This window comes from Bufo bufo, chromosome 4 (genome assembly GCF_905171765.1).
Source record: "Bufo bufo chromosome 4, aBufBuf1.1, whole genome shotgun sequence".
Taxonomy (NCBI): domain Eukaryota; kingdom Metazoa; phylum Chordata; class Amphibia; order Anura; family Bufonidae; genus Bufo; species Bufo bufo.
Genome location: NC_053392.1, coordinates 266,339,926 through 266,916,641, shown reverse-complemented (window position 1 = coordinate 266,916,641; position 576,716 = coordinate 266,339,926). Strand labels below are relative to the sequence as shown.

General features: G+C 43.9%; 1 protein-coding gene across 4 annotated transcripts; it reads right to left on the bottom strand.

Annotated features, from left to right (window-relative positions):
• Positions 1-148,276: 148,276 nt before the first annotated feature.
• LOC120998086 (muscular LMNA interacting protein) lies at positions 148,277-549,288 on the bottom strand. Of its 4 annotated transcripts, XM_040428571.1 has the most exons (12): positions 549,270-549,288; positions 475,857-476,000; positions 466,813-467,175; positions 462,982-464,406; positions 448,103-448,174; positions 419,920-419,988; positions 419,759-419,842; positions 413,976-414,032; positions 353,869-353,913; positions 244,685-244,729; positions 220,261-220,382; positions 148,277-148,766 (listed from the first exon to the last, which is right to left on the bottom strand). In XM_040428571.1, the coding sequence occupies exons 1-11, from the start codon at positions 549,279-549,281 to the stop codon at positions 220,281-220,283; spliced, it is 2,418 nt and encodes an 805-aa protein (XP_040284505.1). In that variant the 5' UTR covers positions 549,282-549,288; the 3' UTR covers positions 148,277-148,766; positions 220,261-220,280. The 4 variants fall into 4 exon arrangements, with proteins under 4 accessions (XP_040284505.1, XP_040284506.1, XP_040284508.1 ...); XM_040428572.1 differs by lacking the exon at positions 244,685-244,729; XM_040428574.1 differs by lacking the exon at positions 462,982-464,406.
• Positions 549,289-576,716: the final 27,428 nt, after the last annotated feature.

Below are 576,716 nucleotides of genomic sequence, written 5' to 3'. Positions count from 1 at the left end.
CTTCTTCTTTGTCTTCTATTTGGCGGAAAATCCAAAATAACCTGAAAAAGATGGGCAACAGGTATAAGCGTGGGGCTGACAGGAGACGTATGAGTGGTCCGGACCTCAGAGTGAGTGATTCTGTGTGGTTGTCTACAAGAAACATTAAACTTAAAGTACCTTCTTGGAAGTTGGGCCCAAGATTTATTGGTCCATATAAGATCACTGCCATTGTTAACCCTGTAGCCTTCCGTCTTGAACTTCCTCAGGCATTGAAAATCCATAACGTATTTCATAAATCGTTGCTAAAGAAATGTGTCGAACTTGTTGAGCTGTCCTCTTTGCCTCCTGCTCCTGTCATGGGGGACGGCAATTTAGAATTTCAGATCAGCAGGATTGTGGATTCCCAAGTTCTCCAGAGATCCCTCCAGTATCTCGTTCATTGGAGAGGGAACGGACCAGAGGAGAGGATGTGGGTTCCAGCGACCAATGTTAATGCTAGTCATCTGGTGAGAGCATTCCACAGAGCTCATCCTGATAAGGTCGGTCCTGGGTGCCCAGAAGTCACCCGTAGAAGGGGGGGTACTGTCACATCTGTGACAGGTCCCAGAAGGTCTGAAAGATTATCTATGCATTAGTGATCTGACAGCCTCTTTTGGTTTCACTTTGTCTGTGTGTTGCTGGTATGTCCACACCTCCTGTTCAGGTGTGGATCATGTGACCTCTACCACGCCCTATTTAGTCTGAATTTTCCTATTACTCCTTGCTTGGGATTGCATCATTTAGTCTTGGAAGAGTGTGGTTCGTGTTGAAGTCCTGTTTATCCTTCATCCTCTGAAGTTAAGTGTTCCGCTTGTCGTGTTTTGTATTCCCCCCCTTCCCCGGTTGTTTACTAGGCCTCAGTAAAACGCTAGTTCCTTCACCAGGGAAGGAACAGGTGGTCTCTGCCCTGTCATTATCTTTAGGGCATCTGAGGGTCACCAGGGTGTTCTAGGTTCCCGTGTATGGGTATCTCTACCATCGAGAGGTGCCCATACGGATAGGAGTTAGGGCCAGGAGCAGGGTTTTATAGGTGGTGACCCTTTTCCTTCCCTAGCGGTGAGGCCTAGTGTCTTTCCTCTTCCTACTTGATTGTCTTTTGGTGTTCTCCCCTACTACATCCGTGACAGTAATCCTGGCGTCTGTGAAAGAATCTGTCATTGCCGCCCTTCTTGAGAGAGAAAATCCCTTACATCCTGTATACAAGCAGTGTATAGTGTGATGGAAAATTAATCAAGCCAGCAAAGGAGGCAACATGGACAATTATATACATTAGGCTACTTTCACACTAGCGTTCATCAGACGGATCCGCTCCTATAATGCAGACGTTTGTATCCGTTCAGAACGGATCCGTCTGCATTATAACTTAGAAAAATTTCTGAGTGTGAAAGTAGCCTGAACGGATCCGTCCAGACTTTACATTGAAAGTCAATGGGGGACGGATCCGTTTGAAGATTGAGCCATAAAGTGTCATCTTCAAACGGATCCGTCCACATTGACTTACATTGTAAGTCTGGACGGATCCGCTTGCCTCCACACGGCCAGGCGGACACCCGAACGCTGCAAGCAGCGTTCAGGTGTCCGCCTGCTGAGCGGAGGCTGAACGCCGCCAGACTGATGCATTCTGAGCGGATCCGCCTCCACTCAGAATGCATTAGGGCTGGACGGATGCGTTCGGGGCCGCTTGTGAGCCCCTTCAAACGGAGCTCACAAGCGGAGTCCCGAACGCTAGTGTGAAAGTAGCCTTAGTCAGTGCCTTGTTTTAACTTTGTTTACATGAAAAATGCCATTTGCTGAGGTGAGACAACCCCTTTAAGTAAATAATGTTTATAAACTTTATAGTTAAAGAAAAGTTTATGTCATGTATTTACGTTCAATTCCTCACCATCCTCAAGCTTGTTTCTTGATATCAGTGAATAGATGACTGCTGATAATTGTTGGTACTACTTTCAGTAATTACAAAATATGGAGATAAGCAAATTTCTTGAAATTTGCTTTGGGTCCGATTCACCAAATAAAAAAATAAAAAATGATTTTACACAAATAAGAGGGGGAAAAAAGAATACCCCAGACAATATGTAACATTTTCCTTGGAAAAGTCATCTCATCTGCACATAGCTCTTTCCATATAATTACTCTTCATTAGAGCAGAGCTGAGAAAGTTGACTTAGCTAACATAGAGGCCTTTATCAGGAGTCTGAGGGGTGCTCTTTTTCATTATGGAGAGTCTCTAGTTGTCACGAGGCTGTCACGACCTATCCCTGACCCAGTTGTGGATGGCTACGCGCTTAGATTCTCGAGAGATCGCTCCATGACCTAATGGTGAGAATAGATTCCGATCCAGGTTTTCCTGCTTAGGTTTGCGATCCTTTTTGTCCCATTTAGGAACCTGTAGCTTTTCCTTTCAGATGTTCTCTGTCAGTCACTCCCAGCTACTATATATTCTCCCTTTCTGCTTCCCTTGTTTCCAGATATAGACCTTCCTTCCAGATCTTCTATTCTGACCTCAGGTGTATAACTGCTGCTGTGGAGCCATTGGAGCTGGAGCTGTTGGATCTCCAGTTTACTCCTGTTGTTGTCTCCCTTTGGGGATTGTTTGAGGTGTTTGTGTTGTTTGTCCTTTCACTGTTGTTACTCTAGATGTCAGTGGTGAGGACTAGTGCTCCCACCGCCCTACTCACTACCACGGGCTTATTTCAGGGTAAGCCAGGGACGAGGCACATTATCAGCGTATTGGTTAGCAGCCCATGTTGGGACTTCAAAGCAGCCAGATGCAAGTGTCAGGTGAGCTAGGGGTCACCACTCCTCCCTCTCCCTAGTGGAAGGGTACTCCTCTTCCCTCCTTTCTGTGCTGCACATCTGTTACCTGACATCTCAGATGTGATATTAGTATGCGCCCCTCTGGGTTCTTGGGGAATATATATAATTAGCATATCTTACTTTTTCTGGCATCAGAGAGGCAATGTTTCCTTTTGTAAGGAAATCTAATTTGCTTATCTAGATATTCAAATTAGCTTTCCTTCCTATTTGCTGGTTTAGCTATTATCTTTTCTCTTACAGAATGTCTAATCTTAATATCTGTAGCAGCAATGTGAGCAGCATCAAGGATAGGTATATACTGCAAACTATGCTAACTTTTTTGCCTTCACTGGGTTCTGATATTTAAATGATATAGACATGAGCTTTGCCTTCTTTCAAGTTCTACAACAATCCCAATAGGAAGTGGTCTCATTGCCCTTCCTACTAGTGTGCTGGGATCGCTATCCCTATAAGGTAGAGTGCCTTCACACTTGATTCCGTCCAAGAGCTTGTCTGTGGCAGACTGCTGGTTGCAGATGGCTCCTGGGCTGGAATGCCTCCCTGGTGAGGAGACAGCACTTGGAGCTTTTCTGGCTCCTGTGTATGCAGCTTGTCACTACTAGGATCATAGTGTTGGGCAAAGACTTTAATTGACCCATCGGAAAAAGATGAATGCACCTCAGGAAGAAATGACAATGATGCTACCTGAAAAGTGTTTGAGATGGTGATGCAAGCATCCATGCGAGATGGTGTGAGCTCCATGGGGCTGGCTCTTTTTACTATAGTTGGAGATGCCCCACAGCTGTATTGCATCGATGGTGGTGGAACACCATAGGTATTTCATAGTCTGCTGCTTCTTCTCTGACCACAGGTATTTCCCCTGGCCCGGGCTCCTGAAAGCTTAACTGTGCCCTCCTACAAAGGTAGGAGGTGATAGAGGAATGCCTACATTATGTGGAGGAATGATAAATGCCATTTTAATGGCACTGCTGAATGGTGAGATTATGTTAAAGTCAAGTTTCTTAGTTTCTTTCAGGCAAAAAGTCATCAACAAGCATGTGAGCAGAAGAGATACCTCAAGAATCTGCAGAGACAGATGTGTTCCTTGCAGGATTTTCACCAATGCAGCTGCAATGTCAGGAATGACCTGGAGGAGACCAAGACTGAGCCTGAAAAGACACTTGAAGAAGAGTCCAAGCTCATAATCTTCCGTTCCAAAGGCAAGCATCTGGAGAAGGTTGAGAAATGCAACATTTGCTTCTTCATAAAGAGCCTCACCAGCCACACTGCCCTGACTGGAAAAATCACAATGGGGAAGGAGGCAGTGATAGGAGTCATCATAGACTACTGAGTAGACTATTACTGCAACCTCTACTCGTCGAAGACCACCGACCTGAATGCTGTCGATAAGCTTCTGTCAGTTATCACGTTGATTATGTAGGTGCGGCAGCAATGGACGCTCCTTTAATGGTGGAGGATCTGTGCTCTTCTGTGTCGTTGTCACGTGGGTATCGAGAACCACGCCTGACTCCGTTATACCCGGGGTCAGGAAGTCGCAGCGGTTGGCTGCACGCTCTATTTAAGATAGGGCTGTTTTCCTTATGGTAGCTTTCTGGGTTTGCTTTGCAAACCCTTTTGGCTCACTCAGGGATCCGTAGCTCCTTCTCCTCAGCTGTTCCTTGTCCAGCACTCCCAAACCTCCTTATATTCCTCTCTCACACTTCTCTGGTTGCCAGAGATAGAACTTCCTGCCTGGACATCGATTCTGACCTTCTGGAGCTGTGTTGCTGCGTTCTCTGGTAGTTGGTCCACAACGCTACCCTCCGGATCCCTGTTGGACCTTTGTGGTCTATTGTGATCGCCCACCTTGGTGTATGTGTTTGTCTGTTTTGTCTGTCCTCTCCCTGGTGTTTCCCTCTTAGTGATAGTGGTGCGGACTAGCGATCCCACTGGCCCGTTCACTATCTAGGGCTCATTTTAGGGAAAGCCAGGGTTTAGGCACGTGATCGCCGCACGGGTGAGGAACCCATCTAGGGACGTCAGGGCAGTCAGGTGCCAGCCGCAAGGTGAGTTAGGGGTCACCACCTTTCCCTCTCCCTTGGGCAGGGCTTTCCCTTTTATCCTCCCTGTGCGTGACGTCGGTCATTACAGTCGTGCATTTTCATAAGTGTACAGTCTTATCTGAAAATATTATAGTTTAAATGTCAATGCTCATTGCCTTTAAGTATAGAGACAGACTGAACCAAAGTCTGAAATCTCTGTAGGATTGAAATAGGCCAAGATGAGGTTATGCTGAGTTAAGTTTGGGTAAAATTTTTGTAGGGACATAGAGTGTATTGTCTCTTAAAATTATTATGAGCAGATGCGGTATATCTGTTAATGCTATAATGGCTCCTACAGACATGTGTCTGTGAGAGAGAACCATTTGAATAGCAATGTATTATTTTACTTCATTACAAAGTCATAAGGGAAGTTGGCCTTATAGAAACATTGGGTGTGTGAATGTCCCATTCATGTCTTCATAATTATGTTCTATATATTCCTGTGTGGTATATTTAAATTTGCAACATATCTTAACCAATGACTTATATAATATGTCATCTATGTATAACAGTGTGTCGCTATATATATATATATATATATATATATATATATATATATTTAGAATGCCATGTGTAACCCACTGACCATATAGACTTTTTAAGGTTTAGAAAGTATTGAAGTTGTCTTCCTACTAATTGGGTTTCATGAGGAGAGCTGAATGTTATTAGTAGCCATGTGGGCAAGTTAATGAACGCGGATGTCAAGTAAAAGAAACCATTGTCCATTGTCCCTAAGAAGACAGTAGAAGATGGTGACTCCAACATGTCTAGATTAGGGGTAATTAAAATGTCAGGAAGAAACCCTTAATACTGATGCATATTGGAGAGGTTAATAAAGTCATGTTAATGTATTATTAGGTATTTAGAATTAATGTTGAAATTGTTATGTGTTACAACAGTGCCATCTAGAGGTAGATGGGCGATATTATATTATTTAATAACTTGCTTTCTCCAGCATATCAAGGGTTAAGATTACATCATAGTACAAATCGGATTCCAAAAAAGTTGGGACACTAAACAAATTGTGAATAAAAACTGAATGCAATGATGTGGAGATGGCAAATGTCAATATTTTATTTGTAATAGAACGTAGATGACAGATCAAACGTTTAATCCGAGTAAATGTATCATTTTAAAGGAAAAATACGTTGATTCCAATTTTCACGGTGTCAACAAATCCCCAAAAAGTTGGGACAAGTAGCAATACGAGGCTGGAAAAAGTAAATTTGAACATAACGAAGAGCTGGAAGACCAATTAACACTAATTAGGTCAATTGGCAACATGATTGGGTATAAAAAGAGCTTCTCAGAGTGGCAGCGTCTCTCAGAAGCCAAGATGGGTAGAGGATCACCAATTCCCACAATGTTGCGCAGAAAGATAGTGGAGCAATATCATAAAGGTGTTACCCAGCGAAAAATTGCAAAGACTTTGCATCTATCATCATCAACTGTGCATAACATCATCCGAAGATTCAGAGAATCTAGAACAATCTCTGTGCGTAAGGGTCAAGACCGTAAAACCTTACTGGATGCCCCTGATCTCCGGGCCCTTAAACGACACTGCACCACAAACAGGAATGCTACTGTAAAGGAAATCACAGAATGGGCTCAGAAATACTTCCAGAAACCATTGTCAGTGAACACAATCCACCGTGCCATCTACAGTGCAAAGAAGAAGCCATTTCTAAGCAAGATCCACAAGCTCAGGCGTTTTCACTGGGCCAGGGATCATTTAAAATGGAGTGTGGCAAAATGGAAGACTGTTCTGTGGTCAGACGAGTCACGATTCAAAGTTCTTTTTGGAAATCTGGGACGCCATGTCATCCGGACTAAAGAGGACAAGGACAACCCAAGTTGTTATCAACGTTCAGTTCAGAAGCCTGCATCTCTGATGGTATAGGGTTGCATGAGTGCGTGTGGCATGGGCAGCTTGCATGTCTGGAAAGGCACCATCAATGCAGAAAAATATATTCAGGTTCTAGAACAACATATGCTCCCATCCAGACGTCATCTCTTTCAGGGAAGACCCTGCATTCTTCAACAAGATAATGCCAGACCACATTCTGCATCAATCACAACATCATGGCTGCGTAGGAGAAGGATCCGGGTACTGAAATGGCCAGTCTGCAGTCCAGATCTTTCACCTATAGAGAACATTTGGCGCATCATAAAGAGGAAGGTGCAACAAAGAAGGCCCAAGACGATTGAACAGTTAGAGGCCTGTATTAGACAAGAATGGGAGAGCATTCCTATTTCTAAACTTGAGAAACTGGTCTCCTCGGTCCCCAGACGTCTGTTAAGTGTTGTAAGAAGAAGGGGAGATGCCACACAGTGGTGAAAATGGCCTTGTCCCAACTTTTTGTTGACACCATGAAATTCTGATACAACATATTTTTCCCTTTTAAAATGGTACATTTTCTCAGTTTAAACTTTTGTTCCGTGATTTATGTTCTATTCTGAATAAAATATTAGAAGTTGGCACCTCCACATCATTGCATTCAGTTTTTATTCACGATTTGTATAGTGTCCCAACTTTTTTGGAATCCGGTTTGTAGTATTAACATACGTTACACCCTCCTCAGTTGATTGGGAGATCATAATCCAGGAGGTGGTAACGTAAGATATCAGGGAGGATAAGTATTACTGGAGAGGAACATAGAGAGAGATCAAAACCATCAGATCATAAGAAAGGATATCAAAAGAAAATTGAATTATATTTTGACTACTAAAGAACTCCTGAGAACTAGTCCCATCTGAAACTCTGTCCATCCTTGACTTGGTAACGTATGTTATACTTTTTGCTTGTGATATTAATAGGATATTCCTCTCAGCATATAGTCAAGAGTTCCCATACTGTGGGAACGTATAATGTTAAACACTTCCCTAATGCTAGTTGTCCTCTTAGCAAAGATGCATATTGCTAATGAGAGATTAGACATTGTCTGAGTAGAGGAAAAACTCTGGGAAATGATATTTCCATAGTCTGATTGCTGAGTGGGATATAATATCATATTAATGCCATTTATATTTTTGATTGTCATAGGCTGAGACAGAGTCAAGGGACAACATTTATTGTTCTTGTATTAATCTGTATTTTGCCATGTTATAACCTGTTGGTAAACAGAAAATCCTGAGCTTCTCTTGATGTATTAATTATTGGTCTGTTTGATAAAGATATATAGCATTTATATCTTATCATATGTAACTTTTAATAATTCTGTGCTGGTGAGAAAGTGATAGTGAGTTACACCATCATGTAGTGGTGGTTTGTTGGTACTGCGTCGATTTGTCTATCCATTGATCTTATGTCTGTTTTATATTGGATTTTTACTCATTTATAAATAAATTATTATATATATTTTGCATAATTGATTGCCCCTTTGTTTTCATTAATTGCATGAATTAAATTTTGAGTATCAAGATAAAAGAAAAGGCGTTTTATGTCCGCTAAGTGGATTTCCTGACTGATTTCCATATTTTATTGACATTTTATTTTTTTATATAAAATATTTATATTTTATATAAAAGATATACCTTGACATCTGTTATATCCAAAACAGATGGCAGAACTCCTGGCATAGCTCTATATAGCGTTGTGGGTAGAGTTTCGCGGACACCTGGATGTTCGGGTTTAACAGATTCGGCCGAACTTCAAAAAAAAGTTCGAGTTCGGGACCCGAATTTGACCCGAACCCCATTGAAGTCAATGGGGACCCAAGCTTTTGAGCACTAAAATGACTCTAAAAATGTTATGGAAAGGGCTAGAGGGCTGCAAATGCCAGCAAAATGTGGTTAAGAGCATGGCAAGTGCTCTGCAAACAAATGTGGATAGGGAAATGATTTAAAATAACATAAAATACATTAAAAAAAATAATAATAATCTTGATCTAGGAGGACGAGGTCCATATGGAGTAGGAGGTTCAGGAGGCAGTGGATGTGCCGGTGTAGGTGGAGGCGGCGGTGGAGGAGGAGGAGGTAGCCTACACTGCTTTTTGGTTTTAAATTTATTTTACATTTTTTAAATTAAGGTACACCCCAAATAATTGGGAAATATAACCTGTGATAACCCCCTCCAGTCGTGCTAAACACACGTTCAGACAATACACTGGCTGCAGGGCAGGCCAGCACCTCCAAGGCGTAAAGGGCAAGCTCAGGCAATGTGCCCAATTTGGAAACCCAGAAGTTGCAGGGGGCAGACGCATCAGTCAAATTGTGTAGGCACACATACTGCCCCACCATGTCGCATGTCCCCGTGATGTTCACGATCCAATTGGAAATCTGCTCTATCAACTTTCAATGTTTTTTTCAGCGCCTACCATGTTGATCACGGTTAGCGGCGAATTAGGGTTCCACACTGGGGAGGGAGCGTGAGAAAGGAATAGCACATCCAAGGTAGATCAATGGATGAAATTTAATTTAAATTTAAAAGCTATTAAAACAGAAGAATTGAAGGAAAGGAGGGGGCGCGCGGCAATTACCCACTCCCAACTCGGGGAGGTAGTGACGATAAATAACAATACAGGACTCTTAAGATGCCCTGTTATTGGAATGATTAATAAAGAATTATAGGGAATGTCACTGGGGTATTTAGGATTAGGAAACGTTAGACAGGAGAGGCCCTGCTGCCGCTTTGTTGACTCTAGATAACTTCTGCCTGATCGCATTTCCCCCTGACGTCCATGATCCATTTGGATGTCTTCTCTATCAACTTTTGATGTTCTTTTCTGAGCCTACCATGTTGATCATGGTTATCGGCAATCAGGGTTCCACGCTGGAGAGAGAGTGTAAGAAAGGGATACGACATCCAAGGGAGGTCAATGGCTGCAATGTGATCGAGCTAAAATGTGGGACAAGTTATTAAAGTGAAAGGATCGAATGAAAGGGACAATTAAAGAAGAATTTTACAAATTTAATTCCCTGTCACCTATGCAGAGCAGGGGTTTTTCATCGCCAGAAATGGGTTAATGTCAACCACCAATGGAACAGATAATTTTTTTAAATTTAGGTCCCTGTCACCTATGCAGAGCAGGGGTTTATTCACGGCAAAAATTGTAAAATGTCACCCAAGAATGAAACAGAAAAATTACTGAAATTTATTAACCTGTCTACTGGGTAGAGCAGGGGTATATCACAGCCAAAAATTAGTGAATGTCACCCAACAATGTAACAGAATTTTTTTATTTATTTTATTAACCTGTCTATTAGGTAGAGCAGGGGTATATCAAAGCCCAAAAATTGGTGAATGTCACCCGACAATGTAACAGAATTTTTTTTTAAATGTATTAACCTGTCTACTAGGTAGAGCAGGGGTATATCACAGCCAAAAATTGAAGAATGTCACCCAACTATGTAACAGAAAAATTAGTGAAATGTATTAACCTGTCTACTAGTTAGAGCAGGGGTTTATCACAGCCAAAAATTGGTGAATTTCACCCGAAAATGTAACAGACAAATTAGGTAATGACATAAAATAAAATACGTACAAATAAAAAAAATAATAATCTTGATGTATGAGGAGGAGGTTCATATGGAGTTGGAGGTTGAGGAGGCGGTGGACGTAGCAGTGTAGGTGGAAGCGGCGGTGGAGGAGGACGAGGTAGCCAACACTGGTTTTTGGTTTTAATATTTTTTATTTTTTATTAGAGTACACTCCAAAAGAGTGTGAAATATCCAAAATACAACAATGAGCAATTGCGCTGTAGTATAACAATGGCTGGTTAAGCCCAGTATACATGTCTATTCTGCACAAGGTACGGACAAGTCCAGTGGGATCCATGCCTGGTTCATTTTAATGAACGTGAGCTTGTCCACATTGGCTGTGGACAGGCGGCTGCGCTTGTCTATGATAACGCCCCCTGCCATGCTAAACACACGTTCAGACAATACACTGGCTGCAGGGCAGGCCAGCACCTCCAAGGCATAAAGGGCAAGCTCAGGCCATGTGCCCAATTTGGAGACCCAGAAATTGAAGGGGGCAGACCCGTCATTCAGTACGTGTAGGCGTGTGCACACATACTGCTTCACCATGTTGCTGAAATGCTGTCTCCTGCTAAGACGTTCCATATCAGCTGGTGGTGCTGGTTGTTGTGGCGTGCTGACAAAGCTTTTCCACATTTCGGCCAATGCAACCCTGCCTACTGAGGTGCTGGTGGTGCCCCAGCTGCGACCTCTTCCTCCTCCTCTGCCTTCACGTTGTGCTTTCACTGTGCCCACGCTGTCAGGTTGGAATGCCACCAGCAGCGCGTCTAACAGCATGCGCTTGTACGTTGTCCTTGTAACAGGGTATCAAGCAGCGTGGCACACAGTAATCAGCACAAGTTAGAATGTGGGAAACTCGGCAGTCGTTGCGGAGACACTGCAGCATGTAATCGCTCATGTGTGCCAGGCTGCCCAGAGGCAGCAAAAAGCTGTCCTCTGTGGGATGTGTATTGTCTGTGTCCTCTGTATTCCCCCAGCCACACACCAGTGATGGCCATGAGCTGGTTTTGGTGCCACCCTGCTGTGAACACAGTTGCTTCTCCTCCATCTCCTCATCCTCCACCTCCTCATCCACCAGAACTGTGCCTTGGCTGGACAATTGTGTACCTGGTGTTTGTGGGTGCAGGAAACCACCCTCAGAGCCACTTGTGAGTGACTGTCCGGAAACCCTATGAAATGATCCCTCCTCCTCCTCCTGTGCCACATCCTCTTCCATCATTGCCAGGAGCGTTTTTTCAAGGAGGCATAGAAGTTGGATAGTAACGCTGAGAAAGGCGTTATCGGCACTGGCCATGTTGGTGGAGTACTCGAAACAGCGCAACAAGGAACACAGGTCTTGCATGGAGGCCCAGTCATTGGTGGTGAAGTGTTGCTGTTCCGCAGAGCGACTCACCCGTGTGTGCTGCAGCTTAAACTCCTCTAACGCCTGCTGCTGCTCGCACAGTCTGGCCAGCATGTGCAAGGTGGCGTTCCACCTTGTGGGCACGTCGCATATGAGGCGGTGAGGGGGAAGGCTGAAGTTACGCTGCAGCACTGTCAGGCGAGCAGGAGCAGGGTGAAAACGTCGAAAGCGCGCACAGACGGCCAGCACTTTATGCAGCAGCTCTGACATATCTGGGTGATTTTTAAGGAACCTCTGCACCACCAAATTCAGCACATGCGCCAGGCAAGGGATGTGTGTCAATCGGCTAGTCCCAGAGCTGCTACGAGATTTCCATTATCGCACACCACCAGGCCGGGCTTGAGGCTCACTGGCACCAACCACTCATCGGTCTGTTGTTCAAGGCCCGTCCACAGCAACTGCGCGGTGTGGGGTTTGTCCCCCAAAAACGGCCTGCTGTTGTTTATTCCTGTCTGTGCTGAAGTGGGTGGTGAAGGTGTTACGCTGACCAGATGAGAAGACGGTAGAGGATGAGGAAGCAGAGTAGGAGGAGGTAGCAACAGGAGGCAAACTGAAGCGCCCTGCAATCCTCTGTGGTGGAAGGACATGCGCCAAACTGCTATCCACCTCAGGCCCAGCCGCCACTGCATTTACCCACTGTGCTGTTATGGAGATATAACATCCCTGACCGTGCTTACTGGTCCACATATACGTAGTTAGGTGGACCTTGCCACAGATTGCGTTGCGCAGTGCACACCTGATTTTGCCCCCACTTGGTTGTGCAGGGAAGGGATGGCACTCCTGGAAAAGAAGCGCCGACTGGGCACGACGTACTGTGGGACAGCCACCACCATAAGGCTACTAAAACTCTCCATCTCCACCAGACAGACTGACAGCATTTCAAAGGACAGTAATTTTGAAATGCTGGCATTCAGGGCCAGGGATTGCGGGTGGGTAGGGGGGTACTTTCTCTTCCGCTCCAGTGTTTTGGAGATGGAGAGCTAAACGCTTCTGTGGGACATTGTGGAGATGCTTTGTGACCCAGGTAGTAGTGTTGCTGGCAGATCCTCTGCTTGCGGGGTGGCAGGTGCCACTGTCACTCCAGAGGTGGATGAAGAGGCCAAGACTGCAGCAGAAGAGGAAGCAGGAGGAGCCAGAGACCTTTCTTGGTTTTTGAGGTGTCTACTCCACTGCAGCTCGTGCTTTGCACTTAGATGCCTGATCATGCAGGTTGTGCTCAGGTTGAGAACGTTTATGCCTCGCTTCAGGCTCTGATTGCACAGCATGCAAACCACTTGTGTCTTGTCGTCAGCACATTGTCTAAAAAACTGCCAGGCCAGGGAACTCCTTGGAGCTGGCTTTGGTGTGCTCGGTCCCTTGCTGCGATGGGCAGTAGGAGGTGTACTGTCTAGGGGACGGCCACTCCGCTTTTGCACCCTGCTCCCTCTTCTGCTGTGCTGGTGGCTCTGTGCGACCGCCGCCTCTTCCTCCGAACTACACAGGTCACTCGCATGACCTTGATTCCATGTGGGGTCGAGGACCTCATCATCCTCCACATCATCTTCCACCTAGTCTTTACCCTTGCCCTCCTTGTCGGTCTGCACACTTTCAAAAGCCACAGCATTTGGCACCTGTGTTTCGTCATCATCCGAGACATGCTGCTGTGGTCCTCCCATGTACTCATCTTGAAACATAAGTGGTTGGGCATCGGTGCACTCAATCTCTTCCACTTCTGGGGCAGGGCTAGGTGGATGGCCATGGGAAACTCTGCTAGCAGAGTCATCAAAAAGCAGAAGAGACTGCTGCATGACTTGGGGCTCAGACTGTTTGGCTAATTTGCAAGGGGGTGAGGTGAAAGACTGATGGACATCGGCTGCAGATGCCAACTCTGATCTTTCAGCAGATGACTGGGTGGGAGACAATGTAAAGGAACTGTAGGCACTGTCAGCAACCCAATCTACTATCACCTGTACTTGTTCTGGCCTCACCATTCGTAGAGCCGCATTAGGCCCGACCAAATACCGCTGAAGGTTCTGTCGCCTACTCGCACCGGAGGAAGGGGTTTCACTTGTGCGTGTAGCTGGCACAGATCGACCACGTCCTCTCCCTGCAACAGGAGCTCCACCAGCAGCACCACGAATAGGGCCACGTCCCTTTATTTGACGCTCTCCTCATTCTCCGCAAATTTAGGATCATTTTTGTAACTACCAGAATATAAGAGTGGTACGTAAAGCTTCTATTTCACCCTATAAAAGTCTTAAAAAAGCCCAAATTGATTGTTTTGGCAAAAAAAGCTTTAGTTTTACTAAGAAAATAGAACTGAAGTATCTACGGCCTTTCTGTCACACTGTAATATGCTGAAAAAAGCCAAAATTTTGTATTTTGGCAAAAAAAGCTTTAATTTTACAAAGAAAATTGAACTGGAGTATCTACGGCCTTTCTGTCACACTGTAATATGCTGATAAATGCCAAATTTGAGTGTTTTGGCAAAAAAAGCTGTAATTTTACTCAGACAATGTAACTGGAGTATCTACGGCCTTTCTGACACACTGTAATATGCTGAAAAAAGCCAAAATTTTGTATTTTGGCAAAAAAAGCTTTAATGTTACAAAGAAAATTGAACTGGAGTATTTACGGCCTTTCTGTCACACTGTAATATGCTGATAAATGCCAAATTTGAGTGTTTTGGCAAAAAAGGCTGTAATTCTACTCAGACAATGTAACTGGACAATCTACAGCCTTTCTGTCACACTGTAATATGCTGAAAAATGCAAAATGTTATTGTTTGAGCAAATAAAGCTGTAATTTTACTCAGACAATGTAACTGGAGTATCTAATGTATTTCTGTCACACAGTAATATGCTGATAAATGCCAAAATTGAGTGTTTTGGCAACAAAAAGCTGTACTTTTACTAAGAAAATGTAACTGGAGTATCTACGGCCTTTCTGTTACACTGTAATATGCTGATAAATGCCAAATTTGAGTGTTTTGGCAAAACAAAATCTGTAATTTTACTCAGACAATGTAACTGGAGTATCTAACACCTTTCTGTCACACTGTAATATGCTGATAAATGCCAAATTTGAGTGTTTTGGCAAACAAAGCTGTAATTATACTAAGAAAATGTAACTGGAGTATCTACGGCCTTTCTGTCACACTGTAATATGCTGAAAAATGCCAAATTTGAGTGTTTTTGGCAAAAAAATCTGTAATTTTACTAAGAAAATGTAACTGGAGCATCTACGGCCTTTCTGACACACTGTAATATGCTGAAAAATGAAAAAAAAATTGTGTTTTGCCCAAAAAAAAGCTGTAATTTTACTCAGACAATGTAACTGGATTATCTACAGCCTTTCTGTCACACTGTAATATGCAGAAAAAGGCCAGAATTTAGTGTTTTGGCAAAAAAAAAAAGCACAAATGTTACTCAGACAATATAACTAGTATCTACGGCATTTCTGTCGCACTGTAATATGCTGAAAAAGGACAATATTTAGTGGATTGGTAAAAATAAAATGCCCGCCAACGTCAGTGAATGGATTTTTCTTTGTCACTGGGCTCACTCAGGGCAGGGTAAAAAAAAATGGTGCACTGCACCCACAAAATAAAATCGCTGGAGATCGCTGAGTTCAACAAGCACTGTTCTGAATTCGGAATAGAGAATCTTTCCTACTTTGTCCCTAACAGCACCAGCAGCATCCTTTCCCTGCGCTAATAAGAGCTGATGTGACGTGCTGCGCTACGTGACTCAGCCATATATAGAGGCTCGGTCGCATGCTGCACTGGCCAATCAAAGCCATGCCATTATTAGGCATGGCTGTGATGGCTTCTAAGGGCACAGAGTCAAATGCTTGTTGATTGGCTGCTCTGCAGCCTTTCAAAAAGTGCCATTAACTCGCCGAACACCGAACCCAAACTTTTACTGAAATGTTCGGGTTTGGGTCCGGGGTCCAAAAACCGTAATGTTCGGTACGAACCCGAACTTTACCTTTCGGGTTCGCTCAACTCTAGTTGTGGGACCTCATTGGCATGGACCTGTTGGAGTTGTATTAAGTGGTGGTGGTGGAGGGCAGAATGCCTCTGTTGTTGAAGGAGGGAATGTTCATGATCTTGTATAAGCAAAAGGGGGAGAGATGGGATTTTAAAAAATTGGCAATTTATCTCTCCTCTGAACATGGACTACAAGATCCTAGGTACTAGCCAACCGGCTGAAGGCTGTCATTGGACGAATGATCCACCTGTATCAGACCTGCAGCATTTCTTGCTGTAGGATCACGGACAGTCTTGCCCTCATTAAGCATACCATGCAATACACGTCACGTCCATGCCCTTGACCAGAAAAAAGGCATTAGATTGTGTTTCACACATCTTTATGTGCAAGGTGTTGTGAAGGTTTGAGCTGGAGGAAACTGTTCTGCTCCTATATTAACCTCATGTACCTTGATATTTTCGGCACAGTGCTCGTGAATAGCTGGAAGACTGACCCCTTCACAATCCTTCCTGGGGTCAGGCAAGGCTGCCTGTGCAGCAGAATCCAAAGATCTAAGGGATCCCTGCACCAGGACCAGGACTAGGACTGACAAGAGGTCCAGTGCTCCCTGTACATAGCTGCATGGATGACATGACCATCTTCTGCGCAGACCACTGTTTGGTGACAGTGCTCATCCAGACCTGTGAGAAATTTGTCTGGGCTTCGGTAGCTAAGGTCAACTGTGAGACGTTGGAAGCCATGCTGTTTGCAGATTGAGCCCTGACTACATCTGCCCCTGTTACCCTTCTCCTTCCAGCCAGACTTCATCAAGATCCTGAGAGTCTGGTTTGGGAATCAAGGAGCAGCCCTAAAGTCCTGGCAAGATCATTTGACCAAGGTCAAATAAAAGAATGGATTGTGGAACCACAGACTGCTCACCATCGAAAGAAAGACTCCTGCGCTGTGCAACAAGATTCTCCCTGTTCTTCACTACATGGCACAAGCCTGACCCCCTAATGTCACCAAACACTAGGCAGGGGCGTAGCTATAGGAGTCTCAAAGGTCTTAATTGAGACCTGGCCTCCAAGCTTTCCAGTGGCGCACCATTAATTATGTATCGCTATCCTCAGGACTAATGTCTCCCTGCCCCGCCCTGAGCTCTGATAGGCTTTAGGCCTAGAGCCTTTAGAGTATCAGAGCCCGGGATACACCACATGAGCCGAGCAGCTCAGAAAACATGGCGGAAGAGACCTGCACCACATGGCTGAAAGCCGGATGGAGGTAAGCATTTGAGTTTGTTTTTAATTTTGCACCATGCTGTTGGGCCACCATGGAGGAACACTTTGGGGGCATCTACTGGGGCACTAAATAGGGGCATTTTTTACTGGCACACACAAAGGGCATGTTCTTGTACTTGCTCACATTATGGGGTACTATGGGGACATGGGCTTTACTGGGGACATTAAGAGAGATAATTTTTGTACTGGCACACAGAAGGGGACATTTTGTGTACTGGCACACATTATAAGGGGGTATTTTTTCCCCTGGCATGCATTATAAAGGGGCAGTTTTTTGCACTGGAAAACATTATAAGGGGTAATGTTTTTGTGTTTGTGCACATTATAACAGGATATTTTTTGTACTAGCGCACACTATAAAGTGGTACTTTTTGTACTGGTGCACATTATAAGAGGGTATTTATTTATACTGGCACACATTGCAAGTGGGTATGTTTGTACTGGCACACATTAGGGGGCATTTTTTGACTGGCATGCATTATAAGGAGAAATTATTACTACTGGTGGGCTATGAGGAACATGATTACTAGTATGGGCAGATTGGATGCATTATTACTATTGTGGGCACTGTTAACACTACACACTCTGGCAGATTATTTATATTGCTGGGACTTTGGGTAGCACTATTACTGTGGTGTGGCACCCTGGCATAGTATCAGCTTAGCACAATTATTTTGGGGAGACATTATGTTTACACTATTAGTGTGAAGTAAGGTTATTTTTTAGGGCACTGTGTGCCAATAATAATTTAAGGGGGCACTATCTGAGTGATACTAGTATTTTCAGGGGTCTGTTTCTGCCGTACAGTGTTGGGGACACAGTGGGCACAGTATTGGGGGTGGCAGGATGGGGTGTTTAGAAGGTGGGGATAATTATGGAATAGGAAACTAAGATACTGTGTATGTTTGTCAAACTCTGCAGAGACAAGTGATAGCTGAAATAAATCATCATGGTGATCTGGTCCGAATTGAGAAGATGAGGCAAGACAATGTCTACATCAGAGATGTCACTGGATGTAAGAGGTATGTGGTGCTGTATTACCCTGTTATGTTTTGTAGCACTGTATGTAATGTTTTCTAAGTATGACTTTAATAGTATGACTGGAGGGTAGCGGTTAGGTTGAGAATTTGTAATGGAGGGGTGCCATTTTAATTTTTGCCTCAGGCAGCAAAAGGCTAGGTGCTCCCCTGCCCCTTGCTACAAAGGGAAAGGGGGGCCCAAGCTGAACTCTTGCACCAGGGACCATGAGGGTTAACTACTCCCCTGATGCCAGGCCATTACCAAGACTGTCTTTTGCTTCATCTGGGACTCCAAAATGGAGTAAAATGGATGGTCATGTACAAGGAACCCTGAAAGGTGGAAAAGGAGCTTCTGTGGGCAGCTTTTGTGTGTCACTGTGTCCCCAGGACTCGGATATCAAAGGAAGGTGGCTTGGCAGACCGGTTCATGTCCAGTTTCTTTCCTCTGCCTTTCTACAGGAGGCTGGGTTAGGACAAATGGGATATCTCCTACCCCTACAACTGAGACATCCCCTGGTGCTACTAGGACCTTCTCAAATTTGTAAGGGAACACTGGAGGGACTCAAGCATGACTTGTGGAAACCAAGCTCATCCAAGCAAAGGACTTAACAGAGTATATTTCCTGCTGGCACTGATAAAACTGTTTGGAATAATGTGGCTTCTAGAAGGTTAACCAATGGGCACAACGACCTGTCATGGATGGCCATTCAGTAGGAGAGAACTTTTATGCATGCCTGTTGACTATGAAACACCAGATACTGCCCCATGTGTCCATTAACTGAGGAAACACCCTTACCCCTCTTTTCCCATTTGCGTAGGCCCTGTTGGCCAACCTGGAAAATGAACTCACAGGGCCAGATTTATCATTAGCTCAAGTCAGAATAATGGAGTGAAAAAGTCGCAAAATTTGCAACTTTTCATGGCTCTGCACTATGCTCGGCAGTTTTCTGAAAGTGGGCGTGTTTTCTTATGTAAATGAATCTCTAGACAGATTTACTATTGCGACAATTTAAAAAAAGTCGCAAAAAAGTCACACAAAAAAAGCGCAAAATCACTCCAGTGAGGACCATGCTTATCTTATGAGACTTTTTAAAAGAACATGCGACTTTTTCGTAAAGACATGCGACTTTTGTAAAGCCGCTTAATGACAGATAAACTGCTACCGTCAAACCACATTTATTACAGTCTTAAAGGGCCGATCATAAATCTGACTTGGCTAAAAGTGACTTTAGCCATATGTGAAAGTGGAGTGAGCTGTCAGAGTAACTATAAATCTGGCCCATAGACTCTATTTCTAGGAACAGTCTGAGGTACACCATAGTGCTTTATGGAATTTTCCATGGGACCCGTTTTTATGGCTATGAACTGTGGCTGGCCAAGAAATGCCTGGTTATGTAGTGTGAGAGGACTTCCATGGCTTGGTTTGCAACCAGCTCAGAGACTATTTCATGATGGACTGTCTGAATGTCGATGAATAGAAGGATTGAAGCCCCTCTCTTTCTCCCTCTCCCCTTTGTGTATTTGTCAATAAAGCTTTAGGCCTATGACTTCCCACCTTTTTGCTCTCTTTTCTCCCCCTTTCCCTATCACTTATGTATTAGAATGTCAGTGTGGTGCAGGGTATAATGTATAGTATAGGATGTGTGTAGTATTTATTCTATTGTGTTCAAGCCTGCTCTGCAACACAGTATACTGTACATTTTGGGGGTCATTTATTATGCTGAAATACACCTAAATTAGGTTAGTTGGCCGCAATCTGCGACCTTTCCCTGCTCACGCCAGGTCTAAAAAAGAGGGATGGGACCGGAAGCTCGTCTCATTTACCATTTTATAATCCCGTTTCATGCATAGAAAAAGGTCTAAATGTAAGACAGCTCGGAAGCTGTCTTACATTTAGAAGTGGCGGAGGATCCGCTGAAGTTATAAAGAAGCCGGCGCCAGTTTAGGGGTTTATTAAGACCAGCATCTAAAACGCCGGTCTTAATAAATGTGCCCCTTTTATATTCTTATGACTGATTGAGAATTAATCTATATTCAGTCACAAAAGAGTTGTTTGTGCAATTAAGATACTGGCTTAGCTATTATACAAATTATTAGTGATGAATGAAGTTATGGAAGACTTGATTCGGCTGCTTCACCGAATTTCACAAAGAAATTTGTTTTGTGACGAATTACTTCATCAGGAAGTGCATTTCTTTGTATGTAGCAGGCGTGATTACGGGGAATGGCAATTGCACCGCCCTCCGTCATTGAACCCTTCAGAAGCCGTGTTCATCGATGATCGCTGCTTCTGAGGCTACCATTTAGGCCTTTCAGGGGTTAATTAGAGTAAAAAAAATAATTAATTAATACTGACCTAATCCCTTTGAGCGCATAGAGACAGTCGTCGCCATCTTGATTAAAGACACTGTGCAAATTCTTACATGGTGATGTGTAGACGTCATCATACTTTGCACAATATCTTCAATGGCCTCTTCAAGCACAAATGTATAAGGTGTTTTTACCGCCTTTTCTTTTCTGGTGGCAGATTTTTCTTTATTCTATTTTCTAAACATGATTATGAGGGGGTGCCATCTCTCATAAGCTGTTGTTAACAGCATTTAGAGATATGTTTTACAGCAGACACAATATAGACACAATAGACAGGAGCTGACCTCATTGACTTCTATAGGACAGTTTTCTAGGTATGCTCTGTGACCTGTGCAGAGGTCAGGAGGGAGTAGATAAAGTTTAACAATAAACTATTGTGAATGGTGGTTCCTATGTTATCTATATATGGGTGATATCTGTCATTGTAATCCTGCCTGTAATAATAATCAGATGACAGATCAGTACAGACCAAGCAGTAGCGCCAATTATGAGGCTTAGTGGCAGATATATATATATATATATATATATACACAGTACAGACCAAAAGTTTGAACACACCTTCTCATTCAAAGAGTTTTCTTTATTTTTATGACTATGAAAATTGTAGATTCACACTGAAGGCATCAAAACTATGAATTAACACATGTGGAATTATATACATAACAAACAAGTGTGAAACAACTGAAAATATGTCATATTCTAGGTTCTTCAAAGTAGCCACCATTTGCTTTGATTACTGCTTTGCACACTCTTGGCATTCTCTTGATGAGCTTCAAGAGGTAGTCCCCTGAAATGGTTTTCACTTCACAGGTGTGCCCTGTCAGGTTTAATAAGTGGGATTTCTTGCCTTATAAATGGGGTTGGGACCATCAGTTGCGTTGAGGAGAAGTCAGGTGGATACACAGCTGATAGTCCTACTGAATAGACTGTTAGAATTTGTATTATGGCAAGAAAAAAGCACCTAACTAAAGAAAAACGAGTGGCCATCATTACTTTAAGAAATAAAGGCCAGTCAGTCAGCCGAAAAATTGGGAAAACTTTGAAAGTAAGGGCTATTTGACCATGAAGGAGAGTGATGGGGTGCTGAGCCATATGACCTGGCCTCCACGGTCACCGGACCTGAACCCAATCGAGATGGTTTGGGGTGAGCTGGACTGCAGAGTGAAGGCAAAAGGGCCAACAAGTGCTAAGCATCTCTGGGAACTCCTTCAAGACTGTTGGAAGACCATTTTAGGGGACTACCTCTTGAAGCTCATCAAGAGAATGCCAAGAGTGTGCAAAGCAGTAATCAAAGCAAAAGGTGGCTACTTTGAAGAACCTAGAATATGACATATTTTCAGTTGTTTCACACTTGTTTGTTATGTATATAATTCCACATGTGTTAATTCATAGTTTTGATGCCTTCATAGTCATGAAAATAAAGAAAACTCTTTGAATGAGAAGGTGTGTCCAAACCTTTGGTCTGTACTGTATATATATATACACATATTGATAGGTCCCCACCTGATGAGAAGCTACCTTGCCGTCTGGTAGGTGGGCCCGACATATTTTTGATCAATAATATGCGCTAAGAACTTCTCCACTGCCTTTGCAGTGACTATATACTACTATACTTTGTGGCGTCATGTATTTGACCCTGTTCACATATTCACCTGTTTACTCAATCTTAGTGCATATAGTGGTGTGCTGCTACTATTTCCTGTTTGCTACACATATTGATAGAGAGAGAAAATTGCAAATAACCACCAAAAATTCTTAAAATATGTTTAACATAAAAATGTGGTTTAAACAATTGTTCATTTTCTGATAACATATTCTCTTAAAATGTGCCAGATTTATCACAATGGCACTGGTTGTATCCTTTAAATCTGGTGCACCAATATACTGCCCATTTAAGCTAGCTTTTCGTTTGTTTTAGGCTTTATGCCAGAATGCTTGCCACATTTAACTGCCAAAGTGACATTTTAGGTCACGCCTCCTTTCCAGAATTGTAGACAAAGTCAAGGCACAAAGTCATAAGTAAATGTGGAAATTTCTATTCAACTCTCACCTCTGAGCAGGTCATGGTCAGTGCCAGTTTTTATTTTATGACTCTAAATACGAGTGTTTCTGTTCACTGACAGCAACAGGAATTTTGAAAGTGGAATTGAATTTCTAAAAAATTTTGACATTTGCATAGTAACTAAATTTGTAGGGACATTTTATTTGTGTTACCGTATGTTATACAACACCTTTATTAAAGAGGAAATATGTTTAAAGGTTATTCCTTTTTCCGATCATCTGTGGAGAGGTGCATCAATATTTTATTAGGATAAAATTGTAATTAATAGGTTTGTTATATAAAGACAAGGCACTTAATTTCACAAATTATGACTTATACAGTAGAGTATATCTGTGACCTGAAACATGAAAAATAGCCTCCTCAAATACTTGCACATTATTCAGAATTTACAGATCTACTTTTCACTAATATTGAGAAAACTTACTGTCATTTCATTCATACTGAGGAGTGAAGGAGATGGAGGTTTAGTACCTAATCGGTATTCAAATCCTTCCCTTAAAGTCATTCCCCAAAATTGGCTGTAGTTGTCTGCTTTCCATCTGCAAAAGACATCATTGATTTACAAAATAATTTCACATCTGTCCCTAAACCACTCTGTGTCTCATAATACATTTTCTCTACTGTATTTCTGAGATACACTACGGCTAACTTCATGAAAACCAATTAACCAATCAGTTTGTTCCTGGATTGTAGGAGGATATTGGAATACTCAAAAGGAATCCACACAATCACAGAAAGAACAGCAAATAATTGAATCTAAACAAAGCAACCAAAATATGCAAAAAGATTTGGCAGTATAAACTATTTCCCCTATACCATAAAGCTGGAATAATTGACAGAAAATGTGTTTGTCTACTTTTACTCTTCTATTATATGTATATTCAATTGTAATTAAGGTTGGTTTTTTAATTATGATTTAAATGTCAGTTATAGATTAAAATTATGTCATAGCAGAGACATATTTTATGTTATTAATTGTACTGAGCAAGTGTTACTATGAGAAAGTAAGGTCAAAGATAGGCTACAAGGATAGTACAGTCATAAGACTCATCATAGGCAATTACATATCACTAAAATGTACCATTAGGGCTCTGCCACACACAGTTTTGTGAATTGGTCAGACTCTTTGTACCTTTTTTTGGTGTTTTTACCCATAGTGTTTCTTACTAGTGTTAAGTGCGAATATTCGAATAGCAAATTTCGAGAATTCGCGAAAATTTTGAATATAGTGCTATGTATTCGTTATATTGAATATTCAGCATTTTTTTCCATCTGAACACATGATTCCTCTGTGCTTCTTGCTTGTGGGCCAGAGAGAAGGAAGCAATGTCAAGTTCACAACAATACTTGGTGCACCAATCAGTAATCTGTAGTCAGACCTGCTAAAATATTCTAATCGCTGCCGCCGATTAGCGCAATCGCAAATATATTGGAGCACTTGACTCTATCTGCTTATAAAGCTATTGTAATGTTCTGCCGTACCAACCATTTTCTCCAGTCTCAGGAGAAACTCATTAAACTTCTAGCAGCTTGAAAAATGTAGCCAAAGTGACCCACACCTGTATTTCGCGTTTACGAATTTGCCTTACGCGATTTTTACATTGCCGATTGTTCATATTCAATAAAATTATCTCAAATTCGCGAATATATGACGAATATTCTACAAAATATTCATGAACTATCGCGAATTCGAATATAGCCCCTGCCGCTCATCACTATGTTTTACCACCTAGCGTTTTTTTAATGGCATTTTTGTATGTCTTCCATTTTATATAGCAAAGTATGTGCCCCCTTTATTGTCACTTAGGCCTCATGCACACGACAGTTGTTTTTCTCGACCTCTGTTCCGTTTTTTTTGTGGATAGGATGGGGACCCATTCATTTCAATGGGTCAGCAAAAAAATGCTGATAGTTCATCCGTTTGTGTTCTGCGTCCGTTGTCTGTGTTTCCCTTCAGCAAAAAAAATAGTACATGTCCTACTTTTTTCACATTTGCGGACAAGGATAGGCATTTATTACAAGGGATCTGTGAAAAAAAACGGATCCTTCAAAAAAACCGTTTTTTTTAGCGGACGCACAATTTGCCGACGCAAAAAACAACTGTCGTGTGCATGAGGCCTTACTATGTAGAGCTGTATGGGGAAAAAATTACTGAAAAAAAAAAAAGTCATACAAAACCAAGAGACAAAAACGCCAGACACAGAGCATGCTGCGATTTCAGAAAGTGTCATTAAGCCCTCCCAACACACACAAATTTTTTTGAAAAAATGTCACTGCAAAAAAATGCATTTGTGTTTTCCCATGAACTTCCATGGAACTTCTGGAGCTGACTTTTTTTTGGCTAAAAACATGTACAGTCAGGTCCAAAAATATTGGGACATCGACACAATTCTAACATTTTTGGCTCTATTCACCACCACAATGGATTTAAAATGAAACAAACAAGATTTGCTTTAACTGCAGACTGTCAGGTTTAATTTGAGGGTATTTACATCCAAATCAGGTGAACGGTGTAGGAATTACAACAGTTTGCATATGTGCCTCTCACTTGTTAAGTGACCAAAAGTAATGGGACAATTGGCTTCTCCGCTGTTCCATGGCCAGGTGTGTGTTATTCCCTCATTATCCCAATTACAATGAGCAGAAAAAAGGCCCAGAGTTAATTTCAAGTGTGCTATTTGCATTTGGAATCTGTTGCTGTCTACTCTCAAGATGAGATCCAAAGAGCTGTCACTATCAGTGAAGCAAGCCATCATTAGGCTGAAAAAACAAAACAAACCCATCAGAGAGATGGCAAAAACATTAGGCGTGGCCAAAACAACTGTTTGGAACATTCTTAAAAAGAAGGAACGCATCGGTGAGCTCAGAAACACAAAAAGACCCGGAAGACCACGGAAAATATCTGTGGTGGATGACCGAAGAATTCTTTCCCTGGTGAAGAAAACACCCTTCACAACAGTTGGCCAGATCAAGAACACTCTCCAGGAGGTAGGTGCATGTGTGTCAAAGTCAACAATCAAGAGAAGACTTCACCAGAGTGAATACAGATGGTTCACCACAAGATGTAAACCATTGGTGAGCCTCAAAAACAGGAAGGTCAGATTAGAGTTTGCCAAACGACATCTAAAAAAGCCTTCACAGTTCTGGAACAACATCCTATGGACAGATGAGACCAAGATCAACTTGTACCAAAGTGATGGGAAGAGAAGAGTATGGAAAAGGAAAGGAACTGCTCATGATCCTAAGCATACCATCTCATCAGTGAAGCATGGTGGTGGTAGTGTCATGCGTGGGCATGTATGGCTGCCAATGGAACTGGTTCTCTTGTATTTATTGATGATGTGACTGCTGACAAAAGCAGCAGGATGAATTCTGAAGTGTTTCGGGCAATATTATCTGCTCATATTCAGCCAAATGCTTCAGAACTCATTGGACGGCGCTTCACAGTGCAAATGGACAATGACCGAAAGCATACTGCAAAAGCAACCAAAGAGTTTTTTAAGGGAAAGAAGTGGAATGTTATGCAATGGCCAAGTCAATCACCTGACCTGAATCCGATTGGGCATGCATTTCACTTGCTGAAGACAAAACTGAAGGGAAAATGCCCCAAGAACAAGCAGGAACTGAAGACAGTTGCAGTAGAGGCCTGGCAGAGCATCACCAGGGATGAAACCCAGCGTCTGGTGATGTCTATGCGTTCCATACTTCAGACTGTAATTGACTGCAAAGGATTTGCAACCAAGTATTAAAAAGTGAAAGTTGATTTATGATTATTATTAGTATGTCCCATTACTTTTGGTCCCTCAAAAAATGGGAAGCACATATGCAAACTGTTGTAATTCCTACACCGTTCACCTGATTTGGATGTAAATACCCTCAAATTAAAGCTGACAGTCTGCAGTTAAAGCACATCTTGTTCATTTCATTTCAAATCCATTGTGGTGGTGTATAGAGCCAAAAATGTTAGAATTTTGTCGATGTCCCAATATTTATGGACCTGACTGTATATAGGTCTTTTAATACAATCAAAAGTCAAAATCATTCTATTTTAATCGTATTTAAAGGGCATTCCTGACAATTTTGACAGACATTGTTTTTTTTATTTGTCAGACTCCTGATTTGAAAAAATCTGAATAAAATACCTATAATCAATCTTTAGCTGACCATTTAAGTGATTGTACTGTTAATGTCATTTGATATAACATTGAACTCCACTGTAGCATGCCCCCTTAACAGTGATTTCTACAATGTCACGCACCGTAACAGTGACCTCCACAACACCCCACACCCCTTAACATTGCCCTTCACTTCAGCCCGCTTTCTTAACAGTGACCCCCCTCAGCACCCCACCCCCTTAACAGTGACCTCCACAGCATCCCACCCACATAACACTGACCTCCACAGTGTTCTACCCCCTTAACACTGACCTCCACAGTGCCCCACCCACTTAAAATGTGACCTCGATAGCACAGTGGCCTCCACAGCGGCCATCCACCTTAAAATTGACTCCGCCACAGACCCTGCCCCCTTAACAGTGACCTCCACAGAGGCTCACCCCTTTAACATTGACCCTTACAGCTTCCCACCCCCTTAAAAGTGACCTCCCCTGCAGCCAAACCCCTTACCAGTTACCCCCCACAGTACCCCACCTCTTTAACAGTAACCTCCACAGCACCCTTTCCCCTTAACAGTGACCTCCACAGAACCCTGCTCCTTAACAGTGACCTCCACAGTGCCCCGCCCCTTAAAGGTGAGCTATAGCAGAAAAGAAAAATGGCTGGGTTGTTATTGAAACCTGGTCTAAAATTGTGTGTATGTAAAAAAAAAAACAATCAAAGGGAACCCACGCTGCCTTATTTGTTGGAACAGAATGTAGTATAAGGCACACTGAATGACACTCCTGGGAGTGTGCCGCTGCAGGTCTATAATAGGGAAAAAATTGCCTAAACCCTTGAGAAAGTGAGTCAGGTCAAAAAACAATGTAATGAATAGACCGCGCTGACTATCCAGTGTAAGATCGTAACTAGTGATCGATGTCTCAATACGTAAAGCACAAAGTGGTTGCTTTGTCCACCTTAGCTTACAAGATAGCGTTCAGAGTTACTCTCAGTAAAATATCCCAGTATATCTTCAGATTTATATAGATGAAGAGAAGTATGTGTGTATATAATAACTTGCCTATATTACGCTGGCTTTAAGAACTCCTTCCTGATCTTCCTGGTGCTTGTATTGGAGGGTGGTTGTGACGGCTGTATCTTCAGGTTTCCTCTTACAAACGCGCGCGGTCCCGGCCGGTGACTCGTGCACGTGAGGGAAACCCAGCCTGATGATCCACGAGGACGCTGCTTCCGTGTGACGTCACACTGAGTATGGATGCTCTCTCGGACCAAAACACTGTGTTTTGGTCCGAGAGAGCATCCATACTCAGTGTGACGTCACACGGAAGCAGCGTCCTCGTGGATCATCAGGCTGGGTTTCCCTCACGTGCACGAGTCACCGGCCGGGACCGCGCGCGTTTGTAAGAGGAAACCTGAAGATACAGCCGTCACAACCACCCTCCAATACAAGCACCAGGAAGATCAGGAAGGAGTTCTTAAAGCCAGCGTAATATAGGCAAGTTATTATATACACACATACTTCTCTTCATCTATATAAATCTGAAGATATACTGGGATATTTTACTGAGAGTAACTCTGATCGCTATCTTGTAAGCTAAGGTGGACAAAGCAACCACTTTGTGCTTTACGTATTGAGACATCGATCACTAGTTACGATCTTACACTGGATAGTCAGCGCGGTCTATTCATTACATTGTGTGTATGTCAAGACTGAAGGACTTTCCAGCCTTTATTGGCCAATAAGGGTCATGTGACTGTGTGTATGGCAGTTAGGATATGAGTGAAAAATCTGTGAGCTTCTAGTAATAAAACGGGTTCTGTGATGGTGCCATATTTGCATTTTTTTGGAAAATCTTAGGAACGGTGCGACCTAGAGAGCCGAGAACTAATCTAAAACCTTCCTATACATTGATTTACCTATGTGCCAAATGTGGTGCAGATCGGTCTAGTCACTTGGCCGTGAAACAGAACAGACAGAAAAAAGATAGCTAGAAATTAGTGATGAGCGGCATAGGCAATATTCTGCATAATATCCGCAATAAATTTGCGAATTCTAGAATTCGTGATCTCCAGTCATTATTTTTGCGATTGCGCAAATCGGCAGTAATGATGCACATATTTTTGCGCAATACATGCAACTTCACATTTTATCAGGTGTGAGTAGATATTACTGATTAGTGCACTAAGTATTGTTGTGACATCACAGCATCTGTATTATATATATGAGCTAACTAACTATTTAATGTAATTGGATAAGGAATAGGATCCAGATGAAAGCACAGAGCACAGCAATGTCACTTCTCTCTCTCAGAACTGCAAAAAAAACTGCAGAAAATGGCTGCTGGGGAGTTTCTTATATAGTAAAGGGGTAGGCAACTTTCCTATTGGTTGCTAGGGATGTTGCTAAGCTCTGACAAATATATTGCATCCTTCTTGTTGGCCCACAAGTAAGAAGCATGGAGGTTACTGATGAAAAAAAAAATCTAGAATATTCGCAATTACGAATATATAGCGCTATATTCTACATCTTCGCAAATTCTACAAGTGCCGATATTCGCGATAAAAATCTGTGATTAGAATATTTGCGATCAACACTACTAGAAATTCACTATATATATATATATATATATATATATATATATATGATAATGCTTTTGTTACTCACCCAAAGTCTCCTTTATTAATGAAGTTAATCAATTCTGGCTCAACAAGACAGGTATGGTCTGTACATCTCCAATGTTTCTCATAGCAATAACTGCAAAATAAAATAATTACCTGTATTCTACTAAACTAAAGAGGAGAAAAACAGCATAAAAATAAAGAAAATATATATGGTATATCAGCAAAGTAGTGACTCACAAACTTGCCAATTTATACTTTAAATATCACTCTGTGCCAGAAGTACAGTGTCAACCCTTTTATCACATCATTACTATTAAAGGGGTTTTCCTGTAATAATTATATTTTTGTAATTAATTTTTTTGTAAAGAACATTCATACTTCTGCTCCAAGCTCTGGTCCTGCACTGTCTCCTCCTCCTCCATCTTCCGGTCACCATACTGTTTACATCCAACTGGTCAGATGCCTTCACAGTACATCCAGTACAGTATAACAGCATAGTACAGTTCCAAAGTATATTAGAGAGTAGGCTTTTCTCAATCTTCCACGGGCATGCAATTCCATTCTTATTAACTCTTTCTGCAATTCCCCAGCTGCGGGGTGCAGATCTTACATCTGGATGGCCGGTCCGTCTCAAAGTGTAATGGGTACCAGAGCAATATACCCTTTCCACAAGCATTAAAGTCTTTTGCCATAAATGAGAAAATACTTTACTGTTTGTATTCAGCATGGCCTTAAAGTGATTCTCAACCATCAAAAAAATGGCTATTATCTTTCACTCAGGGTTAGGCTCTCAGTTAGGCTGCATTCAGACAACCATATTTCTGGGTCCGTTCTGCAACACACAGACAACAGACAACACACTGTCCGCATCCGTAGTTCTGTTCTGTGGCCCTGCAAAAAATATAGAACATGTCCTATTCTTGTGCGCAATCGAGCTTTCAGCCTCAGCGATGAAGGTTCCCTAGACCAGACTTCTCTCCAGACCTACTTCTCAGAAGCAAACATATACATAAAATTCCACCATGCCCTACGGCAGATAGTCAAGAGAGTCTCTTTGTTGATGACCTGTGTGAGAGCAGTAGGCGTTTATACTTCCCTTAGAAGGAGGTGGAGGCTGGAAACCTCAGGCATAGCCATGTTGGTGGTGGTAGTAGTCAGGGGCGGACATACCGCCTGTGCAGCTGGTTCAGCAGCACAGGGGCCCAGTAAGGCAGGGGGACCTTTCCAGTGGCAGCAGAGGTGTTTTTTTATTTATTTATTTTATTTTATGTACTCCCTTTCTCTTGCTACAGGGTAAACTGGTCTTCTGAGAGGGGTCGATAGGGCCTTGATTAGGACTTACTGTGAATCTGCTGCTGTTCTGCTTAAACTCCATAGATGAAGGACCTGCGATGACATCATAGTCATGTGATCTCTTCAACGCTGGAAGTGGTGGTAGGACCTGTGATGAGGTCACCATCATGTGACCAGTGCAGTAAGAGGCAGTGCTCATCAGTGGAGACCTGTGATGCCATTAAATGAATGTAAGTGCCAGAAAAATGCTGGGAGATGTGGTTCTCCCCTATTAAACATCCTCCCTGCTTAGTGGGAGAGAAATATATTGTTTAATTGGGACTGTATGTTAGAAGGGCTGAAGGGAGGGGAGGGGTGTTAGTTACATGGGACTGTATGTTACAGAAGATTGGGGGAGATGACTGGTGTTATTTACATGGGACTGTATGTTACAGAAGATTGGGGGGAGATTACTGGTGTTATTTACATGGGACTTGGTATTATAGAGGACTAGAGGGTAAGGAGTATTGTTATTTACATGGGACTATGTGTTGGATGGGCTAAAGGAGGGGATTTGAGTTATTTACATGGGATTGTATGTTATAGAAGACTGTAAGGAAGAGAGGTTATTTACATGGGACTGTAAGACATAGAAGACTGGAGGGAGAGGACTGGTGTTATTTAGATGGGACTGCATGATATAGAAGACTGGAGGGAGGGGACTGGTGCTATTTACATGAAACTGCATGGTATAGAAGATTGGAGGGAGAGGGCAGGCATTATAATTTATGGGGGCACTACAGAGAAGATTATAACTGCAGGGGGTACGGCAGGAAGTATTATAATTACAGGGGGCACTGCAGGGAGCATTATAAATACTGTGGGCAGTGGTGGGGCATTACCACTAGCTGGAAAACCATGTTGGGGCACCAGGAAGGGGGGTGATGGAAAGGGAGGAATCTCAGATGTCTGTGCTGCAAACTCTGCTGAGACAAGACGTGGCTCAAAGATGTTGTCATGGTGGTCTTGGCTGAATGGAGAAGATGAGGAAAGTGAATGTCTGCATTAGAGGAGACATCACTGGATGTAAGAGGTATGTGGCGCTAAGTATTAAGCTGAATGGTCGAGCAGCAGTGAGCGGAGGAAGCGGGGAGGTGGTGTGTGAGCTGAGTTAGAAAGAAGTTTTAATTCTGCAGTGACACAGGTGCTAATAGAGTGTATGTAGTCTTATGACTAATTGTGAAATGCTCATGTTAGAGGGACTGAGTGGGGGAAGAAGGGGTTATGTCCGAATTCAGCTCTGAACCCGGACAACCCCTTTAATGGGCATCTGTCAGCAGTTTTGTACCTATGAGATTGGCTGACCTGTTACATGTGCGCTTGGCAGCTTAGGCATCTATATTGGTCCCGTGTTCAAATGTGTCTGCATTGCTGAGCAAAATATTTTTTTATTATTTGTAAATGAGCCTCTAGGAGCAAGGGGGCCCTCCCAGTGAAAATTTCATCACACCTGTCCATGTCAAAGTGCAAAGGGCACAGCAGTTATAAAGAGAACGTAGCCTCTAGTTGTAATGTTAATGCCCCAATTTGCTTATAATAAAATATAATTTTTAACAAGATGTTTTTTATTTGCACGTATATATTTATATCTGAATTTGTGGTTTGTTTTTTTGTTTTTGTTTTGTTTTTGTTTTTTTGGGGGGCAGGTACATTCTTTGCACAGGGCCCCTTTGCTGTCTGTGTCCGCCCCTGATAGTACTTATTATCCATATTGCTTCCTTTGCTGGCTGGATTCATTTTTCCATCACATTATACACTGTTTGTTTCCATGGTTACAACCACCCTGTAATTCATCAGAGGAGGTCATACTTGCACACTATAGGAAAAACTCTGGCCTATGTGCACATGCACTCCCATTGTCCCAGCCACCAAAGAGAATGGCACTTTTTCCTATAAGTACAGCCACCACTGATGGATTGCAGGGTGGTCATAACCATGGAAATGAGTAGTGTATAATGTGATGGAAAAATGAATCCAGTCAGCAAAGGAAGCAATACTGTATGGATAATAACAATATATTACTGCGTGGCTTGTATTAACTTCTTCTACATAATAAATGCTATTTTCTGAAGTGACACAACCCCTGGCGAAGTTGCTGGCAATGTAGTTGCTACCGGACCATTTAGTCAAGTCTGCTGCCTTTAGGGAGCTAATGGCGTGCACTCAGCCTTGCTGGAAGATTCCTAGCTGGCATTAATTCTCTCAAAAAGCCATCCTTGCCTTGTACTCTCACATGATGGACAATGTATCAGTTGCGATTCTTGCAGTGCCACGCCATGGTGGACACCTGGAACAGCTCTTATGGGCAGGGACAGTACATGTCTTTCACGGCCCACTAGGTGAATGTCTTTTCCCGGCAGCGATTATACAGCACCCGGGCAACAAGACAAGGCCCTTTTCACCCCCCCACAATTTTGTCGGGCTGACTCCAACACTAGGTACTTATCCACCAACTCCTCCATGGACACATTCCGGTCCCCAATAGCAGCTGGACACAGGGTCACTTGCTCTACCCCTCCTTCCTATCCCATGTGCAAGTTCAAGTGTTGCCACGCCATGTTGGAGCTGATCGGCCTGGGAGAAAGTAGCCACACCGGCATGCAGTTGATCAAGTACATCAAGGAGCAAACATCCCATTGGCTGTCACCCTGCTGACTCCAACTGGGTAAGGTGGTCAGCGACAATAGGAGCAACATCATGGCCACCCTGAACCTGAGCGAAATAAGACATGTTCCCTGCATAGCACATGTCATCAATCTAGTGGTGCAGCACTTTCTAATTAAGTACACTGGCTTGCGCAAGGTCCTGGCAAAGTCCAGGAGACTGTCCAAGCACTTAAGCCACTCTTACGTTGCGAGGAACGCTCTCCTGGACCTTCAGAGACAGTACAGCCTGCCACTACACTGCTTAATCCGTGAAATGCCAACTAGCTGGAATTCGTCATTGCACATGTTCAAGCATCTGTACAAGCAGCGATAAGTTGTGAATGATTTTTTCATGCACCAGACCACCTCAGCAGCAGGGAACACGTGTTGCTTTGGGGTCAGGCAGTGGCAGCTCATCCGAGATGCCTGTCGGGTGCTGAAGCCACAAAGTTTGTCAGAAGGGACAACTGTGGCATGAACAACATCATCCCTTTCATATTTACCTTAGAACAAATGCTGACACTCATGCAGTTGTAGACCACAGCGGAAGAAGAGCGGCTGACACATCTTGCTGTCCGCCCTATAGCTGTTGGGGACACACAAGGGGAATCTGCCATGGAGGAGGATGACAAAGATTAGAATGAGAAAGATGAGGATGGGGAGATCTCACTGGAAGATGAGGAGGAGTCAGAGGGGGTGGAGAAAGAGGACGATGAAGAGGGTGGCTCCGGCTTAGACCCAATCATCTCAGTAGGGGGCGGAGCTGGAAAGAAGTGGCTCCTCTGGCACGCTGGCCAGAATGGCCACCTGTATGCTGGCTTGCTTATGCAGTGACAGGCGCATCATTGACATCAAGCATTCTGATGATTACTGGATAGCCATGCTGACCCTCGCTGCCAAGGCAAAATGGGGGAATGTTTTTCTCTTGCATTAGAGAGGACAAATTATGTTACTAAGGAAACACTGTGTACGCAGCTTGGTGCAGCTTGCAGCAATCAGATGCCTGCTGCCAGCTTGTCTGAAAGGGAGGCCCCCCTCAGCTCCCTGCAGAGTCCTCTGCCTCCCGTTAATACAAGCAGCAGAAGCCACAGCAGCAGTAGCAGCAGCATCCATTTCAGTCACAATTCTTTGAGGGCGGGGGGTTGACACGGTTGAAAATGTTTTATTTTTTTGCCCCCTCCCTTATTTTTTTATTTTTTTTAAGGAGCTGCATAATTTTTGTGGATTACTACATCAATACCACCATTTTCTCACAGTCCAGGCAAAGCCGTAGCCTGCAATGCATCATGCCACTGCCACTAATAGCTGAGGGTCAGTTCCATGTACTCGTGTCACGGCTGAGGATGGGGGAAACCCTCAGCTGTGCGATGCCAGGAGATGGTAGGTCGCTACTTGGCCAGGACCACAGAATTAGGGAGCAGGTCACCTCCTATCGCATCCCTAATCTGACCCTGACTCCTAGCTGCATGAGCCGACCTTGATGGTAGGAGGGCTCAAGCTCCGGAACCTCGAATCCCTACTAACCCTCCGCAGATCCCTGAGCTAGGAGCTGGGTAGACAGCCCGTTCCTCCTGGATGCAGAGAAACAGGAATCTAAAGTGGCCAAGCTGCAAGGGGATAGGAACAAGAACAGCCTATGGATATGGCAGGAGAACTACACTAGTTCACACCTACCTGCCACAGCCTTGCTGACTGGATCCCGTGCTCACAGCTGATGTCCACACTATAAATAAATGGACACAGCAAACACACATACAGACAGGAACCCAAATCCATAGCTGCATAAAACATGAAAGGAAAACAACATCAACTTAACACCATGTAACATAACTTATGGCCACAAGGGTGGCCCACACTGACAGATGGAATATAAACCAGGAGGAAGACTCCAGCAGACCATGGCTGAAGTACCCCTCAGACATCTGCTCTCAACTGAGGCTAAATAGCCCATGTAGCCACACCCACACAGACACACCTAGTGCACACACTAGGAAGGGAATTAACCCTTCCCACACCAGGAAAGGGAAGACAGCCACTTAAAGGGGACGTGCACACATACAAAAACCTTGTGCACAACAAACAAACACAAGGCACAACTAATAGACAGGTTGCCAGGTGCAACCGCATGCAATGACAGCGAGCAGCCTAGCAACCAGCTCCAACTGCTCTACTGCCACATACCTAATGTTGCCAGTGGCAACCACAGGTGAGGCAACATACTTCAGCCCTCACCTGTGATTGACAACAACCCCAGACCACAGGCAACTGCATGCGGTTCAGGAGTCACGGCCATTACCATGGTCGTGACAACTCGCTTTCCACACGGTTGACATTTTAAAATGAATGTTTACACCTGTTGCATGCTGCGGCCTGCGTCATGCCACTAATGGAAGCTTTGGAATATGAAAAAGCATGAGACTTGTGCTGGTGCCGTGTTTTTTTTTTTAAACATGCTATATATTTACGCCGTCAAATGTGTGTTTACCCACAGCTATGTATGTTAGTGTCATTTACTTTTGCAGTCACTGTGTGCCAGAGCTTGGGGAGGAAAAAATAAATAAATGAAAAGAAATAACAACATGTTTTCCTAAAATTTATGAGTCCTAGGAGGCTAGAGGGGACTATATACCAACTTTCAGGGCAATTAGAGCAACTTCGGTTTTGACCAAAACAATTCGGGGTCCGGACCAAACGTTTTCAAAAATCATTTGCATAATTACTTAACATACATCTGCATGGGTGTGTGTATATATACTTTCCAAAGAACGAGGCAGCACTTCCAGATTTCGGTGACAGGGTGAAGACCCCAAACTTTATTCCCCAGCAACGTTTCGGCCTGCTCAATGAGGCCTTTGTCAATAGCTTGACAAAGGCCTCATTGAGCAGGCCGAAACGTTGCTGGGGAATAAAGTTTGGGGTCTTCACCCTGTCACCGAAATCTGGAAGTGCTGCCTCGTTCCTTGGAAAGTATATGTCGCGGAGGAGAATTGCACCCAGTGCACGTTGTCTGACTGTGCTGCTGCGGTATTTGGTATTATATATATATATATATATATATATATACACACACACACACACACACACACAATAGAAGTACCATATCATGTTAAAATAAGAGTGCATTTAAAACAGTGCCTGTGAAATAAATGGCAATGTAATAGTGCCATGAATTTCTCAATAATACCATCCATTGTGCATGTAACAGTACAAGGAATAGCATAGTAATAGTATTGTCATCTATAGTGTATATATAATAGTATCATTTGCAGTGCATTTATAATAATGCCAGACACGGAGCACACAGGATGAGCTGTACTGATATGTCTGTAATGTGTCTGTAACTATCTCAATCAGCATTCTTAGAACAGCATGCTGTGTTACCGTCTGTACTGATGATCCTGTTTTAATAGCCATCTTGTGTTTATATAGTAAAATACAAGCATTGATACTGGTATGTTACTCTCACATAAAACATATTGCTAAACACATTTTTGGTCAGCTGGATTTCATTTACAAGTTCCCTCTATTGCACAATGGATGGATCTGTGTAGGCTCGATGGAAGTTACCAGAGCTATTCTGCAACAGCTGGTGGTGCTATTTGCCAAACCACGGACAATCAGATATTAGTGGCCAATCCTGAGGATAGGACATCAATAGTAAAGGAGTGAACTACCCCTTTAAAGGGAGTCTGCCACCAGGACGTGCACTGTCAGATCGGTGAGGGTCCAACACCCGGCACCCCCGCCGATCAGCTGTTTGAGGAGAGGTGTCTCTCCCTGCTGGCTGCTGCTACTGTATATCAATGACAAGCAGGAAGAGAGACAGCACTTGCGCATGGCGAGTGCCTTCTCCTCATACAGCTGATCGGCAGGGGTGCCGGGTTTTGGACCCCCACTGATCTGATATTGATGACATATCCTGAAGATAGGTCATCAATATTAAAAGCCTGGAAAACCCCTTTAAGGCAATGAAGCAGCCTGTATTACATAAGAAGCATAATTATATTTATTCATATTTACAAAGTCATTACCAGTAATTACAGTTGTCTTTCCATATTGAGTTATCTTCATAATAGGATCCACCTTTAAAGCATCCTGTAAATGAAATAAATCATATTTATAACTGGAAACAGTTCATGTATATAATCTATGGATGACAATACATCAACATTAGCTTAAAATCTAGAGCACATTTACAAAATACGCCGTATCAATTGTAGCAAAGGCCTATTAACACGACCGTATTTTTCTGTCCGCATCTGTTCCACAAATTTTGTGAATCGGATGCAGATCCATTCATTTCAATGGGGCTGCAAAAGATGCGGACAGCACACCAGCGTGCTGTCCGCATCCGCACTTCCATTCTGCGGCCCCGCAAAAATGATAGAACATGCCCTATTCTTGTCAGTTTTTGTGGACAAGAATAGGCATTTCTAATATAGGGAAGGATGTTCCGATCCACAAAATATGAAACGCACGCGGCCGGTATCCATGTTTTGTGGTCTGCAAAAATGGATACGGTTGTGTGAATGGACCGTAACAGATTTCACTCAGTCAATCTGAATCTTAAAGGGGTTTTGCGGTTCTTTTAAACTGATAGCTGTTTGAGAAGGCAGCGCCCTTCTCTCTGTTTCCCTTAGGCCCAGTGACATCGCAACTAGTATCACTGGCCTGGGCAGGGCTGCAGTAGGATGTGTTTAAATTATGACGAGACCTGCTCCTCATCATACTGTAAATGAAATGCATTCTCTTGTGGTACTGAGAATATCAAGACCTACATACAGTAGACTTCATAAATCTGCCCTGTTTTTACAAGAGTATACTTCCCTACGCCTGGAATCAATTAGTGTATGTCCATTTTGCCATGTCATACACAGAGGGTTGTTTTATCCCTCCTTGATTACAGCAGCAGGCCTCACCTGTGATCACCTCTGGCAAAAAACAATACATGTAGTGGAAGGGTGTGGACTGGAAGATCCCACTACCAAACCTATCCCCCAGGCCACATGAAATCCAGCCCAGAACAACATCTAGACAAAACTGTCTCAGCAAACTACACTTTGCTGAAACCACTGCAGCTTTCTGGATTTTAGTTATCTCACCCAGCTGAGGTATCTGGGTGGGATGTACAGTACATGACTCCCAGCACTTATACTGTACAAATCACCACAATACATATTGTACTGGCTGTGCTTGGCACAGCAGATCCCTGTAGTTCAGTCCCATTTAATAGAATGGGGCTGAACTTTAATACCAGGCACCATCACTACAAAATGTATGGATCTGGTAAGTAATAAATGAATTCGATGCTCGCTAGAGACAGTTGATCAGTGAGGGTGCCGGCAATGGAACCACCAGTGACCTGAAATTTATGGTCTATACTAAGGATAGGCTATTAATAGGGATGAGCGAATAGACTTTGGATGAAACATCCAAAGTCAATTTGCATAAAACTTTGTTCTAATACTGTACGGACCAGGAGCTCCGTACAGTATTAGAATGTATTGGCTCCGATGAGCTGTGGTTATTGCTTCTAAAGGTATGACTTTTAACCAAAAGCGAGTTCATAAAATGGTTTTTTACAGTACAAATTAATTTATGAAGTTATTATGCGAAGTCTCGCGAGACTTCGCGAAGGAATAACTTCGGCTCATTGGAGCTCCTGCTCCATACAGTATTAGAATGAAGTTTTATGCGAATCGACTTGTTTCATCAAAAGTCAATTCTCTCATCCCTAGCTATTTATATGAAAGTCCTGGAAAACCCCTTTAAGTCAATATATTAGGAAGAAACTGCACAATCCCTGTCCGTTTTAAGTTATGTGAGGTATAATTTAATAGGTCACTTCCAATCCTTTGCTTCATAGCAATGTGGTGTTCATTCATTATTCTGGTTACTGGTGGTGCCCTTACTGAAGTGTTTACATAAATAGGAGGGTACGCTGACATTTCTTATACGGATTTATGAAAATCTCATCATATTGTTTCTTACATATCTGTACAAAATCACACACACTTGACTAGGCCGCTATGACACTACTTCTTTTATCCATAATCTAGGGTGGCTGTAAAGAGGACAAGTTGTGTTCATGCTTAATAAGATAAAACATTAATTTGAATAGATGCCATTGGATACTACAAATCTACCCAAGTGGCCACCCAAGTATTTCTGTTGGAAGACAGAAAGGAATCTATTTGCTAGGATTGCTATGGTGCTTTTGATTTAGAAAGAAGTTCAGATTAGAAAATCCCTTCAGTATCTTTAGGAAACTCATATGGCAGGGAGGCTTGGCACGTTTGAGACTGGGGATACTTTAGAGGAGTAAGACAGAAGGGGGACTAGCCCTTCTGATCTCCTGGGTGTACTTCTTGTCTGCTCAGCTTCAACACGTTCGTGGCTGGGAGGGCGAGGTGAGGGATCCCCAAGTTCTTTATGAAGCATTAGAGGCAGATACGTTAAAAGTGTTGGGTCGGGTGTTCCCTACCATACTTCTCCTGCATAAGGCGTGGTGGAAAGTGGGGGACCTGCGAGGTGTAAAAGGCATCACAAAGTATACATCAATATGTGACACTCCGTGGGCTACCGCATCTGTATTCTCTGCAGGGTATGGGGGGATGTCGACGAAGGGGTATTACTAGAGTTCATCAGCTTCTTGATAACAGTGTACATAAAATTTATGAGCAGCTTCAGACAGATTCTGGTCTGCTGATTTCTGGTTTCTACAGGTATCTGCAGCTGCTTGTCACGTCTGCAGTTTTTTCAATAGAGGATCGCAACTGCGGATTTATATGATCAATCAGATATGAATCTCAGGCGTCACTCACAGTCTTAAAGGTGAGTTAGAGATTCTACCATCACGTGATCAAGGAACACAACCACAATTCAACACAGAACTATTGCTTCATAGACGGTGGTTAGTAGATGAAACACTATTTATGCAGTGGCTGCAGCAGGGATAATGTTAGGGTACGCCACAGTACTATTGCTTCATAGACGGTGGTTAGTAGATGGAACACATTTATGTAGTGGCTGCAGCAGGGATAATGTTAGGGTACGCCACAGTACTATTGCTTCATAGACGGTGGTTAGTAGATGGAACACATTTATGTAGTGGCTGCAGCAGGGATATAGCCTGCAAGCAGGCAGAGGAGTAGCGCTCTCTCTCCTGAAGGGTACTTGCGATTGGCAGCAGCTGTGTGATGGGGGAGACTCCCGGATGGCTGTAGTCTGAGGACTGAGCGGGTCCGTCTTCCAGATGGTAGGTGTGGAGAGAGCAGGGTCCGTCTTCCAGATGACAGGTGTGGAAGGAGCAGGTTCCGGTTTGGTGTAATGTCCAATACAGGTTCGTGAGGCAGCAGGCGTTCTGGCAATAATCACAGCACGCCATGCCGCCTCACGAGTGCCCTTAAGTAAAACCAGGAAGTGCGCAGCGCTCGCCGATTGGTCGGGATGACTTCCGCGTTCCACCCCGGAACGCATCCGTCACGCCACTCCCTGGAGTTCGCACGACTTCCGCGTTCCACAGTGGAACGCAGGGGATCGCGGCAGACAAGCAAGAGGCCGCCCCGTCGGTGATATTACAGTATCCCCCCCTCAAAGGAACACCTCCGGAGTTCCCCGTGGGAGTAGGGCGATCCGGATACCTACGATGGAACAAACGGGTCAACCTAGGAGCATGTACATCCCGTGAGTCCTCCCAAGAGTCATCCGCAGGAGCATAACCCTTCCATCGAATGAGATACTGTATAGATGATCCCCTTCTTCGGGAGTCGAGTATTTTGTCGACTTCGTACTCAACCTCACCCTGGACCTCAATTGGAGGGGCAGGAGGAGAGGCCCTAAGAGGGAGCCGGTTAGATTTGTATGGTTTGAGTAAGGACACATGGAATGAGGGATGGATTCTCCAATTGGAAGGAAGAGTTAGGCGTACCGCATTTTGATTCAGGATTTTCTCGATGGGGAAAGGGCCTATGTACTGGTGACTGAGTTTTTTTGTGGGCACGTTAAGGCGGAGATTTCTCGTGGACAACCACACCTTGTCTCCCACACAGTATGTGGGGGGACTAGAGTGTCGAGTGTCATAATATCTTTTTTGACGTTCTTTTGCGGTCTTTAGGTTGTCCTGTATTATGAGGGAAGTTTCTTTTAGACATTCGAGGTAGTCCTGAACTGCAGGAACATTACCAGGTAAGTAATCAGGTGGTAGGTTGGTCGGGTGGAACCCGTAGTTGGCATAGAAAGGAGAATATTGAGTGGAGGAATTCATGGAATTGTTATATGCAAACTCGGCTAGAGGCAGTAGATCAAACCAGTCATCTTGGAGATGGCTGCAATAGCATCGAATGTACTGTTCTAAACACTGATTTACTCGCTCTGTCTGACCATTAGTCTGCGGATGATATGCGGTCGACATCCTGTGGTCAATTTGGAGGGCTGTGCAGAGTGCCTTCCAAAATCTTGATATAAATTGACTGCCCCGGTCGGAGATAATCCCGGCGGGTAAACCGTGTAAGCGGAGGACTTGGCTGAGGAAGGTCTGGACGGTTTCTTTTGATGATGGTAATTTTTTAAGTGGAGAGAAGTGGGCCATTTTGGTTAGTAGGTCGACGGTAACCATGATGGTGTTGCAACCCTCTGAGCGAGGGAGGTCGACTATGAAATCGATAGAGACAATCTCCCAAGGTCTGGTGGGTGTGTCTAATGACATCAGTAACCCATAGGGAGGCTTTCTATCGGTTTTGGTGGAGGCACAGATATCACAGGTGGAGACATATTCGTGGATTGATTTGGACATGCTTGGCCACCAGAATTTTCTACGTACAAGCTCCAGCGTTTTGGTGATGCCCGGGTGGCCCGCTAGGGGTGTGTCATGCATGAGTCGAATGGCAGAAGGTTGCATTCTAGGAGGGATGTAAAGTTTGTCGTTTTTGAAAAAGAACCCATCGGTTGATGTCAATTTAGGGGGAATAGGGGGATCCCCTTGAGAGGGAGCGTGTTTTAAGAGTTCCTTAAAACCCGTGGCGAGTCCGACGAACCGGTTTGCCGGGAGCAATAAGGCAGGAGGCTCTGCGACAGTGCTCTCTTCGTATAACCGGGAGAGGGAGTCAGCTTTTGTGTTTTTGGAACCTGGTCTGTAGGCTATGTGAAAATCAAAACGATCAAAGAAAAGACTCCACCGAACTTGTCTTGCCGACATGGTTTTGCAAGTCCTGAGGAACTGTAAATTTCGGTGGTCAGTGAAAATCATAATGGGATGTTTGGCACCTTCCAGGAGATGTCTCCAGTTGCCCAGAGCATCCCTAATAGCCAACAGCTCTTTTTCCCCAATGGGATAGTTCTTTTCAGCCGTATTAAGAGTTCGGGAGTAGTATGCAACTGGGTGCAGAGGTTCAGAAGAGGATGGTTGTTGGGATAACACTGCCCCTATGGCAAGGTGGGAAGCATCAACCTCTAGAACAAAATGGAATTCGGGGTTGGGCAATTGGAGTATGGGAGCTGAGGTATATTTTTGTTTGAGTATTTCGAAAGCCTCTTGGGCCTCGGAGGACCATGTAAATGGTATTTTGTTACTGGTTAGTCTTGTCAAGGGTTTTACTATTGCCGAGAAATTTTTTATGAATTTCCGGTAATAGTTGGAAAAGCCCAAGAATCTTTGGAGTGCTTTGCGTGTGTGTGGCACAGGCCAAAGCTGGATGCAATCCACTTTGGAGTGATCCATCTGAATCCCTTGGGGGGAGATGTTATATCCCAGGAAGGAAATGGAAGGCTGTTCGAAAATGCATTTCTCTAATTTTGCGTAAAGGGAGTGAACTCGAAGACGGGACAACACCCATCTCAGGTGCCTCCGGTGGTCGGTAGGACTGTCCGAGTACACCAGAATGTCGTCCAAATAGATCACGACACAGACGTCCAGCAGATCACGGAAAATATCGTTAACGAAATGCTGGAACGTCGCGGGGGCATTGCACAATCCGAAAGGCATTACCATGTACTCGAACAGCCCGTACCTGGTTCTAAAAGCAGTCTTCCACTCATCCCCCTCCCGGATCCTGATCAAGTTATATGCGCTTCTGAGATCAAGTTTGGTGAAAATGCGGGATGTTTGTAATCTCTCGATCAGTTCGGGGATAAGTGGAAGTGGATAGCGTTTTTTTACAGTAATTTTGTTGAGCCCCCTATAGTCAATTATTGGTCTTAATCCTCCATCTTTGTTTTTTACAAAGAACATCCCTGCGCTAGCAGGTGAGGTTGACGGTCTTATGAACCCCTTTTTGAGGTTCTCGTCTAAGTAAGCCTTAAGGTGGGCTAATTCAGGCTGGGAGAGTGGATAGATACGCCCCGTAGGAACAGGGCTGCCTGGAATGAGATCAATAGGGCAGTCGTAGGGTCTATGTGGGGGGAGTGTGGCAGCTCCACATTGGCTAAAAACGTCTTCGAATTCAACCAGATGGGGAGGTAGCCCTGTGGATGCAATCTGCATGATTGCAGTGTTTGGATAACAAGTGGTGATGCAGTAGTGGGAATCCAACTGCACCTCCCCTTTAGGCCAGAGGAGAGAAGGTTGGTGCAGTCTGATCCAAGGAAGCCCGAGCACTACTGGGAACATGGGAGAGGAGATGACATCAAACATAAGGTATTCGATGTGACCCTCTCCACAGGCCACCAGCAGCGGTTGGGTGTGGTGAGAGATTGGGCCTGAAGGGGATGTGGACCCATCTAAAAAAGTAATTGTGACCGGTTTTTGCTTCAATGTGTGGGGTATTTTATTGGACTTAACCAGTTGTGAATCTATAAAGTTGCCACAGGCTCCGGTGTCTATCATGGCCTTAGTGATGATCCTCTCGGTATCCCACTGTAGATTGAGAGAAATATATATGTAAGAATTGCGGTGGCAAGGACTACGTGTCAATTTGCAGATTTGCATATTCCTACCTCCTGTCTTCTTTTTAACCGCCGGGCATTCGTTCACTATGTGGTCAGGGGAGGCACAGTAGAGGCATAGGTCCAATGTGCGTCTCCAGGCTTTTTCAGTCGGCGTGAGAGGTCCCCGCATGGTTCCTAGCTCCATTGGCTCCTCCTTAGGGGGAGGTCTAGCTCCTCTTGGGGCTGGTGTGGGGGTGAAGACCCTTTCCGCTCTCCGTTCACGGAGGCGGCGGTCAATAGTGATAGAGCGTTGAATTAGCTTATCTAAGGTAGAAGGTAATTCGTCACGGGCAATCTCATCTTTTAAGGGCTCTGAAAGGCCGAGGCGGAACTGGTTACGAAGACTGAGATCATTCCACTCCGTCTCCCTAGCCCAGCGTTTAAATTCAGCAATATAATCTTCAACTGGTCGTCGGCCTTGTTTGAGTCCTCTGATGGCCGTCTCAGCGGTCAATTGTTTACTAGAGTCATCATAGAGGAGTGCCATGGCCTCCATGAATCTGGGGAAAGAATCTAGGACCTCATCCTCTTCATCAAAGTAGGTCTCGGCCCAGGCTCGGGGTTCCCCTTTAAGGTAGGAGATGAGTGTGAGTACCTTTATACGGTCATTGTAGTAAGTGCGGGGGCGTAGGTCAAACATGAGTCTACACGAACTTATAAATTGACGAAAAGTCTTCCTATCCCCTGAAAAAGGTTCGGGGGCGCAGACCTTGGGTTCCGGGGCCTCTCTGGGAGTTGCAGCTCCTATGTTCTGATTAACCAAAGAGCGCAATCTTTGGTTCTCAACCTGTAGGTCCTGCATAGAGGTGGATAGGGTCTCAACTCTCTGAGATAAAGTAACCATATGTCTAGTGAGTTCCGCTGGATCCATCTTTTAAAAAGGTGCTGTGATACTGTCACGTCTGCAGTTTTTTCAATAGAGGATCGCAACTGCGGATTTATATGATCAATCAGATATGAATCTCAGGCGTCACTCACAGTCTTAAAGGTGAGTTAGAGATTCTACCATCACGTGATCAAGGAACACAACCACAATTCAACACAGAACTATTGCTTCATAGACGGTGGTTAGTAGATGAAACACTATTTATGCAGTGGCTGCAGCAGGGATAATGTTAGGGTACGCCACAGTACTATTGCTTCATAGACGGTGGTTAGTAGATGGAACACATTTATGTAGTGGCAGCAGCAGGGATAATGTTAGGGTACGCCACAGTACTATTGCTTCATAGACGGTGGTTAGTAGATGGAACACATTTATGTAGTGGCTGCAGCAGGGATATAGCCTGCAAGCAGGCAGAGGAGTAGCGCTCTCTCTCCTGAAGGGTACTTGCGATTGGCAGCAGCTGTGTGATGGGGGAGACTCCCGGATGGCTGTAGTCTGAGGACTGAGCGGGTCCGTCTTCCAGATGGTAGGTGTGGAGAGAGCAGGGTCCGTCTTCCAGATGACAGGTGTGGAAGGAGCAGGTTCCGGTTTGGTGTAATGTCCAATACAGGTTCGTGAGGCAGCAGGCGTTCTGGCAATAATCACAGCACGCCATGCCGCCTCACGAGTGCCCTTAAGTAAAACCAGGAAGTGCGCAGCGCTCGCCGATTGGTCGGGATGACTTCCGCGTTCCACCCCGGAACGCATCCGTCACGCCACTCCCTGGAGTTCGCACGACTTCCGCGTTCCACAGTGGAACGCAGGGGATCGCGGCAGACAAGCAAGAGGCCGCCCCGTCGGTGATATTACACTGCTCCATGCCCTCCGAGCTGACCATAACAATGGTATCATAAGCACTCCTCATCAAAATAAAGTTATGGCCCTTATAGATCGGAGAGATTACTCATTAGGAGTCATTTCCCTATTTCATCATGCCATATTGGACCGGTACGCAGCAGGGAAAGGTGGGAAGCAGAGGTGGGGCCCCTAGAGGAGAACCAATGGTAGGAGATATTAGAAAGAATCCCGCAGCTTTCAGTCAGTGAAGCCCATAGGTTGTCACATTTGTATCTGATTCACAGGGTTTATAAAACCCCTACATTTTTATTTGATATTGAACTCGGATTCCTAGTACCCCCGGTGTGGGGAGGAGGGGGCCGGTATGCTACATATGCTGTGGTCATGCTCGGCTCTGGAGGGCTTTTGGCGTTCTGTGATACAACTCATTAATTCCTTATATGCTGTTACACGGGATGTGACCCCATTTGTGAGTGTATTAGGATGCGTGGAGGACCTGCCAATTACTGAGCCCGGTAGGGTGGTGGTGGCCATAATGTTATATATGGCTCACAAATTGATTTCTCAACAATTGACTGGACAAGTGCAGCTCCAGTAGAACCGAATGCATAGCCAAGATTAACTGGCTACTTAACCTGGAGCGTTTATAGAAAGAGGGGGTCCTAGCTACATTTAGGGAACTTTGAGTCCTTTGGTCGATGCCTCTGTGTTAGCATCCGGGGAACTTTAGAGATATTGTCTGGGCCTGGTGTAATGGGTACCACTGCTGTCAATTTGTATTTGTGATTGGCGGTCTTCTACGTGGCTCGGTGTATGCCTTCCTCTATTTAGTGGAGGCGAGCTGTGCCTGGTAACAATCAAAATTATTGCTGAGCAATTCTACTGTTAACTTCCTGTGCACTGAAGGGAGTTGTGGATGGGTGAGGCATATGTATTTTATATTGCTGTGAAGGCGACATCACAAGTTGGGACTGTGGCGGATGGAAAGCACCGTCTGGACATTTTGTGTGTGGGCGGGGATGGGGTTTGTTTTTGTTAATTTATTAAAACGTTAATGAAAAGGACTTAATAAAAAAAAAAAAAAAGAAAACCCTTTCAGAGACTAGATGAAATGCTTGCACCTTGCTAGACACATTTCAAAAGTTTCTAGACATAGGGGCATGGTTTTACTCTGTCGTAATATGCACCACATTTAATATTGGCATGTGATAGCTTTATGCCTAAAGCAGGGGTGTACAACTTTTTCAGAGAGCCACATTGTCAGACTGAACCATTCCCAAGGGTTGCAAAAAATGTACAGTAAGGCTCCATGCACACGACCGTTAAAAACATGTACACTGCCAGTTTTTCATGGTGATTTTTCAACCATTTGTACCTTTATTTTATGGCCGTCTGTTTTTAATAGCAGTTAAAAATAGATGAATTTCATGGGCTTCTTTAATAATATCCCAACACCTGCAGAATGCCTAATGTCCCCCATAATGGCCCCAGCAGTAATAATGTCCCCCACCAGTAATAATGTCTCCCATAGTGGCTCCCAGCAGTAATAATGCCCCCCTCTGTGGCCCATAATGTCCATCAAATTGGGCCCAATGCCCCCATAGTAGTCAAGAGATAAGTAACTGCCTCTGGGCGTGCAAGTGGATGAGGTGAGTGATTTTTTTAAACCCTAAAAGGCCATATTGTGCTAGTGTATCTGTTTTTAATGGACTTTAGATGGGTGCACTCCTGTCTAAGCGGCCATTAAAAACAGTCCCACTAATTTCAATGGGGTACTTCAGGCCATGTAAAAATAGGACAACTCCTATTGTTGACGCCCGCTATTCACAGCCTGTTAAAAAACGGTCATGTGAATAGCCGCATAGACCGCATTGGTTGTGAAAATGGCCGTTTGATGGCCATCAAAAAATTACTGTCTCGAGTTTTTCATGTATTTCCAACTAAGACATTTAAGGCATATTAAAAGTCTGCCTGTCAGTTCCAAGTTATTGAGAGAATGGTTTTTTTTCATCCCTATTCACTCTTCAGAAAGCATATCTCTATCCATTGTAATTTACGTGAGATGCTTAAACAGTCCATGTGTTTCACTACAACCATAAACTACAATAAAGATAACTAAATTCACACATGGTCACCTCTTTCGTTCATATATTCCTTCCTGGAGTGACCTATAGAGATCAGATCATGCTGCCTATATACGTGAGTCCCAGAGATGGATATACAATGCACCACACCACTTAGCCCACATGTTATGCACCACTCCATTTCTTGTTGACATACAGTACATGTGAGCACCCACCAGACACAAACAAGCATGTCTATGATCAGATGGTTGGGGGCCATACAGAGTGGCATCATGAGGCCCCCATGCTGCAGGGTATGCACCCCGGGTCTAAAGTAAGTCAACTAAGAGTTGGCTTAAAAAGGAAAGTGCCTAATTTCTAGTGAGATGTACCAAACCTATAATGCAGTCTCAAAGTTTACACATAGTTACATAGTTACATAGTTAATATGGTTGAAAAAAGACATAAGTCTATCAAGTTCAACCATGGGATAGGTGGGGCCGCGAATCCCAGAAGGAAATGAGACTCAGATTTCTACACGTTTTCATAAGCATTAAAGTTGTTTACTTTTAAGAATTCATCTAAACTCTTTTTAACCACTTCAGCCCCCAGTGCTTAAACACCCTGAAAGACCAGGCCACTTTTTACACTTCTGACCTACACTACTTTCACCGTTTATTGCTCGGTCATGCAACTTACCACCCAAATGAATTTTACCTCCTTTTCTTCTCACTAATAGAGCTTTCATTTGGTGGTATTTCATTGCTGCTGACATTTTTACTTTTTTTGTTATTAATCGAAATTTAACGATTTTTTTTGCAAAAAAATGACATTTTTCACTTTCAGTTGTAAAATTTTCCAAAAAAAAACGAGATCCATATAGAAATTTTGCTCAAAATTTATAGTTCTACATGTCTTTGATAAAAAAAAAATGTTTGGGTAAAAAAAAAATTGGTTTGGGTAAAAGTTATAGCGTTTACAAACTATGGTACAAAAATGTGAATTTCCGCTTTTTGAAGCAGCTCTGACTTTCTGAGCACCTGTCATGTTTCCTGAGGTTCTACAATGGCCAGACAGTACAAACACCCCACAAATGACCCCATTTCGGAAAGTACACACCCTAAGGTATTCGCTGATGGGCATAGTGAGTTCATTGAACTTTTTATTTTTTGTCACAAGTTAGCGGAAAATGATGATTTTTTTTTTTTTTTTCTTACAAAGTCTCATATTCCACTAACTTGTGACAAAAAATAAAAACTTCTATGAACTCACTATGCCCATCACGAAATACCTTGGGGTCTCTTCTTTCCAAAATGGGGTCACTTGTGGGGTAGTTATACTGCCCTGGCATTCTAGGGGCCCAAATGTGTGGTAAGGAGTTTGAAATCAAATTCTGAAAAAAATGACCTGTCAAATCCGAAAGGTGCTCTTTGGAATATGGGCCCCTTTGCCCACCTAGGCTGCAAAAAAGTGTCACACATGTGGTATCTCCGTACTCAGGAGAAGGTGGGGAATGTGTTTTGGGGTGTCATTTTATATATACCCATGCTGGGTGAGAGAAATATCTTGGCAAAAGACAACTTTTCCGATTTTTTTATACAAAGTTGGCATTTGACCAAGATATTTATCTCACCCAGCATGGGTATATATAAAATGACACCCCAAAACACATTCCCCACCTTCTCCTGAGTACGGAGATACCAGATGTGTGACACTTTTTTGCAGCCTAGGTGGGCAAAGGGGCCCATATTCCAAAGAGCACCTTTCGGATTTGACAGGTCATTTTTTTCAGAATTTGATTTCAAACTCCTTACCACACATTTGGGCCCCTAGAATGCCAGGGCAGTATAACTACCCCACAAGTGACCCCATTTTGGAAAGAAGACACCCCAAGGTATTCCGTGAGGGGCATGGCGAGTTCCTAGAATTTTTTATTTTTTGTCACAAGTTAGTGGAAAATGATGATTTATTTTTATTTATTTTTTTCATACAAAGTCTCATATTCCACTAACTTGTGACAAAAAATAAAAACTTCCATGAACTCACTATGCCCATCAGCGAATACCTTGGGGTCTCTTCTTTCCAAAATGGGGTCACTTGTGGGGTAGTTATACTGCCCTGGCATTCTAGGGGCCCAAATGTGTGGTAAGGAGTTTGAAATCAAATTCAGTAAAAAATGACCTATGAAATCCAAAAGGTGCTCTTTGGAATGTGGGCCCCTTTGCCCACCTAGGCTGCAAAAAAGTGTCACACATCTGGTATCCCCGTACTCAGGAGAAGTTGAGGAATGTGTTTTGGGGTGTCTTTTTACATATACCCATGCTGGGTGAGATAAATATCTTGGTCAAATGCCAACTTTGTATAAAAAAATGGGAAAAGTTGTCTTTTGCCAAGATATTTCTCTCACCCAGCATGGGTATATGTAAAATGACACCCCAAAACACATTCCCCACCTTCTCCTGAGTACGGAGATACCAGATGTGTGACACTTTTTTGCAGCCTAGGTGGGCAAAGGGGCCCATATTCCAAAGAGCACCTTTCGGATTTGACAGGTCATTTTTTTCAGAATTTGATTTCAAACTCCTTACCACACATTTGGGCCCCTAGAATGCCAGGGCAGTATAACTACCCCACAAGTGACCCCATTTAGGAAAGAAGACACCCCAAGGTATTCCGTGAGGGGCATGGCGAGTTCCTAGAATTTTTTATTTTTTGTCACAAGTTAGTGGAAAATGATGATTTTTTTTTTTTTTTTTTTTTCATACAAAGTCTCATATTCCACTAACTTGTGACAAAAAATAAAAACTTCCATGAACTCACTATGCCCATCAGCGAATACCTTGGGGTCTCTTCTTTCCAAAATGGGGTCACTTGTGGGGTAGTTATACTGCCCTGGCATTCTAGGGGCCCAAATGTGTGGTAAGGAGTTTGAAATCAAATTCAGTAAAAAATGACCTATGAAATCCAAAAGGTGCTCTTTGGAATGTGGGCCCCTTTGCCCACCTAGGCTGCAAAAAAGTGTCACACATCTGGTATCCCCGTACTCAGGAGAAGTTGAGGAATGTGTTTTGGGGTGTCTTTTTACATATACCCATGCTGGGTGAGATAAATATCTTGGTCAAATGCCAACTTTGTATAAAAAAATGGGAAAAGTTGTCTTTTGCCAAGATATTTCTCTCACCCAGCATGGGTATATGTAAAATGACACCCCAAAACACATTCCCCACCTTCTCCTGAGTACGGAGATACCAGATGTGTGACACTTTTTTGCAGCCTAGGTGGGCAAAGGGGCCCATATTCCAAAGAGCACCTTTCGGATTTGACAGGTCATTTTTTTCAGAATTTGATTTCAAACTCCTTACCACACATTTGGGCCCCTAGAATGCCAGGGCAGTATAACTACCCCACAAGTGACCCCATTTTGGAAATAAGAGACCCCAAGGTATTCGCTGATGGGCATAGTGAGTTCATGGAAATTTTTATTTTTTGTCACAAGTTAGTGGAATATGAGACTTTGTATGAAAAAAAAAAAAAAAAAAAAATCATCATTTTCCACTAACTTGTGACAAAAAATAAAAAATTCTAGGAACTTGCCATGCCCCTCACGGAATACCTTGGGGTCTCTTCTTTCCAAAATGGGGTCACTTGTGGGGTAGTTATACTGCCCTGGCATTTTCCAGGGGCCCTAATGTCTGGTAAGTAGGTAAATGACCTGTGAAATCCGAAAGGTGCTCTTTGGAATGTGGGCCCCTTTGCCCACCTAGGCTGCAAAAAAGTGTCACACATCTGGTATCTCCGTACTCAGGAGAAGGTGGGGAATGTGTTTTGGGGTGTCATTTTACATATACCCATGCTGGGTGAGAGAAATATCTTGGCAAAAGACAACTTTTCCCATTTTTTTTATACAAAGTTGGCATTTGACCAAGATATTTATCTCACCCAGCATGGGTATATGTAAAATGACACCCCAAAACATATTCCCCAACTTCTGCTGAATACGGAGATACCACATGTGTGACACTTTTTTGCAGCCTAGGTGGGCAAAGGTGCCCAAATTCCTTTTAGGAGGGCATTTTTAGACATTTGGATACCAGACTTCTTCTCACGTTTTGGGGCCCCTAAAATGCCAGGGCAGTATAAATACCCCACATGTGACCCCATTTTGGAAAGAAGACACCCCAAGGTATTCAATGAGGGGCATGGCGAGTTCATTGAAAAAAAAAATTTTGGCACAAGTTAGCGGAAATAGATTTTTTTGATTTTGTTCTCACAAAGTCTCCCTTTCCGCTAACTTGGGACAAAAATTTCAATCTTTCATGGACTCAATATGCCCCTCAGCGAATACCTTGGGGTGTCTTCTTTCCAAAATGGTGTTATTTGTGGGGTGTTTGTACTGCCCTGGCATTTGAGGGTCTCCGCAATCATTACATGTATGCCCAGCATTAGGAGTTTCTGCTATTCTCCTTATATTGAGCATACGGGTAATGAGATTTTTTTTTTCCGTTCAGCCTCTGGGCTGAAAGAAAAAAATGAACGGCACAGATTTCTTCATTCGCATCGATCAATGTGGATGAAAAAATCTCTGCCAAAAAAAGAAAAAGGAGGGGAAAGGCGTCTGCCAGGACATAGGAGCTCCGCCCAACATCCATACCCACTTCAGCTCGTATGCCCTGGCAAACCAGATTTCTCCATTCACATCAATCGATGTGGATGAATAAATCATTGCCGGGATTTTTTTTTTTATATATACAAAGTGTTTGCCAAAGTATATGAACACCGCCACCTCCTCAGCTCATATGCCTCGGCAAACGTATCTTTTACTGCAGAGGAGAAATCTCGTCTTGCAGCGCCGCATACACCGACTTGCGTGTAATCTGACAGCAGCGCAATGCTTCTGTCCGAATGCACATCAGTGCTGCAGCTAGTCGATCGGTTGGTCCACCTGAAAGGTAAAAAAAACAAAACAAAAAAGAAAAAAACAGGCCGCAAAGCAATAACTTTATTAACTGTTGAACAGAACATAGAAACTTTTTTTAAACTTTTTTAACTGAACATTTAACTTTTTTACTTACCGGTATTTTTTTTTTTGTTTAGTTTTTTTTACCTTTTATAGAACAAACCTCTCCTTCCCCATGGGACAATGTGCAAAGCGCAAATCGCCCAAAGATGTGGCGAAGTACGTTATGCACTTTATCCCAGGTGAAAGGAGAGGTTTGCAGCAGCTGTGAGTGAATGGGCCCTAATAGCTCTGTGTGCCTGTCCTGGTGAGATGTGATCCCTATGCTAGGTGTACCTGTGTGTGGTACTTCCGGAAACACTCTCCATAGCATAGGGCAGGGTGGTCAGCACAGTCAGGACAGAAATAGCGGGTGTCACGCCTTATTCCACTCCTGCTACAGACACGACATCTTTTTCGGGGTGACGGTTGGGTTGAGGTACCAGGAACGACACTGGGGAAATGTCGCTCGTGTAGACGGCTAACTACACTGGTGGATGGGGCCACGGAACCTCCTGGGTAAAGGAGGTTCTCGATGATCTCTTCCTGGAATTTGAGGAAGGATCCTGTTCTCCCAGCCTTACTGTAGAGAACAAAACTATTGTAGAGCGCCAATTGAATTAAATATACAGACACCTTCTTATACCAGCGTCTGGTTCTGCGGGAAACTAAATACGGAGACAACATCTGGTCATTGAAGTCCACCCCTCCCATGAGCGCATTATAGTCGTGGACACAGAGGGGCTTTTCAATGACACGGGTTGCTCGCTCAATTTGGATTGTCGTGTCTGCGTGAATGGAGGAGAGCATGTAAACGTCACGCTTGTCTCTCCATTTCACCGCGAGCAGTTCTTCGTTACACAAGGCAGCCCTCTGCCCCCTTGCAAGACGGGTGGTTACAAGCCGTTGGGGGAAGCCCACGCGACTAGTTCGCGCGGTGCCACAGGCGCAAATCCGTTCTATAAACAAATGCCTAAAGAGGGCCACACTTGTGTAGAAATTGTCCACATAAAGATGGTACCCCTTGCCGAATAAGGGTGACACCAAGTCCCAGACTGTCTTCCCACTGCTCCCCAGGTAGTCAGGGCAACCGACCGGCTCCAGGGTCTGATCTTTTCCCTCATAGATCCGAAATTTGTGGGTATAGCCTGTGGCCCTTTCACAGAGCTTATACAATTTGACCCCATACCGGGCACGCTTGCTTGGGATGTATTGTTTGAAGCCAAGGCGCCCGGTAAAATGTATTAGGGACTCGTCTACGCAGATGTTTTGCTCAGGGGTATACAAATCTGCAAATTTCAGGTTGAAATGGTCTATGAGGGGCCGAATTTTGTGGAGCCGGTCAAAAGCAGGGTGGCCTCTGGGACGGGAGGTGGTATTGTCGCTAAAATGCAGAAAACGTAGGATGGTCTCAAATCGTGTCCTGGACATAGCAGCAGAGAACATGGGCATGTGATGAATTGGGTGCGTTGACCAATATGACCGCAATTCATGCTTTTTTGTCAGGCCCATGTTGAGGAGAAGGCCCAAAAAAATTTTAAGTTCGGAAACTTGGACTGGTTTCCACCGGAAAGGCTGGGCATAATAGCTTCCCGGGTTAGCGGTTATAAATTGTGTGGCATACTGGTTGGTCTCTGCCACGACTAAGTCCAAGAGCTCCGCAGTCAAGAACAGCTCAAAAAATCCCAGGGCCGAACCGATTTGAGCCGTCTCAACCCGAACTCCAGACTGGGCGGTGAAAGGGGGAACTACTGGTGCGGCTGAAGTTGGTGACTGCCAATCAGGATTTGCCAGCACCTCAGGGACTCTAGGGGCTCTACGGGCCTGTCTTTGCGGTGGCTGCGACGGGGTAACTATTGCACGTGCCACCGTACCAGCTTCAACTGCCCTTCTGGTGCTCGCTACTTCACCATGTTGTACGGCAGTGCTGGTACTAGGTCCAGGAAGGGCTGCGCTGCTGGTGTATGCCTCACCACGTGATCCGGCAGCGACAGCCCCACTCTGCTGCTCTTGAAGCGGATCCTGCGTAACCTGTGGTCTAGCGACATGGGGCCGGGTACGCCTGGTGCTGCCAGGGACCTCCACCTCCTCGTCCGAACTTTGGGTCAGAGAGCCACTGCTTTCCACAGGTTCATATTCTGACCCGCTAGATTCGTCAGATGAGGGTTCCCACTCCTCATCCGACTGGGTCAGAATCCTGTAGAGCTCTTCAGAAGAATACCCCCTGTTTGACATTTTGGACTACTAAATTTAGGGGTATTCCCTGAGACTACCCAAGAAAAAAAGCAAACCTGTCTTACAAAGGGGAGGCTAGCGAAGTACCGGAGGCTGCTGCGGTTGATAAAAAATATCAAAACTGATTTTTTTATCGCCGCAGTGCGTGTAAAATGAATGTGCAGTGATCAAAAAATATATATTTTTTGTCACTGCGGTGGGGCGGGCGTGGGTGAACGCACGTGTGGGCGACCGATCAGGCCTGATCGGGCAAACACTGCGTTTTGGGTGGAGGGCAAACTAAAGTGACACTAATACTATTATAGATCTGACCGTGATCAGTTTTGATCACTTACAGATACTATAAAAGTACAAATGCTGATTAGCGATACGCTAAACAGCGAATAAAAGTGACTGCGGTGCGGTGGGGTGGGCGCTAACTGACGCTAACTACCTAACCAAGGGGCCTAAACTATCCCTAAAACCTAACAGCCAATACCAGTGAAAAAAAAAAAGTGACAGTTTACACTGATCACTTTTTTTCCTTTCACTAGTGATTGACAGGGGCGATCAAAGGGGTGATCAAAGGGTTAATTGGGGTGCAGGTGGGTGATCTGGGGCTAAGGTGTAGTGTTGGTGCTACTCACAGTTCAGTCTGCTCCTGTGCTGGATCCAACCGACGAAAAGGACCAGCACAGGAGCAGACAAGCCATATAACAGATCATATTTACTAATATGATCTGTTATATGACTTTGGATTGGATTTTTTGAAAATCGCCAGCCTGCCAGCCAATGATCGTTGCTGGCAGGCTGGTGACGAAATACTTCTTTTAATTTTGCCGGCCCGCGATGCGCATGCGCGGGCCGGCTTTGAGCGAAATCTCGCGTCTCGCGAGATGACGCGTATATGCGTGACTCTGCGCAGCGCTGCCACCTCCGGAACGCAATCCTGCGTTAGGCGGTCCGGAGGTGGTTAAAACTGACCACTGTTCCTGCTGTGACCACGTCCTGAGGAAGCCTATTCCACAGATTCACAGTTTTTACTGTAAAGAAATTTTGACGCTTCTGGAGACTGAACTTTTTCTTCTCCAGTCGGAGGCAGTACCCCTTGTCTTTTGAGGGCATTTGACATGAAACAGTTTTTCACCGTATTTTTTGTATGGCCCATTTTTATATTTTTTTATAGGTTAATCATGTCATCCCTTAGATGTCTCTTCTCAAGACTAAATAAATTTAATTATTTTAATCTTTCTTCATAACTAAGACCCTCCATGCCCCTTATCAGTATAGTTGCTCTCCTCTGTAGTTTTTCCTGCAGAACATCCTTTCTATGTACTGGTGCGCAGAACTGAACTGCGTATTCCAGATGAGGTCCCACCAACACTTTGTAAAGTGATAGTATTACATCCCTGCCCCGCGAGTCCATGCCTCGTTTAAATGCATGACAATATCCTGGTCGCCTTAGAAGCAGCTGATTTCAGTATATTGGGCAGACTAGATGGGCCAAATGGTTCTTATCTGCAGACACATTCTATGTTTCTATGTTTCTATGATTGACATTGTATGCTGTTATTTAATCTACAGGGTGGGCCATTTATATGGATACACCTTAATAAAATGGGAATGGTTGGTGATATTAACTTCCTGTTTGTGGCACATTAGTATATGTGAGGGGGGAAACTTTTCAAGATGGGTGGTGACCATGGCGGCCATTTTGAAGTCGGTCATTTTGAATCCAACTTGTTTTTTCAATAGGAAGAGGGTCATGTGACACATCAAACTTATTGGGAATTTCACAAGAAAAACAATGGTGTGCTTGGTTTTAACGTAACTTTATTCTTTCATGAGTTATTTACAAGTTTCTCTTTGTTTACAGCCATTGACATGTCGCCAAGGTTAACACGTGAGGAGCGGATAGAAATTGTGTTGCTGTCTGGTGAACGCAGTAACCGGGTCATTGCAGCAGATTTCAATGCAAAACACCCTACAAGACCACCCATCTCCCATGCTACAGTTAGCAAACTGCTTGCTAAGTTTCGTGAAACTGGTTCAGTGTTGGATTTGCCAAAATGTGGACGCATGAAATCTGTCTCTAATGAAGAAACATCAGTGGCTGTCCTAGCTTCATTCAGCAAGAGCCCACAGCGTAGCACTCGCCGCATGTCACTGGAGAGTGGCATTAGTCGAACATCCCTTCGGCGGATATTAGCTACTCACAAATGGCACCCTTACAAACTCTAGCTACTGCAGCATCTCAACGAGGATGACCCAGATCGGCACACTGAATTTGCAGAATGGGCAAAACAAAAATTGGAACAGGATCCTCAGTTTACGCAGAAGATTTTGTTCAGTGATGAGGCAAACTTTTATGTGAATGGTGAAGTTAACAAACAAAACCACCGCTATTGGTCTGACACTAACCCACATTGGATAGATCCCTCCAAGACTGTTGGAACAAAAAAATTGATGGTATGGTGTGGTATATGGGGTACAAAGATAGTGGGGCCATTCTTCATCAATGGAAACCTCAAGGCCACTGGATATGTGAAATTGCTACATGATGATGTGTTTCCCTCTTTATGCACTGAAGCTGGCACGTTCCCTGAGTTTTTCCAGCAAGATGGTGCACCACCACATTATGGGTGTCAGGTCCGAGCATTCCTAGATGAACAGTTTCCTGGAAAGTGGATTGGTCGTCGTGGGCCAGTTGAATGGCCCCCAAGGTCTCCCGATCTGACCCCCTTAGACTTTTATCTTTGGGGTCATCTGAAGGCAATTGTCTATGCTGTGAAGATACGAGAGGTGCAGCATCTGAAACTACGGATACTGGAAGCCTGTGCTAGCATTTCTCCTGCGGTGTTGCTATCAGTGTGTGAAGAGTGGGAGAAGAGGGTTGCATTGACAATCCAACACAATGGGCAGCACATTGAACACATTTTATAAGTGGTCAGAAGCTTGTAAATAATTCATGAAAGAATAAAGTTACGTTAAAAGCAAGCCCACCATTGTTTTTCTTGTGAAATTCCCAATAAGTTTGATGTGTCACATGACCCTCTTCCTATTGAAAAACAAAAGTTGGATTCAAAATGGCCGACTTCAAAATGGCCGCCATGGTCACCACCCATCTTGAAAAGTTTCCCCCCTCACATATACTAATGTGCCACAAACAGGAAGTTAATATCACCAACCATTCCCATTTTATTAAGGTGTATCCATATAAATGGTACATCTACAAGGACACCCAAATCATTCTCTACAAGTGACTCCCTCAGTGTTACATCGCCTATGATCGTGTTACATCGACATATGAAGTGTTACATCGACATATGAAGCACAGAGATTATTACTACCAAGATGCATAACTTTACATGTATCCACATTGAACCTCATTTGCCAAGTTGATGCCCAATCACTCAGAGTGTTTAAGTCAGCTTGTAGTTTATGGACATCTTCCATAGACTGTACAGTTCTACACAGCTTAGTGTCATCTGCAAAAATAGATATGGTGCTATTAATCTCGTCCTCAATGTCATTAATAAATACATTAAATAATAAAGGGCCCAGCACTGAACATTTGGGTACACCACTGATAATCTGGGACCATTCTGAATAGGAATCATTGACCACAACTCTCTGGACACGGTCCTTCAGCCAGTTTCCAATCCAATTACAGACTATACTTTCCAAGCCTATAGACCTTACTTTACCTATTAAACATCTATGAGGGACAGTATCAAAAGCCTTTGCAAAATCCAGAAACACTACATCCACAGCCACCCCTCTGTCCAGGCTACTACTCACCTCCTCATAAAAACAAATCAGGTTAGTCTGGCAACTTCTGTCCTTGGTAAACCCATGTTGGTTATCACTTATAATATTATTTACAGTCACATACTCCTGTATAATTAGCTGCCTCTTATTTAACTAATGAAGACCACACTGTATAGCGGGTCTACATTGTTAATGGCCGCGCGGTATTGAAGGTTTCAATACCTGATTCCATTGAGACCATTGACAATATTGTTATACAGAGATCTTTGTAATGATAGTTTCATTTTATATCTAGCTCTAGCAAGATTAGAGAGCCTATGAAACTTTTTCACATAATGTTGTAATGGTTGATTTATTGAACAAGTTGAAAAATGGACTGGATGCCTTTCTTAAAATTATGATATGACAAGAATTTACTCTGATGGTCATAGTTGGAGTCTGGAAACAATTGTGACCTCTAAAAATAGGCAATTGCCATCCACTTCACAGGGGTTTTGTCTTTTCTCAGACTTAGCGGTGTAGGATTGTACATTTTTACAATGGACCTACAGTACGTCCTTAGTCTTCCTACTTAACTACGTTACTATCAAATGAAAATGTATTAAAGCATGTTTACCAATATTGTTAATGACCATGGATACTGGTCGGAAATTGTGGCATAGTGTAATATGACACTTGAGTACATTGCAGCTTTTATTAAATATAAAGTCATTTCATTTAAATTGCTTCTGTAATTTTATATCTTGACCAATCTTAATTGAGCAAGATAGATAATTGAATAGATTTTGAGACCGTTATGGCAGTTAACAAGAAGAATTGCTGAGTAGAAATGATAGCACACATACCGTAATAGCATAGGACTGTTTCAAATTCATCACCAATACTGAGCCACTATTCTTTCTACTAGTCCATTCATTTTAATTGGGTTTGCAGAAGTCTATGCACAACTTCATTGAGATGTAAACATCACAGTCAATTTGGCATTACTTTGCTGAATGCTTGAAATCAATTAGCTTAATAACTCTGCTAATTGATCAATTGTACTGTGTGTATTCATCTTGGTGTATTATACAAAATATGGGCAATTCATTACTATGTACACACTTACAAAACCACCTAGTCTATGTATGCTCCATGCTCTTCCCTTGTATGTGATTTAATGCAGGTTCTATATAAGACACATAATAAACCACGATGGCTTTACTCTGTGTTTATCCAGACAATGCAGATGTTTCTTTGTGTAAGCTCAGTGACTGTAAAGTACACTTCACTGACAAAGGCTCTAGGCATACAATTCACCTTACCCTGTATATCAGAGGTTCCAGGGAATAAAGTGGAGGGGGCATTCGTTGTAGAAGGCTCTTCTAAATTCTGTCCAATGCAAGTGATCCAGAAGTCTGGACAGCAGTCTACATGTCCCAACGGTTCCTGGTCACAAAAGGTGTCACAGTAACATGTTGCATTTTTCCCAATGTAGAATAGATTGCAGTCATCATTTCTACTGTCACAACAGCCATTTGTGGTACAGTAACTTTCTATATCCAGGGATCTTTTTGCTCTGGCATATTTTAACAGCTTATTTTCTTTTGCAGAATAGAGGTTTACCATCAGATGTCTTTCTGAAAAAACTTCTCTAAAATAAAAGATAATTATGAAAAATATATAATACACACGATCCATCCTCACTTAGGAAGCAGCTGCTCACCACCTGAACTGGAATTTATATGGAATTTACCATACTGTCTTATAGAACGTGAACTTTGTTAGGTAATTTAGATTAAAAATTAACTAGTGTTATCAAGTGATGAGCTAAGAAATGTGAAAAATCTATTACTATGTGCACACACAATTATATGGCATAATAGCTGCAGTCCAACAATCTTTGAACCTCTAATTGATACTATAAAATAACTTGTTTAAGGGTACAACTAGGCGGCGACATGTGTCGCACTGCAAAAGTCAATGGTGTAAGGGCTCTCTCACATGAGCGTATGCCGTACGTGGAATCCGCTGCATGAAAGTGAGCCAAGCCCCGTTCCGGACAGCAGAGACACGGAGCATTAACATTCTGCTCGTCAGTATGATTACAGAGATACCAAGTTTATACACTGCTCAAAGAAATAAAGGGAACACCTAAACAACACAATGTAACTCCAAGTCAATCACACTTCTGTGAAATCAAACTGTCCACTTAGGAAGCAACACTGAGTGACAATCAATTTCACATGCTGTTGTGAAAATGGGATAGACAACAGGTGGAAATTATAGGCAATTAGCAAGACACCCCCAATAAAGAAGTGGTTCTGCAGGTGGTGATCACAGACCACTACTCAGTTCCTATGCTTCCTGGCTGATGTTTTGGTCACTTTAGAATGCTGGCGGTGCTTTCACTCTAGTGGTAGCATGAGACGGAGTTTACAACCCACACAAGTGGCTCAGGTAGTGCAGCTTATCCAGGATGGCACATCAATGCGAGCTGTGGCAAGAAGGTTTGCTGTGTCTGTCAGCGTAGTGTCCAGAGCATGGAGGCGCTACCAGGAGACAGGCCAGTACATTAGGAGACGTGGAGGAGGCCGTAGGAGGGCAACAACCCAGCAGTAGGACCGCTACCTCTGCCTTTGTGCAAGGAGGAACAGGAGGAGCACTGCCAGAGCCCTGCAAAATGACCTCCAGCAGGCCACAAATGTGCATGTGTCTGCTCAAACGGTCAGAAACAGACTCCATGAGGGTGCTATGAGGGCCCGACGTCTACAGGTGGGGGTTGTGCTTACAGCCCAACACCGTGCAGGACGTTTGGCATTTGCCAGAGAACACCAAGATTGGCAAATTCGCCACTGGGTCCCTGTGGTCTTCACAGATGAAAGCAGGTTCACACTGAGCACATGTGACAGACGTGACAGAGTCTGGAGACGCCGTGGAGAACGTTCTGCTGCCTGCAACATCCTCCAGCATGACCGCATTGGCATTGGGTCAGTAATGGTGTGGGGTGGCATTTCTTTGGAGGGCCGCACAGCCCTCCATGTGCTCGCCAGAGGTAGCCTGACTGCCATTAGGTAACGAGATGAGATCCTCAGACCCCTTGTGAGACCATATGCTGGTGCGGTTGGCCCTGGGTTCCTCCTAATGCAAGACAATGCTAGACCTCATGTGGCTGAAGTGTGTCAGCAGTTCCTGCAAGACGAAGGCATTGATGCTATGGACTGGCACGCCCGTTCCCCAGACCTGAATCCAATTGAGCACATCTGGGACATCATGTCTCGCTCTATCCACCAACGTCACGTTGCACCACAGACTGTCCAGGAGTTGGCAGATGCTTTAGTCCAGGTCTGGGAGGAGATCCCTCAGGAGACCGTCCGCCACCTCATCAGGAGCATGCACAGGCGTTGTAGGGAGGTCATACAGGCACGTGGAGGCCACACACACTACTGAGCCTCATTTTGACTTGTTTTAAGGACATTACATCAAAGTTGGATCAGCCTGTAGTGTGTTTTTCCACTTTAATTTTGAGTGTGACTCCAAATTCAGACCTCCATGGGTTGAAAAATGTGATTTCCATTTTTTAATTTTTGTGTGATTTTGTTTTCAGCACATTCAACTATGTAAAGAACAAAGTATTTCAGAAGAATATTTAATTAATTCAGATCTAGGATGTGTTATTTTTGTGTTCCCTTTATTTTTTTGAGCAGTGTATATATATTTTTTTTTACATTTTACCATTTTTTTCATAATGCATTTTTATAAGGAAAAATCATGTTTTTTTAATCACCATCTTCTGAAAAAAACATACTTTTTTTTATTTTTTTGGGCAATTGTCTTATGTGGGTGCTCATTTTTTGCGACATGAGGTGATGTTTTCATTGGTACCATTTTGGGGTAAAACAAAATAATAACAAAGACAGGTGCACTCTGCAGTCTTACTAAACCCTCAAACTGATTTTAAAATTGAGAGATTAGCCAACATATCCTACGGTGTAGGACATGTCTGAGCCCGAGCACCGCACCAAGGTTTCTCAAGTAGCTCGGGGAACTAACACTCACCTACCTGGGCCATATGGGCACTACCAGGAGCCAGTGGGCAAATTACAGGAGCATGAGGCCGACTCACAAACAACTCACCAGTTACCTCCAGCATGTAACCATGCTAGCAATGGGAGGAGGGAGGAGTCTGCGAGTCCCACTCAAGACTGGCTGGTATGGCCCAGGCCTCACAGGTGCACCTAAATGTAGCCTGTAGATGGAAAACAGGCACATTTAAATTGGAGTTTATACACCTCCAGGAATCTCTATATATACAAACTGAAAGGAATGGCGTGGTATTAAACAAGCAGGATGTGCTCAAACCCCATGTGCTCCTCCCATTGCTAGCATGGTTACATGCTGGAGGTAACTGATGAATTGTTTGTGAGTTGGCCTCATGCTCCTGTAATTTGCCCACTGGCTCCTGCTAGTGCCCATATGGCCCAGGTAGGTGAATGTTAGGTCCCCGAGCTACTTGAGAAACCTTGGCGCGGTGCTCGGGCTCAGACATGTCCTACACCGTAGGATATGTTGGCTAATCTCTCAATTTTAAAATCAGTTTGAGGGTTTAGTAAGACCGCAGAGTGCACCTGTCTTTGTTATTATTTTGTTATATTGTTATATTGATTATCACATCCACATAATTGCTATCTTGTGTAGGATGTCTATTGTGGTACTTGTGGTTCTCTGCGGTCATCCTCCACTGTATGCATTTTTGCTGGGGATCGTCATTAGCAACGGGCCACAAGTGCAGGATCTGCTCCCCTATATATATGCACAACTGCATGTGGGTTTGAGCACATCCTGCTTGTTTAATACCACGCCATTCCTTTCAGTTTGTATATATAGAGATGCCTGGAGGTGTATAAACTCCAATTTAAATGTGCCTGTTCTCCATCTACAGGCTACATTTAGGAGCACCTGTGAGGCCTGGGCCTTATCAGCCAGTCTTGAGTGGGACTCGCAGACTCCTCCCTCCTCCCATTGCAAGCATGGCTACATGCTGGAGGTAACTGGTGAGTTGTCTGTGAGTCGGCCTCATGCTCCTGTAATTTGCCCACTGGCTCCTGGTAGTGCCCATATTGCCCAGGTAGGTGGATGTTAGGTCCCCGAGCTACTTGAGAAACCTTGGCGTGGTGCTCGGGCTCAGACATGTCCTACACCATAGGATATGTTGGCTAATCTCTCAATTTTAAAATCAGTTTGAGGGTTTAGTAAGACCGCAGATTGCACCTGTCTTTGCTATTATTTTGTTATATTGTTATATTGATTATCACATCCACATAATTGCTATCTTGTGTAGGATGTCTATTGTGGTACTTGTGGTTCGCTGTGGGCATCCTCCACTGTATGCATTTTTGCTGGGGATCGTCATTAGCAATGGGTCTCAAGTGCAGGATTTGCTCCCCTGTATATATGCACAACTGCATGTGGGTTTGAGCACATCCTGCTTGTTTAATACCACGCCATTCCTTTCAGTTTGTACCATTTTGGGGTACATATGACTTTTTGATCCCTCGATATAATGCATTTTGCAAGGTGAGGTGAAAACAAATTACTGTTTTGGCACTATTTTTATTTATTTATTGTTACAGCATTTACCTGATGGGGTAGATATGTTTTTTTTTTTTTTTTACACAGTAAAATATTTTTGAAAAGAAAAAAATCTTGTTTTTGTGTTGCCATTTTCTGAGCGCCATATTTTGTTTTATTTTTTTGGGCAATTGTCTTAGCTAGGGGCTTATTTTTTGCAGGATGAAATTATAGTTTGATTGGTACATATGACTTTTTGATCGCTTAGTATTACACATTTTGTGAGGCAAGGTAACCAATAATTTTTGTTTTGGCATGATTTTAATTTATTTATGTTTATGATGTTCATCTGATGGTAAGGATCATGTGATATTTTTATAGAGGAAGTTGATATGGATGCGGCAATACCAAATGCATCTATTTATCTTTTTTTCCCTATTTTTTACAATTTAATTTTTTTACTATGTAAAACACTGGGGTTCTTTTATTTTTTACTTTTTTTTTATTTTGTCCCACTTTTTGGCATATGATTTCCCCTGCAATACATTAAAATACATGTGTATTATAATGCATTGACAGTTACTGTATTTCCAGTGTAATAAACTGACAGCCTGCCTGTGAGACCAAGCCAGGGAGCTGGGTCTCATAGGCTTCTGTAGAAGGCTACCCCCAAAGCCTATGGAGGGCATGGGTCCCCATTGGGTCCCTGCGGTGTGGTGACGGGGACCCGATGAGGACCCGTACCCTGCACAAAAACCTTCTATGCCACAGCCAGTGGTCAGTCACAGCTGGGCCCCTGCATTTATAGGACGCGCACAGCTCCTGTGCCCGACCGATCATCATTGATGTACTATTATGTCAAATTGTGGGAAGTCACTTCCTGCTATGACGTAATAGTGCGTCATGTGTTGGGATAAAAGCAAAAGGGAGGGCGAGGACTCTGATGACAATTGTGTGCCGGATAGAATCTGGGAGCTGGATTAGGATGCTGAGGGGGAGGCAACATCAGAGGAAGAGGGTGATAGCAGCAGCAATAAAGTGCAGAGGCCATGTACCTCCCAAAGAACAGCCAGGGCCACGTCTGCTTTGAGATCTGGTGATGCTGCTGACGGTGTAGGTGGATTAGGCCCAAAACGAGCCAGAGCTAAGCACAGCTTTGGCTGCCTCTACCCCTGCATGAGTATTTCCTGTCTGGCAGTTTTTCTCCACACTGCCAGAAGACAAAAGCATTGCCCTGTGCAAGCTGTACAAGAGCAAGATAAAACATGGGCAGGTAAACACAAATGTAAACACCACAGCTCTATTGAACCACAGGAAGCGGCATCACCCCATCCCGTTGGCAAACAGAGGTGGCAGCCTACCACAGCGGCAGGAGTTCCCTTCTTCTGCCCGTCCAGCTTACGGTAGCCAGACCGCATCCACGAGCAGTATGGTGTCTTTTACATCATCATCAAACCTTTCCATTTCTCCCCCTCAGACTCCTCCTCCGCTCCATCGTCAGCTATCGATAACGGCAAGCATAGCCTGGAAACAACTCTATGCGCCCAACAATCCAATGGTATGCAAACTTAATTCCCACCTGGCCAAATTGCTGGCAATTATGTAGTTGCTTCCCTACCATTTAGTCGAGTCTACTGCCTTTAGGGAGCTAGTGGCGTCCACTCAGCCTCACTGGAAGATTCCTAGCTGGCATTATTTCTCCCAAAAAGATATCCCTGCCTTGTACTTTTATATGGCGGACAATGTGGGATGCTAACTGCGATTCTCGCTGTGTGGCAAGGTTAACGCCATGGTCGACACCTGGAGCTGCTCTTACGGGCAGGAACATTACATGTCTTTCACAGCCCTCTGTGTCAATGTTTTTTACAGCAGTAGTAAGCCAGCACCCAGGTAAAGAGGCCAGGTCCTTTTCACCCTCCCACAATTGTGTAGGGCTGACTCTCACACCAGGCACTTATCCGCATCTCCCTCCTACATGGACACATTCCCATTCCCAACAGCAGCTGGGCACAGAGTCGCTCGCACTACCCTTCCTTCCTATCATATGTGTGTGGTCAAGCGTTGCCACGTCATAGTAACATAGTATATAAGGCCGAAAAAAGACATTTGTCCATCCAGTTTGGCCTGTTATCCTGCAAGTTGATCCAGAGGAAGGCAAAAAAAAACTTGTGAGGTAGAAGCCAATTTTCCCCACTTAAGGGGAAAAAAAATTCCTTCCCGACTCCAATCAGGCAATCAGAATAACTCCCTGGATCAACGACCCCTCTCTAGTAGCTATAGCCTGTAATATTATTACACTCCAGAAATACATCCAGGCCCCTCTTGAATTCCTTTATTGTACTCACCATCACCACCTCTTCAGGCAGAGAATTCCATAGTCTCACTGCTCTTACCGTAAAGAATCCTCTTCTATGTTTGTGTACAAACCTTCTTTTCTCCAGGCGCAGAGGATGTCCTCTATGTCTGCCAAGTTGGAGCTTATCATCCTAGGAAAGTAGGATGGGCAAGGATTCAAACTGGGCAAGGTGGTCATTGACAATGGGCGCAACATCGTGGCCACAAGGTGCTGGTAAACTCCCGGAGACTGTCCAAGCACTTCAGTCACTCTTACTTGGAAAGGGACGCTCTCGTGGACCTGCAACAACAGAACAGCCTGCTGCTACACTGCTTAATCTGTGACATGCCAACTAGCTGTAATTCGGCATTGCACATGCTCAAGCATTTGTACGAGCAGAGGAAAGCCATGAATGATTTTGTCATGCACCAGATAACCTCAGCAGCAGAGAACATGTGTTGCTTTGAGGTCAGGCAGTGGCCGCTCATCCGAGACACCTGTTGGGTGCTGAAGCCCTTTGAAGAGGCCACAAAGTTTGTCAGCAGGGACAATTGCAACATAAACTACGTCATCCCTCTCATATTTATCTTAAAACAGACACTGATGCTCATGCAGCAGGGGACCACGGCAGAAGAAGAGCATCAGCCCTATAGCTGTTGGGGACACACAAAGGGAATCTGCCATGGAGGAGGAGGATGACAAAGATGAGAATGAGGAAGATGAGGATGAGGAGCTGCCACTGCAAGAGGAGGAGGAATCAGAGGTAAAGGAGCAAGAGGACGATGATGAGGATGGTGCTGGCCAAGATACACAATTGTCTCAGTGGGGGGCGGAGCCAGAAAGAAGTGGCACCTCAGGCATGCTGGCAAGAATGGTCACCTGTATGCTGGCTTGTTTACGTAGTGACAGGCGTATCATTGACATCAAGCAGTCTGATGATTATTGTATAGCCATGCTTTTAGACCCTTGCTACTAAGGCAAAATGTGGGAATGTTTTCCTCTTACAAAAAGAGAGGAGAAATGATGTTATAACTAGGAAACACTGTGTACGCAGCTTGCCTGAAAGGGAACTCTCCCTCTGCCCTCGCAGATTCACCCCCCCTTCCCCCTCATTTGCCACCACGAGCAGCAGAAGCAGCAGAAGCAGCAGCCATTTCAGTCTCCTTAACATGATGGAGCACTTTTTCCACGTGCCCCACCTGGCTGAGGCCAGGCAGCAAGCTGATATCTCCCAGCTCAACGCCCAGTTTCAGGGCTACCTAAATTATGACCAGTCTAATACCCATTTCCATGATCCCATGGACTTATTCTAGGCAGGCAGACTGGAACAGTGGCTAGCACCAGTGGCGTCACCGGGGGGGGGGGGGGGCAGAGGGGGCCACGGCCCCCCCTACATCATGCTGTGCCCCCCCATGTGCCCCCCCAACTAAAATGTCCCCCAAGTGAGCCGCCGCAGGGCACAGGGAGATGAGCGCTTCCATTGCGCTCATCTCCATAGTCATCTGCCGGCCTGTGCTGCGGCGGTGCAGGGAAGGGAGAGGCGTGTCCCTTCCCCTGCCTCTGATAGGCTGCAGGCACTAGGCACTGTGCACTGGCACATTTGGGGGGGAGGCTTATTACTGGCACATTTGGGGGGGCTTATTACTGGCACATTTGGGGGGCTTATTCCTGGCACATTGGGGGGGGCTTATTACTGGCACATTGGGGGGCTTATTACTGGCACATGGGGGGGGCTTATTACTTGCACATTGGGGGGAGGGCTTATTACTGGCACATTGGGGGGGCTTATTACTGGCACATTGGGGGGGCTTATTACTGGCACATTGGGGGGGCTTATTACTGGTACATGATGGGGTGCTTATTACTGGCACATAATGGGGGGCTTATTAGTGGCACATGATGGGGGGCTTATTACTGGCACATGATGGGGGGCTTATTACTGGCACGTGATGGGGGCTTATTACTGGCACGTGATGGGGGGGCTTATTAGTGGCACGTGATAGGGGCTTATTAGTGGCACATGATGGGGGCTTATTACTGCCACGTGATGGGGGCTTATTACTGGCATGTGATGGGGGCTTATTACTGGCACGTGATGGGGGGCTTATTACTGGCACGTGATGGGGGCTTATTACTGGCACATTAGGGGGCTCTTGTTACTGGCACGTGATGGGGGGCTCTTGTTACTGGCACGTGATGGGGGGCTCTTTTTACTGGCACGTGATGGGGGGCTCTTGTTACTGGCACGTGATGGGGGGCTCTTGTTACTGGCACGTGATGGGGGGCTCTTGTTACTGGCACGTGATGGGGGTCTCTTGTTACTGGCACGTGATGGGGGGCTCTTGTTACTGGCACGTGATGGGGGCACTTGTTACTGGCAAGTTATTGGTGGGCACTATAGGGGCATCTACTGAGGCCATAAAGAAGGGGTATTTTATATGGGGGGCTCTGTACAGTAGCATTTTATACTGGGACACATTATGGTGGGTACTATTGGGAAGGGGGAGAGGAGTACTATGGGGTCATCTACGGGGGCACTAAGAAGGGGTATTTTATACTTGCAAATTATGGGAGACACTGAGGGCATCTACTGGGGCACGATATATGGGGCATTTTATATTGGTACATTATGGGGGGCACTAGGAGGAAGGGGGGAGAGGAGCACTATGGGGGCATTTACTGGGGGCACTATATAGGGGTATTTTATACTGGCACATTATGGGGGACATTAGCTCAACTAGGGGCATTACAAGGGGGTATTTTTTGCACTGTCACATTATAAGGAGAATTATTTCTACTGGGGGGGCATTATGGTGGGCTTTATTACTCCCCCATGGTATGGCCCCCTAGTAGCAGCACCAGCCTCTCTGCTATTCCTCTGCCCCATCTCCAAATCCTTATTATGAAATCTTTCTCATTAGGATGAAACACAACATCAGGTCCGCTGAGCCCCCGGCCAAAGTGGTGAAGTGGCGTCGGAGATCCCCAAGGGCCAAGCCAAGTAACTGTAAGTTTTCATGTGAAATATGTTTATGTTCTACACATATGCCACACAATGTACAGTATACCGCTACACTGTGCCACACAATATACAGTATACCTCTACACTGTGCCACACAATGTACAGTATACCTCTACACTGTGCCACACAATGTACAGTATACCTCTACACTGTGGAGTCTGTTCTATAAGCACCCTTGTTCTGTGGTGGCGGACAGAAAATAATCTGGACGTGCCCCTCGCGAGACTAGGCTCTGGATCCGCCACTGGACCGCTCACAGGAGTGTATATTTCTTCTAAACTGTAATCCGTATGCTCTGACCTGCAGAAATCAGCACTCGCTCGGTAACAACTAACAGGCAGTGCCTGAAGGCTGTAGCCTGGCCCTGTTACCGAAGCTAGCCGAGTGGTGTAAGGTTAAGGTACTTGTAGAGATGAGCGGCAGCTGAATCCGGACTTAAAGTTACTGCAGGATATGGATTACAGTTTAGAAATGTCAAATGTACACTCCTGTGAGAGGCGGGGAGGGGGATCTGTGGAGGACACTGTTATAGGGAGGGGGATCTGTGGATGACACTGTTATAGGGAGGGGGATCTGTGGATGACACTGTTATAGAGGGGGAAATGGGGATGACACTGTCATGGGGTGGATCTGTGGATGACACATATAGCATAAGATGCTATATACGGTATGTGTCATCCACAGATCCCCCCCCATAGCAGTGTCATCCACAGATCCCCCCCCATAGCAGTGTCATCCACAGATCCCCCTCCCTATAAAAGTGTCATCCACAGGCAGCTAGGACATGTTGAAATCTGAGTGATTTTTTTAATTTATTTTTTAAACCACAGACAGCAGGACATTTCTTCCCTGTTGCGGTTTTAGGTATTGGGTAAAGTATCACAGCATTTGTGTGCCCCCCCAAAATTTGAAAGCTAGAGACGCCACTGGCTAGCACTGGCACAGTACACTGTTTATCTCTTTCTTCTCAGACCTCCAGTGTCATCTCAGAGATGGTTTTCAGCACCGCAGGGGTTTGGTGACACCAAAACAGACCAAGTTATCCTCCGCCAGTGTCCAAAATATTACTTTTGTCAAAATGAATAAAATCTGGGAGGGAGGATTTTCACACTCATCCAGCTGTTTCTGATGTATAGACCTCACCCACCTTCCTTGCTGGTGGTCCCCCATCTTGCCTCTGTTGTTGTCTTGCCTAGTATCTCGTTCTGTATGGCTGCTGTGGCCTGCAGTCATGCTGCTAATGTCTCTCAATTGTCAGTTTACTTGTATTCATTTTCCACATGGTTGAAATTTGAAACATTTTTGGGGGGCTTAACACAATTAAAATTTTAAAATGTTTGTGTGTGTGTGGGGGTAAATTTCTGTAAGATGCTGCATAAATGTATCTGATCACTGTATCAAGAGCAGGCAAAGCTGGAGCCTGCAATGTGTAATGCCACTGCCACTAATGCCTCAGGGTCAGTTCCATGTATTACTTTCCACACGATTGAGATTTTACAATTATTTGGGGGAGGGGGTTATCACAATTGACATTTTTACTTTTTTTCATTCCCTCTGTTAGATATTTTTAAAGGAGCAGCATAATTGTATGGGATTACTGCATCAATACGGCCATTTTCTCACAGTCCAGACAAAGTTGGAGCCGGCAATGCATCATGTCACTGTCACTAATGTCGAAGGGTCAGTTCCATGTACTCACTTAACACTATAGATGTCGCGAACATAAAATTTTCCGTTTGTGAACGGCGAACGCAAATTTTCGCAAATGTTCGCGAACGGGCAAACCGGGCGAACCGCCATAGACTTCAATAGGCAGGCGAATTTTAAAACCCACAGGGACTCTTTCTGGCCACAATAGTGATGGAAAAGTTGTTTCAAGGGCACTAACACCTGGACTGTGGCATGCCGGAGGAGGATCCATGGCAAAACTCCCATGGAAAATTACATAGTTGACACAGAGTCTGATTTTAATTCATAAAGGGCATAAATCACCTAACATTCCTAAATTGTTTGGAATAACGTGCTTTAAAACATCAGGTATGATGTTGTATCGATCAGGTAGTGTAAGGGTTACACCCGCTTCACAGTGACAGACCGTTTAACGCACCGCAAACAACCGCAAACAGTCCATTTGCACAACCGCAAACTCCCCATTTGCACAAGGTTGGATACCAAGCTAGCCATATCCCGTTCCTTGTCCTCACTGATGTCATTGAAGGTCTCTTCCTCCACCCAGCCACGTACAACACCAAGGGTCGCCGAAAGGTGACCACAAGCCCCCTGGGACGCCTGCTGTGGTTGGTCTTCCACCTCCTCAAAGTCACCTTCCTCCTCTGACTCCTCTTCTTCAGACTCCTCTCTCTGCGTTGCCTCTCTCTGCATTATTATAAGGTGTGTTAAGTAGTAGTATTCTTATCAGTTTAATCCCTGTTACGTCCCCTATCAGGGGACGTGTATATGGCACTGATTTTAGGAACCGGGAGATGGAAAAAGATGCTTGGTCGGTCCTCCTACTTCAAATTTGGGGCACTGCGCGTGCAATCTAATGTGCCACCAGATAGGAGTGGTGTGTTATGTAGTTCTATTCTTATCGGTTTAATCCCTGATACGTCCCCTATCAGGGGACGTGTATATGGCATTGATTTTAGGAACCGGGAGATGGAAAAAGATGCTTGGTCGGTCCTCCTACTTCAAATTTGGGGCACTGTGCGTGCAATCTAATGTGCCACCAGATAGGAGTGGTGTGTTAAGTAGTTCTATTCTTATCAGTTTAATCCCTGTTACGTCCCCTATCAGGGGACGTGTATATGGCATCGATTTTAGGAACCGGGAGATGGAAAAAGATGCTTGGTCGGTCCTCCTACTTCAAATTTGGGGCACTGCGCATGTAATCTAATGTGCCATCAGATAGAAGTGTGGTGTTATATAGTTCTATTCTTATCAGTTTAATCTGTGTTACGTCCCCCATCATGGGACGTGTATATGGCATCGATTTTAGGAACCGGGAGATGGAAAAAGATGCTTGGTCGGTCCTCCTACTTCAAATTTGGGGCACTGCGCGTGCAATCTAATGTGCCACCAGATAGGAGTGGTGTGGTAAGTAGTTCTATTCTTATCAGTTTAACCCCTGTTACGTCCCCTATCAGGGAACGTGTATGGTATAGATTTTAGACAACCGCAAAGAGTTGTCAATAGTTGACACACTCATGACATAAATTTTATACCTCTATGCGTCAATCTTGGTGTAGTTATGACTGTGCTCGTGCGCACGTTTGGGAGATTGCAGGCGATGGGGGTTTTACAAAGCCTATGGTCGTGCTGAGGTAGTTCAGTGACAGTTAAGTGACCCAGAAAACAATGATTCTGCAGTGTGGGCCCATTGTTGGCCTAGTAGGCTTTAATGATCACCTTAGATGATCACAAAGAAAATTAATGTTTTTTCTATGCAAAATTATCCAGCCGATCGCTTTTGGTCTGTTCACAATGAAGCAACGACCTTATCATCTGGGGTGTGCCATTGCCATTGCCAACACACTCATAGAGGTGGTCGCTTCATTGTGATACGCAAGCCCCTTCACCATGACAAGGTAACGATCACGAAGGGGAATTGACACATGTATGTGCCTTTTTTTGGGGGGGTTTTGAAGCCACAGTGCAGCACCAGAGGCCAGAAAAATTAAACATGTACACATGCCTGAAAAATTAGGTATTGTTGCAGCCGCTGTTTCCCAGGCAGAAAGTGCCCTAAAACATTGCGGCTTGAACCCTAGTTGGTGGTGGATAAGTCACGCAAGTCATCCGGCATTCAGAGATAAAATTCAGCAGCGTGTGGACCATTTTTAGCCCAAGGCAGCTCATCTCATCAGGCCTTTTTTAGTCGAATGTATCTCCCACTGTCAGTCCCTTCGGGATCCATCCGTCATTTATCTTAATAAAGGTGAGGTAATCTAGACTTTTTTGACCTAGGCGACTTCTCTTCTCAGTGACCCCCTGCTGCACTGAAGGTCCTTTCTGACAGGACACTTGAAGAGGGGCAGGCCAGAAGTTCTATCGCAAATTGGGATAGCTCAGGCCACAGGTCAAGCCTGCACACCCAGTAGTCAAGGGGTTCATCGCTCCTCAGAGTGTCGATATCTGCAGTTAAAGGGATTCTGTCACCAGGTTTCACCCCTGTCAGCTAAACATATGCTGATGTTCAGGGCCTCATCAGGATTCCTAATGTGGGCTTCTAAATGTGATCCATAGCCTTATTTTGATAAAAAACTGGTTTTACCAACCTGTCACTCAAAGAAATAAGGTGCCCAAGGGGATGTCAAGGGATGCAAGGTGCCGGCCGCACCCACCGCCGTTCGTGCCCAGCACCGCCTTTTCAAACTTCTGCACCGCCTCCTAATCCTCTGTGCCGCCTCTCACTCTCCCTCCCTCCCCCCTCCTCCTGCTGTAAGATATCGCGCGTGCGCACAGGGCTCTGAGAGGCTGGGGCCAGAGTGCAGGTCATACCTGGGTTGAGCGAAGTGCCGGCGCATGCGCACTTCGCTTTAAGAAGCCAAATCGAGAAGTCCGCACGGGCGCATCAGGGAGGAGGCGGGATGGAGGGAGAGCGAGAGGCGGGACAGAGGATTAGGAAGCGGTGCAGAAGTCTGGAAAGGCGGCGCTGGGCACGAACGGCGGTGGGTGCGGCCGGCACCTTGCATCCCTTGACATCCCCTTGGGCACCTTATTTCTTTGAGTGACAGGTTAGTAAAACCTGTTTTTTAGCAAAATAAGGCTATGGATCACATTTAGAAGCCCACATTAGGAATCCTGATGAGGCCCTGAACATCAGCATATGTTTAGCTGACAGGGGTGAAACCTGGTGACAGAATCCCTTTAAGGCGAGGTAGTTTGCTACCTGTCGGTCGAGTCGGTCTCTGAGGGTGGACCCCGAAGGGCTGTGGCGATGCATAGGACTTGAAAAGCTCTGCATGTCTTCCATCAACAACACGTCTGTAAAGCGTCCTGTCCTTGCCAGCGTGGTCGTGGGAGGAGGATTTCTTTCACCTCTTCCCCTGTTAGATTCCCGTTGTGCTGTGACATCACCCTTATACGCTGTGTAAAGCATACTTTTTTATTTATTTTGGAACTGCTGCATCCTTTCCGACTTGCGGTAATTCGGTAACATTTCAGGCACTTTCTGCTTATACCGGGGGTCTAGTAGCGTGGCACCCAGTACAGGTCGTTCTCCTTCAGCCTTTTTATTCGAGGGTCCCTCAACAGGCACGACAGCATGAAAGACCCCATTTGCACAAGGTTGGATGCCGAGCTACTCATGTTCCGTTCCGCGTCCTCAGTGATCTCACTGAAGGTATGTTCTTCCCCCCAGCCACGTACAACACCACGGGTACCAGATAGGTGACAATGAGCACCCTGGGATGCCTGTTGTGGTTGGTCTTCCTACTCCTCCTCAAAGCCACATTCCTCCTCTGACTCCTCTTCCTCACAATCCTCTTTCATCGTTGCTGCAGGTCCAGCAAGCAATGCTGATAAGGCTGTTTCTGGTGGTGATGGTGACCACAACTCTTCCTCTTCACGCTCATCTACGGCCTGATCCAGCACTCTTCGCAGGGCACACTCCAGGAAGAAAACAAATGGTATGATGTCGCTGATGGTGCCTTCGGTGCGACTGACTAGGTTTGTCACCTCCTCAAAAGGGCGCATGAGCCTACAGGCATTGCGCATGAGCGTCCAGTAACGTGGCAAAAAAAAATTCCAGCTCCGCAGAGGCTGTCCTAGCACCCCGGTCATACAAATACTCGTTAACTGCTTTTTCTTGTTGGAGCAGGCGGTCGAACATTAGGAGTGTTGAATTCCAACGTGTCAGGCTGTCGCAAATCAAGCGCCTCACTGGCATGTTGTTTCGCCACTGGATATCTGAAAAGTGCGCCATGGCCGTGTAGGAACGCCTGAAATGGCCACACACCTTCCTGGCCTGCTTCAGGACGTCCTGTAAGCCTCGGTACTTATGCACAAAGCGTTGTACGATCAGATTACACACATGTGCCATGCACTGCACATGTGTCAACTTGCCCAAATTCAATGCCGCCAACAAATTGCTTCCGTTGTCACACACCACTTTGCCGATCTCCAGTTGGTGCGGAGTCAGCCACTGATCCACCTGTGCGTTCAGGGCGGACAGGAGTGCTGGTCCGGTGTGACTCTCTGCTTTCAGGCAAGTCAACCCCAAGACGGCGTGACACTGCCGTATCCGGGATGTGGAATAGCCCCTGGGGAGCTGGGGGGTGCAGTTGATGTGGAGCAAGACGCAGCAGCAGAAGAGGACTCAGCCAAGGAGGTTATGGAAGAGGATGGAGTAGGAGGAGTAGAGGAGGTGGCAGCAGGCCTGCCTGCAAGTCGTGGCGGTGTCACCAACTCCTCTGCAGAGCCACGCATTCCATGCTTGGCAGCCGTCAGCAGGTTTACCCAATGTGCAGTGTAGGTGATATACCTGCCCTGACCGTGCTTTGCAGACCAGGTATCAGTGGTCAGATGGACCCTTGCCCCAACACTGTGTGCCAGACATGCCATTACTTCCTTTTGCACAATCGAGTACAGGTTGGGGATTGCCTTTTGTGCAAAGAAATTTCGGCCAGGTACCTTCCACTGCGGTGTCCCAATAGCTACAAATTTTTGGAACGCCTCTGACTCCACCAGCTTGTATGGTAAAAGCTGGCGGGCTAAGAGTTCAGACAAGCCAGCTGTCAGACGCCAGGCAAGGGGGTGACTTTGTGACATTGGCTTCTTACGCTCAAACATGTCCTTGACAGACACCTGACTGTGGGCAGATGATTAGGAACTGCTCAAGGCGAGAGACGGAGTGGCGGATGGTTGAGAGGGGGCAAGGAGGACAGCAGTGGTTGACGTGGCTGAAGATGCTGGACCAGGAGGAGGATGGCGGCTTTGAGTTTGTGTGCTGCTTGTACTCATGTGTTGATCCCATAGGCGTTTGTGATGTGAGATCATGTGCCTTCGCAAAGCAGTTGTACCTAGGTGGGTGTTGGACTTCCCATGACTTAGTTTCTTTTGGCACAGGTTGCAAATGGCATCGCTGTTGTCAGAGGCAGACACACAAAAAAAATGCCACACTGCTGAGCTCTGCAATGATGGCACTCTGGTGGTGGCAACAGCATGCGTTGATTGGCGTGCTGTCTGTCTGACCCCGGGTGCCGATGCATGCTGTCTGACTGTGCCACTAAATCCTTGCGACGACCTCCCCCTGCTTCCAACTCGTCTCCTCCTCCTCTCTGTCTCCCCATCTGAACTTTCCCCCTGTTCTTCTTCTCTTCGAGCGGGCACCCACCTGACATCCACGGACACATCGTCATCATCAACCGCTTCACTTGTATCTGACAACTCAGCAAAGGAAGCAGCAGCGGGTACAACATCATCATCATCACATCGTACGTCCATGTGTGTAATGCTGCCTGACTGAGACATATCCCTGTTATCTACATCCTCTGGCAATAATGGTTGCGCATCACTCATTTCTTCCAACTGATGTGTAAATAACTCCTCTGACAGATCAAGTGATGCGGCTGTGGTGCTAGTGTTGGTGGTGGCGGCAGGTGGGCGAGTGGTAACTTGAGAGGTGCCCGAAGCTAAGCTGGAGGAGGATGGTGCGTCAAGGTTCCGAGCTTGGGGTTGGTTTGGGGGAATAGGCATAAGGGGAAAATATAGTGAATATGTGGAGTGTTTATTCAATTCTTATGTTTATTATGACTGGTTTTGATATATTAATAAAGATAATTAATAAAAAAAAAAAAGGTTCCGAAGCTGTAGAAGAATGGGTGTCCTGTGTTAGCCAGTCAACTATGTCCTCAGAACTGTTCGAGTTCAGGGTACGTGGCCTCTGAACACTGGGCATTATTCTAGGGCCAAAAGGAATCACAGCACCACGACCACGACGGCCCCTGCGGGGTGGCCTGCCTCTGCCTGTCATTTTTTTTTAGATTAGTTAAGTTGTACTATGCGTGCAAGCTACTGTGACACCAGATATGAGTGTCACTGTGCACTGGCAGAAGTTGGCAGAGTAGACGCTGTAGGCCTGACACACACGCTTGCAGACAACTAACTGCTATTCAATGTATTACAGTCAAAATTGTATTTTTTTTTTAAATGTACACTACTGTTACACCAGATATGAGTTGCACTGGTGTGACACTGTGCCCTGGCAGGCCCTGAAACGCACACGTGTGAAGGAAACTGACTGCTATTATTTCACAGTCCAAAAAGTGTTGTTTTTTTAAAATGTGCACTACTGTTGCACCAGATATGAGTTGCACTAGTGTGACACTGTGCCCTGGCAGGCCCTGAAACGCACACACGTGCAGGCAACTGACTGCTATTATATTACAGTCAAAAAAGTTTTTTGTTTTTTTTTAAATACAAGCTACTGTGACACCAGATATGAGTGGTGGCACTGGGCAAGTGGGAACAGTATACGCTGTGAGCCTGACACACACGCTGGCAGGCAGGCAGGCAACTGCAATTAGATTACACAGGGGAAAAAAAAGCAGACTGATGTTCTAGCCCTAAAAAGGGCTTTTTGGGGTGCTGTCCTTACAGCAGAGATCAGATGAGTCCTTCAGGACTGTAGTGGACACTGAATACACTGGCCTAGCTATCGATTTCCCTATTAAATCAGCAGCAGCTACACTGTCCCTCCTCTCACTAAGAATGCAGCTTCCGAATGAATCTAAAATGGATGCTGTCCAGGAGGTGGGAGGGTCTGGGAGGGAGGGTCTGCTTCTGATTGGCTGGAATGTGTCTGCTGACTGTGAGGTACAGGGTCAAAGTTTACTCAATGATGACGAATAGGGGGCGGACCGAACATCGCATATGTTCGCCAGCCGCGGCGAACGCGAACAAGCTATGTTCGCCGGGAACTATTCGCCGGCGAACTATTCGGGACATCTCTACTTTCCACACGATTGAAATTTTTTAATTCTTTGGGGGCGGCGGGTTAGCACAGTTGAAAGTTTTAATTGCTTTTTGCATTATTGCAGTATTGCTTGTAATCTTGCAGTAATGTACAACACGTTTAATGACACAGATATAATAATGGTATTATTTCAGTATTGCTTTTCCTATAACAACCCGTTAGCCTGCAGTAATATGGTCCACGTTTAATAACATGGTATAAAAAAAATGCTATTTCAGTATTGCTTTTGTTGTAACTACACATTTTCTTGCAGTAATATGCAATGGATTTAATAACACAGGTAAAAAATTGTGTAATTGCAGCATTGCTTTTGCTGCAACTACTCTTTATCTTGCTATAATCTAAAACACATGCGCAGACCTTTAAAAATGCAAAAAAAATTTATACCGGATCCATTTTTCCAGAGAGACGAATCCGGTATTGCAATGCATTTGTGAGATGGATCCGTCTGACAAATGCATCCGTTTGCGTCCAGATTGCCGGATCTGGTAGTCAGTTCCGGCAATCGAACTGCCTGCCGAAATCCTCTGCCGCAAGTGTGAAAGTACCCTTACACGGGTATATTGCACTGGACACAAGCTGAAGCCAGAATGGTGATTCTTCTGTCTCAGCATAAGGACCTGCCTGCCCACTGCCCCCTGATTGGCTGAACCAATCAGGGCAAGCCGTCCAGCTTCATCCCCTTGTCATGTGATCTTTCATCTTCTTACTCTCTCATGGTTTTCCCCTCCAATTATCACAGTAAAATGGCACTGGGTACCGTTTTTAAGCACTTTGTCTAATGCAAATTGCAAAAACTTAGGATTTTTTTGGCAGATGAATTTTTGTGAAATTTTTAACAATTTAGATTTATTCTGAATTAATTTGCACATCTCTAAAATGTGCCTCTATGTTTAGTGAGAATTACAGAATTTTTAGATGTTTTAATTGCCTAGAAAATGGAGTGTTTGCTACTTGTATGTATCAAAATCCCACTGCATTCAGTGTGTTTCTTCATTACACTAGTTACCATCCCAACCATACATGAAGGCAATTTCTTATGGTCAATTCCTCCACCTTTAAAGTATTAATAGAAATGAAGACAGCTTTTTTTATTAAAGTCCTGGAGTTGAAGTAATGTCTTTTACTTAGGGGATATACCGCAGAGTTATTGGGTGCAGTTATAGTTAGAGTCAATAGGTTATGTTTTGTCAATTGTTATCTTTTCTACAATTCATAAAAGTTAGCATATGATTGAGAAAGATCCGATTTTAAGAGAAATTGCTTTACATAAACCTAGGGTCACCTTCCAATGTAGTAGCAGTCCGAAAGATATATTGATGAGAAATAGATTGTCTAATTCCTTTGGCTAGAAAAGAGCGTCCTAAGAGGGTGATATACTGTAAATGTTGCCAATGTTCATACTGGAAATATATTTCCCAAACCAAAACCTTGACTTTAGAGGGCATATGACATGCAGCTTAATAGCTGCAAAACCACCTATGCAGTATATGTAATTATGTGGAGTTCTGTAGTTATTTCTCTATAGGGAATATTAAATGTTGCAGCTAACACTAAAAATCTATTGAAATTTTAGTAGAATCCCTATAGGTAATTGAACATGTTCATGAGATCTATATGGGAAAATCAAGTGTGTTATGATGTGTAGGCTGTGTTACTAAGAAGTGAGACAAGATTGGCAATAAAGACACATCTTCCAAATGCTCCAGGACATAAAGTGATTATGCAATGATTGATGTAAAAAATGAAAATCAGACATCATATAGTACATGACAATACATTTCTAACAAAGCTAAAACCAGCCCTGTACCTCTCATGGGTCCTGAGATCTCCCCATTCACTGCTCCAATTGCTCTGATAGATTATCTTCAGCCTGGCAGCTCCTTTTTACTGCAGTTATCTCACTGTAACTGTCACAGCTTCTTACAGAACATAAGTCTAGTAGCAGTTGAAGATCTAAACCAAGCACGTTCAGCCAGCTCAGTGAGACAGACAAAACATAAGGAAAAGAACACACGGCAGGAGGCACTATACAGATGGTTAAATAACTCAGTGACTATACTACAATCACTAAAGTATTGAGATCCAGGTGCTGGTTTGAAAAATGTACAATATATTTTGTGACACAACCCCTTTAACCACTTCAGCCCCCCTAGCTTAAACACCCTTAATGACCAGGCCACTTTTTACACTTCTGACCTACACTACTTTAACCGTTTATTGCTCGGTCACGCAACTTACCACCCAAATGAATTTTACCTCCTTTTCTTCTCACTAATAGAGCTTTCATTTGGTGGTATTTTATTGCTGCTGACATTTTTACTTTTTTTGTTATTAATCGAAATTTAACGATTTTTTTGCAAAAAAATTACATTTTTCACTTTCAGTTGTAAAATTTTGCAAAAAAAACGACATCCATATATAAATTTTTCTCTAAATTTATTGTTCTACATGTCTTTGATAAAAGAAAATGTTTGGGTAAAAAAAAAAATGGTTTGGGTAAAAGTTATAGCATTTACAAACTATGGTACAAAAATGTGAATTTCCGCTTTTTGAAGTAGCTCTGACTTTCTGAGCATCTGTCATGTTTCCTGAGGTTCTACAATGGCCAGACAGTACAAACACCCCACAAATGACCCCATTTCGGAAAGTAGACACCCTAAGGTATTCGCTGATGGGCATAGTGAGTTCATAGAACTTTTTATTTTTTGTCACAAGTTAGCGGAAAATGATGATTTTTTTTTCTTACAAAGTCTCATATTCCACTAACTTGTGACAAAAAATAAAAACTTCCATGAACTCACTATGCCCATCACGAAATACCTGGGGGTGTCTTCTTTCCAAAATGGGGTCACTTGTGGGGTAGTTATACTGCCCTGGCATTTTAGGGGCCCGAATGCGTGAGAAGTAGTTTGAAATCAAAATCTGTAAAAATGGCCGGTGAAATCCGAAAGGTGCTCTTTGGAATGTGGGCCCCTTTGCCCACCTAGGCTGCAAAAAAGTGTCACACATGTGGTATCGCCGTATTCAGGAGAAGTTGGGAAATGTGTTTTGGGGTGTCTTTTTACATATACTCATGCTGGGTGAGAGAAATATCTCGGCAAAAGACAACTTTTCCCATTTTTTATACAAAGTTGGCATTTGACCAAGATATTTCTCTCACCCAGCATGAATATATGTAAAATGACACCCCAAAACACATTGCCCAACTTCTCCTGAGTACGGCGATACCAGCTGTGCGACACTTTCTTGCAGCCTATATGCGCAAAGGGGCCCACATTCCTTTTAGGAGGGCATTTTTAGACATTTGGATCCCAGACTTCTTCTTACGCTTTAGCCCCTAAAAAGCCAGGGCAGTATAAATACCCCATATGTGACCGCATTTTGGAAAGAAGACACCCCAAGGTATTCAATGAGGGGCATGGAGAGTTCATAGAATTTTTTTTTTTTGGCACAAGTTAGCGGAAATTGATTTTTTATTTTTTTTTCTCACAAAGTCTCCCTTTCCGCTAACTTGGGACAAAAATTTCAATCTTTCATGGACTCAATATGCCCCTCACGGAATACCTTGGGGTGTCTTCTTTCCGAAATGGGGTCACATGTGGGGTATTTATACTGCCCTGGCATTCTAGGGGCCCTAAAGCGTGAGAAGAAGTCTGGAATATAAATGTCTAAAAAATTTTACGCATTTGGATTCCGTGAGGGGTATGGTGAGTTCATGTGAGATTTTTTTTTTTGATACAAGTTAGTGGAATATGAGACTTTGTAAGAAAAAAAAAAAAAATTCCGCTAACTTGGGTCAAAAAAATGTCTGAATGGAGCCTTACAGGGGGGTGATCAATGACAGGGGGGTGATCAATGACAGGGGGGTGATCAGGGAGTCTATATGGGGTGATCACCCCCTTGTCATTGACACCCCCCTATAAGGCTCCATTCAGATGTCCGTATGTGGTTTGCGGATCCGATCCATGTATCCGTGAATCCGTAAAAAACATACGGACGTCTGAATGGAGCCTTACAGGGGGGTGATCAATGACAGGGGGTTGATCAGGGAGTCTATATGGGTTGATCACCCCCTGTCATTGATCACCCCCCTGTAAGGCTCCATTCAGACGTCCGTATGTGTTTTGCGGATCCGATCCATGTATCCGTGGATACGTAAAAATCATACGGACGTCTGAATGGAGCCTTACAAGGGGGTGATCAATGACAGGGGAGTGATCAATGACAGGGTGGTGATCAGGGAGTCTATATGGGGTGATCAAGGGTGATCAGGGGTTAATAAGGGGTTAATAAGTGACAGGGGAGGGTGTAGTGTAGTGGTGTTTGGTGCTACATATTACTGAGCTGCCTGTGTCCTCTGGTGGTCGATCCAAACAAAAGGGACCACCAGAGGACCAGGTAGCAGGTATATTAGACGCTGTTATCAAAACAGCGTCTAATATACCTGTTAGGGGTTAAAAAAAATCGCATCTCCAGCCTGCCAGTGAACGATCGCCGCTGGCAGGCTGGAGATCCACTCGCTTACCTTCCGATCCTGTGAACGCGCGCGCCTGTGTGCGCGCGTTCACAGGAAATCTCGCGTCTAGCGAGATGACGCATATATGCGTGACTCTGCGCAGGGCTGCTGCCTCCGGAACGCGATCCTGCGTTAGACGGTCCGGAGGCGGTTAAAGGGGTCTGTGGGAACATAAAAAATTGTAAAACATCATCTACAGATCATACAATCTGCTATGGATTATAACCTTGTAACTGGCAAGCAATTTTGCTTCCACAATTCATACTTCATGCTCCCAGCAAATCCTGTTGTTTACAGCCCTGAAGTTCCTGCTGGTAGTGGGAGTGGATTAGCTTAGACCAAAACAATTCCCATAGTTCTGTGCACCTCCAGTTCAAGCCAGTTTATAAACGCCCACTACACCTTTCCTGTTAGTGAAGCCTCAGCCACTACACCCTCTGTTCATCAGCCCGGGCTGTTTCTTCCTGTTTCCTCCCACACAGCTTCAGAGAAAGTAGACTCCGCCCACCCCTGCTTCTGAAACCAGACTAGGGGAAAAAAAAAGCAAGCGCAGAAGTGTCCTATGCGCTCTTGCGCTATTCATGCTGAAGACGGCCCTCCCACCGCTTGTCACGTCACGACTTTTATCTACTGCCTCGGAGAGAGGCATGCCGGGATAACTATTCGTAACGTCAGCACAAGAAATGCTTCCTGGATGAGGACGGTCGCGTGAACTATCTGAATCGGCGGCAAGAGATAAGATCGGCACAGCAAGTAAATTGATAAGTAGCAGGGCATGGCTGGGGAGAGTGAATGGAACGTAAAATAGTGAAAGTGTAGAACCCCATTAACATTTAATTGGGTTTTAGGGCATTTATTTAATATATCTTTTACCAATATGGAATATTTATACTTTTAACCTCTTCCGGACACAGGGCGTACAGGTACGCCCTGATGTCCTGGTACTTAAGGACACAGGGCGTACCTGTATGCCTTGTGTATTTCCGATCACCGCCACGTGGCAGGCGGTGATCGGAACCCGGTGCCTGCTCAAATCATTGAGCAGGGACCCGGGGACAATGCGCCGGGGGGTCCTGTGACCCCCCCTTGTAGGTGATCGCAGCAAACTGCAGGTCAATTGAGACCTGCGGTTTGCTGCATTTTCGGGTTATTTCGGTCTCTGGGGACCTGATAACCTGGAACAGGATGGTGATTGGTGGTGTGATAATACACCACCAATCACCATCCTGCGATACTGAGAGGTGATGACATCACCTCTCAGAATCGTCTCTGATTGGTCGGCTGCAGGGGGGGGAGGTTTTCAGTCCGGGGAGCAGAGAAGAGAGGAGCGCAGCACCCCCCATCTGTGGAATCAGGTATTTAGGGAAAGGTTAGGGACAGCTTAGGTTAGGCAGGGATATAAAGGGAAAGTTAGTGAAAAAAAACAAAAACTGTTTCTGATTGCATCACCCTAAATCAGGTGTCTGGCGTCCACGACACAGCTGTGTGACCCTAGACCCCCCAGTGGTGCTGCAACTTACCCCCCCCCCCCACCACAACTTTTTTTGTGGCGCAAGCAGGTTTTTTTTTGTGCGTGCGGTGGCCAGCACACATTTTTTGCCCTTTTTTTTAGTTATTTTTTATTTTTTTTGTCTGTTAGGTTTAGGGTAAGTTCGCGAACACCCGTGCCACCACACACAAGCACAGAAAATAAAGTTTATCATGCACACACACACTCCCCTAATGCCCGCCGGATGTTCTCGGCCGAGGAGGCATACGGCCAGCTTGCCTCCGACTCCGAGAGTCCTAATGAAGACGAGGAAGACCCCACTTTCCTGTTGTCAACCGCATCCTCATCATCATCTAGCGATTATGCGGAGAAAGGGGACCGCTATGCTAGCGACCCTGTGGCCCACCCTAGTACGAGCTGCTCTGGGGCTCGTACTAGTTTTCCGGCCCACCAGATAAGTCCACCGGAGCCCTTTGCCGGTGAACTTGTCTGGTGTACCCCAGAGCATTTTGAGCCGTGATTCCTGATTTTGTAGGCCAACCAGGAATCCAGATTTCCACAGTGGGCTTCACTGAATACGACTACTTTAGTCTTTTTTTCAGTGACCACTTTGTAAATCTAATGGTGGAGCAAACAAACCTGTACGCCCAACAGTTTGTTGCTTAACACCCAGGCTACTTTTTGGCTAGGCGCGGTGGCTGGACTCCGGTCAGTGCAGCCGAGATAGGGACATTTTGGGGCCTCGTGCTGCACATGGGCCTAGTCAAGAATCCTAGTGTCAGGCATTACTGGAGTGGGGACGTCCTCTACCAGACCCCACTTTACAGTACGGCCATGACACGTACCTGGTTTGAGGCCATCATGTCCCCCCAAGGTGATCCTGCCTATGACCGCCTGTACAAAATCAGGCCAAATTTGTACAGGCCTATGTACCTGGAAGGGAGGTCGCGGTTGATGAGTCTCTCATTGCTTTCAAGGGGAGACAAATTTTCCGCCAGTATGTTCCCTCTAAGCGGGCGAGGTATGGCGTGAAGCTGTACAAACTTTGTGAGAGTACCTCAGGGTACACTTACAAGTTTCGTGTATACGAGGGGTGAGATTTCCGTATTCAACCCCCACAATGTCCCCCCCACTCTGGGTCTTAGCGGGAAACTTGTGAGGGACCTTATGCACTCACTGCTAGATAAAGGTTACCACCTGTACGTGGATAACTTTTATACTAGTATCCCCTTGTTACAGTCCCTCGCCGCCAGATCCACGTCCGTTTGTGAGACCATGCGGAAAAATCTACGTGGCCTCCCTACCCAGCCCCTCCCGGTACCTATCCCCAGGGGTGAGACCCGTGCCCTTACCAGTAAAAACATGTTGCTTGTCAGATATAAGGACAAGAGGGATGTCCTTGTACTGTCCACAATTCACGGTGACGGCATCACCCCTGTCCCTGTGCGAGGTACCGCGGCATCGCTCCTCAAGCCCGATTGTATCGTCGACTACAATCGGTATATGGGAGGAGTTGATCTCTCTGATCAAGTCCTCAAGCCATATAATACCATGCGCAAAACCCGGGCATGGTACAAAAAAGTTGCGGTCTACTTGGTACAGGTTGCCTTGTACAACTCTTTTGTGCTGTCCCGGAGCGCTGGCAAAACAGGGACATTTCTTAAGTTCTATGAGGCAGTCCTCAAGGCCCTAATCTTTTCTGACCGGGAAAGAGCAGGCCGGAGTACCTCGGGAACTGGAGGTGCCCGGATCGTCCCTGGCCAACACTTTCCAGGTGTGGTCCCCCATACTGGAAAGAAGGGACGGTCCCAAAAAAAGTGCAGAGTGTGTAACAGGAGGGGGATACGGAAGGACATGAGCCTCTGCATTGACGGTTGGTTCAGGGAGTACCACACTTCCATGGAGTGCTAAATTTATATCCCAATTTAGCTACTGACAATCGGATAAATAAACTATGGTTCTCAGACTTGAGACACTAAAACAAAAACAAAAAAAATTCTAAAATATTATTTAGTAAAACTAAAATAAATAAAGTTGACATATTAGGTATCGCCACGTCTGTAAGAATCTTCTCTATAAAAATACCCCATGAACTAACCCCTCAGATGAACACGGTCAAAAAAAAAAAAAGTATTTTTTTGTCACTTTGCATCACAAAAATTGTAATAGCAAGTGATCAAAGAGTCATATGCCCCCGAAAATAGTGCCAATAAAACCGTCTTCTCATCCCGCAAAAAATGAGCCCCTTCCTAAGCTAAAATCTTTAAAAAATAATTAAAGATTATGGAGATACTAAAATGTTTTAGTATTACTAAAGATAATATAGTGTAAAACATAAATAAATAAATAAAAAATAGACACATTAGGTAGCGCCACGTCCGTAACAATCTGCTCTATAAAAAAAAAACATGCCCTAACCCCTCAGATGAACACGGTCAAAAAAATTTAATAAAAACTGTGCCAAATCAGCAATGTATTGGCAAATTTTCCATTTTAATCCGTTTTTTCCCAGTAACAAAGCAAGGGTTAACAGCTAAACAAAACTTTATATTTATTACCCTGATTCTGCAGTTTACAGAAACACCCCATATGTGGTTGTAAACTGCTGCATGACCAAACGGCAGGGCGCAGAAGGAAAGGAGAGCCGTATGGTTTCTGGAAGGCAGATTTTGATGGCCTTTGTTTTTTGGCACCATGTCCCATTTGAAGCCCCCCTGATGCACTCCTAGAGTAGAAACTCCATAAAAGCGACCCCATCTAAGAAACTACACCCCTCAAGGTATTCAAAACTGATTTTACAAACTTTATTAACCCTTTAGGTGTTCCTCAACAGTATATGGCAAATGGAGATGAAATTTCAGAATTTCTATTTTTGGTAACCTTGCCTCACAAAAATTTAATATAGATAAACCAAAAATCATATGTACCCTAAAAATAGTCCCAACAAAACTGCCACCTTATCCCGTAGTTTCCAAAATTGGGTCACTTTTCTTGGAGTTTCTACACTAGGGGTGCATCAGGGGGGCTTCAAATGGTACATGGTGTAAATTAACCACTCCAGCAAAATCTGCCTTCCAAAAACCACACGGCGCACCTTTCCCTCTACGCCCTACCATGTGCCCGTACAGTAGTTTACAGCCACATATGGGGTGTTTCTGCAAACTACAGAATTGGGGCAATAAATATAGCATTTTGTTTAGCTGTTAACCCTTGCTTTGTTACTGGAAAAAATGGATTAAAATGAAATTTGAGAATTTAAATTTTTTGCCAAATTTTCCATCTCTATTTGCCAATAACTCTTGTGCAACACCTAAAGGGTTAACAAAGATTGTAAAATCAGTTTCTTAGTTTCTGCAAACTACAGAATCGGGGAAATAAATATAGCATTTTGTTTGGCTGTTAACCCTTGCTTTGTTACTGGAAAAAATGGATTAAAATGGAAAATTTGCCCAAAAATCTAAATTCTGAAATGTTATCTCCATTTGCCATTAACTTTTGTGGAACACCAAAAGGGTTAATGAAGTTTGTAAAATCAGTTTTGAATAACTTGAGGGGTGTAGTTTCTAGAATGGGGTCATTTTTGGGTGGTTTCTATTAAGTAAGCCTCACAAAGTGACTTCAGACCTGAACTGGTCCCTAAAAATTGGGTTTTTGAAGATTTCTGAAAAAGATTTGCTTCTAAACTTCTAAGCCTTGTAACGTCCCCAAAAACTAAAACCTCATTCCCAAAATAATCCAAACATGAAGTATCCATATGGGGAATGTAAAGTAATAACTATTTTTGGAGGTATTTGTATGTATTATAGAAGTAGAGAAATTGAAACTTGGAAATTAGCAATTTTTTCCCCAAATTTTGGTAAATTAGTTTTTTCTTATAAATAAAAATGATTTTTTTTTTACTTCATTTTACCAGTGTCATGAAGTACAATATATGACGAAAAAACAATTGGAGAATGGCCTTTTAAAGTTATCACCACTTAAAGTGACACTGGTCAGATTTGCAAAAAATGGCCTGGTCCTTAAGGTGAAATATGGCTGTGTCCTTAAGGAGTTAAGGAATTTACTGGTATGAAGGACATATATAGGTGTTTTTCAGGTGCAGATGGTGACACAACAGTTAGTTGCACCGCTATCTGCGACTTTGCCCCACTCATGACAGGTCTAAAATTGTGGGCATGGAGTGGGTGGGAAGGGGATGGTCCAGGCAGGCCCGTCTCTTAACAATTTCTACGACTGATTTAACTTCCACTCTCCTTGACGAATCAGGTGTCTGCTGATATAGTCTGCTCTCAGGTTCAGGTCTCCTCTTAAGTGAACCGCTGATATTGAATTTAGTTGAGAGTCTGCCAGAGAGAGAAACTGAAAAGACAATGACATTAGACTTGCACATCTGGTAGTTCCTTGTCTGTTGATCAGGGACACAGTATTTGTATTATCGGATAATATTTTTACATCTCTACCCCTGATAGAAGGAGCTAAGGATTGAAGGACCTTTTAAAAACTGCAAGAGTCTCCTTGTAATTTGAGGATCTAGTCTGAAACTCCGGTTCCCAAGACCCCTGTCAGTTTATCTCCCCCATGTGCGCACCCCAGCTATAGGGGCTAGCATCTGTGGTTATTACCGCAGAACATCGAGGGTTCCAATCAAGACCTCTGTATACATTTTCCTCCTGTAACCACCAAACTAAGGAAGAGATAACATCTATAGACATCTTAATCTTCCTATACAGGTCTGACTGAAAACCATCCCAGGAATCTAATACCTGTAATTTTAAACTCCTAGAATGCAGCTGACTCCATGGAACTGCAGGAAAAGTGGCGGTAAATAGAACTAATAGAGACATACCCTTCCTGATAGTTATAAAGGGAGCAGAGTAAACTTCTTTCACCAAAAAAAAAATCTCAATTTTCTCTCTGGGAAGAAGGGACTTTTGAACCTCAGACTCTAATAAGATTCCCAAAAAAACCTTCTGTCTTGTAGGAAGGGGAGAAGATTTTTCCCAGTTAATTACCCAACCCAGTTTTTCTACAATTGTTTGTGTATAAACTAGGAAATCCTGTACCTTTAACTTGAACCCTGCCACCAGCAGGAAGTCGTCCAAGTACGGGATGAAGATGCCGGCCCCCTCTCTGATGTGGGCCGCCATCTCAGCTATGATCTTTGTGAAGATCCTTGGAGCGACGGGAATTCCGAATGGCAGGGCACAGAACAGTAGGTGCAAAAGATGGAAGTTTACATAAACTGCCAACCTTAGGTATATTTGAAAGTCTTTGTGGATGGGCACATGGACCTAGGCATCTCTTAGGTCTAGAGATGCCATATAACAGTCCTTTGTTAACAGATTTATTGTTGACTTCAGGGTCTCCATCTTGAACCGATGTTAAGTGAGAAAACGATTCAGAGACTGATGAACTCGAGACGGATACCATCCCTTATGGTCTCTAGGACCCATGCACTCCTTGAAATTAACTGCCACTCTGCCAAGAAGTTTCTTAACCTGCCACCTACCCACAAGACCCCGTCATTGGGGGCTGGGCTTTTTAGAGGAGGTGGAGTTAAACATAAAGGCGCTACCTTTACAGGATAAACCTCCATGTAAAGCCTGACTGGCTTTTACCTCTATCCTGGCCCCCTTCCCTTCGCACGAAAGGACCAATATTGCCTAGAGGACTGAGGAAGAGGAAAACCTTTCTTCATATCCCCTGCTTTTTCTAATAAATCTGTGAGGACCGAACCAAAAAGTAACTCGCCCTCACATGGTATGGCACACAATTTATTTTCGGAGCTGAGGTCCCCTGACCAGTTCTTTACCCATAGAGCCTGCCTAGCCGAGCTAGTCAAGGCCACAGCCCTAGCAGACAGCCTCAGGGTATCAGAAGAAGAATCTGCCAAAAAGGCGGCTGCCTGCCTAATTGTGGGAAGAGAAGCAAGTAGTTGCTCCTTAGGTACGTCATTTTGGATGTTTGATGAGAGCTGGTCAATCCATAATATCATGGACCTAGCCACTGAGGTACCTGCTATGCTTGGTTTAAGAGCTGCCCCAGTGGACTCCCAGGCTCTCTTAAGGAACCCCTCCGCCTTCTTATCCATGGGTTCCTTAAGAGTCCCCAAATCTTCAAAGGGCAGAGAACCCATTCTAGAAATGTTGGCAATAACCACATCAATTTTAGTCGGATGATCCCAGGATCTGGTCTCAGTGTCATCAAAGTGGTATTTCCTTTTTATGGCCCTAGGAATAAACGATTTCTTATTCGGGTTCTCCCATTCTCGTTTAATAAGTTAGGACACAGTCCGGTGAATAGGGAAAACTTTCTTTTTCTTTAATTCAAGACCCTCAAACATGATGTCCTGGATAGATTTCTGTTCTCTAGCCTCTTCCAGACCCATAGCTGATCTTACTGCATTGACCAACTAATACGTATCTTCACATTGAAACAGCGGTCTGCCTGACATATCATCTTCAGACCCCTCAGACTCCTTTCCTGCATGAACATAAGAGAAATAGCTGGAGCAACATCATATGTACACAAATATATACATCAAAGTAAAGGTCGGACAATGCGTAGACTATACCCGAGTCCGAATGAGCCATAATTAAACCCTCTTCCTCAACATCAGATAGAACTGGGACAGAAGGGGCAACTGCCGGCTGAGGTGCAGGTGACGTAAGCACTGGCAAAACTCCTCTTAGAGAGGCTTCTATTTGGTTCTTGACCATGTCCTGCATCTGCAGCAGTAGTGAAGGTGTTTCTTGCGCAATAACCTTATTAGTGCAGCTGACACAATTAGGTTTACTATAGTCAGCAGCAAGACTGACTTTGCACATGACACATTCTTTACTCTTAACTTTCTTAGATTTCCTGGAACCCTCATCCTAAAAAACAGTAACCATACCAAGGGTCAGGGGAAAAATTATTCACAAACCAAAACGCATACACTCAACACCTCGCAACACGGTACTGTAAATGGGACCTTGGTAGAAGATTCTGAGCGAGCCCTCCTGGAGCCTGTATCCTCACTGGAAGCACTCATCTTCTTGAGCAAACACCCCCTCCTGGAAGCTGAATCACCGACGCTGGCTGTTCAGTTCACCTAAAGGAGGCATAACTGCAGCCAAAGGAACACCGTTTCAATTCTGCCGCTCTAAGACTGGGAGAGCCGGCGTCTGACATCATCAATGAGTGCCGGCATCATCCCTCCTCCTCCCAGCCCCATGTGACCTATGCCCTGCCTCCAACATGGCCGCAGCCATCGGAGCTCCCAGTGCAACCACGCCGGAGAACCGGTCACCTCCTTCATTCCACCAGCAGCTGCGGTGAGCTTTCATAAAACTGCAGCGGCCCCCTCCCACACTACGAGCGGGCCGCGGCGGTGGCGAGGAGCAGGCGGGGGGAGCAGGAGGCGGGCGGCAAGCACAAAAGACCTGCAGCTTGGGGTGAAAGAACCGGCTCCACACCGGGAGCCATATGGGGGACCTAGCTACCCTAAACCATAGGGATTTCTAACTTCCCAGGTCCCCCAGCCAGATACTGCACACAGACAACCAGGCTATGGAATCACTCCAGGCTTTCTAGGGACAGGAAACCACTGATGTATGGGACGGAAGTGCTTCCTTTTGTGCTCTAGGTTTCCTGTCCCTAGGGGAGGAGTCCATCTCCCTGGTGGTGCTGTCGTGACATGGGGTAAATAGGGATTATACTAAATTAAATTGGTAATATACCTACTATGAATGTGCTAATCTAAATTTTTTTGTAGTATATATTGAGGGTATTAAACTTCTTCATAGAAAGAAAGCAGGTGGCACTCACCATCGTGGAAATATAGATATTGCTTTATTGCCACATCAAGCAAAACACATGCGGCACCGGAGCTAGGAGTTATTTCCCTGCACACTGGATGCAGCGACGGCCGTTTTGCGCAGTATGCGCTTCGTCAGGCTGCTACAGGTGTGTGCACCTGCACTCCACCTCTTAAAGCACTTCACGTCAAGGCATCAGCTGTGCAATCAGTGACACCCTCCTGGTGCTGATACACTTTGGTTAAAAACAAGGGCTTTAGAAGCTAAAGTTACACAATTGTCTGACAGAGAAGTCAGACTGTTCTGGACTGTGGAGTCTTTGCGCTCCTACCGAGAATGTGGACCTGTTCCGCAGGGACTGCGTGTTTGAGGACCCGGCACAGTTTGAACAGGATCCTATATTCATGAAAGAATGGCAGCAGCTGCATAATGAATTCTCCATGCGAGTGATGGAATTGGTTTTGAAACACAATTTTTGGGAATATGAGAAAGTGAAGGAGGATTTGGAGTGTGCAAAATCTGAATTAACATCACATGTGGCAGAAACACAACTGGTGAATTTTGAGAAAAAGCTAAATAAAAAATTGGTGATCATTGAAGCAGAGGTGAAGGTAAGAAATGTGACAAGTTTGTAAGAGATAAATCTGATTATGACACGGGACATGTGTTTGATTGGAACATAAATAGGAGGAAACTTCAAAGGCGGAGCCCCATGAGACGCCAAAGAAGTGACTATTGGACTAGTGAATCCGATTCAAGCTAGTCAGACGATCTGAATCAAACAAAATCTGACCAGGAGGGGATGGCATATTTCCCTTTAGACAACGGATTAGAAGAGGCCGGCGAAAGATCCCGGCCCCAAAGTGTCAGGAAATCGGGAAGAATAAAAAAACTGGTTTCGTGGAAAAAATAACTAGCTCTGGTGTCAATAAGAGTACTCTTATGTCTGATAACTTGGTGGTGAATCTCACGGGGGAAGAGTTGTCCTCGGGCTGTATAAGAGCCCTCAGTTTGGGGCTCAGATACAGCTTGACTGAGCAATTTGACCCCATGGGATTTGAGGTAGATTTGTTTAAAGCAATTAGAAAAATGTACCTTCACAAAATGTTTAAGGGGGTCCCTCAGGTTGAGACACCGTATCCGGAAGGACAGATACCTGTTTGTCCAGATCCTATGGGTTTTAATGTATCCACTAGGTTTGATGAAATGGAAATGAAATGTCTAAAGTTTCTAGTGGGTGATGGAACCCCAGTGGTAGAAAAGAGTCCAGAATTGTTCATGGGTGGTGTTAAATCCACGTTTTGTTCCCCCATGCCCGCAGGCTGCAGCATTGATATATTTCAGCAACAAGTGACGAGAGAGGTTCGTGCGATAATATATCCCGAGGCACCATTTAATATCAGTCGAGAAGAGCGTCAGGCTCTTGACTGGTTACGGACCCGAGATGATTTGGTTGTGAAGCCTGCGGACAAGGGGGGCAACGTGGTACTCATGTCACGTTCATATTATGTGGAGGAGGCGATGAGGCAGTTAACAGATCTGGAGGTCTATGAAGGGATGGAGGGGAATCCAGTGATGAATATCCAGATGCAATTAAGGGAGCTGATTCAAGGCTTTATAGACATAGGTTTTTTGAAGAAAAACATGCTGGAAAAATTGGTGCCTGCCTATCCCACTCAGCCTTGTTGGTACTTCCTCCCAAAAATCCATAAATCGCTGAGCCACCCCCCGGGACGTCCCATCGTCTCAGGGGTTGGCTTAGCAATGGAGCCCCTGTCAAAATACATAGATTGTGCTCCGGCGTACCTGAAAGACATCAATTAATTTTTGCTCGCATTGAAGGAGATTCATTGGCAGAAAGGCGACCATCTAGTGTTCCCTGGATGTGGAGAGCCTCTACACCCGCATCCATCATAATGCGGGTGTGGAGGCGATCCAATCCATACTTATGAATGTAGGGAAGAGTGAGCTCTTTTGCAGATTTGTTGGTGAGGGATTAACATTTATACTCACCAACAATGTCTTCAAGTTTGACAATAAATTGTTCAGGCAAAAGTTAGGGACGCCATGGGGACCCCGGTCTCCTGTACGTTTGCAAACATGTATTTGGCTAGGTTAGAAGACAGGTATGTGTTTTCTCTATCCAATCCATATCTGAAATACATCAAAGTTTTCCTCAGTTTCGTAGACGATGTCTTTTTGATATGGTCAGGAACAGAAGAATTGTGTGGAGAATTTGTGGCATATTTGAATAATAATGATATGGGAATGAATTTTACACTGACTTTTGGTGGCACGTATTTGGAATTTTTGGACGTGGCTGTCGTGGTGAGAGACGACGAGTTGGTCACGGAGGGCTTCAGAAAGCCCACAGCGACCAACTCCTTGCTCCACCATGGCAGCTACCATCCTAACTGGGTGAAAAAGTTCCTTCCATATGGACAGTTTATTAGATTGCGGAGAATCAATAGTCATACAAGTGGCTACCTTCGCCAAGCTACAGAGTTGAAGCAGCGGTTGGTGTCCAGAGGGTACCCGGAGCATGAGGTGAATGCAGGAATGCAAAAAGTGCTGAGGGATTTTTCTCAGCATGATTTATTTAAAAAAATCGAAAGGAAATAAAAAAATAATTGACGAAGGCGACATGGAAACGAGGATAAAGAACTGGACAGGTTTATCTTTACCTTCAGGTTCAGCCCAATGGCCGAAAAAATACGGTCAGTCATTTTCCGCAATTGGAATATTTTGGAGAGGGATCCATCCCTAGCAATAATCACTAAGAATAAACCCTGTATCTCTTTTAGAAGGTGCTATACCATAAAAGACAAAATAGTGAGAAGCAGATTTGTCACTCCTCCAAACACCACCTGGCTTACTAGGAATGTCCCTATAGGAAATTTCAGATGTGGGGGCTGCTTCCTGTGTAGACGGAACTCTCTTTTTATCAGGGTGGCTGGTTTGAACTATAAAGTTTGCAGCTTTATGAACTGCCGCAGCACATATGTTGTGTACATGGTGACCTGCGGTTGCGGACGGTTTTATATTGGCAAGACAATTCGCTGCATGTTTGAACGTGTTAGAGAATATGTGAGTTCAGTAGACACCGGGGAGGGCTCCCCCAGACTCATTGAACAGTTTAGGGAAGTGCACGCTGGAGATGTGAGTTCATTAAAATTTGCACTGATTGAGTCTGTTCCTCCCCTCTTGAATGGAGGAGATAGACATCGCCAATTATTGCAGTGTGAAGCGCGATGGATATTGCGGACACAGGCTACAGGAAATTCAGGCTTGAATGATAGACTGGATTATAGTGTTTTGTTGTAACTTGCATAAATGCTCTGTGACAAAATATGTTGAATGCAGCAGTTTATTTTTAACCAATGTGTATCAGCACCAGGAGGGCATCACTGATTGCACAGCTGATGCCTTGACGTGAAGTGCTTTAAGAGGTGGAGTGCAGGTGCACACACCTGTAGCAGCCTGACGAAGCGCATACTGCGCGAAACGGTATCCAGTGTGCAGGGAAGTGACTCCTAACTCCGGTGCCACGTGTGTTTTGCTTGATGTGGCAATAAAGCAATATCTATATTTCCACGATGGTGAGTGCCGCCCGCTTTCTTTCTATGAAGAAGTTTAATGTCCTGGACTATTGTTTGTTTGGGCTTGTGCACCACTGAGATCGTGATATTGAAGGAGAGCTGTGTGGGATCTGCAGTCCCGGGTTGTTGGGGGATAGACGTGGAGTGTGCCGCTCAGAATCCTACTTAAAGTGTATATATTGAGGGTAGCTGCCTCTTTTAGATTGCGCACTCCCTGTCCATCTGCCCAGGGCTACTGAGAAGAGTATAAATGTAGCTGGTTCCTACACCGCCATGAACATTGTAGGCTTAGGTCAAGGCCAGGAGAGGCAGTTCTGTTAGTGTTAGGGACCCATCTGCAGAAGCCACCTTGACGCCTGGTAGATGGGTCCGATACACGTTTGATCAAAAATGTGCACAAAGAGTTCTATTTTTTTCATTTGTAGTAGGTATATTACCATTTTAATTTAGTATAATCCCTATTTCCCAGTTTTATTGTTTGTATGTGAAATGTTGTGCTGCCATACCTGTTTTTGCTTGCTTCCTGCATGCTAGCTTTATGGATGTGCACCTACGACTATGAATGTGCTAGTTTAAATTTTCTTGTAGTATTACATTTTGAACTGGCGCTTGATTTGCGAAGTTTATGGAGAGGCCTACACCTATTTATAACTTCGGCGGAACCACTGCCAGCTTAAGGCTCTATTAACACCGGTGTTTTAGATGCCTCATAGTGAACCTCCCATAGACTGCAATAAATATGGTGAATGTTCTAATGGCAAAAAAAATCTAAATGAAAGATTCCGTTTTTCGTTGCTTCACCTCCCCAAAAAAAATGAACTAAAAAAATTATCAAAAAGTCACACAACTCATACAAATAGTATCAATAAAAACTACAGATCACTCTGTACACAGTCCCTTACACGTAAGTATAAAAAGTTATGGTGGTCAGAATATGGCAATGCAAAAAAAAAACATTTTTTTTCTAAGGTTTTTATTTTTTAAGTCCTAAAACACAGAAAAAACTACTGTATATATGCCTACTTTCACATATGCATTTTCCTTTCAGGTTTTGAAACCAGAGGAAAACGCTTCAGTTTTATTTAATACAATCTGCTGTATCCGTTTCATTCTAATGCAGTTGTATTAAATAAAAAATTAACAAACCTTTTTTGTCATGTCCGAAAAAAAAGGATCCAGCCCTATTGACTTACATTGTTTTTAGTGCCGCATCTGGCATGTTCAGTTCAGCAAAACGAACACAAAACAGCAGTTTGGAGCAGTTTTGTGTCCGGTCACAGAACGCAACAAACCGGAACGGAATGCATTCTGAAGTATGCCGTTCAGGTTTGTTTAATTTAGTCCCTATTGACAACGAATAGGGACAAAACTGAAGCATTTTTCTCCAGTTTTGAGATCCTCTGCCGGATCTGTAAACCTGAAACGAAAATGCATATGTGAAAGTAGCCTACATGTGGTAACACAAACTGGCTGACCTGTTGCATGTGCACTTGGCAGCTGAAGGCATCTATGTTGGTCCCATGATCATAAGTGCCCACATTGCTAAGAAAAATGTTTTAATATATGCAAATTAGCCTCTATGAGCAACAAGGGCAATGTCATTATTCCTGAAGGCTCAGCTCTCTCTGCATCTGCGACTCCCTTTGTACTTTTACAGGGCCAGGCAGTTGGGCTCACAGCAGAATGCTCAGCAGTTGCAAAGAGATCAAAGCCTCCAGGTGTAATGGCAATGCCCCAATTGCTCCTAGAGGCTCGTTTGCATATATTAAGACATCCTTTTTCTCAGCAAAGTGTGCACATATAAACATGGGACGAACACAGATGCCTTCAATTGTCAAATTGCCTTCAAATTGTGCTAGCTGTAATGAAGCAAATTCAGACTTTCTGCATATTATTTGGAGCTGTCATAATATTCAGGTTTTTTGGAGCATAGTGCTCAATATAATAGAAGATACAAGTGCAAGTTGTTTGGTCCTGTTTTTCTGGAGTATGCAGGACTAAATGATACCTGTCAATTAGTCACTAAAAAAGGTATCTGTAATGTGGTTTATTTTTGGCACAGTTGGTGGGTTTGACCCTCATTGGTGCTTTGAAAAATTGGTATAATTTATTGTACATTGGTTACGCACTTTTATTGTGGCATTAAAGGAAATCAAGATGGACGTGATGATGCCATGATTATTTGTAGTCCCAGGAAGCATGTCCCTATGCAAAACTGGGATCACCTGGCTATTCATTTGTTCTCATCCATTTATTTGACATTTATTTTATGATTACACTGTGGGTAATAAAGAACCACCTTTAATGAATCTAGTGAATGTTGCATTTTTTCTTCTTATTATTATTTTACAATTTATCACTCAAATCATTTTGTACATTTTCATACTGATTGATAATCTGATGAAATGGCAATTTATGACTTTCTGTAGGAAGTTACTGCCTCTAGAAAGACTTCTCTGGTTTGATTAATGCGAATGGAAGACAGCATTGACTTTCATTACCAGATCTTTTTTTCTTTGTTTGTTCTTTAAAGTCTTTCTTGCCCTCCATTAAACTCTGACTGGTGAAGAATAGTTAGTCTCCTTCACTAATGCCCACGTCTTTTAGGAAGCGTACAGCAAATTCATTTTCTCTCTATTTTCTGATAACTGCCATGTCTTGGAGGGATAGAAATTGAGTTAAAAATCACTTTTTCTACACAGACCAATATGTATGTAGCCTATGACATACAGTGACTGGAAAGATGCATGCAGCTGTGATGCAATTTTCAATCCTTTCAATTTTAATTTTTCTCATTTGCTACTTGTCACTAACTGAATCGAAAAATCACAACTAGAATACTGAAAAGTAGCAAGAGAATGGGAAAAAAATAAGTCAGGATGTCTAGCTTTTAAGATCAGCAAAAATGACATTGTCCTTATTGCAATTAGCAAAGTATATTTGTTCTTTCTTCATACATGTTCACACAGTGTGCAGTCTGACATTCAGCATAAACCATTCCTGTCTTCCAAATAAGAGGACTGTTCTTTGTCTAACTTGTTTATTGGTCAACAGGTTGTATTCTCTGCGCGATGCGTGCGAGAGATTGTACATTTGATTGTAAAACTACAAGAATACAAATAGCATGTATAAGTATACCATCTGCATAACACAGAAGCAGATGGTAAAATGGCTGCCTAACATAGGACTACATGTCTAACATCTAACAGTTATAACAACTTCTCTGAGTAACAATGATACCTAGATAAACAGCTTTGTCCATGAAACAAAAATAGATCTCTCAACAGATATGCATTTACCAGGATGGTGGAGTTTAAGAAGAAGTGGTTTATTTTTGGCACAGTTGGTGGGTTAAACCCTCATTGGTGCTTTGAAAAATTGGTATAATTTATTGTACATTGGTTACGCACTTTTACTGTGGCATTAAAGGAAATCAAGATGGACATGATGATGCCATGATTATTTGTAGGCCCAGGAAGCATGTCCCCATGCAAAACTGGGATCACCTGGCTATTCATTTGTTCTCATCCATTTATTTTACATTTATTTTATGATTACACTGTGGGTAATAAAGAACCACCTTTAAGGAATCTAGTGAATGTTGCATTTTTTCTTCTTCTTCTTATTTTACAATTTATCACTCAAATCATTTTGTACATTTTCATACTGATTGATAATCTGATGAAATGGCAATTTATGACTTTCTGTAGGAAGTTACTGCCTCTAGAAAGACTTCTCTGGTTTGATTAATGCGAATGGAAGACAGCATTGACTTTCATTACCAGATCTTTTTTTCTTTGTTTGTTCTTTAAAGTCTTTCTTGCCCTCCATTAAACTCTGACTGGTGAAGAATAGTTAGTCTCCTTCACTAATGCCCACGCCTTTTAGGAAGCGTACAGCAAATTCATTTTCTCTCTATTTTCTGATAACTGCCATGTCTTGGAGGAATAGAAATTGAGTTAAAAATCACTTTTTCTACACAGACCAATATGTATGTAGCCTATGAGATACAGTGACTGGAAAGATGCATGCAGCTGTGATGCAATTTTCAATCCTTTCAATTTTAATTTTTCTCATTTGCTACTTGTCACTAACTGAATCGAAAAATCACAACTAGAATACTGAAAAGTAGCAAGAGAATGGGAAAAAATTAAGTCAGGATGTCTAGCTTTTAAGATCAGCAAAAATGACATTGTCCTTATTGCAATTAGCAAAGTATATTTGTTCTTTCTTCATACATGTTCACACAGTGTGCAGTCTGACATTCAGCATAAACCATTCCTGTCTTCCAAATAAGAGGACTGTTCTTTGTCTAACTTGTTTATTGGTCAACAGGTTGTATTCTCTGCGCGATGCGTGCGAGAGATTGTACATTTGATTGTAAAACTACAAGAATACAAATAGCATGTATAAGTATACCATCTGCATAACACAGAAGCAGATGGTAAAATGGCTGCCTAACATAGGACTACATGTCTAACATCTAACAGTTATAACAACTTCTCTGAGTAACAATGATACCTAGATAAACAGCTTTGTCCATGAAACAAAAATAGATCTCTCAACAGATATGCATTTACCAGGATGGTGGAGTTTAAGAAGAAGATATGCAGGAGGACAGCTTTATACTGTGTCCAGGAGACTTCTCTTTCCCAGGATGATTGCACTCCCACAATGCTTAGCACCACCCACAATGCAGCAGTCTTTGTAACAAGAAAAACAAAGTACAATACAATTTAACACCGCTTAACCACATTAATCACTACAGAAATAGCAAAACTGAGGAAAACGTGATCTGTAATGATTTTTCCTAACGCTGCTGGGCAGAAAAACATTTCCTTAAGAACCTGTTCCAGTCATGATTCATTCAATTAGAGACATCCACTGTTCCAAATAAAAACCTTCAGGAAAGAAATTGGAAAAGCATAGCTATAAGCAACTTATGTCTGAGCTACAATACTAGAAACAGACCATTTACAAGATTGGTGTTGTCACTGTGTGTGGAAATAATAAAAACCCCTTAAGGAGTGAGACAAAATTAGCCTCACAGGCTATGTACACCTTCGGGGGCAATTTGTTGATGATTGCATCTTACTCATTTTGGGCAAAAAAAATAAAAATTCAATTGAATTGTTCTGTCACAAAGGATTACTTTTTTTTAGCTGTGTGCATCATAATTTTTTGTTTCACTTTGTGCCGGTCATCCAATAAACCTTATCTCTAAATTACTAAAAGGTCATAAAGACTCATTTAAAGCCACATTCTTATCAGTAAGAGAAGAACTGAGCTATGAGTGTTGATAAGGTCAGTGTCACAATCAGTGTGGGGGAAAACTCCACACTGAACACAAGAGGGAAAGGGAACAGTAACTGGGCCTGGAAACTAGGGAAGAAACAGGTCACCTCCTAGATGACCCTAATCCGGGCCATGACTACCTATCAATATAAATAGACCCTATAGATAGAAATATTCATAAGCAGGATACCTAGGCCTTGATTTCCCTATAAGGCCCTGGAATAAGTATAAGAACAGAGACAACCCATTGCTCACAAGATGGACTAATGGAAGTCTCTGTCTCAGGCCCAGATAAAACAACAGGGAATATAACAAATAAAAACAAATGTGACACTTAACTTCTGTAGAGATGGAAGAACAAGAACACCAGAGAGGATCCCACACCAGCTCAGCCAAACCCAAATAAAGTTATCAACCACATAGTCAGAAGGGTGGGTGCGACTATAAAGGGTAGAAGTGATAACCACTGAACAACAGCTGAGAAAAGGGAAGTGGTCATTAATAGAGTTGAGCGGATACCTGGATGTTCGGGTTCGACTGGCTCGGCCGAACTTAACAAAAAAATTGAGTTCGGCACCCGAACTTAAAACCGAACCCAAACCCCATTGAAGTCAATGGGGACCCGAACTTTTGAGCACTAAAATGGCTGTAAAAATGTCATGTCAAGTGCTCTGCAAACAAATGTGGATATGGAAATGACTTCAAATGACATATGTAAAAATAAAAAATAATAATCTTGATCTAGGTCCATATGGAGTAGGAGGTTGAGGAGGCAGTGGATGTGGCAGTGTAGGTGGAAGCGGCGGTGGAGGAGGTAGCCTACACTGCTTTTTGGCTTTAAATTTATTTATATTTTTTTAAATTATGGTACACCCTAAAACATTGGGAATTATAACCTGTGATAACCCCCTCCAGTCGTGCTAAACACACGTTCAGATAATACAGATAATACACTGGCTGCAGGTCAGGCCAGCACCTCCAAGGCATAAAGGGCAAGCTCAGGCCATGTGCCCAATTTGGAGACCCAGAAGTTGAAGGGGGCAGACCCATCATTCAGTACGTGTAGGGGTGTGCACACATACTGCTCCACCATGTCGCACGTCCCCGTGATGTCCACGATCCAATTGGATATCTTCTCTATCAACTTTTGATGTTCTTTTATGTCCCTACCATGGTGATCACGGGTGGCGGGGAATAGAGATGTCGCGAACATAAAACTTTCCGTTGGCGAACGCGAATTTCCGCAAATGTTCGCGAACGGGTAAACCGGGTGAACCGCCATAGACTTCAATAGGCAGGTGAATTTTAAAACCCACAGGGACTCTTTCTGGCCACAATAGTGATGGAAAAGTTGTTTCAAGGGGACTAACACCTGGACTGTGGCATGCTGGAGGGGGATCCATGGCAAAACTCCTATTGAAAATTACATAGTTGACGCAGAGTCAGGTTTTAATCCATAAAGGGCATAAATCGCCTTACATTCCTAAATTGTTTGGAATGCTTTAAAACATCCAGTGTGTGTATACGATCAGGTATGATGTTGTATCAATCAGGTAGTATAAGGGTTACGCCCTCTTCACAGTGACAGACCAAACTCTGACAGACCAAACTCCCCGTTTAACGCACCGCAAACAACTGCAAACAGTCCATTTGCACAAGGTTGGATACCAAGCTAGCCATGTCCCGTTCTTTGTCCTCACTGACGTCATTGAAGGTCTCTTCCTCCACCCAGCCACGTACAACACCAAGGGTCCCCGAAAGGTGACAACAAGCCCCCTGGGATGACTGCTGTGGTTGGTCTTCCACCTCCTGAAAGCCACCTTTCTCCTCTGACTCCTCTTCTTCAGACTCCTCTCTCTGTGTTGCCGCAGGTCCAGCAATCGAAGACGACAAGGCTGCTTCTGGTGGTGATGGTGACCACAACTCGTCCTCTTCATGCTCATCTACGGCCTGATCCAGCACTCTTCGCAGGGCACGTTCCAGAAAAAACGCATATGGGATGAGGTCGATGATGTTGCCTTGGGTTTGACTGACCAGGTTTGTCACCTACGCAAAATGACGCATGAGCCTACAGCCATTGTGCATGAGCGTTCAGTAACGCGGCCAAAAAATACCCAGCTCCGCAGAGGCTGTCCTCTTTTTTTTTTTTATTAAAAAAAATCTGTTCTTACCAGATTAATCTCTGGTTTGTCCCCTATCAGGGGCCGGTGTATGGAATAGATTTTAGGAAAAATATGGTTGGTCGGTCCTCTTACATCCAATTTGGGGCACGGCGCGTGCGCCGTGCAATGTACTGTGCCACCCGGTATGAGTGGTGGGCAGTGGGCACAGTACAGTCTGTGAGTCTGACACACACTGGCAGGCAACTGCAATTATATTACAGAGAAAAAATGATGTAATTACTTTTTTATCTGCAAGGTACTGTGCCACCCGATATGAGTGGTGGGCAGTGGACACAGTACAGTCTGTGGGCCTGACACTCACTGGCAGGCAACTGCAATTATATTACAGAGAAAAAATGATGTAATTACTTTTTTATCTGCAAGGTACTGTGCCACCCGATATGAGTGGTGGGCAGTGGACACAGTACAGTCTGTGGGCCTGACACTCACTGGCAGGCAACTGCAATTATATTACAGAGAAAAAATTAAATTACTTTTTTATCTGCAAGGTACTGTGCCACCCGATATGAGTGGTGTGCACACAGTACAGTCTGTGGGCCTGTGGCCTCTCACACACGGGCAGGCAACTGCAATATATACAGTACAGACCAAAAGTTTGGACACACCTTCTCATTTAAAGAGTTTTCTTTATTTTCATGACTATGAAAATTGTAGATTTACACCGAAGGCATCAAAACTATGAATTAACACATGTGGAATTATATACATAACAAACAAGTGTAAAACAACTGAAAATATGTCATATTCTAGGTTCTTCAAAGTAGCCACCTTTTGCTTTGATTACTGCTTTGCACACTCTTGGCATTCTCTTGATGAGCTTCAAGAGGTAGTCCCCTGAAATAGTTTTAACTTCACAGGTGTGCCCTGTCAGGTTTAATAAGTGGGATTTCTTGCCTTATAAATGGGGTTGGGACCATCAGTTGCATTAAGGAGAAGTCAGGTGGATACACAGCTGATAGTCCTATTGAATAGACTGTTAGAATTTGTATTATGGCAAGAAAAAGCACCTAAGTAAAGAAAAACGAGTGGCCATCATCACTTTAAGAAATAAAGGTCAGTCAGTCAGCCGAAAAATTGGGAAAACTTTGAAAGTAAGGGCTATTTGACCATGAAGGAGAGTGATGGGGTGCTGCGCCAGATAACCTGGCATCCACAGTCACCGGACCTGAACCCAATTGAGATGGTTTGGAATGAGCTGGACCGCAGAGTGAAAGCAAAAGGGCCAACAAGTGCTAAGCATCTCTGGGAACTCCTTTAAGACTGTTGGAAGACCATTTCAGGTGACTACCTCTTGAAGCTCATCAAGAGAATGCCAAGAATGTGCAAAGCAGTAATCAAAGCAAAAGGTGGCTACTTTGAAGTACCTAGAATATGACATATTTTCAGTTGTTTCACACTTGTTTGTTATGTATATAATTCGACATGTGTTAATTAGGGATGAGCGAACCCGAACTGTATAGTTCTGGTTCGTACCGAATTTTGGGGTGTCCGTGACACGGACCCGAACCCGAACATTTTCGTAAAAGTCTGGGTTCGTGGTTTGGTGTTCGGCGCTTTCTTGGCGCTTTTTGAAAGGCTGCAAAGCAGCCAATCAACAAGCGTCATACTACTTGGCCCAAGAGGCCATCACAGCCATGCCTACTATTGGCATGGCTGTGATTGGCCAGTGCACCATGTGACGCTGCCTCTATTTAAGCTGGAGTCACGTAGCGCCGCACGTCACTATGCTATGATCAGTATAGGGAGAGGTTGCAGCTGCGACGTTAGGGCGAGATTAGGCAGATTAACTCCTCCAAAAGACTTCATTCTGTGTTCGATCTGCAGCTGTGGATCATTGAAGTGCTATTATTGACTTGCTCACTTTTTTGAGGCTGCCCAGAGCGTTTTTAGATCACTTTTTTTCTGGGGTTATCGGCGGCCATTTTGTGACTTGTGGTGCGCCAGCACGAGCTATCACCAAGTGTATTTAACCATCGATAGTGTGGTTATTTTGTGCTATATCCTACATCAGCTGCAGGCTGAGCCTGTGTCACCGAAGTGCATTTAACCATCAACAGTCTGGTTATTTTTTGGCCATATACTACATCAGCTGCAGGCTGAGCCTGTGTCACCCAAGTGCATTTAACCATCAACAGTGTGGTTATTTTTTGGCCATATATTACATCAGGGGCAAGTTGAGCCTGTCACCCAGCGCCTAAAAAATAGACCTGACATTTCTATTCAACCAAATCTGCACAGTTTTAGCTGGTCAAGTTATTTGTAGTGACCGTAAAAGCAGACTTTTTGTTCTGGGTTGAAAAAGCATTCCCAAATTTGCCATTCTCAAAATAACTAGTTTGTGGTATTTGAGGCCTACTTGAAATCTATTCCAAAAAGAAAATCTTACATTGAAGGTATTGATAGTGTCATTCAGAAAAACCTAAGACACACGCTAGCGTGCTGATAGAATTGTCATTCTGTGATTAAACCTATAACTGTCACACAGCGCAAAAAAAAACAGGTCTCACATCTCTATTCAACCAAATCTGCACAGTTTTAGCTGGTCAAGTTATTTGTAGTGACCGTAAAAGCAGACTTTTTGTTCTGGGTTGAAAAAGCATTCCCAAATTTGCCATTCTCAAAATAACTAATTTGTGGTATTTGAGGCCTACTTGAAATCTATTCCAAAAAGAAAATCTTACATTGAAGGTATTGATAGTGTCATTCAGAAAAACCTAAGACACACGCTAGCGTGCTGATAGAATTGTCATTCTGTGATTAAACCTATAACTGTCACACAGCGCAAAAAAAAACAGGTCTCACATCTCTATTCAACCAAATCTGCACAGTTTTAGCTGGTCAAGTTATTTGTAGTGACCGTAAAAGCAGACTTTTTGTTCTGGGTTGAAAAAGCATTCCCAAATTTGCCATTCTCAAAATAACTAGTTTGTGGTATTTGAGGCCTACTTGAAATCTATCCCAAAAAGAAAATCTTACATTGAAGGTATTGATAGTGTCATTCAGAAAAACCTAAGACACACGCTAGCGTGCTGATAGAAGTGTCATTCTGTGATTAAACCTATAACTGTCACACAGCGCAAAAAAAACAGGTCTCACATCTCTATTCAACCAAATCTGCACAGTTTTAGCTGGTCAAGTTATTTGTAGTGACCGTAAAAGCAGACTTTTTGTTCTGGGTTGAAAAAGCATTCCCAAATTTGCCATTCTGAAAATAACTAGTTTGTGGTATTTGAGGCCTACTTAAAATCTATCCCCAAAAAAAAATCTTACATTGAAGGTATTGATAGTGTCATTCAGAAAAACCTAAGACACACGCTAGCGTGCTGATAGAAGTGTCATTCTGTGATTAAACCTATAACTGTCACACAGCGCAAAAAAAAACAGGTCTCACATCTCTATTCAACCAAATCTGCAAAGTTTTAGCTAGTCAAGTTATTTGTAGTGACCGTAAAAGCAGACTTTTTGTTCTGGGTTGAAAAAGCATTCCCAAATTTGCCATTCTGAAAATAACTAGTTTGTGGTATTTGAGGCCTACTTGAAATCTATCCCAAAAAGAAAATCTTACATTGAAGGTATTGATAGTGTTATTCAGAAAAACCTAAGACACACGCTAGCATGCTGATAGAAGTGTCATTCTGTAATTAAACCTATAACTGTCACACAGCGCAAAAAAAAACAGGTCTCACATCTCTATTCAACCAAATCTGCACAGTTTTAGCTTGTCAAGTTATTTGTAGTGACCGTAAAAGCAGACTTTTTGTTCTGGGTTGAAAAAGCATTCCCAAATTTGCCATTCTCAAAATAACTAGTTTGTTGTATTTGAGGCCTACTTGAAATCTATCCCAAAAAGAAAATCTTACATTGAAGGTATTGATAGTGTCATTCAGAAAAACCTAAGACACACGCTAGCGTGCTGATAGAAGTGTCATTCTGTGATTAAACCTATAACTGTCACACAGCGCAAAAAAAAAAAGGTCTCACATCTCTATTCAACCAAATCTGCAAAGTTTTAGCTAGTCAAGTTATTTGTAGTGACCGTAAAAGCAGACTTTTTGTTCTGGGTTGAAAAAGCATTCCCAAATTTGCCATTCTGAAAATAACTAGTTTGTGGTATTTGAGGCCTACTTGAAATCTATCCCAAAAAGAAAATCTTACATTGAAGGTATTGATAGTGTTATTCAGAAAAACCTAAGACACACGCTAGCGTGCTGATAGAAGTGTCATTCTGTAATTAAACCTATAACTGTCACACAGCGCAAAAAAAAACAGGTCTCACATCTCTATTCAACCAAATCTGCACAGTTTTAGCTTGTCAAGTTATATGTAGTGACCGTAAAAGCAGACTTTTTGTTCTGGGTTGAAAAAGCATTCCCAAATTTGCCATTCTCAAAATAACTAGTTTGTTGTATTTGAGGCCTACTTGAAATCTATCCCAAAAAGAAAATCTTACATTGAAGGTATTGATAGTGTCATTCAGAAAAACCTAAGACACACGCTAGCGTGCTGATAGAAGTGTCATTCTGTGATTAAACCTATAACTGTCACACAGCGCAAAAAAAAACAGGTCTCACATCTCTATTCAACCAAATCTGCACAGTTTTAGCTGGTCAAGTTATTTGTAGTGACCGTAAAAGCAGACTTTTTGTTCTGGGTTGAAAAAGCATTCCCAAATTTGCCATTCTCAAAATAACTAGTTTGTGGTATTTGAGGCCTACTTGAAATCTATCCCAAAAAGAAAATCTTACATTGAAGGTATTGATAGTGTCATTCAGAAAAACCTAAGACACACGCTAGCGTGCTGATAGAAGTGTCATTCTGTGATTAAACCTATAACTGTCACACAGCGCAAAAAAAAACAGGTCTCACATCTCTATTCAACCAAATCTGCACAGTTTTAGCTGGTCAAGTTATTTGTAGTGACCGTCAAAGCAGACTTTTTGTTCTGGGTTGAAAAAGCATTCCCAAATTTGCCATTCTCAAAATAACTAGTTTGTGGTATTTGAGGCCTACTTGAAATCTATCCCAAAAAGAAAATCTTACATTGAAGGTATTGATAGTGTCATTCAGAAAAACCTAAGACACATGCTAGCGTGCTGATAGAAGTGTCATTCTGTGATTAAACCTATAACTGTCACACAGCGCAAAAAAAAACAGGTCTCACATCTCTATTCAACCAAATCTGCACAGTTTTAGCTGGTCAAGTTATTTGTAGTGACCGTAAAAGCAGACTTTTTGTTCTGGGTTGAAAAAGCATTCCCAAATTTGCCATTCTCAAAATAACTAGTTTGTGGTATTTGAGGCCTACTTGAAATCTATCCCAAAAAGAAAATCTTACATTGAAGGTATTGATAGTGTCATTCAGAAAAACCTAAGACACACGCTAGCGTGCTGATAGAAGTGTCATTCCGTGATTAAACCTATAACTGTCACACAGCGCAAAAAAAAAACAGGTCTCACATCTCTATTCAACCAAATCTGCACAGTTTTAGCTGGTCAAGTTATTTGTAGTGACCGTAAAAGCAGACTTTTTGTTCTGGGTTGAAAAAGCATTCCCAAATTTGCCATTCTCAAAATTGTGGTGAACGGGAACAATGAGGAAAACATCTAATAAGGGACGTGGACGTGGACATGGTCGTTGTGGTGTTAGTGGACCCTCTGGTGCTGGGAGAGGACGTGGCCGTTCTGCCACAGCCACACGTCCTAGTGAACCAACTACCTCAGGTCCCAGTAGCCAGCAGAATTTACAGCGATATTTGGTGGGGCCCAATGCCGTTCTAAGGATGGTAAGGCCTGAGCAGGTACAGGCAGTAGTCAATTGGGTGGCCGACAGTGGATCCAGCACGTTCACATTATCTCCCACCCAGTCTTCTGCAGAAAGCGCATGAAAACCAAGCCCATCGGTCTGTCACATCACCCCCATGCATATCAGGGAAACTGTCTGAGCCTCAAGTTATGCAGCAGTCTCTTATGCTGTTTGAAGACTCTGCTGCCAGGGTTTCCCAAGGGCATCCACCTAGCCCTTCCCCAGGGGTGGAAGAGATAGAATGCACTAACGCACAACCACTTATTTTTCCTGATGATGAGGACATGGGAATACCACCTCAGCACGTCTCTGATGATGACGAAACACAGGTGCCAACTGCTGCGTCTTTCTGCAGTGTGCAGACTGAACAGGAGGTCAGGGATCAAGACTGGGTGGAAGACGATGCAGGGGACGATGAGGTCCTAGACCCCACATGGAATGAAGGTCGTGCCACTGACTTTCACAGTTCGGAGGAAGAGGCAGTGGTGAGACCGAGCCAACAGCGTAGCAAAAGAGGGAGCAGTGGGCAAAATCAGAACACCCGCCGCCAAGAGACTCCGCCTGCTACTGACCGCCGCCATCTGGGACCGAGCACCCCAAAGGCAGCTTCAAGGAGTTCCCTGGCATGGCACTTCTTCAAACAATGTGCTGACGACAAGACCCGAGTGGTTTGCACGCTGTGCCATCAGAGCCTGAAGCGAGGCATTAACGTTCTGAACCTTAGCACAACCTGCATGACCAGGCACCTGCATGCAAAGCATGAACTGCAGTGGAGTAAACACCTTAAAAACAAGGAAGTCACTCAGGCTCCCCCTGCTACATCTTCTGCTGCTGCCGCCTCGGCCTCTTCTGCTGCTGCTGCCGCCGCCTCGGCCTCTTCCTCCGCCTCTGGAGGAACGTTGGTACCTGCCGCCCAGCAAACATGGGATGTACCACCAACACCACCACCTGCGTCACCAAGCATCTCAACCATGTCACACGGCAGCGTTCAGCTCTCCATCTCACAAACATTTGAGAGAAAGCGTAAATTCTCACCTAGCCACCCTCGATCCCTGGCCCTGAATGCCAGCATTTCTAAACTACTGGCCTATGAAATGCTGTCATTTAGGCTGGTGGACACACACAGCTTCAAACAGCTCATGTCACTTGCTGTCCCACAGTATGTTGTTCCCAGCCGCCACTACTTCTCCAAGAGAGCCGTGACTTCCCTGCACAAACAAGTGTCCGATAAAATCAAGTGTGCACTGCGCAACGCCATCTGTGGCAAGGTCCACCTAACCACAGATACGTGGACCAGTAAGCACGGCCAGGGACGCTATATCTCCCTAACTGCACACTGGGTAAATGTAGTGGCGGCTGGGCCCCAGGCGGAGAGCTATTTGGCGCACGTCCTTCCGCCGCCAAGGATCGCAGGGCAACATTCTTTGCCTCCTGTCTCCTCCTCCTCCTACTCAGCTTCCTCCTCCTCTTCTTCCACCTGCTCATCCAGTCAGCCACACACCTTCACCACCAACTTCAGCACAGCACGGGGTAAACGTCAGCAGGCCATTCTGAAACTCATATGTTTGGGGGACAGGCCCCACACCGCACAGGAGTTGTGGCGGGGTATAGAACAACAGACCGACGAGTGGTTGCTGCCGGTGAGCCTCAAGCCCGGCCTGGTGGTGTGCGATAATGGGCGAAATCTCGTTGCAGCTCTAGGACTAGCCGGTTTGACGCACATCCCTTGCCTGGCGCATGTGCTGAATTTGGTGGTGCAGAAGTTCATTCGCAACTACCCCGACATGTCAGAGCTGCTGCATAAAGTGCGGGCCGTCTGTTCGCGCTTCCGGCGTTCATACCCTGCCGCTGCTTGCCTGTCTGCGCTACAGCGTAACTTCGGCCTTCCCGCTCACCGCCTCATATGCGACGTGCCCACCAGGTGGAACTCCACTTTGCATATGCTGGACAGACTGTGCGAGCGGAAGCAGGCCATAGTGGAGTTTCAACTGCTGCACGCACGGGTCAGTCGCACTGCGGATCAGACCCACTTCACCACCAATGACTGGGCCTCCATGCGAGACCTGTGTGCCCTGTTGCGCTGTTTCGAGTACTCCACCAACATGGCCAGTGGCGATGACGCCGTTATCAGCGTTACAATACCACTTCTATGTCTCCTTGAGAAAACACTTAGGGCGATGATGGAAGAGGAGGTGGCCCAGGAGGAAGAGGATGAAGAGGGGTCATTTTTAGCACTTTCAGGCCAGTCTCTTCGAAGTGACTCAGAGGGAGGTTTTTTGCAACACCAGAGGCCAGGTAAATGTGGCCAGACAGGGCCCACTACTGGAGGACGAGGAGGACGAGGATGAGGAGGAGGTGGAGGAGGATGAGGATGAAGCATGTTCACAGCGGGGTGGCACCCAAAGCAGCTCGGGCTCATCACTGGTGCGTGGCTGGGGGGAAACACAGGACGATGACGATACGCCTCCCACAGAGGACAGCTTGTCCTTACCTCTGGGCAGCCTGGCACACATGAGCGACTACATGCTGCAGTGCCTGCGCAACGACAGCAGAGTTGCCCACATTTTAACGTGTGCGGACTACTGGGTTGCCACCCTGCTGGATCCCCGGTACAAAGACAATGTGCCCACCTTACTTCCTACACTGGAGCGTGATAGGCAGATGCGCGAGTACAAGCGCACGTTGGTAGACGCGCTACTGAGAGCATTCCCAAATGTCACAGGGGAACCAGTGGAAGCCCAAGGCGAAGGCAGAGGAGGAGCAAGAGGTCGCCAACGCAGCTGTGTCACGCCCAGCTCCTCTGAGGGCAGGGTTAGCATGGCAGAGATGTGGAAAAATTTTGTCAACACGCCACAGCTAAGTGCACCACCACCTGATACGGAACGTGTTAGCAGGAGGCAACATTTCACTAACATGGTGGAACAGTACCTGTGCACACCCCTCCACGTACTGACTGATGGTTCGGCCCCATTCAACTTCTGGGTCTCCAAATTGTCCACGTGGCCAGAGCTAGCTTTTTATGCCTTGGAGGTGCTGGCCTGCCCGGCGGCCAGCGTTTTGTCTGAACGTGTATTCAGCACGGCAGGGGGCGTCATTACAGACAAACGCAGCCGCCTGTCTACAGCCAATGTGGACAAGCTGACGTTTATAAAAATGAACCAGGCATGGATCCCACAGGACCTGTCCATCCCTTGTGCAGATTAGATATTAACTACCTCCCCTTAACAATATATTATTCTACTCCAGGGCACTTCCTCATTCAATACTATTTTTAATTTCATTTTACCATTATATTGCGGGGCAACCCAAAGTTGAATGAACCTCTCCTCTGTCTGGGTGCCGGGGCCTAAATGTGTGACTGTGGCCTGTTCCAGTGGTGGGTGACGTGAAGCCTGATTCTCTGCTATGACATGAATACAGATTCTGCGCTGACATAAGGCCAGATTCTCTGTTACGGGACCTCTCTCCTCTGCCTGGGTGCCTGGGCCTAAATGTGTGACAGTGGCCTGTTCCAGTGGTGGGTGACGTGAAGCCTGATTCTCTGCTATGACATGAAGACAGATTCTGCGCTGACATAAGGCCAGATTCTCTGTTACGGGACCGCTCTCCTCTGTCTGGGTGCCGGGGCCTAAATGTGTGACAGTGGCCTGTTTCAGTGGTGGGTGACGTGAAGCCTGATTCTCTGCTATGACATGAATACAGATTCTGCGCTGACATAAGGCCAGATTCTCTGTTACGGGACCTCTCTCCTCTGCCTGGGTGCCTGGGCCTAAATGTGTGACAGTGGCCTGTTCCAGTGGTGGCTGACGTGAAGCCTGATTCTCTGCTATGACATGAAAACAGATTCTGCGCTGACATAAGGCCAGATTCTCTGATACGGGACCTCTCTCCTCTGCCTGGGTGCCTGGGCCTAAATGTGTGACAGTGGCCTGTTCCAGTGGTGGGTGACGTGAAGCCTGATTCTCTGCTATGACATGAATACAGATTCTGCGCTGACATAAGGCCAGATTCTCTGTTACGGGACCGCTCTCCTCTGTCCGGGTGCCGGGGCCTAAATGTGTGACAGTGGCCTGTTCCAGTGGTGGGTGACGTGAAGCCTGTTTCTCTGCTATGACATGAATACAGATTCTGCGCTGACATAAGGCCAGATTCTCTGTTACGGGACCTCTCTCCTCTGCCTGGGTGCCTGGGCCTAAATGTGTGACAGTGGCCTGTTCCAGTGGTGGCTGACGTGAAGCCTGATTCTCTGCTATGACATGAAGACAGATTCTGCGCTGACATAAGGCCAGATTCTCTGTTACGGGACCTCTCTCCTCTGCCTGGGTGCCTGGGCCTAAATGTGTGACAGTGGCCTGTTCCGGTGGTGGGTGACGTGAAGCCTGATTCTCTGCTATGACATGAAGACAGATTCTGCGCTGACATAAGGCCAGATTCTCTGTTACGGGACCTCTCTCCTCTGCTTGGGTGCCTGGGCCTAAATGTGTGACAGTGGCCTGTTCCAGTGGTGGGTGACGTGAAGCCTGATTCTCTGCTATGACATGAAGACAGATTCTGCGCTGACATAAGGCCAGATTCTCTGTTACGGGACCGCTCTCCTCTGTCTGGGTGCCGGGGCCTAAATGTGTGACAGTGGCCTGTTCCAGTGGTGGGTGACGTGAAGCCTGATTCTCTGCTATGACATGAAGACAGATTCTGCGCTGACATAAGGCCAGATTCTCTGTTACGGGACCGCTCTCCTCTGTCTGGGTGCCGGGGCCTAAATGTGTGACAGTGGCCTGTTCCAGTGGTGGGTGACGTGAAGCCTGATTCTCTGCTATGACATGAAGACTGATTCTGCGCTGACATGAAGCCAGATTCTCTGCTATGGCATGAAGAGACTGATTCTCTGCTGACATGAAGCCAGATTCTTTGCTATGGCATGAAGAGACTGATTCTCTGCTGACGTGAAGCCAGATTCTCTGCTATGGGACCTCTGTCCAATTGATATTGGTTCATTTTTATTTTTTTATTTTTAATTTTAATTCATTTCCCTATCCACATTTGTTTGCAGGGGATTTACCTACATGTTGCTGCCTTTTGCAGCCCTCTAGCTCTTTCCTGGGCTGTTTTACAGCCTTTTTAGTGCCCAAAAGTTCGGGTCCCCATTGACATCAATGGGGTTCGGGTTCGGGACGAAGTTCGGTTCGGGTTCGGATCCCGAACCCGAACATTTACAGGAAGTTCGGCCGAACTTCTCGAACCCGAACATCCAGGTGTTCGCTCAACTCTAGTGTTAATTCATAGTTTTGATGCCTTCATAGTCATGAAAATAAAGAAAACTCTTTGAATGAGAAGGTGTGTCCAAACTTTTGGTCTGTACTTTATATATATAGAAAAAAAGGAAAAAAAAGCAGACTGATGTACCAGCCCTAAAAAGGGCTTTTTGGGGTGCTGTCAGGACGCTGTCCTTACAGCAGATGAGTCATTGAGGACTGGAGTGGTGTCGGGTATTTATTTCATATAAGATATGAAATCATAAAAATTATGATTTCATATTTTTATGAAATATGAAAAATTAAAAATTAAAAATTTAATTGGCGGACATATAAACGCCAGTTCTTTTATTGATGAGATCTAAAGTTAATTTGTGCAGATAATGAAACAGGGTGCAATTAATTATATAAAATATAATTTATTACAATTAAATACATGCATTAAAAATGGCATACAAATGAATACAAGGATAATATCAAAATTGACCACAAGATGATGCTCCGCCGTTTACGCCGGGCTCACTTAATTTAGTACACCAAGTACAATATAATGTTATTCAAATTATTATCAAATTATTACCGATTAGTATACCGATTATTAAAATATTATAATGTAACAATAACAACAAAACAATGAATCTGTGGAAAATCCCTTATGCTCAATCAAAGAATATGGCAGTAAGAGACATCTAATAAATACGCCCGTTGGCCTAACTACGGATAATAAAATCCGATCAGAGATTCCACTCTGATAGCAATATTACAAGAATTCTAATGATGTGCACGTTCATTAAAATTTCCCATAAAATTATTGTTTTAACACTATTGACCCACTAATAATGGGGTCTCAACTATATGCCAATTGGAGCGATTTATAATTACTGCAAATGAAATAGATTATACATTACCCCTGGCTTTGGGATAAAGAGCTTTTAGAATGGACTCAGCTTTCCAGGGTTCAGATATGTCCCGTCCTATGGTATGTTCCTGACGTGTGAAGTGATGCTGATGAATGAATCTTTGTAAAGAATTCCGTTGTGAAGAAGTCCTTGTGAAGTTTTTCTTTTTGTGAAGTTTGTGAAGTGTCTGTGAAGAAGGTTTTTCTCTCCCAAAAACTGGATCAGATATCCCCCATCCTTATCTATGCCCATCCCCTCTTGGAATAGGGATTACCAATTAGATAAGGTGGGTGTGACGTATGTTAAACATGGGGATGATGTCACTAATTGACATTCCTAGGAAACTTCTGCCCATCTACCACTTGATGGCACTGTTGTATCATATAACAATTTTGAATATTTTAAGAATTAACATATATACAGATTGTTTTATTACTACTTAAACTTTGCCCTTTCACACCTTAAATCAATTAGGAGGGGCTCTTTCTGACACTTTGCTCAGACTGACTGGCGGTATCAGAAGTTTCCCTAATCCCTGAATTTATGGGGCAGATAGGAGTAATGATGGTTTTTCTGGTTTGTGTACCTTAACTGTCTTCAGCTATTGAGTAATGATGTTTGAAATAACATCAGCTCCTCTAAAATAAACCCTATTTAAGAAAATTCTATATCCCCTATAATATATCCTCTCAATGAGATACAGACACATAAAGATACATTAATAATATTTGGTTATAATACATCAATATTGCATAGTATATATGAATCATTAATAAGTTCAAACGCTAAATAAATGCACACAGGAATATATATCTATATGCGAATATATGAATAGATATCTGTTCCACACCAGATGTGTTTTATGGATGTCTCTTATCAGATCATGGTTTAGCCATGAAACACCCATTGTTCCTCAGACAGACAAGTTTAGAGAAACCTGTGTAGATAAATCCATGTCTCTAAACAATAATAAAAGTATAGTCTTCTCTATATATTCACTTTTAACACATTGAACTTGCTATGAACCCATCTTGGTTTTTGTCAGGTTCATGCTGATCACATGTTGTTAAAGGCAATGATCATCCATATTGAATATAGTATCATCAGATACATTGTACACTTATGAAAATGCACAACAAATCCCCCTTCATTCCAAAATATTCCATAAAATGTGAATGTATTTGGAATGTTTAAAAGGGATTTTCATTATCTTCTTCGATGCGTAGACTTGGCTTATAATGTTCCAACCAGAGCTTGACTAAAGTTCTTCTGGAGAACCTTATCTAACGCATGACTTGGATGGTCAACAAACTCAACCATCCCATAGATCCTGCAAAACAGGATATAAGTTCGATAAAGGTTTGTTTTGATTCTCCATCTCCATATGAATGTTTAATAGGTTCCTTTTCAATGAACCAACTTCAAGTTCCAATATCTTGATAGAGATGGAATCAGCAACTGTCACACCGGTAGGAATAACAATGCCCACTACGCCACTATGGCGGCTACGATTGCAACAAAATGAATTGCTTCGGTCTGTAGAAAACTGTTCTCTGGTTAAAGTTTTCCTTGCTTGCTTCAGGATCTGGGTAATCCGTTCTTGGGAATATCCGATGTGCATCTGGTACCAGGCTTGGATTTCCGGTGACTGGATTTCGGACACGTTGAATTGCCTTTCGACGAAAACGCGTGGATCCAGGCTGATGTAGACCTTCTGGGATAATATCCTCTTGTTCGTCAAGATGAACCCCGCTGTATCTTGTAGCATGATCCCCGACGAAGCACCTGGCACAGCAATCGGCTCAGCATGGAATTCCTTCCCCAAGATCAGGACGACGTAGATAATGGCAATCATCTTTGATGACATCTTACGTCTATAAAATATTGTATGACACATATGAGTATATACATTTTTTTTAACTTTATCCTGCAAGAAAAGAGTTACTAATACCATATACCTCTGATTGGCATAAGTTCTTTTCTTGGACAGAGTAAGTTCTGGTTTCAGAGGTGAGTTAGGAGACATTTTGTTACAGAGGAAACATACATCAGGATGGGTTAGTATGCGTTAAAGATGTAGAATAACAGATAACGTTTTTCCGTTCATACGATACCAATCCTTATTTCCGTCTTTAGCTGGAACCATAAAGTCTTAGCACTCACTGCGGCTTTCTCTATATTTTTCTGGGCGAACGCAAAAGCATGCTGAAGGTGCTTGCGTAAATTTTCCACATACTGATGCGACGTTGTAGCATTGATCAAGTTATGGTCTGTTGTCCTGTAAAGTAAATGCTGGGGTAACACCATCTTCCTTCCCGTGATCATCTCGAAGGGAGAAAGTTTAGTTGCTGCGCTTGGGGTGGCTCTGATGGCCATAAGCACCAAAGGCAACTTGACATCCCAGTCCTTACCAGATTCATTGACAAACTTTTTCAGGATGTTCACAATGGACTGGTTGTAACGTTCTACTCCACCACTAGAGGCTGGTCGATAAGCTATATGTAGCTTCCTCTTTATCCCCAGGATTTCCCACATCTTTGTCATCATCTCACTGGTGAAGTGACTTCCACGATCGGATTCGATGCGCTGGGGAAGACCAAATCTAGAAAATACATGGTTAATGAGCAGAGATGCACATGCGCTTGAACTGCATGTTTTGCATGGCAAACATTCCACCCATTTGGTGAACAAACAAGTTACGGTTAACATATACTTGTTGCCTCTTGATGAGGTTATTACTGGTCCAATGAAGTCAATTTGGATGTCTGACCATGGCATGGACATCCCCCTTTTCATCAATGGTGCCCGATGAGTGGGTCCTTGTGGCTGGAATTGAGGGCAGATTAGACATCCCTGACAATATGTTCGCACATCTTGCAGCATATGTGGCCAGTAAGCGTAGTCCCGTAGTAACTCGTACGTTATTTTCTCACCTCGATGACCAGCTGTTGGGGCATCATGTGCATGTTGTAACATCAGACCTCGGTATGCTGCAGGTACTATCCATTGCGTGATACCATTCTTAGAGGTTCTTATCAGCAGTTCATCCTGTAATGAGAATTGGGACTTACCTTTCATCAAAATTCGTAACTCCTCCTTACCCACACAGTCTTCCGTGGTTATGGGATAGTTATGTGGATCCTCAATGTGCTTATAAAAGAGACCAATAATTGGATCCCCCTTTTGGCTTGCAATGAGATCCTCACTAGGGGAATTTTGGCTCCACTGCGCCACATTGGCTTCAGCTCCCTTTTGGGCCTGACTCCTTGTCATAGCATCCACTTGGATAGTTCCCATGAGGTCATCAACGTCAAAGACTTCTCCGTCAATGGTTGCTTGCTTGGCAAGGGAATCCGCTAGGTCATTCCCCTCTTTATCCATGCCTGGATATTTTGAATGACCTCTTACCTTCTTCCAATAAATGGTAAGACTGTGGGCGGTAACCATCTCATCAATTTTACAAAACATCTTTCCATGCTTTACTGGCTTGTTATTACTTCTCATCCAGTCTGATCTTTTCCATCCGGGAAAGTACTCCACAAAGCTGTTACGAATATAGTCAGAATCTGTGATGATTACAAACTCCTTAACATCATATTCGATAGCCATTTGTACGGCTTTGTACACAGCAGTAAGTTCTGCAACTTGGCTGCTTTTGGAACCAATTTTGTATCCAACGGATACATCCAGGAATGTATTATTCCATACGACTCCAATACCTGCAACCAATGTACGTTCGGATCCTTCATCGATATGGAAGGAGCAGCCGTCTACGTACACACATGGTAACAATTTGCAATACTCCTCTTCATAGGATTTATATGGTGATGATGATTGTTCATCCAGGAAATCATTTTCCGTTGATTCACTTTTACGTTCCGTATGGATACAGTCATGGAGGTCTGCTAATCTTTGAGCAACTGGGTTTTTATTATTTTGTTTGTACCTGATTTCCAATGGCCATCCCATTAAGGACATTGTCCAGGCGGTTATCCTGCTGTTTGACAAGTTTCCATCTCTTATACGATCACTCTGCAAGTATTGCAGTGGCTGATGTGCGGTCTCCACAATGATCCTTTCGCCGTGGATAAAACTCCTAAAATATTGCAAAGCCCACACAGTTGACAACAATGCTTTCTCACAATCATTGAATTTTACCTCAACCGGTGACAAGGACTTGCTGGCATAGGCGATGATCTTGTTTCGGTTTTCCTGTTTTTGGAAAAGAACTGCACTTATGCTTTTATCAGTGAAACCTGTTTCCACAAAGAAAGGTTTTCCCCCTTCTGGATAAGCAAGGCATGGAGCCTGGATAAGTTTGGCCTTGAGCTCGGTTACAGCTTGCTCATGACGCTCACTCCATTCCCATTTTACTCCTTTCTTTAGCAACTGTAAAAGAGGTTTTGTAATTTCGGCATAATTATCTATGAACTTACGTGAGTAGTTCATCATGCCCAGGAATGATCTCAACTCCTTGAGATTTGTAGGAGATTTTGTCTTGGTCACTGCTTCCACCTTCTTTTTCTGTGGGTTAATTCCATCCGCAGTGACTTCATGACCTAGGAAATTAACCTTGTTCCGGCACCATTGAGCCTTTTGCAAAGAAAGTTTTACACCTGCTTTCCTCAGCTGGGTTAGTACATGCCTCAACTCCTGAATATGTTCCTCAAAAGTTGTACTTTTTATCAGGATGTCATCCACATAAGACAAGGTACCTCGTTCAGTGGCATCAGGCATTGCCTTATGCATGAACACTGCAAACTCATGGCCTGCATTTATGTACCCGAAGGGCAGTCGGGTCCATGCATACTGTCGTTTGCCAAATGTAAAGGCCAGTTTGTACTGATCCCTTTCATCTATCTTAATCGTCCAATATCCTTGTGCACAGTCAAGGGCAGTGAAGATTTTGGATCCTTGTATTTGTGCCAAACACTGGTCAATATATGGCACGGGCCATCCGGACATGTAAACACGTTTGTTCAACTGTCTTAGGTCCGAGCAGAGACGAAATTGACCGTTAGGTTTGAGGACTCCAAGTATCGGATGATTGAATGAACTGTGTACTGGACGGATGATACCTTTCTTCTCCAAGTTTTTGACGATTTCCGATAGTGACTCGTAAGCCGCCAGCGGAAGTCGGTATTGTTTGACAAAAACAGGGGGTGCATCGGGATCTGTCTGGATTCTTGTAACGTGTAGGTCTGTTTCCCCACAGTCATAAGAATCCTTGGCGAACATCTCCTGGAACTCTGTGAAGAGCTCCATTAGCCGTTGACGCTTCGACTCGTCGGAGCATGCGTCAGCCATGGAGATTTGTTCTTCCACCCGCTCCTGAAATTCTGGGAAAATCTCAGGTTGACTTAACTCGTAAGCTTCTTCAAGCTCACTAGTTAAATCGTTCTGGGTGTAGCATACCTTATCCTTTCCTGGCTGGTACGATTCATACTCTTTTTCATCGATCTCATGGTTGAAAATCAATGATGATTCTTCAATGTGGCATGTACCTTCTTCAGAGCTGAAAGGATAAACAGAGTGGATGTTAAATAACCCCTCAGGGGTTGAGGAAAAATGTTGTTCCACTGTTTGTTCCTCTGTCAGGTATTCATCAGGAATTATTCCAATAACATCATTTTGGAATCCAAATGTGTAGTATTCCGAATCCATAGCCAAACCAATTACAGTGTCCTTTTGTAGGGATATGCTATGGGAAACCATGTTATAAATTACCATATGTAACGGATCCTGATGGATATTGATCAGGGGAGTAGGCTTTACCTTTAGGCCGAGTTGCTGTATTCTGTTGGATAAACAGATCAACGCGTCTGTGTTCTTCAGCTTCTGTCCCTTCTTTATTTTAATGGGTAGAAGAAATGGTTTGCATTCTTCAGGAATTTCAACTTTCTCAGCAACCATGATACTTACGGCATAGGGCATCTGTTGTCCCCATCGTAAGGCTTGTTCTATATCCTGGAATCCCTCTGGGTTTCCCGGCAATCTGGACCATAAGGTGTTATTCACCAGGTCAATCTGTACGGCAAATCGGTGCAGAAGGTCATTACCTATATACATTTGATACAGTGGTTCATTTATCACGATGAAAACGTGCTCCGTAGTTTTATTTCCTATGGAGATAGACAAAACGCATCTTGCAACCACATTATGACTTTGGGAATCTCCATCCAGATCATGAACCCATTGGTCCTGTGGAGAGAAACTTTTAATCATTTTAGGATTTGTGATCTGTTTCAAGAGTCCTAGGCTTATGTAACTTGCTTCGGATTTCAAATCCAACTTGGCAAATTTCACCCGGGCTATATTGTTTACCTGTACGGGAATCAATAAATTGTCATTGACCTTTTTAATCCGTACCATCGATTGAATGTGCCTTGTCAGGTCCGCGATTTCGTGATTCCCCCTTTCAAGAGAAATGGTTAAAATATCATCATCCAGAGTTACCTTTTTGATTTCGTCCCTCTGGATGGTAATGATGTGAGCGGCACCATTGACATCTTCCTCGGGTTTACCATTCTTCAGGATTGTGACCTCCGGTGTTTGATTGTTCCTGAAATGCACTTCAATAGAGCTAGGTTTCTCTTCAATCACATGACAACTGCGCTGTGCTTGTGTGTTGCAAGAGTATTCATAGGCAATGGGTGCCTTCACCTGAGTCCATACTGCTTCATTAATGAAATCAACTATGGGACTCAATCTTTTTAATAAATCGATTCCTATGATCATCCGATCATATGGAAGATCCACAATCAATGTGGGATGTCTAATTGTTTTCTTGCCAATCTTAAATGTCAACCAGGATGTTCCTTTTACCTGTAAGGCATCTCCACCTACACTTATCAAAGATCCATCAAATGACCTTAATCGTGGCTTCTTTGATGTTAAATTCAAAATCTTTTGGAAATAACTGATAGATAAAATGGTGGCTTGTGATCCAGTGTCTATTAATCCTTTGATTGGTCCGATAAGTTCATTTTGGAGATATATATCCATAAAGTATCTGCCATCCACCTGGAACAAATCACAGAGAAAGTTAGGATGTTTACCCATCTGCTGTCTGAGAGGTTGACCTCTCTGCAGCTCCGTGACCTCTGCATTCCTGAGTCTCTCAGGACAAGCTGGAGGAGCAGCGTCAGCCCCCCCCTTTGTGACAAGCTGTGTGACACCACAAGTCACAGCTGGCTCAGGGCTAGATGCTGGAACGATGGGATTACACACTGGAACAGACATCTGGTCATATGAATTGACATCATTAGACTGCAAGACAAATTACATATTAGACATTTCCCCCCTGGCCCTAATTTCAGGGTCAGGGGTACTGCAAGGAAATATAGAATTAGGAATCAAATCAGATTCTACCACAATCAACTTAATATCCTTACAGTGGCCTGGGTTCTGACCCGGCCCAATTTGCTTTATGATGTTGAGCTGGGACCTGGAGTTGCCCCTAAAAAAGGCTCAGGCTGTTTTCCTGGAGGTACCTGGGACAACTTTCTCACAATGTCGCTCAGCTGGGCCACTTGTTCTGCCAGCTGATCAAACCTGTTTGGTCTGGGCACATTTTGGCTTTGTTGGGCACCCTGGTTATCGGTAGGTGACCTACTCCTGGGTGAATTTGAGAATTCCTGCCTATCTTCCCTCTGTTGTCTGGGTCTATTATCCCAGCGCCTGTAACCCTGATAATTCCTATAGTTATAGGGCCCGTATCCTTGGGGGCCCCTATTGTAATAGGGACGGTAGTTAGACCTCCCACTACTTGAATTATTCCCCTCTGATCCATTAGTATTTTGGGGTTTGGTCTGTTTGGGCGGTCCTACCTGTTGTTGCTGGGCTTGTTGAGCAGGTCCTGTAGACTGAGGGAACCTTCGTGGCTGGCTTTCAAATCCCAAACTAGGGTTTACCTTAGTTTCAGCTACCTTTTGCTCTGGGGATTTTTTAAACCTTCTCTCCTCTGTTGCATGGCACTCACTGATATTATACAGCGTGGTGGCAGCAGTCACCAACCAATCCAAGGGGGCATCAATATCCAGATCTCTGGCTAAGTTAAATTTGATCTGGGTTGGCATAGCATCATAGAATAACTGTTTGAATTCTTCAGATTCCCATTTTGGGGATCTATATGCTAACCCATAGGCATTTTTGAGGACAGAGAGGAATTCACGGGGACTCTGATTGGGTCTACATGTAAGGCTATATATGTCCCGTTTTGCAGCAGTGGTGGTTCGGTACGGTCCGAATTCCAATTTAACCTCATGCAAAACACTTGGCCAATCTTGAATGCCTCTCTCCCCAAATGAGGTAAAGTAATGACGATACTTATCATCAAATGCCCATGGAAGGAATCTGATCCTGTCAGCATCAGAGTATAATTTTAAAGAATCCATAGTGGATTCATACATTTCCAAGTGATTGGCTATCTGAGAAGAACCTTTCTTGGAAAATTTGGATACTGTAGTATTCAAAAACTTAATTATGCTGGAGGAGCTCTGATCCTTATCTGAATATTGGGAATTTTTATTCCTAGAAACCACCTCAGCATATTTTGGTCGCCTGTGATCCTGTGGCAAGGAATAAGTCACATGCTTCCCCACATCACTGTCAGACTCACATGCCCTTTCACAACTTTCATGAGACTTATACGGCACAGGTGATTTAACCCTAACATCTCTTCTCAGGGGAACATGTGGTGGCATGTCTGGATAGTGGGGAGTAAGACATGGAGGATCAGGATATCCCACAGCGTTAGATGGATCCCTTTCAGCATTGACTATATTATGGGCTGATCCATCTGTCTGTTTAATTTTGGAATACTGGAGATATAAATCCTCTAAATCACTTTTTGCCTTTTGGTATGCATCATGACTGTGACTAAGGTTGTACTCTAAGTCTTTGATCTTCGCTTCTGCGGATTGTAGTTCTGATTCCATCTTGGATACATATTTTTTTGTAGCCATTATAGACTCATACCTATCTTCGGAAAGGATACTGACCGCCAACAATGCATACAAAACAGGTGGCAATGCACATAAGAGGTGTTGGTCCCTTTTGGTATTATCAGTTGCCAAATCCATATATGTCAGGTATCTATCAACCATGCCACCTAACTTCCATATATCCCCACGTTCTTCATAGGCTCTTTCCAATAGCTCATTAGTCCATTCATCTATATTTTTATCTAACTTCAAACGGGAATAAATATACTTGATAAACTTAGGGATTATCTTTCCTGGGTCAGATGGACTATCTGCTAAAACCTGGCCATTACCTGGGTCGCTGCCTGTTACACTCATGATTTTGATCAATAATCAATAACAACAACAATTTGACTTGCCAATAAGGATTAAGGAATATTTTCACTAATTGCACAAATTGGTTATAGAAATATCTCAATCATTCTCGCTGGGGCCTCCAAAATATGTCGGGTATTTATTTCATATAAGATATGAAATCATAAAAATTATGATTTCATATTTTTATGAAATATGAAAAATTAAAAATTAAAAATTTAATTGGCGGACATATAAACGCCAGTTCTTTTATTGATGAGATCTAAAGTTAATTTGTGCAGATAATGAAACAGGGTGCAATTAATTATATAAAATATAATTTATTACAAATAAATACATGCATTAAAAATGGCATACAAATGAAAACAAGGATAATATCAAAATTGACCACAAGATGATGCTCCGCCGTTTACGCCGGGCTCACTTAATTTAGTACACCAAGTACAATATAATGTTATTCAAATTATTATCAAATTATTACCGATTAGTATACCGATTATTAAAATATTATAATGTAACAATAACAACAAAACAATGAATCTGTGGAAAATCCCTTATGCTCAATCAAAGAATATGGCAGTAAGAGACATCTTATAAATACGCCCGTTGGCCTAACTACGGATAATAAAATCCGATCAGAGATTCCACTCTGATAGCAATATTACAAGAATTCTAATGATGTGCACGTTCATTAAAATTTCCCATAAAATTATTGTTTTAACACTATTGACCCACTAATAATGGGGTCTCAACTATATGCCAATTGGAGCGATTTATAATTACTGCAAATGAAATAGATTATACATTACCCCTGGCTTTGGGATAAAGAGCTTTTAGAATGGACTCAGCTTTCCAAGGTTCAGATATGTCCCGTCCTATGGTATGTTCCTGACGTGTGAAGTGATGCTGATGAATGAATCTTTGTAAAGAATTCCGTTGTGAAGAAGTCCTTGTGAAGTTTTTCTTTTTGTGAAGTTTGTGAAGTGTCTGTGAAGAAGGTTTTTCTCTCCCAAAAACTGGATCAGATATCCCCCATCCTTATCTATGCCCATCCCCTCTTGGAATAGGGATTACCAATTAGATAAGGTGGGTGTGACGTATGTTAAACATGGGGATGATGTCACTAATTGACATTCCTAGGAAACTTCTGCCCATCTACCACTTGATGGCACTGTTGTATCATATAACAATTTTGAATATTTTAAGAATTAACATATATACAGATTGTTTTATTACTACTTAAACTTTGCCCTTTCACACCTTAAATCAATTAGGAGGGGCTCTTTCTGACACTTTGCTCAGACTGACTGGCGGTATCAGAAGTTTCCCTAATCCCTGAATTTATGGGGCAGATAGGAGTAATGATGGTTTTTCTGGTTTGTGTACCTTAACTGTCTTCAGCTATTGAGTAATGATGTTTGAAATAACATCAGCTCCTCTAAAATAAACCCTATTTAAGAAAATTCTATATCCCCTATAATATATCCTCTCAATGAGATACAGACACATAAAGATACATTAATAATATTTGGTTATAATACATCAATATTGCATAGTATATATGAATCATTAATAAGTTCAAACGCTAAATAAATGCACACAGGAATATATATCTATATGCGAATATATGAATAGATATCTGTTCCACACCAGATGTGTTTTATGGATGTCTCTTATCAGATCATGGTTTAGCCATGAAACACCCATTGTTCCTCAGACAGACAAGTTTAGAGAAACCTGTGTAGATAAATCCATGTCTCTAAACAATAATAAAAGTATAGTCTTCTCTATATATTCACTTTTAACACATTGAACTTGCTATGAACCCATCTTGGTTTTTTTCAGGTTCATGCTGATCACATGTTGTTAAAGGCAATGATCATTCATATTGAATATAGTATCATCAGATACATTGTACACTTATGAAAATGCACAACAGTGGACACAGAACACTGGCCTAGCTAATGATTTCCCTATTAATTCAGCAGCAGCAGCACTCTCCCTGCTCTAACTAACACTGCAGCTTCAGAATGAATCTAAGATGGATGCTGTCCTTGCTTTTTGATAGGAGGTTGGAGGGTCTGGGAGGGAGGGTATGCTGATTGGCTGGAATGTGTCTGCTGACTGTGAGGTACAGGGTCAAAATTTTCACCCGGCGAACGCGAACAAGCGATTTTCAACGGGAACGAATAGTTCAGGACATCTCTAGCGGGGAATCAGGGTTGCAAGCCGGAGAGGGAGCAGGAGAAAGGGATATTACATCCAAGGGAGGTCAATGGATGAAATTAAATGTAATCGAGCGGAAATGTGGGACAAAATATTGAAGCATAAGATTCCAAGTTAAGGAGGGGGAGTGTGGCAATTACCCACTCCCGACTCGGGGAGGTAGTGGCAATAAATAACAATATAGGACTCTTAAGATGCCCTGTTATTGGAATGATTAATAAAAAATTATAGGGAATGTCACTGGGGTATTTTGGATTTGGAAACATTAGCTAGGAGAGGCCCGGTTACCGCTTTGTTGACTCTAGATAACTTCTGCCTGATCGCACGTCCCTCTGACATCCACCATCCATTTGAATATCTTCTCTATCAACTTTCGATACTCTTTTCGGAGCCTAACATGTTCATCACGGTTATAAGCGAATCAGGGTTCCACGCCGGAGAGGTAGCGTGAGAAAGGGAGACCTCATCCAAGGGAGGTCAATGGATGCAATGGGATGAAGCGGAAATGTGGGACAAGTTATTAAAGCAGAAGGTTCGAATGAAAGCGCCAATTAAAGATGAATTTTTGAAATTGAAGTCCCTGTCACCTATGCAGAGCAGGAGTTTTTCATCGCCAGAAATGGGTTAATGTCACCCACCAATGGAACAGATTTTTGAAAAAAAATTGTAAAATGTCACCCAAGAATGTAACAGAAAAATTTGTTAAATTTATTAAACTGTCAACTAAGTAGAGCAGGGGTATATCACACCCAAAAATAGGTGAATTTCACCCAAAAATGTAACAGACAAATTAGTGAATTTTTTTAACTTGTCTCCTAGGTATAGCAGTGGTATATCACACCCAAAAATTTGTGAATTTCAGACAAAAAATTAAAAAGACAAATTAGTGAAATGACATAAAATAAAATAAAATACGTACAAAAAAAAAACTTGATTTATGAGGTGGAGGTCCATATGGAGTAGGAGTTTGAGGAGGCGGTGGACGTAGTTGTGTAGGTGGAAGCGGTGGTGGAGGAGGACAAGGTAGACAACACTGGTTTTTGGTTAAAATTGTTTATTTTAATTTTTTATTAGGGTACACTCCAAAAGAGTGTGAAATATCCAAAATACAAGCATGAGCAATTGCGCTGTAGTATAACAATGTCTGGTTAAGAAATGAGCACCTATAAATATCCACTCACCAAGTGTAGCCACTACTACTTTTACTATAATGTCTGGTTAAGGCCGGTATACATGTCTAGTCTGCACAAGGTACGGACAAGTCCTGTGGGATCCATGCCTGGTTCATTTTAATGAACGTGAGCTTGTCCACATTGGCTGCAGACAGGCAGCTGCGCTTGTCTGTGATAACGCCCCCTGCCGCGCTAAATACACGTTCAGATAATACACTGGCTGCAGGGCAGGCCAGCACCTCCAAGGCGTAAAGGGCAAGCTCAGGCCATGTGCCCAATTTGGAGACCCAGAAGTTGAAGGGGGCATACCCGTCATTAAGTATGTGTAGGCGTGTGCACACATACTGCTCCACCATGTTGATGAAATGCTGCCTCCTGCTAAGACGTTCGATTTTAGCTGGTGATGCTGGTTGTTGTGGCGTACTGACAAAGCTTTTCCACATTTCGGCCACGCTAACCCTGCCTTCTGAGGTGCTGGTGGTGCCCCCCCTCTTCTTCCTCCTCTGCCATTGCCTTGTGCTTCCACTGTGCCCCCGCTGTCAGGTGGGAATGCCACCAGCAGTGCGTCTACCAGCATGCGCTTGTACTCACACATCTTCCGATTACTCTTCAGTGACGGAATTAAGGACGGTACGTTGACCTTGTAACAGGGATACAGCAGCGTGGCCACCCAGTAATCAGCACAAGTTAGAATGTGGGCAACTCGGCGGTCATTGCGGAGACACTGCAGCATGTAATCGCTCATGTGTGCCAGGCTGCCCAGAGGCAACGGAAAGCTGTCCTCTGTTGGAGGTGTATCGTCTGTGTCCTCTGTATCCCCGCAGCCAAGCACCAGTGATGGCCATGAGCTGGTCTGGGTGCCACCCTGCTGTGAACATGGTTCCTCCTCCATCTCATCATCCTCCAGAACTGTGCCCTGGCTGGACAATTGTGTACCTGGCGTTTGTGGGTGCAGGAACCCACCCTCGGAGCCACTTGTGAATGGCTGGCCGGAAACCCTATGAAATGATCCCTCTTCCTCCTCCTCCGCCTGTGCAACATCCTCTTCCATCATCGCCAGCAGCGTTTTTTCAAGGAGGCATAGAAATGGGATAGTAACGCTGAGAACGGTGTTATCGGCATTGGCCATGTTAGTGGAGTACTCGAAACAGCGCAACAAGGAACACAGGTCTCGCATAGAGGGCCGATCATTGGTGGTGAAGTGATGCTGTTCCGCAGAGCGACTCATCCGTGCGTGCTGCAGATGAAACTCCACTATCGCCTGCTGCTGCTCGCACAGTCTGGCCAGCATGTGCAAGGTGGAGTTTCACCTTGTGGGCACGTCGCATATGAGGCAGTGAGCGGAAAGGCCGAAGTTACGCTGCAGCGCTGACAGGCGAGCAGCAGCAGGGTGAGAACGCCGAAAGCGCGCACAGTGGTCCCACACTTTATGCAGCAGCTCTGACATATCGTGGTAATTTTTAAGGAATTTCTGCACCACCAAATTCAGCACATGCTCCAGGCAAGGGATGTGCGTCAAACCTGCTAGTCCCAGAGCTGCTACGAGATTTTGCCCATTATTGCACATGACCAGCCCGGGCTTGAGGCTCACTGGCACCAACTACTCATTGTTCTGTTGTTCAAGGCCCGTCCACAGCTCCTGCACCATGTGGGGTTTGTCCCCCAAACAGATAAGTTTTAAAACTGCCTTCTGTCGTTTACCTCTGGCTGTGCTGAAGTTGGTGGTGAAGGTGTTACGCTGACCAGATGAGGAGACGGTAGAGGATGAGGAAGCGGAGTTGGAGGAGGAAGCAACAGGAGGCAAATTAAAGCGCCCTGCAATCCTCGGTGGTGAAAGGACATGCGCCAAACTGCTATCCGCCTCTCAGGCCCAGCCGCCACAGCATTTACCCAGTGTGCTGTTATGGAGATATAACGTCCCTGTCTGTGCTTACTGGTCCACCTATCCGTAGTGAGGTGCACCTTGCCACAGATGGCGTAGCACAGGGCACACCTGATTTTGTCCGCCACTTGGTTGTGCAGGGAAGGGATGGCACGCCTGGAAAAATTGTGGCGGCTGGGCACGATGTACTGTGGGACAGCCACCGCCATAAGGCTTTTAAAACTCTCCATCTCGACCAGACTTAATGACAGAATTTCAAAGGCCAGTAATTTTGAAATGCTGGCATTTAGGGTCAGAGATCGTGGGTGGGTAGGGGGTACTGTGTTGGGAGATGGAGAGCTGAACGCTTCCGTGGGACATTGTGGAGATGCTTGGTGACCCAGATGGTGGTGTTGCTAGCAAATCCTCTGTTTGTGGGGTGGCAGGTGGCACTATCACTCCAGAGGTGGATGAAGAGGCCAAGAGTGCAGCAGAAGCGGAAGCTGGAGGAGCGAGAGACCTTTCTTTGTTTTTGAGGTGTCTACTCCACTGCAGCTCATGCTTTGCACTTAAATGCCTGGTCATGCAGGTTGTGCTCAGGTTGAGAACGTTTATGCCTCTCTTCAGGCTCTGATTGCACAGCGTGCAAACCACTCATGTCTTGTCGTCAGCACTTTGTCCGAAGAACTGCCATGCCATGGAACTCCTTGGAGCTGGCTTTGGTGTGCTCGGTCCCTTGCTGCGGTGGTCAGTAACAGGCGTACTGTCTAGGGGACGGCCGCTCCGTTTTTGCACACTGCTACCTCTTCTGCTGTTATGGTGGCTCCATGCGACCACCGCCTATTCCTCCGAACTACACAGGTCACTCGCATGATCTTGATTCCATGTGTAGTTGAGGACCTCATCGTCCTCCACATTATCTTTCACCCAGTCTTCACCCCTGCCCTCCTTGTAGGTCTGCACACTTTTGAAAGGTCCAGCAGTTGGCACCTGTGTTTCGTCATCATCTGAGACATGCTGCGATGGTCTTCCCATGTACTTATCTTGAAACATAAGTGGATGGGCATTGGTGAACTTAATCTCTTCCACTTCTGGGGCAGGGCTAGGTGGATAGCCTTGGGAAACCCTGCTAACAGAGTCATCAAAAAGAAGAAGAGACTGCTGCATGACTTGGGGCTCAGACTGCTTGGCTGATTTGCAAGGGGATGAGTTGAAAGACTGATGGACATCGGCTACAGGTGTCAACTCTGATCTTTCAGAAGGAGAGTGGGTGGGAGACAATGTGAAGGAACTGTAGGCACTGTCAGCAATCCAATCTACTATCGCCTGTACTTTTTCTGGCCTCACTATTCGTAGAACCGCATTAGGCCCGACCAAATACCGCTGAAGGTTCTGTCGCCTAATCGCATCTGAGAATGGTGTTTCACTTGTGTGTGTAGCTGGCACAGATCGACCACGTCCTCTCCATGCAATAGGAGCTCCACCAGCAGCACCACGACCAGGGCCACGTCCCTTATTTGACGCTCTACTCATATTTCTCAAATTTAGGATCTTGCCCAAAATGGGTGTTTTTTTAATTGCCGAATAGATCAACAGTATCTAAAGGGTGTATCTCACAATGACATATGCAGCAAAGGCTGAAAAATGTAGTTTTTTCCATTAAATGGGCGTTTTTTCTAATAGAATAGAACCACAGTATCTAAAAGGTGTATCTCACACAGATACAGACTAGGTCCAAAAAGGGTGTTTTTTAAAACCCAGAAAATTATAGCTTTATTTCTAGCTTGAATTGCACACTGACTAATGCGGCAGAGGGCCAAAATGAAGGTTATTGACAAAAATTTGTGTTTTTTCAAAGCCAGAAAATTATTGAAGTATTTCAAACTTGTTTTTAACAATCACAGATGCAGCAAGGGCTGCATAATTAAGTTTTTTTTACCCAAATTGGTGTTTTTAAAACCCAGAAAATTATAGCTGTATTTCTAGCTTAAATTGCACACTGACTAATGCTGCATAGGCACCAGATGTAGGATATTGCCAAAAAAGGTTGTTTTTTTAAAACCAGATTATTATTGCAGTATTTCAAGCTTGGATTTGAATGTCACAAAAGCACATGGTGCACTGAGCTTGCATAAAATGGCCGCCGCCGCCCACCTAACTAACAGACGGATAAAAGTTATTTTTCTCTGTCACTGGGCTCAGGGCAGGGTTAAAAGATTGTGCACTGCACCCACACATCAAAATCTATGTAGATCGCTGAGTTCAATTGGGGTTCTGATTAAAGATTCCGTCCTATTCTCTCCCTCACAGCAGCAGCATCCTATCCCTATACTAAGCACAGCAGAGTGACGTGCAGCGCTACGTGACTCCAGCTTATATAGAGGCTGGGTCACATCCTGCACTGGCCAATCACAGCCATGCCATTAGTAGGCATGGCTGTGATGGCTTCTAAGGGCATGCAGTTAAATGCTTGTTGCTCTGCAGCCTTTCAAAAAGCACCAAGAAATTGCTGAATACCGAACCAGAACCAAAACTTTTACAGAAATGTTCGGGTCCGGGGTCCAAAAATCCTAAAGTTTGGTATGAACCCGAACTTTACAGTTCAGGTTAGCTCGACCCTAGACATCACAAGATTTCCAGTAGGGATCTGCATTTGTGCATCCACTAGCATATTGTTTATGAGTTAAAATAGTTTATTTGGAGTATTTGGTGGAAAGAAAGAGAGCAGGGCTCTTCTATGTTTCAAACACATGCTGGAATAAAGTATTTAAAAACACACCTCATATTGTAAGTGTATAGCACAATTTATGAACCTATTCAGTACATAATGTGTCAAATAATGTAATATGTAAAATGGAATTTTTGAAAATAACAGATTACACTTATTGGAGTTGTAGGGGTATTACTAGAGTGGCAGATTTGTTTGTTGCAGATCGCTTTAAAGTTTTAGGGGACTTTAATTTCACAAACACTTTTTTAGACCGATTTATGTACGCACGTTTAAAACATGCACACGAAGCCACACTTAATAAAACATACATGATCAGTCAACAACATTCATTCTTTGATTATTGCTTCCTTCACTTAGGGAAAAAGATCAAAATGCCACAGATTTATTTGAAAATCACTGCCCACTCTGTTCCCTTTTAAAAGTATACATAAATGGGAGCAGGAACTTAAAACCTCCCCCCTCCGCTGGCCACAGATCTTTAAAAACATCAAAAGGGTAGTATCTGCATCCAGCTATAGATTGATTCAGTTTAAGATCTTACACAGGTTAAACTATACACCGCAAATGCAGGCTAAGTTTGCTAACAACAGAGGTCGTGAATTTTTCTGTCAAAAGTGCGGTAGCCCTAATGTTGGATACAATCATCTTTTATGGGAATGTAGTGTGATAAAGCGCTTTTGGGAGCAGGTATTTACAGCATTGCAGGGGGATTTTCCCCAATCATGTGCACCGGATATGATCTCCGTAATTCTGGTTGTCTTTATACCAGAAAATCCTAACTCTTCTACACATCAATTGAGCTGGCTGAAGGGCTGCCTGATCGCTAAGGCTTTGATAGTAAAGAGATGGGGATCCCCCATTTCTCCGGTATTTGAGGAGTGGAGACAGATTATGTCCCAAATAAAGATCTATGAGGAGGTTGAGAGGCGGAGAAGGTTGGGCATGTGACTCTTTTCTGTTTTGTAGAGGCGAGTTGGACTGACTATGTCGGTTTGACGGGCGGACCATCAGGACGGGTACGGGGGGGGTATGGGGTTCGGGCTACCAGCGACAGCAACTAAGGGAAGGGGGGGGGGGGATGGATGGGCTCAAAGGTATTAGGTTTGAGTCTATAGAGATGGATTTAATGGTATTGTTTGTAATGATGTTGAAACTATAGTAATATGTTTTTTATATGTGTATAAGCCTTTTTTGGTATCTTTTTTGTTTCCGGCTCTGTTGAAAAGTTTTTGTAATCACCATTGAAGAAAATAAAATATTTAATAATAAAAAAAAAAGTATCTCCCAAGGTCAGGATCATATGCTGTGCTGCATCTTAAAAGAAGCATGAGCACCTATTCTCCACGGGAAGGGTTCACAACCTTTTCTGGTTGGGGGCTACACTGTCAAAATGAATCAACCCCAAGGGATGAAAATAAAACTTAAAAGGCTATGACCAACTAAAATACTGTGTTTATGGCATATTAAACACATGGTATATGGGTGAGGATCGAGGGATTGGAATGTCGTGCAAGAGTTCATTTGTTTTGGTGATGCAACTTAGGAGGAGTTGCATTAATGCAGCTTAAAGTTAGTGTTTTGTGAGGGGGTTCGGTGTTCTGGGCTCAAGGTGTCACACTCTCGTCGGCTAGTTAATCCGTGCCCCCTGAGATTGTGACTTTGGGGTTTCATGGGCTGTAGGCCATGATTATCCAAATTGTGGCAGGCGAAGGCTTGAAATGTCTCGCTTTGCATGTGGTGATTCTATCTCATGTATTGGTGTCACCTTTTAAGTTGCATTGCTGAAGTGGATGGACTTTGCGCGATGTTCTGGTTTTTTGAGTTTACCCTGTATATACTAAATGTCTAGTTACACATCTAATAGTAGAATACATGGAAAATAGATGTAATACATGTCTGTTAATAGATGGGGGAGGGGGAGGCTTCACAGAATGGTATAGAGGGCAGCATGTGGCACCTGGGCCACAGATGATGCAACCCTGAGGAATACCACGGGTTATAAACCTAGGCTGTCACTGTGATATCACATGAAGTCAGATGATCTAACAGTTGGTGATGCTTTGTAAGATCAAGGTGACTGCGTATTGTAAAATTTGGATGTCTTTAATCTGGTGCCCCTGACTCATACACATCGGCATATGATATGTTTATCTTAATTTTATGTACAGAAAAATAATAAAGCCAAGTTGTACTTTTTTCTTTACTTCATAATTACAACTTCAAAAATTGTTAAAAAAAATAAAAAAAATTATATACAATTTTATTAAATATACAAAATACTTCTTCTCGAGTAATCCACTTGAAAACCTTGTCTCCTCCAGTTTCCCTCCCCCAATTTGCATTTCATTCTGTACCGTAGAATTGGAATCAACTCTTGTCCTATTATGTTTCCAAACAAAATGATGTTTTGCAGCGCCTAATAAATTTATAAATGTTTTCCTAGTATCAAAACTATGATGCTTGGAAATGTGGGTTTTAAGCTCTCTTACCATACAGACTACATACACAAGTTTGCAAATTTTACATTCTCATAGATCACATTCCACAGTTAACAAAAGGATTTATTTTATGTTCTCCCATCATATGCACTAAAAGTATTTCTTTCTGAAGAAGCACCTACTGCCCCAAAGCTTTTTCTCATAACCAGTTTCTGCCTTTCATTTTTTTCCACATAAAAGCTTGATATCAAAATGTCACCCAATGCTCTTCCTTGCCCTGTGCTAGATTTAAAAAAAAAAAATGAAGTTTTCCCCATCATTCAGCACCACATAATGATAAAGTAAAAACAGAATGTTCAAAATCTTTTCTAAAAATATTGCATTGACATAACTAATCAGACCCTTCACTCAGTAGTTAGTTGAAGCACCTTTAGCAGCAATTACAGCCTCCAGTATTCTTGGGAATGATGCCACAAGGTTTTCATGCCTGGATGAGGGGATCTTTTTGTAGGTCCTATCAAGCTCTGTGAAGATGGATGGTGACCGTTGATTGACAGCAATTTTCAGGTCCCTCCAGAGATGTTTAATCGGGCTCAAGTCAGGGCTCTGACTGGACCATTTAAGGACACTCACAGTCCCTAAGCCATTCCTGTGTTGTCTTGGTTGTGTGTTTTTTTTTTTTTTTTAAAGGTGAACTTTAATCCCAGTCTAAGGTCCAGAACACTCTGAGTTTTCATCTCTTAAGAATATCTCTGTACTTTTCTCCATTCAGCTGTCCCTCAACCCAGAACAGTATCAGTTTCCCAGACACTGAAAAAACATTTCCACATGATGATATTGGCCTGGTCTGAGCTTTGTCTGTTTTCCACCAGGCATAAATCTTAGAATTGAGGCCAGAAGTTTAACCTTTTTTTTCCTTTTTTTGCAAACTTCAGGTGGGCTTTTATGTGTCCTTTTCTGAAGAAAATCTTCTTTCTGGCCAGTTTCTTCATCTTTGGAGCTCAATCAGAGTGACCAATGGGTTCTTGGTTACCTCTCTTACCAAGGAGCCTCTCCCCCCAATTACTTAGTTTGGTGGATGGCCAGCTTTAGGAAGAGTCCTAGTTGTTCCACACGTCTTCCATTTAAGAATTATGGAGGCCAATGTGCTATTGGCAACTTTTCAGTGCAGTCATTTTTTTTAACCCTTCTCCAGATCTATGCCTTTACACAATTGTGTCTCTGAGCTCTTCATGTAGTTCTTTCCTCTTCATGGCTTGGTTTTTGCTCTGATATGTATTGTCAGCTGTAGGACCTTATATAGACATGGGTAGGTCTTTCCAAATCATGTCCAATCAACTGAGGTGGACTCCAATCAAGGTTTAGAAATATCTCAAAGATGATCAAAAGAGACCCAAGAACTAAATTCCAAGTGTCATATCAAAAGGTCAAAATACTTATGTCCATGTGAAATTTTAGTTTATATTTATTTTTACTTAATTAGCAAACATTTATAAAATTCTATTTTCACTTTCAAATTATGGAGTATTGAGTACAGATTGATGGATTGAAATTTTAGAACAAGACAGAAACATAACAAAATGTGAAAAAGGGTCTGAATCTTTAAGATTGAAATAATTATTGTTACTGTATTAAGAAAGATTAAACTAAACTTATATCTTATCCCCAAACTAGCAACAGGTCATCTATAAATTAACCTTAAGGTAAATAATATAAATAATATTGATTTCTGAAAATTATTTTTTATGTTATATATGAAGTTTTCCACCTACGAATCCATCAATAAATCAGCCAAGTAGGTGAAGAAATTCAACTCCATAGGAGTTCTTCTAACTACAGGAGTTCTTCAAATTATTTTCTAAGTAAAAGTAAGCAAGTACTCAAATACCATGATGTCTCCTGGGTTGATGCTATATTTCCTCAAATTATATTCAACAGCTTTGATCGCAAAATTATGTGGAATACGTGAATATAGTCCAAATACATCATAATTCACCAAAGAAAACTAAGGGCCACCAAACATTGTAAAGTACCTGTGTAATAACTTTAAGGTATCTTGTGCACGTTGGACATATATGGAGATGATATGCCATAAGGAGGGAGGAAAAATAACTTAGTGGACTTTACGTGATCCAGAAAAAAGCAAAATGATTGGAAAATCTACTGACAAGAAAGCAAGGCTACAAACTTCCTTCAAAAACTTATTAGGAGTTTTTTAAGAGTGGTATCCCCTGATAACTGAAATCAAGTATTTTTATGATCAAAGATAGCATAAACTTGCTGAGTATGTAAAGTTGATATCCATTAAACTGACACTCCACCTTTATCGGTCTTAATAATTATGATTTTCCTTTTCTTTTTAAAATAACTTTCTTGAAAAAGCATATTAGATGAATTTTTGTTTTTTGCCAAATGTGAAAAGCCTTTCTCAACCAAAAGTTGGAGTACATCTAAAGTTGGCACTTTAAACTATGAGAATAAAGACCTTTTTACACATGCCGATTATCACTGGCCCATTGTTCCATGTAAAGGTACCACAGAAAAACCCCTTCCGATCCCTCATTTAATTAATGGAAATATTGACATACGATAAATGAATCTCAGCTAATATCAGCTACAAATGAGCCATCATCTATTGTGACTTGCCAAATGTCTTATCTATAATGTGTTAAGTGTGACAACATGTCTAACACATCAGAATTTTAGTTTTGCTTTAACATTAACTATATATATTTTTTAAATGTATTTAAACCTGCTATTTTCCCATTGGTTGCTAGGGCTAATGATAGGTCATGAATTCCTGTCGTATACAGGTAACTTTTCAGTAGCTATCTCATTATCACCACAGAAACAATTACAATGACAAGTAACTCACTATATAGATAACACTGAATACATCATTCACAATTGTAGATATCACAGCTTATAAACTCCCTCTTGATCTCTGCACAGGTCACAGAGCATACATAGAAAACTTTCCAATATAAGTTTATGGGATCAGCTCCTGCCTATTGCATCTATGGCCCATGTAGCTGCTTTAAAAAGATATAAATACTTAAATGGGTTGCCACACTTCAGCAAATGACATTTATCATGTAGTTAATAGAAGGCACTTACTAATGTATTGGCCCACTGCAGCAGTGTAGATATGAGGTGGTCAGGAATGGAGCTGCTGTGTATGCGTCCCTATGCACGCTTCCATGCTCCCAGCAACCAGAGAGGTCAGTGTTTTTTTTCTATAGTGTGTAAGTGCGGTAACAACTGTTGTATTGCAGAGGTGGCCGCATCCCCTGAAAACGAACAGTGTATAATTTGATGGAAAAATGAATCCAGCCAGCAAAGGGACAATCGCAATACAATAGTAAGTGCCTTGTATTAAGTTTCTCTATATGATTATTATTAATATTATTATTTATTATTAAACCGCCATTCATTCCATAGTGCTGTACATATAAAAAGGGGTATACATACACAATGCAGACAATTGCACTAAGCATAAACAAGACGAGTTGCAAACTGGTACAGAAGGAGAGAGGGCCCTACCTGTGAGGGATTAAAATCTATATGGTATAGGTGAAGGACACAGTAGGTGAGGGTGAAGCTGGTCATGGAGGTATAGAGGCAGCAGGGTCACTGGTTGTAGGCTTGTCTGAAGAGGTGGGTTTTTAGGTTTCTTTTGAGTGAGTCCACTGTAGGTGAGAGTCTGATATGTTGGGGTAGTAGGTTCCAGAGTTCTTGGAGGCGATTGAGGGAAGAGGTGATAAGAGAGGTGAGGAGAGAAGAGAAGGAGGTTTTGTGAGGATCGGAGATTACGTGTGGGGATGTATCAGGAAAGTAACTTGGAGATGTAGGGAGGGGACAGGTTGTGGACGGCCTTATATGTATTTGTTAGTATTTTGAACTAATTCGCTGGGCAATGGGGAGCCAGTGAGGGGATTGGCAGAAAGGAGTGGCAGAGGAGTAACAGGGTGAGAGGTGGATTAGTCAGGCAGCAGAGTTGAGGATAGATTGGAGAGGTGCGAGAGTGCTAAATGGAAGGCCACAGAGGATAATGTTGCAGTCGTCTAAGCAGGAGATGATGAGGGCATGTACAAGCATTTTCGCAGATTCAAAGTTGAGGAAAGCGCGGATGCAGGTGATGTTTTTGAGTTGGAGGCGGCAGGTGGTGGAAAGGGCTTGGATGTGCGGTCGGAAGGAGAGGGCAGAATCCAAGGTCACTCCAAGGTAGCGGACTTGGATGACCGGGGAGAGTATGCAGCCAATGATTGTCAAAAAGGTCTGTTGGGGGGGTTAAGCAAGATGGGGAATAATGATGAATTCTGTTTTATCCATGTTAAGTTTTAGAAAGCGAGAGGAGAAGAAGGATGATATGAAAGATAGGCATTGTGGGATTCTGGATAATAAGGTGGTGATGTCTGGACCAGAGAGGTAGATTTGTGTGTCGTCAGCATAAAAGTGATACTGAAAGCCATGGGACTCTATGAGATGTCCCAGGCCAAAAGTGTAGATAGAGAAGAGCAGGGGTCTTAGGACAGAGCCTTGCGGGACACCAAAAGAGAGGGAATGAGATGATGAGGTGGTGTGAGAGTGGGAGACGCTAAACGTCCGGTCTGTGAGGTATGATGTGATACAGGAGAGGGCCAAGTCAGTGATTCCAGGAGATTAGAGAGTTTGCAACAGAAGGGAGTGGTTGACAGTGTCAAAGGCAGAGGACAGATCAAGGAGAAGGAGGACAGAGTAATGTTTTTTGGTTTTGGCTGTTAGTAGGTCATTGGTCACTTTGGTAAGGGCAGTCTCAGTTGAGTGATGGGGTCGGAAGCCAGATTGTAGCCGGTCAAAGAGGGAGCAGGAGGAGAGCTGAGAGGACAGTTCAGAATGGACATGTTGCTCAAGTAGCTTTGAGGCATATGGAAAAAGTGATATGGGGTGTAACTGGACAAAGAAGATGGGTCAAGTGAAAGCTTTTTGAGGATGGGTGTAATAGTAGCATGTTTAAAACCAGAGGGGAAGACACCAGAGGTTAGTGATAGGTTGAAGAGGTGAGTTAAAGCTGGGATAAACACTGTGGTGAGGTTAGGGATGAGGTGGGATGGGATTGGGTCAAGTGCACAGGTGGTGAGATGTGATCTGGAGAGTAGAGTGGAGAGTTTTTCTTCTGTAATGGTGGAGAAGCAGGTTTGGGGAGAAGAGGACTGAGCAGTTGTGTAGAAGGTCTGTGGGGACTGTGCACTGAAGCTTTCTCTGAAGTTGACTATCTTTTGTTTGATGTATGCGGCAAAGTCCTCAGCTGAGATAAGAGGAGAGGGTGGGGGCGCTGGGGGACGGAGAAGGTAGTTAAAAGTGTTAAAAATCTGTTTAGGACTGTGGGCCAGAGAATATATAAGAGATAAGAAGCAAGCGAAAGTCGAGATGTTTAAGGTTCCTGCGGGGGGGGGGGTTGCTAGTGTGTGGAATGGGGGAGAAGCAGAAGAGACCAATGAAGAGAAGGTGAGTAGGTTGCGGTTGGATAGGGGGAGAGGTGAATTAGAAAGGTTAGATAGGGAGCAGAGGCGGGTAAATATAAGATCCAGAGTGTGACCATCTCTGTGGGTGGGAGCGGAAGACCACAGTGAAAGGCCGAAGGAGGAAGACAGTGATAGGAGTTTAGAGGCGGCTGAGTGGCAGGCGCCAATAGAGATGTTGAAGTCGCTGAAGTCACCCATGATGATAGTTGGTATGTCGGCAGAAAGAAAGTGTAGTAGCCAGGTGTTAAAGTGGTCAAGAAAGATGGTGGCTGGGCCTGGGGGTCAGTAAATGACTTGGAGGTTGGAAAGAGAGTAGATGCGAACAGAATGTACTTCAAATGAAGTGAATGTAATGGATGGTGGCAGTGGAGTTGGGCTGTAGGAGCAGGTGTCTGATAGGAGAAGACCAACTCCCCCACCATATTTTCAGCCGTGGTGGGGTGTGTGAGTGAAATGAAATCCACTATATAAGAGTGCAGCAGGGGTATAGTGTTTATTTTAGGACATGGTCAGATATCATAGCCAGGTATCAAAATAATGCCAATCTGACACCTGACTCTGACACCTGCTCTTCATAGGTCAGGGTCAAAGTGAGAATGAGTTATAGATATACTATGTATTTGTATGCTAAATCACACAACCAAAGTACATCTATTGCTGAGCTTATAGCTCTGTGCCTAAAATGCTGTAAGCTAACACATTACAGTGTTATATGAGCGCATAGCTGATAGCTCAGTGGTAAAGCAATTGCCTCATACCCAGTGTTTCTGTGTTTAAAACCCCTTTCAGCCTCAAAACTTTTTACATTTTATTAAGCCCTAGATAAGAGGCAAATTTAAATGATGTGTGATGCTGATGTGTGACGCTGATATCTGACTTCCTTCACTTGTCAGTGTCACAAAGGATTGTAGGTTTACTGTGGTTTTGTATGCTACATCACATAGATGAACAAAAATCCCAAGCTCATACAAGGCAAGCTGGTAGCTCAGTGGAAATGCTGTTGCACTATGTCCAGGCTTTCTGTGTTCAAAACCTCTTTCAGCCTTTAAAAAATGTTCACATTTTATTAAGCCCTAGATAAGAGGCAAATTTAAATGATGTGTGACGCTGATATCTGACTTCCTTCACTTGTCAGTGTCACAAAGGATTTTAGGTTTACTGTGTTTTTTGGTATACTACATCTCTCATAGATCAAAAAAATCACCACCTTTGGCATCTAAAGCTATAGCTCAGTGGTAAGAAGCTTGCTTTGCATGTAGTGTTCATGGGTTTAAAACCCCTTTCAGGCTTTTAATAAAATTACAATATAATAATGTATTCTTATTTCTTACGAAGGAGTCTAATTATCAGATCTGTAAATCACTTGATTGCAATTATTTGTCGGCATCCACCCAAACATAAGCTGCAAAGTTATGACCACTAGGGGTCTTACTAGTCCACTGTCGTTAAGCATGGTCCAGCTCTCCCAGCAAATACAAGCAGGAGGAAGTTTGGGCATGTTCTGGAGTAGCTGATGAGGAGACTTGCCAGATTCACTGCCTCTTCACAGCAAACCAAATTATCTTACTGTAAGTCTGCTCTCCCTCTGCTATCTTACATGGCTTATACATTGATTCACCTCTCTCAAGTGTGTATGCAGTTCCATATTAGCTAGAATCACTGTATTTCTGGGACCCCTGAAAAAGTTGATCAGTTACTGTATACAGAGCTGTGTCCTGGATTATCAATATCTACTGTATATATGTGTATTATACATACTGTGTGCTATAGCTTCACCACACTGAGATTTGCTCAGAAAGCTGATCTACATATTACTGCTTTATCCACAGACACAATATATGATCATACAGATCGCAGTACTATGTGATAGCTTCTAAGTATAGAAAAACCATGTGGTAATGTTATAGCTTGGAGGTTACATTAATGGCTTTGCATGTAAATATCCCAGGTTGAAGTCCCCAGAAAGACATATATATTTTTTTCTTTAATAGCATATACAGTCTTGTGAAAAAATTAGGACACCCTTTGAAAGCATGTGGTTTTTTGTAACATTTTTAATAAATGGTTATTTCATCTCCGTTTCAACAATACAGAGAGATTAAAGTAATCCGACTAAACAAAGAAAACTGAAGAAAAGTCTTTTCAAGATCTTCTGTAAATGTCATTCTACAAAAATGCCTATTCTAACTGAGGAAAAAGATAGGACACCCTTGCCCCTAATAGCGAGTGTTACCTCCTTTGGCTGAAATAACTGCAGTGAGACGGTTCTTGTAGCCATCTACCAGTCTTCGACATCGGTCTGAGGAAATTTTACCCCACTCCTCAATGCAGAACTTTTTCAGCTGTGAGATGTTTGAGGGGTTTCTTGCACGTACAGCCCTTTTCAAGTCACCCCACAGCATCTCAATGGGATTCAAATCTGGACTTTGACTTGGCCATTCCAGGACTCTCCATTTCTTCTTTTTCAGCCAATCTTTGGTTGATTTACTAGTATGTTTTGGGTCATTGTCATGTTGCATGGTCCAGTTCCGCTTCAGCTTTAATTTTCTAACTGATGGTCTCACATGTTCTTCAAGCACCTTCTGATACACAGTAGAATTCATCGTGGATTCTATGATGGTGAGCTGACCAGGTCCTGCTGCAGCAAAGCAGCCCCAAACCATGACACTTCCACCTCCATGCTTCACAGTTGGTATGAGGTTCTTTTCTTGGAATGCTGTGTTTGGTTTACGCCAAACATGTCCTCTGCTGTTGTGTCCAAATAATTCAATTTTGGACTCATCTGTCCAAAGAACATTATTCCAGAAGTCCTGGTCTTTGTCAACTTTATCGCTGGCAAATGTCAGTCTGGCCTCGATGTTTCTCTTGGAAAGCAAAGGTTTCCTCCTTGCACACCTCCCATGCAAGTTAAACTTGTACAGTCTCTTTCTGATTGTAGAGGCATGTACTTCTACATCAACAGTAGCCAGAGCCTGCTGTAGTTCTCGAGATGACACTTTAGGGTTTTTGGATACCTCTTTTAGCATCTTGCGGTCTGCTCTTGGGGTGAACTTGCTGGGGCGACCAGTCCTGGGCATGTTGGCAGTTGTTTTGAAAGCCCTCCACTTGTAGACTATCTTCCGGACAGTGGAATGGCTGATTTCAAAATCTTTTGAGATCTTTTTAAATCCCTTCCCAGACTCATAGGCTGCTACAATCTTTTTTCTGAAGTCCTCTGACAGCTCTTTTGCTCTCACCATGGTGCTCACTCTCACTTCAACAGTCAGGAGCACACCAAACTAAATGTCTGAGGTTTAAATAGGGCAAGCCTCATTCAACATGCAGAGTAACGATCTACTAATTATGTGCACCTGGTGTGATATACCTGTGGGAGATCTGAGCCAATTTAAGAGGGAATACATGTGAGGGTGTCCTATCTTTTTCCTCAGTTAGAATAGGCATTTTTGTAGAATGACATTTACAGAAGATCTTGAAAAGACTTTTCTTCAGTTTTCTTTGTTTAGTTGGATTACTTTAATCTCTCTGTATTGTTGAAACGGAGATGAAATAACCATTTATTAAAAATGTTACAAAAAACCACATGCTTTCAAAGGGTGTCCTAATTTTTTCACATGACTGTACTATAATAAATATGTCATTAACCCGTAGGATACCAGCGCTGTACATGTATGTCGCTGGAAACACGGTCACAAAGCACTCTGATCGGAGCGGCCACAGCTACTCCCTCCCGATCAGCTGCAGGGTCCGGCAGTCACGGATAATTGGACCCCTGCTGTATGCACCGGCATTGGTGAAAACAATGATGCCGGCTCATTTACCCTTGCACTGCCGCGGACAGCGCTGACCGCTGCACGTGCGGTATCCTGCAGGGTGCAGGGTGTCCATCGGGTCACCATGGTGCTGTGACGTCAGCCTGCTGTCTAGCCCTGTCAGTCAATGGGGGAGGGGGGTGTGTGCAGAGCACAGAGGTGTTACAGAGCATTGCTCAGAATATTCAGCCTCGCCTCTGAGTGCTCGAATTGTTTATTTGCATATGAATAAAAACACAGATAACTCTGCAGCTATTTATCATACATAATCAGCATAATGAGCCCTACCAGGCAGTATGTATGGTCTAATAGGGTTGATTCTGGTGACAGAGCCTCTTTAACCTCTTATGGACACAGGGTGCGGAGTGCTTTGGAGTAACCCTGGATTCTGCCCTTTCCTTCCGACCGCACATCCAAGCCCTTTCCACCACCTGCCGCCTCCAACTCAAAAACATCTCCCGCATCCGTGCTTTCCTTAACTTTGAATCTGCGAAAATGCTTGTACATGCCCTCATCATCTCCCGCCTAGACTACTGCAACATTTTCCTCTGTGGCCTTCCATCTAGCACTCTCGCACCCCTCCAATCTATCCTCAACTCTGCTGCCCGACTAATCCACCTCTCACCCTATTACTCCTCTGCCTCTCCCCTCTGCCAATCCCTTCACTGGCTCCCCATTGCCCAACGAATTCACTTCAAAGTACTAGCAAATACATACAAGGCCGTCCATAACCTGTCCCCTCCCTACATCTCTGAGCTACTTTCCCGATACACCCCCACACGCACTCTCCGATCCTCACAATAACTCCTTCTCTCCTCTCCTCTTATTGCCTCTTCCCACAATAGACTCCAAGATTTCTCCCGTGCATCCCCCATACTCTGGAACTCGCTACCCCAACATATCAGACTCTCACCTACAGTCGAATCCTTCAAAAGAAACCTGAAAACCCACCTCTTCAGACAAGCCTACAACCCGTGACCCTGCTGCCTCTATACCGCCATGACCAACTTAACCCGCACCTACTGTGTCCTTCTCCCATACCATGTAGATTGTAAGCCCTCACGGGCAGGGCCCTCTCTCCTTCTGTACCAGTCTGTAACTCGTCTTGTTCCTGCTTAGTGCATTTGTCTGTATTATGTATGTGCACCCCTTATCATATGTACAACGCTATGGAATAAATGGCGCTTTAATAACAAATAATAATAATAATAATGTCCGAGTCCTTAAGGACACAGGGTGTACAGGTACCCCCTATGTATTTCCGATCCGCGGCGGGCGGTGATCGGAACAGTGTGCCTGCTGAAATCATTCAGAAGGCACCCTGTGACAATGCCGAGGGGGGTCCTGTGACCCCCCCATATCCTGCAATCGCTGCTAACCGCAGGACAATTCAGACCTGCGGTTTGCAGCATTTCCGGGTTATTCGGGTCTCTGGTGACTAATATACACCACCAATCACCCTCCGTAGATCCTGTGAGAGAGGGTGAGGATCACCTGTGATTGGCTGGAGAGACTGACCTGGAGATAACGTCCTGATGCTCCGCTCTCCCCGTCCACAGACTTCTGTGTAAGCAAGGAGAGAGGAACCCTGTGTCGGTCCTTCTGCATCCCACATGATCCGCAGCCATCCGTGGCCCCTTAGACCCCATAAAGTGCTGTGGTGAAACCAAACTCGCCACTTGGTTTTGGAGGGGCCGGGTTGCCAGCCTCTTGCCCCAGGATTATGGCCCATACTAACTTTGAAGGAGAAGACAGACCGGCCGCACAGCTTAAATCTGTGGAACTGTTTTGGGCAGGAAAGCCATGCTTGCGGCCGGCCAAATGTGACTTCCATGGAATTCGGGAACCCCTGCTCGGATCTGGGTGATTTTTGGATATGTTGTTCACCCAAATCAGAGCTATCCCTGGATGTATACATTATGGGGATATGTGGGGTTTTGAGGTGTGTGACAGAACCATCTGTCTTTGGAATTGTATTGCATGTTATGTGAGGTTACCCAGATAGCTAATTTTATTGTATTCGTGTAGTCTGAGTGCCATTCACCTAATAATATGCACTCAGACTTGAGCTATCTGGGGATATGTTAAATGTCTTTGTTTACTGTAAGGGGTGTTACATTGTATGTTTAAATGGTGATTTCTGTCCTGTTGTCCCCACATGTGTATTGGCTATTTCCCTTTGTCCTTAGATATAATTGAATTACTCCTCCTCGGGTGTCTCCAGGGCAGAGAGGAGGAAACCATGATGCATTGTGGGGATGTATTGTGTCTTGTGTATCCTGAATTGCTGCATATCTGTCCTGTGTCACAGTCTTCCATCTGGTCCCCTAGGGAAGTGTCCACCAGATGGGGACCTGCATAAATACGGGCGGATAGCCCTCAATAAAGAGTTCCTGTTTTTACCCTTTACCAAGTTGAGGCTGGTTTTTGGGTAACTGATCGACACTGGGGGATTGCTATACGCTGAAGATTTGCTATACTCCCCTGGCATAACTACTAGCTCTTGTAAGAGCTGTTCCCGCTCTCTGGATGTAGGAGAGGTTCACCCACTGGAGCCTGGAGCCTTGTCGTAGGTCCAGGGTGGGTAGGAGATGGTGAGGCCTCAACCAAGCCAAATGTGACTTCCATGGAATTCGGGAACCCCTGCTCGGATCTGGGTGATCTTTGGATATGTTGTTCACCCAGATCAGAGCTATCCATGGATGTATACATTATGGGGATATTTGGGGTTTTGCTGTGTTTTCTGTGTTTTAGGAAAAATGTGTGTTTTCTGTCTGTGAGTGATTAAGTTAGTCCATTACGTTTGGTAAAAGGGGCAGCTGCCTTGGGCCCCCCAGGAGCAACTGTGCCCGGGACAGCTGCCCCTTTTGCCCCTTGTTAAAGACGGCCCTGTCAGGATCAGGTGTCACATTGGCATTATTTTGATACTTGACTATGATATCTGACCATGTCCTAAAATGAACACTGTACAGGGGAGGAGGTGTCAGAAGGTGTCAGCCATGTTTCTGTGAGACCCAGAAAGGAAAGTTTTCGAGAGATACATATATTTATGATACTTTATCATATTTTAGGCCCAGTGTCCAGTGCGAAAACTGCAAGATTTTATGATTTTTGTTTAAAATATAGATAGTAACATGGAAAACGCAAACTAAATTCACCAAAGATTCAAAGATTCTAAAAAAATATGCTTAACATAAAAACGTGATATAAACAATTTTCTGATGACCCATTGTGGTGCATGGCTCTTAAAAAAAATGGGTGCATTTTTAACTGTCCATGTGCCAGCAGGCACAAATGTGTTCAATCCTTGGATTCAATGAATAAAGATTATTAACAGACAAAGTTTGAGCTTTAGGTGAAGATATGACTGTAAATGTAGTAGTAAACCATATTTCTGGCACATTCTGTCAGTAACCACCATAATCAGATGGCTTTGGATTATGTATTGTATCTTCTTACTGCTTCTTGAGGTGGGGTTTATGCGTTGATGAGACATGATTATTACCTTTAAACAAGGGAAGATACAGCAGTTGTCGTGCCGTTTTTCTGAGTAACTTATATTAATTATTTAAACAAATCTGGAATTTAAGCAAAAGAGAAGTATGCCTTCTGCATTTCCTTTATTTATATCTCCTCACACTCCTTGTTTTGTCTTACACCAATTATGACTGGATCAAGAATATTCTGTTAACTAGTAACCTCGTCTAAAACCTTGCAAAGCAGTAATTGCAGACATACAGTATATTTTAATTACAATAAAACAGAGTGCCACTATGAAGTATGTTTGTTCAACTATTGAATGGTTAACCTGGTAGATCTTGCATTATTTAGGGAATATTTTATATGAAATGCCCCCAATTATTCTACATTCATTTCATCACTACTCGCTGACACAAAGGTGCTTTCTACAGTATAATGATAATTAATTACAGTATTACTATATAAGAACTCTGCCAAAGCAGACATGAATATATTTCCATAAAATGACATAACTGTAAAGCTACAACAACATATATTACAATTGAAAGGATCATTTTAAAGGGATGGCCAATGATGTCTGTGTCCAAATGACTTCTTTTCTTCCCACTCTGGTTTCAACCTGCAAGACACAGAATTTAAACAAATCATACATTTTGATAATTTCCACCTTCAATGTACTTAAAAAGTATCTGACAGCTCTTGCTTAACACTAGTGTTGGGTGCAAATAATCGAATCCCAAATTTTAATCGCGATCATCGCAACTTCGAGAATTCGCGAAGATTTTGAATATAGTGCTATATATTCGTATTTTTTTTTCATCTGAACCTATGATCCCTCCCTGCTTCTTGCTTGTGGGCCAATGAGACGGCTGCAATGTCTTTATCTGAGCTTAGCAACATTCCTAGCAACCAATAGGAAGAACTTTGACCCATGACACATCCATCAGGTGGTACAGGACAGCCAATTGAGACATTTTAGCACATGGACATACCCCCTACCTTATAAATAAACCTGATCTGGCTGCCATTTTACATTTAGTGTTTTGCCAGTGTAGGGAGAGGTTGCTGTGTGGAGCAGGGACAGGCTGTTAGGGACACCAAACACTAGCTAATAGGGCCACAAAAGTCCTCTTAAGGACTGTTATAGGTGTGCTATCTATATGTGTGATACAGAGAGGGGTGCAATATACTTATAATATACTTTTATAATGAGTCAAAAACACATAGATCTATATAGTGATCACCTGGAAGTCAGGGGCCTAGGGGCTAGAGGCTTACCATTTTTATATAGGGTAAGGTTCCGGAGAGGGTTGCTCTTATCAAGGCGGGTGGTCTGTGGTTAGGCTATCAAGGCCAGAATAGCACCCCCCTGTAGGGCAATATCAGGGACAGTTCTTTGCCCACCCTGTCCTTCAATACCACATCATCATCTAGCCCAGGGATAGATGTTTTTTGCTTTCTCTCCGGGAGTCATGGATGTGCACTGGAACCCCCTGGATTGTGGTAGGACATATGGTTTCTGATTTGGTGCCACCGAGCACCTGATTTAGTGCCGCTGAGCATTTATTATTGCCTATTAAATCTATGCTTTTTGCTTAACTTTAATAATTTCATTTATTTTCATTTTGAGGGATATCTTTTCTATTCACACGTCCGCAAAATGGGTCCGCATCCGTTCCGCAATTTTGCGGAACAGGTGCAGACCTATTTATTTTCAATGGGGCCGGAATGTGCTGTCCGCATTTGCAGATCCGCACTTCTGCATCCGTGCTTCCGTTTCCGCAAAAAAATAGAACATGTCCTATTCTTGTCCACAATTGTAGACAAGATTATGCATTTTCTATTATAGTGCCGGCGATGTGCGGTCCGGGACAGTGCCGGCGATGTGCGGTCCGGAATGCACATTGCCGGTGTCCGTGTTTTGCGGATCCTCAAAACACTTACGGATGTGTGAATGGACCCTCATAGTAACATTATTAAAGGTTACGTTTTATCTTTATGTATATTCTAATGGATTGCCTTCCTTGTACAATGTTATATTATACTTTCTATGTTAGAAATTATATTATAGTGCATTTGTATTGTGCGGCAGTTGTGTGCGGTTCTTCTGCGATACTGCAGGTATATAGAGGGACAAGCGTTATTGGAACAAATAATTTCTACTGGTGTGATATACCAGTCGCCCCCCAAATTAACTGATTAAAGCAGGGTGTTATATACCAATATACTTTCTCTATAGTGCATTTGGGTACTGTATAGTGCATTTGCGCATGTGCATACACGAATTATATTGCCGATATTTCGCATTGAAAAAAATTATGAATGGAGATCGCAAATTCGAATAATACATCTGGTATGTCACTGTCCATGTTGTGGGACTATTTGTGCACTTCTAGTAATTATTTATTGGCTGCAAATATGAGCTGAAGGTTTTTCAGGTTCGCCTGCCATTAAAATGAATGGGACCCGCCTCGAACTTGCGGTTCGCGAACATTTGACCGCGTTCGCGAACCGTCCGGCAGATGTCCTTAAGGACACATGACGTACCAGTACGTCATGGCTTTAAAAAGCGATTGCGGCGCCGGGTTGGTTAATCGGAACATGATGACCGCTGAAATCATTCAGCAGGCATCCTGTAACAACGCCGGGGGGGGTCATTTGACCCCCCCGTATCGGCGATCGCAGAAAACCAAAAAATTCAGACCTGCGGTTTACATCAATTCCGGTCCATTCGGGTCTCCGATGACCCAATGAACCGGAAAAAGACTGCAATCGGTGGCGTGATTACACACCACCAATCGCAGTACGAAGATTTGGAGATGCGGTGGTGCAGGGAGAGAGGTGCGAGATTCAAACTTCCTGCGCTCCTCTCTCCCCTCCTCTTCATGTACTGCACCAGCACCCTGCAGCACCGTCCTGACCAGGCTCTTGAGATTACCCCTAATCGGCATCCATCACCCTCCTGCACCCATCACCCTCCAGGTAGGTTAGGGTCAGTGAGGGAGAGGCACCGTTAGGCAGGGATAGAAGGGAAAAGTTAGTTAGGAAAAAAAAAAAAAAAGCACTTTTATCTAAACTTTTTTTTTGTTTCAGCTTTCAGACCCTAGACCCCCCCTGCCACTTTCCCTACCACCACCATTTCCCCCCCCCCCCCACCACCACCAGCCCCCCCACCACCACTTTTTTTTTTTTTCTGTGTGCGCTGACTGGCCGGCACTCTTGTACCGCTGATCAGCAAGTTTGACCTTTTTGAATTTTTTTTCCTAACACTTGCCCATTTTTTGGGGGACTTTTTAGTACGCGAACACCCGTGCCCCTACACACACGCACATACAATAATGGTTTACGCGCATGCACATACACATGCACACACACATACCCATGGCCCGCCTTATGTTCTCGGTGGAGGAGGCATACGCCCAGATTGCCTTCGACTCCGAGAGCCAGTGAGGATGAGGATGACCCCACGTTCCTCTTGTCATCCGCATCCTCCTCATCATCATCTGATGACGATGAGCTCACAAGGCGGCGGAGACGCCGCCAGGCGGAGCCAGGGGCCCCGCATGCTAGGGATCCTGTGGCCCACCCTAGTACGAGCTGCCCTGGGGTTCGTACTGGTTTCCCGGCCCACCAAATAAGCCCACCGGAGCCCCCTGCCGATGAACTTAGCTGGTGTCCCCCAGTGCATTTTGAGCCCGAGATTCCGGATTTTGTTGGCAATCCAGGAATCCAGATTCTCACAGTGGGGTTCACTGAAATTTACTTTTTTAGTTTTTTTTTCAGTGACCCATTTGTGAATCTGATGGTGGTGCAGACGAACCTGTACGCCCAACAGTTCGTTGCTCAGCACCTGGGCTCCTTTTTGGCTAGACCCGGTGGCTGGACGCCGGTCAGTGCAGCCGAGATAGGGACATTTTGGGGCCTCGTGCTGCATATGGGTCTAGTGCAAAAACCCAGTGTCAGGCAATACTGGAGTGGGGACGTCCTCTACCAGACCCCACTCTACAGTATGGCCATGACACGCTCCCGGTTTGAAGCCATCCGGAAATGTCTGCATTATTCAGATAATGCAGCATGTCCCCCCCCCCCCCCTCCTCGAGGTGATCCTGCCTATGACCGTCTGTATAAGATACGGCCTGTCATCGATCACTTCGGGGCCAAATTTGTACAGGCCTACGTACCTGGAAGGGAGGTCGCGGTTGATGAGTCTCTCGTTGCGTTCAAGGGGAGACTCAGTTTCCGCCAATACATTACCACTAAGTGGGCGAGGTATGGCGTGAAGCTGTACAAAATTTGTGAGAGTACCTCAGGGTACACTTACAAATTTTGTGTGTACGAGGGGCGAGATTCCCGTATTCAACCCCCAGAATGTCCCCCCACTCTGGGTGTTAGCGGGAAACTTGTGTGGGACCTTATGTACCCACTGCTAGATAAGGGTTACCACTTGTACGTGGACAACTTTTATACTAGCATTCCCTTTCAGGTCCCTTGCCGCCAGATCCACGTTCGCTTGTGGGACCGTGCGGAAAAATCAGCGCGGCCTCCCTGCCCAGCCCCTCCAGGTACCTATCCCCAGGGGTGAGACCCATGCACTTACCAGTGGAAACCTGTTGCTGGTCAGATATAAGGACAAGTGGGATGTCCTTGTACTGTCCACAATCCACGGTAATGGCATCACCCCTGTCCCTGTGCGAGGTACCGCGGCAACGGTCCTCAAGCCCGATTGTATCGTCAACTACAATCGGTATATGGAAGGAGTTGATCTCTCTGATCAAGTCCTCAAGCCATATAATGCCATGCGCAAAACCCGGGCATGGTACAAAAAAGTTGCGGTCTACTTGGTACAGGTTGCCTTGTACAACTCTTTTGTACTATTCCGAAGCGCTGGCAGCACAGGGACATTCCTCCAATTCTATGAGGCAGTCCTCAAGGACCTGATTTTTTCAGACCGGGAAAGAGCAGGCCAGAGTACCTTGGGAATTGGAGGCGCCCGGTTCGTCCCTGGCCAACATTTTCCAGGTGTGGTCCACCATACTGGAAAGAAGGGACGAACCCAAAAAAGATGCAGAGTGTGTCACAAGAGGGGGATAAGGAAGGACACCACCACTCAATGTGATACTTGCCCCGATCATCCGGGCCTCTGCGTTATCGATTGCTTCAGGGAGTATCACACTTCCATGGAGTACAAAATTTTTATAATCTCCAACAGTCCCCTAGAGAACATAAAAAACTATGTCTCTCAGACTTTGGAGACATGGAAACAATTTTTTTTCCCAAAAAAAATATTAGTTTTAGTGCAGGCATCCTCAACCTGCGGCCCTCCAGATGTTGTAAAACTAAAACTCCCAGCATGCCCAGACAACCTACAGCCATCAGCAGGGCATGGTGGAAATTGTAGTTTTACAACATCTGGAGGGCCGCAGTTTGAGGAAGCCTGCTTAGTGTCTCCAAAGTCTGAGAGCCATACATATTGGGCATCGCCGCGTCCGTAAAAATCTTCTCTATAAAAATAACTTTTTACCCAACCCCCCCGGATGAACAGCGTTAAAAAAAATAAAAAAAATGTAAAAAAAAGCCATTTTTTGTCACCTAACATCACAAAAAGTGTAATAGCGAGCAATCAAAATGTCATATGCACCCCCAATTAGTGCCAATAAAACCGCCATCTCATCCCGCAAAAAAAGAGCCCCTAAATTAGATAGTCGCCCCAAACTAAAAAAAATAAATATGTAGCTCCCAGGCTATGGAGATACTAAAATAATTTTTCTGGTTCCTAAAATGATAATATAGTGTAAAATCTAAATAAATTCAAAAATGTAGACATATTAGGTATCGCGCGTCCGTAAGAATCTTCCCTATAAAAATAACATTTGACCAAACCCCTCGGATGAACAGCGTTAAAAATATAAAATAAAAACCGTGCCAAAACACCAATTTTTGGCAGAATTTCCATTTGAATCCTTTTTTTCCGGTAATAAAGCAAGGGTTAACAGCCAAACAAAACTAAATATTTATTGCCCTGATTCTGTAGTTTGCAGAAACACCCCATATGTGGTCGTAAATGGCTATATAGCCACACGGCAGGGCATAGAACGAAGGGAACGCCATATGGATTCTGGAAGGCAGATTTTGATGGACTCGTTTATTTACGATCGAAAGAAGATTGATATTCACGTGTAATCACTCACATAAATCAGAGAAGTCAGTAATAAGTGATTTGGTTTTAGTTAATACTTAACTTTTACTTTTAAATATAAAATAAATGAGATATATCCCTCAAAATGACACAAACTTAATACACAATGTCATTTCCAAAGCCCCACAATCAAGGAGGGGGGATACGCTTAATGGAAACGGCAACAAATGTGTCCACACTTATTCCAATAGTGTCGGACACGAGAGGTAACAAGTGCTGGTATGCATTAGTGCCCAATCAATTGGGCCAGGCGGCAATGGTTGATAGATGCCAGAACCATAAATACGTGGAATAGCTGAATACAATACCGCTTTCCCCAAGATAAGGAAACTGAGAGGGATGCAGTAGCGGCAACAGTTGTGTCCTCACTTGTAAGTCAAGTATGGGACACTATCGGTATCAAAAACAGTTATGTACTGGTACCTAGGCCGCACAATGATTCCACATGTGGGTATAGGAGCCAGAATACAAACTACCGCTCTTCCACTGCCCCAATTGCAAAAGGGGGCAGCGAGAGGACGGCACCCGCTGTGTCCTCACTAATATGTAAGGTGTGGGACACAGAAGGTACAAACGGCAGATATGTACCAGTACCTAAACCACACAAAAACTGGGGTATCTGCAATGATATGTGTCAACACCCCAGACACTGATGGCAAACAACAAATAATACAGACAAGTGTTTCACAGCATAAACAAAAAATGCACAACGACACACAACAAACCAACAGAAAACATATAATGATATGGGTGTAAAGGTGACACAATCGCACCCCATACCATATGGTGCACGGCGGCACCGCTGGATAACCAGGTGTCCTACCCTACTGATAGTGGATATTCCGGACACCTCCGTTTGATGTTGATACTTCTGATCAGGGTGGTCCACTTGGGTGATTGAAGAGTCAGCACACTCTAGAGGGATCATAAGATGATATTCTTTACTGTCCCTAGTAGGCCCTCAGACCATACAATAACCCTTTAAACTAGCCACGGGGTGTCCCACTAGTTGGGCCCCCGTCCGGAACCTAACCCTGGAATTGTGGTCCCTGTTAGGCCCTGAGAAGATCCCTACATGCACGTTTCTGAGGTAAAGAAAGAAGCAGTCCTCTCATCAGGGGAGTAAATATAGATTGGGCCAGAAGGTATAGGTTGATTGCTGGAGATGATGTTATCACCGGCAAATACAGGAGTCACCAGGAGAGGTAGCTCGCAGGTGAAACAGTGCCAAAACACCAATTTTTTGGCAAAATTTCCATTTGAATCCTTTTTTTCCGGTAATAAAGCAAGGGTTAACAGCCAAACAATACTAAATATTTATGGCCCTGATTCTGTAGTTTGTGGTCATAAATGGCTATATAGCCACACGGCAGGGAACTCCATATGGTTTCTGGAAGGCAGATTTTGATGGACTGTTTTTTTTTACACCATGTCCAATTAGAATCCCCCCCTGATGTAGCCTAGACTAGAAACTCCAAAAAAGTGACCCCATCTAAGAAACTACACCCCTCAAGGTATTCAAATGTTACTTTACAAACTTTGTTAACCCTTTAGGTGTTCCACAAAACTAAATAGCGAATGTAGAAACAATTTTAGAATTAAAATAGTTTGTTACCTTGCCTCAAAAAAGTGTAATATAGAGCAACCAAAAATCATATTTACCCCTAAAATAGTCCCAAAAGAACAACCACCTTATCCCGTAGTTTCCTAGATGGGGTCACTTTTATGGAGTTTCTACTCTAGGGGTGCATCAGGGGGCTTGAAAGGGTACATGGTGTAAATAAACCAGTCCAGCAAAATCTGCCTTCCAAAAACCATATGGCGTTCCCCTTCTTCTATGTCCTGCCGTTTAGCCAAATAGTAGTTTATGACCACATATGGGGTGTTTCTGCAAACTACAGAATCAGGGCAACCCATATTGAGTTTTGTTTGGCAGTTAACCCTGCTTTATTACTGGAAAAAAAATGGGTTAAAATGGAAAATTTTCCAAAAAATAGAAATTTCTAAATTGTTTCTCTATCTGCCATTAACTCTTGTGGAACACCTAAAGGGTTAACAAAGTTTATAAAATCAGTTTTGAATACCTTGATGGGTGTAGTTTCTAGAATGGGGTGATTTTTGAATGGTTTCTATTACGTATGCCTCACAAAGTGACTTCAGACCTGAACTGGTCCATAAAAAGTGGGATTTGGAAAATTTCTGAGAAATTTCGAAATTTGCTTCTAAACTTCTAAGCTATGTAACATCCCCAAAAAATAAAATATCATTCCCAAAATGATACAAACATGAAGTAGACATATGGGGACTGTAAAGTCATCACCATTTTTGGGGGTATTACTATGTATTACAGAAGTAGAGAAACTGAAACTTTGAAATTTTCAAATTTTTCTAAATTTTGGGTAAATTTGGTATTTTTTATGTAAAAAAATTAACTTTTTTGACCCAATTTTAGCAGTGTCATGAAGTACAATATGTGACGAAAAAACAAATATCAGAACGGCCTGGGTAAGTAAAAGCGTTTTAAAGTTATCAGCACTTAAAGTGACATTGGTCAGATTTGCAAAAAATGGCCTGGTCCTTAAGGTCAAATAGGGCTGTGTCCTGAAGGGGTTAAAGAAAATTTACATCAAGGTGTTTTCATTCTCTTTGTCAAAGAGCCATCTTTCTATGCTGTCATGTTGAAGAGCGTCAAATTGCATACGGAAATGCCCACAAATGGTGATTGTCAATTTATTCATGCATTTCCATAAGGAATAACAAAAGAAATGGCAAAATACAGATTTGTAAAAGAAGCTTTGCTATGGCAGGCCTGGGAGCTTTCACAAGGTTTCTGACTGCAATAGCAGCCAAATGGATCCCATGATCTCATCTGAGGGGGTCTGTTTGGTTACTGGAAGCCTCTCCTGTTAAATGACCCCTCAGAGGCTGTGATCGCTGTTAACCACAGCATCTGAAAGCAGTAAATTCTGTGATCAGACAATGCTGGGGTGTCTGACATGTAACACAGCAGCCACCTGCTGGCTATGGCATCCACTCAGCTTCTGAGCGGGTACCATATTTAAAGACCTAACATCTGTCATACATTATGGTATATGGCATATTCCTTTTTTATACTTACATCAATAGTCATCTAGATTTGATCTCTTTCAGCTTACATCATAATATGCGGTCCATCTTTTTTCTGGATTTAATGTTAGAGGGAGATACGCTAGCATTGAAAGTTTGTACCTCTACTAGGGTGTTTCATTTTTCCAAAGATGTGATTTTCATATGACTTTGCTTACGCCCTGAGTCTCAGTGAATTTCAAAAAGATTGGATAATATTTAGAGTTTGCACACATTGATCACTTTTATTACTACTCTCACTCCTGTACCTAGTAGGTTGGTCTAAAAGTGACTTCCGTTTCAGGATCCCAGTGGCTCTGCATCAAGCAAGGTGGATGGTAAAGGCAATATATGCACTTAAAATTGTCCTCTTCTCTAAACAGTTGAATATTCCTCAATGAGAATTGAAAGGAATGAAACGGGTTGCACATTTTGTCAGCCTCTTATATGTTTGCTTTTTGCATGGGGAAATTGTACATCGATGGGCTCCAAAGAATGATTTGGATATGCTACAGCTTCTGAGCACTTACCCAGATGCAGACGTAAAAAAAAGTGCTCTCACAGTTGCTAAGAGACACCTTTGGTAACTGTCAGAAAGAAACGTAGGATTGGCTTTTTTGGACGAACGTATTACTCAGGCTGTTAAGGAAAATATGACTAAAAATTTAAAAACCAAACCTGCAAACAAAAAGGAAATGAAACAATTAGAGGGTAAAAACCTAGTTTTGAAGGAAAAGACCTGAGCAATTTCATTACTAATGAAACAAAGACCTTTTTTAATTGTTTGGGATCCACGACCTGACAGAATACTGCAGTGATTCTCTAAGAAGCCATGTGAACGCTCTTAAGGTGGTCAATGATACCTCAGAAAGAGGAATTGCTCTGATAAAAAAGTTTAACCAAGGGACAAACAACAAAACAATTCTTATTGAGGGTAGTCGAATATCACAGAAAAGTCGTCACCAAGCTGACAAAAGAAGGGATTGCATCGTTCAAAGTTGATTAATATAACAAATGTTTTGCCTATCATACTACCTATTAATCTTAGTGTCTAGTTTTAATATTTTAAGTTTGTGATTTCTATTTTTCCCAATAAAAGTAATTAACATTGAAAAATCGTATTTTTTGCCTACTTTTACAAAACTGATCAAAGTGTGCAACCTCTAAATATTATCCAATCTTATAGAAATTTGGCATATTTATCTTTTACATCACTGCAACTCGGAGCGTAAGAAAATTCAGCAAAAAATGTAAATTTTATTTTCTTCCATTACAATATGAAACACCCTAACCTCTACGTATAGGAAAGAAAAAGCAGGGAATATCATATTATTGGCAACTTCATGCAATCCGTCACATGTCATTCACAATATACCCAAAGGGGAATTAATAAGGGCGAGACACAACTGCTCCCGTATGGAAGGTTTCTTGCAGGAAACAGAACAAATTAGCAGCAGATTGCATCAGAGATTTTATGCTGCACAATGTGTACAGGAAGCTAAATGGGCTCGCTCCCTAGATAGGAATTCCTTAGTATTTCCTAATAAGTTTTGTTTAAAAAACAAGAAAACTATAGCGTTCAGGCCTAAAAGCAGGCAGGTCACTTTTGCTACAGGATACAGTGAAGAATACCAAGAAATCTGTAAAATAGTAAAGCGTCATCTGCCGGTACTTGATTTTGACAGAGAGTGGAGTGAAACAGTAACCGCTGGTATTCGATGTACGGCTCGTAGAGCACCTACTTTGGGTCAGATAATTAGTCTTAGTTTATTCCAGGAACATCCAAAAGATAAACCCACATGGCTTACATGGAAAGGCAGCTATAAGTGTGGCCATACGAAGTGTATCTGTTGTAATCATATGGTAGTCAGTAAAACTTTCCATTCTTTTAAAAATGACAGAGATTATGGTATTAAGAAATATCTGAATTGCAATACAGATAATGCAGTGTGTTTAATTACCTGCACGATCTGTCATCTGCAGTATGTAGGCTGCACAACAAACTCTATTAAAATCAAAGTTCGGAAACATCTATCTGATATGCCGCATTAACTAACCCTTGATGTTTCTGAGGCGAGTTTGCATTTTTCTATAGTGCACCAAGGGAACACCTCTTTGTTTTCTGTACAAGGAATCAAAAGGGTGTCTCTTCCTGTCAGAGGAAGTGATCATAGACTTAAGCTTCTCAGTGGAGAAACTTACTGAATGTTTGAGCTAGGTACTTGTTTCCCCACAAGACTTAATAAAAAGTATGATCTTATTTTGCAATACCATTGATATGTTTAAGGGAAAGATGTGAAATATATGCTTCTTGTCTTTATACTGTAGTTGACTGTTTTTATAATGGTATAAGATCACAGTGTTTTGTATTTTTTGGCACATGAGGTGTTAATTTTAAGGGAATTTCATCCCATGTTTTCTCCTGATCCTTGTGAGTCACGTGACTCCATACTCCTATTGGATTGGCAGAGCGAGGACTCATAAGGTTCAGGAGTTTATGGTAGTTTTGTCATGAGTAAGGACCGTGTTTGATAGGTCCGAAACACGTAGACCGCATACCAGTATTGTGTTTGGAAGTTTTTACCGCATGAAATGAAAGCACAACTTTTTTAGAAGCTGGACTACAACTGCTTTTCTTTCTACAGTTCAAACAGCCCAGTCCAGACCGTGTCTGCACTTCTCAAGTTGTTGGCTGCAGGTGAGCGCTGCAATGCATCCCCGCCGTACATGCACGGCATTCTGCGTTAAGGGGTTAATTCTTAAAAATAAATGACATTAATGCTTATGAAAATGTGTAGAAATCTGGGTCTCACTCCCCTTTTTCTAAACTTTGTGTCCCCTCCCATCCCTTGGTTGAATTTGATGGACTTACAGCGAATGTCTTTTTTTCAACCGTATTAACTATTAACTAGTATTGAGCGAATCGGACTGGATTTCAATCTGAATTTTAGGGAAAATTCAATTCGCCGCAAAGCTGAATTTCCTTGGTTTAGTGGCAGCGAATCGATTTTACCAGAATGGCTGTAAAAAAATAAAAAATCATGCTTACCTCAACCATTTGATCACAATGAGCCGGCCGTCACGATCTTGATTGAAGATCTCGAACAAAATCCCGTGCGAGGTGACGTATGACGTCACTACACCAGCCGACGTGATGACGTCATCACGGGCTGCTCGAGATGTCATACTAGATTTTAAATCAAGATGGTAGAAGACAGTTTGTTGTGATCAAATGGATGAGGTAAGTAGCGGGGAGTGGCGCAATCGCACCCACTATCACTTCATGATGAAGTAATTAATCTCGAAGTAGATTTTTTTTTTTTATTCGACAGAGCAGCCGAGTCGAATTTTTGAATACTTCACTCATCACTACTATTAACTATGTAGTTTCTAATACTAAACATAGTGTAATTGATGCAATATTGTTTCATGTAGAAAATCTACATATAATGTAGAAATGAGCGAATTGATTCTTTAGAATCACAATTGTACCAGAATTTTTTTTTTTATTCATTAGAATCAGAATTTCTTGAGAAAAAATAGATGAGAGAGAGAGAGAGAGAGTATGTAGCATCAATTTGTACCTGAATAGTCGATTTGGACTAATTGGACCAGCATGAAGAAATTTGCTTATCTCTAGGATTCAAGCTCTTAATTTTTGTATATCTATACTAATATAATAGATCTTTTCACAAAATGACAAACTTATCAACAGCATTAACTATTATGAAAGGCAAGCTAATTATCTGGAGACACTCCACCATCAGCACCATCAACACTGTGATAATTGAGGGTCCATGCATTTCATAACAATGTAACAGACTTTTTACTTTCTTCCTATCACGCAGCTGACAGCAGGACGTATAATATGCGTAGGAAGGGATACGTAAAAGTATAATTTCTATCTATCCTCACATTCCTTTCAAAACCTACAGCAAGAAATTTATACTACTATGCACCTGCTATTCATCAACTGTGAATATTATTGATGGGCGCATAGATACATCCATTATTCATCACTGGGAAAGATAAATGACTAAAGTTTGAGGTCCCTAATTAAAATATACAAAACTTTATAAATAAACTTTAGAATTCAGTAAAGTTTTTCAATTGCATTTAGCAGGCTTTATTTATTATAGTATATATTCCTATGAGCAGGTTTATATATATCATGATTGGAGAGCTTTTTATGTAAGTGACTTCATGTCCTATTATAAAGGATATCCTCTGCTTTAACCCCTTAATGACAAGCCTATTTTGGGTCTTCGTGGCCAAGCATTTTTGTTTTATTTTTTTCATCATCACATTCCAGGAAATACAATGTTTTTATTTTTCCATCAAGATAGCCCCATGAGGGCTTGTTTTTGGAGGGCAAGCTGAAGATTTTATTGCCACCATTTAGGGGTACACATAACTGATTACATTTTATTAACTTTTTTGGGGAGGGGGAACAACAATAATTCTACTGAGTTTCAACATTGTAAATTCTGCAACTTTTGTTGCATAAGTGACATAATAAATTTTTTCTGTGGGTTAGTACGAATAAAGTGATAACAAATATATGTAATTTTTATGCATTACTACTTTTGCACAATAAAAACCCATTAAAAAAAGTAAACTTTTTTAAATGTTTCTTTCTGAGGAGCTGTGCCATGTTGTGATTTTTGTGAGACAACTTGCATTTTTTACTGATACCACTTTGGTGTGCATAAAACTTTTTGATTCCATTTGATTCCTTTTTTTGTTATGAATAATTCTTGCAAAGGTTTTTTGGATTCTTTTTTTACGGGGCTCATCATGCGGGATAAATTACAGGATAATTACATAGTGTGGGTTGTTATAGACACAGCAATAACAAATATGTGGAGGGGATTTAATTTTTTAGTTGAAAAGCAATTTTTTTCAATCTCAGTCAGTCTTTAACGTCAAGCAGTGGCATGCTTAGGGTGTTTGGCACCCTGGTCTGGTTCTTTCTCTGGCAACCCCCCCCCCCCCCCCCCCCCACTACTTGACCACATACTTCTTACATCCAGGGACATCTTCTGTCATGTAGACCTTCTCTTTCCTCTTCTCCTCCATTAGACCGCCATGACAAATTCTTTCAGCCACATCTCGTCTCTACAGAGTTTGTAACACAGACACGTTAGAGTTCTAAATTTTTCCATCAACCTCCCCATCCTGTGTCCCCACAGTGTCATCTTGCTGCCACCCCCAATACTGTGCCCGTTGTGCCCCCCAATGCCCCAGGTACTATACTTTTGAAACAATAGTGACCCCAGTAGACATAATTGGAGTCATTTATCAAACTGGTGTAACGTAGAACTGGATTTCCAAAAGAGCTGTCAAAAATGAAAGGTGGAATCTGATTGGCTGCTATGGGCAACTAAGCCAGTTCTACTTTACACCAGTTTGATAAATTACCCCAAATGTCCCTATAGTGTCCACAGCAGCTATAATGTCCCCTAGAGTGCCCCCAGTAATAATAACACCCAATACAGTAGTTTTCCCCACACTGCCCACATACATTAGTTTCCCTCACACTTCCTCCCTACAGTAGTTTCCCCCACACTGCCCCATATAGTAATTTGCCCTCCACATAGTAATCCCTATTCCCTCCCATAATTATTGCCCCCATTTAGTAATCCCTCCCATAAAATTCTTCCCCCACATGTCCTCCTGTGTACACCAAAGCTGGCACATAAAATAAAATTAAAAAAAATAGAAAAAAACTAAAAGCTAAATACTCACTCATGTCCAGGCGCTTGCTCGCACAGGAAGGCGCGCACACTTCACTGTGCTGTTGCACCCCGGCACATTTCACTACCGCATAGGCCTCATGCCTACTAGGCCTGAAGCCTATGGGGGTGATCGGCGGTGTGGCAGGTAGGGAACTATGCGCTCCCGTGCCCCACCGCAGCATGTGGGCATCAGCGCTCCAGCAATGAGCGTTTCTATCTGTATTGATGGAAGCGCTCATTGCTTCTGGGCCTGGCACCCACATGAGAGCCGGCACCCGGGGCGGAGCCCCCCCCTTCCCCCCCCCCCCCGGGCACGCCACTGACGACAAGATTATTTTTTTTAATTAAAATTGTATTTCACTTTTATTTTTACCACTTGTTAGTCCCACAAGGGGAATTTGACATGCAATCCATTGATCGCTCACCTACATAGTACACTATACTACTTATGTAGTACAGTGTACTATATACTGTAAGTACGATACTGACTGGCACCTCTGGCCTGGGGGTCTTCATTAAAGGGGTTGTCCAGGTTCAGAGCTGAACCCGGACATACCCATAATTTCACCCAGGCAGTTTTCCCCCTGATGTTAGAATCGGAGCATTTCATGCTCTGATGCTCTCCCTTACCCTGCGCTGGATCACACAGGGCAAGGGCTCTTTTATTTACAATAACACACTGCCGGGTGGAGGCTTCTGCCCAAAAGTGTTTCGGTGATGTCACTGGCTCTGATGGGCGGTCTTTAGCGCTGTCCTAGCTATGGCAGCGCTAAAGTCCACCCATCAGTGCCGGTGACGTCACTGGGCTCACTGCTGGGTGGAAGCCTCCACCTGGCAGTCCTATGGAGAGCTCGGTTTGTCACCGGAATGCCAGAAAATGCATTTGCCCTGCGCGATTTAGCGCAGGGCAAAGGAGAGCATTGGAGCATGAACTGCTCCGATGTTCAAATCAGGGGGGCTGCCTGGGTGAAAATGGGGATATGTCCGGGTTCAGCTCTGAACCCGGACAATGCCTTTAAGCTTAGCCAAATTTTCTATAAAACTACTCACAACATTGAAGTCATCTCTGGAATTTTTCCATGTATTTTTTTTATTTTTATCTTGACATATGACAGTCAGTTCACACTCAGTGAAATTTCCCATTCCTAGAAAACCTCCTTCATGCTTCTGAAAAAACACACCTCATTCCTCATCATGATGACATGGGGATGCATTAGCATTATATACCCTAATTCAGTTGTTACCCATACTGAATCTGTCAAGCATACAATCAGATTACCACATAAGCATGTTGAAAGTTGAAATGTTGGGGAATATTTACTAATGTATGTGCGCCTAGAATCTTTCTTCATTTGCACCAGAATTTGTGGTGCACACTGAATGCACCAAATTTATTAAATGCGTGCTTCAGAATTTGTACTTATTTATGGCATGCTAGACACAAGTCACATGCTAGACACTGTCTACAAGTCAACTTTTCTACTTTTCTGTGGTAGTGGAAGGCCGTACAAGGCAGAAGATTAAATTTAGACTGGAGGTCAGTGAAAGGCAGTAAGAAGGATATCTGACTTTCTATGTGTTGAAGACCCATAACTGGGGCTTCACAGTTATTTTGCATATTAATGTAATTAAATAAGGATCCAGATGAGTCTGAAAAGCACAGAGCACAGTAATGACACTGCTCTCTCTCTCAAAACTGCAAAAAACAGCAGAAAATGGCTGCTGGGGAGTGTCTTATATAGTAAAGGGGTAGGCAACTTTCCTATTGGTTGCTAGGGATGTTGCTAAGCTCTGACAAAGATATTGCAGCCTTCTCATTGGCCCACAAGCAAAAAGGGAGGCTACTGATAAAAAAGAAACTAGAATATTCGCGATTATGAATATATAGCACTATATTCTAGATTTTCGCAAATTCTCAAAAAATTTGTGATTTGAATATTCGCGCTCAAATGGGGGGCTATCAACGTGACTTTGGAAAACCTATGGCACTTGCAGTTCCATACAACATTAACAAACACAGATTGAAAAGACTGGAGGATCGGATCCCAGTTGGCACCCATACAGGGAGCATTTCAAATAGGTAGAGGGACATCCTTATTGCTGATATGAGTCCTAATAGGGAGATAGGCAGATGTTTCCATTTAGCGAGTGAGGAGTTAATTTCAGTTCTTAATGGGGGTAAGTTGGCTTTATACAGTGTCTAGTAGCTAACAGTAAGGTTCATCCTGAGATAGTTGATTGAATGAGTAGGCCATGAATATGATTGACGCATTCTACAAGGAGAGCGAGATCTCTAGATTTGGGGATATTGGAGCAATCCGTGGTCAATAGATCTCCCCAGTCTGGAAGCCCTTTGTGACAGTGGAGTGGGTTCCTTATTATGAACAGCACAGCACAGGAAGCATCTTAGGATGAGAAAACTCCTGAGGGGGTAAAGATGGGCGAGGTACCCCGAGATCCTGACTTCTCCCCTACAATAGATGACCTGCAGCATACCTGAGAGGGAAGGAGGCAGGGCAGCAGACAGAAGCAGCAGCGGTGTATCTGCCTGTAGAATCGCCATTTGTGGCATCCCATGACTACATTGAAGGTCCCCCTAAATGAGGGATGAGAAAGGCGGAGGCCGATGAAATGAGTTAATAGGGCTAGGAGCACCTTCTTCTCAAGACAGCGCAGGTGACTTCTGCGGCTCCAGCATTACCAGGCCCATAGAGAAATTGCAATCACTAGCATGGTTGGCAGAGAAGCAGGCTCTATATTATTGGGCGAGAAGATGCTGGGCTCAGAGAAGGAAACGGTAAGGAGGCTGCAGAGTAGGGAGCTCCTGGTTTACTGCGTGGCTGTGCAGTGTGACGGGAAGTTGCCATCTTGGACACCACCTCTGCACCGCCACGCAAAAATGCGTCCAAAGTAAAGGACATGGAGGTCCCCTGACTTTGCACCGGTCTTGGACAGCTTTTTTATCTTTTTCTTCCCCAAAGCTGTATGAGGGGTGTGAATTTCTGGCAAAATGGAGCTTGTCAGTGACATGGGCTCACAGCTTAGACATCTCACACCATCAGCTTCCGGCCAAGCCCAACCATTTACATCACTTAAACAAAAAACTTACTTAAAATGGTGCAAATAAAAATGTCACAAGCAAAATATTCAGCCATTTTCCAGTTTTCCAGTTTTTCTTTTCTTTTTTTAATTCCTGGCCTTCTCTTGGAGTAAAATAAATTTTATATTTTTCTGTTCATAAAAGTATTTTAGGGCTTGTTTTTACAGGCCAACTTGTACTTTCTAATGGCACTATTTAATATTGCATATGATGTAGTGGGAAGCTAAAAAAAAAAAATCCAAATGTGTGGAATTAGAAAAAAAAATTATTACTCCATAGTTTTATGGGTTTTATTTTTACAGCGCTCCCAATTAAGTAAAACTGTCCAGTTAACTTTATTCTCCATGAAAGTATGATTACAGTGACACCTATTTTTGTAGTTTTTCTTTCATTTTAGTACTTAAAAAAAATTATATATTTTTTTTTCTTTGTCTTGCCATATACTGACTTTTGGATCACTTTTATAAAAATTTTTGGGAGATGAAGCAACCAAAAAAAACTGCCAAATCAGCCATTTTTATTCACATTTAGATTTTATGGGATATATACTTTTGGGATATGTCAATGCTAATAATGGGTATTGTTTTTGTTTTTTTATTTATTGTAATATGGTAAATGGGGGAGATTTGAATTTTTTACTTTTATTTTTTATATTTTTAAAACTTTTTAAAACTTTTTTTCAAATTCCTTTAATTACCCTAGGGTACTTTAATATACAATCGTTAATTGTTTCACCCTTTGGTGAAGCCTATGGTAGATCCAATATGCTCCTATTGAGCCCTGCCACAGGTAAGGCTCCATAGGGACTTTACAATGACAGGCCTTGGAGCCTTTAGGAGGCCAAAGCTGCCATAGCAACTGAACAACTTAGTCTTTCTTGGTGTGGGGGAGCCACTTGCTTCCAAGGAGCACAGTGCTCCCAGAAAAAGACCGCTCAGATGCCGTGGTCCCAATCAACTGCGGCATCTGAGGGGTTAAATGATTGTGATTGGCATTATCGCCGATCATGGACAATGTCTCCAGGTATCTACTGTGCAAAAAAACAGGCACCCGGTGCCATCTTTAATGCCGTGACTTGTACTTTATATGTACAGTGCAAGTCATGAAGGGGTTAATTGATCTCCCCCTTCTATATTTATAGATAACGATCACAAGAATACATAACCAAATTTTAACCTTTTTGGTTGCGGTGTCACAAAATTTATATCAATCTATTTCTTCAAACTATATTCCGCTTTCTTCTTTTTCTCTTTGAGCTTTATATGTTCTAGTACTAATCTATAGTCATTTATTCTCACCTATATGGGTTTAGATGTCTGATATATACTTTGTCACATGAGCATGCCATACATGGATGATAACTGAATGGATGGTAGCGGGTGGTAACAAACAGACTGTTTGAAAACACACTGTTTTAAAAAAAATAAAAAAATTGTACAAAAATCTTCCCTTTTTAGTGGTAGATGACTTCTTCTCTTCCTTCTGATTTGTAAACTGGTGACTGTCAATTTAAAGCTATTTCACCTGATGATCGCACACATCCAGCATTCCCCAGCAGCACAGCAATGCAGTCAGATATCACAATGCTAGGGTGTGAAGGAGGAGGCTGATTCTCGGGCCTGCATGCTCCTCCACCCAACCCAGCAGCATGATGTGTGGACTGCTGGGCAGCGGCGCAGATGAGCTGAACAGTGAAGCAGGGAGCTGACAACTTCCTGCCTCATCATCTAAATCAACTGATTGGATGTCCCACTCGACCCTCTGCCTTTGGGGCACACACCCCCACTTGCCCCCCACCCCCACTTTGCCATATACTAATTTTCTAATTTTCCAACATCCTGTCATAAAATTTCTGGAGGCTTTAACCATTTAGAAGCTCCTCAGTTACAAAAAAAAGTCTAGTATAAAACAGTAGTGATGAGCGGCATAGGCATTATTCGTTTTTTGCGATATTTCATGAATTTTTTGCATAATATTCGCAGTAAATTAGCAAAGAGTTCAAATTCGTGATCCAGTCATTATTTTCGCAATTGCGTAAATCGGCACTAATGATGCTCATATTTGTTGCGCAATACATGCAACTTCATATTTTATCAGGTCTGAGTAGATATTACTGATAAGTATTGTTGTGACATCACAGCATCTGTATTATATAAATAAGCCAACTAACTATCTAATGTAATTGGATAATTATTAGGATCCAGATGAAAGCACAGAGCACAGCAATGTCGCTGCTCTCTCTCAGAACTGCAAAAAAAAAAAAAAATGCAGAAAATGGCTGCTGGGAAGTTTGTTATATAGTAAGGGGTAGGCAACTTTTCATATTGGTTACTAGGGATGTTGCTAAGTTCAGACAAATACATTGCAGTCTTCTCATTGGCCCACAAGCAAGAAGCATGGAGGTTACTGATAAAAAAAATCTAGAATTTTCGCGATTACGAATATATAGCACTATATTCTACATCTCTGCGAATTCTTGAAGTGCTGATATTCGCGATAAAAATTTACGATTAGAATATTTGTGATCAACACTATAAAACAATAGATACTAGACAGGGAGGAGAGGTGGGGATAGGAGAGCTGGAGCAGTATATCTCCCTCAGTATATGTGTGACACTCGGAGAGGGGTAAGGGCGGCTAATGTCAGTCTATTCTTCAGCCTATTCAGAGAAGCAGAGGGCAGAGAAGCAAAGTTGACGTTTTATGAAATTAAAGGGGTTCTCTACATTGGAAATCTTGTTAGAAAGGTCTGTTGACAATAAGCTAGTCATAAGTGACCCATGGACTCCAAGTTATCCTGCTATGTAGGGCAGGAAAATCCTCCAGAATGAGAGATGCCTTTGTAACATTTTTAAAATATATTTTCTCTCTGCATTCTCTAAATGAAGTACAAATGATAAAATCATTAATGGTACAATCTTTTACTAAACAGCTGAGGGCATTGACTTTGATCTTTAAAGATTTTCTCATATAACTTCACAAATGTTATGCCTTGCGATAATCCTGTTAAACATTTACCAGAAATGCTGACAGTCATAAAGCTGCCGTCATTTTAAATATAAAATATACATACACAGTTATAAATAAATATAATAAACTGTGTGTATTATATACTAAATATGTTAAATACACACATTATCTTTTAAATATGAATACTATACTGCTCATGGGCTCAAATTTTTCTTTTGTCTGTTGATATATAAACAGCAACTTTCTTTTCTGAAGATGCATGATTTGTATAGTAATCCCAGATGCATCCTTCCCTACCTTTCCTTTTGGCTTGACATATCTCAAGATGAGTAGCATAAAATAACCATCTTTGATGAAAGAAGAAAAAAACATGATTTTGTGATACTCTCTCAGGAGTTGTTTATACCATGGCCACCCAGTGGTTTTTGTGTCAATTACAGCCTGTCAGGGATTTTTTTTAGTAGGTCTCAATAATGTACTGAATCTGTTTATCATCAAATAGGGGACATCATTGTACTCAGGAAAAATTATCTAACAATTCCTATCACTACTTGTGAAAATGTCAAATTTGAGTCTAAAACTACATATAATTGTAAAGCAATGTAATTTTTAATTTAATGTCCTAATCTTAAAAAAATCTATAAAACACCTATGGGGTCAAGTCAATCACTACACCCCTAAGTTAATTCCTTGAACGGTTAGTTTCTAAAATTGTGTAACATTTTGTATTACACTGTACTGGTACCAGAGGGACTTTGCAAATGTGACATGATATCCGAGAAACATTCCAATGAAATATTCCCTCCAAAAGCCAAATGGCGCTCCTTCCTTTCTGAGCCCTGCAGTGTGCCTATACAGAAGTTAGGGCTACATAGACCTATCTTCTTAAAATAGATCATACTTTTTGTGTGACACGTTGCACTTTTTAAAAACATGAGTGAAGAAAGTCACTTCCTCGGGCTGTCCAAAAAAATGGCCTTTAAAAAGTCACAAACCCAGGGGTTGTAAATGTTTTATGCAAGGAAAGGGGTATAGGAGGATGATACATCTCCATCTATATTTTCAACAGTTCCTGAATTCTTTTAGCACTTCATTTTCATTACATTTTCATCGGTTCTTAGCAAGCTCATCCTCTAATGCCACCAGATATAAAGGTAACATTTTATTTTATTTTATTTTTATTTTTATTATTTTTTTCATTTCCACAGTTCCCTCCTCATATAATTCACATGTAGATTCAACTCCCCTCCATAGCCCCCTGGATATTCATTTTAGCTGTTTTATCAACCCTTCATTGTTCATCTCTCACATACTCTTCCCCCCCAGGGCCATTTCAATTCTCCCCCATTCGCAGTACTATCTCAGATCAGGATCATTAACCAGCTTGCTCCATACACACATATACACTATCATAACCTTTCCCACACTGTCGGTGCAGACCACAACTTTCCCAAGTCCCTCCTCCTTCACTCCTCCACCAGCTGTCCAAACAACTTCCCCCCCCCCCCCCAGCCCTCAGTCCATTCATAACACTGTTCGGGCTGCTGAATCCCCAGTGGAGCGATCGGCACACTAGTGCTACTTGGCCCCGCCCACCTCACTCCCATTTCTTCCCCCTCTCCAGCGCACGCTTCACTGCTCCCTGATCGTCCTTACAGCATGCACCACGTGCAGTAGCCGGGCCAGAATACTCCAGCCACATCAGTCTCACCACCGCGACAGGTAACAAGAATAATAATCTAATTACATGACCATAACTTTCTTATCATATACCAATTGCCTTTTTAATTACCATAAACTGTATTTTATTACACAGCATCGCCTGGCCAAGTATAATAGCAAAGCCACAGCACTTCAGCCATATCTAATTCATCTCTGGCAAAGATAATAACAATATTAACCATTTCCCAACATCACCACCACTCCCTCATCACTCATCCTTCACTCTGTAATAACTCCTAAACCATTTCTGCCATACTGCATTGTACTACATTGTCAGTAAAAGCGACCGAGGAGCATTTATCGAACAGCAAAGATCCAGCTGCACCTGCAGCACACCGGATAACATCCCCCATTCAAAGTCCACACCCAGAGCCACATCCATTTATTGCTATTTTCTCCAACCACCAAAATAATGCCCTCACATCTACTTATGATGTCACCATCTATTACATACCGACCAATCACGTTCATCCGCAGGAACTAGTCACAGTTCGTGGCTCCATTATCTAATGTTATCAATCTATTTATCTTTAAAAAAAAAATAAAAAAATTTAAATCCTTTTATTAATTTATGTATTTATCTACGTACCAATTGATACTCACACCCTATCTGACCCATATAATTTAACATGGGAATACATATTGTAAGGGATTGGGTAGCGGGGCTGTCGTCTCCTGGGTAGACAGGCACAGTCTAGCAGGCACACCGAAGCAGTTACAGTCCACACGGCAGGAACTTCGTTTAACTGACCTCAGCCAGTTTTATTGTCAGGTTGAGGTACAGAACATAAAATATAACAAACAAAAATCCTAAGCCTGTCCGGCTCTAACTATACAGCATGAAACCTCCCTGACCAAGTGCCGGCCTAATACCAAGCACCCAAACAAAATAGCAAAGTCCGTACCTCTTGAAGTGCTCTCACAGGATCCATGCAGGTAACCTGTTCCCAGGCTGAGAGAGCTGTGTCTGCATTCTCAGCCTTATATCAGGCTAGCACACCTGAGGAGTAATTACCTGACAGCCCAAAACCCGGACTGTCCGGATTGAGTGGGGCCCACCCTTCTCTCCCCACTCCAGCAACACAGGCCCTAAGAACAGGTTTTATGCAGACCCGAATTGCAGAGACCTCTCCTGAACATTTCCCTGGTTGCTTTTAAATGACAGAAGTGAGGAATCTTGGGCACACATAGGGACACCCCGTCCACTACTTCTCCAGACACTCTGTCACATATCCTCCCCCCCTGTTTCAGACCCGGGGCTGGAACACATCTGGACATCAGACAATGTACACGTGACAAGGCATCTGCATTTCCAATTTGGGTCCCTGGCCTGTGCTTTACGGTAAACTGGTACTCTTGCAGGGCTAAGAACCATCTTGTTACCCTCCTATTTTTTTCCTTATTCTCACACATCCATTTTAAGGGAGCATGATCCGTGACCAATTCAAAGTGACGGCCAAGCAAATAGTAGCGGAGTGCTTCCAGGGCCCATTTAATAGCGAGGCACTCTTTTTCCACAATTGCATATTTTTGCTCATGGTCATTAAGTTTCTTGCTCAGATACAGTACAGGGTGTTCTTCTCCATCCCGTACCTGTGACAGTACTGCCCCCAGTCCCACCTCAGACGCATCCGTCTGTAGGACAAACCCTTTCTTAAAGTCTGGGGTTATCAGCACTGGCTGAGCGCACAGGAGGGTTTTTAGAGTCTGAAATGATTTTTCCGCCTCTTGTGACCACTTGACCATGACAGAGTCTTTCCCTTTTGTCAGGTCCGTTAATGGGGCTGCAAGGGAAGCAAAATTAGGTATAAATCGCCGGTAATAGCCTGTAATCCCCAAGAAGGCACGGACTTGCTTCTTGTTTACTGGTTGAGGCCATCTAAGTATGGCTTCGATTTTGTTTAACTGGGGCTTTACCAGGCCTCGGCCTATGATATAACCTAGATACTTAGCATCTTCAAGACCAATGGCACATTTTTTGGGATTGGCTGTGAAGCCTGCCTCACACAGGGAATTGATAACCGCCTGCACCCTAGGTAGATGGGATTCCCAGCCTGGACTTTGGATGATGATGTCATCCAGATATGCGGCTGCGTACCGTCTGTGGGGTCTTAAAATCTTATCCATCACCCTCTGGAAGGTTGCAGGGGCTCCATGCAAACCAAACGGCAAGACCACATAATGAAACAACCCATCAGGAATGGCAAAGGCAGTTTTCTCTTTGGCCTCATTTGTCAGGGGAATTTGCCAGTATCCCTTGGTTAGGTCTAGAGTGGTTATACACCTGGCATTTCCGAGCCTGTCAATGAGCTCATCAACACGGGGCATTGGGTAAGCATCAAACTTAGATATGGTGTTCAACTTCCGGAAGTCATTGCAAAACCTCCAGCTGCCATCTGGTTTAGGGATCAGAACTATAGGACTGGACCTCTGGCTATGGGACTCTTCAATTACCCCAAGTTCCAACATTTTTCTCACCTCTTCAGAGATAAGCCCTCTCCTGGCCTCTGGTATTCTGTAGGGTCGCAGCTTAACCCTTTCCCCTGGTTCTGTAATGATGTCATGTTTTATGACAGAGGTGCGACCTGGGATCTCTGAGAAAAAATCCCTATTCTTAAAGAGGAACCCCTGCACTTCTACCTTTTGTGTCTTGGCCAGGGAGTCGGGTACTGTTACCTCTGGCAACAGGGGCTTCCCAGAGCATCGCTGCTCTGGTGGGAAGGAGGTGTCAGCCGCAAGTGATAGTCGATCTTTCCACGGTTTTATAAGATTGACGTGGTATATTTGCTCAGGCTTCCTCTTACCTGGTTGACGGATTTTATAGTTTACCTCATTTACTTTCTCTATCACCTCAAAGGGGCCTTGCCACTTAGCCAGGAATTTACTCTCTACCGTAGGGATCAGTACCAGAACCTGGTCACCTGGCGCAAAGGTACGTACTCTGGCACTGCGGTTATACACCCTTTGTTGTGCCCCCTGAGCCTGGGCCATATGTTCTCGTACAATAGGCATCACCGCAGATATACGATCTTGCATTTGTGCCACATGTTCTATGAGACTTCTATAGGAGGTAGCTTCTTCTTCCCAAGTTTCTTTTGCTATATCTAGCAGACCCCTAGGGTGGCGACCATATAGCAACTCAAATGGGGAGTAGCCTGTAGAGGACTGAGGCACTTCACGGATGGAAAACATAAGATAGGGGAGAAGGAAATCCCAGTTTTTCCCATCTTTGTCTACCACTTTTTTAAGCATGGCTTTTAGAGTTTTATTAAATCTCTCTACCAGTCCATCAGTCTGTGGATGGTAGACAGAGGTACGCAGCTGTTTAACTTTGAACAGTTTACATAACTCCTTCATGATGCGTGACATAAAGGGGGTACCCTGATCTGTTAGGATCTCTTTTGGTAGTCCCACGTGACTGAACACCTGCACCAACTCTTTAGCTATGGCCTTGGATGACGTATTACGTAAGGGTATAGCTTCCGGGTAACGAGTAGCGTAGTCCATGATTACGAGAATATGTTGGTGTCCTCGAGCAGATCTTACAAGGGGCCCCACCAGATCCATGGCTATTCTCTCAAATGGTATCTCAATGATTGGTAGAGGTACCAGGGGACTACGATAGTGTGGCCTAGGAGCCGAAATTTGGCACTCGGGGCAGGTGTCGCAATAGTCTTTAACATCTTTATGGACCCCAGGCCAAAAGAACCTTTGAAGGACTTTGTCTGTAGTCTTTTCAGCTCCCAAATGCCCCCCCATAAGGTGACCATGAGCAATATCTAGTACCGTTCGTCGGTACACTTTAGGAACCACCAGTTGTTCCACCAGATCCTCTCCCCTTTTTACCACTTGGTACAATAAGTCATGTTTCACAGCCATATGCGGGAAACAAAGTCTGCCGTCCGGTTCCACTAGTTTACCATCAATAGACTTCACATTTTCCCTGGCTCTAGTAAGGGTGGGATCTTTTAATTGCTCAGCACCAAATTGCTCTTTCCGTACTGCCAGGTCTGGCAAATTGTCATTAAGGGAGTCTTCCCTCTCTGGACTGCTCTGACCCTCTTCTATCCCATCACTATGGTCAGAGACCTCAGGCTCCCCCACCATAACAGACAAGGGAAACGATTCACCATCAACAGAAGTCTCTCTTAAATACCCATACCTCTCGGTACCCAGTGGTAGGTCATCTCCTTCCTGACAGGCATTTGAAAGTTTATGTTCCCATAGCTGCCAGAAATGTGGGAAATCCTGCCCCATGATGACATCATGCATTAACCTAGGCACTAAACCAACCATAAATTTTCCTGCCCCGAACCGGGTATTTACATCTACCACAGCAGTGTGATAATTACGGGTGTCTCCATGTATGCAGGTTACCGCAATGGCCTTCGTTTGCCATTTCCTGGGGTTTACCAAATCCGTTTTTACTAGGGTGACCAGACTGCCTGAGTCCAACAAGGCGCTCACATCTTTACCTTCCACCGTAATAACACACATTTGTTTCTCCCCCCCAGTATTTGATAAAGCCACACACGCAGGCTGAGCATACAGTGATAAACGGCGGTTTATATATGAGGCATCACATTGCATTGGTTCACCATACATTGGGCAATTGGCAACAACATGACCTGGCATTTGACATCTGAAACATTTTATTAAGTCCCTATTAAGTCTCTTATAGGCCACAGACCTCCCTGGCACGGCTTACCAGCTTCTAGAGCCTGGGCCTCCAGTCTCTCCACTTGCACCCACAGATATATCACTTCTGCCAGCCCCCTTTTCCCTTAGAACAGTCTTACCAGGTAGTCCCGGAGATCTCCGCTGCGGGGCTGGGGGGCGCTGTGGCAGACTCAATAGCTCCTCTGCGGATGTGTACCTCTCCACCATCTCCACCATCTGGTCAGCATTCTTGGGGTCACCATGGCTCACCCACTTGCGCAAGGTAACGGGGAGGGCCCTTAAGTACCGGTCCATCACAACCCGTTCCACCATCCAAGGGCCTGTCAGGAACTCCGGCTGCAACCACTTCTTGGTCAGGTGTATGAGGTCGTGCATTTGGGAACGTGGAGGTTTATCCATACTGTAGTCCCAGTTGTGCACACGCTGTGCACGGACCGAAAGAGTAACACCAAGGCGTGTAAGGATCTCCTTTTTTAGCATAACATAGTCCATAGCATCATGATTCTCCAGGTCAAAATATGCCTTTTGGGGTTCTCCTGAAAGGAAGGGGGCCAACAATCCGGCCCACTGTGCCTTTGGCCAACCCTCTCGCTCGGCAGTTCTTTCGAAGGTGGTCAGGTAGGCCTCCACGTCATCTGCGGTTGTCATCTTTTGCAGAAAGTGACTAGCCCTTATGGCGGCATGAGGGGCCTCCGCCATACCTGGGACCCGTCCAGCGACACTGGTAAGTTGCTGCACCACAACTGCTAAGGTCTCTCGGTCTTTCCTTTGCGCTTCTTGTGCAGCCTCCAGTTGGGCCGTCAGCCTGCGGCTGGTTTCCTCAAGCGCCTTTTGCTGTACTAGGGTAGCCTCCCGCTGCACTCGGGTAGCCTCCTGTTGAGATGCAACAGCTTGCAACATAGCTTTAACCACATCCTCCATTTTCCAAGAGGCAGAAAACAGTCTTTGGTGCACAGCACAAAAATGGACTCTGTCCCTTTAAATGTTCAGTTTTTTTTTTTTTTTTTTTTCTTTTGCCAGAATTTGGTGTGCCCGCATCCTCCACCAAATGTAAGGGATTAGGTAGCGGGGCTGTTGTCTCCTGGGTAGACAGGCACAGTCTAGCAGGCACACCGAAGCAGTTACAGTCCACACGGCAGGAACTTCGTTTAACTGACCTCAGCCAGTTTTATTGTCAGGTTGAGGTACAGAACATAAAATATAACAAACAAAAATCCTAAGCCTGTCCGGCTCTAACTATACAGCATGAAACCTCCCTGACCAAGTGCCGGCCTAATACCAAGCACCCAAATAAAATAGCAAAGTCCGTACCTCTTGAAGTGCTCTCACAGGATCCATGCAGGTAACCTGTTCCCAGGCTGAGAGAGCTGTGTCTGCATTCTCAGCCTTATATCAGGCTAGCACACCTGAGGAGTAATTACCTGACAGCCCAAAACCAGGACTGTCAGGATGGAGTGGGGCCCACCCTTCTCTCCCCACTCCAGCAACACAGGCCCTAAGAACAGGTTTTATGCAGACCCGAATTGCAGAGACCTCTCCTGAACATTTCCCTGGTTGCTTTTAAATGACAGAAGTGAGGAATCTTGGGCACACATAGACCCCGTCCACTACTTCTCCAGACACTCTGTCACAATATGAATTGACCGACTTCTATTTATCTATTTATATATTTATGTATGAATTCAGGCTCACATACACAATTTTATATGACGACATATGAAAACTGATTCTTTTTATCAAATTGTGTTTTTGCAAACGATTAACTATACGCCTACGCATTGATTTTCGTTGATGCTTATTCCTTATAGGCCTCTTTCCTCTATAGAGTCTTAATCCATCCAGAAAGCCATTACACTGCGTGCAGAATTATTAGGCAAATAAGTATTTTGACCACATCATTATCTTTATGCATGTTGTCTTACTCCAAGCTCTATAGGCTCGAAAGCCTACTACTAGAGTTGAGCGAACACCTGGATGTTCGGGTTCGACGAGTTCGGCCGAACTTTCGAAAAATGTTCGGGTTCGGGATCCGAACTCGACCCGAACTTCATCCCGAACCCGAACCCCATAGAAGTCAATGGGGACCCGAACTTTTGGGCACTAAAAAGGCTGTAAAACACACCCGGAAAGGGCTAGAGGGCTGCAAAAGGCAGCAAAATGTAGTTAAATCCCCTGCAAACAAATGTAGATAGGGAAATGATGAGTTAACATAAAATAAATAAAAATTAAACAATATTAATTGGAGTGAGGTCCCATAGCACAGAATCAGGCTTCAAGTCACCCACCAATGGAGAAGGTCACTTACTATTATTTTGACCACAGCACCCAGACAAAGGAGAGAGGTCCCACAGCAGAGAACCAGGCATCATATCACCCACCACAGGAGTAGGCCACCATTTAGTTACTTTGACCCCTACACCCAGACGGAGGAGAGAGGTTACACAGCAGAGAATCAGGCATTTAGATCACCCACCACAGGAGTAGGCCACCATTGAATCAGACCCCGGCAACCATGTCAGATGGCACAAGCATAAGCTTTATATCAATCAGCACAGGAGAAGGCGACTTTGACAGACTTTGACCCCTACACCCGGACGGAGGAGAGAGGTTTCAAAGCAGAGAATCAGGCATTTAGATCACCCACCACAGGAGTAGGCCCCAATTTAATGGGACCCCGGCAACCATGTCAGATGGCACAACCATCAGCTTCATATCAATCAGCACAGGAGAAGGCGACTTTGAAAGACTTTGACCCCTACACCCAGACGGAGGAGAGAGGTTTCACAGCAGAGAATCAGGCATTTAGATCACCCACCACAGGAGTAGGCCCCCATTGAATCAGACCCTGGCAACCATGTCAGATGGCACAACCATCAGCTTTATATCAATCAGCACAGGAGAAGGCGACTTTGAAAGACTTTGACCCCTACACCCAGACGGAGGAGAGAGGTTTCACAGCAGAGAATCAGGCATTTAGATCACCCACCACAGGAGTAGGCCCCCATTGAATCAGACCCTGGCAACCATGTCAGATGGCACAACCATCAGCTTTATATCAATCAGCACAGGAGAAGGCAACTTTGAAAGACTTTGACCCCTACACCCAGATGGAGGAGAGAGGTTTCACAGCAGAGAATCAGGCATCATATCAACCACCACAGGAGAAGCCACCATTTAGTTACTTTGACCCCTGCACCCAGGAAGAGGAGAGAGGCACCACAGCACATATTCTGGCATCATATCAGCCACCACAGGAGAAGCCACCATTGAGTTACTTTGACCCCCGCACCCAGGAAGAGGAGAGAGGCACCACAGCACATATTCTGGCATCATATCAGCCACCACAGGAGAAGCCACCATTGAGTTACTTTGACCCCCGCACCCAGGAAGAGGAGAGAGGCACCACAGCACATATTCTGGCATCATATCAGCCACCACAGGAGAAGCCACCATTGAGTTACTTTGACCCCCGCACCCAGGAAGAGGAGAGAGGCACCACAGCACATATTCTGGCATCATATCAGCCACCAAAGGAGAAGCCACCATTGAGTTACTATGACCCCTGCACCCAGGAAGAGGAGAGAGGCCCCACAGCACATATTCTGGCATCATATCAGCCACCACAGGAGAAGCCACCATTTAGTTACTTTGACCCCTTCACCCAAACAGAGGAGAGAGGTTCCACATCAGAGAATCAGGCATCATATCAACCACCACAGGAGTAGGCCACAATTTAATGGGACCCCGGCAACCATGTCAGATGGCACAACCATCAGCTTCATATCAATCAGCACAGGAGAAGGCGACTTTGAAAGACTTTGACCCCTACACCCAGACGGAGGAGAGAGGTTTCACAGCAGAGAATCAGGCATTTAGATCACCCACCACAGGAGTAGGCCCCCATAGAATCAGACCCTGGCAACCATGTCAGATGGCACAACCATCAGCTTTATATCAATCAGCACAGGAGAAGCCACCATTGAGTTACTTTGACCCCTGCACCCAGGAAGAGGAGAGAGGCCCCACAGCACATATTCTGGCATCATATCAGCCACCACAGGAGAAGCCACCATTGAGTTACTTTGACCCCCGCACCCAGGAAGAGGAGAGAGGCACCACAGCACATATTCTGGCATCATATCAGCCACCACAGGAGAAGCCACCATTGAGTTACTTTGACCCCTGCACCCAGGAAGAGGAGAGAGGCCCCACAGCACATATTCTGGCATCATACTAACCACCACAGGAGAAGCCACCATTGAGTTACTTTGACCCCTGCACCCAGGAAGAGGAGAGAGGCCCCACAGCACATATTCTGGCATCATATCAGCCACCACAGGAGAAGCCACCATTGAGTTACTTTGACACCCGCACCCAGGAAGAGGAGAGAGGCACCACAGCACATATTCTGGCATCATATCAGCCACCACAGGAGAAGCCACCATTTAGTTACTTTGACCCCTTCAACCAAACAGAGGAGAGAGGTTCCACATCAGAGAATCAGGCATCATATCAACCACCACAGGAGTAGGCCACAATTTAATGGGACCCCGGCAACCATGTCAGATGGCACAACCATCAGCTTCATATCAATCAGCACAGGAGAAGGCGACTTTGAAAGACTTTGACCCCTACACCCAGACGGAGGAGAGAGGTTTCACAGCAGAGAATCAGGCATTTAGATCACCCACCACAGGAGTAGGCCCCCATTGAATCAGACCCTGGCAACCATGTCAGATGGCACAACCATCGGCCTTATATCAATCAGCACAGGAGAAGCCACCATTGAGTTACTTTGACCCCTGCACCCAGGAAGAGGAGAGAGGCCCCACAGCACATATTCTGGCATCATATCAGCCACCACAGGAGAAGCCACCATTGAGTTACTTTGACCCCCGCACCCAGGAAGAGGAGAGAGGCACCACAGCACATATTCTGGCATCATATCAGCCACCACAGGAGAAGCCACCATTGAGTTACTTTGACCCCTGCACCCAGGAAGAGGAGAGAGGCCCCACAGCACATATTCTGGCATCATACTAACCACCACAGGAGAAGCCACCATTGAGTTACTTTGACCCCTGCACCCAGGAAGAGGAGAGAGGCCCCACAGCACATATTCTGGCATCATATCAGCCACCACAGGAGAAGCCACCATTGAGTTACTTTGACCCCCGCACCCAGGAAGAGGAGAGAGGCACCACAGCACATATTCTGGCATCATATCAGCCACCACAGGAGAAGCCACCATTGAGTTACTTTGACCCCTGCACCCAGGAAGAGGAGAGAGGCCCCACAGCACATATTCTGGCATCATATCAGCCACCACAGGAGAAGCCACCATTGAGTTACTTTGACCCCCGCACCCAGGAAGAGGAGAGAGGCACCACAGCACATATTCTGGCATCATATCAGCCACCACAGGAGAAGCCACCATTGAGTTACTTTGACCCCCGCACCCAGGAAGAGGAGAGAGGCACCACAGCACATATTCAGGCATCATATCACACACCACAGGAGAAGGCCTCTTTCAGTGATTTAGGCCTTTGGACCCAGACAGAGGAGAGAGGCACCACAGCACATATTCTGGCATCATATCAGCCACCACAGGAGAAGCCACCATTGAGTTACTTTGACCCCTGCACCCAGGAAGAGGAGAGAGGCCCCACAGCACATATTCTGGCATCATATCAGCCACCACAGGAGAAGCCACCATTTAGTTACTTTGACCCCTGCACCCAGGAAGAGGAGAGAGGCCCCACAGCACATATTCTGGCATCATATCAGCCACCACAGGAGAAGCCACCATTTAGTTACTTTGACCCCTTCACCCAAACAGAGGAGAGAGGTTCCACATCAGAGAATCAGGCATCATATCAACCACCACAGGAGTAGGCCACAATTTAGTTTATTTGACCCCTGCACCCAGGAAGAGGAGAAAGGCCCCACAGCACATATTCTGGCATCATATCACACACCACAGGAGAAGGCCTCTTTCAGTGATTTAGGCCTTTGGACCCAGACAGAGGAGAGAGGCACCACAGCACATATTCTGGCATCATATCAGCCACCACAGGAGAAGCCACCATTGAGTTACTTTGACCCCTGCACCCAGGAAGAGGAGAGAGGCCCCACAGCACATATTCTGGCATCATATCAGCCACCACAGGAGAAGCCACCATTTAGTTACTTTGACCCCTGCACCCAGGAAGAGGAGAGAGGCACCACAGCACATATTCTGGCATCATATCAGCCACCACAGGAGAAGCCACCATTTAGTTACTTTGACCCCTTCACCCAAACAGAGGAGAGAGGTTCCACATCAGAGAATCAGGCATCATATCAACCACCACAGGAGTAGGCCACAATTTAGTTTATTTGACCCCTGCACCCAGGAAGAGGAGAGAGGCCCCACAGCACATATTCTGGCATCATATCACACACCACAGGAGAAGGCCTCTTTCAGTGATTTAGGCCTTTGGACCCAAACAGAGGAGAGAGGCACCACAGCACATATTCTGGCATCATATCAGCCACCACAGGAGAAGCCACCATTGAGTTACTTTGACCCCCGCACCCAGGAAGAGGAGAGAGGCACCACAGCACATATTCTGGCATCATATCAGCCACCACAGGAGAAGCCACCATTGAGTTACTTTGACCCCCGCACCCAGGAAGAGGAGAGAGGCACCACAGCACATATTCTGGCATCATATCAGCCACCACAGGAGAAGCCACCATTGAGTTACTTTGACCCCCGCACCCAGGAAGAGGAGAGAGGCACCACAGCACATATTCTGGCATCATATCAGCCACCACAGGAGAAGCCACCATTGAGTTACTATGACCCCTGCACCCAGGAAGAGGAGAGAGGCCCCACAGCACATATTCTGGCATCATATCAGCCACCACAGGAGAAGCCACCATTTAGTTACTTTGACCCCTTCACCCAAACAGAGGAGAGAGGTTCCACATCAGAGAATCAGGCATCATATCAACCACCACAGGAGTAGGCCACAATTTAATGGGACCCCGGCAACCATGTCAGATGGCACAACCATCAGCTTCATATCAATCAGCACAGGAGAAGGCGACTTTGAAAGACTTTGACCCCTACACCCAGACGGAGGAGAGAGGTTTCACAGCAGAGAATCAGGCATTTAGATCACCCACCACAGGAGTAGGCCCCCATTGAATCAGACCCTGGCAACCATGTCAGATGGCACAACCATCAGCTTTATATCAATCAGCACAGGAGAAGCCCCCATTGAGTTACTTTGACCCCTGCACCCAGGAAGAGGAGAGAGGCCCCACAGCACATATTCTGGCATCATATCAGCCACCACAGGAGAAGCCACCATTGAGTTACTTTGACCCCCGCACCCAGGAAGAGGAGAGAGGCACCACAGCACATATTCTGGCATCATATCAGCCACCACAGGAGAAGCCACCATTGAGTTACTTTGACCCCTGCACCCAGGAAGAGGAGAGAGGCCCCACAGCACATATTCTGGCATCATACTAACCACCACAGGAGAAGCCACCATTGAGTTACTTTGACCCCTGCACCCAGGAAGAGGAGAGAGGCCCCACAGCACATATTCTGGCATCATATCAGCCACCACAGGAGAAGCCACCATTGAGTTACTTTGACACCCGCACCCAGGAAGAGGAGAGAGGCACCACAGCACATATTCTGGCATCATATCAGCCACCACAGGAGAAGCCACCATTTAGTTACTTTGACCCCTTCACCCAAACAGAGGAGAGAGGTTCCACATCAGAGAATCAGGCATCATATCAACCACCACAGGAGTAGGCCACAATTTAATGGGACCCCGGCAACCATGTCAGATGGCACAACCATCAGCTTCATATCAATCAGCACAGGAGAAGGCGACTTTGAAAGACTTTGACCCCTACACCCAGACGGAGGAGAGAGGTTTCACAGCAGAGAATCAGGCATTTAGATCACCCACCACAGGAGTAGGCCCCCATTGAATCAGACCCTGGCAACCATGTCAGATGGCACAACCATCGGCCTTATATCAATAAGCACAGGAGAAGCCACCATTGAGTTACTTTGACCCCTGCACCCAGGAAGAGGAGAGAGGCCCCACAGCACATATTCTGGCATCATATCAGCCACCACAGGAGAAGCCACCATTGAGTTACTTTGACCCCCGCACCCAGGAAGAGGAGAGAGGCACCACAGCACATATTCTGGCATCATATCAGCCACCACAGGAGAAGCCACCATTGAGTTACTTTGACCCCTGCACCCAGGAAGAGGAGAGAGGCCCCACAGCACATATTCTGGCATCATACTAACCACCACAGGAGAAGCCACCATTGAGTTACTTTGACCCCTGCACCCAGGAAGAGGAGAGAGGCCCCACAGCACATATTCTGGCATCATATCAGCCACCACAGGAGAAGCCACCATTGAGTTACTTTGACCCCCGCACCCAGGAAGAGGAGAGAGGCACCACAGCACATATTCTGGCATCATATCAGCCACCACAGGAGAAGCCACCATTGAGTTACTTTGACCCCTGCACCCAGGAAGAGGAGAGAGGCCCCACAGCACATATTCTGGCATCATATCAGCCACCACAGGAGAAGCCACCATTGAGTTACTTTGACCCCCGCACCCAGGAAGAGGAGAGAGGCACCACAGCACATATTCTGGCATCATATCAGCCACCACAGGAGAAGCCACCATTGAGTTACTTTGACCCCCGCACCCAGGAAGAGGAGAGAGGCACCACAGCACATATTCAGGCATCATATCACACACCACAGGAGAAGGCCTCTTTCAGTGATTTAGGCCTTTGGACCCAGACAGAGGAGAGAGGCACCACAGCACATATTCTGGCATCATATCAGCCACCACAGGAGAAGCCACCATTGAGTTACTTTGACCCCTGCACCCAGGAAGAGGAGAGAGGCCCCACAGCACATATTCTGGCATCATACTAACCACCACAGGAGAAGCCACCATTGAGTTACTTTGACCCCTGCACCCAGGAAGAGGAGAGAGGCCCCACAGCACATATTCTGGCATCATATCAGCCACCACAGGAGAAGCCACCATTGAGTTACTTTGACACCCGCACCCAGGAAGAGGAGAGAGGCACCACAGCACATATTCTGGCATCATATCAGCCACCACAGGAGAAGCCACCATTTAGTTACTTTGACCCCTTCACCCAAACAGAGGAGAGAGGTTCCACATCAGAGAATCAGGCATCATATCAACCACCTCAGGAGTAGGCCACAATTTAATGGGACCCCGGCAACCATGTCAGATGGCACAACCATCAGCTTCATATCAATCAGCACAGGAGAAGGCGACTTTGAAAGACTTTGACCCCTACACCCAGACGGAGGAGAGAGGTTTCACAGCAGAGAATCAGGCATTTAGATCACCCACCACAGGAGTAGGCCCCCATTGAATCAGACCCTGGCAACCATGTCAGATGGCACAACCATCGGCCTTATATCAATCAGCACAGGAGAAGCCACCATTGAGTTACTTTGACCCCTGCACCCAGGAAGAGGAGAGAGGCCCCACAGCACATATTCTGGCATCATATCAGCCACCACAGGAGAAGCCACCATTGAGTTACTTTGACCCCCGCACCCAGGAAGAGGAGAGAGGCACCACAGCACATATTCTGGCATCATATCAGCCACCACAGGAGAAGCCACCATTGAGTTACTTTGACCCCTGCACCCAGGAAGAGGAGAGAGGCCCCACAGCACATATTCTGGCATCATACTAACCACCACAGGAGAAGCCACCATTGAGTTACTTTGACCCCTGCACCCAGGAAGAGGAGAGAGGCCCCACAGCACATATTCTGGCATCATATCAGCCACCACAGGAGAAGCCACCATTGAGTTACTTTGACCCCCGCACCCAGGAAGAGGAGAGAGGCACCACAGCACATATTCTGGCATCATATCAGCCACCACAGGAGAAGCCACCATTGAGTTACTTTGACCCCTGCACCCAGGAAGAGGAGAGAGGCCCCACAGCACATATTCTGGCATCATATCAGCCACCACAGGAGAAGCCACCATTGAGTTACTTTGACCCCCGCACCCAGGAAGAGGAGAGAGGCACCACAGCACATATTCTGGCATCATATCAGCCACCACAGGAGAAGCCACCATTGAGTTACTTTGACCCCCGCACCCAGGAAGAGGAGAGAGGCACCACAGCACATATTCAGGCATCATATCACACACCACAGGAGAAGGCCTCTTTCAGTGATTTAGGCCTTTGGACCCAGACAGAGGAGAGAGGCACCACAGCACATATTCTGGCATCATATCAGCCACCACAGGAGAAGCCACCATTGAGTTACTTTGACCCCTGCACCCAGGAAGAGGAGAGAGGCCCCACAGCACATATTCTGGCATCATATCAGCCACCACAGGAGAAGCCACCATTTAGTTACTTTGACCCCTGCACCCAGGAAGAGGAGAGAGGCACCACAGCACATATTCTGGCATCATATCAGCCACCACAGGAGAAGCCACCATTTAGTTACTTTGACCCCTTCACCCAAACAGAGGAGAGAGGTTCCACATCAGAGAATCAGGCATCATATCAACCACCACAGGAGTAGGCCACAATTTAGTTTATTTGACCCCTGCACCCAGGAAGAGGAGAGAGGCCCCACAGCACATATTCTGGCATCATATCACACACCACAGGAGAAGGCCTCTTTCAGTGATTTAGGCCTTTGGACCCAGACAGAGGAGAGAGGCACCACAGCACATATTCTGGCATCATATCAGCCACCACAGGAGAAGCCACCATTGAGTTACTTTGACCCCTGCACCCAGGAAGAGGAGAGAGGCCCCACAGCACATATTCTGGCATCATATCAGCCACCACAGGAGAAGCCACCATTTAGTTACTTTGACCCCTGCACCCAGGAAGAGGAGAGAGGCACCACAGCACATATTCTGGCATCATATCAGCCACCACAGGAGAAGCCACCATTTAGTTACTTTGACCCCTTCACCCAAACAGAGGAGAGAGGTTCCACATCAGAGAATCAGGCATCATATCAACCACCACAGGAGTAGGCCACAATTTAGTTTATTTGACCCCTGCACCCAGGAAGAGGAGAGAGGCCCCACAGCACATATTCTGGCATCATATCACACACCACAGGAGAAGGCCTCTTTCAGTGATTTAGGCCTTTGGACCCAGACAGAGGAGAGAGGTCAGAGATTAGCTTCATATCCCCCAGCACAGCAGAAGACCGCTTTATTTGACTTAGGCCTCAGCACCCAGACAGAAGACAGAGGTAGCATGGCAGAGGTTATGGCTTCATGTCACCCGTTAGTTTAACCGGCCACTTTCATCTGGTTAGGCCCCGGCGCCCAGACAGAGAAGAGTTTCATTCAACTGTGGGTTTCATAAAATTTGTATCAAATAAAGAAGTGGCCCGTAGCACAACAAGACATGTTTTAGGCAGTTAATAAGGACTACTCTGCACAAGGGAGGGACAGGTCCTGTGGGATCCATGCCTGGTTCATCTTTATGAAGGTCAGCTTGTCCACGTTGGCTGTGGACAGGCGGCTGCGCTTGTCAGTAATGACGCCCCCTGCCGTGCTGAATACGCGTTCAGATAAAACGCTGGCCGCCGGGCAGGAAAGCACCTCCAAGGCATAACATGCTAACTCTGGCCACGTGGACAATTTCGAAACCCAGTAGTTGAATGGGGCCGAACCATCCGTCAGGATGTGGAGGGGTGTGCAGACATACTGTTCAACCATGTTAGTGAAATGCTGCCTCCTGCTAACACGTTCCGTATCAGGTGTCGGTGCAGATAGCTGTGGCGTGGAGACAAAACTTTTCCACATTTCTGCCATGCTAACCCTGCCCTCAGATGAGCTGGCCGTGACACAGCTGCGTTGGCGACCTCTTGCCACTCCTCTGCCTTCACCTTCCACCTGTTCCCCTGTGACATGTGGGAATGCTCTCAAGAGCGCCTCTATCAGCGTGCGCTTGTACTCGCGCATCTTACGGTCGCGCTCCAGTTCAGGAATTAAAGTGGGCACATTGTCTTTATACCGGGGATCCAGCAGGGTGGCCACCCAGTAGTCTGCACACGTTAAAACGTGGGCAACTCTGCTGTCGTTGCGCAGGCATTGGAGCATATATTCGCTCATGTGGGCCAGGCTACCCATGGGTAAGGACAAGCTGTCCTCTGTGGGAGGCGTATCGTCATCGTCCACCGTATCCCCCCAGCCACGCACCAGTGATGGGCCTGGGCTGCCACCCCGCTGTGAACTTGCGTCATCCTCGTCCCCCTCCACCTCCTCCTCCTCATCCTCCTCGTCCTCCAGTACAGTGCCTTGGCTGGCGACTTGTGAACCTGTCCTCTGCTGCTTAAACAAACCTCCCTCTGAGCCACTTCGAACAGACTGGCCCGAAAGTGTTAGAAACGAGCCCTCATCCTCCTCCTCCTCCTCCACCTGGGCCACCTCCTCTAACATCATTGCCCTAAGTGTTTTCTCAAGGAGACATAGAAGTGGTATTGTAACGCTGATAACAGTGTCATCGCCACTGGCCATGTTGGTGGAGTACTCGAAACAGCGCAGCAGGGCACACAGGTCTCGCATGGAGGCCCAATCATTGGTGGTGAAGTGGTGCTGTTCGGCAGTACGACTGACGCGAGCGTGCTGCAGCTGAAACTCCACTATGGCCTGCTGCTGCTCGCACAGTCTCTCCAGCATGTGCAAGGTGGAGTTCCACCGGGTGGGCACGTCGCATATGAGGCGGTGAGCGGGAAGGCCGAAGTTCCGCTGTAGCGCAGACAGGCGAGCAGCGGCAGGATGTGAACGGCGGAAGCGCGCACAGACGGCCCGCACTTTATGCAGCAGCTGTGACATGTTGGGGTAGTGGTGAATGAACCTCTGCACCACCAAGTTCAGCACATGCGCCAGGCAAGGGATGTGCGTCAAACCGGCTAGTCCCAGAGCTGCCACGAGATTTCGCCCATTATCGCATACCACCAGGCCTGGCTTGAGGCCCACCGGCAGAAACCACTCGTCGGTCTGTTGTTCAATACCCCGCCACAACTCCTTTGCGCTGTGGGGCCTGTCCCCCAAACATATGAGTTTCAGAATGGCCTGCTGACGTTTACCCCGGGCTGTGCTGAAGTTGGTGGTGAAGGTGTGTGGCTGACCGGATGAGCTCGGGGAAGCAGTGGAGGAGGAAGCCGAGTAGGAGGAGGAGGCTACAGGAGGCAGAGAATGATGCCCTGCGATCCTAGGGGGCGGAAGGACGTGCGCCAAGGAACTGTCCGCCGGGGGCCCAGCCGCCACTACATTCATCCAGTGTGCAGTCAGTGAGATATAGCGTCCCTGGCCGTGCTTACTGGTCCACGTATCTGTGGTTAGGTGGACCTTGCCACAAATGGCGTTGCGCAGTGCACACTTGATTTTATCGGACACTTGCATGTGCAGGGAAGGCACGGCTGTCTTGGAGAAGTAGTGGCGGCTGGGAACCACATACTGCGGGACAGCCATGGCCATCAGCTGTTTGAAGCTGTCTGTGTCCACCAGCCGGAATGACAGCATTTCAAAGGCCAGCAGTTTAGAAATGCTGGCGTTCAGGCCAAGGGCTCGAGGGTGACTCGGGGGGAATTTGCGCTTCCTCTCTAAGGTTTGAGATATTGAGAGCTGAACGCTGCTGTGTGATATAGTGGAGACGCTAGTTGACGGTGGCGGTGGTGGTGGTGTCGGTGGCACATCCTCTGTTTGCTGCTCGGCAGGTGGCAACATTCCTCTCGAGGCGGAAGCCGAGGCAGCAGCGGTAGAGGGAGCAGGGGGAGCCTCAGCGAGTGCCTGGTTTTTAAGGTGTGTACCCCACTGCAGTTCATGCTTTGCATGTAGATGCCTGGTCATGCAGGTTGTGCTGAGGTTCAGAACGTTAATGCCTCGCCTCAGGCTCTGATGGCAGAGCGTGCAAGTCACTCGGGTCTTGTCGGTAGGACATTGTTTAAAGAAGTGCCATGCCAGGGAACTCTTTGAAGCTGCCTTTGTGGGGCTGGGTCCCTGTTGGCGATGTCCAGTAGCAGGCGAACTCTGGGGGCAGCGGCTCGTCTGCTTTGGCCCCCTGCTCCCTCTTTGGCTTCGCTGTTGTCTCGGTCTCACCACTACCTCTTCCTCTGAACTGTGAAAGTCATCGCCACGACCTTCAGTCCATGTGGGGTCTAAGACCTCATCGTCCTCTGCATCGTCTTCCACCCAGTCTCCCTCCCTGACCTCCTCCTGTTCAGTCTGCACACTGCAAAAAGACGCGGCAGTGGGCACCTGTGTTTCGTCATCATCAGAGAGTCGGTGACTCTGCTGTGGTGGTATTCCCATGTCCTCTTCATCTGGAGACATAAGTGGTTGTGCGTCAGTGCATGGTATGTCTTCCTCCACTGGGGAAGGGCTAGGTGGACGCCCCTGGGAAACCCTGGAAGCAGAGTCTTCAAACAGAAGAAGAGACTGCTGCATAACTTGTGGCTCAGACCGTTTCCCTGATATGCTTGGGGGTGATGTGACAGACTGATGGGCTTGGTTTTCAGGTGCCACCTGTGCGCTTTCCGCAGAAGACTGGGTGGAAGACCATGTGGTGAACGTGCTGGAAGCACTGTCGGCCACCCAATCGATTAATGCCTCTACCTGCTCAGGCCTTACCATCCTAAGAGCGGCATTGGGCCCCACGAGATATTGCGGTACATTCTGCCGGCTAGTTGAGGGAGTTCGTTCCCTACTGTGTGCGCCTGGGGCCGAACGGCCACGTCCTCTACCAGCAACAGAGGCTCCACGGACACCACCACGACCGCGTCCTCGTCCCTTAATAGTATTTTTCTTCATTGTTGCGATTCAACTCGCACCACAATGAAATATATTATTTTTTATAAGCAAAATCCCCTCACTGGAATACTTTCAGTCTTTTGACTGTATGGATTACAGATGGAATGACTGTTATATGTGAGTACCGCTTTCTTTGACAGATTCTAGTATGGGTACATATATGTTTTCCCAACCCCAGCACATTAGTTTGCTAATTCCAGATGTATGAAACGCAGGCCTAACTGTATCTAGTATATTGAACGCCAGATAAACTAACTTGGCCTTTTTTAAATAAAAAGAAAATTCCCTCACTGGAATACTTTCAGTCTTTTGACTGTATGGATTACAGATGGAATGACTGTTATATGTGAGTACCGCTTTCTTTGACAGATTCTAGTATGGGTACATATATGTTTTCCCAACCCCAGCACATTAGTTTGCTAATTCCAGATGTATGAAACGCAGGCCTAACTGTATCTAGTATATTGAACGCCAGATAAACTAACTTGGCCTTTTTTAAATAAAAAAAATCCCCTCACTGGAATACTTTCAGTCTTTTGACTGTATGGATTACAGATGGAATGACTGTTATATGTGAGTACCGCTTTCTTTGACAGATTCTAGTATGGGTACATATATGTTTTCCCAACCCCAGCACATTAGTTTGCTAATTCCAGATGTATGAAACGCAGGCCTAACTGTATCTAGTATATTGAACGCCAGATAAACTAACTTGGCCTTTTTTAAATAAAAAAAATTCCCTCACTGGAATACTTTCAGTCTTTTGACTGTATGGATTACAGATGGAATGACTGTTATATGTGAGTACCGCTTTCTTTGACAGATTCTAGTATGGGTACATATATGTTTTCCCAACCCCAGCACATTAGTTTGCTAATTCCAGATGTATGAAACGCAGGCCTAACTGTATCTAGTATATTGAACGCCAGATAAACTAACTTGGCCTTTTTTAAATAAAAAAAAAATTCCCTCACTGGAATACTTTATGGCTTTTCACTGTATGGATTACAGATGGAATGACTGTTATATGTGAGTACCGCTTTCTTTGACAGATTCTAGTATTGGTACATATATGTTTTCCCAACCCCAGCACATTAGTTTGCTAATTCCAGATGTATGAAACGCAGGCCTAACTGTATCTAGTATATTGAACGCCAGATAAACTAACTTGACCTTTTTTAAATAAAAAAAATTCCCTCACTGGAATACTTTCAGTCTTTTGACTGTATGGATTACAGATGGAATGACTGTTATATGTGAGTACCGCTTTCTTTGACAGATTCTAGTATGGGTACATATATGTTTTCCCAACCCCAGCACATTAGTTTGCTAATTCCAGATGTATGAAACGCAGGCCTAACTGTATCTAGTATATTGAACGCCAGATAAACTAACTTGGCCTTTTTTAAATAAAAAAAATTCCCTCACTGGAATACTTTCAGTCTTTTGACTGTATGGATTACAGATGGAATGACTGTTATATGTGAGTACCGCTTTCTTTGACAGATTCTAGTATGGGTACATATATGTTTTCCCAACCCCAGCACATTAGTTTGCTAATTCCAGATGTATGAAACGCAGGCCTAACTGTATCTAGTATATTGAACGCCAGATAAACTAACTTGGCCTTTTTTAAATAAAAAAAATTCCCTCACTGGAATACTTTCAGTCTTTTGACTGTATGGATTACAGATGGAATGACTGTTATATGTGAGTACCGCTTTCTTTGACAGATTCTAGTATGGGTACATATATGTTTTCCCAACCCCAGCACATTAGTTTGCTAATTCCAGATGTATGAAACGCAGGCCTAACTGTATCTAGTATATTGAACGCCAGATAAACTAACTTGGCCTTTTTTAAATAAAAAAAAATTCCCTCACTGGAATACTTTCAGTCTTTTGACTGTATGGATTACAGATGGAATGACTGTTATATGTGAGTACCGCTTTCTTTGACAGATTCTAGTATGGGTACATATATGTTTTCCCAACCCCAGCACATTAGTTTGCTAATTCCAGATGTATGAAACGCAGGCCTAACTGTATCTAGTATATTGAACGCCAGATAAACTAACTTGGCCTTTTTTAAATAAAAAAAATTCCCTCACTGGAATACTTTCAGTCTTTTGACTGTATGGATTACAGATGGAATGACTGTTATATGTGAGTACCGCTTTCTTTGACAGATTCTAGTATGGGTACATATATGTTTTCCCAACCCCAGCACATTAGTTTGCTAATTCCAGATGTATGAAACGCAGGCCTAACTGTATCTAGTATATTGAACGCCAGATAAACTAACTTGGCCTTTTTTAAATAAAAAAAATTCCCTCACTGGAATACTTTCAGTCTTTTGACTGTATGGATTACAGATGGAATGACTGTTATATGTGAGTACCGCTTTCTTTGACAGATTCTAGTATGGGTACATATATGTTTTCCCAACCCCAGCACATTAGTTTGCTAATTCCAGATGTATGAAACGCAGGCCTAACTGTATCTAGTATATTGAACGCCAGATAAACTAACTTGGCCTTTTTTAAATAAAAAAAAATTCCCTCACTGGAATACTTTCAGTCTTTTGACTGTATGGATTACAGATGGAATGACTGTTATATGTGAGTACCGCTTTCTTTGACAGATTCTAGTATGGGTACATATATGTTTTCCCAACCCCAGCACATTAGTTTGCTAATTCCAGATGTATGAAACGCAGGCCTAACTGTATCTAGTATATTGAACGCCAGATAAACTAACTTGGCCTTTTTTAAATAAAAAAAAATTCCCTCACTGGAATACTTTCAGTCTTTTGACTGTATGGATTACAGATGGAATGACTGTTATATGTGAGTACCGCTTTCTTTGACAGATTCTAGTATGGGTACATATATGTTTTCCCAACCCCAGCACATTAGTTTGCTAATTCCAGATGTATGAAACGCAGGCCTAACTGTATCTAGTATATTGAACGCCAGATAAACTAACTTGGCCTTTTTTAAATAAAAAAAAATTCCCTCACTGGAATACTTTCAGTCTTTTGACTGTATGGATTACAGATGGAATGACTGTTATATGTGAGTACCGCTTTCTTTGACAGATTCTAGTATGGGTACATATATGTTTTCCCAACCCCAGCACATTAGTTTGCTAATTCCAGATGTATGAAACGCAGGCCTAACTGTATCTAGTATATTGAACGCCAGATAAACTAACTTGGCCTTTTTTAAATAAAAAAAATTCCCTCACTGGAATACTTTCAGTCTTTTGACTGTATGGATTACAGATGGAATGACTGTTATATGTGAGTACCGCTTTCTTTGACAGATTCTAGTATGGGTACATATATGTTTTCCCAACCCCAGCACATTAGTTTGCTAATTCCAGATGTATGAAACGCAGGCCTAACTGTATCTAGTATATTGAACGCCAGATAAACTAACTTGGCCTTTTTTAAATAAAAAAAATTCCCTCACTGGAATACTTTCAGTCTTTTGACTGTATGGATTACAGATGGAATGACTGTTATATGTGAGTACCGCTTTCTTTGACAGATTCTAGTATGGGTACATATATGTTTTCCCAACCCCAGCACATTAGTTTGCTAATTCCAGATGTATGAAACGCAGGCCTAACTGTATCTAGTATATTGAACGCCAGATAAACTAACTTGGCCTTTTTTAAATAAAAAAAATTCCCTCACTGGAATACTTTCAGTCTTTTGACTGTATGGATTACAGATGGAATGACTGTTATATGTGAGTACCGCTTTCTTTGACAGATTCTAGTATGGGTACATATATGTTTTCCCAACCCCAGCACATTAGTTTGCTAATTCCAGATGTATGAAACGCAGGCCTAACTGTATCTAGTATATTGAACGCCAGATAAACTAACTTGGCCTTTTTTAAATAAAAAAAAATTCCCTCACTGGAATACTTTCAGTCTTTTGACTGTATGGATTACAGATGGAATGACTGTTATATGTGAGTACCGCTTTCTTTGACAGATTCTAGTATGGGTACATATATGTTTTCCCAACCCCAGCACATTAGTTTGCTAATTCCAGATGTATGAAACGCAGGCCTAACTGTATCTAGTATATTGAACGCCAGATAAACTAACTTGGCCTTTTTTAAATAAAAAAAATTCCCTCACTGGAATACTTTCAGTCTTTTGACTGTATGGATTACAGATGGAATGACTGTTATATGTGAGTACCGCTTTCTTTGACAGATTCTAGTATGGGTACATATATGTTTTCCCAACCCCAGCACATTAGTTTGCTAATTCCAGATGTATGAAACGCAGGCCTAACTGTATCTAGTATATTGAACGCCAGATAAACTAACTTGGCCTTTTTTAAATAAAAAAAATTCCCTCACTGGAATACTTTCAGTCTTTTGACTGTATGGATTACAGATGGAATGACTGTTATATGTGAGTACCGCTTTCTTTGACAGATTCTAGTATGGGTACATATATGTTTTCCCAACCCCAGCACATTAGTTTGCTAATTCCAGATGTATGAAACGCAGGCCTAACTGTATCTAGTATATTGAACGCCAGATAAACTAACTTGGCCTTTTTTAAATAAAAAAAAATTCCCTCACTGGAATACTTTCAGTCTTTTGACTGTATGGATTACAGATGGAATGACTGTTATATGTGAGTACCGCTTTCTTTGACAGATTCTAGTATGGGTACATATATGTTTTCCCAACCCCAGCACATTAGTTTGCTAATTCCAGATGTATGAAACGCAGGCCTAACTGTATCTAGTATATTGAACGCCAGATAAACTAACTTGGCCTTTTTTAAATAAAAAAAAATTCCCTCACTGGAATACTTTCAGTCTTTTGACTGTATGGATTACAGATGGAATGACTGTTATATGTGAGTACCGCTTTCTTTGACAGATTCTAGTATGGGTACATATATGTTTTCCCAACCCCAGCACATTAGTTTGCTAATTCCAGATGTATGAAACGCAGGCCTAACTGTATCTAGTATATTGAACGCCAGATAAACTAACTTGGCCTTTTTTAAATAAAAAAAAATTCCCTCACTGGAATACTTTCAGTCTTTTGACTGTATGGATTACAGATGGAATGACTGTTATATGTGAGTACCGCTTTCTTTGACAGATTCTAGTATGGGTACATATATGTTTTCCCAACCCCAGCACATTAGTTTGCTAATTCCAGATGTATGAAACGCAGGCCTAACTGTATCTAGTATATTGAACGCCAGATAAACTAACTTGGCCTTTTTTAAATAAAAAAAATTCCCTCACTGGAATACTTTCAGTCTTTTGACTGTATGGATTACAGATGGAATGACTGTTATATGTGAGTACCGCTTTCTTTGACAGATTCTAGTATGGGTACATATATGTTTTCCCAACCCCAGCACATTAGTTTGCTAATTCCAGATGTATGAAACGCAGGCCTAACTGTATCTAGTATATTGAACGCCAGATAAACTAACTTGGCCTTTTTTAAATAAAAAAAATTCCCTCACTGGAATACTTTCAGTCTTTTGACTGTATGGATTACAGATGGAATGACTGTTATATGTGAGTACCGCTTTCTTTGACAGATTCTAGTATGGGTACATATATGTTTTCCCAACCCCAGCACATTAGTTTGCTAATTCCAGATGTATGAAACGCAGGCCTAACTGTATCTAGTATATTGAACGCCAGATAAACTAACTTGGCCTTTTTTAAATAAAAAAAAATTCCCTCACTGGAATACTTTCAGTCTTTTGACTGTATGGATTACAGATGGAATGACTGTTATATGTGAGTACCGCTTTCTTTGACAGATTCTAGTATGGGTACATATATGTTTTCCCAACCCCAGCACATTAGTTTGCTAATTCCAGATGTATGAAACGCAGGCCTAACTGTATCTAGTATATTGAACGCCAGATAAACTAACTTGGCCTTTTTTAAATAAAAAAAATTCCCTCACTGGAATACTTTCAGTCTTTTGACTGTATGGATTACAGATGGAATGACTGTTATATGTGAGTACCGCTTTCTTTGACAGATTCTAGTATGGGTACATATATGTTTTCCCAACCCCAGCACATTAGTTTGCTAATTCCAGATGTATGAAACGCAGGCCTAACTGTATCTAGTATATTGAACGCCAGATAAACTAACTTGGCCTTTTTTAAATAAAAAAAATTCCCTCACTGGAATACTTTCAGTCTTTTGACTGTATGGATTACAGATGGAATGACTGTTATATGTGAGTACCGCTTTCTTTGACAGATTCTAGTATGGGTACATATATGTTTTCCCAACCCCAGCACATTAGTTTGCTAATTCCAGATGTATGAAACGCAGGCCTAACTGTATCTAGTATATTGAACGCCAGATAAACTAACTTGGCCTTTTTTAAATAAAAAAAATTCCCTCACTGGAATACTTTCAGTCTTTTGACTGTATGGATTACAGATGGAATGACTGTTATATGTGAGTACCGCTTTCTTTGACAGATTCTAGTATGGGTACATATATGTTTTCCCAACCCCAGCACATTAGTTTGCTAATTCCAGATGTATGAAACGCAGGCCTAACTGTATCTAGTATATTGAACGCCAGATAAACTAACTTGGCCTTTTTTAAATAAAAAAAATTCCCTCACTGGAATACTTTCAGTCTTTTGACTGTATGGATTACAGATGGAATGACTGTTATATGTGAGTACCGCTTTCTTTGACAGATTCTAGTATGGGTACATATATGTTTTCCCAACCCCAGCACATTAGTTTGCTAATTCCAGATGTATGAAACGCAGGCCTAACTGTATCTAGTATATTGAACGCCAGATAAACTAACTTGGCCTTTTTTAAATAAAAAAAATTCCCTCACTGGAATACTTTCAGTCTTTTGACTGTATGGATTACAGATGGAATGACTGTTATATGTGAGTACCGCTTTCTTTGACAGATTCTAGTATGGGTACATATATGTTTTCCCAACCCCAGCACATTAGTTTGCTAATTCCAGATGTATGAAACGCAGGCCTAACTGTATCTAGTATATTGAACGCCAGATAAACTAACTTGGCCTTTTTTAAATAAAAAAAAATTCCCTCACTGGAATACTTTCAGTCTTTTGACTGTATGGATTACAGATGGAATGACTGTTATATGTGAGTACCGCTTTCTTTGACAGATTCTAGTATGGGTACATATATGTTTTCCCAACCCCAGCACATTAGTTTGCTAATTCCAGATGTATGAAACGCAGGCCTAACTGTATCTAGTATATTGAACGCCAGATAAACTAACTTGGCCTTTTTTAAATAAAAAAAATTCCCTCACTGGAATACTTTCAGTCTTTTGACTGTATGGATTACAGATGGAATGACTGTTATATGTGAGTACCGCTTTCTTTGACAGATTCTAGTATGGGTACATATATGTTTTCCCAACCCCAGCACATTAGTTTGCTAATTCCAGATGTATGAAACGCAGGCCTAACTGTATCTAGTATATTGAACGCCAGATAAACTAACTTGGCCTTTTTTAAATAAAAAAAATCCCCTCACTGGAATACTTTCAGTCTTTTGACTGTATGGATTACAGATGGAATGACTGTTATATGTGAGTACCGCTTTCTTTGACAGATTCTAGTATGGGTACATATATGTTTTCCCAACCCCAGCACATTAGTTTGCTAATTCCAGATGTATGAAACGCAGGCCTAACTGTATCTAGTATATTGAACGCCAGATAAACTAACTTGGCCTTTTTTAAATAAAAAAAATTCCCTCACTGGAATACTTTCAGTCTTTTGACTGTATGGATTACAGATGGAATGACTGTTATATGTGAGTACCGCTTTCTTTGACAGATTCTAGTATGGGTACATATATGTTTTCCCAACCCCAGCACATTAGTTTGCTAATTCCAGATGTATGAAACGCAGGCCTAACTGTATCTAGTATATTGAACGCCAGATAAACTAACTTGGCCTTTTTTAAATAAAAAAAATTCCCTCACTGGAATACTTTCAGTCTTTTGACTGTATGGATTACAGATGGAATGACTGTTATATGTGAGTACCGCTTTCTTTGACAGATTCTAGTATGGGTACATATATGTTTTCCCAACCCCAGCACATTAGTTTGCTAATTCCAGATGTATGAAACGCAGGCCTAACTGTATCTAGTATATTGAACGCCAGATAAACTAACTTGGCCTTTTTTAAATAAAAAAAAATTCCCTCACTGGAATACTTTCAGTCTTTTGACTGTATGGATTACAGATGGAATGACTGTTATATGTGAGTACCGCTTTCTTTGACAGATTCTAGTATGGGTACATATATGTTTTCCCAACCCCAGCACATTAGTTTGCTAATTCCAGATGTATGAAACGCAGGCCTAACTGTATCTAGTATATTGAACGCCAGATAAACTAACTTGGCCTTTTTTAAATAAAAAAAATTCCCTCACTGGAATACTTTCAGTCTTTTGACTGTATGGATTACAGATGGAATGACTGTTATATGTGAGTACCGCTTTCTTTGACAGATTCTAGTATGGGTACATATATGTTTTCCCAACCCCAGCACATTAGTTTGCTAATTCCAGATGTATGAAACGCAGGCCTAACTGTATCTAGTATATTGAACGCCAGATAAACTAACTTGGCCTTTTTTAAATAAAAAAAATTCCCTCACTGGAATACTTTCAGTCTTTTGACTGTATGGATTACAGATGGAATGACTGTTATATGTGAGTACCGCTTTCTTTGACAGATTCTAGTATGGGTACATATATGTTTTCCCAACCCCAGCGCATTAGTTTGCTAATTCCAGATGTATGAAACGCAGGCCTAACTGTATCTAGTATATTGAACGCCAGATAAACTAACTTGGCCTTTTTTAAATAAAAAAAAATTCCCTCACTGGAATACTTTCAGTCTTTTGACTGTATGGATTACAGATGGAATGACTGTTATATGTGAGTACCGCTTTCTTTGACAGATTCTAGTATGGGTACATATATGTTTTCCCAACCCCAGCACATTAGTTTGCTAATTCCAGATGTATGAAACGCAGGCCTAACTGTATCTAGTATATTGAACGCCAGATAAACTAACTTGGCCTTTTTTAAATAAAAAAAATTCCCTCACTGGAATACTTTCAGTCTTTTGACTGTATGGATTACAGATGGAATGACTGTTATATGTGAGTACCGCTTTCTTTGACAGATTCTAGTATGGGTACATATATGTTTTCCCAACCCCAGCACATTAGTTTGCTAATTCCAGATGTATGAAACGCAGGCCTAACTGTATCTAGTATATTGAACGCCAGATAAACTAACTTGGCCTTTTTTAAATAAAAAAAAATTCCCTCACTGGAATACTTTCAGTCTTTTGACTGTATGGATTACAGATGGAATGACTGTTATATGTGAGTACCGCTTTCTTTGACAGATTCTAGTATGGGTACATATATGTTTTCCCAACCCCAGCACATTAGTTTGCTAATTCCAGATGTATGAAACGCAGGCCTAACTGTATCTAGTATATTGAACGCCAGATAAACTAACTTGGCCTTTTTTAAATAAAAAAAATTCCCTCACTGGAATACTTTCAGTCTTTTGACTGTATGGATTACAGATGGAATGACTGTTATATGTGAGTACCGCTTTCTTTGACAGATTCTAGTATGGGTACATATATGTTTTCCCAACCCCAGCACATTAGTTTGCTAATTCCAGATGTATGAAACGCAGGCCTAACTGTATCTAGTATATTGAACGCCAGATAAACTAACTTGGCCTTTTTTAAATAAAAAAAATTCCCTCACTGGAATACTTTCAGTCTTTTGACTGTATGGATTACAGATGGAATGACTGTTATATGTGAGTACCGCTTTCTTTGACAGATTCTAGTATGGGTACATATATGTTTTCCCAACCCCAGCACATTAGTTTGCTAATTCCAGATGTATGAAACGCAGGCCTAACTGTATCTAGTATATTGAACGCCAGATAAACTAACTTGGCCTTTTTTAAATAAAAAAAATTCCCTCACTGGAATACTTTCAGTCTTTTGACTGTATGGATTACAGATGGAATGACTGTTATATGTGAGTACCGCTTTCTTTGACAGATTCTAGTATGGGTACATATATGTTTTCCCAACCCCAGCACATTAGTTTGCTAATTCCAGATGTATGAAACGCAGGCCTAACTGTATCTAGTATATTGAACGCCAGATAAACTAACTTGGCCTTTTTTAAATAAAAAAAATTCCCTCACTGGAATACTTTCAGTCTTTTGACTGTATGGATTACAGATGGAATGACTGTTATATGTGAGTACCGCTTTCTTTGACAGATTCTAGTATGGGTACATATATGTTTTCCCAACCCCAGCACATTAGTTTGCTAATTCCAGATGTATGAAACGCATGCCTAACTGTATCTAGTATATTGAACGCCAGATAAACTAACTTGGCCTTTTTTAAATAAAAAAAAATTCCCTCACTGGAATACTTTCAGTCTTTTGACTGTATGGATTACAGATGGAATGACTGTTATATGTGAGTACCGCTTTCTTTGACAGATTCTAGTATGGGTACATATATGTTTTCCCAACCCCAGCACATTAGTTTGCTAATTCCAGATGTATGAAACGCAGGCCTAACTGTATCTAGTATATTGAACGCCAGATAAACTAACTTGGCCTTTTTTAAATAAAAAAAATTCCCTCACTGGAATACTTTCAGTCTTTTGACTGTATGGATTACAGATGGAATGACTGTTATATGTGAGTACCGCTTTCTTTGACAGATTCTAGTATGGGTACATATATGTTTTCCCAACCCCAGCACATTAGTTTGCTAATTCCAGATGTATGAAACGCAGGCCTAACTGTATCTAGTATATTGAACGCCAGATAAACTAACTTGGCCTTTTTTAAATAAAAAAAAATTCCCTCACTGGAATACTTTCAGTCTTTTGACTGTATGGATTACAGATGGAATGACTGTTATATGTGAGTACCGCTTTCTTTGACAGATTCTAGTATGGGTACATATATGTTTTCCCAACCCCAGCACATTAGTTTGCTAATTCCAGATGTATGAAACGCAGGCCTAACTGTATCTAGTATATTGAACGCCAGATAAACTAACTTGGCCTTTTTTAAATAAAAAAAATTCCCTCACTGGAATACTTTCAGTCTTTTGACTGTATGGATTACAGATGGAATGACTGTTATATGTGAGTACCGCTTTCTTTGACAGATTCTAGTATGGGTACATATATGTTTTCCCAACCCCAGCACATTAGTTTGCTAATTCCAGATGTATGAAACGCAGGCCTAACTGTATCTAGTATATTGAACGCCAGATAAACTAACTTGGCCTTTTTTAAATAAAAAAAAATTCCCTCACTGGAATACTTTCAGTCTTTTGACTGTATGGATTACAGATGGAATGACTGTTATATGTGAGTACCGCTTTCTTTGACAGATTCTAGTATGGGTACATATATGTTTTCCCAACCCCAGCACATTAGTTTGCTAATTCCAGATGTATGAAACGCAGGCCTAACTGTATCTAGTATATTGAACGCCAGATAAACTAACTTGGCCTTTTTTAAATAAAAAAAATTCCCTCACTGGAATACTTTCAGTCTTTTGACTGTATGGATTACAGATGGAATGACTGTTATATGTGAGTACCGCTTTCTTTGACAGATTCTAGTATGGGTACATATATGTTTTCCCAACCCCAGCACATTAGTTTGCTAATTCCAGATGTATGAAACGCAGGCCTAACTGTATCTAGTATATTGAACGCCAGATAAACTAACTTGGCCTTTTTTAAATAAAAAAAAATTCCCTCACTGGAATACTTTCAGTCTTTTGACTGTATGGATTACAGATGGAATGACTGTTATATGTGAGTACCGCTTTCTTTGACAGATTCTAGTATGGGTACATATATGTTTTCCCAACCCCAGCACATTAGTTTGCTAATTCCAGATGTATGAAACGCAGGCCTAACTGTATCTAGTATATTGAACGCCAGATAAACTAACTTGGCCTTTTTTAAATAAAAAAAATTCCCTCACTGGAATACTTTCAGTCTTTTGACTGTATGGATTACAGATGGAATGACTGTTATATGTGAGTACCGCTTTCTTTGACAGATTCTAGTATGGGTACATATATGTTTTCCCAACCCCAGCACATTAGTTTGCTAATTCCAGATGTATGAAACGCAGGCCTAACTGTATCTAGTATATTGAACGCCAGATAAACTAACTTGGCCTTTTTTAAATAAAAAAAAATTCCCTCACTGGAATACTTTCAGTCTTTTGACTGTATGGATTACAGATGGAATGACTGTTATATGTGAGTACCGCTTTCTTTGACAGATTCTAGTATGGGTACATATATGTTTTCCCAACCCCAGCACATTAGTTTGCTAATTCCAGATGTATGAAACGCAGGCCTAACTGTATCTAGTATATTGAACGCCAGATAAACTAACTTGGCCTTTTTTAAATAAAAAAAAATTCCCTCACTGGAATACTTTCAGTCTTTTGACTGTATGGATTACAGATGGAATGACTGTTATATGTGAGTACCGCTTTCTTTGACAGATTCTAGTATGGGTACATATATGTTTTCCCAACCCCAGCACATTAGTTTGCTAATTCCAGATGTATGAAACGCAGGCCTAACTGTATCTAGTATATTGAACGCCAGATAAACTAACTTGGCCTTTTTTAAATAAAAAAAAATTCCCTCACTGGAATACTTTCAGTCTTTTGACTGTATGGATTACAGATGGAATGACTGTTATATGTGAGTACCGCTTTCTTTGACAGATTCTAGTATGGGTACATATATGTTTTCCCAACCCCAGCACATTAGTTTGCTAATTCCAGATGTATGAAACGCAGGCCTAACTGTATCTAGTATATTGAACGCCAGATAAACTAACTTGGCCTTTTTTAAATAAAAAAAAATTCCCTCACTGGAATACTTTCAGTCTTTTGACTGTATGGATTACAGATGGAATGACTGTTATATGTGAGTACCGCTTTCTTTGACAGATTCTAGTATGGGTACATATATGTTTTCCCAACCCCAGCACATTAGTTTGCTAATTCCAGATGTATGAAACGCAGGCCTAACTGTATCTAGTATATTGAACGCCAGATAAACTAACTTGGCCTTTTTTAAATAAAAAAAAATTCCCTCACTGGAATACTTTCAGTCTTTTGACTGTATGGATTACAGATGGAATGACTGTTATATGTGAGTACCGCTTTCTTTGACAGATTCTAGTATGGGTACATATATGTTTTCCCAACCCCAGCACATTAGTTTGCTAATTCCAGATGTATGAAACGCAGGCCTAACTGTATCTAGTATATTGAACGCCAGATAAACTAACTTGGCCTTTTTTAAATAAAAAAAATTCCCTCACTGGAATACTTTCAGTCTTTTGACTGTATGGATTACAGATGGAATGACTGTTATATGTGAGTACCGCTTTCTTTGACAGATTCTAGTATGGGTACATATATGTTTTCCCAACCCCAGCACATTAGTTTGCTAATTCCAGATGTATGAAACGCAGGCCTAACTGTATCTAGTATATTGAACGCCAGATAAACTAACTTGGCCTTTTTTAAATAAAAAAAATTCCCTCACTGGAATACTTTCAGTCTTTTGACTGTATGGATTACAGATGGAATGACTGTTATATGTGAGTACCGCTTTCTTTGACAGATTCTAGTATGGGTACATATATGTTTTCCCAACCCCAGCACATTAGTTTGCTAATTCCAGATGTATGAAACGCAGGCCTAACTGTATCTAGTATATTGAACGCCAGATAAACTAACTTGGCCTTTTTTAAATAAAATAAAAATTCCCTCACTGGAATACTTTATGGCTTTTCACTGTATGGTCTACAGATGGAATGACTGTTATATGTGAGTACCGCTTTCTTTGACAGATTCTAGTATGGGTACATATATGTTTTCCCAACCCCAGCACATTAGTTTGCTAATTCCAGATGTATGAAACGCAGGCCTAACTGTATCTAGTATATTGAACGCCAGATAAACTAACTTGGCCTTTTTTAAATAAAAAAAATTCCCTCACTGGAATACTTTCAGTCTTTTGACTGTATGGATTACAGATGGAATGACTGTTATATGTGAGTACCGCTTTCTTTGACAGATTCTAGTATGGGTACATATATGTTTTCCCAACCCCAGCACATTAGTTTGCTAATTCCAGATGTATGAAACGCAGGCCTAACTGTATCTAGTATATTGAACGCCAGATAAACTAACTTGGCCTTTTTTAAATAAAAAAAAAATTCCCTCACTGGAATACTTTCAGTCTTTTGACTGTATGGATTACAGATGGAATGACTGTTATATGTGAGTACCGCTTTCTTTGACAGATTCTAGTATGGGTACATATATGTTTTCCCAACCCCAGCACATTAGTTTGCTAATTCCAGATGTATGAAACGCAGGCCTAACTGTATCTAGTATATTGAACGCCAGATAAACTAACTTGGCCTTTTTTAAATAAAAAAAAAATTCCCTCACTGGAATACTTTCAGTCTTTTGACTGTATGGATTACAGATGGAATGACTGTTATATGTGAGTACCGCTTTCTTTGACAGATTCTAGTATGGGTACATATATGTTTTCCCAACCCCAGCACATTAGTTTGCTAATTCCAGATGTATGAAACGCAGGCCTAACTGTATCTAGTATATTGAACGCCAGATAAACTAACTTGGCCTTTTTTAAATTAAAAAAAAATTCCCTCACTGGAATACTTTCAGTCTTTTGACTGTATGGATTACAGATGGAATGACTGTTATATGTGAGTACCGCTTTCTTTGACAGATTCTAGTATGGGTACATATATGTTTTCCCAACCCCAGCACATTAGTTTGCTAATTCCAGATGTATGAAACGCAGGCCTAACTGTATCTAGTATATTGAACGCCAGATAAACTAACTTGGCCTTTTTTAAATAAAAAAAAAATTCCCTCACTGGAATACTTTCAGTCTTTTGACTGTATGGATTACAGATGGAATGACTGTTATATGTGAGTACCGCTTTCTTTGACAGATTCTAGTATGGGTACATATATGTTTTCCCAACCCCAGCACATTAGTTTGCTAATTCCAGATGTATGAAACGCAGGCCTAACTGTATCTAGTATATTGAACGCCAGATAAACTAACTTGGCCTTTTTTAAATAAAAAAAATTCCCTCACTGGAATACTTTCAGTCTTTTGACTGTATGGATTACAGATGGAATGACTGTTATATGTGAGTACCGCTTTCTTTGACAGATTCTAGTATGGGTACATATATGTTTTCCCAACCCCAGCACATTAGTTTGCTAATTCCAGATGTATGAAACGCAGGCCTAACTGTATCTAGTATATTGAACGCCAGATAAACTAACTTGGCCTTTTTTAAATAAAAAAAAAATTCCCTCACTGGAATACTTTCAGTCTTTTGACTGTATGGATTACAGATGGAATGACTGTTATATGTGAGTACCGCTTTCTTTGACAGATTCTAGTATGGGTACATATATGTTTTCCCAACCCCAGCACATTAGTTTGCTAATTCCAGATGTATGAAACGCAGGCCTAACTGTATCTAGTATATTGAACGCCAGATAAACTAACTTGGCCTTTTTTAAATAAAAAAAAATTCCCTCACTGGAATACTTTCAGTCTTTTGACTGTATGGATTACAGATGGAATGACTGTTATATGTGAGTACCGCTTTCTTTGACAGATTCTAGTATGGGTACATATATGTTTTCCCAACCCCAGCACATTAGTTTGCTAATTCCAGATGTATGAAACGCAGGCCTAACTGTATCTAGTATATTGAATGCCAGATAAACTAACTTGGCCTTTTTTAAATAAAAAAAAAATTCCCTCACTGGAATACTTTCAGTCTTTTGACTGTATGGATTACAGATGGAATGACTGTTATATGTGAGTACCGCTTTCTTTGACAGATTCTAGTATGGGTACATATATGTTTTCCCAACCCCAGCACATTAGTTTGCTAATTCCAGATGTATGAAACGCAGGCCTAACTGTATCTAGTATATTGAATGCCAGATAAACTAACTTGGCCTTTTTTAAATAAAAAAAAATTCCCTCACTGGAATACTTTCAGTCTTTTGACTGTATGGATTACAGATGGAATGACTGTTATATGTGAGTACCGCTTTCTTTGACAGATTCTAGTATGGGTACATATATGTTTTCCCAACCCCAGCACATTAGTTTGCTAATTCCAGATGTATGAAACGCAGGCCTAACTGTATCTAGTATATTGAACGCCAGATAAACTAACTTGGCCTTTTTTAAATAAAAAAAATTCCCTCACTGGAATACTTTCAGTCTTTTGACTGTATGGATTACAGATGGAATGACTGTTATATGTGAGTACTGCTTTCTTTGACAGATTCTAGTATGGGTACATATATGTTTTCCCAACCCCAGCACATTAGTTTGCTAATTCCAGATGTATGAAACGCAGGCCTAACTGTATCTAGTATATTGAACGCCAGATAAACTAACTTGGCCTTTTTTAAATAAAAAAAATTCCCTCACTGGAATACTTTCAGTCTTTTGACTGTATGGATTACAGATGGAATGACTGTTATATGTGAGTACCGCTTTCTTTGACAGATTCTAGTATGGGTACATATATGTTTTCCCAACCCCAGCACATTAGTTTGCTAATTCCAGATGTATGAAACGCAGGCCTAACTGTATCTAGTATATTGAACGCCAGATAAACTAACTTGGCCTTTTTTAAATAAAAAAAAAATTCCCTCACTGGAATACTTTCAGTCTTTTGACTGTATGGATTACAGATGGAATGACTGTTATATGTGAGTACCGCTTTCTTTGACAGATTCTAGTATGGGTACATATATGTTTTCCCAACCCCAGCACATTAGTTTGCTAATTCCAGATGTATGAAACGCAGGCCTAACTGTATCTAGTATATTGAATGCCAGATAAACTAACTTGGCCTTTTTTAAATAAAAAAAAAATTCCCTCACTGGAATACTTTCAGTCTTTTGACTGTATGGATTACAGATGGAATGACTGTTATATGTGAGTACCGCTTTCTTTGACAGATTCTAGTATGGGTACATATATGTTTTCCCAACCCCAGCACATTAGTTTGCTAATTCCAGATGTATGAAACGCAGGCCTAACTGTATCTAGTATATTGAAAACCAGATAAACTAACTTGGCCTTTTTTAAATAAAAAAAATTCCCTCACTGGAATACTTTCAGTCTTTTGACTGTATGGATTACAGATGGAATGACTGTTATATGTGAGTACCGCTTTCTTTGACAGATTCTAGTATGGGTACATATATGTTTTCCCAACCCCAGCACATTAGTTTGCTAATTCCAGATGTATGAAACGCAGGCCTAACTGTATCTAGTATATTGAACGCCAGATAAACTAACTTGGCCTTTTTTAAATAAAAAAAATTCCCTCACTGGAATACTTTCAGTCTTTTGACTGTATGGATTACAGATGGAATGACTGTTATATGTGAGTACCGCTTTCTTTGACAGATTCTAGTATGGGTACATATATGTTTTCCCAACCCCAGCACATTAGTTTGCTAATTCCAGATGTATGAAACGCAGGCCTAACTGTATCTAGTATATTGAACGCCAGATAAACTAACTTGGCCTTTTTTAAATAAAAAAAAAATTCCCTCACTGGAATACTTTCAGTCTTTTGACTGTATGGATTACAGATGGAATGACTGTTATATGTGAGTACCGCTTTCTTTGACAGATTCTAGTATGGGTACATACTGTATATGTTTTCCCAACCCCAGCACATTAGTTTGCTAATTCCAGATGTATGAAACGCAGGCCTAACTGTATCTAGTATATTGAACGCCAGATAAACTAACTTGGCCTTTTTTAAATAAAAAAAATTCCCTCACTGGAATACTTTCAGTCTTTTGACTGTATGGATTACAGATGGAATGACTGTTATATGTGAGTACCGCTTTCTTTGACAGATTCTAGTATGGGTACATATATGTTTTCCCAACCCCAGCACATTAGTTTGCTAATTCCAGATGTATGAAACGCAGGCCTAACTGTATCTAGTATATTGAACGCCAGATAAACTAACTTGGCCTTTTTTAAATAAAAAAAAAATTCCCTCACTGGAATACTTTATGGCTTTTCACTGTATGGATTACAGGTGGACTGGTATTAGTAGGGGTGACACAAGCACACCCAAGTCCCTGATGTAGGATTTCTATGGCACAGACCACTATTACAAGTGATTAATGGACGTTGGGAGAGATTGTGCTGCAGCACTAGTCCCAAGATGGCCGCCGCCTATCAGCCCAGTAACATGTGCCACAAAATGGTCTGCACAACCTTTAAAAAAAATAGCCTTGGACTGTGCTGCTAAATCGCTATTGGTCTGAATCCCAGGTGTAGATGTCTGACTTGTTTGGAGCTTTGGAATGCACACTGTGGCAGCTTCTGCTGCAGCACTACAAGTCGCAAAATGGCGGCCGGCGGTCAGCCCAGGTACATGTGGATGGAAAAATCACTCTGGCCACTCTAAAAATAGCCAATCCCTATCAAAAAAGCAGCTCAGCTGCAGTTGTTCAGATGAATCACAGGTGGAGGAGAGAAATTTGCTTCCAGTTATTCAATTATCCCTGCCTATTCTCGCCCTAGCATCAGCTGAGTCTATCCCTGTTCTATTCACATCGGGAGTGAGCACGTCCCGACGTGCGCACAAGCTTATAAAGAGGCTGAGTCACATGCTGCACTTGGCCAATCACAGCCTTGCCAATAGTAGGCATGGCTGCGATGGCATCTTAGGGCAAGTAGTATGATGCATGTTGATTGGCTGCTTTGCAGCCTTTCAAAATGCGCCAAAATACATGCCGAACGACGAACACGAACCCGAACTTTTACGAAAAAGTTCGGGTTCGGGTCCGTGTCACGAACACCCCAAAATTCGGTACGGACCCGAACTATGCTCGAACTGTTCGCTCAACACTACCTACTACCAATTAAGCATATTTGGTGATGTGCATCTCTGTAATGAGAAGGGGTGTGGTCTAATGACATCAACACCCTATATTAGGTGTGCATAATTATTAGGCAACTTCCTTTCCTTTGGCAAAATGGGTCAAAAGAAGGACTTGACAGGCTCAGAAAAGTCAAAAATAGTGAGATATCTTGCAGAGGGATGCAGCACTCTTAAAATTGCAAAGCTTCTGAAGCGTGATCATCGAACAATCAAGCGTTTCATTCAAAATAGTCAACAGGGTCGCAAGAAGCGTGTGGAAAAACCAAGGCGCAAAATAACTGCCCATGAACTGAGAAAAGTCAAGCGTGCAGCTGCCAAGATGCCACTTGCCACCAGTTTGGCCATATTTCAGAGCTGCAACATCACTGGAGTGCCCAAAAGCACAAGGTGTGCAATACTCAGAGACATGGCCAAGGTAAGAAAGGCTGAAAGACGACCACCACTGAACAAGACACACAAGCTGAAACGTCAAGACTGGGCCAAGAAATATCTCAAGACTGATTTTTCTAAGGTTTTATGGACTGATGAAATGAGAGTGAGTCTTGATGGGCCAGATGGATGGGCCCGTGGCTGGATTGGTAAAGGGCAGAAAGCTCCAGTCCGACTCAGACACCAGCAAGGTGGAGGTGGAGTACTGGTTTGGGCTGGTATCATCAAAGATGAGCTTGTGGGGCCTTTTCGGGTTGAGGATGGAGTCAAGCTCAACTCCCAGTCCTACTGCCAGTTTCTAGAAGACACCTTCTTCAAGCAGTGGTACAGGAAGAAGTCTGCATCCTTCAAGAAAAACATGATTTTCATGCAGGACAATGCTCCATCACACGCGTCCAAGTACTCCACAGCGTGGCTGGCAAGAAAGGGTATAAAAGAAGAAAATCTAATGACATGGCCTCCTTGTTCACCTGATCTGAACCCCATTGAGAACCTGTGGTCCATCATCAAATGTGAGATTTACAAGGAGGGAAAACAGTACACCTCTCTGAACAGTGTCTGGGAGGCTGTGGTTGCTGCTGCACACAATGTTGATGGTGAACAGATCAAAACACTGACAGAATCCATGGATGGCAGGCTTTTGAGTGTCCTTGCAAAGAAAGGTGGCTATATTGGTCACTGATTTGTTTTTGTTTTGTTTTTGAATGTCAGAAATGTATATTTGTGAATGTTGAGATGTTATATTGGTTTCACTGGTAAAAATAAATAATTGAAATGGGTATATATTTGTTTTTTGTTAAGTTGCCTAATAATTATGCACAGTAATAGTCACCTGCACACACAGATATCCCCCTAAAATAGCTAAAACTAAAAACAAACTAAAAACTACTTCCAAAAATATTCAGCTTTGATATTATTGAGTTTTTTGGGTTCATTGAGAACATGGTTGTTGTTCAATAATAAAATTAATCCTCAAAAATACAACTTGCCTAATAATTCTGCACTCCCTGTATATATATATATATATATATATATTTTATATTATTATATTTTTCTTCTCTTCTACATTTTGTTTTTTGAACATAGCACTTTTTATTCCATTGTACTATTTTTTTTTTTAACTCGTTTTATTGAGAATATCAACCAAAATTGGTACATTTATACAAATGACATTATCTTGAATCGTACATGATAACTTACATACATTGCCTTGAAATATTGCAATACATTCAGAATGTAATATATTGTCGTTTTTAATAAAATACCCTTTCTCCTCGCTCTCCAACCATCATCCACCACTACAACTTGTAATATGTATTATTATGTGGGTTGCACTGAGTGCATATGAGATGGTATGGCAGTAATTGGTGAAGAACACCAAGGGCCCCATATTTTCTCAAATTTCTGAGGGCACTTCCTATTACTGTACATTACTTTTTCATAGGGCAAAATTTGGTTCACCAGTGCTTTCCACTGGCTTATTGTCGGCGGTCTGTCCGCCATCCACCGCAAGGCTATAGCTTTTCTAGCTAAGAATAGGGACTCTCTTAGGAGGGTACAAATATACAGGGAACGCGAGTCATTATCCACAATCCCCAAGAGGCATATTTTAGGGCAGCAGGGAATCACCTCCGTGATCAGAGAAGACAATATATCGACTACTTTCCTCCAGAAGGGTTGTATGTATCGGCAGTCCCAGATAAGATGCCAGAAGTCCGCATTATCTTGAGCACACCTGTGGCATCTTGTGTGGTCCAACCTACCCATTTTGTGCAACCTAGTGGGTGTTAAATAGCTCCTGTGGAGAATGAATAATTGAGTAAGCCTATTGTTGAGAGAAGGCGATACATTTGATGGTGCACACAAAGCTTCAGCCCATTCCTCGTCAATAAGCTGAGGCACCCTCTCTTTCCACCTAGTCTCTACCAACAGGGGTTTGGAGCATACTTTTAAATCTAGGAGATGCGTGTATAAAGTCGAGACCATCCCCTTTGGCCCCTGCGTCCTGAGTATGCCTATCAGTGGGTACCTGGAGATGTTCCTTACCTCCCCATGAAATTGAGCCTGGAGAGCATGTCTTAGCTGTAGGTACCTGTAAAAGTGGGTCCTTAGTACCCCAAACTTCTCCTGGAGCTGAGAGAATGAGTAAAGAACACCCTTCTCGTACAGATCTCTCAAATTAAGAATGCCATAATTTTCCCAGACAGCCCTGCCTTCGCAGTGCCGCAGTTGTGGAAACATGGGATTGTTCCACACTACGATATCATCAGGCAGGTCTTGGTATTGTTGGAGCTTGGCAGCTCTCCAGACCTGGTGAGCCAACCTGTGCAAAGGTAAAAGGCGGCCCTCTATTGACTGTATGTTTTCTAGGACCGGCCACAAAGTTGAGAGACTCAGATGATTTCTTAAATAATATTCAGAATTCGGTATGGCAGACTGCGAAACCCATGCAGTTAAAAATCTAAGCTGACCTGCTATGAAGTACAAAAATAAATCTGGCAAAGCCGCTCCTCCCTGCTGCCAACCCCTCTGTAAATTATCAATAGCCAGCTTCCTCCGTTCTTTACCCCAGACAAATCTCGCTATAGCAGAGTGCAGCCGTACAAAGAAACTCCTCGGACCTGGGGTGCATGCGTGTCCCAATAGATATAATGCTTTGGGTAGGAGAACCATCTTGACAAGATTCAATCTGCCCATAACTGATAGAGGTAATGTGGCACATGACTTAAATTTGTCCAAAGCATAAGACTCAATGGGGGTAATGTTAAGTTGATGTGACCTCGTAGGTATCTTAGTAATAATGACTCCCAAATATTTGAAATGTTCCACCACCATAAGATTGTGATAAACCGGAGGCCATTGCGGGGACCACAAGGGCATGAGGGCCGATTTGGACCAATTAATACGTAGGCCGGAAAAATCTCCAAATTGATCGATCAGTGCAATCACTCGCGGTAGGGACGTATCTACATCATCCATGAATAGAATAATATCATCAGCGTACAACCCTAGTCTATCCTCCCTACCTCCCACTGACACTCCCTTAAAGATATTGTCTTGGCGTATTCTAATGGCTAGATGTTCAATTGCCACAGCAATGGGGATAAGGGACATCCCTGCCGGGTACCGCGGTATAAAGGGAATGTGGGGGACAAGGATCCATTAATCGTAATATTAGCTGTAGGGCGGCAATAAAGCACCTTAATCCATTTGATAAAAATGGGGCCAAAACCAAAACATTCCAGGGTGTGTAACAGGAACTCCCATTCAATGGAATCAAATGCCTTGGCTGTGTCTAGGGATGCCAAGGCCCACTGTCTATCTTCCGCATACCCTACCTGTGCCACCACCTGAGCCCTCCTGATATTACTAGAGGTAGAACGGCCTGGTATGAAACCAGATTGGTCCTCGTGAACAATCGAGGTGATCACTTTATTCAACCTATTCGCAAGGATCTTAGTCAGAATTTTGTAATCAAGGTTCAGTAATGATATTGGCCGGTAAGATCCGTACTCTAAAGGGTTTTTATCCGGCTTCAGGAGAACCACAATAGAGGCATCATATAAGGAATCTGGTAAATAGCCCTTCTCCAAGGAGGCAGTATACACTTTGCGCAGCTGGGGTCCTAAAATATCCTCATATTTAGAGTAAACCTCCAGGGGAATGCCGTCCGGACCCGGGGACCTACCCAAATTCAAACCCTTGATCGCCGCGACCACCTCCTCCAGCATGATCTCTTCATCAAGAAGCCACCTGTCCAAGGGAGATAATTGAGGATGAGCCACTTCACCCAAATACTCTTGGAGTGCAGACAGAGTGTACTGAGTTCTTGAGGAGTATAATTCGCTATAGAATTCCCTGAATCTGTGCAATATTCCACCAGGATCCTCCGTTACGGTTCCATCTGCATTCTGTATGCGAATGATCGGTGGAGCCATATTATTACGTCTGATAACCTGCGCTAGGACCCTCCCCGTCTTACCACCCTGCTCAAAAGCTTGTTGTTTAAGGAAGAAAAGCTTGCGATCACTCTTTTCCTGTAAGTATAACATGTACTGCCTACCCTTCTGCATCCAATCTAATCTATTCTCCTCAGAGGGATTGGAGACATATATGTTTTCAGCTGCCTTGCACAGTGCACACAACTCCTCCTCCCTAAGTCTTGCAGTTTTCTTTATGTAAGATATAGATGATTTGGCACAGCCCCTTACATAAGCTTTCAGGGTATCCCACACCATAAGAGCATCACTGTCCCCATCCTCATTAAAGTTCAGAAACACTCTCAGTTGATCACGAATACGGTCGTTTATATTCATCAGGGACAGCCAAAATGGATGTATGCGCAGACTGTGTCCACGTGGCTCCCCTTCAGATGAAAGTAGAGTCCCCACAATGGGCGCATGGTCAGACGGTCCCTGAGGCATATACTTCACGTCAGAGATTAACATGTAGGCCTGAGCATCACATAATAGATAATCTATGCGGGATAACGCCCCCCTGGAGGGTGTGAAACAGGAGAACTCCCTGTTGGAAGGATTTCTCTCCCTCCACACATCTAGCCACCCTAGCTCCGAGATGAATCGCCCCAGCCGCGTGACACCCACCTGTGTGCCACCATTCTACTATTTTAATTGAAAGATATTTCCACTCTTCATATTATTCTTATCTCTTATTTTCGACAATTATTATTATTGTGAGTTTTATCAAACCCTCGCTTTTTATACCTATAATTCCTCCCCCCTTTGAGTACAAATTGTACATGTATATACTCTTTTGTTATGATTAATGTTTCTTGTAGACTTGATAAAGGGGTCATGCGCACCCTGAAACGTGTTGTCTCTCAATAAACCTGTACTTTTCAAATCCAGTTGTGATTTGAGCCTCACGTCCACCAGCTCGCCAGACCACAAAAGTCGTGACGGGCACCGTCATTATTTCTAGTAATCAACCAAGTGGCGACTTGGCCCTCGCCCTAGGTTCTTTTGGACATGGCAGCTCCAACCTGATACCTAGTTCATCCAGCGGACCCTCATCACGGTTGCACCCAATTCAGTGCAACCTAAACAGGTGAGCATCACATATTCACCTTAATTTGAAGGATGCTGATTCATCTTTACTTATTTAGCCTATGAGCGCCTTTCTCATCCTGTGGCCACATATTTGCGTCCAGTAGTGTGGCATCAGAGCAGGTGCTTAGTGCGAAGGGGGCCATAGTTACCCTAAGAAGAACTTGCCTGTCCACTCAAAATGTGGAGAGACTGACCTTAGTCAAGATGTTTCAAGCGTGGATCAGCCAGGATTTCCACCCACCAATGCCTGATGCATCAGACTAGATCATCCATTGTGCCACACCAACACTTTGACAAAAGAGACCGGTTTCTTGTGGCTACCTGCCTCAGCTACTATTCTGATGCTGCCACCCACCTGATGCCACACATCTGATGCCAAGTGCTCCTTCTTTCACCCACCATCTTCAGCTGGTACTGGCATTGCCACCCAGCTCCCCACTCTGTCACCGGGTCACTCTGTGGTCTCCTGATTCTTTCTGCCACCTCCACACTATGTCACCTTGCAACTCTGTGGTCTCCTGATGCTGCTGCCACCTGCACACTATGTTGCCTTGACACTCTTTGGCCTCCTGATGCTGCCGCCACCTCCACACTATGTCACCTTGCCACTCTGTGTTCTCCTGATGCTGCTGCCACCTCAGCACTGTCACCTTGCCATTCTGTGGTCTCCCTATGCCTGCTGCCAACTCCACACTGTCATTATGCCACCCTGTGGCCTCCTCCTGATGCTGCTCCTGCCTCCACCTTCTCACTCTGTCATTGTGCCACTCTTTGTCCTCCTGATGCTGCTACTGCCACCTACACACTGTTATTGTGCCACTCTGTGCCCTGTTGATGCTGCTGCCACCTCCACACTTTCATTGTGCCACCCTGCGGCCTCCTCCTGATGCTGCTGCCTCCACCAGCATACACTGTGCCATAGTGCCACTCTGTGGCCTCCAGATAATGCTGATTCCACCTCCATACTCTCTCATTGTGCCACCCTGTGGCCTCCTCCTGATGCTGCTGCCGCCACTTCCACACTCGGTCATGAGGCCACTCTGTGGCCTCCTGATGCTGCCGCCACCTCCACACTGTCATTGTGCCACCCTGTGGCCTCCTCCTGATGCTGCTGCTGCTGCCGCCACCTCCACATTCTGTTACTGTGCCATTCTGTGGCCTCCTGATGCTGCTGCCACCTCCACACTGTCATTGTGCCACTCTGTGGCCTCCTCCTGATGCTGTCACCTCCACACTGTCATTGTGCCATTCTGTGGCCTCATAATGCTGCTTCCACATCTACACTGTCATCTTGCCACTCTGTGGCCTCCTCCTGATGCTGCTGCCACCTCCACACTGTCATTGGGCCACTCTGTGGTCTCCTGATGCTGCTTCCACCTCATCACTATGTCATACGGCCACTTTGTGGACTTCTCATGCTGTTCCCACCCTCCCCACTTCATGACTGGGCCACTATTTTGCCTTTCAGCCTGGCTGAAATCATCATTTATTTGACCCTTCTTTTTATCTGTCAGAAGGAAGGAAAAATTAGATGCACAACAGATCCTGTTCCTCAATTTTTTGGGGGCTATTGTTCTGATGGATAAGAGGAAGGGCAAAATAATCTGTGACATCAACACAAACTTACTGCTGACACCCTCTCCACTCTGTCGGGGGGCTCTACTTGTATAAGCATTTAATAGAATAGGTTCTGTAAACATCTATGTAGAATCAACTGCCAATGGTGTAAAAGGAGTGCGCTTCTTCTTGACACTAACATTGACCTATAAAATAAGCACAGGATGGTCAAGCTTTGGTATAGAGCTTGTCCACAAAAACTCCCAAATATCAAATACCAATAAACCAATCCCCTAGGAGGGGACAGAGGGAAATAAAACTTAGCATTTATTTATGTCTAGTTAAAAGAGAATAGCGCACAAAGAAATTCGCAAAACAGCATAATAGACAAGCCCATCTGGGCCTAGACAAAACAACGATCTCCATCTCCTGCTGGCTCCATGTGGCTACGATCTAATATCAAAGGCTGCTATAGATGCAGTGGCTGCATTGCTTGCAGCCACTTGCAAACCGGGAAGACGTTCCGCAGTAACATCACTGGCAACAGGGCTGCCATCAGAAATTTTGGGGGCCCTTACACAGCTCAAGGCCTGGGCCCCCCAACCCCCCCAGGCGAAAGCTAATTTTGCCGCCCCCTTGACTCAGCCCATTGACCACACTCTTTAACCTGCCCCTTTTTGTCGGCCACCTATTTAATGATTGTTTCATGCAACATTTTACTTGACCAGCTAATTTTAGATATTCTAGATATTCTTGGTGGTCATCTGTGCCATTTTGGTCTCAAAACATTACATGGCCCCTACACTACATTTCATTATTGACAACTGTAAGTTTTTACCTTGACTGGTGGTGGCCTAGGTGTGTATATCAGCAGGTCTGCTCCAGACACTGTTATGGGGGATCTGTGTAAGACACACTGTTATGGGGGATCTGTGGATGACACACTGTTATGGGGGATCTGTGTATGACACACTGTTATGGGGGATCTGTGGATGACACTGTTATGGGGGATCTGGGGATGGCACTGTTATGGAGGGGATCTGTGGATGGTACTGTTATGGAGGGGGATCTGTGGATGGCACTGTTATGGAGGGGGGTCTGTGGATGGCACTGTTATGGAGGGGGATCTGTGGGTGGCCCTGTTATGGGGAGGGGGATCTGTGGATGGCACTGTTATGGAGGGGGATCTGTGGATGGCACTGTTATGGAGGGGGATCTGTGGATGGCACTGTTATGGAGGGGGATCTGTGGATGGCACTGTTATGGAGGGGGATCTGTGGATGGCACTGTTATGGAGGGGGATCTGTGGATGGCACTGTTATGGGGAGGAGGATCTGTGGATGGCACTGTTATGGGGAATCTGTGGATGATACATACCGTATATAGCATCTTATGCTATATGTGTCATCCACAGATCCCCCTCCATAACAGTGTTCTGTGGATGACACCATTATGGGGGATCTGTGGATGACACCATTAGGGGAGGTTCTGTGGTTGACACTATTATGGGGGGGGGATCTGTGGATGACACTTATGGGGGGATCTGTGGGTGACACTTATGGAGGGGATCTGTGGATGGCACTGTTATGGATGGGATCTGTGAATGGCACTGTTATGGAGGGGGATCTGTGGATGACACATACCGTATATAGCATCTTATGCTATGTGTCATCCACAGACCCCCCTCCATAACAGTGTCATCCACAGATCCCCCACATAAGTGTCATCCACAGATCCCCCTCCCCATAACAGTGCACAGATCCCCCACATGTGTCATCCACAGACCCCCCCATAACAATGTCATCCACGGATCCCCCTCCCTATAACAGTGCCGTCATCCATAGATCCCCCTGCCCACCGCTCACAGTAGTATACATTTATAAACTGTAATTGGTATCCTGCAGACAGTAACTTTAACTTTAAATCAGTGCTCATCTCTTTACTACCTTACATTCAGTTCCCTCCAGTAACAGGCAGTGCGGGCGGCAGCGCTCACTCACTGACGTCACGCACCTGCAACTCCTAGTGGGAGGAACAGGCGCATGAAGTCAGTGAGTGAGCGCCGCCCGCACTGCCTGTTACCTGAGCTGAGTCAGTGTGAGATAGTATTGAGATGAGCAATAATTTAAAGTTAACACATTGACACAAAAAAAAAATATATGGCTCGGGACCTCTAGCCTTTTCAAGGATTATTTTAGAGCCATTTTAATGCAAAAAAGTGCAAATTTTAGTGCCCTAAATTGAAAAAATTCTTATTTTCAATTGTCGGGTGACATTTTACCATTTTTGGCGTATACAAACCCCTACTGTGCCTGGGTGACAGGGGCCTAAATCTCTCAAAATCCTCTGTTCTATTGCTGGGTGACATTAACCCCTTTTTGCCGTGAATGAACCCCTGTTGTGCCTGGGTGACGTGCCTGGGTCTGTTCTATTGCTGGGTGACATGAACCCGCTTTTGCTGTGAATGAACCCCTGCTGTGCCTGGGTGACAGGGGCCTAAATCTCTCAAAATCATCTGCTCTATTCCTGGGTGACATGAACCCCCTTTTCCCGTGAATGAACCCCTGCTGTGCCTGGGTGACAGGGGCCTAAATCTCTCAAAATCGTCTGTTCTATTGCTGGGTGACATGAATCCCCTTTTGCCGTGAATGAACCCCTGCTCTGCATTGCTGACAGGGAACTAAATTTTGTGAAAACATCTGTTACTGATCGGAAGATGCGCGACTACAAGCGCACGCTGCTGATGGCATTCCCACCTGACAGCGGGGGCACAGTGGAAGCACAAGGCGAAGGCAGAGGAGGAGGCTACCTATTCCTCCTTCACCGCCACTTCCACCTACACCGCCACGTCAACATACACCACCACATCCACCCATCCACCGCCTCCTGAACCTCCTACTCCTAGATCCAGATTGTTATTTTAAATTTTTCTGTATTTTATGTTATTTTAAGTCATTTCCCTATCCACATTTGTTTGCAGAACAGTTGTCATGCTCTTAAGCACATTTTGATGCATTTTGCAGCCCTCTAGCCCTTTCCAGGACTATTTTAGATCCATTTTAGTGCCCAAAAGTTCGGGTCCCAATTGACTTCAATGGGGTTCGGGTTCGGGGTCAAGTACGGGTCAAGTTCGGGTCCCGAACTCGAACTTTTTTTTCAAGTTCGGCCAAACTCGTCGAACCCGAACATCCAGGTGTCCGCTCAACTCTAGTCATGGGTCAAAGTTCTTCATAATGTAAAAGAATATGGTGGGAGCAAATTTCTCCATATGTTTGCATGTTCGGCGAATCGCAAACACGCATAGTTCGCCACTAAACGACTGCCGGGCAAACCGCAAGGCCATCTCTACTGACCATGACTAAGCAGAAAGTTGTTGAGCTCATTTTCATTGAATGGTAGATATATAAATATATATTAAATTTTATATAAATTTAGTTTTTATGGAATTTTTATTGATCAATATTGATCTAAATTAAAACTTACCAGAAGACCTCATCTGACTATTAACTTTTATTTGGAGGCAGGGAGAATTGCTGGAACAGATTTGGATAACATTTTCTGCTTTCATTTGCAGCCATTGGTCTTATGACTCCTGGTCTTGTTATCTAAAAAAAAAAGCAAAACCAAGTAAAGTAGCGGCTCACAATATGTCTGGTATCTCTGAGTCAAAAATAAGCGATCATTCCTAGTAACTACTTCATGTGACAACTAATTTAAATGAATGGGAAACCAAGTACTAAATGGTCCTGTAAATTTTATCAGTCCATAAGCCACTTCTTGCAGTAACTTTCAGCTGTGTTTGACAGAAGGAGTTCCAAGCAGTTTCTTTTTAAATGGGTTGTCTCATCTCAAACATTAGTGGCATATCGCCAGGATATGCCACCAATGTCAGATAGATGAGGGTTCCATCTCTGGGACCCACATCTAGCTCTAGAACAGAGAGCTCAAAGTGAAGAAGAACATACTGCACATCCATGCCAACCTCTTTTCATTTCTATGGGAGTATTGTAAATAGCAAAGAGGCATGCTTGGCTATTTTTGGAGGCTCCATAGGAGTGAATGGAAAGTGCACCATGCAAGTGCTCCCACAGCTAAATTTACTTCTATGGAACTGCCAGAAATAGCCAAGCCAACGCTCAGCTATTTTTTCCACTCCCATAGTGGGCACTTCCAGAGGTCAGCCATGTATGCAATGTGTGCTTTTGTTCAATTTGTGATCTCCATTCTAGAGATAGGTGCAGATCCTCAAGGTGGGACCCGCACCTATCTGACATTGGTGGCATAGCCTAGCAGTATCTTCTTAATCGTAGTGAGACCTCAGCACACGTCTAATTGAATGGCTTTTGTGGGTGCTCGTCCCCTGATAGCCTCCTTCCACCCGCGGAGTGAAATTGTAGCTTTCAATAAGTTGTTCAGAGACAGCACACCAATGTAGCTTTATATTCAACCTTTATTTACCAGTGGTATATTCTCAATATATTCTTATGACATTTATTGCTATCTGCAACGTTTCGGGCCCATTCGGTGCCCTTTGTCAAGCTATAAATGCAAAGATAAACACAGAACACTACAATTAAAATTCATCTACACATCAGTGTAAATTCATATACATATCAATTCACATGAAATATATCATATTACTCCTTGACACGTGGGCGGTAAATCTCATCCATGATTAAACCGTTATTTCAATAAATAATTAATTCATATCGTCCAAGGGAACCGTAGCTAACATGGGAATACTGATTTTATATCAATTACATGCATATTTCATGATTTGATGGTAGACACTGCTGTACTTAAAAAAGAGCGGTGGTGTACTAGCATCAAAAGTGGCATATTAAAGGCATAGCATTTAGACACATGGTTCTACATTGGTTCAGATAAATAGTTTGATGGTGGGCACCGCCGTGGACATCTATCTCTCCATGATTGGATATATGTATGAGGCGCCTGCGGTAATCAATTCATTGGAGGGGGTGATTGTGCACCAGCATCAAGACTAGCATGATCAGAGTAAAGTTCATGTAAAATAACAGTTCATGGAAAAAGACATGATTTGAAGACAACATGATTTGAAGAGAACATGATTAAAACAGGAAGTCCAAAGAGCCTAATTGGGGTAGAGAGATCAATATAAAGACAGTAATGGCAGGTTCAGTACATATTTGTTGTGCGGCATAAATTATCAGGGGTGGCCTGGGAGTCCATAATTATGGAAGTCGCCCAAGTAGCCTCATATTCACCCAGGGGAGGGGGGTGGCGTTCACAATCATACGTGAGAGAGCAAGAACCTGCGGCACGAATGAGGACCGTGGAGACATCTAGTAGCAGAGCATAACATCTAGTAGCAGCGCATGGTGAGCTAATGATAAACTTGTATATAGAGACCCGGTGTGAGTCTATGTCTGGAAGCAAGGTTACATACCTGGATGGCCGGTCTGCGTGTTTCCACGGCGTGCGGTCCATGCCTGGAGTACCTCTATCAAAAAAATTGTATATAAACACTGGCAGATCCTACAAAGAAGCATTCGCAGCATTTTCCACTCCAAACCCTTGATGTCCTATAAACGTCCACCGATTATCCGTGATCAGTTAGTGAGATCCGATCTTGGATCTACAAAAATTGATGCTCAACGCACTATTACGGGATCCCCTAACTTGGGCACTTACGCATGCTTGGGGTGTGCGCAGTGTGGTAATGTAACAAAAGGCAATTCCTTCACGCACCCCTCCTCAGGGAAAAAGTACTACATAAAGGGCCACTTCTCATGCATGACAAACTATGTCATCTATCTCATTAAATGCCCTTGTGGCTTGGGATATGTGGGCGAGACCACACAGAAAATAAAGGACAGGATTAGTCAGCACAAGTGCAATATCCGAACTAATAAGAAAGAAGCCCCCTTAGTACAACATTTCCAGGAATACAAACACACGCCCAGCCAACTACGCTTCCAGGTAATCGATTGGGTCCCCAATCCCAGGAGAGGGGGAAATCGTGATGACATGCTACACCTGAGAGAAATGCAATGGATCCGCCGCCTGGGGACATTGGGCCCAGGAGGCCTAAATAAGGATTATAAATATGCTTGAATTTGCTTAAATTGGCTTATTTCCACGAATGTTTGACTTATATGCCTTTTCCACATTTCTCTCCAATAGGCTCCTCCCTCACAACGTATCCCTATGGGCCCACGTAGAACGTCCACTATAGACCACCATTCACCAATCCTCCATAGTCCACTATTGTATCGCTATCATTGGGTACAGTATACCTATAGACGTAGCTTCAGAAATGACAAGTGTGTATGTTTGATATGCAAAAACCTGTGGCACCTTTGAGACTATGCATCATGCTAATTTACCCATCAAAATGATGTGCACCAATTGGCAGTCGCATCTATACGTCCTACCATAATATATCTAGCACCCTTCTATATCAGGACCTTAAAATGGCAAGAGGGGACATCAAGACACCGCTTGGCTGACGCCAGCCCCCTTTCCCAATTGATTGCCAGAAACAAAGATGGCGCCACGGACACAGAATAGTAATGCGCATGCGCCAGGTCTCTGCTCACCACAAGCCCGCCCTCTCCTCTCTCACAGGGGCCGGCCACACCGCACAGACCCGCCCCTCACACATGCCGGCAACCGCCGGATATCCGACATGGGCGCTGAATAAAAACACCACAGCGTGCACCGCATGGACCGCACGCCGTGGAAACACGCAGACCGGCCATCCAGGTATGTAACCTTGCTTCCAGACATAGACTCACACCGGGTCTCTATATACAAGTTTATCATTAGCTCACCATGCACTGCTACTAGATGTTATGCTCTGCTACTAGATGTCTCCACGGTCCTCATTCGTGCCGCAGGTTCTTGCTCTCTCACGTATGATTGTGAACGCCACCCCCCTCCCCTGGGTGAATATGAGGCTACTTGGGCGACTTCCATAATTATGGACTCCCAGGCCACCCCTGATAATTTATGCCGCACAACAAATATGTACTGAACCTGCCATTACTGTCTTTATATTGATCTCTCTACCCCAATTAGGCTCTTTGGACTTCCTGTTTTAATCATGTTCTCTTCAAATCATGTTGTCTTCAAATCATGTCTTTTTCCATGAACTGTTATTTTACATGAACTTTACTCTGATCATGCTAGTCTTGATGCTGGTGCACAATCACCCCCTCCAATGAATTGATTACCGCGGGCGCCTCATACATATATCCAATCATGGAGAGATAGATGTCCACGGCGGTGCCCACCATCAAACTATTTATCTGAACCAATGTAGAACCATGTGTCTAAATGCTATGCCTTTAATATGCCACTTTTGATGCTAGTACACCACCGCTGTTTTTTAAGTACAGCAGTGTCTACCATCAAATCATGAAATATGCATGTAATTGATATAAAATCAGTATTCCCATGTTAGCTACGGTTCCCTTGGACGATATGAATTAATTATTTATTGAAATAACGGTTTAATCATGGATGAGATTTACCGCCCACGTGTCAAGGAGTAATATGATATATTTCATGTGAATTGATATGTATATGAATTTACACTGATGTGTAGATGAATTTTAATTGTAGTGTTCTGTGTTTATCTTTGCATTTATAGCTTGACAAAGGGCACCGAATGGGCCCGAAACGTTGCAGATAGCAATAAATGTCATAAGAATATATTGAGAATATACCACTGGTAAATAAAGGTTGAATATAAAGCTACATTGGTGTGCTGTCTCTGAACAACTTATTGATAGCCTAGCAGTATGCCACCAATGTTTGAGGAGAGACAACACTTTTCAGTCATCCATATTCTTTGATAAGGCATATGTCCATGAACATGTTAACTAGAGATGAGCAAATCGAAGCTAAATACCATATTTTTCGCCCTATAAGACGAACTTTTTCCCCCCCAAAAGTGGGAAAAAATACAGTGCGTCTTACGGGGGGAATGCTGCTGATTTTGCCGAATTTTCAATGATACACCCGCCGCGATGCCGCTCGGCGGATGTATCAGCTGTGAGGGAGGAGGGGCTGGGGGCCGGCATCTGCTTGTATACAGTGATTATGCGATTATATACATAACAATTAACTATTATAAATACGATAATATACAGTGACCGGGGCCCGTGTAGTAGAATACAGTCACTGCACGGGCCCCGCTGTCATTATAAAAGCAGATGCGACCCCCATTCCCTGTATTGAGGGTCATTCACTACAGGGACACTTATGGAGGGGATCTGTGGATGACATATAGCATAAGATGCTATATATGTGTCATCCACAGATCCCCCCCATAACTGTCATACACAGATCCCCATAACAGTGCCATCCAGAGACCCCAATAAGAGCCACCCACAGATCCGCCATAAGTGTCACCCACAGATCCCCCATAAGTTTGTCTTTTCTCTCTCTCTTCTTTCATTTGCTCTGTGTGCATCTGCAGCCCTCCCCGCCGCGGCATACCCTGTGGTCTACGTCACTTCCGACTGCTGACACGCAGTGGGAGCCCTGTGAGCCGGCGCGTGCTGCTACATCCGGTCTTTGGAACGCAGCACGGGCAGGCTTGGACGGGCGCATGCGCGGACGGCACATCCGGACGCCGTCCGCTCTCTACAATTATTTCATATGTGCATCGTGGGAGATTTCCCCATGCGCCCCTCTGTCTCTCTAGGACGATGAGGTGGTCACCGCCCCCTCTCCCCACCTGGGATCAGTTCACAGGTACAACATATTATTATATGATTACTTTGTATATATATATTTGATCATTGGCCATTAGAAATCAGGCACTCCTGAGGAAGCCAGCAAGTCTGGCGATACGCGTTGGGCTTCTGTTCTGATCGCCACAGACACCCCCCATCATGCCATTTTTATGATAAGTACTCTTATTCTTATTCATTGTTGATGGATTTCATGCACTTTATATTATTATATGCTGATGTATGTGGGGGTTCATACATGAATTTGTGGTGATTCAGATGGGTATGCGCCGATACACGGCTTACATGGCCCAGACCTGTTGTATACAACGATTTTAATTATTTTTATGTTGTGTCTGTTTTCTAAATAAATTATAATTTTGTAGATGTGCGGCTCCTGTTGCGGTATTCTTTTTCTTCTTTGATACATTGTACAATTTATACCGTGGGCCGGCACTCCCCCTTTTATATTGTTGGATGTGCCCCTATTTTCTTTGATTACATGGTCATTTTTTAGCAGTGGTTTACACTGTTTTCTTGGGGAGGCACTCCTATATTTATTGTTGCAAATTTGTGATAGCTTGTATACTGATATGGCGGTGCATATAGAGGACAGAGAGGCGGTGTGGAACTCCCAGGTGTCCACAATTTTCCAAGAGGGTGGTGATCCTGAGGACGGTGGTGATTTTAGGGCACTTGCTAATGAGCTCACTGAGGCACATAAATTGTTCTCAAGAGTTTGGTGGAATGTTAAAAGCCTTGAAGAATATGTCAAATGTGGGATTATACCCAGGGGTCTCCGGGTGCAGAAATTTCCTGCCTGGGAGGTTACCCCTGAATTCAAAACTATCTGGGAACAGGGTCTATCCCAATGCTCCAAAATCCTTATGGGTATGCTCATTGAGCATGATAGGGAATTGCTCCGTACAACCAAGCAGAGATTGGTGGGTCTGGAGGTGCGGTTGGCTTTGCACGAGAAAACTAAGGTTGAGAGCTACTACACTAAGTTGAGGGATACCTTGGATAAATATGACAAGGAAATTATGATGGGGAAGAAGTCCAAGTTTCAGCGGGACAGGGTTGATTTTGACAATAAACAAGCGTTCAAGTGGAAACACACAGGGAATCAGCGTGGCCAGGGCAGGAATAATACCATGAATCCATCGACAAGAATGGCTGGTGGTCACACTGACCCCAGCGATCAGAGTTTGAGTGAGGGTGATTTTTCATCAGAGGCCAGCGACGACGGAGGTCAAGGAGGGGACTACGCAAACCCAAGAAAAAGAGGACCCCAACATCGCAGGGGCAGCAATTATCCACTGTTCCAAAAGAGACGACTACAGCAGTACTAAATGGTACGGATACAAATGTTCTTCAGGTTATAAATTTATCCATGTATAACCTCACCACTCAGGAACAATCTATATTGGAGAAGGGACTTTCTTTTTCCCCTATGCGTGTCTTGGATAAATTTGAATTTGTCAAGGACACATATTTATTTTGCAGACAACTTTGCTTTAAACTCCTATATAATCAACCTTCAATTTTACAAACCTTGGCCGATGATGAACGTGGAGTATTCATGGATCTTATGGACCTCCTGCGGGAAGGTGAATCAGAATCAGCTGTATTACATGGGATGCAGAACCTCAAACCTGATTCCCTGCGTGGCAGGAACTTGAACAACTTGGAATTGGACACTATACGGAAACTGCAGGCAAATAACACTTTCGTGATTAAAGAGGCCGATAAAGGCGGTAATGTGGTCCTATGGGATATGGACCTGTATACACAGGAGGCGAACCGACAGTTACAGAATAGAACTTTCTATGTGCCTTTACCCTCTGATCCTACAATGGTGTTCAAGAAGAAGTTCGATCAACTATTGAAAACAGCACGAGACATGTTCATCATCACTAAGAAGGAGCATCTGTTTCTAGAGGACTACCCTCCTATGTACGGGACTCTCTCCATCTGATAGAAATGTTGGAACATCTACCAATCGCCTCTGATATTTTATTGGTAACCTGCTACGTCGAGTCTCTTTATACAAACATTGCACATAAGGATGGTGTCAGAGCTACAACCTATTTCCTGCAAAAAAAATCAACCTCGGAGGAGCCGGCCCACCGCGCCTTCCTGGGCTCCAGGGAGACCTGTATCCAGTTCATCGATACATTGAACATCAATGATTTGAATATCCATTTGACATACACTATATCAGATGACATGGTGGATTTTTTGGATTTGAAGTTGCGTAAAGAGCATGAGCAGATTACTACATCCCTTTTTCGAAAAAGTACGGCTACCAATAACCTACTGCACTATCAAAGCTTCCACCCAACTCATATGAAGAGAGGGATCCCAAAAGGGCAGTTTCTCAGGCTGCGGCGCAACTGCACTAATGTAATGGACTTTAAGACAGCTTCAGCAGACCTAACAACACGGTTCCGAAAAAGGGGGTATCCTAGGAGACTCATCACTCGATCCTATGAAGAAGCCAAGAATGCTGATCGGATGCAATTATTTACCCCAAAACCAAAAACTAGGGACGGTAAGGTACATCTGATTACACGCTACAATAATCAGTGGCCAGCATTATATAAGATCCTGGAGAACCATTGGTTTCTGCTTACCTCCGATCACAGATTGATACCACACATGGATGAAAAACCGAAAATCATAGCTCGGAAGGCACCGTCACTCAAAGACAAGCTTGTTTGTAGCCATTTCCAGCGCCCTACACGGGGATTGAACAGAGGCATCAAGCTCAAAGGCACACATCCCTGTGGCCAGTGTAATGTTTGCCCGTACATGTTGGGGAAAGATAATTTCATGAATGGTGAGGAACATATACGCCTAAAGCATTACATCAACTGTCGCACGAAAAATGTGGTGTACGGGATCATCTGTCCATGTAGGCAAATATATGTGGGGCAGACCTCACAGGAATTGAGAAAACGGATCCAGCAACACATGTCCAACATTAACCTGGCCGCCCGGGACCGGGCTGACGAGGAGAAGACTCTTACTTCTGTGGCCTCACACTTCTTGGACCACCATGGGGATATATATGTTGTTCACTTATATGTGATCACTTGATTTTCTACTCTGGATCGGGTTATCTTTCTCTGCACTTCGTTTGGGGAATCACCTGATCATCCTTCACCGAATGGAATTTTATTGGACCACCTTTTAAGAGGATTTTCCTTGAGGATTTCTTCATTTGTCTTGGACTTGTGATGACTATTTTTCGTATGTCCCATGATTATCTGATGTGGATAGTTGCTGGATGCTGGAACCCCCTGCAATGTCATTTAATTGAATGACCTTTTTTGACTCTGGGACCTCGGCGTGGGGTGTTGTGTATTACGGCACGGAGCAAATTTTCATTCTTTTTCTTTTTATATAGATACTCTATCTTTCTTTCCCTTTTTTTTTTTTTTTTTATAAATAATAAACTAATAATCAAATATTTCAATACGTATATCTGAAACCAATATTGGGGATACTAATGGGTATATATTATACATCAAAAAATTTCTAAAGTAGATAAAAATAGGGGACGATTGAGAATAAAAATTGAGGGATAAAAATGATAAAATGTCTATCTAGACACTTTTTGGTGTGGTATCATGTAGCCGAATTAACAGGCCAAGTCTTTCTGACAGGTGGTTAATTTTGCACATGATCTAATTGTGCACATTTGATATGGGTTCAACTTTAGGGCATCTATATTGCCCCTTTATGCACTTACCAATACAATAAAATTAAAATCTATATAAAAAATAAAAAATAATAAATAAAAATCAATAATAAAAAATAATATAAAAAATAAAGATAAAAATATAAAAAAAAAAAAAAAAAAATGAATAAACACAACAAACTATAGGTATCAAGAAATATAATCAAAAATATTATACTTTATTTTGGGTTTTAAATTATTTCTTTTTACATTCTGTGTTTACACCATGTCTTTCTCTGGATTGACAGTTGTCTTCTCTCTTTTGTTCCCATCTTTGTGGTTTTGGCCATATCTTCCGATTTTTTTTCTCTGATCCACTTTCTATTGTAACTTATATGTTGCATTTATCCTAGTAAGTTTGTCTTTTCTCTCTCTCTTCTTTCATTTGCTCTGTGTGCATCTGCAGCCCTCCCCGCCGCGGCATACCCTGTGGTCTACGTCACTTCCGACTGCTGACACGCAGTGGGAGCCCTGTGAGCCGGCGCGTGCTGCTACATCCGGTCTTTGGAACGCAGCACGGGCAGGCTTGGACGGGCGCATGCGCGGACGGCACATCCGGATGCCATCCGCTCTCTACAATTATTTCATATGTGCATCGTGGGAGATTTCCCCATGCGCCCTCTGTCTCTCTAGGACGATGAGGTGGTCACCGCCCCCTCTCCCCACCTGGGATCAGTTCACAGGTACAACATATTATTATATGATTACTTTGTATATATATATATTTGATCATTGACCATTAGAAATCAGGCACTCCTGAGGAAGCCAGCAAGTCTGGCGATACGCGTTGGGCTTCTGTTCTGATCGCCACAGACACCCCCCATCATGCCATTTTTATGATAAGTACTCTTATTCTTATTCATTGTTGATGGATTTCATGCACTTTATATTATTATATGCTGATGTATGTGGGGGTTCATACATGAATTTGTGGTGATTCAGATGGGCATGCGCCGATACACGGCTTACATGGCCCAGACCTGTTGTATACAACGATTTTATTATTTTTATGTTGTGTCTGTTTTCTAAATAAATTATAATTTTGTAGATGTGTGGCTCCTGTTGCGGTATTCTTTTTCTTCTTTGATACAGATCCCCCATAAGTGTCACCCACAGATCCCCCATAACAGTGCGTCACTCACAGATTCCCCCATAACAGTGCGTCACCCACAGATCCCCCATAACAGTGCCATCCACAGACCACAATTAGTTCAAAACCCACCAATAGCACACCCTTTGTTTCAAAATATTTTTTTTATTATTTTCCTCCTCAAAAACCTAGGTGCGTCTTATGGGCCGGTGCGTCTTATAGGGCGAAAAATACGGTAAGTGGAATTCGATCCGAATGTCAGGGAAAATTCGATTTGCAACTAATGCAAATTTCTTCATGCTTCGTGGTAACTAATCACAATTTTTCCTAAAATGGCGGCTACAATGTAGTCTACACGTGTGAGGACATTGGGCTAGGAACTCAGGGAAGGCGGGATGACCCATAATGCCATGCATGCAGCCAATCAGCAGTCAGCCAGCCCTGTGATGTCACAGCCCTATAAATTCGGCGGCCATCTTAGATTCAGACATTTTCCAGTGTTCTGAGTGAAGGGACAGACGAGAGAAGGCGCTACGGACAGCAATCGGAATAACCTCATTGTGAAAAAAACAAACTGAAAAAAATAATTTATAAGTGCAGAGAAAGGATAGGGAGGAATCATTTTACAGCATCTTAGTGCAGGGAGAGATGTCAGAAGGCGCTAGGGACAGTGCCAGAAAAGTGATTTACAAGTGCAGGGAAAGATTATGTGGGGATCCAAATAGCCATTTTACAGCTCTGTCATTTCAGCAATTTGTTCGTGTTATTGGGGTGCAAGTGCTAGGTTGAAAAGCCTTAAGTGGCCTATTTCAATACAAAAAGAAAAATATATACACACTTCACTGTTGCAGTTATTTGTGGCCTATCTCAGTACAGAAAGAAAAAAATATACGCATTTCACTTCTGCAATTATATGTGGTGAAAGCATTTAGTAGCCTATTTAAGTACAGATAGAAAAATATATACGCACTTCACTTTTGCAGTTATTTGTGGCAAAATCGTTTAGTGGCCTATTTCAGTACAAAAATAAAAATATATACGCACTTCACAGTTGCTGTTATTTGTGGTGAATGTGTTTAGTGGCCTATTTCAGTTCAAAAAGAAAAATATATTCTCAGGTCGCTTCTGCAGTTATATGTGTTGAAAGCATTTAGTGGCCTATTTCAGTACAGAAAGAAAAATATATACACACTTCACTGTTGCAGTTATTTGTGGCGAAAACGTTTAGTGGCCTATTTAAGAACAAAAATAAAAATATATTATCAGTTCACTTCCACAGTTATATGTGTTGAAAGAATTTAGTGGCCTATTTCAGTACAAAAATAAATATATATTTGTCGCTTTTAGGGGTGTTTTAATTTGCTTTTAATATTAATTTATTTAGTCCAGCTAAAAGTATGTCAGATAGAGTGGCAGAGGCATAAATGTCTCTGGCGCAGGCAGAGGCGTGGCAGCAGGAGTCGCAGCGAGAGGCCTGAGCTCCTGGTGTCATGTCTTGACCAGCAACCCAGCGGTTCTTGATTGGTTAACTCGGTCATCCACTTACTCCCAAGTGACATCAGACACCCCCAGCCAACATTCAGTTGGCATGGCCCGGGAGCAGGCTCTATGCCCTCACCTGTCCTCAACCTGCCTCTGTCCTTTCCTCCACTAGGCGGGCAAGTAGTGATGAGGAGAGTGGCATGGGAGATGATATTGCGAGTGGTCAAGCTCCTGACCCAGAGACGGTTGAGGAGGACATCAGTGACGTGCAGATAGTACTTGATGATGATGATGATGATGATGATGATGAGAGCCAGGTGACAAAGGGGCTTCATTTAAAAAAATATATATATAATAATGTAATATTATAAAATCCGGTGTCTCAATGATAAAATCTGCAGCGTGGAGGCCCTGTGTGGCTTCTACACACTTTCAAAATAATATTTCAGCAGGGCGAATAGATGCCGGATGACCGGGATGCTCCATGACCTTCCCAGGAGCTTCTGTTGGGATCAGCGGTTCATTTCAGAGATGTCCGTATAGTGCGGAGGGAATTCGAAAACCCTCTCCATCTCAGTGCACCATAGGATGTCCTCATTCCCTATCCATGATGACTAGGAACTCATGATGTTTTCCCTGACAAAGAGACCAGGGGCTGATAGTTATGGTTTGAATCTTGATGAACTTCGCTCCTCTTCCGGGCTCCAAGCAATCTTGAAGCTTTGTCTCATTGTCTATAGCTACTAGAGGCCTGTTAATGCCAGGCAGGTTCCCCCAGAAGTATCTGGCTCGATGAGCAGCTGATACCGCACTTGCATCAATCTTGACAGGATTCGTCTCCAGGTGGAGAGAAATTGTTTTTTGGAATGCTTTCTCCATCGCAACCACGTTCTCGAATAATCAGAAGACTGGCCGATTCTCTCCTGTCCTAGGCAACACTTTATTAAGTAATCATGGAAAGTCAAAAAACAGTCCACTGCCCCCATAAAGGCCTTTCCGGTTTGGGTTAACCACAGGTAATTCACTACAAGGACTGCCACCAATTATCAGATCGAATTGTCCCCATTCTTCAATCTGTTTCCTGGTTATATTCTGTATGTCGCCCACATATACAATCTGCCCTGGATGGCATACCCGTCCTATCGTGATGGCATCCTCACACACCTCTGATGCCATATATTTTTCAACATTGATTCTAAGCTTTTTACATGATGACTGGGAACTCGTGATGTTTTCCCTGACGAAGAGAAGAAGTTATGGTTTGAATTTTGATAAACTTTGCGACTCTTCCGGGCTCCAACCAATCTTGAAGCTTTGTCTTCTCATTGTCTGTAGCTACTAGAGGCCTGTTCATGCAAGGCAGGTTCCCCCAGAAGTATCTGGCTCGATGAGCAGCCAAAACCGCTCTTGCATCAATCTTGACAGGATATTGTTTTTGGAAAGCTTTCTCCATCGCAACCACGTTGTCGAATAACCAGTAGACTGGCCGATTCTCTCATGTCTTAGGCGACACCTAATTTTTTTAATTACATTTATTAAATATTTAATATTAAATGGAACCAAAACTTGATTAAAATTATAAGAAACTAAACTTAAATTCGCCAATATATTATCCCAATCTTCAATGGAAATTCCCACACAATCAATTTGCAAAGCCTTTTGTGCCGGAGAACGTGTATTATTAAATTGTGCAGAGCTGTAGTGGCCTCCTCATGCTGCTGCCACCTCCACACTTTGTCGTCGTGCTACTATGTGGCCTCCTTATGCTGCTGCACCCTCCACAATCTCTTGTCATTGTGCTACTCTGTGGACTCCTCATGCTGCTGACACCTCCACAGTCTCTCATCGTCGTGCCACTCTGTGGCATCCTCATGCTGCTGCCACCTCCACAAACTCTCGTTGTTGTGCTACTATGTGGCCTCCTCATGCTGCTGCCACCTCCAAATCTCTCGTCGCCGTGCCACTCGGTGGCCTCCTCATACTGCTGCCAACTCCAGACTGTGTCATTGGGCCATTTGGTGGCCTTCTCCTGATGCTGCTGCTGTCGCCAATTCTAGACCCTATCATTGTGCCACTCGGTGGCCTCCTCATATTGCTGCCACCTCCAGACTGTGTCATTGTGCCACTCGGTGGCTTACTCATACTGCTGCCGCCTCCAGACTATGTCATTGTGCCACTCAGTGGCCTTTTCCTGATGCTAAAAAAGAAAATGGCTGCACACTATTATACATACAATCAATAGAGCTAAGAAATGGGGGTCATTCTAAATAAAAGTGGTACAATACCGACTATAAGTAAGCCAATGGAAGCTCTTAGTGCACATATTTGATAAAACGTGTGTCGGGCCCATCTACCAGGCGTCAAGGTGAACGAAACAAAGAATTAACCCAAGGTGTCCCGAGGGAGGGGCGGGGGGACGATATCCACCCAATGTAAACCCCAGAAAGGGGACACACAAAGATGAGACTCGGTAAAAAGCTCCCGAGTTAAATAGCAGAAACAAAGGAAAAGGAGCTCATGATACCAAAAAAATATTATTTATTAAAGCATGATTAAAAAATGACATGAGTAGAGCCAATAAATAAATGGTGCCATAGACATGATGAAAAATAGGAGCGGAGGACAGAAAAAGAAACGCCACCCTGGGAGAAAAAGCACACGGATCAAAAAAGCATGGTACAATATATAGAGAAGAAACATGGGAATCAATGCAGAGTCAATGCTTTAATCCATGTACTAAGTACTACTGAGATGAGGTACCAGGTGAGACACCTGTCAAACGCATAAACACCTCTGTATGTAATCATTGGTGTGCAGACAGACAGTGAACAATGGAATTATGCTGCAGACCAATGGGATGTAAAAAATAATAATAATAAATAATGATGATGATGATAAACAGAGGGGAACAGCAGGAGACAGGGACTCACCAAACAAAGAGCCGTGTGCGAGAAAAACCAGGGTGGTGCTACCCCAACGCGCGTTTCGGCGTACCTTTATCAGGGGGTAGCGCCATCACTGTGAATTAGGCATAAAAGGAGGACAGCCAATAGGAGGACCGGTACTCACTTGTCCCCAGGTGTGTATGAGTAAGGGCGCGCGAAAATCCAGACGAGCACCGAGTCCAGCCACCCCACGGCCGGCGTCCCGCCGGCGCGCCCACACCATGTGATAAAATCACATGATCGGGCGGCTCCGACGTCAGGACGCACGGACGTGAGGCGCCGGAGGCGGCTCTGGATGACGTGCGCACACATCACACAAAGGGAGGGTGGTCAAAATGGGACAAGTGCTGCAGTGTAAAGGATCGCATCTATATACATCAATGTAGAGCAACTTATATTGGACATAATATGCATATACAAAGTAAAAAGAAATCATAGATACAATCATATATATATAAACATATATGCATCACACATCAATAGACCCAATGTATAAATGAATAAACATGATTAAAAAAGGCATAATGAAAATTGAAAACAATGATTAGGATAATGATAATAATTAAGAACATGATTGAAGCGTAATATAAATGAATATATGAAGCAGCAATATAAATAAGTGTATCTAATAAATATGAATATAATAAATATGTACACACATAATCATGAAAAACAGTGAATGAATAATAATGCTGAAAAGGACGCAGAGTGTACACAACATTTCCACATAAAGCCATGATAAAGTGAGTAGTATAAATATGATGTAGTTTGGTAGAAAAAAGGGGAAAGATGAGGGGTGACAAGTCCCTCAAAAGTGCGGGGATGAAAAATAATAATAATGAAAATGAAAAATGACTGACTATGAATAAATAAGAATGATAATAATGAAAAAGGTCATGTAGGAGGAGGGAATACACGCGGACCCTCAACTCGTGGGTTGTAAGGCCTACATATATTTTAGGGCACGGGCATATAGCATAGTACTGGAGCACGTGAGGGATTGATGGATTTTGAAAGATCTAGTTCCAGACGAATCTGCAAAATCAAAGGAACGCTCCATGTTAGGACACGCGGCACATCTGCTGCATGGTCTAAAACCAATCTTTGGGCCACCTTGCCCGGCATTCAGTTGAGGTACTATTGGTTGTAAATAACCTCAAACTAGGTTATCCCGTAGGGTGCTAGCCCTACGTGCCGTGACAAGGGGTTGTACAGATAGGAGCCTTTCCAACACTGGATCCGTAAGTAGGATAGACCAATGTGAAGCCAAGACCTCCCTCATTTTATTCCACTGTGAGTGATATGTACTCACAAATCTGATCTTATCATCCGTGGTCTTATCTTTTCTGGTTTGTAACAGGTGAGATTGATTTTTCGCACGCCAGTAGGCCTTTTTTATGGATCGGTGGCTGTAGCCTCTTTTAAGAAAGCGATCCTTCAGCTCACTAGCCTGTTTTTCGAATGTTGCGTTGTCAGAACAAATCTGCCGAATACGTAAAAACTGACCAACAGGAATGGCGGAGATCGTGCTTTTGGGGTGCATGGATGTTGCATGCAAGTATGCATTGATGGCCGTCTCTTTCCGGAAAACATCCGTCCTGAGGCGGCCGCCAGCATCCCTAAACACCGAAACATCCAAAAAATCCACTCTCTGTCTGCTGTAACTGTAAGTCAGCTTAATGTTAATGGAATGGGTGTTCAGCACCTGAAAAAAAACATGAAGTTCTTCTTCAGTACCCTGCCAGATCAAGAAGACGTCATCTATGTACCGCGCCCATAAAATGGCGTGGTCCATGATGACGTGTCTGTCTGACAGGAAAAGGTCCCTCTCCCACAGCCCCGTCAAGGTGGCTTCCGCAGGCGTCAAGGTGGCTTCCGCAGATGGGTCCCTAACACTAGTATACTGCCTCTCTTTGGACTTACCTAAGCCTACAATATTTAGGGCAGTGTAGGAACAAGCTACATATGTACTCTTCTCAGAAGTCCCAGGTAGATGGGCATGTTCAGTCTAAAAGAGGTGCTACCCTCAATTATTCTACAAAAAATTTAGAAATCACAGGTGCATATCCATGAATCAAACATCTCCTGATGCTGCCACCTCCAGACTCTGTCCTTGTGCCACTCTGTGGTCTCGTCATGCTGCCTCCACCTCACCTCTATGACATAGGTCATTGTGCCACTCAGTGGCCTTCTCCTAATGCTGCTGCGGCCACCTCCAGTCTCTGTCAATGTGCCACTCGGTGGCCTCCTTATACTGCTGCCAACTCCAGACTGTGTCATTGTTCCACTCGGTGGCCTTCTCCTGATGCTGCCAACTCCAAACTCTGTCATTGTTCCACTCAGTGGCCTTCTCCTGATGCTGCTGCCTCCACCTCCAGACTCTGTCAATGTGCCACTCGGTGGCCTCCTCATACTGCTCAATGATGCCAATAATTATCCCAAAACATAGATACAGTAATTTAAAGTGCACGGCGGCACTGAGTAACCAGCATGTCCTACTGGTACCCAGGGAGGGTCGTCAGATGCTACACCACACGATGTATTGATAGTTGTTCATCCTGTATGGATATCCGGATAAACATCAGGGAAAAACAAACGGCTGGCAGTCAAACACATGTGTGCAGGGTCCCTATACGGTCCCTATATCTGTCTAGCCAGTCAGCCCTGATACTAAAGGTATGGTAGCAGCCTGACCACAGGGCACTCGTCGTTATAAGGGCGACCCCGTCCGGAACCTGTCTCTCAAGCTGAAATGCTGTATGTCCCTAAAAATGCATGAACAAAATCCCTACACGCATGTTTCACTGCCAGGACATGGGGCAGTTCATCAGGGGAGATGAAAGAAAATCAAGCAGATCGATCCCTAGATGAAATGATCAAACCTGCAGACCAGAAATGACACGGTCAGTCAGCTGGTCTGATGGTTGGGTCCTCCGTGGGCTACCTCATAGATAAGAGGTGAAGGAATAATGCAGTATACAGGTAAATATAGCTGCATATGGGACGCCAACTAACCTGGTGTTCCCTCCTCGTTTAAATACATGCCTGGTTCCCGTTGCTGCCATCTTTAAAATTCACCGCCAATGAACGCACCTGCCCGCCCGCACGTAAGCGCAGCGCATTCGTCCATCTCAACATCGGGACGAGGCCTGGAGCGCAGGAAAAGTGCCTGATTGACATAGCACTCCTGCGCATGCGTGATCTCGTACTAGATATCGCGAGATCGCGGAGGCTATTCAAGACAGCAAAGATAATCTGAAGCAACTATAATGTCGATTGCTTCATAATATTCGATGGTGTAAAAACGATCGGACATTAGAAAATACACCCGAATATTCTGAGCCACAATCGGTTCTGGTTGAAGATATTCGAGGCTATTCATCCATTTTTGGATAAAATCGACTCATGTACAATGATACAAACAAGGAGACAGGTCACAGTAAGTCAATACCAGAGATAAATTTATATCTAAGGAAAGGTCTAATCAGTGTTAGTTACCGACCAATAGACATAATAGATTGTGAGAAAAATGATACAATAAAACGATATCTAATGAATGTCAGAGATAAAGGCCCTAGGCAGATTGTTGCCGACTTAAAGGGAAGGGGCATTACAGACAAAATACTGCCAATAAACTGGTGGTGACGTTCACAAAGAACAGGCATTTGTCTACAAAAAACAGCTATAATTCAGCTGTTCATTGAGACCATTTGGAGTAACCGTCTGTAGGAGAAATATCCACTGTGACTCGCGCTGTAGAAGGATCTTATCCCAATCCCCCCCTCGTTTGGGGGGGCTTACAGCCTCGATGCCCATGACCTTGATAAACTTGGGGTTCCCTTGATGCGAATCGCAAACATGACGGGCCACAGCAGTATCACGCCGCTTTTCTATATCCAGGAGATGTTCTCCTATGCGTCTGCATAGCTCTCGCTTCGTTTTGCCTATGAACTCTTTTTGACAAATACATGTTATTTTGTATATCACCCCCGCAGTCCTGCATGAAATAAAGTCTCTGATGTTGAAGCTGCGTTTGAGATTGGTGCTGTAAAATGTTTTACCAGGGTTGATATTATTACAAGCCACGCAGCCACTGCATCTGAAACAACCCACAGGGCGACGACTCAGCCAGGTATTTGGTGTAGCCGGTGGAGCAAGGTGACTATGTACCAGTAAGTCCTTAAGACTTTGGCCTCTTCTGAACGTCACCTGTGGGTATTCATGCAGAACCTCACGGACATCTGGGTCCATAAGGAGGATAGGCCAGTGTCGTACCAAGATCTCTCTGGATTCCTTGGCAGAGCCATCAAAAGTAGTGATGAACCGTACCTTCCTATCGCCCTCCTGTTTTTTCTTTGGAGTCAGTAGTGTCTCTATAGGGGTGTTTGCCGCTTTCTGAAAGGCCCCTCTCAGCACCTTGTCAGGATAGCCCCTGGCCCTAATCCTCTGTCGAAGGTCAGATGCCTGGTGTAGGAATTCTTGCTCATCAGAGCAGTTCCTGCGCAAGCGCAGGTACTGCCCATAGGGTATACCTTTCTTTCATGGCAGTGGGTGGCTACTCTGCCAATGCAGGACTGAATTTGTAGCCGTTGTCTTACGAAAGATAGTTGTAGAGAACTCCCCTCCAGACTTCTTGGAAATGCGGACATCCAAAAAGGGAAGGGAACTGTCTTTGACCTCATAAGTAAAATGAAGGCCAATACTATTGCCATTAAGAGAGTCCACAAACTGTTTGAATTCAAGAGCACTAGCAATCAGGCACTTTTTTCTGCGCTCCAGGCCTCGTCCCGATGTTGAGATGGACGCATGCGCTGCGCTTACATGCGGGCGGGCAGGTGCGTTCATTGGCCGTGGATTTTACAGATGGCAGCAGCGGGAACCAGGCATGTATTTAAACGAGGAGGGAACACCAGGTTAGTTGGCGTCGCATATGCAGCTATATTTACCTGTATACTGCATTATTCCTTCACCTCTTATCTATGAGGTAGCCCACGGAGGACCCGACCATCTTGGCGTACCTCAAGACCAGCTGACTGACCGTGTCATTTCTGGTCTGCAGGTTTGATCATTTCATCTAGGGATCGATCTGCTTGATTTTCTTTCATCTCCCCTGATGAACTGCCCCATGTCCTGGCAGTGAAACATGCGTGTAGGGATTTTGTTCATGCATTTTTAGGGACATACAGCATTTCAGCTTGAGGGACAGGTTCCGGACAGGGTCGCCCTTATAACGACGAGTGCCCTGTGGTCAGGCTGCTACCATACCTTTAGTATCAGGGCTGACTGGCTAGACAGCTATAGGGACCGTATAGGGACCCTGCACACATGTGTTTGACTGCCAGCCGTTTGTTTTTCCCTGATGTTTATCCGGATATCCATACAGGATGAACAACTATCAATACATTGTGTGGTGTAACATCTGACGACCGTCCCTGGGTACCGGTAGGACACGCTGGTTACTCAGTGCCGCCGTGCACTTTAAATTACTGTATCTATGTTTTGGGATAATTATTGGTATCATTGATTAGTGGTTATTAACCGTATATCCCAATGTTCGTCTTCACACATTATATTTAGGATTTTTATTGGCATACTGAATAAATGTTATGTTTTAGGATTATCCTTTCTGATTTACGTGTTTACTCCAGGTAATCCAGAGAGCAGACATACCTCAGATCTGACCTCCCACCCCCCTTCATTGACTATTCCTCATACTGCTGCCAACTCCAGACTGTGTCATTGTGCCACTCGGTGGCCTTCTCCTGATGCTCCCAACTCCAGACTGTTATTGGGCCACTCGGTGGCTTTCTCAAACTGCTGCCACCTCCAGACTGTCATTGTGCCACTCGGTGGCCTTCTCCTGGTGCCGCCACCTCCAGAATCTGTCATTGTGCCTCTCGGTGGCCTCCTTATGTCATTGGGCCTTCTCCTGATGCTGCTGTGGCCAACTCTTGAGTCTGTCATTGTGCCACTCGGTGGCCTTCTCATATTGCTGCCACCTCCAGACTGTTATTGGGCCACTCGGTGGCTTTCTCAAACTGCTGCCACCTCCAGACTGTCATTGTGCCACTCGGTGGCCTTCTCCTGGTGCCGCCACCTCCAGAATCTGTCATTGTGCCTCTCGGTGGCCTCCTTATACTGCTGCCACCTCAAGACTTTGTTATTGTGCCACTTGGTGTCCTCCTCATACTGCTGCCAACTCTAGACTCTGTCATTGTGCCACTCAGTGGCCTTCTCCTGATGCTTCCACCTCCAGACTCTGTCATTGTGCCACTCTGTGGTCTCGTCATGCTGCTTCCACCTCACCTCTATGTCATAGGTCATTGTGCCACTCGGTGGCCTTCTCCTGATGCTGCTGCTGCCACCTCCAGGCTCTGTCATTGTGCCACTCGGTGGCCTTCTCCTGATGCTACCACCTATAGACTCTGTCATTGTGCCACTCGGTGGCCTTCTCCTGATGCTGCTGCTGCCACCACCTCCAGGCTCTGTCATTGTGCCACTCGGGGGCCTCCTCATACTGCTGCCAACTCTAGACTCTGTTATTGTGCCACTTGGTGGCCATCTCCTGATGCAGTCACCTCCAGACTGTGTCATTGTGCCACTCGGTGGCCTCCTCATACTGCTGCCACCTCAAGACTCTGTTATTGTGCCACTTGGTGGCCTCCTTATACTGTTGCCACCTCAAGACTCTGTTATTGTGCCACTCGGTGGCCTCCTCATACTGCTGCCAAATCCAGACTCGGTCATTGTGCCACTCTGTGGCCTTCTCCTGATGCTGCTGCTGCTTCCGCCACCTCCAGGCTCTGTCATTGTGCCACTCTGTGGTCTTGTCATGCAGCTTCCACCTCACCTCTATGTCATAGGTCCACTCTTTGGACCTCTTATGCTGGTCCCACCCTTCCCACTTTATGACTGGGCCACTATTTTGGCTTTCGGCCTGGCATCATTTATTTGACCTTTCTTCTGATTTGTCAAAATGAGATGCACAACGGCTTCTGTCTGTGTAGCAGCTGTAAGGCCTGTATGGTCCCATCAGAATTTGCTTATGATTTTGCTGACACCCTCTCCACTCTGTCAGGGAAGCTCTACTTGTATACGCGTTTAATAGAACAGGTTCTGTAGACACAGGTTCTGTATGTGGAATCAGCTGACGATGATGTAAAAGGAGTATGCTTATTCTTGGCTCTAATATCAACCTGTAAGGCTGAGTTCATACCCGAGTTATTTTGATCAGTTTTGGCCCCGTGACTGCCCAAATAATTGAAGTGTGCAATGATTCTAAGAGCGACGCCTGTCATCTGCATGTCATATGGACTCACAGTATTATTTCACTACCAAAGCAGACTCCCTATGCATGTTACTGCAAGGCACAGTGTTCTTCACCGCTATAAAGGCTCTCTGCAGCCAGGAAATAGCAGCTTTTTTACGAAATTTGCCGTGAATTTATTCGGATCGAACCAAATTTTTCCAAAAATATTAGACGAATCGAATTTTTGAAAAAGTCGCTCATCTCTAATGTTAACACATGCATTGTTTATCAAGGCATTTTTAGCCTCTTATAAGGGTTGTCTCATGAAGACCACCTCTATACATATGTCTCCATGTGGACATTAATAAAAAAAGATTCTATGCTTATTACCCTCACTCTGAGCTACAACAGAAAACCACTCAGTATTTGCAGATCCCATTCGTGAGAACATATGCCTAACTTGCCATTATTCTGAAAATCTGCCCTTCTTAATTTCCCATTTTTGGTCTTGAGGCAAAACTAAATTCAGTTTTTTGCAACAAAGTAGCAATATATCCAGACTACAGTTGTAGTTTCTGTACATACCATTCAGGGGTACATATAGTGTAAATACTGTAAAATTCTGCAATGTATTTTTTTTTTTCTTCAGTTATTCATCTGTAACCTACTATAAGTTAAAGCACATATTATGCCAGCTATAAAGATACGAAATATGTGGGGGATTTAGTATTGCAAATATGTTTTTAATATAAATTTTATGTTATAAAAAAATTTGTTTTTGATCATTCTTATAATTTTTTAAATACTTACTATTATAACGGAAGTAGTCCGTCTGGCCATTTACTTCCTGGGGACACTGCAATCTGTATAGTGGAATATGCCCACAAATCTTTTTCATCTGATGTGACTTCTATCCTTGACAGTGACTTCACAATTGCAGAGCTTTCACGAGTGATTAAAGTGAGTCTGTCATTTTTTCCAATATATCTAACAGAATTGCCCCACAGAAAATTGCAAACGCATTCCAAACATACCTGTGTGTACTTTGTGTCTATATTCCATGTCCAGGAAAAGCACTTTTATTCTGCTGAAAAATGGCTCGCAAGAGCCCAGCTGGAGGTGCTTTGCTGTAAAGCAAAACTCGCCTGGCTAGGCACTTGGGAGCCTTATTTTAGCAGAATAAAAGTGTTTTTCCTGGAAATGGATATAGACACAAAGTACACACAGGTATGTTTGGAATGAGTTTGCAATTTTCTGTAGCAAAATATTACATATTTTGGTAAGCATAATGTGACAGACATTAAGGCATTAAAGATAGGAAAGAGCTCAGGCCCTGATGGATTTATACCCCAGTACTGCATGAAACTTTACATATCCTTCTTTTACTGTAGGCAGTTTTAACTCAGTCTCTAAGGAATGTCCCTTCCCACATCTCAGGCCCTTCAGGCTTAATTACTGTTATACCTAAGCCAGGAAAGAACCCCTCCTCATATGTCAATTATAGGCCCATCTTGCTACTCAATGTGGACCTAAAATTATAGTTTATAATTATTATGCTAAAGTTATAGCCCTTACGGTTCTGAATTAAATACGGAGATTTAAGTGCGGAAAAAACACAGCGTAATACAGTACCAGCAAAGTATGTGAAATTAGACAAACCTCACGTAGTCTTTTTTTTCTCTTTGCTGTAATTGACCCATCGGGCAGATTTACAATTCCGCAGCATGTCCATTGTGTCTGATTTTTTTTTTGCAGATTTCACAATTTTCAATGCGAAGGTGAGATCTGCAGAAACCTTTCATCAAATCCACACCAAAAATTTGTTTTTAGTTTCAGATCTGTTGTGAAATGCACAGAAATCTGCACAAAAAAAGACATGACTGGAATTTTCTAAAAATCCCATGATTACAATGGCTTGGTAAGGATTCCTAAGGAAAGTCACAGAACACTCCCCCCCCCCCCCCCCCCCCTTTTCACCTGTTTAGTTTTACGGAGTAGTTGTCTGACCTGGCTTTCTTTCTTTCACTAACTTTGATATTAGAATTATGTTTTTACATTCTTTTTACTATTCTGGCACCATTGGCACCATTTTGAACCATAAATACGTACTATTATAATGTTTTACTTTCTTTAATTGAAATATTCATTTTGAAAATACCTAAAAAACTATTATAAAGGGTGCTTTCCATGGCACCCATTTAGCTGACTGGTAGCTAGCTATGATTAACATAGCATTTTTGTAAGAAAATGTATTGTCTAAATAACTCTAACACCAAGGCACTTGCGTGAAATTGGAGAAAGAAAGCAAGAATGGCATAAGATTAGAATAGAAGTAAGACATTAAAAATGTTTAGAATATTTGTAATATGCACTTTATATATTTCTTCTGGAGGGTCTGTGTCTCCTTGGAGTCAAAGCTTGAGCTGAAAACCTTGTTCAAACCATTGTGTAGATAACATAAAAAGTAAATGAACATATTAAATCTCCTTCACATATGCAGAATTTCATTTCATAGAGCACATTTTACTGAATGTTATGTATTTTAGTTGTTGCTGTTCAATGTAACAATGCCATACTTTAGTGGATTGTATTAGGAGAATACACATTTCATATAATTAATTTCAGCTGCTATGAAGTGGAAGAGAAAAAATAAATGTAAAAGTAAGTACTCACTTGAGGATCATTTGCTTTTTTATTTATTAGAGGCTGGAGAGTGGCCTGTTAAAAATAAACACTTATAAGAAAACAAGTATAGTAAAGTAAATGCATTATTTGTACAGCGCCAATAAGAAGTTAAAGACACACAAAAACAAGGCGGGCGGTGATCGGAACCAGGTGCCTGCTCAAATCATTCAGACCTGCGGTTTGCGGCTTTTACCTGCGGTTGCGGCGGTGATCGGGCGTGCCATCGGGTCCCCATGCGGCTGTAGGGGGGACCCGATGGCATGGAAGGCAGCGCGATGCCTAAGGAAGGCATCGCGCTGCCTTCCGGTGATGACTCTGTGAGATCCAGCCCCCTGGATCTCACAGGCCGGAAGCTGTATGAGTAATACACACAGTATTACTCATACAGCCAATGCATTCCAATACAGAAGTATTTGAATGCATTGTAAAGGATTAGACCCCCAAAAGTTCAAGTCCCAAAGTGGGACAAAAAATAAAGTGAAAAAAAAGTTGAAAAAATAAAGTTTTCCCCCAAAAAATGAAAAGTTTCAAGTAAAAATAAACAAAAACGTCATTTTCCCCAAATAAAGTAAAAAAAAATTAGTAAAAAATAGGGGGGGAAAAAAAAGTATACATATTAGGTATCGCCGCATCGTATCGACCGGCTCTATAAACATATCACATGACCTAACCGCTCAGATGAACACCGTAAAAAAATAAAAATAAAAACTGTGCTAGATAAACCATTAGTAATAAAACATTAGTCCCGCCGGCAGCCCAACATGCACAGCATCACAGTAACCTATGATGTTGTGTGCTCCCCTGTACACATTCAATGCCAGTTCGGGATATCTGGTCCTCTCACGTTATTTTAATGAAAAAAAAAACGGATCCCAATTATAGCGAACAGGGCCAGGTGAACTTCCGGCAGTGCACGTGGTAGTTACGGATTCGGCAGGCTGTTCCCCCACCGGAAAAGCCTGCCGGAGAAGGCTGCCGCTAGTGTGAAAGTAGCCTAAGTTGGGAAGTGTTCAAGTTACCATTATTTTTCTATTCTGAATAAAGAAAAAAAAAAAAGAATCCTGTAAAAAAAAAATCCCGTGCATCAGTTGCACATTTAGCATTTATTTGATCCATTTCTGTGTGATCCTTTAGGCCTCATGCACACGACAGTGAATAATGGCCGTGTGACGGCCGTCTAAGTAACGTCCATCACACAGCCATTTTTAGCACCAATGAAAGTCTATGGGGCTATTCACATGGCCGTTCTTTTAACAGCCAGTGAATAGCATCTGTCCAAAAATAGGAAATGTCCTATTTTTGTCATTTTCCACAGCCATGCGGACCCCACTGAAATCAATAAGACCATTTTTAACAGTCAATTGACGAGTACACTTTCTTTAGGGGTCTAAAAAAGTGTCCCCCATGGTTTAAATAATGCCCCCATGGTGACTCATCCACTTGCTCGCGGTGCGGCAGTCTCTTCTCTCTTCATTGAGCAGGACCTGCCGAATTACACGCACATCGCAGGTCCTGTTCAGTGAAGATAGAAGAGACTGCTGCAGAGCGAGCAAGTGTATAAGGTGTGTTTTTTTTTTTCATGCAAAATCAAGAAAACAGAAACAACGATGGACCATTATGGGGGCATTGTTTAAAGCATGGAGGAAATTAAGATGGGGCATTAAAAAAAAATATTCATACCCTATGGGGGGCCATTATTTAAGATGGGGACCTACATTGAGGGCATTATTAAAGCTAAGGGGGCTAAAAAAAAAAACACACGCACACTATGGGGGACCTTATTAAAGCTGGGGACAGTAAAAAAAAATCCTACACTATGGGGGCCATTATTAAAGCTGGGGTCCTACATGGGGGCATTATTAAAGCTGGGGCACTATAAAAAAAAATATTTACACTGTGGGAGACATTATTTTAACTGGGGACAAAATAGGGGGCATTATTAAAGCCCGGGGCAGTAAAAAAAAAAAAAAATCCTACCCTATGGGGGACATTATTTTACCAGGGGGCCTACATGGGAGCATTATTAACGCTGGGGGCAGCAAAAGAAAAAAGAAATCCTACACTATTGGGGACATTATTTTAGATGGGGGCCTACCATCCTGTGGGTGTTCTCAGAAGGGTGGGTCTAGAAATGACTGCCAATCAAATTCATCAGTTTTTCACTGATGCAAAAACTGATGCAAAACGGACATTAAAAATAGACACATGGCCATAAAATGGATGCACACACTGATGCAAAATGGCCATCAGAAAACTGACAGTGTGTCCGTTTTTAATGGACTTTTTTTTTCCCCTGTCATGTGCATGTAGCCTGCCACACATGCGCTTTGCATTCTGGCAGGCTGTTCCCTCAGAGAACAGCCTGCCAGGATGAACTTGATTCAGCGCAGCCGGATGAAAATGCAATATCTTCCAGCCCCGTTGAAGTATAATGGGGTACAGATGACATTGCATTTACAATATGTTTCGCCCTATAAGAGGCACCAGCCCATAAGACGCACCTAGGTTTTAAAGGAGGACAATAAGAAAAAAATATTTTATCAGACCACCAATCAAACCTCAAATTTTAATAAGAACCTCAATCAGACTTAGCTCAGACCCAAATGTGAATGTGCCCCAATCAGACCTCAGTTAAGAATTGCCTCTCATCAGCCCCCATGTGTCTCATCAGTCCCCATGCGTCTCAGGTCATCCCCCATGCCTCTCATCAGCCCCAAGACACAGAGCATATCAAATAAAAAAAACACCTCTCCTGTTCTGGATGCCACTGCCATAATGGAAGCGCTCATTAGTATTCGCCCCATAAGACACTGGAGCATTTTCCTCCCACTTTTGGTGGAAATAAATGTGTCTATGGGGCGAAAAATACAGTACATCTGGCTGACCCCTGAAGGATGGACAAAAACAGCAGAATGCTGCCATTTTTTGTCTGGATGATCTTCCACTTGCCTGCTGGAACATACTACCAGTCATTTGCTAATGCACTAATGCAGATGTGAGGGTAGCCTTGTCCACCTGAAAAACATATCTGAGATAGAACTAAACATGCATAACTGATGCACACAATAGGTTTTTTTTAGCAGGATCCATTTCCATTGCCATCTTGTGCTGGTGGTCAGCTAATTGAAATGGAACCCCAGCTAAGAATCACTGCCGTAGATTGTTGATTTAAATTAATATCCATTTCTTTAGTGTTAACTAATAGTATTAGCTATTTAAGGTATAGGGATAGATTTTATTGGGTGCTTCATTTTTTTTTTTATGTTGTGTATTTGTAGACTCCAAGTCTTGAACGCCTAAAAATGAGTGTAGAAAAAAAAAAAAAAACAGATAGTGGAAGATCATTCCAAGAGGCCTGGACAGAGTCATTTGGAGTGATTGAACGCAATGGGAAAGCGTTATGTATTCTGTGTAATGAAACTGTTGTGTGTCGCACATCAAGTGTCAGACGGCATTTGGACACCAACCACAAAAGTGTTGCCGCACTTGGTGAAACTGAAAGAAATGAGTTTCTTGAAGGGAAATTAAGAAGCTATCATTCCCAGTACCGTAGTTTTTACAACTACCTTTCTAAAACAAATCATCTGACAAATGCCACTTTTTTCAAATTTCACTATGCCTAGCAAAACATGGTAAGCCCCTCTCTGATGGGGATATTATAAAAATGTAAAAGGTAGATCAGGCACTCTATATATGTAGCCAATAAATGAGATATTTAATTGATAAAATGTAGTTTGTTACTAAATACACATGACAGCATAAAATAACAGCATAAAATAACAGCATAAAATAGCATAAAACAATGACACAATATGCAACAATAGTATAGCAGCAATATTAGTTAGCAGCAAAATGACAGCAGCAGATATATCGTTAGCAGCAACAAAAGTCTAGCAGGGGTAATGATAATTTAAAATCCATCCACATGAGCCGCAGTTGCGAATCAAATGTTCCTTTACAGCTGCAGTGGTATACTGCCAAAGTCTTTCTTTCAAATGAATTGTCCAAGTAACAGGTCAATACCCATATTAATACAGTTACACTCCTGGTTAATTTATGGTATAGCGGGAAAGGCTAGAGGGTACAATGTAAAAAGCAGAGTGGCGTCCCACTCAGTTGTGTTCGCTTATTCAATGTTACCTTACTCTTGCTCAATTCCCGTCTCTGAATACCGACTCAGTGGGGGCAACATCTGGTTTCATACAGTTCTTTGTTAAAGAAACGAAACATGAAGTCATTCAGTTCCATTGTATTATACACCAAGAAGCTCTTTGTGCCAGGGAAAGCATCTAAAAATTTGACGATGTCCTCCAAGATGTCACAAAAATGGTGAATTACATCATGGCTCGCGCTCTGAATTCTCAACAGTTTCAAGCACTTCTTGAGGAGGTTCAGGCCCAGTATAATTGTTTACTTATATACAATAATGTACGGTGGCTGAGCAGAGGACGAGTCCTGGAGAGATTTGTAGCCTGTTTGGATGAAATTAGGCTCCTTATGAATGAAAAAGAGCAGGAATATCCACAGCTCACTGATATGGCCTGGCTTACCAACCTCATGTTTTTTACAGATTTTACACTGCACTTCAATGTACTGAACAAATAACTGCAAGGTGTAGGGAAAACAGCAGAAAGGATGTTTTCCGATATCAAAACATTTGAGAGAAAACTACAGGTTTTTGAAAGAGACCTTGAAAGTGGGCAGCTAAAATATTTTCCAAATCTAAAAAAGCATTTAGAAAATGCTACAGCATTTGCAGACAATCCTACCAGCCACCAGGAAATCTACAAGGAATTTTCTAGCATCCTAGCAGCTGTGAAGGTGAATTTTAGTAAAAGATTTTTACAATTCCGTAAATTGGAGACAACCCTGTGTTTTCTCACTTCTCCAGATAAAGCCAAATTTGAAGAACTTGATCTTTCCTGCTTAGACTAGTTAGATTTAGGAAGTCTGGAAATGGAGCTATTGGAATTTCAAGAAAGCTCTATCTGGAAAAATAAATTCTCTGACCTGCGTGAAACACTTGAGAAGATGGAAGGGATGACAAAGGACAGCACAGTTAGTTCTGAAAATGAGATCCTTAAAGTGTGGAATTCCCTGCCAAATAACTTTACATCTATGAAAGCACTTGCGATTGCTTTACTTACTTTGCTTGGATCATCTTATGCTTGTGAGCAACTGTTTTCAGCTTTGAATTATATCAAATCTGACATCAGAAACAGACTAACAGACGACCTCAGTGCTGCATGTGTTGCTCTCAAACTTACAAAGTGTGAGCCAAGATTTGACAAATTGTCAGCATGCATACAACAGCAAAAATCACATTAATTGCAATCTTTTACCTTTTTACTTTTCAATGAAAAGTTGCTTGTATCATTGAAAGGTCTGTTATTGTATTTTTCTTTCAAAGCAAAAGATGTGAATGTATGAGTTTTTCTAAAATAAAACCTCAACATTAAGGTTAAATTGCCATTGGCACTTTGTGATAAGTAAGTGGGTTTTGGGTTGCGATTTGGGCACTCGGTCTTTAAAAGGTTCGCCATCACTTCACTAAAATATCATTTCTTTTGTTTTAAAAAAGCTGTTATTGTGTAAAACTTACATAAATAAAAAAGAAGTATACATATTTGGTATCGCCGCGTTCGTATCGACCGGCTCTATAAAAATATCAGACCTAACGATGAACACCGTAAAAAATAAAAATAAAAACTGTGCTAAATAAACCATTTTTTGCCACCTTACATCACAAAAAGTGTAATAGCAAACGATCAAAAAGTCATATGCACCCCAAAATAGTGCCAATCAAACCGTCATCTCATCCCGCAAAAAATAAGACCCTAACTAAGATAATCGCCCAAAAACTGAAAAAAACTATGGCTCTCAGAATATGGAGACACTAAAACATGATTTTTTTTTTGTTTCAAAAATGATATTATTGTGTAAAACTTACATAAATAAAAAAAGTAGACATATTAGGTATCGTCGCGTCCGTATCAACCGGCTCTATAAAAATATCACATGACCTAACACCTTAGATGAACACCGTAAAAAATGTAAAATAAAAACGGTGCTAAATAAACAATTTTTTGTCACCTTACATCACAAAACGTGTAATAGCAAGCGATCAAAAAGTCACACGCACCCCAAAATAGTGCCAATAAAACCGTCATCTCATCCCGCAAAAATCATATCCTACCCAAGGTAATCGCCCAAAAACTGAAAAAATTATTGCTCTCAAACTATGGAAACACTAAAACATGATTTTTTTTGCTTCAAAAATGAGATCATTGTGTAAAACTTACATAAATAAATAAAAAGTATACATATTAGGTATCGCCGCATCCGTATCAACCGGCTCTCTAAAAATATCACATGACATTTTTGTCACCTTACACCTACCCAAGGTAATCGCCCAAAAACAGAAAAAATTATTGCTCTCAGACTACGGAAACACTAAAACATGATTTTTTTTGCTTCAAAAAAGATTTTTTTTGCTTCAAAAATGAAATCATTGTGTAAAACTTACATAAATAAAAAAAAAGTATACATATTAGGTATCGTCGCGTCCGTATCTATAAAAATATCACATGACCTGACCCCTGAACACCGTAAAAAGTTTAAAATAAAAACTGTGCTAAATAAACAATTTTTTGTCACCTTACATCACAAAAAGTGTAATAGCAAGCAATAAAAAATTCAAACGCACCCCAAAATAGTGCCAATAAAACTGTCATCTTATCCCGCAAAAATCATACCCTACCCAAGGTAATCGCCCAAAAACTGAAAAAATTATGGTTTTCAGACTATGGAAACACTAAAACATGATTTTTTTTGCTTCAAAAAAGATATCATTGTGTAAAACTTGCATAAATAAATAAAAAGTATACATATTAGGTATTGCCGCATCCGTGACAATCTGGTCTATAAAAATATCACATAATCTAACCTGTCAGATGAATGTTGTAAATAACAAAAAATAGAAACGGTGCCAAAACAGCTATTTCTTGTTATCTTGCCTCACAAAAAGTGTAATATAGAGCAGTGTTTCCCAACCAGTGTGCCTCCAGCTGTTGCAAAACTACAACTCCCAGCATGCCCGCACAGCCAAAGGCTGTCCGTGCATGCTGGTAGTTGTAGTTTTGCAACAGCTGGAGGCACACTGGTTGGGAAACACTGATATAGAGCAACCAAGAATCATATGTACCCTAAACTAGTACCAACAATACTGCCACCCTATCCTGTAGTTTCTAAAATGGGGCCACTTTTTTGGAGTTTCTACTCTAGTAGTACATCAGGGGGGCTTCAAATGGGACATGGTGTCAAAAAAAACTGTCCAGCAAAATCTGCCTTCCAAAAACCGTGTGGCATTCCTTTCCTTCTGCGCCCTGCCGTGTGCCCGTTCAGCGGTTTACGACCACATATGGAGTGTTTCTGTAAACTACATAATCTGGGCCATAAATATTGAGTTTGGTTTGGCTGTTAAACCTTACTTTGTAACTGGAAAAAAATTATTAAAATGGAAAATCTGCCAAAAAAATGAAATTTTGAAATTGTATATCTATTTTCCATTAGTTCTTGTGGAACACCTAAAGGGTTAACGACGTTTGTAACATCAGTTTTGAATACCTTGAGGGGTGTAGTTTCTTAGATGGGGTCACTTTTATGGAGTTTCTACTCTAGGGGTGCATCAGGCGGGCTTCAAATGGGACATGGTGTCAAAAAAAACAGTCCAGCAAAACCTGCCTTCCAAAAACCGTATGGCATTCCTTTCCTTCTGCGCCCTGCCGTGTGCCCGTACAGTGGTTTACGACCACATATGGAATGTTTCTGTAAACTACATTTTTGGGTGAATTTCACCTGAAAATGTAACAGACAAATTAGTGAATTTTTTTAACCTGTCTACTAGGTAGAGCAGTAGTATATCACACCCAAAAATTGGTGAATTTCACCCGAAAATTTAACAGACAAATTAGTGAAATGACATAAAATAAAATACATACAAATAAAAAAATAAAAATTTGATTAATGAAGTGGAGGTCCATATTGAGTAGGAGTTTGAGGAGGTGGTGCACGTAGCGGTGTAGGTGGAAGCGGCGGTGTAGAGGGACGAGGTAGCCAACACTGGTTTTTTGTTTTAATTATAATTTTTTTAAATTAGGGTGCACTCCAGTGTGAAATATCCAAAATACAAGAATGAAAAATTGCGCTGTGGTATAACAATGGCTGGTTAAGGCCGGTATACATGTCTATTCTGCACAAGGTACGGACAAGTCTTGTGGGATCCATGCCTGGTTCATTTTAATGAACGTGAGCTTGTCCACATTGGCTGTGGAAAGGCTGCACTTGTCTGTGATAACGGCCCCTGCCAAGCTAAGCGCACATTCAGATAATACACTGGCTGCAGGGCAGGCCAGCACCTTGGCGTAAAGGGCAAGCTCAGGCCATGTGACCAATTTGGAGACCCAGAAGTTGAAGGGGGCAGACCCGTCATTAAGTACGTGTAGGCGTGTGCACACATACTGCTCCACCATGTTGGTGAAATGCTGCCTCCTGCTAAGACGTTCCATATCAACTGGTGGTGCTGGTTGTTGTGGCGTGCTGACAAAGCTTTTCCACATTTCAGCCATGCTAACCCTGCCTTCTGAGGTGCTGGCGGTGCCCCAGCTGCATTGGCGACCTCTTCCTCCTCCTCTGCCTTCGCCTTGTGCTCCCACTGTGCCCCCGCTGTCAGGTGGGAATGCCACCAGCAGCGCGTCTACCAGCGTGCGCTTGTACTCGCGCATCTTACGATCACGTTTAAGTGAGGGAATTAAGGACGGTATGTTGTCCTTGTAACGGGGATCCAGCAGCGTGGCCATCCAGTAATCAGCACAAGTTAGAATGTGGGCAACTCGGCGGTCGTTGCGGAGACACTGCAGCATGTGCCAGGCTGCCCAGAGGCAAAAAGCTGTCCTCTGTGGGAGGTGTATCGTCTGTGTCCTCTGTATCCCCCCAGCCACGCAGCAGTGATGGCCATGAGCTGGTCTGGGTGCCATCCTGCTGTGAACATGGTTCCTCCTCCTCCATCTCCTCCTCCTCATACTCCACCTTGTCAACCTCCAGAACTGTGTTCTGGCTGAGAACGGCGTTATCGCCACTGGCCATGTTGGTGGAGTACTCGAAACAGCGCAACAAGGAACACAGGTCTCGCATGGAGGCCCAGTCATTGGTGGTGAAGTGGTGCTGTTCTGCAGAGCGACTTACCCGTGCTTGCTGCAGCTGAAACTCCACTATCGCCTGCTGCTGCTCACACAGTCTGGCCAGCATGTGCAAGGTGGAGTTCCATCTTGTGGGCATGTCGCATGTGAGGCGGTGAGCGGGAAGGCCGAAGTTATGCTGCAGCGCTGACAGGCAAGCAGCAGCAGAGTGAGAACGCTGAAAGCACGCACAGACGGCCCGCACTTTATGCAGCAGCTCTGACATATCGGAGTAAATTTTAAGTAATCTTTGCACCACCAAATTCAGCACATGCGCCAGGCAAGGGATGTGCGTCAAACAAGCTTGTCCCAGAGCTGCTACGGGATTTTGCCAATTATCGCACACCACCAGGCCGGGCTTGAGGCTCACTGGCACCAACCTCTCATTGGTCTGTTGTTCAAGGCCCGTCCACAGCTCCTGCGCGGTGTGAGGTTTTTCCCCCAAACAGATAAGATTTTGAAACTACCTGCTGTCGTTTACCCCTGGCTGTGCTGAAGTTGGTGGTGAAGGTTCTACGCTGACTGGATGAGGAGCCGGTAGAGGATGAGGAAGCGGAGTAGGAGGAGGAAGCAACAGGAGGCAAACTGAAGCGCCCTGCAATCCTTGGTGGTGGAAGGACATGCGCCAAACTGCTATCCGCCACAGGCCCAGCCGCCACTGCATTTACCCAGTGTGCTGTTAGAGAGATATAACGTCCCTTACCGTGCTTACTGGTCCACGTATCCGTAGTGAGGTGCACCTTGCCACAGATGACGTTGCGCAGTGCACACCTGATTTTGTCCCCCAATTGGTTGTGCCTCGCTTCAGGTTCTGATTGCACAGCGCGCAAACCACTCGTGTCTTGTCGTCGGCACATTGTCTGAAGAACTGCCACGCCAGGGAACTCCTATGAACTGGCTTTGGTGTGCTCAGTCCCTTGCTGCGGTCGGCAGTAGCAGGCATACTGTCTAGGGTATGGCCGCTCCGCTTTTGCACCCTGCTCCCTCTTCTGCTGTGCTGGTGGCTCTGTGTGACCACTGCCTCTTCCTCTGAACAACACAGGTCACTCGCATGACCTTGATTCCATGTGGGGATGAGGACCTCATCGTCCTCCAGATCATCTTCCACCCCGTCTTCACCCCTGCCCTCCTTGTCGGTCTGCACACTTTCGAAAGCCCCAGCAGTTGGCACCTGTGTTTCATCATCATCCGAGACGTGTTGCGATGGTCCTCCCATGTACTCATGTTGAAACATAAGTGGTTGGGCATCGGTGCACTCAATCTCTTCCACTTCTGGGGCAGGGCTAGGTGGATGGCCCTGGGAAACCCTGCTAACAGAGTCATCAAAAAGCAGAAGAGACTGCTGCATGACTTGGGGCTCAGACTGCTTGTCTGATTTGCAAGGGGGTGAGGTGAAAAACTGATGGACATCGGCTGTAGGTGCCAACTCTGATCTTTCAGCAGGAGACTGGGTGGGAGACAATGTGAAGGAACTGGAGGCACAGTTAGCAACGCAATATACTATCGCCTGTACTTGTTCTGGCCTCACCATTCGTAGAGCCGCATTAGGCCCGACCAAATACCGCTGCAGGTTCTGTCGCCTACTCGCACCTGAGGAAGGGGTTTCACTTGTGCGCGTAGCTGGCATAGATCGACCACGTCCTCTCCCTGCAACAGGAGCTCCACCAGCAGCACCACAACCTGGACCACGTCCCTTATTTGAACCTCTTCTCATATTTCTCAAATGTAGGATCTTGCCCAAAATGGGTGTTTATTTAATAACAGAATAGAACAACAGTATCTACCGCCTATATCTCACAATGACAGATGCAGCAATGGCTGCAAAATTACATTTTTTGCCCTAAATGGGTGTTTTTTTAATACCACAATATAACAACAATATCTAAAGGGTATATCTAACAATGACATATGCAGCAAAGGCTGCAAAATTAAGATTTTTGCCCTAAATGGTGTTTTTTTTAATACCAGAATAGCACAGCAGTATCTAAATCGTGTATCTCACACGTACAGATGCAGACAAGGCAACAATTTAAGATTTTTGCCCAAAATGGGTGTTTATTTAATACCAGAATAGCACAGCAGTATGTAAAGGGTGTATCTCACAATGACAGATGCAGCAAAGGCTGCAAAATTAAATGTTTTGCCCTAAATGGGTGTTTTTTTAATAGCAGAATAAAACAACAGTAATTTAAGCGTGTATCTCACACTGACAGATGCAGACAAGGCCGCAAATTAAGTATTTTGCCCTAAATGGGTGTTTTTTAAAACCCTGAAAATGATAGCTGTACTTCTAGCTTAAATTGCACACTGACTAATGCGGTAGAGGCCATAAATTGGTGTTTTTTCGAAGTCAAAAAATTATTAAAGTATTTCAAGCTTGTTTTTAACAATCACAGATGCAGCAAAGGCTGCAATATTAAGTATTTTGCCCATAATTGGTGTTTTTTGAATAACAGAATATGACAGCAGTATATAACGCTTGAATTTCACACGCACAGATGCAGACAAGGCTGCAAATTAAGTATTTTGCCCAAAATGGGTGTTTTTTGAATAACAGAATATGACAGCAGTATATAACGCTTGAGTTTCACACGTACAGATGCAGCAAGGGCTGAATTTTTTTTTGCCCAAAAAGGGTGTTTTTTAAAACCCAGAAAATTATAGCTGTATTTCTAGCTTAAATTGCACACTGACTAATGCGGCAGAGGCCCTAGATGGAGGGTATTGCAAAAAATGGGTGTTTTTTAAAACTCAGAAAATTATTGAAGTATTTAAAGCCTGTTTTAATAATAACAGATGCAGAAAAGGCTGCAATATTAAGTACTTTGCCCAAAAAGGGTGTGTTTTTTAATAACAGAATATGACAGCAGTATATAACACTTGAATTTCACACTGACAGATGCAGACTAGGCCGCAAATTAAGTATTTTGCCCAAAATGTTTTTTTTTTTTACTAACAGAATATGACAGCAGTATATTACGCTTGACTTTCACACGTACAGATGCAGCAAGGGCTGTAAAATTTAATATTTTTCCCAAAAAGAGAGTTTTTTAAAACCCAGAAAATGATAGCTGTATTTCTAGCTTAAATTGCACAATGACTAATTCGGCAGATGCCCAAGATGGAGGTTATTGCCAAAAATGGTTGTTTTTTAAAAGCCAGAAAACTATTGAAGTATTTCTAGCTTGTTTTTAACAATCACAGATGCAGCAAAGGCTGCAATATTAAGTATTTAGCCCAAAATGGGTGTTTTTTTACTAACAGAATATGACAGCAGTATATAACGCTTGAATTTCAAACGTACAGATGCAGCAAGGGCTGTAAAAGTGAGTATTTTGCCCAAAAAGGGTGTTTTTTAAAACCCTAAAAATTATAGCTGTATTTCTAGCTTAACCGCCTCCGTACCGCCGAACGCAGGGACGCGTCCTGGAGGCGGTCGATTCATTCCTCCTGGACGCATATACGCGTCCTCTCGCGAGACGAGAGATTTCGGTCAGAGCCGGCCCGTGCATGCACATCGCAGGCCGGCAAAAGTTCAAGGAGTATTTCGTCAGCAACCTGCCAGCCAATGATCGTTGCTGGCAGGTTGCTGATTTTTTAAAAATCGAATCACAAGCCATCTAACACCTTATATTTATAAATATCTTCTCTGCTCCTCTGCTGGTCCTTTTGGTCGGTTGGTCCCAGCAGAGGAGCAGACATCACAGTGAGTACCCACCAACACCACACTTAGCCCCAGATCACCCCCATCACCCCAATTAACCCCTTGATCGCCCCCTGTCAATCACCTAGTGAAAGGGAAAAAAGTGATCAGTGTAAACTGTCATTTTTTTCCCCCACTGGTATTGACTGATAGTTTTAGGATAGTTTAGGTCCCTTGGTTAGGTAGTTAGCGTCAGTTAGCGCCCAGCCCACCGCACCGCAGTCACTTATTCGCTGATTAGCGTATCGCTAATCAGCATTTGTACTTTTATAGTATCTGTAAGTGATCAAAACTATTAGTGTCACCTTAGCTCGCCCTCCACCCAAAACGCAGTGTTTGCCCGATCAGGCCTGATCAGTCGCCCCCACACGTGCGTTCACCCACGCCCGCCCCACCGCAGTGACAAAAAATGTATTTATTTTTGATCACTGCACAATCACCTTACAAGCGCTGCGGCGATAAAAAAAATCTGTTTTGATATTTTTTATCAATCGCAGCGGCCTCCGGTACTTCGCTAGCCTCCCATTTGTAAGACAGGCTTGCTTTTTTTTCTTGGGTAGTCTCAGGGAATACCCCTAAATTTAGTAGTCCAAATGTCAAACAGGGGGTATTCTTCTGAAGAGGCCTACAGGCTTCTGACCCAGTCGGATGAGGAATGGGAACCCTCATCTGATGAATCTAGCGGGTCAGAATATGAACCTGTAGAAAGCAGTGGCAGTCTGACCCAAAGTTCGGACGAGGAGGTTGAGGTCTCTGATAGCACCAGGCGTACCCGGCCCCGTGTCGCTAGACCACAGGTTGTGCAGGATCCATTTCAAGGGCAGCAGAGTGGGGCTGGCGCTGTCGTATTAGGTGGTGAGGCATACACCAGCAGCGCAGCCCATCCTGGACCTAGTACCAGCACTGCCGTACAACATGGTGAAGGGGCGAGCACCAGAAGGGCAGTTGAAGCTGGTACGGTGGCACGTGCAATAGTTACCCCGTCGCAGACAGGCCCGTAGCGCCCCTAGAGTCCCTGAGGTGCTGGCAAACCCTGATTGGCAGTCCCCAACTTCAGCCGCACCTGTAGTTCCCCCTTTCACCGCCCAGTCTGGAGTTCGGGTTGAGACAGCTCAGATTGGTTCGGCACTGGGATTTCTTGAGCTGTCCTTGACTGCGGAGCTCTTGGACTTAGTCGTGGCAGAAACAAATCGGTATGCCACTCAATTTATAGCCGCCAACCCGGGAATCTTTTATGCCCAGCCTTTCCGGTGGAAACCAGTCCAAGTTTCCGAAATTAAAAATTTTCGGGGCCTTCTCCTGAACATGGGTCTAACCAAAAAGCATGAATTGCGGTCATATTGGTCCACGAACCCAATTCATCACATGCCCATGTTCTCTGCTGCTATGTCCAGGACACATTTTGAGACAATCCTGAGTTTCCTGCACTTTAGCGACAACAGCACCTCCCGTCCCAGAGGCCACCCAGCTTTTGACCGTCTCCACAAAATTCGGCCCCTCATAGACCACTTCAACCAGAAATTTGCAGATTTGTATACCCCTGAGCAAAACATCTGCGTAGACGAGTCCCTAATACATTTTACCGGCACCTTGGCTTCAAACAATACCTCCCAAGCAAGCGCGCCCGGTATGGGGTCAAATTGTATAAGCTCTGTGAAAGGGCCACAGGCTATACCCACAAATTTTGGATCTATGTGGGAAAAGATCAGACCCTGGAGCCGGTCGGTTGCCCTGACTACCTGGGGAGCAGTGGGAAGACAGTCTGGGACTTGGTGTCACCCTTATTTGGCAAGGGGTACCATCTTTATGTGGACAATTTTTACACAAGTGTGCCCCTCTTCAGGCATTTGTTCCTAGAACAGATTGGCTGCTGTGGCACCGTGCGACCTAGTTGCCGGGGCTTCCCCCAACGGCTCGTTACCACCAGTCTTGCAAGGGGGGAGAGGGCTGCCTTGTGTAACGAAGAACTGCTCGCGGTGAAATGGAGAGACAAGCGTGACGTTTACATGCTCTCCTCCATTCACGCAGACACGACAATACAAATTGAACGGGCAACCAGTGTCATTGAAAAGCCCCTCTCAGTCCACGACTATAATGCGCTCATGGGAGGGGTGGACTTCAATGACTTTCAATGGGTCCGTTGAAAACTCGGAAAATGCACAGTTTTTCATCCGCGTCCGTGATCCGTGTTTCTTGTCCGTCCCAAAAATATGACCTGTCCTATTTTTTTTGACGGACAACGGTTCACGGACCAATTCAAGTCAATGGGTCTGTGAAAAAACACGGATGCACAATAGATTGTCATCCGCGTCCGTGATCTGTGTCCGTAGGCTACTTTCACACAGACGGATCCGCAGATCCGTCTGCATAAAAGCTTTTTTAGATCTGAGTTTTCACTTTGTGAAAACTAAGATCCGACAGTATATTCTAACATGGAGGCGTTCCCATAGTGATGGGGACGCTTCAAGTTAGAATATACTAAGAACTGTGTACATGACTGCCCCCTGCTGCCTGGCAGCACCCGATCTCTTACAGGGGGCTGTGATCTGCACAATTAACCCCTGTGCCGCACCTGAGGGGTTAATTGTGTGTATCATAGCCCCCTGTAAGAGATCAGGTACTGCCAGGCAGGAGGGGGCAGACCCCCCTCCCTCCCCAGTTTTAAATTCATTGGTGGCCAGTGCGGCCCCCCTCCCTCCCCTGTATTAGAGTCATTGGTGGTCAGTGCGGCCCCCCCCTCCCTCCCTCCCCTGTATTACATTCATTGGTGGCCAGTGCGGCCCTCCCTCCCTCCCCTGTATTACATTCATTGGTGGCCAGTGCAGCCCCTCCCTCCCCTGTATTACATTCATTGGTGGCTAGTCCTGGCTGCCATGGTTACTTAGCAATTTTAGAAGCATTATACTTACCTGCGCTGTCTGTGACCGGCCGGGCGCTCCTCCTACTGGTACGTGCACAGACCAGTCACTTACCATTAGGAGGTTCGCCCGGCCGTCCACAGACAGGGAAGGTAAGTATAATGCTTCTAAAATTGCTAAGTAACCATGGCAGCCAGGACTGCAGTAGCGTCCTGGTTGCCATAGTTACCGATCGGAGCCCCAGCAATTAAACTGGGACTCTGATCGGAACTCTCCGCTGCCACCAATGATGGGGGGGGTTTAATTAGGAGGTGGGGATAGGGGGGCCGCACTGGCTACCAATGAATGTAATACAGGGGAGGGAGGGGGGCTGCACTGGCCACCAATGAATGTAATACAGGGAAGGGAGGGGGGCCGCACTGGCCACCAATGAATGTAATACAGGGGAGGGAGGGGGGCTGCACTGGCCACCAATGAATTTAAAACTGGGGAGAAAGGGGGGTCTGCGGCAACTGAGGGGTTAATTGTGCGGATCACAGCCCCCTGTAAGAGATCAGTTGCTGCCAGGCAGCAGGGGGCAGTTATGTCCACAGTTCTTAGTATATTCTAACTTGAAGCGTCCCCATCACTATGGGAACGCCTCTGTGTTAGAATATACTGTCGGATCTGAGTTTCACGATCTAACTGAAATCCGATGGTAATTTCCAACATAGAGGCGTTCCCATGGTGATGGGGACGCTTCAAGTTAAAATATACCATCGGATTGGAGAAAACTCCGATCCGATGGTATATTAATAGGGACTCCTGACTTTACATTGAAAGTCAATGGGGAACGGATCCGTTTGCAATTGCACCATAATGTGTCAACGTCAAACGGATCCGTCCCCATTGACTTGCATTGTAAGTCAGGACGGATCCGTTTGGCTCCGCACGGCCTGGCGGACACCAAAACGACTTTTTTTTACTTTCCTTCATGTCCGTGGATCCTCCAAAAATCAAGGAAGACCCACAGAAGAAAAAACGGACACGGATCACGTAAAAAAACGGTCGTGTGCATGAGGCCTAATGCTGCAAAGGCACCAGATGTAGGATTTTGCCAAAAATGGGTGTTATTTTTTAAACCCAGATTATTATTGCAGTATTTCAAGCTTGGATTTCAATGTCACAAAAGCACATATGCAGTGCTGGTGCACTGAACTTGCATAAAATTGCCGCCACCGCCCCCCTAACTAACGGACGGATAAAAGTTATTTTTCTCTGTCACTGGGTTCAGGGCAGGCAGGGCCGGATTAACGTAGGGGCTGATGTAGCTGCAGCTCCAGGCCCCTACCATAAAATAGGCCCATCCGCCAGCCAAAAGGCCGTCGGGAGCGGCCCGCGCTAAAAGTCCTCTGTTGTCAGCTGTCACATAGCAGACAGACAATGCAGAGATGCTCACCTCACGCTGGCAGCAGGGAGCCTGAGGGAGGGACTCGGGAGGAGCGTAATATTATCCTAGAGTGGAAGCTGCTTCTGCCAGCCCCTCCCCTCCCCGCCCACCAACCAATCAGAGCTGAGGCAAGGCAAGCACTAGCAGCTCTGAGTCGTCTGAGTAGTACAGGGAGTCTAAGAATAGAAATGAATCGAATGAGTCACAAGTTAAAAGAATCTAAAGATCCGATTAGTTAGAGACTCATTCGATTCTTTGAATTAAAAGAGCCGTGAGTCAAAGTCTAGAACAGGTTACACTGAGGCTCTCGGCTGCTTTTGTTGCAGCAGTGATAAGATTAAGGGACAGGAGCAGAGAGATAAGAGAAGTGACAGATGACACAGAGTTTAGATTACAGGTTGAATTAACCCTTTAGGATCAAATTGGCTTCTCAGGAGATATATATGTTAAAGGCATCTCGTTCAGTAGCTATATAACTAAGGGTGGGTTCACATCTAGGGATGAGCGAACCCGAACTGTATAGTTCGGGTTCGTACCGAATTTTGGGGTGTCCGTGACACGGACCCGAACATTTTCGTAAAAGTCCGGGTTCGGGTTCGGTGTTCGGCGCTTTCTTGGCGCTTTTTGAAAAGGCTGCAAAGCAGCCAATCAACAAGCGTCATACTACTTGCCCCAAGAGGCCATCACAGCCCTGCCTACTATTGGCATGGCTGTGATTGGCCAGTGCAGCATGTGACCCAGCCTCTATATAAGCTTGGGTCACGTAGCGCTGCACGTCACTCTGCTGATTCAAGCATAGGGAGAGGTTGCTGCTGCGACGTTAGGGCGAGATTAGGCAGATTAACTCCTCCAAAAGACTTCATTCTGTGATCGATCTCCAGCTGTGGATCATTGAAGTGCTAATATCGACTTGCTCACTTTTTTTAGGCTGCCCAGAGCGTTTTTAGATCACTTTTTTCTGGGGTGATCGGCGGCCATTTTGTGGCTTGTGGTGCGCCAGCACAAGCTACCACCAAGTGCTTTTAACCTTCAATAGTGTGGTTATTTTTTGCTATATCCTACATCAGCTGCAGGCTGAGCCTGTGTCACCGAAGTGCATTTAACCATCAACAGTCTGGTTATTTTTTGGCCATATACTACATCAGGTGCAGGCTGAGCCTGTGTCACCCAAGTGCATTTAACCATCAACAGTGTGGTTATTTTTTGGCCATATACTACATCTGGTGCAGGCTGAGCCTGTGTCACCCAAGTGCATTTAACCATCAATAGTGTGGTTATTTTTTGGCCATATACTACATCAGGTGCAGGCTGAGCCTGTGTCACCCAAGTGCATTTAACCATCAATAGTGTGGTTATTTTTTGGCCATATACTACATCAGGGGCAAGTTGAGCCTGTCACCCAGCGCCTAAAAAATAGACCTGACATTTCTATTCAACCAAATCTGTACTGTTTTAGCTGGTCAAGTTATTTGTATTGACCGTAAAAGCACAGTTTTTGTTCTGGGTTGAAAAACTATTCCCAAATTTGCCATTCTCAAAATAACTAAGTAGTTTATGCTATATGAGGCCTACTTGAAATCTATCCCAAAAAGGATATCTTAGATTCAAGGTGCTGATAGTGTCATTCCGAAAAACTTAACACACACGCTACCGTGCAGATACAAGTCTAATTCTGTGATTAAACGTATACCTGTCACACAGCGCAAAAAAAAATAGGCCTCACATTTCTATTCAACCAAATCTGTACTGTTTTAGCTGGTCAAGTTATTTGTAGTGACCGTAAAAGCACAGTTTTTGTTCTGGGTTGAAAAACTATTCCCAAATTTGACATTCTCAAAATAAGTAGTTTATGCTATATCAGGCCTACTTGAAATCTATCCCAAAAAGGATATCTTAGATTCAAGGTGCTGATAGTGTGATTCCGAAAAACTTAACACACACGCTACCGTGCAGATACAAGTCTAATTCTGTGATTAAACCTATACCTGTCACACAGCGCAAAAAAAAATAGGCCTCACATTTCTATTCAAACAAATCTGTACTGTTTGAGCTGGTCAAATTATTTGTAGTGACCGTAAAAGCACAGTTTTTGTTCTGGGTTGAAAAACTATTCCCAAATTTGCCATTTTCAAAATTGTGGTGAACGGGAACAATGAGGAAAACATCTAAAAAGGGACGCGGACGTGGACATGGTCGTGGTGGTGTTAGTGGACCCTCTGGTGCTGGGAGAGGACGTGGCCGTTCTGCCACAGCCACACGTCCTAGTGAACCAACTACCTCAGGTCCCAGTAGCCAGCAGAATTTACAGCGATATTTGGTGGGGCCCAATGCCGTTCTATGTATGGTAAGGCCTGAGCAGGTACAGGCATTAGTCAATTGGGTGGCCGACAGTGCATCCAGCACGTTCACATTATCTCCCACCCAGTCTTCTGCAGAAAGCGCACAGATGGCGCATGAAAACCAAGCCCATCAGTCTGTCACATCACCCCCATGCATATCAGGGAAACTGTCTGAGCCTCAAGTTATGCAGCAGTCTCTTATGCTGTTTGAAGACTCTGCTGCCAGGGTTTCCCAAGGGCATCCACCTAGCCCTTCCCCAGGGGTGGAAGAGATAGAATGCACTAACGCACAACCACTTATGTTTCTTGATGATGAGGACATGGGAATACCACCTCAGCACGTCTCTGATGATGACGAAACACAGGTGCCAACTGCTGCGTCTTTTTGCAGTGTGCAGACTGAACAGGAGGTCAGGGATCAAGACTGGGTGGAAGACGATGCAGGGGACGATGAGGTCCTAGACCCCACATGGAATGAAGGTTGTGCCACTGACTTTCACAGTTCGGAGGAAGAGGCAGTGGTGAGACCGAGCCAACAGCGTAGCAAAAGAGGGAGCAGTGGGCAAAATCAGAACACCCGCCGCCAAGAGACTCCGCCTGCTACTGACCCCCGCCATCTGGGACCGAGCACCCCAAAGGCAGCTTCAAGGAGTTCCCTGGCATGGCACTTCTTTAAACAATGTGCTGACGACAAGACCCGAGTGGTTTGCACGCTGTGCCATCAGAGCCTGAAGCGAGGCATTAATGTTCTGAACCTTAGCACAACCTGCATGACCAGGCACCTGCATGCAAAGCATGAACTGCAGTGGAGTAAACACCTTAAAAACAAAGAAGTCACTCAGGCTCCCCCTGCTACCTCTTCTGCTGCTGCCGCCTCGGCCACTTCCTCCGCCTCTGGAGGAACGTTGGCACCTGCCGCTCAGCAAACATGGGATGTACCACCAACACCACCACCTGCGTCACCAAGCATCTCAACCATGTCACACGGCAGCGTTCAGCTCTCCATCTCACAAACATTTGAGAGAAAGCGTAAATTCCCACCTAGCCACCCTCGATCCCTGGCCCTGAATGCCAGCATTTCTAAACTACTGGCCTATGAAATGCTGTCATTTAGGCTGGTGGACACAGACAGCTTCAAACAGCTCATGTCGCTTGCTGTCCCACAGTATGTTGTTCCCAGCCGCCACTACTTCTCCAAGAGAGCCGTGCCTTCCCTGAACAACCAAGTGTCGGATAAAATCAAGTGTGCACTGCGCAACGCCATCTGTGGCAAGGTCCACCTAACCACAGATACGTGGACCAGTAAGCACGGCCAGGGACGCTATATCTCCCTAACTGCACACTGGGTAAATGTAGTGGCGGCTGGGCCCCAGGCGGAGAGCTGCTTGGCGCACGTCCTTCCGCCGCCAAGGATCGCAGGGCAACATTCTTTGCCTCTTGTCTCCTCCTACTCAGCTTCCTCCTCCTCTTCTTCCACCTGCTCATCCAGTCAGCCACACACCTTTACCACCAATTTCAGCACAGCCCGGGGTAAACGTCAGCAGGCCGTTCTGAAACTCATATGTTTGGGGGACAGGCCCCACACCGCACAGGAGTTGTGTCGGGGTATAGAACAACAGACCGACGAGTGGTTGCTGCCGGTGAGCCTCAAGCCCGGCCTGGTGGTGTGCGATAATGGGCGAAATCTCGTTGCAGCTCTGGGACTAGCCGGTTTGACGCACATCCCTTGTCTGGCGCATGTGCTGAATTTGGTGGTGCAGAAGTTCATTCGCAACTACCCCGACATGTCAGAGCTGCTGCATAAAGTGCGGGCCGTCTGTTCGCGCTTCCGGCGTTCACACCCTGCTGCTGCAGGCCTGTCTGCGCTACAGCGTAACTTCGGCCTTCCCGCTCACCGCCTCATATGCGATGTGCCCACAAGGTGGAACTCCACCTTGCACATGCTGGACAGACTGTGCGAGCAGCAGCAGGCCATAGTGGAGTTTCAGCTGCTGCACGCACAGGTCTGTCGCACTGCGGAACAGCACCACTTCACCACCAATGACTGGGCCTCCATGCGAGACCTGTGTGCCATGTTGCGCTGTTTCGAGTACTCCACCAACATGGCCAGTGGCGATGACGCCGTTATCAGCGTTACAATACCACTTCTATGTCTCCTTGAGAAAACACTTAGGGCGATGATGGAAGAGGAGGTGGCCCAGGAGGAAAAGGAGGAAGAGGGGTCATTTTTAGCACTTTCAGGCCAGTCTCTTCGAAGTGACTCAGAGGGAGGTTTTTTGCAACACCAGAGGCCAGGTACAAATGTGGCCAGACAGGGCCCACTACTGGAGGACGAGGAGGACGAGGATGAGGAGGAGGTGGAGGAGGATGAGGATGAAGCATGTTCACAGCGGGGTGGCACCCAAAGCAGCTCGGGCCCATCACTGGTGCGTGGCTGGGGGGAAACACAGGACGATGACGATACGCCTCCCACAGAGGACAGCTTGTCCTTACCTCTGGGCAGCCTGGCACACATGAGCGACTATATGCTGCAGTGCCTGCGCAACGACAGCAGAGTTGCCCACATTTTAACGTGTGCGGACTACTGGGTTGCCACCCTGCTTGATCCCCGGTACAAAGACAAAGTGCCCACCTTACTTCCTACACTGGAGCGTGATAGGAAGATGCACGAGTACAAGCGCACGTTGGTAGAAGCGCTACTAAAAGCATTCCCAAATATAACAGGGGAACCAGTGGAAGCCCAAGGCGAAGGCAGAGAAGGAGCAAGAGGTCGCCAAGGCAGCTGTGTCACGGCCAGCTCCTCTGAGGGCAGGGTTAGCATGGCAGAGATGTGGAAAAGTTTTGTCACCACGCCACAGCTAACTGCACCACCACCTGATACGGAACGTGTTAGCAGGAGGCAACATTTCACTAACATGGTGGAACAGTACCTGTGCACACCCCTCCACGTACTGACTGATGGTTCGGCCCCATTTAACTTCTGGGTCTCCAAATTGTCCACGTGGCCAGAGCTAGCCTTTTATGCCTTGGAGTTGCTGGCTTGCCCGGCGGCCAGCGTTTTGTCTGAACGTGTATTCAGCACGGCAGGGGGCGTCATTACAGACAAACGCAGCCGCCTGTCTACAGCCAATGTGGACAAGCTGACGTTCATAAAAATGAACCAGGCATGGATCCCACTGGACCTGTCCATCCCTTGTGCAGATTAGATATTAACTACCTCCCCTTAAATATATTATTCGACTCCAGGGCACTTCCTCATTCAATCCTATTTTTATTTTCATTTTACCATTATATTGCGAGGCAACCAAAATTGAATGAACCTCTCCTCTGTCTGGGTGCCGGGGCCTAAATGTGTGACAGTGGCCTGTTCCAGTGGTGGGTGACGTGAAGCCTGATTCTCTGCTATGACATGAAGACTGATTCTGTGCTGACATAAGGCCAGATTCTCTGTTACGGGACCTCTCTCCTCTGCCTGGGTGCCTGGGCCTAAATATGTGACAGTGGCCTGTTCCAGTGGTGGGTGACGTAAAGCCTGATTCTCTGCTATGACATGAAGACTGATTCTGTGCTGACATAAGGACAGATTCTCTGTTACGGGACCTCTCTCCTCTGTCTGGGTGCCGGGGCCTAAATATGTGACAGTGGCCTGTTCCAGTGGTGGGTGACGTAAAGCCTGATTCTCTGCTATGACTTGAAGACTGATTCTGTGCTGACATAAGGCCAGATTCTCTGTTACGAGACCTCTCTCCTCTGCCTGGGTGCCTGAGCCTAAATATGTGACAGTGGCCTGTTCCAGTGGTGGGTGATGTGAAGCCTGATTCTCTGCTATGACATGAAGACTGATTCTGTGCTGACGTAAGGACAGATTCTCTGTTACGGGACCTCTCTCCTCTGTCTGGGTGCCGGGGCCTAAATATGTGACAGTAGCCTGTTCCAGTGGTGGGTGACGTGAAGCCTGATTCTCTGCTATGACATGAAGACTGATTCTGTGCTGACATAAGGCCAGATTCTCTGTTACGGGACCTCTCTCCTCTGTCTGGGTGCCGGGGCCTAAATATGTGACAGTGGCCTGTTCCAGTGGTGGGTGACGTGAAGCCTGATTCTCTGCTATGACATGAAGACTGATTCTGCACTGACATAAGGCCAGATTCTCTGTTACGGGACCTCTCTCCTCTGTCTGGGTGCCGGAGCCTAAATATGTGACAGTGGCCTGTTCCAGTGGTGGGTGACGTGAAGCCTGATTCTCTGCTATGACATGAAGACTGATTCTGTGCTGACATAAGGCCAGATTCTCTGTTACGGGACCTCTCTCCTCTGTCTGGGTGCCGGGGCCTAAATATGTGACAGTGGCCTGTTCCAGTGGTGGGTGACGTGAAGCCTGATTCTCTGCTATGACATAAAGACTGATTCTGTGCTGACATAAGGCCAGATTCTCTGTTACGAGACCTCTCTCCTCTGTCTGGGTGCCGGGGCCTAAATATGTGACAGTGGCCTGTTCCAGTGGTGGGTGACGTGAAGCCTGATTCTCTGCTATGACATGAAGACTGATTCTGCGCTGACATAAGGCCAGATTCTCTGTTACGGGACCTCTCTCCTCTGTCTGGGTGCCGGGGCCTAAATATGTGACAGTGGCCTGTTCCAGTGGTGGGTGACGTGAAGCCTGATTCTCTGCTATGACATGAAGACTGATTCTGTGCTGACATAAGGCCAGATTCTCTGTTACGGGACCTCTCTCCTCTGCCTGGGTGCCTGGGCCTAAATATGTGACAGTGGCCTGTTCCAGTGGTGGGTGACGTGAAGCCTGATTCTCTTCTATGACATGAAGACTGATTCTGTGCTGACATAAGGCCAGATTCTCTGTTCCGGGACCTCTCTCCTCTGTCTGGGTGCCGGGGCCTAAATATGTGACAGTGGCCTGTTCCAGTGGTGGGTGACATGAAGCCTGATTCTCTGCTATGACATGAAGACTGATTCTGCGCTGACATAAGGCCAGATTCTCTGTTACGGGACCTCTCTCCTCTGTCTGGGTGCCGGGGCCTAAATATGTGACAGTGGCCTGTTCCAGTGGTGGGTGACGTGAAGCCTGATTCTCTGCTATGACATGAAGACTGATTCTGTGCTGACATAAGGCCAGATTCTCTGTTACGGTACCTCTCTCCTCTGTCTAGGTGCTGGGGCCTAAATATGTGACAGTGGCCTGTTCCAATGGTGGGTGACGTGAAGCCTGATTCTCTGCTATGACATGAAGACTGATTCTGTGCTGACATAAGGCCAGATTCTCTGTTACGGGACCTCTCTCCTCTGCCTGGGTGCCTGGGCCTAAATATGTGACAGTGGCCTGTTCCAGTGGTGGGTGACGTGAAGCCTGATTCTCTGCTATGACATGAAGACTGATTCTGTGCGGACATAAGGCCAGATTCTCTGTTACGGGACCTCTCTCCTTTGTCTGGGTGCTTGAGCCTAAATATGTGACAGTGGCCTGTTCCAGTGGTGGGTGACGTGAAGCCTAATTCTCTGCTATGACATGAAGACTGATTCTGTGCTGACTTAAGGACAGATTCTCTGTTACGGGACCTCTCTCCTCTGTCTGGGTGCCGGGGCCTAAATATGTGACAGTGGCCTGTTCCAGTGGTGGGTGACGTGAAGCCTGATTCTCTTCTATGACATGAAGACTGATTCTGTGCTGACATAAGGCCAGATTCTCTGTTACGGGACCTCTCTCCTCTGTCTGGGTGCCGGGGCCTAAATATGTGACAGTGGCCTGTTCCAGTGGTGGGTGACGTGAAGCCTGATTCTCTGCTATAACATGAAGACTGATTCTGCGCTGACATAAGGCCAGATTCTCTGTTACGGGACCTCTCTCCTCTGTCTGGGTGCCGGAGCCTAAATATGTGACAGTGGCCTGTTTCAGTGGTGGGTGACGTGAAGCCTGATTCTCTGCTATGACATGAAGACTGATTCTGTGCTGACATAAGGCCAGATTCTCTGTTACGGGACCTCTCTCCTCTGTCTGGGTGCCGGGGCCTAAATATGTGACAGTGGCCTGTTCCAGTGGTGGGTGACGTGAAGCCTGATTCTCTGCTATGACATGAAGACTGATTCTGTGCTGACATAAGGCCAGATTCTCTGTTACGAGACCTCTCTCCTCTGTCTGGGTGCCGGGGCCTAAATATGTGACAGTGGCCTGTTCTAGTGGTGGGTGGGGTGAAGCCTGATTCTCTGCTATGACATGAAGATTGATTCTGCGTTGACATAAGGCCAGATTCTCTGTTACGGGACCTCTCTCCTCTGTCTGGGTGCCGGGGCCTAAATATGTGACAGTGGCCTGTTCCAGTGGTGGGTGACGTGAAGCCTGATTCTCTGCTATGACATGAAGACTGATTCTGCGCTGACATAAGGCCAGATTCTCTGTTACGGGACCTCTCTCCTCTGTCTGGGTGCCGGGGCCTAAATATGTGACAGTGGCCTGTTCCAGTGGTGGGTGACGTGAAGCCTGATTCTCTGCTATGACATGAAGACTGATTCTGTGCTGACATAAGGCCAGATTCTCTGTTACGGTACCTCTCTCCTCTGTCTAGGTGCTGGGGCCTAAATATGTGACAGTGGCCTGTTCCAGTGGTGGGTGACGTGAAGCCTGATTCTCTGCTATGACATGAAGACTGATTCTGTGCTGACATAAGGCCAGATTCTCTGTTACGGGACCTCTCTCCTCTGCCTGGATGCCTGGGCCTAAATATGTGACAGTGGCCTGTTCCAGTGGTGGGTGACGTGAAGCCTGATTCTCTGCTATGACATGAAGACTGATTCTGTGCTGACATAAGGCCAGATTCTCTGTTACGGGACCTCTCTCCTTTGTCTGGGTGCCGGGGCCTAAATATGTGACAGTGGCCTGTTCCAGTGGTGGGTGACGTGAAGCCTGATTCTCTGCTATGACATGAAGACTGATTCTGCGCTGACATAAGGCCAGATTCTCTGTTACGGGACCTCTCTCCTCTGTCTGGGTGCCGGGGCCTAAATATGTGACAGTGGCCTGTTCCAGTGGTGGGTGACGTGAAGCCTGATTCTCTGCCATGACATGAAGACTGTTTCTGTGCTGACATAAGGCCAGATTCTCTGTTACGGGACCTCTCTCCTCTGCCTGGGTGCCTGGGCCTAAATATGTGACAGTGGCCTGTTCCAGTGGTCGGTGACGTGAAGCCTGATTCTCTGCTATGACATGAAGACTGATTCTGTGCTGACATAAGGACAGATTCTCTGTTACGGGACCTCTCTCCTCTGTCTGGGTGCCGGTGCCTAAATATGTGACAGTGGCCTGTTCCAGTGGTGGGTGACGTGAAGCCTGATTCTCTGCTATGACATGAAGACTGATTCTGTGCTGACATAAGGCCAGATTCTCTATTACGAGACCTCTCTCCTCTGCCTGGGTGCCTGAGCCTAAATATGTGACAGTGGCCTGTTCCAGTGGTGGGTGACGTGAAGCCTGATTCTCTGCTATGACATGAAGACTGATTCTGTGCTGACATAAGGACAGATTCTCTGTTACGGGACCTCTCTCCTCTGTCTGGGTGCCGGGGCCTAAATATGTGACAGTGGCCTGTTCCAGTGGTGGGTGACGTGAAGCCTGATTCTCTGCTATGACATGAAGACTGATTCTGTGCTGACATAAGGCCAGATTCTCTGTTACGGGACCTCTCTCCTCTGTCTGGGTGCCGGGGCCTAAATATGTGACAGTGGCCTGTTCCAGTGGTGGGTGACGTGAAGCCTGATTCTCTGCTATGACATGAAGACTGATTCTGCGCTGACATAAGGCCAGATTCTCTGTTACGGGACCTCTCTACTCTGTATGGGTGCCGGAGCCTAAATATGTGACAGTGGCCTGTTTCAGTGGTGGGTGACGTGAAGCCTGATTCTCTGCTATGACATGAAGACTGATTCTGCGCTGACATAAGGCCAGATTCTCTGTTACGGGACCTCTCTCCTCTGTCTGGGTGCCGGGGCCTAAATATGTGACAGTGGCCTGTTCCAGTGGTGGGTGACGTGAAGCCTGATTCTCTGCTATGACATGAAGACTGATTCTGTGCTGACATAAGGACAGATTCTCTGTTACGGTACCTCTCTCCTCTGTCTAGGTGCTGGGGCCTAAATATGTGACAGTGGCCTGTTCCAGTGGTGGGTGACGTGAAGCCTGATTCTCTGCTATGACATGAAGACTGATTCTGTGCTGACATAAGGCCAGATTCTCTGTTACGGGACCTCTCTCCTCTGCCTGGGTGCCTGGGCCTAAATATGTGACAGTGGCCTGTTCCAGTGGTGGGTGACGTGAAGCCTGCTGATTCTCTGCTATGACATGAAGACTAATTCTGTGCTGACATAAGGCCAGATTCTCTGTTACGAGACCTCTCTCCTCTGTCTGGTTGCCGGGGCCTAAATATGTGACAGTGGCCTGTTCTAGTGGTGGGTGGGGTGAAGCCTGATTCTCTGCTATGACATGAAGATTGATTCTGCGCTGACATAAGGCCAGATTCTCTGTTACGGGACCTCTCTCCTCTGTCTGGGTGCCGGGGCCTAAATATGTGACAGTGGCCTGTTCCAGTGGTGGGTGACGTGAAGCCTGATTCTCTGCTATGACATGAAGACTGATTCTGCGCTGACATAAGGCCAGATTCTCTGTTACGGGACCTCTCTCCTCTGTCTGGGTGCCGGGGCCTAAATATGTGACAGTGGCCTGTTCCAGTGGTGGGTGACGTGAAGCCTGATTCTCTGCTATGACATGAAGACTGATTCTGTGCTGACATAAGGCCAGATTCTCTGTTACGGTACCTCTCTCCTCTGTCTAGGTGCTGGGGCCTAAATATGTGACAGTGGCCTGTTCCAGTGGTGGGTGACGTGAAGCCTGATTCTCTGCTATGACATGAAGACTGATTCTGTGCTGACATAAGGCCAGATTCTCTGTTACGGGACCTCTCTCCTTTGTCTGGGTGCCGGGGCCTAAATATGTGACAGTGGCCTGTTCCAGTGGTGGGTGACGTGAAGCCTGATTCTCTGCTATGACATGAAGACTGATTCTGCGCTGACATAAGGCCAGATTCTCTGTTACGGGACCTCTCTCCTCTGTCTGGGTGCCGGGGCCTAAATATGTGACAGTGGCCTGTTCCAGTGGTGGGTGACGTGAAGCCTGATTCTCTGCCATGACATGAAGACTGTTTCTGTGCTGACATAAGGCCAGATTCTCTGTTACGGGACCTCTCTCCTCTGCCTGGGTGCCTGGGCCTAAATATGTGACAGTGGCCTGTTCCTGTGGTCGGTGACGTGAAGCCTGATTCTCTGCTATGACATGAAGACTGATTCTGTGCTGACATAAGGACAGATTCTCTGTTACGGGACCTCTCTCCTCTGTCTGGGTGCCGGGGCCTAAATATGTGACAGTGGCCTGTTCCAGTGGTGGGTGACGTGAAGCCTGATTCTCTGCTATGACATGAAGACTGATTCTGTGCTGACATAAGGCCAGATTCTCTATTACGAGACCTCTCTCCTCTGCCTGGGTGCCTGAGCCTAAATATGTGACAGTGGCCTGTTCCAGTGGTGGGTGACGTGAAGCCTGATTCTCTGCTATGACATGAAGACTGATTCTGTGCTGACATAAGGACAGATTCTCTGTTACGGGACCTCTCTCCTCTGTCTGGGTGCCGGGGCCTAAATATGTGACAGTGGCCTGTTCCAGTGGTGGGTGACGTGAAGCCTGATTCTCTGCTATGACATGAAGACTGATTCTGTGCTGACATAAGGCCAGATTCTCTGTTACGGGACCTCTCTCCTCTGTCTGGGTGCCGGGGCCTAAATATGTGACAGTGGCCTGTTCCAGTGGTGGGTGACGTGAAGCCTGATTCTCTGCTATGACATGAAGACTGATTCTGTGCTGACATAAGGGCAGATTCTCTGTTACGGGACCTCTCTCCTCTGTCTGGGTGCCGGGGCCTAAATATGTGACAGTGGCCTGTTCTAGTGGTGGGTGACGTGAAGCCTGATTCTCTGCTATGACATGAAGACTGATTCTGTGCTGACATAAGGGCAGATTCTCTGTTACGGGACCTCTCTCCTCTGTCTGGGTGCCGGGGCCTAAATATGTGACAGTGGCCTGTTCCAGTGGTGGGTGACGTGAAGCCTGATTCTCTGCTATGACATGAAGACTGATTCTGTGCTGACATAAGGCCAGATTCTCTGTTACGGGACCTCTCTCCTCTGCCTGGGTGCCTGGGCCTAAATATGTGACAGTGGCCTGTTCCACTGGTGGGTGACGTGAAGCCTGATTCTCTGCTATGACATGAAGACTGATTCTGCGCTGACATAAGGCCAGATTCTCTGTTACGGGACCTCTCTCCTCTGTCTGGGTGCCGGGGCCTAAATATGTGACAGTGGCCTGTTCCAGTGGTGGGTGACGTGAAGCCTGATTCTCTGCTATGACATGAAGACTAATTCTGTGCTGACATAAGGCCAGATTCTCTGTTACGGGACCTCTCTCCTCTGTCTGGGTGCCGGGGCCTAAATATGTGACAGTGGCCTGTTCCAGTGGTGGGTGACGTGAAGCCTGATTCTCTGCTATGACATGAAGACTGATTCTGCGCTGACATAAGGCCAGATTCTCTGTTACGGGACCTCTCTCCTCTGTCTGGGTGCCGGAGCCTAAATATGTGACAGTGGCCTGTTCCAGTGGTGGGTGACGTGAAGCCTGATTCTCTGCTATGACATGAAGACTGATTCTGTGCTGACATAAGGCCAGATTCTCTGTTACGGGACCTCTCTCCTCTGCCTGGGTGCCTGGGCCTAAATATGTGACAGTGGCCTGTTCCAGTGGTGGGTGACGTGAAGCCTGATTCTCTTCTATGACATGAAGACTGATTCTGTGCTGACATAAGGCCAGATTCTCTGTTCCGTGACCTCTCTCCTCTGTCTGGGTGCCGGGGCCTAAATATGTGACAGTGGCCTGTTCCAGTGGTGGGTGACGTGAAGCCTGATTTTCTGCTATGACATGAAGACTGATTCTGCGCTGACATAAGGCCAGATTCTCTGTTACGGGACCTCTCTCCTCTGTCTGGGTGCCGGGGCCTAAATATGTGACAGTGGCCTGTTCCAGTGGTGGGTGATTGTGAAGCCTGATTCTCTGCTATGAAATGAAGACTGATTCTGTGCTGACATAAGGCCAGATTCTCTGTTACGGGACCTCTCTCCTCTGTCTGGGTGCCTGGGCCTAAATATGTGACAGTGGCCTGTTCCAGTGGTGGGTGACGTGAAGCCTGATTCTCTGCTATGACATGAAGACTGATTCTGCGCTGACATAAGGCCAGATTCTCTGTTACGGGACCTCTCTCCTCTGTCTGGGTGCCGGGGCCTAAATATGTGACAGTGGCCTGTTCTAGTGGTGGGTGACGTGAAGCCTGATTCTCTGCTATGACATGAAGACTGATTCTGTGCTGACATAAGGCCAGATTCTCTGTTACGGGACCTCTCTCCTCTGTCTGGGTGCCGGGGCCTAAATATGTGACAGTGGCCTGTTCCAGTGGTGTGTGACGTGAAGCCTGATTCTCTGCTATGACATGAAGACTGATTCTGTGCTGACATATGGCCAGATTCTCTGTTACGGGACCTCTCTCCTCTGCCTGGGTGCCTGGGCCTAAATATGTGACAGAGGCCTGTTCCAGTGGTGGGTGACGTGAAGCCTGATTCTCTTCTATGACATGAAGACGTATTCTGTGCTGACATAAGGCCAGATTCTCTGTTCCGGGACCTCTCTTCTCTGTCTGGGTGCCGGGGCCTAAATATGTGACAGTGGCCTGTTCCAGTGGTGGGTGACGTGAAGCCTGATTCTCTGCTATGACATGAAGACTGATTCTGCGCTGACATAAGGCCAGATTCTCTGTTACGGGACCTCTCTCCTCTGTCTGGGTGCCGGGGCCTAAATATGTGACAGTGGCCTGTTCCAGTGGTGGGTGACGTGAAGCCTGATTCTCTGCTATGACATGAAGACTGATTCTGTGCTGACATAAGGCCAGATTCTCTGTTACGGGACCTCTCTCCTCTGTCTGGGTGCCGGGGCCTAAATATGTGACAGTGGCCTGTTCCAGTGGTGGGTGACGTGAAGCCTGATTCTCTGCTATGACATGAAGACTGATTCTGCGCTGACATAAGGCCAGATTCTCTGTTACGGGACCTCTCTCCTCTGTCTGGGTGCCGGAGCCTAAATATGTGACAGTGGCCTGTTTCAGTGGTGGGTGACGTGAAGCCTGATTCTCTGCTATGACATGAAGACTGATTCTGTGCTGACATAAGGCCAGATTCTCTGTTACGGGACCTCTCTCCTCTGTCTGGGTGCCGGGGCCTAAATATGTGACAGTGGCCTGTTCTAGTGGTGGGTGACGTGAAGCCTGATTCTCTGCTATGACATGAAGACTGATTCTGTGCTGACATAAGGCCAGATTCTCTGTTACGAGACCTCTCTCCTCTGTCTGGGTGCCGGGGCCTAAATATGTGACAGTGGCCTGTTCCAGTGGTGGGTGGGGTGAAGCCTGATTCTCTGCTATGACATGAAGACTAATTCTGTGCTGACATAAGGCCAGATTCTCTGTTACGGGACCTCTCTCCTCTGTCTGGGTGCCGGGGCCTAAATATGTGACAGTGGCCTGTTCCAGTGGTGGGTGACGTGAAGCCTGATTCTCTGCTATGACATGAAGACTGATTCTGCGCTGACATAAGGCCAGATTCTCTGTTACGGGACCTCTCTCCTCTGTCTGGGTGCCGGAGCCTAAATATGTGACAGTGGCCTGTTCCAGTGGTGGGTGACGTGAAGCCTGATTCTCTGCTATGACATGAAGACTGATTCTGTGCTGACATAAGGCCAGATTCTCTGTTACGGGACCTCTCTCCTCTGTCTGGGTGCCGGGGCCTAAATATGTGACAGTGGCCTGTTCCAGTGGTGGGTGACGTGAAGCCTGATTCTCTGCTATGACATGAAGACTAATTCTGTGCTGACATAAGGCCAGATTCTCTGTTACGAGACCTCTCTCCTCTGTCTGGGTGCCGGGGCCTAAATATGTGACAGTGCCCTGTTCCAGTGGTGGGTGGGGTGAAGCCTGATTCTCTGCTATGACTTGAAGACTGATTCTGCGCTGACATAAGGCCAGATTCTCTGTTACGGGACCTCTCTCCTCTGTCTGGGTGCCGGGGCCTAAATATGTGACAGTGGCCTGTTCCAGTGGTGGGTGACGTGAAGCCTGATTCTCTGCTATGACATGAAGACTGATTCTGTGCTGACATAAGGCCAGATTCTCTGTTACGGGACCTCTCTCCTCTGCCTGGGTGCCTGGGCCTAAATATGTGACAGTGGCCTGTTCCAGTGGTGGGTGACTTGAAGCCTGATTCTCTTCTATGACATGAAGACTGATTCTGTGCTGACATAAGGCCAGATTCTCTGTTCCGGGACCTCTCTCCTCTGTCTGGGTGCCGGGGCCTAAATATGTGACAGTGGCCTGTTCCAGTGGTGGGTGACGTGAAGCCTGATTCTCTGCTATGACATGAAGACTGATTCTGTGCTGACATAAGGCCAGATTCTCTGTTACGAGACCTCTCTCCTCTGTCTGGGTGCCGGGGCCTAAATATGTGACAGTGGCCTGTTCTAGTGGTGGGTGGGGTGAAGCCTGATTCTCTGCTATGACATGAAGACTGATTCTGCGCTGACATAAGGCCAGATTCTCTGTTACGGGACCTCTCTCCTCTGTCTGGGTGCCGGGGCCTAAATATGTGACAGTGGCCTGTTCCAGTGGTGGGTGACGTGAAGCCTGATTCTCTGCTATGACATGAAGACTGATTCTGTGCTGACATAAGGCCAGATTCTCTGTTACGGGACCTCTCTCCTCTGTCTGGGTGCCGGGGCCTAAATATGTGACAGTGGCCTGTTCCAGTGGTGGGTGACGTGAAGCCTGATTCTCTGCTATGACATGAAGACTGATTCTGCGCTGACATAAGGCCAGATTCTCTGTTACGGGACCTCTCTCCTCTGTCTGGGTGCCGGAGCCTAAATATGTGACAGTGGCCTGTTTCAGTGGTGGGTGACGTGAAGCCTGATTCTCTGCTATGACATGAAGACTGATTCTGTGCTGACATAAGGCCAGATTCTCTGTTACGGGACCTCTCTTCTCTGTCTGGGTGCCGGGGCCTAAATATGTGACAGTGGCCTGTTCCAGTGGTGGGTGACGTGAAGCCTGATTCTCTGCTATGACATGAAGACTGATTCTGTGCTGACATAAGGCCAGATTCTCTGTTACGAGACCTCTCTCCTCTGTCTGGGTGCCGGGGCCTAAATATGTGACAGTGGCCTGTTCTAGTGGTGGGTGGGGTGAAGCCTGATTCTCTGCTATGACATGAAGACTGATTCTGCGCTGACATAAGGCCAGATTCTCTGTTATGGGACCTCTCTCCTCTGTCTGGGTGCCGGGGCCTAAATATGTGACAGTGGCCTGTTCCAGTGGTGGGTGACGTGAAGCCTGATTCTCTGCTATGACATGAAGACTGATTCTGTGCTGACATAAGGCCAGATTCTCTGTTACGGGACCTCTCTCCTCTGTCTGGGTGCCGGGGCCTAAATATGTGACAGTGGCCTGTTCTAGTGGTGGGTGACGTGAAGCCTGATTCTCTGCTATGACATGAAGACTGATTCTGTGCTGACATAAGGCCAGATTCTCTGTTACGGGACCTCTCTCCTCTGTCTGGGTGCCGGGGCCTAAATATGTGACAGTGGCCTGTTCCAGTGGTGGGTGACGTGAAGCCTGATTTTCTGCTATGACATGAAGACTGATTCTGTGCTGACATAAGGCCAGATTCTCTGTTACGAGACCTCTCTCCTCTGTCTGGGTGCCGGGGCCTAAATATGTGACAGTGGCCTGTTCTAGTGGTGGGTGGGGTGAAGCCTGATTCTCTGCTATGACATGAAGACTGATTCTGCGCTGACATAAGGCCAGATTCTCTGTTACGGGACCTCTCTCCTCTGTCTGGGTGCCGGGGCCTAAATATGTGACAGTGGCTTGTTCCAGTGGTGGGTGACATGAAGCCTGATTCTCTGCTATGACATGAAGACTGATTCTGTGCTGACATAAGGCCAGATTCTCTGTTACGGGACCTCTCTCCTCTGCCTGGCTGCCTGGGCCTAAATATGTGACAGTGGCCTGTTCCAGTGGTGGGTGACGTGAAGCCTGATTCTCTTCTATGACATGAAGACTGATTCTGTGCTGACATAAGGCCAGATTCTCTGTTACGGGACCTCTCTCCTCTGTCTGGGTGCCGGGGCCTAAATATGTCACAGTGGCCTGTTCCAGTGGTGGGTGACGTGAAGCCTGATTTTCTGCTATGACATGAAGACTGATTCTGCGCTGACATAAGGCCAGATTCTCTGATACGGGACCTCTCTCCTCTGTCTGGGTGCCGGGGCCTAAATATGTGACAGTGGCCTGTTCCAGTGGTGGGTGACGTGAAGCCTGATTCTCTTCTATGACATGAAGACTGATTCTGTGCTGACATAAGGCCAGATTCTCTGTTCCGGGACCTCTCTCCTCTGTCTGGGTGCCGGGGCCTAAATATGTCACAGTGGCCTGTTCCAGTGGTGGGTGACGTGAAGCCTGATTTTCTGCTATGACATGAAGACTGATTCTGCGCTGACATAAGGCCAGATTCTCTGATACGGGACCTCTCTCCTCTGTCTGGGTGCCGGGGCCTAAATATGTGACAGTGGCCTGTTCCAGTGGTGGGTGACGTGAAGCCTGATTCTCTGCTATGACATGAAGACTGATTCTGTGCTGACATAAGGCCAGATTCTCTGTTACGGGACCTCTCTCCTCTGCCTGGGTGCCTGGGCCTAAATATGTGACAGTGGCCTGTTCCAGTGGTGGGTGACGTGAAGCCTGATTCTCTTCTATGACATGAAGACTGATTCTGTGCTGACATAAGGCCAGATTCTCTGTTACGGGACCTCTCTCCTCTGTCTGGGTGCCGGGGCCTAAATATGTGACAGTGGCCTGTTCCAGTGGTGGGTGATTGTGTAGCCTGATTCTCTGCTATGAAATGAAGACTGATTCTGTGCTGACATAAGGCCAGATTCTCTGTTACGGGACCTCTCTCCTCTGTCTGGGTGCCTGGGCCTAAATATGTGACAGTGGCCTGTTCCAGTGGTGGGTGACGTGAAGCCTGATTCTCTGCTATGACATGAAGACTGATTCTGCGCTGACATAAGGCCAGATTCTCTGTTACGGGACCTCTCTCCTCTGTCTGGGTGCCGGGGCCTAAATATGTGACAGTGGCCTGTTCCAGTGGTGGGTGACGTGAAGCCTGATTCTCTGCTATGACATGAAGACTGATTCTGTGCTGACATAAGGCCAGATTCTCTGTTACGGGACCTCTCTCCTCTGTCTGGGTGCCGGGGCCTAAATATGTGACAGTGGCCTGTTCCAGTGGTGGGTGACGTGAAGCCTGATTCTCTGCTATGACATGAAGACTGATTCTGCGCTGACATAAGGCCAGATTCTCTGTTACGGGACCTCTCTCCTCTGTCTGGGTGCCGGAGCCTAAATATGTGACAGTGGCCTGTTTCAGTGGTGGGTGACGTGAAGCCTGATTCTCTGCTATGACATGAAGACTGATTCTGTGCTGACATAAGGCCAGATTCTCTGTTACGGGACCTCTCTCCTCTGTCTGGGTGCCGGGGCCTAAATATGTGACAGTGGCCTGTTCTAGTGGTGGGTGACGTGAAGCCTGATTCTCTGCTATGACATGAAGACTGATTCTGTGCTGACATAAGGCCAGATTCTCTGTTACGAGACCTCTCTCCTCTGTCTGGTTGCCGGGGCCTAAATATGTGACAGTGGCCTGTTCCAGTGGTGGGTGGGGTGAAGCCTGATTCTCTGCTATGACATGAAGACTAATTCTGTGCTGACATAAGGCCAGATTCTCTGTTACGGGACCTCTCTCCTCTGTCTGGGTGCCGGGGCCTAAATATGTGACAGTGGCCTGTTCCAGTGGTGGGTGACGTGAAGCCTGATTCTCTGCTATGACATGAAGACTGATTCTGCGCTGACATAAGGCCAGATTCTCTGTTACGGGACCTCTCTCCTCTGTCTGGGTGCCGGAGCCTAAATATGTGACAGTGGCCTGTTCCAGTGGTGGGTGACGTGAAGCCTGATTCTCTGCTATGACATGAAGACTGATTCTGTGCTGACATAAGGCCAGATTCTCTGTTACGGGACCTCTCTCCTCTGTCTGGGTGCCGGGGCCTAAATATGTGACAGTGGCCTGTTCCAGTGGTGGGTGACGTGAAGCCTGATTCTCTGCTATGACATGAAGACTAATTCTGTGCTGACATAAGGCCAGATTCTCTGTTACGAGACCTCTCTCCTCTGTCTGGGTGCCGGGGCCTAAATATGTGACAGTGCCCTGTTCCAGTGGTGGGTGGGGTGAAGCCTGATTCTCTGCTATGACTTGAAGACTGATTCTGCGCTGACATAAGGCCAGATTCTCTGTTACGGGACCTCTCTCCTCTGTCTGGGTGCCGGGGCCTAAATATGTGACAGTGGCCTGTTCCAGTGGTGGGTGACGTGAAGCCTGATTCTCTGCTATGACATGAAGACTGATTCTGTGCTGACATAAGGCCAGATTCTCTGTTACGGGACCTCTCTCCTCTGCCTGGGTGCCTGGGCCTAAATATGTGACAGTGGCCTGTTCCAGTGGTGGGTGACTTGAAGCCTGATTCTCTTCTATGACATGAAGACTGATTCTGTGCTGACATAAGGCCAGATTCTCTGTTCCGGGACCTCTCTCCTCTGTCTGGGTGCCGGGGCCTAAATATGTGACAGTGGCCTGTTCCAGTGGTGGGTGACGTGAAGCCTGATTCTCTGCTATGACATGAAGACTGATTCTGTGCTGACATAAGGCCAGATTCTCTGTTACGAGACCTCTCTCCTCTGTCTGGGTGCCGGGGCCTAAATATGTGACAGTGGCCTGTTCTAGTGGTGGGTGGGGTGAAGCCTGATTCTCTGCTATGACATGAAGACTGATTCTGCGCTGACATAAGGCCAGATTCTCTGTTACGGGACCTCTCTCCTCTGTCTGGGTGCCGGGGCCTAAATATGTGACAGTGGCCTGTTCCAGTGGTGGGTGACGTGAAGCCTGATTCTCTGCTATGACATGAAGACTGATTCTGCGCTGACATAAGGCCAGATTCTCTGTTACGGGACCTCTCTCCTCTGTCTGGGTGCCGGAGCCTAAATATGTGACAGTGGCCTGTTTCAGTGGTGGGTGACGTGAAGCCTGATTCTCTGCTATGACATGAAGACTGATTCTGTGCTGACATAAGGCCAGATTCTCTGTTACGGGACCTCTCTTCTCTGTCTGGGTGCCGGGGCCTAAATATGTGACAGTGGCCTGTTCCAGTGGTGGGTGACGTGAAGCCTGATTCTCTGCTATGACATGAAGACTGATTCTGTGCTGACATAAGGCCAGATTCTCTGTTACGAGACCTCTCTCCTCTGTCTGGGTGCCGGGGCCTAAATATGTGACAGTGGCCTGTTCTAGTGGTGGGTGGGGTGAAGCCTGATTCTCTGCTATGACATGAAGACTGATTCTGCGCTGACATAAGGCCAGATTCTCTGTTACGGGACCTCTCTCCTCTGTCTGGGTGCCGGGGCCTAAATATGTGACAGTGGCCTGTTCCAGTGGTGGGTGACGTGAAGCCTGGTTCTCTGCTATGACATGAAGACTGATTCTGTGCTGACATAAGGCCAGATTCTCTGTTACGGGACCTCTCTCCTCTGTCTGGGTGCCGGGGCCTAAATATGTGACAGTGGCCTGTTCTAGTGGTGGGTGACGTGAAGCCTGATTCTCTGCTATGACATGAAGACTGATTCTGTGCTGACATAAGGCCAGATTCTCTGTTACGGGACCTCTCTCCTCTGTCTGGGTGCCGGGGCCTAAATATGTGACAGTGGCCTGTTCCAGTGGTGGGTGACGTGAAGCCTGATTTTCTGCTATGACATGAAGACTGATTCTGTGCTGACATAAGGCCAGATTCTCTGTTACGAGACCTCTCTCCTCTGTCTGGGTGCCGGGGCCTAAATATGTGACAGTGGCCTGTTCTAGTGGTGGGTGGGGTGAAGCCTGATTCTCTGCTATGACATGAAGACTGATTCTGCGCTGACATAAGGCCAGATTCTCTGTTACGGGACCTCTCTCCTCTGTCTGGGTGCCGGGGCCTAAATATGTGACAGTGGCTTGTTCCAGTGGTGGGTGACGTGAAGCCTGATTCTCTGCTATGACATGAAGACTGATTCTGTGCTGACATAAGGCCAGATTCTCTGTTACGGGACCTCTCTCCTCTGCCTGGGTGCCTGGGCCTAAATATGTGACAGTGGCCTGTTCCAGTGGTGGGTGACGTGAAGCCTGATTCTCTTCTATGACATGAAGACTGATTCTGTGCTGACATAAGGCCAGATTCTCTGTTCCGGGACCTCTCTCCTCTGTCTGGGTGCCGGGGCCTAAATATGTCACAGTGGCCTGTTCCAGTGGTGGGTGACGTGAAGCCTGATTTTCTGCTATGACATGAAGACTGATTCTGCGCTGACATAAGGCCAGATTCTCTGATACGGGACCTCTCTCCTCTGTCTGGGTGCCGGGGCCTAAATATGTGACAGTGGCCTGTTCCAGTGGTGGGTGACGTGAAGCCTGATTCTCTGCTATGACATGAAGACTGATTCTGTGCTGACATAAGGCCAGATTCTCTGTTACGGGACCTCTCTCCTCTGCCTGGGTGCCTGGGCCTAAATATGTGACAGTGGCCTGTTCCAGTGGTGGGTGACGTGAAGCCTGATTCTCTTCTATGACATGAAGACTGATTCTGTGCTGACATAAGGCCAGATTCTCTGTTCCGGGACCTCTCTCCTCTGTCTGGGTGCCGGGGCCTAAATATGTCACAGTGGCCTGTTCCAGTGGTGGGTGACGTGAAGCCTGATTCTCTGCTATGACATGAAGACTGATTCTGTGCTGACATAAGGCCAGATTCTCTGTTACGGGACCTCTCTCCTCTGCCTGGGTGCCGGGGCCTAAATATGTGACAGTGGCCTGTTCCAGTGGTGGGTGATTGTGAAGCCTGATTCTCTGCTATGAAATGAAGACTGATTCTGTGCTGACATAAGGCCAGATTCTCTGTTACGGGACCTCTCTCCTCTGTCTGGGTGCCGGGGCCTAAATATGTGACAGTGGCCTGTTCTAGTGGTGGGTGACATGAAGCCTGATTCTCTGCTATGACATGAAGACTGATTCTGTGCTGACATAAGGCCAGATTCTCTGTTACGGGACCTCTCTCCTCTGTCTGGGTGCCGGGGCCTAAATATGTGACAGTGGCCTGTTCCAGTGGTGGGTGACGTGAAGCCTGATTCTCTGCTATGACATGAAGACTGATTCTGTGCTGACATGAAGCCAGATTCTCTGCTATGGCATGAAGAGACTGATTCTCTGCTGACATGAAGCCAGATTCTTTGCTATGGCATGAAGAGACTGATTCTCTGCTGACGTGCATGCACACCACAGTGACAGCTCCTGACTCCTGTCCTGAGTCCTCCTGTCCGGCATCAGCCTCAGCTTCCCTTCACTATCACTATAATCAATCACTCTTCCTTATCCTGACTCACTCATGGAGAGCTGAAGAGCCGACTGAGTCAGCAGCAGCAAGTGAATCGAATGGATAGCATCTGCACATGCGCACCGGCACCTAGAGTCTTCGGTTGACTTGCGAGTCAGCTCAGCAGTCAGTGACTCAGCAAGTGAACCGAAGATCCGATTCGTGAATCGGTTCATTTGAATGAGCTGATTCAAATGAACCGATTCATCTGAAAGATCCAAACTTCCCATCACTATTGTACACAGCGCAGCGTGCAGGAGGGATAACCGCGGGTGCACTGAGGTCATATCCGGCGGGCCGTGGCATTACAGGAACAGCACCAGCTGCTCTGACGTCCTTCCACCGGATATACGTCACAGGATATCCGGCGGCAGGACGTCAGAGCAGCTGGTGCTGTTCCTGTAATGCCGCGGCCCGCCGGATATGACCTCAGTGCACCCGCGGTTATCCCTCCTGCACGCTGCGCTGTGTACAACCTGCTAAGCAGTTTCAACCAGCACACGGCCCACAGCGCTCAGCCACACCAGCCCGCGAGACAGCAGGAGCTTCTGGAGCAGGGCAGGTATCAGATAAACTCATCCAGTTGGAAGGGAGGGCAATCATAGTGCTGTTATGATTTATAGACACAGCTCTCAGCATGCTTAGCCAGCCTTCTATCTGGCTTTGCATCTTGAGAGTCACAGTCCACAGGCTGTTTCTGAGCCTGTGGACTGTGACTCTCAAGAAGCACAGCCAGATAGAAGGCTGGCTAAGCATGCTGAGAGCTCAGTCTAAATAACATAACACATTAAAGAAATTACTGTTTCTAGCTGCTAGTCCACAGCAGCTAGAAACAGTAATTTCTTTAAAGGGATTCTGTCACCAGGTTTTACCCGTCAGCTAAAAATATGCTGATGTTCAGGGCGTCTTCACGATTCCTAATGTGGGCATATAAATGTCATCTGTGGGCTTATTTAGCTAAAAAACAGCTACTACTAACCTGTCAGTCAAACAATTAAGGTGCCCAAGGGGATGTTAATGGATGCAAGGTGCCGGCCGCACCCGCCGCCGTTCGTGCCCAGCGCCGCCTTTCCGGATTTCTGCGCCGCCTCCTAATCCTCTGTGCCGCCTCTCGCTCTCCCTCCCTCCCCCCTCCTTCTGCTGTAAGATCTCGCGCTTGCGCACAGGGCTCTGCCTGATGCGCCCGTGCAGACTTCTCCATTTGGCTTCCTACAGCGAAGTGCGCATGCGCCGGCACTTCGCTCAACCCCTGTATGCGCGAGATCTTACAGCAGGAGGAGGGGGGAGTGAGGGAGAGCGAGAGGCGGCACAGAGGATTAGGAGGCGGCGCAGAAGTCTGGAAAGGCGGCGCTGGGCACGAACGGCGGCGGGTGCGGCCGGCACCTTGCTTCCATTAACATCCCCTTGGGCACCTTATTTGTTTGACTGACAGGTTAGTAAAAGCTGTTTTTTAGCTAAATAAGCACACAGATGACATTTATAAGCCCACATTAGGAATCGTGAAGACGCCCTGAACATCAGCATACAGTATTTTTAGCTGACAGGGGTGAAACCTGGTGACAGAATCCCTTTAATGTGTTATGTTATTTAGACACAGCTCTCAGCATGCTTAGCCAGCCTTCTATCTGACTGGCTAAGCATTCTGAGTGCTGTGTCCATAAATCATAACACAGCTCTATGAAAATTACTGTTTCTAGCTGCTGTTGTCCACAGTCCACAACAGTAATCTTCATAGTCATGTTAAATGATCACTATAGTGTCAGGAAAACAAAGCGGTTTTCCTGACACTATAGTGCCCTGAGGGTGCCCCTACCCTCAGGGTCCCCCTCCCGTGGTCCCACTCCATGTTGCCAAGATAGACACCAAATGAAGGGGTAGTTGCAGGAACAAAATACTTTAATGGTATTGATAAAATATATATGTAATTAAGACACTGAGTGCAGTTCCATAAAAAGGCCCAGCAAAATCCTCAGCACCAGGCCCATGATGCTCTTAATCCGGCCCTGAGGGCAGGGTAAAAAAATTGTGCACTGCACCAACACAACTAAATCTATGTAGATCGCTGAGTTCAATTGCTGTTCTGATTAAAGTTTCTTTCCTATTCTCTCCCTCACAGCAGCAGCATCCTCTCCCTACACTGGTAACAGCAGAGTGACGTGCAGCGCTACGTGACTCCAGCTTATATAGAGGCTGGGTCACATGCTACACTGGCCAATCACAGCCATGCCATTAGTACGCATGGCTGTGATGTCTTCTTTTTTTTTTGTATAATTGTCTTTTTATTAGAATAAGTACAATAATAAAAGTATACATGTACAATTTCTCGTGTGGTCAATAGACATTCAGATAATCCAAGTGAGAAAAACAACAGAAATGACAACACAATTACAGCACCAAAGTGCAGCTCTAGTCATTCTCAGTCAAATAACAGCTTATCTTAAGAAGGCTGTGATGTCTTCTAAGGGCACAGAGTTAAACGCTTGTTGACTGGCTGCTCTGCAGCCTTTCAAAAAGCGCCAAGAAATCGCCGAACACCAAAACCGAGCCCGAACTTTTACTGAAATGTTCAGGTTCGGGTCCAGGGTCCAAAAATCCGAAATTTCGGTATGAACCCGAACTTTACAGTTCGGGTTCGCTCAACCCTAGTTATGACCACCCTGTAATCGTGCAGCGGTGGCAGTGCTTACACACTTTAGGAAAATGTGTCAGTCTCTTGTGGCCAGGACAGCGAGAGTATGTGTAGGCTGATGCATTTTCCTATGGTGTGCAAGCACGCCCACTTCTGCTAGATTACAGGATGGTCATAACCCCTGGATATGACAATGTATAATGTGTGGAAAAAATGAATCAAGACAGAAAAGGAGACGATATGGACAATTATAACACATTAGTAAGTGCTTAGTTTTAACTTTATCTACTGTACATGATAAATAGTGATGGACAAACATTGACCGGGACGATTTGCGAACGCGAACGCACGTTCGTGATCAAATGTTCGCGAACCGCGCGTTCGCATCGCACCCTTTGACTGTAATAGCAGTCAAACCTGAAAAACCTTCAGGTCATATTTGCAGCCACCAAACACAAACTATGAGTACACAAATAGTCCCACAACATGGACAGTGACATACCAGAGAGGGATCATTGGCAAAAATTCCCACAAAAAATATGTATTTTAATCAGGGGCCATTTTTATGCGTCTTAAAGGGAAACTCTTAAAATGTGCTCTGCTGAAGCCTAGAAAGATTTTATTTCCTATCGGTTTGATGTATACAAATGTGCCGCACTCCACGTTTTTGTATCCTGCAGAGTCCATTTAAAAAATGCATACGTTAACGTAAATTTTTTTTCTACCATGGAACTGTATGGTGAACGGACGCCACTGTACTGCATCAGTCTGAGGCATCTGTTAACGCATAAATTTTTGGTATGCATTAAATGGATGGAAAAAATAGGATTTGAACCCAGCCCTAGTGTCAGAATAAGCACCAGTACACAGCGGAGCAACGTGGCGGAAAGAGAAGGCCGCCATGTACTGACAGAGCGCTACCTGGTCCTGGTGGTCAGAGATGAGGACTGTGTTTCCCAAGGATCATTTTCTACTGGGAAATACAGGGCACAGTATAATACACTAGAATCTCTATAATATAAAGATATTAGCCCTACCCCCGAATAATAATACAATTAGGTGGTCATTTATTATATAGAAATACGTCTATGTAAGGCGTATTTCTGACACAGATTGTGGCGTAAAGGTCCTTAGCACCGCAATCTGCATATTTTTCCTGCTCATGCCAGGTCTAAGAAAGGATGGCGTGGGCAGGGAAAGGGATAAAGTTATGGCCATACAGATATTGGATACCACCGCCATACATTGACCGGATAACACCTCTGTACAGTGATCGGATAACACTGCCATACCGTGACCGGATAAAAGGGTATAAGAGGGCACAGTACAGGGAATGACTAGGGGCACTGCGCAGGGTGAGGTAAGAGGGCACAATGCAGGGTATAAGGGGGCACAGTACTGTGTGAGGGGCACAGTCACATGACCCTGTGACATTAGAAGGTTCTTATCGTGAATGCGGTTCATACGCCACCATAATAAGAGGCAGAGGAGTGAGACAGGGGGTGATGACATGGCTAGAGATCAAAAATTTAACTGTCAACCAGTACAGGCCCCAAAAATTAGCCAATAGGAATTCACCTGACAGCAAAGAACTTTGGATTCTGTGGCTGGAGGTACATGAGGTGGTCACATAATAAATATGTAACTGTCGGCCAGTACAGGCCCCAAAAATTTGCCAATAGGCATTCACCTGACAGAAAAGAACTTTGGATTCCGTGGCTGGAGGTGCATTAGGCGGTCACAGGATAAATATGTGACTGTCGACCAGTACAGGCCCCAAAAATTAGGCAATAGGCATTCACCTGACAGCAAAGAACTTTGGATTCTGTGGCTGGAGGTACATCAGGCGGTCACAGTATAAAAATATAACTGTCCGCCAGTACAGGCCCCAAAAATTAGCCAATAGGAATTCACCTGACAGCAAAGAACTTTGGATTCTGTGGCTGCTAGAGGTATATTATGTGGTCACAAGAGAAAAATGTAACTGTCATGTTATCGGTCACGATCCCCCCTGCTGCGCTGAACGTCTTTTCGGACAGGACACTCGACGGGTGGGCACAGGGCAATTCTGTCAATGTTTTTACTACTTTTTCAGCATAAAATCACTTTAGTATTAAAAATAAATTATAGTTTGCATTGCCATATACTAACATCCATTAATTTTTTTATTTTTTTTTTGTAGCTGTGTGAGGGCTTGTTTTTTGCATGATGGGCAGTAGTTTTTATTGGTATCATTTTGGGTACATTGATCACTTTTTATTCAATTTCTTTGGGTGAGGTGACAAAAACATAAAAAATCCTTTTATAGATCAGGTCGTTATAGACGCGGCAATACCTAAAATGTGTAATTTATTTTTTCATTCTTTAATCATAAATGATTATAAATGAGTGAATAAGTCAGGCTTAGATACATGGCAAGCCTGGATACTTTTGTAAGGTGTCTGGCTGCAATAGTAAGCATCGCATTGCAGCCTCCCGATGGGAAAAGAGCCCCCTCCCTCTGTTAACCCTAAGGATGCCACGGATGGCTACTGACTGCAGCATCTAAGGAGTTAAACGGTGGGGATCAGGGCCATCCTGAAACAGGAGGACGTGCATAGTGGGCACAGAAGTGTACATTTGGGACTGGATTGGGGCACATTGGCGGCTAAAGGGGAAGGATCGGGCCCATTGGCAGCTGAAGAGGACTGCACTGGGGCATTTATACATTTCACCAGGTTCTGATCCCCACAGTCACCAACTATGGGGATCAGAATCTATAGCTGCATTACAATCCTCTGATTGATTGGCTGGTCTGTACAGACCAGCCAATCAGAGAAATAACCACCTCAGGAACACCCTCATTGGCCCGGGCTAGTTAGCTGAGATCCTTGGCTGTGTGTAACAGCCACATTCTCAGCACTGTCACCATGTATTTGTGCGGCGCATTGCCTATAGCACAGACCTGTCACTTACCAGTAGGAGGAGCGCCTGGCCGGTCACAGACAGCGCAGGTAAGTATAATGCTTCTAAAATTGCTAAGTAACCATGGCAGCCAGGACTGCAGTAGCGTCCTGGTTGCCATGGTTACCGATCGGAGCCGCGGCGATTAAACTGGGAGTCCGATCGGAACTCTCCGCTGCCACCAACTGGGGCCATAATATATCTATGGGGGCACAACTGGGGCCATTGTATATGTATGGGGGCACAACTGGGACCGTAATATATGTATGGGGGCACAACTGGGGCCATAATATATGTATAGAGACACATCTGGGGTCATAGTATATGTAGAAGGGCACAACTGGGGCCATAATATAAAGATGGGGGCATAACTGGGGCCATAGTATATGGGGGGATTTTAATTAGGAGGGAGGGAGGGGGCCGCACTGGCCACCAATGAATTTACAACTGGGGAGGGAGGGGGGTCTGCCCCCTCCTGCCTGGCAGCACCTGATCTCTTACAGGGGGCTATGATACGCACAACTAACCCCTCAGGTGCGGCACCTGAGGGGTTAATTGTGCGGATCACAGCCCCCTGTAAGAGATCGGGTGCTGCCAGGCAGCAGGGGCCAGTCATGTACACAGTTCTTAGTATATTCTAACTTGAAGCGTCCCCATCACTATGGGAACGCCTCTGTGTTAGAATATACTGTCGGATCTGAGTTTTCACGAAGTGAAAACTCAGCTCTGAAAAAGCTTTTATGCAGACGGATCTGCGATCCGTCTGTGTGAAAGTAGCCTACGGACACGGATCACAGACGCGGATGACAATCTTGTGTGCATCCGTGTTTTTTCACTGACCCATTGACTCGAATGGGTCCGCAAACCGTTGTCCGTCAAAAAAATAGGACAGGTCAAATTTTTTGGACGGACAGGAAACACGGATCACGGACGCGGATGAACAACGGTGCATTTTCAGAGTTTTCAACGGACCCATTGAAAGTCAATGGGTCAACAGAAAATCACGGAAAACGGAACAACGGACACGGATGCACACAAGGGTCATGTGCATGAAGCCTTAAACAGTCGCTTAGAATACCCCAAACAACTCAAGAAGCTAGAACAAAATAATTTGAACTGATGAGCCCAAAATTATTGTGTCTGAGCCCTACTGACAGGTAAGCCACCCACTAAAGCCTCATTCACATGTCAGTGCTCCACAGACGTGTGCTATACGTGTTCTCCACGGACAGCACATGTCCCCATTCATTTTAATGTGTGTACTCAGACATCAGTGTTTTAGCACGGTCCGTGGGTCCGTTTTTTTTAGCACGGATGCGTGCTCTATTTTGTCCGTGTTCACGGATCCATCACACCCATTATAGTCTATGGGTCCGTAAAAACCACGGATGCAACACGGATGCCATCCGTGTTGCATCCGTGTTTATACGGATCCATAGGAAGAGATGCAAAAAACGGACACATGGACCCAACACGGATCCTTCATGGACAGCTTCACAGATGCATCACTGACCACCTTCTCACGGATTTGAGCACGGCAGTTGCAGCCTGGCTACCTTGGTCATCAGTCACCTGATGAATCCACAATAGTCTTTTGTCAAAATGGGTCAGGACTTAATTTTTTGGAAAAGTAGGGCAATTTGGGGCATTCCAACTATCAAGGAGAGGTCCTGGAAGAATGGATACCCTGTATTAGTGATGATCGAGCACCCGAGTATAATGGAAGTCAATGGGAGGACCTGAGCATTAAACCAGGCACCCCCTGCTCTGAAGAGGGAAGGGTGCATGGTTCATATGAAAAGGTCAGAAATTGATGGAAAACCACCAAAAGGGTTCGGGAACAGCATGGGGAGGATGTCTGCATGCATCTTGGACTCCCATGTTGCTGCTGGGAGCAATGTTGTCCGAGTAGTATGCCACTTTTACAGACTGACAATAATACACACAAAACCAAAGATAAAATCGATTGCAGAGTAAAAATTGGTAGGAAACATTCTTTCCTGTAAATTTACTTGTATAAAAAGTGCAAGTTCAGCCAAAAATGTTGTTGATATTCGGAACTGGGGCAATGATTAAAGGGAACCTGTCACCTCTACTATGCTACCCTCACTGAGTGTTTCTAAATGTTCATTGTGTTACCCTAAACATATAAATTACACTTTTAATTTAATTTGCAGACAAATTCAAAGAGTATTATGCATTTTTGTACCTCCCGCCTTTTATGCAAATTAACATAAAAGAGTCATATTTTACTTGTGTGACCCGAGAAGAGTCATATTTTCAAGCTCTAACTCATCTCAGGTTAATTTGCATATGTATCAAATATTATTTTTTTTAACACAATAAAATCACACAGAGCTATGGGGACTGGATATTGCGGATGTGCTAGCGGCCATCTAGCAACCCATGTCATCAGCTCTATACCCAAAATCAAGGTGACAGGTTCCCTTTCAGAGGGACGGCCGGTGGCATCCGTATTGTACCGCTAGAGGTGAAATTCTTGGACCGGCGCAAGACGAACCACAGCCAAAGCATCTGTTGCCTTTAATCAACAATGAAAGTCGGAGGTTCAAAGACGATCCCACAGGCAATCCGGCAGCGTTATTCCCATTACCCGCCAAGCATTTTCTAGGTAAACAAACTCTTTGGGTTCCGGGGGGAGTATCGTTGCAAAGCTGAAACTTAAACTAATTGACGGAAGGGCACCACCAGGAATAGAGCCTGCGGCTTAATTTGACTACGCACGGGAAACCTCACCCGGCACGGACATGGAAAGGATTGACAGATTGATACCTCTTTCTTGATTCTGTGGATGGGGGTGCATGGCCCTTGTGAGTGGGTGGATTGAGACTATTTGTGTAGTTCATTCCGATAACCAATGATACTCCTCCATGCTAAGTAGTTACGTGACCCCCGCTGGTGAGGATTGTGTTGACCAGACTCTTGGATAGTGAGACTGGACTTGTAGGTGAGGACCTGCTGGTGAGCTGACCCTGTAAAAGATTGTAGATGACGGCCTGAAGGTGAGCTGACCCTCACAAACATTATGTGCAAGGGCCTGCTGCCACTTTGTTGACTCTAGATAACTTCTGGGTGAACGCACTTCCCCGTGATGTCGACGATCCATTCGGATGTCTACCTTATCAACTTTCGATGTTCTTTTATGTGCCTACCATGGTGACCAGGGGTAACAGGGAATCAGGGTCCGCTTCCGGAGAGGGAGTCTGAGTAACGGCTACGGCTACCTCTTCCAAGAAAGGCAGGCGGGGGGCGCGCAAATTAACCACTGCTAACTCAGGGAGGTAGTGACAATAAATAACAATACAGGACTCTTAAGAGGCCCTGCCATTGGAATGAGTACAAAAAAATTACAGGGAATGTCATAGGTATGTAAGATGAGGAAATGTTATACAGGAGAGGTACCACAGGTAATGACACTGTTTGCAGCATCTATGGCAAAGGTCCCCTTTATCTCACAGATACACGAGGGCCTGCAGGTGAGTAGTGTTGAGTGTGAATATTCGAATCACAAATTTTTAGCGCGAATATCGTCACTTCAAGAATTCGCGAATATTTCGAATATAGTCCTATATATTTGTTTTTTGAATATTCAGCATTTTTTCCATCTGAACACATGATTCCTCCCTGTTTCTTGCTTGTAAACCAATGATTCATTGCAGGGAGAAATCATGACTTCAGCTGGAAAAAAAAAGACGAATATTCTAAAAAACTAATATACAGATGTAGCAGGGCTAACACTCAAACTCTTAACTCAAATTTCTTAACTCATCGTGTTATCTTGGAACAAAAGCCATTGAAAAACAATTAAAGGTGTTTGCTTAACGCATTTAGTTTAGATAACACTTCTCATAAAACATGAGTGTTAACTCTACTACATCTTTATAGCACTATATTCAAGCAACTTAAGCAAGGAGGAATCATAACTTCAGATGGAAAAAAATGACGAATATTCTAAAAAACTAATATATAGCAATATTGCTATATATTCATTTTTTTAGAATATTCTTCAATGAAGAATATTCTAAAAAACTAATATATATCAATAGTGCCATATATTTGTTTTTTTAAATATTCTTCATTTTTGTCCATCTGAAGTCATGATTCCTCCCTGCTTATTAGTGCTTAAGTTGCTTGACAAGCAACTTAAGCAGGGAGGAATCATAACTTCATATGGAAAAAATGACGAATAATCTAAAAAACTAATATATATCACTATATTCTATAGTTCTACAGTATATATTTGTTTTTGACCCACGCCTGTATTGATCAGCATATTACATATATGTAACATCCGCATATTACACAATCATTACCTTGCCGATTTTCAAATAAAAAAAAGAATGAAGAATATAACGAATATTCGAAGTCGCGAATATCCGACGAATATTGTACAAAATATTTGCGAAATATCACAAATTCGAATATGACCTCTGCCGCTCATCACTACAGGTGAGCTGACCCTCTAAAAGATTTCCGCTGAGGGCCTGCGGGTGAGCTGACCCTCGAAAATACTTCCGCTGAAGGCCTGCTGGTGAGCTGACCCTTAAAGATTTCCGCTGAGGGCCTGCTGGTGAGCTGACCCTCTAAAAAATTAAATGAGAGGGCCTGCGGGTGAGCTGACCCTGTAAAAAATTCTGAGAGGGCGACGACCATGTAGCAGCTAGTATTCCATGACTGCCCTCTGCTGCTCACAAAGCCTGGCCAACATGTGGAACGTGGAGTTCCAGCACGTGCTCACGTCGCACAACAGCCGGTGAGCTGGCAATTTCAAGCACTGCTGCAGCGTTGACAGACCGGCTAAAGCTGTCGATGACTTGCGGAAATGTGCACGCACGAGGCGCACCTTCACCAGTAGCTCAGGCAAATTGGGGTCGGTTTTGAGAAACCGCTGAACCACTAAGTTTAAGACGTGGGCTAGGTATGGGATGTGTCTGAGCTTGCCGATCTCCAAAGCTGCCACCAAGTTACGGCCATTATCACACACAACCATGCCTGGTTGTAGGTTGAGTGGCGAGAGCCACTGCTCAGTCTGGTCTCTTATCACCTGCAACAGCTCTGCGGCGGTGTGATGCTTGTCCCCTAAGCATATCAGCTTCAGCACGGTTTGTTGACGCTTCCCCACTGCTGTGCTACACTGCTTCCAGCTACCGGCTGATGGCTGACTGGTGCTGCACGCTGATAATTTGGAGGTGGAAGTGGATGAGGAGGCGGAGGAGGAGAAGTGGGGGTTGGAGCCACTAACGTAGGTGCTGGCGTAAATACTGATCGACGTAGGGCCCGCAGTCCTCGGCATCGGTAGCACCTGTGCCATCAGCAGGGTGCGACTCGCTCCCGTCCTCCACAAAGTTCACCCAGTGTGCCGTCAGGGAAATGTAGCATCCCTGCCCTAATGCACTTGTCCATGTGTCCGTGGTTAAGTGTACCTTCCCAGTAACTGCGTTGGTCAGGGCATGTGTGACATTTCGGGACACATGTTGATGTAAGGCAGGCAAGGCACACCTTGAAAAATAGTGGCGACTGGGGACAGAGTACCACGGGACAGCCACCGACATCAGGCTGCAGAAGGCCTCAGTGTCTACAAGCCTAAATGCCAACATTTCCAGGGCCAGTAATTTTGAAAGGTGCTCATTTAGTGCTATGGCCTGTGGGTGGGTGGCTGGGTATTTGCGCTTGCGTTCAAATGCCTAGGGTATGGACATTTGGATGCTGCGCTGGGACAGGGAAGTGGATGTGGTCACTGATGGTGCTTGCGAAGGTCCAGGTGCAGGGCGGGAAGAATCCTTGACTGCACCTTTGACAGGGAATTGTCCAGCACGTATCATAGGGGAAGAGGAGACAATGGTGTGACCCGCTGACACAGATTGTGGACCCAGGCGTTCATCCCACTTATTACGGTGCTTGGATGCCATGTGGCGGATCATGCTGGTGGTGGTGAGGTTGCTAGTGTTCACGCCCCGGCTCTTTTTGGTGTGGCACAGGTTGCAAACTACTATTCTTTTGTCGTCTGCACTTTCCTCAAAAAAGCTCCATACTGCTGAACACTCACCCCTTGGCAAGGGAGATTTACGCAAGGGGGTGGTCCGTGGAACAGTTGTGGGCCTGCTTGGTGTGGCCCGCCTTCTCTCTTTTGCCACCCCACTGCCTATTCAAGCCTGTTGCGGTGCTGCAGATCGCTCCCCCTCTGTACTGCTGTCCTCGCTCGGCTTTCCACCTTCCCAGGTTGGGTCAGTGACCTCATCGTCCACCAAGTCCTCTTCCACTTCCTCCCTCTGATCATCCTGCTGATTTGTTGACCCAATCACAACCTCAGTGATTGACAACTCTGTATCATCCTCTTCATCAACCTCTTGATACAGTAATTGTGGTTGACTCAATGGCAACTGTGTCTCATCATCATGCACCTCATTACAAACTAATTAATGTTCCCCCACCGTCATATACTTGTGAGTGTGGATGCTGTAGAGATTAGGAATCAGGGCACAAGATCTCATGTCCCTCTTCAAGCGTGCTTGGCGAGAGGGCCAAATCAAGTAATGGTGATGAAAAGAGCTCCTCGGAATATCCGAGTGTGGGATTACTTGTTTGGCCAGACTCTCCATGGTGGGAGGAAGGAGGATCAGGGTGAGAATTCTGTTGACTATACTCTTGGCTACTGTGACTGGACTTGGTGGAAGACAGGGTGGTGCTTAATAGTGTTGATCATGAAAATTTATTGCGAATATTTGCACTTTGAGAATTCACGAATATTTAGAATATAGTGATATGTTCTATAGGAGAGTAGCTGGAGTGGTGGTAGACGGGAGGTACGTGCCACCGGGGGTCCTGGCCCCGGTGGAGTAAGAGCCGGAAAAGTGCATTTTGCAGCGGTTATGCTGTTAACACAGCAGATCCGGGCCGGCTCTTACTGGGCGCAGGCAGATTTGCGGGTGGGTGCCTGTCTCCCCACAGTCCAGGCCAGGTTTTGCAGGGAAAGGTTAAAACCCGACCAGCAACAAGGGTGTGGTGCGCAATGTGGAGTTTCTTTGTTCTCTGGCTGTGAGAGTGAGAAGTGGAGGTGAGCTGGGCTGTGTGCTGAGGCCTGTAAAGGAGTGTGCGGGAACCCACAGCTGAAGCCAGGAGGAATCCGTGTTTCGTGGCTAGAAGCCGGACCCAGGGACTTATTTCACCAAGGAGAAAAAGGTGACATTACTCCTGGCTTTAAATAGACTTTGGAGCAGGGAGACAGGGAAAGGAAAATGCAGCGGCACTACTTGCAAAACACCTATGCCTTCGTGCGTCCGTGTCAAATCCAGGGGAGGCAGCCGTGATGTGGGACCCAGCAGGGGGTGGTGCTCAGCGTGATAAAGCGGTAACTAGATAGAAGTTGAGAAAGAGACGCGACACTCACCGGACTTCTGAATGCTGGTGGCTGTTTATTACAGGTGCGACATCATGCGCAGGCAGGGGGGGCGGGATGGCCACAGTGTGCGTCGGCGGCGACGGCCGTTTCGCGCTGGGATAGCGCTTCTTCTGGCCGGATATGACGTGCATATGCACGGCTCACCTTATATAGGGGAAGAGAAGCCGGGCGTGTCCATGGCAATCCCGAACCTCCCCTGTGTGCAGGTGCATGTAAAAGCATACAGACAGAGACACAAGTAATTAGTTACGATATACAAATGATGTCATAAAAACAGGACAAGATACTCATGAAATACACATAATATAATTGGGCGACAAATTTCAGGGGTCAGGCCGAGGTTACTAACAGTGAGAACAGATTCTGAGATATAGTTGCATGCATATAGACGCAAGATCTGAAGAGGGGGTAATATCGTTGGTTTCAAAAAAAGGGGTGTGGGTGGAACACCCGATTCTGCGGGAATAGGATGGTTGAAGCGGAAATAAAGGATAGACAAGGCGACACGGCCGTGCCGTCATAAGAAGACCGCCATGTCGTTCTTGTCATTTAGACCGAGAGGACCCATGGCATTAGTCCTGATGATCCATCTGGCCTCCCGTTGCAGCAAGAGGCGGTGGCGGTCACCTCCACGGGGGATGGGCCCCACAGCCTCAATGCCTGCAAAGGAGAGGCCAGATGAATCACCATTGTGGGCCGCATGCACATGTTCAATGAGGCGAGGAGAACCTCGCCCGGTGCGGATTGAATTAATGTGCTCACGCACCCGTTCAAGCATCGGCCTGATTGTCTTCCCGATATAAAACATATTGCAGGTACAAAAAATAACATACACGACAAAGGGGGTGCGACAGTTAATAAACTGTCGAACTTTGTGTGTTACGCCCCCTAAGAACAAGCTTTTGGCCTGGGCGTTAAGATGGCAGAAGGAGCAGGTACCACATTTGTGGTTACCTATGGGAATCCTGCTGTTTAACCAATTAGATCTTCTGGGTTGCCGGAGAACGCTTTGGACCAATTTGTCCCTTATAGTGTGGCACTTCCTAAAATAAATAATTGGTTTGCTGGAGGCTATTGTGCCCAATGAAGCATCATGTTTTAAAAGGTCCCAGTTGCTGTATATTGCCCGTCTAATGATGTCAGCTACGGGACTATACTTAAAGACGAAGGCTAATCTCTCGTCTTTTTCTCCGCCAATATTGTCCCTGAGGAGACTGGATCGAGGGCGGATAGCTGCTCGATGCAGTGCATCCAGTACAGTCCTCCTTGGGTAACCCCTCTCGACAAGTCTACCCATAAGTTGGTGGGCCTGCTTGAAAAAGTCCGCGTCGGTACTATTAATTCTGCGCAATCGGACAAATTGTCCGTAAGGTACCGCATCTTTCACGGCGGGAGGATGGAAACTGGCCTGGTGGAGCAGCGAATTAGTGGCAGTGGATTTACGGAAACCTGTTGTGTGCAGGTGGCCTTCAACCACAGAGACATGTACGTCAAGAAAATCCAGACATCTGCCTCCGAAGTTGAAGGTGAACTTCATGTTCATATTATTAGTATCATTGAGGTACTGCACAAAACGTCCACACTGCTCTTCGCTGCCCGACCAGACCAGGAACACATCGTCCACGTATCTAAGGAACCTATGGATGTAGACAAGAAAGGGGTTACCCAAGGAGAAGATGTACGTCTCCTCAAATACCGCCAGATACAGGTTGGCAAAGGTACATGAAACAGGTGTACCCATTGCCGTACCCTGTATCTGGCGGTACCATTGGCGGTTAAATTGGAAGACATTATTACTGAGGACCAGATGGAGAGACTGTGATATGAACTGGGAAAACGTTGAGCCTTTATCTGTCCGGGAGAGGACTGATGCCACCGCTTGAAGGCCTGCGTCATGGGGAATGCGGGTGTAGAGACTCTCCACGTCCAAGGACACAAGGTGGAATTCCTCCCGCCACTCAAGGTCATTGATGGCGCGGAGGAAGTCCCCGGTGTCCTTGAGATACGTGGGAGTCCCCACTAGGAGAGGCCTAAGGAGCCAGTCCACATACTTCGAAATAGGCTCCGTCGGGGACCCAATACCTGCAATAATGGGTCTCCCCGGTGGATGAAGTAGGGACTTGTGTACCTTTGGCACGAAGTACCATGTCGGGTACTTAGGGAACTTAGGAACAAGCTTCTCCATGATGCTTTTGGGCAAAAAGTTAAGATCAACGTATCTAGAGAGTAGCGAGTGAACCCTATCGAGTATGGATGGCACAGGGTTCTCACTAAGCTTTAGATACACGGTGGCATCATTTTTGTACCTGCAATATGTTTTATATCGGGAAGACAATCAGGCCGATGCTTGAACGGGTGCGTGAGCACATTAATTCAATCCGCACCGGGCGAGGTTCTCCTCGCCTCATTGAACATGTGCATGCGGCCCACAATGGTGATTCATCTGGCCTCTCCTTTGCAGGCATTGAGGCTGTGGGGCCCATCCCCCGTGGAGGTGACCGCCACCGCCTCTTGCTGCAACGGGAGGCCAGATGGATCATCAGGACTAATGCCATGGGTCCTCTCGGTCTAAATGACAAGAACGACATGGCGGTCTTCTTATGACGGCACGGCCGTGTCGCCTTGTCTATCCTTTATTTCCGCTCCAACCATCCTATTCCCGCAGAATCGGGTGTTCCACCCACACCCCTTTTTTTGAAACCAACGATATTACCCCCTCTTCAGATCTTGCGTCTATATGCATGCAACTATATCTCAGAATCTGTTCTCACTGTTAGTAACCTCGGCCTGACCCCTGAAATTTGTCGCCCAATTATATTATGTGTATTTCATGAGTATCTTGTCCTGTTTTTATGACATCATTTGTATATCGTAACTAATTACTTGTGTCTCTGTCTGTATGCTTTTACATACACCTGCACACAGGGGAGGTTCGGGATTGCCATGGACACGCCCGGCTTCTCTTCCCCTATATAAGGTGAGCCGTGCATATGCACGTCATATCCGACCAGAAGAAGCGCTATCCCAGCGCGAAACGGCCGTCGCCGCCGACGCACACTGTGGCCATCCCGCCCCCCCTGCCTGCGCATGATGTCGCACCTGTAATAAACAGCCACCAGCATTCAGAAGTCCGGTGAGTGCCGCGTCTCTTTCTCAACTTCTATTTAAATAGACTTTGCTTTATGTGACGGAAACAGGCCTCAAGTAGCCTGCAGAAGGGACTTGCTGTGTTTGAACTATTATTTTGCTGTTGTGTGTGACCACCCTCCCTATGAACTGCACTGTCTTTCACTTATATGCACCGTGTGAATAAACAAAGCATCGTGTTTTACACCAAGACCGGTCTGTGTTGCCTCTATACTGCACTCTCTACCACTGCCTACTAGAGCGGATACCCACAGTTCGTAATTTCGAATATTCAAGATTTTTTTTTAAACAGTACACATGATCCCTCCATGCTTTTAGCTTGTGGGCCAATGAGAAGGCTGCAATATCTTTGATTTTAGGAGTAGTGTTGATTGAGAATTTTCGCAATGCAAATTTTTGTTCGTAATGCAAATTTTCGCAATCAAGAAAATAATTACTGTATATGACGAATTCTCGAATATATGGCGAATATATCGCAAATAATCGCAAATTCGAATATTGCCCCTGCCGCTCATCACTAGTGCTTAACCGACTGGAAGCATTATCTGCCGCAATCCAACCGACCACCTGGTCGCACTGGTCTGAATTCAAGAGTTTTGTCCTGCAAAGCCTTGTAAACTGGGTCATGAAGCTAGGTATCGTGGATGATTGGTTTTTTTTGTGCTCTGGAAGCACAGTTTTAACGCGCCCAGGGCCACGGTCTCTGCGTGAGCCATCACAGTTCACAGCAAGCACAGTATATGAAAAAAGTATGGAAAAGGGAAAATAAATTTCATTTATATTTTTTCTATCTCTGGCCCTGACACACAAAATGTATTGCACAGATGTCACAAGTCACTGCAGACACCCTCTATAGAAAAAGTATGGAAAAGTATGGGAAAAAAAAATTGATAACTATATTATATTGCTGTCATCATACACAATAGTCTTTAAAAGGACTTTTGGGTCTTTGAAACGTTTTTCAACTAAATAGATTGCAATCACACTCCCTACACTATCTGTCCCTTACTAAGCGCAGCTCTCCCTGACTAATAATGAGCCGAACATATATAGCACCTGATCACGTGTTCCAGCCAGCCAATCACTGTAATGCCAGTCAACAACAAGGCAACGGCATTACAGTAATGGCAGTACTTACCTGCATGTTTATTGGCTGCAAAGCAGCCAAGAAACGTGTGGGAGGAGACTCGAGCATGGCGCTCTAGCACATGCAGTACTAGTCCGAGTACCGTCATGTGTCGAGCATAGCGATGCTCGAGCGAACAGCAGTTTAGTCGAGCATGCTCACTCAACACTACCATGTATCTTTAGGTTACCATCAGATGGAATAGCCAAAATAAGGTATATCGGGAAGAGAGTTTTCTCCAACTGGCCACAATGATTGGGAACTCTAAGGCCCCTTTCACACGGGCGAGTATTCCGCGCGGATGCGATGCGTGAGTTGAATGCATTGCACCTGCACTGAATCCCGACCCATTCATTTCTATGGGGCTGTTCACATGGGGCTGTTAACATGGTTATAAGGGAAAATAATAGCATTCTGAATACAGAATGCATAGTACAATAGGGCTGGAGGGGGTTAAAAAAAAATATTGCAAAGCCCGGCATCTCCTTCTGTCTTCATCTTAGCTGTGTGCAGCAACAGGACCTGTGGTGACGTCACTCCGGTCATCACATGATCTTTTACCATGATGATGGATCATGTGATGACCGGAGTGACGTCACCACAGGTCCTGTTGCTGCACACAGCTAAGATGAAACATAGAAACATAGAATGTGTCTGCAGATAAGAACCATTTGGCCCATCTAGTCTGCCCAATATACTGAGTACTATGGATAGCCCCTGGCCCTATCTTATATGAAGGATGGCCTTATGCCTATCCCATGCATGCTTAAACTCCTTCACTGTATTTGCAGCTACCACTTCTGCAGGAAGGCTATTCCATGCATCCACTACTCTCTCAGTAAAGTAATACTTCCTGATATTACTTTTAAACCTTTGCCCCTCTAATTTAAAACTATGTCCTCTTGTAGCAGTTTTTCTTCTTTTAAATATTCTCTCTTCCTTTACCGAGTTGATTCCCTTTATGTATTTAAAAGTTTCTATCATATCCCCTCTGTCTCGTCTTTCTTCCAAGCTATACATGTTAAGGTCCTTTAATCTTTCCTGGTAAGTTTTATCCTGCAATCCATGTACCAGAAGGAGATGCCGGGCTTCGCGATCAAGTGGATTAAGGTGAGTTAAATTTTTATTTTATTTTTTTAACCCCTCCAGCGCTATTTTACTATGCATTCTGTATTCAGAATGCTATTATTTTCCCTTATAACCATGTTATAAGGAAAAATAATACAATCTACAGAACACCGATCCCAAGCCCGAACTTCTGTGAAGAAGTTCGGGTTTGGGTACCAAACATGCGTGATTTTTCTCACGCGAGTGCAAAACGCATTACAATGTTTTGCACTCGCGCGGAAAAATCGCGCAAGTTCCCGCAACGCACCCGCACATTTTCCTGCAACGCCCATCTGAAAGAGGCCTAAGGCTACTTGCACAAGAGTGTGGGTTTCAAAACTAAAAATCCATGTGGTTTTTCAACACCAAACCCGCACCAAAAACCGCATGTGTTACTTGCAGTTTTTAGTGCAGATTTGATGCAGATTTTCTGAAGATCTCACTCTTGCATTGAAAAGGTTAAAATCTGCACACACACAAAAAATAATAATAATAATAATAAAATCAAACAATGTTGCAGATTTCAAAATCCACATAGCAGTTCAATTTCCACACAGAAAAAAAAGGCAAAGTGTAAATAAGACTTGATTAATCTCATACACTTTGCTGGTATTGTATTATGCAGTGGTTTTTCTGCACGAAAATCCATGTGGAAAAACTTTGCGCAATCTGCAACATGTGCAGGTAACCTAATCCACCATCACAACTTGTATCTCCAGAAACTGTACATCTCATGAGTAAGATTGCTGCAATGATTGTAGTTGCATTTGCCATTATTTAGTATGCCCAGGTGGCATGTGCTGGAGTTAGCACTGGCGTAGCTACAGGGGTCACAGATGTAACAGTTGCAACCGGGACCCCAAGCCATGGGGGCCCACATGGCCTTTTGCCAGTGGCGCTGTATTATTCCCTTTATAAGATGCAGTGCATCTTATAAAGAAAATTCTAGTGAGCGCTCCATTATGGAAGTGCTCACTAATATGCAGGAGGTGGGTGAGTGAGCACTGTACTTACCCATCCTCCCTGCTTGCTCTTCTTGGGGCCCGTGCTGCTGTGTCTTGGCTGCCTACAATATCAGGACGTACAGAGCTCACCGTGACCTGATGCTGAAGGCAGTCTGGTGACTGTTCAGTGTGGGCCCCGAGAAGAAAGCCTGGGAGACCACTGGACCTGGAGAGTGGCAGAGGAGTAGGAGAGGTAAGTTAATTTATTTATTTTAAAGTCTGATCTGAGGTCTGATATGGGGGATCTGGAGGTCTGGTCTGAGGTCTGATATGGGGCTCTGGAAGTATAGTAGGGGTGTTATATGGGGGTCTGGTGGTCTAATGGGGGTCTGATATGTGGGTCTGGAGTTCTAATGGGGGTCTGATATGGGGGTATGGAAGTCTAATGGGGGTCTGGTATGGAGGTCTAATGGGGGTCTGGTCTGAGGTCTGATATGGGGTCTGGAGGTCTAATGGGAGTCTGAGAGTTCGAAAGGGGGTCTAAGAGGTCTAATGTGGGTTGAGTCTGATATGGGGGTTTCTGACATGAAGGTCTAATGGGGGTCTGATCTGAGTTCTGGAACTGGGGTCTGATATGAGGTCTGACCTGATGTCTGAGATGGAGGGGTCTTATCAGAATTTTGATATGGGTGTCTGATCTAAAGATCTGTAATGGGGGCCTGATCTGAGGTCTGATATGGGGGTCTAATCTGAAAGGTAAGGGGGTATTTTTTGTACTGGCGCACACTAAAAGGGGGTACTGTATTTTCTTTTTACAGGGGCACATTATCAGGGGGTATTTGCAATGATACACATTATCAGGGGATAGTTTTTGTACTGGTACACATTAGGTAGTATTTTTCTATTGGCACATGATTGATTACAACTGGGGGGTATATTAGGGTAGATTAATTACAACTGGGGCACTGTAGGGAACATGATTACTAGTATGGACACCATGGGGGCATTATTACTATTAGGGGCACTGTTAACACTATGTACTATGGCAGATAATTATTTTCTATTGGTTGTACTTTTCTGATGGACTGTTTCTGTAGTATAGTATTGGGGAGCACAGCGGACACAGTATTGCTGGTGGCAGGATGGGGTATTCTGAATGTGGGAGGATGATGGAAAAGTAGGAAAATAAGATATCTGTTTGTCAAACTCTGCAGAGAAGAGATTGGTGAAAGAAATCATCATGGTCGTCTGGTATGAATGGAGAAAATGAGGAAAGAGAATGTATACATCAGAGTAGATGTCACTGGATGTAAGAGGTATGTGTCACTATATTCTCCTGTATGATCTGTAGATGTAATGTTTTCCAAGTATGTCTTTAACCCCTTCCCGACATATGACATAATAGTATGTCATGGCGGCAAGTGACTTGCCGCATTTTGATGTACTATTACGTCATGGTGATCAGGCGTACAGTGTTCATTTTAGGACATGGTCAGATATCATAGTCAAGTATCAAAATAATGCCAATGTGACACCTGACCCTGACACCTGACCCTGACACCTGACCCCTGACCCTGACACCTGACCCTGATACCTGACCCTGATACCTGACCCCTGATACCTGACCCCTGACCCTGACTCTCATATCTGAGTTTGACTTATGCTCTTCATAGGTCAGGGTCAAAGTGAGAATGAGTTATAGATATATATTATGTATTTGTATGCTAAATCACACAACCAAAGTATGTCTATTGCTGAGCTTATAGCTCTGTGCCTAAAATGCTGTAAACTAACACATTACAGTGTAATGAGCGCATAGCTGATAGCTCAGTGGTAAGGAAGGGAGCAAAGGATTTTAGGTTTACTGTGGTTTTGATTGCTACATCACATAGATGAACAAAAAGCCCAAGCTTATACAAGGCAAGCTGGTAGCTCAGTGGTAATGCTGTTGCCCCATGTCTAGGCTTTCTGAGTTCAAAACCCGTTTCAGCCTCTAACAAGTGTTTATATTTTATTATGCCCTAGATAAGAGGCAAATTTAAATGATGTGTGACGATGATATCTCACGTCCTTCATTTGTCAGTGTCGCAAGGGATCTTAGGTTTAGGGTCCATTCACACGTCCGTTTTTTCTTTCCTGATCTATTCCGTTTTTTGCGGAACAGATCTGGACCAGATCTGGACCAGATCTGGACCCATTCATTTTCAATGGGTCCTGGAAAAAAACGGACAGCACAGCGGATCCTCAAAAAACGGATGACATACGGAAACATTTTCAGGAACAACGGATCCGCAAAAAACGGACCGAAAATCGGGATATAGAAAAATACTGACATGTGAATGTAGCCTTACTATGTTTTTTGCTATACTACATCTCATAGATCAAAAAATCACCACCTTTGGTGTCTAGAGCTATAGCTCAGTGGTAAGACACTTGCTTTGCATGTAATGTTCATGGGTTCAAAACCCCATATAGGCTATTAATAAAATTTATGTTTTATATTTTATTGAGCTCTAGATCAGAGACAAATTCAAGTGGTGTGTGATGTAAGTAGTCCTTTTTTATTTTATTAAGAGTACATGGGCAGCACTATAGTAAAGGGGCCCTGTATACAGAGCTGTATCCTGGATTTTACATATCTACTGTATATATGTGTATTATACACACAGTGTGCTATAGCTTCACAACACTGAGATTTGCTCAGAAAGCTGATCTACATATTACTGCTTTATCCACAGACACGATATATGATCATACAGATCGCAGTATTATGTGATAGCTTCTCAGTATAGAAAAACCATGTGCTAATGTTATAGCTTGGAGGTTACATTAATGGCTTTGCATATTGAAGTCCCCAGAAAGACATATGTTTTTTTCTTTAATAGCATATACTATAATAAATAATATGTCATTAACCCGTAGGATACCAGCACTGTACATGTATGTCGCTGGAAACACGGTCACAAATCCCAGCGCCATACAGGTACAGCGCTCTGATCGGGCGGCCACAGGAGCTACTCCCGCCCGATCAGCTGCAGGGGTCCGGCAGGCACTAATAGTTGGACCCCTGCTGTATGCACCGGCATCGGTGAAAACACTGTTGCCTGCTCATTAACCCTTGCACTGCCGGCTGCATGTGTGGTATCCCCGTGGTGCTGTGACGTCAGCCTGGTGTCTAGCCCCGTCAGTCAATGGGGGGAGGGGTGTGTGTGCAAAGCACAGGGGGTGTTATAGAGCATTGCTCAGAATAGGGTTGCCACCCATACGGGAATGACCCGGACAGTCCGGGTTTGCAATCCTGTGCCCGGGTACAAGCCTTTGTCAGACCCGGGCACAGGATCAGCTGTGAATGATGGCGGCGGTGGCTGGGCACAGGGAGATGAGCGCTTCCATTGTGGAAGCGCTCATCTCCATAGTCATCTGTATCGCCGTCCTCAGGACAGCGATACAGACGGCTGTGCTGCGGCGGGGCAGGGGAGGGAGAGGCGTCTCCCTCCCCTGTTCCTCTGATAGGCTGCGGACCTTGTGCCTGCAGCCTATCAGAGGCTGGTGCAGGCGGCGCGATGATGTCATCACGCCGCCTGAGCCATACAGCATGGTACACAGGCCGGGAAGAGGCCTGCATCTCATCGTTGGAGGTAAGTAAAAGTTTTTTGTTTTTTTTTAGAGAAGAGAGGCACCTGAAATTGGCACATATGGGGGAAGGGGTGGAAAGAGGCACCTTATACTGGCACATATTGGGGAGGAGGAGAAAAACTCAGTAGCAGGCAGGCCGGGCGGCAGCGTAACTCACTGACGTCACGCGCCTGCTCCGCCTGCTTCATTCATAAAGTGGGAGGAGCAGGCACGTGACGTCAGTGAGTTGCGCTGCCGCCCGGCCTGCCTGCTACTGAGTTTGTGAGTACAGAGAGGGAGAGTATCGCAGAGGATTTCTCTTGTTCTTGTTCACATATGAAAATTAGTATTACAGTGAGCGGGGCCCGGTGCGATAGAATACAGTGACTGCACCGGGCCCCGCTGCCATTACAACACCAGATGCCGGCCCCCAGACCCTGTATTGGGGGTCATTCACTCACAGGGACACTGTTAGGTGCTATATATGTGTCACCCACAGTGCCATCCACAGAGCCCCCACAACAGTGCCATCCACAGAGCCCCCACAACAGTGCCATCCACAGAGCCCCCACAACAGTGCCATCCACAGAGCCCCCACAACAGTGCCATCCACAGAGCCCCCATAACAAGGCCATCCACAGACCACCATTAGTTCAAAACCCACTAAAAGCACACCTTTTGGTTCAAATTTTTTTTTTTATTTGGCTATTCCCCTCCCCTCTTGTAATTGTTCCGCTACTTGTGGGCTGCGCGGGCATGAGTTCAGTCACTTCGGTGTGCAATCCCGTCCTGCAGCGCGTGATCCCGCGAGACCCGGGATCGCAGGATCACGCGCCGCAGGATGGGATTGCGCACCGAATGGACTGAACTCATGCCCACGTAGCCCGCAAGTAGCAGATCAGTGGAACAAGTACAAGGTGGAGGGGACTGCTTCTAACAGAGGCACACTAATGGACGCTGAGATTAGATCACCCCATACGAAAGCATTGAATCAATGCTTTCCTATGGGGAAAAATCTGACCCTGGAGGTCATCATGCAGAGTGTGAGGATGTCCAGCGTCAGATACCAGACCAAAGGTCTGTTTTACTCCAGGAAGCCCTCAGGTGGCTTCCAGCCACTAGAGGCTGACTTATTGCTGGAACGTAAACAATGCAGTTTCTCTAGAACATTGCAGCTCGATTTGCAAAAGGGACACTGTACCCAGACCACTTCAATGAGCTGAAGTGGTCTGGGTGCCTTTTGTGTCGCTTTAACTTTGAAATCTTATTAAAGATTGTGTAGGGTGTGGCTGGAGGCGGGGCATGGAGGCGGGACAAGGGTGGGGCTTGCAGCAAAACATGGGTGGGGCCTGTAAGGGGGCCCTTGATTTATTTTGCCCGGGGGCCCTGAGGGTTCTCAGTCCGCCCCTGCCCTTCCCCCATTTTAATTTATTTCTCCACAGTCTTCACAGGAATAGCTGCAAAGTGGAGGAGAAAATTCAAAATCTCCTTTTTTTACACTAACATGTTCTTGTAGCCCCTTTTATTTCATTTTTACAAGGGGTAATAGGAGAAAACACGCCACAAAATTTGTAGCCCAATTTCTCCCGAGTAAGGACATACCCCATATGTGGACGTAAAGTGCTCTGCGGGTGAATTACATGGCTCAGAAGAGAAGGAGCGCCATTGCGATTTTGGTTGTCCAAAATCCCAATAGCGCTCTTTCTCTTCTGAGCCGTGTAGTTCACCCGCAGATCACTCTACATCCACATATGAGGTATTTTCTGACTCGGGAGAAATTGGGCTATAAACTGTTGGGTGAACAAGTTCGTTTGCTCCACCATCAGATTCACAAATTGTTCACTGAAAAAAATAAAATAAAATCATATTCAGTGAAGCCCACTGTGTCTGGATTTCTGGTTGGCCAACAAAGTCAGGAATCAAGGGCTCAAAATCCTCTGGGGTACTATAGCCAAGTTCACCGGTAGAGGGATCAGGTGAACTTGCCTGGTGGGCCGGAAAACTAGTACGAGCCCCAGGGCTGCTCATACTAGTGTGGGCCACAGGGTTCCTGGCATGGGGGGCTCCTGGCTCCGCCTGGCGGCGTCTCCGTCGCCTTGGGGCTCATCATCATCACTAGATGATGAGTAGAACGAGGATGACAACAGGAAAGTGGGCCGAGAACATCCGGCGGGCCATCTTAGAGCGCTAAAGGGGAGTGCGTGTGTGTGTAAAACTTTATTTAGTGTGTGTGTGGGGGGCGGTGTGTTTTTATGTATACCCTACCCTAACCCACCCTAACCTAACAGAATCCCCGAAAAATTGCTCACAGCCCAAAAACTCGCTGATCAGCGGTACCAAGCTGATCAGCGGTGGGGTGGGCGATACGCTAACAGTGGCCAGGCGCTCTTTTACAGCTAAGAGTGGCGGCCACAGTCAGCGCACCTACAAAAAGAAAAAAAAATGTGCTTGCACCCCAAAATATGTGGGGGGGGGGGGCAAGCTGCAGCACCCCTGGGGGGACGGGGGTCGCGCAAGTTGCTGTGGACCCCAGACACCCTCAGATCCGGGTGCTGCACACAAAAAATAACTTCACTACCCCTGCCTAACCTAAAGCTCTCCCTAAATGTTTATATACCAGATGGCACTTTATGGGGTCTCAGGGGCCACGGATGGCGGCGGATCGTGTGGGATGCAGATGGACCGACACAGGGCTCCTCTCCTTACTCACACAGAAGTCTGTGGGCGGGGAGCGTGGAGCGCCAGGACGTTATCTCCAGGTCAGTCCCTCCAACCACATCACAGACGATCCTCACCCTCATCCTCCGTCACCGCCACCTCACAAATTGTGCTTGCGGTCGGTCATAAAGGACTTCCACTAAACTTTTGATCCGCTGGAGGGATTTGTGTGATTTTTGGAAGTGTTTATGTTTGATGTATGCTGAGTTTAAATATGTAATTTTTATGGAGATGGAATGTATGATTTTAAAGTTACAGTGTATGTTTAAAAACTGTATTTTTACTGTCTGTGATAGTTATGTTACTCCATAATTATATCCCAGACAGAAGGGAGGATTTTGTGTATTCGGGTGGGGATTCCTCTCCTATTGTTCCCACATGTGTATTGGTGATCTCTCTTTGTCCTGGGAGATAATTGAATTGCACTTCGGGTGTCTCAGGGGCAGAGAGGAGGAAACCATGATGCATTGTGGGGACCTGCATAAATACGGCGGGTAGCCCTCAATAAAGAGGTCAGTTCAGTTCAGTTCCTGTTTTTCTAACCCTTCAAAACACAGCCTTGTCTCGTTATTGGAGGGAATTGCTGTATCACGCTGGGGATTGCTATGCTCTGCATATTCCCTGGAGGAGAGATCTTTCCCACACGGTCCTGAATGCTGGAGGTTCATTCAGGGTGGAAGGAAGACGGCGCGGCTCCAGTTAAGCTACGGCGGTTGTGGAGTCTGCGGTGCTTGTGGTGTCCAGTGCAGTGCTTGTGGTCCTTGGCGCAAGCTAGGAAGCATCCATTAACGGAAGCGGATCCGTTACATTGGTGGCAAGCGGTGGGATGGCTTCCCTAGTGCGAGGAGCAGCATCCTGGGAACACCAAGCAGAGCTGGAGTATTGGTATAGTCACGTACGGTTTGACGCTATGCTGAAGAGGTGGTTGGCTATCTACGGGCCCCACCTAACAGAGGAACTTGAACCGGAAGTGAGGAGAGAACTGGCGGGGTATCTGCAGCAGGAAGCAGGCAGAGATGGCGAAGTATTCCGTCCCTGCGCCCCAGCAAAAACGTGAGTTACAGGGGGCCGAAGGTGTCGTCCTTCCCCCCCAGCGGCAGTATGTACCCCAGGGGGCCGAAGGTGTCGTCCTTCCCCCCCAGCGGCAGTGTGTACCCCAGGGGGCCGAAGGTGTCGTCCTTCCCCCCAGCGGCAGTGTGTACCCCAGGGGGCCGAAGGTGTCGTCCTTCCCCCCCAGCGGCAGTGTGAACCCCAGGGGGCCGAAGGTGTCGTCCTTCCCCCCCAGCGGCAGTATGTACCCCAGGGAGCTGAAGGTGTCGTCCTTCCCCCCCAGCGGCAGTGTGTACCCCAGGGGGCCGAAGCAGGGCCGGATTAACGTAGGGGCTGATGGAGCTGCAGCTCCAGGCCCCTACCATAAAATAGGCCCATCTGCCAGCCAAAAGGCCGTCGGGAGGGTTAAAAGTCCTCTGTTGTACACAGCGCAGCTTCACACAGCACACAGACAATGCAGAGACGCTCACCTCACGCTGGCAGCAGGGAGGAGCCTGAGGGAGGGACTCGGGAGGAGCGTAATATGATCCTAGAGTGGAAGATGCTTCTGCCAGCCCCTCCCCTCCCCGCCCACCAACCAATCAGAGCTGAGGCAAGGCAAGCACTAGCAGCTCTGAGTCATCTGAGTAGTACAGGGAGTCTTCACAGGTCCTGTAAGGGAACTGCACAGTGTAAAGTGTAGTTCCCAGGTTAGAACAGTGCATCTGCCAGGACCTGTGATGACATCATCTTCAGCATCACAGGTCCTGCAGAATCTAGCAAAGGAACTGCACCAAAAATGGTGTAGTTCCTAGGTTTGAAAGGTACATCTGCCAGGACCTGTGATGACATCATCACAGGTCCTTCAACCCCTAACAGCAAGTATTAGAAGTTCACAAGCAGCTCTGCATTGATCCATATAGACTGGAATGGAGAGGTAAGAGGAGGTCCTCCACTTTTCATCATTTACCCACCCTCCATGCCCTGTTTTTACTCATTGCTCACTCATGTATAATACTTCAGACAGGTACAGTGACCACTACCTCATGTACTTCACACACACAGTGACCATAATGTATAACTGACCACATATTTCTATAAACACTGCATCTACAGTATTATACCTTGTATGTCTCACATCTATATATATATATATATATATACACACACACACACACACACACACTGCATATATTAAACAGTATTATAGATGCAATATGTACAGATATATAATATATATTGCAGTGTGTATATATATATCGTGGCTCACCCGTATCTGTTAATATGGTTAAGGTGCTCTGTTTTTTGGATGATCCACCTATTCATCCGGTATAGAAAAATGTAAAATAAATGTAAAGTAAAAACAGGCACTCACCGGCTGGCAGGTCTATAAGTAACTTTATATACTAATAAAATGATTATACATAAAATTTACACATAAAATATACACATATTATAAAATATAAAATATAATGCACTGAGGACAATATAATGGTAAATACAGATCTACTCCAATATATTCTCTGTAATAATCTGAATGGATTTAGCTCTCTTTGTCAATTCATAAGATAGGTATATAACTGTGCAAATAGAACACTTGTGAATCAAGTCCCATAACCTGTGAATAAAAATGTGAATAAAAATGTGAATAAAAATGCCAAAGAAGTCCAGTGACGTAATTAGGATCCTATAGAAAGGAAAAAATATATGTATCCTGTAAAAAATATATATGCTATGTTGTGAAATAAATCCTATGTGGAAGTTCTGTGAAGAAAGTCTTATGAAGACTAAGTAGCAGTTGCTTGAATAAGAACTATAACTGTTTCCATCCGATAAAGCTCTTCTTGTATCAATTCCTCTAGGCACACATACAGTTAGGGTTAGGTAAAATGTGGTCGGGTTTTAGAACTGGGGCGTCCCCCTAGTTTTTCAAACCCTCTTACCTTGCCCTTAAGAGTGAGTGTCCTTTATGGGGGTGCCGCTCTAATAGTTGCCGAAGACTTTGTATCTCCCGGATTAATGCGAAATCCAATAATTCAAAATTGCCGCTCGCTGGTCTCCGCGTTCCACGTGGTTGCGTGTCACCGACCAGGAAGCAATCTGCAAGATTCGCGTAATCACGCAATAGCTTGAGCCGGCTTTGCTTTCAATGGAATATTTCCAAGCTGTATGTAAATCTTCCGATAACCAAAAATAAGGTTAATAGATATATGTTCGGGTTCGGGTAGATAGTTGAATACTCGCAGGACCAGCTAGACGCGTTTCGAGGGTCCGCCCTCTTCCTCAGTAGCTAAAGTGCGAGTACTACCCTTCTTCCTTAAATACTGCTGCTTTCAAAAATCCTACCAAAACCCGACACGGATTTCTCCCATTAGACTTTTTCTTATATCCTCAGTGCAAGATACAATCAACACATATATGTATATACAAGAAAACTCCTTGACCTTTAATATTCAACTAAAATGTTCTTCATTTCTAAAAATATCTAAAAATATAAATAAGTTTAGTATATCTTAAACTTAGATTGGACTTGGAGAACCTAATCCATTGGATTCTATTCCTTCCTTTTGTTTTTGCTTTTATAGATTGAAGATATATTCAGTGGGCTACATTTAATTAAATCCTCCATTTATAGGACAAAACATATCTGACTTTTTACCTATTTCCTAATCATTGGAGTATGGGGAATCAGGGTCCTAAAAGAAGTCCAAAAACGCATCAAAAAACGCATCATACACCCTAAAACCGCATATGCGTTTTCGATGCGTTTTCGATGCGTTTTATATGGCATTCGCCCCCCACATCTGTCTCTAAGGTCCCATATCGATTACTTGGTTTTCTACCTATTAGTGACAAAATTATATGGCCATAAGATAAAATTCTGTGCATATGGTTATTCAATATATGTTTGCTCAATTAAACCAATATATGCACATCTAGCAATTACTTGGACATTTAGAATCTTCAATGAACTTATCGTTTTGATGTTTAAACGTTTTCATTTTTGTTTATTCATTTGTTCATTTGAAGTATGAAGGGAGGGGGGGCCTATCCCCCGAGGGGGGATCCTGGTGCCGCTAAACAGCCAACCTCAGGATGTCCCATCAGAGGAAGGCTCCCCCTCCAATGTCTACAAGAAGCCAAATATTTACAAAAAGCCAAATATTTCAAAATCTGAATTTAGTCCTCTTGGAAGCAGAGTTTGAAAGTCAAAAATTCGCCTAGATTCCTGCCTAGACATCCTGGCGATATGGTCTCCGCCCCGCCAATGCACATCCACCTTTTCAAAGGCCGCGAAGACCATACCCTCAGGATTTTTATTGTGGCACTGTTTATAGTGTAATGAAAGAGAGTGCTTTTCATACCCATTTTTTATATTGGTAATGTGTTCTGCCAATCTTTTTTTCAGTGTACGTTTAGTTCTCCCAATGTATTGTTTCTTACACTGGCATTCTATCATGTATAGAATATTACTAGAGCTACAAGTCAGGAATTCTTTTATTTTCCACGCAAAGGAGTTCACCCGTGATTGGATTTGTGTGGTCTTCTTGGGAAATGATGTGAGTTTACAAATCCCACATCTCCCACATCTATAAAAACCACTCAGATTCAACCAACTTTGCATGGAAAATTTGTTCACTTTATTTTTATTTTTCACTGTTGGTGCTACCTTTAAAGATAGGTTCTGAGCCCTTGTATATGTAATTTGAGGACCATCACCGACCATTGGGCCTATGATTTTGTCACTCAATAGATGATGCCAGTGTTTCCTCACAATTCCCTCTATTTGTTTGTGTTGTTTATTGAAGGGTAATATAATTCTGAACTGGTCTTCTTCTTTTACTTCTTTTATACTATCTGTAAAGAAGGTCTCCCTATGTATGTTCAATTGGTTTAATTGAGCAAACATGCATTGAATAACCATATGCACAGAATTTTATCTTATGGCCATATAATTTTGTCACTAATAGGTAGAAAACCAAGTAATCGATATGGGACCTTAGAGACAGATGTGGGGGGCGAATGCCATATAAAACGCATCGAAAACGCATCGAAAACGCATATGCGGTTTTAGGGTGTATGATGCGTTTTTTGATGCGTTTTTGGACTTCTTTTAGGACCCTGATTCCCCATACTCCAATGATTAGGAAATAGGTAAAAAGTCAGATATGTTTTGTCCTATAAATGGAGGATTTAATTAAATGTAGCCCACTGAATATATCTTCAATCTATAAAAGCAAAAACAAAAGGAAGGAATAGAATCCAATGGATTAGGTTCTCCAAGTCCAATCTAAGTTTAAGATATACTAAACTTATTTATATTTTTAGATATTTTTAGAAATGAAGAACATTTTAGTTGAATATTAAAGGTCAAGGAGTTTTCTTGTATATACATATATGTGTTGATTGTATCTTGCACTGAGGATATAAGAAAAAGTCTAATGGGAGAAATCCGTGTCGGGTTTTGGTAGGATTTTTGAAAGCAGCAGTATTTAAGGAAGAAGGGTAGTACTCGCACTTTAGCTACTGAGGAAGAGGGCGGACCCTCGAAACGCGTCTAGCTGGTCCTGCGAGTATTCAACTATCTACCCGAACCCGAACATATATCTATTAACCTTATTTTTGGTTATCGGAAGATTTACATACAGCTTGGAAATATTCCATTGAAAGCAAAGCCGGCTCAAGCTATCGCGTGATTACGCGAATCTTGCAGATTGCTTCCTGGTCGGTGACACGCAACCACGTGGAACGCGGAGACCAGCGAGCGGCAATTTTGAATTATTGGATTTCGCATTAATCCGGGAGATACAAAGTCTTCGGCAACTATTAGAGCGGCACCCCCATAAAGGACACTCACTCTTAAGGGCAAGGTAAGAGGGTTTGAAAAACTAGGGGGACGCCCCAGTTCTAAAACCCGACCACATTTTACCTAACCCTAACTGTATGTGTGCCTAGAGGAATTGATACAAGAAGAGCTTTATCGGATGGAAACAGTTATAGTTCTTATTCAAGCAACTGCTACTTAGTCTTCATAAGACTTTCTTCACAGAACTTCCACATAGGATTTATTTCACAACATAGCATATATATTTTTTTACAGGATACATATATTTTTTCCTTTCTATAGGATCCTAATTACGTCACTGGACTTCTTTGGCATTTTTATTCACATTTTTATTCACATTTTTATTCACAGGTTATGGGACTTGATTCACAAGTGTTCTATTTGCACAGTTATATACCTATCTTATGAATTGACAAAGAGAGCTAAATCCATTCAGATTATTACAGAGAATATATTGGAGTAGATCTGTATTTACCATTATATTGTCCTCAGTGCATTATATTTTATATTTTATAATATGTGTATATTTTATGTGTAAATTTTATGTATAATCATTTTATTAGTATATAAAGTTACTTATAGACCTGCCAGCCGGTGAGTGCCTGTTTTTACTTTACATTTATTTTACATTTTTCTATACCGGATGAATAGGTGGATCATCCAAAAAACAGAGCACCTTAACCATATTAACAGATACGGGTGAGCCACGATATATATATACATTCTATTATCTACTTTTTCACCTAATATCGGTGAGCTCCCCAGTGCCTGCTAGTATGGACATTTGGCAGTTCATAGAGAACCAAAATACCAGGTTGGAGACTTTTGTTTTTGAAGAAGCTACCTCAAACATTTTTGGATCTAATGAGAGATCGGTCGCGGAGTTTTTTAGAGAGCTGGAAACTTTGCTTATTAGGCAATTAAAACAGAAATGGGAAATTAAATCCCTGGGGAAATACCTAGAATTAGGTATAATACCCAAAGGATTACAGCTCTCTAAGAACCCAGCGACGGATCTATTAAATGATTCCTTTAAGGAAGAATGGGATAATCTCCTGATGAAACAATCTATAGCATTGGTAGAACTAATTATTAAAAGGAGGAATAAAATTTTAGAAGAAACCTCAGAAAAAATCCTAAAAATTAGGGAGTCAATACAGGCACTCCCTATAAGTGAAGAAATTACCAACTGGCAACAAAGAATTTGCAAAAATTTGGGATCAATAGAACAAGAAATAATTAGTAAAAAAAGTAAGAAATTGAAGAAAACTACTAGAGGAGAAATAGACAAACAGTCATCAGGCGAAAACCAACATATAAAAAGTACAAGGTTAAATGAAGAACCCATTAGAGAAAATAGAGAAAATAGACAACATATAGAATATGAAATCCCAGTAAGAAACAGATATGAACCAATCATGAACAATCATTTTTTAGATGGGACCCCCCCACACCACAAAACGAAAGTACGCCAAATAAGACATACAACACCGGAACGGGCGAAATCCCCTCCAAAAATGGGTCATCACCGAGAAATGGGTCATCAATACAATCTGAGACACAGGGACCAATATCAAGAAACACAATACAACTCGGGGGAGGGGAATTATCAAGGGGGGAGGGAGAATTACATCCCAAACCGGCACCAATACCACCACGATCAAAGGGGACAAGGAGGGGAAAGGGAAAAGGGAAGAAGGAAATACAGAGATTAAAAAATCAGAAAGAGTTGGATTCAATTATTAACTTGAGCCAAATATCTCTTACCCCAGGACAGATACAATTATTAAACAAGGGATTAAAATTTGCCCCCACAATACAGGCCAACAAGTTTGACATATATATTGGAATAGAGAAATTTGTCAGGAAATTGTGCCTTAAGAAGTATTTCATGAGGAATCCCATATCTATGAATTCTATGGAAAAAGATACTTTCCTCCACACAAATTTAAAATTAAGAAGTAAGATGTACCCGAGACAACAGATAGGCCATGAGATGGCAGCATTTAAGAAGTCTGTAGAGACAGACATCAGGAAACTAAAAACTAATGGAAGATTAGGGAATAATGTGACCACTCAAGAAATACAGGCCTTGAAACAATTACAAAAGACAGAGAACATCACTATAAGACCTGCTGATAAGGGAGGGGCCATCGTCATTCTGGAGACACAAAAATATGAGGCAGAATGTCTAAGACAATTGTCGGACACTGACACATACTCCAGACTGACGAAGGACCCCACAAATGAATATATGAGGGAATTGATGGACTATGCCAGAGATGGCTGGGAAAAGGGAATTCTAAATGAACATGAGTTTAAATACATTACCAAGACCCACCATCGATTGCCAGTATTTTACTGTCTCCCGAAAGTTCACAAAGATCAAAAGAATCCCCCAGGGAGACCAATCATCTCTGGCATAGGATCATTAACCTCAAATTTGTCGGAGTATATAGACAAACTTCTACAACCCAGCGTAAAAAAGAACTTTGCATATATTAGGGACACGACGCAAGTAATTCAAATAGTGGAGGGACTCAAATATGAAGCAGATTGGATATTGGGGACCTTAGACGTAAGTTCTCTCTATACGGTTATAGATCATGACCAAGGAATAAAAGCATTGAGGAATCAACTAAACATCCATAGTGATCTCGTGGAAAATCAAGTTGATTTTATAGCGGAAGGGGTAAAATTTATTTTGACCCATAATTATTTTGCTTTTAATCAGGATTACTACCTCCAGACCAGGGGAACTGCCATGGGTACCAGGTTTGCCCCTAGTTACGCAAATTTATTCATGGCGCAGTGGGAGGATGAAGAGATCCTGCCCATGATAGGGGCAGACCTGGTACTCTGGCATAGGTTTATCGACGACATCCTGTTTGTTTGGAGAGGCACGAGAGAAAATCTTAACCTATTCCTGGAAACAGTGAATAATAATATTTATGGCCTTAGGTTCTCAGCCAATTTGAGTGAAGAAAAAATAGAATTCCTGGATTTATCAATTAGAGTGCAAGATAATCAATTATTCTGCAGTACATTTCAAAAAGAGGTTTCCCGAAATAGTTACATCCTATTTTCAAGCTGCCATCTACCAAGATGGCTGCTAGAAGTTCCAACAGGACAATTTAAGCGTATAAAAATAAATTGTACGGATGTAACGGATTTTGAAAGGGAGGCTGAAATGATGAAAAAGCGTTTTTTGGAAAAAAAGTACCCCAGTAATGTATTGGATAAAGCACTCACCAAAGTGAAGAACATACATAGGGAGACCTTCTTTACAGATAGTATAAAAGAAGTAAAAGAAGAAGACCAGTTCAGAATTATATTACCCTTCAATAAACAACACAAACAAATAGAGGGAATTGTGAGGAAACACTGGCATCATCTATTGAGTGACAAAATCATAGGCCCAATGGTCGGTGATGGTCCTCAAATTACATATACAAGGGCTCAGAACCTATCTTTAAAGGTAGCACCAACAGTGAAAAATAAAAATAAAGTGAACAAATTTTCCATGCAAAGTTGGTTGAATCTGAGTGGTTTTTATAGATGTGGGAGATGTGGGATTTGTAAACTCACATCATTTCCCAAGAAGACCACACAAATCCAATCACGGGTGAACTCCTTTGCGTGGAAAATAAAAGAATTCCTGACTTGTAGCTCTAGTAATATTCTATACATGATAGAATGCCAGTGTAAGAAACAATACATTGGGAGAACTAAACGTACACTGAAAAAAAGATTGGCAGAACACATTACCAATATAAAAAATGGGTATGAAAAGCACTCTCTTTCATTACACTATAAACAGTGCCACAATAAAAATCCTGAGGGTATGGTCTTCGCGGCCTTTGAAAAGGTGGATGTGCATTGGCGGGGCGGAGACCATATCGCCAGGATGTCTAGGCAGGAATCTAGGCGAATTTTTGACTTTCAAACTCTGCTTCCAAGAGGACTAAATTCAGATTTTGAAATATTTGGCTTTTTGTAAATATTTGGCTTCTTGTAGACATTGGAGGGGGAGCCTTCCTCTGATGGGACATCCTGAGGTTGGCTGTTTAGCGGCACCAGGATCCCCCCTCGGGGGATAGGCCCCCCCTCCCTTCATACTTCAAATGAACAAATGAATAAACAAAAATGAAAACGTTTAAACATCAAAACGATAAGTTCATTGAAGATTCTAAATGTCCAAGTAATTGCTAGATGTGCATATATTGGTTTAATTGAGCAAACATGCATTGAATAACCATATGCACAGAATTTTATCTTATGGCCATATAATTTTGTCACTAATAGGTAGAAAACCAAGTAATCGATATGGGACCTTAGAGACAGATGTGGGGGGCGAATGCCATATAAAACGCATCGAAAACGCATCGAAAACGCATATGCGGTTTTAGGGTGTATGATGCGTTTTTTGATGCGTTTTTGGACTTCTTTTAGGACCCTGATTCCCCATACTCCAATGATTAGGAAATAGGTAAAAAGTCAGATATGTTTTGTCCTATAAATGGAGGATTTAATTAAATGTAGCCCACTGAATATATCTTCAATCTATAAAAGCAAAAACAAAAGGAAGGAATAGAATCCAATGGATTAGGTTCTCCAAGTCCAATCTAAGTTTAAGATATACTAAACTTATTTATATTTTTAGATATTTTTAGAAATGAAGAACATTTTAGTTGAATATTAAAGGTCAAGGAGTTTTCTTGTATATACATATATGTGTTGATTGTATCTTGCACTGAGGATATAAGAAAAAGTCTAATGGGAGAAATCCGTGTCGGGTTTTGGTAGGATTTTTGAAAGCAGCAGTATTTAAGGAAGAAGGGTAGTACTCGCACTTTAGCTACTGAGGAAGAGGGCGGACCCTCGAAACGCGTCTAGCTGGTCCTGCGAGTATTCAACTATCTACCCGAACCCGAACATATATCTATTAACCTTATTTTTGGTTATCGGAAGATTTACATACAGCTTGGAAATATTCCATTGAAAGCAAAGCCGGCTCAAGCTATCGCGTGATTACGCGAATCTTGCAGATTGCTTCCTGGTCGGTGACACGCAACCACGTGGAACGCGGAGACCAGCGAGCGGCAATTTTGAATTATTGGATTTCGCATTAATCCGGGAGATACAAAGTCTTCGGCAACTATTAGAGCGGCACCCCCATAAAGGACACTCACTCTTAAGGGCAAGGTAAGAGGGTTTGAAAAACTAGGGGGACGCCCCAGTTCTAAAACCCGACCACATTTTACCTAACCCTAACTGTATGTGTGCCTAGAGGAATTGATACAAGAAGAGCTTTATCGGATGGAAACAGTTATAGTTCTTATTCAAGCAACTGCTACTTAGTCTTCATAAGACTTTCTTCACAGAACTTCCACATAGGATTTATTTCACAACATAGCATATATATTTTTTACAGGATACATATATTTTTTCCTTTCTATAGGATCCTAATTACGTCACTGGACTTCTTTGGCATTTTTATTCACATTTTTATTCACATTTTTATTCACAGGTTATGGGACTTGATTCACAAGTGTTCTATTTGCACAGTTATATACCTATCTTATGAATTGACAAAGAGAGCTAAATCCATTCAGATTATTACAGAGAATATATTGGAGTAGATCTGTATTTACCATTATATTGTCCTCAGTGCATTATATTTTATATTTTATAATATGTGTATATTTTATGTGTAAATTTTATGTATAATCATTTTATTAGTATATAAAGTTACTTATAGACCTGCCAGCCGGTGAGTGCCTGTTTTTACTTTACATTTATATATTGCAGTGTACTGATATGTGAGGTACAAGGTATAATATATGCAGTGTGTATAGATATATAGTATATACAGCAGTGTACTGATATGTAAGGTACGAGGTATAATAGATGCACTGTGTACAGATATATAATATATATTGCAGTGTACTGATATGTGAGGTACAAGGTATAATAGATGCAGTGTGTACAGATATATAGTATATACAGCAGTGTACTGATATGTGAGGTACGAGGTATAATAGATGAAGTGTGTACAGGTATATTGTATATACAGTATTGGATTGATATGTGAGGTACGAGCTGTAATTTATACCTCATATATCAGTACACTGCTGTATATACTATATACCTGAACACACTGCATATATTATACCACGTTCCTCACATATCAGTACACTGCTGTATACACTATACATCTGTACACACTGTATCTATTATGCCTCTTTTGTGTGCAAATCCGGCCCTGATAGCATAAATTATAAAACAGCAGCGAACATAGTTCATGGAACAAAGAGAGAGGCCTGGAATGGGTAGTGGGAGGGGCTATAAAAGGGGAATGGGGGCCCAATTTAGATTCTTGCTATGTGGCCCAGTGATTTCTATGTACGCCTTTGACAGGAGCAGAGAGATAAGAGAAGTGACAGATGACACAGAGTTTAGATTACAGGTTGAATTAACCCTTTAGGATCAAATTGGCTTCTCAGGAGATATATATGTTAAAGGCATCTCATTCAGTAGCTATATAACTAAGGGTGGGTTCACATCTCCTTTATGCATTCCGTTAAGTGGGGACTGTGGGGACTATTTTATTATCAGCCAGTGACTGTGTTACTGTAATACTGTTATCAATTCAGCACATAGTTTTCCCTGTGCGTGCATTCACATTTCACTTCACTTGGTTGGTTGTACTACTGTCAGTGTCAGACTGTTGTCACTGTGGGTAACAATGCACAACAGACAACAATGCACACCACAGTGACAGCTCCTGACTCCTGTCCTGAGTCCTCCTGTCCGGCGTCAGCCTCAGCTTCCCTTCACTATCACTATAATCAATCACTCTTCCTGATCCGAACTCACTCATTAGAGAGCTGAAGAGCCGACTGAGTCAGCAGCAGCAAGTGAATCGGATGGATAGCATCTGCGCATGCGCACCGGCACCTAGAGTCTTCGGTTCACTTGCGAGTCAGCTCAGCAGTCAGTGACTCAGCAAGTGAACCCAAGATCCGATTCATGAACCGATTAATCTGAAAGATCCGAACTTCCCATCACTATTGTACACAGCGCAGCGTGCAGGAGGGATAACCGCGGGCGCACTGAGGTCATATCTGGCGGGCCGCGGCATTACAGGAACAGCACCAGCTGCTCTGACGTCCTGTCGCCGGATATACGTCACAGGATATCCGGCGGCAGGACGTCAGAGCAGCTGGTGCGGTTCCTGTAATGCCGGCCCGCCGGATATGACCTCAGTGCGCCCGCGGTTATCCCTCCTGCACGCTGCGCTGTGTACAACCTACTCAGCAGTTTCGACCAGCACACGGCCCACAGCGCTCAGCCACACCAGCCCGTGAGACAGCAGGAGCTTCTGGAGCAGGGCAGGTATCAGATAAACTCATCCAGTTGGAAGGGAGGGCAATCATAGTGCTGTTATGATTTATGGACACAGCTCTCAGCATGCTTAGCCAGCCTTCTATCTGGCTGTTTCTGAGCCTGTGGACTGTGACTCTCAAGAAGCACAGCCAGATAGAAGGCTGGCTAAGCATGCTGAGAGCTGTGTCCATAAATCATAACACAGCTCTATGAAAATTACTTACTGGCTAAGCATGCTGAGAGCTCAGTCTCTATAACATAACACATTAAAGAAATTACTGTTTCTAGCTGCTAGTCCACACACAGATTCTGTCACCAGGTTTGACCCCTGTCAGCTAAAAATATGCTGATGTTCAGGGCGTCTTCACGATTCCTAATGTGGGCTTATAAATGTCATCTGTGGGCTTATTTAGCTAAAAAACAGCTATTACTAACCTGTCAGTCAAACAAATAAGGTGCCTAAGGGGATGTTAATGGGTGCAAGATGCCCGCCGCACCCACCGCCATTCGTGCCCAGCGCCGCCTTTCCGGACTTCTGCACCGCCTCCTAATCCTCTGTGCCGCCTCTCGCTCTCCCTCCCTCCCCCCTCCTTCTGCTGTAAGATCTCGCGCTTGCGCACAGGGCTCTGCCTGATGCGCCCGTGCAGACTTCTCCATTTGGCTTCTTACAGCGAAGTGCGCATACGCCGGCACTTCGCTCAACCCCTGTATGCGCGAGATCTTACAGCAGGAGGAGGGGGAGGGAGGGAGGGAGAGCGAGAGGCGGCACAGAGGATTAGGAGGCGGCGCAGAAGTCCGGCGCTGGGCACGAACGGCGGCGGGTGTGGCCGACACCTTGCATTCATTAACATCCCCTTGGGCACCTTATTTGTTTGACTGACAGGTTAGTAAAAGCTGTTTTTTAGCTAAATAAGCCCACAGATGACATTTATAAGCCCACATTAGGAATCGTGAAGACGCCCTGAACATCAGCATATGTTTAGCTGACAGGGGTAAAACCTGGTGACAGAATCCCTTTAATGTGTTATGTTATTTAGACACAGCTTTCAGCCTTCTATCTGACTGGCTAAGCATGCTGAGTGCTGTGTCCATAAATCATAACACAGCTCTATGAAAATTACTGTTTCTAGCTGCTGTTGTCCCCAGTCCACAGCAGCTAGAAAACAGTAATCTTCATAGTCATGTTAAATGATCACTATAGTGTCAGGAAAACAAAGCGGTTTTCCTGACACTATAGTGCCCTGAGGGTGCCCCCACCCTCAGGGTCCCCCTCCCGTGGTCCCCCTCCATGTTGCCAAGATAGACGCCAAATGATTAAGACACTGAGTGCAGTTCCATAAAAAGGCCCAGCAAAATCCTCAGCACCAGGCCCATGATGCTCTTAATCCGGCCCTGGGCCGAAGGTGTCGTCCTTCCCCCCCAGCGGCAGTGTGTACCCCAGCCCAGGGGGCCGAAGGTGTCGTCCTTCCCCCCCCAGCGGCAGTGTGAACCCCAGGGGGCCGAAGGTGTCGTCCTTCCCCCCCAGCGGCAGTATGTACCCCAGGGAGCTGAAGGTGTCGTCCTTTCCCCCCAGCGGCAGTGTGTACCCCAGGGGGCCGAAGGTGTCGTCCTTCCCCCCCAGTGGCAGTGTGTACCCCAGGGGGCCGAAGGTGTCGTCCTTCCCCCCCAGCGGCAGTGTGTACCCCAGGGGGCCGAAGGTGTCGTCCTTCCCCCCCAGCGGCAGTGTGAACCCCAGGGAGCTGAAGGTGTCCTCCTTCCCCCCCAGCGGCAGTGTGAACCCCAGGGAGCCGAAGGTGATGTACTTCCCCACCAGCGGCAGTGTGTACCCCAGGGGGCCCAAGGTGTCGTCCTTCCCCCCCAGCGGCAGTGTGTACCCCAGGGAGCTGAAGGTGTCGTCCTTCCTCCCCAGCGGCAGCCTGTGTTTCAGGGAGAGGAGCGAAGCAACCTCTCTCCCCAGCGGCAGCTTACCCTAACAAGGGGAGACACCAATCGCCCAGACGGCGCAGATGGGACCGTGGTCTCTGCGCCTGACCTACCGGGATGCTGGACAGCCTGTCCAGATCCCCCACTACCCTCACCAGGACAACAGGAGGAGGGGGTAAGTACAAATTCCCCTCCCCAGTTAACTCCTAACGTGGCCTCAGGGTTAACAGAGGTGATGTTAACCCCTGCTGACTCCCATGTTCCTCTGGCTACTGAGCCGGACTATGGTCTCAGCACCCCAGCAGAAGAGCTGGCAGCTGGGCAGAGTGCAGTCGGCCTCTGCCCTCCCTCAAGTCCCCACAGCATGTTGCCCCATCACCACAGCAAAATACCCAGGTGCAGTAACTGTTTCTTGTGGGTGGGTCACCCTTGTACCTGTTTGTTGTGGGTGGGCTACTCGGGCATCTGGTTACTGTGGGTTGGTGGATCGACTAACGGAGGCACTGACCGACAGAAGGTCAGGTGCCTGGTTAGTCTTCCCCCCAAAGGGGAGATGTGTGACAAACTGCCATTTGCCACTGGGCATTGTAGAGGACTTATGGCTAGCCTCCTGCCCTACGACTATGGCCCCGGGACATATTACCCTTCAAGAACAGAACTATGCCGCATGTCTGGACTGTTCTTTGGACCGAACGCGGTCAGCGGTGTATACTAAAGAATCTATGGAACTGTTTTGGGCAGGAAATTGTGCTTGCGGTCGGTCATAAAGGACTTCCACTAAACTTTTGATCTGCTGGAGGGATTTGTGTGATTTTTGGAAGTGTTTATGTTTGATGTATGCTGAGTTTAAATATGTAATTTTTATGGAGATGGAATGTATGGTTTTAAAGTTACAGTGTATGCTTAAAAACTGTATTTTTACTGTCTGTGATAGTTATGTTACTCCATAATTATATCCCAATTATATCTCAATAAAGAGGTCAGTTCAGTTCCTGTTTTTCTAACCCTTCAAAACGCAGCCTTGTCTCGTTATTGGAGGGAATTGCTGTATCACGCTGGGGATTGCTATGCTCTGCATATTCCCTGGAGGAGAGATCTTTCCCACACGGTCCTGAATGCTGGAGGTTCATTCAGGGTGGAAGGAAGACGGCGCGGCTCCAGTTAAGCTACGGCGGTTGTGGAGTCTGCTGTGCTTGTGGTGTCCAGTGCAGTGCTTGTGGTCCTCGGCGCAAGCTAGGAAGCGTCCATTAACGGAAGCGGATCCGTTACAGTCACAGGGTGCCTTCTGAATGATTTCAGCAGGCACACCGTTCCTAACACTGCCCGCCGCACAGCTGTGATCGGAAATACACAGGTACGCCCTGTGTCCATAAGAACTTAAAGAGGCTCTGTCACCAGAATCAACCCTATTAGACCATACATACTGCCTGGTAGGGCTCATTATGCTGATTATGTATGATAAATAGCTGCAGAGATATGCAGAGATTCATATGCAAATAAACAATTCAAGCACTCAGAGGCGGGGCTGAATATTCTGAGCTATGCTCTATAACACCCCGTGTGCTCTGCACACACACCTCTCCCCCCATTGACTGACAGGGCTAGACACCAGGCTGACGTCACAGCACCACGGGGATACCGCACATGCAGCCATCAGCGCTGACCGTGGCAGTGCAAGGGTTAATGAGCAGGCACTGTTGTGGGGGCTCTGTGGATGGCACTGTTGTGGGGGCTCTGTGGATGGCACTGTGGGTGACACATATATAGCACCTTATGCGACCCCGGTTCCGTCCATATACTGAGCAGGGCACCGGTGGCCGTGCCCCTTCCACTATTGTAGGGGTTACAGTGGTCATCAGCCTTAGGTACGCGGACATGTCTCGATCCACCATTTGGATCTGGACATGTGCTTAGCAGCATAGGGAGAGCTTTTAGGGTCTGACAGGGGTCACCCTTTATCCTCCCTAGTTTGGGTCCGGTCAGTAGCTATATTCACTGTGTATGCTCTTGTTGCTCACATACAGCCGTGACATCATAATCCGCCAAAATCGTCCTTTTTGACATGGATGCGCTTTCTGGCCTGGTTGACCGCATGCAGGGTCTTTCTTTGGAGGTAGCGGATCTCCGTCAATCTATGACTCAGCTTCAAGCATTGGGCTCTGCTCCGGCCCATGGAGTCTGTTGCGAGCCAAAGGTCTCACTTCTGGAAAAGTTCTCCGGGGGCAGTGAGAATTTTGTTCGCTTCAGAGAGGCATGCAAACTCCATTTTTGCTTGTGTCCCCATTCCTCTGGTGATGAGGGGCAGAGGGTGAGGATTGTCATCTCCGTGCTCAGGGGTAATGCTCAGACTTGGGCTTTTTCGCTGCCATCGGGGGATCCCTCCCTTCGATCCGTGGAAAGATTTTTTGTGGCCCTGGGGCAGATATATGATGACCCGGATCGTGTTGCTCTGGCCGAACGTTTTTTATGCCAGAACAAACTGTCTGCGGAGCTTTATTGTTCTGAATTTCGGAGATGGGCAGCTGATTCAGGTTGGAATGATGCTGCACTCCAGAGTCAGTTCTGTCATGGCCTCTCAGAGAGATTGAAAGATGCGTTTGCTTTCCATGAGAGACCAACGTCCTTAGAGTCTGCCATGTCATTGGCGGTACGCCTTGACAGGCGTCTAAGAGAAAGAAACGAGACCTCTCTGTTCAGCCATTCTCAGTCTAGGGGCAGTGGTGCGGACTCATTCAGTGTGCAGGGGCCTCATCCTGTCTCGGTCCCCTCTGAGGAGGAGTCCATGCAGCTAGGTCGACTTGCCCCTGATAAAAGAGGATTTAGTCCTCCAGAGTATGGTGTGTTTTTGTTGTGGGGGCATAGGTCATTTGGCAAATGTTTGTCCGTCTAGGAGATTCATGAACTGTACTAAGAGTGTTAATAAGAGAAAAACCTCAAAAGGTAAATCATCAAACTCTGCTTCATCTGCTACTTTGGGCAAAGTTGATGTAGGAATTGATGCTTTTCCTCTGACCTGCAGTTCCCGTTTTCTCCTTTCTGCCAGGGTGGCGCTAGAGAGCAAAGTCATTTCTTGTGAAATTTTTGTCGATAGTGGAGCGGCCGTCAATCTTATTGACACTCAATTTGTAGCCATGCATGGTTTTCAGGTTTGCACATTAGAAAAGGATATACCTGTTTTTGCTATTGACTCTGCTCCACTCTCACAGAGATCCCTGAAGGGCATTGTTCACAATATCCGGTTAGCTGTAGGGGACACTCATGTGGAGGATATATCTTGTTTTGTCCTTAATGGATTGCCTTCTCCTCTAGTTTTGGGGTTACCCTGGCTCACTAGACATAACCCCACTATTGATTGGCAAGGAAGGCAAATAAATGAGTGGAGTGACTTTTGTAGAGAGAATTGTCTCACAGCGACTTTTGCAGAGGTGTCTACTAAAACTGTGCCATCATTTCTCTCTGATTTCTCGGACGTGTTTTCCGAGAGCGGTGTTCAGGAGCTACCTCCTCACCGGGAGTTTGACTGTCCCATTAACCTCATTCCCGGCGCCAAGCTGCCAAAAGCACGCCTCTACAATCTCTCACAACCGGAAAGAATCGCAATGCGAACCTCAAAATCACCTGTTGCCGCTGTTTTTTTTTTTGTTAAAAAAAAAGATGGCTCTCTGAGACCTTGTCTAGATTTTAGGGAGCTGAACCGTATCACGATTCGCGATCCCTATCCCCTTCCTCTGATCCCGGACCTCTTCAACCAAATTGTTGGGGCCAAGGTTTTTTCCAAATTGGATTTGAGAGGCGCGTACAACCTGGTCAGGGTCAGAGAGGGGGATGAATGGAAAACGGGCTTTAATACCCCTAACGGGCATTTTGAGAATCTCGTTATGCCTTTTGGCCTGATGAATGCTCCGGCCGTCTTTCAGCATTTTGTTAACAGTATTTTCTAACATTTAATGGGGAAATTTGTATTGGTGTATCTTGATGATATTTAGATTTTTTCCCCTGATGTTCAGACCTATCAGGATCATCTTTTTCAGGTTCTGCGGATTCTGCGGGAAAATAAATTGTACGCCAAGCTGGAGAAATGTGTTTTTATGGTATCAGAGATTCAATTTCTGGGTTTTCTCCTCTCTGCTTCTGGTTTTCGCATGGATCCGGAGAAGGTCCGTGCTGTAGTTGAGTGGGAGCTTCCTGAGAATCAGAAGGCATTGATGTGCTTTCTGGGTTTTGCGAACTATTACAGAAAGTTCATTTTGAATTATTCCTCTTTTGTCAAACCCCTCACTGACATGACAAAAAAGGGGGCGGATTTTTCCTCTTGGTCGGAGGAGGTGCTTGCAGCTTTTTCTAAGATTAAAGAGAGTTTTGCGTCTGCTCCCGTCTTGGTGCATCCCGATGTTTCCTTACCTTTTATTGTTGAGGTGGATGCTTCCGAGGTCGGTGTGGGTGCGGTTTTGTCCCAGGGCCCTTCTACTGCCAAATGGCGAGCCTGTGCCTTTTTCTCTAAAAAACTCTCCCCGGCAGAGAAAAACTATGATGTGGGAGATAGGGAGTTGTTGGCCATCAAGTTGGCTTTCGAGGAATGGCTCTATTGGTTGGAGGGGGCCAGGCACCCTATCACCGTTTTTACCGACCATAAGAATCTGGCATACTTGGAGTCGGCCAGGCGTATGAATCCGAGACAGGCCAGATGGTCTCTGTTCTTCTCCAGATTCAATTTTGTCGTTACATTCCGCCCTGGGATCAAAAATGTGAAGGCTGATGCTCTCTCTCGCTGTTTTCCGGGAGGAGGAAACTCCGAGGACCCGGGTCCCATTCTGGCGGAGGGGGTAGTTGTTTCTGCTCTGTATTCTGATTTGGAGGCCGAGGTCCAGGCTGCTCAGACTGAGGCACCTGCCCGTTGTCCTTCTGGGAAGTTGTTTGTGCCTCCTGAGTTACGTCACAAACTCTTCAAGGAGCACCATGATACTGTTCTTGCTAGTCACCCCGGGAGTAGAGCCACGGTAGATCTCATTGCTCTGAGATTTTGGTGGCCGGCTCTTCGTAAGTCGGTGGAGGGTTTTGTGGCTGCTTGTGAGACGTGCGCTGGCGCTAAGGTCCCTCGTTCACGGCCTTCAGGTTCTCTTCTCCCGTTACCCATACCTTCCCGTCCTTGGACACACCTGTCCATGGACTTTATCACGGATCTTCCTCGTTCCTCAGGGAAGTCGGTGATCCTGGTGGTGGTGGACCGTTTTAGCAAGATGGCTCATTTCGTACCTTTCCCTGGTTTACCCAATGCTAAAACGTTGGCGCAAGCTTTTGTCGACCATATTGTTAAATTGCATGGCATTCCCTCTGATATTGTTTCCGATAGAGGCACGCAGTTTGTGTCCAGATTCTGGAAGGCTTTCTGTTCTCGCCTGGGGGTTCGGCTGTCCTTCTCTTCTGCTTTTCACCCGCAGTCGAATGGTCAGACTGAACGCGTCAATCAGAATCTGGAGACATATTTGCGCTGTTTTGTGGCAGAGAACCAGGAGGATTGGTGTTCATTTCTCCCTCTTGCTGAGTTTGCTCTGAACAACCGTCGTCAGGAATCTTCTGATAAGTCACCATTCTTTGGTGCATATGGGTTCCATCCGCAGTTTGGGACATTCTCGGGAGGGGCTCCTTCTGTTTTGCCTGAGGAGGAGAGATTTTCCTAGTCTTTGTCTACCATTTGGCAAAAGATTCAGAGTAATCTTAGAAAGATGAGTGAGAAATATAAGCGTGTGGCTGATAAGAGATGTGTGCCTGGTCCGGACCTGAATGTGGGTGATCTGGTGTGGTTGTCTACAAGAAATATTAAACTGAAGGTTCCCTCCTGGAAATTGGGTCCCAAGTTTATTGGGCCTTATAAAATCTTGTCAGTCATCAATCCTGTTGCCTTCCGTCTTGATCTTCCACGGGTTTGGAAGATACATAATTTATTTCACAGATCTCTCTTAAAACCATATGTCCAGCCCACGGTACCCTCCTCTTTGCCTCCTCCTCCGATTTTGGTTGATGGCAATCTGGAGTTTGAGGTTTCCAGAATTGTGGACTCTCGCATTGTCCGCGGTTCTCTTCAGTACCTCGTTCATTGGAAGGGTTATGGTCCTGAGGAGAGGATGTGGGTTTCAGTGTCGGACATTAAAGCCACTCGCCTCATCAGGGCATTTCATAGGGCTCATCCTGAGAAGGTGGGTCCTGGGTGTCCGGAGTCCACCCGTATAGGTGGGAGTACTGTCACTACCAGAGCTTTGAGACGTTCTCACAGCTCTGTTTCTCCACCCCTGTGATGATGTCACTACTAGAGCTTGGAGGAGTTCTCTCTGCTCTGTTTCTCCGCCCCTGTGATGAGGTCTTTACTTTCTGTTTCCTTCCCAGCTGTCCCTCCTGTGTTTGATTTCTCTGCCTTTAAATCACCCCTCTTTCTTTGTAGGGTGCGGATTATATTCTTCATTTGAGTTGTATCTCTCGCTTGAGTATCTTCACTTGTGTGATATCTTTTCACTGGACCTGTGTTCTGCTGAAGCAAGTACTTCGGATATTGCCAGCTGACTTTGGATCTGTTTTCACTGCTGCTGAAGCTCCTTCAGTTAAGTGTGCAGACATTGTGTGTTTCTGTTTGTTTGCTGACTGGATCCGAGGCGACCCCGGTTCCGTCCATATACTGAGCAGGGCACCGGTGGCCGTGCCCCTTCCACTATTGTAGGGGTTACAGTGGTCATCAGCCTTAGGTACGCGGGCATGTCTCGATCCACCATTTGGATCTGGACATGTGCTTAGCAGCATAGGGAGAGCTTTTAGGGTCTGTCAGGGGTCACCCTTTATCCTCCCTAGTTTGGGTCCGGTCAGTAGCTATATTCACTGTGTATGCTCTTGTTGCTCACATACAGCCGTGACAGCCCCTTTACTATAGTGCTGCCCATGTACTCTTAATAAAATAAAAAAGGACTACTTACATAACACACCACTTGAATTTATATAATATATATCTATAACTCATTCTCACTTCGACCCTGACCTATGAAGAGCATAAGTCAAACTCAGATATGAGAGTCAGGTGTCAGAGTCAGGTGTCAGGGTCAGGTATCAGGGTCAGGTGTCAGGGTCAGGTGTCAGAGTCAGGTGTCAGAGTCAGGTGTCAGGTGTCACGGTCAGGTGTCAGGGTCAGGTATCAGGGTCAGGTGTCACATTGGCATTATTTTGATACTTGACTATGATATCTGACCATGTCCTAAAATGAACACTGTAAAGGCGGGCACCGTAACATTGCACGCCCGATCACTGCAGAGGCCCGGCAGTCGCTGATAGTCGGGCCCCTGCTGTATCCTCCGGCATCGATGTAAAAACCGATGCCGGCGGATTAACCCCTTCTATGCCACGGTAAAAAAAAAGCAAAAAAAGGTGTTTTAATAAAAAAATAAAGTTTCCAGAAAAAAACGCCCCTTTTAGCTGATTTTATAATAAAAATAGAAAACAAGGAAAAACACACATATTACGTATCACCGCATCCGTAAACAAACGGCTCTATAAATATATCACATGACCCTCCCCGTCCGATAAACATCATAAAAAAAAACAATTTTTCTCACCTTACATCACAAAAAGTGCAACACCAAGTAATCAAAAAGGCGTATGTCCCACAAAAGGGTACCAATAAAACTGTCACCTTATCCCACAAAAAAATGAAACTAAGACAATCGGGCAAAAAATAATAATATAGCTCTCAGAACATGGAGACATTAAAAAATCTTTTTTTTGTTTCAAAAATGCGACAGTATTATTGTGTTAAAGTGAAATAAATAAAAAAAGTATACATATTAGGTATTGCCGCATCCATAACAGCCAGCTCTATAAAAATATCACATGACCTAACCCATCAGCTGAAGACCGTAAAAAATAAATAAAATAAAAACAGTGCCAAAAAAAGCCATTTTTTGTGATCTTACATCACAAAAAACGTGCAACACCAAGCGATCAAAAAGGTGTATGCCCCACAAAATAGTGCCAATGAAACCGTCACCTCATCCCACAAAAAATTTGATCCTGCCTAAGACAATCGGTCAAAAAATACAAAAACTATGACTCTCAGACAATGAAGACACTAAAATATGATTTATTTATTTATTTTTAACTGCTATTATTGTGTAAAACTTAAATAAATAAGAAAAAGTATATATATTAGGTATTGCCACATCCGTAACAACCTGCTCTATAAAAATATCACATGACCTAACCTCTCAGGTGAACACCATAAAAAAAAAAAAAAAAAAACTGTGCCAAAAAAGCCATTTTTGTCACCTAATATCACATAAAGTGCAACACCAAGCGACCAAAAGGGCATATGCCCCCCAAAATAGTACCAATAAAAGCATCAGCTCATCCTGCAAAAAAATGAGACCCTACCTAAGACAATCAGTAAAAAAATAAAAAAGCTATGGCTCTCATACTATGGAGACACTAAAAAATCATGTTTTTTTTGTTTCAAAAATGCTATTATTGTGTAAAACTTAAATAAATAAGAGAAAGTATACATATTAGGTATTGCCACGTCCGTAACAATCTGCTCTATAAAACTTTAACATGACAAAAACCCTCAGGTGAACTCTGTAAAAATAAATAACTAAAAACTGCCAAAACAACCAATTTTTTGATTACCTTGCCCCATAAAGTGTAATAATGAACGATCAAAAAATCATATGTACCCAAAAATGGTACCAATAAAAATGTCAACTATTCCTGCAAAAAACAAGCCCCTGCACAAGACTATCGGCAGAAAAATAAAAAACAAATATGGCATTCAGAAAATCGAGACACAAAAACATTTTTTTTCCAAGAATGCTTTATTATGTAAAACTGAAACAAACAAACAAACAAAGAAAGTAGTCATATTTGATATAATTGTGTCCGTAACAACCTGCTCTATAAAAGTAGCACATGATCTACCCTTTCAGATGAATGTTGTAAAAAATAAAAACAGTGCCAAACAGCCATTTTTTGGTTACCTTGCCTCACTAAAAATATAATATAGTGCAATTAAATATCATATGCACCCCAAAATAGTACCAATAAAACTGTCACCAAAGAGGGTAACTTTTTGTCAGTTTCTACTGTAAGAGTGCATCAGGGGTGGCTTCAAATGTGACATCGCATCTAAAAACCAGTCCAGCAAAATCTGCCTTCCTAAAACTGTATGGCGCTCATTTTCTTCTGCGCCCTGCCGTGTGCCCTTACATCAGTTTACGATCATATGTCAGGTGTTTCTGTAAACCGCAGAATCAGGGTAATAAATATTGAGTTTTGTTTGGCTGTTAACCCTCGATGTGTTAAAGAAAAAAAAATTATTAAAATGGAAAATCTGCCAAAAAAGTGAAATTTTGAAATTTCATCTCCCTTTTCCTTTAATTCTTGTGAAACACTTAAAGGGTTAACAAAGTTTGTAAAATCAGTTTTGAGTAACTTGAGGGGTGTAGTTTCTACAATGTAAGGCATCATGATCCGTGACCGTTTTTTCTTCCGTGGGTCTTCCTTGATTTTTGGAGGATCCACGGACATGAAAAAAAAGTAGTTTTGGTGTCCGCCTGGCCGTGCGGTCAATGCAAGTCAATGGGGACGGATCCGTTTGACGTTGACACAATATGGTGCAATTGCAAACTGATCCGTCCCCCATTGACTTTTAATGTAAAGTCAGGAGTCCCTATTAATATACCATCAGATCAGAGTTTTCTCCAATCCGATGGTATATTTTAACTTGAAGCGTCCCCATCACCATGGGAACGCCTCTATGTTAGAATATACCATTGGGGGCGGAGACAGCGTCTGAGCCGAATGGCTGTGTGAAGTTATAGCTCCGTTTGAAAAGGTGCCCTTTCAGCTTGTTATTCTGCCTGTCAGCTTGAAATATGGTGAAGATAGGAGGCCCCAAGACGGGTGAGCAGACGAATCAACCTAAATCGTCCATCAACAGTGGAGAAATGGAATAATTTATAAAGAAAGCTGCCACTACATATGAGAGCAGGGAAGCCAAGATGGCGCCGGCGTCTCCACACTCAGCCAGCCGAAAACATACAGAGAATCCTCAAGGCGCGCAAGGAGGTTCAGACAATCACCCCACAAATCGTGGCTGGGAATGGAAAACTTTCAATCAAACAACTCTCTTAGGGGTCTTTTGATAGACACTCGAAACTTTCCTTCAAAGGCTCTTAAAGCTGGTCCAATGTTCAAAGCTACCCTTGAGAATTGGAAATGGTTCCAGGACTCCGAATATGGCATTCCAATTCCTTCCCCTATTGTGAAAATCAGGGATGTTTTAGACTTAGCTCCTGAAGAATTGAAAAAATGTATACCTACCCCACTCCGCCACTCTACAATCCCTATTAAATCAGTGTTTAATGATTCTGGGACTTTGTTGGAAGGTGAGCCCTTTTTAACAGCTATCCAAACAAATGCAAATAATCCCTTTGTCATTTCTTTTTTATGGAATTATATCTCCAAAAACATACCATACAGTTCTTTAATCAGACCCCTCACATGGTTCGAATCTATGATTCAGAACCAATCTCCCCCTAGTTAACCTATTTTGCAAATTTACAAAAGAATCAGTTCTCCTATTCTACCGCCAAAACCGGCTTACATTACTCACTGGGAAAAAGATCTAAACCACACTTTTTCTTATGAAGAACTTTCCCGCATTCTCTTGAGGCCACATACTTCTTCTAGGTGTGTGAGGATTCAGGAGAACGGTTATAAAGTCTTAACTAGGTGGTATAAGACTCCGGATACAACATGTAGAGGGGGGATCGAATGCTTGCTGGCGCTGTAGGGAAAAAAGGGGAACCTTCTACCACATATGGTGGACGTATCCACTTATCCACAATTGGTGGGAAAAAATCTTCTCAATGAGCAACAAAATTTGCAACTCAGCTATTTTGATGTCTTCTCAACTAGCTTTGCTAGGTACCCTACCATCCAATTCACCCCTTAGGGTATCTCCACTGTTTAACAAATTAATAATGGCGGCTCGCCTTTTAGTTCCGAGACATTGGCTTTCTACTGATGTCCCCTCTCTCGATCAATGGATCAACAAAGTAGATACTATTTACAGATTTGATGAAATTGCGGCCTGGGAAAATAGGTCACATGAGAAATTTAAAATTGCCTGCAAAGAGTGTGAATTATATAGGAATTTTTAATAAAATGGATACTCAATACTAGCTCTACATTAAATGTTAGATCTTTACGTCATTGGGATGGTTTGTCCATCAATTGTTATACCTTACATCCTCCTACCTGTATTAAAAACTACCATGATGGAGGCGCATGCGCGCAGCTCGCTGGGAGGACATGCCTGTGTGAGCTCTGCACCGACCACCGCCTTAATCCCATTATAATCGCCATCATCACGGCTCCACTGCACAAGTGCTCTCATGCAGGGGACGCAGAAAACATCCCGCGGCAAAGGGAAGACTAGATTGCCGGCTACACCCGCTCCGTCCCAGACAATACCGGAGATATTCAGGTCTACGCGCCAATCCATCATGGCGGACCAGGCCGCGTTCCCGGCAAGCCCTGCCTCCTCCACTGATAGTGGACAGCGACCAGCCCCAGAAGAGGTTCAGACAGATCCGACTGACCTCTATAACAATATTGCAGCTCTATTCCGAACCGAGCTGTCGCAAGCGGTGGCTGAATTTACTCGGCAGATACAAGACCTGGGCAACAGGGTGTCGGACATGGAGTCTAGAGCCGATGAACTAGCAGACGCTATTGGAGCTGACAGAGCGGACATCGATTCGCATACGGCCCAGCTGCAGGAACTCGAACTTAAAATTGAGGACCTAGAAAATAGGTCCAGAAGAGGTAACCTTAGAATTCGAGGTCTACCTGAACTTTTTCAAGATTTGCCTGCGACAATGGGGTCCCTGTTTGCGGAACTACTGCCGGACATTGAGTCTGACCAACTGAAGATGGACAGAGTCCACAGGTCCTTGGGGAAACCGAGAATACCAGATATGCCGAGAGATGTTGTTCTCCGTATGCACCACCCCGAAATGAGGGATAAAATTTTAAATGCCGCACAGAACCTGTTCAACTTACCTGGACTTCCCTCCTCGGTACATGTCTACGCGGATTTGGCTCCGTCCACGCTAAGGAAACGTAGGGAGATGAGACCTGTGACACAGGCCCTTCAACAAGCGCAGGTGAAGTACAGATGGGGATTCCCCTTCGCCCTCTCCTTTCAGCTGAACACACGCAGCCATACCATTCGCACGCCGGCTGAAGGGATTGAGGTTCTGCAGAAGGCCGGCATCGAATTAGACCGTCCAGAAGGCCCCTCTGTGTGCCCTAGACCCCAACGCCCGGCGAGGGAATGGACAAAGGTCGTCTCGGCTGCACCTTCAGGAACCAGAACATCGATGACCTGATCGTTACGCCTTAGATGGGCGCTGAAGCGCTGGATCAACAGAGACTCGTTGAATCTGGGTAACTCGCGACCTCTCCTTTTATTCCTGCTTATGTTCCTCGCACTAATATTCCCCTTCATGGTCTACATGTTTATATGAAGGGATGCGGTGGATCGGACATGCTTGTTGCCCGTCCTTATGGGACAATTGTTTATTGTGGAGTCAGGACTGTTTTTTCTCCTCCTGATGACCACAATTCACTCATTTGAACTGTGTTATGCTGCACTCCATAGTGCATTAGTTACTATGATTGTTATGTCTTTTTTTATTTTTGCTGGAGATCCTACTTCGAGCCTAGTGAGATATATGACACTGCACACTATGACCTGCTTTATCCATACCTTGTTTTGTAGTAAGACATGTGCAAGGTTCTAACACATAATGTTCAGGGTTTTAACTCCCCGAGGAAACGTAAAATAGCATTTTCATCTTATTGTAGAAATAAACCGGATGTCATATGTCTTCAGGAGACCCATTTCACCGCAACCTCTCACCCTAAATACTTTCATCCTCAGTACACTAGATTCTATTCGTCCACTTTTCATCCCAAATGCAGAGGGACCATGATCCTGCTTAAGAATAACTTCCCACTTCAGGTTACTCGTTCCATAGTGGATCAGGATGGGCATTATGTCATACTACTGGGTGATTTTTGCGGTGAGGTGTGGTGTTTAGTTAATATGTATGCCCCTAATGTTGAGTCAATTATGTTCTTCTCTCATATGTGGCGTAAACTTGAGTCCCTTACCTATGACAAAATAATTTGGTGCGGGGATTTTAACTTTGTGATGGACCCTGTGTTGGACCGTTCTGCTCCACCCACTACATCACGTACGGCCTCATGTAAGGTCACCATCAGGAAAGTTCTAGAGTCCCTTTCAGTAGCGGATTCGTGGAGGGAGCATAACGGTAAGCACCTACAAACCGTTTATTCTCTTGGAGACTTAACGAGTCACTATTGACGAGACCAGCCGTTCGTGATAGGCTTCAGGAGGACATGAGGTGTTGGCTTAAACACAAGGCTTACATGCGGGGTAGACTAATTAAGGAAGCTTCGCAATTAAAGAGGGGGAGACAGGAGGCCCTCCTGATTCTTGAATCTAAACTGAGTAGACTAGTACAGGCGCATCAGAGGTCACCCTCACTATACCTACTTAAGGCAGTCAAGGATACCAAAATGCAAATAAACTTAATATTGTCAAACGATACGGAAAAAGCCCTACGATGGACTGCATCGTATTTCTACAGATACGCTAATAAACCTGATAAAATGTTAGCTCGCCAACTGAAGACTAAACAGAAAATCAACCAGGTTTTCCAAATCCGTTCACGCTCAGGTCATATAACTTCTAACCCTAAAACCATCTACGATACGTTTCACGCTTTTTACCAACAGCTTTATAAAGGACCGGATGATGGACATGTCCCAGCTAGAGATGACTTTCTGTCGTCGTTACCACTCCCCCAGGTGACCCCCTGAAGCATTGCAAGATCTGAGTAGAGCTGTCAGTTCCGAGGAGGTAAACTATACAATTAACTCCTTGAAACTGGGAAAGGCTCCGGGCCCGGATGGGCTGTCAGCCATGTACTACAAAAAATATTCCTCAATCTTAGTCCCACATATTGTACAGTTCTGCAACCATTTATTGTCTGGCCGTACCCCCCATCCTGATTTTCTTTTTGCTAACATCACTGTTCTGCCCAAACCTAAAAAAGATCCCTTATCTCCTACTAACTACAGACCGATATCCCTGTTAAATTTGGACACTAAACTATTTACATCTATTTTAGCAAGACGCCTTAATATTCTTCTCCCTGGTCTTATACATAAGGACCAGGTGGGATTCATCCCAGACAGAGAAGCACCAGATAACATCAGAAAGGTACTTAATGTGATTCAGGTAACTAACACTAGAAAGATCCCCCTGGCTATTTTAGCACTGGATATAGAAAAGGCCTTTGATTCTGTTAGCTGGGAATACTTGTATAAAGTGTTACTCAATATGGGCATCAAAGGCCCTTTCTTACAAGCGGTACAGGCTATATATTCAGCACCTGTCGCATATCTTAAACTCCCAACAACTCACCCCTCACCAATTCAAATTCTTAGAGGCACTCGACAAGGTTGCCCCCTTTTCCCCGCTTTATTCGCCTTGGCCATGGAACCCCTCGCTATCTCTATTAGGAACAATCCCAACTTAACAGGCCTTAAGATAGGAAACACTGATTATAAACTGAGTTTATTTGCTGATGACCTCCTGTTATCCCTGACCAAGCCTCTTATCTCGCTTCCAAACCTACTACAGCTGCTAAATGCCTTTTCCTTAGCCTCAGGGCTCAAAATTAACCACAAGAAGTCAGAACTTCTGTTGTGTAACTCTCCCCCATCCCTTCAATCTTCACTTTCCCAAAATTTTCCCTTCTCCCAACTAACTACCCATATTCAATATCTAGGAACTTCAATACCTGCAAAGCTGTCCTCAACCTACAAACTCAATTTCCTCCCACTTTACCATAGGATTAGAGAGGATTACAAAACTTGGGGCGCACTACCAGTCTCATGGATAGGGAGAATACATATTGTTAGGATGGTGGTCCTGCCCCGCATCCTCTATTTATTTCGAACCCTTCCGGTCCAGGTCCCCATCAAAGATCTTTGAAATTTGCAGGCAGATACCATGAAATTTATATGGGCTGGCAAGCGAGCCAGGATCTCCAGGTCCACAATGTGTAGACACAAATCTCAGGGAGGTCTCTCTGTTCCAGATTTCATCAAGTATTACAAATCAGCAGGTTTGGCTCAATTATTCCTGACCCACTTAAAACCGGAGGTCTTCCCCCTGTGGGTTTCTCTAGAACAGACCCTTTGTGCACCCTGGACCTGGAGATCCTTGCTCTGGAATACTACTCCCTTGCCATCGGCCATACGAACAGCTTCACCATTGTCGCATCATTCACTGATTCTATGGCGGTCTGTTAGATTTAAAGCAGGCCTCCAATCTAAACATACACCGCTTTTTCACCTATTTGGTAATCCATTGTTCCACCCTGGCCTCCGGATGGGGACATTCCGGTGGTGGACTTCCAATAACTTTACCACTCTTTATAGGTTTTTGATTAGGGGGAAACTTATGTCCTTAGCAGACTTTAAAAACAAATACGATCTACCAGATTGTGAATCATTTAATGCCTTGCAAATCTTCTCATGCCTTCAATCCCTAAAGATTAATAACACGAAACTGGATTTTACACCCTTTGAGAGATTTGTTACTTACTCGCTGTACAAGTAGGGGTTGCTTTCTAGGATTTATGGTTTGCTAAATACCTTACCGGAGGGACTTAAGTTGCCATATATGCTGGAGTGGGAGGGGGACATCCAGGAAGACCTTACTATTGCAAAATGGCATCAATGTTCGCAGATCCTGACTAAGACCTCTTGGCAAATTACTTTAGCGGAAACCTCAATCAAGGTTCTTCATAGGACATACTTAGTTCCATATAGACTTCATCGCATCTATCCGGAAGTCTCTTCTTTGTGTTTCAGGGGGTGCGGAGTGGACGGCACGGTCTACCACATTCGGTGGTCTTGCCCAGTTGTGCAGAGATTTTGGAGTAAGATCCGCGACCTGATCTCCTCTGTGCTGGATTGTGCCTTCCCTCTGTTACCCACCTTGTGTCTCCTTGGCGACAAATCTTCAAGGATGTCGTATTCCAAATTTAAACTGTCTCAGCACATGTTATTAGCAGCCAGGATCCATATTGCGTATAAATGGCGATCAGCGGATCTTAGCTTTCAAGCAGTAGTTGATAGAATTAACAAAATATTGCTTTATGAGAGACTAAACGCTATCTGCCAAGATACATATGAAGCCTTTGAGAAGTTGTGGGAACCCTGGATGTCCTCCTCATATTCAACGGCTATACAACGTAACTTGACTTATTACTGATTGCGAATCTTAGGGCACATATCTTGATAGTACTTGTCTGAGGGTTATTGTGTGTCTTTAAATATGTTTAGGCACTACATTTGTCTACTTTGGCTCCCAGGTGTGATCTCTGCACGTTATTGTTGCGTTACTTTATTTTATTTTATTTTACTTATTTTCTTTTATGTTTTATTCATTATCTGTTCTTTATCATATTCTATATGGATATAATGGTATCTACTCAGCATGTATGATCTGATTTTCATGGAGCATATTATTTCTGTGCCATTTTATGTATGCTGTAAGATGTTCACGATTTCTTTCATTGTGAATAAAATACTTTGAAACTAAAAACTACCATGATGCCTAAACATAAAATGTCTGCTTTAACATCTAGTATAATGCTTTAACTCTAGGATATATGTCTGATATACTCTTGAAATGTATATAAATTGGCTATCTATTGTCAATCTGATGTAACATTTACTACTTGTATTGTTTTTATACGGCCTCTTTGGCAGTTATACCGTACAATACTCTGTACTTTTATTGTTTTAATAAAAATTTATAAATTGAAAAAAAATAATTAAAAAATATACCATCGGATTTGAGTTAGATCGTGAAACTCAGATCCAACAGTATATTCTAACACAGAGGCGTTCCCATAGTGATGGGGACGCTTAAGGTTAGAATATACTAAATGAACTGTGTACATGACTGCCCCCTGCTGCCTGGCAGGTGCTGCCAGGCAGCAGGGGGCAGACCCCCCCTCCCTCCCCCCCCCTGTATTTAACTCATTGGTGGCCAGTGCGGCCGGCCCCCCCCTCCCTCCCTTGTATTTAACACATTGGTGGCCAGTGCGGCCGGCCCCCCCTCCCTCCCTTGTATTTAACACATTGGTGGCCAGTGCGGCTGCCCCTCCCTAATTAAAATGACCGACCCCCCATCATTGGTGGCAGCGGAGAGTTCCGATCGGAGTCCCAGTTTAATCGCTGCGACTCCGATCGGTAACCATGGCAACCAGGACGCTACTGCAGTCCTGGCTGCCATGGTTACTTAGCAATTTTAGAAGCATTATACTTACCCGCGATGTCTGTGACCGGCCGGGCGCTCCTCCTACTGGTAAGTGAAAGGTCTGTGCTATAAGCAATGCGCCGCACAAACCTTTCACTTACCAGTAGGAGGAGCGCCCGGCCGGTCACAGACATCGCAGGTAAGTATAATGCTTCTAAAATTGCTAGGTAACCATGGTAGCCAGGACTGCAGTAGCGTCTTGGCTGCCATGGTTATCGATCGGAGCCCCAGCGATTAAACTGGGACTTCGATCGGAACTCTCTGCTGCCACCAATGATGGGGGGTCGGTCATTTTAATTAGTGGGGGGAGGGGGGGGCCGGCTGCACTGGCCAGCAATGTGTTAAATACAAGGGAGGGAGGGGGGCCGGCCGCACTGGCTACCAATGTGTTAAATACAAGGGAGGGAGGGAGGGGGGGCCGGCCGCACTGGCCACCAATGTGTTAAATACAAGGGAGGGAGGGGGGGCCGGCCGCACTGGCCACCAATGAGTTAAATACAGGGGAGGAAGGGGGGGACGGACTGGCCACCAATGAGTTAAATACAGGGGGGAGGGAGGGGGTCTGCCCTTTGCTGTCTGGCAGCACCTGCCAGGCAGCAGGAGTCAGTCATGTACACAGTTCTTTTAGTATATTCTAACCTGAAGCGTCCCTATCACCATGGGAACGCCTCTGTGTTAGAATATACTGTCGGATCTGAGTTTTCACAAAGTGAAAAATCAGATCTAAAAAGCTTTTATGCAGACTGATCAGCAGATCCGTCTGTGTGAAAGTAGCCTACGGACAAGGATGACGGACACGGATGGCAATCTTGTGTGCATCCGTGTTTTTTCACAGACCCATTGACTTGAATGGGTCCGTGAACCGTTGTCCGTCCAAAAAATAGGACAGGTCATATTTTTTTGACGGACAGGAAACACGGATCATGGATGCGGCTGCAAAACTGTGCATTTTCCGATTTTTCCATTGACCCATTGAAAGTCAATGGGTCCTCGAAAAAAAACGGAAAACGGAACAACGGCCGCGGATGCACACAACGGTCATGTGCATGAGGCCTAAAGTAACGAACGCAAATTTCTGCTCGGACCTCGGGGCAGAGATGGTCCAGGGCTGCACTCCCACAGCGATAAATATAAGTGATTTCCAGCCACCGGTATTGGTAAAATCCATAACATTTAATTTTTTCTCCATTAAAAGCAGTTAAAAAAGATAAATACAAAACAGGCCTCACATCTCGCTAACGCGTTTCGGATACATGCTTGTAGCACACTTAATCATAGTCACTAGATTACTACACCAGTCAGGTTTTATGGCGGAAAGGGGGGAGAGGACACACCCAGTGGCTGTGATTGGCATACGATGAATACTAGCCACTTCCAAATTAACTCCTTGACCACCATAGAAAACTAGACTGTGTGTGAACAGGACCCTAAAACGACTGCCAAATGAACACAAAATACAACAAAGCATTTCCTTACATAAAATTTAAAAACTTTGTGCGCTGACACAACAATACACATGACCATCTTCAAACATAAATTAATAATGTAAGATTAGATCTTGTTTTCTATTCAATCCATGGGGGACACATGATTTAAGCTTAAATATCCAAAAAGCCTCACGATTAAAAAGTTTTTTCTGTAGATCTCCACCCCTTTCATATAATCTTACTTTTTCAATACCCTGTACCATAATGTGACTCACATCCCCTCCATGATGGTGTAAGACATGATGGGAGACTGCTGAAATATGGCGGAACGTGTTTGTGTTTTTATTGTCATCTCTGATTGCATCCGACAAATGCCGTCTAATCCTAATTTTTAAGGGGCCAGATGTACAGTTGTGGCCAAAAGTTTTGAGAATTACATAAATATTGGAAATTGGAAAAGTTGCTGCTTAAGTTTTTATAATAGCAATTTGCATATACTCCAGAATGTTATGAAGAGTGATCAGATGAATTGCATAGTCCTTCTTTGCCATGAAAATTAACTTAATCCCAAAAAAAACTTTCCACTGCATTTCATTGCTGTCATTAAAGGACCTGCTGAGATCATTTCAGTAATCGTTAACTCAGGTGAGAATGTTGACGAGCACAAGGCTGGAGATCATTATGTCAGGCTGATTGGGTTAAAATGGCAGACTTGACATGTTAAAAGGAGGGTGATGCTTGAAATCATTGTTCTTCCATTGTTAACCATGGTGACCTGAAAAGAAACGCGTGCAGCCATCATTGCGTTGCATAAAAATGGCTTCACAGGCAAGGATATTGTGGCTACTGATAAAGACGCCCTAAATTAGGGCATTTTAGATACACTCTGGTGTTCCAGATCAATGTACCCCCAGGGGGCTAATATCCACGCGTGGTTGAGAGACTGAACACTGACACAGAAGTTGGTCAAAGCAATCTCTAACTTTTATTACATCAGGTAAGCCCCATTTTTCCCTCCCCCCATTTTCCTGCTCTTATCTCAGGAATGTTTCTGTGTGAAGGAGGGGGGGGGGATGAATTTCTCTATTTCACAGTTCCTGACCATCTTTTTGTCCCTCCAGTTGCCATAAATCGACTTGCCGCTCGGTGCCATGCCTGTGCTGCACCTAATAATCCTTCATCATTCCGCTTTCCCTGACAATGCTCTGTTTTCTCACTCGTTAAAACTCCCCCTTCAACATCACCGGAGTTCTGATGCCCTCAATCTGTAAGCTTTAACTTCACAGTTTCTTACAGATTTTCATCCCTGTTGCCAGCCGGGCGACCTTCTGTCCGGGGCCACCCTTTCTCTAACATTCTTTGTCACAATTCTTTCAATTCTCCATATCACATCCTATAATCTCCCTTAACTTCTTATCATTCTTCACATGTTGACTTCCTTCTTCTCTCGCTACAATCTGAGGAGCAGTATATTCTCTGGACTGCCCTCTTAACAACAGTATTTCAGACTGACACACACACAAAACAGAGGAGTGATCAGCACCTTTAACCCTTTCCTCCGCAGACAAAGGATTCACCCTCCCCACTGTTTTTTTTTCAAATCTGACTATCACGTCTGACTAGTCAGCCGGGACTCCCCGCACGTCTTCCCCAAAACCAGGGGTCAGGCGGGCTCCGTCGCGTCTTCCTGGGGGTCAGGTCAGGTAGTCTCCGCAGTCTTCCCCTTGATCAATGAGTCATGTAGAACCACCATCTTTCTAGGGTCAGGTCAGGTAGTCTCCGCAGTCTTCCCCTTGATCAATGAGTCATGTAGAACCACCATCTTCCTAGGGTCAGGTCAGGTAGTCTCCGCAGTCTTCCCCTTGATCAATGAGTCATGTAGAACCACCATCTTCCTAGGGTCAGGTCAGGTAGTCTCCACAGTCTTCCCCTTGATCAATGAGTCATGTAGAACTACAGTCTCCCTGGTCAGGTCAGCCGGAGTTTCTTTGTCCCACACCTCAGCGCTACAGCGCCCCCTTCCAAACCAGGAGATTACTGTCCCCTCCCTTTGTCTGTGGTTTTACCGTCTGTGCTCAACTCCCTCCTCACATAAATCAGACACACACAAAACATATACACACCAGAGTGATCTATGATTTCAGACTATTGGTTCAATAGACTCTAAGCTTTCAGCATTACAGCCGACTACTATACTTACATCAGTACCACCCCACAGCGGACTGAGCTATCTGAGCATGACGAAGTAAATAGCAGAAAGGCAGATGAGATAAAAAGTTTTCTCACCTTTCTTTGTGGTTGCAATCCTCTCCCCTCTGCCGTTCGTCAAGCTCAGGGGCCCGTCTTGTCAGCTGTTTGATGCTACATTCGCTCAGAATCCCTTCGTGGTCGCCATTTTGATAAAGACGCCCTAAATTATGGCATTTTAGATACACTCTGGTGTTCCAAATCAATGTACCCCCAGGGGGTTAATATCCACGCGTGGTTGAGAGACTAAACACTGACACAGAAGTTGGTCAAAGCAATCTCTAACTTTTATTACATCAGGTAAGCTGTATTATACATCTTCAAAAGAGGGCAGTCCTCTCTGAGGCTAAAACATTGTTTCATTGGTCAAAAAGGAAAAAGTGATGAGAGAGGCGATAATACACCTGCATCTGCACACTGGACCCTACTTTGGAATGTGAACTAATGTAAACATCTGGTTACCATCGCCATTTTGTAATGGCTTCTATTCTAACAATAATACTGCATACGTCATATGTGACACTTCAAAGAGGTGCTTCTCTATAGGCAGTGAATAATACACTGCTCAAAAAAATAAAGGGAACACTTAAACAACACAATGTAACTCCAAGTCAATCACACTTCTGTGAAATCAAACTGTCCACTTAGGAAGCAACACTGAGTGACAATCAATTTCACATGCTGTTATGCAAATGGGATAGACAACAGGTGGAAATTATAGGCAATTAGCAAGACACCCCCAATAAAGGAGTGGTTCTGCAGGTGGTGACCTGACCACTTCTCAGTTCCTATGCTTCCTGGCTGATGTTTTGGTCACTTTTGAATGCTGGCGGTGCTTTCACTCTAGTGGTAGCGTGAGACGGAGTCTACAACCCACACAAGTGGCTCAGGTAGTGCAGCTTATCCAGGATGGCACATCAATGCGAGCTGTAGCAAGAAGGTTTGCTGTGTCTGTCAGCGTAGTGTCCAGAGCATGGAGGCGCTACCAGGAGACAGGCCAGTACATCAGGAGACGTGGAGGAGGCTGTAGGAGGGCAACATCCCAGCAGCAGGACCGCTACCTCCGCCTTTGTGCAAGGAGGAACAGGAGGAGCACTGCCAGAGCCCTGCAAAATGACCTCCAGCAGGCCACAAATGTGCATGTGTCTGCTCAAACGGTCAGAAACAGACTCCATGAGGGTGATATGAGGGCCTGACGTCCACAGGTGGGGGTTGTGCTTACAGCCCAACACCGTGCAGGACGTTTGGCATTTGCCAGAAAACACCAAGATTGGCAAATTCGCCACTGGCACCCTGTGCTCTTCACAGATGAAAGCAGGTTCACACTGAGCACATGTGACAGACGTGACAGAGTCTGGAGACGCCGTGGAGAATGTTCTGCTGCCTGCAACATCCTCCAGCATGACCGGTTTGGCATTAGGTCAGTAATGGTGTGGGGTGGCATTTCTTTGGAGGGCCGCACAGCCCTCCATGTGCTCGCCAGAGGTAGCCTGACTGCCATTAGGTACGGAGATGAGATCCTCAGACCCCTTGTGAGACCATATGCTGGTGTGGTTGGCCCTGGGTTCCTCCTAATGCAAGACAATGCTAGACCTCATGTGGCTGGAGTGTGTCAGCAGTTCCTGCAAGACAAAGGCATTGATGCTATGGACTGGCCCGCCCGTTCCCCAGACCTGAATCCAATTGAGCACATCTGGGACATCACGTCTCGCTCTATCCACCAACGTCACGTTGCACCACAGACTGTCCAGGAGTTGGCAGATGCTTTAATCCAGGTCTCGGAGGAGATCCCTAAGGAGACCGTCCGCCACCTCATCAGGAGCATGCACAGGTGTTGTAGGGAGGTCATACAGGCACGTGGAGGCCACACACACTACTGAGCCTCATTTTGACTTGTTTTAAGGACATTACATCAAAGTTGGATCAGCCTGTAGTGTGTTTTTCCACTTTAATTTTGAGGGTGACTCCAAATCCAGACCTCCATGGGTTAAAAAATTTGATTTCCATTTTTTTTTTTGTGTGATTTTGTTGTCCGCACATTCAGCTATGTAAAGAACAAAGTATTTCAGAAGAATATTTAATTAATTCAGATCTAGGATGTGTTGTTTTTGTGTTCCCTTTATTTTTTTGAGCAGTGTATATATATCATCAAGCCATATGATTGGCTTACACATCTCCACCACACTCTGCCCGCAGCACTTTGCCCCCCTCTCTCTCCTCTCCAGCCTTGAAACAAAGAGAGGGGTGGGGGGGAGGCACTTGGAAAAGAAAAAAGTTAACTCATTACAGTCCTAGTTATACAAAAAATATAGAATATAATTCACACATCTTTAACACTACTAAGATTGCACCTCAATTAACAATTTATAGGATCATCAAGAACTTCAAGGAAAGAGGTTCAATTCTTGTTAAGAAGGCTTCAGGGCTTGCAAGAAAGTCCAGCAAGCGCCAGGATCGGCAAGCGCCAGGATTGTCTCCTAAAGAGGATACAGCTGCGGGATCAGAGTGCCACCAGTGCAGAGCTTGCTCAGGAATGACAGCAGGCAGGTGTGAGCGCATCTGCACGCACAGTGAGGCGAAGACTTTTGGAAGATTGCCTGGTGTCAAGAAGGGCAGCAAAGAAGCCATTTCTCTCCAAAAAAAAATCAGGGACAGATTGATCTTCTGCAGAAAGTTTGGTGAATGGACTGCTGAGGACTGGGGCAAAGTCATATTCTCCGATGAAGCCTCTTTCCGATTGTTTGGAGCATCTGGAAAAAGGCTTGTCCAGAGAAGAAAAGGTGAGCGCTACCATCAGTCCTGTGTCATGCCAACAGTAAAGCATCCTCCTGATACCATTCATGTGTGGGGTTGCTTCTCATCCAAGGGAGTGGGCTCACTCCCAATTTTGCCCAAAAACACAGCCATGAATAAAGAATGGTACCAAAACACCCTCCAACAGCAACTTCTTCCAACAATCCAACAACAGTTTGGTGAAGAAAAATGCATTTTCCAGCACGATGGAGCACTGTGCCATAAGGCAAAAGTGATAACTAAGTGGCTCGGTTACCAACACATTGACATTTTGGGTCCATGGCCTGGAAACTCCCCAGATCTTAATCCCATTGAGAACTTGTGGTCAATCCTCAAGAGGCGGGTGGACAAACAAAAACCCACTAATTCTGACAAACTCCAAGAAGTGATTATGAAAGAATGGGTTGCTATCAGTCAGGAATTGGCCCAGAAGTTGATTGAGAGCATGCCCAGTCGAATTGCAGAGGTCCTGAAAAAGAAGGGCCAACACTGCAAATACTGACTCTTTGCATAAATGTGATGTAATTGTCGATAAAAGCCTTTGAAACGTATGAAGTGTGTGTAATTATACTTCACTACATCACAGAAACAACTGAAACAAAGATCTAAAAGCAGTTTAGCAGCAAACTTTGTGAAAACTAATATTTGTGTCATTCTCAAAACTTTTGGCCACGACTGTACATATTGGAGTTGGCAAGTTTAGCAGGTAATCAGGTAAACTACATCATATGTGCTACAGTTGATGTATTGTTTATACATGTATGTTTTGTTCTCTGTGCAAGAAGTAAAGTCTTTTGATACGTGAATAACAGAGCAGCAGGTACGGACATTGTGGCCACATTTATATGTACCTTTATATTGTAACCAAGTTTTATTTTTGCCAGTGCTATCTCTAAATAGACTGGGGGATAAAGTATTACACAATGTTTTTCCTCGTCTCGCTACACACTGAATTCCCATACTGACTACTTCAGCAAAACCTGGGTCCATTTGAAGAACTGACAGGTGTTTTTTTTCATAATTTGGCAAATTTTATTACATTGTGGACTACATGGGGTTGAAAACACCACTCTGTTTCTATCCTGTGATTTCCCTTTGGGTGTGTCCACATCTCTAAGTAATTCAGTTCTGTCTCTCTGACTAACCAGTTGTAAGGCTCTGTTCACACTCCAGTCAGGATAACTGCGTCTTATTAGTCTCTGAACTATATCAGTGGATTATTTTTGATAGTCTTGTTAAGATGTACAATTCCGCTTTGCTCCGACTAGTTCACCTACAGGTATACTTTTAATTGTATGTGCAGGATGACATGATTTACCATGGAGTATAGTGTTACCTGCCATAATTTTTCTATAAGTGGATGTAATAATCCTCCCTGTGTCTGGTGAGTCTGTCAGATTCAAATCAAGAAAGGAAATTTCCAAAGGATCACAATGATATGTAAAGCACAGATTATTTGTGTTATTATTTATATATTTTATGAAATCCGGTACGGTCGCCACATCTTCGACCCATATAAACAACAGGTCATCGATATAGCGGCTGTACCACTGCAGGTGGTCAATAAATGGATTGTTGTCAGAGAACAAATGTTGATGTTCCCACAAACACATGAAAATATTTGCAATTGATGGCGATACCTTCGCCCCCATAGACGCACCAGATATTTGTAAAAAGTGTGAATTGGAAAACATAAAATAATTATGCGTCAACAAATAATGTATGACTGTGCATAAGTAATCCCACAAAGTTGGAGTGTAATCGCTATATGTTAACAAAAACCACTGTAACGCAGATATAGCCTGATCCTGGGGTATGGAAGTGTATAATGCTGTAACATCAGCACTGACCCATAAAAACTCTTTTCCCCACTGGAGGTTATGTATTGCTTGTAGTACATGCTTTGTGTTACGTATAAAACCATGCATGGATACAATTAGTGGCTGGAGTAGTCTGTCAGCCCACTCAGACAACCTTTCATTCAGTTATTCAATGCCTGAGACTATAGGTCTAAGTGGTGAAGGGAAACAATCTTTATGAACCTTGGGCAGGGCATGAAAAATTGGAAGGATTGCATATGCGGGAATCAAATATTCAGATTGTTTAAGAGTAATAACACCACATTGTAGCCCTTCCGCTACCAGTCTTTCCAATTCTTTTTTAAATATTTGTGTAGGATCTGACATTAGTTTTTTATATGTTGACATGTCTTGTAACATTAATAAACATTGTTTTTCATACAGACCTGCATCCAAAACAACAATAACACCCCCCTTGTCTGCTTGCTTTATAATTATATCATCCAGTTTACTTAATAAGGTCAGAGCATCTCTTTCCATTCTGGAAAGATTGGACATTCTTATGATATTAGTGTGGGACTTATTCACATCATATAATTTGACCAAGTCCCGATCTACTAACTCCTGAAAACGATCAAGAGGTGGTGACCTGGAGTTAACTGGATAAAACAAGTTTTTTTTGTTATAAAAGCAGTAGACCTACTAATATTTTTGACATTAACAGAATCACTACGTAACATTAGTAGTTCACATGTAGTTTCTACAATGGGTTCATTTATGGGGGGTTTCCACTATGTAAGCCCTAGTGATGATCAGCATAGGCAATATTCGAATTCACAATATTTTGCTAATTTTTGGCCGAATATTCACCATATATTCACAAATTTAAGAATTCGTGATCTCCAGTCATTGTTTACTTGATTGTGAAAATCGGCAATGTAATATATTCACAATAAATTTGAGATTAGAATCTTCAACACTATTCGCGAATACAAATATATAGCACTATAAACTAAATAAGTGGCGATATTCGCGATTAAAAATTCATGATTCGATTATTCGCGCTTAACACTAGTAAGTCCCACAAAGCGACTTCAGACCTGAACTGGTCCCTAAAAAGTGGGTTTTGGAAATTTCCTTAAAAATTTTAAGAATTGCTTCTAAAATTCTAAGCCTTCTAACGCCCTAAAAAAATTAAATGACATTTACAAAATGATGCTAACATAAAGTAGACATATTGGGAATGTTAAGTAATAAATATATTTCTGTTTTAAAAGCAGAGAAATTGAAATTTAACAAAAAGCTATTTTTTCAAAATTTTTGGTAAATTTAGAATTTTTTTTATGAATAAAGGTGAAATATATTGACTCAAATGTATGAATATCATGAAGTACAATGTGTCACGAGAAAACTATCTCAGAATGGCTTGGATAAATGTTCCAAAGTTATTACCACATAAAGTGATACATGTCAGATATGCAAAAAATGGCCTGGGCAGGAGGGCAATAACTGGCCTGGGGTAGAAGGGTTAATAGGGGAAGATGCCTGCCTGTGTTTATACACACACAAATGCACATAAAATAGTATCAAAAGAAGCAGTGGCTTGATCTGAACAAGCTTTGAAAATTTTTCCTTTTTTTTCCGAACTCCTCAGTACGTGGATGTGCACATTGCTATATAGATTAAAAATCAGGGGGCACCATCAAAATGAAGTTAGCTGGAGCCTTATTGTAAACCAAACTACAGTATTCTCTTATGTGGTAATTTTTATCCACAGTGCTGTCTGTAATTGTATTGGACTCTGTCTTGGTGCCAATTAAAAAAAAAATATTATGAAAAATAGTTTTATGAAAAATCCATTTATCAAATCTGTGTACCCGACCTCTCTTATATTGCAGTGGACTTGACAATTGCAGTTTTTTTCTAAAAACAATACTTGAACATTTGATTTTGATCTTATTGTCTTCAGCAAACTGTGGAAAACTGACGTATCTTCCAAAAATCCTTCGCTATTTGGAGCTCAGGCAGTTGGAACCTCATCCGGGACATATATTGCATACTCAGACCATTTGAAAAGGTCACACCAGATTTGAGAATAGAGACAAGGTGCAACTATTGCTACCAATATACACTGCTGTTGATGCACTAAAGTACAGTTATTTCTACATTTATTAATGGTAAAACATCTGTAACATGCATTTGGAAATCAAGACAACGCAAATGGACAACCCCAAAGTATATGCTGCTGGTGATGTACTAAAATATGGTTATTTGTACAACTTATGGGGAAAAAGGTGCAATTGGACGTGTATCTTCTACATTTAAGAAACTTACATATTTGGTTTCTCGTCCAGCTGATTTCAGGGGAGGCCTTGGTATCTGTAAAAGAAAGGGAGTAATAAATATTTTATTTTTTACTTTATTTTGCATTGAAATCCCACAACAAAAATCAAACTATTGTCTAAAATAAATCTGAAAAAGTTTGCCATCAAAAAGTTTGCTAAACATCAAAAAAAAAATTTTTTTTCACATATCATTATTAGAGCTGATATAATTAAAAAAAAATTGAATCGGCCAGTTCGCCAAATTTTTTTAAAAAATTTGCTTCGATCCGAATTTATTTGCGGCGAATCACTGCAGAGAGCCTTTATTGGTGTGTAGAACACTGTGCCTTGCAGTAACTTGCATAGGGAGTCTGCTGTGGTAGTGAAACAATACTATGAGTCAGTATGACAAGCACATGACAGGTGTAGCTCTTAGAATCACTGCAGTCACACGGCCAAAACTGACCAAATAACTCAAGTATGAACAAGTACGTTAGCGTCCGTTTACACTGTCGTCAGCTGATTCCACATAGATGTCTACATAACCTGTTCTATTAAACGCTTATAAAAGTAGAGCCCCCCCAGACAGAGTGGAGAGGGTGTCAGCAGTAAGTTTGTGTTGACATCACTGATTATTTTGCCCTTCCTCTGATCCGTCAGAACAATAACCCCCAAAAAACAAATCCTGTCTGTGGAGCATCTGCCTTCAGTTGGTCAGCATTTGGTCAGTGATCCATCAGTATTGCTAAAGCCAAAAAAAAAAAAACAGGAGTGGATATAAAACAGAGATGACACGTAAAGGTAATATTTGCATCTTTTCTGTGTTTTGTAAAAAAAAAAATATATAAATCACAGAAAAAAACAAAGATAAAAACATCCTGCACGGTATGATAAATAAATGTGCGGATGTCCCTGGCCACATTCATGAAAAAATATAAAAAATCTGAGACATTTAGGCCTCATGCACACGACCGTAGTTCGGGTCGGCATCCGAGTCACAGTTTTTGCGGCACGGGTGCGGACCCATTCAATTCAATGGGGCCGCAAAAGATGCGGACAGCACTCTGTGTGCTGTCCGCATCCTTTGCTCTGTTCCATGGCCCCGCAAATAAAATATAGCATGTCCTATTCTTGTCCGTTTTGCGGACAAGAATAGGCATTTCTACAATGGGCAGCCCGTTACGTTCTGCAAATTGCGGAAGGCACACGGGCGGCTTCCGTTTTTTGCGGATCCGGGGTTTGCAGACCGCAAAAAACAGAACGGTCGTGTGCATGTAGCCTTAGCCAAAATATTTTGATCAAAACACATCTGTGCCCACCTACCAGGTGCCAAGGTGGTCTCAGGTCAGGCGGGTCCTATGCTAAACCTACCTAATCCATTGGGCTTCTATGTTCAGCAGTGCAGACCCCGCACATATGGTGTGCTGCTCCTAGTCGTCTCCATGTGCATCAACCAGCCGATGGGAGGAGGAGCAAGCACACCTATATGTACCACCTAATCATAGTGGTCTATTAGATAGGAAGGGAAAAAGTGCAAAGGAATGCTACTCCCAAGATAAAATAGGAGCGCAGTCACACTTGAAGGTGATACTCCCTCAAGCATATACTACATAAACAAAAAAAAATCACAGAAAAAACTAAGATAAAAACATCCTTCACGGTATGATAACTAAATGTGCGGATGTCTCCGGCCACATTCATGAAAAAAAATAAAAAATTCACTTCAATGGGGCCGCAAAAGATGCGGACAGCACTCTGTGTGCTGTCCGCATCCTTTGCTCCATTCCATGGCCCCGCAAATAAAATATAGCATGTCCTATTCTTGTCCGTTTTGCGGACAAGAATAGGCATTTCTACAATGGGCAGCCCCTTACGCTCTACAAATTGCGGAAGGCACACGGGCGGCTTCCGTTTTTTGCGGATCCGGGGTTTGCGGACCGCAAAAAACAGAACGGTCGTGTGCATGTAGCCTTAGCCAAAATATTTTGATCAAAACACATAACTAAATGTGCGGATGTCTCCGGCCACATTCATGAAAAAAAAAAAATCACAGAAATAAGGTAATAATGCACTTAATAAAATAGATGCAAGCATTATTTATGGACAAAGTCCTCCCTCTGATGTGATAAAATCTGACACACTTAGCCAATATATTTTGATCAAAACACATCTGTGCCCACCTACCAGGCGCCAAGGTGGTCTCAGGTCAGCTAAATCTACCTAAGCCATTGGGCTTCTTTGTTCAGGAGCGCAGACCCCTCACATATGGTGTGCTGCTCCTAGTCACCTCCATGTGTATCAAGCAACCAATAGGAGGAGGAGCAAGCACACCTATATGTACCACCCAATCAAGGCGGTCTATTAGATAGGAAGGGAAAAATTGCAAAGGAATGCTACTCCCAAGATAAAATAGGAGCGCATTCACACTTGAAGGTGCCACTCCCTCAAGCATATACTACATAAACAAAAAAATCACAGAAAACTCCTGCTTTTGGCTACCAAATCATAAGCCAATTCTGATGCGACCATACAGGCCTTAAAGCTGCTACATAGACAGGATCCGTTGAGCGTCTCATTTTTCTTTCCTTCCTTCTGACAGATCAGAAGAAGTGTCAAATAAATGATGATGTCAGGCAGCCCGAAAGCCAAAAGAGTGGACCAGTCATGAAGTGTGGAAGGGTGGGAACAGCATGAGAATTCCACAGAGTGAACCTATGACATAGTGGTGAGGTGGAAGCAGAGTGAGGAGACCAGAGAGGGCCCAATGACAGGGTCTAGAGGTGGCGGCAGTATGAGGAGGCCACCGAGTGGCACAATGACCGAGTATGGAGTTCGCATCAGCATGAGGAGGTCACAGAGTGGCACAACGACAGAGTCTGGAGGTGGCAGCAGCATGAGTAGGCCACAGAGTGGTACAATGACTAAGCAGGAGGTGGCAGCAGCTTGAATAGGCCACAGAGTGGCACAACTACAGAGTCTAGAGGTGGCAGCAGAATCAGGAGGCAACAGAGTGGCACAATGACTAGTGATGAGCGGCAGGGACAATATTCGAATTCGCGATATTTCGCGAATATTTGGGCGAATATTCGCCATATATTCGAGAATTCGCGAATTCATGATCTCTAGGCATTATTTTCTTGATTGCGAAAATTCGCCTAAAATTCGCCTAAAGAATTCACTTAAAAATTTGCATGAACTGGTATTTTAAAAAAACTTATATTTGCAATTATGAATATATTTAGCGATATTCAAAATATTCGTGAATTCTCGAAGTGCCGATATTCGCGATTAAAATTTACATTAAAATATTCGTGATCAACACTAACAATGACAGAGTGTGGAGGTGGCAGCAGCATGAGGAAGCCACAGAATGGCACAATGACAGAGTGTTGATCGACCAAGATACTTCTGGGGGAACCTGCCTGGCATGAACAGGCCTCTAGTAGCTACAGACAATGACAAGACAAAGCGTCAAGATAGCTTTGAGCACGAAAGAGTTGCGAAAATCATCAAGAAACTTCACTAAAGATTTTACCGCATATAACCGCAGCTCTGACAGTAGAAATTTTTAGTTTTTCGACCAAAATACTTCAATAAAGATTTTACTGCATATAACCGCAGCGCTGACCACTGAATTAATTTTGTTTTTGACCGACATACTTCACCACATTTTACTACAGTTCTGAACGCTGTAAAAAATAGTTTTTTCCACCAAAAGACGTCGCAAAAGATTTTACCACATATAACTGCAGCGCTGAATGCTGATTACAATTTGTTTTACCACCGAATTAAGTCACAAAAGATTTTACCGCATATAACTGCAGTGCTGAACGCTGAATACAATTGGTTTTTCCACCGAAATACATCAATAAAGATTTTATCGCATAGAACTGCAGTGCTGAACGCTGAATAAAATTTGTTTTTACTCCGAAATAAGTCACAAAAGATTTTACCACATATAACTGAACACGGAGATGGAGAGGGTGCTTGGATTCCCCCCCCCTCCCCCACTATACGGACATCTCAGAAATTAACTGCTGTTTCCCGACAGCAGCTCCAGGGAAGGTCATGGAGCGTCTCGGTCATCCGGCATCTATTCGCTCCGCTGAAGGATGATTTTGAAAGTGTGTAGAAGCCTTATGGGACCCCCACGCTGCAGATTTATCATGGAGACATCATGGAGATTTTACTGCAAATAACTACAGCGTTGAGCTCTGAATAAAATTAGTTTTTCGACCGCAATACGTCAATAAAGATTTCACCACATATAACTGCAGCACTGAACGCCGATTACAATTTGTTTTTCCACCGAAATACATCACAAAAGATATTACCGCATATTACTACAGTGCAGAACGCTGAATAAGTTTTGTTTTTCAACCGAAATATGTCACAAAAGATTTTACCACATATAACTGCAGTGCTGAACGCTGAATGAAATTTGTTTTTCCACCAAAATACGTCACAAAAGATTTTACCACATATAACTGAAGCGCTGAACGAAGAATACATGTTGTTTTTCGACCGAAATACTTCAGTAAATCTGTAAAGAATACATCAAGGCAACTGGACTTACTGTAGATTTCTTGAAAACGTTTCACTCGTTCTTCCAACGAGCTTTCTCAATTCTGAGAAGATTTTACCACATATAACTGCCGCACTGACTGACTGCTACCGCCGCTACTTCCGTGAACCACTACAACACTACTTCCTGGGTAGGTAGGCTGCTATGAAGCAGGTGCTCTACCCCGGGCACGTTTGGATCCTGACCTCCCACTGCTGCCATCCTGCCACCATATAACAGCCGCCGACGTGAACTGAGAATGTATTTTTCTGTTTGTACTGAAATAGGCCACTATATGCTTTCATCAGAATCAACTGCAGAAATGCACTGAGAATATATTTTTCTTGTTGTACTTGAATACGAACCTATACACTTTGACCAGAAAAAACTTAACAAGTGAAGTGCGTATATATTTTTCTTGTAGTACTAAAATACGCCCCTATACGCTTTCACCAGAAATAACTGCAACAGTCAAGTGCATATATATTTTTCTTTTTTTACTGAAATACGCCTCTATGCACTTTCACCAGAAATAACAGCAACAGTACAGTGCGTATATAGTTTTCTTTATTTACTGAAACACGCCCTTATATGCTTTCACAAGAAATAACTGCAACATTGCAGTGTGTATATATTTTTCTTGTTGTACTAAAATACACCCCTATATGCTTTCAACAGAAATAATTGCAGAAGTGAACTGAGAATATATTTTTCTTGTTATACTGAACTATGCCCCTATACGCTTTCACCAGAAATAACTGCTGAAGTGACTTGAGAATATACAGTATTTTTCTTGAAATAGGCCACTACACGCTTTGACCAGAAAACAATTACAGTGAAGTGTGTATATATTTTTCTTGTAGTTCTGAAATACGCCCCTATACGCTTTCACCAGAAATAACTGCAACAGTGCAGTGCGTATATATTTTTCTTTATTTAATGAAATTCACCCCTTTATGCTTTCACCAGAAATAACTGCAACAGTGCAGTGCTTATCTATTTTACTTGTAGTACTGAATAAGATACTAAGATATAAGCCACTAAAGGCTTTTCAACATAACACTTGCAGCCCAATAACAAAAAGCTGCAATGACAGAGCTGTCTAATGACTATTTGGATCCCCTAATTGTTCCCTGCACTTGTAAATCACTTTCCTATCAATGTCCTTAGCGCCTTCTGATGTCTCTTCCTGCACTAAGATGCTGTGAAATCATTCTTATCCTTTCCCTGCACTTATAAATCTTTTTTTCTGTCTTTATTTTCCACAATCGTTTTTCCACTTGCTGTCCCTAGCGTCTTCCCACATCTGTCCCTGCACTTTGAATGATGGAAAATGGCAGAATCTAAAATGGCTGCCGTATTTATATGGCTGTGACATCACAGGGCTGGCTGGCTGCTAATTGGCTGCACGCAGGCATGTCAATCTAGGTGATTCTGCCTTCCCAGAATTCCTTGCCCCAATTCCTCACTCCTCAAATGTGTAGCTGCCATTTTAGGAAAATTGCATTTTGCATTTAGAGTTGAGCGGAAACCTGGATGTTCGGGTTCGACGAGTTCGGCCGAACTTCACAAAAAAGTTTGAGTTCGGGACCTGAATTTGATCCAAACTTGACCCCGAACCCCATTGAAGTCAATGGGGACCCGAACTTTGGAGCACTAAAATGGCTCTAAAAAAGTTATAGAAAGGGCTAGAGGGCTGCAAAAGGCAGCAAATTGTGGTTATGAGCAGGGCAAGTGCTCTGCAAACAAATGTGGATAGAGAAATGACTACAAATAACCTAAAATACGTAATAATAAAAAATAATAATCTTGATCTAGGAGGAGGAGGTCCATATGGAGTAGGAGGTTGAGGAGGCGGTGGATGTGGCGTTGTAGGTGGAAGCGGCGGTGGAGGAGGAGGAGGAGGTAGCCAACACTTGTTTTTGTTTTTTATTTTATTTTATTTATTTATTTTTTTGTTCTAATTTGGGTAGATAAGAAATTTGAAATGGGGTATATTAGTATGCGTCCTCAATAACACTGGAAAAATATATATAATTATATAAGAAGACCGCTAAAACAAAATAACAAATCTTTATTATAATATTCAGATAAAAAACGAGGGGTATCTACCCATACTGCAATTAGCAATTGAATGAAACAATGTATGATCACTGATTTGTGGGACCTAGTGAACCACTAACACCACTCAAAGAGGGGTATGTACGTGATAGTGGTATAATAAGTGGGTCCCATAAACCAATATCACCAACACTGAGGGGCAAAACACCACCTGGTCATGTGTGTGGACCAAAGTGGGGTAATAGACAACCGGATGACTGGTGCCAAGAGTGTAGCGCCAGATATCCCGGTATTAGCAGGGAGTGAGGGCCGCTGTGTTTGACTGGTGTATCAACAAACACTGACTCCCCTGCCACCGTCACATATGATATATGCTCAATGCCTTTCCGTGCAACAAGTGCACTTCATCAGGAGAAAGATGCACCGTAGCTTGAGCCCCAACAACCTCTGATGTAAGGTGTAACCTGAGGCTAACACAAAGGACAGATGTAGGGTTACCTGCCTATGACCGAAGACCTCTAGTGTGAGGCACTGCACGATCACTGGAACCTACAAGCCTGCTTAGGCTGAACACCTCTAAACTGAGGGGCAGCGTGCTGGTGTGCAACAGAATCGGCACTATGATGGCCGCGAAGTGGCTCGCAAAATGCAGAGTTTAAAAGGGCAAAACCCCGCCCCGGTGGACATGCTCCCGCACTGGCAGCCAATCCGGCCAGGAGACACGGCTTGGAAACAACCATTGGATGAACAGGCGGGCGGAGCCATATGAGTCCCGGGAGTCCCGGGGAAAGCGCAAATACGCCGCAATGTAAGGGGAACTAAAAGGCGGCTCTGCATGAGCATAACATTGGAGTATCCTACTGTAAGGTAATATCAGTGAACGGAATAAATGCACATAAATACATATTGCACGAAGTACATAGGTACATATTGACAAAGTGCAAAACAAGTTAGGAGCTAGATGAACACAACGATTATATATTATATAGATGACTAGAAAGCGTGGAAGTAGCACATATGGGACAAAATACCTAAATAAACGGCACATAAGAGATAGCCTCATTAAGGCCGAAAGGTTTAATAGTATTAAGTCTAAAGATCCATCGTACCTCTTTCTGCAAGAGGATGCGGTCACAATCACTGCCCCTTGATGTCATCTTTACGAGGTCAATCCCCTGAAATTTAACAGAGGCCACTCTCCCGCTATGACATTCAGACACGCGACGTGCAATCTGTGTATCTTTCAACTTGGTGATATCCGCAATGTGCTCACCTATACGTCGTCTGAGCTCCCTAATAGTCTTACCGACATATTTGATGCCACAAATGCATGTCATCAAATATACACTGCTCAAAAAAATAAAGGGAACACAAAAATAACACATCCTAGATCTGAGTTAATTAAATATTCTTCTGAAATACTTTGTTTACATAGTTGAATGTGCTGACAACAAAATCACACAGTGCTCCTCCTGTTCCTCCTTGCACAAAGGCAAAGGTAGCGGTCCTGCTGCTGGGTTGTTGCCCTCCTACGGCCTCCTCCACGTCTCCTGATGTACTGGCCTGTCTCCTGGTAGCGCCTCCAGGCTCTGGACACTACGCTGACAGACACAGCAAACCTTCTTGCCACAGCTCACATTGATGTGCCATCCTGGATAAGCTGCACTACCTGAGCCACCTGTGTGGGTTGTAGACTCCGTCTCATGCTACCACTAGAGTGAAAGCACCACCAGCATTCAAAAGTGACCAAAACATCAGCCAGGAAGCATAGGAACTGAGAAGTGGTCTGTGTTTACCACCTGCAGAACCACTCCTTTATTGGGGGTGTCTTGCTAATTGCCTATAATTTCCACCTGTTGTCTATCCCATTTGCACAACAGCATGTGCAATTGATTGTCACTCAGTGTTGCTTCCTAAGTGGACAGTTTGATTTCACAGAAGTGTGATTGACTTGGAGTTACATTGTGTTGTTTAAGTGTTCCCTTTATTTTTTTGAGCAGAGTATTACACCCACTGACTTGCAGTTGAAAAATGACCTAATAAAATAGGTTTTGTCAGATGTACTGTCAGTAAAACTTTTAGCCTTGTCTATAAAACCACAGAACTTACAGGATCCACAAGGTAACGTACCAGTAAGAGAGGTACGTAACCAGGACTGTTGTTTAGGACTTTGGTATAGACTATGTGTCAACATGTCTCATAAGTTGTTGCTACGTCGATAGGTAATTGATGGTCTGGATGGAAGCATACTACCAACATCTGGATCAGATTTAAGTATGTCCCAGTGATCAATAAGGACTTGGCGTACAGCCTCATGTGCACTATCATAAGTGCCAATGATTCTGACAGTGTTATCACCGACATCCCTATTTATAGGGGACAACAAGAGATCCCTGTTCGTATTCAGCGAATGTTGATACGCCTGCCTCAACAATCGCTGTGGATAGCCATGCCGTCGAAATCTGTGCTGTAAGTCTTTCGCAGCCACCTTAAAATCATCTAATTTAGAACAATTCCTCCTCACCCTCAAGTATTGTCCCTTTGGGATCCCTCTTTTCAAAGCCAAAGGTTGCCCACTTTCCCACTTTAACAAGTTGTTGGTGGCCGTGGGTTTCCTAAATACATTGGAAATGATTTGGCCAGACGCAGTCAGCGTGATAGTGAGATCCAGAAAGGAAATGTGGGTGGGATTGATCTCAGACGTAAAAAATAGCCCTAGTTGGTTAATATTGAGGGCTGCAACGAACTCCTGGAAGGAATCACTGTCACCCCCCCCCACAGGACCAACACATCATCGATGTATCTGATCCAGAGGGGGATGACAGACGTGAATCGCTCCATACTCTCTGTCATCCCCCTCTGGATCAGATACTTTGACAATGGCTGGGTGAGGCCGGTATACATGTCTATTCTGCACAAAGTACGGACAAGTCCTGTCGGATCCCTGCCTGGTTCATTTTATTGAACATGAGCTTGTCTCTTTGATAACCACCTCCAGCCATGCTAAACAAACGTTCAGACAATACACTGGCTGCAAGGCTGGCCAGCACCTCTAAGCCTCCAAGGCGTAAAGGGAAAGCTCAGGCCATGTGCCCAATTTGGAGACCCAGAAGTTGAAGGGGGCAGACCCATCAGTCAGTACGTGTAGGTGTGTGCGCACATACTGCTCCACCATGTTGCACATCCCCGTGATGGCCTTGATCCAATTTGATATCTTCCCTATCAACTTTCGATGTTATTTTATGCGCCTACCATGGTAATCATGGGTAACGGGGAATCAGGGTTCCATGCCGGAGAGGGAGCCTGAGAAAGCGATACCACATGCAAGGGAGGTCAATGGCTGAAATGTGATCGAGTGGAAATGTGGGACAAGTTGTTAAAGCAGAATTATCGAATGAAAGCACGTCAATTAAAGACGAATTTTAGAAATTTAAGTCCCTGTCACCTATGCAGAGCAGGGGTTTTTCAAAGGCAAAAATGTGTTTTCGAATTTTTATTGCGAATATAGGTACTTTGGAAATTTGCGAATATTTCGAATATAGCTATATATATTCGTAATTTCGAATATTCGAATATATATATATTTTTTTTAACAGTACACATGATCCCTCACTGCTTCTAGCTTGTGGGCCAATAAGAAGGCTGCAATATACTTGACTTTAGGAGTAGTAGTGTTTGCGAATTTTGCTCTATATTAGTTTTTTTTTTATATTCGCTATATTGCTAAATATTCTTGTTTTAGAATATTACGAATATTCGAAAAAACTAAGTTATAGCAATATAGAGAATATTCGAAAAAATCGAATATAGAGCAATTTAGCTAATATAGTGCTATAACCTTCTTTGTCTAATAGTTGTTGTCACGGATGGTGTACAGGAAACAAGACAATGCAATATAATCAATGACTCACTGGATCCACAACTAAGGAACAAAAGGGAGACCCCTGCATGAGACCTGCCACTCTCCCTGACTGCTCAGCCTATGCGAACACCCCAAAGGTGGATGGGCGCATATCCACGTACCTCGGCTATCTAATACCTGAAGACCCTACAATAGTGAGGGGACACGACCACCGGCTCCCTACACTAGACACGGAGGGAGTCAGGGTCTCCTGAAATCCAGCAGACAGAAAATCACAAATAAAGGAACAGCACTTATCTTGCAGAGGACTGGGAAATAGGAACAGCATGCACACACACTCCAGGAAGTTGTATAAGCCGCACACTACTGCATTATGGGGAGGAACTTAAAGGGAAGGAATCAGTCCAACTGCATGACAGCTGAGATAGACTAACGAGATGAGGAACTGAAACCAAAACAAAGAAACTCAAGGAGGAGGATCTGGAAGGCTCCTGTCAGAGCTTCTCAGCTGTCTGGTTGTGACAGTACCCCTCCCTCTACGAGTGGACTCCGGACACTCAGAGCCCACCTTCTCAGGATGGGACCTATGGAAAGCCCTGATGAGACGAGTGGCCTTAATGTCCGTCACTGGGACCCACATCCTCTCCTCAGGACCATAACCCTCCCAATGAACGAGGTACTGGAGAGAACCGCGGACAAGACGAGAATCCACAATCCTAGAGACCTGAAATTCAAGATTTCCATCAACCATAATCGGAGGAGGAGGCAAAGGCGAGGGTACAATAGGTTGAACATAAGGTTTCAATAAGGACCTTTGGAAAACATTATGGATCTTCCAAGTCTGAGGAAGATCAAGACGGTAGGCAACAGGATTGATGACAGACAGGATCTTGTAAGGCCCAATAATCCTAGGACCCAACTTCCAGGAGGGAACCTTCAATTTGATATTTTTGGTAGACAACCACACCAGATCACCAACATTCAGGTCCGGACCAGGCACACGTCTCTTATATGCCACACGCTTATATCTCTCACTCATGCTCTTTAGATTATCCTGAATCTTTTGCCAAATAGATGACAAAGACGAGGAGAATCTGTCCTCATCAGGTAAACCAGAAGACCCCTCTCCCGAGAAAGTCCCAAACTGCGGATGAAACCCATATGCACCAAAAAATGGTGACTTATCAGAAGACTCCTGACGACGGTTATTTAAAGCAAACTCAGCAAGGGACAAAAAAGAACACCAATCCTCCTGATTCTCCGCCACAAAACAGCGCAGATATGTCTCCAGATTATGATTGATGCGCTCTGTCTGGCCATTTGACTGCGGGTGGAAAGCAGAAGAGAATGACAACCGAACCCCCAAGCGAGAACAGAAAGCCTTCCAGAATCTGGAAACAAACTGCGTGCCCCTATCAGAGACTATGTCTGAAGGAATACCATGCAATTTGACAATGTGGTCAATAAATGCCTGCACCAGCGTCTTAGCATTGGGCAAACCAGGAAAAGGGATGAAATGCACCATTTTGCTAAAACGGTCCACCACCACCAGAATCACAGTCTTCCCCGAGGAACGAGGCAAGTCCGTTATGAAGTCCATGGACAGATGTGTCCAAGGACGGGACGGAATAGGTAAGGGAAGGAGAGGACCTGATGGCCGTGAATGAGGGACTTTGGCACGAGCGCAAGTCTCGCAAGCTGCCACAAAACCCTCAACCGACTGCGCAGGCCACCAGAATCTCCGAGCGATGAGATACAGTGTGGCTCTTGCCCCCGGGTGCCCAGCAAGGACCGTATCGTGGTGTTCCTTAAAAATCTTGTGTCTCAAAGCGAGAGGCACAAACAACCTGCCAGGAGGACAAAGATCAGGAGCCTCTGACTGGGCTGCCTGCACCTCTGCCTCCAATTCAGGAAAAAGAGCAGAGACCACCACACCTTCAGCCAAAATGGGACCCGGGTCTTCAAAATTCCCACCTCCCGGAAAACAACATGACAGGGCATCTGCCTTCATATTCTTAACCCCAGGGCAGAATGTGACAACAAAATTAAACCTTGAAAAGAACAAAGACCATCTGGCCTGTCTCGGGTTCAGACGCTTGGCTGACTCCAAGTAGGCCAGATTTTTATGGTCAGTAAACACGGTAATAGGGTGTCTGGCTCCCTCTAGCCAATGGCGCCATTCCTCAAAAGCCAACTTGATGGCCAACAATTCCCTATCTCCCACATCATAATTTCTCTCTGCGGAGGAGAGTTTCTTCGAGAAAAAGGCACATGGTTGCCATTTGGCAGGAGAGGAACCCTGAGACAAGACCGCACTCACCCCTACTTTAGAAGCATCAACCTCAACTATGAAGGGTAACGAAATATCAGGTTGTACCAGGATGGGAGCGGAAGCAAAACTCTCCTTGATATTAGAAAAGGCCTTACGTGCCTCTACCGACCAGGAAGAAAAATCTACCCCCTTTCTGGTCATATCAGTGAGTGGTTTAACAACAGAGGAATAATTCAAAATAAATTTCCTGTAATAATTGGCAAAGCCCAAAAAACGCATCAGCTCCTTCTGATTCTCAGGAAGCTCCCACTCAAGCACAGCGCGGACCTTCTCGGGGTCCATGCGAAAACCAGAAGCGGAGAGAAGAAACCCCAGAAATTGAATTTCTGGAACCGCAAACACACATTTTTCCAGTTTTCGCGTATAATTTATTCTCCTGCAGGATGAGCAAGACCTGACGTAAGTGTTCCTTATGAGTCTTGAAATCAGAAGAAAAAATCTAAATGTCATCCAAATACACTAATACAAATTTTCCCATTAAATGATAAAAAATGCTGTTCACGAAATGCTGAAAAACGGCTGGGGCATTCATCAAACCAGAAGGCATAACCAAATTCTCAAAATGGCCCTCAGGGGTATTGAAAGCCGTCTTCCATTCGTCTCCTTCTCTGACCCTGACCAAGTTGTATGCCCCTCTTAGGTCTAATTTGGAAAAGACTTTAGCCCCAACAACCTGGTTAAACAGGTCCGGGATCAGAGGAAGCGGATAAGGGTCACGAATAGTGATACTGTTCAGCTCCCTGAAATCCAGACAAGGTCTTAAAGAACCATCTTTTTTCTTAACAAAGAAAAAACCAGCGGCAACAGGTGACTTCGAGGGTCGTATGTGTCCTTTTCTCAGACTCTCAGAGATATAAGCACGCATAGCGACCCTCTTAGGTTGGGAAAGATTGTATAAACGAGATTTAGGCAGCTTGGCGCCTGGGATGAGATTAATAGGGCAATCGTACTCCCTGTGCGGGGGCAAATCCTGGACTCCCCTCTCAGAGAAGACATCCGAAAATTCAGAGAGGAAAGGTGGTACAGTCTTAGTAGAAACCTCAGAAACAGATGTCATGAGGCAATTCTCTCTGCAAAAGTCACTCCAACCATTTATTTGCCTTGCTTGCCAATCAATGGTGGGGTTATGTTTAGTGAGCCAGGGTAGCCCCAACACTAGAGGAGTAGGCAAACCGCTAAGGACGAAACATGACACATCCTCAACATGAGCATCACTCACAATTAACCACTTCAGCCCCCAGTGCTTAAACACCCTGAAAGACCAGGCCACTTTTTACACTTCTGACCTACACTACTTTCACCATTTATTGCTCGGTCATGCAACTTACCACCCAAATGAATTTTACCTCCTTTTCTTCTCACTAATAGAGCTTTCATTTGGTGGTATTTCATTGCTGCTGACATTTTTACTTTTTTTGTTATTAATCGAAATTTAACGATTTTTTTGCAAAAAAATGACATTTTTCACTTTCAGTTGTAAAATTTTGGAAAAAAAACGAGATCCATATAGAAATTTTGCTCTAAATTTATAGTTCTACATGTCTTTGATAAAAAAAAATGTTTGGGTAAAAAAAAAATGGTTTGGGTAAAAGTTATAGCGTTTACAAACTATGGTACAAAAATGTGAATTTCCGCTTTTTGAAGCAGCTCTGACTTTCTGAGCACCTGTCATGTTTCCTGAGGTTCTACAATGGCCAGACAGTACAAACACCCCACAAATGACCCCATTTCGGAAAGTACATACCCTAAGGTATTCGCTGATGGGCATAGTGAGTTCATAGAACTTTTTATTTTTTGTCACAAGTTAGCGGAAAATGATGATTTTCTTATTTTTTTCTTACAAAGTCTCATATTCCACTAACTTGTGACAAAAAAATAAAAACTTCTATGAACTCACTATGCCCATCACGAAATACCTTGGGGTCTCTTCTTTCCAAAATGGGGTCACTTGTGGGGTAGTTATACTGCCCTGGCATTCTAGGGGCCCAAATGTGTGGTAAGGAGTTTGAAATCAAATTCTGTAAAAAATGACCTGTGAAATCCGAAAGGTGCTCTTTGGAATATGGGCCCCTTTGCCCACCTAGGCTGCAAAAAAGTGTCACACATCTGGTATCTCTGTATTCAGGAGAAGTTGAGGAATGTGTTTTGGGGTGTCTTTTTACATATACCCATGCTGGGTGAGATAAATATCTTGGTCAAATGCCAACTTTGTATAAAAAAATGGGAAAAGTTGTCTTTTGCCAAGATATTTCTCTCACCCAGCATGGGTATATGTAAAATGACACCCCAAAACACATTCCCCACCTTCTCCTGAGTACGGCAATACCAGATGTGTGACACTTTTTTTGCAGCCTAGGTGGGCAAAGGGGCCCATATTCCAAAGAGCACCTTTAGGATTTCACAGGTCATTTACCTACTTACCACACATTAGGGCCCCTGGAAAATGCCAGGGCAGTATAACTACCCCACAAGTGACCCCATTTTGGAAAGAAGACACCCCAAGGTATTCCAGGGGGGGGTGATCTCCTGAGTACGGAGATACCAGATGTGTGACACTTTTTTGCAGCCTAGGTGGGCAAAGGGCCCATATTCCAAAGAGCACCTTTCGGATTTCACAGGTCATTTTTTACAGAATTTGATTTCAAACTCCTTACCACACATTTGGGCCCCTAGAATGCCAGGGCAGTATAACTACCCCACAAGTGACCCCATTTTGGAAAGAAGAGACCCCAAGGTATTCGCTGATGGGCATAGTGAGTTCATGGAAGTTTTTATTTCTTGTCACAAGTTAGTGGAATATGAGACTTTGTATAAAAAAAAAAAAAAAAAATCAGCATTTTCCACTAACTTGTGACAAAAAATAAAAAATTCTAGGAACTCGCCATGCCCCTCACGGAATACCTTGGGGTGTCTTCTTTCCAAAATGGGGTCACTTGTGGGGTAGTTATACTGCCCTGGCATTTTCCAGGGGCCCTAATGTGTGGTAAGTAGGTAAATGACCTGTGAAATCCTAAAGGTGCTCTTTGGAATATGGGCCCCTTTGCCCACCTAGGCTGCAAAAAAAGTGTCACACATGTGGTATCGCCGTATTCAGGAGAAGTTGGGGAATGTGTTTTGGGGTGTCATTTTACATATACCCTTGCTGGGTGAGAGAAATATCTTGGCAAAAGACAACTTTTCCCATTTTTTTATACAAAGTTGGCATTTGACCAAGATATTTCTCTCACCCAGCATGGGTATATGTAAAATGACACCCCAAAACACATTCCCCAACTTCTCCTGAGTACGGCGATACCAGATGTGTGACACTTTTTTGCAGCCTAGATGCGCAAAGGTGCCCAAATTCCTTTTAGGAGGGCATTTTTAGACATTTGGATACCAGACTTCTTCTCACGCTTTGGGGCCCCTAGAATGCCAGGGCAGTATAAATACCCCACATGTGACCCCATTTTGGAAAGAAGACACCCCAAGGTATTCAATGAGGGGCATGGCGAGTTCATAGAAAAAAAATTTTTTTGGCACAAGTTAGCGGAAATTGATATTTTTAATTTTTTTCTCACAAAGTCTCCCGTTCCGCTAACTTGGGACAAAAATTTCAATCTTTCATGGACTCAATATGCCCCTCACGGAATACCTGGGGGTGTCTTCTTTCCGAAATGGGGTCACATGTGGGGTATTTATACTGCCCTGGCATTCTAGGGGCCCTAAAGCGTGAGAAGAAGTCTGGAATATAAATGTCTAAAAAATGTTACGCATTTGGATTCCGTGAGGGGTATGGTGAGTTCATGTGAGATTTTATTTTTTGACACAAGTTAGTGGAATATGAGACTTTGTAAGAAAAAAAAAAAAAAATTCCGCTAACTTGGGCCAAAAAAATGTCTGAAAGGAGCCTTACAGAGGGTGATCAATGACAGGGGGGTGATCAATGACAGGGGGGGGTGATCAATGACAGGGGGTTGATCAATGACAGGGGGGTAATCAATGACAGGGGGGTGATCAGGGAGTCTATATGGGGTGATAACCACAGTCATTGATAACGCCCCTGTAAGGCTTTATTCAGACGTCCGTATGCGTTTTGCGGATCCGATCCATCTATCAGTGCATCAGTAAAAATCATGCGGACATCTGAATGGAGCTTTACAGGGGGGTAATCAATGACAGGGGGGTGATCAGGGAGTCTATATGGGGTGATCACCACAGTCATTGATCATGCCCCTGTAAGGCTTCATTCAGACATCCGGATGCGTTTTGCGGATCCGATCCATCTATCAGTGGATCCGTAAAAATCATGCGGACGTCTGAATGGAGCTTTACAAGGGGGTAATCAATGACAGGGGGGTAATCAATGACAGAGGGGTGATCAGGGAGTCTATATGGGGTGATCACCACAGTAATTGATCACGCCCCTGTAAGGCTTCATTCAGACGTCCGGATGCGTTTTGCGGATCCGATCCATCTATCAGTGGATCCGTAAAAATCATGTGGACGTCTGAATGGAGCTTTACAGGGGGGTAATCAATGACAGGGGGGTGATCAGGGAGTCTATATGCGGTGATCACCACAGGCATTGATCACGCCCCTGTAAGGCTTCATTCAGACGTCCGGATGCGTTTTGCGGATCCGATCCATCTATCAGTGGATCCGTAAAAATCATGCGGACGTCTGAATGGAGCTTTACAGGGGGGTAATCAATGACAGGGGGGTGATCAGGGAGTCTATATGGGGTGATAACCACAGTCATTGATCACGCCCCTATAAGGCTTCATTCAGACGTCCGTATGCGTTTTGCGGATCCGATCCATCTATCAGTGCATCCGTAAAAATCATGCGGACATCTGAATGGAGCTTTACAGGGGGGTAATCAATGACAGGGGGGTGATCACCACAGTCATTGATCATGCCCCTGTAAGGCTTCATTCAGACGTCCAGATGCGTTTTGCGGATCCGATCCATCTATCAGTGCATCCGTAAAAATCATGCGGACATCTGAATGGAGCTTTACAGGGGGGTGATCAGGGAGTCTATATGGGGTGATCACCACAGTCATTGATCATGCCCCTGTAAGGCTTCATTCAGACGTCCGGATGCGTTTTGCGGATCCGATCCATCTATCAGTGCATCCGTAAAAATCATGCGGACGTCTGAATGGAGCTTTACAGGGGGGTAATCAATGACAGGGGGGTAATCAATAAGAGGGGGGTGATCAGGGAGTCTATATGGGGTGATCACCACAGTCATTGATCACGCCCCTGTAAGGCTTCATTCAGACGTCCGGATGCGTTTTGCGGATCCGATCCATCTATCAGTGGATCCGTAAAAATCATGCGGACGTCTGAATGGAGCTTTACAGGGGGTTGATCAATGACAGGGGGGTAATCAATGACAGGGGGGTGATCAGGGAGTCTATATGGGGTGATCAGGGGTGATCAGGGGCTAATAAGGGGTTAATAAGTGACGGGGGGGGGTGTAGTGTAGTGTAGTGGTGCTTGGTGCTACTTTACTGAGCTACCTGTGTCCTCTGGTGGTCGATCCAAACAAAGGGGAACACCAGAGGACCAGGTAGCAGGTATATTAGACACTGTTATCAAAACAGCGTCTAATATACCTGTTAGGGGATAAAAAAAACACATCTCCAGCCTGCCAGCGAACGATCGCCGCTGGCAGGCTGGAGATCAACTCTCTTACCTTCCGTTCCTGTGAGCGCGCGCGCCTGCGTTCACAGGAAATCTCGCGTCTCGCGAGATGACGCATATATGCGTGACTCTGCGCAGGGCTGCCACCTCCGAAACGCGATCCTGCGTTAGGCGGTCCGGAGGTGGTTAAACGGATATTGTGAACTATGCCCTTTAATGATTTCTGAGAAAGTGGAGCGGAATCAATAGCAAAAACAGGAATATCCTTTCCCAAAGTGCATACCTGGAAACCATGAGTTATTGCAAATTGATTATCAATGAGATTGACAGCTGCTCCACTATCCACAAAAATCTCACAAAAAATGCTCTTGCTCTCTAGCGCCACCCTAGCAGGCAGGACAAAACAGGAACTACAAGCAAACGGAAAACCTTCAATTTCCGCCTCAACCCTGCCAATAGTAACAGACGGAACATTTTTAAAAGATTTTTTCCTTTTTGTTTCTTTATTACTCCTAGAAGACTGCCTGAATCTCCTAGAGGGACAAACATTTGCCAAATGATTTAAACCTCCACAACAAAAACAAACCCTCCCATGCGGGCTGAATCCTCTATTGTCAGAGGCAATCAACCCCAGAAGACCCTACAATAGTGAGGGGACACGACCACCGGCTCCCTACACTAGACACGGAGGGAGTCAGGGTCTCCTGAAATCCAGCAGACAGAAAATCACAAATAAAGGAACAGCACTTATCTTGCAGAGGACTGGGAAATAGGAACAGCATGCACACACACTCCAGGAAGTTGTATAAGTCGCACACTACTGCATTATGGGGAGGAACTTAAAGGGAAGCAATCAGTCCAACTGCATGACAGCTGAGATAGACTAATGAGATGAGGAACTGAAACCAAAACAAAGAAACTCAAGGAGGAGGATCTGGAAGGCTCCTGTCAGAGCTTCTCAGCTGTCTGGTTGTGACAGTTGTAAGTTGAAAAATTTGCAATAAAAAATTCGAATTCCAAAAATTCGCATATTACACAATCATTACCTTTCCGATTTTTCAAGTAAAAAAAAAAATCGTGAATTTTCTAATTTGCAAATTTTCGACGAATATTCTACAAAATATTCGCGAAATATCGCGAATTCGAATATGACCCCTGCCGCTCATCACTAGTGCTGTTCCGCAGAGCGACTCATCCGCTGCAGCTGAAACTCCACTATCGCCTGCTGCTGCTCGCACAGTCTGGCCAGCATGTGCAAGGTGGAGTTCCACCGTGTGGGCACGTCGCATATGAGGCGGTGAGCAGGAAGGCCGAAGTTACACTGTAGCACTGACAGGCGAGCAGCAGCAGGGTGAGAACGCAGAAAGCGCGCACAGACAGCCTGCACTTTCTGCAGCAGCTCTGACATATTGGGGTAATTTTTCAGGAATTTCTGTACCACCAAATTCAGCACATGCGCCAGGCAAGGGATGTGCGTCAAACCGGCTAGGCCCAGAGCTTCCAAGAGATTTAGCCCATTATCGCACACCACCAGGCCGGGCTTGAGTCTCACTGGCACCAACCACTCATTGGTCTGTTGTTCCATGCCCGTCCACAGCGCGGTGTGGGGTTTGTCCCCCAAACAGATACATTTTAAAACTGCTGACGTTTACCCCTGGCTGTGCTGAATGTGTTACGCTGACCGGATGAGAAGGCAGTAGAGGATGAGGAAGCGGAGTAGGAGGAGGAAGCAACAGGAGGTAAAGAGAAATGCCCTGCAATCCTCGGTGGTGGAAGGACACGCGCCAAACTGCTATCCGCCTCAGACCCAGCTGCCACTGCATTTACCCAGTGTGCTGTTAGAGAGATATAACATCCCTGACCGTGCTTACTGGTCCCCGTATCTGTAGTTAGGTGGACCTTGCCACAGATGGCGTTGCGCAGTGTACACCTGATTTTGTCCCCCACTTGGTTGTGCAGGGAAGGGATGGCTCGCCTGGAAATGTAGTGGCGGTTGGGAACAACGTACTGTGGGACAGCCACCGCCATAAGGCTTTTAAAACTCTCCGTCTCCAGCAGACGGAATGACAGCATTTCAAAGGACAGGAATTTTGAAGTGCTTGCATTCAGGGCCAAGGATCGTGGTTGGGTAGGGGGGTACTTCCTCTTTCGCTCCAGTGTTTGGGAGATAGACAGCTGAACGCTTCCATGGGACATTGTGGAGATGCTTGGTGACCCAGGTCGTGGCGTTTCTATCACATCCTCTGTTTGCGGGGTGGCAGGTGCCACTGTCACTCCAGAGGTGGATGAAGAGGCCGAGACTGCAGCAGAAGAGGAAGCAGGAGGAGCCAGAGACCTTTCTTGGTTTTTGAGGTGTCTACTCCACTGCAGCTCGTGCTTTGCACTTAGATGCCTGGTCATGCAGGTTGTGCTCAGGTTTAGAACGTTTATGCCTTGCTTCAGGCTCTGATGTGCAAACCACTCGCGTCTTGTCATCAGCACATTGTCTGAAGAACTGCCACGCCAGGGAACTCCTTGAAGCTGGCTTTGGTGTGCTCGGTCTCTTGGTGCGGTGGGCAGTAGCAGGAGTACTGTCTAGGGGTCGGCCGCTCCGCTTTTGCACCCTGCTCCCTCTTTTGCTGTGCTGGTGGCTCTGTGTGACCATCGCCTCTTCCTCCGAACAAGACAGGTTACTCGCATGACCTTGATTCCATGTGGGGTCGAGGACCTCATCATCCTCCACATCATCTTCCACCCAGTCTTCACCCCTGACCTCCTTGTTGGTCTGCACACTGCAGAAATCCACAGCAGTTGGCACCCGTGTTTCGTCATCATCCGAGACGTGCTGCGGTGGTCCTCCCATGTAATCATCCTGAAACATAAGTGGTTGGGCATCGGTGCACTCAATCTCTTCCACTTCTGGGGCAGGGCTATGTGGATGGCCCTGGGAAACCCTGCTACCAGAGTCATCAAAAAGCAGAAGAGACTGCTGCATGACTTGGGGCTCAGACTGTTTGGCTGATTTGTAAGGGGGTGAGGTGAAAGACTGATGGCCATGGGCTGCAGGTGCCAACTCTGATCTTTCAGCAAGGAACTGGGTGGGAGACAATGTGAAGGAACTGGAGGCACTGTCAGCCACCCAATCTACTATCGTGTGTACTTGTTCTGGCCTCACCATTCGTAGAGCCGCATTCAGCCCTACCAAATAACGCTGAAGGTTCTGTCGCCTACTCGCACCTGAGGAAGGTGTTTCACTTGTGCGTGTAGCTGGCACAGATCGACCACGTCCTCTCTCAGGAGCTCCTGAGGAGCTCCACCAACACTAGCAGCACCACAACTAGGGCCACGTCCCTTATTTGACGCTCTCCTGATTCTTTGCGTTCACCCACCAAACTAACAGATGGTTTATGTCAGGCGACAATGTAACCGCCAATAGTTAACAATTAAGTTCACTGACAGTAAGGCAGTTCCGGTGTCATAAAGAGGAAAAATGTATTGAGGTCACATAACAGTGTGACAGGCGCATTTTATAAAATTACTTCACGGTCACAAAAAATGTGAATTTGTCAACCAACAATGTAACAGCAGTTTTGACTGCTTGTATTGGACTGTCAGAAATGCAGCAAAGGCCACAAATTTAGTTTCTTGCAAAAAATTTATGTTTTTTTAAAACCAGAATATAACAGCAGTATTTAACGCTTGTATTGGACTCTCAGAAATGCAGCAAAGGCCGCAAATGTAGTATCTAGCACAAAATGGGTGTTTTTTTTTTAAACCACAATATAACAGTAGTATTTAACGCTTGTATTGGACTGTCGGAAATGCAGCAAAGGCTGTAAATGTAGTATCTTGCACAAAATGAGTGTTTTTTTTTAAACCACAATATAACAGCAGTATTTAAAGGTTGTATTGACTGTCGGAAATGCAGCAAAGGCTGCAAATGTAGTATTTTGCATAAAATGAGTGTTTTTTTAAAAACACAATATAACAGCAGTATTTAAAGCTTGTATTGGACTGTCGGAAATGCAGCAGAGGCCGCAAATGTAGTATTTTGCACAAAATGAGTGTTTTTTTAAAACCGCAATATAACAGCAGTATTTAAAGCTTGTATTGGACTGTCGGAAATGCAGCAAAGGCCGCAAATGTAGTATCTAGCTCAAAGTGGGTGTTTTTTTGCAGCAAAGGCCGCAAATGTAGTATCTAGCTCAAAGTGGGTGTTCCATTATATCTACCGAGCACCTGAGCATCCCGATGTGTTCGGCCAGAGCACACGAGCACTAAGATGCTTGATTATCACTATTGAAAAGCCTTTTGTGTAGTGTAAAAGTAGTAAATAATTAGGGCCTAATTGCCGTTCAGCTGTGCAGTGATATTCAAAAAGGGTCCAAAAACAGAGCCCGGAAACTATAGGCCGGTAAGTTTTACATCCGTCGTGGGTAAACTGTTTAAAGGTTTTCTAAGAGATGCTATCTTGGAGCGCCTCAATGAAAATAAGCAAATAACACCATATCAGCATGGCTTTACGAGGGATCAGTCATGTCAAACTAATTTAATTAGTTTCTATGAGGAGGTAAGTTCTAGACTTGACAGCTGTGAATCAATGGATGTTGTATATCTGGACTTCTCCATTTGACACTGTACAGCATAAAAGGTTAGTATATAAAATGAAAATGCTCAGACTGGGAGAAAATGTCTGTATGTGGGTAAGTAACTGTCTCAGTAATAGAAAACACAGGGTGGTTATTAACGGTACACAGTCAGATTGGGTCACTGTCACTAGTGGAGTACCTCAGGGGTCAGTACTGGGCCCTATCCTCTTCAATATATTTATTAATGATCTTGTAGAAGGCTTGCACAGTAAAATATAAATTTTTGCAGATGACACTAAACTGTGTAAAGTAATTGACACGGAAGAGGACAATATACTGCTACAGATGGATCTTGATAGATTGGAGGCTTGGGCATACTATGTTACTATGTTATATTAGTGGCGAAATAAAATCATATTTGCCGTCCAGAGTTGCACTTATCTGTTGATAAGCATTTTGTGTAGTGTAAAAGTAGAAATAAAATTAGGGCCTACTTGCTGTTCAGCGGTGCAGTGATATATTCTACAGCCCTGTTTGTCTTGTATTAAAGATGATATAAATATATATTCGCCGTCCAGAGTTGCACTTATCTGTTGAAAAGCCTTTTGTGTAGTGTAAAAGTAGAGACAAATTAGGGCCTAATTGATGTTCAACTATGCAGTGCTATACTCTAAAGCCCTGTTTGCTGTGTATTAGTGGTAAAATAAAAATATATTTGCCGTCCAGCGTTGCACTTATCTGTTAAAAAGCCTTTTGTGTAGTGTAAATGTAGAGAAAAATTAGGGCCTAATTGCCATTCAGCTGTGCAATGATATATAATCTAAAGGCCTGTTTGCCGTGTATTAGTGGCAAAATAATAATCTATTTGCCGTCCAGCATTACACTTATCTGTTGGAAAGCCTTTTGTTTAATGTAAAAGTAGAAAAAAATTAGGGCCCAATTGCCCTTGAGCTATGCAGTGCTATACTCTAAAGCCCTGTTTGCTGTGTATTAGTGGTGAAATAAAAATATATTTGCCGTCCAGCGTTGCACTTATCTGTTGAAAAGCCTTTTGTGTAGTGTAAAAGTAGAGAAAAATTAGGGCCTAATTGCCGTTCAGCTATGCAGTGCTATACTCTGAAGCCCTGTTTGCCGTGTATTAGTAACGAGATATAATATAATCGCCATCCAGCGTTGCACTTAATTGTTGAAAAGCCTTTTGTGTAGTGTAAATGTATAGAAAAATTAGGACCTAATTGCCTTTCATCTGTGCAGTGCTATACTCTAAAGCCCTGTTTTCTGTGTATTAGTGTCAAAATAAAAATATATTTTCCGTCCAGCGTTGCAGTTATCTGTTGACAAGCCTTTTGTGTTGTGTAAAAGTATAAAATAATTAGGGTCTAATTGCCGTTCTGCAGTGCAGTGATATATTCTAAAGCCTTGTTTGCCATGTATTAGTGGTGAAATAAAAAATATTTGATCTAACATTTGGTTATTTGATTTAACAGTATGTCAGACAGAGAAGTGCCAGTGGGTTCTTCTGACACGACGCTTAGTTGGCATGGCCCGGGAGCAGGCCCTGTGTCCCCACCTGTCCTGAACCTTCCTCTCTCATTTTCAGTTCCCTCACCGCAAGAGGTATTATATTCCGTAGGCTCGGCTACACTTTTCAACATGGAAGATCTATTAGAGGGCAGTCAGCAGCTACTGCCCAGCCATGATCTGGAGACATCCCCGGCTTCCTCCGGCAGGCGGGCAAGTAGTGATGAGGAGAGTGGCGTGGGAGCTGGTTTTGCAAGCGGTCAGGCTCCTGACCCACAGACAGTTGAGGAGGACATCAGTGACGTGCAGACAGTTCTGGATGATGATCATGCAGCTGATCGAACTTGGGAACTGGGTGATGAAGGGGCTTCATCATCATTGGGAGAAGAGGGTGGCAGCTTGCCCGTGAGCCAGCGGTGGAGCCAGCAAGTTGCTAGAGTGTGCAGGAGTCAGCAGGGTGGCAGCAGTGGGAGGTTGGGAGCCAAATGTGCTCAGGTTGGACCACCCGCTTAGCGGGAGCCTACCTTCCCGGGAATTAGCAGTGCAGGGATTCAAAGAGGAAGCGGCGGTAGCAGTCAGTCAGTGCGTAATGTTGGGGGTAAAATCACCTACTCGGCAGTGCAGAAGTTTTTTTTAAGTTGCCGGAGGAGGTGAACGTGGCCATATGTAGAATATATGGGCAGAAGGTGAAGCGTGGCCAGGGTGCCAATGTTAGCACCACGGCCCTGCATCAACATATGCAGCGTCGCCATAAAGTGGCCTGGGAGAACCGTGGCTCTGATGTGGTGGTCCAGCAACCACTACATCACCCAGCAGTAGAGTTAAGCGAACACCTAGATGTTCGGGTTCAGGGAGTTCAGCCGAACTTTAAAAAAAAGTTCGGGTTCGGGACCCGAACTTGATCCGAACATGGACCCGAACCCCATTGAAGTCAATGGGGACCCGAACTTCACTTTATTATTTTCCGTTATAACATGGTTATAACGGAAAATAATAGTATTCGCTTTTTCAGATGAGTTTTCACGATCGTGAAAACTCAGATCCGACAGTATATTCTAACACAGAGGCGTTCCCATGGTGATGGGGATGCTTCAAGTTAGAATATACTAAGAACTGTGTACATAACTGCCCCCTGCTGCCTGGCAGCACCCGATCTCTTACAGGGGGCTGAGATCCGCACAATTAACCCCTCAGGTGCCGCAGGGGCCAGACCCCCTCACCAGTATTAAAATCATTGGTGGCCAGTGCGGCCCCCCCACCCCCCCTATTAAAATCATTGGTGGTTAGTGCAGCCCCCCTATTAAAATCATTGGTGTCCAGTGCAGCCTCCACCCCCCCACCCCTAATTAAAATCATTGGTGGCAGTGGCCACAGGTTAACAACCCCCCTCCCCCCATCATTGGTGGCAGCGGAGCGGCAGTTCCGATCGGAGTCCCAGTTTAATCGCTGGGGCTCCGATAGGTTACCATGCCATGGTTACTTAGCACTTTTAGCAGCATTATACTTACGTGCGCTGTCTGTGGCCGGCCGGGCGCTCCTCCTACTAGTAATAGATCCAGAAGAAGATACAAGCGGCACTTCTGCTCTCGGCGTTGCGGTGCGCGTGTCTTGGAGAAGATCCACAGGTAATTGTATAGAAAGGACCAGCACTCGCTCTAATGGTAATTTCAAGTAAATTTAATGGTCACATACATGTGGTAAGTGACGCGTTTCGGCTGCTATGAGCCTTTGTCAAACATGTTTGACAAAGGCTCATAGCAGCCGAAACGCGTCACTTACCACATGTATGTGACCATTAAATTTACTTGAAATTACCATTAGAGCGAGTGCTGGTACTTTCTATACAACAACCTCCTACTATTGGATGTAATGGAGTGGCTCACTGCTGATTGTGGGAGGTAAGGTGCTGCAAGCTCAGATTGAGGACACCCAACCTCAATTAAGAAAATAAATGAGAAAACATGAGGAGAGCGAGCACTCACACTATGGCATCTACTGGTATTTATTAGAATAAAATATATCTGTCTGTTGGCTAATACAATAGACTAAAAATCTAAAATTAACAATCACATATAACATAGAATACTAAAATTCCTAGGATTCGGTCAAATCGACCATATACAATATATAAGACCAATGAATAACTGGGAAAATAAATAGCAGCAGCAATAATAGCGATAAACCGCAGCAGCAATAGAATAGCAATTATAATGAACAGCAATTGATATTCAGGTAAAAGCAAGTGATATGTGCCACAATAGTTGCTGTGACTGAAAAGGTGCACGGTGCTAATGAATAAAAAATATATAAAGTGAAAAAATTGTGATAATAATACTCAGTCCTGGGATCCAAATTAGGTAAAAGTGTCTCTGTATTGAGAAAAAACACTGTGAGGAAAAAATAAAGTTTGTAAAGACTTTGTGTCACTGTGAATTGTCTGGTGGTACAATACACATGAATAGATGCTGTAGCAGTTGTTTCCCCTTCTGCGGCTGTAGGTAATTGCCACACAAATTAGATTGTCCCGTTTTAATATCTCATCCGCATAAAATAGTTTGCATATGCCACTTTGTAAACTCGTGGTATTATGCAAAGTTCCAATCAACCTTCTATTGCAAGCGATCCAGCTAAATGCGTATATTGCATATAGTCCTGAGACAGGAGAAAGTTCTTACCTCCTTGTGCGCTTGGTTCAGAGTGTGGTTCTTGGCTGTGTGCCGATGATAGGCTAAGGACGCCAATACGACCTCGTTGCTCGTGTTATCCGATGCTCTCACCTGGATCTCGCGATGATACAAGCGGGATTTCCGTCCGGTGAGCCGAGTCGCTTAACTCTGTTGGTCGATTGGTTTGGTTTAAATTCGGTATATACCAAATGTAGAATCTAGCATGGCCATGCAAAGATTGGTTGTAATGGAGGTTTCACCAGAGTGTCCAATATCCCAGACGCGTTTCGGGATGATTCCACATCCCTTCCTCAGTGGTCATATCCGGCACTCCCAACCTCCTCCTTTTTATATGGTTTCAAGATCAGTCACAAGCTATGGTGAAATAATCCAGGATTATACAATTTTCTACCGCTTGCGATTCTGATGCGGTTTTGTTGCGGTTTTACCGCTGTCAATGCGTTTTTTCTCTTTTTCAATTGCATTCATTGCGATCTCATACTGTGTCTAATATGAGCTATATTTGACGTTCTGATGCGGTTTTATTGCGGTTTTTCCGCTATCAATGCGTTTTTTCTCATTTTCAATTGCTTCCATTACAATCACATACTGTGTATAATATGAGCTATATCTGATGGTCTTAAGTGCTTTAAAAACATGTACATTAAATAAATAAAATTATATCTATCTGTCGATAGACCTAAAATGGTAATGATTAAAATTGGAAGTTAGTAGTATTCAGCAGCAAAAAATAATAATCACACCTAATACAATTAATGATTTTCTGTGGATTTCTAGCAGTTGTGGGATTAGTCGGGCTGGGTCGGAATCCCAAACCAGAGAGCGGGTCCCAGTGCAGATAGTCGGCCTGACATGGGATCCGCCATCGGGGATGGGACGCCGACCCTACAAAAACCCAAATATCTCCATATCTGAGTTCAATCCAAATGGTAAAATGGATCCGAACTCTTAAATCTGTCTGGATTCTGCTCTAGACATTTTCTGAATGAAATCTCCTCCTCTCCAATGTTGGTCTATTTTCTCTAGTCCCATAAATTTTGAGTCTCCTGGATTGCTATTGTGTACTTCTTTATAATGTTTCGATAGAGTATGTTTATCATACCCTTTTTTTTATGTTTACGATATGTTCATTGATCCTTGTTTTTAGAGTTCGTTTTGTCCGGCCTATGTACTGGCGATTACAGGGGCATTGAATTAGATAAATCACTCCAGATGTATTACATGAAATACAATCTTCAATATTCCATATGTAATTATTTTGGGTTGACCGTACCTCTACAGTTTTTCATGATAAGTTGTTAAATCTTCCACATTTATAGAATCCTTTCATGTTCATAAAGGAACTCAAAGTACTTGTTTTCTTAATTTTATTTGGGACAGACGGTGCTACTTTTAGACCCAAGTTACTAGCTTTCGTAAAGGCAATCTTTGGTGCATGGGGTAGGAGATGTCCAATTGTTTTGTCACTGAGCAGATATGGCCAGTGTAATCCAATCATTTTTTGAATTTTTTTGTACTTAGTGTTAAAAGGGAATATAAATCTGATGTCAAAAAGATCATTATCACACTTCGCCTGTGGTTTTTCTTTAAAGAAGGTTTTCCTATCTAGCTGTCTTACAGTCTCTAGAGCTTCATCTATTGGTCCTATAGGGTAATGTTTATCAACAAAATAAGATTTCATTTTAATAGCTTCCTCCTCAAATTTGGCTTTCTCGGTACAATTCTGTTTAATTCTTCGGAATTGTCCAGTAGGAATATTAATCAACCACCTTGGGAGGTGACAGCTAGAGAACGGAATAAAGTTGTTAGTCGCTGTAGATTTTTGAAAAGTACTACATTTGTATTTGCCTTCTTGTATCTCAATCAATAGGTCTAAATTTTCAGTCTTATTTTTAATACTTGAAGTGAAGACTAGACCTCTAACGTTAGTATTAAGATATTCCAAGAATTCTTCCAATTGTGGAATTCCCTCTCTCCAGATGAAAATGACATTGTCAATGTAGCGCCGCCATAGGACCAAGTCCGCCCCCAGCCTATGGTCAATAGTGGATGACTCTCATTCCGCAAAAAAAAAATTGGCATAGCTGGGGGCGAACCTGGTACCCATGGCGGTGCCCCGCTGCTGTAAATAATAATCTCCCTCAAAATATAAATAATTGTGCTGCAGAATATACTAAATTCCTTCCAATATAAAATTAATCTGGAGATTTTCCAAAGAAGCATCTTTAGTCATTTGCTTCTTGATCGCATCAAGTCCCTGTGTATGGTCGATCACCGTATACAGGGACTGAATATCCAATGTGCCCATAATCCACCCAGGCTCCACCCTCAAATCTTCCAAAATTCCAATAATATGTGTGGTGTCTTTTATATATGATTTGGATTTCTTCACCAATGGTTGAAGATGAGTGTCAATATATTTGGACAGGTCTGTGCTATAAGCAATGCGCCGCACAGACCTTTCACTTACCAGTAGGAAGAGCGCCGGCCGGCCACAGACAGCGCATGTAAGTATAATGCTGCTAAATCATGGTGACTAGGGTTGAGAGAACCCGTGGAAATTCAGGTTCGCCGGGTTCAGCCAAACTTTAGGGTTCCAAACTTAACCCGAGCTTCACCCCTAACCCAGACCCCATTTAACTCAATGGGGACCCGAACTTCTCTTTATTATTTTCCGTTATAACATGGTTATTATGGAAAATAACAGCATTCTTAAAACAGAATGCTAAATAAAATCTCTATTGGTTAAAAATAAAAAAGTCACCTCATCCACTTGATCGCGCAGCCAGTATCTTCTTTTCTTCAGGACCTGCAAAAATACCTGTGGTGACCTTCTATCGTCATTCAGCAGGACCTGCAGTGACGTCACCGCGCTCACTACAAAGTGCAGTTCGGGTTCGCTCAACTCTAATGGTGACCAACAACGTTAAGAACATTGTGTCGGCGCTGCGTCAAGGAGGGCTGAGCCAAGCGCCGTGCATGGCACACGTGTTCAATCTGGTTGTCAAGCGGATCCTGAAGTCTTCCACCCATCTGCAAGACATCCTAAAAATGGCCAGGAAACTTTGCATGCACTTCAGCTACTTTTACACCGCAAAGCACACCGTCTTTGAGCTGCAGCAGCAGAACGGCATCCCCCAACATAGGCTGATATGCGACTATTCCACCCGCTGGAATTCCAGCCTCCATATGTTGGACCGACTGTACGAACAGAGAAAGGCCATAAACGATTCCCTGATGATCCAAGGGGACAGGAGTACTCCCCTGTGTAACTTCGATCTCAGCCAGTGGCAGCTCATGTGTGACACCTGCCGTTTGCTCAGGACCTTTGAGGAGGTCACATTATTTGTCAGTCGCCAGGACTATGGGATGAACGATGTCATTCCATTGCTTTATGTCCTGGAACAGATGCTGGTAAATCTGGCTGGTCAGGGGACTGGAGACGTGGAGCCTAGATCTCACGACCACATGAGCCCTGTGAGGGCTGAACTGGAGGAGGAGGACATTGGAGCACAAGCAATGTGTAGCAAAATGGGTGGTGCACAGGTGACAGGAAAGGAGGAGCAGGCAGAGGAGCTACAAGGTGATGAGGAAGACGAGGCAGAGGATCCAGACACACTGTGGCAGTATGCAGTGGCGATGTAGGCAGAGAGTTCCTCCGAGTCACTTGCGCAAATGGCCCACTGCATGCTCACTTGCTTGAGTAGTAACAGCCAAATTGTCACCATTCAGTAGAGGGATGACTTCTGGCTTTCCACCTTGTTGGACCCTTGCTAAAGGTCCAAAATGGGGGACTTTTTTAGAGGGATGTCAAAGTGAACTACTATAGAGACATCCTATGTAGTCAGTTGGCCGCTGCCTATCTGCGCCATCGTCCATCCTCTCGCTGGTCTGACCGGGGGGGCCCTTTGCGCTCAAGTTCCACTGCCATGGCTGCTGGCGAGGGGTGGGGTGGCAGGAGCATTGACAGCTCCATCAACAGCAGCCTGAGTCTAGAGTCGCTTATGAGCAGCTTTCTTCACCCGCATAGTGAAAAAACTACTCGCAAGCAGCTAGACGTAGAGCAGAACCTGAACCAGCAGGTGGTGGCCTACTTGAAGTGCACCCTGCCAGCTGTCATTAAAGATCCGCTGGACTACTGGGCAGCCAAACTGGATTTTTTGGCCTCAACTGACTTAGTTTGCCCTGGAAAAGCTGTCCTGCCCGGCCAGTAGTGTGGCATCAGACCGGGTGTTTAGTGTGGCGGGGGCCATAGTTTCCTCAAGAAGAACTCGCCAAACTACCCAAAATGTGGAGAGACTGAACTTTGTCAACATGAATCAGGCGTGGATCATCCAGGATTTCCATCCACCAATTCCTGCTGCATCAGACAAGATCATCCATGTTGCCAAACCAACACTTTGACAAAAGAGACTGGTTTCTTCTGGCGACCTGCCTCAGCTACTATTCTGATGCTGCCACCCGCCTGATGCCACACATCTGATGCCAAGTGCTCCTTCTTTCATCCACCATCTTCAGCGGGTACTGGTATTGCCACCCACCTCCACACTATGTCAGCTTGCCACTCTGTGGATTCCTGATGCTGCTGCCACCTCCAAACTATGTCACTTTGCCACTCTGTGGCCTCCTGATGCTGCTGCCACCTCCACACTATGTTACCTTGCTACTCTGTGGCCTACTGATGCTGCCGTAACCTCCAGATTCTGTAATTGGTCCACTCTGCGATCTCCTCATGCTGCTTCCACCTCACCACTATGTCATATGGCCACTCTGTGGGGGTAAGAGGCATTTTTTTTTTTTTTTTTAACTTGAAACTTTATTTTTTTAGTATGACAAACTGTATTTTTTTAAAACTTTTTTTGCTTTTTATTTTTGTCCCACTCTGGGACTTCAACCATTGGGGGTCAGACCCCCTCTGTAATGCATTACAATACAAGTGTATTGTAATGCATTGCCTATCAGTGTATGACCAGTCTAAAACACTGACAGTTGCCTAGTGGACCCAGCCTAAGGGGCTGGATCTCCTAGGCTTTCATGGAAGACAAGCCCCTATGAGACCCTTACCTTCCACAAATACCTTCTATGCTGAGGTCAGTGCTGACCACGTCATAGTCATGGTTAATCCATTGGCATTGGCTTTTACAATGATGCTGGCGGATACAGCAGGGGCCCAGCTGTCAGTGACTGCTAGGACCCTGCACCACTTCAGTTCCCGCCCGATCAACATGACATGATGTACTAGTACATCAAATTGGGGGAAGTCACCTCCCGCTATGACGTATTAGTACATCATTTGTCAGGATGGGGTTAATGTCAATATTGATATATAAGAGAGATACATTGCTATGTACATGTGCAGGATTCAATTCTGGCAGAGATCCTAAAAAATGGATACAAGTTTGTGGCCAAAAGGAGCAAAGCTCTGGGGGACCAACTCTCACCAAGTTTATATTGGTCACTGGTTTTCCTACAATGTGGGTTTCCCAGTTGCAACATTTCAATGATGTGTTAAAAACAAATGCCATCTTTATTGAAACATTATGTAAAAAACACATATAATCAAAGGACACAACATCCACAAGATGACTGCCTAATAGGATCAGAATCTCAAATTGCGACAAATGTGCACAATATACTAATACAGTAGTACAAGTTACATACTTAAAAAATAACCAGACTCAACCAATAAATAGACATAATACAGACTCAAAATGTGACATACATGGATACCCCAATACATGTGTTATGTTGCTTCCTCAAGGGTATCCTTCTTTGCAATGTTATGGAATAGACAAAGTCTCAAAACCACTGAGGGGAGAAGATTGGATGAAAAAATTGCTTCATCGAGAAGCTTTCTGGATTTTCCAATGTTCCGATGAGGAATCAACTACATGTCCGATCTGTTGCATCATCATTTTTTAAACTAATATATACTGCAGATGGTTTGAATACCTTTCCCTACCAATAATTCATTGATGGTTTAGTCACCATACTATCATCATTTTTGTTTTATTTTTTTGTCCTTATAACATACATTATAGCAATTTAGGATACTGTTTACATTTGTGTTAATTGGCTGGGCGCATGTGGGTGTATACTGTCCTCCAGCGGATGTTCAGTGCGGCAGGGGGCATAGTTACCGTTAAGAGAACTCACCTTTCTTCCATAAATGTTGAGAGACTAACCTCCTTAAAGTTGAATCAGGCGTGGATCAACCAGGAATTCCAGACGCTGGTGCCTGATGCAACAGGATACATCATTTTGCCACTAATGATCATACTGTAGTGACACACCAGAATATTATGAAAAATAGGCCGTTACTAATGGCCAATATTCTGATGCTGCCACCTGCCTGATGCCACTTGCTTACTGCCTCTACTGCCATTTCTACAAGGAGGCCATTCAAGTCCTGCATGCAGGTCATTTTTTTCCTTGTTAAGATAAAAAACTGATTTCAGACGTGGCCAAAACTGATGCAAATTGAGCATAAGGCCTCATTCACACAGTCAGTATTTAGCATCAGTATTTGTAAGCCAAAAGCAGGAGTGGGTCCGAAACACAGAATAGATGCAAATATTTCTATTACACTTTATCTCTGTTTTGGACCCACTCCTGGTTTTGGTTTACAATTAATGATCAAATACTGACCATCTGAAAAAGGCCTTATGCTATACCGTGATCACCCAGGGCCCAGGGGATTATAAGTTACTGGTGGAAGTTGTGCTGGACATAGCTTGTAAGTATGAGTATGTGGTCTGGAAGTGCTGCCTTCTGCAGTGGGATCTCTAGCCTGGGTCCTGATCACAATAAGTAATTATTAAAACAAAAAAGCAGTGACAGGGGCCTGTTTTAGATGTAGAAAATTGTCTAAATGTAAGAAATCTCAGCAGTTGTCTTACATTCAGAAATGATGATGTATGCGCCAAAGTTATGGAGAGACCTGCGCCTCTTCATAACTTTGGCAGAACCACCACCAGCTATGAGCCTCTATTAAGACCGGCTTCTAAAACATTGTTTTTAATTAATGTGCCCTTTATTATTATTATTATAATTTTTTTGTCTGCATCCCATCTATATTTTATGTGAGTCGGATACGGACCCATTCACTTCAATGGGGCCGTAAAAGATGTGGACCGTGTGTTGTCCACATCCTTATGTCTGTTCCTTGGCATCCACAAAATATAGAGAATGTCCTATTCTTGTCTGCATTATGGACAAGGATAGGACTGTTCTATTATGGCCCGGACATTCTGCAAAATGCAGAATGCACACGGCTGACATCGGTGTTTTGCTGATATGCAATTTGCGTACCACAGAAACAGCTACGCCCATGTGCACGAGCCCTTATGTAGAATGAAAAATGTATATAACGTGATGTGACTAATATTGGATACAAATTACGGTTAGTATTAGAGATAAGCGAATTTGAATCCCACGAAGTGGAATTCGATCCGAATTTCAGGATAAATTTGATTTGCCTCAAAGCCAAATTTCCTCATGCTTTGTGTCAGCAAATCGATTTAACCTGAAATGCTGTAAAAAACAAAAAAATTCACACTTACCCATCCATTTGCTTGCGACGGGCCGCCAGCCATTTATCTTGATTAAAAATTTCAGTCGAAATCCCGTGCGTGGTGACGTATAACGTCATGACGCAGGCCGCCGTTAACAATAAAAAAAGTTTGATTTCATTTTTTTTATTGTTGATTTTACATTGCTTTTACACTCAGATGCTGCGATCATGTATAAACGCGGCTACTGAGGAGTATAATGATGGGGGCGGTGCTATAGCAGCTCCCTGTCATTGCACCCACTACTTACAAAAAAAAATTCTTCGTGGCGAAGTAATTTGAGAGGAAGCAAATTTTTTTGTAAAATTCGGCGAATCAGCCGAATCAAACTTTTCAATTATTCACTCATCTCTAGTTAGTATGTATTTTTCTGAAGTATAAAAAGTGAATATTATGTCTAAATGTATCCCATATGTAAAAATAAAAATGAAAAATCAGTAAGGGAAACATAATGTGAAGAAAGAGATAAAAAACATTAGAAAGAAAAAACTATGAAATAAAATAAGTGTATATACATGACAATGATAAATAATTATTTTCAGTTCACCCTTACATGCCACGGCCGTGCACGGAAACCCCGGACCAGGGAACAATCCAGCCAAAGTGCCAAAATGCAAAAAATTCCAGCAATCAGGCCACTGTTAAAATTCCAGTGTTTATTGCATCATCTTAAAATCCATTAGCAGACCGGAGAGAAAAGCGGTCTACACGTTTCGACATAAAGTCTTAACCCTGATCAGGATTAAGATTTTATGTCGACACGCGTAGACCTCTTTGCTCTCCGTCGGCTAATGGATTTTAACCACCTCAGCCCCCATAGCTTAAACACCCTGAAAGACCAGGCCACTTTTTACACTTCTGACCTACACTACTTTCACCGTTTATTGCTCGGTCATGCAACTTACCACCCAAATGAATTTTACCTCCTTTTCTTCTCACTAATAGAGCTTTCATTTAGTGGTATTTCATTGCTGCTGACATTTTTACTTTTTTGTTATTAATCGAAATTTAACGATTTTTTTGCAAAAAAATGACATTTTTTTGTCACAAGTTAGGGGAATATGAGACTTTGTAAGAAAAAAAAAAAAAAATCATCATTTTCCGCTAACTTGTGACAAAAAATATAAAATTCTAGGAACTCACCATGCCCCTCACGGAATACCTTGGGGTGTCTTCTTTACAAAATGGGGCCACTTGTGGGGTAGTTATACTGCCCTGGCATTTTCCAGGGGCCCTAATGTGTGGTAAGTAGGTAAATGACCTGTGAAATCCTAAAGGTGCTCTTTGGAATGTGGGCCCCTTTGCCCACCTAGGCTGCAAAAAAGTGTCACACATGTGGTATCGCCGTATTCAGGAGAAGTTGGGGAATGTGTTTTGGGGTGTCTTTTTACATATACTCATGCTGGGTGAGAAATATCTCGGCAAAAGACAACTTTTCCCATTTTTTTTATACAAAGTTGGCATTTGACCAAGATATTTATCTCACCCAGCATGGGTATATGTAAAATGACACCCCAAAACACATTGCCCAACTTCTCCTGAGTACGGCGATACCACATGTGTGACACTTTTTTGCAGCCTAGATGCGCAAAGGGACCCACATTCATTTTATGAGGGCATTTTTAGACATTCGGATCCCAGACTTCTTCTCACGCTTTAGGGCCCCTAGAATGCCAGGGCAGTATAAATATCCCACATGTGACCCCATTTTGGAAAGAAGACACCCCAAGGTATTCAATGAGGGGCATGGTGAGTTCATAGAAATTTATTTTTTTTGGCACAAGTTAGCAGAAATTGATTTTTTTTTTTTCTCACAAAGTCTCCCTTTCCGCTAACTTGGGACAAAAATTTAAATCTTTCATGGACTCAATATGACCCTCACAGAATACCTTGGGGTGTCTTCTTTCCGAAATGGGGTCACATTGCCCTGGCATTCTAGGGGCCCTAAAGCGTGAGAAGAAGTCTGGAATATAAATGTCTAAAAAATTTTACGCATGTGGATTCCGTGAGGGGTATGGTGAGTTCATGTGAGATTTTATTTTTTGACACAAGTTAGTGGAATATGAGACTTTGTAAGAAAAAAATATATAATTTCCGCTAACTTGGGCCAAAAAAAATTCTGAATGGAGCCTTACAGAGGGGTGATCAATGACAGGGGGGTGATCAATGACAGGGGGGTGATCAATGACAGGGGGGTGATCAGAGAGTCTATATGGGATGATCACCACAGTCATTGATCACGCCCCTGTAAGGCTCCATTCAGACGTTCGTATGCGTTTTGCGGATCCGATCCATCTATCAGTGGATCCGTAAAAATCATGCGGACGTCTGAATGGAGCTTTACAGGGGTGTGATCAATGACAGGGGGGTAATCAATGACAGGGGGGTGATCAGGGAGTCTATATGGGGTGATCACCACAGTCATTGATCACGCCCCTGTAAGGCTCCATTCAGACGTCCGTATGCGTTTTGCGGATCCGATCCATCTATCAGTGGATCCGTAAAAATCATGCGGACGTCTAAATGGAGCTTTACAGGGGGGTGATCAATGACGGGGGGGTGATCAATGACAGGGGGGTGATCAGAGAGTCTATATGGGGTGATCACCACAGTAATTGATCACGCCCCTGTAAGGCTCCATTCAGACGTCCGTATGCGTTTTGCAGGTCCGATCCATCTATCAGTGGATCTGTAAAAATCATGCGGACGTCTGAATGGAGCTTTACAGGGGTGTGATCAATGACAGGGGGGTAATCAATGACAGGGGGGTGATCAGGGAGTCTATATGGGGTAATCACCACAGTCATTGATCACGCCCCTGTAAGGCTCCATTCAGACGTCCGTATGCGTTTTGCGGATCCGATCCATCTATCAGTGGATCCGTAAAAATCATGCGGACATCTGAATGGAGCTTTACAGGGGGGTGATCAATGACAGGGGGGTAATCAATGACAGGGGGGTGATCAGGGAGTCTATATGGGGTGATCAGGGGTGATCAGGGGCTAATAAGGGGTTAATAAGTGACAGGGGGGGGTGTAGTGTAGTGTGGTGCTTGGTGCTACATATTGCTGAGCTATCTTTGTCCTCTGGTTGTCGATCCAAACAAAGGGGACCACCAGAGGACCAGGTAGCAGGTATATTAGACGCTGTTATCAAAACAGCGTCTAATATACCTGTTAGGGGTTAAAAAATCACATCTCCAGCCTGCCAGCGAACGATCGCCGCTGGCAGGCTGGAGATCCACTCTCTTACCTTCCGTTCCTGTGAGCACGCGGGCCTGTGTGCGTGCGTTCACAGGAAATCTCGCGTCTCGCGAAAGGACGCGCCGGCGCATCCAGTCAGAATCAATCAACCACCTCCAGGACGCGTCGCTGTGTACGGCGATCCGGAGGTGGTTAAGATGATGCAATAAACGCTGGAATTTTAACAGTGGCCTGATTGCTGGAATTTTTGCATTTTGCACTTTAGCTACATGACAGTGATGTCATTAAATAGAAATACAAAAAAAATATATAACTATTACATAATTAATACAAAAAAAAAATGTGTGGTTATTTTGTGTTCTCATATCTATCAGGTACAAGAGCTTGTAGTCATAACATCCAATATGATTCTTTATTAATTAGTTGCTGATATCTATTTCTACTCTCAGGGAATCCAATCTTTAACAGTTACAGTCAATGCCGAGGGATCACACTTATGCACACGACCGCTGTTGTTTTATGGTACATTTTTCACGGATCCGTTGTTCCGCATGTGAGGTTTTTTTTTTCTGATTTAAGTCCTCTTCCGTTCCGTTATGGCACAAAACATATCCGTATGGTGTCCATATTTGATCCATTTTTTGCGGATCGGAAACGGAAACAGTAACTTATTAATCACCAAACACATGAGCAATATGGCCTGGGCATAGCATTTCTACAGTATGTATCCAGAAAATACGGATTAAATACGGATGACATACTGATGTGTTTCGTGTGCGTTCCATATATTTTGCAGACCCATTGACTTGAATGGGGCCTCGGACCGTGATTTGGGGACAATAATAGGACATGCACTACTTTTTTGCGGAATGGAAATACGGAAATAGGGAAACGGAATGCACACGGAGTAACTTCTATTGGAAGAGGAAAGAAAATACGTTTGTGTGCATGAGCCCTTATGGGTATAAATACTGTGATGTTCGTTAGAATATTTTATGTTACTTCTTTGATTATTTAGATGTGATCTCATACTCTGAGTGGTACTGCTTTCGTATTTTAAATGGCAATGGCACTCCAGAAAGTAAATAACATAAGAGGAACCACAGTCCAGTTGAGCATTTATTTGAAATGCTTCACCTGATATAGAACAGTTCTACCATGGGAAATTTCACCACAACACGTACATTGGGGATGTTTACAGCTAAAATTACCTTTATTAATACCTGATGTAAATAGTGATGACAGAGATTTATCAGAATTAGAGATGAGCAAATCGAAGCTGATGAAGTCGAAATTGTTCCGAATTTCAGGAAAAATTTGATTCTTAACGAATGAGAATTTCCTCGCACTTCGTGGTTAAGAATGGCAATTTTTCCTAACACGGCCGCTAGCCGACTACAATGGTGGCTACATGTGTGAGGACATGGGGCAAGGAACTCTCGGAAGGTGGGATGATTCATAATGCTATGCATGCAGCCAATTAGCAGCAAGCCCGGTGATGTCACAGCCCTATAAATACGGCGGCCATCTTAGAGTCTGCCATTCAATATCGTACTTTGTTCAGGGACAGATGTGTATGCAGGCGCTAGGGAGAGTGAAAGAAAAACTAATTGTTGGAAAAAAAATGGAAAGAAGCGATTTAGTAGTGCAGGGAAAGGATAGTAAGAGGGATCATTTCACAGGCAGGGAGAGACGTGTGCAGATGCTAGGGAGAGTCATAGGAAAATCCTCATTGTGAAAAAAAGCGATTTACAAATGCAGGGAAGCATTACTTGGGAATCCAGATAGTCTCATAACACAGCTCTGTCATTCCAGCAATAAGTTATTGGGGGGCAAGTGCTATGTTGAAAAGCCCTTAGTGGCTTTTATCTGTGGAAAAAGATAAATATATACGCAGGTCACTTTTGCTGTTAACTGCGCTGTAATCATTTAGTGGCCTATTTCAACACAATACGAGAAATATTTACGCAGGTCACTTTTGTTGTTATTTGCGCTAAAAGCGTTTCTTGTTGTATTTCACTACAATACGAGAAAAATAAACGTAGTTCACATTTAGTGTTATTTGCGCTAAAAGAGTTTATTGCCCTATTTCTAGAGAAAAAGAGAAAAATAAACTTAGTTCATATTTGGAGTTATTTGCGCTAAAAGCGTTTTTTGTCATATTTCACTCCAATACGAGAAAAATAAACGCAGTTCACATTTGTTGTTATTTGTGTTAAAAGCGTTTATTGCCATATTTCTAGAGAAAAATTGAAAAATAGACTAAGTTCATATTTGCTGTTATTTGCGCTAAAAGCTTTTCTTGTATTTCGCTACAATAGGAAAAAAATTAACGCAGTTCACATTTGGTGTTATTTGCGCTAAAAGCATTTATTGCCATATTTCTAGAAAAAAAGAGAAAAATAGACTTAGTTCATATTTGGTGTTATTTGCGGTTAAAGCGTTTCTTGTCATATTGCACTAAACATAGAATGTGTCGGCAGATAAGAACCATTTGGCCCATCTAGTCTGCCCAATATACTGAATACTATGGATAGCCCCCGGCCCTATCTTATATGAAGGATGGCCTTATGCCTATCCCATGCATGCTTAAACCCCTTCACTGTATTTGCAGCTACCACTTCTGCAGGAAGGCTATTCCATGCATCCACTACTCTCTCAGTAAAGTAATACTTCCTTATATTACTTTTAAACCTTTGCCCCTCTAATTTAAAACGGTGTCCTCTTGTGGTAGTTTTTCTTCTTTTAAATATGCTCTCTTCCTTTACCGAGTTGATTCCCTTTATGTATTTAAAAGTTTCTATCATATCCCCTCTGTCTCTTCTTTCTTCCAAGCTATACATATTAAGGTCCTTTAACCTTTCCTGGTAAGTTTTATCCTGCAATCCATGTACTAGTTTAGTAGCTCTTCTCTGAACTCTCTCTAGAGTATCTATATCCTTCTGGAGATATGGCCTCCAGTACTGCGCACAATACTCCAAGTGAGGTCTCACCAGTGTTCTGTACAGCGGCATAAGCACTTCACTCTTTCTACTGCTTATACCTCTCCCTATACATCCAAGCATTCTGCTGGCATTTCGTGCTGCTCTATTACATTGTCTTCCCACCTTTAAGTCTTCTGAAATAATTACTCCTAAATCCCTTTCCTCAGATACTGAGGTCAGGACTGTGTCAAATATTCTATATTCTGCCCTTGGGTTTTTACGCCCCAGGTGCATTATCTTGCACTTATCCACATTAAATTTCAGTTTCCAGAGTTCTGACCATTCTTCTAGTTTTCCTAAATCCTTTTCCATTTGGCTTTTCCCTCCAGGAACATCGACCCTGTTACATATCTTTGTGTCATTAGCAAAAAGACAAACCTTACCAGCGAGGCCTTTTGCAATATCACTTATATAGATATTAAACAAAATCGGTCCCAGTACAGATCCCTGTGGAACCCCACTGGTAACATGACCTTGTTTTGAATGTTCTCCATTGACTACAACCCTCTGTTGTCTGTCACTCAGCCACTGCCTAATCCACTCAACAATATGGGAGTCCATGCTCAATGACTGCAGTTTATTGATAAGTCTTCTATGTGGGACAGTGTCAAAAGCCTTACTAAAATCTAGATATGCGATGTCTACTGCACCTCCACCGTCTATTATTTTATTTACCCAGTCAAAAAAATCTATAAGATTTGTTTGACATGATCTCCCTGAAGTAAACCCATGTTGTTTTTCATCTTGCAATCCATGGGATTTTAGATGTTCCACAATCCTATCCTTTAATAGGGTTTCCATTAATTTGCCTACTATTGATGTCAGACTCACTGGTCTATAGTTGCTCGATTCCTCCCTACTACCTTTCTTGTGAATGGGCACGACATTTGCCAATTTCCAATCTTCCGGGACGACTCCTGTTACTAATGATTGGTTAAATAAATCTGTTAACGGTTTTGCCAGCTCACCACTAAGCTCTTTTAATAATTTTGGGTGTATCTCATCAGGCCCCTGTGACTTATTTGTCTTTACCTTAGACAGCAAACTTAGAACATCTTCCTCTGTAAAGATACATGCATCAAACGATTTATTAGTAATTCTTTCTAGTGGAGGTCCTTCTCCTTTTTCTTTTGTAAAAACTGAACAGAAGTATTCATTAAGGCAGTCGGCTAGCACTTTATTCTCTTCTACATACCTTCCGTCCTTTGTTTTTAATTTAGTTATTCCTTGTTTTAATTTCCTTTTTTCATTTATATATCTGAAGAATGTCTTATCCCCTTTTTTTCATAGACTGAGCTAGTTTTTCTTCTGCCTGCGCTTTAGAAGTTCTTATAACTTGCTTGGCCTCTCTCTGCCTAATCTTGTAGATTTCCTTATCTTCATTGCTCTGGTTTTTTTTATAATTACAAAATGCTAGCTTTTTATTTTTAATGATTTGGGCCACTTCTGCTGAGTACCACAGTGGTTCCCTCCTTTTTTTGCTTTTACTGACAAGTCTAATGCAATTTTCTGTTGCCTTCAATAATGCACCTTTTAAGTAGTCCCATTTCTCCTGGACTCCATGTAATCCGTTCCAGTCTGATAAGGACTCATTTATGACTAATTTCATTTTTGAAAAGTCTGTTTTTCTAAAATCTAAAACTTTTGTTTTTATGAGAAAAATAAACGCAGTTCACATTTGGTGTTATTTGCGCTAATAGCGTTTATTGCCATATTTCTAGAGAAAAAGAGACAGTTCATATTTGCTGTTATTTGCGCTAAAAGCGTTTATTGTCGTATTTCACTACAATACGAGAAAAATTGACGCAGTTCACATTTTGGTGTTATTTGCGCTAAAAGCGTTTATTGCCATATTTCTAGAGAAAAAGAGAATAGACTTAGTTCATATTTGGTGTTATTTGCGCTAAAAGCGTTTCTTGTCATATTTTACTCCAATACGAGAAAAATAAACGCAGTTAACATTTAGTGTTATTTGCAATAAATGCATTTATTGCCTTATTTCTAGAGAAAAATAGACTAAGTTCATATTTGGTGTTATTTGCGCTAAAAGCGTTTCTTGTTATATTTCACTCCAATACGAGAAAAATAAACGCAGTTCACATTTGGTGTTATTTGCACAAAAAGGGTTTATTGCCATATTTCTAGAGAAACAGAGAAAAATAGACTAAGTTAATATTTGCTGTTATTTGCACTAAAAGCGTTTCTTGTTATATTTCACTACAATATGAGAAAAATAGATGCAGTTCACATTTGATGTTATTTGCGCAAAAGTGTTTATTGCCATATTTCTAGAGAAAAAAAGAAACATGGACTTCGTTCATATTTGGTGTTATTTGCGCAAAATGCATTTTCTTTCATATTTCACTCCAATACAAGAAAAATAAACGCAGTTCACATTTGGTGTTATTTGCGCTAATAGCGTTTATTGCCATATTTCTAGAGAAAAAGAGACAGTTCATATTTGCTGTTATTTGCACTAAAAGCGTTTCTTGTTATATTTCACTACAATACGAGAAAAATAGATGCAGTTCACATTTGATGTTATTTGCGCAAAAGTGTTTATTGCCATATTTCTAGAGAAAAAAAGAAACATGGACTTCGTTCATATTTGGTGTTATTTGCGCAAAATGCATTTTCTTGTCATATTTCACTACAATATGAGAAAAATAGACGCGGTTCACATTTGGTGTTATTTGCGTTAAAAGCGTTTATTGCCATATTTCTAGAGAAAAAGAGAAGAATAGACTTAGTTCATATTTGCTGTTATCTGCGCTAAACGCGTTTCTTATTTATATTTCACTACAATACGAGAAAAATAGATGCAGTTTACATTTGGTGTTATTTGCGCTGAAAGAGTTTCTTGTCATATTTCACTATAATACGAGAAAATTAGATGCAGTTCACAGTTGGTGTTATTTGCGCTAAAAGCGTTTATTGTCATATTTCTAGAGAAAAAGAGAAAAATATTTGCAGTTCACTTTTTCTGTTATTTACTTAGAAATCATTTAGTGGCCTATTTTAGTCCAATACGAGAAATATATACGCAGTTTACTTTTGCTGTTAGTTACGCTGAAATCATTTTGTTGCCAATTTCAAATCCTTTAGTTCATGGTAAAAAAAGAAAAATATATTTGGTGCTTTTAGGGGTCTTTTAATTTGCTTTTAATTTATTTAGTTCAGCTAAAAGTATGTGAGATAGAGAAGTGCCAGGCCCGGCACAGGAAAGTGTCAGAGGCGTAAATTATTCTGGTGCAGGCACAGGTCACAGCAGAGTAAGGGGGCGTAGCAGCAGGGGTTTCTTCCCGAGGCCTCAGGTCCACATGTCAGCTAGCGGTCATGTCTTGACCAGCAACCCAGCGGTTCTTGATTGGTTGACTGGATCTTCGACTTCTTAGCAAGTGACTGTAGCACCAACAGCCTGAGTCTAGAGTCGCTGATGAGCAGCTTTTTTCACCCGCATAGTGAAGAACTACTCACCAGCCGCAGCAGGTAGACCTGGAGCAGGACCTGAACCAGCAGGTGGTGGCATATTTTTATTGACAGCACCCTGCCAGCTGTCATAGAAGATCCGCTGGACTACTGGGCAGCCATACTGGTTTTGTGGCAGCAAATGGCCGAGTTTGCCCATGAAAAGCTGACCTGCCCGGCCAGTAGTGTGGCATCAGAGCGGGTGTTTAGTGCGGCAGGGGCCATAGTTACCCCAAGAAGAACTCAAAATGTGTAGAGACTTACTTTTGTCAAGATGAATCAGGCGTGGATCAGCCAGGATTTCCACCCACCATAGTCTGATGCATCAGATTAGATTGTCTATCTCCACACTATGTCACCGTGCCACTCTGTGGTATAATACTTCTGCTGCTGTTGCTGCCATCTCCACACTATATTGCCATGCCACTCTGTGGCCTCCTGATGCTGCAATCTCCATACTATGTCACTGTGCCACTTTGCGGCCTCCTGATGCTGCCATGTACACATTATGCCACCTTGCCACTCTGTGGTATCATGCTGCTGCTGCTGTTGCTGCCATCTCCACACTATGTCACCTTGCCACTTTGTGGCCTCCTGATGCTGCCATGTCCACACTATGTCACCTTGCTACTCTGTGGTATCATGCTGCTGCTGTTGCTGCCATATCCATACTATGTCACAGTGCCACTTTGTGGCCTCCTGATGCTGCCATGTCCACACAATGTCACCTTGCCACTCTGTGGTATCATGCTGCTGCTGTCATCTCCACACTATGTCATCTTGCCACGCTGTGGCCTCCTGATGCTGCCATGTCCACACTATGTCACCTTGCCACTCTGTGGCATCATGCTGCTGTTGCTGCCATCTCCACACTATGTCACCGTGCCACTCTGTAGCCTCCTGATGCTTCCGCCACCTCCAGTGTCATTGTGCCACTTGGTGGTCTCCTCATGCTGCTTCCACCTCGCCACTATCTCATAGGGCCACTCTGTGGACTTATGCTGTTATCCATCTCCCCACTCTATGATGGGGTCGCTATTGTCCTTGTTTGGCTTTCTTGAAATCACCATTTATTTGACCTTTCTTCTGAACTGTCAGAAGGAAGGAAAAATGAGACGCACAACGGATCCTGTCTGTGTAGCAGCTGTAAGGCCCGTATGGTCGCATCAGAATTGGCTTATGATTTGGTAGCCAAAAGAAGGAGTGGGTACAAAACACAGAAGACATGCAAATATTACCTTTACGTGTCATCTCTGTTTTAGATCCACTCTTTTTTTTTGGCATTACCAATACTCATGGATTACTAAGCAAATGCTGACCGAGTGAAGGCGTATGCTCCCCAGACAGGATCCTTTTTTTGTGGGTTATTGTTCTGACGGATCAGAGGAAGGGCAAATTAATAAGTGACGTCAACACAAACTTACTGCTGACACCCTCTCCACTCTGTCGGGGACTCTACTTGTATAAGCGTTTAATAGAACAGGTTCTGTAGACATCTATGTGGAATCAGCTGGAGAGGGTGTAAAAGGAGTGCGTTTCTTCTTGACACTAACATGGACCTGTAAGGCTGAGTTCATACTTGAGTTATTTGGTCAGTTTTGATGAATTTAAGAATACTTTCTTATAATTTTAATCAAGTTTTGGTTCAATTTAATATTAAATATTTAATGATTTTTAATAATTACATGTTGTCTAAGACAGGAGAGAATTGGCCAGTCTTCTGTTTATTCAACAACATAGTGTTGCGATGGAGAAAGCATGCAAAGAAAACAACTCCTCTCCACCTGGAGATGAATTCTGTCAATTTTGCTGCAAGTGCAGTATTGGCTGCTTATCGACCAAGATACTTCTGGGGGAAACCTTCCTGGCATGAACAGGCCTCCAGTATCTACAGACAATGATTAGACAAATAAAATTGCAAGGGAAATAGCTCACCTCCTCACAATCACAGAAAGGTGCTCAGATCTATATTGATTCACCCTTCAAAAATGTATATAATATCTAGTACTAGAAGATTGGTACACTCAACATATGTGACATAATGGACAGGTCCGAATCACAACAATTTATTATACACACAAAAATGGTAATATACTGATAAAATAAATAAAACAATAATAAAATAATCTGCCTGGATATACAAGTATTGTGCAATGTGGCAGTGGGTATCCAATGGCTATCTCAATAAAATTTGCATCTTAGAATGTATTACACCATTAATACCCTATAACCAGTAACTGACTCCTGTTAAAACTTAACATCGTCAAATAAGTCCACCATTGTTATTAGCATGGATATAACAGCATTAATTATGTCCTTTGATAGCAGCAATGCAGGGAAATTGTTATCTCGCCACTGCAATGAGGTCAGTGATATAGCCAAGATGAAAGTTGGTTGGTGTTACTTTAAATGTGGTTATGTCCTTTTATGCAATATTTTTCACTGGTCCTCTAAGTCTTGGAACCGGTAATGATAACCCACTATTGTGGGCTTACCTTCCCTTGTCCTGGCTGATCGATAGTATCGTAGTATTTTTCGGGGCCCGCTGGACACCGGCGTCCCGGCTGTTTCTCAGTCGGCGTCCCACGTGTGTTCGGAAGATGGTTGATATTCTGGAAATGACATAGCCGGCAGACAGGACTGGGACTTTCGATTTTTCTTAGTCCGGATCCTCGATCCAACGCTCGCTAATATCGAAGCGGTAATCATATACAAACTTACAGTGCACTGTTAATCCTCAGGTCCATTCTTTTAAAAAAAGGGTCATATCTCGATTTTATGCCAAACACGTTTTGGGGACGACTCTCCCCTTCTTCAGTGGTAATGACCCTTCTGTAAGAATTGTGGGTTTTTATACTCTAATTGGTTGTCTCCAAAAACTGGTATGGATTATTTTTGATGCCATTCTTATGGATTTTCTATATTTGTTTTTACTTGATTTTTGATAAAGAGTCTGTTTATCATTTTTGTTGGTTATGGTTTCCATTTCTTCGGTTTTGCACTCGATTTTTTCACTTGCGGTTTTGTTGCGGTTCTTGTTCGTTTTTCTCTTAATGGTGCGTTTTTTTTAATATAAGTTGGAGTTTCTTGTATTGCACATACTCCATAAAAAAAAATTGTATTGAACATACTTTTTTGATTTGTATATCACTTGTACAACATATTCAATGTATCTGCCATTAATATCAGCTTATATAGATTTTTTATGCGATTCTAGCAGTTATGTTGCTTACATAAAAACATTAAAAGGCATTAAAACTTTCATTCATATGATGTGATGGTAAACCCACTAAATTCAGACCTATGTTTGTTCCCAATGTGGATTCTCATATTTCTATTAAGTTTTGTGTACATGTGAATGTGATTATATTCCCTTTTACATTCCATTTATCTACTTGCAGTTTTATTGCGGTTGTTATGCGTTTTTTAATATGTTGCTTCTATGAGAAATTAACCTACTTTGTATATTTAGCCTCATTGATATCAGCTAATATAGATTTTGTTACAATTTTATCGATTTTACTGCTTATATACGGAACATTAGAACTTTCATTCGTATGATACATATTTATCTGTTGTGTGGGTTTTTGGGATGTTTGGTTTTCATGCGGATGGATACCATCTTGCAGGATGGAAAGGGTGCACAGTGGGAACAAGATATTATAAGTCCTAGGCTGGGGGAGGACCTGGTCCTATAGCGGCACTATATTGACGATGTTATTTTCATCTGGCGAAAAGATGAAAATAGCCTGCAACAATTCATGGAAGAGTTAAACAACAATATATACAATTTACGCTTCACATCAGGAATAAATACAGATAGAGTAGATTTCTTGGACATTCAGATCACTAAGAGAGAAAATAAATATATATGCAATACTTATCATAAACCTACAGCTAAAAACGGATTCATTCTCTTTTCGAGTTGCTATCTACCCAATTGGTTTACCAATATTCCTTTCGGAGAGTTTCGACGCATTAGGAGAAACTGCACGGAAGATGATAAATTTGAAGAAGAGGCATCTATAATGAAAATGCAATTCAAAGAAAAATCATACCCAGATAAAGTATTGGGAGAAGCCCTTGAAAAAGTGAGAGGATTAGATAGAAAGTCCTTCTTTGATGAGAAGAAAATACAAAAGCAAAATAAAAATTCTGAGTTCAGAATGATCCTCCCATACAACGTACTATCCAGACAAGTAACAGGAATTATTAAACGTCATTGGCACCATTTTCTCCATGACAAAACTTATCGGTCCTCTATTACCGACAAAGAATTATTAGGAACACCATACTAATACGGTGTTGGACCCCCTTTTGCCTTCAGAACTGCCTTAATTCTACGTGGCATTGATTCAACAAGGTGCTGATAGCATTCTTTAGAAATGTTGGCCCATATTGATAGGATAGCATCTTGCAGTTGATGGAGATTTGAGGGATGCACATCCAGGGCACTAAGCTCCCATTCCACCACATCCCAAAGATGCTCTATTGGGTTGAGATCTGGTGACTGTGGGGGCCATTTTAGTACAGTGAACTCATTGTCATGTTCAAGAAACCAATTTGAAATTATTTGAGCTTTGTGACATGGTGCATTATCCTGCTGGAAGTAGCCATCAGAGGATGGATACATGTTCTCATTCTGTTTACGCCAAATTCGGACTCTACCATTTGAATGTCTCAACAGAAATCAAGACTCATCAGACCAGGCAACTTTTTTCCAGTCTTCAACAGTCCAATTTTGGTGAGCTCGTGCAAATTGTAGCCTCTTTTTACTATTTGTAGTGGAGATGAGTGGTACCCGGTGGGGTTTTCTGCTGTTGTAGCCCATCTGCCTCAAGGTTGTGATTGTTGCGGCTTCACAAATGCTTTGCTGCATACCTCGGTTGTAACGAGTGGTTATTTTAGTCAACGTTGCTCTTCTATCAGCTTGAATCAGTCGGCCCATTCTCCTCTGACCTCTAGCATCCACAAGGCATTTTCGCCCACACGACTGCCGCATACTGGATGTTTTTCCCTTTTCACACCATTCTTTGTAAACCCTAGAAATGGTTGCGCGTGAAAATCCCAGTAACTGAGCAGATCGTGAAATACTCAGACCGGCCCGTCTGGCACCAACAACCATGTCACGCTCAAAATTGCTTAAATCACCTTTCTTTCCCATTCTGACATTCAGTTTGGAGTTCAGGAGATTGTCTTAACCAGGACCACACCCCTAAATGCATTGAAGCAACTGCCATTTGATTGGTTAACTAGATAATTGCATTAATGAGAAATAGAACAGGTGTTCCTAATAATTCTTTAGGTGAGTGTATACCAAAGCACCCAATTTAGGCATACAAATTGCGCCAACGGTTTAAAAAAAAGCACAAAAAAACAAGTCAAAATTGGCTAAAACCTGATGGCTTTTTTAGATGTGGAAGCTGTATGGTTTGCAAGAAAACTAAATTTCCAAAAAAGACAACAGAAATTTCCTCGACCCAGAATTCATTCTCCATGAACATTAAACATTTATTAACGTGTAACTCCTCCAGTGTTGTCTATCTGATCCAATGCCCATGTCCAAAACAATATATTGGCAGAACAAAAAGGCAGCTCAAAATTAGAATATCTGAACATCTAAATAATATAGCAAAAGGCTGTGAAAACAATGCCCTATCCAAACGCTTCAAAGAAGTGCATAACAAAAACTGTAGCGGTCTGTCCTTTTTGGCATTGGATCAGATAGAACATGACTGGAGGGGAGGCAATCACATTGAGAAAATGTCTAGGGCTGAATCAAGACGAATCTATACGACTTTGGCAGCCTCATACCAATGGGACTAAACGCTGATTTGGAAATATTTGGTTTTCTATGAATTTATGGGGCATTCGCTTGTCTGCCGACGGAGGATCGCATGTCTGGCTGTTTATCAGCACTGCGATCCTCCTTTGGAGATGAGCGCATGCACCCTTTCCATCCAGCAAGATGGTATCCATCCGCATGAAAACCAAAAATCCCCAAAACCCACACAACAGATAAATATGTATCATACGAATAAAAGTTCCAATGTTCCGTATGTAAGCAGTAAAATCGATAAAATTGTAACAAAATCGATATTAGCTGATAGGCTAAATATACAAACTAGGTTAATCTCTCATAGAAACGACATATTAAAAAACGCATAACAACCGCAATAAAACTTCACATGTACACAAAACTTAATAGAAATATGAGAATCCACATTGGGAACAAACATAGGTCTGAATTTAGTGGGTTTACCATCACATCATATGAATGAAAGTTTTAATGCCTTTTAATGTTTTCATGTAAGCAACATAACTGCTAGAATCGCATAAAAAATCGATATAAGCAGATATTAATGGCAGATACATTGAATATGTTGTACAAGTGATATACAAATCAAAAAAGTATGTGCAATACAAAAAAATTTTTATGGAGTATGTGCAATACAAGAAACTCCAACTTATATAAAAAAAAACGCACCATTAAGACAAAAACGCACAAGAACCGCAACAAAACCACAAGTGGAAAAATCGAGTGCAAAACCAAAGAAATGGAAACCATAACCAACAAAAATTATAAACAGAATCAAGTAAAAACAAATATAGAAAATCAATAAGAATGGCATCAAAAATAATCCATACCAGTTTTTGGAGACAACCAATTAGGGTATAAAAACCCAATAATGCTTACAGAAGGGTCATTACCACTAAAGAAGGGGAGAGTCCTCCCCGAAACGCGTTTGGCATAAAATCTTTTTTTAAAAAGAATGGACCTGAGGAATAACAGTGCACTGTAAGTTTATATACGATTACCGCTTCGATATTACCGAGCGTTGGATCGAGGATCTGGACTAAGAAAAATCGAAAGTCCCAGTCCTGTCTGCCGGCTACGTAATTTCCGGAATATCAAACATCTTCCGAACACACGTGGGACGCGGACTGAGAAACAGCCGGGACGCCGGTGTCCAGCGGGCCAAGAAAAATACTACGATACTATCGATCAGCCAGGACAAGGGAAGGTAAGCCCACAATAGTGGGTTATCATTACCGGTTCCAAGACTTAGAGGACCAGTGAAAAATATTGCATAAAAGGACATAACCACATTTAAAGTAACACCAACCAACTTTCATCTTGGCTATATCACTGACCTCATTGCAATGGTGAAATAACAATTTCCCTGCATTGCTGCTATCAAAGCACATAATGAATGCTGTTATATCCATGCTATTAACAATGGTGGACTTACACTCACCTAAAGAATTATTAGGAACACCTGTTCTATTTCTCATTAATGCAATTATCTAGTCAACCAATCACATGGCAGTTGCTTCAATGCATTTAGGGGTGTGGTCCTGGTCAAGACAATCTCCTGAACTCCAAACTGAATGTCAGAATGGGAAAGAAAGGTGATTTAAGCAATTTTGAGCGTGGCATGGTTGTTGGTGCCAGACGGGCCGGTCTGAGTATTTCACAATCTGCTCAGTTACTGGGATTTTCACGCACAACCATTTCTAGGGTTTACAAAGAATGGTGTGAAAAGGGAAAAACATCCAGTATGCGGCAGTCCTGTGGGCAAAAATGCCTTGTGGATGCTAGAGGTCAGAGGAGAATGGGCCGACTGATTCAAGCTGATAGAAGAGCAACGTTGACTGAAATAACCACTCGTTACAACTGAGGTATGCAGCAAAGCATTTGTGAAGCCACAACACGCACAACCTTGAGGCGGATGGGCTACAACAACAGAAGACCCCACCGGGTACCACTCATCTCCACTACAAATAGTAAAAAGAGGCTGCAATTTGCACGAGCTCACCAAAATTGGACTGTTGAAGACTGGAAAAATGTTGCCTGGTCTGATGAGTCTCGATTTCTGTTGAGACATTCAAATGGTAGAGTCCGAATTTGGCGTAAACAGAATGAGAACATGTATCCATCATGCCTTGTTACCACTGTGCAGGCTAGTGGTGTAATGGTGTGGGGGATGTTTTCTGGGCACACTTTAGGCCACTTAGTGCCAATTGGGCATCGTTTAAATGCCACGGGCTACCTGAGCATTGTTTCTTACCATCTCCATCCCTTCATGACCACCATGTACCCATCCTCTGATGGCTACTTCCAGCAGGATAATGCACCATGTCACAAAGCTTGAATCATTTAAAATTGGTTTCTTGAACATGACAATGAGTTCACTGTACTAAAATGGCCCCCACAGTCACCAGATCTAAACCCAATAGAGCATCTTTGGGATGTGGTGGAACAGGAGCTTAGTGCCCTGGATGTGCAGCCCTCAAATCTCCATCAACTGCAAGATGCTATGCTATCCTATCAATATGGGCCAACATTTCTAAGGAAAGCTATCAGCACCTTGTTGAATCAATGCCACGTAGAATTAAGGCAGTTCTGAAGGCAAAAGGGGGTCCAACACCGTATTAGTATGGTGTTCCTAATAATTCTTTAGGTGAGTGTATTTGAGGATGTTAAGTTTTAACAGGAGTCAGTTACTGGTTATAGGGTATTAATGGTGTAATACATTCTAAGATGCGAATTTTATTGAGATAGCCATTGGATACCCACTGCCACATTGCATAATACTTGTATATCCAGGCAGATAATTTTATTATTTTTTTATTTTATCAGTTTATTACCATTTTTGTGTGTATAATACATTTTTGTGATTCGGACCTGTCCATTATGTCCCATATGTTGAGTGTGTGTCACGAGTAGGAGGTCCCAGGAAAGACCACCGCGTCGTCAAGCAATAAACAAACGGAAATCAGGTACAGACACACAAGAGTTTATTGGACAAACAAAAACCAGGGAAGGCAGCACAGACAAAACATGAGCTCTATGTACCGTCAGCACAGTGGGAGAAAACCCCCACTGCGCCACTGTCTAGTAATACTCCGGAGGGGCGTGACTAAGCAACTCCTGGTATTCACTAGAGCCCCAGATGGTAGGGTTAGGCTTTGCAGCAGGAAGTTGCCAGGGTCCACTCTGGAGCGTGAACTAGACAGTGACAGCAGGAACGAATGGACAACAGGTACCAGAAGGTACCGACGGCACATAGGCATACATAACATAGACAGGAAAATACAAACAGGGCAACTAATAACACAAGCAGGAGTACATAGCAAGGAAACAGGAGTGACAATGAGCAGAGAAAGTCGCAAGGAAACAGGAGTGACAATGAGCAGAGAAGGACTTTCTCCACCAGTAGTAAACTGCATGGCCTTACCCATGGCACTCTGCTGCAAAGAAAGGTGCAGCAAGGGCTTGCTGAACAGAGACATGAATAAACACAAGGTACCTAAAAGATAACTGGCAGAACAGATAACAGAAACACAGGAAAGAGGACATCAAAGAGGACGGGAATGAACAAGTAGGAAACCCACAGAGCACAGACAGACAGACACGGATCCCATGGGTCAGCAGCATGGGAGAGTGAATACAAACACTAGCAGGACAAGACAACACACACCAGGAGAGCTGACACAGAACTGAGGAAACCTCAGCCTTATATACAGGTTCCATGGGTGCAGAGAGGCCACACCCATGGAGCAGACAGAGAGGATTAACTCCTAATAGGAACACAGGGGAGTTAACCCATACAGAACCACAAATAATACACAGAAACAAAACTTCAGCGAGGAGCTCCGAACGAGCAAGGACGGAAGGTCACAGCCAGAGATAGTGGCTGTGACAGTGTGCCAGTCTTCTAGTACTAATGATTAGACAAAGCTTCAAGATAGCTTGGAGCCAGGAAGAGTCACAAAGTTAGTGAAGATTCAAACCCTCAAATAAGCCCCAATCTCATTGTCCGGTGAAAACATCACGGGTTCCCAGTCATCATGGAAATTAAAAGGAGGGCATATTATATTTAATTAATTTAATAATAAAATATTTAATACATTTACTAATAAAATTTTAATTTTGCCTACTACAGGAGATAATCGGCCAGTCTTCTGTTTATTCAATGACGTGGTGTTGCCATGAAGAAAGCATGCCAAGAAAACAATTCTTCTCCACCTGGAGACGAATCCTGTCAAGATCAATGCAAGTGCGGTATGGGCTGCTCATCGACCAAGATACTTCTGGGGGAACCTGTCTGGCATGAACGGGCCTCCAGTTGTTACAGACAATGAGAAGACAAAGCTTAAAGATAGCTTTGAGCCCGGAAGAGTTGCAAAGTTACTCAACATTCAAACCAACCAACCAGGCCCCTGTATCTTCATTCGGTGAAGACATCATGGGTTCCCAATCATCATGGAAATCAAAAGGAGTGCATCCTGTGGTGCACGGAGATGGATAGGGTCTTCGGATTACCCCTACACGTCTCAGAAATGAACCGCTGCTCCCGACAGCTGCTCCTTGGAAGGTTATCCTGCATCTATTTGCCCCACTGAAGGATTATTTTGAAAGTGCGTAGAAGCCACCACAGGGCCCAACACTGCAAATTTATCATGGAGACACCAGATTTTACAATATTAAATTATTATTTTGTGCATTAGCAATACTGATGGATTATTAAGGAAATGCTGACCGACAGGATCCGTTTTTTGGGGGTTATTGTTCTGACGGATCAGAGGAAGGGCAAATTAATCAGTGACGTCAACACAAACTTACTGCTGACACCCTCTCCACTCTGTCGGGGGGCTCTACTTGTATAAGCATTTAATAAAACAGGTTCTGTAGACATCTATGTGGAATCAGCTGACGAGGGTGTAAAAAGAGTGTGCTTCTTCTTGACGCTAACATGGACCTGTAAGGCTGAGTTAATATTTGAGTTATTTGGTCAGTTTTGGTCCCGTGACTGCCCAAATAAGTGAAGTTTGCAGTGATTCTAATAGTGCCGCCTGTCATCTGCATGTCATACTGACTGACAGTATTATTTCACTTCCCCAGCACACTCCCTATGCGTGTTACTGCAAGGCACAGTGCTCTAAACCCATATAAAGGCTCTATGCAGCCCGGAAATAGCAGTTTTTTATCTCGATTTGTCGCGAATATATTCGGATCAGCCGAATCAAATTTTTTGGAAATTTGCTCATCCCTAGTTAAGAGTAAGTCAACCATTCCAGTACAGCTGGATTGTTGGTCAAAACACAACAGCGGGATGACAGTTGCAGCTCTGTTGCTGTGGCTGCTACCAACCCCCCTTCTTCTACTGCTACTTGTGTTGGCTACAGTAACATTCTTGCCACTGCCTGTTCCTTTGGAGGGCCAAGGAAACTGTCTGTTGGCCATAATGTTCAGAAACTCTATGAGAAATGTAACAGATTAACTGGGAATGAGGCAGCAGTTCAACAAGCTGCACACAGCGTTTTATTAGACCACCCTTTAGTACTGAGGCGCAGTAATTCTATGTATAAACTAACATATTAACTGAGAGTGTAGCAGTAGTTCAACAAGATGCACATGATGATTTCACTCAACCTACAGTATCTCTGCTGTCTCAGTATGCTCTCCCTACAGTCTCTAAAAACTCCCCCTATGATCTCCCTGTACTCTCCCTATCCAATATCCTTCTATTAACAGTTTTCACCAACACTGTCCCTAGTGCATAAGCACTTATGTCTCTCCCTAAGCTCTGCTCACAGTGAAATGGTAAGAAGTGGCCAAAGGAGGAAAAAGGCGCTCATAGGGTGAGTAGGTTCAGAACAAGCTTCCAAATACAGGAAGAGTGGTACTGCTCACCTGTTGTTGTTGCACCTAATGTTCGGTGCAACTATACTGGAGGTGAGTAGGAGTGGTTTAGGTGTTGCTGGTTGGTGCTGCCGGTTACGTCCGTGTTCACCTTTGGCGGGGGCCAAGCCGCCGTCCGGGTCAGTGTATGAAGTATGTATCCACTGGACTCTGGGGTCGAGTGGAGGGTGGACCATAGGCGCAAAACACAACCAAAGTTTGTTTCAAACCAATAGGTTTTTTTAAATTGTTTTTGTTATCGTGACAACGCGTTTCGGGGTACTGTGGACCCCTTTTTCAAGTCTGTGAAAATGCTGCTGATGGAAATTGCGCTGCTTCCAGCTTCTGGCACGTGCAGCATCTGGACGCCGCACGTGCCAGAAGCTGGAAGCAGCGCAATTTCCATCAGCAGCATTTTCACAGACTTGAAAAAGGGGTCCACAGTACCCCGAAACGCGTTGTCACGATAACAAAAACAATTAAAAAAACCTATTGGTTTGAAACAAACTCTGGTTGTGTTTTGCGCCTATGGTCCACCCTCCACTCGACCCCAGAGTCCAGTGGATAAATACTTCACAGTGAAATGGCAGAGACCATGCGGAGTGAGGGTTTTATAGGGCTGTGACATCACAGGGGAAGGCTACCTGTGGATTGGCTAGCTGCACAGAATTATAAAGTTATATCATAACCACTGGCTTCTTACTTCCACTTTGTAACACGAGCAGCAGCCATTTTAGAAAAAAAATATTTTGTTACCACGAAGAACAAAGAAATTTGGGTTTGTACGAATCAAATTTTTCCTACATGTCTTATCAAATTTAAATTCAGTCAACACTACTGTATAGCCAAGATAAGCAAAAATAAATAAATAAAATATATATGTGTGATGAGTTATTGTGAATGAGATGAGTGAGAGAAAGCCTGTATGTGCACTGATTAACCCATTAGTATCCTATTGGATCTGTGTGTTCGGGCTCTTTAGCAGCAGTTTTCCCCCAAAAATAAAAGGACCTATTAGAATCAACTTTTTTTAAACAGTTTAAGGCTACTTTCACACTAGCGTTAATATTTTCCGGTATTGAGATCCATCATAGGGTCTCAATACAGGGAAAAAACGCTTCAGTTTTGTCCCCAATCATTGTCAATGGGGACAAAACGTAACTGAACAGAACGGAATGCTCCAAAATGCATTCCGTTCTTTTCTTATACCGGAGAGCAAACCGCAGAATGCTGCGGTTTGCTTTCCGTCCTGGGATGCATGGAAAGATCCGTTTTCTCTGACACAATCTGACACAATAGAAAACCGTCTTCCCATGACTTTCAATGGAGTTCACGATTGATCCTTCTTGGCTATGTAGATGCAAATTGTTGTACTATCAGTAACGGAAGTGTTTTTGCTGAGCCCTGCAGAATCCAGCAAAAATGCTAGTGTGAAAGTAGCCTTAGCTAAATAGTTGTTTTAACCAAAGTATACTACAAAAAGGTTAGTGTGAATGTGTCCTTGCAAAGTATATAAGGGGAGATTGATCACACTGGTGTAAAGTAGAACTGGCTTAGTTGCCCATAGCAACCAATCAGATTCCACCTTTCATTTTCCAAAGGAGCTGCGAAAAATGAAAGCTGGAATGTGATTAGTTGTTATGGGCAACTAAGTCAGTTCTACTTTACAACAGTTTGATAAATCTCCTCCATAATGTGTATCTATATTGTTGCTTTAACCCATAGATGACCTCCGCCGTACATGTGTGGCGCTGGTGGACATGACTTAAGGACCAGCGCCGTACATGTACTGCAGGCTGATCAGACAGGTGCAGGAGCTGCGCCCTCCCGATCAGCAGCATGGACCCAGCAGTCACTGAAAGCCGGGCCCCTGTTCCATATGCCAGCATCAATGAAAACACTGTTGCCGACGTATTAACCCCTTGTATGCTGCGGTCAAAGCAGACCGCAGCATGGTTCCCTTCACTTCCCCATCGGGTCCCCGCACCCAATGGCAGAGAAGGCAGCCCGATGCCTTCCATAGGCATCAGGGCTTGCCTTCTACGGAAGCCTGTGAGATCCAGCCCCTTAGGCCCCTTTCACATGGGCATCGCAGAAGATGCATGGATGCATTGCGAGTGCATTGCGGGAAACCCACGCGAGTACGCACGCAATTTCAGTCAGTTTTGTCTGCGATTGCATTGCGTTGTTCAGTTTTTTCCGCACAAGTGCAAACCATTTTAATGCGTTTTGCACGCGCGTGATGAAAAACTGAATGTTGGTGCCGAGGCCCGAACCCGAACTTTTTCACTGAAGTTCGGGTTTGAGTTCGGTATTCTGTAGATTTTATTTTCCATTATACAGTAACTTGATTGTGCAGCCATTATCGTCTTCTTTCTTCTTCTTGCAGGACCTGCAAAAGGACCTGCGGTGACGTCATCGCGCTCACCATGAAAAGTAGTCATATTTGGTATTGTTGCATCCGTAACGACCTGCTCTATAAAAATAGCACATGATCTAACCTGTCAGGTGAACATTGTAAAAAAAAAAAAAAAAAAAAAAACGGTGCCAAACCAGCTATTTTTTGTTACGTTGCCTCACAAAAAGTGTAATATAGAGCAATCAAAAATCATATGTATCCTAAAATAGTACCAACAAAACTGCCTTCTTAGCCCATAGTTTCCAAAATGAAGTTGATTTGTTGAGGCTTCTACTCTAGGGGTGCATCAGGGGGTCTTCAAATGTGACATGGCAACTTAAAATTATCCCAGTAAAATCTGCCCTCCAAAAACCATACGGCGCTCCTTTTCTTCTGTGCCCTGCGGTGTGCCCATACAGCATTTTATAATCACAAATGGGGTGTTTCTGTAAACTACAGAATCAGGGTAATAAATGTTTTGTTTGGCTGTTAACCCTTGCTTTGTTACCTGATAAAAATGGATTCAAATGGAAAATCTCCCAAAAAAGTGAAATTTTTAAATTTCATCTACATTTTCCTTTAATTCTTGTAGAACACCGAAAGGGTTAGCAAAGTTTGAAAAATCAGTTTTGAATACCTTGAGGGTGTAGTTTTTAAAATTAGGCCATTTATGGGTGGTTCTATTATGTATGCCCAATAATGACTTCATAACTGAACTGGTCCTTAAACAAGTGGGGTTTGAAATTTGGAAAGTTGCGAATTTTTCAAATTTTTGGGAAAATTTGTGATTTTTTATAAATAAAAATGAAAAATATTGACTGATATTTACCACTATTATGAAGTACAATGTGTCACGAGAAAAAAATCTCAGAATGGCTTGGATAAGTAAAAGCATTCCAAAGTTATTACCAAATAAAGTGACATATGTCAAATTTCCAAAAAACAACCTGGTCCTTAAAGGGCTTCTGCAGTTTGTTTAAACTGATGATCTATCCTCTGGATAGATCATCAGCATCTGACCGGTGGAGGCCCGACACCCGGGACCCCTGCCAATCAGCTGTTTGAGAAGGCAGCGGCGCTGGCAGTAACGCCGAGGCCTTCTCACTGTTTACTGCTGGCCCAGTGACGTCAGTGGCTAGTATCAACTGGCCTGGGGACGGCTAGATGCTGATGATCTATCCAGAGGATAGATCATCAGTTTAAACAAACTGCAGAGCCCCTTTAAGGTGAAATATGGCAGGGTCCTGAAAGGGTTAAAGGGATTTTGCCAAGTCAGAAAGTTACATATTGTAAAAGCTCCATTACATGGGCTAACAATAATTATCAGGAACACTCGTTCATCGAGTGAAATCATTGTTGATTTGCACACCAATTTACTGTTTTTGGGCAGCAGATTCTTCTGTGTAAACATGGATATGCTGCCCAGAAGCAGTGAATCTTTATGGGAACAAGCAATCATAGAAGATATGATTGTTGTTTTAAATGCATCTCTCTATTGCAATTTACATTGTTTATATGGGGATTCAACTTATATTATACATATATATATATATATACATACTTGCACAATACTTACACATCCAGATTTTTTCTCAGATTTCAGCTTTGGAGATCTTGATACAGAATTAGAGGACTCATGATAGAAGAAAGAAAGACTCAACATTATTCTTTTTGTATTGCAAAAATAATTAAAATTATATATATATATATATATATATATATATATATATAAATAGATAGATATATTAGCAGTCTTAACATTAATACTGCAATCCCAGTCTTGTTTTAGAAAATAACCAGTCTCATAACACTCATATAGCCTTATCTGGAGCCAGTGGGGGATGTGCAGGCTGCAGGAGGAGAGAGGAGACACAGATCCTCCTAAAGGCCTCTTTATGCTGCTTAATTGAGCAGACTATAGTCGGGACAGATGTGTTACTTCCTGACAGCTGTCTCTTTGTCAGCAAAAGAGATCTCTGCATTGACATGCAGCAATCGCCTCCACAGTATTGGGAGGAATGATCACTAGTGTTGCGCTAGCATGCTCGGCCGAACACCAGTTCGGCTCGAGCATCGCGATGCGCGGCCCCCCCCCTGTAGAATACCTCATGTGCTCGAGTAAGTGTATTTAAATCCAATTTAGCCTCTATTTCTTAAAAGTTTCTGCCAGGATTTGAACTCACAACCTTTTACATTAGAGGCAAGGACTTTAACCACTCAGCTATAAAGCTGAATGATAAACTTTGTCAGAAAAACCTCATAGCAGTTAGTATGTAGTAAGTATTCCTATACAGCAGAAGTATCATTTCATATTTCACTGCAGGTTAACATGAAACTGTATAGCTTAGTGGTTAGGATTCTTGGCTCTGATGTAGAAGGTTGTGAGTTCAAATCCTGGCAGAAAATGTTCAGAAACAGAGGCAAAATTTCATTTAAACACATATATACTTTTATATATATATATATATATATAAACATTTTTAGCCATAATATATTTACATATATTATAATATATAATAAATTATTATAAATGTAAATATATTATGGCTAAAAACATCAGTAGTAGTTTCCCACATATTATGCATTCATATACAGTTGCAAGAAAAAGTATGTGAACCCTTTGGAATGATATGGATTTCTGCACAAATTGGTCATAAAATCTGATCTGATCTTCATCTAAGGCCTCATGCACATGACAGTTGTGTGCATCCGTGGCCATTGTGCCGTTTTCCGTTTTTTTTCGCGGACCCATTAACTTTCAATGGGTCCGTGGAAAAATCGGAAAATGCACCGTTTTGCAGCCGAGACCGTGATCCGTGTATCCTGTCCGTCGAAAAAATATGACCTGTCCTATTTTTTTGACGGACAACGGTTCACGGACCCATTCAAGTCAATGGGTCCGTGAAAGAACACGGATGCACACAAGATTGGCATCCGTGTCCTTGATCCGTGGCCGTAGGTTACTTTAATACAGACGGATCCGAAGATCCGTCTGCATAAAAGCTTTTTCAGAGCTGAGTTTTCACTTCGTGAAAACTCAGATCCGACAGTATATTATAACACAGAGGCGTTCCCATGGTGATGGGGATGCTTCAGGTTAGAATATACTAAAAGAACTGTGTACATGACTGCCCCCTGCTGCCTGGCAGGTGCTGCCAGGCAGCAGGGGGCACCCCCCCCCCTGTAGTTAACACATTGGTGGCCAGTGCAGCCGCCCCCCCCCTCCCCTGTAGTTAACTCGTTGGTGGCCAGTGGGCCCCCCTCCCTCCCCTGTAGTTAACTCGTTGGTGCCCAGTGTTGCCGGCCCCCCTCCCTCCCCTGTAGTTAACTCATTGGTGGCCAGTGGGCCCCCCCTCCCTCCCCTGTAGTTAACTCATTGGTGGCCAGTGGGCCCCCCTCCCTCCCCTGTAGTTAACTCGTTGGTGGCCAGTGGGCCCCCCCCTCCCCTGTAGTTAACTCGTTGGTGGCCAGTGGGCCCCCCTCCCTCCCCTGTAGTTAACTCGTTGGTGGCCAGTGGGCCCCCCCTCCCTCCCCTGTAGTTAACTCGTTGGTGGCCAGTGGGCCCTCTCCCCTCCCTCCCCCTCCTAATTAAAATCTCCCCCCCCTATTATTGGTGGCAGCGGAGAGTACCGATCGGAGTCCCAGTTTAATCGCTGGGGCTCTGATCGGTAACCATGGCAACCAGGACGCTACTGCTGTCCCGGTTGCCATGGTTACTTAGCAATTTGTAGAAACATTATACTTACCTGCGAGCTGCGATGTCTGCGTCCGGCCGGGAGCTCCTCCTACTGGTAAGTAACAGGTCATTAAGCAATGCGCCGCACAGACCTGTCACTTACCAGTAGGAGGAGCTCCCGGCCGGACGCAGACATCTCAGCTCGCAGGTAAGTATAATGCTTCTACAAATTGCTAAGTAACCATGGCAACCGGGACTGCGGTAGCGTCCTGGGTGCCATGGTTATCGATCGGAGCCCCAGCGATTAAACTGGGACTCCGATCGGTACTCTTCACTGCCACCAATGATAGGGGGGGAGATTTTAATTAGGAGGGGGAGGGAGGGGAGAGGGCCCACTTGCCACCAACGAGTTAACTACAGGGGAGGGAGGGGGGCCCACTGGCCACCAACGAGTTAACTACAGGGGAGGGAGGGGGGCCGGCCGCACTGGCCACCAATGAGTTAACTACAGGGGAGGGAGGGGGGGCCCACTGGCCACCAACGAGTTAACTACAGGGGAGGGAGGGGGGCCGGCCGCACTGGCCACCAACGAGTTAACTACAAGGGAGGGAGTGGGGGCCCACTGGCCACCAACGAGTTAACTACAGGGGAGGAGGGGGGCCCACTGGCCACCAATGAGTTAACTACAGGGGAGGGGGGGCGGCCGCACTAACCACCAATGTGTTAACTACAGGGGGGGGGCTGCTGCCTGGCAGCACCTGCCAGGCAGCAGGGGGCAGTCATGTACACAGTTATTTTAGTATATTCTAACCTGAAGCGTCCACATCACCATGGGATCACCTCTGTGTTAGAATATACTGTCGGATTTGAGTTTCACGATGTAACTCAAATCCGAAGGTATATTCTAACATAGAGGCGTTCCCATGGTGATGGGGACGCTTCAAGTTAAAATATACCATCGGATTGGAGAAAACTCAGATCCTATGGTATATTAACTCCTGACTTTACATTGAAAGTCAATGGGGACAGATCCGTTTGAAATTGCACCATATTGTGTCAACGTCAAACGAATCCGTCCCCATTGACTTGCATTGTAATTCAGGACGGATCCGTTTGGCTCCGCACGGCCAGGCGGACACCAAAACAACTTTTTTTTCATGTCCGTGGATCCTCCAAAAATCAAGGAAGACCCACGGACGAAAAAACGGTCTTGGATCACGGAAAAACGGAACCCGTTTTTGCGGACCACAAAAAAATATGGTCGTGTGCATGAGGCCTACGTCACAACAATAGACAATCACAGTCTGCATAAACTAATAACACACAAAGAATTAAATGTTACCATGTTTTTATTGAACACACCATGTAAACATTCACAGTGCAGGTGGAAAAAGTATGTGAACCCCTAGACTAATGACATCTCCAAGAGTTAATTGGAGTGAGGTGTCAGACAGCCAACTGGAGTCCAATCAATGAGATGAGATTGGAGGTGTTGGTTTAAGCTGCCATGCCCAGTTCTGGGTTTGCTTTTCACAAGAAGCATTGCCTGATGTGAATGATGCCTCGCACAAAAGATCAGAAGACCTACGATTAAGAATTGTTGACTTGCATAAAGCTGGAAAGGGTTATAAAAGTACTCACTGCATGCAACTGGACAGAATTTGTAGATGGTCCTGGATGCGGATCCGTCTTACAAATGCATTGCAAGAATGGATCTGTCTCTCCAGATGTCATCCGGAGACACGGATCCGTTATATATTTTTTTCTAATTTTTACCGGTCTGCGCATGCACAGACAGGAAGGACGGATCCAGCAATGCAGAATTTTTAATGCTGGATCCGGCACTAATGCATTTCAATGTAAATTTATGCTGGATCCGGCATTCTGTCAACTGATCCGGAATTTTGGACGGAGATAATACCGCAGCATGCTGCAGTATTTTCTCCATCCAAAACTCCATTAAGTGACTGAACTGAAGACATCCTGATGCATACTGAACGGATTTTTCTCCATTCAGAATGCATGGGAATGAAACTGATCAGTTCTTTTCCGGTATTGAGCCGCTATGACGGAACTCTATGCCGGAAAAGAATAACACTAGTGTAAAAGTTCCCTTAATGCTGTATGGAGACCTGTCTCCGTACAGCATTAAAATGTAGTGCCTCCATGGAAGCAAAATTAGTTTCACCCAGAGTCGCACAAGACTTCGGTGAATGAATTAATTCATTTCTACATTTTTTAAAACATTTCAAATTAACAATACAAAGTCAGGTTTGGTACCGAGGTACCAGACAATACCAAACCCGACTTCAGATTCCGAATCTGAAATGTTTTTAAAGATGTAGTACTGAATACTGAATTCATTCACCAAAGCCTTGCACGACTTTGGGTGAAACAAATTTTGCCTCAACTGAGCCAATACATTTTAATATACAGCATTAAAACAAAGTGTTTGAATGAATCGACTTTGACTCTATGCTCCGAAGCTTGATTCGCTGAAGCCTAGTATTAACCCTTATACAATCTCCTGCTAAATAACCACACTTAGGTCGAATGGGAGGCGTGCTGATACCGAAATTGCATTAAGGTGTGGTTCACGTCACGTTTTTCCTGTCCGTTTAACATATACAAAAAATGTATACGTTAAACGGACGCCTCAGACTGATGCCATAAAGTGGCATCCGTTCACCATAGAGTTCCACTGTAAAAAAAAAAGTATCCTTTTTTTTTTACCGGACTGTGCAAGATACAAGAACGTGGTGTGCTGCATTTTTGTATCCTTTTTTTCCCTAACGTCTATGTCAAACGGAGGCATAAAACGTGATGTGTCGGACTGAAATTTTGACAATACACCAAGTGTTTACTTTCAGAAAATGCATGAGTATGGAGGGGGTAGTATGCTTTTATATTTAGTACTCTAAGCTTTATTTGTACATGTCAAAACTGAAAATTGGCCTGGCTACCAGATGCATGAAGTGTCCAAACACCCCTGGCAGCGAAAGGGTTAAACCTATTTTAGGTTGCATCATGTCTTAACCTTGTCTAGTGCATAATATCTTTATAGATTTTAAAAAAGTTACTTTACATAGAAAACCGAAATGTCTTAGGCTACTTTCACACTCTCGTTTTGGCCTTCTGCTTCTGAGATCCGTCATGGGCTCTCACAGGCGGTCCAAAACGGAGCAGTTTTGCCCTAATGCATTCTGAATGGAAAAGGATCCGCTCAGAATGCATCAGTATGCCTCCGTTCAGTCTCCATTCCGCTTTGGAGGCGGACACCAAAACGCTGAACGGATGCAGACGGTTGTATTATCTGAACGGATCCGCACCAAACGCGAGTGTGAAAGTAGCCTTAGTTTGCTTTCCTTGCACAGAGGCCACATTAGCTGCAGCAAGATCATCAAGAAGAATACATTGGCAAGAAGATGCGCATATTGTAGGAAACCGTGTGTAACTGCCTTGTCCATGCAGGTTCCCTTGTACCACGGAGAACTCAATGCTATACATTGTGAAGCATGAAAGGCTCTGAAATCTCATTGATGTTAGTGCCTTACATGTAACAATTATCGCTAGAAATTGTAAGATCGATCCTTTAGTCAATGATAATAGTTACATCTATGCGCAGATGGAAGAGCAAATGACATGAAATATGAAATGTAGCTTTTTCATAATTTTTTTTTTACCGTGGGAAATGGGCCATGTAGCACCTCATCAATGACAGCGCAAATTTCTTCGGTCTGTTGCCTAAGCAACGCAGGGGAGCACATCTAAGAAAAAAGGAGAAAGCAGCGTGTCATATAGGACAGCATTTAGCAGAAAAAGTCATTCGAGGCTATTAATCTACCTCAGTATGTGGATCTGTTCTGTCTTCAGCGTCACTATTTCTTCTATTTATTTGAGGGTCATCAATTGCCTTAATAAAACAATCTTCCATTAATGTGGTTATATTATAATAGTAAAGGCATAAATGTCAACAAGAAAACACAAGACACCATAAATACATTCAAGAAGCATAACGCGTAATCACTTGTATATGTAATGGTACAGAGGGGAGGTAACCAGTTTGGTGGGGTACACCCCAGAGTGATTTTAATTTTCTACATTAGTCATGGGATAACCCCTTTAAGTCTAGCAATGTATAGAATATCTCACAGAGCGGCCATGATGCGGTCAGTCTGCGAACGGGCTGCAGGCAAGAACCGCACCTCAAATTAACAATAGCTGCCTTTAATTTAACTAATGCAGAACGCACTGTATAGTCATTTTTCATTGTTAATGGCCATGTGGCACCTTTAATACTGAGTGGCCGTTAACAACAAAGACTGGCTATACAGTGCTGTCTTCATTAGTTTAATGAAAGGAAGCTGCGAGTTAATTGGCTGCGCAGTTTTTGACCGCAGCAAGGTCGCGACCCGACTGGATCACCGGCAATCCGTGTGGCCATACCCAAAGACACTACATGGCAGCATACAGAGACCCTCGTTAGTACAGAACTATGGTGCACTAAATACACTACCATGCAGTTGAATGAACCCTAAGGCCACCTGCACACATTGCGGAATGGTGACATTTTTAAGTGCGGATTCCGATGCATAAAAACATCAGTCTATTACAGTATCAGCAAAGTTTACACTAATCTCATGCACACTTTGCAGATTTTTTCCATGCGGAAATCGACCCGCATTGCGTTTTTTTTGTGGATCCATTTTTTGGGCGGATCCATTGTAATAATACCTATCCTTGTCCGCAAACTAGAAAAAATGCCTATCCTTGTCCGCAAACTAGAAAAAACTAGGACATGCACTATTTTTTTTGCGGGGCAACGGAACGGACATACTGATGCAGACAGCACACGGTGTGCTGTCCGCGTTTTTTGCAGACCCATTGAAATGAATGGATCCACATCCTATCCGCAAAAAAAAAAAAAAACGGACACGGAAACAAACAACGTTAGGGTGCATGTAGCCTCACCCTTTTCCAATGAAGGATGAGATATGCGGCAAAACCGCATCAAACCTGCACCAAACATCGCTGTTAGACATTGCAAATTTTGGTGCAGATATGCTGCAGAATAAATTTGTGCAGATCTTATGCGCATTAACCTGCATTGTGCAGGTGTCCAGAGAGTTCTATTAAACAGGCCAAGGATCAGGACAATTACTCGAGACAAAGTTCTTAATAGCTGGTCTATGTAAAGGTGTCGGTGACCACTGACAAAAGAGCAAACGCATTGTCTATTTTCACACTGTAGTTTCCTTGGTTGTCTGCACACATATCCGTTTTTACACAGGGTGATGTGCAGCCGACAAAGGAGGATTTCTGGCAGTGCATGAAAGACGCGTTGGCTGCACTGCGATTTTTTGTAGCGCAACTGATTGATTTTAACTATTAAACTACAGATGCAGTCAACATGCATGCACTCAGTTGAATGCAATCGTAGACTGCAGCTGTCATTCAATAGTTAAAATTGATCAGTCATGCTACAAAAAGTCATAGTGTAGCCCAGTGTCCTTAAACTTAATTTCTGATCAAGCCCTAAGGTTTGGGATATACCGTAATTTCTGTAAAATGTTTTACTTTTTCCACATTGTAATCAAAGCATGTATGAACAATTTTCAAGAGATTCTTAACCAATTTTCATACTCAGGAAAAAAGTCACTATTACATAAATCCCATAAGTCATTAAAAAAAAAGAGATCACTAACTCCTAGCTTGACTGTAGAGTTTTTCAACAAATTTCAATCAATTCATACAGATAACTAAGTTAGAAGAGATAATGGATGCACCTCTACAGTTAATCTTATTTGCAACTATGGCAAAAGGCAGGGGCGTAGCTATAGGGGGTGCAGAGGTATCAGTCTCTTCTGGGCCCAGGAGCCTGAAGGGGCCCAAAGACCCTTGTGCTGCATAAGAAGACACTGGTGAGTGAGGGAAGGGGGCCCAAGCTGAACTCTTGCACCAGGGCCCATGAACCTTTAGCTGGGGAAAGCTCATTCTTTTTTACCTTATATACAGTCAGGTCCATAAATATTGGGACATCAACACAATTCTAACATTGTTGGCTATATACACCGCCACAATGGATTTGAAATGAAACGAACAAGATGTGCTTTAACTGCAGACTGTCAGCTTTAATTTGAGGGTATTTACATCCAAATCAGGTGAACGGTGTAGGAATTACAACAGTTTGCATTTGTGCCTCCCACTTGTTAAGGGACCAAAAGTAATGGGACAATTGGCTTCTCAGCTGTTCCATGACCAGGTGTGTGTTATTCCCTCATTATCCCAATTACAATGAGCAGATAAAAGGTCCAGAGTTCATTTCAAGTGTGCTATTTGCATTTGGAATCTGTTGCTGTCAACTCTTAAGATGAGATCCAAAGAGCTGTCACTATCAGTGAAGCAAGCCATCATTAGGCTAAAAAAAAACACAACAAACCCATCAGAGAGATAGCAAAAACATTAGGCGTGGCCAAAACAACTGTTTGGAACATTCTTAAAAAGAAGGAACGCACCGGTGAGCTCAGCAACACCAAAAGACCTGGAAGACCACGGAAAACAACTGTGGTGGATGACCGAAGACTTCTTTCCCTGGTGAAGAAAACACCCTTCACAACAGTTGGCCAGATCAAGAACACTCTCCAGGAGGTAGGTATATGTGTGTCAAAGTCAGCAATCAAGAGAAGACTTTACAAGAGTGAATACAGAGTGTTCACCACAAGATGTAAACCATTGGTGAGCCTCAAAAACAGGAAGGCCAGATTAGAGTTTACGACATCTAAAAAAGCCTTCACAGTTATGGAACAACATCCTATGGACAGATAAGACCAAAATCAACTTGTACCAGAGTGATGGGAAGAGAATAGTATGGAGAAGGAAAGGAACTTCTCATGATTCTAAGAATACCACCTCATCAGTGAAGCATGGTGGTGATAGTGTCATGCCGTGGGCATGTATGGCTGCCAATGGAACTGGTTCTCTTGTATCTATTGATGATGTGACTGCTGACAAAAGCAGCAGGATGAATTCTGAAGTGTTTTGGGCAATATTATCTGCTCATATTCAGCCAAATGCTTCAGAACTCATTGGACGGCGCTTCACAGTGCAGATGGACAATGACCCAAAGCATACTGCAAAAGCAACCAAAGAGTTTTTTAAGGGAAAGAAGTGGAATGTTATGCAATGGCCAAGTCAATCACCGGACCTGAATCCGATTGAGCATGCATTTCACTTGCTAAAGACAAAACTGAAGGGAAAATGCCCCAAGAACAAACAGTAACTGAAGACAGTTGCAGTAGAGGCCTGGCAGAGCATCACCAGGGATGAAACCCAGCATCTGGTGATGTCTATGCGTTCCAGACTTCAGGCTGCAATTGACTGCAAAGGATTTACAACCAAGTATTAAAAAAGTGAAAGTTTGATTTATGATTATTATTCAGTCCCATTACTTTTGGTCCCTTAACAAGTGGGAGGCACATATGCAAACTGTTGTAATTCCTACACCGTTCACCTGATTTGGATGTAAATACCCTCAAATTAAAGCTGACAGTCTGCAGTTAAAGCACATCTTGTTAGTTTCATTTCAAATCCATTGTGGTGGTGTATAGAGCCAAAAATGTTAGAATTGTGTCAATGTCCCAATATTTATGGACCTGACTGTATGCCTATTTATGCAAGCTAAACTTACAGACTCAATTCCGAAGCTGCACTGAAACATTGACATTTTGAATCTATTTGAAGACCGTTATAATAAGCAACTGAGTAAAAATAATATGGAGACAGGAGGGATGACTTTGGTGCAATCTAGAATAAAACTTGTGTCGTCTTGTCCTCTGACTTGAATTGCCCATCATTATGTTAAAGTGTCAGTACTTGATTCTATATACTAGTATCTAACTTGATCCAGCTAATACTTTTTTCCCACTTTTATAACTCATGTGACAATTTGTAAATTTGTTCGTTGCACCAAAAAATAGAAGACATCCTATTATTGTCCGCATTACGGACAAGGATAGTACTGTTCTTTTAGGGGCCAGCTGTTCCGCAAAATACGGAATGCATGCGGACGGCATCCGTATTTTTGGGGGATTATTTTTTTGCAGACTGCAAAATACATATGGTCATGTGCATGAGCCCTAATACTGTAAGTTCATAAGTAATGGCTGAGCTGGTGTCTTAAGTTGAGACCATAGTTCGCTAACGGGTTGAAGGCCCCAGGGCAGTTGTCAAATTTTCCCTTGCTATAATATCCCTATACCAGAATAAAATAAAATACACGTAGCAGCAACAAAGAAGATTTGGATGAGCACTCATTACAAGAAGATGTTTATTTACCCAAAACTATAGAAACTTAAAAAAAACAAAAAACACTAGAACAAAATTATCAATCCTTTGGTTTGGGCTTGTCCTGGCTGTAGATAAGGGAAGACCTATTCTCAGGATGTCAGATCAGTGGGGGTCCGACGCTCTGCACTTCCACCGATCAGCTGCATCAGGCAGCAGCTGGAGCCATAAAAGTGTATGGAGCAGGATGCAGATGGCTCCATGCACCTTGTGGTGGCTGTGCCGGGGTACTGTAGCTCAGTACATGTTCAAAGAATCTTCTGCCAGCAAACAGTGATTCTCAATGGGGGCAGGTGATCAGAGTAGCAATCATTTTTAGATTACTCCTCTGCTTAACAATAGGCAATTATTGAGAAGAAACATGCATTCCTGATAATTGCCTTGTCAGTTAGCCCATGTAACATACACATATAACCACGTAACTACACATATTTTTACATAATACATTGCAAGGCAAAATAAACATTGGCATGTAGAATGTAAATATTTCAACAAAGTTGTTATTTCAACTGATCTCGCCTGACATCATTTCTTATAGCTCTATTATGCTGTTCCTCTAGTATACCTGCTGGAAGTTTATGAATGAATCACCAAAAGACTGTAAAAGGTCCAACCTAGTGTTACATCCCTGAATGATTACACCCACTATTGGCAATTTAATTGATTAACTAGTAGGAATCCAAGAGGAATGGCACAACACCTACTCATAACATGTCATAGATGATCTAGAATTGTTATTACATGTGGAATGCAAATAGTTACTGAAACTTTTAGCAATTTGCTTCTTTTGCTTCAGACAAATGACATTAAAACAGAGCCCAGTGCCATTAGTATGGGTGGAGAAAACCATGAAGGAGGAAGAGGACGGAGGATCACATGACACTGGGAGGAAGTGAGGGGGAGGGGGCTTTCCCTGATTGGCTCAGCGGCTGAAAGGCAGCCTCTTCAGTCAATCTAGGGGGCAGTAAGCAGGGAAATGCCTATGCTGAAGCAGCAGAAGTGCCATAGTGTGTTCAGCTTCAGACTAGGACCGAGTGTGTCTCAAATTGCCTGAAATATGTGCCAAAAAACATTTTGCAGCATACTGAGTCATCAGTAATGTCTCTCCTCTCTGTTCTTTTCAGCAAGACAGTGGTTAATTGTCCTTGTTTGCTGAGTGTTCTGTCTTCCATGTAGAGCTTAATTCCCCTTTCTGTTTATGTGCATCTGTGAGTGTTTTGGGCTAATGAGCTCCGCTATATGTTCTGTCCGTGTGTCCTGTCCCTGTATCTGCTTCTGATGCTTTGTTCTCTGTCCAGTCCTTGCCAGTCTGTATGTCTGATCTGTGTACGTTGTGTTGTCTGTACTCACCCTGCCTGAGTTCCTGTGTTGATTTGTGTTACCCTGCTTGTTTGATCTCAGTTATGTTCATGTTCTGGGTGGTGTTTCTGCTCTTGTTCCAGACTGCCTATTGGGGCGTTCCAGAATTCTGTGTTTTACTCCTGTTCAGATTGTGCCTGTGTTTTGCATGTTTCCTGATCCTGTCTGTGTTCCTAAGTCCTAGGGTCAGCTGCCAAGTACACTGGGACCATCGTAGGAGGTAACAGACTGGTCAGTAACCCGCAGCAAAGTCCACATCCCAGTTAAAAGGTGAATACCGGGAAAGTATTAGTATAAGGGCTAATTCAGATGGCTGTTTTTCTGCGGATTAGATGCTGTCCTATTCACTTCTATGGGGCCCTTTTCTTCCATTGCACGGCTCAGCAAAAAAATGAAACGTGTCCTATACTTGTCAGTGAAAATCAGGACATGACCCTATTAAAGTCTATGGATCAGCAAAAAAACTGAATGCAATCCGTTTTTTTGCGGACATGCTGAACTGTCTGCAAAAAAACGGAACTGCATTTTTGCGGACAGCATACGGCAGACTGAATGAGCCCTATCTCTGTAATCAACAACACTGGGCCACAATGTAGCAGGAGTAGGTGTACCTCATTTATTATTTTATTCATGGGTATATAAGAGACAATGGTTGCAGACACTTGATGGTATAATGTGTAACCCATATTCTAGGTCTAGTTAGTTTTGGTGATTCATGCTTTTTATATACATTTTTGGTGCAAAAATGTAATTGTTGAACCAGTGATATTACAAGCCTAGCTGAAAGACAATTTGCCATAAACACTGCATTGTTTTATCCGTGTTAGTGGACACATCATTTATAGACATGAGCGAATTTCATATTTTGAAATTAGTTCACGCTTCGTTTGGTGGTTAAAGCAGAATTGGTTTATGGATTCTGTTACCATGGACCATAACGCAATTCTATGATGGAATGCATAATGGAATGCCTTTAGAGGCATTCCGTTATTCTTTCCGTCATAATAGAAGTCTATGGGCTGCAAAACGGATCCGTCCCATTTCAGTTAAGCCGGGGAGTCCTCTACTGCATAACAGAAATGGGATGGATCCGGGATGCAGGCCATAGACTTTTATTATGACGGAATGAATAACGGAATGTCTCTAAAGGCATTCCATTATGCATTCCATCATAGAATTGCGTTATGGTCCGTGGTAACAGAATCCATAACGCAATTCTGCTTTTACCACCAAACGAAGCGTGAACAAATTTCATAACATGAAATTCGCTCATCTCTAATCATTTCCATAGACATATTTAGTGCAATAATTCAATTATTGAACTAGTGATATTAATTGCATAATTCATATTTCGGCAAACACTGCATTGTTATATGGATGCATTATTGCATCAGACCATGTATTTCATAGAAATTTTTGTACAAAAATGTAATTTTTGAACCAGTGTAATATTAAAACACATATAGTACATTTCACTGCAAACACTACATTATTCCCAAAGTAAATTGTCAATACCAGTGTGCAGTGTGTTTGTACAAGGGGAGAGACATTTAATTGCACCTTTATCTTTAAATTACAGAAAGTATGGGTGTACAAAACCCATGACTGTTCATTTATAGGAAACCTATGACTTTTCATTTATAGGTCTCGATAAAATGGAAAGTACAAAGGAATAATACATGTATTTTATTTCACTGGGGCAAAGTTTTGTGCAGCAGCATTGAGGCAGCACTGCATCAATAACGTCAGGTCCTATTGACACCTTCACATTTGTGTTGGTCTGGTTGCCATACCAGGCACTTATCTGTCTCCTCCTGTCCTCCTCTATGGGCATCCTCCAGTCCTGAAAAAAAACAGCAGGGCAGAGCATCACTCCCACTCCTTCTCCCTTATATCATATGTGTAAAGTGAAGCATCGCCATGCCATTTTAGAGCTAATGGACCTGAGTAAGAGTAGCCTATCACTTGCTAAAGTGCATCAGGCATCCACTGGCTACCTCCCTGACAACTCCAACTGGGCAAAGTGATCAGTTATAATCTGAGGCTCACAAAGTGAGGGTAGGAGCTGAGTGGTGAAGTAACATCACATGCACATCATAAGAATGAATGCCACTGACAGGGAGGTGGTAAGGAGTGGTGTTTGCTGTCTTAATGCAAATTGCTATATATATATACACTGCGTGCAGAATTATTAGGCAAATGAGTATTTTGACCACATCATCCTCTTTATGCATGTTGTCTTACTCCAAGCTGTATAGGCTCGAAAGCCTACTACCAATTAAGCATATTAGGTGATGTGCATCTCTGTAATGAGAAGGGGTGTGGTCTAATGACATCAACACCCTATATTAGGTGTGCATAAGTATTAGGCAACTTCCTTTCCTTTGGCAAAATGGGTCAAAAGAAGGACTTGACAGGCTCAGAAAAGTCAAAAATAGTGAGATATCTTGCAGAGGGATGCAGCACTCTTAAAATTGCAAAGCTTCTGAAGCGTGATCATCGAACAATCAAGCGTTTCATTCAAAATAGTCAACAGGGTCGCAAGAAGCGTGTGGAAAAACCAAGGCACAAAATAACTGCCCATGAACTGAGAAAAGTCAAGCGTGCAGCTGCCAAGATGCCACTTGCCACCAGTTTGGCCATATTTCAGAGCTGCAACATTACTGGAGTGCTCAAAAGCACAAGGTGTGCAATACTCAGAGACATGGCCAAGGTAAGAAAGGCTGAAAGACGACCACCACTGAACAAGACACACAAGCTGAAACGTCAAGACTGGGCCAAGAAATATCTCAAGACTGATTTTTCTAAGGTTTTATGGACTGATGAAATGAGAGTGAGTCTTGATGGGCCAGATGGATGGGCCCGTGGCTGGATTGGTAAAGGGCAGAGAGCTCCAGTCCGACTCAGACGCCAGCAAGGTGGAGGTGGAGTACTGGTTTGGGCTGGTATCATCAAAGATGAGCTTGTGGGGCCTTTTCGGGTTGAGGATGGAGTCAAGCTCAACTCCCAGTCCTACTGCCAGTTTCTGGAAGACACCTTCTTCAAGCAGTGGTACAGGAAGAAGTCTGCATCCTTCAAGAAAAACATGATTTTCATGCAGGACAATGCTCCATCACACGCGTCCAAGTACTCCACAGCGTGGCTGGCAAGAAAGGGTATAAAAGAAGAAAATCTAATGACATGGCCTCCTTGTTCACCTGATCTGAACCCCATTGAGAACCTGTGGTCCATCATCAAATGTGAGATTTACAAGGAGGGAAAACAGTACACCTCTCTGAACAGTGTCTGGGAGGCTGTGGTTGCTGCTGCACGCAATGTTGATGGTGAACAGATCAAAACACTGACAGAATCCATGGATGGCAGGCTTTTGAGTGTCCTTGCAAAGAAAGGTGGCTATATTGGTCACTGATTTGTTTTTGTTTTGTTTTTGAATGTCAGAAATGTATATTTGTGAATGTTGAGATGTTATATTGGTTTCACTGGTAAAAATAAATAATTGAAATGGGTATATATTTGTTTTTTGTTAAGTTGCCTAATAATTATGCACAGTAATAGTCACCTGCACACACAGATATCCCCCTAAAATAGCTAAAACTAAAAACAAACTAAAAACTACTTCCAAAAATATTCAGCTTTGATATTAATGAGTTTTTGGGGTTCATTGAGAACATGGTTGTTGTTCAATAATAAAATTAATCCTCAAAAATACAACTTGCCTAATAATTCTGCACTCCCTGTATATATATATATATATATATATATATATATATATATATACAGGATGGTCCAAAAGTATGGAGACACCTGAATACATGGAAATGGTTGTTGGGAATGTTATCCTGTATGTTGTATGTTGCTAAACGGAATGGGTCAACTGTGTGAGGGGTGGTGTGCAACACGGAAGTCCCTTTGAAAACCACCATCTTAGAACCAAGTCAATATTTTCAAATGGGAAAATGTGACATACCATTATTCCTGCCAAAGTTATTACAATTTTTTTTTGTTACAGACACAGATATGGCTGCGAGATTACAACACAAGTAAAGGACAGAGATTGTGCTGATCTCTGTGAAGCGCAGTACCTGAGTCACTGCAGCAGATTTCAACACTTAGGATTTTAACAGACCACTAGAGATGAGTGAAGTTTTCTAAAATTCTATTTTTTTTATTTTTATTTGCTTCATTTTGAACTAATTTGTCATGAAGCGCGTTAAATCAGCTATATCCCGGTCTGCAGGGAGAGTGTACATCAGTGTACATCACTATTCATTGCAAGAACATCCAGGTCACATACAGTATATGGATGAACACATTAGCGTGTGACACTATTAGGCTCAGTTCACACTGGACTTATTTGGTCAGTTATAGGTCCAAAACAAAGAGCAGATACAGATCTTTTCATGATACATTATCTGCCAGTAGGATTGGATCCTGATTTTGGCTCACCATACAGTAACTGCTGGAATTAACTGATCAAATAATTGAAGTGCATTAAAAGTCAATATTTGTGTCAGGTATAATGTACCTAACCATGCAGTGGGCCAAAATTCTACTATAGAGGGAAAGAGCGGTCTTATTTTACACCATCTGCTGTTTCCACATAGATTGCTAGTTAACCTGTTAGCCACTGATTCTACTAAATTGCGAAAGAGCTGTCTCATTTTACTGTTTGTGGGGTTTCCAAATTGATTAATAGATAAGGTATTGTGTTACCCACTCACTCTTCTATATAGTGAAATAGCGGTCTCATTTTACACTGATTGCTATTTCCACATAAATTGCTAGATAACCAGTTCTGTTACCTACTGATACAAGTAGTGGTGCCATGACAGAGTGGGGAGGGTGTCAGTAGTAAGTTTGCGTTGATGTCAATATTTATTTTTCCCTTCTTCTGATCCGTCAGAAGAACACACAAAAAAAAATGGATCCAGCCTTCACACATTGAGTATCAGAAATGGATCAGAAGGGTAAGGTAAAAACAGGAGTGGGTCCAAAACAGAGATGACATATGAAGGAAATATTTGCATGTCTTCTGTGTTTTGGACCCACTCCTGCTTTTGGCTTCCAAATCATGATCAAATCCTGATGCAAAATACTGACCATTTGATAGAGGCCTTATAGATGCTTCAAATACAGGATCCGTTGTGTTTTTTATTTTTAGGTTCTTCTGACAGAATAAGAGAACGGTAAAATAAACTGTGATGTGAACAAAGCCAAACAGGGACACTAGTGTCCCCAGAACAGACTAGTGAGGAGTCAGGACTCAACACAGTGGCCTAGTGACAGAGTAGGGAGGGTGGCAACCGCATGAGGAGTTAACACAGTGGTCCAGTAACAGAGTGGGGAGGTGGGGGGGGGGGCAACAGCAGTGACAGTAACAGCATAAGATAGTGGCCGTAGGAGAAGATGGCAGCAGAGACATCAGGTGTGTGGCCTCAGTCGGGTGGCAGCATCAGAATAGTGGCTGAAGCATGTGGCTAAAAATAACGGGCCATTTTTTACAATGTTCTGGTGGCAGCACACTGCAATTAGATTTCTGCCAGAATTATCTAGTCTTGGCTGATCCACACCTGATTAATCTTTATAAAGGTTATTCTCTCAATATTTTGTGTTGAAAGATGAGTTCTCTGTTGGAGTAACCATGCCCCCTGCCGCACTAATCACCCGCCAGTTACTGTCACAATTCAAGTTTGGCTGCCCAGTAGTCCAGGGAATATTGGATTTGGGGTGGCAGGGTGCAGTCCAGGTATGCCACAACTTACTGGTTCTGGTTCTGCTCCACGTTCTGTTGCTGATGGCTGGTTTCTTCAGTAGGCGTGTGAAAAAACATGCTCATCAAAGACTAGAGACTCAAGTTACTGCTGATGGAGCTGGTGCTCCTCCTCCCCTATAGCAGTAATGGCAGTGGAGTGTAAGTGCCGAGGGTCCCCCCAGTCAGACTATCATGAGGATGGGCGATGGCACACATAGGCAGTGGCCAACTAACTACATAGGATGTCTCTATAGTAGTTGAGTTTATCATCCCTTTCAGAAGTGTATAAAAGGCCCCAATTTTACAAGCAGATTAAAAACATGCGCCATGCAAGGAGCATGGGTCAACCCTCATTGATGCAGAAGCAACATAATGTTCTTCCCATTAACGGTGACCATGGTTCCAATCTTCAGTTGGCGACGAGACAGCCAGAATTCGATTACTTGGTTGATGACATGGAGCACTTGGTGAAAGTAACCACACAGCTGATCACTTGCTAAAGTGCATCAAGCATCCCACTGGCTATCGCCCTGACAACTTCAACTGGGCAAAGTGGTCAATGATAATCTGAGGCTCACATAGTGAGAGCAGCAGCTGAGTGGTGAGGTAACAGCATATGCACACCAGAACTCCCAACGAATGCCACTGACGGGGAAGTGGTAAGGAGCGGTGTGTGCTGTCTTAATACAAATTGCTATATATACAGGATAGTCCACAATTATGGAGACACCTGAATAAATGGCCATGGTTGTTGGGAACGTAATCCTGTATGTGGCATGTTGCTAAGAAGAATGGGGCAATTGTGTGAGGGGTGGTGTTCAACATGGAGGTCCCTTTGAAAACTACCATCTTATCGGTGACCATGGTTCCGATGTTCAGTTGGCGAGGAGACAGCCAGCATTCAATTACTTGGTTGATGACATGGAGCAGTTCCTCCCCAGTGTGGAACTGTTTCTCTTGTTTTTATTGATGATGTGACTGCTGACAAAAGCAGCAGGATAAATAAAAAGATGACCACAGTATACATCAGAAACACACAAACATACATAAACATATACATATGTATAGACACACAGCAAAAGTATAAATATATATATATATATATATATATATATATATATATATACACAGGGTGGGCCATTTATATGGATACACCTTAATAAAATGGGAATGGTTGGTGATATTAACTTCCTGTTTGTGGCACATTAGTATCTGTGAGGGGGTAAACTTTTCAAGATGGGTGGTGACCATGGCGGCCATTTTGAAGATGGCCATTTTGAATCCAACTTTTGTTTTTTCAATAGGAAGAGGGTCATTTGACACATCAAACTTATTGGGAATTTCACAAGAAAAACAATGGTGTGCTTGGTTGTAACGTAACTTTATTCTTTCATGAGTTATTTACAAGTTTCTGACCACTTACAAAATGTGTTCAATGTGCTGCCCATTGTGTTAGATTTTCAATGCAACCCTTTTCTCCCACTCTTCACACACTGATAGCAACACCGCAGGAGAAATGCTAGCACAGGCTTCCAGTATCCGTAGTTTCAGGTGCTGCACATCTCGTATCATCTGAAGGCAATCGTCTATGCTGTGAAGATACGAGATGTGCAGCACCTGAAACTACGGATACTGGAAGCCTGTGCTAGCATTTCTCCTGCGGTGTTGCTATCAGTGTGTGAAGAGTGGGAGAAGAGGGTTGCATTGACAATCCAACACAATGGGCAGAACATTGAACACATTTTATAAGTGGTCAAAAACTTGTAAATAACTCATAAAAGAATAAAGTTACGTTAAAACCAAGCACACCATTGTTTTTCTTGTGAAATTCCCAATAAGTTTGATGTGTCAAATGACCCTCTTCCTATTGAAAAAACAAAAGTTGGATTCAAAATGGCCGACTTCAAAATGGTCGCCATGGTCACCACCCATCTTGAAAAGTTTCCTCCCTCACATATACTAATGTGCCACAAACAGGAAGTTAATATCACCAACCATTCCCATTTTATGAAGGTGTATCCATATAAATGGCCCACCCTGTATATATATATATATATATATATATATATATATACACAGTTGCAAGAAATAGTATGTGAACCCTATGGAATGATATAGATTTCTGCACAAATTGGTCATAAAATGTGATCTGATCTTCATCTAAGTCACAACAATAGACAATCACAGTCTGCTTAAACTAATAACACACAAAGAATTAAATGGTACCATGTTTTTATTGAACACACCATGTAAACATTCACAGTGCAGGTGGAAAAAGTATGTGAACCCTTGGATTTAATAACTGGTTGAACCTCCTTTGGCAGCAATAACTTCAAGCAAACGTTTGCTGTAGTTGCAGATCAGACGTGCACAACGGTCAGGAGTAATTCTTGACCATTCCTCTTTACAGAACTGTTTCAGTTCAGCAATATTCTTGGGATCTCTGGTGTGAATCGCTTTCTTGAGGTCATGCCACAGCATCTCAATCGGATTGAGGTCACCAGTTCTGAGTTTGCTTTTCACAAGAAGCATTGCCTGATGTGAATGATGCTTCGCACAAAAGAGCTCTCAGAAGACCTACGATTAAGAATTGTTGGAAAGCTGGAAAGGGTTATGAAAGTATCTCCAAAAGCCTTGCTGTTCATCAGTCCACGGTAAGACAAATTGTCTATAAATGGATAAAGTTCAGCACTGCTGCTACTCTCCCTAGGAGTGGCTCAATGGCAGACCGCTCACTGAGGTGAAGAGGAATCCTAGAGTGTCAGCTAAAGACTTACAAAAGTCTCTGGCATATGCTAACATCCCTGTTAGCGAATCTACGATATGTAAAACACTAAAGAAGAATGGATTTCATGGGAGGATACCACAGAGGAAGCCACTGCTGTCCAAAAAAAAAATAAAAATCTTCACGTTTACAGTTTGCACAAGAGCACCTGGATGTTCCACAGCAGTACTGGCAAAATATTCTGTGGATAGATGAAACCAAAGTTGAGTTGTTTGGAAGAAACACACAACACTATGTGTGGATAAAAAGAGGCACAGCACACCAACATCAAAACCTCATCCCAACTGTGAAGTATGGTGGTGGGGGCATCATGGTTTGGTGCTGCTTTGCTGCGTCAGGGCCTGGACGAATTGCTATCATCAAACGAAAAATAAATTATCAAGTTTATCAAGACATTTTGCAGGAGAATTTAAGGCCATCTGTCCACCAGGTGAAGCTCAACAGAAGATGGATTTTGCAACAGGACAACGACCCAAAGCATAGAAGTAAATCAACAACAGAATGGCTTAAACAGAAGAAAATACGCCTTCTGGAGTGGCCCAGTCAGAGTCCTGACCTCAACCCAATTGAGATGCTCTGGCATGACCTCAAGAAAACGATTCACACCAGACATCCCAAGAATATTGCTGAACTGAAACAGTTCTGTAAAGAGGAATGGTCAAAAATTACTCCTGACCGTTGTGCACGTCTGATCTGCAACTACAGGAAACGTTTGCTTGAAGTTATTGCTGCCAAAGGAGGTTCAACCAGTTATTAAATCCAAGGGTTCACATACTTTTTCCACCTGCACTGTGAATGTTTACATGGTGTGTTCAATAAAAACATGGTACCATTTAATTCTTTGTGTGTTATTAGTTTAAGCAGACTGTGATTGTCTATTGATCACATTTTATGACCAATTTGTGCAGAAATCCATATCATTCCAAAGGGTTCACATACTTTTTTTTGCAACTGTATATATAAAAAATGTGAATACGATAACATATGTAAAAAAGATATGAATGGCGATAGCATATATAAAAAATAGCATATATAAAAAGTATGCGTCAATGGCACCTATAAAAATTAGTAAATAATAAAAGGATATATGAAGGTATGTTTATAAGTGATCGAAACATAATAAAATAATGGTGAGCCTGATGGAGGTGCTACTAACATTTATTATTTACGAATAACTGTTCTTTCTATCGTATTCTGTATTGGGTAAAAGTTATTGCATATTGTATGTATGTATATATATATATATATATATATATACACATTCAGGTATGTGGAGTTATAAAAGCAAAAAGTATAGATATAAATGCAATCCAATACATAACCATGTATATATATGGACTTCTAGTGATTGAGATGGATCCAAAAAATATGGACTTATAACGATTGGAATGAGACCCCCATATATATATATATATATATATATATATAGTGGGAACCTAGACATAGTGAATAAAGTAAAAACATATAAATGTGTCAATAAAAACGTTCGGGAAAATTAGGTAACACCTATGTTAGGTTTGAGGGGATCTGTACAGTATCTATATTTGTGATCATCAGAGTAAAAATACGTTGTTTCGTCGGTCAGAGTGGTTCTTTAATAATTGACATATTCAAATGATTTGTTCAGTCCAAAGGGCGTGAGTGTGTTGAGTTGGTAGATCCAGAACATCTCCTTCAAGCAAAGTTGCTGGAAAGAGGAGGGCACATGCTTGAGGGGGATCACTTTAAAACCAGCCGGATTACCATCGTGTATCGTGGCAAAATGGCGTGATACATGTGGGTGGTAATTTTTCTGTTAATGTTGGACTGGTGTTCAATCATTCATTCACGTAAGGTTTGTGCAGTGCGGCCATGAATTCTAGACCACAAGTGCACTGGAGTAAATATATTATGTTCGTTGTGCTGCAATTCATACGGTGTTGGAAAGTGATTTTTATTTTTTGATGCTGTTACTTGGATCACCTCAGATGTACACTGTATCATCTGGCAGCATTTGTATCTCTGTGCCCTGCATTTAAAAGAACCCTTATCTTCAGTTTTTTTTATAGGGCCGTATCTGGGGGGTATCCTTCCGTACTCTCCCCGGACAAGAGGGGCTATTAGGTTTTTTAGGGTTTTAGCTCTGTGAAATATTAGGTTTGGTTGTTTTGAGATGTCTTTATCTTTCTGTAAGATTGGCCAATATTTAATGAGGATCTGTCTGATCACTTTATGTTTAGAGTTGTATCTTGTAATCAGGCTTGGCTTGTATGAATGTGGGTTATCTTTTAAGTTGTTTTTTGGTTTTAAACTGTCCCTTTGGCTCTCCTTACAGACACTATTTTTGGACTCTTTGATGAGTTGTGGCGGATAGATTTTTTCAATAAATCTGGCACTCAAAAAATCTACTTGTTCCCTCATAACATTATCATCTGAACAGTTACGTCTGATTCGCTTCATCTGACTAAATGGTATGTTAGTTTTCCATTTGTGATGGTGACAACTTTTAAAATCTAGATAACTATTTGCATCTACATTTTTTAAATGTGTTTTTGTAGAGATTTTTTTGTTAATGCTATTGAGGTGTAGGTCTAGAAAGATAGTCTCCCTCTGGTGGCATTCCAGGGTGAGGTTAAGGTTAACTGTCTTTATAAAAGATTTCAATGTATTAGCATCACCATCCCAAATCATAATGATGTCATCTATATATATTTTATAAAATACAACATTCGGATGACTAAGGAGACCTATATGCTTTTCAAATAATCCCATTAGTAAATTTGCGTATGACGGGGCAAATTTTGTCCCCATTGCTGTTCCTTTTTCTTGTAAGTAAATGGTATTGTTGTAAGCAAAATAGTTGTGTTGTAAAATGATTTCAATTGTTTTTAAGACAAAGTCTCTTTGTGCCTGTGGCATGGAGATATCTGCATCAATGAATTCTTTAACAGATACTATACCTAATGAGTGTATTATGTTACTATAGAGTGCTGTAACGTCTAGGGTTGCCCACATATAAATATCTTTCCAATCAAAGGATTCCAAGGTGCAGATGAGTTGTGTGGAATCTCTCAGTTAAGAGGCTAATGAAATTACATATTTTTGGAGTAAACCGTCTACATATTCGGACAGATTGGAGGTTAATGAGCCCAACCCAGAGATGATGGGGATTCATACCACAAATAAACACTCAAAGAGAAATCAACCATGAATTTGTCACTTTTTATGAAGAACTTTGAACATTGATTAATAGTTTATCTGTCCCTTGGAAATATCTACCTTATACCCCCAGGACTATCTATGCAGGTGGCGCACGTTCAGCAACCCATAGTGACAGGCTGCGTGCCAGGATACACGGTAACCAGAAGTTCCTTGATGCGTTCCACAGTGGAGCGCACATGGGTTGGAAGTCCGGTGAGTGTTCCACTGTGGAACACAAGACACCGGAAGACATGTACACTTGGTGCGCATATCCGGAACTAGCTCTCCTAGTGTCCAGCCTCGGCCACAGAGGACGCCCCATACACGTTTGGCGGTTTTTCACTATATTTAAACGCTTACCAGGTATCTATGCTACAATATATATTTTATATATTTTATGTCTTTGCTCCTGATAAAGGGGTTTGCATACCCCGAAACGCGTTGAGCCGAATATCTGCAATAAAGAGCCAAATTCTTCATTAATAATACTGAAGCGAAGCCTTTTTTCCACACTGGGCAACCATCAGCATCTAAGATTCTACAGGCAATTCTGGCTAGGTTTTTTTTTTGGATCCTGCTGGTGTCTTGAGCTTATCCAGCAGGCCACCCTCCTGTGAAGTGAGTATAATTGTATATACACTGAGCAATGCTAAGTTTTTAACAAATTTTATATATATTTGATATCACTTCTAGTACTGTATACCAGTTACCATCTGAGCTACCTCTAAACTGGTGACCATTTCTTGCACCTGCACTAAACTTTCCTTGGGACCTGGGGCTTCTATTAGGGTCTATACATTGATCAGTCTGCTCGGGTCCATTGCTCTCAAGTGAACCCCCCCCAGATACTGGCCATCTAATTACTGTATTCGCCATACACGCTGATTGTTTTTCTGCGTTGCTACCCCTTCAGCAGCCTCCTCCCATAGCACCCTTTGATGACCTTTCGCCTCCTTTTTCCTTCCATTAAGAACCTTGCCTTACAGATATTTCAAAACAATGAAAATTTGTTAAAAAAAAAAAAAAAAGAACCTTTCATTTATCATACCACACTCCTAGTCCACTGGCGCCTCTAGTTTCTCCTATCTCTTGGATAATTGCTTCCACTAGATTGGATTAACCCTTGCTATTTACTTCTTTGTTTTTCTCTACATATCTACCGTGATTCGTTTGAGGAGACACTCCCCACTGATCAGAGGCAAAGAGGCTGACTCTGGATGGAGTTATCTAAACATAGACATTCAAGAACTTACCAAAAGAGTTAAAAGAGAAGTCTCTTCATTCCTAACCAACGAAGATTACGGGAAAGTACAGAATATTAAAAGTGAAATTTGGTTGGAGACTAGCACCGATCTAAAAGAAGTAAGAAGTAATATAGACTTTAAAGACATTATCATTAGTTCCACTAAGGACTATGTACATAATGAAATCGACAGTCTCTTTCTCTCTATATATTAACACTGGAAATCATCCCGAGGGGTCTAAGACTAGCACTAAAACCAACATTCCAGAACGATTTGGCATTCACAAAAAAATGGTTACAGATTAGTGATGATTGCTCCAGGAGCTTTATGGAAACACTGATTAACAAACTTAGAAATACAAGTCAGGTATTAGTTATTAAACTAAAACAATATGTCATAGGAAAGACCCAAACACCTCAAAATAGCTCCCCACTCTACAATAAAAGAGAAGATTTGAGAATATATGAGTACAACAAAGTTCGATTCAAGTGTCAAAAACTTATTAGAGACCTCAATGACAATACTAGGAAGGAAATAAGAGTATGTGATAGAAGACTCATAAATAGTTCCAGTCCAATGAGCAATAGCGGAGGCAGCATATCCGGTGAAAAAAAAATCCCTTTATTGGGAACTGCTTACATGTAAAAATGTGGTTACAGGAAAATTGCTATGTTTCGGCTATGACATAGCCTTTGTCAAGCCTTACCCTGCTTAAAAAGTAGAAGCCACACCTTCACAAACGGACGTGGCCAATGACATACATCAATCATGAATACATTATCCACCCTATAACAGGTGCGTGAATACATAATCACCTCATATACATACAACCATCCTCCCATGTACGTATAGGGTGAATCACTAAGGAACACATACCTCCATGCAGCACGTCAGTATCGCGTCCCCCTGCTTCAAGAGCGCATGTCCAGGGAGGCGGAGTCTTGCACTCACGTGCCTGGCTCTGGTCACATGATCGCAAACCAGCCCGTCCTAGCAATCAACAGTGCCGCCGAGCCGCCTCCAACTCCTCCCTCAGAACGCGGGATGGGTTGTTATCCCTGCCTTGGTTGCTGCAACTGTGGCAATATGGTGAAGGGTGATACCTTTGCCCATCCCTACAGCGGTAAACCCTATAAAATAAAAGAGTTTTACACATGTAGGTCTCGTGACGTGGTGTATATGATCACATGCCCTTGTGGCCTCATCTATATAGGTGAGACCACAATGGAGGCCCGCGAACGCATTATTTCCCATAAGAGAAACATTAGACGGGCACAAGTTGATAAACCTGTAGCTAAGCATTTCCTTGAGCATGGACACTCGGTCAATCAGCTGCGGTTCCGGATTATCGACTCGGTCGGTAAAATGAGACGAGGGGGTGATACGGACCGTATTTTGCGCAAGAAGGAACTGAAGTGGATTTTTGAATTGAAGGCACTCCAAACATTTGGGATGAATATTGAATTTATTGTGGGCAACATATAGGTGGTCCATGTGACAGAATGCTGAATTATGTACTCAGTTTAGTGATTTTTAATACGTCCTTGTTTTTAGTAGAGTTATACACATTTATGTCACATTGTTTTGCACACTGAACACGGCTCCATGACGCAGAAGGCAGCGGTGGAGGAATTTGCCCCCCTCCATCGCTGGAGATTGATGTATGATCGCTCCGCTCTTAATATACTGTGGGGATGTTTGATGTCAGCATTTTGGTGCGGGCGGTCAGTTAAGCGTCCCTAGCAACAGAGCGCGTTTTGAGGGAGGAGTTGGAGGCAGCTCTGTTGATCGCTAGGACGGGCTGGTTTGCGATCATGTGACCAGAGCCAGGCACGTGAGTGCAAGACTCCGCCTCCCTGGACATGCGCTCTTGAAGCAGGGGGACGCGATACTGGCGTGCTGCATGGAGGTATGTGTTCCTTAGTGATTTACCCTATACATGGGAGGATGGTTTTATGTATATGAGGTGATTATGTATTCACGCACCTATTATAGGGTGGATAATGTATTCATGATTGAAGTATGTCATTGGCCACATCCGTTTGTGGAGGTGTGGCTTCTACTTTTTAAGCAGGGGTAATTGGGGATCACTTTATGCTTGACAAAGGCTATGTCATAGCCGAAACGTAGCAATTTTCCTGTAACCACGTTTTTACATGTAAGCAGTTCCCAATAAAGGGATTTTTTTCACTGGATATGCTGCCTCCGCTATTGCTCATTGGACTGTATACTCAGGAGCCTGTATGGATCTAGGGCTCCAAGTGGGCTGCTGCATTCTGGTCGACCGCAAGATCTGGTGAGTGCGACTTCTGATTGATATATTGCATGATCATAAATAGTTCCAGTCACCACGGGAACAATAAACCCCATGGCCATTTCCAAACCTTCCCACATAGAAGACATCATAATATATACCCTACATTTGATAGTCACCAAATGAAAGGTACATTTAGACCACCTTTCTATGCCCAAGTAGTCAGCAAACTTCCAAAGAATAGAACAATTTACAATAGTAAATTTAATCAAGTAAAACCGTCTGCAAGCAGACAGACTAACAATAAGAAAGACCACAATACCCATAAAAAATCCCAAGCACCTAAGTTCATACCAACACATCCCTCAGAATCTGTTCCTAGCTACAGTGCTAATACTGATCCAGTTGAGGATCAAAATAACTCCATTTACGTTACACCCCTACCACCCAGGAAATCTGAGACTTTCATAGGTTCATCATTAAAAATTCCCACACCTTGGTCCCACCAGCCCATAAGTACTAGTGAACCAGCTATCAATACATTCCTATCCTCACAGGATAGCATATCCAATATCATGACCCATTCTGTATTCACGTTCAGTCCTGATGCTTTTTTAGCTTTACCCTCCAGTCTCCAGGAAAGCCCTTTTTTAGAGCAAATCTCACCCCTGATCACAAAGCGACATTCAACCATTCCAACCTTACCCCCTCCAAGGATTAACCTATCCAGTATTCAGGATCTAAATACACTAATTTCTACACCGTGTCCCACTTATGTAACCTCCGCCAGGCCAGTTCAACCACTGAAAATCACACACTTTTACACCCCAATTCAGAGTGTAATAAAAATACCAAAATCTGCTACAGAGGATCCAGGGGAGGCCGCAACCAACATGCCAGTAAACAAAAAAAAACCGGATCCAAACTGACACCCCCTTAGACACAATAATAACACAAAAAGACAAACTGCAGGAAAAGGGCATCTTCAATTTGTCAAATTATTTGTTAAGAGAGAATGAGATCGAACTACTTAGTAAAGGATTGTCATTCTGTCCCACAAAAATTATTCATAGATCTAAATCAATTCATCAGAAAATTAACGCTTCAGTGTCATTTCAATATGAAAGACCCCTTTAACCATAGAAAGCCGTCCTCGACAGAGAATTATTCAATAAACGACACTCTAGTTACAAACCCAGGCACCCACGCTGAGCATTATGACACCTCGGATATGATCACTCCGATTAAACCAGAACTAAAGAATCATCATTTTACCCCCTGGAAAGTAGAGGCCCTCATATTGAGAACTTCTACAATATGGTTATGGGAGATCTGAAGGATAACTTCTCCGGATCAGATCCACTGCACCAGTTTAATAAGATGAATAAAAGGAAATCCATTATACTGGACCTAGAATCCAACAACCTAAGCCCTAATATACGACTAGCTCTCAAAAATTTTAGAAAAAATCATGATATAGTCATTAAAAGTGCTGACAAAGTGGGGAGGGGGGATAGTCTTCATGGATACCAGCTATTATGAAGCTGAATCAGTCAGAATACTTTCAGACACTGAGTACTATAGAACACTTAGTTACGATCCCACCAAGGAATACAAAAAACAACTCCACGAACTAATAGACCTTGGATACCAAACAGTCGTGATAGACAAAAAAGAAAGAACATACCTTAAAGTACTACACCCTTCCACAGCTCGATTCTCTTTTCTGCCTAAAGTACACAAATCCCTTCATAACCCTCCCGGACGACCCATCCTCTCTGGGTTAGGCTCATTAACCTCCATTCTGTCCGAATATGTAGACAGTTTACTCCAAAAATATGTAATTTCATTACTTTCTTACCTTAGAGATTCCACACAACTCATCTGCACCTTGAAATCCTATGATTGGAAAGATAATTATATGTGGGCAACCCTAGACGTTACAGCACTCTATAGTAACATAATACACTTGCGGGCCTGCAGGTGAGCTGACCCTGTAAAAGATTTGAGTTGCGGGCCTGAAGGTGAGCTGACCCTGTAAGAGATTTTAGGTTCGGGCCTGCTGGTGAGCTGACCCTGTTAAACATTATATGCTAGTGCCTGCAGGTGAGCTGACCCTGTAAAGCATTTTATGCAATGGCCTGCAGCTGAGCTGACCCTCTAAAAAGTTAAATGCGAGGGCCTGCATGTGAGCTGACCCAGTAAAAGATTTGAGTTGCTGGCCTGCAGGTAAGCTGAGAAACCTATATAAAGCCCAAAACTAATATCCAGGACCCAATAGAGAAAACCAATAGAAGATGTATGGGTCACTCAATAATCAAAAACGCATATGAATACAAAGTAATCACATAATTACATCATTTTTATTGAAAATTTCACAAAGATATGATTGGCAAAAACCACAGGACATTTGAAAACATTAAAAACCAAAAGGACCGTTGGTGGGTGGTCAGTGTACAATAATAAAGTGCAAGTGCAATATTAATGGTCAGCATCTGATAGTAAAAACTGGTGTGACCAATCAATTTGAGCTCAATAATAAATGGTATCAAAATTCATGTCTCAATACCTCAAAACCCCATTGCCAAATCAGTGATGTCACATAACGCACATAACAGATACTGACCAACCGAACTTAGACACGCACACGAACACTACCAGTTCACTCCCCAACGCGCGTGTTGCATTCGTTTTTTCAAGGGGGTACCATTAATATTGCACTTGCACTTTATTATTGTACACTGACCACCCACCATCAGTCCTTTTGGTTTTTAATGTTTTTAAATGTCCTGTGGTTTTTGCCAATCATGTCTTTGTGAAATTTTCAATAAAAATTATGTAATTATGTGATTACTTTGTATTCATATACGTTTTTGCTTATTGAGTGACCTATTCATCTTCTATTGGTTTTCTCTGCAGGTAAGCTGAACCAGTAAAAGATTTTAGGTGCGGGCCTGCTGGTGAGCTAAGGTGGAACCGACAAACCCAACTTGAATTTGATGGCTGCATTAATCTGCAGGTGACCATGATACAGCTCCACAGATTGTTTCCATCTGCATCTTTCTAAGCAACCTTAGTCTTCTATCCAGACTCAGTCATTGTGCCACTATGTGGCCTTCTCATGCTGCCATCTCCACACCATGTCACCTTGCCACTCATTTTTATCACCATGCTGCTGCTGATGCAGCTTAAAAGGGCTTAAAGTCATCACCAGGCCCACAATCTAATTAAGGTTTTACGCACAAAACCAAAGTAAAAAAATCGATTTTATAGGAAAAATTTGGAAAATATTATCTCCTCTATATTTACTTGTATATAAAGTGCAAGTGCTGCCAAAAAATGCAAGGAAGAGGCACTCCGATACAACCTGTATATCACATAAAGGAGGGCCTCATTTACATTGAGTTGCGGTCCTGCAGGTGAGCTGACCTTGTAAAAGATTTTAGGTGCGGGCCTGCTGGTGAGCTGACCCTCTAAAACATTATGGGCGAGAGCCTGCTGCTGAACTGACCCTCTAAAACATTATGGGCGAGAGCCTGCTGGTGAGCTGACGCTCTAAAACATTATATGCGAGTGCCTGCTGGTGAGCTGACGCTCTAAAACCTACTTATGTGAGGAACGCACAAAAATGGAACCAGTGGTACACACATGTACGCCTAAGATACAGAGTTTATGGCAAAACAATTTGGCAGAGTTGTAACCAACAGATAGAAACAACATTAGTCACAGTCACTTAGCATTCATACTATGCAACAGTGCAAGAACTAATATTACATGCACCATATATTCATAAAATGCTGAGTTTGAAACAGAGGGGTTATAAACAAACAAATCAATGAGACCATAATCACAATTGCTTGACAGTCATACTGTGACACAATGCATGGGCTGATATTACCTGCATCACTGCGTACTGTGTTGTTTTCATTAGCTACCAAATGGGATCATACATATCAAGTCGCTTGAGGTGCGAGTAGAATTAATAGAAACTCTCAATCTGCCAACTGTGTGACCAGAATTGTGTTCCTGGGGCCAGATGATAGCTCCATTATACCTGGGAAGTGTTTGATTTAAAAAGGGGGGCAAGGAGGGTGTGGACTTCACATGCAATCTCCTGATTTGATAGCTACCTGATACCTCAAGCCATCTGCTACAAGATAGGCAGGGTGAGTAATGAGAAACACACCCACAGTCTCCAACATGCCTCCAAACAATATGCGTTCCAAGCCTCCTTCTCATGTGGAGAAAAAAAAAAAAACACAAACGGGGGAATTGGGAAAAATCAGCAATCTAGTGCAGTTATATAGTTATTACCCCCCCCCCTTTATTACACACGAGAGAACCGCAACATCACGTTCATGTTATTAGCCTAAAGTACACTTCCCAGGAAAATGACACCAAAATATATTACAGATTTATAATTAATGGATATCAGAGGTGGTCAAAATAAAGAGCCACCATAGCAATAAAGACTATTAATGCTTCTCGCGTAGATAGATGGATTCCTATACTATTGGAGGTGAGGTTACTTATCAATAAAGGACAAGGAAAACTGGGTTAAATGAAGCATGAGAATGTCAACCTCTCATTAAGTCTTCCGGGTGACTGGGACCGAAGCCTATAGATCCACTCTGTTTCTTTCTGAAGGATCCTTCGGTCCCAGTGACCCCTTCTAGGAGAGGGTCACACCAATTCCAGTGCCGAAAATGATACGGCCTTGGGATCGCCATTATGGTGTTCCGAAACATGGTCGGCCACCGGAGTATTATTCATTAACATGTTCCAGAATCCTACGTCGGAACTCTCTAACTGTTTTCCCGACGTAGTCAAGGGGGCAGGAACACTGACACAAATAAACCACTCCTTTACTCCGACATTTAATAAAGTCTCTTATCACATAGCTAATCTTCGTAGCCGAACATACGTTAGATTTAGTCTTGTTGATATAACCACATGCCAAACACTTACCACAACGAAATGTACCTAATGGTTTACGATCAAGCCAAGTGCCTGCTGGTTTTGGGCGCGCAAAATGGCTATGGACCAAACGATCTCCTAGACTTCTACTGCATCTGAAGGTGATGCCTGGGCTAGACGGAAGGGCTTCTGCTATGTCTGGATCCATGAGAAGGATGGGCAAATACCTATTAAGTATTTCCCTGACACCCCTATTCTCTATATCGAATGTTGAGATAATTCTCATAATTTTGTTTTTCGGGGTCAGAGTTCCTGGGCACCAGGAGATTTTCTCTGTCATGTTTAGGGATAGTTATTATGTATCCCAGTTTCTCAGCCTTTTACCACCCCTCGTTTACCATTGATAGCTTTCTATGCACCAATTAGGATGCTTTATCCAAGTTGTAATTTTATTTTATCACGATTATAAATAAAAGTTAAGTTTTAGGTCCTTGCCCTCAGTGATACATTATATGTAGGTGCCTGCTGCTGAGCTGACCCTCTAAAACATTAGGGGCGAGGGCCTGCTGCTGAATTGACCCTCTAAAACATTATGAGGCAGCTGGTCCAGGCGGAACAGGAGGTACCTAAGCGAGGTACCATAGGTGCAGGCATTGTTAGCAGCTTGTAACCAGGAGCAACAGTGCATGACCGAAGGATGAGGCAGAGGCAAATTCAAACAGGCAACAGGTCAGGGCAGGCAGCACAGGTACAGGTCAGGCAATCCGGATCAGCAACAGGAGAGTCAAGGCAAGCAGGCAGGGATCAAACAGGTAGCAGAGTCCAAGAAAACAAGCACGAGTCAGGAGCAAACACAGGAACACAAGCAGATATCAGGAACAGGACACAAGGACCTTGACACTGAGGCTTCTGGGAAGGAGGCTGAGCCACTGATATATATGTGCAGGAGGGCTAGGATTGGTCAGCGAGGTCACATGATCCAATCCATAAAGCACAGGAAGTGGCGCACAGGAAACAAGCAGCAAGCATGCTTTGGCCAGGGCTGAAAGGAAACACTAAGCAGGGGAACAGCGGCACACAGCAGCTGCTGTTACATTGGGGTGATATACATTAATAAATACTGAGTGGTTTAGCTTTAAATTCTGCATAGAACTCCCTGAAAATGGCTGGCAGCCTGACTGAGTTACACAGTGACGCAGTCTCACCAAATTCTCCCTAACACTAAACTAGCTGTATCCTTTATTTAAAGATGATTTCTTTTCTCTCTGTCAGACATCCTATCATAGCAATGTATAACTCCAAAAAACTCATGGGAATTTATATAGTGCTTATGACATCTGTCAGTATTAGGCATTAGCAAAGCAAGCTTCGGATCCTAAATCCGAAGTCGCTTCATTCAAAACTTTAGTTTATTGCTTTACGGAGATCCATCTCTGTACAGCATTAAAATGTATGGCCTCCGTCGAGGTGAAGTCAGTTATTCCAGAAGTCTTGCAAGACTTCGGTGAATAGTTTCAGTATATGATTTTTAAACTGGAAAACTATTTTAAAACTTGGATCTGAACTCAGCTTCAATTCAGATTTGTACCTCAGAATCGAAGCCGAGTTCAGATCCAAGTTTTAAAATGGTTTTCCAATTTAAAAATCAAATATGGAAGTTATTTCCTGAAGTCTTGTAAGACTGACTTCACCTTGTCTAAGGCCATACATTTTAATTATGTACAGAGACGGATCCCCGTATGGCATTAAACCAAAGTTTTGAGCAAAGTGACTTTGGATCTAGGATCTGAAGCTTGCTTCGCTCATCCCTAATCGGTATTTTTCCTCCTGATTGGCCAAGGCTGAGTGCAAGGCATTACAGGCTAGCCCACTGACCAGGGTGCCACCTGAGATCATGTGCTATTCTTTCTTCATCTTACCTGCCCTATTGTGCTGTCTTCTCATTTGTAAAATGGCAGATGTCAATTTGGCCATTTGGCCGAAATGAATTGCAAAAGTTTCAGATTCACCAGTATCTGAATTTTTGGGGAAATTCTAAACAAATTAAATTTATTTAGAATTGATTCACTCTAATTACAAGTTTTTTATCATAACATAGCCCACTTTTAAATTAGCTAAAGTTTTCAGATACTGTTTAAATGCCATTGCTTGTGTGACGTAAAACATTTCATTACCAATCAAACTGGCACTCACCTTTTGATCCAGAAGTAATGTATTTGTAGGAATTGCCGCAAAAGCTTTATAACTTGACTTGATTTTGTATAACTACAATGCACAAAAACAGTAGATTATTTTTTATAGACAGAGTATGGGAAAAAAATAAAATAAAATATATATATATATATATATATATATATATATAAAACAATGCCTGTTGGGCTCTACTTTAACATAACATTCAGTGTAGAGAAAAATTAAGCCTTGTATAGAATAAAACTAATCTAAAATTAAAAAATAACAGTCCTATATTCTATTTTATGGAAATAATGTATAAATTTCAACATCCTTCCAACAGAATGGACAATCACTTTTCATAGTTTAAGGGGGTTCTCCGGGAATTAAGAAAATGAAAATACTGAAATATTACTTATATTTCAGTATTTCAGTATACAGTATATGATCATGATTCATGACAAGCAGAGCAGAGAGGAGGATGAGGCAGCTCTTTAGCTCAGTCTTGTGAAGTAACTTGTCCTCCTGTGTGATTAGGACAGGTTTTACGTGCACTAATAGGACAGCGGCCATTTTATTTCCCCTGATGATTGCTCTCTAGACAAAATGAGCCATTATAAATAATGAAAGGTGTTTGTGAATATATTTATTATAAAATAATATTTAAGTATTAAAATTTTCTTAATTCCCAAAGAACCCCTTTAAAAAGGTTTTTGAAACACAATCCAAAACTTACAATGTTCACCAATAATAGACTGTCAATATAAAAATGCAGTGTAAATCACAGGCAGTATGTTATAGAGAAGGAGGAGCTGAGCAGAATGACATATAGTTTTATGGGAAAATATTCAGTATGAATTACCATTTATTGATTTAAATCTCGGCTCTTTCTGAGATTAGCTGCCTAAGTGAGCTCAGAATGAGCAGAGGTTTAAATGTATAAATTACATGTTTTATTGAATAATTTCCCATAAAACTTGCCATTTGACAGCTAATGCAGCTGGAAGTTTCATTATGATGTCTTAATAGGATGTTACACTTTATAAACCTATAATCTCATTCTCATGGTGTCTACCTTTGCTTGCAAATAGTACTACATGAATGTCAGTTGAAACTCCAATCTATTATTACTCCTGATTATTATTGCAATCAAATTTACTTGACTAAGATAATGAAGTTTAGTTCTTTTTTACCCTAATTTTAAATACATTTTTCACACATTAAAGAGGACTTGTCACCTCTCTTGCCATGTCTGTTTTAGTAACTACTTGTATTCTCAGTGAAAAAAACAATACTGGAGAATCTTTGTGCACAACCCTGCTTTGTGCTGTTCCTCTGTTATTCCTTGTGGAAATGTATGTATAACTTGACAACTATTCAAAGGGGTGTGTCCCTACACAGATACTGTCAGCATTGATTGGAGTACAGGGTGGGCCATTTATATGGATACACCTTAATAAAATGGGAATGGTTGGTGATATTAACTTCCTGTTTGTGGCACATTAGTATATGTGAGGGGGGAACTTTTCAAGATGGGTGGTGACCATGGCGGCCATTTTGAAGTCGGCCATTTTGAATCCAACTTTTGTTTTTTCAATAGGAAGAGGGTCATGTGACACATCAAACTTATTGGGAATTTCACACGAAAAACAATGGTGTGCTTGGTTTTAACGTAACTTTATTCTTTCATGAGTTATTTACAAGTTTCTCTTTGTTTACAGCCATTGACATGTCGCTGAGGTTAACACGTGAGGAGCGGATAGAAATTGTGTTGATGTCTGGTGAACGCAGTAACCGGGTCACTGCAGCAGATTTCAATGCAAGACACCCTACGAGACCACCCATCTCCCATGCTACAGTTAGCAAACTGCTTGCTAAGTTTCGTGAAACTGGTTCAGTGTTGGATTTGCCAAAATGAGGACGCATGAAATCTGTCTCTAATAAAGAAACATCAGTGGCTGTCCTAGCTTCATTCAGCAAGAGCCCACAGCGTAGCACTCGCCGCATGTCACTGGAGAGTGGCATTAGTCGAACATCCCTTCGGCGGATATTAGCTACTCATAAATGGCACCCTTACAAACTCCAGCTACTGCAGCATCTCAACGAGGGTGACCCAGATCGGTGCACTGAATTTGCAGAATGGGCAAAACAAAAATTGGAACAGGACCCTCAGTTTACGCAGAAGATTTTGTTCAGTGATGAGGCAAACTTTTATGTGAATGGTGAAGTCAACAAACAAAACTACCGCTATTGGTCTGACACTAACCCACATTGGATAGATCCCTCCAAGACTGTTGGAACAAAAAAATTGATGGTATGGTGTGGTATATGGGGTACAAAGATAGTGGGGCCATTCTTCATCAATGGAAACCTCAAGGCCACTGGATATGCGAAATTGCTACATGATGATGTGTTTCCCTCTTTATGCACTGAAGCTGGCACGTTCCCTGAGTTTTTCCAGCAAGATGGTGCACCACCACATTATGGGTGTCAGGTCCGAGTATTCCTAGATGAACAGTTTCCTGGAAAGTGGATTGGTCATCGTGGGCCAGTTGAATGGCCCCCAAGGTCTCCCGATCTGACCCCCTTAGACTTTTATCTTTGGGGTCATCTGAAGGCAATTGTCTATGCTGTGAAGATACGAGATGTGCAGCACCTGAAACTACGGATACTGGAAGCCTGTGCTAGCATTTCTCCTGCGGTGTTGCTATCAGTGTGTGAAGAGTGGGAGAAGAAGGTTACATTGACAATCCTACACAATGGGCAGCACATTGAACAAATTTTATAAGTGGTCAGAAACTTGTAAATAACTCATGAAAGAATAAAATTACGTTAAAACCAAGCACACCATTGTTTTTCTTGTGAAATTCCCAAAAAGTTTGATGTGTCACATGACCGTCTTCCTATTGAAAAAACTAAATTTGGATTCAAAATGGCCGACTTCAAAATGGCCACCATGGTCACCACCCATCTTGAAAAGTTCCCCCCCTCACATATACTAATGTGCCACAAACAGGAAGTTAATATCACCAACCATTCCCATTTTATTAAGGTGTATCCATATAAATGGCCCACCCTGTATATCAGAGTGAGTAAGGACATACTTGAATTTGGAAACATTTGTCAATTTATCCATTTCTAGAGTGAATGGATGCCTTCACACGTGGCAGATTTTGTGGCAGAAATTTCCACGACTAAAAGTCAATTCCGTTCAATTGAATGAGGCAGCAAGCGCATGAATTTCTGCAAGCTCCATTAAGGTGAACTGATTTTCAGTCGCATAATTCTCTGCCACAAAATCTGCCACGTGTGAAGGCATCCTTGAAAAAGGAAAGGTAAAAAAAGATGGTCAAGAATTGTTATTTCATAAAAAAAATCAGCATTTTCAATATTAGTCATGTCACAAAAGCTTATAGGTCCTCTTTAACCCCTAAGTGACCACCCGTACGCCTTTTTACGGTGGTCACTAAGCGGCCTTAGACCGGGCTGCCTTTTTTACGGAGGCCTAGTCTAAGCGTTGCATGGGTCCCCTGTGCAGCGGGGAGCAGGGGCCCAGCTCTCACATGAAAGCCACGGCCCTGCTCTAACAGCCTGGACCCGCAGGAGTGCTGATCCGGGCTGTTTAACACTTTATATGCCACGGTCAATGGCGCCCGCTGCATGTAAAGTGCTGACAGAGGGAGCGGACTCCGTCTGTCTCCCATCGGCACCCCCCAAATGCGATCGTGGGGTGCCGATGTGTGTGAAGGCTGGCTGGGGTCTTGTGTAGGCCCCAGACCAGCCTTTAGTAATTTCTAGCAGTCTGCGCCTCTCTGGGGCAGCCTGCTGGTCAATGTCAGAATAGCACTGATATTAAAATGCAATGCACTATAGTGTTAATGCTTTGCATTTTAAAATCAATCAGCATGTTGTCTGTTATAGTCATCTTGTGGGACTATTAAGTGGTAAAAAAAACACATTTATTTAATTTTAAAAATCCCATAAAAAAATTATGCTTTCAATGAAAAAAAAAAACTCCCCCATATGTTTAGTAATGTCATGTCACGACCCAGACTACATAAATATCATGTAAATTATCACCTATGGTGAACGCCGAGAAAAATAAATAAAAACAAAGACAGAGTTTCTAATTTATTAATTTATTATTTATAACAAACGATCCAAAAGCTCTATTTACTCCAAAATGATACCAATGAAAAATACAAGTCGTCCCACAAAAATCAAGCCCTCACACAACTCCATAGAAAGAAAAATAAAAAAATTATGGGTCTTGGGATGCGGCAATGCAAAAAAAAAATTCTTTAAAAAAATGGGGTTTTATTGCAAAAAAAAATATATATGTATTTGGTATCACTGTAATCGTAATGACCCAGAGAATAAAGATATTATGTTATTTATACCGAAAAATGAACGCCATAAAGCAGTATTGCTGTTTTTCCCATATCCCTTCCAGAAAGAGTTAATAAAAGTTAATCAGAAAGTTATATGTACCCCAAAATGGCGCCATTAGAAACTACAACTTGTCCCACAAAAAACAAGCCCTCATAAAGCTATGTAGACAGAAAAATAAAAAAGTTATAGCTCTTGGAATGCGACGATAAAAAAAGTAAGAAAAACGCTTGGTCAATAAGGCCCAAAACAGGCTGCTCACTAAGGGGTTAAATAGTATGCTTAGAGATTTTTCTTGACTGGCAGGACCTACATGTAACAATATTTTTACAAATATTAGTTCCATTAGCTCATGGCTGTTTACTCTACATTACATTTACCACCCCTTGATATACCAATTAATGCTGGGTTGTAATTTGGAGTACCTAACTGAGCTACTACTAGCTAACTAGCTACTAGTTAATTCCTAGATATCAATGCAGAGTTCCGCCTTGGCTGTTCGCTGTAGAGTGCCTGAAGGCACTCTTACCAGCTGTGAGTTACTGAATCAAATTAGATTCCTTGTGCATCCAGGAGCTTCACGGGGAGCAGCTGAGACAAGAATCTACATCAATATCTAGGAATTAATGGCTGGTAGCAGTACAATTGGGTGCTCTATGTGTAATAACCAAGACAGGAACCCTCATTATAACCCAGAAGAAAGGCTAATGTCAGTGCTTTGTGATCTAATAATAGAGGCAGGCAAAGTGCACTTGGACATCTATATACAGGATAGAATGTACAACCAATATTTATGCATATGAACTGATTCAGTCCTACAATAGCCAAAGAAAATATCCTGACATACAACAGTCAAGAATACACATGAATTATTGCAGACTGGCTATAGATAAATATAATAACTGAACCAGAAATAATTAGCCAGGTGAGCACACTGCAGGTGCTCTACTGCTAATGTTCTATCAGTTATTGCAGCTAACATAACATCCATTATATTACAGAAATACATCTGTTATTAATTAAGCAATAGAGCTGAGAACTGCTACTTTATTTTAAACAGCAGTGTGTTTTTTTTTTTATAGCAATACATAAAAAATTAAGGGGGACATTTATCATTGGTTGCTATGGGCAAGGTATTGAAAGGTATATCAAGAAGTGGCAATCGAGACAAAACAGCCATGAGCTAAAGAAACTGATATGCAGTATCTATACCCTAAAACTTGTGTAAAAGGTCACTTTGGAGTTTCAATCTTTCTGCAAAAGCATATACCTTCCAAAATTTTAAAGTGTTGGTGCCATATATATATACAGATCAGTTGTAACGCCTGTAGGTAGCTACAGACAAGAACAGTGAGCCCTAACCTAGAACCCAGCCTGCTTTCCTTTACCTACTTGCAGTACAAGCCCCTAGTGATGAGAGTCAGGGGCAATATTCGAATTTGCGATATTTTGCTAATATTTTGTAGAATATTCGTCTAATATTCACAAATTCGAATATTCGTTATATTCTACAGTCTTATTTCTTTACACGAAAAATCGGCAAGGTAATAATCACGTAATATCACATAAAATGTAGGCATCACAGCTCTATTAAACCACATCACCCCATGCTGTGAGTGAACAGAGGTGGCAGGCAGCCACTTCAGCAGGAGTTCTCTCCTTCTCCCGATCCAGCTAGCGGCAGCCAGGCCGTATCCACAGACAGTACGGTGTCTTTTACATCGTCATCATCCCTTTCCACTTCTCTCGCTCAAACTCCTCCTCCTCATCTGCTCCATCGTCAGCCATTTATAACGGAATGCGCGGCAAAGAAACAATTTTACGGGCCCAGCAATCCAAAGGCGCTCAAGCTTAATTCCTACCTGGCCAAGTTGTTGGCGTTGCAGTTGTTGCCGTACCATTTAGTCGAGTCTGTTGTCTTTAGAGAACTAATGGCGTCTGCTCAGCCTTGCTGGAAGATTCCTATCCTGCATTATTTCTGCCAAAAAGCCATCTCTGATTTGTACTTTCATGTGGTGGACAACGTGGGCTGCTCCCTGTGATTCTCGCTGCACGGTAAGGTTCACACCAGGGTGGACACCTGGAGAAGCTCTTACTGGCAGGAACTAGTGTTGAGCACGAATATTCAAATAGCGAATTTTTATTGCGAATATCGCCACTTCGAGAATTCGCGAATATTTAGAATATAGTGCTATATATTCGTTATATCGAATATTCAGCATTTTTTTCCATCTGAACACATGATTCCTCTCTGCTTCTTGCTTGTTGGCCAATCAGAAGGAAGCAATGTCAATTTCACAACAATTCTTAGTGCACCAATCAGTAATCAGTAGTCAGACCTGCTAAAATGTGAAGTTGTACGTAGTGCGATAAAATATTCTAATCACTGCCGATTAGCACAATCACAAAAATATTGGAGCACTTGAGTCTATTTGCATGTAAAGCTATTTTAATGTTCTGCCGTGCAAACCATTTTCTCCAGTCTCAGGAAGCTTATACCAGCTTGAGAAATGTAGCCAAAGTGAGGCCTGTATTTTGCGTTACAAATTCGCATTCGAATATAGCCCCTACCGCTCATCACTAGCAGAGACAGTACATGTCTTTCACGGCCCACTGAGTCAATGTTTTCTCCAGCAGTTGCAAGGCAGCACCCCGGCAACAAGACCAGGTCCTTTTGAGCCCCCCCCGTGATTGTGTCAGCCTGGCTCCCACACCAGGCACTTATCCACCTCCTCCTCTATGGACACGTTCCCGTCCCATACAGCAGCAGGGCACAGGGTCCTTACCCTACACCTTTTTCCTATCACATGTTGCCATACCATGTTGGAGCTGTTTTCCCTGGGAGAGAGTTGCAACACCGGCCAGAAGTTAAGTTGCTCAAGTACATTAAGCAGCAAACATGCTCTTGACTGTCACCCCGCCAACTTCAAGTTGGTCAGCGACAATGGGGGCAACATTGTGGCTGCCCTGAACCTGGGTGAAATAGCACATGCTCCCTGCATGGTGCATGTCATAAATATAGTGGTGCAGCGCTTTCTAAATAAGTACACTGACTTGTGCAAGGTGCTGGCAAAGTCTAGGAGACTGTCCAAGTACTTCAGCCACTCTTACATGGTGAGAAATGCTCTCCTGGACCTGCAGTGACAGAACGGACGCTACACCATATAATCCACGCCGTTCCAACTCACTGGAATTCTACATTGCACATGTTCAAGCGTCTGTACGAGTAGCGGAAAGCCGTGAATGATTTTGAAATGCTTCAGACTGCTTCAGCAGCATGTGTTGCTTCTAGTTCAGACAGTGGCAGCTCATTCGAGACGTCTGTTGTGTGCTGAAGCCCTTCAAAGAGGCTACAAAGGTTGCCAGCAGGGACAACTGCGGAATGAACAATGTAACCCCTCATATCTATACTTAGAACAAATGCTGATGCTTATGCAGCAGGGGACCACTGCGGAAGAAGAGCAGCTGATGCATCTTACAGGCCGCCCTTTAGCTGTCCAGCGACACAGAAAGGGAATTTGCTATGGAGGAGGAGGAAACTAAGGATGAGGAGCTGCCACTGCAAGAGGAGTAGGAGAAGGAGGAGGCGGAGGAGCAAGAGGACGATGATGAGGATAACTCAAGACACCCAATCGTCTCAATGGGTGGCAGAGCCGGAAAGAAGCGGCTCCTCGGGCATGCTGGCCAGAACGGTGACCTGTATGCTTGCTGATATTAAGCAGTCTGATGATAACTGGATAGCCATGCTTTTAGACCCTCGCCACCAGGGCAAAATGGGAAAATGTTTTCCTCTGGCAGAAGGGAAGGGCAATACATTTCCTGGTTCAATTAAAATTGGTATGTAAACAGTCCTCCTCATCGTGCTGTTCACATTTTGGCATTATAAGACTAAAACGACACCTAACAATTGATCAACTGTACCTCGCCATTGCAAGGCTTCAAGCAGGATGTTCTCAGACGGAAGTGGCCACTGAGCTTAGAGTGTCAAAGAGTGTCATCAGCAGGTTGCAACAGAGATACAGAGAGACTGGAAGAGTCACAGAAAGGGATAGAAGTGGACATCCTTTGGTCACATCCCACACTGATGACAGCTTCATTGTGAACAATGCCCTGCAGAACCAGATGATGAATCCCACACAACTCAAGCAACATTTAAAGGAGGTGAGAGGCAACCAAATGACACATCAGACCATTCAAAACCATTTACATAAGCATGGTCTGTATGCTAGATGACCTGCAAGGGCACCTGATCACAGCCGTCATCGTCTTGCATGGGCCAGGGAGCATCTACGCTGGCCGAGGGACCAGGGGGGCTCAGTGCTGTTCACTGATTCACGTTGAGCAGAAATGATGGCTGCCAATGATGTTGGAGATGTCAAGGAGAGCGCTATGCACTTTCTCCGAACCTGAATCCTATTGAAAACCTATGAGATTAGTTGTGTAGAGGCTTGCAACTCTGTACCCCAAAACCTCAAAGACCTAAGGGCCGCCCTTCAAGAGAAGTAGAATGCCATGCCTTAGCAGACAATAAGTCAACTTATGAACAGCATGAGACATCGTTGTCAAGCTGTAATTGATGCTCAAGGCCGCATGACAAGGGATTGAGGCCTTGACATTTTTTGTGGGGGTTTACCCACCACTGTTAGTGGCTTTTGTTTCAATAAATAGTTTGAGATAAGGAAATCACCATTGCATGCATCTAAATAAATGCCCTACTTTCATGATATAATTTCACAGTAGTGTGAACTTTAACGTTTTCCATACATTTCAGCCGAAAGTAGTATATATATATATATATATATATATATATATATATATATACAGTGGATATAAAAAGTCTATACACCCCTGTTGAAATGTCAGGTTTCTGTGCTGTAAAAAATGAGACAAAGATAAATCATTTCAGAACTTTTTCCACCTTTAATGTGACCTATTTACTGTACCACTCAATTGAAAAACAAACTGAAATCTTTTAGTTGGAGGGAAGAAAAATAAAATAAAATAATAATAATGTGGTTGCATAGGTGTGCACACCCTCTTATAACTGGGGATGTAGCTGTGTTCAGAATTAAGCAATCACATTCAAAATCATGTTAAATAGGAGTCAGCATACACCTGCCATTACTTAAAGTGCCTCTGATTAACCCCAAATAAAGTTCAGCTGCTCTAGTTGGTCTTCCCTGAAATGTTCTTAGTCGCATCCCACAGCAAAAGCCATGGTTCACAGAGAGCTTCCAAAGCATCAGAGGGATCTCATTGCTAAAAGGTATCAGTCAGGAAAAGGGTACAAAAGAATTTCCAAGGCATTATATATACCATGGAACACAGTGAAGACAGTCATCATCAAGTGGAAAAAAATATGGCACAACAATGATATTACCAAGAACTGGACGTCCCTCCAAAATTGATGAAAAGACGAGAAGAAAACTGGTCTGGGAGGCTGCCAAGAGGCCTACAGCAACATTAAAGGAGCTGCAGGAATATCTGGCAAGTACTGGATGTGTGGTACATGTGACAACAATCTCCCGTATTCTTCATATGTCTGGGCTATGGGGTAGTGGCAAGACGAAAGCCTTTTCCTATGAAGAAAAACATCCAAGCCAGGCTACATTTTGCAAAAACATATCTGAAGTCTCCCAAAAGCATGTGGGAAAAGGTGTTATGGTCTGATGAAACCAAGGTTAAACTTTTTGGCCATAATTTGAAAAGATATGTTTGGCCCAAAAACAAAACTGCACATCACCAAAAGAACACCATACCCACAGTGAAGCATGGTGGTGGTAGCATCATGCTTTGGGGCTGTTTTTCTTCAGCTGGAACTGGGGCCTTAGAAAAGCTAGAGGGAATTATGGACAGTTGCAAATACCCTTCAATATTGGCACAAAACCTTCAGGCTTCTGCTAGAAAGCTGAACATGAAGAGGAACTTCATCTTTCAGCATGACAACGACCCAAAGCATACATCCAAATCAACAAAGGAATGGCTTCACCAGAAGAAGATTAAAGTTTTGGAATGGCCCAGCCAGAGCTCAGACCTGAATCCGATTAAAAATCTGGCGGGTGATCTGAAGAGGGCTGTGCACAGGAAATGCCCTCGCAATCTGACACATTTGGAGTGTTTTTGCAAAGAAGAGTGGGCAAATCTTGCCAAGTCAAAATGTGCCATGCTGATAGACTCATACCTAAAAAGACTGAGTGCTGTAATAAAATCAAAAGGTGTTCAACAAAGTATTAGTTTAAGGGTGTGCACACTTATGCAACCATATAATTTTATTTTTATATTTTTTCTTCCCTCTACCTCTATTTTTTCTTCCCTCTACCTAAAAGATTTCAGTTTGTTTTTTGTAAAGTTTATAGGTCACATTAAAGGTGGAAAAAGTTCTGAAATGATTTATCTTTGTCAGAAACCTGACATTTTTAGGGGTGTGTAGACTTTTATATCCACTGTATATATAGACAACCCCTTTAAGATATAAAAAGTAATGTTGTATAAATTTGCCTAATATTTCCAAAAATACATAGGTAGATGTTATATTAATGATGCCTCAGATTATTCTAGACTTTTGACACTAGGCTTCTCAATTATACTTTGTTTATTAGCTTTATCAAATTCAGTTATTTCTGTATAATATTGGACCACATGCAGCCTCAAATTGTCACACATCTATAAAACGGATAATGCAGATATTATAAAGGTAATTTGAAGACAGCAGAAGCTGTTTTATTATTTTTATTTCTCTTGATAATATTGTGTGCATTCTTGGAATCTCAGTTGAATATCTGCTGACCAACTAATATTATATTCCAGCATTAACCTTTTTTCCTCATTTCTTCTCATCCCTTTGCTTTGTTGGAATTGTAGTTAAGGGAGTTAGTGCTTATCCTGCTGTTTGTCTGTGTACTCTGTTAAATTATTTATAAAGCAATAAAAAGAACATCAAGAAAGGAAAAGGAAAAGGAAAAGGAAAAGATAAATAGAGTATCCTTTATTTCTTTAAAGGGTTTGGCCACTTTAATTTTTTTTTTGGTGGAGGTGGGGGTTCGGGGAGGTTGGAAAACTCCCCTCTTGGCCAGATTTTCAAAAGGGAATCAAACTTGCCTGCTACCCACCATTAGGCCCCAGATCCTTCACTCCCCATACTTCACTCGAGTCCCCCATTGCCAACATCTTCTTTGACACTGTTTCAGATCCACTTTCATCTGGTCAATTGCAGAAAAAGGTCATAAGGTAGCAGCTCACTTCTTCAGCCAGTGATTGTCTGCAGCAATGTTGTTATAGACAGTGGTTGTGGAACCACCATTCCAACCAATTAATTTGGATTAGGGCCAAACCTAAGGGTGTTATGCTAGCAGTTCCCTGTTTTTCATACTTTAACCCATATACAGGAATTTGGTCTTTGCTGCAGGAAATGCAACAGGCTGCTACCTCTTGAACTAGTCTCTGTGTGGTTGACCTTTGACCTACAGGCGTCAGAGACACCAGTGCGAAGGGATCAGGCAAACTCATGGTAGTAACAGTCAGGAAAGAAAGCACAGGGTCAGAACGGTGAACAGGCATGGGTCAGGTTAGGCGACAAGGTAAGAGTCTGGAAATCAGATAGAAGTCGGTACAAGCAGGATCTAGGAAGCTAGTGAAACCTATTTATCAAGCAAAGGGTGTGGCAAACAGCACAATATATATATATATATATATATATATATATCAGAGCTGATTAGCACATTAGTCAAGCAGCTACACACAGAGCAAATGGGGAATTAACCCTTGCAGTAATGCAGGGCGAGGTAAGGTTCAATAAATGGTATTCCTTATACATGAACAGAAAACCTACACCCGGAACAGCTGCCTGAAGGCTTGAGCAGCAACAGACACAGGCTGGGTGGAGTGGCACCTGTGTCCACCTGGGAGCTTGGGACAGTCATGCCCACAAACTACCATTGTAACAGATGTTAAAGCAGATGTTGACAGTGGGGGACCAGAGAGGATGAAGGAGAAGGTAAGTATGCTTCTCTTTTGCAGGTCTGGGTGGGGGCTTTTTTTCTTTTTGCTCTCAGACAACACCTTTTATATTGTACTTTCACCCCATCTTCAGTTTACTTTTATTTGTAAAGAGGTTATGCGGGAATTATTTAACATTCTCACAAGCAACCTGCTCTAGAATTTGAAGAGGACTGTTTGCCTTTACTTGCAGAACTGCTTAGAAGGTGAGGGGGTGAGGCTTCACAACACACTCTACAATAGATGGTAATGATGCAATCCTGCATATTTCATGCCATCATTGGAAATTGGCTAATGTCGTGCCCATTCACAAGAAAGGTAGTAGGGAGGAATCGAGCAACTATAGACCAGTGAGTCTGACATCAATAGTAGGCAAATTAATGGAAACCCTATTAAAGGATAGGATTGTGGAACATCTAAAATCCCATGGATTGCAAGATGAAAAACAACATGGGTTTACTTCAGGGAGATCATGTCAAACAAATCTTATAGATTTTTTTGACTGGGTGAATAAAATAATAGACGGTGGAGGTGCAGTAGACATCGCATATCTAGATTTTAGTAAGGCTTTTGACACTGTCCCACATAGAAGACTTATCAATAAACTGCAGTCATTGAGCATGGACTCCCATATTGTTAAGTGGATTAGGCAGTGGCTGAGTGACAGACAACAGAGGGTGGTAGTCAATGGAGAACATTCAAAACAAGGTCATGTTACCAGTGGGGTTCCACAGGGATCTGTACTGGGACCGATTTTGTTTAATATCTTCATAAGTGATATTGCAAAAGGCCTCGCTGGTAAGGTTTGTCTTTTTGCTGATGACACAAAGATAGGTAACAGGGTTGATGTTCCTGGAGGGAAACGCCAAATGGAAAAGGATTTAGGAAAACTAGAAGAATGGTCAGAACTCTGGCAACTGAAATTTAATGTGGATAAGTGCAAGATAATGCACCTGGGGCGTAAAAACCCAAGGGCAGAATATAGAATATTTGACACAGTCCTGACCTCAGTATCTGAGGAAAGGGATTTAGGAGTAATTATTTCAGAAGACTTAAAGGTGGGAAGACAATGTAATAGAGCAGCACGAAATGCCAGCAGAATGCTTGGATGTATAGGGAGAGGTATAAGCAGTAGAAAGAGTGAAGTGCTTATGCCGCTGTACAGAACACTGGTGAGACCTCACTTGGAGTATTGTGCGCAGTACTGGAGGCCATATCTCCAGAAGGATATAGATACTCTAGAGAGAGTTCAGAGAAGAGCTACTAAACTAGTACATGGATTGCAGGATAAAACTTACCAGGAAAGGTTAAAGGACCTTAATATGTATAGCTTGGAAGAAAGAAGAGACAGAGTGGATATGATAGAAACTTTTAAATACATAAAGGGAATCAACTCGGTAAAGGAAGAGAGCATATTTAAAAGAAGAAAAACTACCACAAGAGGACACAGTTTTAAATTAGAGGGGCAAAGGTTTAAAAGTAATATAAGGAAGTATTACTTTACTGAGAGAGTAGTGGATGCATGGAATAGCCTTCCTGCAGAAGTGGTAGCTGCAAATACAGTGAAGGGGTTTAAGCATGCATGGGATAGGCATAAGGCCATCCTTCATATAAGATAGGGCCGGGGGCTATCCATAGTATTCAGTATATTGGGCAGACTAGATGGGCCAAATGGTTCTTATCTGCCGACACATTCTATGTTTCTATGTTTCTATCATGGCTGAGCAGCCTGACAGGAAAACTCACCAATATGTAGTATATGCAATTGCCAGGTTTTACCCCCTTAAACTCCCTAGGCAACTCGGCAAGTGGAGGCAACTAGCCCTTCTCACAGAACCCCTTTAAAAACATAACACCCCCAAACTACAGTAGGCAGTGTAAAGTGTAAGTGATACTGAGACCAGTTATGTAATTTTTATCTTCATAGTCACTTGCATTCTAATGCTGTGCTACCACAAACCAGCAATAAAATGTATTTAGAGAACTTCTCCATGAGTCCTCTCAATTACCGTCAGTGCATAAGCACAAGAGTCCTTTCAATGCATTTTGCTGCTGGTTTATGGGAACACAGCGTTGGAACGAAAGTGAGTATGAAGATAAAAATTACATAACCAGACTCAGCACCACTTACACAATACATAGCTTACTATAGTTTGCGGGTGCTTCTGAGCTGACAGATTGCCTTTAAGAACCTTTAAAAAATACACTTGACAGCATACATTTTAATCTATCTTCATTATTACCTATTTGACCATCCAATTTTACTGAAGTGTTTTGTTATTCTGGAAATGGCCTTTTTTATTTTATTTTTCATGCATTCCTTTTAAAAGGGTGTTTTGTTTCCCATTAATCATGCACACCCTTACTATACATTGCTAATAATAAAGTAGCTGACTGTAAAAGAGAAAATTTTGCCCTGATTTGCAGAAATAATTTTATTTTAGTGTAATATTAGTAAAATGTACTGATACGGTGTGTAGCTTAATCATGCATGCAAGATATTAATGAATCTATACCTTTTTATTTTCAAGGTCAGAAATCAGAGACAATGAACTTCCTGATGGCAGGTCACATGATCTTGACAGAGTTGACTTTGGCTGTGCCATAATGTTCGTAGATATTGAGCAAAGTGGTGTATTCTTACTTGATAATTCTTTTGAACTAAAAGCCTGACATGAGTAATTTGGGTGCAATAATTGGCATGTGTCCTGATCTGTCTTCATATTTTTATTGCAAAGTAGGGCTGCATGAGCGTAAAGGCCATGATTTTTTTTAATATCTATAGAGGAACTAGTCATTGCATTGAGTGGATATGAAGTCTTACTCGAAAAATGAGGAGTTGCTCTAAAATGAATCCTGGGTGTTGAATATTTTTTCAAATGAGGCATTTCCCTTTTCTTTTCATCAGGTAACTGACACAGTGATTTGTTAATGTTCAAAGGAGGAGGAAACAATGTAACTCTTTTGGATTTACCAGGAACAGAATATTTTTTCAAGCATGTAGATGGCAATCTGCTTATTGGAGGTTTATCATTTAAGGATAAAATATGTTCCCTGCTAAAGCTCGGTGGTGTAATTGATCTAATAAGCAGTTGAGAAGATGGTGATACAGATCCTTTTGGAGAAAGTAGTGCACTTGTAGATGACTTAAAATGTATTGAGTCTGGGGAAAGTGCCCTATTTGGACTTTGGTGGAATGAAAATTCCCCATGTAATATATCTGACTCTGATACTGATGACATCATTTCAGCTTTTCTTTGAAAGTAGGGCATTTTGGACTCTCTTGGATAGTTAAGTGAAACACAGGATATTGCTTTCCTATGAGCATGTGGTATCATGGAGGACTTCTGAAAATATGAATTTGTAACAGAAATTGTTTTAGCTTCAGACTGATAATGGTGGTAAGGAGATATTGCTCTTTTAAAACATGACCTTTTTGATTTTAGTAAGGAAGTCAAAAATGAAAGCCGTGATGATACTGCTGTAGTAGCATCTGGCTTTGGTACTGGAGATATATTTTCATTCATACTATATATTGTTGAAGAAGAGCCAAAGTGTGGAGAGCTCAATGGACTGGGGCTACGGCAAAGTGGATATTTTATAACCTGTATAGGAAGAGGTGACAATACATTGGGCCTTCCGCTCTGAGTGATATTTGAAGCTTTGTGTTCTGATATTTCTAAATCAGTTGAAGAATACAGGGATCTTCTTGTATATGAACTGACTGGAAATTCTGTACCTAAAATATGAAGTGATTTAGTCTTTTGTGATAATAAAGGTAGATGAAATGTATCTTTAACTGCAGTATTAGGTTTATATATATTTGTAGGGACAGAATTAGTGGTTTGTCTTCTATATACTTGTGTCTTATCTGGGTATGAGGAGTATGAAGATTGAGTAGAACATGAGTCTAGGACAACCGAAGGCACAGGATATATTTTCTAAAGATAAAAATAGAGAATTAAAACAATTGTTGAAAATAAGAATTAATTATTCATTGTTATTCATATATTGTTAAATCTTAATAAAAATAAATTATTTCATGACACGAATAATAGTGACAACATAATTTTTAGATGGCCATACACCTTAGCTAGCTGTCAGATAAACACTTAGGCAGCCTCATACACATTTCTTGGTTGACTGCTTTCTGTCAGAAATTATCAATCTGATCTCATCTCTATGGTCATTTTTACTCTTCTAGTAATATGTGGAAATTATTATAGTGCAGCACTGTTGTTTAACTCTCTATTTTAGTTGTGTAAAACAGTGATGTGCTCAGAGTCAAACTGGCCCACCAGTGTACCAAGGAGTCCAGGCTCTAGTACTATAATGGACCCAAAGAATGCTTGGCTTTTATTTAACATTTATTTCAGTTGGAATATCTTCATGTAACAAATTTGTTCCAGACATTCCTGCCATTGAAAATGCACACATACATCGGAATAGGGTTGGTTCTGTAGCATAGGCTTGGATTCAGATATACATATATATGGGAAAACCCCATATTGTTTTCAGGTCTAACATTCTGCACGGATTAATTTCTCAATATATCTTTATTGCACTCAGAGCAAATTTTTTTCTTAAACAAAGCTCTAAATCACAACAGTGACAACAGTAATATCTATTTTCTCCTCCATGCAATTTCATTAACAATCACTACTTTGTGCTTTACAGTAATGTATGGCATTACTGTGATAATTTTCTCTTAATTTATATTCTTTAATAATGTATTGTACGCTAATTTATTTCTGAACGTTTACCACAATGCTTTAATGAAAACAGTTATGGACGTTATCATTTGGAACTCAACGACAACATACCAGTATACAAATAACCAATTATACTGTTTAAAGGGATTCTGTCACCAGGTTTCACCCCTGTCAGCTAAACATATGCTGATGTTCAGGGCGTCTTCACGATTCCTAATGTGGGCTTATAAATGTCATCTGTGGGCTTATTTAGCTAAAAAACAGCTTTTACTAACCTGTCAGTCAAACAAATAAGGTGCCCAAGGGGATGTTAATGGGTGCAAGATGCCCGCCGCACCCACCGCCGTTCGTGCCCAGCGCCGCCTTTCCAGACTTCTGCGCCGCCTCCTAATCCTCTGTGCCGCTCTCGCTCTCCCTCCCTCCCCCCTCCTTCTGCTGTAAGATCTCGCGCATACAGGGGTTGAGCGAAGTCCCGGCGCATGCGCACTTCGCTGTAAGAAGCCAAATGGAGAAGTCCGCACGGGCGCATCAGGCAGAGGCCTGTGCGCACGCGCGAGATCTTCCAGCAGGAGGAGGGGGAGGGAGGGAGAGCGAGAGGCGGCACAGAGGATTAGGAGGCGGCGCAGAAGTCCGGAAAGGCGGCGCTAGGCACGAACGGCAGTGGGTGCGGCGGGCATCTTGCACCCATTAACATCCCCTTGGGCACCTTATTTGTTTGACTGACAGGTTAGTAATAGCTGTTTTTTAGCTAAATAAGCCCACAGATGACATTTATAAGCCCACATTAGGAATCGTGAAGACGCCCTGAACATCAGCATATGTTTAGCTGACAGGGGTCAAACCTGGTGACAGAATCCCTTTAAGTAGTGGCTTAAGGGAACAATGTGAACATAGCAGCATGTTTACTCCATGTGTTACCCCTGAGTTTGCCTGTTTATTATACTTTTTTTTTTCTTACACTTAAATGCAAACTGGAAACGATACATATATGAAGAATCAGATATTAAATTAGTCTGCATGGTCTCATTATTGTAGTTATTATTGTATCCAAAATCACAGCCATGAATATTGCTAGACATAAAAAAGAGTATCAACAATTTTTATACATACAATGATCTGCTATAAATTTGAATTTATGCAGCTGTATTGTAGCAAACTGTTTCTCAACTTCAATCCTCAAGTAGTCCCAACAGGTCATAATTTTAGAAAGAATGGGGAAAACCTGGGGTAATTCTTGATATAGTGACAATAATTATTGCTTGTGTGGTTCTAACAGATCTTAAAAGCATAACCTTTTGTTCGTTTTTGAGGACTGGAGTGGAAAGACACAATAGTTAAATCCTTTGTTGGCTACAAGCACACAAAACAAGCAGCACAAAGCCATGGCCTTTCCTGACTTCAGACTGATGGTTCTCATTTATACTTTATTGGAGCAAACTACATGGTATATTGGAAAAAAATACTTAATTCCCATACTAATGGTAACCTGACTCTTTTCAATGAGAACAGGAAATTATGCTGTTGGCTGCTTGTTTTATATACAGTATATTTTACCTTTTGATTCTGTTTTCAAACATAGTATAGGAACAGAACGACAATATATTCTATATTTGGTAGAAAGGGTTTTTAATATACCTTAGTCCCTAGCTCGCCCACATCACGGCAGTTCTCTTGTAAGCTGTGGTCATATAATTCTTTAACCTTTACTTCTACTTTTGGCTGCCAAGATCGTTGTGGTGTTTCTCTGAATTTATATTTACTTTCCTCAAAGGGCAGAGTCTGATACTCTTTGGTAATTATTTCATCTTCATCATCATCCATCACGACAACAAATTCAGCAATGAATAGATCTTTATGGTTTATGTTCTCTGGGTTATTTGTATCAGATTTTTTTTGCATTAAACTGTCTTGAGATGCTGCTTTGCCAGCTGTGTCCAACATACTTTGAGGTGATTCATGCATGTTTCTCTCTGTAAATTTTTCAGGTATGTCTTCAGGCTAAGGAGAAATGTATAGTCAATCAAACAATACTTTACAGTTTCATACAATCAATTAAAGTAGATTTTAGCATTGTCTCATGATTATACAATACATAATGATTACATTGTGTAAGTTTTGCTGCACAATTGTTAATGTATGCCATTGAAAATAGTAATTAATTGTATAATAGTTTAAGGTAGATGTTTCGAATTAAATTGCACAATAGATGTTTTCCTTGATATTTTCTGTGTAGGAACATAACAAGTACTATTGGATCTCACAGCAAAAAGGTTCCCTACCATATCCAACTTCAGCAGTAATTTTGGGAAAAATGCATAATTGTAGTCTCACTAGTTAGACATAATGCAAACAGTGATGACAAAGTAGAGAGCTAATGCCAACAGTTATGCCACAATAAAGGAAGAATGTTCACAGTGATTGTCACAACAGTTAAAAACATGCACAGAAGTTATAGTACAGAGGTGATGCCCACAATGATATTATAGTAGAGGAATAATGCACACAGTGATGTCACAATAGCAACATGTACAGTGAATTTATAGCTCGGTAATTTCCAGAACAAGCATTATAATTACAATGATGTCATAGCACAAGTACCATTTACATACCAAAAATAATGCAGAAAGAAATGCTGCAGAAAAATAGCAGGGGTAACCATAGAGCTCCATGATAAAACTTAGAAATATGGGGCAGATTTATAATGACGATTATAATAATGGAAAATTAAAAATACCCACCAAAAGGTATTTAAAAATATGTCTAAGGACTGTATTAGATGTTGAGATGGTCGGGCAGATCATCACTAACAAGCATTCGTAGGAACGCTTGTTAGCGATGATCTGCCTGTGTAGTAGTGCTGACGATTACCCGATGACCAAGCAAATGCTTGTTCATTGGACAATCGCAATTTTTAAACAAAATCATAGTTTTCCAGTGTCAGATCGCGCAGTATAATTGTGGTCTGCTGCTGGCAAATACTGATTTTGTATGGGGACGAGTGATGGCGTTAGCGTACTGGCATACTGTGCAGGAGATCAGTGCATGTAATAGCAGAGATCTCTTTCACTGACGAGCATGCGATTGCCAGAAAGGAATGCTTCTTTCCTGACAACTATCTGTCTTATCTGCCGGTGTAATACCAGTCTTACATAAAAATTTTAAACAATAGGGAATTTTCTGATGACACATTTAAATAAACAGTTGTGAGAAAAATTTTCTGACTTTTTCAATTACTTTCAAAAACTTTTGTTATCTGACATCAGTCATGTTAGAAACTGTTCAATCTATATCTCTATAACTATATAGAATAGTTTCATTTTTTGTAAGATGTTATTTTAATTCAAAATTCATAGAAAGCAATTTTGGCAGTCCTATGCCACTAAACATTAAATATACAATATTGTCCTTCTGTATTAGTCAGTGATATATAGATATACAGTAGAATCTTTGTCAGTTTACTGCTGCTGTGAGGAGAAGATGTTTAAGAGTTATCTAGAATAGTCACATATTGATTTTTAAAGTGTCCTACAAAAAGTTGAATGAAAAGTGATAAAAAATTGTACACCCCCCCAAATGTTATGAACAAAAAGTACAGATTACCTTGCAAACAATAAGCCCCATACAGCTGCGTACACATAAAAATTGAAAAGCTATGGTGGTCAGAATATAGCAATGCAAAGAAAAAATTATAATTTTCAATATTAAACAACAAGAAAAACTATACATATGTGGTATCGTTGCAATAGAACTGACCAGGAGAATGAAGGGAATAGTCAATTTTACCTCCTAGGGAATGCTGTAAAAACAAAAGCCATAAAACTGTGGCAGAATTGTGGCAGAGCTGGACCTGTTGAAAATGTGTTACTGAAATGGCTGAATTAGTCAAGTAATGTTTACAGCCATGTAAACAAAACCTGACAAAGAGGTCTGGTGGAGGTATTAGCTTCCTATTTATATAGCTTTTTTCATAATTCTTTGCTTTGGCTGCATTTTGAATAACTCAAAGCTCATTAAGGGATAGGCAGCAGTTTCACTGAATGGAATGAATAATTTATTACAGTAAGGGCTCATGCACAAGACCATATGTATTTTGTGGTCCGCAAAAAACGGATCCGCAAAAAATACGGATGAAGTGTGCATTCCGTATTTTGCGGAACGGAACAGCTGGCCCCTTATAGAACAGTATCATCCTTGTCCATAATGCAGACAATAGTAGGACATGTTCTATTTTTTTGCTGAACGGAAATACGGACATACGGAATGCACACGGAGTAACTTCCTTTTTTTGCGAACCCATTGAAATGAATGGTTCCGCATTCGGTCAGCAAAAAAAAACTGAACGGACACGGAAAGAAAATACGTTCGTGTGCATAAGCCCTAAGTTTGAAATCACCATATAGCTTTTCACAACGTGGACCCTTTGAGAAACATTAATGTATAGTGTTTGTGTTAGCAACAATAGCAAAAAGAAGGAATGTATTTATCTTATTTGACACCGTTTTCTATAGTATGCAAGACGCACCTGCACTTTTCAGTCAATAAATTTAGAGGTGCTATACAGTAGTACTGCCATTTGGTGCACCTGGATGCGGTGGTCACTTAATATTGATTGTAATTTTCCAACCAGCCAGTGTGACTATATAGGCTTTCCAGCTGCTTGAAATATCTGAAAAACTGAATGTGTGTTCCACATTTAATGTAAACTTCAAACAAAACACTTTTTAATGCACCCACAGTATGCATGACTGCAAGCGCTAATGCAGAATTACCAGAAGGTCTAAAGGCCTTTGTTTAGCTTTGCTTTCGCTAAATTTAAAAGATCATCATTAGTGTTGAGCGCGAATATTCGAATAGCGAATTGTTATCTCGAATATCACAACTTCGAGAATTCGCGAATATTTAGAATATAGTGCTATATATTCGTTATAGCGAATATTCTTCATTTTTTCCCATCTGAACACATGATTCCTCCCTGCTTCTTGCTTGTGGGCCAATGAGTCACAAATATAGCACTATATTAGCTATATTGCTCTATATATTCGTTTTTTAGAATATTTTTTATTTTTTTCCATCTGAAGTCATGATTCCTCCCTGCTTAAGTAACTTAAGCAGGGAGGATTCATGACTTTAGATGGGAAAAATGATGAATATTATAAAAAAAAGAAAATTTAGCACTGAGATCGTGAAAACTCAGATCCGATGGTATAGTCTAACCCCCAGGTGTTCCCATGGTGACTGGGACGCTTGTCGGAGAGGAGTATGCCGAAGTGGAAAAACTGTACAGATTTTTAAAAAAAAGACGAATATTCTAAAAAACAAATATATTCAGTATAGTGCTATATATTAGTTTTTCAGAATATTCATAATATTCTAAAACAAGAATATATAGCAATATAGCAAATATTAGAAAAAACTAATGTAGAGTAATTTAGCTAATATAGTTCTATAATCTTCTTTGTCTAATAGTTGTAATTTTTTTCTCATCTGAAGTTCAGATTGGAAAAAAATTACGACTATTAAAAAAAAGATGAATTGCTCTATATTCGTTTTTTTTTCGAATATTCACTATATTGCTATATATTCTTGTTTTAAAATATTACGAATATTCTGACAAATGAATATAGCACTATATTAGCTATATTGCTCTATATATTCGTTTTTTAGAATATTCGTAATTTTTTTCCATCTGAAGTCATGATTCCTCCCTGCTTAAGTAACTTAAGCCGGGAGGAATCATGACTTCAGATGGAAAAAAAAATGACGAATATTATAAAAAACAAATATATAGCACTATATTCTATAGTGCTATATATTCGTTTTTGAGCCACGCCTGTATTGATCGCGTGATATTCGCATATTACGCGATCATTACCTTGCCAATTTTTCGAGTAAAAAAAAATAAGTTTAATATAACGAATATTTTACAAAGTATTTATCATGAACTCAAGATTGGTCTGGAGATGAGATTAAGGATGGGTTCACACAAGCGTGTCCGGATTAGGTCCGGATGCGTCCCGGTGTGTTGCTGCAAACCCGCGCGAGTAGGAATGCAATTGCAGTGTGAGGAACTGTAGGGGAGGGCTTGCACTGATTTGCTCAGAGGCTGGTATACAAACTTAGGCTACCTGCACATGACCGTTCCGTTTTTTGCAGTCCACAAACCGCTGATCAGCAAAACACGGGTGGCTTCTGTGTGTGTTCCGCAATTTGCGGAACGGCACGGACAGCCTTTAATATAACTGCCTATTCTTGTCCGCAAAGCGCGGACAAGAATAGGACAGGTTATAATAGGACAGGTTATATTTATTTTACGGGTCCACAGAACAGAGCAACGGATGCGGACAGCACACAGAGTGCTGTCCGCATCTTTTGCGGCCCCATTGAAGTGAATGGGTCCGTATCCAAGCCGCCAAAACTGCGGCTCGGATGCGGACCAAAACAATGGCCGTGTGCATAAGGCCTTATCTGCCAATCAAGCAGGCAGGGAGAAGCCTGGGCAGAAGGACCAATCACCATACTGTGTTGAGAAGCTGATGAGGGTAGAGGCACAAGCACCTATTCTAGTGTAACAGGGACAGTCTAGAAAAAGAATAGAAAAAAAGAAATGTGTATGTTTGAGGGACTTTGGTCAGGAAAAGCTTTGAAGGAGTGAGGGGCTGAGAGCTGAGAGGCTGAGCACATTGCTTAATACAGCTGCTGCTGCAGCATCTTATTCTACTAATTTCATATTACAAAACCACCTGCAAGGAAAAAAATAATTTTGCTGCAAACACTGTGTTTTTCATACATTTTAATCCAATCATTTCATACTGTAGTTGAACAAATGTTATTTCAGGCTGCATTGTACTATCCATTGAGTCCAATGATTTCAGAGCTGAAAAAGTGTTATTTCCGTGGAAAAATCTATTCCTCGCAAATTGCTTTGTTTTATTTGTATTAGTGCATGCATCACAGATCAGACTGTGTGTTTCAAGGAAACTTTACTGCAAAAATGTTATTGTAGTGATATTAATCGCATAGTTGAAGCACATTTTACCACAAAAATTGCCTATTCCCAAAGAAAATTGGCAATACAGTACAGTGTGTTTGTAGAAGGGGAGGGACATTTTATATTGCATCTGTCTTTAAATTACAGAAAACAGACTTGCAATTTTGCTAGTACCATTTAATAATCTGTGTGTACCAAACCCTTGACTTTTCATTTTTAGGAAACTGATAACTTTTCAATTTATAGACTTCATAAATGTCTGGAAAAAAAAGAAACAGGGCAAAACGAAAGACCCAGTCTCCCAGAGCCAGAATGTGGATAGCAGCACATCCGGTCAGTAGTAGGATGGGACTGGATGGGTCACTCCCCCTCTCAGTCACAGCAGGATGATGTGGAAATCTGACACTGTGTCTTGGAGACAGAGGTCACAACATTTCTCCTGCTCCTCCTCCTTGAAACCCTAGAGAAGCCTTTGAGTTTCAGTCGCATCCTTTCTTTCTTTACTCCACCCCACCTTTTCCTATGGAAGATACTCAAGAGAGTCCTCCTGTTGATGACTTCTGTAAGAGCAGTCAGTGTTTGAAATGTCATGAGGAGGAGGTTCAGGGGTAGGTAGAGGACTCTACATAACAGCGGCAGTTGTGGCAAATACAGAGGCCAAGGAGCATACAATGACATCACAGTCTGATAAAAATGGCAGGTAGAAAGGGTGAAGACTATGACACTGATTGTGCGTTTGACAGGGCCTGGGAGCCAGATTGGGGTAGTAAGGAGAAAGTGATATCAGAGGAAGAGGGTGGTGCCAGCAGCAGTAGTAAAGAGCAGAGGCAAATTACAACCAGATCCTCCTAAAAAATTGTCAGGGAAGATCTGCTTTGGGTACTAGTTATGTTGCTGAGACTGTGGTCACAGGCTCAAAACATGCCAGCTCTAAGCCAAGCTCAACTGCAGTTAGCTCTGTGTGAGTATCCCCCACCTGGCAGTTTTTCTCCACGGTGCCAGAAGACAAATGCATTGCCTTGTGCAAGATCTGCAGGATTAAAATAAGCTGTTGATGTTCAAACATAAACATAGGCATTGAACCACATGAAGCGCATTATATCAGTTACTGTTGGAAAACAGAAGAGGCCACCAGCTGGAGCAAAAAGAGTTTCCTTCTTCTCCCAATCTCCTTTGCAGCAGCCAGCCAGCATTTAGGTGCAGTACAGTGTCTTTGTCATCTTCGTCATCACTTAATGCTTCTCTTGCTGACTACCCTTCCTCCTACTCCATTCTGTCGTCAGCCATCGATAACAGAATATGTCACCAGGAAAGAACTCTACATACCCAGTAATATAATGGTGCACAAGCTTAACTCCCACCTGGCCAAGTTGCAGTCACTGCCGTGCCACTTAGTAGTCTGCTGCTTTTAGGGAACTAATGGAATGCGCTCAGCATCGCTGGAAGATACCTAATCAACATTATTTTTCTCCAAAATAGCCATCCTTGCCTTGTACACATGATGGAGAATGTGGGCCGCTCCTTTCAATTCTCTCTGTGCAGTAAGGTGCTTGCCATCATGGACACCTGAAGCACCTAGAGCAGCTGTTACAGACAGGGCCAGAACATGTCTTTCATAGCCCACTTTGCAAAAAATATATTGGCTTGCAGAAGGTGCTGGCAATGTCCAGAAGATTGTTCTCGCATTTAGGTAATTTATATGTGGCAAGGAACTTCCTCCTGAACTTAAAGCAACAAAATGGTCTGCCATTGATCCATGATACTCCAACTGGTTGGAATTTTACCTTGCATATGCTAGAGCGTCTGTAACAGCAGTGTAAAACCTTGAATGATTTTGTCATGCACCAGATCCCCTCAGTAAGGAGCATGTGTCGTTTCGAGGTCAGGCAATGGCAGCTCATCAGAGACATCTGTCAAGTACTCAGACGTTCGAAGAGGCCAACAGAATTGTCGAGACAACTGCAGTATTAACAATGTCATCTTCCTGATATTTATGTTACAGCAGATGCTCACGCTGATGCAACAAGGGACAGCGGAATAGCGGAAGAAAAACAGCTTACACATTTTGCTTGCTCCCCTGTAGCTGTTAGGGACCTACATGGAGAACATCTCATGGTGGAGGAGGATGATGAGCTAGAAGGAAGAAGAAGGGGGAGGAGTCTGTAGTGGAGGAAGAGCTGGAGGCTTATAATGATGTTGACAAGGGAATGGGGGAATGTTTTCCTCCTGTTGAAAGGGAGGCAAACTTACTTTATTACCAGGAAAAACTGTATGCAACTTGTCGCAGAATTTGACTAGCAGATGCCTGCCACAAGTGTGACTTACTTTGAGGCTCCTCTCCACCACCTGCCAAATCACCCACCTACTGTTGTCTCCACTACCAGATGCAGCAGAAGCCACAGCCAGTTCAGTATCATCAACATGATGGGGAAATGTTTCTATGTGCAGCGCCAGGCCGAGGCAAATCAGCAAATGAAGACATGCAGCCTAAACACAGAGGTTCAGTACTCTCTGGGCTCTTTCTGGCACATACCATGTTCCCTGACCCCATGGACTTCTGGACAGGCCATTTGGAACAGTGGTCCAAACTGGCATAGTATGCTTTCTCCATTCTCTCTTGCCAAACATCCAGTGTCATCTTAGAGAGGGTTGTCAGCATGACAGGGGGTGTGATGAAACCTAAATGTACAAAATTGTCCTCCTCCAGTATCCAAAACATCACTTTTGTTAAAATGAATTAGGAATGGATCCATGAGGACTTTCACACTCCTCCAGCCAAGGCTGATGAGTAGATCTGCCCTTTCTGGTGGTGTCCCTTCTTGCCACTGCAGCTATCTTCCTGCTGACCTTTATGTTCCATATTGTATGGTTGCAGCTACTGCCACCATCATGCCACTGCCACTGTCTGGCTTCCATCATGTTCTCCTGCTGTGGCAAAGGCTGCTTCTCCCTGCTGGTAATGCCATTACCCCTACTGCCACTACCATTACATAGTCATCACTACTACTACCTCTAAACAGCTGCACACACCTACTGCATTGTCTATTCCATGCTGTGCTGCTACTGCTGCTACTATTGTGGCCACATGCCAATATTACCCTACCCTTTTCACATTCACTCTGTACTGCTGCTGCTCCAAATTAAAAGGGGAAATTTTCCCAGGCTCATTCAGAACAAGCCTCTCATCCATCTGATAATTAACCCTTGTGCATTTATAAATACAGAGAGGAATTCTGTCTCTGTTAAAACATATTTTTTGCAGAACAAGCCACTATTTCTTTTGCCATTAACATGTGTGTGTGTTTAAAGAGGGGCAGGGATCTTCTCCCTCTGAGGCATAACATCTTTTCATGAACAGTTTGAGTCCTAGGAGGCTATAGGGAATTTTCAGGGCAATTGGAGCAACTTCGATTGACAACTAATCGATTCAAGTCCAAATCAGGCACAAAGCGAATTTGCTCATCTATAGATCAGATGCAAGGCTACAAAATAAACTCATGCCATTTTATGCATGTTATCAATATTGTGAAGCGCTGTATTTTAATATCTGACATTTACAGGATTCACATATACAGAATGCTTCTGCACTAGTGTTTCTAATAGCCAACAGCCTATATTTATTCAGTATTTGTAACTGTCACAACAAACTATACATCTATAATACATATTTGTAATGTATATGTTGCAGTACCTTTTGCATCAATGATCCTTTGTGAGACACAATCTTAGGCACATAATTTGAGTCCTTTGCCAGCACCACCTCTGACGGAAGGGTTCCAACGGATGGAACAAATGTAAAATTCAAAGGGATTGTTCCACTATCAACGGGAGAACCCTAGTGATGAATAAAGAGAATAGTCTTGGTCTTATTATTATAAATAACAGATTCACTTTGCAAGATATGGTTGGTTTAAAGGGAAAGTATCATCTACATTTTGTTTTACTAACTACAACCATATAGCGAGATACATTCATGTTTGCTAATCATTTTTTTTTTTCTATACATGTTTATGGATAGTGATTGATGAATATCTGCCGGGACGGTTCGCGAACGTGATCGCGTGAACGCGATCAAATGTTCGCGAACCACACGTTCGAGGCGGGTCCCATTCATTTTAATGGCAGGAGAACCTGAAAGACCTTTAGCTCATATTTGCAGCCAAGAAATAATTTCTAGAAGTGCACAAATAGTCCCACAACATGGACAGTGACATACCAGTTGTATTATTCGAATTTGCGATCTCCATTCATTATTTTTTTTCAATGCGAAATATCGACAATATAATTTTCACATACGCGCATGCGCAAATGCACTTTACAGTACCCAAATGCTCTATAAAGAAAGTATATTGGTATATAACACCCCGCTTCAATCAGTTTTTTTGGGGGCGACTGGCAAATCACACCAGTAGAAATTATTTGTTCCAATAATGCTTGTCCCTCTATATTATACCTGCAGTATCGCAGCAGAACCGCACACAACTGCCGCACAATACAAACGCACTATAATATACTTTCTAACATAGAAAGTATTTTATAACATTATACAATTGCAATTGCGGACAAGAATAGGACATGCTCTATTTCTTTGCGGAAACGGAAGCACGGATGCAGAAGTGCGGATCCGCAAATGCGGATGTGGATCCGCAAATGCGGATGCGGACAGCACATTCCGGCCCCATTGAAAATGAATGGGTCTGCACCCGTTCCGCAAAATTGCGGAACGGATGCGGACCCATTTTGCAGACGTGTGAATGGAAAAGATATCCCTCAAAATGAAAATAAATAAAAATTTTAAAGTTAAGCAAAAAGCATAGATGTGGTAGGCAATAACAAGTGCTCGGCGGCACCAAATGAGAAACCATATGTCCTACCACAATCCGGGGGGTTCCAGTGCACATCCATGAATCCCGGAGGGAAAGCAAAAACCATCTAATACTGGGCTAGATGATGATGTGGTATTGAAGGACAGGGTGGGCAAAGAACTGTCCCTGATATTGCCCTACAGGGGGATGCTATTCTGGCCCTGATAGCCTAACCACAGACCACCCGCCCTGATAAGACCCCGTCCGGAACCTTACTCTATATAAAAATGGCCCTAGTAAGCTCCTAGCCCCCTGACTTCCAGGTGATCACTATATAGATCTATGTGTTTTTGACTCATTATAAAAGTATATTATAAGTATATCGCACCCCTCTGTGTATCACACATATGGATAGCAAACATATACTAGTCCTTAAAAAGACTTGTGTGGCCCTATTAGCTAGCGTTTGGTGTCCCTAACAGCCTGTCCCTGCTCCACACAGCAATCTCTCCCTACACTGGCAAAACACTGAATGTAAAATGGCAGCCAGATCAGGTTTATTTATAAGGTAGGGGGTATGTCCATGTGCTGAAACGTCTCAATTGGCTGTCCTGTACCACCTGATGGATGTGTCATGGGTCAAAGTTCTTCATAATGTAAAAGAATATGGCGGGCGTGAATATCTCCATATGTTCGTATGTTCGGCGAATCGCGAACACGCAAAGTTCGCCGCAAAACGACCGCCGGGCGAACCGCAAGGCCATCTCTATTTATGGAGACAGCCATCTAGGCACAACATTAACAGCGTTTTTATTTTAATACAGATAATGATATAGAAAATGAAAAATAACTCAGAAATTATTAAAACTTGATTTGAATGATGATCATTTGATGATGATGATGACACAATCCCTTTAAGAAAACATTTTAAGTAATTAGTTGCAAATGGCAAAAACAAATTATATTATGTATATGTAACATTTACCAGCCACCAGATTGCTGTGCTTTATTGACAGTTAGATGTGAAATGCCTTCAATTACTTACTTTGAAGTAATAGGTGTTGATATTTCTTCAATAACCTTTCATTCTTCTTAGAATAGTCTATATAGGGCTCATTCACATGGCCGTGGTTTGGTTCCGCATCAGAGCCGCATTTTTCACTTCAATAGGCCCGCAAAAGATGAGAATAGCACTCCTTGTGCTGTCCTCATCAGTTGCTCCATTCCGTAGCTCCACAAAATTTATAAGTCATGTCCTATTCTTGTCCGACAAGAATAAGCATTTCTATAAAGGGCCGTCCGTTCCGGTCCGCAAATTGCGGAAGGCACATGGGCGGCATCCTTGTTTTGCGGATTTTGCGGATTGTAAAACACGGCACGGTCGTGTGAATAAGCCCTAAGAGAAATGTTGAGATGCAGAAATTTTCCATAGTCTTATGTTTTCTCATCATCATTATTTTTGACAAGATTTATCACAGATAACTAGCACTTACAATTTTAAATGTTCACATCCATATACAGTACAACTAATTATTCATTTGTCATCACCTCCCACCTAGATCACTTATAAAACTTGCCTCTTGCAATAATTAAAATACATTTTGTATAGAATTTATACATAAATGCAAAATCTGAAACGTCAATAGATAAAAGTTCAGGCTTTAACCCTTTCTACCCCCGGCGATTTTCCGTAAAAAATTTTTACTCCTTGCTTTCCTAGAGCCATAACATTTTTATTTTTCCATTAACATAGACGATAGAGAGCTTGTTTTTTGCAGGACAAGTACTTTCAAATAGCACCCATTTACTATTTCAGGGCTGGCCAACCTGCGGCTCTCCAGCTGTTGTCAAACTACAACTCCCACCATTCCCTGCTGTAGGCTAATAGCTGTAGGCAGACTGGGCATGCTGGGAGTTGTAGTTTTGCAACAGCTGGAGATCCGCAGGTTGGCCAGCCCTGTACTATTTCATACAATGTAGTGAGAAACTGGAAAAATAAAATTCCAAATGAAGTGAAATTGGAAAACAAACAATTCTACAGTTTTATGGCTTTTGTTTCTATGGTGTTTCTTAAGCTGTAAAACTGACCCATGACCTTCATTCTCTGGGTCAGTGCAATTACAGACATACCAGATTTGCATTATTTTTTTCTGTTTATTAATCCCCTTATGACCATTCATACGTGTTTTTACTGACGTAAACAAAGGGGCTTTTAGCTAAACAGCTGGCTTTAATCAATCATTACATGTACTTAAAATGGTGTATTGAAAACTATAACTTGTCCTGCAAAAAATAAGACCTCCTACAAGTACATTTATGAAAAAACAAAAAAGTTCTAGCTCTTGGAATGCAATCTTTTAAAAATGTGCTTGGTCACTAAGGGGTTAATAATAATACTAATATTTCTTTTTCTTTTTTTCGCCATATTCTGACCACTAGAGATGGCCTTGCGGATCGCACGGCGGTCATTTCACGGCAAACTTTGCACATTAGCGATTCGTCGAACATACGAACATATGGCGATGTCCTCAGGCACCATATTCTTTTGCATTGCACCAAACTTTGACCCATGACACATCCATCAGGTGAGACAGGACAGCCAATTGAGACTTTTCAGCACATGGACACACCCCAACCCTATCAAAGAACCCGATCTGGCAGCCATTTTACATTCTGTGTTTTGCCAGTGTAGGGAGAGGTTGCTTTGTGGAGCAGGGACAGGCTGTTAGGGACACCAAATGCTAGCTAATAGGGCCACAAAAGTCCTTTTAAGGACTGGTATAGGTGTGCTATTGATAGGTGTGATATACTAAGGGGTGTGATATACTTATAATATACTTTCTAACATAGAAAGTATATAGTGCATTTGTATTGTGCAGCAGTTGTGTGCGGTTCTGCTGCGATACCGCAGCTATATAGAGGGACAAGCGCTATTGGAACAACTATTTGCAACGGGTGTGATATACCTGTTGCCCCCCAAAAAAATGATTGAGAGGTATGATATACCTTCTTCCACAAAATACTGATTAAGGGGTTTGATATACCTGTTGCCCCAAATAAACAGGGTGGTGTGATATAAATGTTGTGTCAAAAAAAAAATTTGAGGGGTGAGATATACCTGCTTCCAAAAAATACTGATTAAGGGGTGCGATATACCTGCTTCCACCAAATATTGATTGAATGGTGCGATATACCCTTCTTCCACAAAATACTTATTAAGGGGTTTGATATACCTGTTTCCACCAAATATTGATTGAGGGCTGCGATATACCTGCTTCCACAAAATACAGGGTGGGCCATTTATATGGATACACCTTAATAAAATGGGAATGGTTGGTGATATTAACTTCCTGTTTGTGGCACATTAGTATATGTGAGGGGGGAAACTTTTCAAGATGGGTGGTGACCATGGTGGCCATTTTGAAGTCGGCCATTTTGAATCCAACTTTAGTTTGTTTTCAATGGGAAGAGGGTCATGTGACACATCAAACTTGATGGGAATTTCACAAGAAAAACAATGGTTTGCTTGGTTTTAACATAACTTTATTCTTTCATCAGTTATTTACAAGTTTCTGACCACTTATAAAATGTGTTCAATGTGCTGCCCATTGTGTTGGATTGTCAATGCAACCCTCTTCTCCCACTCTTCACACCCTGATAGCAACACCGCAGGAGAAATGCTAGCACAGGCGTCCAGTATCCGTAGTTTCAGGTGCTGCACATCTCGTATCTTCACAGCATAGACAATTGCCTTCAGATGACCCCAAAGATAAAAGTCTAAGGGGGTCAGATCGGGAGACCTTGGGGGCCATTCAACTGGCCCACGATGACCAATCCACTTTCCAGGAAACTGTTCATCTAGGAATGCTCGGACGTGACACCCATAATGTGGTGGTGCACCATCTTGCTGGAAAAACTCAGGGAACGTGCCAGCTTCAGTGCATAAAGAGGGAAACACATCATCATGTAGCAATTTTGCATATCCAGTGGCCTTGAGGTTTCCATTGATGAAGAATGGCCCCGAAATCTTTGTATCTCATATACCACACCATAACATCAATTTTTTTGTTCCAACAGTCTTGGAGGGATCTATCCAATGTGGGTTAGTGTCAGACCAATAGCGGTGGTTTTGTTTGTTAACTTCACCATTCACATAAAAGTTTGCCTCATCACTGAACAAAATATTCTGCGTAAACTGAGGGTCCTGTTCCAATTTTTGTTTTGCCCATTCTGCAAATTCAGTGCTCCGATCTGGGTCATCCTCGTTGAGATGCTGCAGTAGCTGGAGTTTGTAAGGGTGCCATTTGTGAGTAGCTAATATCCGCCGAACGGGATGTTCGACTAATGCCACTCTCCAGTGACATGCGGTGAGTGCTACGCTGTGGGCTCTTGCTGAATGAAGCTTGGACAGCCACTGATGTTTCTTCATTAGAGACAGATTTCATGCGTCCACATTTTGGCAAATCCAACACTGAACCAGTTTCACGAAACTTAGCAAGCAGTTTGCTAACTGTAGCATGGGAGATGTGTGGTCTCGTAGGGTGTCTTGCATTGAAATCTGCTGCAATGACCCGGTTGCTGCGTTCACCAGACATCAACACAATTTCTATCCGCTCCTCACGTGTTAACCTCGGCGACATGTCAATGGCTGTAAACAAAGAGAAACTTGTAAATAACTCATGAAAGAATAAAGTTACGTTAAAACCAAGCACACCATTGTTTTTCGTGTGAAATTCCCAATAAGTTTGATGTGTCACATGACCCTTTTCCTATTGAAAAAACTAAAGTTGGATTAAAAATGGCCGACTTCAAAATGGCCGCCATGGTCATCACCCATCTTGAAAAGTTTCCCCCCTCACATATACTAATGTGCCACAAACAGGAAGTTAATATCACCAACCATTCCCATTTTATTAAGGTGTATCCATATAAATGGCCCACCCTGTAGATTACACTTTTTGTGAGGCAAGGTAACAAAAAATAGCTGTTTTGGCACCTTTTTTATTTTTTATTATTTACAATATTCATCTGACAGGTTAGATCATGTGGTATTTTATAGAGCAGGTTGTTACTGATGCGACAATATCAAATATTTGTTTCAGTTTCACATAATAAAGCATTTTAAAAAAAAAGATTTTTTAGTGTCTCCATATTCTGAAAGACATAGTTTTTTTTTATTTTTTGGGCGACTGACTTATGTAGGGGCTAGTTTGTTTCGGGATGAGATGACAGTTTGATTGATACTATTTTGGGGTGCATATGGCTTTTTGATCGCTTAGTATTACACTTTTTGTGATGTAAATTGACCAAAATCTGAGGGGTTAGGTCATGTGATATTTCAATAGACCTGGTTGTTATGGACATGGCGATACCTAATATGTCTACTTTTTTTTTCAGTTTTAACACAATAAGAGCATTTTTGAAACAAAAAAAATCATGTTTTAGTGTCTCCCTATTCTGAGAGCCATATTTTTTTTTATTTTTTTGCCCGATTGTTTTATGTAGGGGCTCATTTTTTGAGGGATGAGGTGACAGTTTGATTGGTACTATTTTGGGGGCCTACGGCTTTTTGATCACTTCGAGTTGCATTTTTTGTGATGTAAGGTTTTTTCCACTGCATTCAGTTGAGGGGGTGGATCATGTAATATTTTTATAGAGCCAGTTGTTACGGATGTGGAAATACCGAATATGTCTGGTTTTCTTTTTTTTTTTTTTTTACTTGAAACTCTATTATTTTTTATTATGAAAAAAACGTTTTTAATTTTTTTTACTTGACATTTCTTTCCCACTCTGGCACTTCAACTTCTGGGGTCAACCCCCTCTGGAATGCATAACACTGACAGCCTTCCTGTGAGACCCAGCCTAAGGGTGGAAGGTATGGGGCTGCCTTCTCTGCCATTGGGTCCCTGTCACTGAAGTGCGGGGACCCAATGGAGATGCACCCTCCGCAAACCCTCTGCATGCTGCGGTCAGCTTTGACCACGGCATATAAGGAGTTAATGCGCCGCCATCAGTGTTTTCACCGATGCCAGAGTATGAAGCAGGGGCCCGGCTGTCAATGACTGCATGGTCCTTGCCACTGATCGGGAGGCGCAGCTCCTGCTCCAACCCGATCAGCCTGCCGTACATGTACGGCGTTGGTCCTTAAGTCACGTCCTCCAGCGCCGTACATGTACAGCGAGGGTCCTCTATGGGTTAAAGTTTCTTGACTTACTTCAACTTTTCTCTGACTTCTGACAGTTTCTGTGAAGTAAAACATATCAAGAAAGCGTTTAGGTGAATTTGCAAATATGAAAATGCAGTTCAATCTGCAGGCAGCATATTACAGAGCAGGAAGAGCTGAGCAGATTGACATACCGGTGTTATGTTATGGAAAATGATTCAGTAAAACTATAAAAAATATCTTCTCTTTCTGAACTGTAGTTTTATGGGAGGTCTTATCAGTGATTGACATTTATATATGTGTATACAGGGAGTGCAGAATTATTAGGCAAGTTGTATTTTTGAGGATTAATTTTATTATTGAACAACAACCATGTCCTCAATGAACCCAAAAAACTCATTAATATCAAAGCTGAATATTTTTGGAAGTAGTTTTTAGTTTTTTTTTTGTTTTAGCTATTTTAGGGGGATATCTGTGTGTGCAGGTGACTATTACTGTGCATAATTATTAGGCAACTTAACAAAAAACAAATATATACCCATTTCAATTATTTATTTTTACCAGTGAAACCAATATAACATCTTAACATTCCCAAATATACATTTCTGACATTCAAAAACAAAACAAAAACAAATCAGTGACCAATATAGCCACCTTTCTTTGCAAGGACACTCAAAAGCCTGCCATCCATGGATTCTGTCAGTGTTTTGATCTGTTCACCATCAACATTGCGTGCAGCAGCAACCACAGCCTCCCAGACACTGTTCAGAGAGGTGTACTGTTTTCCCTCCTTGTAAATCTCACATTTGATGATGGACCACAGGTTCTCAATGGGGTTCAGATCAGGTGAACAAGGAGGCCATGTCATTAGATTTTCTTCTTTTATACCCTTTCTTGCCAGCCACGCTGTGGAGTACTTGGACGCGTGTGATGGAGCATTGTCCTGCATGAAAATCATGTTTTTCTTGAAGGATGCAGACTTCTTCCTGTACCACTGCTTGAAGAAGGTGTCTTCCAGAAACTGGCAGTAGGACTGGGAGTTGAGCTTGACTCCATCCTCAACCCGAAAAGGCCCCACAAGCTCATCTTTGATGATACCAGCCCAAACCAGTACTCCACCTCCACCTTGCTGGCGTCTGAGTCGGACTGGAGCTCTCTGCCCTTTACCAATCCAGCCACGGGCCCATCCATCTGGCCCATCAAGACCCACTCTCATTTCATCAGTCCATAAAACCTTAGAAAAATCAGTCTTGAGATATTTCTTGGCCCAGTCTTGACGTTTCAGCTTGTGTGTCTTGTTCAGTGGTGGTCGTCTTTCAGCCTTTCTTACCTTGGCCATGTCTCTGAGTATTGCACACCTTGTGCTTTTGGGCACTCCAGTGATGTTGCAGCTCTGAAATATGGCCAAACTGGTGGCAAGTGGCATCTTGGCAGCTGCACGCTTGACTTTTCTCAGTTCATGGGCAGTTATTTTGCGCCTTGGTTTTTCCACACGCTTCTTGCGACCCTGTTGACTATTTTGAATGAAACGCTTGATTGTTCGATGATCACACTTCAGAAGCTTTGCAATTTTAAGAGTGCTGCATCCCTCTGCAAGATATCTCACTATTTTTGACTTTTCTGAGCCTGTCAAGTCCTTCTTTTGACCCATTTTGCCAAAGGAAAGGAAGTTGCCTAATAATTATGCACACCTAATATAGGGTGTTGATGTCATTAGACCACACCCCTTCTCATTACAGAGATGCACATCACATAATATGCTTAATTGGTAGTAGGTTTTCGAGCCTATACAGCTTGGAGTAAGACAACATGCATAAAGAGGATGATGTGGTCAAAATACTCATTTGCCTAATAATTCTGCACGCAGTGTATATAGTTAGCAGCCAGTCACTGACTTGACCACCTACATAGCTATTGAGCACAGAAAGAACAGATATTTAAATTAATAAAATGCAAGTTTTACTGAATTGTTTCCCATAAATCTATGTAGATCAATCTGCTCAGCGCCTCTTGCTCTATAACATGCAGCCTGCCGAGTGCATTGCATTTTCATAGGAACAGGTTCCCTCTCCTGACATGTTTATTTTAGTAACTAATTGCATTCTCTATGCAATAACAATTATGAAGCATCCTTTCTTTTAACCCCTTTGGCTCGTTTCACCCTTAGGCCCCTTTCACACGAGCGAGTTTTCCGCGCGGGAGGTGAACGCATTGCATCCGCACAGAATCCTGACCCATTCATTTCTATGGGGCTGTTCACAAGAGCGGTGATTTTCACGCATCACTTGTGCGTTGCGTGAAAATCGCAGCATGCTCCTCTTTGTGCGTTTTTCACGTAACGCAAGCCCCATAGAAATGAATGGGGTTGCGTGAAAATCGCAAGCATCCGCAACCAAGTGCGGATGCGGTGCGATTTTCACGCATGGTTGCTAGGAGACGATCGGGATGGATCATTATTATTTTCCCTTATAACATGGTTATAAGGGAAAATAATAGCATTCTGAATATAGAATGCATAGTAAAACAGCGCTGGAGGGGTTAAAAAAATAAATAAATCATTTAACTCACCTTAGTCCACTTGATCGCGATGCCGGCATCTCCTTCTGTCCCCTTTACTGAATAGGACCTGTGGTGAGCATTAATTATAGGTCAAGGACCTTTGATGACGTCACTCCAGTCATCACATGGTACGTCACATGATCTTTTACCATTGTGAATCACCATGGTAAAAGATCATGTGACGTACCATGTGATGACCGGAGTGACGTCATCAAAGGTCCTTTACCTATAATTATTGCTCACCACAGGTCCTATTCAGTAAAGGGGACAGAAGGAGATGCCGGGCCGCAATCAATTGGACTAAGGTGAGTTAAATGATTTTTTATTTTTTTTTAACCCCTCCAGCGCTGTTTTACTATGCATTCTGTATTCAGAATGCTATTATTTTCCCTTATAACCATGTTATAAGGGAAAATAATACAATCTACAGAACACCGATCCCAAGCCCGAACTTCTGTGAAGAAGTTCGGGTTTGGGTACCAAACATGTGCGATTTTTCTCCCGCGAGTGCAAAACGCATTACAATGTTTTGCACTCGCGCGGAAAAATCGCGGGTGTTCCCGCAACGCACCCGCACATTTTCCCGCAACGCCCGTGTAAAAGGGGCCTTAGAGTTCTGATATGTATTGAATAACACTGACAGCATTATGTCCGTGTTATACAATACATTCCAGAACTCTAAGGCCCCTTTCACACGAGCGATTTTTCCGCGTAGGTGCAAAGCGTTACATGAATGCATAGTACCCGCACTGAATCCTGACCCATTTATTTCAATGGGTCTGTGTACATGATTGTTATTTTCTCATGCATCAATTCCGTGGTGCGTGAAAAATGCAGCATGTTCTATATTCTGCATTTTTCACGCAGCCCTGGCCCCATAGAAGTGAATGGGGCTTCAGTGAAAAGTGCATTGCATCCGCAAGCAAGTGAGGATGCAATGCGTTTTTCACTGATGGTTGCTGCAGTTTTTTATCACGCGTGTGAAAAACGCATTAAAACGCATTGCACCCGCGTGGAAAAAACTGAACAACTGAACGCAAACGCAGACAAAACTGACTGAACTTTCTTGCAAAATGGTGCGAGTTTCACTCATCACTCATCAGTTTCACTCATCACACATCACATATCACATAACTCATCACACATCACACTCTTTACACGGAGCCAATCCGTCACGCTCGTGTGAAAGAGGCCTAAGGGTTACATAGCATCATAAATCAATATAATGCTATGCGACCCTATCAGTGCTAGGTCAGGACGGGAGCTCTTGCAGACACACGCTGCGAGTTCAACGCATTGAACTCACTCGTATGAAACTAGCCTTAAAGGGAACCTGTCACCTCTACTATGCTACCCTCACTGAGCGTTTCTAAATGTTCATTGTGTTACCCTAAACATATAAATTACACTTTTAATTTTATTTGCAGACTAATTCAGTAAGTATTACACATTTTTGTACTTCCCGCCTTTTATGAAAATTAACATAAAAGAGTCATATCTTACTTGTGTGACCAGAGAAGAGTCATATTTTCAAGCTCTGACTCATCTCGGGTTAAGGCCTCATGCACACGACCGTTGTTTGGGTCCGCATCTGAGCCGCTGTTTTGGCGGCTTGGATGCGGACCCATTCATTTCAATGGGGCCGCAAAAGATGCGGATAGCACTCCGTGTGCTGTCCGCATCGATGGCTCCGTTCCGGGGCCCCCCTAAAAAAATATAACATGTCCTAAAGGATCTGAAGCTATTCAAAGAACAGAAGAATATTATTTTGATTTTGGGATAAAGAAGTGATGCTGTGACATACCCAATAATAGGACTGCCTGACAGACAAAACCTTCTCCAATCCCTTTGGCATTCCACATAGGGGTTTCAGCTGGGATGGCAGTAAAATTGAACACTTTCTTACCGATAGCCCATACATGTGCGGCTAGTCTATGTAGTAGCAGTAGTTAACCAGAGTAAGTATTGGGATTCTCTAGAGCCGTCCACAGCGTATAAGATGACAGAACATGCAAAGGTGGTGCTCACCTTTCAGTAGAGACATCTCAGATACCCAATAGTGAAGGTAGCATAATTGTCCAGCAAAATAATATAAATGACAGCTTGGTAATACGGCCCCTCCCATATCCCTTTATACTACAGAGTACCAATATGCAGTTTGGCTCTATTCTGCCTCCATATGAAAAGGGATAGAACAGAATCAATCGTCCTGAAAAACCTCAAAGGCACCATAACATCCACGTGCTCAAGTGAATATTATACCTCAACCTCCCTGGCGGTATGATTATGTCAGGAATTTTGTACCAAAAGTGGTACAATTGTTTGCATGGAAATTTGGTGTTATGTATTGTAGGCCTGCAATTCTTAGTAATTACTTACTAAACTAATTACTTACTTACTAAAGTTTGAAACACAAAATCATGAATTATAATCTAATTAATATAATGTTATTCAATAATGTAATAATGTAATAAAGAATAATGAAATTTGTCAGACAAAGAAAATTCAATAAACATCCTGAGTGTGATAAATTTTGAAACATGGGACTGCACAAAGTGATCAACTATCAGATCTGAGGTGATACAATGCAATCCGCTCAGATTATAATGTATTACCTCTTTTATGTGTGTGTGTTACTTTATAATTTCCTGCCCAGTTCCGCTCCCATGCGCCGCAGGTGCTAGCAGGGAACGGAACCAGGAAGTCAGATGCCGGCCGGCACTCTCGCCTGCGATCACAGCGGAGAAGGTAAGGGGACTCCGCTGACAACTTTTCAATGTTACCCCAAGCGTGACTTGGGGTTACCGCTCCTGGCAGCGAAAATTAACCCCGAGTCACGCTCGGGAAAACCGCTAGGAAGGTTAAGGAGGATTATCATTTTAATGAGGTCGATTCTTCTTGCCACAGATAAAGATAATACATTCCATACTCAAATTTTTTCCTTAAAGGGGTTGGCTACCATAAGTATAAAAACAAATAAAGTGCCCCAGACAATACCTAAAGCCAAGAGGAATTTGTATCATGACAGATAAACTGTATATATATCATTTTTCTATTGCATTCTGCATAGCATGCTCCCATTAATGAGAGGCTGTGTGGGTGGAGCAGCTGCAAAGTGAAAGTAAAAATCCCAGCATGCATCACAGCAAAGCATCTCCAGGGGAGCAGTCACATGACATCCCTGGCCAACTGTGATACCATAGTGACAACAGCACATTAGGTGTCATTTCATCAGTGCTTTAGCATACCTCCGAACTTTAGAACAGAAGGAAGAGGGACACTATTTGCCTTAGGCTACTTTCACACTTGTGTTTTTTGCGGATCCGTCATGGATCTGCAAAAACGGTTCTGTTACCATAATATAACCGCATGCATCCATCATAAACGGATCCATTTGTATTATGTCTTCTATAACCATAACGGATCCATCTTGAACACCTTTGAAAGTGAATGGGGGACGGATCCGTTTTCTATTGTGCCAGAGAAAACGGATCCGTCCCCATTGACTTACATTGTGTGCCAGGACGGATCCGTTTAGCTCAGTTTCGTCAGACGGACACCAAAACGCTGCAGGCAGCGTTTTGGTGTCCGCCTCCAAAGCGGAATGGTGACTGATGGGAGGCATACTGATACATTCTGAGCAGATCCTTATCCATTCAGAATGCATTAGGGCAAAACTGATCCATTTTCGACATACCTCCCCCGTACCAGGACCGCCACTGAAATCAGGGACAGTCCTGCCGTATACTGGAAGGAGGTATGGCTTTAGGCCTCATGCACATGACCATAGCCTGCCTGTGCCTGTATTGTGGCCAGCGAACAGGGGGTCTGCAATATACAGGCACCAGCCGTGTGCGCACCGTATCAAGTGATGGGTCTGAAATCCGAAAGATACGGTGTGGTCTGGAATGGGACCACAGATTGGAAACCTATGGAGTGCATCCATGGGTTTTCTGTCCATGCCTCCACACTGCGAAAAAGTACTGTCGGATGCAGATTGCAGACCCCATTTAAATGAATGGGTTCATGTCTGCAGACAGTGGACACACTGTCGGCGCCCATGCATTGCAATGCATACACACAGACACACATGTGTGTAAATATATGTATATAAATATGTATATATACATATGCGTATGTATATTCATATATATATGTATATATATTTATATGTACACATACTTAGACATAAATACATACACACATACATATAGATACATACACACATATATACATATATATACACATAGGCAGCATTTCCAAGGTAAAGGCATATAATATATATACACACACACAAAATCATAGTTCCTGGCTAGATGTCCTGCTTTCCCTGGTAGTTGCAGGGGGTGTGGCCTAACTGAACCTGTGGGTGTGGCTTAGCGGGTCGGCTGTGTGGTGGTAGTGCAGGGGGGGATGGGGATTGACTAAGTAGCTTCTGCAGTAGGGACTCTGCAGGTTTTTCTCACAGCCAGCTTCTGACAGGAATCAGCTGTTTGTAGAGAGGGAACAAGCAGCTGATTCCTGTCACAGTTGGAGCGGGCAGCAGGGAGCTGACCACTGACAGGAGCAGACTGCACATGCGCATGGACGAGCTTCCTCTCAAGCTTCTCCATGTCGCGTGCAGCCATGGACTAACTCAGCTGCAAGGTAGAGCAGAGCTGAGGGGGAGTGGCTTATAACTGAAAGAGAAGCAGGCAGGTGTGTTCAATGAAGTATATTAGGGACTTCATTTTTTCCCTGCCTGCCACACAGTAGTGGAGAGTATTTAACCCCTTAAGGACTTAGGACGTATCGGTACGGCATGGATCCCGAGTCCTTAAGGACCCATGACGTACCGGTACGTCATAACTTGAAATCTGTATTCCGGCGCCCGAGGGGTTAATCGGAACGGGATTTCGGCTGAAATCATTCAGCCGGCATCCCGTAACAATGCAGGGGGGGGTCATTTGACCCCCCCGCATCGGCGATCGCAGAAAACCGCAGGTCAATTCAGACCTGCGGTTTGCTGCGCTTTGTGCAGTTTCTGATCCCCGCGGGCCCTGACCGCGTGGATCAGAAGCTTTAGTGTCCCTAAAATATATATTTTACACCCCCCCCTGCACCCCTGCATGATTTTTTGCCGGCGGGTGGTGCAGGGGGGGAGTTGTGGGCGGTGGGGGCGGTGCGGGAGGCGGGCGGTGTGGCAGGCGGGATCGCGATCCCCCGCCCGCCTCCCTTTGTATAATCGTTGGTCTCTAGTGGGTATACCAGGGTGCCAGCACATTGCTGGCACCCTGGTATAAACGGCTGACATCGATGATGCGATGTCAGCCGTTTAACCCTTTCCATACAGCGGTCCGTACAGACCGCTGTATGGAAAAAGTTAACAGTAAGAGGGAGCTCCCTCCCTCTCCCATCGGGGGGCTGCTGTGCCTTTGCAGCCCCCCGATGGAGAGGGAGAGAGCCCCCAGACAGCCCCCCGAGAGATCCCCTCCTTACCCTTCCCCGTCTGCGAAGTTCTGAGCAGACGGGGAAGGTTCCCATGGCAACAGGACGCCTCTCAGGCATCCTGCTGTCCATGGTGCTGAACAGATCTGTGCTAAAGGCAGAGATCTGTTCAGACAAAGTGTAAGTAAAATACAGTACTGTACAATATATATTGTTCTGTACTGTATTATACAGACATCAGACCCACTGGATCTTCAAGAACCAAGTGGGTCTGGGTCAAAAAAAAAGTGAAAAAAAGTGAAAAAAAAGAAAAAATCCAAAAACACATTTATCACTGATTAAAAATGAAAAAAATAAAATTCCCTACACATGTTTGGTATCGCCGCGTCCGTAACGACCTGATCTATAAAACGGTCATGTTACTTTCCCCGCACGGTGAACGCCATAAAAATAAAAAAATAAAAACTATTAGGAAATTGAAATTTTGCCCACCTTACTTCCCAAAAAAGGTAATAAAAGTGATCAAAAAAGTCGCATGTACGCCAAAATAGTACCAATCAAACCGTCATCTCATCCCGCAAAAATCATACCCTACCCAAGATAATCGCCCAAAAACTGAAAAAACTATGGCTCTTAGACTATGGAAACACTAAAACATGATTCTTTTGGTTTCAAAAATGAAATCATTGTGTAAAACTTAAATAAATAAATAAAAAGTATACATATTAGGTATTGCCGCGTCCGTATCGACCGGCTCTATAAAAATATCACATGACCTAACCCCTCAGATGACCACCGTAAAAAAATAAAAATAAAAACGGTGTAAAAAAAGCTATTTTTTGTCATCTTACGTCACAAAAAGTGTAATAGCAAGTGATCAAAAAGTCATATGCACCCCAAAATAGTGCCACTCAAACCGGCATCTCATCCCGCAAAAAATGAGACCCTACTTAAGATAATCGCCCAAAAACTGAAAAAACTATGGCTCTTAGACTATGGAGACACTAAAACATTTTTTTTGTTTTAAAAATGAAATTATTGTGTAAAACTTAAATAAATAAAAAAAATTGTATACATATTAGGTATCGCCGCGTCCGTGACAACCTGCTCTATAAAATTACCACATGATCTAACCTGTCAGATGAATGTTGTAAATAACAAAAAAAAAAACGTGCCAAAAAATCTATTTCTTGTTACCTTGCCGCACAAAAAAGTGTAATATAGAGCAACCAAAAATCATATGTACCCTAAACTAGTACCAACAAAACTGCCACCCTATCCCGTAGTTTCTAAAATGGGGTCACTTTTTTGGAGTTTCTACTCTAGGGGTGCATCAGGGGGGCTTCAAATGGGACATGGTGTCAAAAAAACCAGTCCAGCAAAATCTGCCTTCCAAAAACCGTATGGCATTCCTTTCCTTCTGCACCCTGCCGTGTGCCCGTACAGCGGTTTACGACCACATATGGGGTGTTTCTGTAAACTACAGAATCAGGGCCATAAATAATGAGTTTTGTTTGGCTGTTAACCCTTGCTTTGTAACTGGAAAAAAAATATTAAAATGGAAAATCTGCCAAAAAAGTGAAATTTTGAAATTGTATCTCTATTTTCCATTAAATCTTGTGCAACACCTAAAGGGTTAACAAAGTTTGTAAAATCTGTTTTGAATACCTTGAGGGGTGTAGTTTCTTAGATGGGGTCACTTTTATGGAGTTTCTACTCTAGGGGTGCATCAGGGGGGCTTCAAATGGGACATGGTGTCAAAAAACCAGTCCAGCAAAATCTGGCTTCCAAAAACCATACGGCGCACCTTTCACTCTGCGCCCTACTGTGTGCCCGTACAGCGGTTTACGACCACATATGGGGTGTTTCTGTAAACTACAGAATCAGGGCCATAAATAATGAGTTTTGTTTGGCTGTTAACCCTTGCTTTGTAACTGGAAAAAAAATATTAAAATGGAAAATCTGCCAAAAAAGTGAAATTTTGAAATTGTATCTCTATTTTCCATTAAATCTTGTGCAACACCTAAAGGGTTAACAAAGTTTGTAAAATCAGTTTTGAATACCTTGAGGGGTGTAGTTTCTTAGATGGGGTCACTTTTATGGAGTTTCTACTCTAGGGGTGCATCAGGGGGGCTTCAAATGGGACATGGTGTCAAAAAAACAGTCCAGCAAAATCTGGCTTCCAAAAACCATACGGCGCACCTTTCACTCTGCGCCCCGCTGTGTGCCCGTACAGTAGTTTACGGTCACATATGGGGTGTTTCTGTAAACGGCAGAGTCAGGGCAATAAAGATACAGTCTTGTTTGGCTGTTAACCCTTGCTTTGTTAGTGGAAAAAATGGGTTAAAATGGAAAATTAGGCAAAAAAAAGAAATTCGCAAATTTCATCCCCATTTGCCAATAACTCTTGTGCAACACCTAAAGTGTTAACGAAGTTTGTAAAATCAGTTTTGAATACCTTGAGGGGTGTAGTTTATAGAATGGGGTCATTTTTGGGCGGTTTCTATTATGTAAGCCTCGCAAAGTGACTTCAGACCTGTAGTGGTCCCTAAAAATTGGGTTTTTGTAAATTTCTGAAAAATTTCAAGATTTGCTTCTAAACTTCTAAGCCTTATAACATCCCCAAAAAATAAAATATCAATCCCAAAATGCTACAAACATGAAGTAGACATATGGGGAATGTAAAGTAATCACAATTTTTGGGGGTATTACTATGTATTACTGAAGTAGAGAAACTGAAAGTTTGAAATTTGCTAATTTTTCTAAATTTTTGGTAAATATGGTATTTTTTTATGCAAAGAAAATTAACTTTTTTGACCCAATTTTAGCAGTGTCATGAAGTACAATATGTGACGTAAAAACAATCTCAGAACGGCCTGGATAAGTCAATGCGTTTTAAAGTTATGAGCACTTAAAGTGACACTGGTCAGATTTGCAAAAAATGGCCAAGTCCTTAAGGTGAAATAGGGCTGAGTCCTTAAGGGTTTAAAGAGTCGCCAACCCCTTTAAGAATTAAGATAAGTCAATAAGGGAGCATAAGACACTCCGATCTCCAAGTATTTAAAATGGAAAACAATAGCAAGATAACACATTTTCTCTGCCATTCGCCAACCAGCTCTACATAAGGTTGATAAAAAGACCTGAGAACTGACCAAGGGTATCCATTAGGGATATAGCATAAAGAAGGGAATTATTAGGGTCAGACATGAACAGCATCATGTCATCAGCATACATATCAATGCGGTCTTCTCTAGGGCCTATTGAGATCCTTCTATATGTACTGTCATGTCTGATGGCCAGTGTCAAAGGCTTGATTGTTATGACAAACAGCAGAGGTGACAGGGGGCACGTCTGCTGCCTTGCACCCCTGTATAACGTAAAGGGAGGGGAAGATAGGCTGTTAACCAACCATCTTATTGCTTATAGACAATAGGCACCCATTAATAAAGGGCCTGCCTGAAATCAAATGTTTTTAAAAGGCTATTTACACCTTTAGGGACATTTTTTTTTATTATTGCATTGTACACATTTTGAGCTAAAATAATTTTTTCAACTGATATTAATTAAAAATATTTTAGCCACTTTCTCTGTACAGCCTTTAGATTCTTTTGTAGCTGGTTCTGTATTTTTACTGTTTCCCATAATCTCTGGGGATCTCTGACCTCCTAAACACTCATTAAAGCCCAATCCTTATATCTTACTGATAACAATGTGGTTTAAAAAAGTGTTTATGACCTTTTAGTAATTTAGAGATAAGGTTTATTAGATGACGGGCACAAAGTCAAAGTACAATTCACACAGCTAGACAAACAGTTAAGTAACAAATTTTCAATAGGTCCAGCGCCTTGGAATTTAAAATAAAACGTAACTTTTATTTACATGAATAAAAAAACTCCATGGTGTTTTCCTCCGAGGACATCATGGAGTTTTTTTATTCATGTAAATAAAAGTTGCATTTTATTTTAAATTCCAGGTGCTGGACCTATTGAAAATTTGTTTCTGAAGTCTCTCATGACCCCAGATCCCGACGATTCATCTGTGCTGCCTTTTTCTTCATATTACGGGAGTGTCTGGATTACGCAAATTTAGGGTGAGCTGTGTAAAAAACTATTATTTTTTTTCTTGCTATTGAGACAAACAGTTAACCTTTTGTGACAGAACAGCTGAATATTTTTAATAAAGACCAATAAAAAAAAAAGATTTTTAACCTAAAATGAGTAAAATGCAATCATAAAAAAAATTGCCCCGAAGGTGTACATAGCTGTTAAGGACCCCCAGAAGATAGGACCCAATCAAATGCCTTCACAGAATCTAAGGATACCATTGCCCATTCACATTGCTGATGCCATCCAAACTGGGATATCACCTGATCATTTTTAATATTATCGGTGGAGGATTTAACAGAGATAAAACCTGAGTGATCGGGGTAAACAATGTCAGTGATAACTGAATTGAATTCTGTTTGCTAATATTTTTGTAAGGACCTTATAGTCAGTATTAAGGAGTGAAATGGAGGAGTAAGAATTACAATCCTCAAGATTTTTATACGGTTTAAATAAAATAATAATAGTGGCATCATTGCAAGAGTCAGGGAGACAACCAGTTCTAAATACCTCCTTATAAAGAGAAAGCATTTATGGTGATTAGAGTTGAGCGGACACCTGGATGTTCGGGTTCGACAGGTTCGGCCGAACGTCACAAAAAAGTTCGAGTTCGGGACCCGAACATGACCCCGACCCCATTGAAGTCAATGGGGACTCAAACTTTTGAGCATTAAAATGTCTGTAAAAATGTAATGGAAAGGGCTAGAGGGCTGCAAATCGCATCAAAATGTGGTTAAGAGCATGGCAAGTTCTCTGCAAACAAATGTGGATAGGGAAATGACTTTAAATAACATAAAATATGTAAAAATGAAAAATAATAATCTTGATCTAGGAGGACAAGGTTCATATGGAGTAGGAGGTTGAGGAGGCGGTGGATGTGGTGGTGTAGGTGGAAGCGGCAGTGGAGGAGGAGGAGGTAGCCTACACTGCTTTTTGGTTTAAAATGTATTAAAAAAAATTTAAATTAGGGTACACCCTAAAACATTGGGAAATATAACCTGTGATAACCCCCTCCAGTCATGCTAAACACACGTTCAGACAATTCATTGGCTGCAGGGCAGGCCAGCACCTCCAAGGCGTAAAGGGCAAGCTCAGGCCATGCGCCCAATTTGGAGACCCAGAAGTTGCACGGGGCAGACCCATCATTCAGTTCGTTTAGGCGTGTGCAAACATACTGCCCCACCATGTCGCACGTCCCCGTGATGTTCACCATCCAATTGGATATCTTCTCTATCAACTTTCGATGTTCTTTTCTGCGCCTACCATGTTGATCACTGTTAGTGGTAAATCAGGGTTCCACGCCGGGGAGGGAGCGTGAGAAAGAGAGACCACATCCAAGGGAGATCAATGGATGAAATTTTATTGTGATCGGACGAATTATTAAAGCAGAAGAATTGAAGGAAAGCAGGGGGCGCGCAGCAATTACCCACTCCCGACTCGGGGAGGTAGTGACGATAGATAACAATACAGGACTCTTAAGATGCCGTGTTATTTGAATGATTAATTAAAAATTACACGGAATGTCACTGCAGTATTTTGGATTAGGAAACTTTAGACAGGAGAGGCCCTGCTGGCGCTTTGTTGACTCTAGATAACTTCTGCCCGATTGCACATCCCTGTGACGTCCACCATCCATTTGGATATCTTCTCTATCAACTTTTGATGTTCTTTTCTGAGCCTACCATGTTGATCACGGTTATCAGAGAATCAGGGTTCCACGCCGGAGAGGGAGCGTGAGAAAGAGAGAGCACATTCAAGGGAGACCAATGTATGAAATGTAATTTTCATCGAGCTGAAATATGGGAAAAGTTATTAAAGCAGAAGGATCGAAGGAAAGGGCCAATTAAAGATGAATTTTAGAAATTGATGTCCCTGTCACCTATGGAGAGTAGGGGTTTTTCATTGCCAGAAATGGGTTAATGTCACCCACCAATGTAACAGATTATTTTTAAAAATTTCGGTCCCTGTCACCTATGCAGAACAGGGGTTTATTCACATAAAAAATTGTAAAATGTCAAATCAAGAATGTAAACGAAAAATTAGTGAAATTTATTAACCTGTCTACTAGGTAGAGCAGGTGTCTATCACAGCCAAAATTTGTTGAATGTCACCCGAAAATGTAAAAGAAAAATTTATGAAATTTAATATTTTTTTTTTTACCTGTCTACTAGGTATAGCAGTGGCATATCACACCCAAAAATTGGTTAATTTCAACCAAAAAAATAACAGACAAATTAGTGAATTTTTTACCTGTCTACTAGGTATAGCAGTGGTATGTCAAACCCAAAAATTTGTAAATTTCACCAGAAAATGTAATTGACAAATTCATGATTTTTTTTTTACCTGTCTACTAGGTATATGAGTGGTATATCACACCCTAATATTGGTGAATTTCACCTGAAAATGTAACAGAAAAATTTGTGAAATTTTTTAACCTGCCTACTAGGTAGACCAGTGGTATATCACACCCAATAATTGTTGAATTTCACCAGAAAATGTAACATACAAGTTCATGAATTTTTTAAACCTGTCTACTAGGTATAGCAGTGGTATATCAAACCCAAAAATTGGTGAATTTCACCTGAAAATGTAACAGACAAATTTGTGAATTGTATTAACCTGTATACTAGGTATAGCAGTGGTATATCACACCCAAAAATTGCTGAATTTCACCCTAAAATGTAACAGACAAATTAGTGAAATTTTTTCACCTGTCTACTAGGTATAGAAGTAGTATATCACACCCAAAAAATTGTGAATTTCACCAGAAAATGTAACAGACCAATTAGTGAAATGACTTCAAATAAAATAAAATACGTACAAATAAAAAAAAAAAAACTTGATTTATGAGGTGGAGGTCCATATGGAGTAGGAGTTTGAGGAGGCGGTGCACGTAGCAGTGTAGGTGAAAGCGGCGGTGGAGGACGAGGTAGCCAACACTGTTGGGTAAGGCCGGTATACATTTCTATTCTGCACAAGGTACGGACAAGTCCTGTGGGATCCATGCCTGGTTCATTTTAATGAACGTGAGCTTGTCCACATTGGCTGTGGACAGGCGGCTGCGCTTATCTGTGATAACGCCCCCCTGCCGTGCTAAACACACGTTCAGATAATACACTGGCTGCAGGGCAGGCCAGCACCTCCAAGGCGTAAAGGGCAAGTGCAGGACATGTGCCGAATTTGGAGATCCCGAAGTTGAAGGGGGCAGACCCGTCATTCAGTACGTGTAGGCGTGTGCACACATACTGCTCCACCATGTTGGTGAAATACTGCCTCCTGCTAAGATGTTCCATATCAGCTGGTGGTGCTGGTTGTTGTGGCGTGCTGACAAAGCTTTTCCACATTTCAGCCATGCTAACCCTGCCTTCTGAGGTGCTGGCGGTGCCCCAGCTGTGTTGGCGACCTCTTCCTCCTCCTCTGCCTTCGCCTTGTGCTTCCACTGTACCCCCGCTGTCAGGTGGGAATGCCACCAGCAGGGCGTCTACCAGCATGCACTTATACTAGCGCATCTTACGATCACGCTCCAGTGACGGAATTAAGGACGGTACGTTGTCCTTGTAACGGGGATCCAGCAGCGTGGCCACCCAGTAATCAGCACAAGTTAGAATGTGGGCAACTCAGCGGTCGTTGCAGAGACACTGCAGCATGTAATCGCTCATGTGTGCCAGGTTGCCCAGAGGCAACGAAAAGCTGTCCTCTGTGGGAGGTGTATTGTCTGTGTCCTCTGCATCCCCCCAGCCACACAGCAGTAATAGCCATGAGCCTCCTCCTCCATCTCCTCATCCTCCACCTAGTCATCCACCTCGTCATCCTCCAGAAATGTGCCCTGGCTGGACAATTGTGTACCTGGCGTTTGTGGGTGCAGAAACCCACCCTCGGAGCCACTTGTGAATGACTGGCAGGAAACCCTACGAAATTAACCCTCTTCCTCCTCCTCCTCCTGTGCCACATACTCTTCCATCATAGCCAGCAGCTTTTTTTTTAAGGAGGCATAGAAGTGGGATAGTAACACTGAGAATGGCGTTATCTTCACTGGCCATGGAGTACTCGAAACAGCGCAACAAGGAACACAGGTCTCGCATGGAGGCCCAGTCATTGGTGGTGAAGTGGTGCTGTTCCGCAGAGCAAACTTACCCGTGCGTGCTGCAGCTGAAACTCCACTATCGCCTGCTGCTGCTCGCACAGTCTGGCCAGCATGTGCAAGGTGGAGTTCCACCTTGTGTTCACGTCACATATGAGGAGGTGAGCGGGAAGGTCGAAGTTACGCTGCAGCGCTGACAGGCGAGCAGCAGCAGGGTGAGAACGCCAAAAGCGTGCACAGACGGCCTGCACTTTATGCAGCAGCTCTAACATATTGGGGTAATTTTTAAGGAATCTCTGCACCACTAAATTCAGCACATGCGCCAGGCAAGGGATGTCCGATAAACCGGCTAGTCCCAGAACTGCTACGAGATTTCGCCTATTATCGCACACCACCAGGCCGGGCTTGAGGCTCACTGGCACCAACCACTCATCGGTCTGTTGTTCAAGGCCCATCCACAGCTCCTGCGCGGTGTGGGGTTTGTTCCCCAAACAGATAAGTTTTAAAACTGCCTGCTGTCGTTTACCCCTGGCTGTGCTAAAGTTGGTGGTGAAGGTGTTACGCTGACCGGATGAGGAGGCGGTAAAGGAAGAGGAAGCGGAGTAGGAGGAGGTAGCAATAGGAGGCAAACTGAAGCGCCCTGCAATCCTCGGGGGTGGAAGGACATGCAGGAAACTGCTATCCCCCTCAGGCCCAGCCGCCACTGCATTTACCCAGTGTACCGTTATGGAGATGTAACGTCCCTGACCATGCTTACTGGTCCATGTATCCGTAGTGAGGTGCACCTTGCCACAGATGGTGTTGCGCAGTGCACACCTGATTTTGTCCCCCACTTGGTTGTGCAGGGAAGGGATGGCATGCCTGAAAAAGTAGTGGTGGCTGGGCACGACGTACTGTGGGACAGCCACTGCCGTAAGGCCTTTAAAACTATCCGTCTCCACCAGACGGAATGACAGCATTTCAAAGGCCAGTAATTTTGAAATGCTGGCATTCAGGGCCAGGGATCGCGGGTGGGTAGTGGGGTACTTCCTCTTCCGCTCCAGTGTTTAGGAGATGGAGAGCTGAACGCTGATGTTTGACATTGTGGAGATGCTTAGTGACCCAGTTGGTGGTGTTGCTGGCAGATCCTCTGTTTGCGGGGTGGCAGGTGGCACTGTCACACCAGAGGTGGATGAAGAGGCCGAGACTGCAGCAGAAGAGGAAGCAGGAGGAGCCAGAGACCTTTCTTGGTTTTTGAGGTGTCTATTCCACTGCAGCTCGTGCTTTGCACTTAGATGCCTGGTCATGCAGGTTGTGCTCAGGTTGAGAACGTTTATGCCTCGCTTCAGGCTCTGATTGCACAGCGTGCAAACCACTTGTGTCTTGTCGTCAGCACATTGTCTGAAGAACTGCCATGCGAGGGAACTCCTTGGAGCTGGCTTTGGTGTGCTCGGTCCCTTGCTGCGGTGGGCAGTAGCAGGCGTACTGTCTAGGGGATGGCCGCTCCGCTTTTTCACCCTGCTCCCTCTTCTGCTGTGCTGGTGGCTCTGTGCAACCACCGCCTCTTCCTCCGAACTACACAGGTCACTTGCATGACCTTGATTCCATGTGGGGTCGAGGACCTCATCATCCTCCACATCATCTTCCACCCAGTCTTAACCCCTGCCCTCCTTGTCAGTCTGCACACTTTCAAAAAGCCCCAGCAGTTGGCACCTGTGTTTCGTCATCATCCGAGACGTGCTTCGATGGTCCTCCCATGTACTCATCTTGACACATAAGTGGTTGGGCATCGGTGCACTCAATCTCTTACACTTCTGGGGCAGGGATAGGCCCTGGGAAACCCTGCTAACAGAGTCATCAAAAATCAGAAGAGACTGCTGCATGACTTGGGGCTCAGACTGCTTGGCTGATTTACAAGGGGGCGAGGTGAAAGACTGATGGACATCGGCTGCAGGTGCCAACTTTGATCTTTCAGCAGGAGACTGGGTGGGAGACAATGTGAAGGAACTGGAGGCACTGTCAGCAACACAATCTACTATCGCCTGTACTTGTTCTGGCCTCACCATTCGTAGAGCCGCATTAGGCACGACCAAATACCGCTGCAGGTTTTGTCGCCTACTCGCACCTGAGGAAGGGGTTTCACTTGTGCGTATAGCTGGCACAGATCGACCACGGGCTCTCCCTGCAACAGGAGCTCCACCAGCAGCACCACGACCTGGGCCACGTCCCTTATTTGACGCTCTCCTCATATTTCTCAAATTTAGGATCTTGCCCTAAATGGGTGTTTTATTAATAGCAGAATAGAATGACAGTATGTAAAGGATGTATCTCACACGTGCAGATGCAAACTAGGCCACAATTAAAGATTTTTGCCCAAAATGGGTGTTTTATTAATAGCAGAATAGAACCACAGTATCTAAAGGGTGTATCTCACAATGACATATGCAGCAAAGGCTGCAAAATTATTTTTTTTGCCCAAAATGGGTGTTTTTTTAATAACAGAATATGGCAGCAGTATATAACGCTTGAATTTCACATGTGCAGATGCAGCAAGGGCTGTAAAATTTTGTATTTTGCCCAAAAAGGGTGTTTTTTAAAACCCAGAAAATTATAGATGAAGGTTATTGCCAAAAATGTTTTTTTTTTTAAAGCTAGAAAATTATTTCAAACTTGTTTTTAACAATCATAGCTGTATATACTGCTTGAATTTCACACGTGCAGATGCAGCAAGGGCTGAAAAATTTAGGATTTTGCCCAAAAAGGGTGTTTTTTTAAAGCCCAAAAAATTATTGCTGTATTTTTAGCTTAAATTGCACACTGACTAATGCTTCGATTATTATTGCAGTATTTCAAGCTTGGATTTGAATGTCACAAAAGCCCAGATGCAGTGCTGGTCCACTGAGCTTGCATAAAATGGCCGCCGCCACCCACCTAACTAACAGACGGATAAAAGTTATTTTTCTCTGTCACTGGGCTCAGGGCAGGGTAAAAAGATTGTGCACTGCACCCACACAACAAAATCTATGTAGATTGCTGAGTTCAATTGGAGTTCTGATTAAAGATTCTGTCCTATTCTCTCCCTCACAGCAGCAGCATCCTCTCCCTACACTAAGCACAGCAGAGTGATGTGCAGCGCTACGTGACTGCAGTTTATATAGAGGCTGGGTCACATGCTGCACTGGCCAATCACAGCCATGCCATTAGTAGGCATGGCTGTGAGGGCTTCTAAGGTCACACAGTTAAACGCTTGTTGATTGGCTGCCCGAACACCGAACCCAAACTTTTACTGAAATGTTCGAGTTCCGGTCCGGGGTCCAAAAATCCTAAAGTTCGGTACAAACCCGAACTTTACAGTTTGGGTTTGCTCAACCCTAGTGGTGATATAATATCTTTAAATTTCACATACACCTCTATAGGGAGGCCATCAGGGCCAAGAACCTTACCAATTTTAAGCATAACTACTTCAATTTGATGTGTCAAAATAGGGGAGTCAAAAGATGTACATGTTTAGATGCAAGAAAATGAATAAAGGCTCAATATGCCTAAACATCTTCCACTGTATAGTTTTCTATACTTTGAAGGGGCTTCTAAGGTTTTGGTTCTGTACAACGTCCGTACTGGCAGGATAGTGCCATAAAACCAGCAATAGAAAAACAGGCCACCAAAATTCAAAATGTGCTGTAGTCCTTTGAAGTCTTCTGGGCTGTAGTCCTTTGAAGTCTTCTGTCCAGTACAAACATACGGTAAATGTTTTGTCTTGAAATCTTTTGTAACAGAAATAAATTGATAAGAAAGGAAAAATATATATAAATTTTTTATAATTAAGACATTTTCTTAAATATATTTTTAAATATTATATCTGTCATCTAATGGCACAAAAGAAATGTCTAAGATGTCCCATAAAAAATAATATCAAATACATGTAGGCTGGCTCAGAAATGAATTAGTTAGATAGACCAATTGCTAAAAATGAAAAATTGGTTTGGTAAGGAAGGAAAGTAAACACTCCAGTAATAAAGTGGTTAAGAAGCCAATGTGGGTTTAAAATATGAAGGGAAAACTTTGCTATATGTTGTTGAGTCTTTATTACAGACAATATTCTTGCTGCTTCTTGCACTACTGTGTGTCCTCCAGAAATGACATGTGGAAGTCTAAACAAATGGATATAAATTGGGTGAATTTTTAGCAGCTTTCTGTGTAAGTAATCCCTAAACTGAACACAGCACCAGCATCAGTTAATATAAATAGTTCTAATCTAAGTTTATTTTCTCATGGGCAAAAACTGCCACTGAATCAACATCAGAAAGCGACCATTTTCCGCGTCAATGTAAAAACTTATGTGCACACTTTTTGCTCAACCATGAATTTTTGCAGAAGTGGATTTAAAAAAATTCTTAGAAAGTGACATATTACTTCTTTAAAGTAGAGTTGATGGTGGTTTTCCTTAGATGTCAATGGGGAAGTAGAAAAATCTCATTAAAAAAATCTTCTAAAATGCTTGTAAAATTGCTCTTAAAGAGGACCTTTCACTGATCCTGACATTGTGAACTAAGTATACAGACATGGAGAGCAGCGCCCGGGGATCTCACTGCACTTACTATTATCCCTGGGCGCCGCTCCATTCTCCGGAGATACCGGAGGTCATAGCGGGAGAACGGAGCGGCGCCCAGGGATAATAGTAAGTGCAGTGAGATCCCCAGGCGCCGCTCTCCATGTCTGTATACTTAGTTCACAATGTCAGGATCAGTGAAAGGTCCTCTTTAACCGCCTCCGGACCGCCTAACGCAGGATTGCGTTCCGGAGGCGGTCGATTCATTCCTCCTAGACGCGCCGGCGCGTCATCTCGCGAGACGCGAGATTTCCTGTGAACGCGCGCACACAGGAGCGCGCGTTCAAAGGAACGGCAGGTAAACGAGCTGATCTACAGCCTGCCAGCGGCGATCGTTCGCTGGCAGGCTGTAGATCCGTTTTTTTTAACCCCTGAAAGGTATATTAGATGCTGTTTTGTTAACAGCGTCTAATATACCTGCTACCTGGTCCTCTGGTGGTCCCTTTTGCTTGGATCGACCACCAGAGGACACAGGCAGCTCTGTAAAGTAGCACCAAACACCACTACACTACACCCCCCTGTCACTTATTAACCCCTTATTAACCCCTGATCACCCCATATTAGACTCCCTGATCACCCCCCTGTCATTGATCACCCCCCTGTAAGGCTCCATTCAGATGTCTGTATGTGTTTTGCGGATCCGCGGATCGGATCCGCGGATCAGCAAAACACATACAGACGTCTGAATGGAGCCTTACAGGGGGGTGATCACCCCATATAGACTCCCTGATCACCCCCCTGTCATTGATCACCCCCCTGTAAGGCTCCATTCAGACGTCCGTATCTGTTTTGCGGATCCAAGGATCCGCAAAACACATTCGAAAGTCTGAATGGAGCCTTACAGTAGGGTGATCAATGACAGGGGGTTGATCACCCCATATAGACTCCCTGATCACCCCCCCTGTCATTGATCACCCCCCTGTAAGGCTCCAGTCAGACGTCCGTACGCGAGATTTCCTGTGAACGCGCACACACAGGAGCGCGCGTTCACAGGAACGGTAGGTAAACGAGCTGATCTACAGCCTGCCAGCGGCGATCATTCGCTGGCAGGCTGTAGATCCGATTTTTTTAACCCCTGAAAGGTATATTAGACTCTGTTTTGTTAACAGCGTCTAATATACCTGCTACCTGGTCCTCTGGTGGTCCCTTTTGCTTGGATCGACCACCAGAGGACACAGGAAGCTCTGTAAAGTAGCACCAAACACCACTACACTACACCCCCCTGTCACTTATTAACCCCTTATTAACCCCTGATCACCGCATATTAGACTCCCTGATCACCCCCCTGTCATTGATAACCCCCCTGTAAGGCTCCATTCAGACGTCCGTATGTGTTTTGCGGATCCGCGGATCCATGGATCTGATCCGCGGATCCGCAAAACACATACGGACGTCTGAATGGAGCATTACAGGGGGGTGATCACCCCATATAGACTCCCTGATCACCCCCCTGTCATTGATCACCCCCTGTAAGGCTCCATTCAGACGTCCGTTTGTGTTTTATGGATCCGCGGATCCACGGATCCGCAAAACACATACGGATGTCTGAATGGAGCCTTACAGGGGGGTGATCACCCCATATAGACTCCCTGATCAACCCCCTTGTGACAAAAAATAAAATTTTACATGAACTCACCATACCCCTCACGGAATACCTTGGGGTGTCTTCTTTCCAAAATGAGGTCACTTGTGGGGTATTTATACTGCCCTGGCATTTTAGGGGACCTAAAGCGTGAGAAGTCTGGAATCCAAATGCCTAAGCAATGCCCTGTGAAATCCTAAAGGTGCTCTTTAGAATTTGGGCCCCTTTGCGCACCTAGGCTGCAAAAAAGTGTCACACATGTGGTATCGCCGTACTCAGGAGAAGTTGGGCAATGTGTTTTGGGGTGTCTTTTTACATATACCCATGCTGGGTGAGAGAAATATCTCTCTAAAATGACAACTTTGTATAAAGAAATGGGAAAAGTTGACTTTTAGAGAGATATTTCTCTCACCCAGCATGGGTATATGTAAAAATACACCCCAAAACACATTGCCCTACTTCTTCTGAATACGACGATACCACATGTGTGACACTTTTTTGCAGCTTAGGTGCCCAAAGGGGCCCAAATTCTAAAGAGTACCTTTAGGATTTCACAGGGCATTTTTTAGGCATTTGGATTCCAGACTTCTTCTCACGCTTTAGGTAACCTAAAATGCCAGGGCAGTATAAATACCCCACAAGTGACTCCATTTTGGAAAGAAGACACCTCAAGGTATTTCGTGATGGGCATAGTGAGTTCATGGAAGTTTTTATTTTTTGTCACAAGTTAGTGGAATATGAGACTTTGTAAGAAAAAAAAAAAAAATCATCATTTTCCGCTAACTTGTGACAAAAAAATAAAAACTTCTATGAACTCACTATGCCCATCATCGAATACCTTAGGGTGTCTACTTTCCGAAATGGGGTAATTTGTGGGGTGTTTTTACTGTCTGGGCATTGTAGAACCTTAGGAAACATGACAGGTGCTCAGAAAGTCAGAGCTGCTTCAAAATGCGGAAATTCACATTTTTGTACCATAGTTTGTAAGCGCTATAACTTTTGCGCAAACCAATAAATATACACTTATTGTATTTTTTTTATCAAAGACATGTAGAAAAATACATTTAGAGAAAATTTTATATAGAAATGTAGTTTTAAAAAAAAATTACAACAGAAAGTGAAAAATTGCATTTTTTGCAAAAAATTCGGTAAATTTCGATTAATAACAAAAAAGTAAAAATGTCAGCAGCAATGAAATACCACCAAATGAAAGCTCTATTAGTGAGAAGAAAAGGAGGTAAAATTCATTTGGGTGGTAAGTTGTATGACCGCGCAATAAACCGTGAAAGTAGTGTAGTGCAGAATTGTAAAAAGTGGTCTGGTCATTAAGGGTGTTTAAGCTAGGGGAGCTGAGGTGGTTAAAAGGCCAACAATTTACAAAACCACAGAAAAAGACAGCTTATTTTCAGCTACTGATCTGTCACTTAATTTATTGCTGTAGATTATGCCATGTGGACTAGCCATAGGGCTATGCACACACCCATATTACAGTATACTTATGTTCACATCCACAGGGTGGTTGGTCTTATGCTGCCAAACCATGCCCATCTAAGGAACTAATGACATAACTATTTTTCTGTAAAATTGTGCTGCCATGGGTGCATGAGGCCAGCTGCACCAATTTTTTTTTTTTTAATATCTTTATTGTTTACTTTACCAAAATTGTAAAATATCATAATAAACAGTATGCGAGTAACATGACAATTTAACTCTAAGTTACCGCATAATAGTACCATATTCCCTAAATCCCACCCATCCCCCAATTGACTGTTGCGAGGTCAGACTAATCCTTTATTAACACTTTTATTTCAACTGACAATATTCCAGATGATCGGGGATTGAGAAACAGGGGAGCCAGTCATTCCTAATTCCTAGCCCTTTGATTTTCTTGCTATCTTCCCATAGGCGTTAATAGTATCCATCAGAGTCAACCACTCAGAAAAACTAGGGCTATTTTTCATGCCCCAATATTTAACTATCAGGGCATTTTTTCGTATTAAAAAAGCCTGATATTTCTTCTTTGCCTCAATCAGTAGCTGTCGTATATTTTTCCCATTCTGCCCACATCCGCCTCCAAGCTCCCAACCCTCTCAGCCAGTTCTTTTTCAGTACTAGCAAACTCTGCCCTTTTTCTACTTATTCTCATACAGTATGACCCTCGTATCATGGCTTTAAGGGAGTCCCAGACATAGTGCACATGTGTGGATCCGTAATTCTGTACCCAGAACTCTAGAATATAATTTCCAATCTTTTCTTGTTCTCCGACCACATGAATCCAGTGTGTATTTAGCTTAAAGGTTTTCTACTACCATAAAGCTCTAGGTCTGCCGTTGTCAGCAACACTGAGGTATGGTCGGAGATACCATGTGGCTCATACTTCATTTTTTGAATCCTTTCCAAGAACTCCGAATTTGCCAGGGCTAAGTCTATTGCCCTGCAGGATCTGCTAAAGCAGGAGAAGGCTATTTTTTTGCCATATAGATACCGCCAAATGTCCGTTAGGCCCATCTCCTGGCAGATCCTGCTGAGCTTCGTAGCCTGACCTGTAAGGCTCCCCCCACCACTGAAAACGGAGACTCTATCCCCGTCGCTCATCACTGCGTTGAAGTCCCCCAGCACTAACACAGGGCACCCATCCCTCTTATATACATATTCAGCCAGCTTCCTCATAACTTCTGAGGAGAAAGGAGGCCGAATATATACAAACGCAAGGACGCATACCAGTCCCATCCATAGGCCATATAGAAATATAAATCTTCCCTCTTTGTCTATCCATTGGTCATATGGATCGTAATCAACATTTCTATGGCTATAGACACTTACACCGCGGGAATAGGCCGAATAAGTGGTACTCGTATCGCGTCCACGATTTTCTCATGTAATGTAGTTTTTCGATGGTAAAGTGCGTCTCAAGTAAGCCTACAATAGCGGGTAGGTGTCTGGAAATGGTATCACAGACCACCCTCCTCTTAAACTTGTCTGCCAGTCCGCGGACATTCCATGTCAATATACGTGGCATTTATTCGTAGACGAGAGATGATCCTAGGCTGTATGCCCCCCTCCCCGATTCTTCATCTGGTCCCGCAACAGTGAATATTCCACCCTCGACCCGTCCGTCCCTATGGTGCACGAGGCAAAATAGTCTCATGCTCCTCTTACACATCACCAAAGCCTCCTCCCCTCTTCCGCCCAAGCCCCCCCTCCCCCTAACTGCTTCATACTTTTTTAACCTATGCAAAGGAAAGAAAAAAAAATAAAAAATAAAAGAGAGAGAGAAAGGGGGGAAAAACCAAAAGACTAGGATTATCATAGTCCCCTGGCATCCAGCCAGGCAGCGGCCTCCACAGTGCTGGAAAGGAAGATGACAAGTCCTTATATACTATTCTTAGTTTAGCCGGGTACATCATCGAATATTTAACATTAGCGTTAATGAGACTTTTTTTTATGTCCTGGAATTCTCTTCTTTTAAGTTGCGTAGTGACAGAGTAATCAGGATAGATCTCAATATTATTTCCGTTATAGTCCAGGTCATGAAGTTCTCTTTTTCGCCTCAGAATTTTATCCCTTTCACTAGTACATAGGATTTTAACGAGAATACTACGTGGAGGGCCGCCTACAGGCGTTTTTTTATTAGGGATTCTGTGTGCCCGTTTCACCATAAACGATGATGAGAAGAATTCTGGGCTCATAGATTCCAGCAACCATTTCTGGATAAATCCCCCTGGGTCATCTTTTTCTGATCCTTCAGGGAAACCTATTTAACGGATGTTTCCTCTGCGTGATCTATACTCTAAATCAGTTAATTTGTCCTTAAGAGCCTTATTATCTGACTCAATCATCTCAATTTTCTTTCCCAGCAAGGTAACTTCATTTTTAGTCTCGGTTAGCGATATTTCCATTTTGTGGGCCCTGGAGCGGACTTTATCCATATCATCCCTAATAAGGGAGATGTCAGATTGAAATGAGGATACAGTGGTTGTCAAAGTTCCTAGGGCTTGGTTAGTTATTTTTATAGTCTCCAAAATGTCCCCCAGTTTTTGTTCAATCGTTTCCATACGCATATGAATGCGGGTATTCATATCCTAATTTCTGCTGTTATCAGTCGGCTCTGAGGTACATCTGGGCCCTTCCTTTTCCTCTGGGCGAGCAGATAGTTTAAGTGTGCCTCTTGTTTTTGTGGGAGAGACTATTAAATACCTCTCCATATTGGTTTTAGGGCTTTTATTTTCTAGGCCTTTCGGGGATGAGCTACCCAAAGATTTCCTGTTTTGCGTTTTGGGGGCCATGTTCCAGCCTTTGAATGGCGAGGAGTACAGTTACGTGAAAAGGTTACCCCCAATGCCGTCGTACGTGCTCTCCCTCCCCAGACCTACAGATATCTTCAGAATTAAAATTATCTCATATACAGATGGTCTCTGCCACAACCACGAGAGAGTTTTCAGGTTATATCCCAAAGTTAGTTCTTTATAGTTCAAATTGTTAATAATGTTCAGATTGTTAGTGATGTTAGTGGACTGTCTAATTTACCCCACATGTATGGTCTATTTGACCCAGGTTCAGTTTGCAATAGTATTGGTATAAAGGCACACGGTTTAGAAACAGTTATGAGGGCAACTTTAAAAACTTGCCCATCCGGGGACTGGTCAGACAGTAGATCGGATCCTTTTCTGTGGCGGAGCGGTGCCAGGCCTCCAGACTGCGTCCTGAATCTTGCCCTGGTTCACAGGAAATAATACGTGCTGGCAAGGGGATGGAGAGATAGATCAAAGCACGGGACACCGTCGCCCCACCGCTGAACCTCCGCACCAGAGTCTTCAGAGGCCTCTCACACCTCCATGCGCAGTACCAGGCAAAGAGTTTCCTTCCAGGTCCATGCGCCGCACGGCCAGCCCAGCAAAGCCCTCTCACAGCTCTCCCTGTATAGCGCAGCAGTTCCCTCATCGGCGTCTCCCAGCATCGGGCAGAAAGAACATCAGGCTCCGGTCCGGCTAATCAGCGCTGTACCTCGCGCCCCATAACGCGCTGGCCAGGCCCGCCGCAAGGAAGTCAGACAGCCGGGGGAATCAAAGCGGCTCAAGGGATCCGAGGGGAGGAGCCAGCAGCACGCCCACGTCCTCACGTCATGCTGCTACGCCTCCGAAGCCAGCTGCACCATGGTGTTGTACCCTAGAGATATATATGTGGCCTCCACCTTTCCATGCCTATAATTTCAAACACATGGAATATATTAAATCTGACAGAAATATATTGTGTCATGCTCCACCAGATGGCCTATGTACAGAGGTGTTCTCCCCTAGAATCAACGGGAAGCATGTGCTGTACCCATCAGTCATGACAATGAGAAAAAAAAATCAGCTCTACACCACAGGCCAAGTTCAGGAATGACACGGCTTGGCTGCATTTCCCCTTCTTTTCTGTCAGCACGGACTGTCAGCAAGCCAGCTTTAAACTGAACAGCTGAGTCATGTAAAACAGCTTGGTTGTTAGGAACACACAACCTAACAGCTTCAGCGTTGTAAATAGTCCAGGCAGTGAATTCTGAGCAACACATCTATCTCAGATTACTTCACCCATAGCTCAGTGCCAACTTGGCATTGAGCAGAAGATATGAGAAGGGCTAATAGTCTTAGAGCTATTTTTCTGTCTCTAATGTTGAATATGTACGCTGGATATTCTGCATAATTCTCCCAACATCTTGGATCACCCTGCACATATTCTCCTCTGTGAGCATGCTTGACATACTGCAGTTTGGAATTGTGTTGTGTCTTTTTACTGATTCACATTTGATGTGCTCATCCAATTACTTCTTCATGTTGCTCTGAGAAATTGTTTTGTACATATTTGTCCTGTTTGGCACATCATCCGTGGTCTGTTTACAAGGGAACAGATGCCTGGATCTATTTTTCTGAGCATTGTTAACAGCCTATAACCTTTTTTATATTTCATGTTATTTCCTAAGATCTGTGTATGGAAACACTTCATGAATGGAATATTTGATAACAGCCTTTCATTCAAAATGATAAATTAAAAACCATAGATTAACTGAAGAAGAACCAGATCATTATATTTATAGTATTGCTATTTTCAACTAATATGATTATCAGATTATTTTTCATATTAAGCTTATGTAGTGTCCCACTACGTAAGGGTGGGCACTACTAAGGGTCATGTTGCCCCACCTCCTGTGGGAAATTGCTATGGTATTTTATATTGCAATGTAATGTATAATGTCATTTTAATTCCTGTGTACCAGGCCTGTTAGGGGTGTAATTTCTCCTCCCAAGCTGTAGAGGAAGCTAGGGAACCCCTTAGTATATATAGTTAGGCCCAGACAGGAACGAGTTAGTTCAGTCTAATCCAGGAGGCTAATTAGCTCAGGCTAGTCTGCCTGAGGTCTCTGAGCAAGAGAAGCTCAGAAGTTAATCCAGGGAAGGAAGTTACCTCCTGAGGATATATAGCACCTTTAAAAGTACAGATCAGAGCCACTTTTATCCAGCCAAATAGAAAGCTGAAGGGCAGAAGGATATTTACAGCAAGAAGATATATACCAGAGGAAGTTTTCCCTACCCAAGGATAAAGCCAGCAATAGGGCATACGGGCCTTGGTGAAAGCCAGACAGCATCTGAGGAAAGTACAGCCTGATCTGTAAGTGTTATTCCCTCTGAGTATCTTGCAAAGACTTTGCCTGCCAATTGTATGAAGCCTGTCTGTATTCAACATTATACATATGGAACTAACTGAGGACTGTATATAGTTGAACTGTTCAGTAAAAAAAAGTTCTGGTTCACTGCAACTTTGTGTACCTCAATTATTCCTACAACAAATCGGTGTGCCACCGTTACTGGCACTGGCGTCACGAACTATAAGGGATCTTGCCACCGGCACATTGAACTTCCAACACCCAGGGCACCTCACCTATCACCTGGCTGGGTCCCTATACACAGAGAGTGCCCCAGAGGATTCATGTGCCAGCCTCTCCATCACTGCTGTACGCCTACCCAGGGTAAATAAAAACTGTGAGTACCAAGAGCAACCCTCGGTTTGTTAACTACCCCTGTGACCTCATATTCGCTCACCCTGCAGGACTGGCGCACTGCACTTACAACCACAAGGGTCAGTTGTGGCACAGGCTAGAAATGAGCGAACTACTTGAGATCCGGTTCGGTTCAGGTTCGTCTAATTTTTCAAAAAGCTTGGTTCAGACCTGAATCGATTGGAGCCAATCTAAAGTGGCTCCATCTGCCCTGAAAATTGGTATATAACGCACTCTGGTCTCCTAAGATTCTGATTTTTTAGGAAAACTTTTTTCTCTTTTTGTTTATTGTTTATGAATTTTTTCTTTTCCCCTACCCTTTCCCCCCTCCCCAAGCTATCAAACACAGTGACAGCAAGAGTAAATCATGTCTGAGTGACACTGACATACATAGCTATGGGTAAATGTTTGTTCGACAGCATTAACATGCAGCGTATTTAAAACCACACCGCGTCGGCTCATGTGTTATGCTTTTTCATATTTCAAAGCTTTCAGAATTTTTCCCTTATTGGGGCAGATGGTGTTTAAACACACACAGTGTTAGGGGATTAAAAAATATATAACAAAAAGGGGCTTGTTGAGGGAAACCAGCACTTGTCAGGGTCAGAATGCCTACCTGTACAACATGTACAAGAGTTAATTGTCAGGAGAAAAAGAGTCTGGTTGTGAAAAAGCCAAGAAAAATTCTCTTTTATTTGGGAGGAGCTGCAGTACAGTGTGGATGTGGAAAGGATACGAATATTGTGACGTGTGGCCGCAATATTAGCAGTAGCAGCATAGCATGGATCATACAAGGTAGTACGTTGGCTGCCTATGGGTAGAAGTATTCAAAGTAGTAGTAATAATGGTAGTCATAGTGGTGGTAGTAGTAGTAGTGGAAGATGCTTTGTGTTAATAGTGGTGGCAGTAGGGGATTAGCAACAAGGAGCAGCAGTAGCTAAAGTGGCAGTGGCAGCTACCATATGGTACACATGTGGAAGCCAGGCAGCAGCATTATGGAGGCAGCAGCAGCCTTATGGAAGTCGATAGTAGGCAGGCAGACATCAACAGTGGCAAGATGGGGCTCTGCCAGCAAGGCCAGATCTATACATCGGCCACAGCCGGAGGAGTGTGAAAATCCTCTTGAATCCAGGCTTGGTTCATTTAGACAACTTGGTCCTAGGACATGTGCTGCATGCAGATTATTACCCCCTAGGTGCATAACTTTATATTTATGTATATTAATCTTCAATGTTGCATGTCCAATGTTGAATTCAAGCGAGTTGGCGAGTTGGCAGGCCATTCTGTCGCTGGTATTCCAAGCGAGCATTCCTCGCCATGTAAGAGTGGCTGAAATGCAAGGACAGTCTCCTGGACATTGCCAGCACCTTGTGCAAGCCAGTATACTTATTTAAAAAGCCTTACACAACTAGGTGGATGGTGTGCGCCATGCAGGGAGCATGTGTGCGCCATTTCAGGTTCAGGATGGCCACGATGTTGTGCCCATTGTCGCTGACCACCTAGCCCAGATCAAGTTGGCGGGATGTTTGCTGCTTGATGATCTTTAGCAACTGCTCATATGTCTGGCTATTCTTGCCCAGGCCAATCAGCTTCAACGCTGTGTGGAAAAGCATTGACTTGACACAGTGATAGGAAGGAGTGTATTGGGAGCAACGCTGTGCCTTGCTGCTGTTGTGGACGATAAGATGTAGATGCACAATAGTATCGAAGAAAATTAAATCTGCAGACTTTGACAACCTTAAAAGCCAGTCTTTGTAACTGCTCCTCCAGATATGTCTAAATCATGATCAGCTACCAATTAAAAGGACCAAAGGAGTTATCCAAGTAAATATATTGAAGACTTATCCTCAGTGTAGGTCATCAGTAGGGATGAGCGAACCCGAACTGTATAGTTCGGGTTCGTACCGAATTTTGGGGTGTCCGTGACACGGACCCGAACCCGAACATTTTAGTAAAAGTCCGGGTTCGGGTTCGGTGTTCGTCGTTTTCTTGGCGTTTTTTGAAAGGCTGCAAAGCAGCCAATCAACAAGCGTCATACTACTTGCCCCACGAGGCCATCACAGCCATGCCTACTATTGGCATGGCTGTGATTGGCCAGTGCAGCATGTGACCCAGCCTCTATTTAAGCTGGAGTCACGTAGCGCCACACGTCACTCTGCTGTGCTTAGTGTAGGGAGAGGTTGCAGCTGCGACTGTTAGGGCGAGATTAGGCAGTGATTAACTCCTCCAAAACACTTAAGTCAGTGATCGATCTACAGCTGTGGATCATTGAACTGCTGCTATTCAATTGCTCACTGTTTTTAGGCTGCCCAGAGCGTTTTTCAGTCACTTTTTTCTGGGGTTATCGGCGGCCATTTTGTGTCTTGTGGTGCGCCAGCACAAGCTGCCACCAAGTCCATTTAACCATCAATAGTGTGGTTATTTTTTTGCTATATCCTACATCAGGGGCAAGCTGTCACAAAGTCCATTTAACCATCAATAGTGTGGTTATTTTTTGGCTATATCCTACATCAGGGGCAAGCTGCCACCAAGTCCATTTAACCATCAATAGTGTGGTTATTTTTTTGCTATATCCTACATCAGGGGCAAGCTGTCACCAAGTCCATTTAACCATCAATAGTGTTTTTTTTTTTTTGGCTATATCCTACATCAGGGGAAAGCTACCACCAAGTCCATTTAACCATCAATAGTGTGGTTATTTTTTTGCTATATCCTACATCAGGGGCAAGCTGTCACCAAGTCCATTTAATCATCAATAGTGTGGTTATTTTTTGGCTATATCCTACATCAGGGGCAAGCTGCCACCAAGTCCATTTAACCATCAATAGTGTGGTTATTTTTTTGCTATATCCTACATCAGGGTCAAGCTGTCACCAAGTCCATTTAACCATCAATAGTGTGGTTATTTTTTTGCTATATCCTACATCAGGGGCTTGGCTGTGCTTGTTATTTTTTTGAGGGGTGAAATACAATTGCCAAAATAGCAGTACCCTAAATCTGGTGTTTCAGCTGTGGCCAGCCAATTGTAATACTGTCTGCTGTCTGGCAAAGGATATATTTTTGTTCTGGGTTGAAATACAATTCCCAACTCAGCAATTTCCTAAATTAGTGGTTTCTGCTGTATCAGGGCTACTTTAAATCTATTCATTAAAAGGGTATATTAGATTCAAGGTGCTGATAGGGTCATTCTCAATAACTTCACACACACGCTACTGTGCATTTCCAAGTCTAATTCTGTCTGTAAACGTATACCTGTCACCCAGCGCTTAAATAATAGGCCTCAAATTTATATTCCGCTAAATCTGTGGTTATTGCTGTAGCTGGTCAAGTTATTTTGTGTCTGTCAAAGCACAGTTTTTGTTCTGGGTTGAAATACAATTCCCAACCTAGCAATTTCCTAAATTAGTGGTTTCTGCTGTATCAGGCCTACTTTAAATCTATCCCTAAAAGGGTATATTAGATTCAAGGTGCTGATAGGGTCATTCTCAATAACTTCACACACACGCTACTGTGCATATCCAAGTCTAATTCTGTCCGTAAACGTATACCTGTCACCCAGCGCCTAAATAATAGGCCTCAAATTTATATTCAGCTAAATCTGTCATTACAGCTGTGCCTGTATTAGTGTATTACGGTACTTAAATAGATAGCCAGATAGTGTTAGGTGTCTGTAAAAAAAGGCCTTAATTTGAATTCAATACATTGGGCCAAATAATATTTTTCTTATTGTGGTGAACGGTAACAATGAGGAAAACATCTAGTAAGGGACGCGGACATGGTCGTGGTGGTGTTAGTGGACCCTCTGGTGCTGGGAGAGGACGTGGCCGTTCTGCCACAGCCACACGTCCTAGTGTACCAACTACCTCAGGTCCCAGTAGCCGCCAGAATTTACAGCGATATTTGGTGGGGCCCAATGCCGTTCTAAGGATGGTAAGGCCTGAGCAGGCACAGGCATTAGTCAATTGGGTGGCCGACAGTGGATCCAGCACGTTCACATTATCTCCCCCCCAGTCTTCTGCAGAAAGCGCACAGATGGTGCCTGAAAACCAAGCCCATCAGTCTGTCAAATCATCCCCATGCATACCAGGGAAACTGTCTGAGCCTCAAGTTATGCAGCAGCCTCTTATGCTGTTTGAAGACTCTGCTGGCAGGGTTTCCCAAGGGCATCCACCTAGCCCTTCCCCAGCGGTGGAAGACATAGAATGCACTGACGCACAACCACTTATGTTTCCTGATGATGAGGACATGGAAATACCACCTCAGCACATCTCTGATGATGACGAAACACAGGTGCCAACTGCTGCGTCTTTCTGCAGTGTGCAGACTGAACAGGAGGTCAGGGATCAAGACTGTGTGGAAGACGATGCAGGGGACGATGAGGTCCTAGACCCCACATGGAATGAAGGTTGTGCCACTGACTTTCACAGTTCGGAGGAAGAGGCAGTGGTGAGACCAAGCGAACAGCATAGCAAAAGAGGGAGCAGTGGGCAAAAGCAGAACACCCGCCGCCAAGAGACTCCGCCTGCTACTGACCGCCGCCATCTGGGACCGAGCACCCCAAAGGCAGCTTCAAGGAGTTCCCTGGCATGGCACTTCTTTAAACAATGTGCTGACGACAAGACCCGAGTGGTTTGCACGCTGTGCTATCAGAGCCTGAAGTGAGGCATTAACGTTCTGAACCTTAGCACAACCTGCATGACCAGGCACCTGCATGTAAACACCTTAAAAACAAGGAAGTCACTCAGGCTCCCCCTGCTACCTCTTCTGCTGCTGCCGCCTCGGCCTCTTCTGCTGCTGCCGCCTCGGCCTCTTCTGCTGCTGCCGCCTCGGCCTCTTCCTCCGCCTCTGGAGGAACGTTGGCACCTGCCGCCCAGCAAATATGGGATGTACCACCAACACCACCACCTGCGTCACCAAGCATCTCAACCATGTCACACGGCAGCGTTCAGCTCTCCATCTCACAAACATTTGAGAGAAAGCGTAAATTCCCACCTAGCCACCCTCGATCCCTGGCCCTGAATGACAGCATTTCTAAACTACTGGCCTATGAAATGCTGTCATTTAGGCAGGTGGACACTCAAACAGCTCATGTAGCTTGCTGTCCCACAGTATGTTGTTCCCAGCCGGGAACTACTTCTCAAAGAGAGCCGTGCCTTCCCTGCACAACCAAGTATCCGATAAAATCAAGTGTGCACTGCGCAACGCCATCTGTGGCAAGGTCCACATAACCACAGATACGTGGACCAGTAAGCACGGCCAGGGACGTTATATCTCCCTAACTGCACACTGGGTAAATGTAGTGGCGGCTAGGCCCCAGGCAGAGAGCTGTTTGGCGCACGTCCTTCCGCCGCCAAGGATCGCAGGGCAACATTCTTTGCCTCCTGTCTCCTCCTCCTCCTACTCAGCTTCCTCCTCCTCTTCTTCCACCTGCTCATCCAGTCAGCCACACACCTTCACCACCAACTTCAGCACAGCCCGGGGTAAATGTCAGCAGGCCATTTTGAAACTCATATGTTTGGGGGACAGGCCCCACACCGCACAGGAGTTGTGGCGGGGTATAGAACAACAGACCGACGAGTGGTTGCTGCCGGTGAGCCTAAAGCCCGGCCTGGTGGTGTGCGATAATGGGCGAAATCTCGTTGCAGCTCTGGGACTAGCCGGTTTGACGCACATCCCTTGCCTGGCGAATGTGCTGAATTTGGTGGTGCAGAAGTTCATTCACAACTACCCCGACAAGTCAGAGCTACTGTATAAAGTGCGGCCCGTCTGTTCGCGCTTCCGGCGTTCACATCCTGCCGCTGCTCGCCTGTCTGCGCTACAGCGTAACTTCGGCCTTCCCGCTCACCGCCTCATATGCGACGTGCCCACCAGGTGGAACTCCACCTTGCACATGCTGGACAGACTGTGCGAGCAGCAGCAGGCCATAGTGGAGTTTCAGCTGCAGCGCTCACGGGTCAGTCGCACTGCGGAACAGCACCACTTCACCACCAATGACTGGGCCTCCATGCGAGACCTGTGTGCCCTGTTGCGCTGTTTCGAGTACTCCACCAACATGGCCAGTGGCGATGATGCCGTTATCAGCGTTACAATACCACTTCTATGTCTCCTTGAGAAAACACTTAGGGCGATGATGGAAGAGGAGGTGGCCCAGGAGGAGGAGGAGGAGGAGGAGGAGGAGGAGGAGGAGGAGGAGGGGTCATTTTTAGCACTTTCAGACAAGTGTCTTAGAAGTGACTCAGAGGGAGTTTTTTTGCAACAGCAGAGGCCAGGTACAAATGTGGCCAGACAAGGCCCACTACTGGAGGACAAGGAGGGCAGCCTGGCACACATGAGCGACTACATGCTGCAGTGCCTGCGCAACGACAGCAGAGTTGCCCACATTTTAACGTGTGCGGACTACTGGGTTGCCACCCTGCTGGATCCCCAGTACAAAGACAATGTGCCCACCTTACTTCCTGCACTGGAGCGTGATAGGAAGATGCGCGAGTACAAGCGCACGTTGGTAGACGCGCTACTGAGAGCATTCCCAAATGTCACAGGGGAACAAGTGGAAGCCCAAGGCGAAGGCAGAGGAGGAGCAAGAGGTCGCCAACGCAGCAGTGTCACGGCCAGCTCCTCCGAGGGCAGGGTTAGCATGGCAGAGATGTGGAAAAGTTTTGTCACCACGCCACAGCTAACTGCACCACCACCTGATACGGAACGTGTTAGCAGGAGGCAACATTTCACTAACATGGTGGAACAGTACGTGTGCACACCCCTCCACGTACTGACTGATGGTTCGGCCCCATTCAACTTCTGGGTCTCCAAATTGTCCACGTGGCCAGAGCTAGCCTTTTATGCCTTGGATGTGCTGGCCTGCCCGGCGGCCAGCGTTTTGTCTGAACGTGTATTCAGCATGGCAGGGGGCGTCATTACAGACAAACGCAGCCACCTGTCTACAGCCAATGTGGACAAGCTGACGTTCATAAAAATGAACCAGGCATGGATCCCACAGGACCTGTCCATCCCTTGTGCAGATTAGACATTAACTACCTCCCCTTAACCATATATTATTGTACTACAAGGTACTTCCTCATTCAATCCTATTTTTATTTTCATTTTACCATTATATTGCGGGGCAACCCAAAGTTGAATGAACCTCTCCTCTGTCTGGGTGCCGGGGCCTAAAAATATCTGACAGTGGCCTGTTCCAGTGTTGAGTGACGTGAAGCATGATTCTCTGCTATGACATGAAGCCTGAATCTCTGCTATGGGACCTCTCTCCTCTGTCTGGGTGCCGGGGCCTAAATTATATGACAATGGACTGTTCCAATGTTGGGTGACGTGAAGCATGATTCTCTGCTATGACATGAAGACTGATTCTCTGCTGACATGAAGCCAGATTCTATGTTATGGGACCTCTCTCCTCTGCCTGGGTCTAAATATCTGACAATGGACTGTTACAGTGGTGGGTGACGTGAAGCATGATTCTCTGCTATGACATGAAGACTGATTCTCTGCTGACATAAAGCCAAATTCTATGTTATGGGACCTCTCTCCTCTGCCTGGGTGCCGGGGCCTAAATATCTGACAATGGACTGTTACAGTGGTGGGTGACGTGAAGCCTGATTCTCTGCTATGACATGAAGACTGATTCTCTGCTGACATGAAGCCAGATTCTCTGCTATGGGACCTCTCTCCTCTGCCTGGGTGCCTGGGCCTAAATATCTGACAATGGACTGTTACAGTGGTGGGTGACGTGAAGCCTGATTCTCTGCTATGACATGAAGACTGATTCTCTGCTGACATGAAGCAGATTCTCTGCTATGGGACCTCTCTCCTCTGCCTGGGTGCCGGGGCCTAAATATATGACAATGGACTGTTCCAGTGGTGGGTGACGTGAAGCCTGATTCTCTGCTATGATATGAAGACTGATTCTCTGCTGACATGAAGCCTGATTCTCTGCTATGGGACCTCTCTCCAATTGATATTGGTTAATTTTTATTTATTTTATTTTTATTTTTATTCATTTCCCTATCCACATTTTTTTGCAGGGGGATTTAACTACATTTTGCTGCCTTTTGCAGCCCTCTAACCCTTTCCTGGGCTGTTTTACAGCCTTTTTAGTGCCGAAAAGTTCGGGTCCCCATTGACTTCAATGGGGTTCGGGTTCGGGACGAAGTTCGTGTCGGGTTCGGATCCCGAACCCGAACATCTCCCGGAAGTTCGGCCGAACTTCTCCAACCCAAACATCCAGGTGTTCGCTCAACTCTAGTCATCAGTAGTGTTGAGCGAATCGAAGCATACAAAGCAGAAATTGATCTGAATTGTTGCCAAAATGGTATCTGTTGCGAAGCCGAATTTCTTCATGCTTAATTGTAAAAATCGATTTTTCCTAAAATGGTGAGCTCACATAAGTAGTATGGACGCTAAAATAAACCAAAAATCTTTATTAAAGTTGCACATTAAAAATAGGTTGAGAAAGGCCCCTATTAAACTGAAAATTAATTGAGTGATCTAATAAGTAGCCTATATAAACCTATATGCCTGATTAAATGGGCCCGTGCTCATATGTGCCTAAAAAGATTCACCTTACTCATCATCAACAAGGGATAATCAGGCAGAATGGCAATATCACATGTTAGGACTAGGTACAATGCCACTGAATCTCTGGCATGAAATATAATGTATAAAAAAGACATTGTCCAAAACTAGAGGCTCTAATGCAAGGGCAAAGGTAGGAGAGCTCTCACATTGCAGCCCAAATTGCACAGCTATTAAGCGTACTTACAGTTATCCTACCTATCTATACATCTCAATGCCAAACCCCTACATGAACACACTATCACTTGAGAGCTCTCCTACCTTAATTTTCAGTTTAATAGGGGCTTTTCTTTACCTATTTTTAACATGTAACTTTAATAAAGATTTTTATTTTATTTTAGCATCCATACAACTTCTGTGAGCTTTCCTCTTTTAGTGACACAGACCTACAGTATCTATACGCATGTGATTTCCTAAAATGGTGGGTGAAAATAAAAAAATACACTAACCTCATTGTCACGGTGCGGCTCACCGTGCCGTGTGTTGCCGTGCAGGCTGGCTGCATGCCTTTTGGGCACTGGATGTGTGCTGGCTGCGGTATCTGGTGTGAACCTGCCCGTGTACTTGTGTACCCCTTTGATTGTGTCTGTAGTTCTGTTCAGTGTTCCGGTTGCCATGGGCAACGCCCAGTCCTGGTCTGTGTGTCCTGGTGCTGATGGGGTTAACTCCCCTGTCTGCTGTGCCTGGGTTTGGTTTTGCAGGTGCACTCGTTCAGCACCTATTTCTCCCTGTGTGTCCTGTTCCTGGGGTCAGTTCTGGTTTAGTTGTTCTGTCTGTCAGTTTATCCTGTTCAGTTCTTGGTGTAGCTCCTTGCTGCTGACCCAAGGGCTCTTTCCATCTGTCAGTTTATATGGTTCCACCTAGGTTTACTTTGTTGTATTCTCTATCTTGTTTATGCCATGTTCTATTCGACTGTATCTGCTCTATTCTGGTGTATTTTGTTATTTGTTTCTGTTCTGTTCCTTGCTAGCCTTGCAGTGCATCTGCGTCCGTTGTCATGTCTGTATTCCTGTAGAGCCTAGCAGAGCATATCTGCGTCTGAGCCTAGCAGAGCTTATCTGTGTTTGTTCCATGTCCTGTTATTGTCTGTCTGGCAGTCCTTACTGCTTCTGTTATTCCGTTCATGTCTGCTTCTGTTCTTGTTGTATGTCTGCCTTATGAAGGGGGTCCCTGGCTTCCCCGGAGGGGGAACTGCCATCCGTGTGCAGCTCTGCCTGGGGCCACTTAGCTTATATCACTTGCGGCGCAGGTAACTTATCCAAGTCATTCTGAGATTGTTTTCTTGTGACACATGGTACTTTACGATAGTCATAAATTTGAGTCAATATATTTCACCTTTATTTGTGAAAAATGCCCAAATTTACCCAAAGTTTTCAAATTTCTCTACTTTTATAATAGATAGTGATACCTCATATAATAGTTATGACTTTACATTTCCCACATGTCTACTTCATGTTTGGATCATTTTGAAAATGACATTTAATTTTTTGGGGACGTTCGAAAGGCTTAGAAGTTTGGAAGCAAATCTTGAAATTTTTGGGAAAATTTCCAAAACCCACTTTTTAAGGACCAGTTGAGGCCTGAAGTCACTTTGTGAGGCTTACATGATAGAAATCACCCAAATATGACCCCATTTTATAAATTACACCCCTCAAGGTATACAAAACAAATTTTACGAACTTTGTAAACCCTTTAGGTGTTCCATAAGAATTAATGGAAAATGGAGAAGAAATTTCTGAATTTCACTTTTTGGGCAGATTTAAAATTTTAATCCATTTTTTCCAGTAGCAAAGCAAGAGTTAACACCCAAACAAAACTCAATATTTATTACCCTGATTCTGCGATTTACAGAAAAACCCCACATGTGTTCGTAAATTGCTGTAAGGGCACACGGCAGGGCGCAGTAAGAAAAGGAACACCATATGGTTTTCGGAAGGCAGATTTAGTTGAACTGGTTTTTAGATGCTATGTTCCATTTGAAGCCCCCGTGATGCACCCCTACAGTAGAAACTCAAAAAAGTGACCACACTTTGGAAACTACGGGATAAGGTGCCAGTTTTGTTGGTACTATTTTGGGGTACATATGATTTTTAATTGCTCTATATTACGTTTTTTGTGAGGCAAGGTAACCAAAAAAATGGATGTTTTGGCACAGTTTTTATTTTTTATTTTTAACAACATTCATCTGACAGGTTAGATCATAAGCAATTTTTATAGAGCAGGTTGTTACAGATACAATGATATCAAATATGTCCACTTTCTATGATGTTTGTTTCAGTTTTACATAATAAAGCATTTTTTAAAACAAAAATTGGGTTTTTGAATCTCCATTTTCTGAACGTCCTACTTTTTTATTTTTCTGCCGATCGTCTTGTGCAGGGACTAGTTTTTTGCAGGAAGAGTTGACGTTTTTATTGGTACCATTTTTGGGTACATATGATTTATTGATCATTCATTATTACACTTTATGGGGCAAGGTGACCAAAAATTGGTTGTTTTGGCGCAGTTTTTATTTATTTATTTTTACAGCGTTTACCTGAGGGATTAGATCATATGACTTTTTTATAGAGCAGATCGTTACAGACGTGGAAATACCTAATATGTCTATTTTCTTATTTATTTAAGTTTTACACAATAATAGAATTTTTAAAACCAAAATAATGATATTTCCCCTCCCCTCCATGCCGGCACCTTACTTGGAGATTATCCTCCTCCTCCAGCCAGGCAGGGACAGGAAGGTTCAAAAGGGCCCACCTCCTCACTTATCTTCAGTGTCTTCCTGTCCCTGCCAGGCGGAGGATAGGAACTACTGCGCTCCAGTCGGGAGCTATCGCGGGATGGCGGGTGCATTGCGCCAGCCACGGTCTTACCTTGGGCAAATAAGTCAGTTTTCATGGAGTGCCTGCCGCGGTCCCTTTTCGTTTGAAACTCACGCGCGCCAGCGCGTAGTGGCAGGCTGCGGCAACCGGACACTTAAAGGAGCACTTCCGGTTTCTATGCCGTCCGCTGCCCGAGATTATCGGCTCCGGCGGGTGACGTCATCCGGGGGCCTAATAGTGGTAGCCTGAGAGTTGCCGGCCTGGATGACGTCGGAGGTCCTGGGGAGACTTCCGGCCATACGTGGTTTGAAAACTGGCGCCCTGGTCAAGTCGGATGTCGGCCTCTGACCAGAGAAATTGCAAGCATTTTGTCACGGCTGAGGATGGGGAAAACCCTCAGCCGCGCGATGTCGTAGATGATAGTCACTGCTTGGCCAGGAGCACAGAATTAGGGAGCAGGTCACCTCCTAACGCATCCCTAATCTGACCCTGACTCCTAGCTGCATGAGCCGACCTTGAAGGTAGGAGGGCTCATGCTCCGGAACCTCGGATCCCTAGTAACCCTCCGCAGATCCCTAAAGCTAGGAGCAGGGTAAGACTACCTGTTCCTCCTAGACACGGAGGAACAGGAGTCTCACAGGCCAGGCTACCAAAAAGGGGAAACAAATCTCAGATTTCAAAAATGCAATTTCCTGCTGCATTACGGTGAGCTGTCTACAGATCAGACAGCATCAAAACCTCCGAAGAGTGGAACATAAAATAAAAGCACAATTCCTGCACAGAACCAGGTCTGCCATTTTAAAGAGACATTGATTATGAGATATTGATGACTAGAGATGAGAGATTTTTTAAAAATATATTACGAGTCCAATTCTGACAAATCAGTTGAAAGATTCTATTTGGATGCAAATAAATTCAAATTGCCACGAAAAATTGTTTATGACACTCTGTGGTCTCCAAATCACTGTATCCAACATCTTTCAAGCTCTTTAATGCAAAGCTCTAGTAGTAATGTCAAAGTGACAGTGACATATATGGCTACAGGTAAATGCATGGTTGACGGTGATAGGAAACATCCTGTTTAACCCCTAAAGGATCATGTACAGCGCAGATGTCCGTGACTTAAGGACCAGCGCCGTACATGTACGGCGCGGAGATCGGGCGGGTGCAGAAGATGCCCCCACCAGATCAGCGGCAGGGGTCCGGCAGTCACTGATAGCCGGACCCCTGCTGCATGCACCGGCATCGGTGAAATCACCGATGCCGGTGCATTAACACTTGATGTGCCCCAGTCAGTGCTGACCGTGGCACATGCGATGTCCGTGCAAGGAGGAAGCAGCCATCGGGTCCCCACACTGCTGTGACGGGGATGATAGCAGGGAAGGCAGCCTGATGCCTTCCTTAGGCACAGTGGCTGCCTTCCATGACAGCCTGTGAGATACAGCCCCCTGGATATCACAGGCAGGAAGCTGTAAGTGTATTACATTCAGTAATACACTTATAGCCAATGCTTTATAATACAGAAGTATTGTGAAGCATTGTAAAGGGGATCAGACCCCCAAAAGTTGAAGTCCCAGAGTTTTACAAACTAAATTAAAAGTAAAAAAAGCGTCCTTTTACCAAAATAAAGTTATTTTATTTTTTAAATATAGGGAAATAAAAATAAGTTCACATATTAGGTATCGCCGCATCCGTATTGACTGGCTCTATAAAAATATCACATGAGCTAACCCCTCAGTTGAATACCGTCAAAATAATAAAATAAAAACTGTGCTAAAAAAACATTATTTTGTCACCTTACATCACTAAAAGTGCAACACCAAGCGATCAAAAAGGCGTATGCCCCCAAAGTAGTACCAATATAACAATCACCTCATCCCGCAAAAAATGAGCCCATACCTAAGACAATCACCCAAAAAAAAAAAAAACTATGGCTCTCAGAATATGGAGACACTAAAACATCTTTTTTTTGGTTTAAAAAAATGCTATTATTGTTTAAAACTTAAGTAAATAAAAAATGGATACATATTAGGTATCCCCGCGTCGGTAAAAATACCACATGACCTAACCCCTCAGGTGAACACCGTAAAAAACATTAAAATAAAAACTGTCAAAAAAGCAATTTTTTGTCACCTTACATCACAAAAAGTGTAATAGCAAGCGATTAAAAAGTAATTTGTACCCCAAAGTAGAACCAATCTAATCGTCACCTCATCCCGCAAAAAATGAAATTCTACCTAATACAATCGCCCAAAAAAAAAAAAAAAAGTATCGTTCTCAGAATAGGAGATACTAAAACATGATTTTTTTTGTTTAAAAATTTATATTATTGTATAAAACTTAAATAAATAAAAAAGTTGACATATTAGATATTGCCACGTCTGTAACGACTGGCTCTATAAAAATATCACATGACCAAACCCCTCAGATGAACACTGTCAAAAATGTAAAATAAAGGGGGCGGAGCCTACGCTGACAGTGGATGGCTGTGTGAAGCGTTGCTACTTGAATACCCTTCATAGCCTTTGATTATTAGCTAACCAGACCGAAAATGGTCAAAATCGGAGGACAAAAGAACACTGATCATTCCGGTCTTGCTAAAGCGGCGATTCAGCCCGGAGAAATGGATAAATTCATTAAGAAGGCTGCCGCTGCATGTGTGGCAAGAGAAACTAAAATGGCGCCTGGAACTCCGAAAGCCGCCGGCTACAAACAACAAGCTCCTGCAGGTGCTGAAGGAGGCAGGGAAGCTTCCCTTAGCCCAGACGCCCTTCCAATATCCAGGAATTTCCTTAAGGACTCACTCACTGAAGCTTTGGAACCCCTCAGCTCTGAATTAGCTGCTATTAGGGGTGATATTCGCCACATTGGTTCCAGAGTGGAGACCCTGGAGGAAAATCAGCAAAAGATCGCTGCGCACCAGAAAGAGGTGTCTTCTAACATGGCTGAATATCGAGCGCACATTAACCTTCTGTACACGGCACTGGAGGACCAAGAGAATAGGGGAAGAAGGAATAATCTCCGGTTCAGAGGTATTCCTGAATCTGTTAGCCCCGGTGATGTCCCTGAAGCAGTAATGCAAATCTGCCTTCAACTGCTAGGCCCTGACACAGCGCATGAAATCACAATTGAAAGGGCTCATAGGGCATTGAGGCCCAAACCACTTCCGAACGAGCCCCCATGGGACGTTATTTGTAGATTTCTCTACTTCCCGGTTAAAGAGACGATTATCTCCAGCGCTAGAAACAACCCGTCGCTGATGTGGGAAGGCAACGAAATTGCGATTTTTAAGGACTTAGCACAGTCTACTCTTCGGAGGTGTAGAGCGCTGAAGCCACTTACTGATTGGCTGCGCTCTCAGAAGATTCTATACCGCTGGTCCTTTCCTTTCGGCCTTTCATTCTCCCATGATGGCCTTCGTCTATTCGTCTCTTCTCCCAAAGACTTGGAGAAAATCTATGCTTACTTCCAGATCCAACCGCTTCCGATCGATAACTGGGATGCGCTCCAGAACACAGCTACCCTGCCCGATCTGCCATCTTTCGTTCCTTGGGAACCTCCTCGTACTCCCAAACTACAAAGAGGAAGAAGATCGAACACCTCCACACCGAGGAGACTTCCACTTATTGACGAGTAAAGAAAGTTATTATCGTCGATAAGTATATAATCGCATGACTTTGTATAGTCGGTATATTAGTGAACATTACGAATTTATGGGTGTTGTCATCCGATTATTTGTTCCCTATAGATGCAAATTTATTGACAAATTCCAGGTTAAAGGGGGAATGCTTCATTTGATATACAATGCGATTACTTACTTGTGCTTCTCCTTATGTGAATGCATAAAGGGCCATTACTGCCCAGTTTCGTTGCTGAGTGAAGTTTGATACCTGGCCATATAGCGTTAACAATGTCTGGTTTAACTTGCCCTAGGGAAGGATACTATGGAAAAAATTCTCTTTCCCCCCCAAAAGATCGCAGAGTCTCCTAGCTCTGCCAAAATGTTATACACATATAATTGTGTTGTTTATATTTTTATTTGCTTTTTATTTTTTCTATTTTCTTTTGTTTTCGTTTTTCAATCAGGTACTATTTTTTGTAAGCAAGAAATACGATCCTATCCGAGATCTGAGACATCCTGCTGCTTTATTTCTGGAGGCTGAGTGTTCACCTTTTCTATTTTCCATTTATCTCATACCACATACATTAAGCTTACTTAAACATTCATCCCTTCACCTTGAATCATGGCTGACCTTTGTATAACATCCTTCAATGTGAAGGGATTCAACTCCCCTTCAAAAAAGAGCCAAATTTTCTCCTATCTAAGGAAGGAAAAATGCTCGATCATATTTCTTTAGTAGACCCACTTTAAATTTGATAAATATCCAAACCTTAAGAATTCTTTATTTGCTGAATGGTACCATTGTGGCTCAGGGTCCTCGGCCTCCAGGGGTGTAAGTATAGGGATAAGGAAACATCTTCCATTCACCTATTTATATCACACTCAAGATCACGAGGGGAGATATTTGTTACTTAAGGGATCTATAGTTAATCAGGTATATACCTTTATCAATCTCTATGCCCCCAATGCTGGCCAGGCTTCATGGATTATAAAAGTCTTAACCCTATTAGAGCCATATAAAGAGGGAGTAGTGATACTGGGGGGAGACTTTAACCTAACGCTTGAACCTCTTATTGACTCCACTTCTAAAAAATCACCAATAGCTATTAAAGAACTTAGTCGCCTCAAGAAATTCCTACACAACTGGTCTGTCTGTGATGTTTGGAGGCTTCTTAATCCTAATGAACGAGATTATTCTTTTTTCTCTCATGTGCATGGGTCTTATCAGAGACTGGATTATATTTTCACATCAGAAGAACATCTTCAGTTCTGCAGCCTGGCCAGCATTGGTACTATGCACCTATCTGACCATTCCCCTATCTTCTTGACATTATCTGCCCCCACTCTGGAACCTCGTCCCTTTAGATGGCGGCTAAATGAGCAACTAATCGCTCCAGGTGACCCATTAACCCAAGCACAAGAAGCTTTGAAGGAATATTTTTCCCTTAATCATAAATCAGTCAATTCTTGTCAAGTTTTGTGGGATGCTCATAAAGCCTTCATGAGAGGTCATTTTATCTCAATGGGAGCTAGAGCCGAGAAAGTTAGGAAAGCCCTTGTGGATTCCTTACTAGCCAAAATTCAAAAACTTGAATCCCTCCACAAACAGTCCCTATTGGAAACTCACCTCTCAGAACTAACCACAACAAGGGAAGCCCTAAAAAAAATCCTTAATATAGCCTCAGCCAAATATTACTTACAAGCCCGATTTGAATATTATGCCCACGGTGATAGAGCATCTAAGTTTATGATGCAACGGATAAAGCAAAGGAAAGCCTATAATTACATTCATCAGATCAAAACTTCTAGTGGAGGTTTAGCCTACTCCACAGCTGACATAGCAACACAATTTAGAAAATTCTACCTTTCCCGTTATAATCTAAAAGACTCAATATCCTTTTCCACCTAATGATTCAATAACGTCCTTTTTACATTCCTTATCTCTCCCAACTCTTTCCTCACAACAGGCTCAGGTGTTACAAGCCCCTTTCACTTTACAAGAATTAGAAGACACTATCAAACAGCTACCTAGAGGAAAATGCCCAGGCCCTGATGGCCTTCCAGCCTCCTATTATCGCTCACTCTCTAAGATATTAAGCCCCTACCTACTTGAAGTGTGTAATAGCTCTTTAACTGGCACCAACATGTCTGCGGACATGACTAAGGCCCATATATCTCTGATCCGCAAAGAGGGGAAAGATAGTTCTAACTGTGCAAACTATCGTTCCATCTCTCTGCTAAACTTAGACTTAAAAATTGTAGCTAACTTACTGGCCACACGTTTATCTACCCTTCTCCCCATTTTAATCCAAAATGACCAGGTGGGCATTGTGAGGGACAGGGAAGGGAAGGATAAAACTGCCAGAGTCCTAAATTGCATATATCATGCAAAAAGATCCAAATGCCCTCTGATCCTTCTCAGCACGGATGCTGAGAAGGCATTTGACAGAGTGGATTGGGAATTTATGTGCGAGGTGCTTTCTATATTTGGATTACTAGTCCAGTTTATAAATGCAGTCTTTTCGTTATATACAAACGCATCAGCCTCTGTAATTGTCAATAATTCCCCATCTTCTTCCTTTGCCATACACAATGGGACTAGGCAGGGTTGCCCCCTTTCTCCTCTATTGTTTGTTTTGGTTATGGAATTTTTACTACAGGCTATCAGGAGAGAGGGGGGAATCCAAGGGGTACGCGTTGGGAAACATGAACATAAGTTTGCAGCTTTTGCCGACGACTTGCTTATTATGTTCACGAACCCGGCCGTAGCTTTTCCCCACATCCATCGTATAATAGAATTATTTGGTAATTTCTCTAATTTCAAAATCAATGCTACTAAATCCATGTCCTTAATGTTGGTTTCTCCCCATCATTGGTAAAAGAACTTAGATCTAATTCCCCTTTTAACTGGGATAACCCATACATCACGTACCTGGGAATCAAAATTGGGCCTGATCCTGACTCTTTATTTCGACTAAACTACATCCCACTTTTAAATTCAATAAAGGACCAACTCTCCTCTCTTAACAATCTCCTGTTATCCTGGTTCGGCAGGAAAAACATTGTTACTTCACTTATAATCCCTAAAATGACCTATCTCCAACAAGTTTTACCAATTCCGGTGCCTAAATCGTTTTTATAAATCATTTAACCAGATGATTAGATCCTTTATCTGGGCTGGAAAGAAAGCTCGCATAGCGTTCTCCACCCTGAATAAGCCCAAACCCTGTGGTGGAATAGGCATGCCCGACTCCGAACTTTATAATAATGCAGTCCTTTTAGCTAGACTTGTGGGCTGGATTAAGGGAACATTGAATGAACCTTGGGTTGACCTTGAACAAACGCAACATGGCACACCATTTAGAGGACTTCTAGTAGGGAATGGAACATCTAAACACATGGTTAAAAGCGGTACTCCCATAATCAAATCCACCTTAAAAGCTTGGGACTGGTTCCAATCATTCACACATGCTATTCCATTACCCTCCCCTTTAAATCAGGTAAGAGATATAGTGGGAATGGCTCCCAAGGCTCTATTGGATAGCCTTCCGTTGTCCATAAGGGAATCTACTCTTTTGATGGTGTCCCTTCTGGACGATAACGGGAAACTAATAGACACCACCTCTTTTATTCGGTTCTTTCCGGAATGTAAATTCCCCCTTCCTCTCATCTCCTTTCTGCAATCTTTTATTACAAAATGTATAGATAAAAATCCCTTATACGCCCACTTACATGGTTTGAGAAACTTTTATCTAGGCCCACCCCACAACCTAAATAAATTTCTTTGATATACAAAAACCTAAACTCCCCTAAACTTATGACAAAACCAGCGTTTATTGGTTTATGGGAGAAAGACCTTGAAACCTCATTTACCCAGACAGTAATGTCCAGGATACTTTTAAGACCTCACAAAGCATCGAGATGTGTCCGGATACAGGAGAACGCTTACAAGATATTGACGAGATGGTATAAAACCCCAGATGTAACTTGTAGGTTCAATACTTCACGCTCGGACAGGTGCTGGAGGTGCAGTAGTGACAGAGGCTCCTTTTTCCACATATGGTGGTCATGTCCTAAAATAAAAACATGGTGGTCCGACATATTTGAAAAATGTAATAGGGTTTGCCATTCATCCATACCTATGTCACCTGCTTTAGCACGTTTGGGAACGTATACACCCACCCACATGGAGATTATCCCCCCCCTATTTAATCACCTCTTAGATGCAGCACGCCTTTTAATACCTTGCTATTGGTTGTTAGCAGATACACCGCCCATTCCACGATGGATTGCCAAGATCGACCAGATATACAGATTCTAGGAATTAGCCTCATGGGAAAACAGTAGTACAATTGCGTTCAAGAAGTGCTGGTCACCCTGGTCCTCTTTTAGGAAATATGAATAACTCAATTTCTTACTACACTTTCCCCCTACCTATATCAAGTTACTTGTTTTCAAGTCTATACTCAGTCGCATATTAGCTTTAACACTTATACTCTACAATTGTCTACATTCCGCTGCTAGGTATAACAGCTAGGAATGTCATCTCACCATTAGATATATATTTATGTCTCCTCTTATTAGGGTCGATTATGCTTTTTGTATCATTAATATGTACCTGATAATATTGTAACTTTTATTTTATTGTGAACATTATCGGAAAAGTCTGTACACTTTTGATTTTTCTTAATAAAAAAAAAAGTAGAATAAAAACTGTGCTAAAAAAATCTTTTTTGTCATCTTACATCACTAAAAGTGCAACACCAAGTGATCAAAAAGGCGTATGCCCCCCAAAATAGTACCATTCTAACCGTCACCTCATCCTGCAAAAAATGAGCCCCAATCTAAGACAATCGCCTCAAAAAAAAAATATATAGCTCTCAGAATATGGAGACACTAAAACATTTTTTTGTTTCAAAAATGTTGTTATTGTGTAAAACTTAAGTAAATAAAAAAGTATACATATTAGGTATCGCCACGTCCGTAAGAACATGCTGCATAAAAATATCACATGACCTTACCCCTCAGGTGAACAATGTCAAAAAAGCAATTATTTGTCACCTTACATCACACAAAGTGTAATAGCAAGCGATCAAAAAGTAATACGCACCCCAAAATATTGCCAATCAAACCGTCATCTCATACTGCAAGAATGATATCCTACCTAAGACAATCACTCAGAAAATAAAAAAAAACTATGGCCGTCAGACTATGGAGATACAAAAAGTATTATTTTTTTTGTTAAAAAATTATATTACTGTGTAAAACTTAAATAAATAAAAAAGTAGACACATTAGGTATCACCGCATCCGTAAGAACCTTCTGTATAAAAATATCACATGAACTAACCCCTCAAGTGAACACCGTAAAAAAATAAAAAAAAGTGTGTAAAAAATTCAATTTTTGGTCACCTTACATCACAAAAAGTGTAATACCAAGCTATCAACTAGTCATGTACACCCTAAAATAGGTCAGATTTTCAAAAAATGGCCTGGTCCTTAAGGTGAAAATTAGCCCGGTCCCTTAGGGGTAATCACAATCTTTGTATTGCCTTCTAGATTTTTTAAGGCCACTTTTTCATCCTTTCTCAGATTGTAATACCTGGGCATTGTATCCATTTTATCTAACTCCCGTAGTAGTCCTCGTTTAAAACTTTCTATGCAGTCGTTATTCTTGTTGATGGGAAAGAAATTAGACTCATCACGTAGCTGAGTATGGGCAACCTCCGGCTGAATATGAATAGGATCCGTCCCCATTCCTGCATTTTTGAGAGCTGTTGTCTGATTATTCAGACTGCAGCAAGGGACAACCCTAATACAAAAACTCTGCCCAGTACAACAGAGGGAGCTGCAGACACCGGAGCCTATACCGGGCGAACGGAGCGGCGTCCAGACATACTAGTAAGTGCAGGGGGACCCCTGGGGGCCGCTCTGCCCACTGATATAGTTCGTTTTTAGTTTTTAAACTAGTGAAAGGTCCTCTTTAAGAATATCCTGAAGGGACAATTCAAAAGAATTTACCGTAATTGTACAGATGAGAAAGTCTTTTGTGAGCAAAGTGAGACTATAAAAGAACGTTTCTTGGAAAAAGGATACAATGAAGAGGCTCTGAATAAATGTCGAAAAGAGGTGACAGAGGGTACATCAGTAAAGACTGCTGGAAATACCGAAAGGAATAGTGTTTTCAGATTTAGTTTTATAACCCAGTTTAATACTAATGCGGGAAAATGAAAAATGCGGTTAGAAAAAAATGGGGAGTTTTGAAAAATGACCCAGTTTTGGGGAGTGGCGCGGATTGTAAACCAGATACAAAAAAAAAAAAGAAATAGTTTCAGTTGGTGTGGTTTCTGTCCTTCAAGGTTTCTGGAAACATTACATGCGAAAATACAGGTGTTATTTATGTACTGGAGTGTAGTGATGGACGAACATCTGCCGGGACGGTTCGCGATCGCGCGAACGCGATCAAATGTTCGCGAACCGCGAGTTCGCGACAGGTCCCATTCATTTCAATGGCAGACGAACCTGAAAAACCTTCAGCTCATATTTGCAGCCAAGAAATAATTACTAGAAGTGCACAAATAGTCCAACAACATGGACAGTGACATACCAGATGTATTATTCGAATTTGCGATCTCCATTCATTATTTTTTTCAATGCGAAATATCAGCAATATAATTTTCGCGTATGCGCATGCGCAAATGCACTATACAGTACCCAAATGCACTATGAAGAAAGTATATTGGTATATAACACCCCGCTTCAATCAGTTTTTTGGGGGGACGACTGGTATATCATACCAGTAGAAATTATGTGTTCTAATAACGCTTGTCCCTCTATATACCTGCAGTATCGCAGCAGAACCGCACACAACTGCTGCACAATACAAATGCACTATAATATACTTTCTAACATAGAAAGTATATTATAACATTGTCAATCCATTAGAATATACATAAAGATAAAACGTAACCTTAAATAATTTTACTATGAGGGTACATTCACACGTCCGTAAGTGTTTTGCGGATCCGCAAAACACAGACACCGTCAATGTGCATTCCGCAATTTTTGGACCGCACATCGCCGGCACTATAATAGAAAATGCCTAATCTTGTCTGCAATTGGGGACAAGAATAGGACATGTTCTATTTTTTTGCGGAAACAGAAACACAGATGCGGAAGTGCGCTTGTGGATCCGCAAATGGGGATGCGGACAAGACATTCCAGCCCCATTGAAAATTAATGGGTCTGCACCCGTTCCGTAAAATTGCGGAACGGATGCGGACCCATTTTGCGGACGTGTGAATGGAAAAGATATCCCTCAAAATGAAAATAAATAAAATTTTTCAAGTTAAGCAAAAAGGATAGGTGTAGTAGGCAATAACAAGTGCTCGGTGGCACTAAATCAGGTGCTCGGCGGCACCAAATCAGAAACCATATGTCCTACCACAATCCAGGGAGTTCCAGTGCACATCCATGAATCCCGGAGGGAAAGCAAAAAACATCCATCCCTGGGCTAGATGATGATGTGGTATTGAAGGACAGGGTGGGCAAAGAACTGACCCAGATATTGCCCTACAGGGGGGTGCTATTCTGGCCTTGATAGCCTAACCACAGACCACCCGCCCTGATAAGAGCAACCCCGTCCGAAACCTTACCTTATATAAAAAATGGCCCTAGTAAGCCCCTAGCCCCTAGGCCCCTGACTTCCAGGTGATCACTATATAGATCTATGTGTTTTTGACTCATTATAAAAGTATATTATAAGTATATCGCACCCCTCTGTGTATCACGCATATCGATAGCACACTTATACCAGTCCTTAAAAAGACTTTTGTGGCCCTATTAGCTAGCGTTTGGTCTCCCTAACAGCCTGTCCCTGCTCCACACAGCAATCTCTCCCTACACTGGCAAAACACTGAATGTAAAATGGCAGCCAGATCAGGTTTATTTATAAGGTAGGGGGTATGTCCATGTGCTGAAATGTCTCAATTGGCTGTCCTGTACCACCTGATGGATGTGTCATGGGTCAAAGTTCTTCACAATGTAAAAGAATATGGCGGGCGCAAATTTCTCCATATGTTTGCTCGCTCTGCAAATCACGAACACGCAAAATTCGCCGGGAAAACGACCCCCGGGCGAACTGCAAGGCCGTCTCTACTGGAGTGTCCTTGTGGCCTCCAGTACATAGGAAGAACAACTAGGAAGGAAATTGAAAATTTGTATCCAAGAGCACATTCGGAACATAAAAAAAGGGCTAGAAACGCATAGTGTGTCTATGCACTTCAAAAGACATCACCAGAAGGATCCGAATGGATTGCAATTCACGGACGTAGAATTGGTTAAAACGCACTGGCGGGGGGGGGGGGGGTTATAATGCTAAGAATAATTAAAGAGAAGTTCAGTGGATGTATAAACTTGATACGCTTCAACCCAATGGACTCAATATTGAATGTGACTTGAAACCCTGTTTATTCTAGCTTTTATTATGCTATATATATTACTTGTGGTCATGGCTACGGCCAAGAGGTATCCGAAGAACCCTAGGGAGAGAAACAACAGGAACAACCTAACCCAGCTAGGCGTGTCTTAGCTGACCTGACTAAATGGCTTGTTGTGTGCCCTGAGCCACGATCGTGGGTAGGCCTATAAGTGGGCATACCCTGTGGAAATGAGAAGATAAGGGAGGGAGGGTGGGGCACCTGAGAACACACGCCTGGAAGTGAGGGTGTGGCTCGTATATGAAGAGCCTCCGCCCCTCCCACAAATGCAGGCTGACTAATCAGCCTTACCAACTTGTGGTCATGGCTACGGCCAAGAGGTATCCGAAGAACCCTAGGGAGAGAAACAACAGGAACAACCTAACCCAGCTAGGCGTGTCTTAGCTGACCTGACTAAATGGCTTGTTGTGTGCCCTGAGCCACGATCGTGGGTAGGCCTATAAGTGGGCAAAAACCAAGCCAAGTAGGGTAGAAAAGGAATTCGAATGGCATGTGCAAACTAATCCCCAAGCCAACTGCAAGGCGTCAGGGATCTAGAGCGAAAATTCGGGGTATACGAGGCAAGACCAGTAGGAGACCTACAACCCATCTTGTGGATGACAAGGCCAGAGACATGATTCTCAATATTGTGTATACTGCCCCAAAGCGGAATGGAGGACCGGGAATACGTTGTGAAATGGATCATAAAAACCAACTGAAACTTGTAAAGTTTGGCTCTAGTGCGAGTACTGGCAATGCCCTAGCCTCAGGAGATCGTGGGACCGCAACCTAACTGCCTAGACTATTTAGAAATGAGGGCCAAAAAGAAACCATGAAGATAGGAAGAGAATCCTTGAATAGTTCCCCAGACAACAGCTATCTGCTAGCCGTGGTCCGCGCGTTGTTCTACTGTGTGCCCGAGAATTATTTTTGCGTTTGAGACGTGAAGACCGACCTACAATCTGAAACTTCTACCGTGAGAAAATGCTGGACCTTGTCCAAAATCCGATTTAACGTGGTTGTAGGGAGTCTGAGGTTAGTGCGGCAAGAAGCTACGAAGCCATAATATACAAGATTCTGTCTATGCCCTCCCATGAGTGAGGGAATGCAATGCAATGAAGCTACCGACGAAAATGAGTTCCTGGTCATGGTAAAAAGGCAAAGACTTTGCGCGGGGACCTGGTTGACAAGATATGATCGACTACGATCAGAGACTGAAATGTTAGAGGGAATTGCCCTACTTGTTCTTCATCTGGCAGGACCCGAACGAAAGCATGAACCATTAAAGAAAGACTAAATATCTGCGTAAGACATGACAATGATGCTGTAGGGCGAACCGGACCAGTTTGTGGTCAAAACATAAAGTGAGCAATCAACGTTGATTATTAGGAAATTAGGGAAGCAGGTATGTATGCGATACATAGGGGCCAAATCAGCCCAGATGCACAACCAACCAGGCAATCAGCCCAGCAGGACTGAAAAACAGTCATCGGGCCCCCGAAGCCATGGGGCCGAAGCTGTCATCGGGCCCCCGAAGCCATGGGGCCGAAGCTGTCATCGGGCCCCCGAAGCCATGGGGCCGAAGCTGTCATCGGGCCCCCGAAGCCATGGGGCCGAAGCTGTCATCGGGCCCCCGAAGCCATGGGGCCGAAGCTGTCATCGGGCCCCCGAAGCCATGGGGCCGAAGCTGTCATCGGGCCCCCGAAGCCATGGGGCCGAAGCTGTCATCGGGCCCCCGAAGCCATGGGGCCGAAGCTGTCATCGGGAACCCGAAGGCATGGGGCCGAAGCTGTCATCGGGCCCCCGAAGGCATGGGGCCGAAGCTGTCATCGGGCCCCCGAAGGCATGGGGCCGAAGCTGTCATCGGGCCCCCGAAGCCATGGGGCCGAAGCTGTCATCGGGCCCCCGAAGCCATGGGGCCGAAGCTGTCATCGGGCCCCCGAAGCCATGGGGCCGAAGCTGTCATCGGGCCCCCGAAGCCATGGGGCCGAAGCTGTCATCGGGCCCCCGAAGCCATGGGGCCGAAGCTGTCATCGGGCCCCCAAAGCCATGGGGCCGAAGCTGTCATCGGGCCCCCAAAGCCATGGGGCCGAAGCTGTCATCGGGCCCCCAAAGCCATGGGGCCGAAGCTGTCATCGGACCTGAATAAAAGGTGCAGGTTAAATTAAACCATGAGCCTGACCGATGTGGCAGGCGATACCTAAGATAAACTACGTGGCCTGAATGACATGCAAGGCGAAATATCGTTAGGAACGAGACCTGACCGACGTGGAAGGTGACCCCAATATGAGTTCAACTGCATGACCTGAAAAGACGAAGGGAAACGTGACAGAAAATGGAGATAATAACGGACAAAGTAAAATTAAACCTGAATAAAATAAGCTGGCAAGCAGGTAAAGATATGAGTCATTCAAAAGCATAGATGCACAGGTGGACAGACAACCATTGGTTGGACCCCTGAAGCCATGGGGCCGAAGCAACCACCAGGGGCCCATGGGGCCGGGCAGCCGCCAGGATGCGAACCTTAGAATTAAGGACGGCAGGGGAAAAGATTGGGGCTTAACCCAACGGGTTTAGTAATCAACCGGGACTCGATAACCTAGAAAGACAAAGACATGGGGTAAAGCTTCTTAATGAAATGAGGCTGAAATGAACTGCAAGTACTAATCTGTAAAATATAAATGAACAAAAGAAAACTTCTGAAAGGTGTGCCATGGAAAATAGTAGCAGATGGCCGTATGACCTACCAATGTCGATGACGATTGTGAAATCCTCTAAGCCAAGAGCCATGCGTGAGAGTCCCCCATGGCGGGAGCCATGCGTGAGAGTCCCCCATGGCGGGAGCCATGCGTGAGAGTCCCCCATGGCGGGAGCCATGCGTGAGAGTCCCCCATGGCGAGAGCCATGCGTGAGAGCCCCCCATGGCGGGAGCCAAGCGTGAGAGACCCCCATGGCGGGAGCCATGCGTGAGAGACCCCCATGGCGGGAGCCATGCGTGAGAGACCCCCATGGCGGGAGCCATGCGTGAGAGACCCCCATGGCGGGAGCCAAGCGTGAGAGCCCCCCATGGCGGGAGCCATGCGTGAGAGACCCCCATGGCGGGAGCCATGCGTGAGAGACCCCCATGGCGGGAGCCATGCGTGAGAGTCCCCCATGGCGGGAGCCATGCGTGAGAGCCCCCCATGGCGGGAGCCAAGCGTGAGAGCCCCCCATGGCGGGAGCCAAGCGTGAGAGCCCCCCATGGCGGGAGCCAAGCGTGAGAGCCCCCCATGGCGGGAGCCAAGCGTGACAGCCCCTCATGGCGGGAGCCATGCGTGACAGCCCCTCATGGCGGGAGCCATGCGTGAGAGCCCCCCATGGCGGGAGCCAAGCGCGAGAGCCCCTCATGGCGGGAGCCAAGCGCGAGAGCCCCTCATGGCGGGAGCCAAGCATGAGAGCCCCTCATGGCGGGAGCCATGCGTGACAGCCACTCATGGCGGGAGCCATGCGTGAGAGTCCCACATGGCGGGAGCCATGCGTGAGAGCCCCTCATGGCGGGAGCCATGCGTGAGAGCCCCTCATGGCGGAACAAGTATCAGATGACCGTGCGAACTACGAATGACGATGCCAGTCGTGAGGTCCTATAAGCGAAGAGCCACTCGTGCGAGCCTCTTATGATTTTATTTTTTTATTTTTTTTTATAAACCACTTATGCAGCACCAGAATGCCTTGGGGACTCGCATAACCATGACCCCCTCCAACAGCAAACCTGGAAACACTAACCAGCCTACAACCATGTTGTACTCCTAACAAACAGAACATGAAAAAACGGTCATGGGGCCCCCGGAGCCATGAGGCCGGATCAGTCATAGGGCCCCCGAAGACAGAGGGATGACGATAAGTAATTAAAACGTAAGCCGGACCTGATGGCATATGAAGCGACTTGAAAGATTAGATTGGCTAGAAGGTGGCCTAAGGAAGATGACTGCCAACAGGCGTTAAAATATAGTCATTAGTAATCCGAAGCACGTGCATACATAAAACACTAACCACCGCGAACCATAAACGTAAACATGAAATTGAAACAGAGATGGGAGAAAAAACAAGAGCCTGAGGCATTGCAAGTTCGCTAAGAGAAGTCTCTTATCGTGACAAACAAATAAACGGTTTGTGAAAACATAGCAGGAAACTTACTGGCCCACTGACCTCTGCTGAGGAGCTGTTTGGTGAACTGGGGCAGGAGACCAATCTGAGTGAATACGAACCAGAAGTAAAAGGAGACCAGTCTGAGTGAATATGAACCAGGATTAAAACAGAAAGTAGGCCTATGGAATGTAACAGACCACCGAGGAAGGGAACGTAAGCCTGAAAAGAACGCAGTTATGTTTGTCGGGAGAGAGGTACCAGAGCGGTGGGTGCAGACTGCCCCAATGAGATTGAGCAAAACCATGACGTAGCAATGAACAGGAGAATGCAGCTTTGAGTGGGAGCAGAGTACAACACATGATGTAACAACAAATGGGTGAATGCAGCTTTGGATGCGAGTGGTACCTAAAAAAACATGGTATAGGCGCAGCTCTGAGTATGGGTAGCGCATGAAAAGCATGGTATAAAGCGGACGTATAAATGCAACCTGGAAATGAGCAGAGTATTGACGTGATGCGAAAGCAGACACGTGGACGCAGCTCTAGTAGTGAAAGGAGTATAGGACAACATGCGAAAGCAGACATGCGGACGCAGCTTTGGATGTGAACAGAATATTAACTTGATGTGGCAGCAGACATGGAAAGCGGCTTTGGTGAGTGGGGTATACGACCTGGTGTAGCAGTAGAAGTGTGAACACAACTTTGGGTATAAGCAGAGCATGAAATTTGGTATAAACGCAGCTCTGGTTGTGAGTGGAGCAAGGTGGGAACACCAGGGTGGTGCGTCCAGAGCATGAAAACAGAGTAACAGTAGCAGCTATGGCTGTAAGCCGAGTATACAACATGTAATAACAGGCGTGTAATACGGATCCGGCTGTCGGCTGGGGACAGAATGAGATGTAACAGCCAACAGGTGAACGCAGCTTGAATGCGAGACCAATCTGAGTGAATACGAACCAAGAGTGGAAAAGTACAGGACAGTAAGGACGTGCGGATGCAGCATAAGACATGAAATAAAAGCCGAAAGTGTAAATGCAGCTCAGGATAACAGCAGAGCATGAAAGTGCGGCAGGGTTTTTAAGTACATGGAGCAGTGAAATACATGAAGTCTAAAGATGGTGGTAGCGGGGGGAGGGGGGGAGACACATCGCAAGGAACAGCTACAGCAAGAGGCCTAAACAATAACAGCTGCGTCTGATCTCCAAACATGACGTCACGTGCAGCCCGGGTAACTTTCTTTACAGCAAACCGGCTGAAGTAACTTTTCATACGAGACGAACGAAACAAAGTGAAACTTGTAAGATTTATAGGAGCTAACTCCCATTACCAACAAACAAAGTTGAAAAGAAAATAGAAGTATTTAGGCCCGACAAGCAAACCTGAGGTAGCAGATTCTGAGGCAAAGCCTCCCGTTCGCTAGCAAAGTCGGTTCCGACCGGCCAGGAGAGACGGCCCCGGCACAACCTACTTACGTAGTACGGCGCGTGCATGCCACGGTAGCAGAAAGCCAAATAACAAGCTCCATGCTGCAAAGAAAGACTCCTACCACCAGAGAAGCTAGTCTGCTAATGACACCCAGCAGCAGCTGTGCACCTGAGAACACACGCCTGGAAGTGAGGGTGTGGCTCGTATATGAAGAGCCTCCGCCCCTCCCACAAATGCAGGCTGACTAATCAGCCTTACCAACATATCGTTAGGTGGATGAGGTAGGACCTGTGAGAAGTGGTGGAGCCCGTTTGTGATTGGAGAGAGGACCCTGTGTGATTCTGATCAGAAGTCTGGTCATGTGATGGAGTCTCAGCCGTGGCTTTGATCAGCTGTCCGGTCATGTGATGGAGTCTTAGGCATGCCTTGGATCAGCTGTCCAGTCATGTGATGAAGTTTGTGATGTGACAGAGATATAATAGGAGGCCTGTTGTATATTTTCTGCGTTTTTTTTCTAATACATTTTATGTATGTTTTTTTAATTAAGGATGAGTTAATTGTTAAACTATGTCTATGGATTTGGGGTTGGTTTGTGTTATAGTTTGTGTTTTTATGAAAAATCTGCGCTGATACACTATAGAGCAGGGGTGGGCAATTATTTTTTCGATGGGGCCACATGAGAAACTGAAAATATTTTGGAGGGCCGGGCCAAAAGGCTAAACTCAATACTGCATAAAATCACCGCGTCCTGGCACAGGCGGGCGTGATGACATCATCATGCCTGCCTGCGCTGGGATTTCACTACCAAATAGACCTCAGGCCTGTAGCCTATGACAAGTCTTGTCGCCATCTGCAAATTTTAAGGCGCATTGGCGACCATTTTGGTCGCCATCTGGAGCGCTGTATTGCATCAGTGACATGAACACTCTCCACATAGAATGTTATATTACATCAGTGACATCACCGCTCTCCACATATAAGTGATATTTTACATCAGTGACATCACCGCTCTCCACATATAATGTTATATTACATCAGTGACATCACCGCTGTCCACATATAGGCGATATATTACATCAGTGACATCACCGCTCTCCACATATATGTGATGAGCGGTGATGTCACTGATGTAATGTATTACTTACCGGTATATGTGGACAGCAGTGATGTCACTGATGTAATATATTACTTATGTGTGGAGAGTGGTGATGTCACTGATGTAATATATCACTTATAAGTAATATATTACATCTGTGACATCACCGCTCTCCACATATAAGAGGCATATTACATCAGTGACGTCATCCCTTGGCGCTGGGGTGCGCAGCCAGGGCCGGCCTTAGGTGTTCAGGCGCCCTGTGTGAGCTAACCTTGTGGTAGTGTTACCTGCAGTCCTATGTAAAACCACAGATAACACTAGTGCTAAATAATGTAGTAGTGTTACCTGCAGTCCTATGTAAAACCACAGATAACACTAGTGTAGATCATGTGGAAGTGTTACCTTCGTCCTTAGTGTGCCTCCCTGTGTCTATCGCACAGACTCCATGCTGGCGCTGCCTCCTCTTCCATCTTCTTCCCCGCACAGAACGTTCTGAAGCAGCTGCGTCAAGACATAGGAACACTGTGGGCAAGGTGATACACACAGGGAGAGACATACACACAGGGACGGGGACACACACAAAGGGACAGACACACTCACACACACACAAAGGGACAGACACACACAAAGGGACAGACACACACGGACGGACACACACAGGGACGGGGACACACACACAAAGGGACAAACACACACACACAGGGATGGACACACACACACACACACAAAGGGACAAACACACACACACAGGGATAGACACACACACACAAAGGGACAGACACACACACAGGGACGGACACACACACACACACACACAAAGGGACAGACACACACACACAGGGACGGACACACACACACTGGCACACTCAACATCAGCAGCAAGTCCAACCCTTAATGACCCCCACAATCCCTGGGGGGGGGGGGGGGGGTGATGTAGTAGCAGGCAGGAAAGCACACACTGTCCCCCTGTCCTATATGAGCCCCCCCCACCCCCACCAAATACCTGTAAGTTCTGTTAGTTGCTTGGCTTTGGCTGTGGCTGCTGGCTGGGGCTCCGCCTCCTTCCTCTTTCTGCCTGTGCGGCAGCTGCATCACGCTCCAGCAGCCACTGGTCTGCTCTGTTAAAGAGACAGGCAGGCCAGGCAGCAGAGCGGAGCGCAGAGCGGCCGCGGGCCCCGCCCCCTCCTCACTCCGGACAGTGACTCCGTGCTGTTACAGGGCCGGCGGCGGCGGCGGCAACAAAAATGCCGGGGGCCGGATTAAAAGGTCCGCCGGGCCGTATACGGCCCGCGGGCCGTAGTTTGCCCAGGTCTGCTATAGAGGGTTAAATCTCCCTCAAGGATGATGTCAGCAATGGGTGGGATTTTATGCACTTTATAAGGCGGGATTGCATTATGTTTTGTATTGTTCCTGAAGAAGTGTGTAAGCGAAACCAGGGTCGGGCGATTTCTGTGCATGGCACGTCTGTGACTTTTTTGTTTTTAACAAGTTTACGCTTGTAAGTACAATAAACCCTTTGAATATATGGTGGTAGTAAGTACTTCACTATGGCTGCATCTGTTTAATTATCTACAGGAGTGTCGACCAAAGGAGGGATACTATTGTGTGAAATCTGGTGATCCATTTCTTCGTGTCTTTTCCATTTTAACCCTTTGCAGAGGAAGGAGGTTGTGTTTAAAAGCAGCGCAATCTTCTATGCTATTTATTTTTTGGATTCTGTGATATCTACCCACATCACATCGGAGATCTGCAGCGCAAACCTACAGCTACGTATTTAGTAACATTTTTGTTTTTACTACTCACCTAGGGATGGCCGCCTTAAGAAGGCCCCTGGCCTCCCAAGACCGAGCCCAATGGGAGCAACGCTGATAGAACCCACAAAGGCACACTCCCGACGCTTTACGTCCTGCCTCTTCTCCTTCTCCTCTCTCCTCCCATTTGTCCTCCTCTCCACCTTTCACCGTGCCGTCGTCACGTTCATCTGGCACAAGGCAGGCTTCCGTGGCCCAAATATTTGAGCGTAAAAAGTTGATGACGCCGGATAACCTTCTTGCTTAACGGCTGATCGATGGCCCGCCAACTGCTGCCATATAAACTGGTGGACACGGAGGCCTTTAGTAAATTTATTATCCAATGACCATCTAATATACCTCCAGCCACGTAATCACTTGATGTTTTCTGTCTGATGAATGCCTAATGTTTAGAGCCTATACTCCACTGGCCTGCAGTAAAATTGATATCCAATGACCATCTAATATACCTACAGCCACATAGTCACTTGATGTTTTCTGTCCAGTGAATGCCTAATGTTTGGGGCCTGTACTCCACTGGCCTGCAGTAAAATTGATATCCAATGACCATATAATATTCCTCCAGCCACATAATCACTTGATCTTGTCTGTACGGTGAATGCCTAATGTTTGGGGCCTGTACTCCAGTGGGCTACAGTAAAATTGTTATTCAGTGGCCGCATAATGTACCTCGAGCCACATAATCACAATTTCTTTTATGTCAAGTGATTGCCTAATTTTTAGGGCTCGTGCTCCCGTGGCCTAAAATAAAATATTTCTCGGCTCAAGCAGGGCACATTTTTGAGAATTTCCCTTTAAGATGCATAAAAAGGACCCATGATTAAAATACATATTATTTGTGGGAATTTTTGTCATTGATCCCCCTCTAGTATGTCACTGTCCATGTTGTGGGACCATTTGTTCACTTCTAGTAACTATTTGTTGGCTGAAAATATGACCTGAAGGTTTTCAGGTTCGCCTGCCATTAAAGAGAATGGGTCCCGCAGCAAACTTGTGGTTCGCGAATATTTAATTGCGTGCGCGAATCGTCCCAGCCGATGTTCGTCCATCACTAATCCTTAAAACTAACACTTTTGTCTAGAAAAAACTATTACAGTTTTCCTACTCCACGTTCCTACTGGAGTGAGACTGCAACCTTTTTTGTGACTTTTTAAAAAAACTCTCAGTGATAAATCTGGAGTGAAACACAGCCAACCACACCAAATTCAAAACTGTAGTGGGTGGTGCAAAAATGCAACTTTTTGAAGACAGAATTCTGGAGTAAAGGCATGACAAATCAGGGCCTATGTCTTTGGTCTTCGGTTTTACTGAGTGTTGAAAACGCCTGTATGTAGCATGCAGAGACTTTAAACCTACATTTTGTCAGTAACCCACTCCCTATCTATGTTCCTTTGCCCTAGGGTGGCCACTCCAAGCCACACTGGAAAGACGGACTGTAAAACCCTGCCCCTGGCTCTTCTAAGCCACACCGCCGATCCAGTTAGACCACGCCCCCTCTCACTCCACAGTCAACGGGGATTTAAAAAATTAAGGTAAAATCAACTTTGTATCAGCTGCAGGGGTGGAAGGGAGGGTGGATTTCCCCTGCAGCTCACATTCAGACAGCACAGTGCTGCTGTCTGAACGTGAGCTGTTTAAAAGGACATCACTGTGCCGGAAGCAGGACAGGGAGTCTGGAAGCCGGGCCTCTGGCCGCCCTACTTTGCCCTAACTATCAGTGCCCAGCATCCTGCTTATCTGACTATCAGGCATCTATCAGCGATCTTTAGTGTGCAGTAGAAAGATGAAGACTGAAGACATACTTTCCTTAACAAGAGCTTAGCTATGAAGAGCCTTTCCATCCAGTTTTCTAGTACAAAGAATCATCTTTACCTAATAAAGTACATTACAAAAATTTTAAACACCATTGTCCCTACACTATATTAAAAATAAACTGAAACAACTGTTACATTTTAAGGATTCTTCTGTAAAAGCAAAACCAGATTTGGGAGATCTGTGTTTGGGCTTCTGGTGTCGTTCTGATGATTTATTTATAATATGCTCTTTTATCTGGATGTTTTATGAGTATAACAATATGTTGTTCTTAGAGAAGTCGGTGTGATTTAGTTAGTTTTCAATAAGTTGTAATGTTTGAAACACATGTACTAAATAGTGTAAAATGTGAAGCCCTCTAATGCCCTCGTGTAAATACTGAAATCTCAAAGATGGTTATATTGGATCATAAACACTTATTACAATTTATTTATATTCCATTCAAATTTAGAAAACCAGTTAGATAACTAGTGAAACATCTTCAAGAAAAAATATATATAAGAAGTCCAGTTGCTCTGACTTATTACTACTGATATACCATGACCTGGATCAATGAGAAACTTCACAGATGTACATGAGGTTTCTTTGTTTTTTCTATAGAAATAAATGTGTGTTAATAATATGAGCAAAATTAAATACATCTCAGGCCAGTAAAGCAATTCAACAAAACATCTGGGCAGGCGTTCTAATCCAGTTTAAAATTTAGATATTATAAAATTAGACCAGGTAATCCAAAGATGCACTAAATGTATCATTGTGGCTCATGCTATATGATAAATTGAGTCTGTGGGTACAGGTAGACAGAATTTTATCATTACACTCAATAACAGGGGTTTGGTAAAGTAGCAAAACCACTATTGGTACCCAAGAGCCAGCAGCATCTCCCAAGTACCGTATTTGGGAAAACTAAGTTGAAGTTGAAGCTTACTTGAAGATGTATGTGGTATTCAAATGCCACATTGACAATATTATTTAGAGACTAGTGGTGAGCTATTTGTATGAGTTGATTCATTCATCTGAATGAATTTACACTTTTCCATGAGTGTCCTCACAGCTCTGAAAGCTCCCTCTGCCAACAGTTTTAGTAATCTTGTGCATGTGGTACTTCTGCAACTATTGGGGCACACAGGATGATCTGGAAACAAATCGATTCAATGTGCATGAATTTTACTGCATATGCACAATCCCTGATGTGCTTGACTAGCCAGATGATTTATGTAATGCTTATACTCGTAGTTACAGTGCATGCACAAGATATCATTGCCGTGTGAGACGTACGGCCATGTTAATTTTATGAAACATTAGGTATTCTACTGTAGACAGATGTTCCCTCACGGATATAAAAATTCATTTTAATATGCAAATCAATTCATACAAATTAATTCGCTCATAACTAGTATAGACAGTTTCATATACAGAGTAAGAAAATGTCATGCCTGTGTATCAAGGAAACAGATTGTCAAATAAGAAGCTATCGTACTGTATTGAATACAGTGTATGTAATACATCACACATTCATTCATAGTTTAATGAGATTCTTCTTGTGTCAGATTTACTGAAAGCAGACAAAATGGAAAACAAGTGAAATATTATTTTCTACTTTGATAACATGCATTCACATCCCAAGACATCGGAGATGAGCTGGAGTGACCCACAAATGAATCCCCCTTGTAATCTTCACAGTCAACATTTCAAGACTTTTACCATTCTGGATCATGTGATAAAACAAATTTACCAGTACCCCACTTGATAAGCGAGCACAATTCAAACATCGTGCCCATAGATATAGAGCAAAAACACATCAACCAAATGCATGAAAATGGACCCAGCTGGAATCATGGCTCAAAATGTTGCCATTTCTCTTAGTCATGGTTAGATCAATTAAGATGGAACACAGTACGTGGATGTTTTCACTGCATCGGTTTCTCCTGGATACAGTGAGAGTGACAACCATCCCACATACTAGGCACAGGCATCACAATATTGTTATCTGTGCTGTCCTATTCAGTACCGTAACTAGAACTGACTGGACCCCAATAGGGCCCCCCCAGCAACTTCTTCTCAACCCCCTCCTTCCGTATAACCCCCACTCCTGTATCTCAGTAGAGACCCAGGAGCCCCTCTGTCTGTTTCCTACACGTATATACTGTATGTCACATCACTGTACTGTCAATGTATAAAACATAATTTTAAAATAGTGCTGAGGGGGCTCTAACAATAAAATCTTTGATTCCTTTTCTTTGGTGGGCCCCTCCCGAGTTTGGGTCCCAAAGCAGCCGCTTTCCCTGCTTCCCCTATAGCTACGGCCCTGGTCCTATTCTATTTACTGTTACACTGCAAGAGGGTGGAATTGGGTTCATAATGTGTTGTACATGTCCTATTCTGGTCCGTTTTATGGACAAGAATAGGCATTTCTTTTGATGGAAGTGACAAAAATGCACACAGAAGGTAACTGTATTTTGTTGATTTGTGGATTACAGACCAAAATCTGGATACGGTCACGTGCAGGAGGCCTTACTAACATAGTGGAGTCTAGAGAAGAAAATGTTCTTTGGCTGTGTTTTTTACATTGGTTTGATTCCAATCTGACACTTTGAATGAGCAGATTAATTTACCAAATTTCTTCTCCCTAATATGGTTGTTTTGTTCTTCTCTGACCTCTTTCTTATCACCTTTTACTTCTGTGGATTGTTTTTCTTTGCCTTTTTGATTCCTATTAATTGCCTATTATGTTATTGACTAGCATGTTGTCTATGTTGAACTTTCTCCTACAGTACATTTTTTCCCCAAAGATGTAACTGGTAACTTCAGGGCTCCAATTCAAAATCTGTAATAGGTTAAAGAACTACGCGTCAGTTACTGTATCCTCTTGGTATCTTCTCGGCATCTTCTGCACTCACAATGCTAAGCCCCTACCAAGCTCCTTTAAGATCATAAACTCTTTATAACACTTGCAAATTTCTATAGTATGTATTGTCATGTATACACTTACCAAAGCTTCCATCTCTTGAAACTGAATGTGTTCCTTATAAGGATAAGATGTGCCCTGTGATAAAAAAAAAAGAGTCAATTTATTCATTTGTACATTTAATAATCTGCTCATAAAATAGGGCAGAAAACAAATACCCTAACTCTTCTAATATGTTATAGAGAAAGAAAATAGTTAGTGTTTTTCAGTTTGGCCTTTGAACCTTGAAACATGTTTTTATATTTTCTTATAATTGACTTGTCAAATGGGTTGATATTAGTAGATTTTATAGTACTACACAAAGTATCATGACCTTTTAAAAACTCAGCCCCAGCTAAAAAATGGAATCACAGGTGACCTGAAAATACTCAAGTAAGTCAGTATCACTTCTTGAACTAAATTATTAATGGCTTTCACCGGAGAATACGAACATGTATAATGCGCAGAATTTTGTATGGAGGAACAGTGCTAACAAATGCATAGCCAACATTGCCTGGAACAACCTGCACTGATCAATTCACACTGTCTATAAATATGTCATGCTTTCTGGATGTCAGGATAGTGCTTTCTGCGGGGATTTATCATGTTGTGTCACTAGTAAGATACGAGAATACCAAGTGTTCAGCATGCCTAAATTTGTCTTCTACTTTTGTAACACAACTCTTTATTGTAATACAATGGTTAAAGGCAGTCAGCCACATTCTCACAGTTTAATGGCTTTCAGGATACATTAATTGTAAGGTGCTTACTACATAATAATACATACGATTGATAGCACTGATAGTGGATTTTCTCCCTTTTGCGTTAAAAAGCTATTTTATTATTTCCATAATTGACAGTCATTCTGCAGCTTTCAGACAACAGATAGAAGACAAAAGAAAGAGGCGATAAACAGAAGCATTGCACGTATTCTTTCTAGAAATCGGCTACAGAGAAAGCGTTCATTGAATGCACAATTGTTTGCACATTGCATTCATTTGCATCCTAAAGCTGAAATGAAGTACAAAAGCGTTAATTTTTTTACTCCCTGCATTCCTGGAGTCATAACTTTTTTATGTTTCCGTTCACATAGCCATATGAGGGCTTGTTTTTGTGGGACAAGTTGTAATTTCCAACAGCACAATTTAATATTGCATACGATGGAAAAAATTCCAAATGTGGTGGAATTGGAAAAAAAAATACAAATTCACCAGCTTTATGGGTTTTGTTTTTACAGCGTTCTCTATGAGGCAAAACTGACCCATGCCCTTCATTCTCTGCATAGGTACGATTACAACAACACCATATTTATATTGTTTTTATTATGTTTTAATACTGAAAAAAAAATAAAAACATTAGAAAAAAATATTTTTTTATTTTCATTCTATATTTTGACGCCAATTACTTTTTTTTATCGTTTTGTCTAAGATGCTGTGTGGAGCTTATTTTTAGCAGGGCAATCTGTAGTTCTTATTGATACCATTTTGGAGTGCATATGACTTTTTAATCACTTTTGATTCAATTTTCTTTGGGGGAGGTGAAGCAACAAAAAGAATTGTCGACCACCTTGATGTTCATTGACAGTATGGGAAAAATGCATGGATATTTTAATAGTCTGAACATTTTAGGACATGGTGAAGCCTATAATGTTTATTTTTTTGTTTATTTATTTTATTTTAATTATAGGGAAAGGGGTGATTAGAATGTTTTTATTTTTTATTTTATTTAAGCAATGATTAGATTGTTTCTTTGCAGATTTGCTACATTCTTATGGAGCCTTACCACCTTCAGGGCTCAATAGGAACTACAGCTCTAAAAAAGTCATGGTTTCTTCAGAGATACCAGGGTTTTAAGAGACATTCAACACACAGTGATCGCGGGAACCGTTCAGGACCGGAGAGAGCAGGGCTTGGGGTTTTCTGCTCTCAGATGCCATGCTCACATATTGACCACGGCATCTGGGTGGGTAAATGTCTAAAATCAGTGTTATGGCCGATCACAGACATTAGCCCCAGGTATCTGCTATGTGAATCAGCGACTATGTAGATCACTCTACTCTGAAGCAAGCTGGCCACCAACGCTTTTAATACTGGGGAGGGAGGGAGGGGGGGCCGCACTGGCCACCAATGCTTTTAATACTGGGGAGGGAGGGAGGGGGGGGCCGCACCGGCCACCAATGCTTTTAATACTGTGGAGGTAGGGAGGGGGGGCCGCACTGGCCACCAATGCTTTTAATACTGGGAAGGGGGGGCGCACTGGCCACCAATGCTTTTAATACTGGGGAGGGAGGGAGGGGGGGCGCACTGGCCACCAATGCTTTTAATAATGGGGAGGGAGGGGGGTCTGGACCCCTGCTGCCTGGCAGCACCCGATTAGGGGGCTGAGATCCGCACAATTAACCCCTCAGGTGTGGCACCTGAGGGGTTAATTGTGCGGATCTCAGCCCCCTGTAAGAGATCGGGTGCTGCCAGGCAGCAGGGGGCAGTCACTGTATTGCACCGGCCCCACTCACTTACTACATGGTGAGGCAGGAGGCCTGGCGGGGGGCCAGGCACTGGTAGCGTAACTCACTAAGTGACGCCCCTGCTCCGCCCACTGCATGAATGAAGCAGGCAGCGCAGGCGCATGACGTAGGGAGTTACGCTGCCAGTGCCTGGCCGCCCGCCCGGCCTCCTGCCTCACCATGTAGTAAGTGAAGAAGTGAAGATCGTTATTATTATTACAGTTATTCAAAGTATTACTACTCTGAGTGGGGCCGCTGCAATACAGTGACTGCAACGGGCCCCGCTGCCATTACATTCACACTAAACAGTGACACTGTTATGGAAGGATCTGTGGATGACACATAGCATAAGATGCTATGTGTCATCCACAGATACCCCCATAACAGTGTCAGCCACAGACCTCAATAAGTGTCACCCACAGACCCCAATAAGTGTCAGCCACAGACCAGCCCCATAACAGTGTCATCCACAGATACCCCCATAACAGTGTCAGCCACATATACCCCCATAACAGTGTCAGACACAGACCCCAATAAGTGTCAGCCACAGACCAGCCCCATAACAGTGTCAGCCACAGCGCCCCCATAAGAGTACCATCCACAGATGCCCCATAACAGTGCCATCCACAGATCCCCCATAACAGTGTCATCCACAGATCCCCCATAACAGTGCCATCCACAGATCCCCCATAACAGTGTCATCCACAGATCCCCTATAACACTGTCATCCATAGATCCCCCCATAACAGTATCATCCACAGATCCCCCATAACATTGTCATCCACAGATCCCCCATAACAGTGTCATCCACAGATCCCCTATAACAGTGCCATCCACAGATCCCCCCATAACAGTGCCATCCACAGATCCCCCATAACAGTGCCATCCACAGATCCCCATAACAGTGCCATCCACAGATCCCCCTAAACAGTCTCATCCACAGATCCCCCATAACAGTGTCATCCACAGATCCCCCATAACAGTGTCATCCACAGATCCCCCATAACAGTGCCATCCACAGGTCCCCCCATAACAGTGCCATCCACAGGTCCCCCCATAACAGTGCCATCCACATATCCCCCCATAACAGTGCCATCCACAGATCCCCCATAACAGTGTCATCCACAGATCCCCCATAACAGTACCATTCACAGATACCCCCATAACAGTGTGCCATCCACAGATTCCCTCCATAACAGTGCTATCCACAGATCCCCTCCATAACAGTGCCATCCACAGATCCCCCATAACAGTGCCATCCACAGATCTCCCCATAACAGTACCATTCACAGATGGCCCCATAACAGTGCCATCCACAGATCCCCCATAACAGTGTCATCAGCAGATCCCCCATAACAGTGTCATCCACAGATCCCCCCATAACAGTGCCATCCACAGATCCCCCATCACAGTGCCAGAACTACTGTTCTAGCGCCCATTATTGTAACGGGCTTAATGTCTAGTACTGAATATTTTCCTACATAAAATGTGGGGATTATTGGTGGGCAAAACCATGAGGGAGGAAGAGGCCCGCCTGGCCTCCTGCCTCACCATGTAGTAAGTGAAGAAGTGAAGATCGTTATTATTATTACAGTTATTAAAAGTATTACTACTCTGAGCGGGGCCGGTGCAATACAGTGACTGCACCGGGCCCCGCTGCCATTACATTCACACTAAACAGCGACACTGTTATGGGGGATCTGTGGATGACACATAGCATAAGATGCTATGTGTCATCCACAGATACTCCCATAACAGTGTCAGCCACAGACCTCAATAAGTGTCACCCACAGACCCCAATAAGTGTACCATTCACAGATTCCCCCATAACAGTGTCATCTACAGATCCCCCCATAACAGTGCCATTCACAGATCCCCCCATAACAGTGCCATCCACAGATCCCCCATAACAGTACCATTCACAGATACCCCCATAACAGTGTGCCATCCACAGATCCCCCATAACAGTGTCATCCAAAGATCCCCCATAACAGTGCCATCCACAGATCCCCCCATAACAGTGCCATCCATAGACCCCCCCATAACAGTGCCATCCACAGATCCCCCCATAACAGTGCCATCCATAGACCCCCCCATAACAGTGCCATCCACAGATCCCCCCATAACAGTGCCATCCACAGATCCCCCCATAACAGTGCCATCCATAGACCCCCCCATAACAGTGCCATCCACAGATCCCCCCATAACAGTGCCATCCACAGATCCCCTCCATAACAGTGCCACCCACAGATCCCCCATAACAGTGCCATCCACAGATCTCCCCATAACAGTACCATTCACAGATGGCCCCATAACAGTGCCATCTACAGATCCCCCATAACAGTGTCATCCACAGATCCCCCATAGCAGTGTCATCCACAGATCCCCCCATAACAGTGCCATCCACAGATCCCCCATCACAGTGCCAGCACTACTGTTCTAGCGCCCATTATTGTAACGGGCTTAATGTCTAGTACTGAATATTTTCCTACATAAAATGTGGGGATTATTGGTGGGCAAAACCATGAGAGAGGAAGAGGGATGACACTGGGAGGATGTGGAGGGAGGGCTTGTCCTGATTGACTCAGAGGCAGACAACCTGGATCAACCAATCAGGGGGGGGGGGGGCAGCAAATAGGGAGGGGAGGTGCCTGTGCATAATGCGCAGAACGCCACTCTGCATTGTACTTGCGACCTGGAAGGATGATATGCTGTGGCTCTGCCTACTACAAGAGTCTGCAGGAATAAGCCACTGATATACCATGATAGGGTCAGTATAAAAAGATTATAGCGAGAGAATAGAAAATATATTTGGGAAGTTTGGGTATATTAAGGGATTTAATTAGGGAAAGAGAATGAGGAAGAAAGAACTGGTTAGTATCGGATGTACATACTGGCAATCTACTGTAAGCTCGGTTTCTGGCAACTAGTTCTACATTACAGATTCCTGCAAAAACTGTTGTTGTTTTTTTCTTTTGGAAAAAAAAGTTTCTTTCTACACATCCATTCCTGTAGGCATTGAGGAATTGCAACCCCCCCTCCCCTTTTTTTTTGTAGAAACCACTTTCTATTTACCGTTTCTAACTGCGCATCTCTCATTATGGTCATGTTACTGAACACGCTGTACATTACTGCTACATAGGATACAGCAACAAACACATTTCACATCAGTAACAGAATTATACCCATGTTACTGAAGGAACTGTATAAGAGTGTATTTTAGTTCAAAATACGTTTCATATCACTGCTGAAAAATTTCATTGTTGCACCTAAATTTTAGTGAACATGTGTTATTTTAAAAAAACAAAGTTTCAATATTGTACCGCAATAACTATATGACCATTAATCACCATGTTACTGAATACGCTGTACTTTGCTGCAAGATAACGCATTTCAGCAACAAACGCATTTCACATAAGTAATGCAAATTATAACTATGTTACTGAAGGCAACTGCATCAGAGCATCTAGTTCAAAAGACATTTTATATCACTGCAAAAATAATTGCATTGTCACACCCCAGTTTTAGTGAACAAGTGTATTCTTTGAAAAAGGCATTCAAGTATTTTACAGCAGTAATAATAAGGAAACAATAATGATAATATCATAGCTGTGTTACTAAACATCTGTACATTGCTGCAAAATAACTTTTGTTTGCAATTACAGAGGTCAGACGTTTCCTGTAGTTCTTGACCAAGTTTGCACACACTGCAGCTTGCATTTTGGCCCACTCCTCCATACAGATCTTCTCCAGATCTTTCAGGTGTTGGGGCTGTGGCTGGGTTACATTGAGTTTCAGCTCCCTCCAAAAGATTTTCAATTGGGTTCAGGTCTGGAGACTGGCTAGGCCACTCCAGGACCTTGAAATGCTTCTTACGGAGTTGCCATGGCTGTGTGTTTTGGGTCATTGTCATGATGGATGACCCATATTCAATGCTCTTACTGAAGAAAGGAGGTTGTTGGCCAAAATCTCGCCATATATGACCCCCTCCATCCTACCTTTAATACGGTGCAGTTGTCCTGTCCTGTCCCCTTTGCAGAGAAGCACCCCCAAAGTATGATGTTTCCACCCCCATGCTTCACAGTTAGGATGGTGTTCTTGGGGTTGTACTCATCCTTCTTCATCCTCCAGACACGGCGAGTGGAGTTGATACCAAAAAAATCTATTTTGGTCTAATCTTACCACATGACCTTCTCCCATGCCTCCCCTGGATCATCCAGATGGTCATTGGTGAACTTCAAATGGGCCTGGACATGTGCTGACATGAGCAGGGGGACCTTGTGTGCCCTGCAGGATTTTAATCCATGATGGCGTAGTGTGTTACTAACGGTAATCTTTGAGACTGTGGTCCCAGCTCTCTTCACTTGTCCGTAAAAATCAGGACATGGCCCCATTGAAGTCTATGGGTCCGCAAAAATACTGAATGCTATCCGTTTTTTTACGGACATGCTGAACTGTTTGCAAAAAAACGGATCCGCATTTTTGCGGACAGCATTCGTCAGTATGAATGAGCCCTAAAATATATCCCTCAAAATGAAAATAAATTAAATTATTAGGGTCCATTCACATGTCCGTAAGTGTTTTGCGGATCCGCGAATTGCGGATCCGCAAAACACGGACCCTGGCAATGTGCATTACGCAATTTGCGGACCACTAATCCCCGGCACTATAATAGAAAATGCCTAATCTTGTCCACAATTGCGGACAAAAATAGGACATGCATGGATGCGGAAGTGCGGATCCGCAAATGCAGATGCGGACAGCACATTCCGGCCCCATTGAAAATGAATGGGTCTGCACCCGTTACGCAAAATTGCGGAACGGATGCGGACCCATTTTGTGGACGTGTGAATGGATCCTCAAAGTTAGGCAAAAAGCATAGTAGGCAATAACAAGTGCTCGGCGGCACTAAATCAGGTGCTCGGCGGCACCAAATCAGAAACCATATGTCCTACCACAATCCAGGGGTTCCAGTGCACATCGATGAATCCCGGAGGGAAAGCAAAAAACATCTATCCCTGATGATGTGGTATTGAAGGACAGTGTGGGCAAAGAACTGTCCCTGATATTGCCCTACAGGGGGGTGCTATTCTGGCCCTGACACCAACAGCCTGTCCCTGCTCCACACAGCAACCTCTCCCTACACTGGCAAAAGATTGAATGTAAAATGGCGGCCAGATCAGGTTTATTTATAAGGTAGGAGGTATGTCCATGTGCTAAAATGTCTCAATTGGCTGTCCTGTGCCACCTGATGGATGTGTCATGGGTCAAAGTTCTTCATAATGTAAAAGAATATGGAGGGCGCGAATATTGCCATATGTTCGCATGTTCGGCGAATCTCGAACATGCAAAGTTCGCTGCAAAACGACCGCCGGGTGAACCGCAAGGCCATCTCTAGTGGTTTATCAAAACTTGTATAAACGAAAACTGGCTAGTCAGATTCCACCTTTCATTTTCCAAAGGAGCTCTAAAAATAAAGGTGGAATATGATTGGTTGCTATGAGCAACTGTAACGGCATACAAGGAAATGCTCCAAACTCAGAACGGAACCTCATGAATAGCTGCTAGCAGACGAATAGGAAACGCACCCAAGCGGCTTACACTCCTAGCAATCAGTCTCTAACAGCATACCGTCAATCCCCCCAAGAATGAGACAAGGCTCCGTGTTAAGGGTCAAGCAGTGGTCACCCAGAGCTGTGCGTTTATTGATCTTATATAACATTGTTACACACTAGTACCACCCACAGGGTTTTGTAAAAACAACCAATAAACACGTACAATACAGTAAAACACTCACAAAATCCTCCCCTCTGCCTGTGATACATTTACCTTACACAATGGGCTGATGTAATTATCACAGGCAGGAGAATACACAATGTCTTCTGTCCTGGAGACAACCGAGGAGTAATTCAATTATCTCTCAGGAAAAAAGGAAATCACCAATACACACGTGGGGACAATAGGACAGACATCACTATTTAAATATACAATGTCCCAACCATTACAGTAACATAGACATTTGACATATCCCCAGATGGCTTGGATCTGAGCGCTCAAAATATCCAAACAGCGCTCAGATGCCACAAACACAGTCAAATCGCCATGGGGTTTTAGTTTAGCATGGGCTGATGAGGCCCATAATCCTGGGGCAAGAGGCTGGCAACCAGGCCCCTCCAAAACCCAGTGGCGGGGTTAGTTTCGCCACACATCTCCCCTTTTCCAAACAGACTAATAGGGTATCTGACCTTCTGCCGGTCAGTGCCCTTGTTAGTCCAGCAGCCCACCCACAAAATAGAAACAGCAGTACAACCCACCCTCAATAAATGGTTACTACACTTGAGCAAGGGATAAACTTGTCCATGTCCAGGTGCCTCACCACGGCTGTGTGGGGGACTGGTAGACTGCCTTGGTGGGTTGCTGAGTGGGCAGAGACCAGCGGTACTCTGCCCTGGTGCCAGCGCTACCACGGACGTAGCCTGGTTGGAGCCTGGTTGTTGGAGGGGGAGACCGACTGTCTCCTCTTTAGATACACCGCTCTGCTGTTGTAGGGAGAGACCGACTGTCTCCCCTTTAGATAGACCACCATGCTGCTGTGGGGGGAGACCGACTGTCTCCCCTTTGGCTAAACAGCCCTGTTGCTGGGGGACAGGACCGACTGTCCCTACCCCCTGTGCTGTGAGTGCAGAGACCATGGTCCCATCTGCACTGTTGTGGGGCTTACTGTCTCCCCTTGGTGCGTTAAACTGCCGCTGGGGGATGGAGACTGTGCTCCCAATTCCTTGTAGATCACACGGCCGCTGGGGAACGGAGACTGGGCTCCCAATTCCCTGCATATCACACTGCCGCTGGGAAATGGAGACTGGGCTCCCAATTCCCTGTACATCACACGGCCGCTGGGGAATGGAGACTGGGCTGCCAATTCCCTGCATATCACACTGCCGCTGGGGAATGGAGACTGGGCTCCCAATTCCCTGTACATCACATGGCCGCTGGGGAATGGAGACTGGGCTCCCAATTCCCTGTAGATTACACTGCCGCTGGGGAATGGAGACTGGGCTCCCAATTCCCTGCATATCACACGGCCGCTGGGGGATGGAGACTGGGCTCCCAATTCCCTGTACATCACACGGCCGCTGGGGAATGGAGACTGGGCTCCCAATTCCCTGTAGATTACACTGCCGCTGGGGAATGGAGACTAGGCTCCCAAATTCCCTGCATATCACACGGCCGCTGGGGAATGGAGACTGTGCTCCCAATTCCTTGTAGATCACACGGCCGCTGAAGAATGGAGACTGGGCTCCCAATTCCCTGCATATCACACTGCCGCTGGGGAATGGAGGCTGGGCTCCCAATTCCCTGTACATCACACGGCCGCTGGGGAATGGAGACTGGGCTCCCAATTCCCTGTACATCACACGGCCGCTGGGGAATGGAGACTGGGCTACCAATTCCCTGTAGATTACACTGCCGCTGGGGGATGGAGACTTGGCTCCCAATTCCCTGCATATTACACTGCCGCTGGGGGATGGAGACTGGGCTCCCAATTCCCTGCATATCACACGGCCGCTGGGGAATGGAGACTGGGCTCCCAATTCCCTGCATATCACACTGCCGCTGGGGAATGGAGACTGGGCTCCTAATTCCCTGTACATCACACGGCCGCTGGGGAATAGAGACTGGGCTCCCAATTCCCTGTAGATTACACTGCCGCTGGGGAATGGAGACTGGGATCCCAATTCCCTGCATATCACACGGCCGCTGGGGGATGGAGACTGGGCTCCCAATTCCCTGCATATTACACTGCCGCTGGGGGATGGAGACTGGGCTCCCAATTCCCTGCATATCACACGGCCGCTGGGGAATGGAGACTGGGCTCCCAATTCCCAATAACTCCCATTGCCGCTGGGGGACAGGACCAACTGTCTCTGCCCCCTGTAACTCAGCCTGCCGCTGGGGAATGGAGACTGGGCTCCCAATTTCCTGCAGGACTGGTGGAGAGACCTCGGTCCCACCTCCACCGGCCACCTGGGGTTCTTCCCAGTAAACTTCCACAATATCCTCCCAGCTGAAGGGCTCTGGACCTGGGTCTGACTTCTTGCTGTCCTGCTGAGCCTTCCCAATGGAGTGGAAGAGATCTCGGTAGTCCTGCTCCAGTTCCCACTCCAGGGTTGCTAGGTGAGCCAGGTCTTTCTCTACCTCATGGGGGTCATCCCAATCCTGCCTAGGCTCCCTCTCGTAGAAAATGTCCTGAAGTCTGGACTGTGCAGGGCTCCCGAAGTCAGGCTCTGCAAAGGACTCCCATAACAAGCCAGGACCATCAAACTCCTCTCCCTCTGGCTTGTCATGCTCAGCTGTCCAGGGTATATACTGTGCCATATACCACCAGAGCACCTGGTAGGCATCCTCCAGCCATAGCTCCTGCCATACCCGGTGCTCTAGTTCCTTCACCCATTCCTCCAGAGGCTGCTCTCCCAGGAAGGGCATCCGCAGGGCCACTTGCTTCTGCAATCGCTGCTCTTCACTGGGGAGACTCTCGCCTCACTGGTATTGTACATTATCCAGGGCCTGGTACCAGATGCCTTTCCTTAATGCATCCCGGCCATCCAGGTCTTCCTCATCGTATGCCACTGCTGGTTCCATCCTGCTGCTGTCAGGGACACTGTACTGGGACATGCATTGCCCTCAAATTGTAATTCCAGGGAATGATGTTTCCTGTAGCTGTCCCTCTGGCTGTGGGAACGATCCCGCCGCTTGCCACCAACTGTAACGGCATACAAGGAAATGCTCCAAACTCCGAACGGAACCTCACGAATAGCTGCTAGCAGACGAATAGGAAACGCACCCAAGCGGCTTACACTCCTAGCAATCAGTCTCTAACAGCATACCGTCAATCCCCCAAAGAACGAGACGAGGCTCTGTGTTGAGGGTCAAGCAGTGGTCACCCAGAGCTGTGCGTTTATTGATCTTATATAACATTGTTACACACTAGTACCACCCACAGGGTTTTGTAAAAACAACCAATAAACACGTACAATACAGTAAAACACTCCCACACAAAATCATCCCCTCTGCCTGTGATACAATTACCTTACACAATAGGTTGATGTAATTATCACAGGCAGGAGAATACACAATGTCTTCTGTCCTGGAGACAACCGATGAGTAATTCAATTATCTCTCAGGACAAAAGGAAATCACCAATACACACGTGGGGACAATAGGACAGACATCACTATTTAAATATACAATGTCCCAACCATTACAGTAACATAGACATTTAACATATCCCCAGATGGCTTGGATCTGAGCGCTCAAAATATCCAAACAGCGCTCAGATGCCACAAACACAGTCAAATCGCCATGGGGTTTTAGTTTAGCATGGGCTGATGAGAGGGCCCATAATCCTGGGGCAAGAGGCCAAAACCCAGTGGCGAGGTTAGTTTCGCCACAGCAACTAAGCCAATTTTCCTTTACACCCCCTTTTTTTCTTTCTTCTTTTTGTCATCATCCTTCAGACCAACTGGTAAAATAATTCCACACTCTGCCGTAAAGTTCAAAATCTTTCCATTCAGTTCCAGAGAACCAACAGAGGAAAGAAGATATCCAAAGATATGCTTATCCCACTGGATAAAGAAGGCTATTTGTAAGGCTTACATATTCCAAAGACATCCTGTTCCAAATGACTAGTGTTGTGAGGAGGAGGCATTGCAAAGAATGGGAGTGGTTGTGTCACAATATACTCCCTCAGGCCATTGCTCCCAGGTTTTATAACTGGAATTGGCCCTTGTGGATTGAGGTGTGCACTGTAAGGTTGAGACTATAACTTTATCTGGACTAGTGATAGTTTGGGTGATGGGTGTCTGAGCCATAGTCCATCACCATGCAGAAGTGTCTGTAATACAGAATTTTGCCGATCATGCTGCTGTCTTGTCATTCAAGTGCTTTCTTGAAGCTCAAAGATGTTGGTCTCTCTGGAGAATCCTATAGCATTTCCAGGAGCAGGAGCTCTAGAGTGTGCTTCCTCTCTTCACTATCACTATTTTGGAACTCCCCCTCCTGGCAGGAAGCAGGGAAAGACCACTCCTACCAAGAGGAGAAGAAGATGGTTAGCCCTGTTCCTGCCAACGAATACCAGCCATACCTCTTCTTACTGATACTTACGGCCAAAGTATGAAATACGTAACATTATACAATACATAACTATTTACACTGAAGATGCCCTCAGGTCTCTGGTACTGCAATTGCATTCCAGTAGAGCCAGGGGCATAACTAGAAAACGCTGGGCAAGGAGGAAACAGCACTTACAAGGGGAAAAAAATATCTATTATGTTATTGTATTGTTGGTGTCATGTTGTGTATATTATAGGTATTTAGTAGGGCATATGGTTTTACACTAACTATTGTAGTTTAATTGTATTTTTATATTTCATTTTGGTTTGTACACCTGTTCACATGGCAGCACTTTGAAATATTTTAAGGTATTTTAACAAGCTCTGCCTCTGATGCCACCAGATGCAAGGTAGTTATGCTATAAGTCTTTGTTTGACCTTTAAATACGTCTTGAGACATGACTTGGATAATAAATAAGCCAGCACCTTATCTGCAGACAGCTGTTTCGTGGTGATTGCCCTTCATCCCTTTATCAGAACTGGCTTAACTAAGTGAGATGTGTATAGTATTTTATCAATAGTCACGTTATGGGTTCCAATTTTGTGAAGGTGAAGATGTTTTAAAATATATATATATATATATATATATATATATAAACTGCTCAAAAAAATAAAGGGAACACTTAAACAACACAATGTAACTCCAAGTCAATCACACTTCTGTGAAATCAAACTGTCCACTTAGGAAGCAACACTGAGTGACAATCAATTTCACATGCTGTTGTGCAAATGGGATAGACAACAGGTGGAAATTATAGGCAATTAGCAAGACACCCCCAATAAAGGAGTGGTTCTGCAGGTGGTGACCACAGACCACTTCTCAGTTCCTATGCTTCCTGGCTGATGTTTTGGTCACTTTTGAATGCTGGCGGTGCTTTCACTCTAGTGGTAGCATGAGACGGAGTCTACAACCAACACAAGTGGCTCAGGTAGTGCAGCTTATCAAGGATGGCACATCTGTGGCAAGAAGGTTTGCTGTGTCTGTCAGCGTAGTGTCCAAAGCATTGGAGGCGCTACCAGGAGACAGGCCAGTACATCAGGAGACGTGGAGGAGGCCGTAGGAGGGCAACAACCCAGCAGCAGGACCGCTAGCTCCGCCTTTGTGCAAGGAGGAACAGGAGGAGCACTGCCAGAGCCCTGCAAAATAACCTCCAGCAGGCCACAAATGTGCATGTGTTTGCTCAAATGGTCAGAAACAGACTCCATGAGGGTGATATGAGGGCCCGACGTCCACAGGTGGGGGTTGTGCTTACAGCCCAACACCGTGCAGGACGTTTGGCATTTGCCAGAAAACACCAAGATTGGAAAATTCGCCACTGGCGCCCTGTGCTCTTCACAGATGAAAGCAGGTTCACACTGAGCACATGTGACAGATGTGACAGAGTCTTGAGACGCCGTGGAGAACGTTCTGCTGCCTGCAACATCCTCCAGCATGACCGGTTTGGCATTGGGTCAGTAATGGTGTGGGGTGGCATTTCTTTGGAGGGCCGCACAGCCCTCCATGTGCTCGCCAGAGGTAGCCTGACTGCCATTAGGTACCGAGATGAGATCCTCAGACCCCTTGTGAGACCATATGCTGGTGCGATTGGCCCTGGGTTCCTCCTAATGCAAGACAATGCTAGACCTCATGTGGCTGGAGTGTGTCAGCAGTTCCTGCAAGACGAAGGCATTAATGCTATGGACTGACCCGCCCGTTCCCCAGACCTGAATCCAATTGAGCACATCTGGGACATCATGTCTCGCTCTATCCACCAATGTCACATTGCACCACAGACTGTCCAGGAGTTGGCAGATGCTTTAGTCCAGGTCTGGGAGGAGATCCCTCAGGAGACCGTCCGCCACCTCATCAGGAGCATGCACAGGCATTGTAGGGAGGTCATACAGGCACGTGGAGGCCACACACACTACTGAGCCTCATTTTGACTTGTTTTAAGTACATTACATGAAAGTTGGATCAGCCTGTAGTGTGTTTTTCCACTTTAATTTTGAGTGTGACTCCAAATCCAGACCTCCATGGGTTAAAAAATTTGATTTCCATTTTTCAATTTTTGTGTGATTTTGTTGTCAGCACATTCAACTATGTAGAGAGCAAAGTATTTCAGAAGAATATTTAATTAATGCAGATCTAGGATGTGTTATTTTTGTGTTCCCTTTATTTTTTTGAGCAGTGTATATTAGTGATGAGCGAGTATGCTCGGCCGAATACCTGCTCGGCTCGAGCATCGCTATGCTCGGCACATGGCGGTACTCGGCTGAGTACCACATGTGCTCAAGCGCCATGCTCGAGTCTCCTCCCCGCACGTTTGGTGCCTTCTAAGCAGCCAATAAACGTGCTGGTAAGTATTGCCATCACTGTAATGCCAGTAGCCATGTTTTCTACTGGCATTACAGTGATTGGCTGGCCAGAACACGTCATCAGGTGCTATATAGCACCCGGTCACGCGGTTTCGGCTCATTGCGATTCAGGGAGAGCTGCTGATAGGAAGGGACAGAGAGTGTAGGGAGAATTTGATCGCAAATTACTCATTTTTAAGACGTTTCAAAGAACCAAAAGTCCTTTTAAGGATTATTGTGTGTGTTGGCAGCAATTTTAAAGTGCAAAGTTGCACTTTTTTTTAATCATTTACATATATTTCCCGGAATCTCACCACATTTTTGCTGTCTGCGGTTTAATTCGTTAATCTCAGTGCTCTGCATTTGAACACCGTCTGTGGTTTTCAGGGCCATATATTGGGAAAAATCTAAAAAAATATATACATATTTCACAGAATCTGAACAAATTTTTGCTGTCTGCGGTTTAATCCGTTAATCTCAGTGCTCTGCATTTGAACACCGTCTGTGTTTTTCAGGACCTTATCTTGGGAAAAAGTAAAAAAAATAAAATATACATATTTTCCAGAATCTGAACACATTTTTGCTGTCTGCGGTTTAATCCGTTAATCTCAGTGCTCTGCATTTGAACACCATCTGTAGTTTTTTTAGGGCCATATATTGGGAAAAAGTGAAAAAAATATATACATATTTCCCAGAATCTGACCACATTTTTGCTGTCTGCGGTTTAATCCGTTAATCTCAGTGCTCTGCATTTGAACACCGTCTGTGTTTTTCAGGGCCTTATCTTGGGAAAAAGTAAAAAAAATAAAATATACATATTTCATAGAATCTGAACACATTTTTGCTGTCTGCGGTTTAATCCGTTAATCTCAGTGCTCTGCATTTGAACACCATCTGTGGTTTTTTAGGGCCATATATTGGGAAAAAGTGAAAAAAAATATATATACATATTTCCCAGAATCTGACCACATTTTTGCTGTCTGCGGTTTAATCCGTTAATCTCAGTGCTCTGCATTTGAACACTGTCTGTGTTTTTCATGGCCTTATCTTGGGAAAAAGTGCAAAAAAATATATATACATATTTCCCAGAATCTGAACACATTTTTGCTGTCTGCGGTTTAATCCGTTAATCTCAGTGCTCTGCATTTGAACACCATCTGTGGTTTTCAGGGCCTTATCTTGGGAAAAAGTGAATAAAAAATATATATATAGTTCCCAGAAACTGAACCCATTTTTGCTGTCAACGGTTTAATCCATTAGGGAGCATTCACACGACCGTATTTTTCTTCTGCGTCCGTTCCGCGTCCGTTCCGCAATTTTTGCGGACAATGCACGGACGCATTCATTTCTATGGGTCCGCAAAAATTGTCATCCGTGTGCTGTCCGTTCCGTGTGTCCGTTACTTTCATTTTAGAACATGTCCTATACTTGGCTGCAAATTGCATCCGTATGTCATCCGTTTTTTGCGGACCCCCTGGACTGAAAACATTCTAGGAAACCCCATTTCAGTTTTTTGCAGACCGTTAAAAACGGATGACACACGGAAGCACCACGTCCGTATTATACGGATTTACGGAATGGAAACGGAAAGATAACTGAAGAGATACGGAACACACGGACCGCAAAACCAACACCGTCAGTGGTTGTTAGGGCCATATATTGGGAATAATATAGTTTTAAATATAAACATCATAAAACAGTGTCTGTACTGCAGATTCCAATAATCTGTGGCTAAAATAGTGTCCAAAATCTGTGCTGTTCTGTCATATACTGTACTGCATCTGAAAACTGTGTCTTTTGTGGACAGTAAAAAAAACTGTGTCACAACCAGTAACAAATCCATAAATATTAAGAAGGCGAGCACTAAGGGACGGCGAAGTGGGCATGATGCTGATGGTTCACGCAGAGGCTGTGGCACTGGGCGCAATGAAACTGTGCCTGCTGCCAGTGCACCACAAAAAAAAATTAAGAAAACTGTACTCAGCTTCATGTCCAACTTAGCTGGGCGGCGCACGACAACACTGTCCAAGTTGGACCAGTGCGAACAGTTGGTCGGTTGGATTGCTTAAGATAATGCCTCCAGTCGGTTAAGCACCACCCTCTCTTCCACCAAGTCCAATCTCTGTAGCCAAGAGTCTGGTCAACCGAATCCTCACTCAGATCATCCTTCCTCCCACCATGGAGAGACTTGCCAAACGAGTGATCCCACACTTGGATATTCCGAGGAGCTCTTTCCAGCGCTAATATTACATTTGGTGCTCGCGCCCAGCACGCTTGAAGAGAGACCTAAGATATTGTGCCCTGATTCCCAACCTCTTTAGCCTTCACAGTCTCAAGAAGATGAGGGTGGTGAACGTCAATCATTCGTTCACGAGGTCGATGATGATGAGACACAGTTGTCAATCACTGAGGTTGTGGTTAGGTCAAGTCAGGAGGATGAGCAGAGTGAGGAAGTGGAAGAGGAGGTGGTTGACGATGAGGTCACTGACCCAACATGGGAAGGTGAAAAGCTGAGCGAGGACAGCAGTACAGAGGGGGAGGGATCTGCAGCACCGCAACAGGCTGGAAGAGGCAGTGGGGTTGCAAAAGGGAGAAGTCACACACAAAACAGGCCCGCAACCGCTCCACGAGCACCCCCATGCGTAAATCAACCTTGCCAAGGGGGAGGTGTTCCGCAGTATGGCGCATTTTTGAGGAAAGTACAGAGGACAAAAGAGTGGTAGTTTGCAACCTGTGCCGTACTAAAATGAGCCGGGGCGTGAACACTAGCAACCTCACCACCACCAGCATGATCCGCCACATGGCATCCAAGAACCCTAATAAGTGGGCCGAACGCCTGGGTCCACAATCTGGGTATGCAGGTTACACTACTGCCTCCTCTTCCCCTGTGTTACGTGCTGTTCAATCCCCTGTCCAAGACGCAGGCCCGGATGCCTCTCGCCCTGCACCTGGACCTTCACATGAACCATCAACAACATCCACTTCCCTGTCCCAGTGCACCGTCCAAATGTCCATAACACATACATTTGAACGCAAGCGCAAATACCCACCCACCCACAGGCCATAGCACTAAACTGCCAACTTTCAAAATTACTAGCTCTTGAAATGTTGCCATTTAGGCTTGTGGACACTGAAGCCTTCCGCAGCCTGATGTCGACGGCCATCCCTCAGTATGCAGTCCCTAGCCGCCACTATTTTTCACGGTATGCCATGCCCACCTTATACCAGCATGTGTCAAAGAACATCACCCGTGCCCTGACCAATGCAGTTACAGGGACGCTACATTTCCCTGAATGCACACTGGGTGAATGTGGTGGAGGCCGGGAGTGAGTCGTGCAGGTGCTACCCACGCACAGGATTGCGGGCCATACGTCCATCAGGGTCTCCGCCAGCAGCTATGTTACTGGCTCCAACCCCCACTTCTCCTCCTCTGCCTCATCATCCTCCACTTCCACCTCCAGCACAATCAGCCATCAGTTGCTAGCTGCAAGCAGTGTAGCATTGCTGTGGGTAAGCATCAACAGGCTGTGCTAAAGATGATCTGCATAGGGGACAAACAGCACACCGCCACAGAACTTTGGCAGGGTATAAGGGATCAGACAGAGCAGTGGCTCTCGACAACCGGACACACATCCCATGCCTAGCCCACATCTTCAACTTAGTGGTTCAGCTGTTTATAAAAGCATACCCCAATTTGCCAGAGCTACTAGTGAAGGCGTGCCGCGTGTGTGCCCATTTCCGCAAGTCGTTCACAGCTTCAGCCGGTCTGTCAATGCTGCAGCAGCGCTTGCGGCTTCAAGATCACCGACTGTTGTGCGACGTGAGCACGTGCTGGAACTCTACGTTCTACATGTTGGCCAGGCTTTGTGAGCAGCAGGGGGCAGTTGTCGAATACCAGCTGCAACATGGTCATTGCCTTTCGAGTCAACTGCCACTATTCACAAGCGAGGAGTGGGCATTGATGTCAGACCTCTATGAGGTTTTTAAAAACTTTGATGAATCCACACAGATGGTTAGTGGCGATAATGCTATTATCAGCGTAACCATCACACTGCTGTGTCTACTCAAACGATCGCTGCTCACAATTAAGGACGACGCTCTGAATGTGGCAGACGAGGAAATGGGGGAGGACATCACACAGGGTGATACACAGACCACCCACAGTTCGTCTTTTCAGCACGAATTAGACCATGAAGAGGAGGAGCTGGAGACAGTTGCCTCTGCTACAGAGGGTAGTACCCATTGAACTTTAATTCCATCTGTTCAAAAACACGATGAGCAGAAGAGGAGGAGGAGGTGGAAGAGGAGATGAAGAGTCATCCTGATGTCGACATCGACGTCTTGCCTGTTGGTACTCTGGCACACATGGCTGAATTCTTGTTAGGCTGCCTTTCCCGCGACCCTCGCGTTATACACATTTTAGATAACACGGATTACTGGGTGTTCACCCTTCTCGATCCCTGCTACAAATAGAACTTCTCATCTCTCAGTCCTGTGGTGGAGAGGACGAGTAAAATGGTGCAATACCAGAAGGTACTTGTTCAGAGATTGCTCCGGAATTGTCCAACTGACAATGCTGGCGGCAGAGTCCGTACTTTCTTAGGCAACTGGGGAAGGGAGACAATGGGAACACACAGCAGTTCCAACAAAGTCAGGGCAACACTCTCCAAGGCATGGGATACTTTCATGACACCCCACCAGCAACCTCACCCTGAAGCGCAGCCTAGTGGTACAAGGAGGGAAAAGTTTTGGAAGATGGTGAAGGAATACATAGCAGACCGTGTCAGCGTCCTAAATGATCCCTCAGTGCCTTACAACTACTGGGTGTCCAAGCTGGACACGTGGCACGAACTTGCGCTCTACGCCTTGGAGGTGCTGGCCTGCCCTGCTGCCAGCGTTTTGTCTCAGCGTGTATTTAGTGCTGCTGGTGGCATCATAACAGAATAGCGTATCCGCTTGTCCACTAGCAATGCTGTCAGGTTAAATCAGATAAAAATTAACAAAGCCTGGATTGCCCTAGATTTCTCAACTCCACCAGAGGAGAGCTTAGCTGAGACTGAACATAAAGGCAATTTCAATCTACAGTATCATTTATAATGTACTCAATCTACTGTAGTGTATTCCCATGCACCTTTTCCACCAAAAAAAGAGTGTATATGGTTGAATCTTGTTTTCTCCTCCTCATCATCCAGATTGTATATAATCCCTCCAATCAAATTTTTTTTTATAGGGTCTGCTCAACAGCAGGCTCTCAACTGTAATTTTTTTTACTTAGTCTGCTCAAATTCAGACCCTCTGCTCATTTGCAGGCACTCGCATATAATGTTTGAGAGCGTCTGCTCATCTGCAGGCACTCGCATATAATGTTTTAGAGCGTGAGCTCACCAGCAGGCCCTCGCCCCTAATGTTTTAAATTTAGAGGGTCAGATCAGCAGGTCCTTGCGCCTAATGTTTTTGAGGGTCACCAGTAGGCCATTAATGATAATATTTCAAGGGTTTGTATGATGCCCTCCTTTATGTGGAGCGCCGTGTAATTTTTGGCAGCCCTTTCACTTAGTGCATAGGCTTTATGAGTGTAGGAGTCCCACTACCTGAACAATTGTACCACAATGTAAATGAGGCCCACTTTTATGTGATATACAGGCTGTTTCGGAGTGCCTCTTCCTTGTAATTTTTTGCAGCACTTGCACTTTATATACAATTTATTATACTGGAAAGAATATTTCCTAACAATTTTTACTGTAAAATATATATATTTTTGTTTTTTTTTGGGGGGGGGGGGGGTTATGCGTATCTTCATCAGTCTGTAAAAGTGTGGTACAACGCGGACAAAATGGTGTTTCTGTCACTTTCTGACCTTTTCCAATGGACCAGGCACCCTCCCCTCTTCAGAGCAGGGGGTGCCTGATTGTCTCCCATTGACTTCCATTATACTCGGGTGCTCGGCCGAGCGCACGAATATCGCGATGTGTTCGGGCCGAACACCCGAACACCCAAATACTTAGGTGCTCGCTCATCACTACTATATATATATATATATATATATATATATACTGTATTTACCTTCAAGCTAGTACTGCCCCTTCATCCTAACTTTCTGATATCTAGCAGTAGGATATACAGTCCTGATCAAAAGTTTAAGACCACGTGAAAAATGGCAAAAAATCCTATTTAGCATGGCTGGATCTTAACAAGGTTCCAAGTAGAGCTTCAACATGCAACAAGAAGAAATAAGAGTGAGACAAAACATTTTTTGAGCATTCAATTTAGTGAAAATAACGATTAAACTGAAACAGGCTGTTTTTCAGCTGATCAAAATTTTAGGACCACTTGCCTTTAAAAGGCCAAATCTGTGCAAAGATGTGGATTCATTGTCATTTTCTGTCAGGTAGTCACACGTTGTGATGGCAAAGGCAAAAAAACTCTCCCTTTTTGAACGTGGTCGGGATGTTGAACTGCATAAGCAGGGTCTCTCACAGCGCGCCATCGCTGCTGAGGTGGGACGCAGTAAGACAGTCATTTGGAATTTCATAAATGATCCTGAGGGTTATGGAACAAAAAAGTAAAATGGAAGACCCAAAAAAATTTCACCAGCACTGAGCCGGAGGATCCAATTGGCTGTCCGTCAAGACACTGGACGGTCCTTGACCCAAATTAAGGCCCTTACTGGTGTTGACTGCAGCCCCATAACCATCAGACGGCATCTGAGACTGAAGGGCTTCAAAAACAAAAAACGTCTTCAAAAACCTCGTCTCCTTGAACGCCACAGAACTGCTCGTTTGGACTTTGCAAGAGGGCACCAAACAAGGGACATTCAAAGGTGGAAGAAAGTTTTATTCTCTGATGAGGAAAAATGGAACCTTGATGGTCCTGATGGTTTCCAACGTTACTGGCAGGACAAGCAGATCCCACCTGAGATGTTTTCTACGCGCCACAGTGGAGGGGGCGCCATAATGGTGTCACGGAACCATGAACCAGACGTACAACAAGGGATAAGTGAAAATAAGAAGGCTTTATTGAAAATAAAGCTGTAAAGCAAAAGTCCAAACGGATGGCGAAACCAAAGCAGAGTCTTTGCAAAGCCAGAGGTCAGGAACCAGAAGGGTAGTCAGACGAAGCCAGGATCAGGAACCAGCAGGGTAGTCAGACGAAACCAGGATCAGGAACCAGCAGGGTAGTCGGACGAAACCAGGATCAGGAACCAGAAGCAGCAGCAGTCTAGAAGCATGTGAACACAGGGGACCAAGCAAGGAACTGAAGCCACAGACCTCCTATATATATGAGCTGGGCATCCAGCTCCTCCCAGTGGGAAGGAGGAGCCGCAGGGTGGGAGGCTACAAGAAACCCAGAAACCAAGATGGCCGCCAGCACATGTCAAACGAAGGAGAACAGCAAGAAGGTAAGACCATGACAGTACCTCCCCCTCAAGGGCCCCTCCTCCGCGGAGTAAAGAACGGTTTCTGAGGGAAGCGTGCGTGGAAGGCTCGGAGCAAGGCAGGAGCATGGACATCTGCGGAGGGAACCCAGGAACGCTCCTCTGGACCATAACCACGCCAATGGACCAAAAACTGCACCCGACCGCGGACCAGGCGTGAGTCCAGGATATTGCTCACCTCATACTCCTCACGATTACCCACTTGGACCGGATGAGGCCGAGGAACCGAGGAAGTGAAACGATTACACACCAGTGGCTTCAACAGGGAGACATGAAACACGTTGAAGATCCGCATGCCAGGAGGAAGCGCAAGGGCATAGGCTACCGGGTTTACCCTGCGAAGCACTCGGAAGGGACCAACAAAGCGAGGCGCCAGCTTGGGAGTGGGCACTCGAAGGTTGAGGTTGCGGGTGGACAACCATACACGGTCTCCGACCTGGTAGGAAGGAGCAGGCGCTCGTCTGCGATCAGCCTGGAGTCTCTGGCGCTGCGCAGAGACCTCAAGGGACTTCTGGATCAGTACCCAAGAAGCACGTAGGACGGAAAGGTGATCCTCCACAGCCGGAATATCCTGGGGAGAGAATACCTCCGGTAACACGGCAGGTTGGAACCCATAATTGGCCATGAAGGGAGACGTCCCAGAGGAAGAGTTCACCGCCGTGTTCCTGGCAAACTCAGCCCAAGGCAGGAGGTCAACCCAATTGTCTTGGTGATCGGAGACATAGCAACGAAGGAATTGCTCCAAGGCCTGATTGGATCGTTCTGCGGCCCCATTGGACTGAGGGTGGTAGGCCGAGGAGAAGGAGAGATGAATCCCCAACTGGGAGCAAAAGGCGCGCCAGAACCTGGACACAAACTGACTCCCCCGATCCGACACAATCTCCTTGGGCAAACCGTGCAACCGGAAGACCTCCCTGGCAAAAATCGTGGCCAACTCTTGTGCAGAGGGTAACTTCTTGAGAGGAACACAGTGGCACATTTTGGAAAACCGATCCACAATCATGAGAATGACCGTATTGGCCTCGGGATGCAGGGAGGTCCACAATGAAATCCATCCCCAGGTGTGACCATGGGCGCTCCCCGGTGGCTATGGGTTGCAGAAGGCCCAACGGAAGGTGCCGAGGGGACTTACTCTGGGCACAAACGGAGCATGCCGCTACATATGCGGCGATGTCGGAACGTAGGGAAGGCCACCAGAACAGACGTGAAACAGCCCAGGACAGCTGATTCTTTCCAGGATGCCCCGCGGTCTTGGAGTTATGGTAGGTTCGCAACAACCGAGTGCGCAACTCCTCAGGCACAAAACATCTGCCGTTGGGTCTCCCAGAGGGAGCACCAGATTGAGCTGCCAAAATCTGCTCACCCAGGGGAGAGGTCAGGCTGGTGCGAATGGCGGCCAAGATCTGATTCGGAGGTATGACCGAAGTCGGAATCGACTCCTCCCTGGACAGCTCGGAGTACTGCCGTGATAAGGCATCCGCCCTGATGTTCTTGGAACCGGGTAGGTAGGAGACCACGTAATTAAAACGTGACAAGAACAGAGCCCATCTGGCCTGACGTGGTGTCAATCTCTTGGCCTCAGAAAGGTAGGTCAGATTCTTGTGGTCCGTCAGGATGAGGACCGGAACCACCGAACCCTCGAGCAAGTGCCTCCATTCTTTAAGGGCCTGCACGATGGCCAATAACTCCCTGTCACCAATCTGATAGTTGCACTCCGCGGAAGCCAGTTTCCGGGAGTAAAACCCACAAGGAAGCAGAGGACCCTCTGGTGTTCTACGCTGAGACAGAAGGGCGCCTACTCCCGTCTCAGACGCGTCCACCTCGAGGACAAAGGGCAACCCAGGGTTGGGATGCGACAGAATCGGAGCCGACACAAAGGCGGACTTTAGAGCCTCAAAAGCTCGGATGGCCTCGAGCGGCCAGACCTGGGAATTACTGCCCTTCCTGGTCAGATCCGTGAGAGGCTTGGCTAGCATGGAAAAGTCCCTGATGAACTTCCGATAATAATTGGCGAAGCCCAAAAAGCGCTGCAGGGAACGAAGACCACTGGGCTGGGGCCACTGTAAGACAGCCGAAACCTTCTCAGGATCCATGGAGAACCCCTCAGCGGAAATGATGTAACCTAAGAAGGTTACCTGGGATCGGTGAAATTCGCATTTCTCAAGCTTACCGAACAGCTTGTTCTCTCGTAACCGTTGCAACACTCGTCTGACATCCAGAATGTGGGCCTCCATGGATTCAGAATATACCAAGATGTCATCCAAATAGACCACCACACACTGCTGCAACAGGTCACGGAAAACATCGTTGATGAATTCCTGAAAGACTGCGGGCGCATTGCACAACCCAAAGGGCATAACCAAGGATTCATAATGACCGGTCCTGGTGTTAAACGCGGTCTTCCACTCATCGCCCGCCTTGATCCTTACCAGGTTATATGCCGCCCTCAGGTCGAGTTTGGTAAAGACCGTGGCCCCTTTAAGGCGATCGAACAGCTCGGAAATCAAGGGTATCGGGTAAGCGTTCTTGATCGTGATGCGATTGAGACCCCTGTAATCGATGCAAGGCCTCAACTCACCGCCCTTCTTTTTCACAAAGAAAAATCCAGCCCCTGCCGGGGACGAGGATTTGCGAATGTGTCCGCGTGAAAGCGCCTCCCTCACGTACTCCTCCATGGCCTCATTCTCCGCTACCGACAGTGGATAGACTTTGCCACGAGGAGGAACGGCACCAGATTGTAACTCTATGGCACAATCGTATGGGCGGTGCGGAGGTAGGGCAACCGCGCGCACCTTATCGAATACATCCCGGTACTCCTCGTATTCAGGAGGCAACAGAGAGTCCGAGGAAGTACACAGCAACTTGACAGACCCATGGATGCAACTAGCCCCACACTGCGGTGACCACGAGAGGATCTCGGCCGATCTCCAATCGAAAGTCGGATTATGCTTCCGGAGCCAGGGGTACCCCAAGACCACCGAGTAGTGTGGAGACGAAATAACCTGGAGGCAGACCGACTCTCTGTGAACGGCACCAATGGCTATCCCCACTGGAAGGGTCTCATGAGTCACGTGTGGCGGCAGAAGGGGTCTGCCGTCTATCGCCTCAAGAGCCAGTGGGGAACCTCGAGCCTGCAGAGGAATGGAATTGGCGGCAGCGAACACATTATCAATGAACAAACCACCAGCACCAGAGTCCACCAACGCCTGGGTCGTCACCGAGCCGCCGACCCAGGAGAGGACAACAGTGATCAGTGGTTTGTCAACACGGGAAACCGGGGACGAGGAGACTCCACCCAAGATCTGCCCCCGACAGGATCTCAGGTGCAAGCGTTTCCCGGACGGTTCGGACATGCCAACCGAAAATGCCCACCGAGACCACAGTACATGCATCGGCCCTCGCGTCTCCGGAGTACCCTCTCCCCCTCGGACAGGCGAGCAAACCCCAGCTGCATGGGTTCACCCCCAGACAAGTCATCCCCAGGAGGCGTGGGAGGAGAGGGAGGCACGGGTGGGACAGCAAACGTAGGCGCCAATCTGTTAGAAAACCTCCGCAGGCTCTCCTTAAAGGAAGGTCTCTCCCTGAGTCTGGTGTCAATCAAAATCAGGAAAGAAATAAGAGACTCGAGCTCCACTGGTAGGTCCTTAGCTGCAACCTCATCCTTCAAGGCATCCGAGAGACCATGAGAGAAAGCAGCGACCAGAGCCTCATTATTCCAGCCCACCTCTGCTGCCAGGGTATGAAACTCAATGGCGTATTCAGCTACGGATCGTGAACCCTGTCTGATGGACATAAGGAGCTTCGCAGCAGAGGCAGCACGAGCCGGCACATCGAATACCTTCCGAAGAGAAGCAACAAAACCGGAAAACTCGGCAACCACCGGATTGTTGTTCTCCCATAAAGGGCTGGCCCAGGGAAAGGCCTTGTCCGAGAGCAGCGAGATCAAGAAGCCCACCTTTGATCTCTCAGTGGGAAAGGCATGTGGCAGCAACTCGAAATAAATGCCCACCTGGTTAAGGAAACCTCGGCACTGAGTTGGCTCTCCCCCAAAGCGCTGTGGAAGAGGGGCAGAACCGGTCATACCCCGAAACACCGCAGGTGCAACAACAGGTGTCGGGGTAGACTCTGGCGCAACAACCGGAGCGGCAGTAGGAGCGGGCCCAGGAGCGACAACCGACCCATCGGCAACGGGAGAGAAATGAGCCGTGCGTTCAAGCAGGGTTTGCAACGCCACAGCGAACCGACCCAACAGGTGATCCTGCTGATCAAGTCTGGCAACCAGCGTGGGTAGCGAGGATGGCCCTGTACCGTCAGAATTCATGGCTTGGTCCTAATGTCACGGAACCATGAACCAGACGTACAACAAGGGATAAGTGAAAATAAGAAGGCTTTATTGAAAATAAAGCTGTGAAGCAAAAGTCCAAACGGATGGCGAAACCGAAGCAGAGTCTTTGCGAAGCCAGAGGTCAGGAACCAGAAGGGTAGTCAGACGAAGCCAGGATCAGGAACCAGCAGGGTAGTCAGACGAAACCAGGATCAGGAACCAGCAGGGTAGTCGGACGAAACCAGGATCAGGAACCAGAAGCAGCAGCAGTCTAGAAGCATGTGAACACAGGGGACCAAGCAAGGAACTGAAGCCACAGACCTCCTATATATATGAGCTGGGCATCCAGCTCCTCCCAGTGGGAAGGAGGAGCCGCAGGGTGGGAGGCTACAAGAAACCCAGAAACCAAGATGGCCGCCAGCACATGTCAAACGAAGGAGAACAGCAAGAAGGTAAGACCATGACAAATGGTCTGGGGTGCTTTTTCCTTCAGTGGAACAATGGAGCTTCAGGAAGTGCAGGGGCGTCAAACGTCCGCTGGCTATGTCCAGATGTTGCAGAGAGCATTCCTCATGACTGAGGGCCCTCGTCTGTGTGGTAACGACTGGGTTTTTCAACAGGACAACGCTACAGTACACAATGCCCGCAGGACAAGGGACTTCTTCCAGGAGAATAACATCACTCTTTTGGCCCATCCTGCGTGTTCTCCTCATCTAAATCCAATTGA

Bases quoted from the DNA above. Each gene is read 5' to 3' on its own strand.
- LOC120998086 (XM_040428571.1), bottom strand. The intron at 467,176-475,856 runs GTACTGCAACAT...ATTTCTCCTTAG, and splicing joins AAGGATCATTGATGCAAAAG to CCTGAAGACATACCTGAAAA. The intron at 464,407-466,812 runs GTATATTAAAAA...TTTTATCTTTAG, and splicing joins TGGGCGAGCTAGGGACTAAG to AAAATATATCCTGTGCCTTC.